The sequence below is a fragment of the Heterodontus francisci genome, chromosome 19 (genome assembly GCF_036365525.1).
Source record: "Heterodontus francisci isolate sHetFra1 chromosome 19, sHetFra1.hap1, whole genome shotgun sequence".
NCBI classification, from domain to species: domain Eukaryota; kingdom Metazoa; phylum Chordata; class Chondrichthyes; order Heterodontiformes; family Heterodontidae; genus Heterodontus; species Heterodontus francisci.
In genome coordinates, this window is record NC_090389.1 from 41,295,269 (window position 1) to 41,871,984 (window position 576,716).

General features: G+C 42.8%; 1 protein-coding gene across 4 annotated transcripts; it reads right to left on the reverse strand.

Annotated features, from left to right (window-relative positions):
* Nucleotides 1-78,440: 78,440 nt before the first annotated feature.
* On the reverse strand, nucleotides 78,441-414,299 carry LOC137380028 (microphthalmia-associated transcription factor-like). 4 transcript variants are annotated; one of them, XM_068051537.1, is made up of 11 exons: nucleotides 414,048-414,299; nucleotides 225,316-225,565; nucleotides 122,807-123,034; nucleotides 119,745-119,768; nucleotides 116,802-116,897; nucleotides 105,679-105,796; nucleotides 97,249-97,320; nucleotides 96,920-96,976; nucleotides 96,495-96,570; nucleotides 88,050-88,197; nucleotides 78,441-83,376 (listed from the first exon to the last, which is right to left on the reverse strand). In XM_068051537.1, exons 1-11 carry the CDS (start codon nucleotides 414,149-414,151, stop codon nucleotides 82,987-82,989), a joined length of 1,563 nt encoding a protein of 520 aa, XP_067907638.1. In that variant the 5' UTR covers nucleotides 414,152-414,299; the 3' UTR covers nucleotides 78,441-82,986. The 4 variants fall into 4 exon arrangements, with proteins under 4 accessions (XP_067907638.1, XP_067907640.1, XP_067907641.1 ...); XM_068051539.1 differs by lacking the exon at nucleotides 414,048-414,299 and adding an exon at nucleotides 304,335-304,409; XM_068051540.1 differs by lacking the exon at nucleotides 414,048-414,299 and adding an exon at nucleotides 297,059-297,144.
* Between the last annotated feature and the right edge of the window lie 162,417 nt (nucleotides 414,300-576,716).

Genomic DNA, 576,716 nt, shown 5'->3' on the forward strand with positions numbered 1-576,716 from the left:
ACGGGCAACATATGTGGCACCTCTAAGGCTGCCACTCACAGTTGCATAAAAGAGGTGACCTGTGCCCTATTATGTCATGCCAATGATTTCATCTATTTCTCAGTAGATGAGAACAGCCAGGCAGCAAGATCAGCGGCCTTCGGCACTATTGCTCGTTTCCTTAGGGTGAATGGAGTGATCAACTGTACTCGTGGCCATTAGAGCTCCCTGAGACCAGCCTGGTGCATTTATAAATTGCAAAGGCTTTCACTCTTTGAGCGCTCAACTGGTTTGCAACAAGTCATGCAGGTCTGTGCGTGTTACCCAGGGAGTTGTCATGACGCATACACTTTGCAAAACTCACACTACCAGGAATTTTTTAAGCACCAGCCCAAGTTGATGGCTGAATCCTGTGAGACAAGGGTTACCCACTTTGGACATGGTTAATGACACCAGTGTGGCATCCCCAAAGTGCAGCTGAAGAGCAATACAATGCAGCTAACGCCTCCACCAGAGCCATCACTGAACATACCATTGACTTGCTGAAAATGCGCTTCTGCTAGCTTGATGGTCTGGAGGGGCTCTGCAGTACACACAACCTGACAATGCAATGCAGACATATTTTGCAGAAGGAGGAACAGGAGGAGAACCACTCCTCCTCAGATAAGGATGAATTGAATGCGCCTGAGGAGGAGGCCATTAATGTGAATGAGCCTTTAATGGATGCCGGGCCCATGGAGAGATGTGCACGGGACATCAGGGATAACCTTATATTTGGACGTTTTAGCCAAGAGTGAGCCACCTACATGGTTACAGTTGCAATGCAACAATTACTTAACCTTCCTGGGATGCTCACCTACCCCTGTCAGCCTAACCATTGCTCCGATCTAAAAGCAGGCATCCTCTGCCATCGACAAGTGCACGTGGAGTGGAACTGTGCTGAATGCACAGAATATTAAATTCTGAATTTGGAGAAACCTGGACACACTTGAACAAATGTTTAGCATCCAGCCATGATCCCTCAATCAGAAGCAGCTAGACCATAATATCACTTTGAATATCCCTGCACCTTCTAAAGGATCCGGATTGTGATGGAACCAGAAAAACTCCTATGCAAGTGTTACGGAATTCCCATATATTGTTTGGTTAAAACTTGGAATCTGTTTTTTTTAAAGAAGGTTCACCTGTAAACAGGTTTTTCTGGAATCCATATGATTGCCAGTAAACATAGCAGGGGGTGTTGACCTAAGAGCTACCCTTTGTTGTGACAAGACAGAATTTATGACTTAGCATGAGACTTGCTTGGAAAAGTTAATTTCACTTTGAACTGTTAAAATATGCTGGTTTTTGGACCAGAAGGCAGGTGGTTGGAATCTGCACATGGGTCTGCCAGGAGGTCAGAAGAAAAACTAGATAACTGTTACCTCTCTTTTCTGCCACTACGTCTTAGTGCAACCCAGACATTAGCAACCGAGATAGAGGCAATCTGCTCAATACGCTACGCTGTTGCCCTGGTGGGCATCCTCTGGATGTATGGGGCCTTGAAGGCTCCATCCTACTGGATACAGGAGCATCCTCCTTGGGCTCCCCTACTGGAGGTAAGGGTGTCAATGCCGGGCTGGGAGGGTGGGGGAAGAGGAGACACCACTTACCACAGGGATGTCCTGAGAGGAAGGCCCCAAGGCAGCTGGCACACGCTCTTCCTCCATCTAGATGCATGATGGCAGATGCCTGTCTCCCTGAGGGGAAGCGGCACCCAAAGGGAGGGCCAGCTGCCTCGTCCCCCTCTCACTTAGCCACTGCTGCACAGAGCCCATGGCTGCCACAATGAAATGCAGGTCAGAGCGCATATGGGTTGAGTGCTCAACCTGGCTCTCCATGGCAGTCACCACCCTCTCCGTGGAGGAGGCCATACACTCATATGCCTGGGACATGGCAGACGTCATGGCTGCATGGAGTCCTCCATGGCACGTGCATTCCTCAGGCATCTCCGACATATTTTCCCCATGTGCTTGCTGCATTTCCAGCAGACATCTTGTGGCCTTGTATAGAGGATCATTATCAGCCTGGGGCTCAACAGGGGCCTGGTCCCCAACAGGCCTCTGAATGTCAGGGGACCCAGCTCTAATATGCTCCCTCAGCTGCTGGGACTTGTCAATGTCATGCCCACCAGAGTGTGACCCTGATTCTAAGCATAAACTCCCTGTGGACCGTGTAGATGTAACAGCACTGGTGGAGGTTGCAGAAGAGGCAGGTCATGGTGCACCCTCTGGGGAATTGGTTTCATCTTCCCCAGAGGCAGAGACACCATTTTGCTGGCGTCCCATCATGCGAGCACAGGCAACTGCAGTGGAGAACAAGCAGAAGCACATTAAGCATGATTGCAGCATTAGCTCGTCACATTTTCACATAATTCATATAGCACCAACAGTAAGGTTAACACTTCATCCTTATTCCTTGACAATCCATACTCACCGTCCGCAATGGCTCTTCCTCCCTTCTCTCCAGCAATCTGCACTACCTCCTCCTCTGCTGGGGTCAGGAGTCTGAGATCCAGGACACCACCCCTTGTCTTGGTGCGTTCTCTTTCATTGTGGGTCTGCTTGTCCTGATGTGTGAGAAAGTCCTGATTTAATGGCATGTCAAGTGATGCTGCACACCCTTTGTCTACATGCAGCAACATTACTCATTCTGGCCTGTCAGTCGCATGCTCCATCCAAGCACTACCATATACATGACTTGCACATTCTCCAGTCTCAATTGCTATATGCCACCAAGGCTGTTCATGCATTCGAATGCAAGGCATGGGTGCCCACTGACAATCAAAAATGTTAACGAAGACCATGAGATTACATTTTAAAGCTTCAGACAGATCATTTACCCTCACCAATCTGAGCAGGTCATTCACCCTTTTCCGACACTGTACCCAGGTTTGGCATGTGACCCCATGGTTCGATACCTCCTCTGTCATCTCCGTCCATGCAGCCTTGGTCAGGTAGGAAGGTCTTCTGAGGCCATCTGCAGAGAAGAGAACATCCAGCCTTTCCTTAATGGCCTGAAAGAGCACCTGCAGGGAAGCATCACTGAACCCTGGGGCTGGACCCTGCCTACTGGCTGCCATTATGGTGATGGTGATGAAAAGATAATAAATAAATAAACGGAGGTGCTGATAGTGTGGAAGAGGATGACAAATGGACGAGGGTGGCTCACAAATTCAAAGGATTAAAGGTAAATAACAGAAATGTCTGCATCAATTGGAAAATTGGCTAAGCTGCTGGTTCTCCAATACAGAGTAATTTATAGTCATGCTGTTAATGGTGCTTTGCAGAATGACGGTGGGAACCACTGCTGAAAAGCCATCCCACCGCTTAATCGCATGTGTCTCCCCTGGCCGCTGCCAGAACTTAAATTTGACATTATAATCGCATGGGAACCGGCAAAAAGGGCGTAAGCGGAAGTGCATCTCCACAGGGAGATGGATAGATTCTCTCGTGTTGGTGACAATGACTGTCTGGCACTAGTGTGGCACAAATGTTACTTGCAACTTGTTAGCCCAAGCCTGAATGTTGTTCAGGTCTTGTTGCATACAAGCATAGAATGCTTCATTATCTGAGGAATTATGAATGAAACTGTGCAATCATCAATGAACATCCTCTGACCTTATGATGGAGGGAAGGCCATTAATGAAGCAGCTGAAAATGGTTGGTACTGGGACACTGCCCTGAGAAACTCCTGCAGGGGTGGCCTGGGGCTGAGATGATTGGCCTCCAACAACCACAACCATCTTTCTTTGCGTTAGGTATGACTCCAACCAATAGAGAATTTTCCCCCTGATTCCCATTGACTCCAATTTTGCTAAGGCTACTTGATGCGACACTCAACCTTGATGTCAAGGGCAGTTACTCGCTCCTCACCTCTGGAAACTAGCTCTTTTAGCCATGCTTGGACCAATGCTGTAATGAGGTCTGGAAACAATGAAGTGTGAACATCTCATTCAGAGCATTGCTTTTTCAGTCTGAAAAAACTAGTGAAACTCCAAGGCACTCTTTTGAAGATTAGTCTTCGAGTTGATCAGATTCTTCCACTATGGAAGTAACGCTACTCACAGTTTTTCATGCTGTGATGCATTCCCTAATAGATTGCTTATTGATCGATAAATCAATGGATATACTACTCCTAGTGTTATATATTATATTCTCACTTTACATCTTTATTCCATTTTTAATAATATGCAAGCTTGGGCATTTTCCCACAATTCTTCACTGTTTACCATATGTGGATTAATGTTTCTTCCTTAAAACCAAAGCTTTAGAAGACTTTTCAAAAATTAGCTACACATTGCAAATATCAATAAGAAATGAAGATCTGAATGGTTCAAAATTTGCAAGTTAATAAGATAAAATGATTAACAATTCTACAATACAAGAGAATGATTTTCTCAGGTGGTATGGTAATAATGATCAGAGCGTAATAATTGCTTTGGGAGGCAATCATCATGTAAGAGAGGTATATGTGAATTAGCTCATTTCAATTAGCCCTGCAGATACAAAAACCTTTTTAAAAAAAAAACTACTGACTAAATTAAATGTATTAGTTATATGTTTACTTTGACAAGCTTGGCATAAAAGAGACAAATCCCTTTTGACTGAAGCCCCAATATGTCAGCATGGCTTTTTCTAGTGTCAAATCTATGTTAGTGACTGTAGCTTTAGTTTCTCTAAGTGTGCACAAAAGCTCTTCTGATTTCCTGACCTCCTCATGTTACTTTGAGTGCTTTTCCACCAAGTCTCAGATGATTATGCAGAGCACAGAATATGTCATCTCTCGACACCCCTTCCTTTGGCAGAAGAGTAAAAATCACTTTTCTGAATCACTGTTAATTAAATCAACAAGAACTGTGACAAATTTATTTAAGCAATAAAGATTGAGACATAATAATATTAACTTTTACTTTTAGTTTTCTAATAAGTGATGCAATGAACCAAGGATGAATTATTGGGTGTCTGTTGAGTTTATGAAAATGAAGATACATTTGTAGGAAATATTGGCTCAGTGATAGCCATGTTGTTTGTGGGCCAGAGGTCTGTCAATTCAAGCTCCGTTACAGAGACTTGAGCACATAATCCAAGCTGATATCAGTGCAGTATTGCAGGGAAGTGCTGCACCATCAAAAATAATGTCTCTTCGATGAGATGTAAAACCAAAGCCTGTTGGCTTTCTCAGGTGGACATAAACATTCCATAGCGATATTTCATGAAGAGGAGGGGAGTCCTCCTGGTGTTTTGCCCAGTTTTATTCTTTAACCAGCATGATTAAAACAGGTTATTTGGTCCTTTATCTCATTCCTGGCTGTGGGTTTGTGCTGCGTGTAAATCATTTAGATAGCTAGTTCAAAAGAACTTGATTAGCTTTGGAGCAGTTTCAATGTTCTGAGGTCATGAAAGGCACTATATAAATTTGTTCTTTGTTCTAAACATTTTTTCTTTCTTCCTTATAAAGCCAGACGTCAAAGGCTGCTTCCTTGCCCAATCTGGAATTCTCCTATCCTCTGACAGTTAGCCTCTCTTATTTTGGAAGATTGAGGGACACTGGAAACAAATGTGTTCTAAAACTAATTCTGTATGCCCAATCCAATATAATAGGATCCATTTTACCAAATCTTACTTGGATTTTATAATCATCATCGGGATCAGAAAGAACAGCAGAGAGGGTTAAAGAAGTTCCCACTGCAAAAAACTGTAGGGAGTGAGGATCCCATGAGAAACCCCAAATGGTTTCACTTGAATACCTGAAGACAATTTCACTTTTTGATGGTTGGGCTATTTAACATGTTTGTTTCACTTGTGGCATATAATCTTGACACTAGTGAAGTAGCTTGCCACAGAGTTCTTTGTGTTCATCTAGTATTTTGCAGTTAAAGACTCTCCGGCATAGACACTGGATAGCGTCAGCTTGCCAATGTGAATTTGCATGGGAAATAATCCCAGGACAGGTAGGAACCAGCAATCTGTGAACATCAGCAGCTATTCCCTCGTCAGCTTGCAATGAAGCGGACATCAATTTCTAGTTGCTACGGGTGGGGACGGAGGGGGTGGGTGGCACCAGGAGTTGGTTGGAAGGAGGCCAAGCTAGGACTGGCAACCATCTTTGGAAATGCTGTGAAACAATAAGGAACACTACTGGCTCCACGTTCAAATAAAAATATTTTAAGGAACTTACCTTTAAGTGGTTAAACCATATGTAGGCCGTGGTATCCACCTAGGATGCCTAAAAATGGGGCCCATGAATTTATCAGTGGGATCAACACCTGCAGAGATTGGTTGTAGGCCATCCCACTGCTAAATTGGCTCGCTTTGTGCCTGAGAAACAGGCACAACATATAGCAATTTCTACCCTTTAGAGTCCTGCAATAGTACATAAGTTCCAGTCAGTTGTTTCACTAGGATTCCATTGGTCTCCTTTCGAAATTACAGCCTAGATCAGAAAAAAAACACAGAAGTTCATGGCTGCAATATGTGATATCGTTACAATCAGGTGAGGAGGGGTCAAAGGGCTCCCCTCTTGTCCCTCTCCTTGTTTGACCACAACAGGGTTTATTTCTTTTTTTAAAGTGAATGTGCCTAGCAATTCAGTGAGTGTTTCACTATTTACCTGCTATGATCACAAAAGAACCAATTGGACAGGTTTTCTTGAGTTTAACAAAGAAAGATTATTGTGCTTAAATCGATCTAAGTAAAACAATAAATTACACTCCAACTTTCACACAGACACACACACACACTCGAGGGTCACACACACATACAAATAGGCTACAGAGTGGGGAAGGATAGATTGGTTGGATTAGAGTCCGGAGCAATAAAAAAGGGGCATACAGTCTGTGGAGTTTGGTGACTCGATTGGCTTCCAGATAAACTTGGTGGTCCTGAGGCTTCTGGCTTGTAAGTGTGGCCAGCAGATTCGGTGGTCCTCCTGGAAACAGCGATATGGATGAATTCCTTCACGTGGTATCAGTGAAGTGGTTACGGCCAGCAGGCAGGGTTCTAAACTTGTCAGGCGGACTGGGGAGAGAGAAAGAGAGACAGAGAGAGTGAGAGAGGGACCCCACTTAGGTCTCTTCTGATCAGTGTCCTGTTGCTTGTCTGCTGCAGAGAGAGAACAGCCAGCTTACAACACACAGTTGGTGGGCCTGTCACATGATGGCTGTGTGTATTCCCTTTTGCAACTTAATTAGTTCATGTTCAGGAATTCCCTTCTTTCAATCAGGGTCCCATCGTTCAAGTGATTACCTTTGAGTGGTTTGTCTCCACCAGTTTAATGTCCCAAATGGTTGTCTTTAAATGTCCTGTTACTGGGGACTGGCCAGGTGATTCATTCCAATCTTCTCGAGTTATTTTTCTGGAGGAGACTGACCAGATAATTCGACTCCCCCTCGATGCATTGGAATGGAGGGGATTTTGATGCAAATTTCGCTGGCCAATTTAGCTGCTAGCAGTCACCTTTTGGTCTGTTCCTTTTCCCTTTAAAAATAAAATGTAATTCAAGTTTCCAGCCGATGGATTAAAAAAATCATCATTTGGCATAGCACGTGTTTGTGACAGATATGGAAGGGACTTTAATTTCTTGCATTGCAAACAGGCTGACTTGAGAGCAATGCACAGTTAATTTTAGTGACTTTTGAATATTTTATCGTTGCAGTTCAGATATTTAAGACCAGCACCACTCTCAATTATACTAAACATTAAAGGATAGAGAGGGGTATTGTAGTAGAGGTAGTCTTGCTTTCAGCAGCCAAGCCTTGAAACCGTTTCCTTTCATGTGCACCTTACAACAATGTTAATATTGCTCTCTATCAGTTATGTCAGCGTTCACCAACTCTCAAATTCTCCAGCACATAACCACACACAAACACAGACCTACATATATCTAAAATATATCAGACCCAGATTTGGGTTCTGTAGCGCTGCCTCCAGTGGAGCTCGAGTTCCAGTGCCACTTTTGTGGCGTGCCCTGCACTGTCGACTGCTTCCTGTGCAGCTGTGTGGTGTTCTGTGAGGAGAAGGGTGCATGTGGAAGTGTGCCCTGCTGTGCCAGAAGGCTTTGAATTGGCACTATCCTGATGTCACACAGCCAAACCGGCTGATGTGGGGCCAGGATTCCAAATCTGAGCAAAGCAGGCCTAAGCAGCATCTTCATAGATCACTTTGCAAACAATAAGTCTGAAGCTGCAAGATGGGCCCTGCGCTAGCATTCTTGAAAGGGCCAAGGTACCCAAATTGCAAGTAAGGTAATTTTTTTAAGAACTTTTTCAATTACAAAGTGTCTGAAAGTGTTTTTGAAGGTATCGTGGTGAGTTCCTGTATTTGACAGGAAGTTCTGCTGCATCCTCAATGGGAGGGAAGGGGATTTGGTGACCTGTCCACACAAAGACTGCAACAGGTATGGGCGTAGCAGTGGCAGTACCTCTGGGTCTGTAAGATGACAGGAGATGGGACACAGGCTGTGGAGAGGGCAAGCTCTGTACCATTCCCTCTGCCAACATAGATTCCTCCATGTGCCTTGACAGTGACAGGAGGCTGCCTGGCAGGCTAGCCTCAGTGTGCATACCCACTCAGCACTCTTCCTGTATGCTGCTCCATCAAGTTCCTCATCTGCAGCAGTATTCATCTGTGGCCACCCCCTCTGGGAAGCTGACAAACAAACCATCCTTTAACCTTGGTCTAGCTGTAGCCCACATGGTTCATCATGTGTTGGCCCCAACTCTATACTCGCCTTCAAGGTACATACAATGCCAGTATCTGAGCTAGTAGCTGCAAGTGTCTGCTGAAAGTGATGGGGCCTTTTCATCAGTGGTGTGCTGCTGCTCCCTCTCTTTCTTCTGGGGCTGCTGTGGCTGGACAGGCAGCAGTCTGGATGTCTGAAAACAGGAACTCAGAAGGGGAAGAAAGTGAGGAAAGTGAGAAGCGGGGTGGGAAGCAGGCAGTCCATGGTCACATTATCAGCAGCTTGCTCATCATGTCAGACAGCAGTGTGCTGGGAATTGAGAAGGGGCATAAAAATAGAAACATAGTAAATAGGAGCAGGAGTAGGCCATTCGGCCCTTCGAGCCTGCTCTGCCATTCATTATGATCATGGCTGATCATCCAACTCAGTAACCAGTTCCCGTTTTTGCCCCATATCCTTTGATTCCTTTAAACCCAAGAGCTATATCTAACTCCTTCTTGAAACCATTCAATGTTTTGGCCTCAACTGCTTTCTGTGGTACCGAATTCCACAGGTTCACCACTCTCTGGGTGAAGAAATTTGTCCTCATTGCAGTCCTGAATGGTTTACCCCGTATCCTTAGACTATGACCCCCTGGTTCTGGACTCCCCCACCATCGGGAGTATCCTTCCTGCATCTACCCTGTTAAGTCCTGCTAGAATTTTATAAGTTTCTATGAGATCCCCCCTCACTTTTCTGAATTCCAGCGAATATAATCTTAACCGACTCAATCTCTCCTCATATGTCAGTCCCGCCATCCCAGGAATCAGTCTGGTAAACCTTCTCTGCACTCCCTCTATAGCAAGAGCATCCTTCCTCAGATAAGGAGACCAAAATTGCACACAATAGTCCAGGTATGGCCTCACCAAGGCCCTGTATAATTGCAGCAAGACATCCCTTCTCCTGTACTCGAATCCTCTCGCTATGAAGGCCAACATTCCATTTGCCTTTTTTACCGCCTATTGGACCTGCATGCTTACCTTCAGCAACTGTTGTACGAGAACACCCAAGTCGCGCTGCATATTCTCCTCTCTCAGTTTATAGCCATTCAGATAATAATCTGCCTTCCTGTTTTTGCTACCAAAGTGGATAACCTCACACTTATCCACATTATACTGCATCTGCTATGCATTTGCCCACTCACTCAACTTGTCCAAATCACCCTGAAGCCTCTCTGCATCCTCCTCACAATTCACTCTCCCACCCAGTTTTGTGTCATCTGCAAATTTGGATATATTACATTTAGTTCCCTCATCTAAATCATCAATATATATTGTGAATAGCTGGGGTCCTAGCACCAATCCCTGTGGTACCCCACTAGTCACTGCCTGCCATTCGGAAAAAGACCCATTTATCCCTACCTTTTGTTTCCTGTCTGCCAACCAATTTTCTATCCATCGCAATACATTACCCCCAATCCCATGCGCTTTAATTTTACACTCTAATCTCTTAAACGGGACTTTGTCGAAAGCCTTCTGAAAGTCCAAATAAACCACATCCAGTGGCTCCCCCTCATCAACTCTATTAGTTACATCCTCGAAGAATTCTAGTAGATTTGTCAAGCATGATTTCCCTTTCGTAAATCCATGTTGACTCTGTCCAATTCTACCACTGTTCTCCAAGTGCTCTGCTATAAAATCTTTGATAATGGACTCTAGAATTTTCCCCACTACCGACTTCAGGCTGACTGGTCTATAATTCCTTGTTTTCTCTCAACCTCCCTTTTTAAATAGTGGGGTTACATTAACTACCCTCCAATCTGTAGGAACTGTTCCAGAGTCTATAGAATCATGGAAGATGACCACCAATGCATCCACTATTTCTAGGGCCACTTCCTTAAGTACTCTGGGATGTAGACCATCAGGCCCTGGGGATTTATTGGCTTTCAGCCCCCAACACCATTTCTCTACTCGTACTGATTTCCTTCAGTTCTTCTCTCTCACTAAACCCTGTGTTCCCCAATATTTCTGGTATGATATTTGTGTCCTCCTTTGTGAAGACAGAACCAAAGTATGCATTTGGTTGGTCAACCAGTTCTTTGTTCCCCATAATAAATTCCCCTGTTTCGGACTGTAAGGGACCTACATTTGTCTTCATTAATCTTTTTCTCTTCACATACCTATAGAAACTTTTACAGTCTCAGGTCCTGAATCTTAGTCAAGGAAACTACGAAGGTATGAGGCGCGAGTTGGCTATGATGGATTGGGAAACGTTACTTAAAGGGACGACGGTGGAAAGGCAATGGCAAACATTCAAGGAGTGCATGGATGAACCACAACAATTGTTTATTCCTGTCTGGCACAAAAGTAAAATGAGAAAGGTAGCCAAGCCATGGCTTACAAGGGAAATTAGAGATAGTCTCAGAATCAACTATGTCACTCTCCATCTTGATGAAGAATTCTATCATATTATGGTCGCTCATCCCCAACGGGTCTCGCACAACTAGATTGTCAATTATTCTCCTCTCATTACACAATACCCAGTCTAGGATGGCCTGTTCTCTAGTTGGTTCCTCAACGTATTGGTCCAGAAAACCATACACTCCAAGAATTCCTCCTCCACGGTATTGTGACTAATTTGATTTGCCCAATCTATATGCAGATTAATGTCACCCATAATTACAGATGTTCCTTTATCACATGAGTCTCTAATTTCCTGTTTAATGCCATTCCCAACATCACCACTACAGTTTGGGGGTCTATATACAACCCCCACTAATGTTTTTTGCCCCTTTGTGTTTCTCAGTTCTACCCATACAGAGTCCATCTCATCAGAGCTAATATCTTTCCTCACTATTGTGTTAATTTCCTCTTTAACCAGCAAGGCAACTCCACCGCCTTTTGCTTTTTGTCTGTCCTTCCCAAATACTGAATATCCCTGGATGTTCATTTCCCATCCCTTGCAGCCATGTCTCCATAATCCCGACTCTATCATACCCATTTACATCTATTTGCGCGATTAATTCAACCACTTTATTGTGAATGCTCCGCACGTTAAGGCGCAAAGCCTTAAGGCTTGTCTTTTTAACATTACTTGTCCCCTTCCCACTATTTTTTTACTGTGGCCCTATTTGATTCTGGCCCTTGATTTCTCTGCCTATCACTTTTCTTATTCCCCTTACTGTCTTTTGTTCTTGTCACATATCTACCGGTGACGGAAAAAGCCCCCTCTCTGAAAGCATGATATTTTATAAATGCCGGAATAGACTTTGAAGCCAAATGCGGGACCAGAAATCATAATTTTACTCTCAATTTGTGCTGAAGCTCAGAGTATGTTTCAGCTTTATACTGAAATCCTTGGTACACTGATTCTATCTTGAACTAGGACAACATTTAACGTGCAAACCATGTTTAATGTGACAGTGATGAAGCCACCATTTTTTCGAGTTTCGAGTTTCGAGAGATACAGCACTGAAACAGGCCCTTCAGCCCACCGAGTCTGTGCCGACCATCAACCACCCATTTATACTAATCCTACACTAATTCCATATTCCTACCACATCCCCACCTGTCCCTATATCTCCCTACCACCTACCTATACTAGGGGCAATTTATAATGGCCAATTAACCTATCAACCTGCAAGTCTTTGGCATGTGGGAGGAAACCGGAGCACCCGGAGGAAACCCACGCAGACACAGGGAGAACTTGCAAACTCCGCACAGGCAGTACCCAGAATTGAACCCGGGTCGCTGGAGCTGTGAGGCTGCAGTGCTAACCACTGCGCCACTGTGCCACCCCAACACTGTGACTTCCAACAACAAATAGCTGTCAATGTCAGACATTGCAGGACCATCACCAGTTACCAAGCTTTATGCAGGACACTTTGACATTTCTTGATGTCTCTTTAAAGATATAGATTTTCTGTTTATGTATGACTTGTTGCATAAGCTTGTTACTTCTATATTGCAAACTGGGCTGACCGATCCTTTGTCCCCTTCCCCGTCAGGTCAGACTACCTGAAGGTGCTGGGGATATGGTTCGGAAGGGCCGGGGCATGCACCAAAACCTGGAGGGAGCGAATAGCCAGGGTACACCATAAACTGAGCATGTGGGAGCGATGTTCTCCCTCCATTGTGGATAAGAACCTCGTCATCAGGTGTGAGGTGGTCATGTTGTTGCTGTATGTGGTGCAGGTCTGGCCCATACCCCACTCCTGCGCCATGGCGGTCACCCAAGCCATTTTCCGCTTTATTTGGAGATGCAAAATAGACCGGGTCCAGAGGGACACGATATTCAAACCTCTAGATAAGGGTGGAAAAAGTGTACCCAACGAGAACTTTCAAACAAGCACCAAGAAATAGCTTGGCTGGTGGTGAGAAGGGCCCTCTCCATCAGATCCTTCCTACACGCTGCCCTCGAGGTGGCTGTGGTAGGGAAGAGACTGTTGCCCACCTCCTCCTGGAATGTGCCTTTGCAAAGCAGGTGTGGCAAGAGATGCAGTGTTTTTTTGTCGAGGTTCATCCCAAGCAGGTCTGTAACACAGGAGTCTGTACTCTATGGGCTGTTCCCAGGGACACACACCAAGATAAACATCAACTGTTGCTGGAGGACCATCAATGTGGTGAAAGACGCTCTTTGGTCTGCCCAAAACTTGCTGGTCTTCCAGTGCCAAGAGTTGCCCACGACCGAGTGTTGCAGACTGGCACATTCCAAGGTCCAGGACTACGTGCTGAGGGACGCACTAAAGTTTGGGGCAGCCGCCGCAAAGGCTCAATGGGTCAAGACCACTGTGTAAGGTCCTACCACCAAAGTGAACTGAGGGGCTGGACCCATGGAAAACCCTGTGGGCTGTATACACTAAATATGGTTTTGCTGTAAAATGTACATTGTATATAAAACAGAATGGAATGGTTGTGAGGCAACTCACTCCTATATTGAAGAAAACTGATTTCCTTTGCTCTTTCTGGAATGTCAACTTGGTGCTGTTTTGAATGGTTTTGTAATGTATTTTTTTTTTACAGATTTTTATGAATAAAGTATATTTTTGGGGGAAAAAACCTCATGTTTGGGTAAAGTTCCTTCCCCTCCCTGCTGTATTAGTATCGGCACGAAACGAATTAAAATAAATGAATAAACACCTCTGTTAAAATAATGGAGGTCGGATTTTCAAACAAACACAGTAAGGATTGGTACATTCATATTGCATGGTGTAATTTTTCATGGTGTCTTCTTTTGATGTATTTTTTAAATTATGATGCAGTCAAAAGCATAGTAAAGCAAATTGTTTGTCATTATCCCACTTTGAATTTTCTATGTACTGCCTCATTGTTCCCATTAGGACAGCATTTTGAAGCCAGGGCTCAGAATGACACTGCCCTAATGGTGGAAATTAATCTGTTCATTCAATTACACAGTTCAATTGTTCAAGAATGGCATTTGTTCAAAACTTGATTACATGATGTTTTGGATTTTAAGTCTGTTTAAAATAAGAATCAGTTATATTATACTAATGTCTGAATTGGAAAACACAGGAGATGTAATACTCCCTCATTATTCTAACTTACCTGTTCTACATCTGAGTCATGCAGAACCAATTCATTGCATTTTCTCAGTGCTTGGCCATTTACGTCAGTGTTCTTGAGATCGGTTTTCTCTGCGAAGAAAATATTATTCATGCAGATAATGCCACTGAATCTCTGGAGATCGTTGCCAATGATGAACTTGTAGTCGTTGATGTAGCTACTTTCTCTGCATCAATGGCAATCTTGTCAAACCATTCCCCAGCAATGCACGATTCCTTTGGAGATAAATAAAATGAAGCAAAATCATTCTGCTAAACATTAGCATCCACATGGGGTACATAAACATTTAATTGTTCACTGTGAACATTAAACTTTTTATAGGAAGTTTCATCAGAAAAAAACAATGTAAATAATTATGCAATAAAATGCAGAAAGTGTACTGTGTTATAGTCCCACTGTGTTTAATGACTGCCTTAAAAACAGCAGCTTTCATTTTACCCTGTATTTGCCATTAATACTAAACTTGGTGCAAAGTTCAAAGTTGGAATTTTCACTCAAGGTTTCATGCATATTTTAACCATGGGTTGCCACAGGTGTGTCTGGGTCCACCCAAATCTGAACCTGTGTGAATGTCACTCAAAGGAAATGCAGCTGCAGCAGAGGAACATACGTAGATTCCCCTAAATGTGAAATCACAGATCAGTAGAGCAGCAAAATCTAACCTTCGATGCGTATTGCGATCAACCACCTGGAAAGGTGATCATGAGAACATTAAACAGGTAACCCAGTCTCAAAAATGTTTCAACTTTGCATCTATCAGGGTGATTTGGAGGTCACAGTATTTGAAACCAAGAAGGGACTTAAATTACTTGTAGAATGTAAGTGATTTGCCGTGACATCAGAGCTTTGGTAATTTGTGGCCGACTCAAATTCCCATTCCCAACTATGACAGTGTTTAAAACCAGGAAAAAGAATAAAGGGAATAGATATAGAAAACTGACGCAAATGAATAAAACTGCAAGTATAAAACTGACTCACGTTTTGTCCATTTGAGAGCAATATTTAAGATAAAGACGACAGTCACCAGCTGACAGGTTGCATGAAAAGGGAGTCAGGTTTTTAAAATAACTAATATAATTAGCACCAATATGAAATAAGGACTTGCATTTCTATAGCACCTTTCATGACCCCAGGACTTTACAACCAATGAAGTATATTTGAAATGTAGTCACTGTTGTACAGTAAGAAATGTGGCAGCTGATTTGTGCACAAAAACTCCCACAAACGGCAATGAGTTAAATGACCAGATAATCTGTTTTAGTGATGTTGATTGAGGATTAAATATTGACCTGGACCCCAGGGAGAATTCCCCTGTTCTTCAGCACATCAACATGGAACTCCCTTCCTAACAGCACTGTGGGTGTACCTGCACCACATGGACTGCAATAGTTCAAGGCAGCAGCTCACCATTATCTTCTTAAGGGCGATTCAGGATGGGCCACAGATGCTGGCCTTGCCAGCGATCCTCACATCCATGAAAGAACTAAAAAAAAAAGTGTCACCAGAGGATTGGAAAATAGCTAATGTTCTTTTTTAGTAAGATGAGAAGCATGATCTCGCAAATTTGTAGGACTGTGTTTGACATCTATTGTAGGAATAACATTAGTGCCTGGTATAATGGAAACGTTTCAAGTATACTTAATAAGAATAAAGGCAACAGTTTTGAGCGAAAATAGGCTCAGGAAAGGCAGGTCATGCCTCACAAATTTATTGAATGTGTTTAAGAATGCCACAGACTGGATGAATGTTACGTATTTTGACATAACTTTGATGAAATGCTAGTGGAGATCCTCATGGCAAAAGTCAAAACTGTTGGCATAAATTAGAATATTGCAAATTGTATAATAATCTGGCTAATTGAGGCCCCGACTGTTCTCTCCGGTGGACGTAAAAGATCCCATGGGACTATTCAAAGAAGAGCTGGGAAGTTATCTCCAATGTCCTGGCCAATTTTTATCCCTCAATCGACATCAGCAAAAAAAGGCTATCTGGACATTATCTTATTGCTATTTGTGGGAGCTTGCTGTGCACAAATTGGCTGCTGCATTTCCACATTACATCAGCAAAAGTCCTTCAAAAATGCTTTATTGGCCAGAAAGCAATTTGGTAAGAAATATTACAATGACAGGTTGTGAGGTAATGGAGAGCCAAAAAGCAATTGGGTTGCATTGGGGTTGTGTTTTGTGGGCATGGCTGTGGCCCATATGTCGGGCTGGAAAGCCAGGGGCAACCCCACCTCAGCCATTCGAGGGGCCCCCAGCCACTTTTTTTGGCACTCAGGCAATTTACTGCCTGACACCAGGACTTCCAAGAGCTACTGACCATTCAGAGGGCTGGCAGCTCTTTAGTCTCAGCAGTGCCAGTGGGAGCAGTGGCCATTGCTGAGACTGCAGCAGGCCCAGAGCAGCCAGCATGGAAGAGGCCCTGGAATCAAGGTAAGCTTGCGGGGCAGGCTGGGGCCAGTTAGATGGTGGTGAGGTGGGTGGCGGAGATGTTGGTCATGAGGGCGGGTGTGCTTCTTCACGAGGGGACAGCCTTTGCCGCTGAGGGACCCTGCATGCGCCACAGGGTGCCGAATAATTGGTCACTAAGGGCCTCAATTGGCCTCTGGGCAAGAAGGCCATCCTCGACCCCCAGTTGGCAGTGGGAAGGCAACGGATATTCCACCTCATGCTCTCCCTTGCCCATTTATGACTCCAACCCACCCACTCCACCCACCCCTTCCCCCAGCCCATAGCTTCTACCTTTTAGTTTTTAGTTTAGTTTAGAGATACAGCACTGAAACAGGCCCTTGGGCCCACCGGCCCATTTATACTAATCCTACACTAATTCCATATTCCTACCACATCCCCGCCTGTCCCTATATTTCCCTACCACCTACCTATACTAGGGGCAATTTATAATGGCCAATTTACCTATCAACCTGCAAGTCTTTGGCATGTGGGAGGAAACCGGAGCACCCGGAGGAAACACACGCAGACACAGGGAGAACTTGCAAACTCCACACAGGCGGTACCCAGAACTGAACCCGGGTCGCTGGAGCTGTGAGGCTGCGGTGCTAACCACTGCGCCACTGTGGAAAAATAAATGGCTCTAAATTGGGAGCGAGAAGCGACAACCTCTATCTAAAAGCTAGAAAAAAGTACACTTTTTCATTCTTTTGGATGCAAAAATAACCCCTTTTTGTCAACTAAAAACAAGTAGAGAGCAAGTTATATTGCAGTAGCACATGGATAGGCTAAAAGTAAAGCAACATGCAATAGGCTAATACAGTCTGATGCAATTGAGATCATCTATTACTTTTAATTACTTTTGAGATCTAGACAACTAATTACAAAAATGTAGCTTTTAATTAAAAGTTGACAACTCTTCAAATAGATCTTTAAAGATTAATTGTCCTCTGCAGGTCATAAAGGAGCTGGATCCACAGAACAACATCCACCTCTGAAGGGAAAAGGATCCTCTTCTTCAGTAAATGTAAGAAGTTACTAGCATAGAAATTACTGTTGACAATATTAATGCACAGATACTTAATGCATTCATATGACAATCGTTTCTTCATTATTTCCTGCAGGTCATTATGCTATTTATTTTAAATTGGTTAATGTCCCCACTAAAATAGCAGACAAAGGAATGGTATATGAACACTTTAAGCATTTGTCTGCTAATATCACCAATAGCAACTTTTAATGACACCGTACATCTACTCAGATTATTGCATTGGATTATAATTCTCAGCAGGACAGCTGTTCCCTTAATTAACCATTAACAAATAAACACTGTGTATAAAGTGCAGTTAATGATAAAAACCTTCCTGCTGCTCCGCTGGGGTTGAAGTCCTTCTGTGCACTAATTTAAATGCAGTGGTTAACATGCTCATCTCATATTTTTTTGTGTGACATTTTAACAAAGTTCTTAAGCTATTACAAATAAACAGTACTTCTCAATCAGGCCCAGATAGGAGTGAAACTTCCACTCCAGATAATATTGTCATATTGGGGGGGGGGGGGGGGGGGGGGGGAAAGGCCATTGATTGTGAATCAACATTTTCAACAGCTTTCAATTTGAAAACAGACTGCTGTGCCTATGAAAAATGGGAAATTTAGTTGAAATGATGGTCCTGCAATGTATCTAAGGTTTATCAGCCAATTAGGAACATCGGAAATAGGAGGTGTAGGCCATTCAGCCCCTCAAGCCTGTGCTGTCATTCAACCAGATTATGGCTGATCTTCTACCTCAATGCCATTTTTCCACACTAACCCCATATTCCTTGATGTCTTTAATATCTAGAAATCTATTGCTCTCTGTCTTGAACATATTCAATGACTGAGCATCCACAGCCATCTGGGGTAAAGCATTCCAAAGATTCACCACCCTCTGAGTGAAGAAATTCCTCCTTATCTCAATCCTAAATGGCCTACCTCTTATTCTGAGACTGTGTCCCCTGGTTCTATACACTGCCCCACCCACCCCCCCCCCCCCCCCCCCACCCAGCCAGGGGAAAACATCCTCCCTGCATCAACCTTGTCAAGCCCTGTAAGAATTTTGTATGCTACAATGAGATCACCTCTCATTCTTCTAAACGCTAGAGAATATAGGTCCAGTCTCCTCTATCTGTCCTCGTTGAATAATCCTGTCATCCCAGAAATCAGTCTGGTGAACCTTTATTGCATTCCCTGTATGGCAAATATATCTTAGATAAGGAGACCAAAACTGTACACAATACTCCAGGTGCAGTCTCACCAAAGCTCTGTACAACTGCAGCAAGACTTCATTACTCCTGTACTCAAATCCTCTTGCAATAAAGACCAACATACCATTTGCTCACCATTTAAGCAATACTCTGTATCTCTGTTTTTTCTAACAAAGTGGATAATTTCACATTTTTCCACATTTTATTCCGTCTGCCGAGTTCTTGCCCACTCACTTAGCCTGTCTAAATCCCTTGAAACCTCTTTGCATCCTCTTCACAACTCATATTCCCAACTAGTTTTGTGTCATCAACAAACTTGGAAATATTACATTTGGTCCCCACTGATATCCTTGCGGTACCCTACTAGTCACAGCCTGCCAACCTGAAAATGACGCATTTATTCCTAATCTCTGTTGTCTGTACATTAACCAATTCTCAACCCATACCAGTATATTTCCCCCAATCCCATGTGCTCTAGTTTTCCTTACTAACCTCTTGTGTGAGACATTATCGAAAGTCTTCTGAAAATCCAAATACACCATATTCACTGGTTCCCCCTTAGCTATTCTGCTAGTTACATCCTGAAAAAACTCCAATAAGTTTGTCAAACATGATTTCCCTTTCATAAATCCATGCTGACTCTGCCCAGTCCTACCATTATTTTCTAAGTGTCCAGTTATCACATCCTTTAGAATAGATTCTACCATTTTCCCTACTACTGATGTCAAGCTAACAGCTCTATAGTTTCCGGTTTTCTTTCTCCCTCCTTTCTTAAATAGCAGGGTTACATTTGTTATCTTCCAATCTTCAGGAACTGTTCCAGAATCTATAGAATTGTGGAAGATGATCACCAATGCATCCACTATCTCTACAGCCACCTCTTTCAACACTCTGGGAGGTGAATCATCAGGTCCAGGGGATTTATCAACTCAGGCCCATTAATTTCTCCAGTACTACTTTTTAACTAATACTAATTTCTTTCAGTTCCTCATTCTTGCTAACCCCTTGGTTCTCTGGTATTTCTGGGATTTTTTTGTATATTCCTCCATGAAGACAGACACAAGGGCTGGGATTTTATGGAGATCCTGACATCGTGCTCCATGGCGTGGGGGGCCGGAAGATCATTCCAACAGCGGCCGACCATGGACCCTGACGCTGGGAGTGCTGGGCCCGATCTTCCCGGCAGCAGCCAGGTTCTGTGGCAGTCGCGTTGGCAATGGGACCCAGATTAACATATTTAAATTAAAGAAATTAATATATTTAAATAATATCAACAGCGATCTCACCTTTGGGCCGCGATCTTCCGAGCAATGGCTGGCACTCAAGCGCATTCACTTTCCCATCCAAGAAAAGCAGGCATGCCATGGTAGGGAAGGGGAGAACTTATGATTTTTAGTGCAGTGGAGGGGGGAGGGGAAACAGGCTCTAATGCAAATTTCTAGTGAAATTATCCACTTTGTTAGAAAAAACAGAAATACAGAGTATTTCTTAAATGGTGAGCAAATGGTGCGTTGGTCTTTATTGCAAGAGGATTTGAGTACAGGAGTAATGAAGTCTTGCTGCAGTTGTATAGAGCCTTGGTGAGACTGCACCTGGAGTATTGTGTACAGTTTTGGTCTCCTTATCTAAGGAAGGATATATTTGCCATACAGGGAATGCAACGAAAGTTCACCAGACTGATTTCTGAGATCTCAGGATTATTCAACAAGGACAGATAGAGGAGACTGGGCCTATATTCTCTAGCGTTTAGAAGAATGAGGTGTGATCTCATTGTAGCATACAAAATTCTTACAGGGCTTGACAAGGTTGATGCAGGGAGGATGTTTTCCCCTGGCTGGGTGGGGCGGTGTATAGAACCAGGGGACACAGTCTCAGAATAAGAGGTAGGCCATTTAGGATTGAGATGAGGAGGAATTTCTTCACTCAGAGGGTGGTGAATCTTTGGAATGCTCTACCCCAGAGGGCTGTGGATGCTCAATCATTGAATATGTTCAAGACAGAGAGCGATAGATTTCTAGATATTAAAGACATCCTCTGCAGCAACACATCGAGGACTAGAATTCACAAGTTTACCAAAATACTTTGAAAATATCAGAGTTCTATCTCTCAGCTTCCTATCCATAGGAGAGTTTCTCTGTTTCAGCATTCTGGAGCATAATTGCAAAAGAAAAAATACAGGAAGAGACACAAACCATGGTAGTATTTTAGAAGATTATTAATAAGTGGCAACATGAAGATGTAGAATGAGAAAAAGGTAGTGTCCATGTTTTAGTCTAATATAAGGTTCAGCAATATTCACCCATTCATATTTGTAGCAAGCAAAAAAAGGAAAATTGCTACATCAACACATTTGACTCTCGAGCCTTTATTTCAAACTTCATCGCTGCAAATCATACATATTCAACTTCAGTATATCAGGTCTACACAGTCAGTCAGCTAGAACAAGTTTTTTTAAAATTCTGATTTAATAATAATTTGCAAACACCACAGCTTGGCAAAAATGTGGCCTCTAAGTTATTTGTGATGAAATTTTAAATACAATGAATTGTAAACATTAGAGGTGCTCCATGTTATTTTCACAATTTATTCATGAACAGGATATTTTAAAAATAACAAAATTAATTCAAAAAGTTTATTGTTGAGATATAGTCTAAGCTAGCAAGTACACGGTTGGACATACCATTCCCGAATGTTATGTTGACTCCCTGGTGCCAAGCGGATGTAGTATATTCTGCAAAGAGAAGAGGAACAGCCAGAAGTCATTGTCCATAATGGAACCAGTGACATAGGTAGAAAATGTGTTGGGAACCTTCAGGACGAGTTTCAGGAGCTAGGAAAAAGATTAAAAAGCAGAACCTCAAAGGTAGTAATCTCAGGATTACTCCCAGTGCTACATGCTAGTGAGTTCAGAAATTGAAAGACAGTGCAGGTAAATGTGCGATTAGAGAAGTAGTGCAGAAGGGAGGGTTTCAGATTCTTGGGGCATTGGGACCGGCTCTGGGGAAGAGGCACATTTACAAGATTGCTCTGAACGGAGCCGGGACCAATAATCTTGCTGAGAAGTTAACTAGTACTTTTGGGAAGATTTAAACTAATTTAGCAGGGAGACGGGAACCAAAAAATAGCAGAGTGGAAGAAATGAGATCAATGTGGAGAGACATTATAAACAGCAGTAAAATTGGAACTATCACCAAAAATTGTAGGGACCAGATTGAGAAAAATAACAAAGTGACGAAGAGGTATTAAATTATATGTGTGTCAATGTCTCTAGTGTAACTAATAAGCTGTTGAGCTACAGATTGTTACATGGCATTATGGAGAGGTACATTAGCAGAGATTTGGCTCAAACAAAACCAGGAATGGGTTCTTAATATTTCTGGCTACCAAGTATTCAAGAATGTAAGAGAAGGAAAAAAAAAGAGGAAGGGATGTGGTATGTTAATTAAGGATGATGTACAGTTCTAAATAGAAAGGATATACTAGGTGGTTGGGGCTGGGACCAATATCCTCACAGAGGGGTTTGCTAGTGCTGTTGGGGAGGGTTTAAACTAGCTTGGCAGGGGAATGGGAACCTGAGAGTAGATTCAGAAGGGAGAAAAGAAAAGTTGGAAACGGAAGGCAGAAAATTAGTATGTGTTTGGAAGGCATAGGAAACAAAATCCAGAAAATAAACAACAAACAAGATTGGCAGTGCTAAATGGTATATACTTCAATACAAGAAGTCTAGAGAATTAGGCAGGTAAACCGACAGCACAGATTGACAGGTGGGAGTATGATATTATATCTAACACTGAGACATAGCTGAAAGGGCAGGAATGGCATCTCAACATTCATGGTTACAAGGTTTTTAGATGAGATGTGGGTATAAAAATCAAGGGGGGGAAATCACAATATTGATTAAAGCAACAATTATAGCTGTGAGGAAGGATGATATTGTAGAATCAAATGAGGCCATACGGGTTGAACTGAGCAAGAAGAAAGGAGCAATCACACTAATGGAAGTGTACTATCGACCCCCCCAAACAGTCCGAAGAGCAAATATGTAGGCAAATCTCTGAATGTGCAGAAATAGTAGGGCAGTAATAATTGGGGGTTTCAATTACTGTAATATTAACTGGGATAGAATCAATGTGAAAGACACAGTGAGAGTAAAGTTCTTAATGTGCATTCAGGAGAATTTTTTAAGCCAGTATGTAACAAGAGAGGGGGCGGTTGGATGATTGGACGGTTCTGGACTTAATTTTAGGGAATGAAGTTGGGCAGGTGGAAGGGTATCAGTTGGGGAGCACTTTGGTGGAAGTGATCAGAATTCAGTTAGATTTAGGGTAGTTATGGGAAATAACAAAGATAGATCAGGAATAAAAGTTCTTAATTGGGCAAAAGCTAATTCTACTAAGCTGAGATGTGATTTAGTTGAAGTGAACTGGAAACAGCTACTTGAAGGTAAATCAGTGGCAGATCAGTGGGAGGCATTCAAGAACGAGATAGTGAGGGTTCAGAGCAAGTATCTTCCCTTAAAGAAAAAGGGTGGGACCAACAAATCCAGAGTCCCCTGGATGTCAAGGGGCTTAAAGGAGAGGATAAAGAAAAAAAGGGAAGCTTATGACAGATACCAAGGGCTCAATACTGCAGAAAACCAAGAGGAGTATAAAAAGTGTAGTGGTAAAATTAAAAAGGAAATTAGGAAAGCAAAGAGAGGGCATGAAAAAATATTGGCAAGTAAAATCATGGAAAACACAAAGATTTTTTATAAGTATATAAAGAGCAAGAGGATAACTAAAGAAAGTGTAGAGCCTATCAGGGACAATAAGAGTAACATATGTGTGGAGACAGAGGACGTGGGTATGGTTCTTAATGAATACTTTGCATTGGTTTTCACAAAAGGGAGGGACGATATATACATTGCAATCAGGGAGCAGGAGTGTGAAATATTAGATGAAAGTAACGTAGTGAGAGAGGAAGTATTAAGGGATTTAACATCTTTGAAAATGGATAAATCCCCAGGCCTGGACAAAATCTATCCTAGGCTGTTAAGGGAAGCAAGAGAAGAAATAGCGGAAGCTCTGATCATCATTTTCCAATTCTGTCAGGCTACAGATGTGGAGTCAGAGGCCTGGAGGACAGCTAATGTTGTACTATAGTTTAAAAAGGGAGAAAAGGATAGACCAAGTAATTACAGGCCAGCCAGCCAAACCTCGACGGTGGGAAAATTATCAGGGAAAAATTCTAAGGGACAAAATGAATCTTCCTTTAGAAAAACACAGATTAATTAAAGACAGTTAGTACAGATTTGTTAAGGGAAGGTCCTGTCTGACTAACCTGACAGAATTTTTTCAGTCAGAAACAAAGGCGGTAGTGGGCTTCGATGAGGATAGTGCATTTGATGTAGTCTATATGGATTTTAGCAAGGCTTTTGATAAGGGCCATCATGGCAGACTGGTCACAAAAGTAATAGTCCATGGGATCCAAGGCAAAGTGGCAAGTTGGATCCAGAATTGAGACAGCGGCAGGAAGTAAAGTGTTTTTGTGACTGGAAGGCTGTTTTTAGTGGGGTTCTGCAGGGCTCTGTACCAGGTCCCTTGCTTTTTGTGGTGTATATCAATGATTTGGACTTGAATGTAGAGGGTGTGATTAGGAAGTTTGTAGGCAATACAAATATTGACCATGTGGTTGATAATGAAGAAGAAAGTTGTAAACTTAGGAAGATATCAATGGACTAGTCAGGTGAGTGGAACAGTGGAAAATGGAGTTCAATCTGGTGATGCATTTGCGGAAGGCTAACAAGGCAAGGGAATACACAATAAATCTTAGGATACTGAGAAGTGTACAGGAACAGAAGGACCTTGGGGTGCATGTCTACAGATTCCTGAAGGTGGCTGGATAGGTAAATAAGGTGGTCAAGAAGGTTTACGGGATACTTACCTTTATTAGCCATGACATAGAATATAAGAGCTGGGAGGTTATGCTGCAACTCTACAAAACACTAGTTAGGACACAGTTTGAGCACAGCATGCAGTTCTGGTCACTGTACTACAGGAAAGATATGATTGCACTCGAGAGAGTACAGTGCAGATTTAGAGGATGTTGCCTGGACTGGAGAATTTTAGTTATGAGGAGAGATTGAATAGGCTAGAGTTTTTTTTCTTTGGAACAGAGGAGGCTGTGGGGAGACCTAATTGAAGTGTATAAATTATGAGGGATCTTGTTAGAGTGGATAGGAAGGCCCGATTACCCTTACTTGAGAGGTCCATAACCAGAGGGCATAGATTTAAGGGAAGAGGTAGGAGATTTAGAGGGGATTTAAGAGAAAATGTTTTCACCCAGAAGGTGGTGAGGATCTGGAACTTACTGCCTGAAAGGGTGGTAGAGGCAGAAACCCTCATAACATCTAATAAGTACTTGGATATGCACTTGAAGTGCCGTAGCCTACACAGTTATAGACCAAGAGCTGGAATGTGGGATTAAGCTGGATGGCTCTTTGTTGGCTGGCACAACTCTGCCATAAATTTCTATGATTCTATAATTTGGCTTGAGTTAAGGAATAGAGAGGGAACTGTTACATTGATGGGAGTTTTAGTAGAGCTCCAAATGGTGAGAAGGAACTAGATGAGCAAATTTGTCAGCAGATTTCAAAGGCATGTAACAAAAATAGAGTTGTAATGTTAGCAGACGTTTATTACCCTAAGCTAGACTGGGAAATACATGGTGCTAAGGAAGTGAAGGCAAAGAATTTCTATATATGCGTGGAGAACTTTCTCAATCAATAAGTCTCCAGTTCAATATGGAGGAAGCAGTGTTGTATCTGGTTCTGGGAAATTAAGTAGGGAAGCGTTACAGTAGATCATTTAGCTAATTCTTTTGAAGTAACTTGGAGAGAGAGGCACAAAATGTCAAAGGTAAAAATACTGAAGTAGGGAAGAGCTAATTTCAGTGATTTCAGAAAGGGCCTTGTACAGGTAGATTGAAAAAAGGGATTTCAGGGTAAAGCAATGATGAAGCAGTGAAGGGCATTCAGGGAATAGATAGCTCAGGTACAAACTAGGCATATTTCTTTGAAGGGAAAAGATGGAGCATTCAAAGCTAATCCCTAACTCTAATACTAACACTTATCCTAGATTACAAGGGAAATAAAAGTTAAAATGGAACAGATAAAGGAGTATTATGACAAATGTCAGGAGCAAAATTCATAGAATCATATAGAATCATAGAAACTTATAATACAGGGAGGCCGCCATTTGGCCCATTATGCTTGTGCTGGTTCTTTGAAAGAGCAGCGGCTTAGTCCAAAATCCTCACTTTTTGTCCATAACCAACTAAATTCCTCATCCTCTAGCACCTGTCAAAACTTGATGTGACCTAATTGAGGTTTTCACTATAATGAGAGATTTTGAAAGAAAAAATAGCGAAGAAATATTCCCTCTATTGAGTGGGTCAATAGCCAGTGATCATGGATTCAAAAGCATTGGAAAAAGATTTGGGGAGGAGGCCGAGATAATTTTTTTCCTCAAACAGTTGTTGGGATCTGGAATGCTCTACCTGAAAAGGTGGTGGAAGCTGACTCCATAGATAATTTTAAAAGGGTGTTGGACAGGTACTCGAGAAGGGAATTGAAAATGTTAATGCAGGAGACAAAGAGAGGTTGCAAGAAAAGATTAGCAGGTAACATTAAATTAAATGCTAAAATATTTTATAAACATATCAAGTGTAGACAGTTTGGTAGGGAAAAGGTTGTGCTTAATAGGAACCCAAAGGGAAACCTTCATGTAGAGGCAGAGGACATGGCAAAGGCATGAAATTGTCATGCCCAGTAAAGACATATACTTTTCCTACTTTTAAGATATGAACAATGTTTAAGGTGGGCTCTTTATAAAATTGACTTCACCTTTTAAAAAAAGGCTGCAAATGATAACCACTGAAGGTTTGATGACCCGGCCCTGCGTGTTGTCTCACTGTCTGTTAAGGACAAAAGAATACATTCCAGGCTAAGAGGTGTCAATTACACCCATCCTGAAAACCAAGTGACATTCCTGAATTGAATGGGTTCTTCTGAAACAAAGAACGTGTGAAGTAACCACATCAAAACAGGATTATACTCATCCAGACATTAATGGATGACCATGGATTCCAAATCCTGATCCATTGTGTGGTCACACCAGGGGAGAGAAATGTTAATGATGAATTGTGATCTTAAAAGGTAACCCTCTAGAGAGAGAGGGAGATCACAGAAAAGCAGTAAAGCAGTCCAGCCAGTGGCTGTCGAAAGAGGTCCAGCCAGGCAAGGAAGTAGCCCTGCTACTAATTCTACACTTCAGCTTGCTGCAGCAAAGATCTGAAAATGACCGCCACCTCCAATCTGAAAAATCATAACTACCAAAAACCTACAACAGCATTGGTCCCAAACTTACAATCTTCATTGGATGCAGGAGTGGTGCCAGAGGACTGAAGGATTGTTAATGTTATACCACTATTTAAGAAAGGGAAGAGGGATAAAAGAGGAAACTACAGGCCAGTAAGCCTAACATTGGTGATGGGGAAGTTATTGGAAACCATTATCAGAGACAAAATACGCTTTAATTTGGAAAGGCATGGATTTATCAAGGAGACCGAGCATGGATTTGTTAAATGTAAATCATGTCTGACTAACTTAATTGATGAGGTAACAGAGAAGGTTGATCACAGTAATGCAGTACGTGTTGTTTATATGGACTTTCAGAAGGCATTCAACAAAGTGCCACATAGAAGGCTTATTAAGAAGATGGAAGCCCATAGAATTAAGGGGAAAGTGACAGCATGAATACAAAATTGGCTCTGTGACAGGAAGAAAACAGTGGTTGTGGATGAATTATTTAGACTAGGCAGTGGTTTGCAGTTGTGTTCCCCAAGGGTCAGTTTTGGATCCTTTATTCTTATCAATTTTTGTACATAACCTAGACTCATGTGTAGGGAGCAGCATTATAAAGTTTAGAGATGATACAAAACTTGGCAAAGTAGTAGATCATGATAAGGATAGCTATAGGCTTCAGGATGATATAAACAGGATGGTGAAATGGGCAGAAGCATGGCAGATGAAGTTCAATGTGGAGAAGTATGAAGTAATGCACTTTGGGAGGACTGATATGGAAAGACGGTAATCTATAAATGGCACAATTTTGAAAAGTACAGATGAGCAGAGAGACCTTGGTGTCCATATATACAAATCCTTAAAGTTGACAGAGTAAGTTGATACGATGGTTAAAAAAACACAAGGGTTACTTGGGTTTATAAATAGCGAAACAGAATATAGAAAGAAAAAGATCATACTAGAACTTTATGAATCACTGGTTAGGCCTCAGCTGGAGTGTTGTGGACAATTCTGAGCACCACACTTCAGAAAAGATGTAAAGGCATTAGAAAGAGTGCAGAGGATGACGATCAGGATGTTACCAGGTATGAGGGACAGAGAAAGTTAAGAGGGACCTAAGGGAGGTTTGCACAATAATGAGAGGTTTTGATAGAAAAAGTAGGGAAGACATATTCCCTCAGGTGAGTCAGTTAATAACCAGAGATCATGGATTCAAAATTATTGGAAAAAGATCTAGAGAGTCAATGAAGAGAATTTTTTTCACTCAGAGTTGTTGGGATCTGGAACGTTGTACCTGAAAAGGTGATGGAAGCTGATTCCATAGATAATTTGAAAAGACAGTTGGTCAGATACTTCAGGATGAGGAACTTATTTGGTGACGGATAAAAAGTGGGAATGTAGGACTAGGCATGCTGCTCTTTCAAAGAGCTAGCAGTGGCATAACAGGCCAAGTGGCCTCCTTTTGTGCTATAAGTTTTTATGATTCTATGATATAAAAGATTTAAGATTATTCCATGCTAATGCACTTGACTTCTTGAACAGCATTTTATTGCAATTTTCAGCTTCTTTTATAACTTTTAATTTTTCCTGCATTATTCACTGTCTGAGAAGGTTGGTAAGCATGAAGCCTTCTCTCCCAATATTGCTCTTGCAACAGAGTACACAAGATGGACTTGGAGTAATTTTTTTTCCAATATTATCTCCATCTTTTTCTGTGATGGAATGTTTAGCCCCTACTTCACCCCTTTCTGATAGTATGAATGAATTCTGAAACTTGCCATATTACTAATCATGAATATAAACTCTTTGTTATAGTCCATGTTTTTTAAACAAGAAAGGGTTTACTTTTCGCTGAACTTTCAGTGTAATAAAGTCAAATTCATGGCAAAGATTGAGATAATTACTATGGGTGTCCACATCTATTTCAGTCTGTTTCCAATCCATTTGGGAGTGGGAGCATGAAAATGTAGGAATAATGTTGTACAATTGTTGCATTTGCAACTTCGCAATGCTGGTTGCATGGGACACGTATGTTTTTGGAGCACAACATCACTAGGGCAGCAGAGTCATTTATATTGAAAAAGGCCAGTTTCCCTGCTGCCAATGATCACAGAGCATTAGACTGCAGGAGGGAAAATGGCCTCTCAAAACAAAAGCCAATATTTTTTTCTTTACTTTACGTCTGGCAATGACCTACGCTGCAATTGGACTCTGTGTCAAGTTTTCTGTGGTGTGTGCTCTAGTTATGCTGTTAAAGGTGCAGACATCTGCTGATCCATGTAAATGCCCTTGATGCTAGAAAATGAGGATGGGATTAGGGCTGCAACTAGTGGAAAGATGAATATTTCACCCCATCCTGTACCATTAGGTCCCAAAGGCATTAGACAGGAATTCAATCCCTATTTCTCTTTCAAAGATTATACCAGACTTTCCACAAATGAGCTGCACATCTTATGATTTGGGTCTTAGATTGTTTAGACCAGGGTCTTCAATTACCATGTTTATGAGAGCCTGCATTATTGTGAGCAGAACAGCATTGTCACTTTCTCTTCAATTTAGTCAGTCTAGCATGAAATCCCATCTTCAAAGAAAAAGGTATTTTAAATCAGAGTTTTTGTTTCAGTGTTTCTTCATTCTAACATCCTCAGACTGAAAAAGAACACTGCCGGATTTGGGTACAGTTCTGATTTTCTTTGAAGGTGGGATAGTCCATCAAGCCTGATTAAAGTGAACATCAAAATGTCATACTGTTTGGTGCCCAATAATGCAAACTTTCATCATAGTTTCCTGAGATTAAAATGCAATATTACAGAAACTAATTGTTGCAGATGGTTGAAGGAACCTTTCAAAGTGCAGTGATACAACTTCTAAAGTTGAGCTGAGCTGCTCACAGGAAAAAGAGTAAGCTGGCATGATGTTTTTATCACTGGATATTTTCATGATCTTTTCAGAAGAATTCCAAATTTGGCATTTTCTTCATTGACTGTCAAATCTCATGAAACTGGGAAGAAACATTTGCACACCTGCTTCAAATTTGTTCTTCAGATTTACACAACCACTCTCAGACCACTGGTATCTCATAACTAATGCAAATAATGTATTTCTTTTTCATATTTTCTATCAGTTATCTGCCACGAAATCCTTCCACTCTCTTGCTGCTCTCATTGTCAGATCCACCCACCTTCTCTTGCTGTTGATGCTGAGAACTCTGATTTCTTGCTGCCACTGCCAAACCCAAGCACTTTCTACCTGCTGCACCTTGTTTCTACATCCATATATTTTGCTGGTTCTACCAACCTTGCTTCTGATCATGCTGCTACTGAGCCTGCTTCTCTTCCCATTGGTGTAGAGCAAGAAATCTGCCCCCACATCTTAAAAGCAGCACTAACATCTTCTTAGGATATGGCTGGGGGAAGCAATTCTGATAGTTAAGACTGGATTTGGGAATAGTGTTATCTTTGGGATTAGGTTTAGGATTTGGGTGAATTTATCGTGAAGACAATTTTTGTTGTTGAAGGGGATTGTTTATTTCAAGGGAGGACAATCTTTACCAGATTCGTTCATGAGCGAAGGGGTAAATCTATTATGGATACCAATATATTTTGTGGCAATAACCCTGCTGATACTACTGTTTTTCTCCCTACATTGATCATGCTGTCACTGCTCTTGTCACAGCAGTGGTTATGTTACTTCAACTGTTGTGGGAAGATGAAGAGAAGAATATTGAATAGCAACTGGACCATGTAGTTATTGAACATTAAGTCCTTAGGCATAGCCCACTGCCTTGGTTAAGGTTGAAATGTCATAATAAAAGGTCACATCCATTTCAGATTAATAATTCTTTTGAAGCACTAGATGGATATCATTTAGCTGGCAAATGAGAACTGCTGTGGATGATCAATCAAAAAATAGCTGGATATCCAGCTTTAGCAACAAGAATGCCTGAGAAATATTTGAGATCCTTGTGGCCCAGAGATTGAAGGATCTCCTTTGGTGTACAAGGTTTACAGGGTTTAGTGTACTGAGATGATGCTATTGTTTATGCTAAAGCATTTGAAGGTTACAAGAGATAGCTGGCAGTTTGGAGCAAGTTGAACTTAATTTTCCATTTATATTGTAGAATCACTTACAGTTGGGCCTCTGTGATGTTGTTATTCAATAATAACCTCGCACTTATAAAATCCTAAGACTTATAGGGTGGTATCAAAGGGGGTGAGGTAAACACCACTTGTTAACAAATTGCCCTTTAATCATTGTCTGTTCACACCCTGCAGCTTTCCACTTGCATTTTAAACATACAACCCTGGAAATTTTACAGGGTCAGTTACATCAGTGTTGCATCCCTGAACTAGGACTGCTGTCCATTGATGCAGTTCAATGCTGTCCCCACCATAAATTGTGCGATCAACTCCAAAACTGTATTGTTCATTCACACAAATCCCATGTAAAGTATGAGTAGTGCACTGGGTGGCTTGGAAATGAAGAGTGCAGCCTTTAAAAAGTCACAGTATTAGCTCAAGATTGCAGCATCAACCTGAGGGAGCAGAAGGTAAGTAGTTTTTTTCACCAGACTAAAGCCACTGGCAGTAATATGTCATGGAGGGTTCGTGTGTAAATTTGTATCACACTGAAAGGATGTCTTCAATTGTAGGACCTACCAGAAGCACCTGAAGAAGAGGGCAGAGTGTTGCAAAGAAGCAGTGAAGAAGAGCTCACAATTTTACAGAGAGCAATGTATAAACCCGCCTGAGATATAGCTTGAGTAAGAAAGATTACTTTGCACCCATGGGAAGAAAACTCAATAAGTTGTTTTGCATGTCATCTTCAGTGAGGTAGGGTAGCAGTAGCACTGAGGGTCACCTCTCAGAACCTCAGGACTGTTCACCAGTGCTGGAAGAGGTGCAGTAGGACCTGAAGAGGTACATGGCATAAACATTGAGTATTGTAATTAATTCTGTGACCACAGTCAGATCTGTCTGGGAAGATGACTTTGATTGCAGGTCATAATGCAGTAGGGCAGTCAGTTCTTCTATTGCCTCTTTGGTGAAGCACACATTTCTAACACTGCGCTCCTAACTAAGATCTTCAGAGGACCTGCATGGCCTGTAAATTTCTTTATGGGAGGGTTAAGATCTTCAAGACACATCTTCTGCAAATTCTGCCTAAATTTCCTTTCCTCCATTGTCGCCTTCTCCGCTTCATTACCATGCCAAGCAAAGGAATGTTCACTGGCAATCACATATCTGGTACAGACAAACTCTCATGGTAGGTAGGGTTGAAAATATCACAAGACAAAAGTTGTCTTGCAGTTCTTCAGTCAGAAGAAAGCCAAGAAATGGCTGGGTGACCCCCACCCATCCCCTCCACACACAAAAAATATTACAGAGACTCTTTCCCAATATAGTGATGGAGGTTTCTGTAAGTCTCAGGCTCAAGAGCTCCTCATCTGCCAGTTGCAGCTGATCCTGGCAACATATACAGCTTACTTATCCTACTTCAAGTTACCCTGGGTGCACAACAAATGTAACATGTAATATTTTGACGCGCTAATGTCACTAGCTCTCATTTACATAAATATAGGGACTCGGTAAGCAGATTGCCAGGAGGGCCAAACAGCAATTGAAAACTGGAGTGCATTGCTCGTGGGGCAGAAACCTGGCTGGAATGGCTCCTGCCTTAATTTACAGGCCCGAAAATTCCATGGCAACATTCCACCCGCAAGAAAATACCAAAAATAGCAAATCAAGTGTACTGACCCAATCAAAGAGAGCCTTTATCATAAGTAATTCCTGATCTACTTTTCAAAATTGCATTTTTTGTACATTGTCTCTGGGTTGCCATTTTAATAATTAAAGAAGCAATAGTCACCGTTTTAAACTGAGCCACTATTGACTTTCAAAATTATGTAAACCTATCAAAGCAGAGGTTCTTGGGCTCGAACTTACTGTAGTTGTTAGACAGCATCCACCATTAGTTAGATTTGTTCTTGGCCATTTAGTTTCTGAGAACATTTGCACTGCAAGTTGCTGTAAATTAGAGATCCTAAAAGTGCAACACTTTCTACGGGCATTTGGGACCTGTGTGAATAGGGGAAGCAATTGTTTATTTCCTTAACCAGTGAGTTTGAAGAACTGTTAATGAACAGTACAGAATCTTAACCAAGTATCAGTCAGAATAGTTAATTCAATTCAAATCAGGTACAGAAAGTGAAATAAAGAAGGGGGAAGAAAGATAGGATTAAGAGAGAAATAAAAGAGACAGAAAGGAAAAGTTTTAAAAATATTTTTTTAAATTTCTGATGATTAAAAGCTGAAGGAATGAGATTTCAAACTTGTAAAAGTTAATTATCAGTGCAAGAAAGATTGTTTGACAGTAATGATGACTTATTACACTGTTGAAAAAGGTACTTGGACTGAAATAGTCAAGCACTTACTTCTGTGGCGAGTTTAGTCCATATCTATAATGCAAGTACAGGAACTTTAGGAGATTCGAGGCAGTGAAATGGGGAATCAGAACAGTGAGGGGCAGTTTGCACACAGTTTATGCAGGAGTGGCGCATCTTAGACAACAACTTCTGGAGTTTTGTATTGAACTATACATCTGCACTCACCTGAATTCTCTGTCTGATTTGTGCATTAATAACATTGAGCACTGTTAACCTCACAAATATTTTTATAGTAAATTCTGGCCCTTTATTTTGTCACAGTTACACAGGCTTGAGAACTAATTGTTGAGATAGCATACGCCATCTGTTGAACTCAACAGATCTGGGCACAGGCCAGGAAGAAGATGGCAGCCAAGTTGAAAGCTGCTAAGGTAATGCTAAAGTACAACTTAAATACCATGTATCTTCCCAAATAGGCATGCACCAAAGTGTATGCTCGTAATGTGTTCAACATCTTGTACTGAAGAATCATGACAATGCTGTTTTTTTGCCTTTCCTCTGAGGTCACCTGGCTGCTAGTTGGTGGGATTTATTGGGAGTCATGTTGCTCAATATCAACATGACTCAATGAGACAGACTTGATGGGCCAGATAGCCATTTTCTGTCCACCTTTCTGTTTGATATCACCTGAAATGTAGCTGCTATAAAACACTTGAGGGCTAATATCTTGTATTGGTTTTAGTTTTACATCACTTAGAAGTGTAGTTATTTCCTATGGCTTTCCACAATGAAAATAGACACCTGTGAGATTTCTGGCATTGAACCAGTCCTAGCAGCACAATGCCTGGATGGACCTCACCTCCTTCTGGAATGGGTCTTTGCAAAGCAGGTGTGGAAAGAGATGCAGTGGTTTTTGTCGAGGTTCATCCCGAGCAGCTCTGTAACACAAGAGTCTGTGCTCTACGAGCTGTTCCCAGAGACGCACACCGAGATAAACATCAACTGCTGCTGGGGGACTATCAATTCGGTGAAAAACGCCCTTTGGTCTGCCCAAAACCTGTTGGTCTTACAGCACAAAGAGTTGTCCATGACCTAATGTTGCAGACTGGCACATTCCAAGGTCCTGGACTACGTGCTGAGGGACACACTAAAGCCTGGGGCAGCCGCAGCAAAGGCTTAATGGGGAAAGACCACTGTGTAAGGTCCCCCCACCAAGCTGAACTGAGGGGCTGGATCCATGGAAAACCACTCGAACTGTATCCGGAAAATATTTGTTTGCTGTAAAATGTACATGGCATGAAAAATGAAATGGAAGGGTTGTGAGGCAACTCACTCCTGTATTGAAGGAAACTGATCTCCTTTGCACTCTTTGTATTTTTTGACTTGGTGCTGTTTGGAACTGTTTTGTAATGTATTTTTTTTTTTTACAGATTTTTATGAATAAAGTATATTTTGGATATAAAAAATAAGTTCTCCCAGGATTCCTGTAAAATGTACATGGCATGTCAAATGAAATGGAAGGGTTGTGAGGCAACTCACTCCTGTATTGAAGGCTCTTTTGCACTCTTTGTATTGTTTGACTTTGTGCTTTTTGGAATTGTTTTGTAATGTATTTTTTTTTAAAACAGATTTTATGAATAAAGTATATTTTGGAAATAAAAAAAAAGCCTAGATGGATCCCAGGCAGCGGAGGCACTCAGGTCAAAGCCTCTCTGTACACGGAAGACGTCGCCATCTTCTGCTGTCCATTAGCAGACTGAAGAGCATCTGCGACCAATTCGAACTGGCCTCGGGAGCCAAAGTAAATCACGACAAGAGCGAGGCTATGTTCTTTGGGAACTGAGCCGACTGATCCCTTGTCCCCTTCATCGTCAGGTCAGACTACCTGAAGGTGCTGGGGATATGGTTCGGAAGGGCCGAGGCATGCGCCAAAACCTGGAAGGAGCGAGTAGCCAGAGTACATCATAAACTGAGAATGTGGGAGCAGCGTTCTCTCTCCACTGTGGGTAGGAACCTGGTCATCAGGTGCGAGGCATCATGTTGTTGCTGTATGTGGCGCAGGTCTGGCCCATACCCAACTCCTATGCCGTCGCGGTCACCTGAGCCATTTTCCGCTTTATCTGGAGATGCAAAATGGACGGTGTCCACAGGGACACGATGTTCAAACCTCTGGATAGGGGTGGGAAAAAATGTACCCAACATCGCCCTCATCCTGATGACCACCTTTGTGTGCAGCTGTATCAAGCTGTGCATAGAGCCCCAGTACACAAACACCAAGTGTCACTACGTGCTGAGGTTCTATCTGTCCCCGGTGTTGCGAAGGATGGGTCTGGTCACATTGCCGGAGAACGCTCCATCCAGTTGGACCTCGCCGTACCACCTATCCTTCGTGGAAAAGTTTGTGCAGAAAAACACCTTTGACCACCAATACATCAGGCTGTGGTCTGCACAGAATGTCCTCAAGGCCCTACAGGAAAAGGAGATGGTGGATCCTGTCGGATGGTTCCCCGAGCAGATTGCCAAAGTCATTTGGCAGAATGCCTCAGCATTAGAACTTTCAAACAAGCACCAAGACATAGCTTGGCTGGTGGTGAGAAGGACCCTCCCCATCAGATCCTTCCTGTGCACCCGGAATCTTACCACCTCTGCACGCTGCCCACCGAGGTGGCTTTGGTGGAGAAGCGACTGTTGCCCACCTCCTTCTGGAATGTGCCTTTGCAATGCAGGTGTGGAAAGAGATGCAATGGTTTTTGTCGCTGTACATCCCAAGCAGCTCTGTAACACAGGAGTCTGTGCTCTATGGGCTGTTCCCAAGGACGCACACGGAGATAAACATCAACTGCTGCTGAAGGACCATCAATTCGGTGAAAGATGCCCTTTGGTCTGCCTGAAACCTGCTGGTCTTCCAGTGCAAAGTGTTGTCCATGACTGAGTGTGGCAGACTGGCACATTCCAAGGTCCAGGACTAGGTGCTGAGGGACGCACTAAAGCTTGGGGCAGCCACCACAAAGGCTCAATGGGGAAAGACCACTGTGTAAGGTCCCCCTGCCATAGTGAACAGAGGAGCTGGACCCATGGGAAACCCCTCGGGCTGAATACACCAAATATGGTTTTGCTGTAAAATGTACATGGCAGGTCGAATGGAATGGAAGGGTTGTGAGGCAACTTACTCCTGTATCGAAGAAAACTAATTTCCTTTGCATTTTCTGGAATGTCAACTTGGTGCTGTTTTGAACTATTTCATAATTGTTTTTACAGATTTTTATGAATAAAGTATATTTTTTGGGGGAAAAAGCCTGGATGATAGTTGGCTTAGTGAACAATCTTGGACTTTCCATGTTGCAAGGACTTGTTCAGCTTTCCAAGGGCCAGGACAAGTAATAACTCATATATTAAATCAGCAGGATTAAAACCTGCTCTTTTTTTTGGCAATGTGGCATTTCTTTTGTAGTCTGGAATTCAATAGATTTGTTTGCTAGCCTGTTTAGACAATAAAAGCACAAAGAAATCCACGTTTTTTCATCTTATTTAACAGCTTCTTTTTGAATACAGGTATGGGTATTCACTTCTACAGAGATGGCATGGTATCCAACAATACCATGGTAACATGACCAGAAACAATCAGTATCTGTGCTACTTTTTGAAGATTGTAGCTTTATAAAAACATCACTTGCACTGGTGTTACAGGGTCATTTTCATTATATAACATGATAATAAAATATGATTATGGTTTATTTATATGTTGATTGGCTAGGACAGTGTATAATCACACACAAGAAAGCTTAACTACATCATTTACATGGAAAAGAGAGTTGATTGAAGACAAGACGTGTTCAGTTGAAGCTTGTTAACCCTTGGACACTTACCTCCTCAATCATACTCCAATTCTCAAGTTAAACTTATATTTTCAAAATTAAATCCATTGTTGAATTCAAAGATTGGGGAACTTAGTTGTTTTAAAGAATGTCATTGAGTAGAAAGATATAAATGATAGGGAGCATGCAGCTTTAAAAAAGGCGGAAATCTGAAACATGGTTATTGACCTGTACATTTAAGAAGTTATACTTGTAAAAAATCTTGGACAAATTAAGACAATTTAGTAATGTATCGTTCCCCTGAGAAAAAAATTGCTGTTTGATTGTTTCCAACTGGATCCAGATATTTGCACAGTATGACAAGCATGTGCACAGGATGGTCACTGGAACATTTTGTTCCACACTCCAAGCACTTTCCAGGAGCTTATGGACAGAAACTCTTCATACTTACAAACACCATTCTATTGAATACAGTTTATATGCATCGCTTGAATTGAATCCCAGGGGAGACTTGAAAGGAAATGCAATTTCTGGTAATAACGGCTCATAGCAGAGAATACTGCCTACTTATCCCAGCAATTTCCAGCAATTTCTGACTCCTTTCAGAATTAACCTTTCATATCAAAGGAGCAATTCCGCACACAAGAGACAGCAGCGCAATTTCATGCATAATTTATTCGCACTGTTCAACACACAACACAAAGTCCTTGACTTTGTCAAGGTGGATTTTACTGGCAGTCCTGCCGGCCAAGAGAATACAAGTCTGGGCTGTGTAATGTAACCTCATAACCCACACTGATTTGACCGTAAAATGGTATTTACCTAAGAAGGCCAGGCTAATAAATATTACACCAAAATGACAATAGGCCTTGTAGTATTAAATCAAACGTTATAAAATATTATTTTAGATTGTTTAATTTGTAGTGTTCTCTGTTTTTAAAAAAAATCCTATTTAATCCTTTAATTTGATTTAAATTTTGCATCTTTTGCTTCCATCATCTACTCCATTATTTAAAAATGCACATAGCATATTCTAAGTCTATGAAAGCTACAACTCCAGACCAAAAATGTCTAAAACTATATATGGAATGGATTAATACTTTAAAGGTATATAAATACAAAAATACCACAATCTCTCCTGCTTTAAATTTGAACAATAGCTAGTACTATCATATAGGATACTGAGAATATGGTTCCTCTGGAACTAGATTTAGAATTAAATTGTGTTCAAGTGGCCTGCGATGCCTTTTTTAAAATGTGTCTGTATATAGTATATATCCAAGTTATTTTAGAAAGTTTAAATGTTCACATATGCATTCACAATAGGCAAACATTGCATACCAAGTAAAATCTCTATACATATATACAAGATAACTAGGAGTTCATGAAAAAAGAATATGATTGAAAAGTCAAAACAAGCTCAGTATTGTTAAACTGTCACAATGATTGAAGGCTCAGTTATCAAATGTGAATCAATCTCCCCAGAGAACCAGCAAACAATTGTGTTTATCTCATCCATGCTAAGCAAAATCACTATTAATTTCTGCTAACATTTTAATGGCTATTGAAGTTTCAATCATAAGACCACAAGTAACTTTCAAGTTCTTAATAATCCTTATTAATTAAGTTTTTTGACTCATGCTATAACAAGGCTGTAAAATATAATCATTACAGCTGTCAAAAAGCAATGAGCAACAAAGCCATTTTTGAATCTATAATTTTATTCCTTCGGCCTGAGTTTCTTTAGATATTAATTTGAACCTTCAGTGAAATTTTGTCTTTTTGTTAAAAATAATCATCTATTTGTAAAGAGTGTTCCACATAAATCTAACTCTTAAAAGTGGAGCTAATGTGAGCAAAGCCAAGATTAAAAAAAGACTAAATATCTGGTACATGAAATGAAGACAATAAGGTAACACCTTCCTGCCCCCAATCCAGCCTTAAAAATAAAATCTCATCTAACTAACTGTAAGCAAACCATGCAGAAACATGTGTCCAACCCATAGTGATATCATTTAGAAGTGGAGCGCCATGCTCTGCTCCTTCACACCACTATTTCTGCAGTTCGAAAGGAAGATCAGCATGGTAAACTTTAACTATTCAGTGTACAATTCAAAAAGAGACATCTAGTAAAGAATGGAGCTTTGAATGCCTATATTCAGATCACAGACAAACAGCCCTGACCATCTCATTTGATAAGAATGATGGCAAACTATCCACTGGAACAAAATGTTGCATCAGCTGTGCAAGCAGCACCATCCTGTGGATGACAAAAGCCTATACATATGGCCTGCAACAAGAAATGAAACACATTTATTATATTCCTGAATGTACTATTAAATGTTTGTCAGTACAGAAAGCAGGACACGAACATCCCCCAATGAAGGAGGAAAAGTATTTGTGTGCCCTATTGATCAGAGAGTCTTTAGTCAAGGTGAAGATGTAGTCAACATAGCCAAGCAAGAGCTGGGATGTACCTTGGAGCATGGTTAATTATTGTTTTAAATTATTAACTTAATTTTTCTACAATATTTGTGAGATCACAATTGAGATGTGTAATTTTTTATCTTTAAAAGGAAATGGGTCTATTAATTGTTAGAGAATTGTTTTCTCTGTTGGAGAGAATTTAGAAAAGTTCAATATGGATAATTTCAAGAGTCAAACAGGGTGAATTTCCATAATGTTTTCAGTGCATTAGTAGCAGTGGAACGACCACTAATGAGGAAGTTCAGGTAGAAGTAGTTTCTGTCACTTGTGCACCTTTAAAACACTTCCTGAACGGCTCTTTGTACTTTTTAACCTGCCTATGATTTGCTCACTGAGGCCAAAGTGGGGCTGCAGATCTAAGTTTCCCAGTTTAATTTTGCAATTGCAATTGAGGTAAGTTAGAGCTTCCTATATCATCCGATCAAGGCAGAGGTGAGGAGTTGGCAAACTTTGAAGAGTCTGGAAAATTTGCATAGTGATTTCAGCAGTTTGAAAGCATTTTTTCCAATTTCCTTTTTAGTTGTTGCTACTGCAGTGCAGACTTCTGATTGCCTGCTACTAGGTCAGAGTACTGAATGACTCCTGAAAATACCCCCACCCTGCAGTTAGAACAACTGAGGAGCAGGCATGGATTTGCACACTCTATGCCATTACTATTATTGAGGAGCAAGATTAGCACAGGCAAGAGTTAAATAGAGTCCAGCAACCAGATATAAACCCCACCAAAGAATGTAAATTTTCCTAAGAGGAGGCACTGGCTTGGGAAGATGCTGAACTTCAGAGAGCAGAACATCAGCACAACATCCATTCAGAGGTCCTCACGAACAATTTGCAAGGGGCTTTAAAGACAGTAACTCTCAGAAGTCTTCTTTTCATGATTTAGGCTGCCAGGACACCACAGCTCGACCTCATTTCCCCCTTGAATGCATATTCTTCCACATGAAAACACATCAGCCCTCTTTGCCAATGATCATTACCTGCTTGAAGGTCAGCAAAAAAAATCCCTACTCCCTGTATGACTGTAACCTCCATGAATACAAAAGTACAATATAAGTTTACATTTTATTTTAGTACATTAATTGCTAAGGGCAAACAAATGGTCACCTTCGTCTCATCTAACACGGTGCTTCACCAGGTGCCAAGCCAGTCCTTTCTATGGCCTATTCTACTGCTCTTTCTAAGTGTCACCTGTGGGTCAGGATTATATATATTAGTTGTCTCCACGTGCTGTACAGAAGGATCATGGGACTGAGATAGCCCTCATCTCTTGGCAGCTGGCTCTTGGTAAAGACACGCCACTGGCTGCATCGCTGGAGGGTGTTCCTGGGCAGGCTTGTATCATCTCCCAAGGTCCACTAACATGGTGTTCTGAGGCACAAGGTCAGAGATCTGTCATGTGCTATAGTTCTGATAGATGACAGAATCAGGCAGATGGACTCCAGCTATTACCAGTTCACTGTAGTCTCACTGATTACTGGGATGGCTGGTCTAATGGCAGCTATTAGATCCTGAAAGCCCTGTAACAAAGCAGTCATCATGGTCAGGAAGCTGTGATTCATTCCATGCTCCAATCTGTTCACTATTGCAAAGTTGCAGAATCTGTTTCCACGGAGGTGCAGACACCAACTGGTCCCTTGCTGCCTCTTATCTGGGGACCTGCTGAGGGGTTCATTGCAGCTGTCACTTGCTGCATTGGGGCATACAAGGAAGACAAGGCTTCAGTGATTTTGTTACAGTAGATTCAACAATCACACGTTAGTTGCTAACCTAAGAGAATGTTCTTAAAATCTACACAGAATGTATTATTCCTGAAACATTTGTTGCAACCAGAGTACAGTGAGGATGTTAAGTTGTGTAAGTGTTGTTTTCAAAGGGTGAAGAATGTACTGATGCCCAGGGTGGGAAAAGAAGAATGGAGAATGTGTTCAGTAAGTTTGATTGCCACCCCGATCAGTTCACTGAACATTTTGCTGCACTGTTCTCGAGTCCTGGGGGTAAGGGAATTGGTCCTTATTGGCAGTGCCACCTCCCTCCAGTTAGCATGTGTTATATTGATGGAATGTGAATCCAGATGTCTGTGCCTTCTGCCTTTAACCTGAAGTAAAGCTTGGAGGACTGCATCAGTAGACTTCTGTGTACTTCTCCTGGACTATATTACAGGGATACATTCACAGAATTCACTTTGTTCTCACTAAAGAAGGTTAAGGGGCACATTAGGTCCTTAAAATGTTTTTATAAACGTTGATAATATCGATGACGATGAGCTTTTTTGAATTATGATCGCAGTATTAGAAGATAGGCATACAAAATTAGCAAACTTCTATGGAGTTGTTAGAAAAGTCACCAATAAGAATAGTTAATAGTATAAAACCCTTTGTTCAAAGGAGGGTAAATAGAGACATCGATGGTCAAATACTGCATGGAAAAATATAGATCCTTTGGCATCGTGGGAACAGTGCAAATTAATGTGTTTTATGCATATTCTGAATTTCTTGCTGGACATCTTTGTTAGTCAGGGAGAAAATTTCACAGAGAGTTCTCTGCCATTCCTTTGGATTTTACTTGTCATTATTCACTTCCCATAGTAATTAGGTACATTGAGCAGATTTTATGGTATTTTAAATTGTACGCTGTCCAATCGAGGTCATGCTCAATAGACCAAATAGCCCATTTGTGTTCTATATTTATGAACAGAATTGGACATGCTGTGCTTAGCCTATGGTTTATATTTCCAGAGATTAGGTCGAAGGACTTGAGGTTTTTAAGACATTAGCAGTGGACTGATTAGATTCTGGTTATTCTCAAAAACTAAGCGAGCAGGATGTTTCTTCATCCCTACAGAGTAAAGTAAGAAGAGAAGTTTGAAAAGTAAATTGCAGGTTAAAGTACAAAGGTTCAATACTTTCAAACATATAACATAACTCAAACTGACAGTGATTACATCAAGAAACAACTAGTAAAAACATCAATGATTCTATTTACTGACAGTTTGATTCACTGTTGTTTATTAAACCCAATATGCCAGTTTTCCTGTTCTGACGAACATATGAAAATAATATATCCCTTACTTGGTCATTCTTACCTGATCTGAAGTATCTAATTTTACACATGGCTCAAAAGATAAATGCTATCCCTTATTTCGGCACTAAAGTCCTGTTTCCCTGAATTGTGCTTTCTGTAATATGTATAAATAAATGAATGTATAAAAGCTGAATAACTGCAGACAAAATGCCTGCTCTTTCATTAATATGAAGATTTAATGAGCCATATCACTATGCCGAGTGCACAAAAATTTCAGGGTACAAAGGGTCACTTATGGGCGGAGCAGCATCCAAGTAGGCCAAGCTTTAGACAGGGATAACTCTGTTCTGTCAAGTTTAATTCAACAAGCTGTTTAGCTTATTTAAAATATAAAAAGTAACCATAAAGGCAACTGCAGAAAATAAGCATTGATTTTACAGTGGAAAAAGCTGAACTTAAAACTTTCTGTTCATAATAGGACATATTTTACAGAAGGTTAAAATAAAAATATGAAGGGATAATTCCAAACCTGTATCCAAGAGGTACTGGAATAGGGAAATATTCTGCACCTGAAGCTTCAGTACAATTTATTTTATAAACTTGAAACACATTAAATCCAGTTCTACATCTCCTGCCATCTCAAATAGGCGATAAAAAGATTTTAAATAACAACAAGAATCGATAATTCCAGCCCTATTAATCACTGACATTCAGAATAGATTGATATCCATTGCAGGATACCAACTCAGTTGAAGTATTCAGAAGGGAACAGAATCAATTCATGACACATCAGATAACAGAGTAACATGGATTTGGCTTGAAGAAAAAGATAGGAAAAAAATGGCCAGCCAGAGTCCTAAAACAGGATCTGGATGATAGACCAAGCAAGCCACATGGGCTTATTGACCATCTTTCAGTCCTGCATTTTCATGTTCTTAAAATGTCACCATTTTATATTAGTGTTAGTAATTCTTCATAACTACCACAATTTGTTTTCAAACCCTACTTCTCCCACCTGCTCACTCTTACTCTATTACCCATGCTTTTAGCCCTTGTGATCTTACAGTAGACCTTCATGGATCACATGTAAAAATTAAATCAATATTCCCATTAATTTGGGTACACTACAAGCTGAAAATATTAACATTTCTCTGTGCTCTGATTTAGGATTTATCCACGAATCAGATAACAGTGCTCAGGACAGCCATTTTCAAACCTCCAGGCCAATGAGTTTCAAAACAGCAAGCAAAAAATACTGTTTTTTTGGATTGGAATGCCAAAGGTCAAATAACTCATACATTGTACTTTGAACAGCCCTCCATGGTTTTAGCAATTGACCTGACACATTGATAATTAGCACAGGAAAGCTTAGAACCTCTCATCAACATGTATGTGTATCTGTAGTTTGGGATCTTCTCAGTCAGCAGCTTAATGTTAGCTTCGGTGTAAGATTACTACATCAGTTATGACACAGCTATGCACTAACACGCCGCAAACACCATTTACTAGCTTCTTTTTGTGAGACCCACCTAGATCTCTATATACTGGTGGCCTACCAGGTCATTCTTAATTCCACCTGCTTTCTGACATGTAGGATCTCTTCATCAATGGCCAATACCCTGTCCTTTTAAATCTCTGATTACTGAGTAGGACCAGAAACATGGAACAAAGAATATGCCCTCCAATCCCATCAATAGGTAAGAATGTGCTGAAATCTAATTTTTGCAATAGAAAATATGATTTGGAGTAGATCTAGTGTGAAGGACATTAATTTTCTTCCTACAGGCTCTGGAAAGAATGTTAACCACATCAACCCACTTCTCTGCTTCTTCCAAAACTTGTCCCAGACCACCACTCCCGCTTTTGGCATTTTAGCCCAATTAATATTACACAATATATTGATTCTTCAAAAGCCCAAATATTAGTATTAAGTGGAACAACAAAACAGAAAATATAAAAAAAATATGCACTGTAAATAGGTGCGAAGATTCATTATTTGCTAAAAGTATTCATTCAATGCGAAGCTCTTTGTAACAGTAACCAAAAGCTATGATGCATCTTGAGATCATATATCAAATAACATAGCAATATAAAGTTAGAAATTTACTATATATAACATTACTTGTGACAATCTCTGTTCATTATCTCTAATCAAATCTAAAAGTGCATTTTTGATGGTTCTACATATGATAAGAAGAGTTCTTACCTATTAAATGCAAATTTTAGGGAAGGTATACTCTAAAGGATATTTATTGCCTGAAAAAAGATGCACAGAGCAGTGAATGATTATTTCCAGGGCTTAAGGGTTTAAGTTACGATGAAAAACGCACAAAATGGAATTTGTTTTCATTAGTAAAAAGATTTTGAGAGAGAATGTGATTCGGGTCTTTAAAGTGATGAGTGGCATCTATAAGGTGGATGTAAGCAAGTTATTTAACTTGGGCTGTGATCATAGAACCAGATAACATGAATAAAAAATGAACAATCCTGAAATGAAACATGAAAAGAGTTTCTAACTGTCACACAGCATGCAGATGTGTAGAGTGGTTTCTCAGCAAAAGCAGTAATGTAGCAATTAATCCCTTGAAGAAAGGGTTGGATAAATATCAGTTTAAGAAAGGGTGTGAAGATTTTAAGGATAAACATGAGAACAGATACACAGATAGTGGAATACTCTTTGGAACATATTGATGCACAGACTACTGTGATCATGAACAAGTCAACGGTGGAATGCAGCAGGTCAGAGTTTTAAGTGTGGGCTGCATAGCTGTCAAGATTTGAAAATGTTAGGATTGAGAATGAAAGTGACTGATCACAAATCCAGTTAAAGCTATGGAGCTGCTTTTGTTTTTAAGAACAAGATGTGTAAAAATTAAAATGGATATCATTCTAAATGAATGAAATTTAGCAGGTGCAGAATTGTAAAGGCAAATTAATAGTCCAGGGTTTTAATTGCTTATCCGTAAGGCTCACGAAAAGAAATTCTAGATGATTGATTGTGTTACTTATCCAGATTTTGCTCCTATGAGTGAATAAGCTTAAGGGGTCTTTCCATAGTCCATACCTTATGTTCTTAGTAGCCTCAAATCAGAAGTGTGTGGACTAACTATGATGAGATTAGTTTGAATTCCAGTCTCAATGTTACATTGGTAGTTTGGCTTCACTGGAAGAGATAGAATGAAAAAAAGAAAGACTTGTATTTATGTTATGTCTTTTGTAATCTCAGGATGTCCCAAAGCACTTTACAGCCAATAAAATACTCTTGAAGTACAGTCACGGTTGTAATGTAGGAAAAATGGCAGCCAATTTACACATAGCAAGGCCCTACAAACAACAATGTGTTAATGACCAGATAATCTGTTTGTGATATTGGTTGAGGGATAAATATCACCAGGACACTGGGGAGATCTTCCTTGCTCTTCTTTGAAATAGTGCATGGGATCTTTTATGTCCACCTGAAAAGGTCAGGCAGGGCATCTCATTCAAAAGACCAGACCCTCCAACAGTGCAGCACTCCCTCAGTACTGCACTGATGTGTCAGCCTAGATTTTGTGCTCAAGTCACTGGCATGAAACTTGAACTCAAGACCTTCTGCAAATTTCAGCTGGTTGTTGGTACAAGGAGAAACTAGACCAGGATCAATTCCCATATTCTTTAACATTTGGAAGATTGTTGAAGGAACATCAATTATGACATTTCTAGAGGCCTCAAAGTCTTGATTAGTTCCATCTTCCTGACTGAGAAGATAATGGCTAAATGATAAGCGAGGGGAGATAAAGCTATAGGAGGAGGAAATAGGGATTCTAGTGAAACAAAGTAATGCTTTTCCCACTGGATCGAAGCATTCTGGCAAAATATAGTGCTGTAGTCACAACAGTGAGTTTAAATCAAACTGTCATATTTAATTAACAGTAAAAGCTATTTTCATTAAGCTTTCAGTCGAATGCTGTTCACTGAAGTCACTTAAAAAATAATTGCACTGTACATCGATTTGATGATGCATCAAAACAGAGAGTTCTTCCAGTTTAAATTAAATCCTCACAGCTCGTTAACAATAAAAGATATCTGCATCAAAATTTCAATAGAGTGGTGCACTGAAAGTTCAATTAGAAACCGCTTCATGGTACAGTTCATTGGCATCAAAGCAGAGAATTAATTGGATAATTGACTAATCTGGATAATTGATTACCTAATTGGATCATCTGAATTTTATAAACCAATTGATGAACTCCTGCAGAATCTTTCCTATACACCTATATACCAGAATATGTCATGTCGAAGTGGATATATCCTGCACATGAAGATTTCGCTTTATAATTTGTGTATGCTTGCATTACATTAGAACAGTTTCTAAAAGATTGCTTCATGGTGCAGGAAATTCACTGACTGAAGCAGGACTTCTAAAATCTTAAACATACAAATACATCTATTGAATATTAGCATCTGTTTCACATTAGAAGATTGCTTTAGAAACTTTATTCAGCAACAGTGATGTAGTACAATTGATTCGGAGACAGATGTGAACAATTTGTATATGTTAAATGCAGTAATGGAAGTGGACGTGAGAAATGGATCAAAACCTGACCCTCTTTCTACATCCCCCTCATCTAATTTCTTTAAGAATTAATTGCACACAGGGGTAATCACTGCAAAGTGTCTCTTCCCTCATGTCTGAGTTCATGTGAGTATCATGTTATTATTTCCATTCCCTCCAGCACAAAACTGGATAGGAATGAGGGAGGACTTTGGACAGGGGATAATTTACAGTCTTTATATATATTGTTGTGACCAGGTGAGAAAGGTGTCTAGGGTTCCCTTTCAGCCTTCACCTGGTCTTACCGTAACAGGGTTTAATTTTAAACACACCGTGTTTTTAGCTCCCCCTTGGTCAATCCTTGTTCACCGCTTTCCAATTATAAGGCAAAGAAACCAACACAAACAGGCTTTCTTAAGTTTAAAGATGAAAAGTTGAAATTTATTAAACTTAAACTCTAATTCGGTTGATGCCTACAGATACACAATACGCCCCACGCTAGCATGCATACGCGATATACACATGCAAATAGAGACAGAAAAAAGCAGAAGAAAAATAAAGTGGAAACGTTTGAGGCAATTTCTGAAGTGTTGTTGTTACGGTTGTTCGAGCTCACTGAAGACTCCTTGATTGTAGGTAGATCTTGCTCTTCGTTGGGGCCCAGTATTCTTCTTAAACCTTGTTCACTGTAGGAGACTTTTCTCTCTTGGGGTTCAGGTGGCTTCAATGGATTCAGAGGCTTGTGAGAAAGAGATAGGAGCAGACTGGAGAGAGATCATCTCAGTCCAGGAGCAAACTGTTTGTATAAATGGCCCAGCAGGCTAGTCATGTGACTAGGTGGTTTGACCATGTCCGTTTGTGTATTCGACCATCTTAGCAGTCAATCTGGAATGCGAGCTCCCCAACCTTCAACGTCTGATGATCAAAAGTCCATTCTGGGTTGAATGTGTCAGGAAATGGCTGCTTTGTCCTTCCAAACACTGTCTGTTCATATGCAAATGTCTTTTCCAGCCACGGCTGATATGTTTAACAAGTCCTTTCTTCACTCCAGTAACAGTTTAAAATCAATGTCCATGACAAAACTAATGTGCCTCATTCTTGGCAGGTGGGGGCCTAGCATGACAATATATAAAGATGGCATACCTTGTGTATAGAAATAAGGACGTGTACAAAACATATGAGTCAACATGAAATGGTCAGTGGCTGGTGGGCTGATGTCCACCTATTCACAATTTTATCGGGTGTAAATCTCTGAGGCCTACTTCAAGTCTGTTATCCCTAATGTTTAATAATGTGTCCATGATGCACAGCGTGGGCTTGGAGCCTGCAAACAGACTGTGCAAAAGATTTGTCTGAGTAGAATTTTATATTTACCACCTGAGTCATAATCTGGGAGAGATGGTTTGAAATCAATGGAATGAAAATTAGGTGGGTTCTAAAAAGGTGGGTAAATCATCCCATGAGATTACTGCCCAGACAATGGAGATGAAGGTTTGTGTTAATGAGAGTCCTCTCCACAATATTATTGGGAAACAGAAGCAGCACTCAATAGAAACAAGCACTGCTAATAAGGCTTGTTCACTTCAGTTCCTGTTATTAAACATACTTTTCGAGTTTCTGTACAATTTGGGTTTTGCTGGGCAAGGAAGTTGTTGATACTTCTTAGCTCCTTCCTGATAGCTACTTTTAAGTATTGTAAAATATGCTGCATGTTGTCTTTCAAAATTGTTAGTACAGGGAGGGAACCCAAGTAGGATTGCAATAGTGTACTCTCAACATGTTCTGCAAAAAGACAGGCATAGCTGGGAGCCATGCTGGTGCCCATAGAGGAAGTGAGTGAAGATAACAGAGAATTCTTCAAAGTAGAACAAGTTCAGCCAGTTACTGGAGGACTACGGTCACTGAGAAAAGTGACCATGTCACTTGTGACCATGTGGTACAAACTGATGAAGGAGAAAACAGAAGGCCCTCTTGGATCATTCATTTTGGCAGGAAGAATATGGAGAAGTAGTATAAACGAAATGGTACAATTTTAAACAGGGTGCAGGGACACAGAAACCTGGGGATGCATGTACACAAATCTTTGAAGGTGTCAGAACAAATTAAGAAGGCTGTTTAAAAGGCAGACAGAATCCTTGGCATGGGGCTGGATTTTGTGCTGGAGGTGGGGCTTCCAGCACCGGAGTGATAAGGCGGGGTGAGGGGGTGTGGGAGCCCCACCTCTGCCTTTCGCGCTCCCTGGAGTGATCCTCTGGTCTTTTTAAATCAAACATTCAGGAGGCGGGACCCCTGTCTCTTTAAAGATGGGGATCCAGCCTCCCTGAGCTCTCAGCCAGAGGGCTGGTAATTTAGCAGTATTGGCAGTGCCACCAGGAGTGGTGGCCACTGCTGGTACTGCAGAGGCCTCGTACCGAGGTCCAGCGCTGGAAATCCAGACAAGAGATAGGTGAGGTGGGGTCGCTGGTGCCACTCTGGAAGGATCTGGCGAGGGAGGGCTGGGGAGTGGTCTTGCAGTCTGAGGGAACGGGGTCCTGGGGGGAGAGGGGGGTGAAATGGCCCCGGTGGGGGTCCTCCATTGCCTATGAAGGAGGGACCCCCCAAGTCCACAGGGAGGGCAACCTCCCGATGTGGCAGAGCTCCCCCTACTGCCACCGGTAAAATCCCAGTGGCGGGTGGGTGGGGGAGGGGGGTGGGTAAAGAGGCCCTTAATTGGCTGTTAATACGTCAGTTAAGGGCCTCAATTGGCTTCTGGGTGGGAAGGCCGTTGTCGGCCGATGCCGCCCCCGGGAAGATTGCTGGGTGACAGGGAGGCAATGGGCCCTGTCTCCGCCACCTGTCGCGATACTCAGTGCACCCCCCCCCCTCTGCCCCCAACCCCTGCCTCCAACCATGCCTCAGGGGGCCTCACAAAATCCAGCCCATTGGGTGGAATGTTAAACTGATTGTGCCTGGCCAACGGTACCTGAAGTGGGTTGGGAACCTGATTGCTGTTGCAGCAGGTTTTGCCAAGGCTTTTTAACTGAACCACAGCATTAGCATACCACTTCCGAGTTTCCCAATCAATCAGAGAGGGCAGGCGGGGTGACGTGCTGAATCCGTCAAAGGAAGGATTTCTAATTAAAGGGACCCTGGCAACTGGAAATGGATTCCTGAGGCTGCAGCAATGACAGAAATGGAGAAGAGACCTAGGAAGGCTGGCCACAAGTCTATCACTGTTACCTGGAGTTCCTGCTGTGAGATCTGAGGGACTGTAGTGAGGTGAGCTCGCTCAAGGATGGGTGGATGAAGCCAGCCTCTCAAGCCAAGCAGACATGCATGGAAGCAGCCAAGGAAGTCAGCAGTAGGAGTGTTCCCTCCAACCTGGAGACAGTGCACCAAGAGAATCAAGGACCTCAGGAGAGCATGGCAAGTGAGTAGCATAACACTTTCAGGTGCCAAGCCCCACACTCCGTCTTTCCCACTATGCTCTTGCATAGCACTCCTGAGAACCACACCTTTAAAGCTTCACTCATTACTCCCTCTCCAAGCACCTCACATCCCCATCTGAACACCAACACTCACCCTTATCTTTGTGCCATCTCACACCCACGCCTCACAGTCACCCTCCACGAATGTTCCCTCTTCACCACACAATCCATTTCTCACACTCATAGTACTCCACTTTCTCTCCTTGTGGGAGAAGAGAGCACAGAACTTCGGGGAAAGGCAGAGAACCGAGGCTGTGGAGAGTGTCCTCCAGTGTTAACTACCATGTCGGCCACTGGCAATGCGTGCCCACCTGTTCCACTGGGAAGGAGGTCTTGTTCCAGGAGGCTCCAAATGTCAGCATAACCTGCCATGATAACCTAAGCCTCCTGAGGCACTGCTAGTCAGACATGTGGAGAGAGATGATCCTGTGTCTGTAGACTCTGTGTTGGGGTCCCACCTCCTTGGAGCTGGATCTCTGTCTCCATCCCTCTGCCCTGTGAAGTGGCATGTGGCTGAGGAGAAGGTGCTGCCACTGGTGCTGTTTCTGTTGCTTTTGGTGTTGCTGCTGCTGCTCCTCTTGTTCCTCATCAGTTGCAAGGTGGAGCTGCATAAGCTGCTCCCAAGTCATGGTGAAAGCTGACAGCAGGTAAATGCAGCTGTAAGTAAGGGAACTGCTGGGCAAGTGAACTGAGTTCCAAGAAGTTGGCAATCACCCAGGCAGCAGTGAAAGCACTCTGAGAGCTGAATTGCTGTGAACAGCAGCCTCTCACCTGGGCACAGCTGGAGTTCTTTAGTTTCACTGTTGAAAGGTTTCCCAGCCTGTCAGTTTCATTGAAGAAGCAGTCCTTGTTGTGAACTTACCTGGTTGACACTGAAAAAAGCAAAGTGAAGCACTGGTTAGGCCTCAGCTGGAGTTCCGAAGAAGGGTCACTGACTTCTCTTTTCACAGATGCTGCCAGACCTGCTGAGTGGTTCCAGCATTTCTTTGTTTTTATTTCCGATTTCCAGCATCCGCAGTATTTTGCTTTTATTTTAGTGAGTAACAGATATGGGTGGGTAAAGACCATACATGGAGGCAAAAAAGCGAGATAAGACAAAACAATAAACTAGAAGGCAAGTAATATTATTTTACTTTTCATTTATCGATCCATATTACTTAAAATCAAAGTCGTGCCAAAATTGATAGTGGGCTCACTATAGTTTTGGAGCCAATACACAAAATGTGTACCTTATATGAAAGTGCAGATACAGCCAGATAAGGATTAAATAAAGACCTATAGAAATTCTTTAATGTTGGCCTGGGACCAGTTCAATTTATCTGCTGGTTATTGACCTGCCAGTTCATAACATAAAGCTGCATAATTTACAACTATCCAGTACCATTGACCTGGGGTTACCTAAAGTTTATTTGCCAAATACAATTAATCATTTCCTGGATTTATACAAATCTTCAGTCCTGCCATGCTTTGTCAATGGCTAGTCTGGGCAGTAATACTTGTGTGGTCAGTGGGTGAATGCAGGACAGTCTTGGTTATGTGGCCCTGGAGCTGAACAGATCTCCAACCCTTGCTGTCTAGTTTCAAAAATATATATTGCCCACTGGATAGAGCCTTCAGGCTGACGTTGAATCCAAACATGAAATTGTGTTTTCAGGTGGGGATGGGAGTAAATCGAAGGGGTAATAATGACCTCAAAATATCGCAAAGAATTTCATAGTCAATAATGTTGTAATGTAGGCAAACCTGGTAATCGATATGCACACCACAAATAGCGATGAGATAGATAACAGAATATATTTGTATTAGTTGAAAAACAGAATGTTAGATGGTGCAACTCAGCATTGCACTGAAGTTTCGTACCTAGATTACGTACCTTAAATCTTTAATGGGACTTGTACCTTTGATCTTCTGACTCACAGCCGAGAGTGCTACTACTGGGCTAAGGCTGAAATGCAATGTAAGGAAAACTAGTAGAAATCAGCAACAGAATTAGTCTTAACAGCTACAATAGTAGCCATCCATTATAAGATTTGAGTAAGAATAAGGAAAGATGTGTTGATGCTCCATATACCCTTGATAATTATATAAAAATGGATGATCAATTTTCATCAGTTTTACAGCAATGCCTTTAGGAAGGGATAAAGCAAAAAAGTATGTTTTGTATTCTAGTGAAAAAGATGAAAATTATGCATGGCCTCTTAATTCTTTTTGGTTTCACATCATTGTTAATGCTTTGTTTTATGTACCAGAACTAATTTGTTTGACGTGAGCTCGCTTCCAGTGTCTTGCAATCCCATTATCCCTCTATTCCTTTAATATTTCTGCTGAGATCATACAATATTTAAAATCTCCATGGCATTATCATACTGGTGTTAAAGTTATACAGTAACATAAGTGAATATTCATCTCAGTGAAGTTGGGACAAACAGATGTTAACCATTGCTGTGGGTCTAAAGTATGTTGGATTCAGGCTCACCAGATTTATGAAATAACCATCTTGTAAACAAGACAATAGCAGAAACTGGATGGCATAATAGGTTTGAATTATGCTTTTTCACTTCTGGAAGTTGCGTTTAAATCAACCCCAAAATATTGGGATGAGACTCTCCTTAATCTGCTGGAATTTAGGTGTCCAGACCAAATAAATTTGGGAAATTATAATGCAAATCCAGCCTACCATACAAATAACCCAAAATTCTGGATTAACTAGCCTTAGATTAGTATTTTCACTTAGAAGAGTTTTAAGGATGAATGGTTGAGAAGTGGGAAAAAGATCACATTGGGAGGACTTTTGAAGTTAGGGTAGAGGTATTTTGGTGGAACTGAATAAAGGGCATTTTATTCTTTGGAGTATTCGATGCTAAGATGGGGCAACAAAATTGAAAGAAGTTGATTTTAACGGGGTCGCTTGGAATGTGATCAGAAGCCGGGGGGCGGGGAGTGGGGATGGGTTGGTGCAGTGGGGCGGGGGGGGGTGGTGGGGGTGGAAAATCCAGATGGAACACTTGAACCAGAAGTCCGACTTCTGTACATCATTTCTGGATTGTACCATTGGTGGCTGACATGGAGGGCGGACTTCGCACATCGACGTGGCGAGAGAGCAATTAAGGAATTTCAAAGGCCAATTAACTGGAATTTTAATGCACATTTCTGATCTTAATGATGGCTCATGGGAACCACAGGGCTTCAGAACCTCACCTGGTTAAAGGAGACAGCAATGAAGTGGGGGGTCAGCGTTGGCCTCAGCTAGCCATCGGGAGAGTTAGTGTGCTATGACAGGGCAGGTGGTGCACAGAAGGCATTGCCATACAATAGCAGAAGGGGGGCACTTTTTCCAAAGGAGTGATTAAAGGAGGGCACTTTTTCCAAAGGAGTGATTAAAGGAACGAGGGGTGCCATCTGGATAGAAGGCCTAGGACTGGGGAGAGTTCACCTGCCATGGCCCTCATCAATCCAGGCTTCAGGGCCTCCGTTGAGGAGGAGGAGCAGCTGAGAGGGAGGGAAGTTCAGGCACCGGTGGGGGCACATCAGCAATCTCAGAACCAACAAGACAGCCATCCTGGGGGTGGGCAGGCAGGAGACTGTACAGAGGAGCATGCCAACAGCCTCCTGTGTACAGAAGAGGCTATCCCCAGGAGAGAGTCTACTGTTGTGACCCTGAATCTAAGCTCTAACAGATACTCAATGATGTAAGAATATCTGTGCTGGTGATGGGTGTGGGGGAATGATGTGATGGTGCACTTTCTGAGGATCCTTCATTCTCCTCAGGGGCGGCTGCCTGGCCCCTGGTCTCTCCAGCTTTCGGGAGTTCAGCATGACTCTGACCTGCATGAGAGAACAGATATATTGAAGGGTTAAGAGCTTCCCATTTCCTCATCCCAACTATCCCTGCTGTGGAACACCATGTGTCCAATGGTGGACACATGAGCATTATGCCTCACGTGTGCCAGATGCACCCTTGAGCCCCTCCGCTCGTTCACGCACCCTCTTGAGTGGACACTGTTATCTTGCCATCAGCGATAGCGTGGCTGCCCTGGTGCCCTATTTCCAAGGCTTCCTCCTCCATGGGGGTCAGGATGTGTAGGTATTGCACCCCTGGTGGTCTTGGCACTTTCCTTGCTGTTGTGCGTTATCTTCTCCAGCAAGCACAAAAATGAACACTCTTAGTTTCCCCATGGAGATAAACACAACGCCTATACTAATGGAGCCCAGCGGTCCATGACGGGGGACACACCAATGCCTCCTGCATACAGCCATTCTTGAAGGACCTTATGGAGGTCAGCAATGACAGACGGGCACCTCTCACTGAGATGCAGCCAAGCCTCTGTCAATATACGCCTGACCACTTTGCCAACGATGGGTGGTCAATTAGGTCATTTACGTGCTTCTCTAAGTGATCTCCTCTCAATCTCCGTCCAGGCTTGCTTGGCCAGGCGTGCTGCTCTCCTCCTCCTGCCCCTCGGGAAGAGGACCTCCCACCTTGCCCTTGCAGCCTGGAGGTAGAACCTGCAATGAGGCATCGCTGAACTGTGCACCACCTGAGGTCCTCCTTCTGCCATTCACGGTGCAACCTTCTGTTCAGCACCTTCACAGCAGTCAGATAAGCAAGCAGAGGCTCTTTCAAAGCAGTCAGCAGTGAATGCAGGGCTGGCAGCCCTTTAAATATGGCACCACCACCTGCTGTAGTGTCACCTGACTCCGCCTTCGCCACCTCTTCGCTTCCCATCTCTCCAGTTCAACTGGACGGACCCTGCACCTATCTGGAGTTAATCGGCCGGTAGCAATGAGATCACGTGCCACTGAATTCCCAAACGGAAGCACACCTGCTTTCGGTCCCACTGCCAGGATCTGCGGCCTTGCCACAAAATCCAGCCCTATGTGTGGAAACAGATAGAGTGAGAAAATGAAATGGTGTGAGAAATATCAGTGTGAAAGAAAGAGACCAGAAATAAAAACAGGGGGAGGAGGTGAGGGAGGGAGGAATAGGACCGATTGTGAGCACGAGGTCATCAGATTTCTGTTTTCTTGGGCTAGAAAATCCATACCACGTGAACAAAGTGTCTCAAGATTTCTGTTTTAAACTGTATTTATCCACTTATTATCACATTGAGGAAAATTTCATCTCACTACTTCAATATTACTTGTTCTCTTGGTATGTGAATACTGCAAGAATCACAGGATTGCAAGTAATATCCAAAGAATATGTGGCTTTATTATAACTTAACTCTAGAACATACAGGCCAGAATTTCATATGGCGACAGAGGCCCCACCCACTGGCTGATTTTGCATGGCCCAGGCCCTTAATTGGTCCCGGGTGGGGCTTCCACCCACTGAGGCAGGAAGTCCCACCTCCAGGAGCTGCTAGAGCTCCTCAGTCCCAGCAGTGCCATCGGGAGCAGTGGCCACTGCTGGGACTGCACCCAGCTAGAAGAGGACCATGGATGCCGGTGCTGAAAGGTGAGTGGAATATCGGGCCTCATCGGGGAAATCGGCTGGGCCCTGATGAGGCAGGTGGGGGTTGATTAGGAGGGCAGTGGGAGCCCGATCAGGAGGGCCACACCCCCACCTCCAGCCTGCAAGAAGATCACGTAGTTTTACTGGGCGGCCTCCCCAGGTGGTGAAGTGCCCAGCCGCCACTGGTAATATACTATTGGCGGCGGGAGGATGCCCTTAAATGGCAATTAATTGGCCACTTAAGGGCCACAATTGGCCTGGGGCAGGCCTTTTTCAACTTGCCCTGTTGCTCATAAAATGGTAGCTGGGGCGGGTAGGTGGCAGGAATGGCACCCCCGCCTCCCACTTGATTTTACGCCCATCCCCTCGCCTCCAGTCCACTCCCAGCCAAATACACAGCTATGACATGAGCACATCTATACACATCTCACTCTGTTGGGCTACACCCACAACTCACTGGTCATGAGTGATGCAACATCATTTCTTCCGGTCACTTTCACCTATAGACTCTTAAGGTGGTCCCACAACATCCTTCTTTTTTCCAAAACCACATACAACGTAAAATGATGTTGCAGTTGGACTAACCATACATGATGAAAACAAAACGTAATTTACAAGTAAGCAAGTTTAACACTTTCTAAAACATAGAGGAGGTTTGCTTATTTGTCCCGATCTTGTTAATCATAAACCTCTTCCCAGATAGAGGCCTGCTACCCGACCCGAACCCGACGGGACCCGACGACATGTGTCGGGTTCAGGTCGGGTCAGGCCCATTTTCAGGGCATGGCTTTCGGGCTCGGGTCGAGTCGTGTCGGGCAGACGTCAGGTCGAGTCGGGTCGGGTCGGGTCGGGCTGATTTCAGGTCGAGTCGGGTCGGGCTGACTTCAGGTCGAGTCGGGTCGGGTCGGGCTGGACACACATGGGAAGTGCTCTACCGGTAAGTATTGAAATTTTAAAAACTCACCTGAGCTGGGAGTCCAGGAGGAAACTGAGTCTGCGCAGTGAGCGAGTGATGTCACTATGACGTTATTACGCATGCGCTGCAGCTTCGTGAAGCTTCGCAGTTGGAAGGTAAGTAAAGAGATGGTTGGGTCGGGTGGAGTCGGGGCGGGTTTGGGTCAGGTCAGGCTTGGGGCAAAATCGGATGGACTCGGACCGGGTCGGGCTCGGGTCCACTGTGGTTCGGTCGGGTTCGGGTCGGGTTCTTCTTTCCCGACTTGAGCAGGCCTCTATTCCCAGAGCTGAGCTTGTCTTGACAACTCCTCTGAGATTCTGTGACTCGGAACTCTGATTAGCATGTTTTTCCTCTGTGCTCGTAGTCTATTTACGTTCATCTTCGGACTTTGGCCGGAATTTTACCTTCTGGAATCGGCTCCCGTCGGAGGCAGCTGGGAGATGAAATGACGTCCGATGACGTCTGGTCGGGTCCCCGACGTCATGACGCACTGATGCCATTTCAGGACCCAGGAAATTGGGTGAGATCAAGTCGCCGCTCGCCGCCTGATTACAAGTAATTAAAAGGCAATTAAAGTCATTGCAAAAACAATTGACTGCAAATTTACATTGGCCGTCTGATTATACGGCTGTAAATCGGGTAATTGAACGTGTCGGGGACCCGGCAACTTTAAAATGGTGGAAGGCAGGCAATCAGTGAGGGTGTTGGAGGTTAAAGCTTTTGGTGTTTATTAGGTGTGAGAGTTTTTGTGTTTTATATAATTTGTGACATGTGTAGCTTGTGTAGAGGGGTCCAGCTGAGTCTGACTCACTGCAGCTCGGGACCCATCTGTACTGAGTAAGTGAGTGGAAGGAAGGGGATTGTGTGTGCCTGTCCTGACAGCTGGAACTTAAGAGATTTTGTCATTGAATCTGGTAACCAGTCCAACGATGGGAATTGTGCATTCTGGAGGCAGCTCTTCAGAGGAGGAGGACCATGTCCCAATCAGGAACAGAAGGACTGCTGGGCATGGGCATGCACAAGCAGCTGGTCAAGTGGCTCCTCATTATGTGGGAGGGAGAGCAGGTGCCAGAGTCGACCGAGAGTGAACACGTCAGGAGACGCACCTAACCAACAGGTAGGGTATCCCGGCCGTGTCTGAGCTACCTGCACCTGTCGGAATGCCAGTGCAGAAGAAGGCTGCATCTGTCACGTGAGACTGTGACATCTCTTCGTGAGATGCTGGCAGTGGATGTATCCTCAAACTGCCTCGGTGACCATCCGATGCCGGTCACTCTAAAGGTGACCATAGCTCTTAACTTTTCTGCGTGTGGCTCTTTCCAGGCTTCAACGGCAGACTTGTGCGGAGTCTCCCAAGCAGCTGCGCATCACTGCATAAAGGTTGTGACTGATGCATTGTTCAGACGTGCTAACAATTTCATATGTTTCAAAACGGACAACACCAGCCAGGCTGAAAGAGCAAGAGGATTCAGTGCAATAGCTGGGTTCCCAATGGTTGAGGACGTGATAGACTGTACGCATGTGGCAATTAGCTCACCAGCAGGTCATTCATGGGTGTTCATTAACTGAAAAGGCTTCCATTCATTGAACGTTCAGCTTGTATGCGATCATCGGAAGAGAATCATGCAGGTTTGTGCACGTTACCCAGGGAGTTGCCACGATGCATACGTTCTCAGAAACTCTCAGGTGCCTGCTCTTTTGAGTCCCCGGATAGACTGGAAGATTGGATATTTGGCAACAGGGGTCCTTTGAAGACATGGCTGATGACACCCGTGAGAATCCCAAAGGTCATGCTGAGGAACACTTCAATGAAAGTCATGTGGCCACCAGAGTGACAATCGAACAAATGATTGGCCTATTAAAGATGAGATCTAGGTGTCTGGACCGCTCAGGTGGATCACTGTAGTACCCGCCAGCATGGTCTCAAGGATTATAGTCGTTTTCTGCGCCTTGCACAACCTTGCGATGGAAATGGGAGACGCCATTGAGGAGGTTTAAGGTAATCGTGAGGCGTCATCAGATGAAGATGGAGATTCTGATGAGAAGGGGAGAGGAAGCAGAATGTCCTCTGGAAATAAGTGCAAGAGAGACCCGGGAGGCCCCAAGAGGCAGGCGTTTCTCTTGAGAGGATCACTACATGCAAAGATCTGACATTGTGGCACGAAATGAGTCATTTTTGGATTCCGAGAGGGGAAAAACACACACAAACAAGGGAAGAGATGATCTGATTAAGAACACCACCATGTCACGATGAAACCAACCCAAATGTGTGACATCACAAAAATAACCTATTGAGCCACTCAACGATGTCTGATGCATCCTCATGGATGAGCTATGCAAAGTTTAATTATCAAATCACAAATTTATTTACAATTATCTCATGTACAATTCAAATAAATAATTGGAATGTAACCCAGTGAACCAGATGTGATTTCTTAATACGTTTGCGGGTGCCCCTGCGTGTGGACGATCCCTCGCCACCAGACTCATCAGAGGCAGGTGGCTGATCCGGCTGCCGCCCTGCTCTTGATGACTTTGGCCGATGTCCTCTGCCTTCTCACGGCCGTGTAGGCTGTGGCATATCAGGGTGCTCATGAGAAATACCAGGAGCACCCTCTAATACCCTGGGAGTTTGCGGTTCACATGTCAATAACGGAGGGAGCAAGGAGCTGCATGATGCATCAGGAGTGCCCTGAGAGGAGCTCCCACGTGCTATCGACTGCTGCCCCTGTGCCCTCCTGAGGCTTGACTGGTCCTCAAAGCTGACCTCAGAGGGATGAGCAGCCTTGACCTGCTGCATACGCATCTGAGTTTGCACTATGACAGCCTGGTCCAGGGAGGCTACACTCCCCGTGATCACAAATAGCTTCCAGTACTGGCCCCTCCACTACAGCAGCCAATCTCTCAACGGTTTAATAGGTTTAAGGTGCGAAGGGCAAAGTTTAGAGGGGATGTGTGAGGCAAGTTTTTTTACACAGAGGGTGGTGAGCGCCCGGAACTTGCTGCCAGAGGAGGTGGTGGAAGCAGATATGATAGCGACGTTTAAGAGACATCTTGACAAATGCATGAATAGGAAGGGAATAGAGGGATATAGGCCCTGGAAGTGCAGAAGGTGTTAGTTTAGGCAGGCATCAAGATCGGCGCAGGCTTGGAGGGCCGAATGGCCTGTTCCTGTGCTGTACTGTTCTTTGTTTGTTTGGAGGATACCAGATGGACAAATGCCTGAGAGTTTGCAGCTGACATGCCCTGGATGGACATTTCCAGAGTATGACATATAGCACGCAGTGTCTCTGGCAACTCCGCCAGATGTCCATGCACCACATGCTGTACCTGCAACATCTCCCATCTAATAGATGTTCTCGGAGGCTCGTCATCAGCTTGCAGCTCTGCACTGGCCTGGCCTCCCACACTCCTCCGACTGTGTGAGGCATTGGCCGATTCTGCCTCTGGTGGCTGGTCCGGCAACTGTGATGTGCTAACACCTGTCAGTGAAATCGTTTCCGCGGACACACTAATCCCAACCGTGGTGGAAGTCTCTGCGCTGGCGCTTGGGGAAGTGTGATGTGACAGTACATCCTCTGAGGCGATCTCCCCATCCTCAGAGATGGACTGCTGAGCCACTGAGACCCCTCCTGGCCGCTGCTATGTTTCACCTGCAGGGAAAATCAGATTGATCAGTTTGATCAGCACTGCAGATTTAAGGACATGTACCTTACTGCATTTTGGTCACATTTGTATAATGCAACTTTTATTAGCACACTTCAGTACAGGAGGCAATCATCACCTCAACGGCCCCCCGACAACAGCCCCCCCCCACTTTACTCCCTCCCACCACATAATAGGTCACTCACTCTGAAGGCCAGGTCCGCCAACCTCGCCATCCGCAATGGTGAGTCCTCCGTCCTCCCCTGCCAGCATCAAGGCATCCTGCTCCATCCTGCTTAGGTATGCCTGATTGCCAACGCCTCCACTGGTCTGGGACCTCTCTCAGGCATTATGTGCCCTCTTTTCCTATTTAAACAAACACACCTAGTTTAGACATCTTTTTTGGTATCTCACACACTCACCCATTGGGTTTGCTGTTGCATTTCACTGCTACTGCAATTCAGTGCCCAATTTGCACACCTATGGATCACCATGCATCCCAGACTTGTTCATCTTGCGTCCCAATACAATGCAGCAGGCAAGGACTGCTCATTGCTGGCTTCAACCTTGCATCATTAGGACAGACAGACCCTTTGCTGACACATTCACAATGAGATTGATGAGGAGTACCCCTTACCCGGGCAGAGCGAAGCAGGTCATTGACCCGCTTGTGGCACTGGAGCCATGCCTTCCGTACCACACCGCGGCTGCTGACCTCTTCCGTGACTTCCAGCCAGGCCCTCTTGGTCAGTTGTGAGGGCCTTCTTCTGCCATCAGCGTTGAATATAACATCACACCTCTCCTCTACTACCTGGTGGAGGACCTGCAGAGATTCCTCCGAGAATCTGGGAGCTGTTCTGAAAATTCTCCCCTCTAAGACTCAGGATATGTTCTACAGCCTGTTCCAATTTTTTGTCTTTTCCTGCTCCTGGGAACTGCCAGACTTCTTTAATTTCCAGAATTAACAAACACTTGTTGAACTCGAGACTTTCAGCAGTATCACTCAAATCCTCTATGCAGCTGGTCAATTTCAATGCTGTAAGCCTTTTTAAAGGGTTTGCCATATCCATTCCTGGATTTTGCCCCGCCCCCAAAGCTGATGACTAAGCCGCTCTTTCAGGTGCCGAATATTCCGCGGGGCCGCTAACTGGCTGCCCCGCACGTGATGCCGGTGAGCGGGAGGCACGGAACGGATTCGGTTTACTCGGCTGCTTTCGCCTTGTCTGCCCAGGAGTCGCCGAGGGCCGAAAAATTCCGGCCTTTATCTTTGAACCTGTCCATGATGCCATAAGGTTTTCATGTGTAGTGTCGTCGTACATCTCTGAGCTAACTTTGGTTCTGTCTGAGAATCACACCAATGGGTGTCTGGACCTCATGCAATCTGGTCTGGTCACATTTCCTCGCAACCTCTGCAGGATACCAAGTTTCCAACACATGATTGAGGATGCCGACCTTCTGTCCTACTTGCAATCGAGCCAATTCTGGTCCTGCTTGCCTGTCATACGATGCCTTCATCGTCCCTTGTTCAGAAAGCTTAAAAAGATGATAACTGGCAACTTCACCAATCACCGGCAATCCCTTTGGCCTCCAGTTACTTTCTGCAATGAACTGAAGCCCGAGGACAGACTCTTGGTCATATCACCTCTTCGTGTCAAGACTCCCAGCCTTTGTGTCGTCATTTACATGGACTGACCCGATACGCTCGGCCTGGGTATTTCCTACCATCTTCAGTGAATTACTGAAATCATGTATTGTAACGATTTGTAAATCTCGAAGTACGGGAAGTCCTGCAACAGTTGGTCCAGTTGTGTCTACAACATAAAACATTTGTGGTTGTCATTCAGAGCTCCCATTTCTGTACTGAAAAGTTATTGTTCCAATGCACTTTATTGGAGAACCATTGTAGGTAGACAGCCTAGCTGTGATGGGTTGCACCAGAGATTCCATTTCTTTAAGTACATGTCCTTCAGTATACAGATGGGCAGAATATATTCACTTCCTCCGTCGTCGATTTTTACTCTGAACTTATGTTTGCCACTCCTCTGTGCACATATAATCAAAATCATGGCGAAAGCCTCAGATTGTGTAATAGCATTGATATGTTGATTCAAATTAACTATGTGAAACGTTTGCATGCTGTTCGCACAAGTGTATTCTTCATCTGTGTCCTCCTGGCAATCTGTCTGTCTGCTGACCTAATGTACCTGCTTGGGATTTTGTTGTGTGTTGGCATAACATTTGTTACATTTGCTATCCATTTTGCAAATGTTCTCTCTGTATGTGATCTGCCACCATTCCTGTGTGCAGTATCTGAGCTCGGCCTTCTGCATTACCTTACCAATGTCCTAGCATGTCACAAGCTTTGCACTGGTCCTGGTACACTAGGCAACTGCGAATTGGATGAGACAGGCCACATTTATCACAAGGCTTAGCAGACCTCTGAACGTTGGTTACCATAACAATTGCCATAGCTACCCACAAAGATTGTTACTGTTGGGACCCAGCCATGATGGCTTCAAATTTCCTTCCATCATTGAGTAGTGCATCTATGATGTGTCCTTTCTTCTTTTCCAGCAAATCTTTTTGAAAGGTCTGTAGTGGAGTAGATGCAATTTCTAGCTCTATAACTTGTTCCAACAATTCAATATCTGCAAAGTCACATTTTTAAGCTTTGTCTCAGCAACAAACTGGTCAATGGACTCATCTTGCCTTTGCCGGTAGGTCATAAGCTCAAGCCTATGTTGGGAAATTTACGTTCACCTTGAGTTGCTCCTCTAGGATTGGCCATAGCTTGCTTCTGATCCTCAGTTGACAATCCTGATGTGTTGATCCGTTGCAGGCCCTTGCTGCCCAGTGCGATCTTGATTTTCACTGCTTGTTTCTCTGGTTCACTCAGTTCTTGATCCAGGAAACACAGTTGCATTCGCTGGTGAAACAGTTTAAATCAGATGCTATGTCCAAAGCCTTCCAATCCATCGTTGGATACTTGAAAACCATTTTCTTGATGAACCTGCATTTTTAAAAATATAGGACTTTTTACAGGTTTTCTTTTTCACAGGCACACATATTTCACAGGATTTCTGCTTTACAGGCCTTCCAGTTTACAGGTACAGTTTTTTTTTCTTGTTCGACAGATTCATTTCCTGCAGGCTTGCCCCTTTAAGATTGAGATGACAACTGCTTTCTTTGTTTGCACAGGCTGGTTTGCTTTTTTTTAAAAAAGAGAGCAGTTTTTTTCAGGTTTCTCTCTCTGCAGTACTGGTAGCTGCCACAGTCAGTCTTTTACTTTGTGTTGGACATCCAGTAACGCCATTGACCTCTTCCCACTCTTTTCAGCTTAGGCCCTGCCCACAAAGCAAAAAACTGGGACATCTAAAGAAGTTATGGCTGTACTATTACTTTATAAATTTTTCGACCCATTGCCAGATTAGTTTTTTAAAATTCTTTCATGGGGTGTGGGCATTGCTGGCTAGGCCAGCATTTGTTGCCCATCCCTAATTGCCCTTGACAACAGAGTGGCTTTCAGAGGGCAATTAAGAGTCAACCACATTGCTGTAGGTCTGGAGTCACATGGAGACCAGACCAGGTAAGGATGACAGATTTCCTTCCCTAAAGGACACTAATGATAGTTTCATGGCATTATTATTGAGACTAGTTTTCAATTCCAGATTTTTTTCTTAATTAATTGAATTTAAATTCCACCAGCTCCCCACGGCATTGGCTTGAGCCCTCTGGATTACCTGTTCAGTGACATTACTACTACACCACTGTCTCCCCTTGCTCCAGTCTCCGGGCAATTTGCCTGCTGTATTCATAGAGTTTCAACACCTCCTGGGTCCTGTCTCCAGTCCGAACTCGCTGCACTGTTGTAGAGTCTCAAGCCAACTGCTCTCTGCCTGAATCTTCAGCCACTCCTGGTAGGCAATTAGCTGTTCCTTGTTCTCTCTCAGTGTGTTCTTCAAACAAAATCAAACATTGCCACGATGTAATATTTGGTGGTCTTCAGAAAAATATATCCCAAACGTTGCCACCATGTAAATATTACTTGTTCTTTTGGTCTGCGAACTATGTAAGACTCACAGCACTACAAGTAATATGCAAAGAATAGGTGGGTTTTTCTTCTAACTTAACCAGTACATATATATACAGCCTGCTATACTCTCAGCACTACATGAACTGCTATGCCTGTGCTGGGACAAGGGAGCAGTACCTCAGGACATGCGCGATGCCAATATCATCACCCTCTATAAAAACAAAGGTGACCGCGGTGACTGCAACAACTACTGTGGAATCTCCCTGCTCAGCATAGTGGGGAAAGTCTTTGCTCGAGTCGCTCTAAACAGGCTCCAGAAGCTGGCCGAGCGCGTCTACCCTGAGGCACAGTGTGGTTTTCGTGCAGAGAGATCGACCGTTGACATGCTGTTCTCCCTTCGCCAGATACAGGAGAAATGCCGCGAACAACAGATGCCCCTCTACATTGCTTTCATTGATCTCACCAAAGCCTTTGACCTTGTCAGCAGACGTGGTCTCTTCAGACTACTAGAAAAGATCGGATGCCCACCAAAGCTACTAAGTATCATCACCTCATTCCATGACAATATGAAAGGCACAATTCAACATGGTGGCTCCTCATCAGACCCCTTTCCTATCCTGAGTGGCGTGAAAAAGGGCTGTGTTCTCGCACCCGCACTTGTTGGGATTTTCTTCTCCCTACTGCTTTCACATGCGTTCAAGTCCTCGGAAGAAAGAATTTTCCTCCACACAAGATCAGGGGGCAGGTTGTTCAACCTTGCCCGTCTAAGAGCGAAGTCCAAAGTACGGAAAGTCCTCATCAGGGAACTCCTCTTTGCTGACGATGCTGCTTTAACATCTCACACTGAAGAGTGCCTGCAGAGTCTCATCGACAGGTTTGCAGCTGCCTGCAATGAGTTTGGCCTAACCATCAGCCTCAAGAAAACGAACATCATGGGGCAGGACGTCAGAAATGCTCCATCCATCAATATTGGCAACCACGCTCTGGAAGTGGTTCAAGAGTTCACTTACCTAGGCTCAACTATCACCAGTAACCTGTCTCTTGATGCAGAAATCAACAAGCGCATGGGAATGGCTTCCATTGCTATGTCCAGACTGGCCAAGAGAGTGTGGGAAAATGGCGCACTGACACGGAACACAAAAGTCCGAGTGTATCAAGCCTGTGTCCTCAGTACCTTGCTCTATGGCAGCGAGGCCTGGACAACGTATGTCAGCCAACAGCGACGTCTCAATTCATTCCATCTTCGCTGCCTCCGGAGAATACTTGGCATCAGGTAGCAGGACCGTGTCTCCAACACAGAAGTCCTCGAGGCGGCCAACATCCCCAGCTTATACACACTACTGAGTCAGCGGCGTTTGAGATGGCTTGGCCATGTGAGCCGCATGGAAGATGGCAGGATCCCCAAAGACACATTGTACAGCGAGTTCGCCACTGGTATCAGACCCATCGGCTGTCCATGTCTCCGCTTTAAAGACGTCTGCAAACGCAACATGAAATCCTGTGACATTGATCACAAGTCGTGGGAGTCAGTTGCCAGCGTTCGCCAGAGCTGGCGGACAGCCATAAAGGCGGGGCTAAAGTGTGGCGAGTCGAAGAGACTTAGCAGTTGGCAGGAAAAAAAGACAGAGGCGCAAGGGGAGAGCGAACTGTGTAACAGCCCCGACAATCAAATTTTTCTGCAGCACCTGTGGAAGAGCCTGTCACTCTAGAATTGGCCTTTATAGCCACTCCAGGTGCTGCTCCACACACCACTGACCACCTCCAGGCGCTTACCCATTGTCTCTCGAGATAAGGAGGCCAAAGAAAAGAAGAATATATACACAGCTACAACACAAGCACATCAATATACATTTTTTTTTTAGAGATACAGCACTGAAACAGGTCCTTCGGCCCACCGAGTCTGTGCCGACCATCAACCACCCATTTATACTAATCCTACACTAATTCCATATTCCTACTTCATCCTCACCTGTCCCTATATTTCCCTACCACCTACCTATACTAGGGGCAATAGCTAATGGCCAATTTACCTATCAACCTGCAAGTCTTTGGCATGTGGGAGGAAACCGGAGCACCCGGAGGAAACCCACGCAGACACAGGGAGAACTTGCAAACTGCACACAGGCAGTACCCAGAATTGAACCCGGGTCGCTGGAGCTGTGAGGCTGCGGTGCTAACCACTGCGCCACTGTGCCGCCTTACTATGTCGGGCTACACCCAACTCACTGGTCATGTGTGACAACACTTCCTCAATTACATTCACTTACAGCCTCTGAAGGTGGTCCTACAACAGCTATGGTCCTGCTTACACCTATTGATGGGACGGTACTGAAAAACCAGGGCATTGGCTTGGGCCTCTGGATTACTGACTTCTTGCCAGAGATCTGCCAGTTCCAATGGCTAGGTGGACTTTAATTTATGCAGCCAGCACTCACGCTGGAAACTGGCAGGCCCGAATTAAAATATTCAAATAGGAATCAACTGGCATTGTCATTTTCATCCAAGCTCGCATTGCTACCACCATTTCTTCAACCTTCCCACAAAGCATGAGTAGTACGGGCCGAGACACTGCCATTACTGTGCTATCCTCTCAGGCAGCCTTAGCTGCCTGGTATCCTTTCACTGTTCCCCTTTTCCTTTAAACATATCAGCTCGAAGAATTCCTGGGAACAAAAACTGTAATGCCAATAAAGGCAGCTTGGTGCAAAACCAATTAACCCTTTTTCAGCCACCCAGTGAGCTCCCAGTTCACCATTCCATTAATCCTCAAGTCCAGGCATTTTGCTAACTCTGCCCAGCCTCGACTATATCTGCCTGACAAATGCTTCAGTCCTTGCTCCATTTGTGCCCTTCCACCAAAACGCAATCCCTGCTGCTCCAGGCATCCTTCATTTTCAGGACTGATACAGTAACATACAGCGTCTGGCTAGAAAACCCCATCTCCTTCCTGCAATACTTCAAGCAATCCCATACCACTGATGAACCACACAGTAACCTGAAACTCTTTTCCAATTACCCTGTGACTTTCACTGTTGCAAATGTTTTTCTGCTTATACCTCAAAATGCAATGGTCATTGCCTATCTCCCATGGCAATACAGTCCATACTCCTATATTGCTCTGAGTAAATATATTTCACCCAACATCTCTCCTTGCTCTCTTTGAGACAAGTTTACATTGATGAGTACAAAAACAAAATACTACAGATGCTGGAAATCTGAAACAAAAACTGCTGAAATACTCAGTAGGTCAGACAGCATCTGCAGAGAGAAAAACAGAATTAATGTTTCAGGTCTGTCACAGGTCTGTTTTCTTGGATCCTCATCCTGATGGATCTATGCAGGTGACTTTCTATGGTTTTAATGGCCTTTGTATAATGAGGGAGTTCTGAAAACTACACACTGTATTCTAACTGTGACTTAACTAATGTTTTCTACAGATTGATCATTGCAACTTTGCTCTTGTATTCTATGTTCCTATTAACGAAAGGCCCAATGCTATTGGTCTTTTTTCATGGCTTTATTTATCAGCGTTTGCACTTTCAAAGAGATATGTATTTGAACCCTTCAGTGTCTCGGTTCATCCAGAACTATCAGGGTCTTTCTATTGATTATATATTTCCATCTCTTATTTTTCCACCCAAAATTTGTCTTCCCATTTTGTTAATTTGTGTTTGTCTTCCTGAAATCTTTCACAGTCCACCACAGTGTTTCCAGATTGCCTACTTTTCTGTCATCAGAAAATTTCAATATCATACTCGCTATGCTCAAGTCCAAATCATCTATCGATCGAGGACAGAAATGAACCCAGCACTAAGCCATGGGATACATCACTGCCAACTAAGGAAACATAGTAACAGGAGTCGGCCATTTAACCATTCAAGGCTATTCCAATGCAGGATGATCAACAAGAACAAGAAGAACTGGACAAAACACAGCAATGTTGCCAAAGTGGTGGAGTTTCTGGAGGATGTGTGGCTGCAAGTGTGGATGCTCCGTGGACTCGTGTCCAAAAAGACAGACGACAGCCTGTTCTTTTTAGCACAGGAGACGAAAAGAAAGATCTGCTCCATAATAAACGAAAATTGAACCTCTGTGAATTGACCTAATTCTACTTCTAGATCTGCAACTTAATCCCATGTACCCGCCTTTGCCCACATCCCTTAATATCTTTGATTAATATCTATCAATCTCAGATTTAAAATTAACAATTGATCTAGCATCAATTGCCATTTGCAGAAGAAAATTCCAAGCTTCTACCACCCTTTGCATATAGAAGCTTTTCCTAATTCCACTCCTGAAAGGTCTGGCTCTAATTTTTTTGCCTATACCCCCTAGTCGTACACTCCTCAACCAGTGGAAATAGCTTCTCTCTATCTACCTCATCTGTTCCCCTTAATATCTTAAAAACTTCAATCAAATCACCTCTGAAACCTAAATTCCAGGGAATACAACTCTAGTTTGTTTAATCTTGCTTTGTAATTTAACCTTTAGCATCCAGGTATCTTTCTGGTCAATCTACGTTGCACTCCTCCAAAGGCAATATATCCTTCCTAAGGTGTCCAGAACTGCTCACAGTACTCCAGGTGTGGTCTAACCAGGGCTCTGTATAGCTGAAGCATAACTTTTACCCCCTTGTATTGTATTACTGTAGATATAAAGGCCAGCATTCCATTAGCATTTTTGACCATTTTCTGCACCTGTTCATGACAATATAATGATCTATGTACAAGGACGCCCAGGGTTCTTTAGATCTCCACTATTTCTAGCTTTTCACCATTTAGAAAGTACCTTGTTCTATCCTTTTTTGGTTCAAAGGGCATGGCCTCATCTTTGCCCACACTGAAATTCATTTGCTGCAGTTTTGCCCATTCAGTTAAACCATATCTTTACAATTTTATGATTCCTTCTAAACTGCTTAAATGACGCCTCCCCCCACCACCACCACCCCCCACCCCCCCCACCCCCCGCACTCCATTTCATCAGCAATCTTGGATATGTGGCTTTTGATCCCATCATCTAAGTCATTAATAAATAGAGTGAATAGTGGAGGCCCCAACACAGATCCTTGCAGAACACCACGTAATCACACTCTGCCAATTAGAATACCTGTCCATTATCCCTACTCTCTTTCTTCTTTCACTCAACCAATTTCCTAACCAGGTCAATAATTTTCCTTCAATTACATGAGCTTTAACTTTACCGAACTATATTAACTGCATTCTGGAAGTTCATATAAATGACATCCATAGACATTCCCCTATCCACTACTAGAGTCACCTGTTCAAAAGATTTAATCAGTTTTGTCAGGTATGACCTACTCTTTACAAATCCATGCTGACTCTCTCTGATCAGCTGAACATTTTCAAGGTGTTCAGTCACTTTATTCTTAATTATAGGCTGTAGTAATTACCCTAAAACAGATATTAGACTAACTGTTCTATAATTCTCTGGTATCCCTCTCTCACCTTTGTTTTTCTTTTATGTGACACGTGCAATTTTCCAATCTAAAGCAACAGTTCCTGAATTGAGAGAACTTTGGACATCTGCAATATTCTTACCTACTTTCTTTAAAATCCTGGGATGGAAAGCATCTTGTGCTGGACACCCCTTCTCAATCTGAGCAACACCCAATAACCACATTCCTTTGTCTCCTGCCTATGAATCAAATTTCTATCCATACTGCAACATTTCTTCCTAATAGTATAGGTCTTAGGCCTTTTTCAAACAATCCTCATCTGATATACATTAAAGAACACCTTCTAAATATACATATCCTTCACCCAGATTCCCTTTATATATAGTTACTTTTTCAAATAAATTACTCTATTAACAATTTGCCTTTAACAAACGTCTGCTATTTAGCTTTGAGTAACTCATGCATTTCTCAATATTCACTAATTTTATCTCAAATTATGGGTTAAGAGTGTGCCCAAAATTGACGTTAGACTAACTAGTCTAACTTTAATAAATCTACTGTTCTACTTTTTGTTAAATACTGCACACATTTAATAAAAATAAAACTGCTAAGTAATCAGAATATTTAATTCTTTCATATAAATTCAGATGAGAACTTCACTCCTGTTTTTACAATATATGGAGAAATTATTGTAACACACAAGTCTGAAGCTCAAATTAAGCTTTTTTTGTGCAGTAGATCACATGAGAATATTGGCATAATAAAAATCTCTGTTTACAGTTAATGTTCAAAAAGATGAGCATTTGGGCAGGGAGGAGTTCACAAAGCTACTGTTGGTATTTATCTGCTTTACCCAGGGAAAGAAAATTGATCTTTGTCCTCCAGAGGGAGCCCAATGATTATTAAAGGGAAAATATGAAAAATAGCTTAAAGGTGCAATGTACTTTAACACGTTTTATTTAAATCTAAGACGTTTCCTCAACGTCAAAAAGATGAGGAGAAATTTATTTGCTTAGAGGGTTGTGAATCTTTGGAATTCTCTAACCCAGGGGTAGTGGGCTGTGGAAGCTCAGTCATTGAGTATGTTTAAAGCAGAGATTGACAGATTTCTAAGTATAAATGACATAAGGGGATATGAGGATAGTGTGGGAAAAAGGCATTGAAGTGGAAGATCAGCCACGATCGTATTGAATGGTGGGTCAGGCTCGATGGGCTGAATGGCCTATTCCTGCTCCTTTGCTCCTATGCTAACATTATTTATATCCAGTATAGAGATTGATATATATATATATCTATGAGATTAGTATAAAAGTAATGCATCTAGCAGGCATTTTCTCTCCATTATCTGGCATGGGACTTGATATTAACCACACAGTGGGCAGGAAGAGGTCGGGGAGGGGGTTAAAGCATAATAGATGCAAAATGTGTCCCCCACCCAATGCGTACACACCTGCCGTTATTATTACTTGGAGAGGTGGGACACAATTCATTAACATATATAAATTAGGCTCCCACTGCGCTATTTGAGCTTGATTTAAATTTAACTGCTAACGGCTGTGTTTCCCAGGGCTTGGGAAACCAGCAGCAAAATAAAGGTGGGAGCTACCGGTTTCAGGAAAGAATTGCCTTTCCCAGCACTCCTTGTGGGTGAGGAGGAGTAGCAGGGCTCCCCCGCCAGCCCTTCAAAGAAGCTTTCGGCCTGCCTTCTGCCGATCGTGCCCCCTCTCTCTCTCTCCAGAGAAATCAGTGATCTTCCCCCTGTTAACCCCATCAAGTCCCAATCTCTAGTCTGCCCACCTTCCGATTGCCAGGGACCATCACCAAGAGTCCCCTGCTGTGGCCTCCTGCTAGTGATTTTCTCACCCAGGAGACAGCCAACCTGTCCGCCCGACCAGGCCCCAGTTGGAAACAGAAGAAAAAAATTATAATGAGGCCCTGTCATTAAATTCAGCAGGTGCTCCGCTTCCCCAACATTGCTGTGCTCTTTACCTGCTTTCGGTCTCTCCCACTCCTTTCCAAAAGTGTTGGGAATAATGTCTATATTCTTTCAGTGAGAAGAAAGAAAGACAGGATTGTGATTTGCAACCTGAAGAACAACTAAAATCTAACCTTATCCAGTGTTTACGTAAAAGTAATTCGACTTTGTCTCCTTAAAGGCACCAAAATACATGGTCCTTGTTAAAGAAGGCATCATTCAATTTACTGTGAATATCACAAGATTTTCTAATATTATAAAAGGAATACAACTGCATACATTTCCTTCTGCTGTCACACTTCCTGTGTTTCACTTCAGTGTCACACTATAATTCATGCAAATTTCTATCATAAATTTACTTGATTCGCCCAAACTTGAAATTGATAAAACGGTACTAAATCACAACCGAAAAGATAGAAAATTCACCAAATATACAAATCAGCAACTGTAGAAATGAATCATGAAATTCAAAAACTATAAATGATAAGAACCTAAGAAACAGGAGCAGGACTAGATCACACAGTCCATCGAGCCTGCACTGCCTTTCAATGTGATCATGGCTGATCTTGGGCTTCAGCTCCACTTTCCCACCTGCTCCCATATCCCTTGATACCCTGAGAGACTAAAGATCTGTCTGTCCCAGCCTTAAATATATTCAACAATAGAGCATTCACAAAACTCTGGGGTAGAGAATTCCAAACATTCACAACCCTTTGAGTGAAGAAATTTCTCCTCATCTCAGTCCTAAATGATAGGCCCCTTATCCTAAGACTGTGCCCACATGTTCTAGATTTCCCAGCCAGGGGAAATAACCTCTCATTGTCTACCCTATCAAACCCCTTCAGAATCTTATAAGTTTCAATGAGATCACCTCATTCTTCTAAATTCCAGAAAATATAGGCCCAATTTACTCAGCCACTTATCACAGGACAACTCTCCCATCCTGGGGACCAATCCAGTGAATATTCGCTGTACAGCCTCCAATGCAAGAATATCGTTCCTAAAATATGGAGACTAAAACTGTACATAGTTGGCTGCAATCAATGGCCCCGCTGGAAATGGGCTAGGAGGTGGGGGGGGGGGGGAAATAGAATTATGATGGGAGGCAGGGGGGATGGAAGGCCCATCGCCTTCCCATTGCACCATAATTAAATCAGGGGTGGGATAGGCTGATGATGGTCCGCCCGCCCAGAAACTAATTAAGGCCCTTAAGCGGCCTATTATTATCAACTTAAGGGCCTATTCCCCCTGCCACTAGCAATTAAGCCAGTGGCGGGTGGGCCACCGCCATGTGGGGAGGTTGCCAAGTAAATCTAGGCGATCTCTCTGCGGGCTTGGGTGAGGGGCCCTCCTCCATGGGCGATCCATGGCCCACGGACATCCCCCAGTGGAACCCCACCTTCCTGAATGCCTCACCCCCTGCTCAATGCCCACCCTCCCTCCGCCCATTGCCGGGGCCTGCTAGACTGGCCCCAGCGACCCTGCTTCACACTTACCTGGAGTCTGGATCTCCACCGCTGGGCCTGGTTCCTATGGCTTCCTCCAGTGGCCACTGCTCCCAGTGGCGCTACTGATACTACTGAGCTGCTGACCATCTGATTGGCTGGCAGTTCTTGGAGATAGCATTGCCTGAGTGCCATTAAATAGAGCTGGGGGTGGCTCCGAATGGCCGAGGTGGTTGTCCCACCACCTTTTCAGCACAGCGCCGGGAGCCCTGCCAGCTCCAATAAATCCTGCCCAGTATTCCAGGTGTGATCTCACCAAAGCCCTTGCGGCCCTGCAAGACATACTCATTTTTGTACTCCAATCCCCTTGCCATAAAGGCCAACATACAATTTGCCTTCCTAATTGCTTGCTGTACCTGCATGCTAACTTTGTGTATTCCTTGTACTAGTACACCCAAGTCTCTCTGAACAACATTTAAAAGTTTTGCACCTTCTTCTAAAATATCCTCCTCTTCTATTGTTACGACCAAAGCCAATAACCTCACACTTCCCCACATTACACTCAATTTGCTACCTCGTTCCCCACTCATTCAACCTGTCCATTTCTCTTCTCAGACTCTGTGTCCTTCCCACAGCTTACATTCCCACCTAGCTTTCTATCATCAGTAAACTTGGATACATTACATGCATCTCAGCCATTAATATAGATTGTGAATAGCTGAGGCCCCAGCATGGATCCTTGCAGCACTCCACTAGTCACAACTTGAAAATGCCCCATTTATGCCTACTTTTTGCTTCCTGTCTGTTAACCAGTTCTCTATCCATGCTAATATATTACCCCCAACTCCATGAGCCCTTAACTTGCCAATTAACCTTTTGTGGCAACTTATCAAATGCCTTTTGGAAATCCAGGTTTACTACAAGCACTGGTTCCCCTTTATCTACCCTACTAGTTACATCCTCAACTAATAAACTTGTCAAACACGATTTTCGTTTCGTTAAAACCATGTTGTCTTTGCCTGAGCATAATATGATTTTCTAAGTACATTGATAAGACTTCCTTAATAATAGATTCAATCAAAATTTGATAGTGGGAAACAGCTTCCAATGAACCAATCAATTTCTCCAAACAATTTCTTCTTCACTGAAATATCACTAATAACATAACACATGTATAAACAATTCTGTGTAACAAACACGGATAATATTAGTTAATAAATGTTAGGAATGCCTACAAGAAGTTGCCTTCAGTAGGCCTGTCCCTCTGTCTGGAGGCATTAGTGGTGCAAATGAGCAGGAGGAGAAATGCCACGGTCCTATGGAGGGCTAAGAGACCCTCAAGAACCACCCTCAGGAGAGAGTGGGAGCACATGGCGAGGAAGGTCAACTCATGGAGTCTGGACCCAGTGACGTGGCAGCAGGGCCACAAGAGGTTTAATGACCTCTCACAGGTGGTCAACATCAGCGACTGCATCTTCACGTGACATCTTTTATCCACCACAACACCAGCATCTCACGCTGCTCAATGCACCACTCCCCCATCACTCATCCAACAGCACCACCAGGTACGAAGGACTCATGCCCAACATCCAGATACTCCACCTCATCCTCATACACCTACCAATGTTGCCAGCCTCACACCAACTTCTCGCTGCCTACACATAGTCCCAGCTATTCAGTATGGCAGGAAAGCATCCAAACACAGCGCTGTACAATCACTGATATTCTGCCGTCTCTTGCAGGACAAGGAGACACACAACAGAAAGGAGCCAAGCAGAACCAGTGGGAGACAAGGACGCCTGCATCTCCTGAGCCCTATGGCTCTCAGTATCATGGCGCCGGCTGCAACAGGGCCCGCAGCATCCAACATCAAACAGAACAACGAGGCTGAAGGCATCTTCCTGCCTTATGTCTCCACAAATCCAAGTTTACCCTCATCCTACTATTTGGCATGATGAGCAAGCTGCTGATGGTTTCACAGTGGACCGCTTGCTTTCCACCCCACCCCCTTCCCTCACTCTCACCTTCCGATTTCCTGCTTTCATATATCCAAGAACTTCTGCCTGCCCAGCTGCAGCAGCCCCAGGAGGAACAGAGACAGTAATATCATATTAGTGATGATGAGGCCCCGTCACTTGATCTGGCACGCAGCCACCAGCTCAGATACTGGCACCGCACTTACCTTGGAAGATAGTATAGAGTTGAGATCAGCAGGTGGAGAGTCATCGGGCTTGAGAGGACTGCAACCAGGCCAGGGGTAAAAGATAGTCCATGTGCCAGCTCATCAGAAGGCAAGGTGAAAGACAAGTACTGTTGCAGAGAACTCAGATGAGGATGTTGACAGGGTGCTGAATAGACATGCACACCAAAATGCTGGGTGCATTGACTAGCCTGTCAGGCAGCCTCCTGTCACTGTCAAGGAGCATGGAGGAGTCCAGCTCCAACTTGGCAGATGGCATGATGAAGAGCTTGTCCACTCTGCAGACTCTGCTCCAACTCCCTGCCCTGGAGAAAACGTAAGGCGATCAGGAGCAAGAATTCTGGCTATTTTTTTTTCTCCTTCCCTAGTTCAGGGCTACTAAAGCTAACTGTGACTCTCCTATCACTCTGCACAGACTAAAGGTCCGCCCCCACTATTTAAATGAGCCCCCACGCGAAATATCACAACGGCTCCTCGGCGACCGCTGAATGTGCAGCGCGGCGCCCAAATAAAATTCAGCCCCATATAGTGGGGTTTCCCAAAAGTCAGTATTAGGACCGCCATTTTACCTACAGTGACTGGAGTGTGTCGGGCACAATTTCAAAATTTGCAGATGACACAAAATTTGGAAGTATTGTGAACTATGAGAAGGATAGTGATAGACTTCAAGAGGACATAGACAGGCTGGTAGAATGGGTGGACAAGTGGCAGATGAAATTTAATGCAGAGAAGTGTGAAGTGATGCATTTTGGTATGAAGAACAAGGAGAGGCAATATAAAATAAAGGTTACAATTCTAAAAGGGGTTCAGGAGCAGGAGGAATTGGGGGTACGTGTACACAAATTGTTGATGGTGGTAGGGCAGGTTGAGAAAGTGGTTCATAAGGCATACAGAATGCTGTGTTTTATAAATAGGGACAAAGTACAAAAGCAAGTTATGGTGAACCTTCACAATACACTGGTTTGGCCCCAACTCCAGTATTGTGTCCAATTCTGGGCACTGTACTTAAGGAAGGATATGAAGGCATTAGAGAGGGTGCAGAAAAGATATCGGAGAATAGTTCCAGGGATGAGGGACTTCAGTTACATGGATAGCTCGGAGAAGCTGGGACTGTTCTCCTGCGAGAAGATTGAGAGAAAATTTGATAGAGGAGTTCAAAATCATGAGGGGTCTGGATTAAAGTAGATAAAGAGAAATTGTTCCATTGCCAGAAGGGTCGAGAACCAGAGGACACGGATTTAATGTGCTTGGCAAAAGAACCAAAAGCGACATGAGGAAAAACGTTTTTACGCAGCAAGTGGCTACGATCTGGAACACACTGCCTGAGAGTGTGGTGGAAGCACATTCATTCTTGACTGCAGCCAGGGAGAGGGACACTGGCCCCGGAGAAAAGGTAAGTTTGTGGGGCCTCGCCGGAGACAATCAGCCGGGCCCCGATGAGGCAAGGGATGTCCGTTGGGAGCGGGAGGAAATGTAGTTCAGTGGGAGCGTTTGGGGGTGGGGAGGCCTTCCATGGGGCACAGGGTTCCCAATCAGGAGGCCCCCACCAGCCTTCAAGGAGGCCGCCAGGTTTTAATTGGCCACTTAAGGGTCTTGATTGGCCTGGGGCGGGCGGGTGAGATGTTTCTCACCGTCGCCGCCCCTTGTAAAATTGCAGCAGGGGCGGCGATGGTGATTGAAAGGGCACGCTCCCCTGCCCCCACACCCACCTGCATGAGGGCGTAAAATTCTGGCCTTCAAGTCCATTTGCCAGAAGACAGAGTTTGGAGTGTGCCAGAAAATCAGTTGGTCTAGCCTGTCATAGCCCTAAGTCAGATGAACATTGCTAAATTAATTTTTTAAAATGAATCACTTGCAGCTCCTTTACCATAATAAAGTGATCGATCCCACTGGATAACCGAACTTGTCCTAATCGAGAAATCCCGTGGAAAATAAATCAACAACCTAAACTGAATTGATTTCATTTTGCTTTATTTCACACAGGAGGTTGGAGTTAGAGGGCTGTAAAAGTAATCAGAAGAGTCTGTTTTCTAAGATTCATCACTGCCATCGGGGACATCTACCATGGATAGACATGAGGCCTTGTGCTGGGTACAGGCCCCATTTAGACTAGGAAAGTGACACTGAAAGTACATGGAAATTGAATTTAGATCACTGTAACTCAAACTAAATCTGAATTAGACATGCAACTATATTATACACAGAAACCAGAAAAAACGCTCTGGCCTCATAATAGAAAGCCTTGGTCCACTGCAATAGAAAAAAACATTTGAATGCAGAATATCAGAAATGAACACAGAAGAGAAAAGCAATCTTTTTGATGCCCTTTATTTAAGTGTGTTGGTAGCTATGTTATTAACCGATTCTATACAATAAGAATGTAAAATTTTTTGGCAAAAAGTAAAAAGTTTGAAACTTAAAAACTAACCACAGGTACTCTTCCATCAAGTGTACTTACAAATATATTTACAAAAGTAACAATCAGAAGCTGCAGGTTCATTAAATGTTGTCACAATGTGTTGCTTATAATTTATGTAACAGAAGAACCTCAGAGAATAGTCTCTGAACCTGGAATCTATATCCAGGTGCTGAAGCTACAAAGAAGCCTTTCAAACTTTTCTTCATAAATGGCAACTGTGCTTTTTACTCTATTTTGTGCAATTTGAAACTAACAATATTTAATATTTTTTGGACTTATTATAGAGTTAATTCCAGATAGAAACCACAATATAGAAATATATATTCCGAATAGGAATACACTCATGAGTCCACAAGAGCCATCATGTATACTATAGCTCTGGCTTCTGAAGGTATGGAGGGATCCATATGGTTGTCTTTGTGATACGGAAAATAGTACTCAAGTGGTTTGATTTCCTAACCCACAAGCAACAAAGCTGTAAAGCAAAAAGGGTTTGCATACTTCACAAACAAACACAATGTATTTTCTTCATTACACAAAAGTACAGGCAAACAACAGTACTTCAGACCATTTTTTGGGAAAGTGTTGATTTATTTCAATTTAGTAATGTTTTTATGTGAGTGCTCACTCTCAAAGGCAGACCAATACAAATACCCAGAAACATTGAGTAATGGAATCAGACATGTGCTATTGCTCAGCATGTAAACCTGGGTAACACATTCTGCAGTTCTATGATGTATTACTCGGTTATAAGATAGCCAGTGTACAGTTGTATTGAATGCATATGATTTAAAGATTCACAAGGACCTTTTCATGGCACAATAATTGTGGCATAAATATGAAAATGAGCCATAATATAAAGAAGATACATAACTATCAGTTATGTTTTCTTTGTTCACGGGATGTGGAGATACCTGGCAAGGCCTGCATTTATTGCTCACCCTGAATCGCCCTTGAGAAGGTAGTGGTGAGCTGCCTTCTTGAACTGAAGTAGATGTGGTAAAGGTAGACCCATAGTGCTGTTAGGAAGGGAGTTCCAGGATTTTGATCCAGCGACAGTGAAGGAACGGTGATACATTTCCAAGTCAGAATGCGGTGTGACTTGGAGGGGAACTTGCAGGTGGTGGTGTTCTCACGCTTCTGCTGCCCTTGTTCTTCTAGGTGGTAGAGGTTGCGGATTTGGAAGATGCTGTCAAAAGACCCTTGGCGAGTTGCTGCAGCGCATCTTGTAGATGATACACACTGCTGCCACAGTGCGTCGGTGGTGGAGGGAGTGAATGTTTGTGGATGGTGTGCCAATCAAGCGGGCTGTTTTGTTCTGGATGGTGTCAAGCTTCTTGAGTGTTGTTGGAGCTGCAGTCATCCAGGCAAGTGGAGAGTATTCCATCACACTCCTGACTTGTGCCTTGTAGATGGTGGACAAGTATTGGAGTCAGGAGTCAGGATACCCATTGTAGAATTCCTAGCCTCTAATTGGCTATTGCAGCCACAGTATTTATACAGCTGGTCCAGTTAAGTTTCTGGCCAATGGTGAACCCCAGGATGTTGATGAGGGGGATTCAGTGGTGGTAATGCCATTGAATGTCAAGGGGAGGTGGTTAGATTCTCTCTTGTTGGAGATGGTCATTGCCTGGCATTGTGTGGCATGAATCTTACTTGCCACTCATCAGCCCAAGCCTGGATGTTGTCCAGGTCTTGCTGCATGTGGGCACGGACTGCTTCAGTATCTGAGGAGTAGTGAATGGAATGGAACATTGCGCAATCATCAGTGAACATCCCCACTTCTGTCCTTATGATGGAGGGAAAGTCAGTTATGAAGTAGATGAAGACATGTGGGCCTACGTCACTGCCCTGTGGAACTCCTGCAGAGATGCCCTGGGGCTGAGATGTTTGCCCTCCAACAACCATAATCATCTTCAATTGTAGGGTGTATGATTTTTAACCACATATGAAGCTGGCCACTACAATAAATGAGCAATGGTGCTCATTGGTTAAGTGGTCAGGTTTCCTTATGGTATAAAATACATAAACTACAGCCAATAATTGTGTATCTTCTATTGTAGTGAGGCCAGGGTCATAACAGAAAAGCAATTATGGTCTGTGATTTACATTCCAGTGGACCAAACACAAATTGTGCTGCATCTGTCAGCAAGTGAATATCATATTACAGTACCAATTAGTTCATCAAAAGGCAGTATTTTAAGCTACTTTTTCAAGAAACACAGGTTTTATAGTTTGTTAACAGCTAAAACAACAGTCTCCAATCTATCAAGTGCATCTTTTATTTCAAATCGCATCCCCATAAGTGCATGGCTGTTGTGCTTATCTTTCATTATTTTACCTATTTTCTCCACTTGCTGTTTTGAAAAGGTTTAACAAGAATTATTGCTTTCAACTTAACATTTATAGTATTGCATACTTTTTTCCTGTCCCAGGATTTTGGCAGAACGAGGCTGAGTAGTCAATTCCCTTCAGATTAAACTTAAAAGCAGTCTCTTGAGGTTAGTTACACAGAAGGGTGGCACAATGTCAATAAAACTTTGAATCATATCATTGAAGATGCTGGAAGCTCACATTCTGAATTCAGGCAGCAAGCAAAGTCATATATACTCATACACAGGCCAAACCCTCACATATTACACCCTTCAGTCAGTGCATATCCAAAAGACTTAACGATCGATTTTAAGGCACTTCATTCTGAATTCATCATGCTCCGCTGCCACATACAGTACATCATAAATTACCTATTTAAAAATTCTTCTCTTCACACCTTTCACACAACTAATGGTATGAGAGTAAAACAATTACCTAGGCACAGTTCAATGCAAATACATCTACTGAAATTGCATAGATCTACAACAAAGTAGATGATATAGCATCATATTTCTACTCTTACAACACTGTTGTAGTTAAAATAGGGTTATTCTGATCATAGTGTTGATCAGTTGATTGCCCTGACAAAATGCTAGTCATTTCTCGATCATCATTATAAATGTGCTTTGGCAGGGGTGAGGGGACTGTGTCATAATACACAATGGTAAATAATCATTCTCACCAAACATTTCTGTACATTATATTATGTGCTACAAATTATACAATTGCAAAATTGTGAATGCAATATAAAGGAATCAAGAGTGGGACACACAATTTATCCTGCTCGAGAATAAGACCATCTACCTCTATTTCAGGCTTAATCACCTGTGAATTAGAAATTATTTTTCACCCACAGGACAAACTGTGTGTCTCATCTTAATTCTTCCTCCCCCCCCTCACCGCTCCCCCCTATCACCCGCCAACCTCACTTTGCCTCACAATGCAACATACTATCTCCTCCGCTTCCTTCACTATGATCAACGTAGCTAGCAAATGCCCTGAACTGGCCATCACCTTGACAGACATCAAACAAATCAGCAATATCATCTGAATAACCTCAAGAGCATGTACATTATCAAGTAATAATTCCATAAGCAGAAAGCTGTTTTCATTTTTAGCATGCTGCAGTGCTCAAGGACTCAACATGTAGATCTACTACCAGAAGAGGTATCATGAGAGGATAAAAAAGGTAGAGTTCCAATTACACACCGCACATTTTCTTCTAATAGTTACACTCTTACCATTTAAAAAATAAAATAAATAGCACATCATGTTAGCTACTTTAAGCATCACTTTAGATATACTAAACTACAATCATGTTTTTTGAACAAGTAATGCTCTTATTTTCAAAGTTAATTTAAAAACATGTCTAAATAAGATTGAGTTTAGATATACAAAATAGGCAGACATTTCACTAAAAATATCTTGCACTGACTTCCTTAAGTGTCTGTGGCCAATGCACCAAACACTCCACTAAATACATACTGAAGGACTATTAAGTATTGTCATACTGAATACCAATAACTCTTCAGTATATCCACATTCATACAACTAAATACTCAAATAAAAATAAAAATCTCAAAGGACTAGCATGAAAACAAATCAATGAGTACAGACCATGCAAAATCAAAACCAACTGTAAAAATTAATTAAAATATATAATGTAAAAGTTAAGAAACAGAGAATAGAAAATATTTTCCCAAATTAAAAGGTACATTGATTTTTTTCCTATATTTACTTCAAAGGCCTTGGGTGCCTTCAGAATAAAATCAACCATCTCTGTCCCCAAAGAGCTACTTTGTCTTCTACTTTCTGGGTGCCATCATTGTTTGCTGTGTCGATCAGTGTAACAGTTTCCTGCCTCTCTACAGACAGATACAGTTCTGCTCTTCCAATGCTTCCATTTATTTCTATTTACTCCCCTGACTTAAACTCGTTATTGGACTGATAAATAGGTTTACTGTTACAACACAGGATTTTTTTTTAAGCTAAATAAGAAACACAAAGAGAACTTTAAGGAAAGTTAAGTACCAGATGGAGATTAAAAAAAAAAGACTTTTTTCTTGCTAACACCCATTTTCACTATCTTCCATGCTCATGCTACTTCGCCGACTGCTTGTCTTTGAAGCGCCAGGTGACACAGATGATAGGAGTGGGTCAGTAGCTTCACCAGGAGAGAGAGTATCGTCCATCAGAATATCATCTAACTTGGAACCCATTTTTGCAGGAGCGTTGTAGGTGCCAGCATGTACAAGATTATCGTTGAAGGTGAGAGTTCCATCAGCAAGATTCAGCGTAGTAGTGCGGGAAAGATCCGAATGGTGCTGTAAGCTATCACTGTGGCACTCATTGGTTAATGGTTCTAGTTTAATGTTCCGTCCAGTAGGATCAGGTGAGCAGAGGGCAGAAGGGTTGACCAGTGGCAGTCCATGTGCACGGGCTTGCATTTCAAGTTCCTGAGAGTTAAACACAATAATCAAATTCAAAAACAGACTGATTCTAATGAATCATAGAAAGTTTAAGGCACAGAAAGAGGCCACTCGGCCCATCGTGTCTGTGCCGGCTGAAAAATGATCCACCTATTCTAATCCCACCTTCCAGCATTTGGCCTGTAGCCCTGCAGCTTACGGCACTTGAGGTGCATATACAGACTCCTTTTGAATGCGTTGAGGTCACTGCCTCAACTACCCTTTCAGGCAGTGAGTTCCAGACCATCACCCCCTCCTCTGGGTGAAAAAGTTTTCGCTCATCTCCCCTCTAATCTTTCTACCAATCACCTGAAATCTATGCCCCCTCGACACTGACGTCTCTGCTAAGGTGAATAGAACCTTCACCTCCACTCTATCCAGGCCCCTCAAATTTTTGTACATTTCAATCAGATCTCCCCTCAGCCTTCCCTGTTGCAAGGAGAACAACCCCAACCTATCTAATCTTTCCTTATAACTGCATTTTTCCCAGTTCTGGCAACTTCCTTGTAAATCTCCTCTGTACACTCTCGAGTGCAATTACATTCTTTCTCTAATGAGGTGACCAGAACTGCACACTGTACTCAAGTTGTGGCCTAACCAATGAGTTATACAGTTCCAGCATAACCTCCTTGCTCTTGTATTCTATACCTCAGCTATTAAAGGAAAGGATTCCATATGCCTTCTTAACCACCTTATCAACCTGTCCTGCTACCTTCAGGAATTTGTGGACATTCACTCCAAGGTCTTTTACTTCCTCTACACTTCTCAGTATTTTCCCACTAATCATGTACTCCTTTGCCTTGTTTGACCTCCCCTAATGCATCATCTCACACTTCTCCAAGTTGAATTCCATTTGCCCCTTTTCCGCCCATCTGACCAGACCATCAATATCTTCCTGCAGCCTACAGCTATCCTCCTCGCTATCTACCACACGGCCAATCTTTGTGTCGTCCGCAAACATCCTGATCATGCCCCCTACATTTACGTTCAAATCGTTAACATACACCACAAAAAGCAGGGGACCCAGTACTCAGCCCTGCGGAATGCCGCTGGAAACAGCCCTCCAGTCACTAAAACACCCAACAATTACCCTTTGTTTGCTGCCACTGAGCCAATTTTGTATCCAACATGCTGCATTTCACTGGATTCCATGGGATTTTATTTTTTAACCAGTCTGCCATGTGGGACCTTGTCAAAAGCCTTGCTAAAATCCATGTAAACCACATCAACTGCACTACCCTCATCTATCTTCCTTGTTACTGCTTCAAAAATTCAATCAAGTTGGTCAAACAAGATCTTCCCTTAACAAATCTATGCTGACTATCCTTGATTAACCTGTGTCTTTCTCAGTGACAGTTTATCCTGTCTCAGAATAGATTCCAATAATTTGCAAACTACTGAGGTTAGACTGACTGGCCTGTAATTATTCGGTCTATCCTTTGCTCCCTTTTTAAACAGAGGTATAACGTTAGCAATTCTCAGTTCCTCCGGCACCACACCTGTATCGAGTGAGGACTAGAAAATGATGGTCCGACCCTCTGCTGTTTCCTCTCTTGCTTCTTTTAACAGCCTAGGATACATTTCATCTGGCCCTGGTGATTTATCAACTTTCAGGGATGCTAATCCCATTAATACTTCCTCTCTCCTTATGTTAATCACATCCAATACTTCATACTCTTCCTCCTTAACTACAATATCTGCAACATCCCCCCCCCCCCCCCCCACCTCTTTTGTGAAGACAGACGCAAAGTATTCATTGAGAACCATACCAATATCTTCCGCTCTTACACATAGGTTACCTTTTTGGTCTTTTATGGGCCCTCCTTGGTTATCCTCTTACTCTTAATGCATTGATAAAACATCTTTGGGTTCACCTTGATTTTGCTTGCCAATATTCTTTCATGCCCTCTCTTTGCTTTCCTAATTTCCTTTCTATACTCCTCTCGGCTTTCTGCAGCATTGAGTTCTCGATGTCGGACATAAGCTTTCCTTTACTGCCTTATCTTACCCTGTCGGCTCCTTGACATCCATGGGGCTCTAGATTTGGCCGACTCACCCTTTTTCTTTGTGGGAACATGTTTACCCTGAACCCCTTGAATCTCCCCTTGAATGCCTCCCACTGTTCTGACACTGATTTACCTTCAAGTAGCTGTTTCCAGTCCACTTTTGCTAACTCACTCCTCAGTTTAGTAAAAGTGGCCTTGCCCCAATTGAGAATGCTAACTCTTGTTCTATCTCTGTCCTTTTCCATAATTATGTTAAAACTGACTGAATTATGATCACTACCACCAAAATGCTCTCCTACTGCCACTCCTTCCACCTGCCCATCTTCATTTCCTAAAACTAAGTCTAAAACTGCACCCTCTCTTGTTGGACTGCTACATATTGGGCAAAATAGTTCTCCCGAATGCACCTCAAGAATTCTGCTCCCTCAAATCCTTTCACACTAAAACTATCCCAGTTAATATTGGGATAATTAAAATCCCCTACTATTACTGCCCTATTGTTCTTGCACTTCTCAGAAATTTGCCTACATATCTGCTCTTCTATCTCCGTCTGACTGTTTGGGGTCTATAGTACACTCCCAGCAGTGTGTTTGCTCCTTTTTTGTTCCTTAGCTCAACCCATATGGCCTCATTTGATGACCCTGCCAACATATCATTCCTCCTCACACCTGTAATAGTTTCCTTGACCAAAGTTGCCACTACCCCTCCTTTCTTATCCGCCTCCCTATCGCGTCTGAAAACCCTGTAACCAGGAATGTTGAGCTGCCATTCCTGTCCCTCCTGAAGCCATGTTTCTGTAATAGCTATGATATCATACTGCCACGTGCCTATCTGTGCCGTCAGCTCATCTGCTTTATTTGCTATACTTCTTGCATTGAAATAGATACCCTTGAGTACTGCCAAACTCTTTTTTTAAATTTTCTAACCCTCCTTTCCTCTGTCTTCCAGACTTATCCATTAATTTTCCGCCTTCCATTTTGATTTCTGATTTTGTCCCAGCTGAGTCTACCCTCGAGTCCCCATCCCCCTGCCAAACTAGTTTAACCCCTCCCCAACAGCTCTAGCAAAACGTCCCGCAAGGAACTCAGTCCCGGCTCTGTTCAGGTGCAACCTGTCCAGCCTGTACAGGTCCCATCTTCCCCAGAGCCGGTCCCAATGCCCCAGGAATTTGAAGCCCTCCCTCCTGCACCATCTTTCCAGCCATGCATTCATCTGTCTTATCCTTCTATTTCTATACTCAGTTGCACGTGGCACTGGGAGTAATCCCGAGATTACTACTTTTGAGGTCCTGCTTGCTAATTTCTTACCTAGCTCCCTAAATTCTGACTGCAAGACCACATCCTTCTTCCTACCTATGTTGTTGATTCCGATGTGGACCATGACTGCTGGCTGTTCACCCTCCCACTTCGGGATATGAAGTTTAATTTTTTTTCTAACTCAATGCAACCGCCTTAAAATTGTGGATTGAAGTTCAGTTCCCAGATTCTTTGAATTTCTTTGGTCGTTCATTATACAAGTTCTCTCAGTGAATCAGTATGGTAATGATTAATCGCCCACTTTATAAAAGTGTGGTCAGTACTCGTCTGTATTGTCGGTTTAGATAATGTGTTCAACTCCCTGGAGTGTGGATTGAACTCTGAACCTTTTGAATCAGGGAACAGAATACTAACACATGCCAAAGGTAGTAGCACATGGAATTAAGGGAATGTGACCACATGGAAAGACAGCATTTGGAGGACAAGAACCAAAGTCAAATGGTAAAGGGGAAGTGCTCAGACTAGAACCATGAGGTGAATGGAGTTCTACAGAGGTCTGTTTTGGGACTGCTCATGTTTACTATTGAGAGTCAGGAAGTGAGAGATTAAGAAATTGGAGTAGTGGAATCTTGGTGTGCTGGTACACTCATCATTAAAGTGATACAAGTGGATAAGGCCTTAAAGATAAATCTAGAGGTAGAGAATACAAAATCAAGAAGGAAATGTTGAATGTGCACAAGATCTTAATTAGCCTGCAGCTGGAGTATTGTATACAATTTTAGTCACCCTTTATATGATGGATGTAATAGCAATGGAAAAGTTGCAGCACACTATCATTAGGACATAACTTTGAAATGAGGGGTTACAATTATGAAGAGAGACTTAAGAAGCTAGGGCTCTTATCACTAGTGCAGAGAAGGTTAAGGGTGACTTAATACAGGTCTTCAGGCTGATGAAAAGCTATGTTAAGGAAAACAGTGATACATGTTTCCACTGTTTAGTAAAATGGTAGTAAGAGGGCACAAATTAGAAAATAATTTTTTACACAGAGGGTCGTTTGAATGTGCAATTATCTGACATAAACAACTGTTTAAGCAAAATCCATGATTTTTTTCAAAAGGAATTAGAAAATGGCTTGGGAAAGAGGTACATTAAAGGGTCTCAAGAGAAAAACTTGATGGGCTGAATGGTTTGTTTCTGTGCTGTAACATTCTACGGTTCTATGATCAAAACCGATTTCAACATTCAAATATACTTTAAATATACAGATTTCAGCAAAATTGGAAACAACCTGGGGAAATAGAGGATTTCAGTTTTGCTGTTGGGAATGGTGACTGGCATAAGCAGTGGGAAATGCATGGAGGAAGGAAGTAAAATTTAAAAAGTTATCTTAATTAACCTGTATTCTCAGCAGTAAGTGTCTGTTTGCATGCTCTAGTTTCTTCTGTCGTGACTCAAAGTCTTTTGCTCTGTGCTGTTCTTTTTGAAGCCTTCGAATATAATCCACGGATGCTTTCAGAATAGTGCCTTTGTTCCAGCGCATATCCCTGTTAAAACGATCAAAACAAGTTAGGCAAAAGATGCTTGAGGCAAATTTAGAGCAGAGCAAAATTTGGCATCAGTAAGTTGTGCTAGATTTTACTAACTGTAAACAACACAGCTGTCAAAAATGAAATGCATAGCATAAACATGCCCATTTCAATTTAGCTGTAAGATGATGCCAAAAAGACATTTTAATTTTTGGCTTTAAATCAGAGTACATTAAAGTGGAGTAATCACCAGCAAATTATACACCAAAGGGTACTGTGGGGGACTTACATACTTAGTTGTAATTCATCATGTAAACTGTTATGGTGTTACACATGTATTTCCTGTTTGTTTTTCATAAAATGCAGACGAATGTACAACATTTCATTAAAATGCATCAAAATTCCCCAGATTCTAGAATGGTTCCAGTGGATTGGAAGATACCAAATGTAACACCTCTGATCAGGAGAGGAGGGAGAGAGAAAACAGGGAACTACAGGCCAGCTAGCCTGACACATCATGCACAGTGGCGCAGTGGTTAGCACCGCTGCCTCACAGCTCCAGGGACCCGGGTTCGATTCTGGGTACTGCCTGTGCGGAGTTTGCAAGTTCTCCCTGTGTCTGCGTGGGTTTTCTCCAGGTGCTCCGGTTTCCTCCCACATCCAAAGACTTGCAGGTGATAGGTAAATTGGCTGTTATAAATTGCCCCTAGTGTAGGTAGGTGATAAGGAGTATGGGATTACTGTAGGGTTAGTATAAATGGGTGGTTGTTGGTCGGCACAGACTCGGTGGGCCGAAGGGCCTGTTTCGGTGCTGTATCTCTAAATAAATAAATAAATAAATAAAATAAATTTGGAGAATGCTGGAATCTATTATTAAGGAAGTCTTAACAATGAAAATCAAAGTACAAAGTGATTCCTGACAACGCAGCGGTCCGCTAACGTCAGAGTGCGCCAAGATGCGCACATGCACAGTTACATCTTGCCAGAACCTAAGTGGTGCATGCGTGGGATGATGTCATCATGTAGTGCTAACGTCATTGCGTATTCGTGCCTGGTCCATCTTCGCGCATGCAGTCCTGCTGTCCTCCATTGGCAACTCATTCCAGACCTCGACGCTTCCCCCCCTCAGCTTCTCGCTCCAGACATCGCTACTCCCCCCCCCCTACCCCAGCCGAGTGTTCCTCGCTTCATGCCACCCCGCACTCCGGCCTCTTGCTCCCCCCCTCCCTTCCCTCCAGCCACTCACTCCCCCCTCCCCCCAGCAGCTAGCTCTGGGCGGCGCCACTTCCCTCCTCTCGGCCACTCGCTCCTACGTCACTCCTTGCGGCCCGCCTTGCTTCTTCGGGCCGCGTGTGGAGACTGATCAAACGTGGCAGCGAGTGGTCGAGAGGAGAGAAGCGGTGCGTCGCAGAGCTAGCGACTGGAGAGATGGTGGGGGGGGGGGGGGGGTTGGGGTGCCGGGAGCGAGTGAATGACCGGAGAGCAGGGTGGCGCGAGCATGGAACAATCGGACAGGGGAGTGGGGGGGAGCAGCGAGATCTGGAGCAAGTGGCTGGTAGGGAGGAGGAGAAAGCGAGTTACTGAGGGGGGAGAGCGGCCAGTGGAGTAGGAGCTAGTGGCTGCGTTCGGGTGAAATCAGTCCTGGTCAGTCATATAAACAAATCACAATAACAAATTGGCAGCACATTTTATACTCTGCCCGATTTTCGATCGGGGTGACAATTCGCTATCTTCCAATGGAAACTCAATCATAAAATTCCTTTTGTATTTAATAGGATTACTGGAATATTAAATGGATCTGAGGATTACAGTTAGTATCCTATAATTACATAGTAGCATATTACTGGGCTTCCATCAAAGTTAATGTAAGGTTGGTTTGCTCGAACGATATAGCCATAAGCATTTCCTGTGATAAATTGAGCAGCGCCATCTTTAATCCTGCCAGCTGCCTAAACGTCGCAGACACTGACATTCCAGTTGAAGCTCACTACCACCTTCTCAAGGGCAATTAGGAATGGGCAATAAATGCAGGCCTGGCCAGCGACGCCCACATCCCATGAATTAATTTAAAAAAAAGAGCCTGCATTTGTGCATGTGCAAGTACTGCGCCATCTAGTGGTTGTGTTGTCAGCAAACGCAGACTCAAAGTATGGTCAGATAGTGTCAACATGGTTTTACAAAAGGGAAGAAGGGCCGAAGAAGGGTCACTGACCCGAAACGTTAACTCTGCTTCTCTTTCCACAGATGCTGCCAGACCTGCTGAGTGATTCCAGCATTTCTTGTTTTTGTTTCAGATTTCCAGCATCTGCAGTATTTTGCTTTTATTTACAAAAGGGAAATTGTGTTTGACAAATTTATTAGTGTTTTTTTTTGAGGATGTAACTATAAGGGTAGATAAAGGGGAGCCAGCAGATGTAGTATACTTGGATTTCCAAAAAGCAATTGATGAGGTGCCACACAAAAGGTTAACACATAAGATAAGGGCTCTTGGAGTCGGGGGTAATATATTAGCATGGATGGAGGATTGGTTAACAGACAGGAAGCAGAGAGTATGGAAGCAGAGAGAAACAGGGCATTTTCAAGTTGGCAGGCTGTAACTAATGGAGTGTCGCAAGGATCTGTGCTGGCGCCTCAGCTATTTACAATCTATATTAATGACTTAGATGAAGTGACAGAGTAATGTATCCAAACTTACTTGATGATACAAAGCTAGGTGGAAATGTAAGCTGTGGGAAGGACACAGAGGCTGCAAAGAGATATAGACACGTTCAGTGAGTGGGGAACCAGGTGGCAGATGGAATATAACGTGGAAAAGTGAGAGGTTATTCACTTTGGTCGTAAGAATAGAAGAGCAGAATATTTTTTAAAAAGTGCAAAACTTCTAAATGTTAATGTTGAGAGACACTTGGGTGTAGGGTGCACTTGTACAAGGAACACAGAAAGCTAGCATGCAGGTACAAACAGAGAGCAATTAGGAAGGCAGACGCATGTTGGTCTTTATTGCAAGGGGATTGGAGTACAAGGACAAGGGAGTCTTGCTACAATTGTATAGGGCTTTGGTGAGACCACATCTGGAGTACTGTGTGCAGTTTTGGTCTCTATATTTAAAGGAAATACCTGTACAGTGAAGGTTCACTAGATTGGTTCCTGGGATGAGAGTGTGAGTAAATTGGGCCTATATTCACTGGAGTTTAGAAGAATGAGAGGTGATCTCATTGAAACATAAGATTCTGAAGGGGCTGGGTAGCATCGACACTGAGAGGTTGTTTCCGCTGGCTGGCAAATCTAAAACATGGGTGGGGGGGGGGGGGGTGGTGGGGGGACAGCCTCAGGATAAGGGGTCATTCATTTTGGACTGAGATGAGGAGAAATTTCTTCACTCAGAGGGTGTAAATCCTTGGAGTTCTCTACCCCAAAGGGTTGTGGATGCCCCATTGTTGAGTATATTTAAGGCTGAGATAGACAGAATTTTGGTCTCAGAATGAATCAAAGGATATGGGGACTGAGAGGGAGAGTGCAGTTGAAGCAGAAGATCAGCTATGATGATACTGAATGGCAGAGCAGGAGCAAGCAGCCATATAGGAACATAGAAGCAGGAGTAGGCCATTCAGCCCATCAAGCCTGCTCTACCATTCAATGCGATCATGGCTGATCATCTACTTCAATGCCTTTTTCCCCACACTATCCCCATGTCTATATGGTCTACTCTTGCTTCTATTGCTTATGTTCATAAGGATATAATTCCAAATTGCTAATTGCACAATAGCTGAACTAATAAACTAATACATTAAATTATGCAAAAAATGGCAGGGTCCCCGAGTTGTCCATTTTCATGGTTTTCAATTTCTATCAGGTCTTGGGCCTATCTGCTTGCGTGAAGGGATCATATGCTTGCAATCAGTTTGTGCCAGCCTAGGAGGGCGAATAAATTTCTCCCTCTAAATATCTGCAGCAACTAAATTTATTTCCTATCCTACCAAACATGGTTCATCCAGCAATAATCCAACAAATGTTTATGTTACAGGACAGAATCTGTTTTTGGCAAGTATGTGATTTGAAACAACCCAGGCTCTGTCCTGTAGAGATAGTCAAGAAACATTACAAATAAATAGAAATTCCGGGTGGAGGAATATTTCAACAACATGTTGATTCAATGTTATATCATGCTTATGTAAGGTATAAAATAAAGTTAAAGCCCTTTCCATAGAAGGTTAGAGCACTTTATAACTCAATTAGTTGAATGTCGGATTGAAGGCCAGGAGCCTTGAATTCAAATTCTGGCAACGTTCATTCAACTTCTCAATATCTCAAGGTGGATAAATTAAGTTCTACATATTTGGAGAATGGAAGGCTGCACGAGACAGGAGGCCTGTGCACAGTCCTTGCCATGCTGTTACCAGTACAGTCCCCAACTTATAGTGGGCATGTTGGTGGTAATCTGCTTTGCCCACTGTATGTATTGGATGGTTTATCCCCAAAGAAATAGATTTAATGTTAAAATGATGGTGGCTATGTATATCTCGTTAAAATCAGGATTCAGCTATTTCTTTGTAAAAACTAGCAATATGTTTTAGAATATTCCTTTGTAATGTATAATGGGAAAACCCTGAAAAGAAAATTATGAAGACCAGTTCTAAGGATAGGCAGTGAGGAAAGTGATACAGCCAAGGTGAAAGATATCTGTCGGGTACCTTGGCTACCCTTAATGAAGTGCAATTTGCTTTGTTATTGCATTGCAGACAGTGCTGAGCCATGTAAGGTGCAACTTGACATCAGTTAAAGGTGATTAAGTTTACAAAGTAACTGCACCCTCATGAGGTGCGAACAAATGAGTGAACACCCATTTTTGCCCAAAATACTTGATGCACTTAACACACTACAAGTACAACTTTGTAAGTTACTATAATGGAAGGGAAATGGTTACTGCCTTTTGACTGATATTAAATGTGGACAGTATCAGTGATGGGGTCTGTGCTGTTTTTAGCTGTTACTAACAGGAATGGTTACAAGACCGGTCTTCCTATTTCTTTTCAGATAAAGACATAAGACTGCATTCCTCTCATCCGTTGTCTTTTTTTGTTTTGTTTAGTAGCTCCACTAATTTTAATATGAGTAGCTGTAGCCAGTTAAAAAAAAAGAGGTAATTAGTTGTAGCTGATATGGAGCTAATAAGTCTTCAACAGGAATTGCACAGAAATTAAAATTATAAAACAAAATATGAACTAAAAGGTCAGTGTTTGTTCTTGCAGATTTCACAGAGCTAAACTAAAGGGGAGGAACAGGAAGGGGAAGACACTGACCATTTAGTTGATAAAGCATGCATTTTAGCTAAAAATCAGTTTTCCAGTGCAGTCCATTTGCCAATGCAATTACGACCACTAGTTACAACATTACTAATACTCAACTGCTGAATTCCTATAACTTCATTCAGTTCCAATGCAGTCCTGTACCATTTACATCCTACACTATTCCAACGTACTCCTGGCTGGTCTCCCACAGTCTACCCTTTGGAAACTTGAGATCATCCAAATTTCTGCTGTCTGTGTCCTTACTCACACCAAATTCCATTCAACTACTTTAGAAACAGCTGGTCACTTCACTACACTTCTTTCTGCTTTCACTCTCACACTCAAGACCAGCTACTGCCCACACAATGACCTACCCCTCTTGCCCACACTTTCTGCTCCTTTCTCCTTTCCCTCACCATACAAGCTATTTGAAGCTGCCTTACCCATCCTCACAAGACTTCAACGGGGAAGACACCATTCTACTCCCACTTTTGCAAGCAAAACTGGCACACACTCAGAAGGAAACCTCAAGAACAGGAAGAGGTCCAGCCATGTTTCAAACTTTGATTCCATTGACATCATTGTTAGAGGGAGGACATGCAGCATAGGAGATGGGAAGGCTACAGGTAACGCACAGCAAGGTATCTGCAGCTGAGCAAGGTGAGCATGATGAAATGGCATCCATCATCTGCTTAATGCAAGCATGGACTGCATAGAAACATAGGAGCAGGAGTAGGCCATTCAGCTTGTCACGCCTGCTCCACCATTCAACTGGATCATGGCTGATCATCTACTTCAATACCACTTTCCCACACTATCTCTATATCCCTTGATGTCATTAGTATCCAGATATTTATCGATTTCTGTCTTGAACATGCTCAATGATTGAGCTTCCACAGCCCTCTGGGGTAGAGAATTCCAAAGATCACCACCCTCTGAGTGAAGACATTCCTCCTCATCTCAGTCTTAAATGGCCTTAACCTTATTCTGAGACTATGTCTCCTAGTTCTAGACTCACCAGCCAAGGGAAGCATCCTATCGACATCCACACTGTCACGCCCTGTAATAATTTTGTAAGTTTCAATGAGATCACCTCTCATTCTTCGAAACTCTAGAGAATACAGGCCCAGTTTGCTCGATCTCTCCTCATAGGACAATCCTGCCATCCCAGGGATTAGTCTGGTGAAACTCCATTGCACGCCCTCTATGGCAAGTATATCCTTCCTTAGATGAGGAGACCAAAACTACACAATACTCCAAGTGCGGTCTTACCAAGGCACTATGCAATTGCAGCAAGACTTCTTGACTCCTGTACTCAAAACTCCTTGCGATGAAGGCCAACATACCATTTGCCTTCCTAATTGCTTGCTGCACCTTCTTGCTAGCTTTTAGTGACTCATGAACAAGGACACTCAGATCCCTTTGGACATCAACACTTCCCAACCTCTCACCAAAGTGGACAACTTCACACTTATTCACATTATATTCCAGCTGCCATGTTCTTGCCCACTTAGCCTGTCCAAGTCCCCTTGAAGCCTCCTTGCATCCTCCTCACAAGTTACATTCCCACCTAGTTCAGTGTCATCAGCAAATTTGGAAATATTATATTTGGTCTTGACATCCAAATCATTTATATGGATTGTGAACAGCTGTGGCCCAAGTACTGATCCTTATGGTACCCCACTAGTAACACCTGCCATCCTGAGAATGACCCATTTATTCCTACTCTGTTTTCTGTCTGTTAACCAATTGTCAATCCATACCAGTATATTACCCCAATCCCATATGCTCTAATTTTGTTTACTAATCTCCTGTGTGGGACCTTGTCAAAAGCCTTCTGAAAATCCAACTGTACCACATCCATTGGTTCTCCTTTATCTATGCTACAAGTAACATCCTCAAAAAAACTCCAACAGGTTTGTCAAACATGATTTCCCTTTCACAAATCTATGTTGACTATGCCCAATCATATCATTATTTTCCAAGCGTCCGGTTATTTCATCCTTTATGATAGAATCTAACATTTTCCCTACTACTGATGTCAAACCAACAGGTCTGTGGTTCCCCATTTACTCTCTCCCTCCTCTCTTAAATAGTAGTAATACATTTGCTACTTTCCAGTCTGCAGGAACCTTTCCAGAATCTACTGAATTTTGGAAGATAACCAATGTATCTCTATAGCCACCTCCTTCAATACTCTGGGATGTAACTCATCTGGTCCAGGGGATTTATCAAGCTTTAATCCAGTTAATTTTTTGAGTACTATCTCTTTATTGGTACTAATTTCTTTCAGTTCCTTATTTTCACAAGTCCCTTGGTTCCCTAGTATTTCTGGGAGATTTTCTGTATTTTCCTCCGTGAAGACAGAGACAAAGTAATTGTTTATTTTCTCCGCCATTTCCCTATTCACCATTACAAATTCTCCTGTCTCTGCCATTAATGGACCCACATTTGTCCTTGCTAATCTTTTCCTTTTCACAGACTGACTAATGTTGCTGATATCCCGTTGCAACCAGTAAGCAGTCAGAGACCAAGAAATTCTGGGCTGTAGTGACTTTGGCTGAAATTGGCAAGTAAATATTTTAATTACACCCTATCTGTTTCCAATGGAAGCGCTGGCTGCCTAAATCGAGGTCCCCTGAAATTGGGACAGGTGATTACTATGTATTTTTTCTTGTAATTTGCAGTAATGAGATGAATATTAGTCCTGCTGAGCCTGCTTTCACAAATAGATGATGGTGTGTTACAATTATCAGGTGTTCTAAGTTTCTGTCTGTATTTTTCTACATTCTGATAAGATTTGCAATTTCAATCTAGATCATGAAAAGCAAGGAATTAAACAGGCAAGATAGAAAACCCAATTATTTAGTGGCAAAGTTGTATTCTGTCCAAAAATGAATTATTCCATTCGATCAGAAAATGTACTAGTGAGATTCAAGATAGACATTAGCTAATAAGATAACTAGCCAAAGTTATCAAAAAATAAATGAAAACAACATTTTAAAATTTAACTGAAGCTGTACTTACGGGTCATTGGACTTTGGGATTAATGTACCCAGTTCCTTTATACGATCGTTGATATTGAACCTCCTTCTTCTTTCAACTTAGAGAATAAAGAACAAAGAAACTTAGTCCAATGGAAATTAAGTTATTCAGAAATAATATATGTGACTGCTTTGGTGCATAACATTGAAGGAGCAATGCAATGCCCCACAGCAATAGCAAGACACAGGTTTGATACCCACACTGTATAGCTCCCAAACTCAATTAGGTTGCCTCAAGGATATTTCAAGCAGGTCTCCTTGACGAACCTCTCCACAAGGGAGAAAAATGGAAGGCTGCATATCCTCATTTTTTGTTTTTAAAGTTAAGTATTTTTTTCTATTAGGCACCCAACATTTATGATTATTTTGCAATGTTACCAGTAAAACTGAAATTATCTGAAAACATACTCAAATTATGATTGTCCTTCTTCTGCCTTTCCTTTGCAAGTGCTCTGGCTTCAGCTTCTGAAAATAAAAACTTCAAGTTAAGATTGAACTGATGGCTTATGCAGGGGCAACCACTGCCTTTTGTTCTAAGTTATCGCAATGTTCGATTCCCATCGGCAAAAGTGCATCAAATAATTCTGGACTACACAATAAAATATATACTTTTTAAGCTTAAAGAACAGTACCATGGAATTAAAAATGTTATCAGCAGTCTTTCCTGATCACACACAAACAGTAATGGCTGTTGAAGTGTTGAATGATTGAAATAAATTCTGTGTATCAGAACTTGCCTGGTAATAGAGCATTATGCATTTTCATAGAGGGACTTTTAAAATGGAGTTCCATTCCTGCAACCATTGATTCTGTGAATTATATAGAAAACAATTTATACTACAAATAACATTTTACTATTTGAATAATATAGGGCTATTTTAGCAATCTATACTGAATGAAGCAGTGAGATGGGACACTATAGTAACACGAATAGACAGTACTGCTAATTCCCTAATATGATTGACTCTTATTACCTTGTAGTCATTGAAATGACTGTTTTACAAATAAATTGCAGGGTAGTGACAATTTGTACAATTTTTAGGTCTTCTAATTTAAGGTCATTTTCAATGTAATAATGAATTATACAATTATTCTAACATATTTCTAGACGGAAATGTTACAGGTAAGGACCTTAGTAAACATTACCATTTGTTGAAACTGTTGCAGTTCCCTGGAGCATTTTTCCTTCACTTATAAAGTGAAAATAACCTTAAAAGGTACTTTTTTTGAATACAAAGGTGGCTAAATTGGATCGCCCCCAAAACAGTCATGGTTGAACAGAATGTGTCCTGGGAAAGAGTGAGGAATGGCACAATAGGAGAGAGAGACAGCAGGCTCTGAGGTTTTCAGACACTGCACTGGAGCACTTGGTGGAGGAGGTGAAAAGGAGGAGAGATGTTCGGTGTTCTGTATTCGCAGCGGCAGGGAGTGGGGGGGGAGGGGGGGGTGGAAAGGAGGCCCTTAAGATGAACTCTCAGAACATTGTGGGACCAGATAGGCATGGAGGTCAATGTCAGGAGTCAAGCCCCAAGTGGTCAAGGTCAGTGAATGCATCTTCAAACGTCATATCCTATCAACTGCACTACTAGTCTCTGACACTACTCAAATCACTATATCCTTTCTAATCACCTATCAAGGCTCATGCCTAACATTCATATGCTTCACTTCACCCTCACATGCTTAGCACTGCTGCAAGATTCACACCACATCTCAAGTTGTACACACTGCCAGCTACTCTGTAGAGTACTGAGGGCTCCTCCAGAATGGTCCAGGCAGCAGAAGCGTTGTTTCAGCATGCCCAAAGTCTGTTCTATCGTATTTCATGTGGCAGCATGACATTTTGTATGCATGTTGCATGTGTGTTTGTAGGTTGTGTACCAGAGTCATCATCCACGTCCTTATCTTCCATTAGCCATTCTTTGGTTTGCCATGGTGCTTCAAAGGCAGCTGGCACAGCGGTCTACTGCAGAAATGAAAGCATCATGACTTCTGCCAGGATATCAGGCATTGACCTACATTATTCACTACCTATGGTCACACAACTGCTAGATGTTGAAGGAGTGGAATCCCTACTGGGTCTGGTATAGGTTAGAGCTGATATGTGCTGCCCACAAAGCAATGTGTGTGCAGTCAATGGCATTCTGCAACATGGGGAAGCCAGTGATCTTAGTAAAGCTGCGTGCTCACTCTGCCTGCTTGGCTCTGGCAAGAAAGAATGAAACATAGTTAGCTCTCTTTGAACACACAGCCTCAGTGGCCTCCCTTACACAAAAGTGGATGGCAAGCTGCAAGATGTTGCAAATGTCGCCTGCTCCAGCCTGGAAGGAGCCAGCTGCATAAAATTTCATGAGCAAGGTCACCTTCAGAACCACTAATAATACAGTTGTCGTCCTCCTCCAAGGTTGCAAATGTGGCTGCAGCAGGTGGCAGATTTCAGTGAGGACATCCTTACTGAAGTGCAGATATCTCACACATTGTTCCTCCTTGAGATTTCAGTAGCAGACCGCCCCTGGTGGCTATGGCCTCCCGCTGAGAGCCCTTCGCCCCCACATCCAGCAACCTGTCCTGCTCTTTGTGGCCTCTGTTCATTTTCTAAGTCTTGATGTAAGTCATGCTGCACTCCAAAAGGAATGGTTACTACTGCACCCATACCTGGGAGCAACTGCTTTGTGCAGAGACTTCAAGTCAGCAAAAAGTCCTTCAGCACCTACCGTACCACTCCGTGTAAACTTCTGCAACTTGAAACAACTATAGAAAGCACCAAACACAAATTGAATCCTAGCAAAAGCCAGAAGAAATCAACCAGCAACCAATCTGTAAGTAGCTGATGTAAGTAGTGCTAGTGTGGCAGAGCTTGAGGGGGGGGGGGGGGGGGGGAGGGGTTGATTCTTGCTGCTGAACGCATGTTCAGCTGTGCAAAAGAGGACATTGGCTGGAGCGCTGAGCTCCAAAATGACACCGCTGCTGTCAAATCAGCATTGTATATTGTATGTTGATGTTATGATCTGCCTGCTCTGCATACTTCTAATAGATGTTCACTGCATGTGCACTAAAGTGTGCACCAGTATGGAGTCCAGTGCGATTCACCCCACAAATGTGCCCGCATGCCACAAATGCCATTTTGGAACCCGAAGGGCACCTGTAGTGTCCAGAAAACAGTGGCTAAAAAGCTAAATTTCTCGCCCAAAGTTTTTAAATGTTCTGATAGACTCTTAATTTATGTAGAACCCTCATAACCAGCATACTGAAGATTACTTGAATTTGACATCACTAAGTATATCAGTGATTCAATTTTGTTGAGATTATGAACAATTTTTATAATATGCCAAATGAAATTGACAGATTTTCATTGCATGATCAAAGGATTCAGGTAAACCTTGGATTACAGTGTAGAGATGCCTACATTATTTTTGGTATCCTTACTGAACTTTGGTTTAGGGACACTCATCTCTGTATGAAAAAATAATTTGTACTTATATAGTGCTTTTTACGTCCTCAGCTATCTCAAAATATTTCCGGGCCAATAAATACATTTTGAAATTTGAAAATCCCCCTAATCTCATGCCATGACCTAACCTGCAATTTGAGCCGTATGTTATGGTGTCTTGTGCTCGATCTTCCCATTGTGATTTTATTCCAAAATTCCTGCATAATAAATTTGAATATGCCGCAGCTACCCTTAATGCAAATCAAGGGCCCCAGAGATGGCACAGCCTGTGGCCTATTGAATCTGCATCAATTAACTAAGCAGATTACTATGGCATGACCTGAGTCATAGAGTTGTGAATTTCAACTCCTTTCATGATGCTGAAGTTGATCTACTGCAGAAAATTGGTTGGGTTATGAACACACTCAGCTCCTATATTCTAGTTTTATTTAGAAGACTGGCGAGCTGTCTTATGATCCCAACATGTGCCCGCAACTCTCTGGAGTTATTCAGAGGAGACCCAAACCCCAATTTTGAATGTCAATTTCAATTTGGAGCGTATAACATATGAACATACGAATTAGGAGAAGTAGGCCATTCAGCCCCTCGAGACTGTTCCGCCATTCAATATGATCATGGCTGATCTGTTTGTGTTTCGAATTCCACACTCCCATCACCCCCGATATTCCCTGATCCCCTTGTCTAACCTTCTGCTTCACTGCGAGCATGCTGACCTTCTGAGACCCAAAAACTGGCCTAAATGAATTTCTCCCTCATTTTTCTTTTCATGAATGGCTCGGGCAGGAACTTCAGTGCATTACACTGTGCACACATATACACAAACCTAGCACACAATGACAAAGAAGAGATGTTTTGATAGGTTTTAGTTAGAATTGGAAATATCAAGAAAGAGCAGAGGTTTTATTTTATTTTAAGTTATTAATAGTGCCACTGAGCCAAGACTGACACTTGATACATTTAACAATAATAATGATTTATATAAAGAGTGAAGGTTCCAGCAATGGTTCTTCCAATCACTTACGTGCTATGGCATCAGATAAATGCTTAATTATGTTGGTGACCTTTGGCTTGTGTAGGTTTTTTAAAATTGCTGAATTAGTTGATTTTAAAAAGAAAACCCATATATCTCACTTCAGCAACACTTGAGTTCTTAACTTCAGTACTTACCTTTACTTTTCCATTTGTTCAATATTAACTTTGAACTTTTGTGCACCTAATATTATTTGTTAAGCAAAGTACCTGAGTCGAAATACATAAATCTTGCTCACGGGCAAATACAATAAAAAATTTCCTCTGCTAATCGTAAGCGTACATGTGAAGTAAACATATCACATACATTATATATATATATACACACACACACATACTTGCAGTATGGAATTTGACAGTTAAAAGAAAAAAAGACTTGCATTTATCTAATGCTTTTCACAACCACCATACACCCCCAAAGCACTTTACAGCCAATTAGGTACTTTTGAAGTGCAGTCACTGTTGTAATTTAGGAAATGTTGCAGCCAATTTGCACACAGCAAACTCCCACAGACAGCAATCTGTTCTTTTTTTTGTGATGTTGACTGAGGGATAAATATTGACCAGGACACCAGGGATAATGTCCCTACTCTTCTTCCAAAAATATCATGGGATCTTTGACATCCACCTGAGAGGGCTGACAGGGCCTTGGCTTAACGTTTCATCTGCACCTTTGACAGTGCAGCACTCTCTCAGTACTGCACTGGAGTGTCAGCCTAGATTATGGCGCTCAGTCCAGGAGTGGGACTTGAATTCCACGAAGCACCACACCTTCTGACTCAGAGGCACGAGTGCTCCTAACTGTGCCACCTGAAAGCTTTAATATTTTGCTGAAAATTTTAAGTTCATTGCTGCATCACGAATGTTCACAAAGGTGCATTTTGCTGAGTTGTTGCTTCATACTTGCCAGAAACCAATCTGCAGGATGTGACAGGAAAACTCTATGCACAATACAACCTTGAATTATTGATAGCTGCAGTTTGCAATTTGTACCACAATCAATGTGTACAAATAATCCACTGGCCACTTCCATCCAGAGCTTGTCCCTTTACTGATAAAAATAGACCTTTTTCCCACATCTTTTATCTGAGCTAAAATGAAACAGCAAATGTAGAAAAAGTTGCTAATTGGCAATATTTAATATTCATCATGTTCTTGTGATTTTGGTAACATCTGTTCCTAGTCTGTATTCAGCATATGACTTAACCAAACACAATTAGAACCAATTTTAACACTGCCCACCTGGTGGAAACTGGGGAGGTGGGCTGTTAAAATAGCCATAGTGACCAACCCCAACCATTCCTGCTGCCTTTCAGCAGTTAAACTTTTAACCTGCTGTGGGACACCCACTGGAAGCTCTTTCTTTACAGATCAGGCCCTGTTGACATCACTGAGCTGACTTCGATTTTAACACTTGCATTCAAGTTTGCCCTTAGCAAAAGTTGACCAATGTTTGATGGGTTAAAAAGAGAAAAGTCTGTGTTTTTTAATGAATGTGTGAGAGTGAAAAATATATTTTGATATGTACACCTGATATTTTCAGTAGAGGAAAATTCAGAATGAACAAAAATGTTTTACGAAGAGCAAAATTTTGAAAACTAGTGATTTTTCTTTGCCAAAGATACTGGCAATGGCAAATGGTTGGAAGTCAATTCAACCAAGAAATAATCCTACAGGTAGGTATTATTAATAGAGAGACTGCAAATTGAGTAGAAATGTGTGAATTAGCTCATTACTTGAAAGCTGCAGAGTGATGTTTACTGACAAAATAAACTGCACAATGACATTGATTTTGCCAATAAACATAGCAATGCAGAATCTGTAATTCCAGTGACCAGGGTTAGGTGCTCTTTGATTGGTTTCAGTGACAGTTCAGTCCAAAAACTCATTTCTAAAGCTGTCTCTGCTTTTTTCTGGGGCCTGTCTGAAGGTCCTGTGCACTGAGCTTTTACTCTGGAATTACTCACATCCTACTGTAAAATGCTACTGGAATATTACTGATGGCTAGTCTGGGTACTTGGAATGACTCCACTTCTCTCCTATAATTGTGCAGGATGTAGGATGGTGTGATGACAGATGAAGTGTGCATCCAGCCAAATGTGTAGAAATCACCATCTTGAATCAAAGCTCAAAAGGGTTGACCCAAAACTGCTGTGCAGGTTCTTGAGACAAAGCATGTATTTGGGAAGCAGCCTTCAGATCTCCTTCGATTCTATTTCAGGAGGCTAAATGTTTTGGAAATACAGAACAGAAATCCAACCTGAATTATAAGATGGCTGGCGCAATGTTTAGTGAGCAGCATATCACTTTAGATTTTAATCAGAGGCAAATAAATACCGACGAAGTCCATTTTCTTCAGTGTGCAGCATGATTACACTTGTCCTTTTACAGAAAACTCTATGAGCTATTAAACCGTGAATTAGTTACTTGCTGCAGTTTGCAATTTGTGTACCACAATCAACGTGTACAAATAATCCACTGGCCGTTTCCATCCAGAGCCCATCTCTTCAAGGATAAAAATAGACACTTTTTCCCACATCATGCAAATATTGTTTTATGATCTCAAGATTTCCTTCAAAAGCATATTTAACAACAATAACAACCTGCATTTATATAGCACCTTTATTGTAGTTAAACATCCCGATGCGCTTCACAGGGGTTATCAAACAAAATTGGACACAGAGATACGTAGGGAGGTATTGGGTCAGATGATAAAATACTTGGTCAAAGTGGTAGGTTTTAAGGAGCATCTTAAGAGAAGGAGAGAGAGGTAGAGAGGCAGAGAGATATAAGGAGGGAATTTCAGAGCTTAGGGCCTAAGCAGCTGAAGGCATGGCCGCCAATAGTGGAGCAATTAAAATCGGAGATGTGCAAGAGGCTAGAAAAGGAGGATCGTAAAGACCTTGGTGGGTTGCTGGGCTGGCAGAGGTTACAGAGATAGGGAGTGGCGAAGCCAGAGAGCAATTTGACAAGGATGAAAACTTTCAATGTCAGTGAGCACAGAGGTGATGGGTGAACAGAACTTGGAACAAGTAGGATACGGGCAGCAGAGTCTTGGATCCACTCAAGTTTATGGAGGATGAAAGATGGGAGAATGGCCAGGACAGCATTGGAACAGTCAAGTCTAGAGGTAACAAAAGCATGGATGAGGATACTCAACTAATGTTCAATTACTGAGTAATCCAATAGGTAAAGGAATTGCATAACCTTCACAATTTGAAACTTATATCTCTTTAGCTGCCACAATTCTTACACAAATTATTTGATAAATATCAAATGCTGATGTAAACAATGGCGATTTTGCCTGCGCGGGATGTATGACGTGGAGCCGCTGCGATATTAAACGTGGTAGCTCATTTAAATAGCCGGGGTGGACCACCCACCCCAATGTCTGTCCCCGGCAATGACGTCAGCTGCATTTGCACAGGCGCTGACGCCATTTTTAAAGGGCTCGGAGCTCTACATTTCAATTTAAATATTTAAAGAGATAGTGATTTTAAAAGATTAAATAAATTGATCCTGACCCTCTCCCACCCCGTCCCCCATAACCATAGTATTAATTACCTGCCCTCTCCCCCCTCAAAACACTTACTTTGTGCACCTGACCTTCCCCTGCAAAGTTCACAAACTTTAAACTTTACCCCTTCCCACCATCCCCTACACCAATGAAATGACTCTGACGCCACTGCCCACCACCACCACCCACCCACACACTGAAAAACATACCCGCTCCCCCCTCCCCACCGGTGTTCCACCTCGGATCCCCGGATGGGGATCTGAAGGTATGGAAGTGCCGGCCACCGGCACCAATATCGCTTCGGGACAGACGGCAGGAGTGAGAAAGTAATTTATTCGTTCATTTAAATTATTTTACTTATTCAAATTTGGCACCCCTCGCCAAGTGGAGGGGCGGGGGCCGCCAGGGGGCCTCGCTGCTGCCAGCAATATTGGGCCAGTCCTTCCCGGCATCAAGGTCTGTGGTGAACCTCTGCCGGAGGCATTTTCCAGCCCCCCAGCCGCCATGATCCCCGACAACGGTGGGGGCGGTCTGTAAAATTCAGCCAATATTTATTCAGTGAAGTAAAGGATAGGTCAAGAATTTTTAAGCCTATCATATTTTTAGTGATTTTTTTTTTATCCTTACATGGTTTAAAAACAAAAGTACTAACTCTCACAAATAGAATCTTTTATTCTATGTTTTTATAAAGAAAACCAGTACAAGTTTGGTCTTGTGGGTGGCACATTGGAGTAACATTGAAAATGCCGCATGAGCTCAGTTCACCCATGTCATGAAACGTTAGCTGCATTAATTGGATTTTAAACTATTGTACAGCATAGGAACATGTAACCCATTCACCTCTACTTTTACCAACATTTAAACCAGTACTTCAAATTTTGTTCTCCACCTGTCTGCTGTCCTGTTTCTGCACAATTATACCAGCAAGTGAATATTATCTGGAGTGCAGTTTGTTGAACTCAAACAGGTTTGCACAGGTAAAACCATTCTTGATATTTTAATAGTTTTTAATTCATGTTGGCGTCTAACACTTTGTGAGAATTAGTTATGTTACTGATCCAACTTTATTTGCATAAATATTCTGATTCCATATAATTCCTATTGTCACATACACATAAAAAAAGATCAATATTAGAGGTGTCGATTTTTATGGAGAAATGGGCTGCATTGTACCTGTGAGTTCCCTTTTAATGTTGGGCAGGTTCGCTGGACAGGAGTTGCTGATGGTAATGGCAGGTGCTGCCATTCCTGGATTGTTGTAGACATCTAACATGTTACCAGGCACAGGCAACTGAAATATAAAAGAATAATGAGTTATTCATATTTATTACAACTACTCACTATTTTAAGAAAGGAAAAATTAATTGGCATCTGGAAAACTATGGGCTAAAAATGAAATTCAGCCTGGATTTGTTAAAGGCAAATTGTATTTGACTAACTTGTTTCAGTTCTTTGATGAAGTAATGTAAAGGCTTGATGAGGGTATTGCAGTTGATGTGTATATGGGCTTATAAAAGGCATTTGACAAAGTACCACATAATAGACATTTTGTAAAATTAAAGATCACGGGATTAAAAGGACAATGGTAGCATAGATACAAATTTGGCTATGGAAAAAAGGCATCGCAGTGAAATGTTCTTTTTTAGACTGGAAGGAAGAGTACACTGGTGTTCCCCAGGGGTCAATATTAGGCCCACTGCCCCTTCTAATATATATTAATAACCTGAATTGTGAACTCGGCAAGATGCCGAGCTCTTCCTACATTGCCTTCGCCTCTGTGCCCAACTCTTTGGCTAGGAGTCTTCCCCCTGCACAGTGGACCCTTTTACCTGTCTCCAGTATTCACCCTCCACCTGGACCACTTCCTCTGACCTCTTAGCCTTTCTCAATCTTTTCACTGAGAACTACCAGTGTGACATCAGCCATTACAATTTCTCTGCTCCACTCACTCATTCTAACCTGTCTCCTTCTAAACTTACTGTGCTCTGTTGTCTCAAGTTCAACACTAATATTGTCATCAAATCTGCTGACAAGGGTGGTGCTCGTCGTCTAGTGAACTGATCACTGCCTTGCAGAGGCCGAATGCCAACCCTCTGACACTTCCTCCTACCATCTCCTGGACCATGACTCCACCACCAAACTTCGAGCGATCGTCTCCAGGACTGTCACTGACCTCATCTCCTCTGGAGATCTTTCTTCCACAGCTTCCCACCTCATAGTCTCCCAAACCCAAACAGCCCGCTTCTAGCTTCTTCCCAAGATCCACAAACAGGACTGCCCTGGTAGACCTATTGTTTCAGCCTGTTCCTATCCCACTGAATTGATTTCTTCCTGTCTTGACTCCATTTTTTCTCTCTTTGTCCAGTCTCTTCCCAATTATATCCATGACTCTTTAAATGGCCTCCGTCACGTTAACAGTTTCCAATTTACTGGCCCTAACCTCCACCAGCATGGATGTCCAATCTCTACACCTCCAGTCCCCACCAGAACAGTCGGAGGGCTCTCTGCTGCTTCCTTAAACAGAAGCCTAACCAGTTTCCATCCACAACAACGCTCCTCCACCTGGCTGAACATGTTCTCACATTGAACAACTTCTTCTTCAACTCCACTCACACCTCCTAATAAAAGGAGCTGCTATGGATGCCCACATGGGTCCTAGCTGTGCCTGTCTATTTATGGGATATATGGAACATTCTTTGTTCCAGTCCTACTCAGACCCCCTCCCTCACCTATTTTTCCAGTACATTGGTGACTATATCAGTGCTGTTTCCTGCTCTTCCCTTGAACTGGAAAATGTTATCAACTTTGCTTCCAAATTCCATCCTTCTCTCACCTCCACAGGGCCCATCTCCAATTCATCCCTTCCCTTCCTTGACTTCTCTGTCTCCATTTCTAGTGATAGGCTTTCATCGAATATTCACTATAAGCCCACATACTCCTACAGCTACCTTGACCACACTTCTTCGCAGCCTGCTCCCTGTAAGGACTCTTTTCCATTCTCCCAGTTTCTCTGTCGCATCTGTTCTGATGATGCAACCTTCCATACCAGCTTCCCTTTTCCTCAATCGAGGACTCACCCCCACCGAGGCTGACAGGGCCTTCGGCAATGTCCATTCTTTTTCCTGCACTTCTGCTCTCACCCCTTCCTCTCCCTCCCAGAATCATGATAGGGTTCCCCTTGTCCTCACCCTACACCCAACCACCTCCGTATTCAACAGACCATCCTACACCAATACTGCCACCTTCAGCATGAAGCCACCACCAAAGACATCATTCAATCCCCTTTCAGCATTATGAAGGGACTGTTGCCTCCGTGACATCCTGGTCCACTCCTCAAAAACGCCCAACACACCCTCCCCTTCCCATGGCACCTTTCCATGCAAGCACAGGAGATGCAATACCTACCCTTTTACTACCTCCTCCTCACCATACAAGGTCCCAAGCAATCCTTCTAGATGAAACAGCGATTTACGTGTACTTCTTTCAATTTACTATACTGTATTCACTGCTCACATTGCAGTCTGCTCTACACTGAGGAGACACTGTGTGCGGAACACCTCTGTTGGGTTTGCAAGTGTGACCCTGATCTTCTGGTCGTCTTTCATTTCAATTCTCCATCTTGCTCCCAAGCTGACCTCTCTGTCCACGTCCTCCTGCAGTGTTCCAATGAAGCTCAATGCAAGCTCGAGGAACAGCACCTCATCTTTCGATTAGGTACTTTTCAGCCTTCTGGACTCAACATTCAGTTGAACAATTGCAGACGATAACCTCTGCCATACTTTGTTTCCATTTATTGGCTGGTTTTGGTTTCATTCTATTGTTTTTCTCTCTTTTTTGCTTTCGGACGGCAGCTGTTCATCATTCTGTCATTCATAACTCTTCTCAACACATCTTTCGTTCCTTTAGAAGGCCCATTACCACTCCCTTTGGCCTTACACTACCAACCCTTTTGTCATTTAATATCTCCTGTCTTCCATCCTATCACAGATCTTCCCTTTTGTTCTTCTTCCCACCCTCCTCCCATCACTTGCTTAAAACCTAGTACATTTCTAACTTTTCCCAGTTCTGATGAAAAGTCATCAACCTGAAACGTTAACTCTTTCTCTCTCCACAGATGCTGCCAGACCCGCTGAGTAGTTTCAGCATTTTCTGCTTTTCTTTGGTATTATTATTAATGGCCTGGATTTGGGTAAACAGGGTATAATTTCAAAGTTTGCAGATGATATAAAACTTGGAAATGTAGTAAACATTGAGGTGCAGAAGAGATTTACTAGAATGGTACTAGGGATGAGGGACTTCAGTTATGTGGAGAGACTAGAGAAACTGGGGTTATTGTACTTAAAGTAGAGAAGGTTAAGAGGAGATTTGACAAAAGTGTTCAAAATCATAAACTGTTTACATAGAATAAACAAGGAGAAACTGTTTCCACCGGAAGAAGGGCCAATAACTAGAGGAAACAGATTTAAAGTGGTTGTCAAAATAATCAAAGGCAACAGGAGGAAACTTATTTTTAGGCAGTGAGTTGTTGTGATCTGGAATGCATTGCCTGAAAGGGTGGTGGAAGCAGATTCAATAGTAAATTTCAAAAGGAAACTTGAAGGGAAAACAATTACAAGGCAATGTGGAAAGAACAGCGGGAGTGGGACTTTTAGGTAGCTCTACCAAAGAGCCGGCACAGGCACGATGGGCCAAGTGGCCTCCTGTGCTGTATCAATCTATGATTCTAATGAGGCAGTTAGATCTTCAGGAAAAAAAACACCCCAAAAAGTCCCAGAAAAAAAACTAGGAATTCTTCGGTCAAAATGGATGAGAATCGATGTAGACATCTATGTAGAAATAAACAGGTGCACCTCCGAGTACTACTTTAGATTACGGACTTGGTGGAATTTGTTTTATTATATATTTTACATTTCTATCACTGTGCTTCTGATTCTATGGCAAAGCCAAATTCTGTTTTTGTGAGTTTCAACAGCGCTTCAAACAATCTCAATTCTATTTACAACTACTAATACTGTGCCAGAAGAACAGACTAGAGGAAAAAACGATTGGTGAGTACTTTGGGTTACATCTGAATGATAAAGCAAATTCAAACCTAGAAAGATTACTATTAAAACAATGAATTCAATTTGGAACAATTTTCAGTGAATGAAAGAAATGAATGAGTAACATATTGAAAAGGTCCAATTCCAGCATTCTGAGCTGTTGGCTGAGATGATTCATATTTACTTTTACTTCAACTAGGTAGCCTATGGATGCAAGAAAATGATTGATGGTGGCAGTGTTCTGGCACCAGTGTTAATATTTGTACTTTTTAGTAACTATCTGACATAAAGGAAAACCTTGATGGGAGTTGATGATTTAAATTAAATCACTCTATAATAACGGACCACACTGTGCAAGTGTAGCTTTTCTATGTGAAGGCTGTGGCATTATTTCCAAATAATTTACATTTCATTAAAACCTAAATCTGTATTTAATTTATAATAAATGCTGTATGTTTAATAACTTTAATTTTCAGGAAAGTTATTTTCCATTTTACGGCTTGCATTAATACAAAGTTTGCTGGAAATGATATGAACTCAAAAATATGTTCGTGGTGATTGTCTGGCATTAGGAGGCACTTAGAGTGGCTTTGGATTTTATTTTCCTACGTCTGTAAATAATGGTGGCAACCAAATAGCTTGGATGCCAACAGCCTAACTGTCTCAAGCTGTTCTGCTCCTCTCACATTAACAGCAGGTTTATCAGCACTTACTGCTACATGCTTTCTCTGTAGATCTTCAGGTAATAAAGTGAATTGTGGGGTCAGGCTGGTAATGGCCATCGATTTTGGCTGACACTTATGTCTTCACCCTAGTGAAACTACCTCACATTTTAAAGGGGTTGTTTTTGACAGACAGGCAAACCTCAATGTACAGAGCTGCTTCCAAAGGTGGCTTGGCATTATAAACTGGACTTAGTGTAATAATAATGATGAAGTGGGCTTTCCAAGCTTAAGCAGAATTTATGCAGCTTTGTTAATTACAAATCTTAGCTGTTTCAAATAATTACATATTACCTACATCAACAAACCTTTCACAGCAAGCAAAAGCGAATTTGCACTTGCTTAATCCCTTATCATCACTTCAGAGGTGCCCCAGAGTATTTCAGATGCAAGGAATTGTTGTGAAGTCCAGTCACTGCCATTGTGGAGGTGTGAGCAGAAGCCATTTTGCAGACAGTAATATCCCACAAACAGCATTGAAGATAAACGAGCAGATAATATATTTTTGCATAAGGCTTTATCAAGGTCATTGCCATTTTTAAACTATTAACATTTACTGCTTTTGAAAGTAACAAAATGTGCATGCCCTGTGCAATGGGACTGTAATGGAGTATGTTTCTTCAATTAACTGGCAATCACACCTTAATATTTATGTACCTCAGACTGCTGCTACTGCACTGTAATTGTCATGAAATGAGAACAAGTACAATCTTGAGATACTGTAAGAGTTATCAATTCCACAAGATTTAAATAATTGATTCTTCGTTTCTTGATCTTATCTTTCCACAGTAATGAAAGAATTGTATTCAAGCATCTATGTGTACTGTTGATGCACTTCTTGAAGAAGTTTGTTCAAAAGCCAATATATTTTAAATTTTCGCCTCAGAAGTTATTATGGGGAGAACTGGTTAGTATCCTTAGTGATCAGATTCACCATACTGTGCAATGTGGCTGCGTGCCTGGAAGGTTATGACTGTGGTACTTCTTTGTAGCTTCATGTAACATGCAGCTTACATCACAATATTACACGGCTTACCTGGCAGGGGAGAGAACATGATCAGTAGCCTTTGATCCTGTTCCAGGTCAGTTTTGAGTAAAATGGCTCGAACCAATTCTAGAGCTTCAGGCCAGGGACTGCGTAACACCGTTCGGGTGGTCGTGAAGGATAATGAAGGAGGTGCACCTGTTGACCATACCTTCTTCATTAAGAAAATCCTTACTGATTGCTTTGGATTCCAAGCTGCAGACATCTTCTGCCTACAGGACTTCCCCAGCAGTGGATATTTCGACGTGATGTTCAAGAATGTGGTGGGATGCATCAAGTTCCTGAAGGTGTTCAAGGAGAGGGGAGACCAGGCATTGCTGTCCATCCTCACAGTGGAGCTACTCTTCACGCTGCTGTCGCAACGCGACTAGTTGGTGACAATTCACCTCTACAACCCCCATGTTCCTGTCATGGATGTACTCACCTTCCTCGTCAGGTACGTCGAGGTGGCCGGCAGCAGTACTGATGTCAGGGACCCATTTGGAATTTGGATCAGCAAGCAGCAGGTCAAGGTGACCTTGAAGGTCGATGCCAATGGAGCCATCATCCACGCTCTCTCCATCTTCGCTAATGGGGGAAGTCGAAGCTTCTTGGTCTATGTGAGGCAGCCCAGAGTTTGTCGCACCTGTGACAAATCTGGTGACGTGGCAGCAAACTGCAGCACAGTTGTCTGCAAGAACTGCAAGAAGGAAGGCAATCAGACTACGGACTGTAAACAGAGTAAGTGCTGCAACCCATGTGGTGAGGCAGGTCACCTCTACAAAACCTGCCATAAACGCTGGCTCAGTTAGGCTCAGGCGGCAAGGTCCAAGGAAAGGCCGGGAGAAGGAACGGTGAATGCGTCTGGTGCTGAGAGGGAGACAACCAATCCTCCCCGCAGCGAGGATGTCTGTATGAGAAGGAGAAGGGGAGGTAGCTGCACCCAACACCTACCCCGTGCCCAGAAACTCCTCCTCTAAAGACAGAATCAATGGAAGAGGAGGCAGCAGATGGACAAACTGGTCAGTGGAAAGTGGTACAAAGGAAAACCCCAAATAAGAAGCCTCCAAAAAAGGAACAGGTCACCACCCAAACCAGTGGCAAGCGGAGGCTACCGTCTGAGACAGACTACGGCAGCTCCTCCTCATTGGACAAGGACGGGCCAAAAAGACAGCACCTGCAAAAGAAGTGGCAGAACTCAAAGGAGCTGGAAGAGCAAGCTCCCCCAGCTCCAGGGCACTGGAAGCTGTGATGGGCTCAGCCTGCCCCAACCCCAAAGCGCCGAAATCAGTGAGATGCCGAGTGCACCCCAGCTCCGGGAGACCGAGAGCAGCGAAGCGTCTAGCACACTTCAGCTCTGGGAAGCCAGGAGCAGTGATGTCTTTGAGAAGGGACAGAGGGGAAAGACACCATCAGAAGAGGATAGCCCAAATCTTGATGTCTACAAGACCCCCTTGATGTCACCCCAGCGGCACAAAAACCCCATGAGAAATCGGGGGGGGGGGGGTTCTGAGCCCAGCGAATGTGAAACAGCTTGTGTACACTATGGGTATGCAGGAACATACCCAAGGATTGGGACTAGCAAGGACACCTGGTGTGGTAAGCAACACCCAACTTTAAAATGAGTATAAAGACTGCTTCGATTAACGTGCGTAGCGTTAAATCCACTACACAATGTGTTTCAACCTTGGGTTACCTCGTGAGTCAAAGCCAACCTGCTGTTTCTGCAGGAGTGTGGAATCCTCAGCACCTCAGCACTTACAGGCAATGGTCGCGATGGTGGTTGCACGGGTCATCGATCTGGTCAGGGGGTAATGATTCCAGTTCCTCCTGCCTGGGTATTCTGCTACGGGGAGGCGACTTCACCATCTCCGAAGTTAAGGAGGTGGTGGGCAGTTGCCTCCTCGTAGCAGATGTAATGTACAACAATGCTCTGCTCCGGTTAATCAACGTGTACACCCCGGTTCAGTACAGCGAGCAGCTGACCGTCCTCCAGCATCTCCCACTGCTGCTGGCGACTTCCAGGCGGTGATTTCAACTGCATCATTGATGCAGCTGGACGATCCGGCAGTGACAACAACAAACTGGACACTACTTCCAGATTCCAAATGGAAACAGTAAAAGATGCCAAGCTGCACGACGTCTTCAGCAAACCTGCAGACGGAGCGCAGCGTAGATACACCTGGTCAAGACTGGACGGGTCTGCCCGTTCCAGGATTGACTTCCTGTTTGTGTCCCATGCTTCCATGGTCAGATCCACCGACATCAAGCCGGCGTTCTTCTCTGACCACTGCCTCTTACTGGCCGACTCTCGCTTACAGGATGACTAGTGGGTTGGCAGGGGGACATGGAAGCTGAATGTTACACTGCTAACCATGGAGAACGTTGAAGAACTCAAAAGGGATTACAAAGGTTGGAGAATCATGAAACCCCTCTCAGTCTCCGGTGCACTGGTGGGAAGTGATCAAGGCGAACATCAAAAGGTTCTTTATCCTCAAAGGTGTTCAGAGGGCAACAGAGAGACAGAGGGAATGTCCCGACTCCAGAAAAGAATGCAACCTCTGCTCTGGCTGTGGTTGATGGGGGTCGAGGTCAAGGAGTATCTCCAAGAGTTGAACAGCCAGCAGCCAGCCTCACTCTTTGCCATGGAGGCCTCCAAGATCATCTTCCGGTCCAGAGTCCGCTCTGTTGAACGGGATGAGATGTGCTCACATTACTTCTTCTAAAAGTTACGAAGAGAGCTCTGTGATCAGCAGCCTGAAGGAAGAGGATGGCTCGGTAACATCTTCGCACTCTGACATACTAAGGATTAGTAAATCCTTTTATGCTGGGCTGTACGACGTGAAGCGCATGGACAGCATGACCTCCCAGTCCTTCCTGTCATCTATCACGGAGGTCTTAGATGACAGCATACAGAAGAGTCTGGACAAACCACTAACTCTGGATGCTGACAAAGGCCGTCAGGTCCTTCGAGATGAGTAAAATTCCCGGAAGCGATGGCTTACCAGTTGAGTTGTATTCGACTCTGTGGGACTGGATCGGCCCAGACCTGCTGGAAGTGTATGAGAGTATGCTTCTGGCTGGCAGCATGTCAGAATCCATGAGGAAAGGCATCGTCACCCTCATCTACAAGCGGAAGAGGGGAGAGGGCGGATATCAGAAATTGGCGGTCCATCTCACTGCTTAATGTAGACTACAAGATTCTGTCCAAAGTCGGGTCAAGTCTGTGGAGTTGGTGATTCACCCCGATCAGACCTGTACTGTACTCGGCAGGAAGATCCCTGATAGTCTTGCGCTACTCAGGGATACAATCACCTATATACGTGACATGGGGGTGGACACCTGCCTCATCAGTTTGGACCAGGAGAAGGCTTTTGACAGGATATCGCACACAGACATGATGGGCGTGCTGTCCAAAATTGGGTTTGGGACAATTGGTTCAAACTGCTCTACACAAACATCAATAATGCAGTCTCAATCAATGGGTCAGAATCAAAAAGTTTCCTCATCAAATCTGGAGTTAGACAGGGCTGTCCTCTCTCTCCTGCCTTGTTTGTCTGCTGTATCGCATCCTTGGCTGAGTCCATTAGGAAGGATGCGGGCATTAGAGGAGTGACAATCCCAGGCAGCAAGGCACTCAGGTCAAAGCCTCCCTGTACATGGACGACGTCACGGTCTTCTGCTCAGATCTGCTGTCCATTCGCAGACCGATGAGCATCTGCAACCAGTTGGAACTGGCCTCGGGAGCCAAATTAAATCACAGCAAAGGCAAGGCCATGTTCTTTGGGAACTGGGCCAACCGATCCCTTGTCCCCCTCACCGTCGGGTCAGACTACCTGAAGGTGCTGGGGATATGGTTCGGAAGGGCCAGGGCACGCGCCAAAACCTGAAAGGAGCGTGTAGCCGGGGTACACCTTAAACTGAGTATGTGGGAGCAGCATTCTCTCTCCATTGTGGGTAAGAACCTGGTCATCAGGCGCGAGGCGCTCACGTTGTTGCTGTATGTGGCGCAGGTCGGGCCCATACCCAACTCCTGCGCCGTGGCAGTCACCCGTGCCATTTTCCGCTTTACCTGGAGATGCAAAATGGACCGTGTCCAGAGGGACACGATGTTCAAACCTCTGGATAAAGGGGGAAAAAAACATACCCAACGTCGCCCTCATCCTGATGACTACCTTCGTGTGCGGCTGTATCAAGCTGTGCGTACAGTCCCAGTACGCAAACACCAAGTGTCACTACGTGTTGAGGTTTCATCCGTCCCCGGTGTTGCAAAGGATGGGTCTGGCCACATTTCCGCAGAACACTCCATCCAGTTAGACCGTACCGTACCACCTATCCTTCGTGGAAAAGTTTGTACAGAAAAACACCTTTGACCACCAATACATCAGACAGTGGTCTGCACAGAATGTCCTCAAGGCCCTACGGGAAATGGAGATGGTGGATCCTGTAGGATGCTTCCCCGTGCAGACAGCCAAAGTCATTTGGCAGAATGCCTCATCACCAGAACTTTCAAACAAGCACCAAGATGTGGCTTGGCTGGTGGTGAGAAGGGTCCTCCCCATCAGATCCTTCCTGCACGCCCGGAATCTCACCGCCTCCGCATGCTGCCCTCGAGGTGGCTGTGGTGGGCAAGAGACTGCTGCCCACCTCCTTCTGGAATGTGCCTTTGTAAAGCAGGTGTGGAAAGAGATGCAGTGGTTTTTTGTTGAGGTTCATCCCAAGCAGCTCTGTAACACAGGAGTCTGTGCTCTATGGGCTGTTTCCAGGGACTGCTGCAGGAGGACCATCGGTGAAAGATGCTCATTGGTCTGCCCGAAACTTGCTGGTCTTCCAGCTCAAAGAGTTGTCCACGACAGAGTGTTGCAGACTGGCACATTCCAAGGTCCAGGACTACGTGCTGAGGGACGCACAAAGCTTGGGGCAGCCGCTGCAAAAGCTCAATGGGGAAAGACCACTGTGTAAGCTCCTCCTGCCATCGTGAACCAAAAGGCTGAACCCATGGAAAATCCCTCAGGCTGTATACACCAAATATGGGTTTGCTGTAAAATGTATATTGCATGTAAAATGGAATGGAAGGGTTGTGAGGCAACTCACTCCTGTATTGAAGAAAACTAATTTCCTTTGCACTTTCTGGAATGTCAACTTGGTGCTGTTTTGAATTGTTTTGTAATGTATTTTCTTACAGATTTTATGAATAAAGTATATTTTGGAGACAAAAGAAGTATTGAAAAAAATTACAGGGGTTACATACACATTAGAAATTTAGAGTGAGCTCACAGACACAACAGAACTGGCCCAATCTTAGCTTAGTGAATTCTACACATGAAACAGTTAAGAAAAAAGTTCTGATAACTCCACCATTTTTTTTTTAATCTAGACTGACCCTCCTTGATTCTACTCACCCTGAGAGGAAGAAGTAGGCATGAGGGAGGGAGCTACATGGGAAAAGTTACAGAAAAGGAGAGGGAAAAAATATCAGAATCAAAATTGATAGAGGTACAAAATTACCGTATTAGCCATTGGAATTCCTGGATCCATCAGTCCAAGTATATCATCATTATAACTTGACTCCAGGCTAATAATGTCATCAATGACATCATCCATCTATGACAGCCAGCAGAAAAAAAAGTGTAAGAAACAAACAGAAGCAAAGGGCCTCAGATCTGCCTCGACATAGTGATTTTTAATTTTAAACGTCTTTGATTTATTCATAGTAATATCATTGTTCTAGCAGATTCAATTATAGCCTTGGGAGAAAAATGTGAGATCACACTAAACCTCCTTTTCTCAGCTTAGAACTCGTTAAAATTATCACCATCACAGCCATCTGTCACATTAGTGTTCTTTTCATGAGCAGAAGACTATAAATCTAAATTTAACACAAAGGCAAAATACTGCGAATGCTGGAAATCTGAAACAAAAACTGAAAATGCTGGAAATACTGAGCAGATCAGGCAGCATCTGTGGAGAGAAAAAGAGAGTTACAGTTTCAGGTCCGTGTGACCTTTCATCAGATGATTAAATGCATTCTGATGAAAGGTCACATGGACCTGAAACATTAAATCTAATTTTAACATGGCGTATCAGTCATCAGGGTTTGCAAAATCATTATTGCTCAGCATTCCCAACAAACTGCTACTTTTCTCCTTGCAAAAAACTGTGATGGTGAAGTGAGTTTCAAACATGGGATAGATTTTCATCTTTGCCACAATAATCTGTGTCAGCAACTAGAATAGAATTTGACCAGTTTTCATTCCATTGATTTCAACTGGCAGAGAATTTAATTCTCAGTCTGGGCTAGATTCAAACTTATGTCCCAAAGGTGAAAGGCGGTAGTAGGTAATTTTCAAACCTGAACTATGAAGCCGAAGGTGTATGAAAACAGCTGAAAATGGGTCAGTTGGTCCGAAAAGGCAACACCCAGCCCCCTGTTATATGATAACAACTTGCATTATCGCAAGGTACTTCACAGAGGGGTAAAAGAAAATTGCTACTAAGCCAAAGGAAGATTCAGAAGGGTGACCAAATTGTCATGAAAGAGGTGGATTTTAAGGAACGTCTTAAGTGAGGAAAAAAAGATGGTGAAGCAGAACGGGAAATTCCAGGGACTGGGACAAGTCAAGTCAAGGAAGGGGTGGGGTGAGTGGGGAAGGGAAAGGCACGACACCAGAGTGAGAGGAGCAGAGTGCATAGAGGAGTTGTAGAAGATTACAGGGGGAGGGAGGGTTATGGCCACAGTGGAATTAAAAGACAAGGATAATCATTTTATTTTGAAATTCTACCCTCTGTAAACTTGAGGTCATTCAAAACTCTGCTGCCCATGTCCTTACTCACACCAAGTCCTGTTCACTCATCGACTCCATGCTTGCTGACCTACATTGGTTCCCAATCAAGCAATGCCTCGATTTTAAAATTCTCATCCTTGTTCTCAAATCCCTCCATGACCTCACCCCTCCCGATGTCTGTACTCTCCAACAGCCCCACAACCTCCAAGATATCTGCATTCTTCTAATTTTGACCTCTTAAGTATTCTTGATTTTAATTGCTCCACCATTGATAGATGTGCCTTTAACAGCCTAGGCCCAAAGCTCTGGAATTCCCTCCCTAATCCTCCCTGCCTCTCTAACTCTCTTTCCTCCTTTAAGGCACTCTTTAAAACTTACCTCTTTGACTAAGCATCTCGCCATCTGGCGTAATATAGCCTATTGCGGCTCAGTGTTAGATTTCACTTTATAACGCTCCTGTCATGCTAAAGATGTTATATAAATACAAGTTGTTGTTGTTTGAAGCATCAGGAGTCAATGTAGGGTCAGAGGCCAGAGCCTTTCACAGCGACGGATTGATAAATGCTCAATCTGAGCTGTCCTGGTCTCCCATCCTCTGTATCCTATCCAGTCATGAGTGGTCCCTGCCCCATGGCCTCCAACTCAAAGCGAGATACATCTGGTCAGAGGGCAACTCTGCACCACCACACAAATATTAAAGCACAGTCCCTAAGTCTCACCACAATATTCAACACAAACCCAGATTTCCCCAATCTGTACATTTTCAAAAAATAACCTATCACATTCGTAAACATATGATCACCCACGATTTCCCACCCTCCCAACAGCTGAGCTCATGACAGAAAATATGAATTGTGCTGACAGGTTGCCCTTGATATTGAAATGTGGCCTGATCATGAAAATCAGTTAGGCTTCTTGATGACATTATCAGGCGGCAGTCATGGATGCCCCATTCACCACCCATCCAATATACGCTGCCAAACCAACATCAGTCCCAAATGAAACAATCAACAGTTCTGATGAAAGGTCATCGACCTGAAACATTAACTCTGTTTCTCTCCTACAGATGCTGGCTGAGCTGCTGAGTATTTCCAACTTTGTTTTTTTATCACATATATAGTTATTTCTTTTAACAATATATACTTTGTGATATGAAATGGCAAAAATGAAATAATTATTGATTTTAACAAATTTGTACAATGCAATTCATGCAATGCAATGCAACAGATCATCAGTGAAACATTAACTCTGTTTCTCTCCTACAGATGCTGGCTGAGCTGCTGAGTATTTCCAACTTTGTTTTTTATCACATATATAGTTATTTCTTTTAACAATATATACTTTGTGATATGAAATGGCAAAAATGAAATAATTATTGATTTTAACAAATTTGTACAATGCAATTCATGCAATGCAATGCAACAGATCATCAGTGAAACATTAACTCTGTTTCTCTCCTACAGATGCTGGCTGAGCTGCTGAGTATTTCCAACTTTGTTTTTTATCACATATATAGTTATTTCTTTTAACAATATATACTTTGTGATATGAAATGGCAAAAATGAAATAATTATTGATTTTAACAAATTTGTACAATGCAATTCATGCAATGCAATGCAACAGATCATCAGTGAAACATTAGTGTTTGCAAGTTTCTTTTTATTACCATTTTCATTTCTGGCAACCAGACCTGTAAAAGAAAAAAAAAGAAAAATATTAGGTATTCCACAAAATCTCTAAAGAGTGTGTGCCTTGTCCAGGAATGATGCATAATTAGATTCTAGTACAAACTCAGATAATTGATGTTTAATAGTCCCTAGCAGGACTTCCAAGAAATAAAGCTCAACACAATAAAGGTATAAACAATCCTTTAGAAGCCTTGGACAGAGGAACTGAATGAGTGCATTAAATTATTTTTTAAAAGGAGATGACTAATTGAGGACACAATACCGTAACCTACTTTCTGATGTGTCACTTCAGGAGCTACGATAATGCTTAATTTTAAGAAAGCATGAAGAAACTGACATTTTTGATACACAGAGGAAAATAGAGCAGTGGATAAGGTGTAACATTTGTCCATACACTGCACAATTGTGGTGCTATGAGCAACGAGAACTATGGTCTGGAGTTTTTGCTAAGTTACACTGTCTTCAAAGCAATTCTTCAATAATTGGCCAAACCAGCGCAAAAGATCAAGAAATTATACCCAGCACAAATCAAGTTTCTGCAATCTTTTGTGCTCGAGGCTGGTCCCACTCACAAACCTAGCCACACCCCCAGATTAGATGAATCACCACTGAGAGTTTCTACTAACTGCCCCACTTTCCGGGCCTTCAAGGAAGCTCTTAAATTTAAGCCTATTTTTAGGCACAGGAACAGGAATAGACATGTTTTAAAATATGTTGAAGATTTAAAAAAATTTACTAGGAAACTGACTAATGTACATCGATGTAACTAGCAAATGGTTCTGTGTAGTTTTTAAAGTAATTTTCAGCTATTTTCAATCTGAATACTCATAGTTGGTAGACTAGACATTGATTAAAAATGCTTATTTTGTGATTTGCAGCTCCAGTAATCAAACTGCACCAAGTTACCATTCATATGGAATACATCAAGGAATATATTTTAAAGCAAAGATGTATTTTTTTTTAAAGTTATGTCCTAAAACTCTGCCTGATTCTGCTGGTTCATGGCAGATTTCACATTCAACATTATGCAAATGACTTTGAGGAAAAAAAGAACACTTCCAGAAACTGGAGCAATTTTGGGTGCAATGTGCACCCGGATTGCCGATTGCATGTATAAATGAATCTGAATAAGCTGTGTTAATTCCTGTTAAATGTTGCAGTATGATACAACATTAACAAGTTTGAAATAAACACTACACTCACCTACCACAAATAGTGCAGGAGTGGGTCTTCAGACACCAAACCCATCTTTGTGCAGAAAAGTGTAGAGTGGTGATCCATAAATAAATAAAGGATCCTCACCAGCATTTTCAATTTGTTTATTCTGGTTCTAATCTTTGTTGGCTTGCACCTGTTGCACAAAACAGTCCTTTCTGTTCATTTGATTTAAACTATATATTGTGTCATGTCAACTGGTCTATGAGGCCATTTATGACTTTTGGTAAAGTTAGCACTGGCTTCAATTATATTGTAAGTAAATCCCCGATAGTAGTGTTTTCATGCCACTACCCGTCTTCAGATGGGGTGCTACCCAAGTTACAAGTCCTGGATTAAGAACAACATATTTCATAGATGACAGCATATCTATCGGCACCAAATGATGCCTGTGCTGGTAAGCACTTAATAACCAGTATTTTTAAGTTAAGATACAAAAGCACTTTTGTACTGTAACAAAACATTTATTTTTGATTTTCAAACTAGCCGTGGAGGACATGGTGTATTAATTTACTTCTTGAAAATGTTAAACATTCTGTGTATTTAGATTAACAGAATGGATATTGTATTTTTAATAATCTGCCATTTTTCATCATCCGTTTTCACTCATTTCTCACGAACAATACTACTTGACACATGTATATGTTGCTTTTCCCATAAAAACACAATGGATTACATTTTCATTGTTAGTCTACATTTTATAATTTATTGGTTGCAATTAGGCTTAGTTATTATTTGCAATTGTTACTACAAGAGAGATTAAATACTGCAGAGAACGCTTTTTATTGGGGAGTGGGGGACCAGATTAGAACGTAATCTGCAATCTCATTTTTGGCTGCCCTTAGAAAGGATGCATTATTTTCTGATGGAAATATTCAGCACATTGATAAATATCATATTTAGATTTAAATTGTGAAAATGTTAGGCCTCCAAAAATACCATTTTCATCTTAGGACAAGTAAACTCCACTGGCAAATGTTCTGCAAAGTGATTATAATGTGTTTGCACCTATAATTTGAAAAAAATATAGACTGGTGGGCACAAGTCAGCTTGGACTACCCACATGCTACAGCAATGATGAAGTACTTGGAATGGGTTGGTCAGATAACAGTAAATCATGGTGAGATGTAAAGAGTAATTACACTATACTCTTATATTTCGTGAGGATAGACTTATAAATAATGTAATTTATTGTAATGTCACACCCTCAAGCAGTCAATTGTGCCAGTACTGGCACAATAACAGACATAATAGTAACAGTAAACTTATCATGTGTAACCCTGTGAGATTTGGTGTGTGGATAACAGTGTCAACGTAGATGGGTTAGGGTCACAATGTTTCAAGGTGACTAAAATCCTGAGGCAGTTTCAATAATTATTTTTTTTTTACATTTGACATAAATTAACATAATTTTGTTCTTATAACATATGCTCATTATTTTACTTTGCTAGCAGTAGAATCACTACATTCACTAAGCGATTACATCTGTAATATATTGAGTTATGCTGCTCCATAAAAGAGTCATCTTCACCTTTGTGCCTCCACAAATGTACAAATTTGATTTTAACCTTTCACAACATTCTCATGCTTGAAGTTCAAATAGACAAAATACTATTAACTGACATAAAAGTCACAACCATTTTATCAAACAGCAAAAAAGTACAAAATGATCAAAGTAATTTTACCTGAAGTATGCAGAACAGATTTTAAAAGCTGAATTGAAAAAACCCACTGAGCTTCATGTTTTAAGTTGATCATACTTTGTGTAATTATTTACTTTTAACTTCTAACTCAATGTTATCCAAACAAAAAATTCTAGGATTACCTCTTTTTCACAGTTTGTGCTGATGTTTAGCATGGCCATTGGGCTGTTAGGTGCACTGCTTCCAGTTCCTGGAGGCATGGCATGATCGCTTGGTTGGTTAGAACAGGGCATGCTTAAGGCCTGGTTTGTCAGCTTGTTGCCCAAGGTGGTTGACAGATACTGCTTTACCTGCTGCCTTTGGGCTTGCTGAATGTGGTATTTGGTTGGATTTTCAAGGTGGGTTTGCACCTATATGTAGAACAGAATTTAAAAAAAAGCATCAATCCTATGTTCTTATTAGTCGCTATCATTAAAGCGTAACATCATGCACAGTATAATGAAAGCCTGAGTGTCATTATGAAGTTCTTCCTGGCAAAGAAGCGAGACTTTCTTGTGAACAAATGAAACAATAGAAAGCATCCAAAATGGCGAGAGAAATACAAGACCACTTCCCCTTTACAAAAGTAGTGTCGGAAGAAGCCTTGAAATGTTCTCGTTTATGCAAGATTTTAGAAGAGCATCACACTTTCAATTAGCTTACTGTAGTTGAGCTGTAAGTGAGGCTGCAAATCTGTAATAGATCTATGATTTTACTGTTTTCCTAAGCTGTTTTCACAATGGGATAACGAAGAGCCTTTAAACTACAAAATCATACAATTTTCACAATCCTGAAGCCAATTACCACATATTAAATTACAAAATTAGTTTAAATTCAATCAAATGCCCTTTTGCTGATAATTTAATTGCAAGTAACTGTTTAGCATTGATAAGCAGTTCATTCAAGAGATCCCTGCAGACTATTTATAACTTTTGGAAGTCTTATTGGTTATTTCTTTGCATCAATCTGAAATCTTTGCAACACAGACCACCCAATAGGTATATTCAAAAGATAATCAAGTCAAGAATATCAAACTTCTCTTCCTAATTAATTCATAATTAAAGATAATAAATTGTTGCTTCAGCAACCAACTAAATACTGACCAATTACAGTAAAACGTACCTTATAATGATTAAGTTCCAACATCTCAAGTATGATGAAACATTTACTAGTGTTTTAAAGTAAATTAACCAGTAAGCGTTGGAAGTGTGACTACGATTACTCCACTCAAAATTTAAGACGATTGGTAGCTGTCGACTATGATCCAAATATGGTTTACCAGTGGCCTAAATAAAATGGCATCAAATCGGTTGGACTTATAAAAAAAAAAAGTCCCTTAATTAGTTATGCATATAAAGATATCAACAGCACACAGAAGCAGCTTTCAAGATGCTATGGTAGTTAGCCACATAAATTAAAATTATTTGCCATTAGGTGTTTTTACATAGCTTTGACGTCACTGTTTTTATGCATAAAATGGGTCCTTTCATGGGGAGACCATGATTTTCTTGACTGATAATTGCTCCAAGGCTAATTCACTTTTTCATTCCAGTCCCAACATTGTAAGTAGAAAAGTGAACAAGGCTCACAAAGAAGCCTTTTACAGAAAGAAAGTGCTGTAATGGAGTTAGTTGGGGAAAGATCCAAATGTTATGAGAAATGTACAAATAGATATGCAAATATCTGTTAAGTCTTTTATTTCTCCTTTTACTTTACTCAGCCCATTTTCCCCAGTTTTTCCTCCCATTACAAGCGCTCTGTTGGTGAGTAGATAGGATAGTCTGAGATGCAGATTTTGTCAGAACTCAGTGACTATGACTTAAGTATGGCAAGCTGGACAACATCAGCTTTTCTTTCTGCCTGAAAAATGCTTTGCTTCTCCCTGTCAATCCACCTTAAAACTCTGGTCTGAACGGGCAAAAGGAAAATCACCCAGATAGATGAGCAAGAATAATCCAAGTAACAGACACCTGTGGCTTGAAGCACTGCCCATCTGATTAGAAGGCAGAAGACTTCACTTTCACTATATGCACGTTACAGCAAAATGTATTCCTCTTTGCCTTTACAATATAATGTCAAAAATTTGTACCACCGCTGTTTGGAAAAATAAAAAAGAAATAAACAGTAGTAGCCATAAGCAAGACCAGTACTGCGGTTTGGCAAATAAATTGTTGAGAACAAGTGTTAATTTACCAATACAAGCCTTTTGTTCACTCTCAATGGATATGCAGACAGCTCTTAACATACCTCCAATGTTAAAAATAACTGATTTTTACAGCAGGAAATTGCACCATAAATTTCAATCCAGGATAAATGGCAGTGGCTCTGAAAACTAAACCACTGTGTGACACTGGACAATCTAATCCACAAGTCCCAACATTAGAAGCAAGTTGCTAATCTGGTATATAGGTTGGTTTTCATATCCAACTTCCCTTTCCTCTACAAAGTCCTTGAACATGTTGTCGCCTCCCAAGTTCATTCCCATTTTTCCCAGAACTCCAGGCCTGAATACCTCCAATCAGGTTTCGGCCCCTGCCACAGTATTGAAACAGCTCTTACTAAAGTCACGAATGACACCCGATGTGACTGTGACAGAGGCAAATAATCCTTCCTTGTCCTTCTCGACCCGTCTGCAGCCTTTACCACAGTTGATCACACCATCCTCCTCCAACACTACTTCACAATCATCCAGCTGGGTCGAATTGCACTCGCCTGGTTCCATTCTTATCTATCTAATAGCAGGCAGAAAATTGCCTTCAATGGCTTCTCTTCCCATTCCTGCATAGTTACCTCTAGTCCCCTAATAATCTATCCTTTGCCTCCCCCTCCTATTTCTCATCTACATGTTCCCCTCTGCAACACTATTCAAAAACACAATGTCAGTTTCCACATGTCCTCTGACAACAGCAGCTTTACCTCACATCCACCTCTCTCGATTCCACTGTTGGTTGTTGTTATCAGACTGCCTACCTGACATCCGGTACTGGAAAGCAGAAATTTCCTTCAATTAAATATTGGCAAGACTGAAGCCATTGTCTTCGGTCCCCACCACAAACTCCGCTCCCTCGCCACTGACGCCATCCTTCTCCCTGGCAACTGTCTGAGGCTGCACCAGACTGTTCGCAACCTTGGTGTCATGTTTGACTGCATGAGCTTTCAACCACATATCTGTGCCATCACCCAGATCGCCCATTTCCACCTCATTATTAGCGCCAACTCTGCCTCAGCTCTTCTGCTGCTGAAACCCTCATCCATGCCTTTGTTACCTCCAGATGTGATAATTCTCACGTACACCTGGCCAGCCTCCCACATTTTGCCCTTCTGTTGCTTGTGTTCTAACTCACACCAAATCCCATTTAACCATCACCTCCATGCTCGCTGACCTACATTGGCTCCTGGTTCAGCAACATCTTGATTTTAAGATTCTCATCCTTGCTTTCAAATCTCTCCATGGCCTGGCCCCTTCCTATCTCTGTAATCCCCTCCAGCCCTACAAACCTCAGATATCTGTGCTCCTCTAATTCTGGCCTTCTGAGCATCCCCAATTTTAAATGCTCCTCCATTGATGGCAGTGCCTTCAGCTGCATACGTCCTACGCTTTGGAATTCGCCAACTGAACCTCTCTACTTCTCTACACCACCTTCTCCTTTAAGACACTCCTTAAAACCCACTTTTTTGACCAAGCTTTTAGTTATCTCCCCTAATATGTGACTTGGTCTCATGCTTTGTTTTATAATGCCTCTGTGAAGCAACTTATTATGTTAAAAATGCTATATAAATGCAAGTTGTCGTTGTTGCTGTCAGAATATGACTACTGAAACCACAAGGGGGCATAATTTTCCTAACAGCAAACTACTGCGGATGCTGGAACACTGAAATGAAAACAGAAAGTGCCGGAAATACTCAACAGATCTGGAGCAGTTCTGATAAAGGGTCACAGACCTGAAACGTTAACTCTGTTTCTCCCTACACGGATGCTGCCAGACCTCCTGAGTATTTCCAGCACTTTCTGCTCTCATTTCACTGCATAGTTTTCCAGTCTATGCATAGGACAGTGGACAGTTGTGAAGAGATTTTCCACTTTCTGTGCTACAACTTTCCGACATGGTATTATAAATTATTTAACTATGGGAAAGGGACTTGAAATAATGGTTCCATCAAAAAATATACCAAATTCTATTTAATCTTAAACAAGAATCTTTTTATGACAAGAAATTGCCATAAAGAATGTCTTGAAATTCTGTAGATTGAAAGTAGCAGTTTGCTTTCACTCCAGTCTGTTAAAGCTCCACAACTATGCTGCAGCCCAAGAGTTCTATACTGAAGAAGAGAAAAATCACTGAGCTGTTTTACGGAAAATTGCGTTTTGCAAATAATTTTAAAATTGTCTCCTTAGAGCTAGACCAACACCCTCTGCAGGATAAAGACACCGCATTATTTATCAATGTCCATTTCAAGAAGCTAGAGTGCAACCTGTAAGATGGTGCTCTTCTAATAACAAAGCCAAGGGAAAAGTAACTGAAAACCGTCTCAAATGATCAACTGTTTTAAAGATTGTACCTTGGTTGCAGTCACAATTCACAGAAATAAACTTTAAGATGATTCTGATTACATAAGATCAATAATATTTCCTAAATTGAGGGTGGAGTGATATTGTAAGTGGTCTAATGGTTCAATCAACAATAACTTAATCGTGAGAATGGTATTTTCTGTATTCAAGCAAAATTATTTAACCTGCACAATAATTATGTCACAAATAAAAATGTGCTCTGGTCTGTGATATTAATAGTGTTATGATCCTGTAGTTTTTTTTTTCGTGAAGAATGCGGTGTGCTTTTAACGCTGGAAAGGGAGCAGTACTGCTTTAAGGCAGCAAGCTCTAAAAACTGAGTCAAAGAATACATTCTTGTTGCCCCGGAATATAGCCTTTCGGAGACTGAGAGTCAAAGACTGCATTCTTGTTGTCCGGGATACAGCCATTCAGGAGCCGAGACCGAGAGATACACTTGTTACAATTTAATTTTGAACTGGCTTATAGTGGAAACAGATTGTTCTAACACAGAGAAACAGACAGACAGCTGTGCGTTAGCATCTGAAAGGAGTGCTCTGAGACCATTTGAACTGAAGGAAGAGAATTTAGTCTGTTCATTTATTAGTCTCTCTCAAAATTCTAAAACGTCAAGTCAAAACAGAGATCTCTGATAATTTAAACTGAAGGAAGGGAAGTTAGTCTGTAACACTCTTTTATCCCTCAAAATAAATTCGAAAGCCAAACTGATTCATTAAAAAGTGTTTGCAAGTTGTTAATTGTTGAAATTCATCGCTGGAGAAGGAAAGCATCAATTTCAACTTCTGAATTAGACTATGGACTGTTCTACTGTTGAAGAACCATTTTTTTCCCCATCGGACGGCTGTGAGGACTTCAAGCAACCTTGGACTGTTCCACATTCGGCAGGAGCGTAAATATGCAAGGATACTAATTTTGTCTATTTTAAATGTTGTTTACATCTTAGTAGTATCTAAGAATTTAGTTTTTCTAATTGAACAGTTAATTTGTTGATCTAACCTGGTTTGGTTAGCCTTATTTGGGGGTTAATAGATGGTAAAATTTGGCTGGATCTTTAATTTGGAAAGTTTTAAAAATGATGTTAGGCAATCTGTGGAGGGACAGGATTGAATGAACAGTGCATTTCTCCCACCACAATCAGAATCGTATATTTTGATTGGGGGCTTTGACTTCAGTGGTTGGTCATAACAATAGCTAACTCATTTCCATGTATTGTTTAAAAGCTTTTGATTTACTCAAACATGCCCATCTGAACTTGGTAATGAAAAGGGATTCAGGTTGAGAGAATTGGGCTGCGAGGCCCAGCTAGTTGTGACCAACTAGACAGTTACTCTCTCATATTCAACCCCATCTCCAGTACAGAAGCACTGGACCCCCTACCAACACCTGATCCATTCAACAAACTTTCTCTGCTCTTCCAACCCCCATCCAGTTCATACTAACCCTCCTCTCCCTCTCTGTCCTCAATTCAACCTGACATCTTATCACCTGCAACACAGTTCAAGTTAACAAACCTCCTCTCCTCATCTTGTTTAAGCTGACATCACCTTCCCCTTGTTTATTAGTTTGGATTACGCTAACAGTTAATGATGCCATTTTTCTCCCATGCCACGCCCAATCACATCTAGCTAATGCTGCCACTCTGCTCCCCCTTCAGTTAATGCTGATACTTCCCCCCCCCTTTCAGTTAATATTGCATTCTCCCCACCTCCATCTCTCCACCACGAACCCCCACCAACCACACCACCGCACCCCCCCGCACGACCTAGTTAATATTTCCCCCCAGGCAATACTCAAGACTTTTTCACTCTCCTCCTCCTTCCCTCAATTTGCTGCTTCCGACTTCTTCCCTTTTCCCTTTATGAACATAAGAACATATGAATTACGAGCAGGAGTAGGCCACTCGTCCTTTTGAGCCTGCTCCACCAATCACTAAGATCATGGCTGAACTGATTACTCCACATTTCCACTGACCCCCGATAACCTTCCACCCCCTTGCTCATCAAGAATCTATCTACCTCTGCCTTAAAAATATTCAAAGACTCTGCTTCCACCGCCTTTTGAGGAAGAGAATTCCAAAGACTCACAACCCTCTGAGAGGAAAAATTTCTCCTCATCGCTGTCTGAAATGGGCGACCCCTTATTTTTAAACAGTGACCCCTAGTTCTAGATTCTACCACAAGGGGAAACATCCTTTCCACATCCAAGGCCCCTCAGGATCTTATACATTTCAATCGGGTCACCTCTTGCTCTTCTAAATTCCAGCGAATAGAAGCCTAGCCTGTCCAACCTTGCCTCATTAGACAGCCCGCCCATTCCAGGTATTAGTCTAGTAAACCTTCTCTGTACTGCCTCCAATGCATTTACATCCTCCTTAAATAAGGGAACCAGTACTGTACACAGTACTCCAGATGTGGTCTCACCAATGCCCTGTATAGCTGAAGCATAACCTCCCTACTTTTGTATTCAATTCCCCTCGCGATAAACGATAACATTCTATTAGCTTTCCTAATTATGTGCTGTACCTGCATACTAACCTTTTGCACTAGGACACCCAGATCCCTATGCATCTCAGAGCTCTGCAATTTCTCACCATTTCAATAATATGCTTCTTTTTTATTCTTCCTGCCAAAGTGGACAATTTCCCACTTTCCCACATTATACTCCATTTGCCAGGTCTTTGCCCACTCACTTAACCTATCTATATCTCTTTGAAGCCTCCTTATGTCCTCTTAACAAGTTATTTTCCTACCTATCTTTGTGTCATCAGCAAATTTAGCAACTATACCTTCAGTCCCTTCATCCAAGTCATATATAGATATAAATTGTAAAATGTTGAGGCCCCAGCACAGATCCCTATGGCACACCATTCGTTACATCTTGCCAACCAGAAAGTGACCCATTTATGCCTACTCTTGGTTTCCTGTTAGCTAACCAATCTTCTATCTATGTCAATATGTTACCCCCTACACCATGAGCTTTTATTTTCTGCAATAACCTTTGGTGTGGCACCTTATCAAATGCCTTCTGGAAATCTAAGTAAAATACATCCACTGGTTTCCCTTTATCCACAGCACATATAACTCCCTCAAAGAACTCCAATAAATTGGTTTAGCACGATTTCCCTTTCATAAAACCATGTTGACTCTGCCTGATTACCTTGAATACCCTGCTATAACGTCTTTAATAATAGCTTCTAACATTTTCCCTTAGACAAATGTTAAGCTCACTGGCCTGTAGTTTCCTGCTTTCTGTCTTCCTCCCTTTTTGAATAAAGGAGTTACAGTCGCTATTTTCCAATCTAACTGAACCTTCCCCGAATCCAGGAAATTTTGGAAAATTAAAACTAACACACCAACTATCTCACTAGCCACTACTTTGAACACCCTAGGATGAAGTCCATCAGGACCCGGGGACATGTCAGCCAGCAGCTCCAATAATTTGTTCAGTACCACTTCCCTGGTGACTGTAATTTTCTTGAGTTCCTTCCTCCCGTCCAGTTATTGACTTACAGGTAGTACTGGGATACTACTTGTAAACTCAATAGTGAAGATCGATGCAAAATACCTGTTAAATTAATCTGCCATCTCCTTATTATCCATTATTAATCTCCAGACTCACTTTCTATAGGACCAACACTCACTTTGTTAACTCTTTTTAAAAAAAATCTATAGAAACTCTTACTATCTGTCTTTATATTTCTAGCTAGCTTTCTCTCGTACTTTAATTTTACCTTCCTTATCAATCTTTTAGTCATTCTTTGCTGTTTTTTATATTCTGTCCAATCTTCTGACCTGCCACCCATCTTTGCGTAGTTGTAGGCTTTTTCTTTAGAATTAGAATTAGAACATTACAGCGCAGTACAGGCCCTTTGGCCCTCGATGTTGCGCCGACCTGTGAAACCATCTGACCTACACTATTCCATTTTCATCCATATGTCTATCCAATGACCACTTAAATGCCCTTAAAGTTGGCGAGTCTACTACTGCTGCAGGCAGGGCGTTCCACGCCCCTACTACTCTCTGAGTAAAGAAACTACCTCTGACATCTGTCCTATATCTATCACCCGTCAACTTAAAGCTATGTCCCCTCGTGTTTGCCATCACCATCCGAGGAAAAAGACTCTCACTATCCACCCTATCTAACCCTCTGATTATCTTATATGTCTCTATTAAGTCACCTCTCCTCCTCCTTCTCTCCAACGAAAACAACCTCAAGTCCCTCAGCCTTTCCTCGTAAGACCTTCCCTCCATACCAGGCAACATCCTAGTAAATCTCCTCTGCACCCTTTCCATAGCTTCCACATCCTTCCTATAATGCGGTGACCAGAACTGCACGCAATACTCCAGGTGCGGTCTCACCAGAGTTTTGTACAGCTGCAGCATGACCTCGTGGCTCCGAAACTCGATCCCCCTACTAATAAAAGCTAACACACCATATGCCTTCTTAACAGCCCTATTAACCTGGGTAGCAACCTTCAGGGATTTATGCACCTGGACACCAAGATCCCTCTGTTCATCTACACTACCAAGAATCTTCCCATTAGCCCAGTACTCTGCATTCCTGTTACTCCTTCCAAAGTGAATCACCTCACACTTTTCTGCATTAAACTCCATTTGCCATCTCTCAGCCCAGCTCTGCAGCCTATCTATGTCCCTCTGTACCCTACAACATCCTTCGGCACTATCCACAACTCCACCGACCTTAGTGTCATCCGCAAATTTACTAACCCACCCTTCTACACCCTCTTCCAGGTCATTTATAAAACTGACAAACAGCAGTGGCCCCAAAACAGATCCTTGCGGTACACCACTAGTAACTAAACTCCAGGATGAACATTTGCCATCAACCACCACCCTCTGTCTTCTTTCAGCTAGCCAATTTCTGATCCAAAGCTCTAAATCACCTTCAACCCCATACTTCCGTATTTTCTGCAATAGCCTACCGTGGGGAACCTTATCAAACGCCTTACTGAAATCCATATACACCACATCCACTGCTTTACCCTCATCCACCTGTTTGGTCACCTTCTCGAAAAACTCAATAAGGTTTGTGAGGCACGACCTACCCGTCACAAAACCGTGCTGACTATCGCTAATGAACTTACTCTTTTCAAGATGATTATAAATCCTGTCTCTTATAACCTTTTCCAACATTTTACCCACAACCGAAGTAAGGCTCACAGGTCTATAATTACCAGGGCTGTCTCTACTCCCCTTCTTGAACAAGGGGACAACATTTGCTATCCTCCAGTCTTCCGGCACTATTCCTGTCGACAATGACGACATAAAGATCAAGGACAAAGGCTCTGCAATCTCCTCCCTGGCTTCCCAGAGAATCCTAGGATAAATCCCATCTGGCCCAGGGGACTTATCTATTTTCACACTTTCCAAAATTGCTAACACCTCCTCCTTGTGAACCTCAATCCCATCTAGTCTAGTAGCCTGAATCTCAGTATTCTCCTCGACAACATTTTCTTTCTCTACTGTAAATACTGACGCAAAATATTCATTTAACGCTTCCCCCATCTCCTCTGATTCCACACACAACTTCCCACTACTATCCTTGATTGGCCCTAATCTAACTCTAGTCATTCTTTTATTCCTGATATACCTATAGAAAGCCTTAGGGTTTTCCCTGATCCTATCCGTCAATGACTTCTCGTGTCCTCTCCTTGCTCTTCTTAGCTCTCCCTTTAGATCCTTCCTGGCTAGCTTGTAACTCTCAAGCGCCCTAACTGAACCTTCACGTCTCATCCTAACATAAGCCTTCTTCTTCCTCTTGACAAGCGCTTCAACTTCTTTAGTAAACCACGGCTCCCTCGCTCGACAACTTCCTCCCTGCCTCACAGGTACATACTTATCAAGGACACGCAGTAGCTGCTCCTTGAATAAGCTCCACATTTCGATTGTTCCCATCCCCTGCAGTTTCCTTCCCCATCCTACGCATCCTAAATCTTGCCTAATCGCATCATAATTTCCTTTCCCCCAGCTATAATTTTTGCCCTGCGGTATATACCTGTCCCTACCCATCGCTAAGGTAAACCTAACCGAATTGTGATCACTATCACCAAAGTGCTCACCTACATCTAAATCTAACACCTGGCCGGGTTCATTACCCAGTACCAAATCCAATGTGGCATCGCCCCTGGTTGGCTTTAAGTTTGATACTATCTTTAACTGTTTTAGTTAACCACGGATGGTGGGTCCCACCCTTGGAATTTTTCTTTCTCATTTAAATGTATCTATTCTGTGTATTCTGAAATATACCCTTAAATGTCTGCCACTGCATCTCTATTGACCTATCCCTTAACCTGATTTGCCAGTTCACTTTAGCTAGCTCTGCCCTCATGCCCTCATAATTGCCCTTATTTAAGTTTAAAATGCTAGTCTTGGACCCACTGTTCTCTCCCTCAAACTGAATGTAAAATACATCATATTATGATCGCTGCTATCTAGGGGTGCCTTACCTATGAGCTCATTAATTAATCCTATCTCGTTGCACAATACCAGGTCTAGTATAGCCTGCTCTCTGGTTGGCTCCAGAATGTATTGTTCCAAGATATTATCCCGAAAACATTCTATATACTCCTCATCTGGGCAACCTCTGCCAATCTGATTTTTTCAGTCGATATGTAGGTTAAAATCCCCCATCATTATCGCTGTACCTTTCTGACAAACTGCCATTATTTCTTCCTTTATACCCCGTCCTACAGTGTGGTTAATGTTAGGTGGCCTGTACACCACTCCAAGTGACTTCCTGCCTTTATGATTTATCATCTCTACCCAAACCGCTTCTACATCCTGGTCTCCTGAACATAGGCCATCCCTCGATATTGCATTAATACCATCATTAATTAACAGAGCTACCCCTCCACCTCTTCTTAGCTCCTGTCCTTCCTAAATGCCATATACCCTTCAATATTCAGATCCCAATCTATGTCGTCCTGCAGCCATGTCTCTGTAATGACTACCAGATTGTACTTATTTATTTCCATTTGCACTCTCAGTTCATCTGTTTTGTTTCAACTGCTATGGACATTCAGATACAGAGCCTTTAGTTGTGTCCTTTTATTATTTTTGTAACCTCTAGCCTTATCTGTTGATTTACTCTTAGATTTGTATGCTCTGTCCCTTCCTGTCATAGTCTGTTTATCATTTCTCATATTAATACCTTTCTCTCTTGCTTTGCCTCTACTCCTTGATTTACCATATCTTCCCGAATTTGATCCCTTGCCCCCACTTTTCAGTTTAAAACCCTCTCTACTTCCCTAATTCTGCGGCTCGCTAGAACACCGGCCCCAGCACGGTTCAGATGTAGACTGTCCCAACTGACTATGCAGAACCTCTTTCCTTGTCCTGCCTATGTCGTTGGTACCTACATGGACCACGATGACTGGATCCTCCCCCTCCCACTGTAAGTTCCTCTCCAGCCCCGAGCAGATGTCCTTAACCCTGGCACCGAGCAGGCAACACAGCTGTCCGGACGCTTGCTCTTTGCTACAGAGAACAGTGTCAATCCCCCTAACTATACTGTCCCCTCCTACCACTACATTCCTTTTTTGTCCCTCCACTTGAATAGCTTCCTGTACCATGGTGCCATGGTCAGGTTGCTTATCCACCCCCAGCCCCCACTCTCATTCAAACAAGCTGAAAGAACCTCAAACCTGTTGGACAATCGCAAAGGCTGAGGCTCCTGCACTCCTGGTCCCCTTACCTGCCTCAGCTGCAGCCACACTCTCCTGTCCCTCCTTCATTTTCCCTCCTGTCCCTGATAGGGTTGTAATTCAAAGTGATTCCAGCTGCTTCACGTTGTAGTTGGGAATTCCTACACTCATAAGGATTCCCAAGCACTCTATGGAGAAGCTGGAACCACTTCAATTACTGGTAGAACCAGCAGTGAAGGAAGAAGGGGCTAGTCTATAGAGTTTAGTTAGCAAATGCTAACACACATACTGGGCTTCCAAAAACAATGACCGGCAATGTAAAACACAATACCCTTTGCTATGCAGCCAAAAAATCTTATTTGCTTTTTATACCTCCTGAAAAGACTAGACTGATGGTATTAATGACCTCCACTCCAATATTTTGATTGCTGTGCTAGTCTGATACTTCCAGTATGTTCCCATGGAGTACATAATCCATGTTAAATCTGCATTTGTGAATCTCTTCACTTGCCATTTACATTTTCCGGCGTTGATGTTCTTCCTTATAGTTCAGAATATTTTCTGCCCGCAAGTTTTTAAGTGAAATATAAGCTGAGCTAAGTTTTCCTTGATGTCACTAACACTACCTCCACGGTAGGTTTGCTGAAACTGCTTGGTCCTTAACCAAAGTTCTTCAGAAACATTAAGGAAGACAACTGTTGAAATTTTAATATTACGATATTTGCATAAAAATTAGAATTTAATTGCTTGTTTTATTTACATAAAGATCGGATTGTGTCTTTGATCGACAGATCAATTTGATTTCCTTCACTTAATTAGCATTACTTCTCCTTTGAAGTGAAAAGAGTTGTTAAATTGTGGTGATTTTGGTGCTTAATTAAGGCAAGCAAGATGTTCATACCTTCCTGGATATTATATTTGTGGCATCTAATTCTATTGTTAATCCTACAAGGTATTGTTGAGTTTTTCAGAATAGACGTTAAACCGAGGCTCCCTCTGCTTGTGAGGTAGATTTAAAAATCCCATGGCACTATTTTGAAGAGAAGCAGGGAAGTTATTCCCAGTGCCCTGTCCAATATTTATTCCTTAATGAACACCATTAATCAGGTTACCTGGTTTAGTTTAGTTTAGTTTAGAGATACAGCACTGAAACAGGCCCTTCGGCCCACCGAGTCTGTGCCGACCGTCAACCACCCATATATACTAACCCTACACTAATCCCATATTCCTACCACATCCCCACCTATCTCTATATTTCCCTACCACCTACCTATACTAGTGACAATTTATAATTGCCAATTTACCTACCAACCTGCAAGTCTTTTGGTTTGTGGGAGGAAACCGGAGCACCCGGAGAAAACCCATGCAGACACAGGGAGAACTTGCAAACTCCACACGGGCAGTACCCAGAATTGAACCCGGGTCGCTGGAGCCATGAGGCTGCGGTGCTAACCACTGCGCCACTGTGCCGCCTAAGGTTATTATCACCTTGCAGTTTGTGGGAGCTTGCTGTGCACAAATTGGCTGCCACATTTCCCACATTACAGCAGTGACTAGACTTCAAAAGTACTTCATTAGTTATGAAGTTATTAATTTGAGACATCCTATGGTCGTGAAAGGGGCTATATAAATGCAAGTCTTTTCTTTGAATCTGAGGATCTCTACATATAATTGGGTTGGTTTAAAAACAGGTGTTAGAAACAATATACTCCTGAAAGCTGATGTCTGATCAGAATGATAGGGTCAATATCAGACCTTAACTGAAGTACACACTACGTACCAAGGGTTTGCGAGAGGAAGCAATAGGCTAAATTTGCTGTGCAGGAACAACCTTCATTCAGTATATTTACAGAGCTCATTGACGCAATCCAAAGTTTTTATAAAGGTTGCTAATATATCACTCGTGGGGCAATATGCATATTTCCTCATTCGCTGTATGAAAATCATGTAATTTGCTGTATGGCTACTTGCTACCGCTTATATTTAAACAGACAAAGCTGGAAGCAGTGCAACACTAATCAAGCTCAATCCAGTTGAACATGATGGACTACAGTATTCTAGTAAAGTCTGCCCATGTTTTAGAAATTGACCGGTGAGGTGGGGTGATCTACATTCACAGTTAAAGGTAATTCACTATTTAAGAGATCAATTCCAGGTCAGAGTTTAACAGAAATGCATATTATTGAGTACATCTCGCCAAGGTGAGAATGATACAAGGTTGCTGGATTTGATTAGATTAGATTAGAGATACAGCACTGAAACAGGCCCTTCGGCCCACCGAGTCTGTGCCGAACATCAACCACCCATTTAGACTAATCCTACACTAATCCCATATTCCCACCAAACATCCCCACTTGTCCCTATATTTCCCTACCACCTACCTATACTAGTGACAATTTATAATGGCCAATTTACCTATCAACCTGCAAGTCTTTTGGCTTGTGGGAGGAAACCGGAGCACCCGGAGGAAACCCACGCAGACACAGGGAGAACTTGCAAACTCCACACAGGCAGTACCCAGAATCGAACCTAAACCCTAAATTCTCTAGACACAATAGTGTCTTCCCCCTCCAGAATCAGCTTTTTCTGCTGACTTTCTTACTGTAAAATATTAGTGACTTAAGGGGATAATTCAGTTGCATGAGATATGCTGAACTCAATAATGCAGCTGTTTGACTTTAAGGTTTTCCAAAGCACAGCTGTACAAACATCAGTTTGTATATGCTATTCTTATTAGTGTTTTGTATCTTGGATCCTGATCATTATTCATGTGGTTACCATCTACTGTACACATTAATAATGCAAGTGTACTACAACTCAGAAAATCGAGTTTAACAGTCCTTGATGCAAATCGTTCTGTTTGGCCTGCTCTCAAAAGCTTTTAAATTTTTCTGTGTGGGAGATCCCCTGTCCCAAGTAGTGAGACCCAGTGCCAGCAAGTAGAGGCCTGCTACCCGACCCGAACCCGGCGGGACCAGACTACATGTGTCGGGTTCGGGTCAGGTCGGGCCCATCTTCAGGGTACGGTTTTCGGGCTCGGGTCAGGTCGGGCTGAGTCCAGGTCAAGTCAGGCTGGGCACACATGGTAAGTGCTCTACTGGTAAGAATTGAAATTAAAAAACACCTGAGCTGGGAGTCCGGGACGAAACTGAGTATGCGCAGTGAGCGAGTGACGTCATTATGACATCATCATGCATGCGCTGCAGCTTCTTGCAGGTTTGGTGTCAGGAAGGTAAGTAAAGGGATCTACCAGCAAGCTGTGGAAAAACAGTGCTGTTGTTGCAGCAGGTTTTTCTTGACTGTACAGCAACAGAAATAGCATGCTAGGAAGTCAAAGACATAGAATACAAAATTCTCAAGAACCTGTTTCTGCTGCATTTGGTATTGTCACGCTAGGTAGGGGCCTGCTTCAGGTCGGGAAAATGAACTCGACCCGAACCTGACCGAACCACAGTGGGCCCAAGCCTGACCCGGCCCGAGTCCCTCCGACTTTGCCGTGAGCCCAACCCGACCCGAACTCGCCACTAGTCGGCCCAACCCGAGCCTGACCCGACCATCCCTTTACTTACGTTCCTGACATCGAACCTGTAAGAAGCTGCAGCGCATGCACGAGACATCATAGTGACGTCACTCACTCACTGCGCAGACTCAGTTTCGTCCCGGACTCCCAGCTCAGGTAAGTTTTTTTATTTTTAATACTTACCAGCAGAGCACTTACCGTGCGCGTCCGGCCCGAGCTGACGCGATCTGGACTCGGCCCAACCTGACCCGAGCCCGAAAGCCGGCCCTGAAAGACGGGCCCGACCCGACCCGAAACATGTCGTCGGGTTCAGGTCGGGTAGCAGGCCTCTAACGCTAGGCCCCCACCTGCCAAGAATGAGGCACATTAATTTTGTCACGAACATTGATTTTAAACTGTTACCGGAGTGAAGAAAGGACTTGTTAAACAGATCAGCCGTGGCTGGAAAAGATATTTGCATATTAACAGATAGTCGGGTCGGGCTTGGAAGGACAAAGGATCATTCCCTGACACATTCGACCACAATGGACTTTGATCACCAGGTATTGTGTGTAAGGGGAGCATTCCAAAGACTTCTAAGGTGATATAATCCAAGACGTGGTCAGACTAGTTGGTGTGAATTGTACAAACAGTTTTAACAGTCCAGTTAAAGTCCCTAATCAAAATATACGATTCTGATTGTGGTGGGAGAAACACACTGTTAATTCAATCTTGTCCCTCCACAGATCGCCTAATATATCATTTTAAACTTTCCAAATTAAAGAAAGACCCAGTCAAATTGTACCCTCTATTAACCCCCGAATGAGGCTAACCAAATCAGGAGTCTTTAAATTAACAAATTAACTGTTTAATTAAGAAAACTGAATTCTTAAACACTACTAAGATATAAACAAAATTAAAAATACAAAAAATTAGAGTCCTTGCAGATTTACTCTCCTGCCGGATATGTAACAGTCCAAGGTTGCTTTAAGTCCACACAGCCGTCCGATGGGGACAAAAAGTTCTTCAACAGTAGAACAGTTCATAATCTAATTCAGAAGTCAAAATTGATGCTCCTTCTCCAGTGATGAATTTCAACAATTAACAACTTGCAAACACTTTTTAATGAACCAATTTGACCTTTTTTGAGGGATAAAGGATTGTCACAGTCTAACTTCCCTTCCTTCAGTTTAAATTATCAGCGAGCTCTGTTTTGGCTTGACTTTTTAGAATTTTGAGAGCAAACAATAAATAAACAGACTAAATTCTCTTCCTTCCATTTACATGGTCTGAGAGCACTCCTTTCAGATGCTAACACACAACTGTCTGTCTGTTTCCTCTGTTAGAACAGTCTGTCTCAACTAAGAGGCCAGTTCAAAAGATAATTGCAACCATGTAGATCCGGTCCTTGGTCGCTGAATGGCTGTTGCCAGGTAACCAGGATGCATTCTTTGAAGCTGGTTGGTTCCCTCTCCGTATGGTTGCATCCAACGGCAACCGAAATTCACTTTCTCGAACTCCTGAGGCTTGCTGGTTCTTAAAGCAGTACAGCTCCTTTTCCAGCCTTAAAGGCACACCACATTCTTCCTGAAAAAAAACTACGGGATCATAACAACTGAGAGTGTCTGTTTGCTCCTGGACTGAGAAGATCTCTCCTGTCTGCTCCCATCTCTTTCTCACAAACCTCTGAATCCAGTGAAGACACATGAACCCCAAGGCAGAAAGTCTCCAACAGCGAACAAGGATTAAGAAGAATACTGGGCCCCAACGAAAAGCAAGATCTACCTACAATCAAGGACTCTACAGTGAGCTCGAAGAACCGGAACAAAAACTCTTCAGATATTGCCTCAAACTTTTCCACTTTACTTTTTTTTCTTCTGCTCTTTTCTGTCTCTATCTGCATGTGTGTATTGCATATGTACACTAGCATGGGCACGTCGTGTGTCCAACGGCGTTAACCAAATTAGATTTTAAGTTTAATAAGTTTCCACTTTTCTTCTTTAACCCAAAGAAAACCTGTTTGTGCTGGTTTCTTTGCCTTATAATTGGAAAGCGATAGACAAGGATTCATCAAGAGGGAGCTAAAAACACAGTGTGTTTAAAATTAAACCCTGTTACGATATGACCAGGTGAAGGCTGAACGGGACCTCTAGATACCTTTCTCATCTGGTCCTAACAGTATGCTTGGCCAATTACCTTGTTGGCTTCCTAGGTCACCTTGAAGATCCCCTAGGGTTCATGAATCTAAGATTGCAAACCTTGGCTTTTGTGAATAATCAATCTGGACAAAACAAAGAGCAAACAACTGCAGATGCTGGAAATCTGAAATAGAACAGAACATTCTGGATATACTCGCAGGACAGCCAGTATATGTCCAGAAAACAGAGAAGTTGACATTCCAGATGTTGACCATTCCTCGGAACGCCACTCTGTACTGAACATGATGCCCTCATCTAGCTCCATTAAAGGGCAGTGTTTAGCAGAACCTGCTAAAGTAGAAACCAAATCACAGAAGTATAAAGAACAGAGAACACAAACTGCACTAAAAGAACGAAAGGTTAACTAATGACATATAAAGAAAAGCTTGATAACATCAGTTCAATCACAGTTCAGATCCACTCAAAGAACTTATTTATTCTATTCTGCCTCTGGCTTTGTGTTTTCATAGATGCTCTCTTCACAGTGTTGTGAACTAGTTGAGTAAATGAAGAAAGGCTACTTATTCTTTATTCAGACACCAAGAATGCCCAATGTACCATTTGCAATATGAACTAAAAACAGGTGACTACCTGGCTTAGGGATGCTGTATAAGGCAATTCAAATTGGCACAGCTGTGCATTCCAATAATCAATGCTATAGCCCGTGACTCGTACTCCTGTTAACTGTGGTTCCATTCCAGGAGCACAGTCTCGTTAGATTTCCTATGCCAGGGATCCAAATTCAAATCTCAGCTATTTACTATTTGTAAGTTTTGATAATCCATAACATGACCAGAGACAACAACAGACAGGAAGAATGAGAAATGCAACCCTAAAAAGCACCTTTTCTCAGTTAAGACAGCATGGCATTTAACAGTGAACATGAAAAACATGAATGTCAGATGGCAGCAGAAATGGAAATATTAACAAACAGAAATTGTTCAGATAACCACACACAGATTTTCCCTCCACTTTGGTGGACTCAGTGACATGGTGAAAAAGTTTATTACTTTAATGCTGTTGGCTCCTCTCCACTGGGAATTAAATTAAGGAGTTAGCTCTGGGTAACAAGGCCTGGAATTTTACAAACCCAGCAGGAGCGGGCTGGAGGAGGGGGGGCATAGAATTGAGTGGGAAGCAGGGGTTGCCGTTCCTGTCGTCTTCCCACCCCTTCTGCAATTTTACGAGCGGCAGCGACGACAGTTGGAAACAGCCTGCCCGCCCCAGGACAACTAAGGTCCTTAAGTGGTCTATTAATTGCCACTTAAGGGCCTCCTCCCACCGCTGTTGATATACAGCCAGTGGTGGGCGGGTGACTCAGGACCCCCAGGAGGCCACCCAGTAAAACCTGAGGCCTCCTTGCTGGCTTGGGGGGGGTGGGGGGGGGAAATCCCTCCTGATAGAGAATTCTGTGTCCCATGGAGGTGCCCCCCCACAGCACAAGCCACCCCCACTACAGAACATTCCCCCCGCACCCTTCAACCACAGCCCCCTTGACTCATCAGGGCATGGCCAACTGACCCCAGCGAGGCGCCACACACTTACCTTGATTTCGGGGCCTCATCCATTGCTGCTCCTTTCACTGAGTCTAGTCCCAGCAGTGGCCAATGTTCCAGTGGCGCTGCTGGGACTGAGAGCTGCCAGCCCGCTGACTGTCCGGCAGCTCTTGGAGGCGGGATTTCCTACTTCCGAGGGGGTGGAAGTCCCGCCCAAGGCCAATTAAGGGCCTGGGCCACATAAATGTCACTGCGTGGCTTCCAGGCCTGGTGAAGGCGGGCTCGCCCCTGACTTTTTGCCAGTGGGCGGGGCTTCCGGCTCAACGAAAAATTCTGGCCCAAGGTATCTATCACCTACTTTATGCAATGCTACCTATGAAGCTTTGTACATATTTCCTGAAAGGAACCAACTGCATTGAAGTTCAAGGTAGTTGTCATCTTGACAACTAGTGAGAGAGATTCCTGTCCTAAAATGTATCTAAAGATCTGTCTTGAGGAAACAGCCTATTTCTGCATCTTTCTCCCTCATGACATATAGATGGTGAAGGCAGATCTCCTTAGACATGTCTAAGTAGGTGGTCATTGAGCTGTAGACATGACATGGATGACGTGACATGACGTGAAAAGCAGGTACTGTAAGCCCATTTCAGATGTAATCTGCCTTTCAGTCATAACTCTTCAGATACGCCCCTTCCTTCTTCATATCTATAAAATAGAGGGAGGAATATCCAGAAGAATGCCCATCCTCAGAAATGTAGCTGCAGCAACTGAATCTGCAGCTAGCAACACTTTACAGATACAAAATAGGGAGCTAAGATTAATGTCAAAAATGATACCACAGCAAAACCAACAGCAAATTCCATATCAAAATACATACTGTCAACAAATATTGTTGTAAATAAAGTTGCATAGATAATAATGAATTCCCATTTTAAATTGCAATATCCAAATGTATGAAGATGCTTTCACTGAACAAGTACTCAATGACTTCAGTGTGTCCTTGGTGAAAAATACGAGTAGGATCCTAAGGTTGTTTTCTGAGGCTTCACTGATGATACTGAACCAAAAGTGCACAAGTCCTTTGCAGTGAAGAGATGGTCTCTGAATGGTACTCAAGGTGAATTGAGTGAACAATAGACCTAAGGTCTGATCATCCACTCTGCAATACCCAATTGCTTGATTAGTGCTGCTGCTCCAGCACACCTGTAGGCCAAACATTGGTACAGGTGGAAGGGGGACATCCTGACACATGTGCCAGGTCCCTTTTTTGACATCCCACTGGCAGGTGCCAAGCCACTAAGGATACAATCTAAGGCACCCACCATTCTAAGCAGCCAGCAAGTAGTAACTTGAATGGGCAACTTGTGAGGGAGGTGGTTCACTGGATGCCCTGGAAGAAACACAGATTGCCCCCAACAGCCCACTTTGTAAGAACTAAATGGTCTTTTCTCTTCGAGGGTCTAGACGAAGATCGTGGCCTGGCTCCTCCTGGCAGGACATAGTTCTGTGCATTGGCTCATCAATTAAATGCCAAGTGAGGGTTGAAGATGTGGGAGTGCCCAACATTGGGAGTCTCCACCGCCTCCGGTGTTTAAAACCTTGCTCAGCGCAGGCAGAGGCTCAATCCCAACAGGCCATTCCAGAAATTTCCATACTACAGTTGGAGCATGCTGTGGATTTTAGTTTTCAATTATATATCAGCCCAATGCAAAATCATTTCACTCAATAAATCTTTCAGAGAAACAAATTGTTAAAACTATCCAAAATAAAAGTTTAATAATGCACCTTCTGCTCTTTAATACAGAGCTATTCTATCAGAACAGAAAATTCTACATCCTAAATTTTACAAGGATAGCATTATCTGTCTTTAAATTACTTTAAAAAAGCACAGTCCTTTATTCACCCCAGACTGTTCAACGCAGGTGGTGCTTCGGCAAAATAATGACTTGTCAGTATTTGTGATTCTGGACGCTTCAAAAACAACTAAGTTTAGAATGGCAGTCACTGGCTTTTCAAGAAGTAAAATGTACAGTTATAGATAAGCTGAAAATGTTAACTTATGATGGCAAGAAACCTAACTGGAAAACATATTGCTTAAAAATGGACAAAGCCCCTCAGATGTTTGATAGCCAGGCTACTTGTGCTATTTTTAAGATATCATGTGGAGGACAGGAAGTTCCTGTTGCAGGAATTATTCTTGGTGGACGGGAAGTTGTGTCAGAAATGCTAAATCACTATTTCCATTCTATTCGAGGGGACTTTTAGTATTGGTTAAGCACAGTGAATGATGTACACCTACCCCTATATCAGCTCCGTACTGATGCTTTCCTTTTTTAAAATTACCAATTGATCTCCCAAGGCATTGCAAACAACGGGCTGAACTTTGTGCCCACAGCAGGGCTCCTGGCCAAAACGGTGGAGGGAATCCCACCTCAGCCCTTTGGAGTCCCACCCCGCTGATGCGTTTGTACGGTGCCAGGCCAATTAAAAGCCTGATGCCAGGATCCCCGTCCCTTTAAAGATGGGGATCCCTCCTCCAAGAGTTCCCAGTCAATCACACAGCCGGTGGCTCAGCAGTATCAGCAGTGACACCAGGAGCAGTGGGCACTGCCGGTACTGCACCAGACCTTGGACCCAGGCCCGGCGCTGGAGCCCAAATCCAAGGTAAGTGAGGCAGGGTTGTTCGGACAAGAATGGCAGGTCCCGCTGAGGCAGTGGAAAGTGGGTGGGCATTTAGCGCAGAGGGATGACCTTTTCCCAACAAGGGCACCTCCCCCCGCCGCTGATTAAATCCCAGCAGTGGCAGGAAGAAGCCCTTAAGTGGCCGTTAATAGGCCAATGAAGGACCACAACTGGCCTCTGGGTGGCAAAGCCATTTTTGATCTATCCCGCCTCTGACAAAATTGCGTTATGACAGTGAGGTGAGAGCTCCTCCACACCCACCCCCACCCCCCAGTCACAATTCTATGGGCACCCCCGCCTTCGAACCCGACCCATAAAATTCATCCCAATGAGACACAAAAACGTGTACTCTTCAAGTGGTGAAGGGTTAGAGGTGAGGAGGACAAGTTAACCCTAATGAAAAGGGTGGGAAAGGGAAGGAGGCACATGAGAGGGAATAGTGGAGAAGAGGAGGGAGGGTGGAGGTGAAAATGAGGGGGAAGAGGAGAGGGATAGGTCCTACTTAATTGCTCAGTGGAGGGAGGGAGTAGCTCTCTCTACTGCTCTGTATATGTCGGTGTTATGCTGCTGAGTGGGAAGGGGGATGAGAGTTGTTGAAGTATGGCAGGTGCTATTTCAACACTCACTTGGGGTGGGGAGATGCTGCCAGGTCTAGTAGTTGAGCGGGAGGAGCAGGACTTGAGCTTTGCTTGGTCAAGATCCATATTTATCCTGGTGTGTGTGTGTCTAGGCGGGTGGGGGGGGGAGTTGGCAGGGGTTCCTTTATTTAACAAAGTTGAAAAAACTCACTTGCAAGATAGCTGTCTTTGAGAGGCTAAGGATTGTTCTGCATTGCCTGCTCGCAGACCTATCTGGTGGTTAGAACTGGAGGGTCACGGGGGAGAAGCGAGTGTCACATTAATGGAAAAACAACCATTAAAATGGAAGTAAAAAATCATTTTATATAATGTTCCTCTTCATTTTCTTTATTTTTGTTCACTTCAAAATCAATCAATAGAATCCTAGCACAGAGTTTGAGAAGCATATATAATTTAGCTCAGAATATAAAGCCTATCATAATAATCAAAATACAAACAATTCAAATCACCTCAATGATGTCACTCCAGCAGTTCCAAAAAGAAAAGCCAGGTGTGACAGGCTGGAAGACAGTCAGGTGGAAGAAAGAGTATCAATGAACAAACTACTAAGGGGTGTTATCTCTAACAACAGTTAGATCTATCCTTGGCCAACTTCTATTTCTCATTTTCATGCTGCCCCTCGGTGACAATACCCCAAAACAAACACAATACTATATATATGCTTTTACATTGTTCTAATACAGAACAAAAGACAGAACAGCTAATGTAGACAGAATTGGCTTAAACTGTATGCTCGCAAGACCTTTCTTTTTATCACAATGGTGCTGATAGTTATGCAAAAGATGAATTTCAGGGCTGAGGTCATATAGGTTATGAAATAAATAAGTTAGTTGTCATTAATGACATAATATGGAGCTAAAAAGGTTTTTAAGTTAAAACGGAGGCTTTTAAAATAGCCTTAAGATCACAGCAGGAGGAATCTAAAAAAAGGAAATTACGGCAATATATATATATATATATAAAAAAAATAGGTTCCTTTTACTAGCAAGATTGCAACAGATAAGACGACAAAGGCTTGTGCAACAAAATCCATTATTTGGGAAATGCAATGATAAGAAGCAAAGGTACTATGTAACAAGACATAAGATGCCCCATCATTATCGAGCAATCTGTTCAATGATCTAAGGTAGAGCATGGCAACCCGACCCAAACCTAACGGGACCCGACGATGTGTCGGGTTCGGGTCGGGTCACTCTTCCGGGTCTGGCATTCGGGCTCAGGTTGGACACACTCTATCACCACCTCCGGTACATGGCTTCAATGTTAATGTACGTTGTTTAGTTACAGTTTTTTTAAGCTTGTGCAGATAAGCAACAAAGTAAAAAACGGAAGCTAGGTTAACTGATGGTTGGGTCGGGTCGGTTCAGTTCAGGTCGGGAGCAGGCAAAAAAATGAAAGGACTCGGGCCGGGTATGGCTCGAGTCGGATGTGGTTCTGTCCGGCTCGGATTGGGTTCCATGTGCAGACTCAAGCCGGCCTTTAAACTAAGGCTCATAAAACACCCAGTAAAGTTGAATCCAGCAAGATCTAAACAATAAAAGAAAATAGTATAAGAAGTAGTGTGAACAGCTTAGTTAAGCCACACTCATGATTCCCACGAAGTACTCGGCACACATGCTTTAACCGTAAGGTTAATGTGTACTGTTTCATATGAAGTTTTATGATGAATTGTTTTGAAACAATCAGTGTCTGAGGCACTTCTGCTACCTCAGATGGATATTGGGTATCTCCTGGCAGGACAGAATGCCGAATATGTAAGTATACCATCATGCAGGGATCCCCAGCATGTTTGCCCTCGAGTCAGTAGTGACTCCGTTGACTGGGTCATGTGCACCGAATGGATCACCGCTGTATCCCCAAAGACATGCTCTATGGCAAGCTTGCTATTGGCATGAGACCAGCAAGTCGCCCACATCTGCAAAAAAAGGATGTCTGCAAGCAAGACCTCAAGTTGACCAGGATCTGTGTCAAAGCATGGGAAGTCTTTGCTGCTGACCAGAGTTCCTGGAAAATCGCAGTCAGGAAGGGGGTGGAAAAAGCAGAGGACAAAAGAAAGGACCAGATGGCGAAAAAGAGAGCTTGACGGAAAGAAAAATCATCAGTCAACTTCAGGCCAACGATATTCATCTGTGCCAGCTGTGGAAGGGATTGCCACTCAGGAGGCGGCCTCTACAGTCACAACAGGCAATGGTTAACTCAGAAGTGACATAAACCCCGGGAACAGTCCATCGTCTTTCAATAGGACAGATGGCTGCCACTACTACTTTGAAACAAGATTAAATTAAGTTCATTCTCAGATATATTACTGTATTGAGCTTAACAAATCTGTTAACAGGATAAAGAAGGAATTATCTGATCAATTTGGCAACTGCTGGTGATCGCCAAGTCTAGTAGTTGTTTGTCAAATCTTGGAATCGCCAGCTCCAATTACAACTCATATGGTAGTAGAAGGAATAGATTTGTTCATTTCACATATTTGAATGATGGAACAATTAGGAAAATATGTCGACCAATATCCTGCTCAGCATAATGGTGGACCTCGAAAGATTGGAGATCTTATGGAATAAACTGATTCTCAGGGTGAGATAATGGAGCTCCACAAAAACAACAAGACTGAGACCACTCTGAACTGCAGAGTATTTGCTGTGGCCAAAGCCCTGTATGGCAAAATAAAATGTTTTCACAAGCAGTAAAGGAGAAAGGAAACAAATTAATGCAGAAACCATTAGAAATGGAAGCACAAGAGAAGGACATCCAGCAATTTAAAGATAAGATTGTTGATCAAAAAGCATCAGTAGCTTGTTCAAAAGCATTCAGTTTCTGTAGAACGGGACTGTCTCAAAACTGAGAATGAAAGGGGGAATCGTGAAAGGGGTAAAAATGGTCTTAAAGTTGCAGGATTGAGACCAGCAGTTGTAATGATCTAGTAACCAAGAAATTTACTGAGACTTTTGATTAGCTCCCCAGTGCTATCTGCCTTACATCGACTATGCCAATACACCCCTTCCTTTGCCAACAGAGAAGGCGGAAAGAAATTGTGCAGGAGCTCAAGAAGTTTGTATTAATCCTTTCACAGCACACAAAGGCTGGAAAACATTTATGTAAAAATTCCTTTGATACATAGAAGAGGAAAAAAAGTTTTAGGAAGAGAAATAAATTAAAAATCGACAGCAAATGTCAGAGATTAAAGTTATGAGAAAAAAATGGACAGAAATAAAACGCTAACAGACTTTATTTTGTTTTTTTATGTATTGTCCTTTGTGCTATTTCATGTTGCAGCTGTTTCATAGAACAAAAAGCAGTTTAACCCTCTGTAGTCTCTAACGTGATTTGGGAGCAACATAATCTAGTCTGTGAGTATGATTGCTTATTGTTCCCTCCATATCTATTTCTGGATCTGAAACCTGAATTTAAAGATTGAGTTCCGACCAAATTATCAAATTATGAACACTGCTTTTCTATTGCTGGCTATTTTAGAAAACTAGTGATGTTTACTATGTCAACAATCTCTAGTTCACAACTTAAGTTAATCAACACATAACAAGGAATTAATATTTTCAGGTGGACGAGAGCAAATAAGACTTGAATGATTGAGTGTGACTAAGGTACCTGGAGTTGTTATTTGGTATTGGTGCGAGAGTGGGAATATCGTTGTTAAGAGTATGTTCATTTCAATGAAAGATTGTGCCCCTGAAAGTGAGAGTTTTCAGTAAAACTACTGTACTTTCATAACAAGCGTTTGGCTTTATACATTTTAAAGACTGGTGGTATGGATTTACTTTGAAATTTACATTTCGATTTTAACATCTATTATTAGGGACGTGGTATCAAGACACTTAGAATATCATATGATTGGGCAGAGTCAACATGGATTTATGAAAGGGAAATTGTGTTTGACAAATCTGTTAACATAGGAGCAGGAGTAGACCATTCAGTCCATCGAGCCTGCCTTGCCATTCAATATGATCATGGCTGATCTTTCACTTCAATGCCTTTTTCCCCACACTATCCTCATATCCCCTTATATCATTTGTACTTAGAAATCTGTCAATCTCTGCTTTAAACATACTCAATGACTGAGCTTCCACAGCCCTCTACCCCTGGGGTAGAGAATTCCAATGATTCACAACCCTCTAAGTAAATAAATTTCTTCTCATCTTTTTGAGGTTGTAACTAGCAGGGTAGATAAGGAGGAACAAATGGATGTCACATATTTGGATTTTGAAAAAGCATTCGACAAGGTGCCACACAAGAGGTTATTACATAAAATAAGTGTTCATGAGATTAGGGGCAATATATTACCAAGGACTGAGGATTGGTTACATGACAGAAAATGCAGAGTAGGAATAACCAGGTCATCAACCCCAGTTGGCAGGCTGTAACTAGTGGGGTAACACAATGATCAGTGCTTGGGTCTAAACTATTTACAACCTATTGTCACGGTCATGCAAGACTAAATTATGAACTATAATGAACTTATGAAACAAACCCAAACTAAGTTGAGGCGTGCCAAAGCGGCCCGGATTCAAACTGACCAATCAGGGGAAAGGATTATGGCAGCGCATTCTGGAACAATCAGAGTGGAATCAGTATTGGTTAATTCAGTTATTAATTCAAAATTGAGGATCCACAAATAGCCCCATCCTCAACGATGGGGGAGACCAGCACATCAGTGCAAAAGACAAGGCTGAAGCATTTGCATCCATCTTCAGCCAGAAGTGTGAGCAGATGATGCATCTCAGCCTCCTTCTAAGGTCCCCAGCATCACAGATGCCAATCTTCAGCAAATCTGATTCACTCCAAATGATATCAAGAAATGGCTGAATGCACTGGATACTGCAAAGGCTGTGGGCCCTGACAACATTCCAAAAATAGTACTGAAGACTTGTGCTCCAGACCTAGCCATGGCCCTAACCAAGCTGTTCCAGTACAGCTACAACACTGGCATCTACCCGGCAATGTGGAAAATTGCCCAGGTATGTCCTGTACACAAAAAACAGGACAAAACCAACCCGGCCAATTACAGCCCGATCAGTCTATTCCCAATCATCAGCAAAGTGATGGAAGGGGTCGTCGATAGTACCATCAAGCAGCACCTGCTCAGCAATAACCTGCACACTGACTCTCAGTTTAGGTTCCGCCAGGACCACTCAGCTCCTGACTTCATTACAGCCTTGGTTCAAGCATGGACAAAGGAGCTGAACTCAAGAGGTGAGGTGAGACTGACTGCCCTTGACATCAAGGCAGCATTTGACTGAGTATGGCATCAAGGAGCCCTAGCAAAACTGGAATCAATGGGAATCAGGGGCAAAACTCTCCGCTGGTTGGAGTTATACCTAACGCAAAGGAAGATGGTTGTGGTTGTTGGAGGTCAATCATCTCAGTACCAGGACAACACTGCAGGAGATCCTCAGAGTAGTGTCCTAGGCCCTACCATCCTCAGCTGCTTCATCAACGACCTTCCCTCCATCATAAGGTCAGAAGTGGGGATGTTCAGCACCATTTGCGACTCCTCAGATAATGAAGCAGCCAGTGTCCAATGCAGAAAGACCTGGACAACATCCAGGCTTTGGCTGATAAGTTGCAAGTAACATTCACATGACACAAATGCCAGGCAATGACCATCTCAAATGAGAGAGAATCTAACCATCTTCCCTTGATGTTCAATGGCATTAGGATTACTGAATCCCCCACCATCAACATCCTGGGGGTTACCATTAACCAGAAATTGAACTGGACCAGCCATATAAATACAGTGGCTACAAGTACAGGTCAGAGACTTGGAATTCTGTGGAGAGTAACTCACCTCCTGTCTCCCCAGTGCCTGTCCACCATCTGCAAGGCACAAGTCAGCAGCATGATGGAATACTTGCCTGGATGGGTGCAGCTGCAACATGCAAGAAGCTCGACACCATCCAGGACAAAGAAGCCCGCTTGATTGGCATCCCATCTACCACCTACAACATTCATTCCCTCCACCACCGACACATAGCGACAGCAGTTTGCACCACATACAAGATACACTGCAGCAATTCACCAAGGCTCCTCTGACATCACCTTCTAAACTCACAACCTCTACCACCTAGAAGACAAGGGCAGATGATGCATGGAAACACCACCACCTGCAAGTTTCCCTCCAAGTCACACACCATCCTGACTTGGAACCAAATTACTGTTCCTTCACTGTGGCTGGGTCAAAATCCTGGAACTCCCTTCCTTACAGCACTGTTAATATACCTATATGCCAAGGACTGCAGCGGTTTAAGAAGGCAGCTCACCACCATCTTCTCAGGGGCAATAAATGCTGGCCTAGCCAGCGATGCCCACATCTCTCAATACTAAAAAAATTCCATCTATTCCAGTGAAGAGGAAGGACTCTGCCTAGGATCATCATCTTTAACCTGCACGTAGACGGGGACTAGAATTTGGCCTTGAACTCCCTACCTGAGAAATTGTACCAGGACTTCACCATTGACCTTTGGCTGGAATATTACAACAGCAGTCTACAACAGCGCATCTGCCTTTCTGAGCCTCCCAAGTCTTTCTTCAGTGAGCAAGGGAAAATATTACATGCCTGCACCATTTCAAGTTTTCTTCCCGGAGAAAAACAAGTTTAACAGAATTCTTTACAAATCATCAGACCCAACACGTTATCTTTATAAATCTCTATCGTTTCTTGAGTGTATGTGTGCGAAATTGGGTGTTGTGTACATTTTGGGTGTTGTATAATAAACATTTATCGTTCCCTTAAACTTATGAGAAAACTTGTCATTTGTCTGCTTGTTGACCATTAAAACGTTTAGAGGTTAAAACGCTTCTTAAAAACACACCGTCAGCTGAAAGGTTATAAAGGGGAAATCATCCCTATCATCTCGCACCCATCCATAACACTATGTCCATGACTTAGACGAGGGGGCTGAGTGTAATGTACCCAAGTTTGCCTCAAAGCTAGCTGGGAAAGTAAGCAGTGAGGAGGATGCAAAGAGATACAGACAGGTTAAGTGAGTGAACAAGAACGTGGCAGATGGAATATAGCATGGAGAAATGAGAATTTATCCATTTTGGTAGGAAAAGTAGAAAAGTAAAATATTTTTTGAAAGGTGAAAGACTGGGAAATATTGGCATTCCAAGGGACCTGGGTGTCCTTGTACATGAACCACAGAAAGTTAACATGTAGGTACAGCAAGTAAATGGTATGTTCGCCTTTATTACAAAGAGACTGGAGTATAAGAATAAAGAAGTCTTACTGAAATTATATAGGGCCTTAGTGAGACTACAACTAGATTACTGTGTGCTACTGTGTTCAGATGAAAGGTCACAGACCTGAAACATTAACTCTGTTTCTCTCTCCACAGAAGCTGCCTAACCTGCTGAGTGTTTCCAGCACTTCCTGTTTTTATTTCAGATTTCCAGCATCTGCAGTATTTTGTTTTTATATTTCTGTGTACAGTATTTTGATGTGTCCATCAGGTTTATTGTATTATGAAAAATGTCAATAGAGGATTTAGTTCAAATATTGTTATACGAATATGAAACTACATATACACAGGTGCAAATGTGTGCTCCTGCCTTGGTGCCTTGCTAAATGAAAGCACTCACTGGGGAATCCAAGGCAAGCTCCCCACAACTAAAATTGACTCTCCTTGTATCTCATCCAAACAACATTGCTTTCCACATAGATTCTTGACAAAGATTTGTGACTATTTTGGGATAATCAATACTTGGAAGTCTGATCTACACAGCAACTTAAAAAAATGTTTCAAATCAAATAGTTTGATCATATTGCTGGGCAGATATTGCTACTGGTATCAACAATCAATGGCCTAGGACTTTGGTCATTCAGCACTCGTTTGTCAATAAACAGTCTTATAAGCCTCCAATGAGCCAGAAGTGTACCATATTGGTACAGGCCAAACAACTGGCACATCGTCCAAAAATAGACACACCCAAATTTCTAGGCCAAAGCTGAACTTTAAAACATTCTTGAGGACAAGGAAAGGGCTGACACAACGATCCTGATCATGTTCATTGCCGAGTGAGTAAATGTTGTAATGCAAGCAGCCAATTTGCAAACAGCCAGCTCAAAACTGCAATATGATAATGACCAGATAATCTGTTTTAGTGCTGTAGGTTGAGGAATACATATTGGTCAGGACACCAAAGAGAACTCCCCTGCTCTTCTCCAAAATACTGACATGAGATCTTTTACGTCCACCTGAGGGCAAATGGGGTTTTCTCTATTCAGGTTCGTAGCCATTTCTTACAGTTGCATTAATGAAGTTTGGAAGATTTATGATTGTTAAATGACTCATGAAGTGCTTGAAAATATTTAAAGGAAAATTATTGCAGATCCATCATGATTGGTTGCTATTTTCCCATTGCTGTTCATGGATTTGTGCTCTTTAGTTCATTGGTTAGCCATTCCTGACAATTTACTACATACATGTTGCTCTTGAATCTATTGGCTCTCTAATGATATGGCCAGAACTAGGGGATATAGGAACATGGGAACAGGAGCGGGCCATTTATCCCCGAGCCTGTTCTGCCATTCAATGACAACGTGGCTGATCTGCAAACCAAATCTATACAGCCGCCGTGTCCCATATCTCTTAATTTCTTGGGTAAACAAAAATCCATCAATCTCAGATTTAAAATTAATTATTGATCTAGCATCAATTGCCACTTGGGGAAGAGAGTTCCAAACTTCTATCACCCTTTGCCCAAATTTTATACCCCTTAGGTGTGGCAGGGTGGTGGTAAAATCAAGTGGGAGGCAGGGGGTGCCATGCCCATTGCCTACCCACCCCCGCTGCTACTTTACCAGCAGTGGGGGAGGTGGCAAATAGCCTGCCTGCCTCAGGCTACTGGAGGCCTTTAAGTGGCCAATTAATTGCCACTTAAGAACCTCCTCCCTCCACCGCTGGTATCTTACCAGCAGCAAACGGGCATCTCGTCAACTGAGAAGGCTGCCCAGTAATATCTGGCAGTCTCCTCGTGGGCCGGGGGGAGGGGTCCTCCTGATTTATTAATTTCAGAGGACCGCACCCCCCCCACCCCCCAGCAGCACAAGCTTACCTCTCATTATATGCTCTCTTATCATTGAAGTGATGTCATCCTTAATCACTAAAGCTACTCCTCCCCTCTAACTTTTTCCCTATCTTTCATGTCGACCTTATAACTGGTATATTTAGTTGACAGTCTGCCTTGAATCCATGTCTCAGTAACGGCTATCATGCCATACCCTCCAAGTTGAATTTGCACCTGTAATTCATTTAATTTGCTTCTTATACTTTGGTGCATTTGCATATTTGAGCTACACACCCCAACCTGTCCTTCTGCTCTAATGTTTTACTCACATGTTTCTTACTTCTTTCTTCTGATTTAATAGCTTTTCATCTTTTAGTTTTCCCGTTACCTGTAGTACCTAAAGCACCATTTCTAACTATTACTCTACTCTTTTCCCTTTCATTAGTTTTCAAACCATTGTTTCTATTACCTTTGTCACCCAAGTCCTCCACACCATTCATCAGTTTAAAGTCCTCGTGATCGCTCTATTCATCCTCTCTTCTTGGACACTGGTCCCAGCCCAGTTCAGGTGGACCCTGTTCCAATGGTACAGTTCCTTCCTGTCCCAGTGCTGGTTCCAGTGTCCAATGAAATGGAACGCCTCTTTTCCACACCTCTCCTTTAGCCACCTTCCCCATCTACTTATCACCATGCCAATTTGCATGTGGCTCGGATAATAATCCAGGGATTATAACCCTTGAGGCAGTGTTCTTCAATTTAATTCCTAGTTCTTGGTGCTGTTCAAACAGGGACCTCTTGCCTACTCTTCCTTATTGTCAGGAAAACCCCACCTGCCAAGACTGAGGCACACATTATTTTACCACATGAACATTAAAATTGCAAGCCCTGACCGGAAAGATATTTCCGTAGTAACAGACAATGTTGAAACAATGGGGATCCAGCAGTTGCTTCTCCAATACACAGAAGTGGTCAGACCAGTTTTAGTCACATGGCTAACTGGCTGTGGCAGAGAAATTTAAACCTCCACCAAAGGATGTGAAAAGACTTTTCCATATAAGGAACTAGTCACATGACTAACCTGCAGTGCAACCTGGGAGTCTTTTTTTTAATTTGAACTCCCATCAAAGGAATTTGAACTGAGACAAAGCCGTGTGCTCATGGAGTAAACACCTCTCCTGGAACTGAAGCAAGAATTACAGTCTCTCCTGTCTGCCTTCATCTCTTCCCACAGAACTGAACCTTGTGAAAACACATGAAACTCAGAGAGAGAAAGTTTGGCCACGTGAACAAAGTTTTAAGATGATTACTGGACCCCAATGAAACACAAGACTATAACTTCAATCAAGGACTACAGCGAGCTCGAGAAACAGTAACAAGATATTGCCGCAAACCATTCTACTTCTCTTTTCTTCTGCTCTTTTCTGTCCCTATTTTGCATATTTATATCGCATGTGCATGCTAACATGGGTGCGTCGTATATCTGTAGGCGTGAACAATATTAAAGTTTAAGTTTAAGGTTTAATTAATTTAATCTTTCTGCTTTAAACCAAAGAAAACCTGTTTGTGCTCAGTTCTTTGCCTTATAGTTGGAAACTGTGAACAAGGAATCACACAAAGGGGAGCTCAAAACACAGTGTGTTTAAAAATTAAACCCTGTTACACTTAGACAGGTAAAGATAGCAAAAGACCCCTAGACATTGCTCACCTGGTCGTAACACTATGTTGTTGATCCCAACATGGATCACGACAACTGGATTCTCCCCATCCCTTTCCAATATCCTTTCAAGATGGTTTGAGATGTCCCTCCCCCCGGCACCTGGTAGGCAACATACCATGTGGAACACTCATTCCTGCTTACAAAGGACGTTATCTGTCCCCCTAATTATTGAATTCCCTACAACTACCACATTACACTTCTCCTCCTCCCCCACTCTCTCCACTCGTCCACCCCGCCACACCCAAATTTTCCAACAGCCTCCTAATCCAAGGTGCCATGGTCCACATTCTGGTTGTCTTTCCAACAGTCTTTATCTTTACCCTCACAGGTAGCAAGTACATTGTAACTGTTGAATAGGATCAGTTTCTGCAGATCATCATTCTTATTCTTTATCCCACCTGGGTTCCCTTTACTCTGCACACTATCAGTCATACCAACTCCATTCTGAAACTTCTCCCCCTCGCTTATGTGTCATAGTGTCTCCAGCTCACACTTCAGTTCAATGACTCTGAGTCAGAGGGATTCAAGATGGAGACATCTGCTCCAGATGTGTTCACTTACCACAGTCTCATTGTCTCAAACTGCCAAATACTGCAGTCCAGATACACAACCTGCTCTGCCATATCTTAGTCTGATTAGTTATGTTATTTATATCTACTTTCTAGCTTGTTCTTATATTAGTTATATCTACTTTCCAACTTCTTGTAAGTTCTTTTTTCTATACACTAACTTGTATTAAGCCTTAAAGTGCTGGACAAAAGTTTTAAAGACTTACTGCCTCAAGCTTACATGAACAACAGCCAATTACTAGAGGCGAAAGCAGCATCCCCTTCCCTCTGCACCAAATTTCCACACTCAAATTTCCAAATTTTACACTCTGTTTACACACACTGTGACAATTGCAGAAATAAAATTCTCTTATAAATGACAATCTGACAAGCATTGCTGCAGAGGGGTGCTTCCTAAAATTCAACATTCTACTATAACATCCAAATTCAAAGAACAGTACGAAATATTGCCACAATAAAAAAGTATAATTATTTCAGTAAATACTCAGATTGACTTTAGAATGCAGCATAAATAGCAGCCTTTTATTAACTTATACAAAATTTAATGCTAAAGGTCATAAAGATTTAAGCATGTGATATCTATGTGTGAGAAAAATACTTCAATAAACCTTTTGAGGCATATTTTTGATCAGCTGCATTTCAGATACCACATGATGAGAATCCCTCCCACCCCAAAAAATTCTGAATATAAGGATACTCAATAAGTACATCAGTAGAACATTATTCTTATTTTAGGAGTGAAAAGTTATGCTAAGAGAACCTTTTATGGAGAAAATGTCCCATCGAGTTCCACATTGTTTTCATCTTTTAATTTGAAATGCACATTTCTAACTTCAGTTTAAGTATTAAGGCCTAAAAAGTTGATCACACCCAACAACAGACAAGAAAGATATATGGGCACACCCCTGTTCATGTGGCCATAGGGACCATTCTAGCAGCTCATTATACTGACACAGTCATGCATTCAGGCAACACTGCCTGTGCTGATTATGAGTTGCGCACATGTTTTGGCAGAGGAGTAAACTGGGCATCACTGACGCCGCTTAAAAACAGCCAGCACCTCTTAAAAGGGAGGTACATTATGACTGTAGGCTAAAGGAAGGCTTGAAACTCGGACGCATGGCTGGAACAATTGCAGGGAGCAACCCCCTTCCACCTCCTGATTCTCAACACGGCACTGGAGATCCTTAGTCAGGCAGTCGGCAGGAGCAGGAAGAAGACTTGTTCCCTCGGGGGACTGAAAGCCCTCCAAGGCAACACATGCACAGACAGGCGGACGAGATGGCTTAGGAGGTCAATGTCAGGAGCTTAGCTTGGCTGCAATGCTGAGAGTTTAATGACCTCAGTGTTATCAAGGTAACCATCCAAGCTCTCAGCTCAATTACTCTCTGCTCAAACCTGCAGCCACACTACTCACAAACCTCCCCTCCCCCTTCACTCTGCTACAATCAGAGCATCGCACTTCATTCCACCTCCTTCTGCTGCTGCTCACACATTTTACACCTCCTACCCTCACATCTCCACACCTTACATCCTACACACATCCACACGATGAGACCCACATGTGTGCTTGTACAAGGAATGCAGAAAGTTAACATACAGGTACAGCAAGCAATTAGGAAAAAAAATGGCATTTGGCCTTTATTGCAAGGGGATTGGAGTACAGGAATAAGGAAATATTGCTACAATTGTACAGGGTTTTGGTGAGACCACATCTGGAGACTGTGTGCAGTTTCAGTCTCCACATTTAAGAAAGGATATACTTGTATTGGAGGCAGTGCAGCGAAGGTTCACTAAATTGGTCCCTGGGATAAGGGGGTTGTCCTATGATGAGAGACTAAGTAAATTGGGCCTGTATTCTCTGGAGTTTAGAAGAATGAGAGGTGATCTCATTGAAACATAAGATTCTAAAGGGGCTGGACATTGCAGACACAGAGATTATTTCCGCTGGTCAGGGACTCTAAAACATGGGGGCACAGTCTAAGGATAAGGGGCCGATTATTTAGGACTAAGATGAGGAGAGATTGTTTCACTCAAAGGGTTGTGAATCTTTGGAATTCTCTACCCCACAGGGTTGTGGATGCTCCATCGTTGAATACATTTAAGGCTGGGATGAACAGATTTTTGGTCTCAGGGAATCAAGGGATATGCGAACGGGCGGGCAAGTGGAGCTGAGTCCTAAGATCTCCATGATCATTTTGAATGGCGGAGCAAGCTTGATGGGCCAAATGGTCTACTCCTGCTTCTATTTCTTGTGTTCATATCTACCACTCTCTAGCAAGAAAAAAGGGCACACAACAAGACTGTATGTGCCAACTGGAGGAGAAGGCTGCCTTCACATCATGTTGCCACTGCAGGAGCAGGCCCTGGCAATGATGGGCAGGAGGAAAGTCATGACCATAGTGAATGGAAACACTGGAGGAAGAGAAGATCCTCATGGTGTCTTCACAACTCACCCTTTTTTCTCTTCTCACTTCTATCTCACTCTACATACTGTGCATGACAAATTGCAGCTGATTTCAGTAGCCAGTCATCTCTCTCTGCTTACCATTAATCCTGGTCTCTCTTTTTCAGTTCAGTGCAGAGAAGGTATAGGGCACTGTGGCAGAGGAAGAGGGCACTTTGGCATAGGAGGAGGACTAAAGCATTCCTGAGACACAACATCACTTGAACTGACACCACCAAGCAATAAAATAAAAGCAAAATACTGCAGATGCTAGAAATCTGAAATAAAAACAAGAAATGCTGGAAATACTCAGCAGGTCTGGCAGCATCTGTGGACAGAGAAGCAGAGTTAACGTTTCAGGGCAGTGACCCTTCATCAGAACTGACAAATATTGGAAACGTAAAAGGTTTTAAGCAAGTAAAGTGGAGATGGGGCAAGAGATAACAAAAGAGAGGTGTTGACAGGATAAGGTCACAGAGAATAACTGACCATAAGATCATGAAGCAAAGGCAAATGGTATGTTAATGGCGTTAGTAGAGAGAGGGTGTGAATTGACTGAAAAGCACAAAGCACTCCAAGCACAAACATTAAAAAAGACAGAAACAGTGGCCATTTCAACACCCCCTCCCCAACCCCGCTCTCATGCTCACATCTCTGTCCTGGGATTGCTGCAGTGTTCCAGCGAACATCAACGCAAGCTTGAGGAACAGCATCTCATTTACCGATTAGGAACGCTACAGCCTGCCGGACTGAACATTGAGTTCAATAATTTCAGAGCAGGACGGGTCCCCTCCCTTTTTATGTTTAGTTATTTTTTCTTCTTTTTCTTTTTTATTTGGTTATTTTATTTTAGTTTTTTATTTTGTTTCTTCTGTGCCTACCCACTGTTTCTGTTTTTTTAAATGTTTGTGCTTGGAGTGCTTTGTGCTTTTCAGTCAATTAACATCCTCTCTGTACTAACGCTTTGTCTTTCAGCACACCATTAACATACCATTTGCCTTTGTTCCATGACCTTCTGGTCAGTTATTCTCTGTGACTTTGACCTATAAACACCTTCTCTTTTGTTGTCTCTTGCCCCAGCCCCCACTTTACTTGCTTAAAATCTTTTACATTTCTGATATTTGTCAGTTCTGATGAAGGGTCACTGACCTGAAACGTTAACTCTGCTTCTCTGTCCACAGATGCTGCCAGACCTGCTGAGTATTTCCAGCATTTCTTGTTCTTACTACCAAGCAATAGTTCAGCTACGAGACTGGCATAGGACTGCCGAATGTGGTCGGAGGCCTTCCTGGAGGTTTGAGCGCATGGCATATAACCATGTGATGCCTGATCACATGACATCTGAACACATAACATATAATCAAATATTCATCCTATTCCTTTTGAAATTAAGTTTGTTTCTACCTCAATAGCCACATGTAGTGAAGAATCCCATCATCTGATGACTTCAGTTCAAGAACCTTAATCCTCCCTTCTCCCCTTGTTTCTTCCTGTGAAAGTCCTTGACATCTGTTCCCTAGTTCCCCATACATCCATCAATGGAAATAACCTTTTACTATTTACCCATGGTAAAGTCTCCATGTTTCACTCACCCCTAACTGGCTGTTCCTCTCTCAGCATCACTCCCATTCACTACATTGCTGCTGCTGCTCTCAATTCCTCGGGAAACATTGGTCCCTACTCCCACCCGATTCCCCAGCACTCAGGATAGGACCCTCCAATTTCGGTAAACTCCCAGTAATTCTGGGATGGTTGGGAACCGTAAACTGGCACCACGCATAATTTAGAGGGTAGGCTAGCGCAGGACTCATTATGCAGTGCATCACTGGACATAAGTGTGCAGGACTAAGGGCTAGGGTAGCCAGGAGCCAGCTTGACAGAGGCTGAGATCACATCCTAGTCTCACTGTAGAGGACTCAGATGTAGACTGTGGGGGCCTAGACTATTCAAAGCAGCTGATAGCTTTACATCAGGAAATGCTGAGTGTGCTAAGCTGCCTGCCAGCAAGTTTTCACACAGGCAGTGCACGAAGGAGTCTAACTTGGACGCTGTTGGAGTGCACAAAGTGATTTCAGTGCCAGCAATGGCACCCCAGACCTTAGGAAAGCCAGAAATCCTGTAAAATTGGATGACTCTTTCTCACTGCTGCATTGCTACGATACCAAAGTTGACAAATTCTCCAGTTCTACTGTAAAGTTATCACCTGACGAATGTACGCCTAAATTGCACCCTGATATTACAGAGATTCTCTATGGCTGCCTTAAATGGCCAAGTGCCAAAAAAAATGTAATGTCACCTTCACAGTCCCTGAGATAATTGTGTGGGCTGATGATCATTACTACAGGTTCTCATGCAGTACGTGGCAGAACTCCTCTATTGCTTCTGGTGAAGTGCACTCTTACACACATCTCCTCACTAAGATCTTCATATGACTTCTGTTGCCTGTACATTCTATGGGGGAGGGAACTATCCAGTGTTGTCAGTCTCAAACTCCACAATTCCACCTGTTGCAACTGATCTCAACAATAGATGCATTTTATAACTCCATGTCTAAATTACTCAGAGAGCCCTGCAAGTGTAAAAGTAGGAAACTTGAAGCTGCAGCGTCACTGGCCCTCATGACAGTGTAAATACATGTAAATTAGCTCATTTGAAGGGAAGTTGGGGGGGAGGGGGTGCAATTTATCACAGGGACGAAAACCAGGGTAATTAGCTTCTGCCACATTTTCTTGCCAAAATATTACTTGCCCCAATTATATACTGGAATTACGCATAACATGGTGCAGAATTTCTGGGCGGTTGTGAGAGGTTTCAGCCTAAATACGATGAGTCGATGAAAACTTCCTGCGTTGTGACTAATAACAGTTGAAAACAGCTTATGCTGCTCTTGAGAGGGGTAGGAAAATTCAGGTGGGAATGAAAGGCGGAATGAAAGGCGAAGAAAGGGGGAAATTGTGGTGCGTGGCTCTACTGACCACGCTCATCCAGCTTGTATGTATGAATATAAGAATAGCATTGACAGTGGACTAGGATTCTCTTGGAGAGCCAAATCATTCTGGGAGCCATTCCTTAGTTATATAGTATTTAGAACTTTTGGATGATATAAAATCTCTCAATTCTCCAGTGTAGCATGCGTTTAGAGAAAATAATATGTAAAACTAACATGATTATAGTAAGTGTAACTGGAAGAAAAAATGCAGTAAAACTAGATTAGATGCCATGACCAGCAAAGTTTTTCTGCTTTAGGGTTTAGCTATTTAAGCTGTGTTCAATATGAATATGGCTAGAGACAACATGCAGAAGGATGGTGTTGCCCATGCAATGATGTGACACATCATTGTTAAACAGTACTTACAATATAGCATTTTAAACACTGAATACAGTGGGTTTTTGGTGCAAAAATATTACGTGCTGCACTTTTTTTGACCTTAATAAGCAACAATTAATGCTTCATTGATTTAACTTACTATACAATATAACAGTCTATTATTAATCATTTATCACATTAACATTGGCATATAGCATATTACTTGGCACAAACTAGTGGCTTTATGTGTGGAACAATCCCCATAATTAGCAGGACCTATTTAATATTTTAATTAGTTTGCATTCGTGAACCTTAAAAACTGGAGAATGAAGCATTTTGGGGGCCAAGTTCTTTAATTTTAAAATGTGAGAAATGGTCGATACTTTCATACAGACCATGAGAAATAAAAGATAATGCTCCTTCAAAAATATCTTATGGGATTAAAATCTCCTGTATCTGTTGGCTGTTAAGATCATGTTCAGTCTCAGCTATTTCCTACTAAGTACAGATGTACAGGATAAGACTTCCCTAATCCACCTTTAATTGGCATTAATTTAGATACTTCATTTAGGGAGACCATTGGATGACTGGTGTGGGAATGCTCTTCAGAGGTTATAGCTATGGCAAGTTTTAGGTGTAAGGAGAGCTTTACTCTGCACCACACAATATCGTGGCAACTTCAAGTGATTGATCCAGACACTGGGTACCTAAAGTCCTTCACCTCAAAGAGGAAAAAATTTATATTCCATTACACTCCCATGCTAAAGCTCCAAATATCTGAGTAGTTCAAATCTTAACCAAATGATAGCGCTTTTTATTTATAAGAGATTTAATCACAGATGACGTATAATACTGTGCGAACTATCTCGTACATGTGGGAAACTTTCATAAAAAGCTTTACTGTGCATAACAGACAAGGCTGTGTTTGCAAGAAGGTGATTCTCTTTTTTCCTTCCCACTGGACGATGGCTGGGAATGTGTCACATGGTTGCAACAGACCCCAGGGTCATATGAAAGTGAAGCTGTAACAATATACAGTCACTTGAATCCTGCAAGTTAAACTGCTAATCATGCTCCCAAACAGTTTCTCTTTAAAATATGGAGTATTTTTTCTGACACAAATCCTTTTTAACAGCCTTCTCACTGAAGATTTCCCAGAGTTTATTCATTCCCTCCTCACTATTATGACAGCTATTAAATTTTCCAAACTGCTGCACATGTAAGACAAATGGACTTTACAGAATTTGGTCAATACAGCAAGGCTATTTAGAATCAGCTGGCAGAAAGAATTTACTGAAATATAATCCACTGTTGTGCAGAGTTGGAATACTCGAGCATGGTATACATATTAGAGCTAATTCCAGGATCCCATGAGTGGGCAATACTCGCAGGAAACACGGGTGCACAAGCTGTCATTTTCCCTACATTCATTTTAATGAGCAGAAAAGTTACATGCTGTGTGCCCACAATTTTCTGGGAGCGCAGATTCAACCCTTGTTGGCCTTTTAGATTTGGCAATAATGCTATAGCACTATTACAGCAGAATGAAAAATGCAAGAAACATTGAGAAATATTGCCCTGAAAAGTGTGTTACACAAAAGGTGTGGACATTCAAAGGCAATCAAGTTGTCACAAGAGGAAGTTCACAATGAAAATGTAACTGTAACATAAAAGGAGATCATCCTCAAAGTTGTACTTATATGTTTGTAGAAGAAATTTTCTTTCTTATATTTAACTATGTGCAAGCATTAGTGATTTGATTTCCTGCTTGGTATTCTCCTACGTACTGCCAAAAGCAGACACAGCTGAAAAGTACAGAAACAAGCGTGTACCATGGCTCAGGCATGTGCAGTCTTTCCAATTAACTTGCTGTATTGACAGACACCTCTGCAAGTCAAAATACAAATGTTAGAAATTTACAAGCTGAACTCTCCTGGTCCGTTATTTAATTAACGGTGAATTATAATTGCTTAGCTACGAAAAACCCAGCAGCATTTGTTACCTAGCAAACAACTGAAATGCTTTCAGCTCAGTCATGGCCCACTTGCCAATTCTGTCTATCATGCTAAACTGGGGCTAGTTAGTTTGAAAGTATGTTGAAGTAACTTGAACAAATTCGCATGACACAGGCAGCAGAGTGCACAAAGTGATGCATGATGAATTGGCACACGGGTGAGCAGGCAAAGGAATTACAATACTGGAAATTCTGATGCCATGTGCAGTATTTTAGTACTTTTAAAATACTGACAGATCTGACATAGCATTGTGCAACACAAGTCATACGATAACTTTGTTTTATAATGATTAGGGCACTATACTGTGTAATTGCCCAAAATAGGACCAATTTAAAGTGTTCAATCTCATTCCTGCATGTTATGAGAGAGATAAAAAAGGTCAAATTTTAATTATTCTTACTTTTCCTTTTTGTCTCTTTTTCTCTCTCTCTTAATTCAATCTTCCTTTCCTTTGTTTTATTTCTCTTTCTGTACCTGAATTAACTCTAATTCTCTCTCCTTCTCCACTGTTCCTCTGTTTCTTTCAATCTTTGAATCACATTGTTCAGGAAATACACTGTTAGTCCTACTGTTAACTAAGTTTCCAGATGTCCTGTTCCCTTCTCCATCCCTCATCAGGTTGCACTTCCAGCAAGTTAAGGTGCTAAGTATTGTAAATGAAGCGTGCAGGACAAAATCTAACTACAGAGTATGCCACGAGATGCCCCACTCTAGTAAAATTCGACTCACTGTGTATAATGAAGAGTGAAGTGTTTATGACTTAATAGCCTTTTCGTTAAAAGCGTAATGGGGCTAGCTGTCTTGAGGATATCTGTGATGATGTTAAAATGGAGCTGTGTTTAAGTTAACCTGTGCCTTTTAGGCCAGCAAGACTAAATGCTATAAATAGGTACTTTGTGATGTCACGTAGAGTCTAGCTGCTGTTGCTGAGGAAAGTTTGCTTCTAAATAGGCAGGTGTTTGTAAATCCCTATCTTCTCTCCTCGGTAGAGGCCAAGTTATCAAGGTCAGAGAAGCCAGCTTAATGTTTAAGATGCTACCTTCTCTTTCTGTTGCTAATTATTGAATATTATGAATCACTCAGATGCACCATGATAACATACATTCTAACATATGGCACAGTGGCGCAGTGGTCAGCACCACAGCCTCACAGCTCCAGCAACCCGGGTTCAATTCTGGGTACTGCCTATGCGGAGTTTGCATGTTCTCCCTGTGAGAACTAACTAGCCCCGTGGGTTTCCGGTGGGTGCTCCAGTTTCCTCCCACAGCCAAAGACTTGCAGGTTGATAGGTAAATTGGCCATTGTAAATTGCCCCTATTGTAGGTAGGTGGTAGGGGAATTGAGGGGATGTGGTAGGAATATGGGATTAATGAAGGATTAGTATAAATGGGTGGTTGATGGTCGGCACAGACTCAGTGGGCCGAAGGGCCAGTTTCAGTGCTGTAACTCTAAATAAAATTTTAAAAGTTTCAAAATTTCAGTGGATCACTCAGACATTTTCAGTTGTGACAGTGATAACCATGCTATCTTAAAGGCCTTGTATGTGTGAGGATATAATTTCAAATTATTCTGATGATTTGATTGGTGACCTTTCTTCCAAAGCCTTCAAAAACATGGTGTATACTTCCTTCAAATTTAATCAGAGTTGACATTGATGGAGTCCCATTTCTTTATCAGATAGCATCTCTTCAGAATCAACCCAAAGCTAAGTAGGAAAACCCCTTCTGATATATGGTAATTCTATGGTTTTAGAATTCATTTCTTTAGTTTTTGTCATTACCTCCAGTAAATCTCAGCCCAATTAGTTGCCGAAAAAATGGGGCCTACCTCAGCATTTGTTGTTGTCATCCTCCAGCTTCATGGAGGATTCACCCAACCGCGGCTCGAGTCTCTCTAGTACGGGCACCATCCTCATGGAGATTTGCTCCTCACAATAGGAGATCTCCGCAACTTTGGGCAGTCTGAAGGAGGTCATGTCTGAAATTAAAACCATTAAAATATATACTGGGCATAGAATTTCCCAATGCTCGCTGAAGATTATTGCTTAGTAGATCTGCAGCAATGATATCAGAAACTGTTAATACCTCTGTGTGAATGTTGGCATCACTCATGAAGGACATGTAGCATACTGAAAATTCATTTTGACACAAGCCCCCTCTCCACGCTCAATCAAACCCCGACATACCTCTGAAACACTACAAATGCCAGCATGCAATTTCGAGGCTGTAATGAGGCATGGATGCCACTTGTACAAAAGTTCTGGAAAAGATCATTTGACTCATCATTCTGACTTATCTTATTCCCATCCACTTGCCTTCTCCCTCCACATCTAGTTGCCTCCCCATGTACACTGGTCATTTCAATAGACTTCTGTACTATTTGCCAAAGCAATTACTCTTTGCAAAATAATTTTGCCTGATTTTCTTTTTTAACCTTAGCCTTCTAATGTTTAACTTGACCCTTCTGATATTTGAACCCACACCAGAGTGAACAATTTCCCAAAATCAACTTTGTCAGTGTCCTCCATGAACTTGAAAAGCTCAATTGGGTTACCTCATGGTCTATTTTCCAAAGTGAGTAACCTATAAATAACTTTTCCATAATTTCAGTTGTGGCATTAGTAATAATATTGAGAGACTATTGTGTTCCTCTGTATCATCCAGTAAAACAAGCTCCCTTATGATTCCTGGTACAATTTCTCTTACCTAATCATGTCACATACAAGTAAGAGCTGACCAAGTACTGCTGACCATTTGGGCATCCTAAGAAGCAAAACTAAAAGTGGAAGTGGAAAATGAAGCATAAAAACATGAGAATTTTTTGTTTTCCCTATATTAGATCCAGAATAGGATGACCTGTTGTATGGCACAATGCTGTAACATATCTCGGAGCTGAGATAATTTTCATGACCTGCTAATGCTTCACTTTTGCAATTCATGACTTTATCTCAACATTTTTAGCCTTCTAATGCATTCCTGCCTTTACATTATTCTGAGATTGCTTGAGATCATGCCTCCAGCCCCTCTACCCATTATCTTTTTTAAATCATCTAGCACATGCCAGTGGAAACTATATTTCTCTCATACACATATTCTTTAAAAGCTCTTACCAAATTTCAATTGGTTAACTTAGCTTCATATATCAAAAGCCTTCACACTTGTAACTTCAATGTTTACAGGATACTGCCAAAGCCAACCACACAATGCAAGACACAATACTGCTAAATGTTAACCAATTCATTTGTGGCCTACTCCTGCTCCTAACTCGTATGTAATCCCGAACAATGTGATAACCTAACATTTATCTTCCATTCTAAAATATTTTACATAAATCCTTGCTTTTAATAATATACAAATGTTCTTCTATTTCCTAATGCGCATGAACTTTGTGTTAGCTGCTCTGGGTTTTTATTTTGCGGATGTGACCAATTTGCATGGTATTTGTGGTCTGCATTAGAGATATCAAGCAATCCACCTAATGCTCAGGACTTGTGGAAGTGGCCAGGAATTTATGGCTTTCAAGGCCACTTCTTCTATGGTTAACAAACTAGGTGGTTCTCCATATCATAGGGCAATTTCAGTGATTCCATGCTCCAATCTTCAAGCTCAAACAGACTGTAATTTGGTGACAGGGCTTCAATGCTGTAACATTCATCGGCCAACCCGCACTCCTTTCAAGTGCAGTTCATTACTGGTTGGATTTTCCTCTGATTGGTGGATTAGCTGTAGGGAAGTCAACTTCCACCTGCCCGTATGCACTATCGCTAATCTACTTCTTTTTCTTAATTGTATATTCAGGGCAGGTTTTACTGAAAAGACACAGATAAAATCTGTGCTTTCTTTCAAAGACTACAATCTGATGGTTCTTTTACACCCCTCCTCTCCTTCCTATGCAACCTCCTTATACAGGGAGGGTAGGCCATTCCATCTTTGGCATCATCATTATCCCCGTAAGTTGCAGGAAGTAGAAACACTTCTGAACAATATTATTTAGGATGCAAAAAGGTACAATGCTTCTGAAGACTAACTGAATAGTTCTTTCTTTCTGGTGCGGGCAGGATGGGATGAATGACCTACTTCTGTGCTGTATGATTTTTGCTACACTGCACATTCAGGACTCCACCAGATTTATCCAAGCTCCCAAAGCAAGACTTAAGAATGCTACACATCTTGTAGTTTCTTTCTACTTTTCCTAGTTGCATTACTAAATCACCTATGTTGACTGCATGTCATGGAGCATGGATGGTATGCTCATTTCCAGGCATAATAATGTGCTACTTTTTCCCCAATATCCATTAGAAAGCATAATATTTGCTTTAAAAAAACTGCCTTATAGTTAGTGATTTTATGTGGTACTCTTTCTCTTGGTAAGTCAAACACTCATTTTCCCACCTAATGAAAAATTAACCAAAATATGGGAAAATAACTCCTTTGAGTTTGTTGAGGACCATTGTAATGTCACTTCAACTTCATAAAATGTCTTTAATGAAACCATAATGCTGATAAAATAGTATATTTACTTTCTAAATAACGTGCAATGGCACACAAAGAGACTGTGAGAAAATGATAAACAAAAGATCTTTTCTTCTGCAGTGAAGCTTATCTTTTCGGTTTGGTACCAGTGAACACCACCTTAGATCAGTCTCGACGTTTGACGTCACAAATATGTTGGGCACCAGAAACGCTCAAGATCTTTCAAAGGAGCTTTCATTAATTCAATGAGTACGACATGGAGCTGGAGGCACTCACGTCAAACTGTTACATGATAGTGCATGTAAGCAATAAAGATCGCACATTCCTGCTCATCATAGGTGACAGTGTTCTACCACATCTTTAGCTTAATCTTAGTGATCTTAATAAAAATTATTTCCTTGCATTAAGTGCTAGTATACATTTTATTATGAAAGTTCCAAACTGACAATCATATCACCACATTTGTGAAAATTCATTGCTAAATAAAAATAACTGTTCTTGAAAAAAAAGGAATTAGCACAACCATTACATTTTATTCTCAGTAAAATCAAGATTATCAACCTTTGTGTTACTAGGTTGGAATTCTCAAAAGGTTTATACAGAAATTTTTGGGGGAAGCCTTTTATAGGGAAACTAGTTTATACACTATTTCACATAGATCCCAAACATTTGCTTTCTCACTGCACATTTGCACTGTTTGCAAAAAGCCTTTTTGCCCACACAAATGATAGTTAACAAAAATTAAAACCCATGGATTTGAAAGCAACCTATTGATATGAGTAGAGAATTGGTTACAAGGTAGGAGACAGAGAGTGGGAATGATGGGTATATACTCCAATTAGCAGGATGTGATTAGTGGTGTTTCCCAAGGATCTGTGCTGTGGCCTCAACCTTTCACTATATTTATCAATTGCTTATCGAAGGACAAAAGAACCATATATCCACGTTAGCTGACGACATTAAGTTAAGTGGCACAATAAGTTGTGTAGATGGAGCAGAAAGTTATAAAGAGACACTGATAGGTTAAGTGAGTGGGCAAAACTGTGGCAAATGGAGTTCAATTTGGAGAAATGTGAGGTCATCCACTTTGAACCCAAGAAAGATAGATCAGAGTATTTTCTAAATGGTGAGAAGCTAGGATTTGTGGAGAAGCAGAGAGATTTAAGGGTCCAAGTGCAGAAATCATCAAAAGCTAGTGGATAGGTACAAAAATAATTAACAGGATGATGAAATCTTAGCCTTGATCTCAAGGAGATAAAGGAACATAAAGTGGTGCAAGTTATGTTATACAGTAAAGAGCTCTGGTGAGATCCCATCTGAATATTGCACTCAGTTCTGGGCATCTAATCTCAGGAAGGATATACTGGCCTTGGAGGGGGTATAGCACAAATTCACCAGATGATACTGGGGATAAAAGAGTTAAATCTTAAGGACAGGTTGCATAGCTTATGTTTGTATTCTCATGAGTGTAGAAGATCTAATTGAGGTGTTTAAGATGATTAAAGGATTTGATAGAATAGATAGAGACTATTTCCTCTGGTGATGGAGTCTAGAACAAGATGTTTAACCTCAAAATTAGAGTAAAGGTGATATCAAGAAACACATATTCACATAAAAGGCAGTGAAAATCTGGAACTTTCTCCCCCAAAAAGCTGTTGAGACTAGGTCAATTGAAAAATTCAATACCTAACAAAAATCTATCAATCTAAGTTAAGGTATTAAGGTATTAAAAGTAACTAAACGATTTAAGGTGATTGACAAAAGAAGGAGCAGCAACATAAGGAAAAACTTTTTTATGCAGCAAGTGGTTAATCTGTGGAATGCACTGCCTGAGAGTCTGGTGGAGGCAGATTCAATTGAGGTCTTCAAAGGAGAACTGGATAGTTATCTGAAGAGAAAAAATTTGCAGGGCTACAAGCAAAAGGCAGGAGAGTGGGACTAGGTGAGTTGCTCTTGCAGAGAGCTGGCACGGACAAGACGGGCCGAATGGCCTGCTCCTGTGCTGTAACTATTCTATGATTCTATTCTATTATGGGATACAGGACCAAGGCATGTAAATGAAGTTGAGGTACAGATAAGCCATGATATAACTAAATATCAGAACAAGCTTGAGAGGCTGAATAGCCTACACCAGTTCCTGTGAGCTCATCAAAACTGCTGAGTTCAGTTTCCTTCTTTACCATGAGGGTGAGCTTTTACTACACTTATTAGTTTTCATAGTTAAGCTTCTTCTGTTGTAACATGTTTTGCTCAGATACTAAAAATTCAGAAAACAAGAAAAAAAAATCCCCTTTTGCTTCCATTTTGGGATTAGAACCACATTAGCTGCTGAAACTACATCTGTGCTAGTCCACCAATCAGAGAAGCAGCACATAAGCTCATTGTTTGAATGGAGGCCGCACACTGGAGTCAATTTGAAAGGGATCGGTGCAGAGGGTGCCAGGGTGAGTGTGAGGCAGGCAATGGACCCAAACACCGTCAACAGTGCAAGGCCCAGTTGATTTTAACTGCCAGGTCCCATTTGTGTGTAGCTTGTCAGCCTCCTGGCCAGTGGACATCAACAGTACTAAAATTGGCAAACAATTATCTCTTTCACGTAAAATAGCTCTTGTGAGAATTCTAGAAAGAACAATACATTTACCTAACCATGATAAATCCTTAATGGGTAGCAACAAAAATGCAGATCAGCAATAGTAGAATTAGTAGAAACAAATGTAACAGATAAGGCACTAAGGCATTGTGGTACTAAATGTGGCTTTGTTTCAACTAGTCGGACTGAGTGAACACTAATTATTGAACTTGGCAGGCTTTATTCAAAAAAGATGGTGCACTCAGCTCCACTCCCTAAAATCAAGCTAGTTTACTGGCACGACTTAGGGTTGTGGAATTATCGAAACCAATCAAATATAAATGTTATACATTGGTCCTGACACAAATTGGTTTTGATGGGCCTCAATAAAATCACCTATGAATTACAGCTGAAATACTGACGATGGAGTGACTCCTGACAAAGCAAAGCATGCGCAGATCGATCACGGACGTCATCAGTGCTTGCGAACATTTGCCAGCTTGCCATAAATGAATGCGCGCAGGCGTGCACTGGCGTCACCACGCAATGACGTCCTTACCCCTCAATAGCTGCGTTCGCTGCCTCCATTCCCCCGAATAGTACCCCGCTTCCCCCCCTTCCTGGGCCGCTCGCTCCCGCCCACGCTGCTTCCCACTCTCGGCCACTTGCTCTCCGCCTCGCCGCTGCCTTCCCTCAGCCACTCGCTCCCGTCCTCACCGCTTGCATCCCACCCTGCCACTTCCCCCTCCTCGGCCTTCCCTCAGCCACTTGCTCCTCACCTCACCACTGCCTTCCCTCAGCAATTCGCTCCTGCCTTCGCCGCTTCCCCCGTTGTCTAATCGCTCCCCGCCGTGCTGCCCGAAGATGCCCTGGTGTTGGGGGGGGGGGAAGCAGGGAGCAAGCGGCTGAGGCGGCAAGGAGGGAAGCGAGCGGCTGAGGGAGTGAAGCAGCAAGGGCGGGAGTGAGAGGCTGAGGGAAGGCAGCAGCGAGGCAGGGAGTGAGCGGTGAGCAGACAGGCGCGGCAGAGAGCGGCGAAGAGATGCGCGATGGCAGGAAGGAGCAGGATACTGTTGGGGGTGGGATGGAGGCGCGATCGCAGCCATTGTTTTTGTGACAAATTGAGCAGCGCCATCTTTGCAGCTGCCTGAGACGCCCCAGACAGTGATGTTTTGTGCATGTGCCAGTACTGCGCCACCTAGTGGTTGTGTTGTCAGCAAAAGCAGCCTACTGACAAATTACAGGGGCCAGAACTCAAAAAAGGGATACAGCAAGACAACAGCAATTTTAATCACCGGGCCTCATTTAAATGCCAATAGGTGGTAAGAGAGTGCAAAGCAGCTGTTGACCATTTTGGTCTTTTCTATCCTTGTAACCTGATTTCACCTGGCAGCTGCAGCTGATCCCCCATTCAGGCTTACGTTAAAATGCAATCAAGATCCTATTTATGTAATAGCCCCCTATTTGTAAAGATTCAGCTATCTGCAAAACCCTGCCAATTAAGATGGCAAGTGGTGGGAACTGTTTTTTTACAAAAACATACTTTATGCATAAAATTTGTAAAAATACAGTACATTACAGTTCAAATTTGACATTACATGAAGTGCAATACAGATCAGTTTCTTTCAATACAGTACATGAGGTGCCTCACTGCACTTGCCATTACAGGTTAGATTTACAAATCATCGTTTATGCTTCATGTCAAACATGCTCGGTATACTATGATAGGAGGGCTTTACAGAGTAGCCTTTCCCCACTGAGCCTTTGTGGCGGTTACCCAAGCTTTAGTGCATCCATCAGCACATAGTCCTGGACACTCTCAACACTCGGTTGTCAACAACTCTTTGCACTGGAAGACCAGCAAGCTTCATGCAGACCAAAGTACGTCTTTCACCAAGTTGATGGTCCTCCAGCAGCAGTTGATATTTATCTCGATGCGCGTCCCTGGGAACACACTGTATAGCACTGACTACTGCGTTATGGAGCTGTTTGGGATGAACTGCAACCAAAACCACTGCATCTCTTTCCAGACCTGCTTTGCGAAGGCACATTCCAGAAGGAGGTGGATGATGGTCTCTTCCCCACTGTAGCCACCTCAAGGGCAGCGTGCGGAGGCGGAGAGACCCCGGATGTGCAGGAAGGATCTGACGGGGAGGGTCCATCTCGCCACCAGCCAAGCTACGTCTTAGGCCGGAATTGTACGCTCTCCAAAACAGTGGGCTGATGGTGTGGACAGGCATAAAATGGAGTGGGAGGCTGAGGCGGGATGGGGGGCCCTTTCCAACCCGCTCCCACCTCTGTTGCCAATTTATGTGAGGTGGCAGCAGCGAGAAACAGCACTCCCGCCCCAGGCCAAGCAAGGCCCTTAAATGGCCAATTACCTGCCACTTAAGTCTGCATTGCTTGGTTTGGTGGGATGAGAGGCCCCAACTGGTGAAGACAAATGCCTCATCTTTTTACAAGGCTGTAAGCATAATTTCTAAGTAAAACTCCTAATAACATAACATTGAATGAAAATAAAAAGGGCCTCCACCCGCCGCCACGGGTATTTTATGCGTAGCAGGTGCGCGGCTGAGGCCTCAGAAAGCTCGCCTGATTAACCCAAGTGGCTTTCTTGTGGGCTCCAGGGGGCCCTCCAGATCGGGCACCGTATGCCCCACGGGAGGCACCCCCGAAGCTCCACGGGCCCCAACGCACAATACGCCCCCTGCCCTCCTAACCGCCCCTCCTTGCCTGGGCCTGACCGATTAGGGCCTCGCCGGGGACAAAGACATACCTTTTTTCAGGGGCAATCCTTAATCTTCATCCTGAAGCTGTGTGTAGTCCCAGCAGTGGCCACCACTCCCAGTGGTGCTGCTGCGCAACTAAGAGCTGCTGGCCCGCTGATCTGCTGGCAGCTCCATTAGGTGGGATTCCTGCCTCAATGAGGTGGGATTCCTGCCTCAATGAGGTGGAAGTCCCGCCCAAGACCAATTAAAGGCCTGGGGAGCATAAAATCTAGTCTGGATGCCCAGGCCTGCTGGAGGTGGGCTCACCACTGACCTTTAGATCGGTGGACGGCCACCCACCCCCCGCCCCCCACCCACGGTAAAATCCCAGCCTTAGTGCTTGCTTGAAAGTTCTGGCAATGAAGCATTCTGCCAAAATGAGTTTGACAATCTGCTCAGGGAACCATCCGACAGGATCCACCATTTCCTTTTCCCACAAGGCCTTGAGGACCTTACATGCAGACCACTGCCTGATGAACTCGTGGTCAAACATGTTTTGCTGTACAAACCTTTCCATAAGGGACAGATGGGAACTGGGTAACCTCCAAGTGGGTAAGTAACCCTCTCGTTTATAAATGCCCAACTGTCCAAATCCTCTGGATAAGTACAGTTAAAACCCACCCCATAATTACTGTCAGATTTCAATGTACCAATTTTTTTCGGTTAGCCTCTACACAATTTATGTATTTTGTACCATCTTAGCCTAATACCAAAAGTTGAAGCTTTTGTTCCAACCATAATGTTAGAAAACAAGCTTGGATTTTTCTTCATCTAACTTCTGTGTGAATTCTTTTGCCATTAATTCTACAAATTAGTTACCATGCAAATTGTCTTAACCAAATCCTAATTCATTGTATTTCTACTGCCCTTTTCCACTTTGTTTTACTTCCTTGTTTCTGTTTCATTACAACGTGAGTTCATTTCCTCACTTGGTTTTTAGAAATTATCTTAATGCAATATCAACTGGCTGGGAAGTTGGATATAATAATAGCTTAATGTTAGTTTTCCAAAGCTAGCATGATGGAAACAGATTGAAAAGTGAGATCTGTACGTGCTATCTAGTTTAGAATGCACTAGCCATTTATTGCGTCAGGGACTTTTGTCCTCTTAAGGCCTCAATTTTTACCGAAACCCATGATAAATACAAACTTGTTTGGATTATCCCAAATTTAACTTATTTGTATTTGGACACATGCATGACTCAGTAAGATTGGTGGGATTTTTTGCCATCAGTGTGGATACTCAAAAGTTCTGAGCTTTACTGCAGAAAGGCAGTAAAGTAATAGATTCAAAAGAACAAAAAAAAATTTAAAGTCTTTACTCAAAACTTAGATTTTCTTCCAAATGTTTAAGCCTAGTAGACCTGAAACCAAACACACCTGGGGCACGTGTCACATGGAAACATAGAACATAGAAAAATAGGAGCAGGAGTAGGCCATTCGGCCCTTCAAGCCTGCACCGCCATTCAATACGATCGTGCTGATCATCCAAACTCTACCCTGTTCCCACTTTCTCCCTGTATCCCTTGATCCCTTTAGCCCTAAGAACTATATCTAACTCTTTCTTAAATATATTTAATGACTTGGCCTCAACTGCTTTCTGTGGTAGAGAATTCCACAGGTTCACCACTCTCTGGGTGAAGAAATCCCTCATCTCAGTCCTAAATGGCTTACCCCTTATCCTTAGACTGTGAGCCCCGGTCCTGGACTCCCCTGCCATCAGGAACATCCTTCCAGCATCTAGTCTGTCCAGTCCTGTTAGAATTTTGTATGATCCCCTCTCATTCTTCTAAACTCTAGCGAATACAAGCTTAATCGATCCAATCTCTCTTCCTACGTCAGTCCTGCCATCCCAGGAATCAGTCTGGTGAACCTTCGCTGCTTTCCCTCCATAGCAAGCACATCTTTCCTCAGATAAGGAGACCAAAACTGCACACAATACTCCAGATGTGGTCTCACCAAGGCCTTGTATAATTGCAGCAAGACATCTGTGTTCCTCCACTCGAATCCTCTCGCTGTGAAGGCCAACATACCATTTGCCTTCTTAACTGCCTGTTGCACCTGCATGCTTACTTTCAGCAACTGGTGTACAAGGACACCCAGGTCTTGCTGCACCTCCCCCTTTCCCAATCTATCGCCGTTCAGATTATAATCTGCGTTTCTGTTTTTGCCACCAAAGTGGATAACCTCACATTTATCCACATTATACTGCATCTGCCATGTATTTGCCCACTCACTCAACCTGACCAAATCACACTGGAGCTTCTCTGCATCCTACTCTCAGCTCACACTCCCACCCAGCTTTGTGTCGTCTGCAAATTTGGATATATTACATTTAATTCCCTCATCTATATCATTAATATATATTGTGAATAGCTGGGGTCCCAGCACTGATCCCTGCGGTACCCCACTAGTCACTGCCTGCCACTCAGAAAAAGAATGGTTTATTCCTACTCTTTGTTTCTGTCACAGCAATCACGTGCTGACATTTTAGGAATGATTCTCTCTCTACTTCTAACAGTGCGGAAGTTGGGGTGAAAAGGAGATGAATGAGCAATAAAACTCATGTACATTTAAAAGAATCTTTTCTATACGAGAAAAATGTATTCTGTTAAGTGGTAAATTGTAAAGATTGTTAACTTTATTGCATTGTTCAACAGGACTATGGAAGCTGAATAACCAAGAGAATAACATACACTCTTCTTTTGGGCAAACATTATGAAGTACAACATTGTGTATTCATAATAAATAAACTAGAGCCTCTTAGTGCAGCTTGATAATTCATCTAATGTGCCTTTGATGAATGTGACTCATTCGGTGTTTTTTAGTTCCGAACAAGCATGCCAACAATGAGACTTAATACAGTAAAATCCAATGTATGATGAAGAAAGTATTAAGCCTCAAAGCAAAAATGTTCAGACAGAAGAGATGTCTATAGTGCTATTGCCTTGGGTTGGTGCAGTTGCATACGTATTGCTTAAAAACATTTCAGTAATGTGCATTAAATATAGTTGGAAAATATCCTATTTTTGGGGTTATCATTTGCTTTGTAAAATCTGAATTTCTTCTGTGTTTCCCATATACTGATGAGAATACTAGATTAGTTACCACAGAGGTTATGAGTTTGTACCCCACAATGGCAAGTTGGGAAACAGAATTCAATAAAGGTGGCTATTTGTGGGTGGCACCGGAAATAACAATGGATGTTGCTCTTTTGTTGTAAAAACTGAACTGGTTCAAATATTAACCTTCAGGGACACCACTACCTGGGTCTAGCCACCATTAGGTGGTTTACTCTTAATTCCCTCAAAACAACTCAGGATTGGTTATAAATAGTACCTTGCCAGTATCAAGCACATCACAAGAACATTTGTTTAAAAAAAAACTTTCTAAACAAATACTCTTACTTTGGAAATATCTCCATTAGTTCAGCATTCTTTGAGAGGCAAGGTTGTGACTCAAAATGCTAAACAATCATCCGCATATTCCTCGAGTGATAATGTCAAGCATATTTCCACACTAAGTGATACCAACAATATTATTTAACAAATATAGAAAATCCAGAGTTAAAAAAGTCTCAACAAATGGTAGGCAAACTTAGCAAATCAATTTGACCTAGAAAATTGCTTTTCAATTATAGACCAAGAAACCAATTTGTTCTGAAAATTTGTTCTCGGTTTATGAATTATATACATGGTCATTGAATTCTACAGTAGAGTTTGATCCCAAGGCATTGCTCATTAATCTGAATGAAAATCCAAAGCTAATCTAGCCCAGTCGGCCTTCTTGACTATAACTAGTCTTGTGAGTTTATGCTAATACTCTGCAAAGTGCTCTAAACATTGTGGATTCCTCCACCTTATAATTAAGCGCTGACAGAATTTGATTGGAACAAAGACAGCATTTGGTTCACTTTTGAGGGCCTTATTTTTTTTTTAAAGCAATGCTTCCTTCAAATACAGCTGTTGTTGTTTACCTCACAATCCAAGGACCATCTGAATAACTGTAATGAGTATTTTAATCTTAACCATAAAAGTAAATGGATAAGACCAACACCAGTTTAAGTACAGTATTAAGGGCGGTGTTCAGCTAGCAGACCTGACTTTTGGTCAGTTTCAACTCAAGCTCTCCCAGTCAGGACAAAGCTCTATGCATATGTGTTTCCACAAATGTGGAGAGGTTTGCACCTGGATGGTTAACATTTAATGTTATGAGAGATCTGCAGTGTGTATTTTCATTTAACTTGAAAATATTTCATACAAAGTTTTTTAAAAGTTCACAGTTGATTTGGTTTGTCAAAGCATTTTTTTTTAGCGTTGGTTTGACTACAACCAGTACGACACTGCCAATAAGAAATGCTTTCATATATCTTTAGTTACTGTGCACAAGACACAGACCACTTCACATTGATGCAGAAGTGATGGTATAATTGCAATATTACAAACAATTGTACTGATGTGTAGAGTATCAACAGTTTACAAAGATCTCTTGGATGTTAACAAGCTGAACAAACATTTTGGGAGATATTTTCTATTGCCAAGAGCTTAAATTAGGTATTGCAAACAGTAAAGTACAGAAATGAAGAAAATAAGCCTCGGATAGTCTAGTTGGGAAGTGTACTCCTTAAATGGAACTAAGGCACATGGATTAGGAAAGTCCTAGGTCCAATCTTTAATCTAACTGAATGGGGTAGGGATGCCATAACTGGCCTCAGCCCCTGGGCCAGGGAAAGGAGAGACAGAAAGTTAGCAACGATTCCATCTCCTGATAAGCATTTAGTGGCTTGCTAAAAATTTGTGTATGTGTGAACATGGGCTGAGGATGGAGCAGCCTTGGCTGTAATGCCCAGGGTCACACAAAAACAACAACAACATGCATTTATATAGTGCCTTTAATGTAGTAAGACATCCTAAGGCACCTCATTGGAGCATTACAGACAACAATTTGATAGAGACACATAATGTGATACAAGGACAAGTGGCCAAAAGCTTAGTCAAAGAGGTAGGCTTTAAGGAGCATCTTCATGGTGGTGTGAGAGGGGTTTAGGGATAAAATTCCAGAGCTTCGGATCTAAGCAGCTGAAGGCATGGCTGTCAATGGTGAGGCAATAAAAATCAGGGATGTGCCACAGGCCAGAATTGGAGGAATACAGGGATCTTAAAAGGGTTGTAGGATTGGAGGAGGTTACAGAGACAGGGAGGGGCATGGTCATGGCGGAATTTGAACACAAGGATGAGAATTTTAAAAGCAAAATACTGCAGATGCTGGAAATCTGAAATAAAAACAAGAAATGCTGGAACCACTCAGCAGGTCTGGCAGCATCTGTGGAAAAAGCAGAACTTCTTCAAGGTAGGCATTCCTGGAAGAGAAGTGGCAGTGAATTAAAATTTTAAATTGCTGGACCAGGAATCAATGTAGGACAGCAAGTACAGGGGCGATGGGTCAATGGGACTTGGTGCAAATTAGGATCCAGCAGCAGAGTTTTCAGAAAGCTGGTTTACAGATGGTGCAAGATGGGAAGCTGACCAGAAGAACATTGGAATAGTTGAGCCTGGAGGTGGCAAATGCATGGACAAGGGTTTCGGCAGCAGATGAGATGAGGCAGGGGCTGAGATGGGAGCCGTTACAGATATGGAAATAGCAGCCTTAGGAATGGAAAGGATATGTGATCATAAGCTCATCTCAGGGTCAAATAGGACGCCAAGGTTGACCAAAAATCTGGTTCGGCATCAGACACTGGTCAGGGAAAGGAATGGAATTGGTGGCTTTGGTCTTCCCAATATTTAATTGGAGGAAATTTCTGCCTCACCCAATGCTGAAAGTCAGACAAGCAGCGTGACAAATCAAAGGCAATGGAGGAGTCGAGAGGTGGTGTTGAGGTACAGCTGGGTGTAGCAAGCTACACGTGGAATCTGATGTGCATTTGGATGACTTCCCCAAGGGGTAGATGTAGATAAGAAATAAGAGGGGGTCAGGGAATTAGCATAGATCCTTGGACATCCATCACACATGGAGAACTACACCCCAGCATGAGACAGCAACTTCAAGACAGAAACTTCAAGGTTAAGTAAGTTAAAATGAAGGTTATAAATGGAGTGCAGGAACAACTTATTTAAAAATGTAATTTTTGTTTGCTTTATTAAGCAGAAGTGAAACCTGTGGAAAGCATGACTTCTGATCAAAGTAAGAGGCTGGTTTGTTTTTTTAGCTGCAGGATTAGAAAGCACAGAATCTTTCAAGCATCAACTGAAGTGAAAAATCTACTGGAAGCTCAGCCAGTTCATTAGGTCAAGTGTAAAGAACTAACCAACTAAATGCTGCAGAGATATTGTTCCTGCAATGGTACTGGACAGAACAAATCTAAACAGCCAAAATGTAATAATGATTGAACAGCTCTATGAATCTCACTGATCCATTCAACGCATATTCTGACATTTCAGTATCAGTAAAAGAAAAATCTATAGTAGCTGAAACACTGGATGGTTTCACTTCAAGTTTACAGTCCCTGAGAAAAGCACTCTAGGCAGAAGCCTTCTTGCCAAGCTGAGTGAGGTCAACAGATAAAAGCTTTGTCTCCCTATTACTCAGACAACTAGGAAGCTTGCAAAATGAGAACGCTTAACCATTAGATAAAAGACAAAATTATAAGGGAACTGAAAACTCCTAGAATTTTTGGGGGTGATATATAATTTCAGCAATGTGCAACAGAAGTGATCGTGGATTGGCCGACCGTTATACACCATACATGACTTCCTCTTCTGTTGACGTCAGTCGTGTATAACTCTGCCAAAGTTTAACTTTAACCCCTTTTATCTTCCCGAAAATGCTCTATCTGGTTCAGTGGCATGGCATTGGGTGGGTTGTAGTGGATGTCTGCTGCAGTTAGATTAGATTAGATTAGATTAGAGATACAGCACTGAAACAGGCCCTTCGGCCCACCGAGTCTGTGCCGAACATCAACCACCCATTTATACTAATCCTACACTAATCCCATATTCCTACCAAACATCCCCACCCGTCCCTATATTTCCCTACCACCTACCTATACTAGTGACAATTTATAATGGCCAATTTACCTATCAACCTGCAAGTCTTTTGGCTGTGGGAGGAAACCGGAGCACCTGGAGAAAACCCACGCAGATACAGGGAGAACTTGCAAACTCCACACAGGCAGTACCCGGAATCGAACCCGGGTCCCTGGAGCTGTGAGGCTGCGGTGCTAGCCACTGCGCCGCCAAATGTTCTACCCAATGAACACTGCATTGGGAAATCAAGGCCATCCTGTGGATCATAATCACTGATTCTGAATAGAAGTTTCTTGTCAATGCAGACCCATCTTTCCTTGTACATCTTATGACATTTCCTGAAAGAGTCCAACCAGCTTTTAGAAAAATTGAACTTGTGTTTTCCTGTTTGAAAGAATCAGACAGCGTTTTCTTCCACAAGTAAAATATTCTTGGCCAGCAAGCTAGAACCATATACACCCTAATTTACTGACATCATCATCAGAGTTTTCTTTCATGGCTTTTGCCATACTGTCAGCAATGGGATAAATATAAATACAAGAAATCAATCTCATTCTTTAAATTGCTAATTTGTGCCCACTCACATTTAAACGGTCAAACCATTTTCCTGCTCATTCCTCCCTTGCTAGTTTAGGAAGAGATAAGCATTCAGCAATTGCTGTCGTTGACTTCTACCATTCTTTTCAATTTCAGAAACAACAACTTATATTTATATAGTGCCTTTAATGTAATAAAATATCCTGAGACGCGTCAAGGAGCAGTATAAAGCAAAGTATGACACCAAACCACAAAAATAGATATTAGGTCAGATGATCAAAAGCTTGGTCAAAGAGGTAGGTTTTAAGGAATGTCTTAAAGGAAGAAAGTGAGGTAGAGAGGCAAAGAGATATAGGGAGGCTATTCCAGAGCTTGATGTCTAAGTAACTGAAGGTGCGACCACCAATCAGGCCAGAATAAGAGGAGCGCAGATATCTCGGAGGGCTGTGGGGCTGGAGGGGAGAGGCCATGGAGGATGTGAAAACATGGATGAGAATTTTAAAATCAAGATGCTACTTGACAGTGAGCCAATGAGATCAGTGAGCACAGGAGTGATAGGGGAACAGGACTTGGTACAAGTTAAGACATGGGCAACAGTGTTTTGGATGACCTCAAGTTTAGAGAGTAGAATGTAGCAGACTAGTCAGCAGTGCATTGGAATAGTCAAGTTTAGAGGCAACAAAGGCATGAATGAACCCAATAAGATAAAAAATAGGAGCAGGAGTAGGCCATTCAACCTCTCAAGCCTGCCCCGCCATTCAATAAGATCATGGCTGATCTGTTCCAGTCCTCAACTTCTCTTTTGGGCCTGCTCTGCCTAACCCTCGACTCCCCGAGATTTCAAAAATCTATCTACCTCCTCCTTAAATATATTCAGTGACCCAGCCTCCACAACTCTCTGAGGCAGAGAATTCTAGAGATTCACCACCCTCTGAGAAAAGAAATTCCTTCGCATCTCAGTATTAAATAGTTCGAGATTCCCCCACTACTGGAAACATCTTCTCAACATCTACCCTGTCAAGCCCCCTTAAAATCTTATATGTTTCAATAAGATAACCTCTCATTCTTCTAAAATCAAATAAATAAAGGCCTAACCTGTTTAGCCGCTCTTGATAAGACAGCCCCTTCATCCCGGGAATCAGCCTAGTGAACCTTTTCTGAACTGCCTCCAATGCTATTATATCCTTCTTTAAATACGGGGACCAAAACTGAACGCAGTACTCCAGGTGTGGCCTCACCAATACCCTGTACAGTTGTAACAGGACTTCCCTATTTGTAAACTCTAACCCCCTAGCAATAAAGGCCAAAATTCCATTTGCCTTCCTAATTACTTGCTGCACCTGCATGCTAACCTTTTGTGTTTCATGTACAGGAACACCCATATCCCTCTGTACTGCAGTATTTTGTAGTCTTTCTCCATCTAAATAATAATCTGCCTTTTTATTCTTCCTACCAAAGTGGATGACCTCACACTTTCCCACATTGAACACCATCTGCCAAGTTTTTGCCCACTCACTTATCCCTTTGCAGATTCTTTGTGTCCTCATCACAACATGCCTTCCCACCTATTTTTGTATTGTCAGCAAATTTGGATACACTACACTCTGTCCCTTCCTCCAAGTCATTAATATAGATAGTAAATGAGGCCGTAGGATTGATCCTTGTGGCACCCCACTAGTTATGGCTTTCCAACCTGAAAAAGACCCATTGATCCCGACTCTCTGCCTTCTGTGTGTTAGCCAATCCTCAATCCATGCCATCACATTAGCCCCAATACCCTGAGCTCCTATTTTATGCAATAACCTTTTACGTGGCACCTTATCGAACGTCTTCTGAAAATCCAAATACACAATATCTACTGGTTCCCCTTTATCCACTCTGCTTGTGATATCCTCAAAGAACTATAGCAAATTTGTCAAACATGATTTCCCTTTCATAAAACCATGTTGGCTCTGTTTTATTGCATGATGTTTTTCTAAATGTCCTTCCTTAATAATGGACTCAAGCATTTTCCCAATGACAGATGTTAAGCTGACTGGTCTATAGTTTCCTGCTTTCTGTCTCCCTCCTTTCTTGATTAGGGGTGTCACATTAGCGGTTTTCCAATCCGCTGGTACCCTACTGGAATCCAGTGCGTTTTGGTATATTATGACCAATGCCTCCACTATCTCTGCAGCCGCTTCTTTTAAAACCCCTGGGTGCAGGCCAACAGGTCCTGGCAACTTGTCTGCCTTTAGTCCCATCAGTTTGTCCAGCACCTTTTCCCATGTGATAGAGATTGTTACAAGTTCCTCCCTCCCATTTACACCTTGTTCATCTATTATTGTTGGGATGTTTATAGTGTCCTCTACCATGAAGACTGATGCAAAATATTGGTTTAAATTTTCTGCCATTTCCCTGTTCCCTGTTATTAATTCCTCATTCTCATCCTCTAAGGGCCCCACACTTACTTTAGCAACTCTCTACCTTTTAATTTACCCATAGAAGCTCTTACTGTCTGTTTTTATATTTCTTGCCAATTTACTCTCAATCAATTTTCTCCCTCTTTATTAGTTTTTTAGTCATCCGCTGCTGGTTTCTAATAACTTCCCAATCCTCTGGCCTACCATTCATTTTCGCCGCATTGTTCACCTTTGCTTTTGATTTGATACTCTCCTTAACTTCCTTAGTTATCCACAGGTGGTTCATCGTTCTCTTCGAGTCCTTCCTTCTGACTGGAATAAATGTTTGCTGAGTGTTATGAAATATCTGCTTAAAAGTCTGCCACTGCTCATCTACTGACTTCCCCTGTAGTCTATCTTCCCAGCCCACTTCAGACAACTCTTTCTTCATACCTCTGTAATTGCCCTTGTTTAAGTTGAAGACACTGGTTTGAGACCCGAGTTGCTCACCCTCAAACTGAATTTGAAATTCTACCATGTTATGATTGCTGCCCCCTAAAGGATCCTTAACTATGAGATCGCTTATTAATCCTACCTCATTACACAACACCAAATCTAAAATAGCCTGCTCCCTGGTAGATTCTGCAACATATTGCTCTAAGTAACAATCCCTCAGGCACTCTACAAATTCGTCTTCCATGCTACCCTTACCAATTTGATTTGTCCAGTCTATATGCAGATTAAAATCACCCATGATAATTGCAGTGCCCTTCTTACATGCCTCAATTGTAGAACCAGAAAAACAGGCTGTAAAAATAATGATAATGATAATGAAGGATTGCATAGAATCAATACCTCTGGATTATCTGAACAGGACCAGAAAGATCCAGCAAAGATATGGAAAGTGCTGAAAGATCAGCTCCGGCTGAGAGTGAATTCACCGTGTGGAATTGATGTCCTACAGGCAACCGCCACAGGAATCAATAGACCAGTTTATCAGTCGATGCCGAAGTACGGACAACCAATGTGATTTTTCAGAAGTTGAGCCATCCAGAGAATGACCCATTTATTCCTACTCTTTGCTTTCTATCTGTTAACCAATTCTCAATCCATAGCAGTATATTACCCCCAATCCCATGAGCTGTAATTTTGTTTACTAGCCTCCTGTGCAGGACCTTAACAAAAGCCTTCTGTAAATCCAAATACACCACATCCACTTGTTCTCCTTTATCTATGCTACAAGTAACATCCTCAAAAAAAACTCCAACAGGTTTGTCAAACATGATTTCCCTTTCACAAATCGATGTTGACTCTGTCCAATCATATCATTATATTCCAAATATCCAGCTATCTCATCCTTTATAACAGATTCCAATATTTTCCCTACTACTGATGTCAAACTAACAGGTCTGTCATTCTCTGTTTTCTCTCTCGCTTCCTTCTTAAATAGTGGGGTTACATTTGATACTTTCCAGTCTGCAGGAACTCTTCCAGAATCTATTGAATTTTGGAAGATTCCCCTCTACTATCTCTATAGCCACCTCCTTCAATACTCTGGGATGTAGCCCATCTGGTCCAGGGGGTTTATCGACTTTCAATCCAATTAATTTTTCTAATACTACCTCTTTATTGCAGGTTAAACAAAAATAATTTAAAACATTATTTGATTCATTAGCAATCATATTAAGTTTTCAAACAATTGAACTATAAGATTCCAGCCAATGAAACCAAAGAACCATTAGACTGTTAGCCAATGAAACCATAGAATGATGCCTGACACAAGACTCCCAAAACAAGCTTTCCATTCTGCGCTCCGTCATGGCAAGAGGCTTCCAGGAGGGCAGAGGAAACACTACCAGGAGGGCAGAGGAAACACTACAAGGATGTCCTTAAAGCCTCCCCGAAAAATGTGACAACTCCACCAATTCGCAGGAATCTCTTGCCCAAGACCGCCCAAAATGGAGAAGAAGCATCCGCAACGGTGCCAGCCAGTTTGAATGACGTCGACATGCCCAGGCAGCGACCAAGTGCAAACAGCCGAAGGAGCGTTTGGAATTTCGAGTATCCCATTCACCCGCCTCACCAAACACCACCTGCCCCACCTGTGGCAGAGTGCGGATCCAGAATTGGACGATTCAGTCACCTAAGGACCCACAACCCTGGAGTGAAAGAAAGTGATCCTCGTTCCCAAGGGACTGCCTAAGAAGTAGAAGAGAATGATATGGTTCCATGGCTCTTAACTCTTTACCTATAACTTTAGAATTTAGGAAATACTTAATATCTAGCACTCAAATGTGAAATCTTGATTTTAGCAAACCATGCACATTACAAATGCAATATAATTATTCATCCATTACTGGCACCTCCTGCTTTTTGGCAACCATTTTGAAAGCCACAATTGTGGCACTAAAGACTGAAATTTACAGAGTCAGCATCTTGTAGCACTGACTCCTAAACCCAAGACGAGACTCCAACTTGATAAGAAGAAAAATTCCTTTCAATTTTGGCTAATGTATAGTATGCAATTACAGCTTCAATTCTGTAAATGAATTTTAATTATGTACAGTCATCAACCTCTAAACATTGAACTGTGTGATCACTAAAACAAGCGACAAGCACAACACAATGTAGCCCTGTAATTCCATTCTGCAATGTGTTCTGAAAATAGATGATTTGAGAAATATTAAATTGGTGCCTCCTCTTGAAGAGCCCTTCTTATTACAAATATCCTCTATACACCAAAAGATCTTGGAAGCATGGAACTGGTCTTAATCCTGATGAAGGCCTTCAGAATTCAGTTGACTTTGTTGCTCATGACTTATTATAGTCTTTCTCATTGAAAAAACAGCTCTGTGCTGTAAGTGGCCATTGAGTATTCTCTGTATTCTTTATATATATATATGTGCTATTCCCTAGAAGTGCAGTGAAAGAAAACTAATTGTCACTGCCGCACATGGTGCTACACTACACCTTAATTCAAAAACTTGAACTTACTGCTGAATCATTTCTCATTATCTCCCAGTATGAGAAATGAATCAATGCAATCCCATGAATTCCAGCACAGCAGATATCTAATGTGCATCAACAACATCCTTGATTAAATCATCATTTAAGGAATGACACTGCTCACAATTGAGATAATCTGATAAACAACTTCACTTTTGTCATCTCAACTCCTCATTGCAATACTGTTGAGTTAGCAGTGATCAGCTTTTACCCTATGCATTTTCACTGCAGCCCAGCTAAAACTGAAACCGTGGCAAAGATGAGCCAGGAAGTGGCCAGGGGTTTGGGGGGAGGCGACAGAGACTATTTCATATGTTTTGATCAACAAACACAAACCTTCTCTAGTATAGTAAAATACAAATGCCAAGCCTACTTATATATGTCTTAATTACATTCCTAAGGGTTTTTAGTTAAATCCCTGACAGGGGGAAGCATGTGAATTGCTTACAGGGTGCAGCGTTTATCTAAACAGTAGTAAATGTCTTTAAAGACTGGTCCAAATTTCCCTTAAAGGTACAAGACACATATCAGTTTCATTGTGTACTCCGTACCGTTTTCAAACATTTTTCTCGCCATCATAAAAGTGTGATTACTCAATAGTTTCAGCCAGCATCTTGGACCTTCATCAACTGTTGGAAAATTCAAGGACCATGCTGAATACCAATCACTACTTATAATGAATTATATTTGAGTATTTTATGCTGCACCCGATATTGATACTCGAGATGTTTGATCTGTCTTTCCTGGTATTTCACTGATCTTTTTGGGCAAGTGTAGAATCTAATCTTTTTGTATTGTTAGTTTTACTCCCAGGGCAGTTTGATGTTGCAGATCTCATCACTCTATAAATGTGCTGGTTTTGTATAATTTCCATTTCTGTAACACACCAAATATGAGAGAGTTCTGAAATAATTTTCAGCAGACAAAATAAGCTATGATACTGCATTCAGTACAAGATAGGGGATAAAAGGTGATAGTGAGTTGACTGATATTAGTTACAATAGGTCACTTTTCAACAAATGCAATCCCTGTCAAAAATGATCAAATGTAGAAACATAAAATTTAGATCTAATAAATTTAACTAGAAAAATGAAAGTTGATCCAGAAACGAATGCAACTAAATCTGAAAATGTTTAATGAATCTCTCACCAATTCTCATTTTCTTACACAACTTCAATTCCACACATTCTCACTGTCCTGTGCAACAATGAAGTGCCTCTCACAGATATAGAAATATAAATTTAAGCATATGCATTTAAACATGATCATCTTTCTCATTGCAGCAACACAATGTGTGGTTTTGCTCACCCTGCCAAGACAGTGCTAATTAACCTAGAATTAAAACTTTTTCTTCTCTTCTGAAGCCAGTCCCTCACGTTCTGGTACAATTCCATTACTGCCAGAAGTCCTTCTGCACCTTGCCCAAGTTTCCATTTTTCATGTGTGAACCTAAACTCTAAGCATCTGTAGACTATTTGACTGTGGTGGCACCGCAGCTGAATTTTATACTGTTCTCATCCGATGCCCAGACATGCACACTTTCCAATAAGGCTCAGTGATTAGCAATTAGGAAAAGGAATCCTGCTTGAATCTTCTGACCTACTCCAGAGGCACCAAGCTCAATTAGAGCATTGTTCTGCCACCCTGATTGAGATCAACTAACTCAGCAGAGATCATGGACTAAAGCTGGAACCTTCCTGGTCTGTGCACCATAGCATCATACCATGTTGTGCATTTACCTACGGGACAGCCTGTTGAATTAAAACTTTGTTTTGATTTTAAACTTTTTTTGCATTAAAAGCAACTAATATCATTAAAATAAACAGACTTGTTTTCCATTACCTTTACTGAGTTAAATAATCAACTAACTTTTTAATTAACAAGCACTTTACTAAACATAGTAAAGAACACTAGATTAACTGCAAGAGGCAGCTTCGTTGTAAAACTTTTCAAGCTCTACTGGAAAATGTTCACACATAAATGCAATTCATTTCATAAAAGTTATGAAACAGTTCAGTTCCTATTTGATAACATTAATGTTCTACTTCAACTAAATGCAGCTACTTTTAGTTTGTAGACTTCAGATTTAACAGCATATTTGCAGTCTCCAAATTAACATTGTTACTAACAATTTCAAATGATTCCTAGTGAAAAATATTGTACAATACCTCAATAAACAAAGGAAGTGCACAACTACTTTTGTCCATGTCTGCACGTTATATACAGTACATGGAAACTACTGTTCATGACACAATATGCTTTTGTTTAACAGCCACATTTCAGCTTTAAACCTGTGGATAATGAACCTGTAGGCATTATTTCAAAGCAACCAGTTTTAAAAAAAAACAGCCAAAAGAATGAAAGCAGCAAAGCTAATTATCAGCATTCCTTCATGTATTAGTGTGTGGTGTGCACTAAATCTCTGGGAGGTTTTGTCTTGATCCCTAAAATTATCCCATACTTATTCCTGCGAGGCTAGAGGTCATTTAGCTAATTAAAGCACCAATCATGTTAAAAACCAAGATAAATGTTTTCACTTTTAAGGTTTAAAAGCTCAGCCTGGTACCCTTAATCTAATTTTGATTCTTTTTTATCACTGTTGGCCATCTGCTAATCTTGTCACAGGCATACCATTTAAAATCGTCATCCAGAGCAGGAATGATCAGTTTTTGTTTGTCTTACGGACAATAAGAACTTGCAATCATGAATTCCTAAAATCTAGAATGAACGACAAGAATTTCCGTGATCTGTCACCACCAACTTTGTTATGGTATAAATCATACAGAATTATTGAAAAAGAAAAAAATAGTTGAGTACTTTAAAATATATTATATATTGAAGTGAAATGTAATAAAAACAGAAAATACTGGAAACACTCAGTAGGTTAGGCAGCATCTGTGCAGAAAGGAAGGTAGGGTTAATGTTACAGGCCGATGCCCCTTTATCAGAGCCACTAATTGAACTATTGCTCCACATAATGCTGTTCAAGTGGAACTGAAACAAAACTGCAATTGTCCCATATCTACTGACGTGATGGAGTAGAAGGAGTGCACATCCACTCATCAGCTCCTCACAAATACATGTGTACATGCTTTCCCCCATCTCTCTCAGAAACAAAACTCCATCAGAAGACTTCTGTTTTCACATATTACCTCTCCGAAAGTAATAGTTTGCAAAGGTGGCAAAAATCATCTATTGATTTTTTTTTCCCTGTAATTTTGAAAATGATGTGAATACGAGATAGATCATATCCTCCCTTTCACTTCATACCTCAAAGACCCCCTATCTATGTGATCCTAGCTTCGAAGATCTCCTTCTGTATTTATTATATAGTGCCTTCTCATCACTCTTGTGTCTAACAGATCCACTCTCTTGATTATTCTCATCTCTCCTTTTACCACAGGCGTGATCTCCTCAAACTTCTGTCCCTACTGATATCATTCTCAATCTCTTTCTGGTTTCTCTTAGCTGAGAAATCCATTCTTCCTTTCTTCTTCTGGATGTTTTAAGATTTTTGCCTATTTGGCCCAGGAAAGATTTTAAGCGAATATATATCTGAATATCTTAAGTTAAATTCAATGCACAAGAAGTTAAAATTCACGCAAGACACAAGCTGTCTGGGCCTGTGCAATCCGGGAGTTGGCACTAGATGAAGTGGCTAACAGAACTATGTTCCTCAAGTAAAATATAAGTTGGAACCTTTTGCCTTTGTTAAAGTCATCTGGCAGAATTTTAACAGCCAAGGAGAGCTCCAAAAAGTGGCCTCTGATTGATCCTGCCTACTTCCGGGTTAAACCCGGGTGGGTCTGCAGGGTGGATGGAAAACCTTGTGGAGCTGTCAGGTAAGTAATCTCAATATGTAAATCACCAGTTACCTGAGGATTTAACCCAGCATTTTGGCTTTAACAGCCACCGCACAGGTTTCCTGAACTGTGAAATACCAGGGACAACCAGGCGGGAGCACAGCAGCAAATGCTTCTTCAGTGAAATGGACAGGCTGGGAAGCGGAAGAGAAGCCATGTCTAGGTGAGAGGCTGGTGCTCTCAGAGCACTTCTTCTGAGAGTGCTCTTGCTGCTTGACAACTTCTTGGAAGTCAGTTCACCTGTCTTGCACTTCACTCACCTTGATGTGCACTTCCTTGCTGTTAGTCTCCAATGTGGCATGGGAGCAGCTTATGCAGCTCTATCTTGGACTTCTGAGGAGGAACAAGAGGAGCAGCAACACCAGCAGCAGCACCAGCTACCTTCTCCTCAGCCACATGCTGCTCCACAAGGCAGCAGAGATGGACACAGATATCCAGCTCCATAGAGGCAAGACTCCCAACACAGACTAAACAGGCAGAGGATAAGCTCACTCAGCATGTTTGAGCACCAGTGCCTCAGGGAGCTCAGACTTTCACAGCAAGTCATAACTGACATCTGCAGCTTCCTAGAACAATTCTTTTCCCTGGTGGACCAGCTGGGAACGCATTGCCAATGGCTGTCAAGGTGGTCATCACTGGAGGGCTTCCAACCCTGGCTCTCTGCCTCTCCCTGGAGTTGTGTGAGGAATGGATTGTGTGGAGAGGAGGGAAGGACAACATTTGTGAAAGGTGACTGAGGCATAGGTGTGAGCTAGCACTAAGATGAGGCTCAGTCTGAGTGTTAACTGTTCAGATGGGGATGTGAGGAGGTGCATGGAGAGAGAGGAATGAGTGGAGCTGCAAGATGTGTTTGTCTGAGGGGTGTTGTGCAGGAGAGTACGGGGAAGTCAAAGTGTGATTTTTGGTATCTGCAAGTGTTATGCCACTCACCTTTCCTGCTCTCCTGAGGTTCTTGAACATCTTGGGGCACTATCTCCAGGTTCAAGGGATCACCTTCCTGCTGCTCACTGCCTCGCCAACTTCCATCCATGCCTACTTAGTTGGAGAGGCTGGCATCTTCCTCTATCCTTGGAAAAGATCAACTCACTTCAATCCCTCAGATCCCACAACAGGACCTCCAGATAAGAGTCTGAGACCCCAGGGGCTGTCTTCCCAGATCACCTTTCCATTTCTGTGGTTGCAGAAGCCTCAGGATTCAATTTACAGTTCAGCCATTCTGACTCCTACCAGGGTCCCTATAACTAGAAATCCTTCCTTTGAGAGACCTGTCCTCTCTGGTTGGGAACCGAGAAGCGGGATGCCACTGCAGTGGCTGAGTTATAGAGTCACAGCAAAGGCCACTCCTGAATAAAATTATTCCTGACCCACTACCAAACTCACCGTTGTGTGCGGGTCTATTAAAATAAAATTCCGCCCATTATATAAATGAGAGAGTGGCGCAGTGGTTAGCACCGCAGCCTCACAGCTCCAGCGACCTGGGTTCGGTTCTGGGTACTGCCTGTGTGGAGTTTGCAAGTTCTCCCTGTGACCACGTGGGTTTCTGCCGGGTGATCCGGTTTCCTCCCACAGCCAAAGACTTGCAGGTTGATAGGTAAATTGGCCATTGCAAATTGCCCCTAGTGTAGGTAGGTGGTAGGAGAATTGAGGGAAGGTGGGGATGGGGTAGGGAATATGGGATTAATGTAGGATTAGTATAAATGGGTGGTTGATGGTCAGCACAGACTCGGTGGGCTGAAGGGCCTGTTTCAGTGCTGTATCTCTCTATGACTCAGAGTTGTTGTTGTTGGTGTTTGAGGCCATGGAGTTTATGAACACATTCCAGAGCAGAATTAGATGCAATCTTACAAAGTAGTTGGGGGTGGGGTGGTGGGGGGGGGAAGTTCAGAGTCAAGTAATTGAATTGTGTGTCAGCTGTGGCTCAGTGGGTAGCACTCTTGTTTCTGAGTCAGAAGGTTGTGGGTTCAAGTCCTGCTCCAGAACTTGAGCACAAAAATCAAGGCTGACACTCCAGTATAATTCTAAGAGAGTACTAGATTGTCAGAGGTTCTGTCTTTCAGATGTTAAACTGAGGCACCGTTTGTCCTCTCAGATGGACGTAAAAGATCCCATGACACTATTTTGAAGAAGAGCAGGGGAATTATCCCAGCCAATATTTATCCCTCAATCAACATTAATAAAACCAGATTATCTGGTCAAGAACACATTTTTGTGGGAGCTTGCTGTGGGCAAACTGGCTGCTGCATTTCCTACAGAACAACCGTGACTAACTTGAAAAAAACTTAATTGGCTCTAAATGCTTTGGGATGTCAGGTGGTCATGAAAAGTTTTGTATAGGTGCAAGTTTTTCTTTCTTTCTTTGTGCCTAATTGAAAGGGCAACACAGTAGTGCAGCGGTTAGCAGCACAGCCTCACAGCTCCAGCAACCCGGGTTCGGTTCTGGGTACTGCCTGTGTGGAGTTTGCAAGTTCTCCCTGTGACTGCATGGGTTTCCGCTGGGTGCTCCGGTTTCCTCCCACAGCCAAAGGTTGATAGGTAAATTGGCCATTGTAAATTGCCCCTAGTGTAGGTAGGTGGTAGGAGAATTGAGAGAAGGTGGTAGGGAATATGGGATTAATGTAGGATTAGTATAAATGGGTGGTTGATGGTCGCCACAGATTCGGTGGGCCAAAGGACCTGTTTCAGTGCTGTATCACTCTATGACTGTTAAATTAGTCAGAATTGGGAAAAAGAGAGAGAGAATTGAAAAGAGTGCTGGGAGAGGCTATCCTATCAGATCCTCTGTTCAGTGGAACAAGCTCGTTCAAGAAAATCAAGTGTGACATCACAGGCAAGCAGGTAGGAAGCTACCTGTTTGTTGAGTATCTGGTAAGTGGCTCTAAGGTTAAGGTCTATTCTAATTCTAATGTTTAAAATAGTGTTACGACCAGGTGCAAAAGGTGCCTGGGGGTCTGTTACTATCTTCACCTGGTCTTATTGCAACAGGGTTTAATTTTAAACACACTGTTTTGAGCTCCCCCTTTATGAATCCTTGTTCACAACTTTCCAATTATAAAGCAAAGAAATGAACACAAACAGGCTTTCTTTGGTTTAAAGAAGAAAAATGAAATTTATTAAACCTCAAACTTAAACTCTAATACCGTTCACGCCTACGGATATACGACACACCACGCTTGTCTGCACAAGCGATATAAACATGCAGACAGGGACAGAAAACAGCAGAAGCAAAGATAAGTAGAACAGCTTGAGGCAATATCTTGTTACTGTTTCTCGAGCTCGCTGCAGTTCTTGATTGAAGATATGGTCTTGTGTTTCGTTGGGGCCCAATATTCATCTTAAACCTTGTTCACATATGAAACCTTTCTCTCTTCGAGTTTCACGTGTTTTTACCAGATTCAGTTCCGTGGGAAGAGATGGAGGAAGACAGAGAGGGTTCTGCTTCAGTTCCAGCAGCACAGCCTTCTTCACTCCATGAGCACATGGCTTTGTCTGTTTCAATCCCTTTGTTGAGAGTTCAAATTCAAAAAAACTCCCAGGTTGCCTGCGGGTTAGTCATGTGACTGGCACCTTATATGGAACAGTCTCTTCAAAATCCTTTGTTAGAAGTTCAAATTCTCTGCAGCAGCCAATTATTCATGTGACTAAAACTGGTCTGACCACTTCTGTGTATTGGGGAAATAACTGCTGAGTCCCCATTGTTTCAACATTGTCTCGTACTATGCAAATGTCCTTCCAGTCAGAACTTGCAATTTTAAGTTTTTGTTCATATGTCAAAGTAATATGTGCCTCAGTCTTGGCAGGTGGGGGATTTGCCTGACAGTGGTAAGCTTAATAAAATATATGTTAAAAAGAAAATAAAATAAATAATTGAATAAAATAATTAAGTAGTTAATTGAAACACATTAAGGATGGCAGGACAGGTGATGTGTTACGGCTGCAGCATGTGGGAGCTCTTGGATGCCAGTCTGATCCAGGGCAACACTACGTCTGCAGTTAGTGTTTACGGCTCGAAGAGCTTCGACTCAGAGTCACTGAACTGGAGGCCGAGCTGCAGACACTGCGACACATCAGGGAGGGGGAAAGTTACCTTCCTAAGTTACATTTTGTACCAGGAGGCGGTCACACCCCTTAGGATAGGGTCTTCTGATTTGGTCAGTGGTCAGGGACAGGAGAGTGTGGCCGCAGCTGAAGCAGGTAAGAGACTACTCGGGAGGGTTTAAACTAGTCTTGCACGGGGGTGGGACCCAAAGTAGTAGTCCCTCAGATGAGATAGTTGAGGCAAATGTAGCGGTTAAAGCAAGCAAGTCCAGTAGGCAGACCGGGCAGGGGCAGGACAGGGAGCGTGGAAGATCTGGTACGCTAAACTGAATTTACTTTAATGCAAGAAGCCTTACAGGTAAGGCAGATGAACTCAGAGCATGGATCGGTACATGGGATTGTGATATTATAGCTATTACGGAAACGTGGTTGAGGGATGGGCAGGACTGGCAGCTCAATGTTCCGGGGTACCGATCCTTCCGGCATGACACAGGTGGAGGGAAGAGAGGAGGGGGAGTTGCACTATTGATTAGAGAGGACATCATGGCAGCACTTAGAGAGGATATCCCGGGGGGAATGTCCAGCGAGGCCATATGGGTACAACTTAGAAATAAGAAAGGGGTGATCACTTTGATGGGATTATACTATAGGCCCTCCAATAGTCAGAGGGAAGTGGAGGAGCATATATGGAGGGAAATCACAGATAGGTGTAGGATTTATAGGGTTGTAATAGTAGGTTATTTTAACTTCCCTAATATTGACTGGGACTGCCTTAGTGCTAAGGGATCAGATGGGGAAGAATTTGTTAAGTGTGTCCAGGATAGTTTTCTGAAGCAGTATGTGGATGGCCCTGCTAGAGAAGGGGCTACACTCGACCTCCTCTTAGGAAATGAGGATGGGCAGGTGGTTGATGTGTCAGTGGGGGAGCACTTTGGGACCAGTGACGGCACAGGGGCGGCACAGTGGCGCAGTGGTTAGCACCGCAGCCTCACAGCTCCAGCGACCCGGGTTCAATTCTGGGTACTGCCTGTGTGGAGTTTGCAAGTTCTCCCTGTGTCTGCGTGGGTTTCCTCCGGGTGCTCCGGTTTCCTCCCACATGCCAAAGACTTGCTGGTTGATAGGTTAATTGGCCATTATAAATTGCCCATACTACAGGTAGGTGGCAGAGAAATATAGGGACACGTGGGGATGTGGTAGGAATATGGAATTAGTGTAGGATTAGTATAAATGGGTGGTTGATGGTCGGCACAGACTCGTTGGGCCGAAGGGCCTGTTTCAGTGCTGTATCTCTAAACAATAAAAAAAACAATAACTCTATTAGCTTCAAGATGGTTATGGAAAAGAATAGGACTGGTCCTCAGGTTGCAGTCCTAAATTGGGGGAAGGCTAATTTCGACGGCAGCAGACAGGAACTCTCAAAAGTTGAATGGGAGCGGCTGTTTACAGGTAAAGGGACGTCTGGCAAGTGGGAGGCTTTTAAAAGTGAGATAGGAAGAGTCCAGGGCCGGCATGTTCCTGTTAGATGGAAGGGCAAGGCTGGCAAGTTTAGGGAACCTTGGTCGATGAGGGATATTGAGGGTCTGGTCAGGACAAAGAAGGAGGCATATGTCAGGTATAGGCAGCTGGGATCGAGCGAGTCCCTCGAGGAGTATAGGGGATGTAGGACTACACTTAGGAAGGAAATTAGGAGGATGAAAAGGGGCCATGAGATTTCCCTGGCAGATAAGATAAAGGAGAATCCTAAAACATTCTATAAGTATATTAAGAGTAAAAGGATAGCTCGGGAGAGAGTACGTCCCCTTAAGGATCAGTGTGGCAATCTACGTGTGGAGCCACGGGAAATGGGCGAGGTCTTAAATGAAAATTTCTCGTCCGTATTTACCGTGGAGAAGGTCATGGAAGCTAGTGAGTTCAAGGGAAGGAACACCGATATCCTGGAACATATCAACATTACAAAGGAGGAGGTGTTGGAGGTTTTGAAGCGCATTAAGGAGGATAAATCCCCAGGGCCTGACCAGGTGTATCCTAGGATGCTATGGTAAGCAAGGGAGGAAATTGCTGGGGCCCTGGCAGAGATCTTTGTATCATCGTTAGCCACGGGTGAGGTAACGAAAGACTGGAGGAAAGCTAATGTTGTGCCTTTATTTAAGAAGGGCAGCAGGGATAAGCCAGGGAACTACAGGCCGGTGAGCCTTACATCAGTGGTGGGAAAGTTATTGGAAGGGATTCTGAGAGACAGGATTTATATGCATCTTGAAAGGCATGGTCTGATTAGGGATAGTCAGCATGGCTTTGTGCGTGGGAAATCATGTCTCACGAATTTGATTGAGTTTTTCGAGGAGGTGACCAAGAGGATTGACGAGGGCAGGACGATGGACATTGTCTACATGGACTTTAGCAAGGCCTTTGACAAGGTCCCGCATGGCAGGCTGGTCCAGAAGGTTCGAACACATGGGATCCAGGGTGAGCTAGCAAATTGGATACAAAATTGGCTTGGTGATAGGAGGCAGAGGGTGGTAGTGGAGGGTTGTTTTTCAGTTTGGAGGCCGGTGACCAGTGGTGTGTCGCAGGGATCGGTGCTGGGCCCTCTGTTGTTTGTCATATATATTAATGATTTGGATGTTAATGTAAGGGGCATGATTAGTAAGTTGGCAGATTACACCAAAATTGGTGGTATGGTGGACAGTGAAGAAGGTTGTCTCAGGTTACGACAGGACATATATCAACTGGGAAAGTGGGCAAGAGAGTGGCAAATGGAATTTAACGCAGACAAGTGTGAAGTGATGCATTTTGGGAAGCTAAACCAAGGCAGGATATATACAGTGAATGGCAGGGCCCTGGGGAGTGTACTTGAGCAGAGACACCTTGGGGTGCAAGTACATAGTTCTCTGAAAGTGGCAATACAGGTAGACAGGGTGGTGAAGAAGGTGTATGGCATGCTTGCCTTCATCGGCTGAGGCACTGAGTACAAGAGTTGGGACATCATGTTCCAGTTGTACATTACGTTGGTTCGGCTGCATTTGGAGTACTGTGTGCAGTTCTGGTCGCTGCACTACAGGAAAGATGTGATCAAGCTAGAGAGGGTGCAGAAAAGATTCACAAGGATGTTGCCTGGTTTGGAGGGCTTGAGTTGTAAAGAGAGATTGGATAGGTTGGGTGTGTTTTCCCTGGAGCGAAGGAGGCTGAGAGGGGACATGATAGAGGTATGTAAAATTATGAGAGGCATAGATAGGGTAGATAGACAGAGTCTGTTTCCCATGGTAGGGGTGACTAAAACTAGAGGGCATAGATTTAAGCTGAGAGGGAGGAGGTTTAAAGGGGAGAGGGAGGATCCAGTTGTCGTGGTCCATGTTGGTACCAACAACGTAGGCAGGACAAAGAAGGAAGTTCTACATAGTCAGTATGAGGAACTAGGCACCAAATTAAGAAGCAGAACCTCAAAGGTAATCATCTCTGGATTATTACGTGAGCCATGTGAAAACTGGCATAGGGCAAATAAGATTAAAGAAATTAATGCATGGTTCAAATGCATGGTAGAAGTGGGTTCCGGTTCATGGGGCACTGACACCAGTACTGGGAAAAGTGGTGGCTGTACCGTTGGGACGGTCTACATCTGAACTGTGCTGGGGCCAGTGTTCTAGTAAGCTGTATAACTAGGGAAGTAGAGAGGGTTTTAAACTGAATAGTGGGGGCAAAGGATCAAATTTGGGAAGATATGGTAACTCAAGGACTAGAGACAAGGCAAGAGAGAATGGTATTAATATGGGAAATGATGAACAGACTGTGACACGAAGGGACAGCATACAAATCTAACAGTAAATCAACAGAGGGGCGGCACAGTGGCGCAGTGGTTAGCACCGCAGCCTCACAGCTCCAGCAACCTGTGTTCAGTTCTGGATACTGCCTGTGCGGAGTTTGCAAGTTCTCCGTGTGACCATGTGGGTTTCCACCGGGTGCTCCGGTTTCCTCCCACAGCCAAAGACTCACAGGTTGTTAGGTAAATTGGCCATTGTAAATTGCCCCTAGTGTAGGTAGGTGGTAGGAGAATTGAGGGAAGGTGGTAGGGAATATGGGATTAATGTAGGATTAGTATAAATGGGTGGTTGTTGGTCGGCACAGACTTGGTGGGCCAAAGGGCCTGTTTCAGTGCTGCATCTCTAAATAAATAAATAGATAAATAGATAAGGCTAGAGGTTACAAAAATAATAAAAGGACAAAACTAAAGGCTCTGTACCTGAATGCACATAGCATTTGAAACAAAACAGATAATCTGACAGCGCAAATAGAAATAAATAAGTACAATCCGATAACCATTACAGAGACATGGCGGCAGGATGATATAGATTGGGACCTGAATATTGAAGGGTACATGGCATTTATGAAGGACAGGAAGCTAGGAAAATGTGGAGGGGTAGCTCTGTTAATTAATGATGGTATTAGTGCAATAGAGAGGGATGACCCAAGTTCAGGAAACCAGGAAGCAGCAGCAGTTTGGGTGGAGTTGAGAAATCATAAAGGCAAGAAGTCACTTGTGGGAATGGTGTACAGGCCACCTAACATTAACCACACTGTAGGACAGGTATAAAGGAAGAAATAATGGCAGCTTGTCAGAAAGGTACAACGATAATTATGGGGGATTTTAACCTACATATAGACTGGAAAAAATCAGATGGGCAGAGCTAGCCTAGATGAGGAATACATAGAACGGTTTTGGGATAATTTCTTGGAACAGTATGTTCTGGAGCCAACCAGACAGCAGGCTATACAAGACCTGGTATTGTGCAATGAGATAGGATTAATTAATGACCTCATAGTTAAGGCACCCCTAGGTAGCAGCGATCATAATATGATTGAATTTTACATTCAGTTCGAGAGAGAGAAAAATGGGTCCAAGAGCAGTATTTTAAATTTAAATAAGGGCAATTATGGGGGCATGAAAGAAGAGCTAGCTAAAGTGAACTGGCAAATCAGGTTAAGGGATATGTCAATAGCGATGCAGTGGCAGAAATTTAAAGGGATTTTTCAGAATACACAAAATAAATACATTTCAACGAGAAAGAAAAATTCCAAGGGTGGGACCCACCAAACTGTTAAAGATAGTATCAAACTTTAATAAAAAGCATATAATTGCGCAAAGATGGGAGGTGGGTCAGAAGATTGGACAGAATATAAAAAGCAGCAAAGAATGATTAAAAGATTGATAAGGAAGGTAAAATTAGAGTACGAGAGAAAGCTAGCTAGAAATATAAAGACAGATAGTAAGAGTTTCTATGGCTTTTTTTAAAAAAAAGAGTTAACAAAGTGAGTGTTGGTCCTATAGAAAGTGAGTCTGGGTAATCAATAATGGATAATAAGGAGATGACAGATTAACTAAACAGGTATTTTGCATCAATCTTCACTATTGAGGTTACAAGTAACATCCCAGTATTAACTGTAAGTCAGGAAATGGACGGGAGGAAAGAACTAGAGAATTACCATCATCAGGGAAGTGGTACTGAATAAATTATTGGAGCTGTGGGCTGACAAGTCCCCATGTCCTAATGGACTTCATCCTAGGATCTTAAAAGAGCTGGCTAGTGAGATAGTTGATGCGTTAGTTTTAATTTTCCAAAATTCCCTAGATTCAGGCAAGGTTCCGTTAGATTGGAAAATAGCAACTGTAACTCCTTTATTCAAAAAGGGAGGGAGACAGAAAGCAGGAAACTACAGGCCAGTTAGCTTAACATCTGTCTTAGGGAAAATGTTAGAAGCTGTTATTAAAGATGTTACAGCAGGACATTTTGAACAATTCAAGGTAATCAGGCAGAGTCAACATGGTTTTGTGAAAGGGAAATCATGTTTAACCAATTTATAGTTCTTTGAGGGTGTTACATGTGCTGTGGATAAAGGGGAACTGGTGGATGTTATCACGCAGGCCCCCACCTGCCAAGAATGAAGCACACGTTATTTCGCCACATGAATATTAAAGCTTAAAATTGTTGCGGGGAAGAGGGCCTATCACAAGGAATTGCCAGGCCCCTCGCTGGAAAGACCTTTTTTGCATACTGGCAGTGTTGGAACAAAGAACCCAGTCCTTGCTTCTCCAATACATAGAAGACCTGGTCAGGCCAGTTTAGTCACATGACTAACTGGATATTTGAATTTGAACTTGTTTGAAACTCAGAAAGCTCTTTGCACCTGGACTGAAAAGACCTTCTCCTGTCTGCTCTCATCTCTTTCTCACGGAACTGAAGACCCATTGAAGACACATGAACCCCCAAGAGAGAAATGTCTCCTACAGGGAACAAGGTTTTAGACTACTGGGCCCCAATGAAAAGCAAGACTACTTACAAAAGGACTACAGTGAGCTTGAAGCACAGTAAAAAAAGAAACTCTTCTGATATTGCCTCAAACCTCTCCATTTTATTTTTCTCCTGCTCTTTTCTGTCTCTATTTGCATGTGTGTATCAAGTATGCATGCTAGCATGGGGCACAGTGTATATCCGTTGCATTAACTGTATTAGAGTTTAAGTTTTAATAAATTTCACTTTTCTTTTTTAAATCTAAGAAAGCCTATTTATGCTCAATTCTTTGCCTTATAATTGGAAGGTGACGAACAAGGATTGACCAAGGGGGAGCTCAAAACATTGTGTGTTTAAAAGTAAAACCCTGTTACAATAAGACCAGGTAAAGACAGCAAAGGACACATTTCTCTCCTGGTCATAACAGACTGGTAAGATATTTGTATGAGCACTGGTGTCAATCTTGACCTTGAATGTATGCTTGCCAGATTTCTTTGGGCATGTGATATTAATAGTGGCGAAAGCTTCCAGTTGTTTGATTTCATCAACGGATGTGTAAGGTTCACAATGTGGAATGCCTGTTCATCGTCTGTCTGAGAACTACTTCTCTGAGTCTCGTTTCAGGTCTGTTTTGTCGTGGATTTCATGTACAGGCATGCAGTCTCTGGCAATTTCCTTGCTGCTGTTGCCCTGTTGTCTGTTCGTTTATGTCAGACCATGACTTCTGGCTGCATCTTTGGAGCCAAAATTCCTGCATAGGCGGACCCAGTGTCCTCTTGCACCACACGCCTTTCACAGGTCATGGAATGCAGGACAATTTCACCATGAGTGGGGCAGACCACACTTAACACATAGTTTGCTTGCGCTTTTCGACCTGGTTATGGTACCGATACTGTTGGTTGCAACTCGTGCTTGCAGGTGCTGTTGTCCAACTACAATGGCTTCATATTTCCTACCATCTTCCAGCAGTGCATCAATGCTGTGACCTTTCTTTATACCCCCAAGAGGTCTTCTGAAAATCTCAATGGGTGTTGATACAATTACCAACTCCATTATTCGGTCTGCCAGCCCGACGTCTGAAAAGTCACTTTCATTGCCCTCATTTCGGCATTTACTGACAAACTGATCTATTCATTCCTGTGGCTATTGCTTGTATGACATCAATTCCAGGTAGTGAATTCTGAAATTTCCTTGCAATTGGAGTTGATCTTTCAGCACTTTCCCTAACTTCACGGGATCTTTCTGGCCCTATTCAGATAATCCAGAGGTATTTATGCTGTGCAATGCCTCATTTCCAATCTCTATCATTATTTTTACAGCCTGTTTTGCTGCAATTACTTGGTCTGTAAACTACAACTGCATTCTTTGTTCGATCAGTTTGAACTCGGATAGGATATCCAAGGCGCTCTAGTTTATGCTAGGAAAGTTGGTATCCATCTTTTTGCTGTTCTTTTGCTTTAAATTTTGCTGGTTCTGTGACTCTACTGTTCACCCATTTAAAAAAAACTCTCTTCTTTAGACTGGCTGGTTTGATTGACAGGAGCAGCTTGTCTGTTTATCTAGCTTCCAGCACTTTAGTTTGTCTGTTTACACAGCTGTGCAATAGGCATTGAGTGCTTTTTGAACTAGGGTTTGTTTATATAGCCGCTCAAGAGGCAATTCTTCATGCTTGAGTGATTTTATGAGATTTGTAAACTCTGGCTGAGTGAGTGAAAGCTCTTCAGCATTCGAGCAATTTAATGGGTTTCTTTTTGCATTCAAGCAATTTAATGGGTTTCTTTTTATGGTTTAACAGCGAACTGCATGGGTGGAGGATTCCCGCACCTCCTGTAATGGTACGGACCTGATCTGTATGGGGGAGCCTTTGATAACAATCAATCAGCCTGAGATAGGGATTAGGTTTTCCCCAGTTTTTTTTTTACTGAGCCTTTAAAAAAAAAATTTCTAAGCACCTCAGAGCTTTTCTCAATGGGGATTCGTGACTCATCTGACTACAGTGATTGATTTGCAGCCTGTCGTTCTGTGCTCTGTCTTCTATAGTTCAAGGTGAGTGTTTTCTTATTTCCATGTTTGGGCCTGTATTTTTTTTAAACTTTCTTTTAGCTGTAGGTAGTTTTTAAAGCTGTTTTCCTGTGGTCTTCAATCTTGGATTCTGTCTTCTCACCACAGCTGCCACCATGTAATGAGAATCTTTTTATGTTGTCCCAGGCAACATAAATGAGATGTGTGGCATTCAGTTGATTGAAGATCTCAAACAGGTTTACTAACAGCTATCTATTTATAGGTCTTGCCTCTTTGTGTCAGTTAGTGAGAGTCTGGCTTGTAGTCACATGACTGTATCCTGGCACAGAGCTCATTCGCATACGAAGATCTTAAAGGGACATCACTCTTAAAGGCAATCACACATGGGAAGTAATACAAAATAGACTGAACTTGAGTGAAAACTATTTTTTTCAGTCTTTAGAGCAGAATATATTAGTTTATAATTGGCTAGATCTGTCTACAGTGTTTATCAGTTGCTTCTCAGAAGATAGGAGAATTGCACGTGAGTCCACAGTATTCTATGCATATAGCAAGGGATCTCACTGTTACAATCTCCAGATTATGCTATTGTATAACTAAATATTGAGCATTAAAGGTAAACTCCTAACAGTAAGGGATGCAGGGTCCATTTTTGGGAGAGGCCAGTGATGCTGAACTTGTAAGAATGTCTACTACAGACACAAATTTTTGAACAGTGGGATTTAGAAATTTTGACACCAGTATTTGGCTTTCTGCAGAAAGACAGACTGCCAGGTTTAAAAAGAAAACCTAAGAAAAAATTGGAAGTTTTTAGCGCATTATATTAAATACTCTGTCATTTCTGTGGTGGTTCTTTGTACTTGGAATCAATTATTTACTGCTACTGCTGAGGTCATTACTTGTTTAGAAATATATGGTTATCTGTAGCAATGATCTCAATACTGCTTTTTTTTTACATAAAGGTACAAGTCAGGAAAACAAATGCACAAATGATCAGATAAAAGACAAACCAAATGAGAAATCAAAAATATAGGAGAAATAAAATATTTTTTTAAATTTATGAGTAATGCCTTGGGATAGTATTATTTATATTGCCAGGTTTCCTTTGGTCCAACTTTCTAGTTTCTTACTAGATCTGAAGTTCAGTGCTGACAGGTTAGTGAAGTCAATGTAGATTAGTTTCATGCTCAACAGTGAATGCTGATGTTGGATTCACAACTCTAGGTATAATGAGACTTTTCAAAGCATTACTTGTTTTGTTCATTACTCCCCTCCTCCTCAGTCATTGGTCCCATTTGTGAGAAGGATCTTGCCAGTATGCTTAATCTCTGATAGGAGAATCCTTTTAACTGTTATGGCTTGACCTTTATAGGTCTCTCACGATAGCTCTTGAAAATAGTGACGTTGGTGAGAGATTTCCCAGTCTCATGAAATAGGCCGACTGGGGCCAATTTTATGAATGTGACCTAATTATTTATTTATGGGGTGCACCCTTAGATTTCCATATATGCACTAATAAGCAAGGTTACCAAATGATTACATGCATTTGTAAAATTGGCCCATCTGTCTACAATTGAAAAACATGCTTGGCGGTGCTAAGTTGAGTATCTAGATCTGGGAGTGACAGCCACAGCAACAGGCAATGAATTGTTCATACTATCAGGAACAATCTCTCGGCAAGGGACAAATGATAGAGATTTCAAATTCAAAGAACAGGTAGCTGTCAGCTATAGTAGAAGAGCAGATGCAGGGATCCAATAATTGTGGCTGTGCAGTAAAGTGAAAAGCCTGACCAACAAAATACCAAAGATTATCAGTTATGTATAACAACTGTAATACATCTAAAGCTCAAAATTAAGGGGGTGAGATTGGTCTGTTAGCAGCGCAAAATGGACTCGTAGCAAATCAGCAGACAATTTTCATCACACCTGTTATTACTTTCCATTGACTTGGAAAATATTGCCAAGATTTTTAATTTCAAACCACATAAAAGTGACAGTGAGACTAGGAAGCAAGTCTCCAAAGAGTTTGAACTGTCATTCTGTGAACTTCAGTGAAAAGAATATTGAGCACAATGAAAAAAATGGCTGCCAATTCATTACGAGCCTGTTTCGTACTCATGGCAAAGACCAATTTCACCACCAAAGAGGTTAGAAAGCTGTAATGACCACCTCACATTTTTTTTTTTAAGATGCTGTCCTTGAGGTGTAGGCAACACTGGCAGGGCAGCATTTATTGTCCATCTTTAGTGCCTTTAAGATATTAAAAGTCAACCACATAGCAGAGTCACATTTGAGCCAGACGAGGCAGGGGTGGCAGGTTCCCTTTCCTGAAAAACAAACCAGTTGGGTTTTTACAGTTTTTATGATTAATTTTTCGGTTAGCACCAGAAACATTCAATTTATTCTATTCAATTTGAACACAAGATCTCCAGCTTCTAGTCCAGTACCATTACCACTGGGACACTGCACCTAATGTTCATGATTACTCCTAGAACCATACAATGTAAGTATAGGATTTTCCAAACATAAGAATGGGGGAGGAAATCGAGAAGGAAGAGAGTAAGAAAGAAAATAAGTATTCTTTTTGAATATGTGCAGTATTGTTGCAAACTTTTGAAAATATATTTGCCTTAACTCAAAGATGTTTAGCTTGTACATGGAAGTTATACAACAATAAATGACCAAAACCATGGGGAAAAATGTCACAATGCTTGTATAAACTTTCTTTTCCAATGCCGTACATCAGACTCTTTGATGGATTAGTGCCTCTTGGGTTGCAATGGAAACCAATGGTTCTAACATACTCTGACATATAGAAATATTAAAACTCCTTCATAAAAACAGGACAATCCTTGTCATTTTTTTAATCAAAAAGTGTGGGGGACGTGGGTAAACCTGTATTTATTGTCCATCCCTAGTTTCCCTGAGAAGGTAGCTGTGGGTTTTCCCTTTGAACCACTGAAGTTCTTGTGGTGATAGTGCACCCACAGTGCTGTCAGATCAGGAATTCCAGGATTCTGACACAGTGGCGATAATGGGATGGCAATGTATGTCCTGGTCAGGATAGTGTATGACTTGGAGCTGACTGTGTACCCAAAACATTGTTGCTCTTGTTCTTCTTCAAGGTCATAGGTAGGGCCCTACAAAATTCACGGCCATGAAAAACGCGTCACGGACCATGAAATTCTGGGTCATCAGTGAAATCTCAGGTCCTCCACGAAATCGCCATTTGTGAACTTCGTGCATTTTATTCATTGACACAAGGCTCACCTCGCTGATTGCTGGGCATGTTGCGAACATCGTGCATTTTAATGATAATCATGCTGGGCCCCCACCTGCCAAGAATGAGGCACATTAATTTTATCATGAACACTGATTTTTAACTGTTGCTGCAGTGAAGAAAGGATTTGTTAAACAAATCAGCCGTGGCTGGAAAAGACATTTGCATATTAACAGACAGCACTTAGAAGGACAAAGGACCATTCCCTGATACATTCAACCCACAATAGATGTCGATTACCGGACAGTGAGGGGGTGTGGAAGCACATTCCAGGGCCTGCTGGGGTGATGCAATCTACAGGGGCCAGGATTGGTTGGACCAGCTGGTCATATGACTAACCGGCTGTTCCAGTTTTTTGAACAAGCCAGAGAATTTGAACTCAGACTGTTTGCTCCTGGACTGAGAAGATCTCTCTCCTGTCTGCTCCCATCTCTTTCTCACAAGCCTCTGAATTCACTGAAGACACATGAACCCCAAGAGAGAAAAGTCTCCTACAGTGAACAAGGTTAAGAATACTGGGCACCACAGAAAGCAAGATCTACCTGCAATCAAGGGCTCGACAGTGAGCTCAAGAACCGTAACAAAAAACTCTTCAGATATTGCCTCAAACTTTATCACTTTATTTTTCTTCTGCTCTTTTCTGTCTCTATTTGCACGCATGTATCGCCTATGCATGCTAGCGTGGGTGCGTCGTGTATCGTAGGCGTCAACCAAATTAGAGTTTAAATTCAAGTTTAATAAAATTCAACTTTTCTTCTTTAAACATAAGAAAACCTGTTTGTGCTGGTTTCTTTGCTTTATAATTGGAAAACTGTGGACAAGGATTCACCAAGGGGGAGCTAAAAACACGGTGTGTTTAAAATTAAACTCTGGTACGATAAGACTAAGTGAAGGCTGAGAGGGACCCCTTGACACCTTTCTCACCGGGTCGTAACAGAAATTTGGGTGCTCGTGTCCGGAATTGACCCACAGACAAATGAGAGAAATTGGGAGTGGGAAGCCAACTTGTTCGCAATCAAAAAGAGCAAGATTTCAATACAGGTTTTCTTGTGGTTGTGTGCTTGAATACTAACATGTCTGCGAATGAAGCTAGTAGCTCCCCAAGCCAGTGTGAAGTAACTTGGGATAAGTTAAAAGCACTGTCTATGGAGGAGTTGTGGAAAATGGCTGAGCAGTGTGGGATCACTGTATGTGGCAAGGCTAAGAAGTCTGAACTCCTAAGGCTCGTGGCCAACCATTTTGCCCTTGAATCTGAAGCAGAAACAGGGTTAGAAGCAGACCCAGACAGAATATTGCTAGCAAAGATACCATTGGAACAGAGGAAACTTGAATTTGAGGAAAGGGAGAAAGAAAGAGCCTTCCAGAAGGAATGTGAAGAAAATGAAAGGCAGGAGAGAGAGAGAAATAACATTCCGAAAGGAATCCAAAGAAAGGGAGCCAAGTCGGCTTGAGTTAACTAGGGGGCAATAGAGTAACCCCAGTGAAAGCACGGCAAATATGGAGGAGCATAATTCAGGGCTGGGTACAGAATTGTTAAAACTAGCTCAACTAATTCCAAAATTCAATGAGGAAGATGTAGAAAGATTTTTGTGTCTTTTGAGAAACTGGCAAGGCAGCTAAAATGGCCAGCTGAGATTTGGCCTCTTTTACTACAAAGCAAGCTAACCAGAAAAGCCAATGAGATTTATTCCCATTTGCCAGATGAGAGTTCATCAAATTATGAACTGACCGAAAATGCTATCTTCAGGGTATAGGAATTAGTACCCGAAGCCTATCGCCAAAAGTTTAGAACCCTCAAGAAGCAAGCAAAGCAAACTTATCTAGAGTTTGAAAGAAGTAAGCAGCTGGCTTTTGACCAGTGACTGAGGGCTCTTAAAGTACAGCTCAGCTATGAGAATCTCAGAGAAGTAATTCTGTTAGAGGAATTTAAAACACTCTCTCCCACTCTTCATAAAGACCCATGTAGAGGACAGCGGGTTCAGAGGGCCCGGCAAGCGACCGTTCTAGCTGATGAGTTTGCTTTAATTTATAAGTCGGTCTCCCAGGGGAGAACCTTTCCTAGTCACCCTCACAAATCTGAAAAGGACAAAGGGTGGGAATGTGATAGGAGCCTAAGCAGTCCTGGGAGAGAGAAAAAAAGGAGACACAGGGGGCCCACCTCTAGCCAAAAAGGAAGGTGCTGTGAGCAGTAAGAGTGAAACTCAAAGATCTGTGTGCTTCCATTGTAATAAAGCAGGGCATTTAAAAGCTGACTGCTGGAAACTAAAGGGAAAACCTGTTGGGTTAATCAGGGCACATCCGCTCAGTGTCAGTGAAGAAGCAAACCTGATGGAAAGCACAGCCGAACAAGCTGTGGCTTTAACTGCAGTAAGAGTGCAACCCAGGAAGCTTACTATGGCAAGTGCAGGAAAAGCTAATAGGATTCCTGAAGGCCATCAGGGTTTTGTGTCTGAAGGGAAAGTAACCCCATACCCCTCGAGTGTGGCAAGCAAGCCCATAGTAATTCTCAGGGACACAGGGGCCACTAGATCCCTTTCCCCACCCCCCCACCCCCGCAGAGTGTGCAGTGAACTCCAGAATGGTGGTGAATGGTATTGGAGGGCAGTGTATGCCTGTACCTGTACACCGGGTGCATCTGGAGTCCGACCTAGTTTCGGGACCAGTGACCACAGGGATTGTCCCTAGTTTGCCTGTGGACGAGGTTGGCCAGCTCCTAGGTATTGATCTGGCAGGGGTGAAAGAAAGACCGCAGGAGGTCAGAGAGACAGGGCAGTGGCAGGAGATGGACCCCTGCAGTTTCCCTGTATGTGTAGTGGATCAGGCTATGATCAAACCAACTCCCCCAGAGGAGACAGAATTGACACTGCAGGCAGATGACCAGGTCTGTCTCTCTGAGACTTTCTTTGGAAAGTTAGGAGACCCAGGGAATGAGTTAAATGGATTTTCCCTAGGTGAGACTCAACGAGCTGACCCAGTATTGCGAGAGTTAGCACAGGCTGTCCAGTCTGAAAGTGAAGCCGAGGAAGTCCCGGATTGCTGCTATTTAAAGAATGAGGTACTGATGAGGAAATGGAGTTCTCCTTACAGATCTGAGGGCAAGGAGTGGACAGTAGCTCACCAGTTAGTGGTGCCGCAGAGGTACCGGAGAGAAATTTTAAGAAGGGCCCACGAGACTACAATGGCTGTACATGCCGGTATACAAAAAACCAAAGCCCGCGTAAGAGAGCAGTTTGACTGGCCAAAACTCCACAAAGATGTGGTGGAGTACTGCAGCAGTTGCCACATGTGCCAGGTTAAGGGCAAACACCAACCTACAGTGAAACCTGCACCCCTAAGTCCTGTACCCGTTTTAGGAGGACCCTCCAGCAGAGGGTTGGTGAACTGTAAGGGGCCCCCGGTGAGAACAAAAAGGGACAGGCAGGCACAAGGCTGGCAAAAGTTTGCAAAGGGAATAGGGAAAAAGTGCGCAAGAGGGCAGGTTAAAGGAAGTCCAGGAGGAATCCTGGATGAAAACCCTTACATCCAACCCTGAAAAATGTAAAAGGTTAGACCCCACATCCTGCTCTGTAAATGGAGACACTAGAAGCCCTCCACCAGAGTTGCTAACAGCATTCACAGGAACCTGCCGAGACAAAGAAAGACCTCTAGGGGGCAGAGAAACAGTGTGGGTGAGGCCTCACCTAGTCGAAGTGCCACACGGAAGTGCAGTGGAGTCTGCACAAATACCTGCAGGCAGGACTGTCCCAGAGGGCAAAGGGAAGATGAGCAAAGAATCCTCCCCCACAGTCAGGATAAAAGGAACTGCCCATCCCCCTAAAGTCAAAAGCCTTTGCACGACTCAGCAAAGGACTGAAAGAGCGTTCAGGACAGGCCCGCCCACTACTGACACTCCTGAAAAAAAAATTCCAAGTCAGGGCTAATTAAATCTAACCAAAGACACCCTATGCAGTCATGGAAATGGGCAAACTGAAGAAAAGCCCCAAAAGTCACATGTTTATTGGGAGGCCAAAAAAGGGGAAATTAAAGCAGCACTGGTACCAAGTAAAGACAGGCTGTAATAAGTTTTAGGATTTATGAATGAATGGGAATGGCTGAGAGAAATGCATTTTTTTGGTGTATCTTATATTTTCTCTCGACCCTTTTAATGAAATAAGCCTTTTCTCAAATCACATTTCATTCCACTGGGTGTGGAGGTGTCATGCTGGGCCCCCATCTGACAAGAATGAGGCATATTAATTTTGTCATGAACATTGATTTTTAACTGTTGCTGGAACGAGGAGATGACTTGTTAAACAGACCAGCCGTGGCTGGAAAAGACATTTGCATATTAACAGACAGTACTTGGAAGGATAAAGGACCATTTTCGGACACATTCAACCCACAATGGATGTTGATCACCGGACAGTGAGGGGGTGGGGAAGCACATTCAAAGGCCTGCTGGAGTAATGCAATCCACAGGGGCCAGGATTGGTTTGACCAGCTGGTCTCATGACTAACTGGCTGTTCCAGTTTTTTGAACTAGCCACAGAGAGTTTGAACTCAAAGATTGTTTGCTCCTGAACGGAGAAGATCTCTTTCCTGTCTGTCTCCATCTCTTTCTCACAAGCCTCTGAATCCAGTGAAGACACATGAACCCCAAGAAAGAAAAGTAACCTACAGCAAACAAGGTTTAAAAGGAATACTGGGCCCCAACGATAAGTAAGATCTACCTACAATCAAGGACTCTACAGTGAGCTCAAAGAACCGTAACAAAAACTCTTCAGATATTGCCTCAAACTTTTCCACTTTATTTTTCTCCTGCTCTTTTTGGTCTCTATTTGCATGTGTGTATCACGTATGCATGCTAGTATGGGCGCATCGTGCATCCATAGGCATCAACTGAATTAGAGTTTAAGTTCAAGTTTAATAAATTTCAACTTTTCTTCTTTAAACCTAAGAAAACCTGTTTGTGCTGGTTTCTTTGCCTTATAATTGGAAAGCACTGAACAAGGATTCACCAAGAGGGAACTAAAAACACGGTATGTTTAAAATTAAACCCTGTTACGCTAAGACCAGTTGAAGGCTGAGAGGGACTCCAGACACCTTTCTCACCGGTCGTAAATATGATTGACACAAGGCTCACCTCACTGATTGCTGGACATGTTGCAAATATTGTGCGCATTTTCGTGATTGACACAAGGCTCACTTCGCCGATTGGTAGATGAGGAAGGGATTCCGGTTCAGTTTTGAGAGAAGCAGTCTTAAGTTTTAGCAGACAAATAGAATGCCAGAATGAGCAAATAAGAAACAGCCACAACCATTACTGCAGCACACTGAGTGAAAGAATTTGGAAGCCAAATTCTGCATGCCAATGGTAGAAAACTGTTCTGTCCAGGCTGCAATGTTTCATTGGACCACATACGGTGGGCAACGGTTCAGCACCACTTATAGTCCGAAAGCCATTGCAGCAGAAAGAGAGCATCCGACACTGCACTGCTAGAAAACAAATACTCAAAAAAAAAGCAATGATTTCAAATATAAAATAAAAACAAGAAATGCTGGAACCACTCAGCAGGTCTGGCAGCATCTGTGAAAAGAGAAGCAGAGTTAACGTTTCGGGTCAGTGACCCTTCTTCGGAACTGACAAATATTAGAAAAGTCACAGGTTATAAGCAAGTGAGGTGGGGGTGGGGCAAGAGATAACAAAGGAGAAGGTGTAGATTGGACCAGGCCACATAGCTGACCAAAAGGTCAGCAATGATTTCATCTCTGTTTAAAAAGTTGAAACAGAGCTCAGAAAATCATCAGTTGGTTACAAATGGAACTTGCGGATGCTTTTGCAAGTGCCAACATATCATTGGAAAAACCTGATCATCCAAAGCTGCAGGTGTTCATTCAACGTAATGTGCAGAATAGTGGTTGCTTGCCAAGAGAAAAGAAACTACAACAGGACTACCTACTGAAGGCTTTTGCTACACATTGTGAGAAAATGAAGTCTCAGGTTAATGCATGTGAGTCCCCATGCTCACACTCAACCACTGACTTCAGTGAGTAAAGAATGTGACCCGTTTATAGCCAGCTTTTTACAATAGTTTTTGAGTATACAATAAATGCCATTTGAAACCAGAAACCTCTCATCATTTTTTGTTTTAAATAGATTTTAATGGTTTGTTGCAACACCATAAAAAATTTACAATTTAAATACGTAAAATTGTGAAATTCTTAAAATGCCGTGACTGTGCAATTTGTAAAATTTGACCCCAAATTTGGTGGGGCCCCAAGTCATAGAAATAGATGTTGTTGAAGTAACCTTGCTAAGTTTCTGCATTCTGTAAATCATACATTCTACAGCCACGGTGTGCTGGTGGTAGATATGGACTCCAGTGGCAAGGGCACTAATCAAGCAAACTGCTCTGTCCTGGATGGTGTCAAGCTTCTTGAGTGTATTTGTGGCTGCACCCATCCAGGGGTGTGGTGAGCACTCCATGACACACCTGACTTCTGCCTTGTAGATGAAGAGATTTTCAGGGGTCAGGAGGTGAGCCACTTGCTGCAGATTACACAGCTTTTCTCTGCTTTTGTAGTACAATGTTGAGAAGCTGTTCCAGTTCTAGTCGATGGTGACCTGCAGGATGTCACTGATAGGGGAGCTCAGTGATGGTAGAGCTATTGAAGGTCATGGGGAAATGGCTGGGCTTTCTCTTGCTTGAGCTGGTCATTATTTAGCACTTAAGTGGCACAAATGTTGACTGCCACTTGTCAGCCTTAGTCTAGAAATTAACCAGGTCCTGTTGAAGACTGACAGGGGCTACTTTAAAACAGAGGAGTATTCTGATGTTGGCATAACTAACAGGATGAGGGTATCACTGATGATACCACATGTCTAAGTGCAGGCCATCAGTGAAGTATGAAACATGAGGCTTTGACTTCTCTGACAGACAAATGATGGTTAGCAGCTAGCTAATGATTTCCTACGAAGTTAGTTAGCCAATCAGTTTTTTTCAATGCTGGTATGCTTTTTTTTGAATGAGCCATGCTGTAGCATTGAGCACACAGATTGAGTACATTATTAAAGAATCTGAGTATCTGAGGCAACTATGAGGGCCCATTGCTGTTTTAAATTGTAAATTGTCCTTAAATTACACTTGAATGACTTTGAACTGTCGCAAGACAAAAAAATTCCACAGGGAAATTATTTAAAACTGCATTGAACAACAAACTTTTCTTGTGCACAGTATATTTCCACTGGTTGGCAAAAAGCCAAAGACTCTTGCTGACAGTATGGTAAAAAGTTCTGAAGAATAGCTCAAGGATGGAGTTCTATACAACACAGGGAAGGGTCACATTGACATCAAAAAGACCTCAACATCACTATTTAAGTAATGGAAACTACCAATTAGCTAAATATATAATTACTAGCTTTTTAATTATCAACTGTAACTAATAATTTGTTATTGGTTACATAATTGCCATTTAAAATTATCTTTCTTATGGTCATAACTGATGCTGCAAAGATGATTGCAGTTGTAAATACATTAACAAAGCATGATTAGTGAAAAATTGTACTGAAGTTAGAAAATAGCATCAGTTATTACATCTGAATACATTTACATTGTTGAAAAATAATTTATTGCTCAAAAATGACAGCATTCTCAATAAAACAATAGCTTTTGCAATTATCAGTGACTTTCATTTTGGGCTATCAAAATCATATTTAAAGGCATCAGTATTGACACAAAACATTGAATAAGCTAATGTACATTTTGGTAGCACATAAAGCATAGGAATGTCAATGATATCTATATATAACTAATCTAAACTATTTATCTTTTCAGATTAAAATTTATAAAGTCTGCAGTTTGAATATGTATTATAATCACTTACCTTCTAATGCTGTGATATCAGTTACGATTTTTGTTGCATCAAAGACACGTTACTACATTCAGCTAACATTAATCGGAATCTATTATCTGAACAGATTAGCACTACTTGTTTCTGAACTGAACTAACAGTTAAATTGTGAATTGCAAACACACTGAAGAAACTTAATGAATTGTATATTTTATCACTTGTTTACAGAAGTTCTTTACTCAAGATATGTATATTTTAAGAAAATGTAATCATTTGATTAAAAATTGAAATATATAGATCACAATTCCTAAATTACTCTGAAAATCAAATTATCAACAGTTCACGATATAATATTTAACTCCAAGCTAAAACACTATAGTCGCGATTTTATGCTGGCAACAGGGACGGGGTCTAATGTCCAGAAAAGGCGATGCCAAGAACCCTGCGTTGCCTCTTATGTGGAAGGCCTGCTGAATCTAATGCCAATTAGGCACTTAAGTGGACAGCGGTGGGCCTTGCATGGGATCAAGGACCCCAGCGACTGAAGTCCCACCCTCCGAGAGCTGCGCCACCAGAGAGGTGGTGACTGCTGCTGGTGGAGTACCTACCTGAGGCCCAGAAGCGACCCAGGCCACAGGTAAGGTCAGGGCGGGAAGGGTAGGGGTTGTTGGGGAGGGGCTCTCAGCGGGCCCCCCCCCCCGCACAACCCCAATGCCAGTCCCTCATTCAGGCACTAAGTGCCTTTTAACAAGAAAGCCCCACCCCACCGTCCTCACCTCCAGAGCCGGGAAACAGCCTGCACAGTTTTTCGTGCCGTGCTTCCCGTGTGGCGACAGGGCCGCCCGCCGCACGGCTAATTGCGGAAACAATGGGATGAGGCCTTTAATTCGGCATTAATTGTCCAGTAAGGGCCTCAATTGGCGCCGGGATGGAAAGGCCATTTACAGAATTTCTGATGCAAGGTCACAGACCTAAAACGTTAACTCTTTCTCTCAGCACAGATGCTGCCAGACCTGCTGAGTATCTTCAGCACTTTGCGTTTTTATTTCAAATTTCCAGCAGCTGCAGTATTTTGCTTTTATTTCCTTGTTGATAGGTCACTCTAATGATGCCAATTACAGAGAATTACCCTGTGTGTTCTGAAGCAGCACCACTGCAGACAAGGGATGAGTGAGACTTCAGACTAGTCTGAGGGCCACTTTAAATCTCATTACAAGCTGGCAATGCAAATCCTCGAGAGTGTAATGTGGTTTCCCAGGATTGGGAAGCTCCAGAGTGGCTTTCAGACAGGTATCAAGTCATAATCTCCCTTTCTCTATGATGGTGATGAATATTTCAAAGTGCTTCATTAATGTCACCAAAGTGTCTTAGTGGGGAATGAGCCTTTATTCAATGTGCTCCATGTTGGCTTTAAGATTGATGTTAAACAAACAAGTGAGCAAACAGCAGATCCCAGCACCTACTAGGACCTGCCTCCTAGTCCAAATGTAAATCTTGGATAAAGTTTCATACAAATATAAAAAGCCTTGAGATGTAATATATCAAGATTTCCATAAGGGCTTTGATAAGGTACCACATAATAGACCAATGAACGAGGTCAGAATGTGGAGTCAGGGGACAAGTAGCAGAATGGATAGCTGGCTGGCTTAAAGACAGAAAGCAGAGAATAAGGGGAAGGGGTAGCTATTCAGAGTGGCAGAAGGTGGAAAATGGGGTCCCATAGAATCAGTGCTGGGGCCACTGTTGCTCACAATTTATATGAACAATTCAGACTTTGGCATCAATGACACAATTTCTAAATTTGCGAATGGCAATAAACTGGATGGGGTATCAACACTGAGGAGGACTGCAACAAATTGCAAAAGACATTAATAAACTTGCAGAATATTCATATAATTGGCAAATGAATTTCTAAACATAAGGGTAAGGTATTACATCTTAGTTCAAAAAATAAGTAACATATTACTGAGAAATTAAGAATCTAAATGGGGAACAAAAGCAAAGGAATCTGGCAGTACAAGTACACAAATCACTAAATATTGTGGCGCAGGTCAATGAGGCTATAACAAAAATAAACCATACACTAGGGTTTATTTCTAGAATAGAAAAGTACAGAAGTTATGCTAAACTTGTATTGAATCTTGGTTAGACCACACTTGGAGTACTGTGCACAATTCTGGTTACCATTATTATAAAAAGAATACTGAGGCACTGGAGAGGGTGAAAACAAGATTTACAAGGATGATACCAGAACTGCAGGATATTACGCAAGAGGAGTGGATGAACAGGCTGGGTCTTTTTTCTCTTGAAAAGAAAAGACTGAGGGATGACCTAATACAGGTCTTTAAAATTCTGAAAGTTTTATTAGAGTAGACCCAGAGAGTATGTTTCCATTTGTGGGGAAGAGCAAAACTAGAGGCTGTCAAAACAAGATATTCACCCAAGAAATCAAATAGGGAATACAACAACAATTTGCATTAATATCATGCCTTTAATATAATAAAATGTCCCAAGACCCTTCACAGGAGCATTAGAAAGCAATATTTGACAATGAGCCACATATTATGGCAGGTGGCCAAAAGCATGGCCAAAGAGGTAGTTATTAAGGGTTTTAAATGAGTAAAGAGAGGCAGAGAGGTTTAGGAAGGGAATTTCAGAGGTCAGGGCCTAAAGCATAGTGGAGCAATTAAAATCGGTGATGTTCAAGAGGCCAATACACAATGAGCACACATATCTCAGAGATGTATAGGGACTTGAACATAAGAATGAGAATTTTAAAATTGAGGTGTTGTTTAACGGGAGCCAGTGTACGGCAGCGAGCACAAGGGTGATGGGTGAATGGGATTTTGTGCAACTAAGAACATGGGCAGCAGAGTTTAGATGACCTCAAGTTTATGGAGGGTAGAATGTGGTAGGCCAGAAGCATATTGGAAGAGTCAAGTTTACAGGGTTTCAGCAGCAGATGAGCTGAGGCAGGAGCGGAGTCAGGCGATGTTAGAGGTGGAACTAGAACTAGTATTGGCAGAATGTGTGGTCAGAACCTCATCTCGAGGTCAAATATGACATCAAGGTAACAAACAGTCCGGTTCAGCCTCAGACATTTGCCAGAGAATGATGGTGTCTAGGGAACCGAGTTTGTAGTACGGACCAAAGACAATGGCTTTGGTCTTCCCAAAATTTAACTGGAGGAAATTTCTGCTGATTCAGTAATGATGTCTAACAAGCAGTCTGATAACATTCAGGCTTGGGCAGAAAAGTAGCAAGTAACATTCATGCCACATAAGTGCCAGGCAATGATGATCTCCAACAAGAGAGAATCTAAGCAACTCCTTTCAACAGCATTACCATCGCTGAATCCCCCACTATCAACATCCTGGGGGTTACCACTGACCAGAAGCTGAACTGGAACAGCCACATAAGTACTGTAGCTACAAAAGCAGGTCAGAGGCTGGGAATTCTGCAGTGAGTAACCCACCTCCTGACTCCCCAAGGCCTGTCCACCATCTACAAGGCACAGGTGAGGAGTGTGATGGAATACTCTCCACTTCCCTGGATGAGTGCGGCTCCAACAACACTCAAGAAGCTCGACGCCCCATCCACCACATTCAACATTCATTCCCTCCACTATCGACGCACAGTGGCAGCAGTCTGTACCATATACAAGATGCACTGTCACAACTCAACAAGCCTCCTTCGACAGCACTTTCCAAACCCGTGACGTCTTTCAACTAGAAGGACAGGGCAGCAGACATGTGGGAACACCACCATCTGCATGTTACCCTCCAAGCCACACACCATCTTAATTTGGAACTATATTGCTGTTCCTTCACTGTCGCTGGGTCAAAATCCTGGAACTCCCTCCCTAACAGCACTGTGGGCATTGCTACACCAGATGGACTGCAGTGGTTCAAGAAGGCGGCTCACCACTACCGTCACAAGGGAAATTAGGAATGAGCAACAAATGCTGTCCTAGCCAGCGATGCCCACATCCCATGAAACAAATTTTAAAAATTTAGTGACAGTGGAGGGGTCGAAAGAGGTGGTGAGGTAGAGCTGGGTGTCAGCAGCGTACATGGGCATAAATTATAGGGGAAGGGGCACACGTGGGGATTTAGGAAACTTGTTTACTCTGTCAAGGTCAGAAGGTCGTGAATTCAAGTCCAACTCCAGAGACTTTTGCAGTCTATTCTGAGTGCAGTACTGAGGGAGCACTATCTTTCAGATGATATGTTAAACCAAGGTCCACTCTGCCCTATCAGATGGATGTAAAAGATTCCAATACATTTTTCAAAGAGTAGCCCAGTGTCCTGGCCAATATTTATCCCTCAACCAACATCAGTAAAACAGATTATCAGTTCATAACCTCATTGCTATTTGTGGGATCTTGCTGTGTGCCAATTTGCTGCATACATTTCCCAGCAGTAAGTGCACTTCAGAAGTGCTTCATAGGATGTTCCAAAATGCTTCACAGCCAAAGTGGGGTCATGTGGTCACAAGGTAGGATCAATCCCAAATCACCCAAAACACAAAGAAATGTTACAATATACTTTGCAGGACTGAAGTTGAAGTATATAGATACAATATTTTCCTAATATTAAAATGATCAGATGACACCACTCCCTAAAACTGGCTATTGTTGAATAAATTCCACAATCTAATCTGATTCTAGTACTGTACTTGGTCTCTATAGATCCACCACTTGGTATAATTTTTTTTTTAAAACACTGAACTTTGGGTCCTGTTTGTAAATGTTGCTGATGAAGCAGCACAGTTAAATTTGGCAAATCAAATCTGCTATGAGGTTACTATAAGTCTAAGTATGCTGGCTGAACCATTCATCCAAACAAACTGAACAAACTGCTATATCAGCAGTGAGGAACATTTGGAAAGGTGGTATGCAAAATTCTCCACTATAACTTTGGCCATTTTAGAGTTATATTTGAGCAGATGAGGATGTGAAATCAACTGGTGAATAATTTTTCTGGCTCCAGCCAATTACTGGTATTTTCTGCCAGAAGTTGACATGCCCTGTGCAATTAAGGCTGGGAATCGTGCATTACAATTCCATCAATGCAAAGCTTGATGCAAAAATTGCCAGCATGTTACTGAGCTCCAACATTGCCAAAGCCAGCGAAATGAGTTTTATAGTTTAAATCCATCCCCCATCACAGCCCCTCCCTAAGAGTGCACTTGGTTACCAGGTGTGAAAAGGTGGAATTTGAAGAAGCTTTTAAAGACAGACTCATTTAAGAAGGGTATTACAGCAAGCAGGCCCAAGATGGCTGAAGCCTCTGCCCCAGTGATGGAACAGGAGGAAGAAGAAATGCACAGCTGATCATCACTGAACACTATTACCGGTCAGCATTAATCAGTGAATAATGGTTGAAGTACTTTCCAACATGTGAAAGCAATATAGCTAATCATGTTACACCTTTTGATTCAGAGGTATAATAAATAAGTGTATTTAAGACAGTAAATAATCCAACAAACCTAGGCACACACAAATATTACAATATTTTGTAGAAATATTTTGTATTTTGTATTTTGAGAAAAGCACATGGTTTTTAAAAAGAAAACACCAAGTTGTGACAGCTTTATGAATCCATAATTATGTGCCAGTGTCCATTACAAAAATTTTGACAAAACACCGCACACCATTCATTTTCAAACGAAACAAGGCATAGTAATAATATATAGAGAATATATACTTGATCTTTAAACTGGTAGCAGATCTAAAGAAGTCAATGTCTCCTTAGGCTAGCTGGTTACTGAAATAATCAGCGCAAGGCTATGGCACCATCAGTACGGCACAGCAATTCAGATTTCAGAAATAGCATCATTACTGTAAAAGCTCTAAATTACTAAAAGAGACACTTAAAACCCAATTTTGAATTAAAAAGAATGTTGTGGATTTTATCCCCTGGACAAAAAGCCAGGTGGAAACTGAGCCTTCCTGGGAATCTCCATAGGGTGCCTTGGTCACTTTTAACTGTCAAGTCTCATGCACATCCCACCAGCCCGCTCCCTGCTTGAAACAGGTGGAAGAGGCATCTGGTCAGCTACAGTCTGGTAGAAATCACAAAGCACAGGAGCTGCCTGCCGTACCAAGGTAACTTGCGGGTGTGGGGAAAGGAGTAGGAATCAGGGCCATTTCATGGGAAGGTTGAAGACCGAGGGCAGTAGGAGCCCAAGCTTTCCTTGTGGGCCTGGAGAAGTAATCCTGCTCCTCGCCCCACTATAGCATATATTAATGAGGTTCCTGCCTGAGTCAGGTGAGTGCAGTGACCACCTAATACAAGAGCCTGGTTAAGATGGCAGTGGGCAGAAATCCACTAAGAACGTGACCTTTGATTGGCCAAATGAATAACAATCTGTCCAAATTGACATGATTTTACCGTAAAGCAATCAGGCCATTGCTTGATGAAGTGTCTCTACGAAATGAGTATAATTGTCAGAAGTCCTTGGGAGAAAAAACACACCTAGACATGTTGTCTACAGTGAACTACACACTGATGTCGATTTCTTCATTTGTAAACTACTGTTTTTTAAAAAAAAAATGTCATCATCATGCAATACTATGTACTGCCACGTTAGACATCACAAATTTCTCCTCTACCCTTCCACATATATCACACAACTTTACCATGCAAACATTCCTATTATAAAACTATCCGTTTTACATAACATTCAAGTGAATTTTAAGATTTTTGTTCAACCTGGAAGCTCTAACTAACTTTCCTAAAGCACTTGGCCTTCATTATTTTCTTTCCAGTTCTCTCATCTTCCTTTCTTACTGCAATACATTTCCACACATACTGGATGCTCTCTGATATCTTCTCTAAGTAACCAATATCCATGAGTATAGACTGTGTGTCAGTAGGCTATTTGACTGTGAACTGTACCATGAGTGTGCCTGATCTCCTCACCTGATATTTTCCCATATACACTTCAAACAGGTGGTGCTGGACATGGATCAGCAGCTCTTGACTTCTCCCTGCCTAACTCAAAGGCCAACTATAGTACCTTACCACCAATTGGGCATTTGACAAGGTCCCACATGTCAGACTGGTCAGAAAAATAAAAGCCCATGGGATTCAGGGGAATGTGGCGAGTTGGATTCAAAATTGGCTGAGTGACAGGAAACAAAGGGTAATGGTCGATGGATGTTTTTGCGAATGCAACGTGGTTTCCAGTGGCATTCCACAGGGCTCAGTGTTGGGTCCCTTGCTGTTTGTGTTATATATTAATGATTTAGACTTAAACGTGGGAGGCATGGATTGGGAAATTTGCAGATAATACAGTAGTTGATAGTGAAGCGGATAGCTGTAGACTCCAGAATGATATCAATGGTTTGGCTGAGAGGATGGAAAAGTGGCAACCGAAATTCAATCCGGAGAAGTGTGAGGTAATGTATTTGGGGAGGGCAAACAGAGCAAGGGAATGCACAATAAATAGGAGGATAGTGTGAGGGGTAGAGGAAGTGAGAGACCTTGGAATGCATGTGCACAGGTCACTGAGGATGGCAGGACAGGTAGATAAAGTGAAGGCGGCACATGGAATGCTTTCTTTTATTGGCCGAAGTATAGAATACAAAAGCAGAGATGTCATGCTGGAACTGTATAAAATGCTGGTTAGGCCACACCTGGAGTACTGTGTGCAGTTCTGGTCAACACATTACAGGAAGGACATAATTGTTCCGGAGAGAGTACAGAGGAGATTTACAAGTATGTTTAGATTTAGATTAGAGATACAGCACTGAAACAGGCCCTTCGGCCCACCGAGTCTGTGCCGAACATCAACCACCCATTTATACTAATCCTACACTAATCCCATATTCCTACCAAACATCCCCACCTGTCCCTATATTTCCCTACCACCTACCTATACTAGTGACAATTTATAATGGCCAATTTACCTATCAACCTGCAAGTCTTTTGGCTTGTGGGAGGAAACAGGAGCACCCGGAGAAAACCCACGCAGACACAGGGAGAACTTGCAAACTCCACACAGGCAGTACCCGGAATCGAACCCAGGTCCCTGGAGCTGTGAGGCTGCGGTGCTAACCACTGCGCCACTGTTGCCGGGGCTTGAAGGTTGCAGTTATGAGGAAAGATTGGATTGGCTGGGGTTGTTTTCCATAGAACAGAGGAGACTGAGGGGTGACTTAATTCAGGTGTACAAAATTCTGACGGGCCTAGATAGAGTAGACAGAAAGGACCGGTTTCCTCTCACAGAGGGGTCAACTATCAGAGGGCACAGATTTAAGTTGATTGGTAGAAGAATTAGAGGGGACACGAAGAAAAGTTTTTTCACCCAGAGGGTGGTGGGTGTCTGGAATTCACTGCCTGGATCAGTGGTAGAGGCATAAACCCTCAACTCATTTAAAAGGTACCTGGCCCTGCACCTGAAGTTCTGTAACCTGCAAGGCTACGGACCAGGTGCTGAAAGGTGGGATTGGAATGAGCGGCTATTTTTTTCAGCCGGTGCAGACATGATGGGCTGAATGGCCTCTTTCTGTGCTGTAACTTCTCTATGGTTCTATGAACTAATTCAGAAGAGGCCAGAAATTGGACCTGGACCACTCAATCATTGTGGAGCAGCCATGTATTGCCTGAACCAACTGAGCCAAAAGAACCTCATGTTCCGTTCTTGAAATTTGTCAGATCCCTTGCTGAGTTTTCAGGCCCCACCGAGGGCAGGAACAGAAGTGGACGGGGCCTGAAAAATACCAGCATCAGCTGGCGTTTCCCAACCCCGTTCCTGGCGCTAGCCATTTTTGCCAAGACATGTTTGGGGCCAGCAGGGCTACCCACAACCACAATCCGAGTAGCCAAATAGGCTCAATAAGGGCTTTGTTAACCACAGTAAAGGACATTGACTGAGATTTTCAGTCTCCAGTTTCCTGGCCTGATTGGTGGGCAGGCGCTGCAGGCAGGCCTATTGGCCCTCTCTGCCTGCCTGGGTGCGGGTGCAGCCAAAGGCCTCCCTATAGATGGAATTTTCCCTCCCTCCTCTCCCCCACCCAACCATAGTAATGGTCTGGCTGCTGTATTTTTTTTTATTGAAGCATTTTAAAAACTTGGTGAGAGGGTGCTTCCTTGTTGAAGCACCCTCTCAGTTATTTACCGTGCTGGAAGTTTTCTGATTGGTCCTCCAACTTCAAGAGCCTGCCTGACACCCTGAATTGGACAGGGAACCCGTCTCCTTGCCAATTAAGGGGGCGCCTCTGTGAAAATCCCAAAGAGTGACTGTTTCCCTCCGGGGGCAGATTCAGGACCTGGAAGCAGTGATGACTCCTGTTTTCCACTCCAGAGAGAAAATCCAGCCCCTATGACTGCATTATAGCTTTGTAACTCAATTGTAGATATCTTTAAAGATTTTTGATACCAAACTCTCTCTTACAAACCTTTCTACACGGACTCTAAAACAATTTGTTTTGATTCCATTAAAGTGTTTATGAAACAAGAGAAATGATCAGTTTTCAACTAATAGATAGTTGAGGTTTTACTATTCATGGACAGGATGGCAATGAAGATGAGGCTGAACAAAATGATACTCAAAATCTGTGACCAACTTCAGTTGAAACTGAAATAACAACACATTTGTTGAAGAAGTTCGGATTACAAATAATGCCCAATTTATACTGTATTCAGAACCTTTTCCTAGAAAACAAAATGGAAAATATAGCAAAAATATCAAATACAAAACATTTCAAGCTGCTTTACCTGTTTGAGCTTCATTCATTCAAATAGAACAAACTACATCTGATTTTACAAAATTGAATGCATGTTTTACACCAATGGGAACAAAGCAATCTAAATATTATTGATAAAAAAATGAATCTTTGCATAATTAGAAACAATCAATTTTAAAAATCCACTCAATAGCATTATTAAACAAAGAAGCGAAGAGATTAGAAAGGAGTTATTCTGGCACTTCAATCTTTTGACGAGCCTCAGCAAACATAAAATTGATCAAAGACCTGATGTACAGAGCAGATAAATAATGGAGCTATTATTCAACCACTGTGAAATTAACAAATTTATAGTTGTTCTTTTGTTATGCATTATAAGGAAAATGAAATACATGATCCAAGTCTGAACACTTCAAGTGACAGTTCAAATATTTGAACTGAAATGCAGATTCACAACAAGAAAAAAAAATCAAAATTCTTGTATTACCCTAATCGTGATCCTGCAGTAATTAGGAAGGTATTTACTATATCCCCCATAATAGGGAGATACTAACAAGCTCCTGCAGTTCCCTGTCTGAAGAAGAATCGGGGCTATTAGAAGACGTCAACTCATTGGATGAAATAGGATTAAATGTGACCACTGGCGAAGAGTTGAAAGCCCAGCATGTATTAGATAGTGCAGTACTTTCTGTGAAGGGCTTCAATTCCAGGCATCTGATAAAATGTTCAAAAAGTACTTTCTAAAACAATAACTTTTAAAATGAATGCAACAGCCATATTTAAATCAAATTTACCATGTTATTGTTTTCAAAGACAATAAATATTTAGCACTACAATGCACTGTAGAGACTGCATATATGCTTTTTATTGTTACAGTTCATTAATTGTAAGTAGAGAAAAATATTTGTACTGTGCAAAATTCTCCTGCTGCTCATCTGATTAAATCTAAATTAGGGAGATTATTATTCCCTTCATAACCTTAATGAACATCTCTTCAAAACGTCTGATATGTCAGGTAATACACAGTCTGATCAGGAATACAGACATAAAGGATTTAGCTATACCTTGAGGACTTCCATTGGCACCTGGGTATTTGTGGGTAGGCTGGTGGGGACGCTGACGTTGATGGCCTGTGTCTGGCTGACTGGCACTCGCTGCTGAATGAACTGTGCTGCCTGCTGCTGCTGCTGCTGTTCTCGTCGTTCCTGCTCCTGCATTTGCTCGCGCATGAGCTGCTGTCGTAGCAGTATTCGTGATGTCATATTGGAGGAGGTTAATGGGGGTTTAGCTGATCCTTGCTGCTCTGATGAATTGCTGTGGTGGAAACCAATAATGGAGAAACAGACTTCTATTAGAAACTAACAACTGATGAGCAGAAAAATATGCTTGTTAGCTAGAGGACACGACTCACAATGTGCTGGTGATTCAGATTACGATTGACAAAAATTTAAAAGCTGGAACACACAGTTTGACAATATGCAACCTGCATACTTTCAAGGTGATTTTTTTCATACTTCCGGCCACATTTAGCTGAACAGCTACTAAGATGTAAAAGTTGAATACATGTTTTAAATGTTCTAGGAGAATCCCAATACATAACAAATGTCTGTGTTTTGTTCTATGAAATAAATCTGCATTGAAATGGGCACGGTTGCCTTATTCAGAAAACCAAATAGAATCCATTCATATGGTTTTTTAAAACATTATATAAACTACAAAAGTTTAGCCTAGTCAAAGCAAATTAGGCTATCCTCATCTTCATCCCTTTAACAAAAGTTAAGATGTGGGGTAAGATTTGCAGGCTATGGGGAAAGAGCAGGGCGAGTGGATAATTGAATAGTTCTTTCAAACAACTGGCACAGGCCAAAGGGCTAACTGGCATCTTTCTGAGCTGCATCATTCTACAGTGAGCGTGTCATCCAAAATATCAGTAAGTATTTCTACAGAGCAGCTGCTTCTTAACACATAATAAAACAGTATTCAATGTTGCCTCTAGCCTATTATTTTATCGGTGGCATTTGTCGCAAACTCTTGAACTCTCCTGAAATGAAAAATATCTGAAGATTAAAGTATTAAAAATAAAAGTCAGCAAACCACCTAAGTGTCTAAACTGTGAAATATACATGAATCATTTAAATGATAACTCAGTCCTTTAAAGCACCAAAGTAAAAACTTTAAAAGCTGCAAAAAGCTCAGTACAAATGCAAAATGACAGAGGGAGCAGCATGCTAAAAAACCTTTGAGGGATTATTTAAAAAAAGATATGGAGCAACAACCATTTTAATTAGGTAACATACAGTGTTCTCAGCCAAACACAGCAAAGTTGGGGGCGGGGGGGGGGGAGGAGGGGAAGAAGAACAAGGAAGGAAGAACGGTGATAGGACAGAGAGGGGAGAGATTAGATAACAGATGTCGTGGAACAGAATGCAAATGAAGTGCTAAATAGTTGTAAGTGCTAAATAGTTGTAGCTACAACTATTTAGCACTCTATTTGCAGTCCTTCCTTCTTGTTCTTCTTCCCTCTCCCCTCTTTCACTTGCTGAAAGACTGTTCTGCGGCAAGTAACTCACCTCCTGAATTACCAAAATTGTCCACTATCTACAAGGCACAAGTCAGGAGTGTGATGGAATACTCTCCACTTGCCTGGATGGGTGTAGCTCCAACAACACTCAAAAAGCTGGACACCATCCAGGACAAAGCAACCCACTCGATCGGTGGAGTGGGGGGTGGGGGGAAATGGAGGGAGGACAGTGTGTGGTGGTGGGGAGAGGACAGTTTTGGGACGGGGAAGGGAGGGCAGTTTGGGGGTGGAGGCAGAACAGTATGTGGGGGGGGGGGGGGCGGGGGCGGGGAGAGGGAGGGCTGTGTAGAGGGGAAGTTTGGTCAGTTCTGTTTGGTAGGAGTTCCAGGATTTTGACTGAGTGACGGTGAAAGAAAAGCAAATTATTTCCAAGTTGGGCTGGTATGTAACTTGGAGAGGAACCTAGAGATGATGTCCGAGGTTCCCCCCCCCCCCACACCAAACGAGTGGGTGGGGAAGGCCATTCCCGCCCCCACTGCAACTTTATGCAGGACGGCGGCAAGAAATGGCCTGCCAGCCCCAGGCCAATCAAGGCCCTTAAGTGACCAATTAACTGCCACTTAAGGGCCTCCACCCACTATCACAGGTATTTTACCCTTGGAGGGTCGCCCCTGAAGCCCCAACCGCCCCCAACACAGCACTCCCACACCCCTCTAAACGACTCCCCTTGCCTCGCTGGGGCTTGATCGATTGTCCTCGGCGAGGCCCTAAAAACTTACCTTTTTTCTGGGGCCGTCCTTCATCTTCTTGTGATGACTGAGCTCCCGGTGGCGCTGCTGGGACTAAGAGCTGCTGGCTTGCTGATTGGCGGGCGGCTCCATTAGGCAGGAGGTCCTGCCTCAAAAGAGGTGAAAGTCCCACCCAAGACCAATTAAAGACCTGGGCAGCAAAAATTACCGGTCTGGCTCCACAAGCTCGGTGGAGGCGGGCTCGCCACGGACTTATCAGCCAGTGGACGGGGCCTCCCACCCAACTAAAAATTTTAACCTAAGTAGTTCTAGAGGTGGTCCTGAAACAGGTGTTGGACCTCTAATTACCAAATTCAAGGGGTCGAATATTTGTTTTAGTCAGGCATCCGAGGCACTTCTGGAGGTTTATTTTGCTCTGATAATAATCCTCTATTTTCTTCCATTAATTCTTACATATTATTTGTAATTAGAAATCTATGCAATTAAGAAACTGTATGAGTTATTGCTTTTTTAAACCTACAGTATAGGAAGCAAAAGTAATAATATATTAACCCCACTTTTAGTTTTATAAAAACTTTTCCTTATGTAATAGATGTTCTAATGATAACAAACAATGCTGATTTTTGTACATAATATATACAAAAATTAAAGCACTCTTTCTATTCAAGATCTCAATTTGAAACATTCCCCGAGTCACTAATCCTTTTCATAAAATGAGAGGAAAACCTCTGTCCCACAACAAATGTGGCTGCTGAATAATCAGACTAATTAGCTCCTAAGTCAGTGCATAAATTATTAGAGCCTCAAAGTGTATCCTGACACCAACATTTCGATTGCCAACAAATCCAAGTTATCTTCAACATTACTAGTTTGAAATTGCACACGATGATCATTTTAATGGAGCATCTGGGTAAGGATGTTATACACAGCTGCACTTTACAACAAAAATGCTTTTAAAGGTTGCAGAAAATTGCATTTATGTCAAAGGCATTCTTTGATTCCATATTATGCAATAAACCTAGCATTCCAAATTCCTGAGGGAGTTATTTTCCATCAGACTAAAAAGAAACGATTTTCAACAGAGACTTCAAACCTTGATCTACTTAAAATATTCTGGATAAATGACATTTAGAAATGCCTTTCTCTTTGGAGTGATTCATTTAAATCTGCAGTAACAGATAAATAGTGTATCCAGTCACATCTACAGTAGGTTACTATACCACAGGGTTTGCCTACTCCAATCAATATTAATGTTCCAAAGCAATCAATTGTGATGAAGAGGTTTAAACAATTCCCAAACAACTTTGACCTTGTCAGTTTCTGCAGTGTTCAAGTCTTGTGCAGAAAAGGACAACCTTTTGGTGTGATTAAGATGGGATAAGCAAAGGCTACAGATCAAGTAAGCAAAAAGAGCAGATTACAACCATCTTTTCTAAAGAAAAGTATGTTAAAAAGAGCAAAAGAATCTATAATCCTTCTGTGTCCAAAACAATAGAAAACAAATGCGAGAATAAACTGATCTGGGAAATGTTGAATTCAGTTCAATTTCTCAAGCCCTTATTCAACTGCCACCCACCCACCCCCAACCAGAAAGACAGTTTGAACAACTGAAAATTGGAATGTTGTGTAAACTAAAGGTTCACTTAATTGAACTTTCTTTTTCTGAGAAAGGATCCTGGTTTATTTTGTATTCAAATGTAATTTAATAAATCAGTTCACAAGTAAACATGAACTCTTCTCAGTTTGAGACACGCTAAAGTGAGCCTTTCATACTAACACCTCTGCAGTCTTTTAAAATAGAAGGAACATCACCCAACAGACTGTGGGATTAAACCATTTTGTTAGGTAGATTATTCAATTGCTCTCAATGAGAAAAGACTAGTATATTGCCACAAATTTCTCCTATGAATACTAATTAAACTAAAAAGGTCTGTCCTAATCTTCTAAATTCAGATTACTTGTCATTTAATGATGTATTTATTATTGTCTCATCAACAATTTTCACAAGATTATCTACCTTTGCTTTTCGAGTCCTTCATCAATGGTTTTAAGTAGGATCTTTCAGTTCACTGACATGTTTTTATAATGTTCATCCTCTACAGATACAGTATTTCTTGTTTGCCACAACATTTCTGCAGCTACTAATTGGCTCAACTGCACCCTCACCTCCACCTTTGATACCCTAATCCCCAATAAAACCATTACTCTTTCTCACCCTGCCCGTTCCCCAATCGGATCTTGCTCTCATTTGCTAAAACTGCTCACTATTCCAGGATCATCTTGGAATGCAAAGGTAACCCCGGCTTCATTTCTCCACTGCAAACTTTCTTCTTAAACCCCTCTCTCCGTCCCTTCCACCCTCATCTCCAACAATAAGTGCAAGGAGCTCATGGACTTCTTTGTCACTAAGATCGATAACATACGATCAGCTGCCTCTGCCACGTCCCTCCCTACCACTAACCCCCCTGCCCTAGCCCCGAGCTCGCATCTTTCTCCAGTTTCTCTCCTATCTCCCCCTCATGCCCTCTTTGAGCTCATCTTGTCCATGAGACTCACCTCCTGTTCCCTTGATCCAATTTCCACTAAACTGATCACCCAACTTCCCCTCTTGGTCTCCACGTTAGCCGATACTGTTAATGGCTCTCTCCCTCTCTTCAGGTATTGCCCCTATCTCCTTTAAACATGCCGTCATCACCCCTCTCCTCACAAAACCAACCCTTGACCTCACTGCTCTTGCAAACTACCCTCCCATCTCTAACATCCCTTTTGTCACCAAAGTCCTTGAACATGTTGTCGCCACCCAAATCTGTGCCCATCCTTCCCGGAACTCCATGTTTGAATCCCTCCAATCAGATTTGTGCCCCTGCCTCAGTACCAAAACAGCTCTTACCAAAGTCACAAATGGCATCCTATGTAACAGTATCAAAGGTAAACTTTCCCTCCTCGTCCTGTCTGCAGCCTTTGACATGGTTGACCACACCATCCTCCTCCAATGCCTCTCTGCAGTCGTCCAGCTGGGTGGGACTGCTCTCACCTGATTCTATTCTTATCTATCTAATCAAAGCCAGAGAATCACTTGCAATGGCTTCTCATCCTGCTCCTGCACCAATAATTCTGGTATCCCCCAAGGATCTATCCTTGGTCCCTTCCTAGTTCTCACTTACATGCTGCCCCTCAGTGACATCATCCGAAAGCACAGTCTTAATTATAACAAATACGCTGATGACACCCGGCTCTACCTCACCACACTTCTCTTGACTCCTGCACTGTTGCTCAGCTATCAGACTGCTTATCTGGTATCCAGCACTGGATGAGCCAAAATTTCCTCCTATTAAATATTGGGAAGACTGAAGTCATTGTTTTCAGTCCTCACTCCAAACTCCTTTCTCTACCTACTAACTCCATCCCTCTCCTTGGCAACAGTCTGAGATTAAGCCAGTCTGCTCACAACCTTGGTGCTCAGTGACCTCCATTAGCTCCTGGTCAAGCAACATCTTGATTTTAAAATTCTCATCCTTATTTTCAATTCCATCCATGGACTTGTCCCTCCCTATCTCTGTAATCTCCTCCTGCCCCACAACCCTCTGAGATATCGGTGGCCCTCTAATCCTGGCCTTTTGAGCATCCCTGTTTTTAATATTTTTTAATCAGTGTCTATGCCTTCAGTTACTTGGGCCCTAAGCTCTGGAATACCCTGCCGACACCTCTCCATGTTGCTTTCCTCTTTCAAGGTGCTCCTTAAAACCTACCTCTTTGAGCAAGCTTTTGGTCATCTAATGTGACTCGGTGACAAATTTTGTTTCATAATGCTCCTGTGAAGCTTCTTGGGACATTTTATTATTTTAAAGGTGTTAAATAAATCTAAGTTGTTGTAATATAAAAAGGAAAAAATTAGACCACTTGAAATCTGAAAGAAACACAGAAACAGCACGTTGGTCAGGATGTTGAAGGATAAAATCATGTTTTGGGTGGATCTTGATGAAGGGAATACAAATTCGGTTCGAGTCAAATGCTAACTGGCCTGATGTGCTATTTTTAGCATTCCTTTATTGTCCATGGCAATTTGTTTACAAGTTTTCCTTTTTACTCGCTAATTCTCATCTTATTAAGCTCTAACTTTCTTTCATGTTTTGCTCTGGCATCAATCCTATATCACTTGAAACACTTACACTCATCATGCCAATCTGCTTCCCCACTTAACCACACTGACATTAATCTTGAAATGATTTCCTACTCATTGGTGATACTAATTTCAATTGAACTTGTTGCAGTTTGCTTTTGAAATAGTTCCATTGATATTTTCTTATCTAACAACCTCCCAGTCAGTGTTGCCTACTCCTTCATTCACAGCTTTAATAACTGCTATCAGATTTGATATTTTCACATACCTATTTTAAGCTCACATCCTCACCGGAGACCAAAATCTAATATTATCACTGCAATTATTTTTGCATATAATGCAAACTTTTCTCTTTACATTTATAGATGAAAAATTACATGGAGCACGCCTACAGTTTCCCAACATGCTCTTCTGGTTACCGAGGCTCCAAAAGCATGCACTTGGCAAACCAGCCCTATAGCATGCATTGTATTGGATAAAAGCAAAATACTGCAGATGCTGGAAATCTGAAACAAAAACAAAAAGTGCTGGAAATACTCAGCAGGTCTGGCAGCATCTGTGGAGAGAGAAGCAAAGTTAACGTTTCAGGTTGGTGACCTTTCATCAGAACTGGCAAAGGTTGGAAAAGAATTAGGTTTTAAGCAAGTGAAGGGGAAGGGGGTGCGGGAGAGAACAAAGGGGAAGGTGTTTGATAGGGCAGAGGGAGATTAAATAACAAAGCTGTCCTCGGACAAAGGCAAAGCGTGTGTTAATGCTTGTGGTGAAAGACAAAGCATTAGTACAGAGAGACTGTTAACAGCGAAATAATGAGCAGCTCTGACTATACGAAAAGCAGGCACATGGTTAAAAAAAAATGTTAAAAAAGAGGCCAGTCTGCTCTGAAATTATTGAACTCAATGTTCAATCCACATGGCTGTAGAGTGTCTAATCGACAGATTAGGTGCTGCTCCTCGAGCTTGCGTTGATGTTCACTGGAACACTGCAGCAGGCCAAAGACAGAAATGTTGGCATGAGAGTGGGGGGGGGGGGGGGTGGGGGGGGGTGGGGAGTGTTGAAATGGCAAGCAACCAAAAGCTCAGGGTCATGCTTTTGGACTAAGCGGAGGTGCTCAGCAAAGCGATCATCCAATCTGCGTTTGGTCTCCACAGTGTAGAGGAGACTGCATTGTGAGCAGCGAACACAGTATACTAAATTGAAAGAAGTACAAGTAAATTGCTGCTTCACCTGGAAGTATTACACCTCCTGCGATTGCATAGGGTGCTGTGGAAAGGGGACAAGGTGTCAGGGATAATGGAGGAGTGGACCAAGGTGTCGCGGAGGGAATGATCCCTTTAGAATGCTGACAGGCGAGGGGAGGGGAAGATGCATTTGGTGGTGGCCTCACGTTGGAGGTGGTGGAAATGGCAGAGGATGATCCTCTGGATGTGGAGGCTGGTGGGGTGGAAAGTAAGGACAAGGGGAACCCTGTGGGGTTCTGGGAGGGAGGGGAAGGTGTGAGGGCAGAAGTGCGGGAAATGGGCCAGACACGGTTGAAGGCCCTATCAACCACGCTGGGGGAGAATCCTCGGTTGAGGGAAAAGGAAGACATTGTAGTGGAAGGTTGCATCATCAGAGCAGATGCGTGGAGACGGAGTAACAGAGAAGTCGAAGAAGGGAAGGGAAGTGTCGGAGATGGACCATGTAAAGGTGACAGAAGAGTGGAAATTGGAAGCAAAATTGATAACGTTTTTCCAGTTTGGGGCGGGAGCAGGAAATGGCACTGATACAGTCATCAATGTATCTGAAAAAGAGTTGGGGGTAGGGGCCTGAGTAGGACTGGAACAAGAAATGTTCAACATATCCCACAAAAAGACAGGCATAACTAGGACCCATGCAACACCTTTTACTTGAAGGAAATGAATGGATTGAAGGAGAAGTTGTTCAATGTGAGAACAAGTTCAGCCAGGCGGAGGAGGGTGGTGGTGGATGGGGACTGGTTGGACCTCTGTTCAAGGAAGAAGCAGAGAGCTCTCAAACCGTCCTGGTGGGGGATGGAGGTGTGGAGAGATTGGATGTCCACAGTGAAGAGGAGGCAGTTAGGGCCAGGAAACTGGAAATTGTCAAAATGACGTAGGGCGTCAGAAGAGTCACGGATATAGGTGGGAAGAGACTGGACCAGCTACTGGACCTGGGTATTGGACCTGTTTTCCAAAAGAAAATAGCGCATCTAACATTCTAAAATCTTCCTATTTTACCTCATACCAAGTTTCAAAATTTATACTACAGGAGAACTTTCACACAGGATCAGGAGTTGTCAAGGGTCACTGCTCATTCAACTATTAAAAACTAAAAATGGACTTAACTCTTACAAGGCACCATATAAGTTATTTTTGTTAAAAGGGTGAAAACAGGCACTAAATGGGTACCTTGCTAATAATAAAACCAGATCTTCAAATTGGTGTGCATCACACTTGTTTGGTCCTAATTGCTGATTACCATAATTTGAATTTGCCCAGGGTTGTTAAAACAGACACCCACAAATTTAGCACTCAAACACTGGTCAGCTGCAATATATGTGGGCTGCATTTACCCACTTCCACTGAAGCTGTGATGTGTGCTGGCTGACATACAGTAGCACATTTCAGGATGGCTTAAGGACTGAGTAAGAGGGCACACAGCTTCTCAGAGGTAGCACTGGAGGTCCAGAGGAGTGACGTCCTGTATCCAGAAGGGGAGGGAGTCCACCTCACCCCCCAGTCCCCCTCTCCTGCAGCAGCTGGTGCTGCTGTGCCTGGTCTCCTGTCCTTCTCCCATTCCTCCTACAGATCAAGAGGTCCCCTAGCAAGACGCTGATCACTTTTTCCCGGTGACTCCTACAAGGTGTCGAATAAGGTAGCATAGCACAGCAATTATTTTTATTCATTCATGGGATGTGGGCATCGCTGTCTAGGCCAGCATTTATTGGCCATCCTTAACTGCCCTTGAGAAGATGGTGGTGAGCTACCTTCTTGAACCGCTGCACTCCATCTGAGGTAGGTACACCCACAGTGCTGTTAGGCAGGGAGTTCCAGGATTTTGACCCAGCGACAGTGAAGGAACGATGATATAGTTCCAAGTCAGGTTGGTGTGTGACTTGGAGGGGAACTTGCAGGTGGTGGTGTTCCCATGCATTTGCTGCCCTTGTTCTTCTAGTTGGTAGAGGTCGCGGGTTTGGAAGGTGCTGTCTAAGGAGCCTTGGTGCGTTGTTGCAGTGCATCTTGTGGTACACACTGCTGCCACTGTGCGTCGGTGGTGAAGGGTGTGCATGTTTGTAGATGGGGTGCCAATCAAGCGGGCTGCTTTGTCCTGGATAGTGTCGAGCTTCTTGAGTGTTGTTGGAGCTGCACCCATCCAGGTAAGTAGAGAGTATTCCATCACACTCCTGACTTGTGCCTTTTACATTTTTTGAGATCCACAGAGAATTTCCTGAATAACCATTGAGAGAATAGTGGTGGAGTCTTTACAAAGTCTTCCAATGGGTTTCAAAAGTGGTCTTCAATCCTCCAACAGCAAGCGAACAGTATAAGATGATATTCCTTAAAGTAGTGCTCAAAATCCTCCATGAGGACTTGTTTACTACCAATCAGCTGGTGGCTGTTAGGAGAGGCTGTTAGTTCAAGTACTGAGCACCAAAATCCCATGCAGCCTCGTTAATGAGCGCCAGCAGGAAATTTAAGTGGCAATCAGCTGCTTAATAATCCTCCAAACAGCAGTTCCTACAGCAAGCTTCAACTCCTTTACCAAGATGGCGTCTTGCACAAAATGTGAGTTAAACCAATGTTTCAGCTTAAGAGCCAACATGGCCACCTCGGAGGCTCTTTAGTACCTAAAGTATCCATGGAAAATCACCCGCTACAAGTTCCTTTTCATTGCAAACAAAATCTATGAAGCCTGCACAAGAAGCCGCCTATGTAGTGGAGCAGGTTTGACGGGAGCTTCAGTATACACCTTAACAAATGTCAGCGTGTTGACAAAGCCAACTTTGTTTATTGTTGGCCCTTCCAGGAGTGGAAAGTTAATGTTCGAACTTCTTGGCTGGATCATTTAACTTTCTTGTGGAACCATATTTACCTTTTCCCCAAAACAGTCCTTTAAAATGCTCTGCATTTTTGTAGTCATGTGCTGACAAACTATATCCTTGTGTCAATTCTGTGCCTGGTCATTTCTAATCCCAAAAGTTGCCTCATTTTTATTTTATTTAGAGATACAGCACTGAAACAGGCCCTTCGGCGCACCGAGTCTGTGCTGACGAACAACCACCCATTTGTACTAATCCTTCTTTTGGGCCTCCTTATCTCGAGAGACAATGGATACGCGCCTGGAGGTGGTCAGTGGTTTGTGAAGCAGCGCCTGGAGTGGCTATAAAGGCCAATTCTGGAGTGACAGGCTCTTCCACAGGTGCTGCAGAGAAATTTGTTTGTTGGGGCTGTTGCACAGTTGGCTCTCCCCTTGCGCCTCTGTCTTTTTTCCTGCCAACTACTAAGTCTCTTCGACTCGCCACAATTTAGCCCTGTCTTTATGGCTGCCCGCCAGCTCTGGCGAATGCTGGCAACTGACTCCCACGACTTGTGATCAATGTCACACGATTTCATGTCGCGTTTGCAGACGTCTTTATAACGGAGACATGGACGGCCGGTGGGTCTGATACCAGTGGCGAGCTCGCTGTACAATGTGTCTTTGGGGATCCTGCCATCTTCCATGCGGCTCACATGGCCAAGCCATCTCAAGCGCCGCTGACTCAGTAGTGTGTATAAGCTGGGGATGTTGGCCGCTTCAAGGACTTCTGTGTTGGAGATATAGTCCTGCCACCTGATGCCAAGTATTCTCCGAAGGCAGCGAAGATGGAATGAATTGAGACGTCGCTCTTGGCTGGCATACGTTGTCCAGGCCTCGCTGCCGTAGAGCAAGGTACTGAGGACATGCATTAACCCATATTCCCTACCACATCCTCACCCTTCTCCTACCACCTACCTACACTAGGGGCAATTTACAATAATCAATTTACCTATCAACCTGCAAGTCTTTGGCTGTGGGAGGAAACCGGAGCACCCGGTGGAAACCCACGCGGTCACAGGGAGAACTTGCAAACTCCGCACAGGCAGTACCCAGAACTGAACCCAGGTCGCTGGAGCTGTGAGGCTGCAGTGCTAACCACTGCGCCATCCTTCTGCAGATCCTCCAGAAAAGGAAGTCAGATTTCCTTCCATTCACTGCTTACTGTGCAACAGCTATCAGAGCAACTTGGATTTATATATCCAGGATTTTATAAAAACATTGCCACCATTATTGAACTTTTTCTTCTTCGTAGTTGCTAAGGATCTTAACATGCTTCCCAAGAAAATATACAGCTACCATACTACTTACTGCAGATTCAAAACAACTTCAGTATTTTACAGCACAAGAATTTTTCTCTCCTTATATATTCAGATTGCAGTCTCCTCATAACACATGTTTTTCTATCAGTACCTGCTGATTGAACCTCAGTTACTCTCATCTAGTAATCTTTTCACCATCCTAATGACATTTTCATACATTCAACTTCTTCTCAACGAACACCATCCAGTCAAGGTTTTGTTCCATCTTTTTAGCCTCCCTATAGACAATGGCTTTCATCTTCCAATAAACTCGTCACTCATGACATGTAAGAGACATAGTAAAAGTGACTAGATGAAAGAACGAAGTCTGGAAAAAAAAACTGCTCTCAATGGAAAAGAAATCACACAGTAGTTAATGCTGTCCTTTCTGGCATGACTAATACGATATCATGCAATGAGAGAGTAGCGTGTTGGTGATCTGCCCAAGGGAAGGTCCTCTGCTCATTTCTCCATACCTCACGGCCCTGCACTTTCCTCTTTGATTATTCGTAAGAGCGTCCCATGCTTAATCTTCCATGAGAAATGAGTAATATGACTAGGAGAAAAGCACATGAGGTGGTTTCCTGTTGCCTTCCTCGCATGTGTTTTAAGGGAAATACAAGTCCTCTTCCCGAAGTATCTTCCACCTATAAGCAGCTATTGGCCCTCGAGGTTCCAGCTCTTCCGCCACCAGCATGAAAAATTCATCTGTTCCGTCATTGGCCATGCTTGTAACTCTGAGCATGGGACCCTTAACTGGGCTGTGTGACTCACAAAAGGGCAGGGATAACCACCCCGAGGTCTCAAAAGACCCTGCTGCCACCATTACTTCACTGAAGAAGCTTTATTCTTTCTCTCCAAGATCCTATGTAAATGTTTATTCATAAACACCATTCTTTCTCCTCCTGTCCCAGCTTCTAAATTCCACATGCTACCCTTACATATCTAGTTGATTCACAATAGCCTTTCTCCAGTCAACCTTGATCAGGGGTGATCAAGGTTGTTGTGCTCCATTCAAATATTCTTGTCCAAAGTGACTGGAGGAAATGTTACCATCAGGCCTGATATCGTCACACTGACGTCTGGTTCCCAGTCTTCAGGTTAGGATGAAAACCTGGCAATCTCATCATATTTTTCCTTTTAAATGAAGTTACCCAACAATTTATTATTTTGACATCATACTTGAACTCAATGCACATGTTTTCCTTAGTGCCTACTTGCTGAGCAAAATGAACAGCTTTACTTCAAATTTGAAAAACAGATGCAATCCTATTAGAAGCATTCTAGAGATTAGTCATGTAACTATTAGTTATTAACAGTTATATAGATCCCATTAACACGTCTCTGCATAATTTTTTGTTTTGAAGCTTCCTGCACTTTTTTGATGAAGGCAAAAGGCAAACAAAGGGTTGCAAACAAAAATACTAAATGTTAAAGGGACAATTTTCCAGATACTCAAGAAACCTGTCCACCTTGCTCTCCTTCTGTAAGTCAATCTTTAAAATCTACCACTTTGACCAAGCTTTTGGTCACCTGTTCTAATATATATTTATGTGGCTGTGTGTCCAATTTTGTTTGATAATGCTCCTATGAAGTACCTTGGAACATTTTACTATGTAAAATGCAAGTTGTTGTTTTACCCCTGGGCTCAAAGGCAAGGTAAAAGAGGCAGAGGCCAAATTTGCCAGCTCTCCCTCCTTTTATGTTATTCCAGAATTTCTGGACCTTTCCTGGAATCATGGATCTGAGCCTGTAGCTGCTATAGGCGCAGGCCAGTCAATTCCCTGCTAACAGGCCAAGATGGGTCATTTGCAATGCAACCCCTCCACAATTTTTCTGCTGCAATCCCAACTGGGTACCCCAGCAAAGGCAGACCGAATAAAATTCCAAACTCCACTACCCTTATCCTAACACACTCACCCAACACCTCTGACCTCTCTGACCAACCTTGGTTCATGGTCTCCTAATGTCTCAAATTTAAAGTTCTCATTCTTGTATTTTATGGCTTCATGGTTTCCTCCACGACTTCATCCTCCCCATGTATATAACCCCCACGAGCCTACAGCCTTCCCCCTGCCCAAACTTTCTTTTACTCTGACTCCAGCCTTATGCATCCATTCCCTTTCCATTTATGCTGCTATTGGCAGTCATGCCTTCAGCTGCCTCGGCCCCAAGCAATAGAACTGCCTCCCTGAACTTCTCTGCCTTTCTACCATTCTCTCCTTCTTTAAGACCCTTGTTTAAACCTACCTCTTTGACTGATCTCTGGATTGGCATCCATTTTCCTCATGCATCTGTGAAGCACTTTGAGACATTTTTCTATCATTAAAGATACTCTATTATGCATGTTGCTGTTGATGTCATCATGTTTTACAATATAGACCCTTCATTGCAGGATAGATATTCATTGTATATTTCTTGGCCTCAGAGTGCAGTTGGGCAACTTTCCTGTATCACTATTGTAGGTGCCTCTGAATCACAAGCTCTTTCTCAGATGATCTGTGCCTTTGATCAGCTGTTTTGCTGAGCCCTTTCTGCTTCCTTTCCCAGGTGAATAAATGTGTCTGATGCTATGGAAGTTGTAGCTTATCCAGTCCCTCATTACTCAGGAAAGGGTTCTGCACTATAGAAAAAAAATACATTCTTTCTGTTTCACAGAACGTCGGGCATAGAATTCAATTGGAGCCATTCAATGTAGTAATAGGGCCTGGAGAGGGAGCCAGAGAAGAGGTTAGACTGAGCCTGAGACAGTAAGCTGGAATCAGTGAGTCTGTAAGCTGGAATCAGTGAGTCTGCAACCTGTCCAGAGAAAGTGAACAACAGGGAAGAAGTCTAAAGTCTGACCAGAAAGAATGAGATGCAAAACAATCTTGTTTCAGCAATAGAGCAAAACATTGTAAAACAGCTCTGAGAAAAGGAAAAGGACACACATACCAGAGTAAAAGAGCAAGGAGAAACGGAAACTGAGAGAAGCAACTTAAGCAGGAATTGAAAATAAAATGAAATTAAATGTACAAGGAAAAATGGGTCATCAGGATCTATTATCATTACCTGTAACACCACGTAAGAGCTTGAGATCTTGATGGAGTCTTGGATGACTCTTAGTTGTCATGGATGCGCTGATGGGAGAAGCGCACAACACTAGACACACATACACAGTCAGACATATCACTGTGGAGGGCAGATGAGCTAGGTTGATGAATTGCCTTGTGTGCCAGATGTTTGGTAGCTAAATCTTGCAACCTCAGTCATTTAAACAACCTGATAGACATGAAACCCATTGTGGTCTGTCAGTATCTGTGTCTTTCCAGGTGTCAAGGTTAATACTGCAAGATTTTAAAGTGGTGTTTACTGTGTCTTTATAGTGTATTATTTACTCATCTCTGTTATGATATCCAGACTGCAGCTCACTAAGACAGCTTTAGGAATTCTACAACTATACATGCAAAATTTCTCAGACCAGTGCAATTGGACCATTTCAATCACGCCCTTAATTCCACTTAAATTAAAAGTTGAGGACACAAGTGTTGGGCACCCTGTCCTGCCGTTTGATGCTAGAGATACATCGGAGACAGCACAAGTGGAAATGGTCAAGTCACTTGATTGTTTTTCTTAATTCGTTCATGGGATGTGAGTCGCTGACTAGGACAGCATTTATTGCCCATCCCTAATTGCCCTCGAGAAGGTGGTGCTGAGCCGCCTTCTTGAACCACTGCAGTCCATGTGGGGTAGGTATACCCACAGTGCTGTTAGGAAGGGAGTTCCAGGATTTTGACCCAGTGACAGTGAAGGAACGACAATATTGTCCCAAGTCAGGATGGTGTGTGGCTTAGAGGGGAACTTGCAGGTGGTGGTGTTCCCATGCATCTGCTGCCCTTGTCCTTCTAAGTGGTAGAGGTCGCGGGTTTGAAAGGTGCTGTCATGGGAGCCTTGGTGCGTTGCTGCAGTGCATCTTGTAGATTGTACACACTGCTGCCACTATGCGTTGGTGGTGGAGGGAGTAAATGTTTGTGGATGGGGTGCCAATCAAGCTGGCTGCTTTGTCCTGGATGATGTTGAGTTTCTTGAGTGTTGTTGGAGCTGCACCCATCCAGACAAGTGGAGATTATTCCATCACACTCCTGACTTGTGCCTTGTAGATGGTGGACAAGCTTTGGGGAGTCAGGAGGTGAGTTACTCACTGCAGGATTCCTAGCCTCTGACCTGCTCTTGTAGCCATGACATTGATATGGCTACTCCAGTTCAGTTTCTGGTCAATGGTAACGCCCAGGCAGTTGATAGTGGGGGATTCAGCAATTTTAATGCCATTGAATGTCAAGGGGAAATGGTTAGTTTCTCTTTTGTTTGAGATAGTCATTGCCTGGCACTTGTGTGGCACGAATGTAACTTGCCACATATCAGCCCAAGTCTGGATATTGTCCAGGTCTTGCCACATTTCTACATGGACTGCTTCAGTATCTGAAGAGTCGCAAATAGTGCTGAACAGTGTGCTGTCATCAGCAAGCATCCCCACTTCTGACCTTATGCTTGAAGGAAGGTCATGATGAAGCAGGTGCAGATAGTTGGGCCCTGGACACTACCCTGAGGAACTCCTGCAGTGATGTCCTGGAGCTCAGATTGACCTCCAACAATCACAACCATCTTCTTTTGCACTATGTATATCTCCAACCAGCGGAGAGTTTTTCCCTGATTCTCACTGACTACAGTTTTGTTCGGGCTCCTTGATGCCATACTCAGTCAAATGCTGCCTTGATGTCAAGGGCAGTCACTCTCACCTCCCTTCTTGAGTTCAGTTCTTCTGTCCATGTTTGAAACAAGGCTGTAATGAGGTCAGGAGCTGAGTGGCCCTGGCGGAACCCAAACTGAGCATAACTGAGTAGGTTATTGCTAAACAAGTACCGCCTGATAGCACTGTCGAGGACACCTTCCTCCAAGTACTGTTCAACATGGAGATGTACTGATTCATCAGCTGAGGTGGGGGGGGGGGGGCAGGGGTAGTTGGTGGTAATCAGCGGGAGGTTTCCTTGCCCATCTTTAACCTGATGTCATGAGACTTCATGGGGTCCGGAGTTGATGTTGAGGATTCCCAGGGGCAAATCTCTCCTGACTGTATAGTACTGTGCCGCCACCTCTGCTCGGTCTGTTCTGCTGGTGGGACAGGACATACCCAGGGACGGTGATGGAGGTATCTGGGACATTATCTGTAAGGTATGATTTTGTGCGTATGACAATGTCAGGCTGCTGCTTGACTGGAATAAAAACAAATGCTGGAAATACTCAGCAGGTCTGGCAGCATCTGTGGAGAGAGAAGCAGAGTTAACGTTTCAGGTCAGTGACCCTTCTTCAGAACTAGCAAATATTAGAAATGTAAATGGTTATAAGCAAGTAAAGCAGGGGTGGGGCAAGAGATAACAAAGGAGAAGGTGTAAATAGGACAAGGTCACAGAATAGCTGACCAGAAGGTCATGGAGCACGTGGGGGTGGGGTAGCAAATTCAATAACTTTCAAAAGGAAACTGGATAAATAATTGAAGGGGAAAGTATTACATGGACATGGGGAAAAAGTAGGGTAGTGGAACTAATTGGATAGCTCTTTCAAAAAGCCAGCACAGGCACGATGGGCTAAATATCCTCCTTTTGTGTTGTACCATTTTATGATTCTATAAACTGTTTAATATTTCCAGTATCCTAGCAACTTGGCAACATTTTGCACTCATGATTGCAAACATGATATTTCCCCAATCTCAACCCTGCTATTATTGGACAGCAAATAGAGGCAAGATGCTTCCTCATAAGAGAGTCTGAAGTGTGAAAAGGTCACTCAACCAACCTGTTCCATCCAGGACTCATAAATGATTTGATCCATCAGGGATAGTTCCCACACTGCTCCACCACCAACCTTTTATCCCTTAACCTTAATAGAAATGAAATATTCCTTCCCTCCTCTGAAAAAAAAATCAAGTAGTGCTGTTAATAGCTCTATAACTCACACTCATTCTTTTCAGCAGATATCAATTTGTCTCACTTGTAAAGATGTCAATTGATCCAAATTAACTACTTTCTCAGGATCTAATTCTACAGGTCAGCCATGGTTCAGTTGATAGTACTCAAGCCTCTGAGTTAAAAGGTTGTGGGTTCAAGACCAATCCAGGACTTGAGCACAAAAATATCAGCTGACACTCCAGTGCGGTACTGAGCGTGTGCTATAGTGTCAGAGGTGTTTTTTGGATATTAAACCGACCTCCTGTCTACCCCTTCAGGTGGATGTAAAAGATCCCATGACCCAATTTCAAAGAAGAGCAGGGGAGTTCTCCCCGGTGTCCTGGCCAATATGTATCCCCCAATCAACATGACAAAAAACAGATTGTCTGGTCATTATCACATTGATGTTTGTGGGATCTCGCTGCGCGCAAATTGGCTGCTGTGTTTCCTACATTACAACAGTGAGTACACTTCAAAAGTACTTAATTGTTTGTAAAGCAATTTGGGATGTCCTAAGGTCACGAAAGGCACTATATAAATGCAAGTTCATTTCTTTCTTTCTTTCTATGTCCGCTACACTGAGGTGGAAAAGTTTTTTTAAAAATCTATAGCATTGATCAAGGCTTCTAAATTTTGTCCCATCAATTTAATAGCTTGCTTACTGCTTACTTAAACCTCATCCATTCCTTTCCGTATGTTGTGAGAACTTGAATTATGTCTCCTGTTAGTCTTTTTTCTGCAGTAAAAATAGGTTTAGTTACTTGAGCCTTTCCTGAGAATATGGAGAATGAATATCCTGGGGGTGGGTGTTTTTCTGCTCATCTGTGGCAACTTTAGCAGAAAAGCTGCAGAAACCCTGGAAAAATGGTTTAACCGGCATTTACACTGCCTTTCTAAGATTTGCACAGTTTTTTTGCCAAAGTTAAGGCAGGTAATAACAAGCCCACCACGGACATTCAGTCCCTTGACGTCTAAGACCTGGAATGAACGTCACCACTCTTCTTCGAACCTTTCCAAATCTATTTCCACACTTTTTGAGCTAGGAAGTAAGGAGAAAGGGAAGGAATAATATAAAGCCAAATCAAACCCACAACCACTACCAGCTAGTAGGACAAGGGCAGCAAGTGCATGGGAACACTGTTACCTTCAAGTCACACACCATCCTGACTTTGAAATAACTTGGTGTTCCTTCATCATAGCTGGGTCAAAATCTTCAAACTCCCTACTGAACAGCATTGTGGGAATACCTTCACCACATGGAGTACAGCGATTTAAAAAGGTGGCTCCACGACCACCTTCTCCAGGATGAGCAATAAATGCTGGCTCCTCTGTAACTGTTCGGAGGTGTGTACCTTACACACCTCCGAACAGTTACAGAGGAGCCAGCATTTATTGCTCATCCTGGAGAAGGTGGTCGTGGAGCCACCTTTTTAAATCGCTGTACTCCATGTGGTGAAGGTATTCCCACAATGCTGTTCAGTAGGGAGTTTGAAGATTTTGACCCAGCTATGATGAAGGAACACCAAGTTATTTGGACCCCAAGGAAGGGGAGACAGAAATCTATTTTGAAATTCTTGCACTCAAAAAATAAATACAATATGCAAGATTAAAGAGAAACATGGGCTATTATCCTCATATTATTTCACGTATATGAGGATAACATGGGGAAAGCTTGCAAACATTTACTGTGTTTCACCTGAGCCACTGCTGGAGAGAGTGCCTTCTACTGTTGTCACAGGAAGGCACAGCCAGCAGATATCTGCATATGTTCCACAAGATCACACACAAGAGGAAAAGGAGTAAAATTTCAAAACGCCCCATGTTGATTTTATAACATCAATATTAGAGATCCATTTTTAAGACAAACACACATCTATGAAGGGGAATGAGTATGCCTTATTGCTGAATAAAATAATAGTGGGCATAGAGTTTCCAAAACATATCCATTTATAGCGATTTCGGGAAGAAGTCTAAGCTAAATTATATTATATTTAGTAATGATTTTTGCAAAGACTATCATAGCATTAACAATGTCTCACGTGCCCCTTCAAGGACAAATCTCATGTACTACTAGATTTCTAGAACTCCCAGAATACAAAAAGCTTTTGTTGAAGGTCACATTGCTGTGAAGTCGTAGCTTCTAATATTTACAGTGTTTACACAGCAACCAATATGAAGGTCTAACTTGATGATAATACAAAACACTGTAACTGCCACAAAATGTTTCCACATAGCTCAATAAAACAAGATGGAGTCCTACTGTAAATACAAATAGTGTGTCTTAAGTATGGCTACAAAACTGTTACATTTTAAAAACACGTATTCTGACGGCATACGTCAGAAGATAAAGTGTGTTTGTGCAGCAGCAGCCTGTAAAATTGTGCTGGTACATTTCTGTTTTCACTGGTGAAAAGATAAGAATATACAGGATCACTTTTTACATATATCAAGCTTTTAAATGCACTACTTTTTATTTGATGATCTATGATACTCTAGGCATTATTCACTAAAAAATTCCATTTAATTATAAGAATCCATGACTGTACAGGACTATGTTGTAATGGGGATGAACGTTTATTTTTTCAAAATATATGAAAATGTTTAATCTGAAAGTGGCACATGTCCCATAATTTCATTCCATCACCCACACCACCCTGCTGCCACCACAACCACGCATCCCAAACACCACCGCCCCATTTCAAGCAAGATATATATATTTTTTTTTTGATATTTTGAGAAGAGTGAGAACTGTGCATTTTGTTAACCGAGGAATCTGACCTCTGCTTTGCTCCACTAATTTCTGGTTATGCCTCTGGCACAAAAAAAGTCAACACCTTATGTGAGCAAACTGCATTGTTTCTGACTGCAGTTCCCACCACATAAATATATCTTTTAAAATGAATCAGGCTTGAAACTGAATTTTTGCCAGGTAGATTTTAGGGCTTTTTCTTCGATGTAACTTTGAAAGTTTATTCTTAAATGTGATAGTAATGTGGATTTTATAAGTTATATCTTAGATAGCAGTTTGTGCAGTAACTTGGGAACTTGATTCATTTCAGTTCTTCTAACAGTGATTATTTTGAAATGGTGTTGCTCTTGCACACACAGTTACAGACAAGTTCATGTCCTTCCAATTTTCGAAAAAAATCTACTAGGGAATTTTATTTTGGGACATGGGTGTAAAAGAGGGCAAGGAGACCTTTCATGATCTTAACATTTTCTGTCATATATACAGATACGGAGTGTTCAGACATCCTGAGCTCTGACAAAGAGCAAGGGGTGACCACTGAACGTACAATTGCCATGACACTGCAACAACTTTGATGGAACATCTGTGATTGTAGAACTCTCCACATGATCAAAGCTACATTTGCAGTTATTGGCATTTTTGGGATGTGCCACTGCATTCCCCCCGCCCCCCTCCATGTAATCACTCTACATGTCTACAATATTATTTTTGAAGATAGGAGGCTATGAAAATATAAAACTTGATTTGTTTTTTTAATTTTCTGCAGGGATAAAACCATAAAGACGTTAGCTAGGACTCTTGACTTCCTGTTGTTATACCCCTATTTACCCTGAATTTTTCAGTTATTATTTACAAAAGTAAAATCTGACGGAGAGGGGAATGGGAAGAGAGAATGAGTACGACATCCTCCATGTAAAAATCAAGTGAAAATTGAACATTACAAAATGCTTAACAGGTACATTTAAAAATGTACGGACTTACTTTTCCACTGGCTACAAAATTTAATTTTCCTGATATGACTTTACTTACAATGACAAAAATTAGAAATAAATATTTTACTACTGTATAACCTATGTTTTAGGTTTATTATGGGGGAAAAATCCACTGACACTAGACAGGAAATTCAAATTCCGGTCTTGTGACTTCTCCAGTTGAAAGGGCCTCCTATCAATCTCCTCCAAGCTTCCTTCTCTACAGAACTCGCTTTGAATTAGATGGAGCTGCTGCTGGAGCACAGTTGGACATAGTTGGAAGAATAAAGTTAAGACCAAGAGGGAAGAGGGAGCCTGGTATCTGGCCATTAGCAGTGTGAAATAATTGAAGAGTTACTATTTTTAAAATTTATCATTTGATGGTAACTTGAGAGAGCACAAGGGTAAACACTACAGGTCACACCAGGTGTCATTTCCATCTGCATCTGAAAGAGGTGCACAAAACAAAATACAAGTGGTTTGGGGAAAATTTTCAGAGTTGGCAAATTTGTCGATTTTTTGGTAAAATGCAGTCAAAATTAAATCAGGAATAATATAGAACTTTGGGAAAATATTGCTGCAACTTAGTGAGAACTAAAACTGAAAAAATTATAGTTATTGCAATTCGCTGCCTCAGCCACCTCCTGTTTTCAGACCCTCGTACACCAATGTGTACAATTCACATTGTCATATTGCTTAAGCAACAAAACAAATGCGAGTATGTCACAGTGACTTACACAAAAATTCCTCTGGGTTGTTCTTCCCTCAGCAATTTAAATAATTACAGGACCCTTCTTCGGATTCTTATCCTCCCAGAAAAAAAAATTCAATTTCAATGTTCAACCTTAGTGCTTTTGCATTCACCTCGGGACCACACAAGTCAATTCTACAGTAAAATGCTAACACATTCAGCAAATTTGCACATAATTGCAAAAATGCAACAAAACACTCAAGTGAGCTAATATGTATTAAGATCCTATACTGACTGTGCACCCACCTGAAAGCAAGGAACTGAAATTTGTAAATAACTACAGTCAGTCATTAAAAATAACTACAGTCAGAGATGCTGACATTGCAGTTAAAATAAACACAGGAGCTGTGTCGCACAGCTACTCATGTTTGTCATTTACTGAAAATTTATAAGACTATGGGGAAAGGGAGGGGAGTAGGGCTAACTAGTTGCTTTTGCAGACAGCCAACATGGCCTCGACTGGCCTCCTTTTGGACTGTAACTATTTTGATTCAAAAGAAAGTTTGGTCCAGTAAATGCTTTAAAAGAGCAAGACATTTCAGACAAGTCACAGCTCTGTCATAAACAGCATCAGATAGCTCTCAACTCTACAATGAATGCATAGCTCCTGTACTCATTTTAACAATAATTTCAGCAGCTCTAGCTCGACAGTTATTTTTACTGACACCACACTATTTCCAGTAATGTTTCTATTAGTTGTTCTAACTGAACAGCAGCCCGCACTGATTCAGACTTGAAATGTAACTTGAAACTTGGATTATTAAGCATTGCAGTGGTAATGCACAAGGTTTTTTTGTGCATCTGCAAAAGATCAGCATTGTCATCATTTTCCTCTCACTACCCCCAGTGGGTTCTAACTTATCATTGTAATTAAGTTAATATAAAATGCTAAAAACAGCAGCAAAGAGCTAAGTGGAATGAAGCCTGTGTTTTATTTCAATTTTACAGGATTTGACCTCCACTTGATTTTAGCCTCTTAGTGAAGCATCTAAGGTACAGGAGCTCCAGATGACATTAACCAGATGTTATCACCCTTACTACCACTACAACTGTTCTACAATACCATTTATGCCCCCATATTGTCAGAATACCAAAGGCCTTTTTAAAGAAGGTTGAGAGAAATATAAGTGTAAAGCAGAGATGTAATTGTACACAAAATGGAAGTATTCAAGAGAAACAGAACTTGAAACAAACACAAAAAGAAAATAAATCAGAAACACAAGCAGTCAAGAAAGCCATCATGAATGGAAAGGTTGGAAGGCACAAGTAAAGCAGAAAGTGATACAGAAACAACAACTGTATACAGTAAAAGGTTTGTGCTTTATATGGCAAGGTACTTAGAAAGCATTTTTGCCAATCCAAAAACAGTGTAAATGAGGGAATCCAACATACGCTGGGTTTTATAGTGCTCAGTTCTACTGAATGAACAAAGCGGTATTGCTATGTTACAGCCATCAATAAATTACTTTGGGAAGGTCTTCACTATCATTTCTACCATCAAATCAAGTCAGAGTAAAATTTCACCATTTTACTTCTTTAGAAAAATGCATAGAGTATAGATAAGGAGTGTTATTGTTTAGTTTGTACGTCAAAGAATAGGTGGTGTGGTTCAGTCATTGTCATTAGGGATTCAATCTCTGACTGGGGGTTCCTCTGGGCGGGACAACAGGTGAAGACAGAAAGACCTGATGGCAGATAGATGGATCAGAAGTGGATGAAACAGGAAAACAATAAAAGCCAGCAAGAATTCCACTAAAGAGGATTGCACTTGTGCAAGGTACAAAAGATCTGTTAAGATCCAAACATAAACTATTTTCTTTTATAAACTGTTGCTATAAAAACAGGAAGGATGCTGTGAAACAGCAAAAGGTCCAGTTTCTTTCCATGAATGTTTAAGTTACTACTGAGTTACACAGGTTTGAATAAATTAAGTATTCCACTGTTGCTTACAATTAGGAAGGGGCAGTATTGCAGCATTCATCAAATCGCTACCACCATCTGAGAATTCCATTTTATTAGTGATAGGAAGAAATATAGCAGCCAATCGTGACTTGCTTGAAAAAATGGTCCATTTCTACTTCTCAAAGAGCCACTTAACCAATATAAAATGTCAATAAGTTCATTATCCACCTGTGGAGTGCAAACTTGAAGCAGAAAATGGCTAAACAACAATTAAGGAAATGCCAATTTAGCTACAAGTTCCATATGCTCAGGCTCATTATAGCAGTCATTTTTACTACTAAGAGAATAACTTGAAATGAAGCACCAATAATGTTAATCTTTGACACTGTTGGAACTTCTACAAATCAACTTGAATGTTATTTTAAAGACAGATAATATATTTTCCATCAAAAATAAATGAATATAAAACCTTCATGTGTCTTTTATTTTCTGCATTAAGTGAATGATGATCTGGATTTTGAAGTCAATGGCAAAGCAACGCGCTTGCCACTGACCCCGAAGAAGCCTTGCCAAGAGATTTTAGCTCTCTCTTCATGTAATGGATTGTAATGTTATTTAATGGGGATTCCCAGAGTGGAGCTGCAGTCATGTCAGCAAGCTGTCCAAGCATCCAATCACATTGAAGAATTCTCACAGACAGCCAACCAGGAAATGAAAAGTATTAATAATCAAATCATGTTTAAAAATTTTACAGAGGAAAAGATAGATTGGGACACACATGAGATTTAACAAGATTTAGTTTTTAAATTCTGATAAGTAATCATTTAAAGACATTTAACAACACTCCACAAATAACTTTTTTTTCAGGGCCAGATCTATTGTTCAGTATCGTTATTAATTAGATCACTGTTAAAAACCAGTTATACCTGATAGAAATCCTATAAAAAGTCATACTTTTTTTTGCAGAAAAGAGGAAGTTCTCACTACATCAGCTGATTTCACTGATTGCTGCTCTTCACTGTTAACTTTATCTTCTCTGCAGGAAACTTTCACATCTGTGTATCTCACAGAATTGTTACAGCCCAGGAGGCGGCCATTTGGCCAGTCATGTCTGCACTGGCTCTCTGAAGGAGCAATTTACCTAGTGCTACTCCCCCACCTTCTCCCCATAGCCCTGCGCATTCTTCCTTTCCAGATAACAATCCAATGTTGAATGCTTCAATTGAACCTGCCTCCACCACATTCTCAGACAGTGAAATTCCAGATCCTAACCATACGCTGTGAAAAAGTTATTCCTCATGTCGCCATTGTTTCTTTTAATTTAAATTCAATTACTTTAAATATGTGCCCTCTTGTTCTTAATCTTTCCACCAATGGGAACAGTTTCTCCCTATCTACTATGTCCTTACCTCTCACGATTTTGAATACCTCTATCAAATCTCCTTTCAACCTTCCCTTCTCCAAGGAAAATAGTCCCAACTTCTCCAATCTACCTACGTAACTGAAGTTCCTCATCCCAGGAATGAATCTTGGTGAATCTTTTCTGCACTCCCTCTAATGCCTTCACTTTTTTCCTAAAGTGTGGTGCCCAGAACTGGACACAATACTCCAGCTGAGGTCGAACTAGTGTCTTATACAAGTTCAACATAACCTCCTTTCACTTGTAAGCCATAACTCTACTAATAAATCCTATGATACTGTATGCTTTATTAACTGTTCTCGCAACCTGTCCTGCCACCTTCAATGATTTATGCATAAAGACACCAGGTACCTCTGCTCTTGCACCCTTTTAGAATCTTGTTTAATGTTATATTGCCTCTCCGCGTTCTACCAAAATGAATCACAACTTTGCATTAAATTTCATCTGCCACTTGTCCACCCATTCCATGAACCTGTCTATGTCCTTTTGAAGTTCTACACTATCCTTCCCACAGTTCACAATGCTTCCAAGTTTTGTATCATCTGCAAATTTTGAAACTGTGCCCTGTTACATCAAGGTGTAGGTCATTAATATATATCAGGAACAGCAAGGGTCCGAACACTGACTCCTAAGGAACTCCACTACAAACCTTCCTCCAGTCTAAAAAACCAACTGTTTACCACTACTCTCTGTTTCCTGTCATTCAGCCAATTTCCTATCCATGTTGCTACTGTCCCTTTCATTCCACAAGCTATAACTTTGCTCTTAAGTCTGTTGTGTGGCATTTTATCAAATGCCTTTTGAAAGTCCATGTACACCACATCAACCGAATTATCCTGATCAATCCTCTCGGTTGCCTCATCAAAAACTCCAGTGAGTTAGTTAAACACAATTTGCTCCTAACAAATCCATGCTGGCTTTCCTTAATTAACCTGCATTTGCCCAAGTGACTATTAATTTTGTCCCGAATTAACGTTTCTGGAAGCTTCCCCACCACCAAGGTTAAACTGACTGGCCTGTAGTTGCTGGGCTTATCTATACACTTTTTTTTGAACAAGGCTGTAATATTTGCAATTCTCCAGTCCTCTGGCACAACCCCTGAGTCTAAGGAAGACTGGAAAACTATGGCCAGTGCCTCCACAATTTCCACTCTCTATTCCCTCAGTGTCCTTGGATGCAACTCATCTGGTCCTGGTGCCTTATCAACTTTAAGAACAGACAGCCTGTCCAATATCTCCTCTTTATCAATTTTAAATCTTTCTAGTGTATTAATTACCTCCTCTTTCACCATGACTTGCGCAGCATCTCCTTCCTTGGTAAAGAGATATGTAAAATATTCATTTAATACCTCAGCCATGCCCGCTGCCTCCATGCATAAATCCCCTTTTTGGTCCCTAATCAGCCCCACTCCGCCTTTTACCACCCTTTTATTATTTATATGCATAAAGACAACTTCTGGATTCCCTTTTATTTTAGCTGCCAGTCTCTTTTCATACTCTATCTTTGCTTTTTATTTGCTTTTTCACTTCCTCTCTGAACCTTCTATATTCAGCCTGGTATCTGATGCCATAATCAGGAAATCAATCTTCAAACTGTCCATAATTTTGTGACCAAAAGAATCTCTGGAAAGGAACACTGCTTGGCTGTGTTACCAAATGCTGGCAGTCTTTGTATATGTGGTGGACAATAATCCAATCCTTGGTGTGTGGCAAACCTACAAGGTGAGGGCAGCTGATTCAAGTATTTTAGTGGTGCTCATCGAGCACGATGCACTGACAGCACTACAGGGACTGGGGATGGAGAGTCGGGAGCCACCAACCAGCAACGTGCTCCTGGCTACCCATATGGTGCTGTTTTTTTAAGGGCAGATAGATGGTGACTTAGTCAGCAAGATGGCTCACAGAAGAATAAATCTTCCTTCTTCTGCAGCAGGTCTGTTAATGAGCACTTAGTAACTGGAGTGCTCTTCAAACACTCCTGTCAGATTATAAGGAAGATACCTCACTAAAATAAAATTGCAGGCCATAAAGAACCTCAGGCCAGGTCTGTGCACATACTGGCTGCAAGCATATATTGTGCATGCCCACTGTATTATTAAGCACTAGTGCATGAGGTATCAAGGGGTCTTGAGCCTCCTTACCCAATAATATGTGGCACCAGTGCCTTATAAGCATCAGCACAATTGGCACTGACTATTCCACTATTGGGCCACAATTTCCATATTCATGTAACAACTTTTAAACTGAGGACCACACCTATATTTGTAAAAACACATCAGAAAGTTAAAGCAGATGAATTTGGTGTACAGGTAAAAATACTGTTGATTAGAGTCCATTTCTTTCATTCCAAGTGTGAATGTTAGAAATAGAAATAAAATTATCAGCACCTGCAGCAATTATTTCTGCAGCAAAATGTTGAATGAGTTTAAGTATTTTTACAATATAGGAAATCTCATAGAATGTAACAGCATTAGTTCAATGACCAACTGTAAAAAATGCATTATACTTCACTCTCAGACAGATCCTTAAAAGTAACTGATGATGCACTTTACAGTTGGTTCTTATTAAAATAGAATAGCTATCAATATGGTGACCAATTTAATCGAACCGTTTTTTTAATATTTGTTTTCTTCCTCTTCCTGTTTCTCCAAGGCTATATGTCCTGCCCCATTTCTGCCCAAATGACTGGGTTCATGATCTGTTCCAAGACATTGCCTAAACCTGTGCTCGTTTAATAGCTGCTGCTATTAAACAGGTAGCTCCCAACTCTTCCAAGTTTTAATTTCCAAGTCTGTACACTGCTCTCCAGCCACACTGCATTTCGATTCCAGGGTATTGTGCTTTGTTCCCCTCTCTGGTTAGGAACAGGACTGCAACAAACATCACAAACCTGTGTCCAAATCCCAGAATATCCATGAACAATGTCAAGGGAGATCAACTGGTTGAGACAAACTTTGCCATTAAAAGTAAAATTGGATTTGGAGCATTACGATCGAGACGGCACTGTTGTTTTTCATTTATGCTGGACATTGCATAAGAGCTATGGATCAAACTCTTTTTTATTTTTGGTTCTTGTTTTAGCGATATCAATGCTTTCTGTATTGATTATGTTAGAAAAAGATCAAATGAAAGTAAAATTTGGTGCAAAAATGTACACCATTGTTATTTGATCCTCAAGCAGGCAGTTTCAGGTGTTATTTACAGATTAAGGACCGATTCTGTATCACTGCTACATGTAAGTAAAAGAACAGTTTTACATTAAATAGGCATTGTTACCACAAATTAACATGAAAAATGTATGACAGGCAAAAGTAATTTTTTTAAACCCTATTTCTCTTATTTCTGGTGTTTCATCAGTGTTATCAAATACAATTGTCTGCTCAGGGAGCAAACAACATTTTAAAATCAAGTCATTTTAACTTTTGGCAATCGTGCAATAGGTTGATATAGCAGCTGCCCACTATACACCTCCTGCCCATTGACATGAATTGGCGAGGTCTAAAAGGGATGGCCAATACAATACTACCATTTTATCCAATTGCTCAAAGTTAAAACTATCCTAAAATTGTAAAGATTGCTCCCTCACTGTACAATTACTTACACAATTCAAAAACAGTTTAAAAGTTGTTCATTTATCATTTTACGTGTAATCTAAGCACCGAAATAAAATTTGCTTCTCAGGCTTGAATTAGCGACCTTAGCTATAAAACTGAGTCCCAAATTCCATGTTAGCAGAACAGGTCTCGCTAGAGTCTATAAGGCTAGTTCACGAGTACAATTCAAACACACTTCCTGTGCCACTTGGAACTTGAACAGAGAATGTGACTCAGCATTATGCAGCCCTTTCAAACTTAAAGGGATGCAGCCCCTTAAAAAAATGTTGGTTCTTCTTTAGAAGGTAAAAAAGTAATCGAAACACAAAGACAGAAGAGTTGGGAGAGGTCAAAAGGATAGAAATCCAACATGGTGGCATAAAGTCGAGTCTGTAGCAACTGGCGGTGGAGCACAACACTGGAAAAATTGATTTGTGACTGTATAAGATAGTGAAAGAAGGCTTGCCTTATTAGACATTCCAAGGCATCCTCCGCTGCAAGATAGCACCAGACCTATGAGGAGGTGATGGCTAGGCTAAATAACGTCTACAGTGTCTGCAGAACCTGAGAACAAGCGCTAAACAAGAGTGACAAACTTTAAGGAATCTGGCCTGATATGACTACCCAACAGTACCATGTGACTGGTCGATGGCCCAAAATTCTATGGCAACGAAGAACTGTCCACTAATCTGTTCAACATTTGGTATGCACCTATGCAAAGCCCTTACACAACCTCATAGCTCCTTTCTTGTATCTCATTCAAACACAGACTTCAACGTAGCACACTGTCAGGATGCAATGTCCAGTGGAAAGCATTGCCACACTCACATCTTCCACAACTTTACACATCAAACCACTGTAGTACAAACATGATCACCTACTGACACCTCAGATGAAGGTTAAGTTATGCATATTGCAACCACACCAGTGACTCCTTTCCCACAGCCCCTCCCCATACTTTAGGAAATGCAGCAGCACAGTGACATTGGCAGTTAGGTCATGCCAGTCAGTCGGAAAGATGATGATGAAAGTGCTGGGTACACTGACCAAAGCATCAGTCATCCGTTTAGTGCATGTGCGGATAGTACATTAGTTAACATTGAAGTTACAGCCTAAACTGGGCCAAAGGCATAATAGTTGATGGCAGTGATGACCTTGCCAACCACTGGAAGTAGTATCTTAATGTTAGATGTTGGCTGTAGGTGTCCTCACTGCAGATCAATTAAATAAGGACAGAATACATGACTTTTAAATGGCTAAAAAATGACATCTGCACACGCTGGTCCAATTATTCCCTGCTCTCTAACTGTGCTTCACTTTAATGCTATACTTGGTTTTGATTTCCCCTTGTGCAATGCAATAGGATACTGATGAGATTTTAAATAAAATTTTATGAAGTACAGAAAAATATCAAACAAAAGAACAGAATATTAAAAATATTGTATAAACACTAACAAAGATAATGCCTGTGACAATCTAAGAGCTTCCTCATACTTGAAGCTTCTCGTGCTTCTAACCAAAAGAATATAAAAACAGTAGATATAGCATAAATCCGGCTGAATTGCAATAGGCATTTAATTCAATATTTTGTATCAAATTTGATGCTATAATTAGGTTACAACCGCCAAGTACTTCAGTGCACCAAATGCAGAAAACAGCCAAATTGCAGCCCAGTAGGAAATGGGCACAAGGCCTGCTCACCCAATTCTGTGATCCCATTGTACACCAGCTGGCACATGGCATCACTGAATCTAGCCTTTTTTTTAAGCATCTCAGTACCAAACATAAGTACTTCCGTTTTGAAAACTGCAAGGGACAAGCTGTGAATTACTCATCAACACTCTAAAAAGCATTTCTACATCTGTATCTCAATATTTATTGCTACCTACTTGCATGAAATTAATTGCCTGCTGTTGCATCATGAAAAATATGCAGTTCTGAAGCTGAAATAACAGGAAGATCTTTTAATCATCATCAAAACATTAAAATGATAAAGAAAAAAGCTGCAAAGACAAGTTATTTTGTAGTCTCCTTAAAATTATAAAAAAAAACAAGGCCATAATTTCTGCATTCCCATATCTGTGTTTGAAAAAACAAGCTGCCACTAAAACATAATACAAAACATTTAGTTTAGTACATTAAAGGTAAAATGTTTAAATGTTTGAACCTTTGCCACCAAACCCTACCGGAAATCACAGACAACACACTGGAGGTAGGTGAAGTACCTCACCACAGGGCGGGACTCCGAATTTTACCTTATTCATTCAAGATTAAAATTGTACAGAGCTAACACAGTGTTACTCACCCCTGAATGAGTACCTGATCAACAGTACAACAGAATTAGCATCGCAAAAGCAAGTTTGGGATAAACTCTCTGCCAAGCACAAAACTAAAACTTGGAGGTTTTCATCAACAATGTTTATGTCCATAAGTAAGGTGCATGCATACTAACATTGACATAATGATTTGCTTTATTCTAGAGGAAGCAAATGTATAAATGTTGAACTTAATTCTCCAGTTACACAAGGCAGCATGTGACATTTTCCCATGTATTGGCATTTCTGATTCACATATAATTCATTTTTGAGTTCCTCTTAAATGACTATTTATTTAGTAAAAGCTTCAAACATCATATTTTTCCTTCTGGTAAGTGCCACATCATCAAAAAAATCTAGATAGTAATGGCATGCTTCTGTTAGGATTTGCAAAAAAAGCATTAACACATTTACTGTAGCCTTACTACCACAAGATCATGCTAATTCAGTTCAAGAAAACCTTCTCGTGACCCATGACTACTCAGTAAATAATTAATAAAATTGTACTCCTGGCTTTTTGCTTTGGTTTGAACTTAATAAATGACCACAATGATGATTTGCTTCAGTACTCATTTTTTTAAATACAAATTCTTAAAATTCTGTACTCTAGCACGATGAAGTATTAAAAAAATGCTCTAAACCTTCATGTTCTGAAACAAGCATGTGCTTGACAATGCATCCTCAGATCCAAATGACATATTCACCCTTCTGCTGCTACAAATCTCCAGTTTCGATATCTTTCATGTTTTACCATCTTATGCACAACAAACATTAAGCTAAGTTTGTTAGCAGACATTACTATACAGCCAACTAAAATGTTTGAGATTTTTGAGCTCATACCAATGTATTTAAATATTTATATTTAGCTGTGTTCTCACTGATGAATGTTATGTGTTGTGTACAGACACATTTACTGGACAATTCCAAGAGATTCAGGAACAAGAAGTAACCGTAAAGGATCAGAGTGAAGAGAAACAAAAAACTGAAAAGGAATTTCAGTTAAATAACAAAATATCTGCAATACATTTGCAAATCAAGATTGAAAAGAATTGTAAAGGCAGAGTCTGAGTGATCTTTAAACTTTCACAGCCTGTCACTGTGTAAAGCTTTTGCCTTACTTAACACATTTACATGTAGACAAATTTGTTTTTAAATTCTCAGTTAGAAACTTCCTACAAGTTGTGAAGTACTTACATGTAAAAACTCTGGAATGAGCAGGGTCTGAACATTTGCACTCCAACAGCCTCCATCTTTTTTTCCTGAAAGGTGTTCTGCAAGCCCTTGGAGAACAGTGAAAGTCAAACTCGACGGCAGTATATGTGTCACTGGGGGTGGCTCCAGATAAGGCCCTGGCAACTCCAATCCCAGCACAGCTCTATGCCTAAGTGGTGCCTACTGTCTGTCTGCAGCACTAGACCTGTTCAATCCAGCACCTGCATGTGACACAATGGGTTGGCTCTACTACTGAGTGTAAATTTACGTTTCTAAATATCATCTGAAAAATAATTTCGCAGATCATCACTTAATACATATCCTTTAGGCTTGTCAAATAATGCTCTCTATCTTATACAATTGTATACAATTGTATGCTATTGTAATCAAGTACAGGACTAACACTGCTGTAACACAAACATCTGAATCAACCATCCAGTCTGTAAATAGGATAAAAACTTCAATCCAATGTAATCTATGAATAATATGATTAAAACAAACATACAATTGAACCACCTTAATCTTACTGTTGCTATCATACACAGGGTGGGAAAGAAAGAGTTCCTAATATTATAGTACTTCTTTATTTCAGTTGTGTCATAAAATGCAAATGGCCAATTTAATTTGAAGGTACTTTCAATACAGATTACAGCCACTGTACTATTACCACTGTGTTGTTAGGGCAAGAAAAACCAAAATTACTGAACTAGAACCCAAATAGAAACATATATGCTGGTGGATTTTATGCTCAAGTAAGTGCAATCATTGGCTCTCCTTTCTCCTTTTCTTCAGGTGTTGACACATCTGCTGTGCATTTTCAGCACTATTTTATCTCAGATTTCCAGTATTTGAGTTTTTCATTTTATCTTGTTTGTCTCTTCCTACTGTTTCACTGAACAGCATCTACCAATTTGTAGGTTGAAAGTTTTACACATTCACATATTCTACACCTAATGCAGATGCTCAAATAATCCATCATTTAAGATCAATTTACTACCAAAAGTTTATAGTTTAACCCCAGAACACACTTAGGTTTATGACTATTTTCTCAGTGCTGCAATAGTTAACAGATTAAAACAATCAAGAGCAGTTTGCTGAATTGCACTGCAATGCAAAATACAGCAGCATCTCTAAACAATAGAGCAGTTTAGGCAAACTTAAACAGGTTAAAAGTATTCATCTGCATTAATCTACATGTATTGACTTATAGAATTAAACAAAAATGATCTTTATACACTTAATAGAACAGTAAAATATTGACTTCAAGGGAATGTACTACTGCATATAAACAAAAACAATAGTGCCAAAGCAAAAGAGTTCTGATTATGCTACAGATTTTATTTAAAAATACATCTCTATAAATTAACAAAGGAATGTCGGCACAGTGGTTAGCACCGCAGCCTCACAGCTCCAGCGACCTAGGTTCGATTCTGGGTACTGCCTGTGCGGAGTTTGCAAGTTCTCCCTGTGACAGCGTGGGTTTTCACCGGGTGCTCCGGTTTCCTCCCACAGCCAAAGACTTGCAGGTTGATAGGTAAATTGGCCATTATAAATTGCCCGAGTATAGGTAGGTGGTAAGGGAATTGTGGCGATGTGGTAGGAATATGGGATTAAAGTAGGATTAGTATAAATGGGTGGTTGATGGTCAGCGCAGACTCGATGGGCCGAAAGGCCTGTTTCAGTGCTGTATCTCTAAATAAAAAATAAATAAAAATTTATATTTAATAAAACAATGCTTGTAGTCCAGGTCTTTGCTTTTTGACCTTAAAAACCTTTGACCTTAGTAAAGGAAACTACGAAGGTATGAGGCGCGAGTTGGCCATGACAGATTGGGAAATGTTAGTTAAAGGGATGATGGTGGATAGGCAATGGCAAACATTTAAAGAGCGCATGGATGAACTGCAACAATTGTTTAATCCCTGTCTGGCGCAAAAGTAAAATGGGAAAGGTAGCCAAACCATGGCTTACAAGAGAAATTAGAGATAGCATTAGATCCAAGGAAGAGGCACATAAATTTGCCAGGAAAAACAACAGACCTGAGGATTGGGAGCAGTTTAGAATTTAGCAAAGGAGGATCAAGGGACTGATTAAGAAGGGGAAAATAGAGTACGAGAGCAAGCTTGCAGGGAACATAAAAACTGACTGTAAAAGTATCTATAGGTATGTGAAGAGAAAAAGATTGGTGAACACAAATGTAGGTCCCTTACAGTCAGAAACAGGAGAATTTATTATGGGGAATAAAGAAATGGCTGACCAACTAAATGCATACTTTGGTTCTGTATTCACAAAGGAGGACACAAATATCATACCAGAAATGTTGGGGAACAAAGGGCTTAGTGAGAGAGAGGAACTAAAATAAATCAGTATTAGTAGAGAAATGGTGTTGGGGAAATTGATGGGATTGAAGGCCAATAATCCCCAGGGTCTGATGGTATGCATCCCAGAGTACTTAAGGAAGTGGCCCTAGAAATAGTGGATGCATTGGTGGTCATCTTCCAAGATTCTGTAGACTCTGGAACAGTTCCTACAGATTGGAGGGTAGCTAATGTAACCCCACTATTTAAAAAGGGAGGTAGCGAGAAAGCAGGGAATTATAGACCAGTCAGCCTGACGTCGGTAGTGGGGAAAATTCTAGAGTCCATTATCAAAGATTTTATAGCAGAGCACTTTGTGAACAGTGGTAGAATCAGACAGAGTCAGCATGAATTTACGAAAGGGAAATAATGCTTGACAAATCTACGAGAATTCTTCGAGGATGTAACTAGTAGAGTTGATGAGGGGAAGCCAGTGGATGTGGTTTATTTGGACTTTCAGAAGGCTTTCGACAAAGTCCCACATAAGAGATTAGCATGTAAAATTAAAGCGCATGGGATTGGGGGTAGTGTATTGCGATGGATAGAAAATTGGTTGACGGACTGAAAACAAAGAGTAGGAATAAACGGGTCTTTTTCTGAATAGCAGGCAGTGACTAGGGGGGTACCACAGGGATCGGTGCTAGGACCCCAGCTATTCACAATATATAGTAAAGATTTAGATGAGGGAACTAAATGTAATATCTCCAAATTTGCAGATGACACAAAACCGGGTGGGAGGGTGAGTTGTGTAGGAACTTCACCCAGAGAATGGTGAGCCTGTGGAATTCGCTACCACAGAAAGCAGTTGAGGCCAAAACATTGTATGTTTTCAAAAAGGAGTTAGAAAAAGCTCTTGGGTCTAAAGGGATCAAAGGGTATGGGGCGAAAGCCAGAACAGGCTACTGAGTTGGATGATCAGCCATGATCATAATGAATGGCGGAGCATGCTCGAAAGGCCAAATGGCCTACTCCTGCTCCTATTTTCTATGGATCTGCATTTTCTATGGTTGATTTTCTGATAGGGTGCCAATCCGGTGGTGTGCTACCAATACCTGCCCAATAACTGGTGTACATATTTTGCAGGGTCAGCTTTACCTACATGACGTGAATGAGATCCCAGGCTTTACTGGGCCTGATGTAAGCTGTTCAACAGAATGGAGTTGGAAGTCACATATAAACAGTCTTTGACAGCTGCTTAAAAGAGGTAATGGATAACATTAAAGAAATATAATGGTAGTACAGAGATGTTTGATATCCTTTATACAGACTTCTCCTGTTGTTAATGTATATATTTCAGCATTTTCAAAGGCAGATTAGGTAACAAAAATGGCAGCAAAGCTCAAGGGTTAGCACACTAAATGTGGTCGGAACATGTCTGGGATAAAGCAAAGGAATTAAGGGATAAAACAAAACAATACTTGAACCAGCTTTTGAAGGCAAAATGGAGGTGAAGCTGCATGAGATGAACAGAAAATTAAGTGGGGTCCTAAATAGTCAAAAATCCAGCATAACTGATCACTGCCCATAGATCCATTTTACACACACTTATCAGGTGTAACCAATTGGAAATTCTACTCTGATGTCCAAAGATACATTTCATCTTGTGCTTAATTTTGTTCCAAATAACCACAGCAAGAGAAAATAATCCCCATATTGCAGGTGTATTTTTTAATTACGTGTTACTTGCTGCAGTCACAGAATGCCACTGAACACCCCATCAGTGCCACAAAATTCTGCATTTGAAACACATATACATTTATACAGAAGTTCTGAACTGAGCACTTTATCTACAAACTAGGCTGTGTATCAAATGTTCAAAAATATGTAAACACTACTTCACTTCCATCAGTAATCAGTGATAACACAAGCTAACATACATTACTTAAAGGTATTAGCCAAGTTCATAGACATCAAAAGTCAGAAGTTTGTTTTAAAAAAACAAAAGGAGTTAAAGTAGCAGCATAAGTGGAACTAAAATGTCAATGTATAAGGCTGCCACCTACTTTTATCTGGAAATAGATAAGCATTGACGCCAGTACAGTAGGCATAAACTTTATCTTAAAAAGGTGAGCATCAAAGAAAGCAACTATATGTAGCGATAATACATAGATCGGAGGTTTTAGAAGACAGGTACACAAGCAAGGGGTTCTGAAGTTTGAATAATTTTCAAATATTATCTGAACAAGTAGACTGGTTAATTCTTGTAACTCACTTTAGCTCAAAGCTAATGAGCTGCAATAGTTAATTCAAACTGCAATAAATTTAATGTCAAGTTCAAGTTTATTGGTTATGTGATACTACAATAAACTTACGTAGGTTATTCAACAACATAAGAACTAGGAGCAGGAGTAGGCAATTCAGCCCTCGAGCCTGCTCCGCCATTCAATACGATCATGGCTGATCTCATCTTGGCCTCAACTCCACGTTCCTGCCCTTCAACCATAACCCTTCAACCCATTACTAATTAAAAATCTGTCTATCTCCTCCTTAAATTTACTCAATGTCCCAGCATCCACCTCACTCTGGGGTAGTAAATTTCACAGACTCACGACCCTTTGAGAGAAGTAATTTATCCTCATCTCTGTTTTAAATCTGCTACCCCTTATCCTAAAACTATGATCGCTCATTCCAGATTGCCCCACCACAGGAAACATCCTCTCTACATCTACTTTGTCAATCCCCTTAATCATCTTATATACCTCAATTAGATCTCCTCTCATTCTTCTAAACTCTAGAGAGTAAAGGCTTAAACTGCTCAGTCTCTCTTCATAAGACTGAACTGCCTCCAATGCAACTACATCCCTCAAGTAAGGGGACCAAAACTGTATGCAATACTCCAGGTGCGGTCTCACTAATGCCTTGTACAGTTGCAGCAACACTTCCCTATTTTTATACTCTATTCCTTTAGCAAAAAATACCAAAAATCCATTTGCCTTCCTGAATACCTGCTGCACCTGCATACTAGTTTTCTGCGCTTCAAGCACGAGAACACCCAGATCCCTCTGCACCGAAGCACTCTGAAATTTCTCTCCATTTAGATAATAATTTACCTTTCTATTCCTGACCAAAATGGATAACCTCACACTTATCCACGTTAAACTCCATCTGCCAAATTTTGGGCCATTCACCTAACCTATCCTTATCCATTTGTAAATGTTTTATTTCTTTATTGCAACTTACTATCCCACCTATTTTAGTGTCATCTGCAACTTTGGCTATAGCACCTTCTATCTGTGCATCCAAGTTATTAATATAGATTGTAAATAGTTGGGGCCCGAGGACCAAACCCTGTCGCACCCCACTAGTTACATCTTGCCAACCAGAAAAGGACTCATTTATCCCGACTCTGTTTTCTGTTGGTTAGCCAATCCTCTATCCAAGCTAATAAATTGCCCCAAACCCCATGTGATCTTACCTTGTGAATTAACCTTTTGTACGGCACCTTATCAAATGCCTCTGGAAGCCCAGATATCCTACATCTATAGGATCTCCATTATCCACTTTACTTGTTACATCTTCGAAGAACTCTAGCAAATTAGTCAAACACGATTTACCCTTCATAAAACCATGCTGACTCTGATGGATTGCGTTTTGACTTTCTAAATGTCCTGTTAATACTTCCTTAATAATGGATTCTAACAATTTCCCAATGACAGATGTTAAACTAACTGGTCTATAGTTTCCTACTTTCTGCCTCCCTCCCTTTTTGAATAAGGGCGTTATATTAGCATTTTTCCAATCCACTGGAACCTTTCCCACATCCAGGGAATTTTGGATTATTATAACCAATGGATCCACCATCTTCGACGCCACCTCCTTTCAGACCCTAGGATGTAGGCCATCAGGCCCTCGGGACTTGTCTGCCTTCAATCCCAATAGTTTGCTCAGTACTTTTTCACTAGTGATGATGATTGTCCGAAGTTCCTCCCTTTCTATAACTTCTGCATTACCTGTTACTATTGGGATGGTACTAGTGTCCTCCATCATGAAAACTGAGGCAAAACACTGATTTAGTGCCTCCGCCACTTCTGTGATCCCCACAATTAACTCCCCAGTCACATCCTCCAAGGCACCAATGATCACTTTAGCTACTCTCTTCCCTTTTATATACTTATCAAAACTTTTGCTATTCATTCTTATATTTTGCACTAGTTTTCTTTCATAATTTACCTTTCCTCTTTTTATTACTTTTTTAGTAACCTTTTGTTGATCTTTAAAAGTTTCCCAATCTTCCAGCCTGCCACTGACCTTTGAAATATGGCATGCCTTAGTTTTTGTCTTTATGTTATCCTTAACTTCCTTGCTTAGCCATGGATGTTTTTCCCCCTCTCACAATCTTTCTTCCTCTCTGGAATATATTTTAGTTGGGAGGAACTGAATATCTCCTTCAACATCTGCCACTGCTCTTCAACTGTCCTACCTTTTACTCTTCCTGCCCAGTCCGCAGGGGCCTTTTCCTTCCTGCCTATCCTTCCGAAATACTGAGTACCCTTGGATATTCAATTCCTAAACCTGGCTTCCCTGCAACCACATCTCAGTAATCGCCACTAAATCATAACCATTTGTTTCTATTTGCGCTGTTAACGCATTAATTTTATTCCGAATGCTTCGTGAATTCAGAACAAATCCTTTAAGTTTGTTTTATCAAATTTCCCTACTCTTGTATGATTCCTTGGTGCAATATGATGTTGACACCTTTTATCTTTTGGTAACAATCAGCCTCACCACTATCCTGAACTCTTACCTTCTCCTTTAACTTCCTGTTTTTCCATGCAACTGAACCCTCCCCACAACTATTTCGTTTAAAGCCCTATCTACAGCCCTAGTTATACGATTCGCCAGGACTCTGGTCCCAGCATGATTCAGGTGGAGCCCGTCCCATCAGAAGAGCTCCCTCCTTCCCCAGTACTGGTGCCAATGTTACATGAATTCAAACCCATTTCTCCCACACCAATCTTTGAGCCACGCATTTACCTCTTTAATCTTATTGAGCCTGTGCTAATTAGCTCGTGGCTCAGGTAGTAATCCAGAGATTATTACCTTTTTGGTTCTGCTTTTTAATTTAGCCCCTAGCTGCTCATATTCCCTCAGCGGAACCTCTATCCTTATTCTACCTATACCATTGGTACCTACATGGAACACGACAACTGGATCTTTCCCCTCCCACTTCAAGTTCCTCTGCAGCCCAGACGAGATATCCTGAACCCTGGCACCAGGTAGGCAACACAGCCTTCGGGATTCTCGATCCTGGCCACAGAGAACAGTGTCTATGCCCCTAACTATTAGTTGTATATATTATAGAGACTAACTTATCCAATTGAACTTGATGAATCTTAGGTTTCCCAATGACCCAGTAGGTGAATGGTGGAATGCTCAGCTCTTGAGACACACAGATCAGTAAAGTCCTTGGTCTGTGCTAATTTAACTGTCTGTACCAGGACAATAGTAGAATCACTAACGTTAGTCTCAGCATCCCCAGGCTAGCAGAAGGAGGGACACTGTCCAGGAAGCTAAGTGTGATTTCTATCATCAAAGAAGGGGGATTGAGGGAAGGGGCAGTGTACAATTTAGTTCCTCTTGGCCTCACTCAGCATCTATACATATATGTACTTTTGTCAATTGTCTATGGTGGGATCCTGGCCAATTTTACCATCTCTAACTCAAGACCGTTGAGACCATTGGGTAATTTTCTGAGCACATGTTGCTATTAGCGAAACTCAGCCACAAACAATGTATATTGTAATGTACAGTGGATGTACTGCATTCAACTAATGGATATGTGCTGGCAGCGGGTGACATTGCCAGCACCAGCATGCAACTTAGAAAATGACCCCCAACTTATGTTATTTGATTGTCATCCCTGCTGGGATCAGCTAATTCATCACAGTAAGTTCCAGCTACTCATCAGAAAACCATCAACGGTGACATTTTAAAAAAATTTACAAATGAATTGCAAAAGCCATAATTCACAGTTTAATTCCATTTGCCTAGGAATTGTCAAAGCTTATCAACAAACTTCCCTTGTATTTTACAGCTTTGACTATTAGATTTTTTTAAAGATATATTATAAGGTAGCATTTGCTGACAACGCAACCACTAGGTGGCACTGTATTTGCACATGCACAAATGCAGCCTCATCCACTGAAACGTCACTGTCTGCATTTTTGGCAGCTGCCAGTAGTAAAGATGGCACTGATCAATTTATCACAAAAGCGAAAACAAATGAAACTCAAATGGCCACAGGGCTGCAATCGCGGCCTCCATCCCATCCCCAACAGTATCCCGCTCTCTCCTGTCATTGCGCTTCTCTTCGCTGCTGTCTTCCACACCCATCTGCTCATGCTTGCTTCCCGCCTCGCTACTTCTCCCCCCGTAGCCACTTGCTCCCCGCTTCACACCCACCCCTCCCCCCGCACCTGTGGGCCCTCGCTCCCAGCCTCACCGCTTCCTCCACTTTTCTCTGCCTCTGCTGCCCACTCCCTCCCGCTTCTGCTAATCGTTCCCTCCCACTTCTGCTCCCCACTCCATCCCGCTTGCAGTCTTCCTCCCCTCTCTATCTTGTCACTCTCTCTCTCTCTCTCCCCAGCTTCCCTTGTGCAGGGAAGGAGACGATCGCGAGAAGCAGTGGGACCAGAAGCGGAAGAGAGCGGGCAGCAGAGGCAGAGCAGTGCGGAGGAAGCGGCGAGGCAGCGAGTGAGTGGTCCAAAGGTAGGTTGGGGGGGGTGGGGTGGGTGAAGTGGGGAGGAGCGGCGAGCAGACGTTCCAGCATTCAAATGGCATTTTCAGGTGCATGTGCAAATTAGTCCTGGAAAACCAGGTGTTGACATAAGCTGCGCATGCGCAGCACCATATAGTGACAGCAAGAGTCCATTCTGTGCATGTGCGAAGCTGGCAGTGTTCCGATGACGTTGGTGTTGGGCTGCGCTGTCAGGAGTCACTTTGATACTATAAATACTTTGAATTTAAAATGTGGTATTGACCATTTTCCCGGCTTTTAAGGAGTGTCATAATGTCTGTTCGCAGCAGAAACAGCAACATTGTGAATCTACCACATACACACTAACAACCAGAAATATCTAATTCAAAAAGAGATTTCAAGCAAAGTTGTACACCCGTGATCAGAATGTAGTAATTTTAGACAGAAATAATCCAAGGGTCAGTGGCATATTTTCTCCTTTCTAGGTAAATACTTATAAGATTGCTATGACTGGTTAAAAACAGTAAATCAAATGATTTTTGAAAGAATTTTTCAGAAAATGAGGGTACTGTCATTTAGAATATTAAAATACACTTTTAATGTGACAAACACCTTAAAATATATTTTGTCAATTTTTTGTTGTTTAAAATTTAAGAAAATACATTTTCCTGGAAGTTGTTTTAAAAGATTATTAAATAAATATATACATTGTTACCTGAAAATATGTATAACAATTTGTAATAAAGTTGCAACTATTTATTCCAGCTTGGTTTCAAATAAAAATTGCTTTTATTGGCTTTACAGAGTTCATTACTGCCATGGTTGGCCGTATAGTCACTCAAGCGTTTGAAAACCACTCCTAGAGCACTGAACCGTAATAGCCGATGATCTGAACAAACCAGTGATGAAGCAACATCCCGGCCCCACCCCCTACCCTACCTCTTTCCCAGAATCAGCCTTCTGCTTAGCGAAGGACGGACTCCCATAACAATAAAGTCTAACAGCCTGTAACAGCACTTAATTCTACAGGAATATCAAACTGTATACATTTTTTCAATTCCACTTTGAAACATTCTAATGCTGAATAAAATAAAAGGTATTTGGATTGAAATTTTAAAAGAATCTCAGTGCTTTGAGAATTAAAAGTTGAAATTTTAAATCACTCACATTTTTGAAGAATCTAGAATACAGGCGCAGTGCATAACAACCACCTGTCACAAACTAGTATTATTTCATTACAAACTGCTAAAGTGAGGGTAGCCTCTTTCTGACAAAAAGTTCAATTATAATGATTTTTGGTTTTAAACACCAACAAAATGATGTTAAAATATGCTAAAGTCCATCACTGTATCACTTGCCGGAGATGCCACTGTATGATACCTAGCTTTTCTCCCTGAAGGAAAATAAGTTAACCACGCACATTATTGCCAACAGAACTCTTTTACCCATAAAACGCCAATAAAAATGTTGCATTAATCAGATATAAATCCTGTTTACCTAGAAAGGAGAAAATATGCCACTGACTTTGATTATTTCAATCTAAACTTACTATATCCTTATATTTTTCCTTATTTTGGTGCAACTGTTAATCCATTAATTTTTGAGATGGTGACAGATCAGAGATTTGTACACTTTTATTTCAGAAAACAATATTAAAGCAGAGTTGCTTAATGGAATTTATAGCTTCCCAACATCACAGCTACTTCAAATAAAAGAATGAAAGACTTGCATTTATAAAGTGTCTTTCACAACCTCAGCACATCACAAAGCACTTTCCAATCAACTAAGTGTTTTTGAAGTGTAGTCACTGTTATAATGTTGGGAATGTAGCAGCCAATTTGTGCACAGCAAAATCACACAAACAGCAATGTGATAATGTGATAATCTGTTTTTGTGATGTTGGTTGAGGGATAAATATTAGCCTGGATACCGGGGAGAAATTCTCTACACTTCATCGGATAGTACCATGGGATCTTTTATGTACACCTGAAAAGGCAGACAGGCCTCAGTTTAACATCTCATCCAAAAGATAGCACCTCTGATCGTGCAGCATTTCCTTAGTCCTGCACTGAACGGCTTATTGCTTGGCTGAGAGTAGCCAGTCTAGATGAAATATTTATATTATATATACAAGAAATGCTGGAAATACTCAGCAGGTCTGGCAGCATTTGTGGGGAGAGAAGCAGAGTTAACGTTTCAGGTCAGTGACCCTTCTTCAGAACCCTTCTTTCAGGTCACTGACCTGAAACATTAACTCTGCTTCTCTCTCCACAGATGCTGCCAGACCTGCTGAGTATTTCCAGCATTTCTTGTTTTTATTTCAGATTTCCAGCATCCGCAGTACTTTGCTTTTATTATTTTGAAATTTTTTAGATTACCTGGATCTGGACCTCCTGTGGGTCACTGCTTTTTGACTAGTGTGACTTGGAGCCCTTTTCTTTTTTAATTCTTCAGTCCATTCCAGGAAATATGCAAGACTGATCCAGCGATGTGGAACACAAGTTCCCTCATCCTATTGTTCAACAGTTAAGAGAAGGCACAATGCCCACCCAGATGATAGAAACAATTAGTGGGCTATGAGCTACGATTCTGGAAATGGATTAAGGACTTGAGGCAGGCTTCAGAAGGAACCACAGGTATCTTTGACATCTACATTGATTGATAATTCTGCAGTCAGAAGCTGCATGAAATTGGATACAAATACAGTTCACTAGTCTACTATATAAACAGTGATTAACGAAGGAGTCTGTGTGGAAGTCTGGAAGTTTAGTGTCAATTTTTTCCCCCATCATGGATGCTTGGTCCAAACCAAAATTATTTCTGAGAACTAGAGTTTTGAGACATTTATTACTTTGAAACTGGGACTGTAAGTAAAGCTTTAGTGAAAAATCCTTTGTTCTTTCATCTGTTTAATTTTGTTTCTTAATAAATCTGATTTGTAGTCACAGCCTGAGATTGGACAATGCAGATGTTGGCAGGACCTGCATTGACCAATTTTGGTATCCTGGTGTCATACCAGCCTCCTTGTCAGTTAATCTCACGCCCTTTGTCTTAGCACACACCTTCCCTTTTGTTCTATTTTTCCCCACCCCCGCTGTACTTGCTTAAAACCTATTACGTTTCTAACCTTTGCCAGTTCTGATGAAAGGTCACTAACCTGAAATGTTAACTCTGCTTCTCTCTCCACACATGCTGCCAGACCTGTTGAGTATTTCCAGCACTTTGTTTTTATTTTAGTTTAACCTCGGTGGTGGGAAAACTTTTAGAAATGATAATTTGGGGTAAAATTAATACTCCCTTGGACAGATATGGATTTGTTAAGGGAAAATCATGTTTAACTAATTTGCTTGAGTTTTTGGTGAGGTAACAAAGAGGATTGATGAGGGTAATGCAGGTGGCATGGATTTCCAAAAGGCATTTGATAAAGTGCCACATAACAGGTTTGTCAGCAAAATTAGAGCTTATGAATAAAAGTGACAGTAGCAGCATAAATACAAAATTGGCCAAGTGACAGGAAACAGAGTAGTGGTGAACAGTTGTTTTTTGGACTGGAGGAAGGTATACAGTGGGGTACTCCAGGAGTCGATGTTGGGACCCCTGCTTTTCTTGATTAATAATCTAGACTTGGGTGTACAGGACACAGTTTCAAAATTTGCAGATGACACAAAACTTGGAAGTATTGTGAACTGTGAGAAGGGTAGTAATAAACTTCATGAGGACACAGACAAGCTGATGGAATGAACAGACAAGTGGCAGATGAAATCTAATGCAGAGAAGTGTGAGGTGATTCATTTTGGTAGGAAGAATGAGGAGAGGCATTATAAAATAAAGGGTACAATACTTAAGGGGCTGCAAGAGCAGAGGGACCTGGGGGGTGTATGTCCATAAATCATTACATGTGGCAGGGCAGGTTGAGAAAGTGGTTAATTAAACATATGGGATCATGGGCTTTATAAATAGGGGTATAGAATACAAAAGCAAGGAAGTTATGATAAACTTGTATAAAACACTGGTTTGGCCTCAACTGGAGTACTGTGTCCAGTTCTGGCACTGCATATGAGGAAAGATGTGATGGCATTAGAGAGGTTGAAGAAAAGATTTACAAGAATGGTTCCAGGGATGAGGAACTTCAATTAAGTGGATAGATTGGAGAAGCTGGGGCTGTTTTACTTAGAGAACAGAACAGGAGGTTTGATAACAGTGTTCAAAATCATGAAGGGTCGAGACAGAGTAGATAGGGAGAAACAGTTCCCTTTGATGAAAGGATCAAGCACCAGAGGACACAAATTTAAAGTGAGTAGCAAAAGAAGCAATGGCGACATGAGGAAAAACTTTTTTTTTACCCAGCAAGTGGTTAGGAACTGGAATGCACTGCCTGAGTGTGTGGTGGAGGCAGGTTCAATCAAGGCCTTCAAAAGGGAATTGGATAATTATTTTGAAGAGAAAATATTTGCAGGCCCGCAGGGAAAGAGATGGAGGAATGGAACGAGCTAAGTTGCTCTTGCAGGGACACAACAGACTGAATGGCCTCCTTCTGTGCTGTTATGCAAAAGTATCTGGAACACATACAAATTATTACAATTATTTGCATCACATACTCCACTCAACCCCTCCTACACATGCCTTAAGGTGCGAAGCTCCCCAAAGGCTCAGAGCACTAAAAATATTTTGCATGCTATGCAGACTGGCCTACAACAGATGTATAGCGACATGAGAGCCTTACATCACAGTGTGCAGATTGACTATCCAAAAGCCATACGTTAAATAGGCTCAATGTGAACTAAAACGAACTTCTTCGAATATTTATTGCAGCAAATTCAATAAATGTAAAATTTATGACGGCAGAACTTACGTTCCTCTCTAGGGATACGGGGATAGGAAAAGACGAAACAGAGGAAGATTTAAAATCTACCAAGACATCACAACGAGTTGGCTCACCAACCCATTAATGCAGCATTCTTCTGACAATCCATTGTTAACAAAAAGTGACTTATCCAAAGAAAGGCACATGCCTGATAATCACACAAACAAGTTTTAAAAGAGGCTTGCAAAAAAAAAGTGTTGACCATAATTAACCACCTGTATTAATACCATGTTTGGACTCAAAGCATATGCTTGTTTTGGTAATAATTCTTTTATTGCTGCAATTACAACAAGTTTGTATTTTCTGCACTAAATTAGACATAGCCATAATAGATAAGTACACAATAACTATAAAGCCATTAAGATATACACTCATTAAGACAAACCAACCTAATCTTTCTTCACACATTTTTGTGCACAACATAGTGAATTCGATGAATAGTTTTGTTAATACGTTTTACAATATTAAACTTAATAATTAATCACAACTCTTCCATAAGTATACCACTCATGTTGTGATCTACAGAATTATGAATGATATTTGAAAGAAATACCATGATTACATTACATAATCATCAAAAGAATCAATAGATATCAAACTCTACTGTCCTTCCAAAAGTATAATTTATGTAATATACTGTTTATAGTATATATTGATGTGATTAGATGAAGAGGGGTGGGAGGAGGATCTGTGGAGTATAAACACTGGCATGGATCTGTTGGGCTGAATGGCCTGATTCTGTGCTGTTATTAATTGGTAATACTTTGGAATATAGTACAATAATGAAAACACGGAGGATAAAAACTTGCATGTGCAGAAACACTGGGTCTGCAGGACACAGAGCTACTCTGCAGGAGTAATGCCATCAGTTTTTATTTTAAATGCTCAGCTTGAAATGGTAACCTTAATTGAGCATAAAAGTCATTGATGCACGGTTAGAAAGGTTGATCTTCAATTAGAAAAATTGTATGAAGAAAATATCAATAGTTAACTGCAGTACGATGTTTTAGTTTGGGAACAGCTGAACTACTGGACATACAGTCAAAGGGAGAAATCCATACAAGAATTCTCATCAGAATTGGCGTGTCTGGAGGCAACGAACCAGCATCAGTATAAACCAAGATTCTCCAAATGCTCCTAATATGATGGTTGTCAGAGGACTCTTAAGAAATACTGACTGGCAACAACAATAAGCTATGGACAGGAGTTGTTGGTTTCTGAATATTGTAGTCGAACAGCGTAACTGTGCCTCGTCAATTTGCACACTATGATGTAAGGCTCTCATGTCGCTATGCATCTGTTGTAGGCCAGTCTGCATAGCATGCAAAATATTTTTAGTGCTCTGAGCCTTTGGGGAGCTTCGCACCTTAAGGCATGTGTAGGAGGCGTTGAGTGGAGAATTGAAGATCCTTCTGGCTGATGACCCCTTACATATCTCACGAGATTTCCTTGTCCTTTTAAAATATATTAAGGAAAACACAGCAACTGAAGCAATCTTCTCTGCTTTCTGTTTTCCCTGTTGTGTTATGCCCATTAGATATCAGATGTCCAATTACAGATCTTTTTCCTGCAGAAGACTCAGGATAACGTGTCTGCACTGATAGGAATGTATGATTTTGAACCTGTATCTTTGGACTGCACAATGTCTCAGGACTATTTTTGTTTTAAAAAAGCAAAAGTAGCAGCATAAGTGGATCCAAAATATCAGTCTATAAGGCTGCCACCTACTTTTATCTGGAAATAGATAAACATTGATACCAGTGCAGTAGGCATAAAGTTTGTCATTAAAAAGTGGAGCATGCAGAAAAAGTAATCCACATAGGGATGATATGCAGGCTGATGGTTTTACAAGACAGTTAAACAAGCAGGGGACTCTGAAGTTTGAATGACTTTCTGGCTAAATCTCTAACTCATTTCAGCTCAGAACTAATGAGCTGTAATAGTTAATTCAAACTCTAACTCATTTCAGCTCAGAACTAATGAGCTGTAATAGTTAATTCAAACTACAATAAATTTGATCTCCAGTTGAAGTTTATTAATTTTGTAAAACTACAATAAACCTATGTTATAATCACCAACATCAGCCTCAGAACTCGCAGGAAGGGAATAGGTGTGACACTGTTTTCTAAACTATCAAACCAAATGTTTTCTTCCAGACCACTATCCTCTACTGTGTAGTGTGAACACCAGATTTTCTGCAATGCTCCTTCACATTCAAATAGACCACCATAATCTGCAGATATTTGAACAAATTTGAAGAACAAAAGCATTATGCCTGGGTTAAGCAGGGACAGTCAGCATTGATCCGCAAAAAAGATTGTGTTTGACTAATTTAAATGCACTCTTTGGGAAATAACAGAGGAGTTATGGACAAATGTTGTGGGTGCTATATATGGATTTGCAGAAGGCTTTTGATAAGGTGGCACATCACTGACTTATTATGAGAAATAAGGCACATAGTATTGAAACAAATAGAGCAGCATAATCAGAGATGATTAGATATCAAAAAGGAATCAGGAAAGCTAAATGGATTCTTTACAAATTGGCAGATTATGGACAGTGGAATGCCCCAGGGAGATGCCCTGGGATCTCTTACTTTCCGTTTTTATGGATGATTTGAACGCAGGTACGAGAAGAATGATGTTGAAGTCTGTTGCTGGTACTAAACTAAGGGTTATGGAAAACTGAGAAAGGATGCAGGAGACTGCAGAAAGACAGGCAGATTAGCAATGTGGACTGAGGGGTAGCAGATGTAATCCCATACAGAGAGTCAGAGTAACACATTTTAGATACAATTAGTAAAAGAAGCATATCCTAAACAGTAAGAATCCTAATAGCGTGGAGGAATAGAAAGACCCAAGTGTAGTAAAAATAGAGATTTCAATGATGAGAGGTAGAAAAAGGCACAAAAAAGACAAATGGAATTCTGAGTTCTATTCACAGAGCAACAAATATAAAAAAACGAGGACTGGATGTTGAATTTGTACAAGACATTGGTTGGGCTACAACTGGAATACGTGTGCAGTTTGAACAGCTTCAACTGAACAATGGGGAGCCATTAGCCGTCCCATTGCTGCTAGATTGTCTGATGTAATTTTCAGATGTGTCGGTAAATGACTGAGCAGAACACCTGCCGGTTTCCAACAGGAGCCTAGTTAAATATGCAAATTGCATTCCTACACCTATTGTAGAATTTTCAGATACAAATGGACAGGCGTGCATGGTGGCACTGAGCCCTTTGTTACCGAGTATTGAGTGGTCCAACCATGATGTCATGTGTGAATTATTTGAGGTATATATGACTGGACATGGGGCATCTTGATACAATGGCCATTGTTTTTCAACCAGAATATCCCCTGCTTAAAAACATTCAAAGAGCGCATGGATGAACTGCAACAATTGTTTATTCCTGGCTGGTGCAAAAGTAAAATGGGAAAGGTAGCCAAACCATGGCTTACAAGGGAAATTAGAGATAGCATTACATCCAAGGAAGAGGCATACAAATTCGCTAGAAAAAACAACAGACCCTGAAGACTGGGAACAGTTTAGAATTCAGCAAAGGAGGAGCAAGGGATTGATTAAGAAGGGGAAAATAGAGTATGAGAGCAAGCTTGCGGGGAACATAAAAACTGACTGTAAAAGTTTCTAAAGCTTTGTGAAGAGAAAAAGATTGGTGAAGACAAATGTAGGGCCCTTACAGTCAGAAACAGGGGCATTTATTATGGGGAACAAAGAAATGGCTGACCAACTAAATGCATACTTTGGTTCTGTCTTCACAAAGGAGGACACAAATATCATACCAGAAATGTAGGGGCACAAAGGGTTTAGTGAGAGGGAGAAACTGAAGGAAATCAGTATGAGTAGAGAAATGGTGTGGGGGAATTTGATGGGATTGAAGGCCGATAAATCCCCAGGGCCTGATAATCTACATTCCAGAGTACTTAAGGAAGTGGTCCTAGAAATAGTGGATGTATTGGTGGTCATCTTCCAAGATTCTATAGACTCTGGAACAGTTCCTACAGATTGGAGGGTAGCTAATGTAGCCCCACTATTTAAAAAGGGAGGTAGAGAGAAAGCAGGGAATTATCGACCAGTCAGCCTGACGTCGGTAATGGGGAAAATTCTAGAGTCCATTGTCAAAGATTTTATAGCAGAGCACTTTGAGAACAGTGATAGAATCAGACAGAATCAACACGGATTTACGAAAGGGAAATCATGCTTGACAAATCTGCTGGAATTCTTCGAGGATGTAACTAGTAGAGTTGATGAGGGGGAGCCAGTGGATGTGGTTTATTTGGACTTTCAGAAGGCTTTTGACAAGGACCCACATAAGAGATTAGCCTGTAAAATTAAAGCGCATGGGATTGGGGGTAGTGTATTGCGATGGATAGAAAATTGGTTGGCAGACAGGAAACAAAGAGTAGGAATAAACAGGTCTTTTTCTGAATAGCAGGCAGTGACTAGTGGGGTACTACAGGGATCAGTGCTAGGACCTCAGCTGTTCACAATATATATTAATGATTTAGATGAGGGAACTAAATGTAATATCTCCAAATTTGCAGATGACACAAAACTGGGTGGGAGGGTGAGCTGTGAGGAGGATGCAGAGAGGCTTCAGGGTTATTTTGACAAGTTGAGTGAGTGGGCAAATGCATGGCAGATGCAGTATAATGTGGATAAATGTGAGGTTATCCACTTTGGTAGCAAAAACAGGAAGGCAGATTATTATCTGGACGGCTATAAACTAAGAGGGTGAACATGCAACGAGACCTGGGTGTTCTCGTACACCAGTCGCTGAAGGTAAGCCTGCAGGTGCAACAGCCGGTAAAAAAAGCGAGAGGATTCGAGTACAGGAGCAGGAATGTCTTGCTGCAATTATACAGGGCCTTGGTGAGGCCACACCTGGAATATTGTGTGTAGTTTTGGTCTCCTTATCGGAGGAAGGATGTTTTTGCTATAGAAGGAGTGCAGCAAAGGTTTACCAGACTGATTCCTGGGATAGCAGGACTGACGTATGAGGAGAGATTGAGTCAGTTAGGATTATATTCGCTGGAGTTCAAAAGAGTGAGGGAGGATCTCATAGAAACCTATAAAATTCTAACAGGACTTGAGAGGGGAGATGCAGGAAGGATGTTCCCAATGGTGGGGGAGTACAGAACCAGGGGTCATAGTCTAAGGATATGGGGTAAACCTTTCAGGACTGAGATGAGGAGAAATTACTTCACCCAGAGAGTGGTGAGCCTGTGGAATTCGCTATCACAGAAAACAGTTGAGGCCAAAACATTGCATGTTTTCAAGAAGGAGTTATATATTGCTCTTGGGGCGAAAGGAATGGGGGGAAAGCGAGAATAGGTTACTGATCAGCCAAGATCATAACGAATGGCGGAGCAGGCTCGGAGCGCCGAATGGCCTACTCCTGCTCCTATTTTCTATGTTTCTATCTAACCCACCCCCTCCACCCAATTGCAAGAGATCCCTTCTGTGAGGCAGTAAGATTCTAATTCTGCTCACTGCCTCCTGTGAGGCAGGAAGATCCTGCCTCTGCTCATTGCTTCCTACGAGACAGTAGGATCCTATTCTACTCATTGCCTTTTATCAAAGAACAGAATGTGTGGGACCAGAAAAGGGACGCCACTATGACTTTTCATTTTCTGCTCATTGTCTGAGCTACCTGTGAGGTCAGAGGAGATGCACACAGAAAATTTCCATGTTCAGGAAATGGACAGAACAGGCCGACACAGCCTCGATATTCACACAGGAGCTGATGGCCATCCAGAAGGACGAATCTGTCAGGCATCAGTATGGATGTACAATGGACCTGACAGATGTACTGCTATGTTGTCAACCTCAGCTGAGCTGAGCAATCTCATGACCCAAATACCAACATGCTAGCAAGTTTTTGCGATCACTCTTCCCCAAACTTGTTAGTTAAGCGGATTATCATAGCATTGGCTGACCACACATATATTGTCCTGCTCTGAACTAGCAACTCATTTTTTTCCAGAGCTAGCATGACTATCCTTAGAGTCATAGAGTCATACAGCACAGAAACAGGCCCTTCGGCCCATCGTGTCTGTGCCAGCCATCAAACACCTATCTATTATAATCCCATTTTCCAGCACTTGGCCCATCGCCTGGTATGCTATGGTGTTTCAAGTGCACATCTAAATACTTCTTAAATGATATGAGGGTTCCTGCCTCTACCACCCCTTCAGGTAGTGTGTTCCAGTTTCCAACTACCCTCTGGGTGAAAACATTTCCTCAAATCCCCTCTAAACCTCCTGCCCCTTACCTTGAATCTATGCCCCCTGGTTATTGATCCCTCCGCTAAGGGAAAAAGTTTCTTCCTATCTATCCTATCAATGCCCCTCATAATTTTGTATACTTCAATCAGGTCTCCCCTCAGCCTTCTCTGCTCTCAGGAAAACAACCCTAGCCTATCCAGTCTCTCTTCATAACTAAAATGCTGTACCCCAAGGCAATATCCTGATGGATCTCCTCTGCACCCTCTCCAGTGCAATCACATCCTTCCGACAGTGTGGTGACAAAAACTGCAAACAATACTCCAGCTGTGGCCTAACTAGTGTTTTATACAGCTCCATCATAACCTCCCTGCTCTTATATTCTTAGTATATTCTTTGTTCTTGTATATTTGTTCTGTAAAGGAAAACGTACTATAATATTTTCTGGAGGTCTGTCATCCAACACCAACTAATGTCAAGCCCGTTGGCTCTGGAGAAGTTTGAAAATGAAAGCACATAAACCCAAACAAACTAAAAGAATTGCCAGAATGTTTGACAATTGACGTCTGTCAAATCTAACCTACCCAGATTGGAGACTTAAAACATTTTGGCACAGAGGTCTCATACAAGGAGCAAAAATAAACTGGCATGTCCCAGTTACAATACCCAAGAATAGGAGAACTCATTTATTACCACTGATCTGCAACATCAAAACATTTTTATGTGCCTGCTCAATACTTGATTTCACCAGAACATATCAAACTTGATTATACTCTCTATGGTATATGGAGAATGCAAACGAAGAACAGATTTTCCCAACTACCATGTTCACACGTTTCTGCTGGGAACTAGTTTGTGCAAAATGTGGAATGAACCCTCTAAGATCACTGGAGAAAGGGGCAGAGACTCCATGGAAACTGTACCTCACAATCATGGAGGAGCCATCAGCCAGGTACAGAAACTGATGCCACCTGGAATAAGTTGTGAAAAGGAGACAGCCAGCAAAGTTATTTGTTGCAACAAAAAGAACACTATGGCTAACACACTATATCAGGGAACTGGACTTTTCTGTCCCATTTGCAAGTAATGTCATGGAGTAAACTGGAATAAAACAAAATGAACCATTTCTGAATCACTGATTTTGGACAAGTCAATTGCTAATACAACACCACTTTCAGGTCTCGTCTTTATTTTGATGAACTAAATCACTTTACTGCTAGTAAATCTGCATATACCTCATCTGTTTGATAGAATAACTACATTCACAAATACCCATTTGTTCTATCTAGTCCTCAGGCAAGTATTGCCATTTTACGAAGTACCTCATTGCCTCTTTTGCTGAATAAACACGAAGGCTGTGTAGTTCAGCTCCTTAGCATCTGGTTTTTCAGCTACAAATGCTGTTCTGGCTCCAAAATAGTGTTCCCCAGCACCTGCGTACACTTCTGATGCTAGCCGTGCTGAATACCATATTGGTGAGGACATTAGCATGTTCACAGGGAGCATCCGCCAGAAATATGCAGGAGTAGGCAGATCATGAGATCAATCAGCACGTAACGCTGATTTGATGCCAGCGCTACCATTTTAGAGCTCAATGCTCCAGTTAACACCGGCTCGATATCATGCACAGCTGAACACACTTTCAGCAGTAGGAAAGACCCCCAGGGATGATCAACTATTTTCAGATTAATTGCTGATCGCCTTCTACTGGTGCTGTGATTGTAGAAGTGTTTGGTGCTTTCTAGAGTTCTTTGAATTTGCTGAGTGGTGAGTGAGTGGTGTGGCATGTGCTGAAGGACATTGTCCTGACTTCAAGTATTCTGCACAAACCACTTCCTCCCAAACGTGGGTGCAGTAGTATGCATCTTTTCTTGGACTTCAGCATGATGGAGAATGAGAGAAGAGGTGGCCCAGAGCAGGAAAAGCTGCGGGAAGTGGGAGGAGTAACGGGGGAAAAGGGCTCTCAGCAGGAGGTTATATCTCCCCAGGATGTCCAGGGAGCAATTTTCCTACCCAAATATCAGCAGTGTGTCAGATGTCTGCGCTTCAGTAAGGACGTTCTTACTAAAATCTGCCACCTGCTGCAGACTAAACTGCAATCTCAGAGAAGGGTGAGGAAGACAGTGCTGTGAAGTTGACTGTGACCATAAACGTTTATGCATTTGACTCCTTCCAGGCTGGAGCAGGCAATATTTACAAGATCTTCCAGTTTGCCAACCGCTGCTGCACTGCTGGAGGTCACTACGGCTCTACACTTCAATAGAGCTGAATACATTTCATTTTCTCTCGCCAGAGAAGTAGGCCGAGCAAGCCAGTAGTTTTAAGAGAATTGCAGGCTTCCTTATAGAACAGGGTGTCACTGACTACACACACTTCACTTTGCAGGCGCTGCACATCAACTCCGAGATGTACCAAAACTGAAAGGGATTCCACTCCAACGTCCAGCTGGTGTGTGACCATGAACAATGCATCATGCAGGTCTATGTCCAGTATCCTGGCAGCGGTTATGATGTCTTCACTCTGTAGCATTTGCTGTGTCATCTGCATTTGAGCAAACACAACAAACCAGAGGTTGGCTACAGGGCAACAAGGGCGATCATTTAATGGCATGGATCGTAACTCCAGTGCGCAATCCACACACAAATGAGCAGCATACATACAACAAAAATCATGCTGCCATGTAAAGTGCAATAAGAGCAGACCAATGGTATGTTTAAACAACATTTCCGTTGCCTGGACCCCTCCGGCGGAAACCTGCAGTAATCAGCACAGCGCTTGACAAGGACCATGGTGGTCTGCTGTATGCTGCACAACCTTGCCATCATGAGGGCACAACCCTTGCCACCAACTATATGGTGAAAAGCTGAGGAGGAGGAAGAGAAGAGGAGGACGACGAGCAAGGGAGTGTACAATCAACTCATCCTCTTTCTGGCCGGGCTGTCTGTGATTCACTCATCTAACTGCAATACCAGTAAACACAATCTCAATTCCCCATTCACCACCAGTCCGACACCCTACCTTCCCTCTGTCACTGACCATCACAGCATCCATTTGGCCACAATGTAAAAATAGCCAGCACAAAATAAACATTTCCAAAAACATTTATAAATCAAATCATGACATATTGCATACAAACGTCAACTAATCACCATTATGCGTTCCCGGAGACCTGCCTTCTGTGCACAAAAACAAGAAATGCTGGAATCACTCAGCAGGTCTGGCAGCATCTGTGGAAAGAGAAGCAGAGTTAACGTTTCGGGTCAGTAACCCTTCTTCAGAACTGACAAATATTAGAAATCTCCTCTGACCTCCCCCTCTCTGATGCTGAGCGTTCTGTACTCAGCAAAGGTCTCCTCTGACCTCCCCCTCTCTGATGCTGAGCGTTCTGTACTCAGCAAAGGTCTCCTCTGACCTCCCCCTCTCTGATGCTGAGCGTTCTGTACTCAGCAAAGGTCTCCTCTGACCTCCCCCTCTCTGATGCTGAGCGATCTGTACTCAGCAAAGGTCTCAGTTTTCTAATATTTGTCAGTTCTGAAGAAGGGTCACTGACCCGAAACGTTAACTCTGCTTCTCTTTCCACAGATGCTGCCAGACCTGCTGAGTGATTCCAGCATTTCTTGTTTTTGTTTCAGATTTCCAGCATCCGCAGTATTTTGCTTTTGCCTTCTGTGCACCTTTGTTTGTCCTAGTGCTCCTACGCAAGGTTATCCCAGTGGTGGAAGACTGTGGACTTTCAGTGGCGGAGACTGTAAACGGCCTTTCAGGATGATGGTAACCAACTCTGGCCCTAGTAGGCCTGACTTCAGACTACACCACCCCGGCATAGGCAGCAGCAATCTGGGCTGGATGGCTGACACTGGCGGGGCATCAATTGTGGAAGGATGAATGCTGTCATCCTGTGAGAGAACAACAGGATTATGCAACATGGAGCCGCTACCACTCCCCAGGGTGGTGCTTCAGCAATCCTAGTAATGTGGTGGAGGGCAGATTGCTGGAATGCTGTGACATCCTGCAAGCCCCTTGGAACACTGGTATTTGCAAGAAGATTGCAGCAGTCTAAGCTTGCGTGGCAGCAAACTAGCCTTACATTACAGAAGTCTGAGCTTCTGTGGCTTCTGCTTGTGCAGCAGTGGAAGCTGAGACATTGGCCATCAGACGTCATGGCTGGGTAAGTAAGGTTACCTGTTCATTCGGTATGTGAACTATTCTAAGACTCACAGGACTATAATAATATTCAAAGAATATGTTGTTTCCAAAAGATAAAAACATATGTACAGTATACAGTGATGTTGCAGCTTGGACTAACTATGCATGATTAAAACAAAATGTGATTTACAGGTAAGCAAGTTTAACACTCTCTAAAACGTAGAGGTTTACTTATTTGTCCCGATCTCGTCATCATAAACCTCTTCCCAGAGCTGAGCTTGTCTTGATGACTCCTCTGAGACTCAGGTGACTCGGAACTCTGGTTAGCAGGTTCTTCCTCTGTGCTTGTAGTCTCTGTATGTTCGTCTTTAGACTTTGACTTTGATCTTGTCCACGATGCCACAGAGTTGTCACATGTAGTGTTGTCGTACAGCTCCCCGAGTTGACTTTGGTTCCATCTTAGAATCGCACCATTGGGTGTCTGGACCTCGTACTATCTGGGCTGGTCGCATATCCTCGCAATCTCTGCACGGTACCAGGTTTCCAACACATGATTGAGGACTCTGACCTTCTGTCCTACTCTTAATCGAGCTAATTCTGGTCCTGCTTGCCTGTCATACAATGCCTTCATCTTCCCTTGTTTAAAAAGCTTAGAAAAATGATGACTAGCAACTTCACCAATCACCGGCAATCCCACTGGCTTCCGGGTATTTGCTGCAATGAACTGAAGCCGGAGGAGAGACACCCAGTCATATCACCTCTTCATGTCATGACTCCCAGCTTTCTGTTGTCCTTTACATAGACCAACCCAATACATTTGACCTGGATATTTTCTACCATCTTCGGTGCGCTACTGACTTCATGTATTGTGACAATTTGGAAATCTTGGCATACTGGAAGTCCTGCAACAACTGGGTCCAGTGTGTCTACAATATGAAACATTTGTGCTAGCCATTCGGAGCTCCCATAACTGCACTGCAGAGGTTATCATTCCAATGCACTTGATTGGAGAACCATTGTAGGCAGTCAGCTAGCCATGGTGTGTTGTACCATAGATTTCCATTCCTTAAAGTACATGTTCTTTAGTATAGAGATGGGCAGAATATTTGCACTTGCCCGTTGTCTATTTTTATTCTGAGCTTATGCTTGCCACTATTCTGTGGACATATAATCTTGATCATGGCAAATACCTCAGTTTGCGTGGTAGCATTGACATGTTGATCCAAATTAAATATGTGAAATGCTTGTTTGTTGTTCGCACGAGTGACTTCTTCCCCCATGTGGCTAGTCCAGTTCAGTTCAGTTTCTGGTCAATTGTAACCCCCAGGATGTAGATATTGGGGGTTTCAGTATTGGTAATCACTGATTACCGGAAACATCAGAGGAATGTATGACGGCATTAAAGAGGGCTTTTGGGCCAACCATCAAGAAGATCGTGCCCCTCAAATTCAAATCAGGGGAAACGATCATTGACCCAAGCAAGCAAATGGACCGCTGGTGAAGCACTACCTCGAACTGTACTCCAGGGAAAATGAAGTCACTGATACCGCCCTCAATGCAGCCCCGTCTCTGCCAGTCATGGACAAGCTAGACAAACAGCCAACAAAATCAGAGCTCAGTAACGCCATCGATTCTCTCGCCAGCGGAAAAGCCCCTGGAAAGGGCGGCATTACTCCTGAAATAATCATAGTGTGCCAAGCCTGCTATACTCTCAGCACTCCATGAACTGCTTTGCTTGTGCTGGGATGAGGGAGCAGTACCACAGGACATGCACAATGCCAATATCATCGCCCTCTATAAGAACAAGGGTGACTGCGGTGACTGCAACAACTACCGTGGAATCTCAGCACAGTGGGAAAAGCCGTCGCTCGAGTAGTTTTAAACAGACTCCAGAAGCTGGCTGAGCGTGTCTACCCTGAGGCACAGTGAGGCTTTCGAGCAGAGAAATACACTATTGATATGCTGTTCTCCCTTCGCCAGCTACAGGAGAAATGCTGTGAACAAAGGATGCCCCTCTACGTTGCCTTCATAGACCTCACCAAAGCCTTTGACTTCATCAGCAGACGTGGTCTCTTCAGACTACTAGAAAAGATTGGATGTCCACCAAAGCTACTAAGTATCATCACCTCGTTCCATGATAATATGAAAGGCACAATTCAGCATAACAGTGCCTCATCAGACCCCTTTCCCATCCTGAGTGGTGTGAAATAGGGCTGTGTTCTCGTACCTACACTGTTTGGGACCTTCTTCTCACTGCTGCTCTCTCACGCGTTTAAATCTTCAGAAGAAGGCATTCTCCTCCACACAAGATCAGGTGGCAGGTTGTTCAACCTTGCTCATCTTAGAGTGAAGACCAAAGTACAGAAAGTCCTCATCAAGGAACTCCTCTTTGCTGACGATGCTGCATTAACATCCCACACGGAAGAGTGTTTGCAGAGACTCATCGACAGGATTGCAGCTGCTTGCAACAAATTTGGCCTAACCATCAGTTTCAAGAAAACGAACATCATGGGACAGGACGTCAGAAATGCTCCATCCATCAATATCAGCGACCACGCTCTGGAAGTGGTTCAAGAGTTCACCTGCCTCGGCTCAACCATCACCAGCAACCTGTCTCGATGCAGAAATCAACAAGCGTCTGCTGCTATGTCCAGATTGGCCAAGAGAGTGTGGGGAAAATGGCACACTGACACAGAACACAAAAGTATGAATGTTTCAAGCCTGTATCCTCAGTACCTTGCTCTACGGCAGCGAGAACTGGACAACGTATGTCAACCAAGAGCGACGTCTCAACTCATTCCATCTTCGCTGCCTCCGGAGAATCCTTGGCATCAGGTGGCAGGACCGTATCTCCAACGCAGAAGTCCTCGAGGCAGCCAACATCCCCAGCATATACGCCCAACTGAGCCAGCAGCGCTTGAGATGGCTTGGCCATGTGAGCAGCATGGAAGATAGCAGGATCTCCAAGGAAAGCGAGTTTGGCACTGGTACCAGACCCACCGGCCATCCATGTCTCCGTTTTAAAGACGTTTGCAAACGCGACATGAAGGCTTGCGACATTGACCACAAGTCTTGGGAGCCAGTTGCCAGCGATCGCCAGAGCTGGCGGACAGCTATAAAGGCGGGCTGAAGAGAGGTGAGCTGAAGAGACTCAACAGTTGGCAGGAAAAGAGACAACAGTGTAAGGAGAGAGCCAACTGTGTAACAGCCCCGACAACCATCCTTACCTGCAGCGCCTGTGGAAGAGTCTGTCACTCTGGAACTGGCCTTTATAGCCACTCCAGGCGCTGCTCCACAAATCACTGACCACCTCTAGGCTCTTACCCATTGCCTCTCGAAACAAGGAGGCCAAAAGGAAGGAAGGAAAGGAGTGATGGTAATGCCATTGAATGTCAAGGGAAGATGGTTGGATTTTCTCGTTTGGGATGGTCATTGCCTGGCACTTGTGTGGCGCAAATGTTGTCCAGGTCTTGCTGCCTATGGACAATGTTACAACCAAGGTGGGAGGAGTACACTGTTAATTCAATCCCACTTCTCCACAGGTCACAGCATATTAATACATTTTCCCACTTACCGAAACAGCCAATTAGATACTCTGTCCCCAGAATAAAGCACACCGACCAGGTTTCTTTAATCAACAACAAAATTAGCCGTTTATTATAAAACCAAGTCTTAACCAATAATGAAGTAAATCCATATATGAATTGATATATTAAAGCTTTTATTTGCTCCCTCGCCCTCATGTACACGCACATACATCCAAAAACTGGTTGACCAGGAAAAAAAGGATTTTTGTTTACAGCTGTTTCAAAGGAATGAAAAGAATAATAAAAACTTAGACTGTAATGATCTGGAAGGAAGTTCTTTGGTTTGGCGAGGTGTCCCAAAGTCAAATAGTTGGACGTCATCGAAGTCTTTCCAGGTAAGGTTGATGAATTGTCTGTGATGGGTAGGCGTTCAAAGAAATTCAATTGTAGAAGGCTTCACATCGGTCTTCCATCAGGGGTGTAGCAACACATGTCAGTTCTCACATTCAATGCAAAAGTCCTTTTTTTTTTAAAGATGCAAGATTTCTGCAAATTCAGGTTTCTTCAAAAATGCAGGAGGCAATAGCACCACTTCACACAAGCTTTAGCTTTACAACAGCAAAGATTCTTTAGGGAGAGGTAATACTTTTCTGGTTCTTCTTCTGATCTCCAGGCAGGTCAAAATCAAATTCCAATTGCCTGTTTTAGTCCAAACCCACTGGCTTTTAAATAGTTCAAAATGAAACCAAAACCTTCCAGAAACAAGTCACACACCAAGTCATAAATTCTCTCTTGTCACATAAAGGGTAGCTCGGAGGTCAAACCCCCTGCTGGTTTCCTTGAAATTATCTGGTTTCCAGTATTTGTTTCCTGGTCAAAACCAGGAACCTCTCGTTGACCATGCCTTCCTTCCAAAAGCATCCATAAAGTTCAGCTATCTCCAGATGTCTCAATGTCCACTGAAATCCCTTTTAGTTTTTAAAAATATAGAATCCCAACTTTTTATACAAAAAAATGGAAATCCTTGTACCAACACGAACTGCTTCAATATCTGAGGAGTCATGAATGGTGCTGAACATTATGCAATCATCAGCAAACATCCCCATTTCTGACTTGATGATTGAAGGAAGGTCATTGATGAAGCAGCTGAAGATGGCTGGACCTAGGACATTACCCTGAGGAACTCCTGTTCTGATGTTCTGGAGCTGAAATGATTGACCTCCAATAAGCACAACCATCTTCCTTTGTGCTAAGTATGACACCAACCAGTGGAGTTTTCCCCCCGATTCCCCTCGAGTCCAGTTTTGCTAGGGCTCCTTGATGCCACACTCGGTCAAATGCTGCCTTGATGTCAAAGCCAGTCACTCTCACCTTACCTCTTGAGTTCAGCTCTTTTGTCAATGTTTGGACCAAAGCTGTAATAAAGTCAGAAGCTGAGTGGCCCTGGCAGAACCCAAACTGAGAGTCATCGTGCGGGTAATGTAGATTGACTTCAGGAACCAGCTCCAGCCACAATACATCTCCCCTTTAAGAGGTGCAGGTTAGCTATAAGAATTGCAGGGTAGCTTTGTAACTCATGTGAGCCTCGCACAGTTTTGTGGCCCTGCTCAGGTGTACAGCCACTCAACAGCCTGGTTAGTGCTGGCTACATGCTGCAATCATTTAAATTAGCAGGGAGCACAAAATTTGCATATTGCCTGCATCAGAATCAACAAGCGCAGGAGTAATCCTGCATCACAATCCCTGCAACCGTTTGCAGACCCTGCCCAATTTTGCCCCCTAAATTCCTAAAGAGCAAAGCATACTGATCACCAGTAAACTTTCTATCTCTACAGTAGAGGGTGCTATATTTTTAAATTCAAAATAAAATGCCAATGTCACCTTTTATTTCACCTTCACAAAATAGAATGGTTTGATTTAGGGAATGGCAGCATAGTGGTAATGTTACTGCACTAGTAATCCAGAGGCCTGGACTAGTGCTCCAGAGACAGGAGTTCAAATCCCAGCAATACTCACATCCCATGAACGAATGAAAAAATGTTAGCATGTTTAACTGGGATTTATTATTATTACTACAAGTACTAATCTTCTTAAAAGGTTTAATAGAAAGGAAATTCTAAATAAAACATATACTGTTCAGTATCAGCACAGTTCAGTGTCTGTATTTCAGATGCTGAACTGGATATTCTAAAACCAGATTCTACTCTGACTAGATTTAGCTTCGAAGCTGAAATGCGGGTCAGCAAAAGTCAGTAAACTCAGATTCAAACATCAAAAGTCAATTCAGAAGCTCAACCCTGCTTATTGAACATGTTTGGAAGATATGAAAAATTGTGTCAAGGTTGACTAGTTAAGCTTTGAACATGTCCAGTTAAGCTATTAATAGGCAGCAGTGTGACATGTGCCAGAGAATGGCAGGGCAAAGTTAAAAAAAAGTGTGTCTTAGCTTGAGGTTAGAAAGCACTACAGGAGGACTTTCTAACACTGTCAACGAGTAGTTTTGGAACTGTAGTTCCACAGAAGTTTTATTGCCAATCTGTGTTTAACAACATTTGACGTTACTTTTATAGATAAGTCTGGCCTGGCTTCTGTTTCAGTCTATGTATTATCAGGCAAATTGATACAGATCATGTGATTATTAAATAGTTTCCTCAGCCAAGTTTAAAACTGTGAAGAGAATATTTTCCATTACACACACAATAATAAAATGGCATTAGTGTAAAGTTCCTAAGAGTGGTGTAGGTAGAAGCCTAAAAGCAGGTCAACTGAACGTCCTTTTGGCTGATCTGATACAATCTGTGAAACACTTAATGGAAGAAAAAGAGAAGATAAAATCACTTGGTGAGATAGGATACAGAGTTTTGAATGAGTGAAATTTACAAAGGATGGGAGGTTGACCTGGGAAGCACTGGAAAAGTCGAGCCTGGATGTGACAAAGGTATCGATGGCAGTTGCAGCTGCAGATTGGCTGAGGTTAGAGCAAAAGCAAGCAATGTTATGGAGGTGGAAGTTGGTATACTTTCAAGAGCATAAGGGGTCAAATCCTCAGTTAACAGTCAAATGGTAAGTAATATTTCAGAACAGTCTAATTCTGTCTGAGGCAGTGGCTATGGAGCATATAGCATCAGTGACATGTGTGTGGAGTTTGTGGCAGGAGCTTTGATACAGGTGGTGCAGGGGTAGAGCTGGGCATCATAAGTAGTATACATGTGAAAAATTGGCCTCATGGCTGCAGATGATGTTGTCGAGGGTTGCATGCAGATAAGGGGACAAAGGATACATACTTGGTAACACCAGAGGTGATGGTGCAGGGATGGGAAGCAAAGCTATTGTTAGAGATGCTCTGGCTATGTTCATGTCGGCAAAAGTGGGATCAGTAAGGCCAGTGAAACCAATCATGACAACTGAGGAGATGCATTGAAGATGGATACAATCCTCAACCACATCAAAGGTTGCAAAGAGCTCGAGGAGGATGAGTAAGGATAATTTTCCATGATCATAGTCATGGAGACTGCATTTTTGACTTTGATTGGGCTGATTTGGTGCTGTGGTGGTGCGGGGGGTAAAAACCTTATTGAAAGGATTCAAACAGGGAGCTGAGGTCACACAGGATTGGAGTTAGTGGCACATTCAAGAACTTAAGAGAAGAAAAGGAGAATGGAGATGGGACAGTAGTTTGCAAGGGCACAAGGATCAAGGCTAGATTTTCTGATGGGTGGACAGGATGAGCATCATGGATTTGAAAAGGAGGGAAACAGTGCCCGAGAGGGGACCATTTACAATGTCAGCTAACATGGAGGCCAGAAAGAAAAGTTGGGTGGTTTGGAGTTTAGTGGAATGGAGTTGATCAGTTCAGAAAGTGTGAGAGAGATGAAATGAGAGTGAGGAGGCTGATGTAGGTGTAAACTTGGGGGAGTTTTGGCTTTCTGGGCCAGGGGAATGGGCTCCAGCGAGCAGGAGATCAGAGCTCTGACCTCTGAATACTTGGTTGTCATTTAGCGAGATAGTCAAGTCCAGAGGAGGTGGAGTGACAAAACCAACCTCTTTCCACAATAGTATCTAGCTGGTCCTCCGGTAGCATATTGTAAGTTCAGCTAATGACCTGTCCTTGTAAAACACAACTTTGCTACAGAATCAATTCAGAGCATTATCTGTTTAATGTAAACAAAAACCAGTGGAAGAAATAGGTTCCCTCATGTGCCTTTAGACATGAAAGAGGAAGAACAATAACAAGAAGAAGAAAAAGGGTAAGGGGGAAGCAGCAGAGGTACTTGAAGGATGGGTCTCTATCTTGGTCACAGAACTCCATGAGCTCTTTGCACTGGTTTCCAGACATAAGGGTGAAGAGAGGTTTAAGGAGGCAATCAGTCATGCAGATTTGGAGCCTGCAGTTCTCTTTACCCGCCAAGGCGATCTGGGAGTAATGGATAGTTTTGAAAGACAACAACGGATGGCTAAGGCAGTTGTACATCAGGTATACCCAACCTTGCACCCCTCAGACTTGAGAAAGCAGAGATAGAAGTTGTAGCAGGGGGTATAACAGGGACGGGAGACAATCAAGGTTTTGCTGGGGACAAGAGAATCAAAAGTGGAGTCGAGGGAGTGGCTCAGCAAAATTAAAAGTCAGAGGTATCATGGTGAATGAAGAGGCAAAAGCTAGAGATTTGAGAATCTGAGAGGGAAGTTGAAAGTGAATAAGGGAAGAATGTTTCTCTGTGATAAAAGAGACCACTTATAACAGATCTCCTTCTCGTTCTCCCAGAGGATGAAAAGTCTGATATTTGTGAGAGAAGCAACTTGAAATGCAGAAGATAGCTTAGAAGATGAGAAATTTGAAAGAAGAATGTTGATTTACTTCCCAATTCAGCGATCAACTACATAGTTTTGTGCTGCAATGCCGATGCATTACACCCCTGAACACCAATGGACAAGGAAATAGCATTCGGAAAGTAAGCATTAGAGGTCAATAGTGGACTACAAAAATAACAAATATTTTGCTTTTCAAACTGACAACCTCTTACTCACTGATTTATTTTCCAAAACCTATATGCGCTCCTAGTTAAGGTAAATTGGAAATGGACCATGCTATATTTGTACAAGATGAAATATGGAAACTTAATATTTACAAAATAGAATTGCAATCCTAAAATACGAAAGTCCTTATCAAAGGCTTTTCCTGTAACCCAACAACAGCAACTTGCATTTATATAGAACTTTTAATGTAGTAAAGCATCCCAATGTGTTTCACAGGAGCGTAATCAAACATATTTGACACCGATCCACATAAGGAGATATTAGGGCAGATGACCAAAAGCTTGGTTTTCTGTCGCATTTTAATAGAGGAAAAAGAGAGGCAGAAAGGCAGAGAGGTTTGGGGGAGGGGGAATTATAGAGCTTAGGGACTTGGCAGCTGCAGGCAGGACTGCCAATGGTGGAAAAATTAAAATTGGGAACGTGCAAGAGGCCAAAATGAAGAGCATAGAGATCTCGGGAGGGGGTTGGTGGGGGGGTGCGGCACAGGTATGGTTTGGGCCTAGAGGTTACAGGGATAGGGAAAGCTAAAGGTCATGGAGGGATTAGAAAACAAGGATGGAAATTTTAAAATAAAGGCTTTCTAGGACCAGGGGCCAAACTCAGTCAGTGAGCACAGGAGTGATGGGTCAACAGGACTTGGTACAAGTTAAAGGTCTATTGCAGCAACCCTCCTCAACTATGTCCTGGAATGGTGCCATTCTGTCTTGTGCTTGTGTTCTTGTCCCAATTTCTCCCCTTCAGTACCAGGACAACTTTAAGCAGGATTGATGATCCTTTAGGATTTCCTGGGGCCCTTTGGTGGAAGGTATGCTTCAAGTGTATTGTGCTGTGCCCAAAAAAAAAGCTAACAGTCTAAATTTTAATTAATACAAAATTGTGGTTAACAAAAATTTTACAATGGAAACTGGAACAAATACAAAAACTGAAAGTTCCATTTCAGGAGTAAAATCATTGCAGTAGAGGTCACACTAAGCCAGTTTACAATATTACTGTTCAACAATATTAATTATGGTGGAGTATATTACACACAGACTCACACCATGCATTTCAAAACTTAAAATGGTTGAAGTTGTTCTGGATTGCAAGATATCAAAGAAACATGAGAAGGGAACTGTCCAAAAGAATGTGCTGGCAGAGTAGTTTCAAAGACTCATCATTTAGATTATATAAGCAGCTGTTGCTGGCTGTGCAGATGCTGTTTACAAACAAGTTGGACTTTGCCAGTGAAGGTGACAGGAACACTCACTTTCTATGTCACTGGGAACTTTCAGACCCAGCTGGTAGAATCATGAAATCAACAACAATGATAAAATGTGCTTCTTTGTTCATCACTGCCTTGCTTAGGAAGCTACCCACAGCTGTTCTCTGTGCGTAACTGCCCCAAAGCAGCAAATAACCAAACAGAACCCCTTCGATATTGTTAAACTCTCACCATCAACTGTATTTTAATTCCCTTCAAAATATCTGCTCCAAGTGGAAATATTTAGAGTATTTGCATAGTTGGCACATAATCACCTGGAGTTGTGTGTAAAGCTTGGTGGACAAGGCAGGGTTGTTGCATATTTTTGTTGCTGATTCATCTGAAATCAAAATAAAGCTGCAAACATCATATCAAGATGTCGCACTTAATCGGACAAATGGAGACAAGAAGATTGCAAAAGCCTGATCCCAGAAAAATTACAGGCCCTGGAGGCAGGAGACCCACAATTGTATCCGGTGAACCACACGCTTGCCTAATTCATCTATTTCAAATGAATGAAAACGGTCTCATCTAAGTGGAAGACTGTATCAATAAAACAGGATCTAATTCACACCCCAATAACTAAAGACCAATATTCCAACTCCCCGACAAGTTCAAGCTAAAGGAAACTACAGTGATGAGAAGCTATTGCAACAGCTTAAACACAACAACCCAGCATTTGGTTGCTATTTTTGTTTCAAAATAAATCAGTTGAATTGCAACATTCTCAGTCTCATGGAACAAAAATGGCAAGTTGATGATTCCAGCATCAGTTTTTTTTAACATTTCTAGATTGCAGCATTCTGAGCTCAAATTCTTCTAGTCAGAGCATTAACTCCACTCTCAGGAGTAGAAATTAATCTAGGCCTGTTGTTGCTGCCCTTCATCAGAACTAATTTCAAAAACAGATCTTTCAACAGACATTTGACCCCCTCATTAACACATTCAACGACCTAACCCCCATTTTAAGAGTCTGCCCATGATGCCAAAAAATGAGCCCGACGTATTTAGCAGTGAGACTAATACCTACGCAGATTGCTGCAGGCCATCTCATTGCTAAATTGGTATGGTTTGTAACAGTTTTGCGCCCAAAAATAGGTGTAGCACACTGCAAGTACAACCCCATATCTCAGATATGTCGCATATGGATGCCCTTTCCTAGCAAACTAAAGTAGGTGGCACTTGGAACCGGGTTGGAAGTCTTCATTCCTCAATACTTCCTTCTCCATTTTAGATCAAGACAACTGGTGCTGTTTCAAATGGAGACAGTACTCCCTCCAGTACATACGAACTAGGAGGAGTGGGCCACTCGACATCTCGAGCCTGCTCCGTCATTTGCCTACAAATTCATGGTATTTTAACCTAGAAATTCATTTTGTATTGTTCTTCCTCTTCATTATTTTGATCATTACATATTGATGGAAAATATGGAAGTCCAGATCTCAGTAATCTACTCCCTACTACTAATCTACTACACAGTGAGTGGATTATGGGTGAACTTGCAAACATGACTTGGGAGGTAAAAGAAAAGTTTTGTTTTCACAACCTTCTCTGACAAATGGTTAATGTTCAGGTCATTTACTTCTCCATTTGCCAGTATCTTTCTTTTCTGTGACATGTTTGGCTTGCACATTGTTGGTTGAGCCAAAATTACAATCATTTATTGCACTATCCATATTAATTATATGTTCTTCAACTACTGGGACACATTCACAGAGGTATGGTGTATCACTGGAAACCATGAAATCAAACTGTCATTTCTGTAAAATGTCATAGAAACCCCTTTCAGTTTACTGCTTGCTGGTTAGATAATAAGATTACCAACTTTTTCAAAACTGCCTTCATCTTGAAAAGTTTGAGATGTGCACTGTACAGTAAAACTCACTGACCTGTCTTTGACCCTTCTTTGGCTTGAACTTTTATCATCCTGTTAACAAATCAAATCTAATGTAAATCATGTGGGTTCCATCATTCAAGCAATGCTTCCTGCAATGCTGCACCATCCAATTTTTCAATAACCATGAATAAGAATCACTGATGGGGGGAGCTTTTAAAATAAAATACTGTCATCAATATAAAATTATGGCTGTCAGCTTTCCTGATCTTGGTCGGCAAAATGATATTTCTTCAAGGTGGCTTCATACTTTAAACAGTTATTTGTTTAACTGAATGCAGTCCATTTCACATACTCTTCATTCACAAACTACCATAGTCCCTTTGGGAAAATATCTTATTGGCCCAGATTTTGCGATGAGAATTACGGTGAGGCTGTCAGCACTTACTGTAATAACAGGATAAATCGGACAGCAACTTCTGGCGTCTGCTCATGTATAGTTAAACGCTGAAATCTGGACATTGCTGCAAGAGATACCCTGCTCCTCCATAGGTTCACTGCAGCAGGCCTCAGCAATAAACTCCAGACTGAAATCAATGCAAATGATGTAAAGTTGCCCACTAGTGACAGCAGTAAATGTTAGGACTGGTGCATTCAAGAGTACGTGAGTTTTTAAACAGCATACTAAGTGATAATTATTGCTAAAGAAACTCACTGGTACTGAAAATGTAATTTTACAAGTGTGGAGTCTCAGTCCTTCAGAAGTTCATTAGTGTTGGTGATTTTTTTTTAATGTTTTCTGTCTCTTTTATCTCTCTTAATCCCAGCCTTTTCTAATATTTATTTCACTTTTTGTACATGATTCAAATTTAATTTATAATTCCTGCTTTATACTTCCTAGTTTAGACCAAAGAGGGAGGTCCGGGAGCCCGACATGATCCCACCCACATCTGGTTTAAATGGGGTACATTTGGAGGCGAGCAGGAAATGTCAATGGAGCCGTCCGAAAACTAATTTCAAATTTAAGTAGTCAATTGATAATGGATTTAATCCAGGATTCGGGCTATAACTGCCAGCACATTTATTTCTCAAGTTGCATGAAACTCGCCAAGGTCAACAAGATGAGAACACAGCAGGGAGCCATTGTTCAATGGGCGGCACAGTGGCGCAGTGGTTAGCACCGCAGCCTCACAGCTCCAACGACCCGGGTTCAATTCTGGGTATTGCCTGTGTGGAGTTTGCAAGTTCTCCCTGTGTCTGCGTGGGTTTCCTCCGGGTGCTCCGGTTTCCTCCCACATGCCAAAGACTTGCAGGTCGATAGGTAAATTTGCCATTATAAATTGCCCCTAGTATAGGTAGGTGGTAGGGAAATATAGGAACAGGTGGGGATGTGGTAGGAATATGTGATTAGCATACATGGGTGGTTGATGGTCGGCACAGACTCGGTGGGCCGAAGGTCCTGTTTCAGTGCTGTATCTCTAAATAAAACAAAAAGCTGACAGGCTTGAACTATAAATAGTGAAATTGCATAGTGTTGGCTAGCCTATGTGAAATGCTCATAGTACTTATTCTGAGATCCTGATTTTACAACTTCACAGGTGATTTCCAATTTTTTCAAGTCAATTCACCAAGTCAATTTACTCACCTTGATCGTCACTTCCCTGCTTTCAGCACCTCCTGCAGCATGGAAGCACCTTGTGCAGCTATACCATGGATCTCTAATGAGGAACAACAGGACCAGCAACCATACCAACACCAACAGCAGCTACCTTCTCCACAGGGCAGAGGGAATGGATACAGAGCTCCAGTTTGAAGGAGGCAATACCCCCCAAGTACAGGGTATACAAACAGAGGATCAGCTTTCTTGACTGGTAGAGCAACAGTGCCTCAGGAGGCTCAAGCTTTTGCAGCAAGTCATTGCTGACATCTGCAGCCTCCTGGAACAATACTGCCTTCCAAGACAGCCAGATGGGCATGCATTGCAAGCAACTGTCACAGTCACCACAGCCATGAATCCCTTCGCCTCTGGCTCCTACCAGGGATTTCGTGATTTCTCCAGGATCTCTCAATCTGCTGCCTACAAGTGCATCTCCTCAGTGACCAGTGCCTTTTTGCCAAGGCTGCCATTTATCTCCAATATGGCACTGACTGTGGCCAGTCAGAAACAAAGAGGTGTCAGATTTGCTGCAATGGCAGGATTCCCAAAGGTATCGGAGTCACTGACTGCACCCACGTGGCAGTCAAGGCAGACTCAGATCTGCCTGGAGCGTAGGATAATTGGAAGGGATTCCACACCTTCAATGTTCAGCTCATTTGCTACCTCCGGAAGGTTATCATGCAAGTCTGTGCAAGATAGCCTCAAAACTGCCATGATTCATTCATTCTGCGCCAGCCACATCTTCCACAGGTTTTTAAACCTCCACACAACATTAGTGGGTGGCTCCTTGGAGACAAAGGCTACCCTCTGAGGACTAGCTGATTACTCCTGTGAGAAGCCCTACCACTGATGCAGAGGAGAGGTACGACAGGATCCACATGACCACAAGACCAATCAGAGAGCAAGGCACTGATCTGAGTTGTTGAACATGTAATTTAGGTACCTTGACAGATCTAAGGGCACCCTTCAGTATATACTGCCAAGGATGTCCAGAATGGGTGCAGTCTGCTGTGCCTTCCACAACTTCATGCTGGAGAGAGGAATGGAGCTGCAGGAAGAGGAAGACACAGAACAATCGGCATCCTCTAAGGAGGAGGAGGAGCCAGATGTGGCCAGTGTGCCTGCAGCCACTCACCTGGCCACCAGGAAAGTCCACAATGGCCTCATACAGGCACACTTCAGCTAATTTGAGTGCCTAAGGCCACATGGCAGTGCAATCATAACCCAGCACCTGCTGTCACCACCACCACGACCACCCACCTCCCGCCCCAACACAAATCATTCCCATTGTCCATAATCCAACCATTACATTTACACCCTTTCCTCATCTTCCAGCCTGTAATACTAAGTAGTGAATAAGCATTATCGTAGAGATATTCTTTCCGAGCTATACTAAGGTTTGTGTTAACAACATGATTAACCTCTTTCGTTTTAGAGATGCAGTATAATAAATTAACCACAGCTCTAATGAAGTCTTGTGCCTGGTAGAGACATATCATATTCCTATATTTAAGATACGAACTTTATTAAAGGTGGACTCTTTAAAATTGACTTTACCTTTTTAAAAAAAGTGAATGATGCTGCAAAAGACTGCCGCCGAAGGTCAGACAACTGGCCTATGTATTCAAACATTGCCTCACTATCTGTTAAGAACAAAAGGATACATTCCAGGTTAACAGGTGTCAATTATGCATATCCCAAAACCATCAAGAGACATTCCTGAATTGAATGGATTCTTCTGAAACAAAGAAGGAGTGAACTAGCCACATCAAACCTGGATTATACTCATCCACACATTAAATGAACGGCCATGAATGCCACATGCTGGTCCGTTGTGTAGTCACAACAGGGGAGAGGGCCATTCGTCTCCTAACAGAAGCTAATATGAGAGATTTTTACCTTAAAAAGCAGCTACCTGGAGAGAGAGGGAGGGGGATCACAGCAACATCACAGAAGGCAGTCAAGACAGGGGCTGTGAAAAGATCCAGCAAAAACAAGGAAGGAACCCTGCTGTGAATTCTACATTTCAAGTTGGTGCAGCAGAGAACTGAAAGTGACCCGCCACCTCCAATCTGAAATCTTAACCACCAGAAATCTACAATACCTCAACAAGCAAAGACTACAAACAACCCAGGCCAGCATCTTTTAAAAAAAAGACCACTTAACTTAGAAGATTCAACAGGTTTACCGTAAACTGTGAATGTCTACCTTGAACTCTTAGCCTTTTCCTTCTATCTATTGTCTCTTAAGAGTGCATGTGAGAGGGAATGCATGAGTGAGTGGTGTTGCAAACATTTTGGGGAATGAATATTGTTCAATAGTTAATCTTAGGTTTTCTTGTCAGTTTAAAACAGGTCACTGTCTGTTTATTTGGCAAGGAAAACACTCAGGGGATAACTCATCATTTTAAACAAAACTCAACTGCAGTCAGTTGGGAGGTGAACAGTGGGAACCACCCACACCCCTTACTTACCACCTAACCGTACCAGAAGTCTTAAACCTGAACATTAAACTTCTTTTGTAGAGATGCTGATAGTCAGCATTTTCTGTTTTGTTTTAAATCACAGTAATCACATTAATTTTAGTCTCTCTTACTGTTGTGACTATTAAACTGAAAACCTTTTCTTCAATTTCTGCATATTACATAGCTAGCTGCTTTAACCAAGTTGGAATTGCAGGGTTATTTGAGACATCAGGGGGTGGTCATCCCTATCCTTTTGCAAGTCACCGCAGGCCCAGGTAAGGGTCCTATGCTCAGGGTTACAAGCCATGGCCAATGGTGGAACCAATGAATTTTCAGTCGTGATGGTGGAAAAGCAAGAACTTCGAGGGACAACGGCTATTGACTCGTGGGGGATCATTCAGGAAGATGACTTGTATTTCCTTTAAAACACACATGAGGAAGGAAATGGGAAACCACCTCATGTACTTTTCCCCCAATCATATTGCTCATTTCTCATGGAAGTTTAAAAAAATGGAGGCTCTTACAAGCGATTGCAGAGGAAAGTGCAGGACTGCGAGGCACTAAGAAATGACCAGAGGACTGCCCTTGGGCAACCACCACTACTTTAACCAAGGGTCCATCATATCCCACCCCCGCATCAGAAAATTACTACTTAGAATTAAGTTGTCTTCTCATGTTCATAGGATATGACAAAAAAAAACTTACATTCTTGAACACTTGAAAACTAAAACATCCCTTTCCTAACAAACATGTTTGCGCAAAATGTAAAACCAACCCATTTGAAGTGAGTTCACTAAAACAGTCCAAATCCAGAAAAATCTCTCTCTCTGGTAACTTTTTCCTGCTAAAACAAGCTCAACCAGCAGGGAATGTTCTACAGTTATATATCTTCATTGCATCATTATTTCCAGTTTCTTATGCCCTTCAAAAATAAGTTTTGAGAAGTGGGTTTTGATTTTGTTAAATCCAAAGTCACATCTTGCACCCATTACTGCACACCCAAACCATCTATGTTACCAGAGTTTATGTTAGAAAGAACAAGTCAGATTTTTTAACCATGTAGAATATTTCCACTAGTTGAGCTTGCTTTCAGCAGAGCAATGTTACCAGAAAGATTTCTCTAAATTTTCAGTGTGCTGTACAGATCTGCCCAACTGTGCACCCTGACTTCAAATTAGGACAACAAATTTACCCTTTCAGGGGATGTTTGCTTACTGAGTTTCTCTATTCAGAAACTTTTTTTTAAATTCATTTCATGGGATGTGGGCATCACTAACTAGGATAGCATTTACTGCCCATCCCCAACTGCCATCGAGAAGGTTGTGGTTAGCCACCTCTTGAACTTCTGCAATCCGTCTGGTGTAGGAACACCCACAGTGCTGTCAGGAAGTGAGTTCCAGGATTTTGACCCAGCAACAGTGAAGGAATGGCGATATAGTTCCAAGTCAGGATGTTGTGTGGCTTGGAGGGGAACTTGCAGATGGTGGTGTTGCCATGCATCTGTTGCCTTTGTCCTTCTAGGTGGAAGAGGTTGTGGGTTTGGAAGGTGCTGTCAAAGGAGGCTTGGTGAGTTGCTGCAGTGAATCTTGTAGATGGTACACACTGCTGCCACTCTGCATCGATGGTGGAGGGACTAAATGTTTAAGGTGGTGGATGGGGTGCCGATCAAGGGGGCTGCGTTGTGCTCAATGGTGTCAAGCTTCTTGAGTGTTGTTGGAGCTGCACTCATCCAAGCGTGTGGACAGTGTTCCATCACACTCCTGACTTGTGCCTTGTAGATGATTGGCGGAGTCAGGAAGTGGGTTGCTTACTGCAGAATTAAAAGCCTCTGACCTGCTCTTGTAGCCACAATATTTATGTGGCTGGTCCAGTTCAATTTCTGGTCAATGGTAGCCCCCAGAACGTTGATAGTGGTGGATTCAGCATTGGTAATGCCGTCGAATGTCATGGGGAGATGCTTAGATTTTCTCTTGTTGGAGATAGTCATTGCCTGGCACTTGTGTGGCACGAATGTTACTTGCCACTTATCAGCTCAAGCCTGAATGTTGTCCAGGTCTTGCTGCATATGGACAAGGACTACTTCAGTACCTGAGGAGTTGTGAATGGTGCTGAACATCGTACAATCATCGGCGAACATCCCCACTTCTGACCTTATGATGGAGGAAGGTCATTGATGGAGCAGCTGAAGATGGTTGGGCCTAGGACACTACACTGTGGCACAGCAATGACCTGGAGCTGAGCTCCAACAACCACAATCATCTTCCTTTGTGCTAGGTATGACTCTAACCAGCGGAGAGCTTCCCCCTGCCACGCCGATTCCCGCTGACAATATAAATCAGTCAAAGCTTTTAGTTCTATCCCGTAATTGCCTTTCCCCCAATAATAAAACACACAACTGAGAATTTAATAGAAGACAGTTTGAGTCTTAAGTTCACATGCATTGCTTTATTGAACAAACATTTCTGGCCATAGCTGTGTCTCTGCTGAGTATGGCACTATAAATAGGACCAAGACGAAGAAGATTTTTGACATGAAGCTAATGTTAGCAGAAACAAGGTATGGAAAATCATCTGCAGAATCACACAGACTGGAGAAAATGGCAGTGCACAGTAAAGAAGTCAACAGTGAAATTTAGCCAATAGAATATAGGGATCTCTTAGATTAGCCGCATCGCACTACTGTTTTACAATTATTTGTTTAGGTCAAACAAGGTCAGGATTAAAACTATTCCTCTCGTGTCATAATTTGTTCCTATTATTTCTATTAGTTCATGTGCGACGGAGTATTTTACAAAATAAAAACACAGATGAACGGTCACAGACCTGAAACTTTAACTCTCTTTCTCCACAGATGCTGCCAGACTTGCTGTGTATTTCCAGCACTTCCTGTTTTTATTTCAGGTTTCTAGCATCAGCGGTGTTTTCTTTTATTTTAGTAAAAAGTACTGCCAGGAAAGATTTCTACTGCCACTCCTAACTTTGGGAACATTTTCACTTACAATTATACTGCAGACACTGCTGTCAGACTAGTATCAGTGGGGTGTGATGTGCAGCTGGCAGAATAAAGATATCCTGCCAACTGCATTTGACACTGAGGACTGGACATGCATGCCTGGATGCCTATGTGGAGCTCCACTCTCTACATGGTTTATTTTCAATGAGGAGAAGTTGCATGCACCATCTCATAACATGAAGAACATTAAAATCATTGAAAAATAAGTTTATTGAAAGTGTTCAATAAACAGCCAGAACAATTTATTGTGTGAGCCTGGAATTATATTGTATCTATCTATGTTTCAGAGGGTGTTGTGGAATAAGATCTTAAATGGACTGTTTATCTTAAAAAGGTCATTTTACCAGCACTTTTTTAACAAAAAAAAACATTGAGACCCAGACTTCTTTATGCAGCTGGTTGTAGTTGCTTCCACCCGGTCTTCAATTCAGCTGGAGAGACAGATGACATGGTGAGCCTATCGTAACTGTCACTGAATCATTGCTGCCTGGAAAAACAGGATCAGGCTGCAGGCGAGTAGGAAGACACAGCTGCTGCCTAAGCACACCCACCCTTGAAATGCAGACTTTATCTGGGTAGCCTTACACTGGTTCTACTTCTGTTGTTTTTAAACATTATAATTGACAGATTGTTGGTGGCAGAATCCCTGCATCAACAATGCTACCAAAAATGCCAAATGAAGGCAGTTTTAAACAAGACTTTAGGAATGTCAAAAACAACCAATGTACATAAAGGACTAATGATCAGTTTTTGTTGATGAAACTGTATTTCTAGTTCAACATATGACTATTAATATTCCAAAACACAAATGTTATTCAAACACAGGAAAAATTATCCAGCATTCATCTTTTGCAGGCTAGAGTAAGATTTCATCCCCATTTTTTGAACAATTGGCTTTCCAAAAATACTGATTAACTACTCATTAATACTAGCCACAGTATTTATTCAATTACTTTGTGAGTTTCCTGTTTATTCATAGTGCAAGATATATGCAGAAATAGTTCAAATGCCCATTACAGTTTCCAAGCAAATAAATAAAATCAATAACTGGAGACCGAAATGTTATAAATTCTTGTTGACTTGAAACCAAATATTTTTAACAAGAGGTGGAGGGGGGGGGGGTTGTGGGGGGAGAGATCATTGTTCGGCAGAAGAAAATTGCAACTAACATAGTGGAACTAACGCAAATAAGTAATGAAACACTTTGTTCCGTGTTTGGAAATGGCAGATTTTGAGATGACTAAGCTAATTCTTTACATTAGACAAATTTCTTTCACTTCCAGAAAAAGCAAATTCAAATGCTAAAACACTGAAGATTACTGCAGGTCAAACATAGTCACTGCAAATAATTTAAGTCACAATATGGTGTCTTGTTATTCAGCTGAAATGTTTTCACATATCACAAACTCTAGCAAATTCAACGCGGCTTCTGTACGAGAGATTAATGAACATTCAGATACAACACTTCACCAGCTCTAGGCACAAGTACAATGATATGAGTGACTTGAGGATATTATCACCCCAGTGATTTGCTGCTGCAAACTTTTTAAGGTTAATCTATTTTTAAAAGCACGCAACAGCTTATGACATCAGTTGCACCTCAAACTTTATTCTGATGCGAACAACATTCTGATGAAGGGTCATCAACCTGAAACATTAACTCTGTTGCTCTCTCCACAGATGCTTCCAGACCTGCTGAATATTTCCAGCATTTTCTGTTTTTGTTTAAAAGCAAGTTGTTAGAGCTGATGGCCCCTAACTTAATAGGCGCTTAATGTTGAAACTTGTAATACAGCATTTTAGGAAAACAAAGCATGTGGATTTAGTCCGCCACTAACTTAATAGTTTATCGTTAAACTGTTATATTTTAATTTTGGGAGGCTTTCAGAATGGAGCCTCATTAGAGAAGAGCGCAGGTTGAAAATAGGGCTTATAACATCATCTGGCCAATTCTGCAGCCTACGCTCCTGTTTAGTGATTCTCCACATCAAGAGAATAGCATCACAAAATCACCTCTTTAATGTTTTAGTCATTATTTGGGTTGGATATAAAATGAGCTACAATCATTTATATTTATTTTTAAAAGAACAAACTTGCACTTATATAGAGGTTTTCACATCCTTGATAAATCCCACAAACAGCAATGGCCAGCTATTCTGTTTTTTGCAGTGTTCGTTGAATGATGAAAGTTGTCGAGAATGCCCTTGCTCTTCTTTGGGTGTCACAGGTTCTTTCGTCACCTGACCAGGCAGACAAGATGCAAGTTTGATGGTACCTCTAAGAATACATGATCTCTGAATACTGCACTGAAGTATCAGCCTGAATGATGCATGTAGGCACTGGAGTGGCACTTGAACCTTCTGACTCAGAGGCCAGAGTGCTACCAATGTAACAGTTTTTATATGGTATGAGAGAATTTATTACTATTGGAACATTACATAGGTATTAACAACCACTTCCTTCAAAAACCTGACTAGTGAGGCTGTAGAAGCTATAATTTTCAGGGTCCCTGCGCTGTGGGGATTGGGGGGTGGTGGAGGGGTGGGTGGTGAACCCTAACGTGTTCCTGATCAATATTGAATAAGACTGTTGGAAAGTGCAGGCATAAACGTTGTGCTAGGATAAAAATCTTGGTAGGCTGTGATTTTTCCCCATCATATTTGAATAACTGGCCAACAGCATCACATAAGAAGAATGACCACCTGGGTGAAATACCAGAGGACTGCCTGTGTCCACTGAACCAGCCCCTAACACGAGTCAGCAGCAGCAACAATGAGGACAACATAATTTTTAATATCTTTTACGTTATTGCTTGTTAAAAACAAAATATATTGCATGTTTGTCCAAAAGAAACCATAACATTCACTATGGTCGAAGCTCTGAGCTGCAGCATTGATACTGAGCTGGGCTGGGCCACAGAAAATAAATGAAACTATTGGCAGAAAGTCAAGCACATTAATTTGCAGTGGTTCGTAATGAGCCACCACATTATTTCAGCCACTGAAATCAGGTACTGGTTTTTGAACAAGTTAAGTCCTGAACAGTACCTGAAGGCAGTAAACATTTAGAGGCCCCCTTTCTCAGACTGCTCTGTAATGGTTTCTCAAGGTTCGATATGCCACTGTAATTCTGCTTTTGTGATTGCCATATGTTATTTTGGCTGATAATGACAAAGGAACACGTTTACTTCTCATTATACAATCTACACAAAAAAATATCAATTGCCAAGAGAGTGAAGCAGCAGATTCAACAATTAAGTAACATTTTCAAGATTTACCATCAGAAAACAGCACAAATTGAGCAATAAGTAACAAATCTATTGGAGAAAAGTTTAGGAGAGAAAAAATACAGCGTTACCTTGTAAACTTCATGGTGGTATTTGTCAGTCAGTGCGTATCACCACTTGACTGAATAGTCTAAAGAAACTAAAGTGAAAACCAGAAGTGTCAGCTCAAGTCATATTTACCAACTCATTGCTGGAAACTGATCTCATTTCTCCTCCTACATCCCTCCTCTAATTCTCAGCTGCTCACTTTAGCCTGGCTAGAGTGGAAGAAGCTATGCAGCCTCATATGTGAGCTATTGTACTATTCCAGATAAGAGAAAATATTTCACCTCTGATAGTTCTGGTTCCTGTTTATATAATTCAGATGCAAAATCCATGGTTTTGGCTGGGATAATGAGGTTGTGGATGGAAGCTAAACAGTCCTTTCTTTCTCTCTCTGTCCCCTCAACCATGTTACGAAATCTTCTGTCAATCAGATGTAATAGGTCAAATATTTCCAACATAAACAGCAGAGCATGTTGTACATTTTGGGTTGAATTATTAGCAATACCGCCTTGTGGAAATGAGGCAAGTAGTGCCACAAAAATGGTTGGCAATGAACTAGTGCCTGATTGCCACCGTCGCTGTGCGTAATATTCACCAGGGCCTATCGCTGCACATCTGCAGCAGCCCCTGGAGTCAGGTGGCAAGCCCATTGCAAATAGAAATTTAAGTCCTAGAACATTAATAAGAACACTAATACCATTTTTGAACAGAGCTTCTGCCATGCACTCTCTGACCAGCATCAATTAATGCCCTAATAAAAGAGGATCCCAAAGGCAATGCCTCCTTTCGTTGGAACCAGGAGGAGATTCTCTAGGTCCCACAAGCCAGCTTTGGCCACAGCAGCTGCATCGCTTGACCCGTCCCCCACCTCCAAACATTGTTCCCCCACCTACCTGTCCCCTCTCCCCACCAACCCGCAGCCCCCCCTCACCCACACAGTCGAGCTACTTTCTTCTGCTTGGAGGCTGGCACCCTATCCTGGGAGCCCGATCTCCAACCGCAGCCCACCATCCTGAAACAAAGGAGGCCCTTATAATGGACCAAGCCTTCCACCTCGACTACTGGATAGGCAGCTAGTGCATCTGCTGCCAGCTACCGAAATAGTGTTCACGGTGGGGGGGGGGTGGAATTCCCCCATTTAATAGCTGTCAGGCTGTGGCATTTTGCCATGATCAGGCCTCAAAGGAAACAAGATCTTTTTGGAGTAACAAAAGTAATATTTAAATAGCTAAAGGCTTGTATTGCAGGAAAAATTGAAATAATTTCCAATAATATTAACCATTTATTGAACTTTGCCGTCTAAGGGTAGAATTATATTTCTCCAAATGCCACAACTTTAACTGGCAGTACCTACTTAAATATTGTGCTGCCACAAGCTCTTTCACACCTTGTATATTACTTTCATTAATGTCAGTCAGCGAGGATTCCCGCACCCAGTGATAGGAACTAAAGGGATAATCTCGCTCACCTCTGACCACTGAAAACCTCCCCCATTTTTGCTTGCAAGAGGATATCAGTATTTTTCTTTCTCCACAGAACATATTAACGTTGACGCACTGGGTAAATTTTCTAATTGCTATGTTGGATTTCAGGAGTAAAGTGGGCTGAGCCAATTGGAAAACTGTCCACTGGATCTCTGACAATTTTTCACCCCAGCTGTTTGAATGTCATAAATTTTAAGGGATGTAGGAAACAGCTGTCACTTTGTGGGCAGCTACATGTATTTGAGGGCAAAATTACATCATGATATTGTGCACACAATTTTCCTTCATCACTGCCAGTTTCTATTCCTATTATCCACCCATACAACCTGGACATTCAGTAAGGAAATTTAAAGAACTCAGTGAGGCCACCTTTAATTCCTCAAGTCCAAGGGAGATGCAAGTGTCATTTAACTACACAGCAGCACTTTTCAAGGGATAGAAGTATTTACTTGCACACCCCAACCCCACTGTGAGTCTCCTATGAAACAGTGCCAAGTGTTTTTTTTAACCTAACCCAAGGATGAAACACCCTCAAAATGTCACATCATTTCAAGTGCATCAGCACAAGAGTACAGCATTAGTTTCCACAAAGCGCTCCCCCATTGGTAAATACATTAAATAACAGATCCTCAGTCTGTGCTGAATGGGCTAATCTCAGCTAAGGAAGCAGCCGTGGAGCTCCAATTGGCCTCAGCTAGAGTGTGGATAATGAATCAGGATTCTCCATCCCAATTACAAACCAGTGACTACAGCTAGAGAATACGCATGTGCTGCCACTGGCTAAAAATAGGATCAGGCTTGGCTGTGATGTCCCAGGGCCATATAGTTTGGATACATTAGTGTAGTGGTTATGATACAAACAACTCAGATGTCTCGAGTTGTGAAACTGAGTTCAATAAATCTGGGTCATTGATAGCTGCTGAACTGTCACATAAAATATTGAATCTTCCAACATTTTCTGTTTTCACTTCAGATTTTCAGCATCTGCAATATTTTGCTTTTGCTGGAAAATCCAACTGATTGACTAATACCCTTTAAAGAAGGTAACCTGTCAACCCCAACTGATCTGGTCGACATATGACTTCAGTTAACCACTCAGTTTACAAAGAATCACTCCAAAAAGGTGGCCAATACCAATGATCCCTCTAAAATTTCTTTGCTGTAGGCTGCCTGTTTATTTCAATCCATGGTACCTTTCATTTTTTTTTTTTGCATGGCTGCAGGCACACGCACTGCATCTTAAAGGGGCAGCGTGTCGGCAGTCTGTGTGGTACCTTCGTTATTGCTACGTAGCCGTGAACGCAAGCAGCTTAGAGGAAACATTGGGCAATACCCAGCTTCTCAAGGGAACTAGGATTGGGCAACAAATATATTCTCTTATCAGCGTTATCCATGTCCTGAAAAAAATAAAGAAAACTCATCCTCTTGAGTCTTATATGAAGAAAGGCAACTAGGACATGGTATGTGAGGACAGCCAAGGCCCATAGAAATACATGCCAAGATGTACGAGTATCTTCAGGAGAGATAGTGGAAGTTGGGGCAGGTGGGGAGAAATCAGAGTCATATACAGCACAGGAGGAAGCCATTCAGCCCATTGAGTCCATGCCAGATCTCCACAGAGGTATTCAGTCAGTCCCAGTCCCCCGCTCGATCCCAGTAGCCCTACAAGTCTATTGCCTTCAAGTGGCCATCCAATTTCCTATTGAAGTCATTGACTGTCTCCACTTCCACCACCCTTATGGGCAGCGAGTTCCAGGTCATTACCACTTGCTATGTTAAAAAGTTCTTCATCACATCCCCCCTGCATTTCTTTCCCAAAACAGTTTTTCCTTGTCGAACATATCTAAGCCTGTCATAATCTTTTACATTTCTATCAAATCTCTCCTCAATCTCCTTTGTTCTAAGGAGAAATACCCCAGTTTTTCCAACCTAATCTTTTAACTGAAATCCCCATCCCTGGAATCATTCTGGTAAATCTCCTCTGCACCCTCTCATGGACACTCACATCCTTCATAAGGTGTGACGACCAGAACTGGATGCAATACTCCAGTTGGGGCCTAACCAGAGTTTTATAAAGATGGCTCCTGGGCTGGAAGCTCCCTTGCTGTTCAACTCTATCCATGGCCATCTGCTCCCATCCCTAACGTTTTCTCCCCCAATCTGCCCTCTTAAACTGTTTAAATTCCCCTGGCTCTTTAAATCAGTTCATTTTAGCCCTATCTAAAAGTTAACAGTTAGTTTAGTGTATGTTACCTGGGCCCACTGCCCTCCCCCAGCCACACCTGCTCTTTGTTTTCTCAATGAAATTGATCCGGATGAAACTGACGAGCACAGCTGCCGATACTTCAATCTCCGATCCTGCTGTCTTCACAGTCCAGAGTGTCTGCAGCCACGGCATGCGGTAAGTCCATTGAGGTGAAGAAGGAGCTGCGGGACCCGAGAGAAGTCCTGTGAAAAGGTGCCCCGAACACCCAAAACATCCACGAACGGCCCCCCCGGCCGCAACTTCAAAGCGCCCGCGGGAGATGGCTCGGAGAGCATCTGCAGCGCACTGTCGGCAATGCTGCATGCCTTTATTTAAACCACTGCAAAAAAAAAAACCCTTAGCAAATGTAATCACCTCTAAGTCTGCCAAATGATGCTTCACCTCCCGAAGGACGTGGATGAGCTTTCCGGACGTCGATGGTGGGCACTGAGGAAATGGCTTATTACCTGCACCAGATTCCACCCCCCCTCCCCCCCCCTTTACCCCCCTTCCACCCCCCCCACCCCCGTCCCCTTCCCTGCTCCACCCTCTCAGCTCACCCCCTCACAACCCCGTCCCAGCCCGCCCCCCCCTCGCACCATCTTCACCCCGCACCCCCTTCCCCTGCACCTCCCCCCCACCCCCTCCCTCTACCCCTCCCCCTTGCATCCCCTCCTCCCACCGGCACCATCCTACACCTGTGTAGGGGCCCCAACAACCCCACTGCCTTGTGGGCGTCTCGGGAGAGACCAAGGCTAAGGGAGTAAACCCTAACAGAAAATCCGGAGCGGAACCCCGTAGGCGGTCATGTGTCACCTTTGGCATGTTTCCGGCAGTTCCTGCAGCCATACTGGTGCCAAACGTCGTGTCCTGCACTCCTTTGGACCCCACCAGAAAGGCCGAGAGGGGGGTTTTGACGACTGGGCAACTCTCAACCTCCATAAATTTGCCCAGGCATGCGCCATGGAGAGGTCACTCCATAGTTGCCTCACAGCGACTAAAACAACACGGAAGGCAGCAGTTACGGGTTATAAGTCCAGATAAATTGGCGTAGAAACTGGGCGCCACGGGTTGCCTTTGTCGGTGGGAGAGGTCATTGCACCTCACTGGACAGCTACCGCCCGCCTCAAACCGGGCAGCCCCCGGTCAATAAGGTTCTGTCCCGCCACAGTCTGCCTGCTTCAATGGGTGCTTGGAGCTCAGGGTCATTGCCTGAAAGGTGGACTGATACACCGCACCAAACAACATGAAAAAAGGAAAGAAGGTACCAGCCCTTCGCTTTGCAAGCTGGAACGTCAGAACTATGTGTCCTGGCCTGTCGGAAGACCTTACACAAATCAACGATTCTCGGAAGACCGCCATCATTAACAACGAGCTCAGTAGACTCAATGTAGACATTGCAGCACTTCAGGAGACTCGCCTCCCCGCGAGTGGCTCTCTAGCAGAGCAAGACTACACCTTCTTCTGGCAGGGCAGGGATCCTGAAGAACCAAGACAGCATGGAGTGGGCTTCGCCATCAGAAACACCTTGCTCAGCATGATAGAGCCTCCCTCAAATGGCTCGGAACGCATACTATCCATCCGACTGCTCACCACCTCTGGTCCAGTACACCTACTCAGCATCTATGCTCCAACACTCTGCTCCCCACCTGAAGCTAAAGACCAGTTCTATGAACAACTCCATAACATCATTAGCAGCATCCCCAACACCGAACACTTATTCCTGCTGGGGGACTTTAATGCCAGGGTTGGGGCCGACCATGACTCATGGCCCTCCTGCCTTGGGCGCTATGGCGTTGGAAGGATGAATGAGAACGGGCAGAGACTGCTTGAGTTGTGTACCTATCATAACCTCTGCATCACCAACTCGTTCTTTCACACTAAACCCTGTCACCAGGTTTCATGGAGGCACCCAAGATCACGTCGTTGGCACCAGCTAGACCTCATTGTCACAAGGCGAGCCGCCTTAAACAGTGTTCAAATCACACGCAGCTTCCACAGTGCGGACTGCGACACCGACCACTCCCTGGTGTGCAGCAAGGTTAGACTCAGACCAAAGAAGTTGCATCATTCCAAGCAGAAGGGCCACCCGCGCATCAACACGAGCAGAATTTCTCACCCACAGCTGTTACAAAAATTTCTAAATTCACTTGTAACAGCCCTTCAAAACACTCCCACAGGGGATGCTGAGACCAAGTGGGCCCACATCAGAGACGCCATCTATGAGTCAGCTTTGACCACCTACGGCAAAAGTGCGAAGAGAAATGCAGACTGGTTTCAATCTCATAATGAAGAGCTGGAACCTGTCATAGCCGCTAAGCGCATTGCACTTTTGAACTACAAGAAAGCCCCCAGCGATTTAACATCCGCAGCACTTAAAGCAGCCAGAAGTACTGCACAAAGAACAGCTAGGCGTTGCGCAAACAACTACTGGCAACACCTATGCAGTCATATTCAGCTGGCCTCAGACACCGGAAACATCAGAGGAATGTATGATGGCATGAAGAGAGCTCTTGGGCCAACCATCAAGAAGATCGCCCCCCTCAAATCTAAATCGGGGGACATAATCACTGACCAACGCAAACAGATGGACCGCTGGGTTGAGCACTACCTAGAACTGTACTCCAGGGAGAATGCTGTCACTGAGACTGCCCTCAATGCAGCCCAGCCTCTACCAGTCATGGATGAGCTGGACATACAGCCAACCAAATCGGAACTCAGTGATGCCATTGATTCCCTAGCCAGCGGAAAAGCCCCTGGGAAGGACAGCATTACCCCTGAAATAATCAAGAGTGCCAAGCCTGCTATACTCTCAGCACTACATGAACTGCTATGCCTGTGCTGGGACGAGGGAGCAGTACCCCAGGACATGCGCGATGCCAACATCATCACCCTCTATAAAAACAAAGGTGACCGCGGTGACTGCAACAACTACCGTGGAATCTCCCTGCTCAGCACTGTGGGGAAAGTCTTTGCTCGAGTTGCTCTGAACAGGCTCCAGAAACTGGCCGAGCGCGTCTACCCTGAGGCACAGTGTGGCTTTCGTGCAGAGAGATCGACTATTGACATGCTGTTCTCCCTTCGTCAGATACAGGAGAAATGCCGTGAACAACAGATGCCCCTCTACATTGCTTTCATTGATCTCACCAAAGCCTTTGACCTCGTCAGCAGACGTGGTCTCTTCAGACTACTAGAAAAGATCGGATGTCCACCAAAGCTACTAAGTATCATCACCTCATTCCATGACAATATGAAAGGCACAATTCAACATGGTGGCTCCTCATCAGAGCCCTTTCCTATCCTGAGTGGTGTGAAACAGGGCTGTGTTCTCGCACCCACACTTTTTGGGATTTTCTTCTCCCTGCTGCTTTCACATGCGTTCAAATCCTCTGAAGAAGGAATTTTCCTCCACACAAGATCAGGGGGCAGGTTGTTCAACCTTGCCCGTCTAAGAGCGAAGTCCAAAGTACGGAAAGTCCTCATCAGAGAACTCCTCTTTGCTGACGATGCTGCTTTAACATCTCACACTGAAGAATGCCTGCAGAGTCTCATCGACAGGTTTGCGTCTGCCTGCAATGAATTTGGCCTAACCATCAGCCTCAAGAAAACGAACATCATGGGGCAGGATGTCAGAAATGCTCCATCCATCAATATTGGCGACCACGCTCTGGAAGTGGTTCAAGAGTTCACCTACCTAGGCTCAACTATCACCAGTAACCTGTCTCTGGATGCAGAAATCAACAAGCGCATGGGTAAGGCTTCCACTGCTATGTCCAGACTGGCCAAGAGAGTGTGGGAAAATGGCGCACTGACACGGAACACAAAAGTCCGAGTGTATCAGGCCTGTGTCCTCAGTACCTTGCTCTACGGCAGCGAGGCCTGGACAACGTATGCCAGCCAAGAGCGACGTCTCAATTCATTCCATCTTCGCTGCCTTCGGAGAATACTTGGCATCAGGTGGCAGGACTATATCTCCAACACAGAAGTCCTTGAAGCGGCCAACACCCCCAGCTTATACACACTACTGAGTCAGCGGCGCTTGAGATGGCTTGGCCATGTGAGCCGCATGGAAGATGGCAGGATCCCCAAAGACACATTGTACAGCGAGCTCGCCACTGGTATCAGACCCACCGGCCGTCCATGTCTCCGTTATAAAGACGTCTGCAAACGCGACATGAAATCGTGTGACATTGATCACAAGTCGTGGGAGTCAGTTGCCAGCATTCGCCAGAGCTGGCAGGCAGCCATAAAGACAGGGCTAAATTGTGGCGAGTCGAAGAGACTTAGTAGTTGGCAGGAAAAAAGACAGAGGCGCAAGGGGAGAGCCAACTGTGCAACAGCCCCAACAAACAAATTTCTCTGCAGCACCTGTGGAAGAGCCTGTCACTCCAGAATTGGCCTTTATAACCACTCCAGGCGCTGCTTCACAAACCACTGACCACCTCCAGGCGCGTATCCATTGTCTCTCGAGATAAGGAGGCCCAAAAGAAAGAGAAAAGAAAGAAGCATAACTTCACTTCTTTTGTACTCAATGCCAAGATCCCATATGCTTTGCTAACCACTCTCTCAATATGCCCTACCACCTTCAAAGATCTATGCACATGCACCCCCAGGTCCCTATGTTCCTGCACACTCTTTAGAACTGTGCCATTAAGTATATATGCTCTCTCCCTATTCCTTCTGTCAAAATGCATCACCTCACACTTGTCAGCATTAAATTCCATCTGCCAACTCTCTGCCCATTCTGCTAGCCTATCTATGTCCTATTGTAGGCGGTTCATATCATCCTCAATGTTTGCCACACCTCGAAGTTTGGTGTCATGTAATGTTTCTTCAGGAGCACATAACACACTTCATATACTGAATTAGCTAACACTCCTTTGGGCACTAATGCACAAGGCTGTGCAGCTCACAAATCACTGGAACATTCTGCTTGCCTTCACTTACAAGTTCATTGTTTTACATTGTATTGCAATTTTACTGAATTCGAACTAAAATCATAACTTTAAATTGAGGGCACGTAATTGTTAAAATCAAGGCGGGAGGAATGCACTGTCTTTCTCTAGTTCCACTTCTCCACAGGTTACAACATATATTAAAATGTGTACCCAGTTACTGATGCAGCCAATTATATACCATATCTATTTTAATTTCAGAATAAAATCCACCAACCAGGTTTCTTTGATAAACAAAAGTATTAATTTATTATAAAATAAGACAGTCAATAAAGATGCAAAGCTTTAACACACAGTTTGAAATATGACAGGAAAAAATGCATTCCCTTCTAAAATATCCAACACACACACACACACATACACACAGGTGAAAGGAAAAATAAAGATGCTTTGGCCAAAGTACTTGTTAATTCTTGAAGAAAAAAAGATGTGTTATATGTTCCAGATGGCATACAGTCCGGCATCTGAGTACACATAGATGGGTCACTGGGATCTCTTCAGAAGCAGTTCGTTCAGGAGATGTCGAGAGGAAGTCTTCCAAAAGCTTCTCAGGAGAAATGTGGCATCAGGCATTACAGATTTTTTTTTTTAAAACAGTGTTTCTCAGAGAGGTGGAGTGTTTCTGGGTGTTTCTGTCAGCAGGCTACAAACCCAACTGACTCAAAAAACGTATTCAAAAATGAAATAGAAAGCATCACTGCATCATTTTAATCTGCAGAATCAAGATCTGATTTACTTTCCCTGTCTTAGTTATGTGAATTTATCAAAAAAATGAAAAATACATTCAACCACATTTGTAGCACACTGAATAGAAATGGTGTCCTGCAAAAAGAAAATGTCCAAGATCCCATCGACATAGGTTCTGAAAATTTAAATCTACAAAAGATCTACTGTTTGCACAGATGAAGCCTTTGTCTTCCATGAAATTGCTCTTGAAAGCACCCCTTTTAGTCAGTTGTATGCATGAAAATGTTTACATGTTTCCCACAGACATCAACAAAAGCAGCTAACAAATTGAGCCAGTTTGCAATAAAACAATGCACTGTTAACCAATTCTATTAGCTTGCTAGTTATTGTAAGTACAACAGATATTTGGTATGGATAGGTTCGTTTTTTTTTCCAAAATATAATTTATTCATAAAAATCTGTAAAAATTACATTCCCAAACAGTTTAAAAACAGCATCAAGTCAAAAAATACAAACAGTGCAAATGTGATCAGTTTCCTTCTATACAATCATGAGTTGCCTCACAACCCTTCCATTTCATTGTCATGCCATATACATTTTTACATTTACAGCACACAAAATTTCTCCGATACAGTTCGAGGGGTTTCCCATGGATCCAGCCCCTCCGTTCAGCTTGGTGGGGGGACCTTACACTGTGGTCTTTCCCCATTGAGCCTTTGCTGCGGCTGCCCCAAGCTTTAGTGCGTCCCTCAGCACGTAGTCCTGGACCTTGGAATGTGCCAGTCTGCAACATTCGGTGGTGGACAACTCTTTGCGCTGGAAGACCAGCAAGTTTCGGGCAGACCAAAGGGCGTCTTTCACTGAATTGATAGTCCTCCAGCAGCAGTTGATGTTTGTCTCGGTGTGCGTCCCTGGGAACAGCCCGTAGAGCACAGACTCCTGTGTTACAGAGCTGCTTGGGATGAACCTCGACAAAAACCACTGCATCTCTTTCCACACCTGCTTTGCAAAGACACATTCCAGGAGGAGGTGGGCGACCGTCTCTTCCCTACCACAGCCACCGCAGGGGGAATTGCGCGGAGGGGGCAAGACTTCGGGCGTGCAGGAAGGATCTGATGGGGAGGGGCCTTCTCACCACCAGCCAAGCTACATCTTGGTGCTTGTTTGAAAGTTCTGGTGATGAAGCATTCCGCCAAATGACTTTGGCGGTCTGCTCGGGGAACCATCCGACAGGATCCCCCGTCTCCTTTTCTCGTAGGGCCTTGACGACGTTCCATGCAGACCACTGCCTGATGGATCGGTGGTCAAAGGTGTTTTCCCACAGAAACTGCTCCACGAAGGATAGGTGGTACGGCACGGTCCAACTGCATGGAGCGTTCCGCGGCAATGTGACCAGGCCCATCCTTCACAACACTGGGGACAGATAGAACCTCAGCACGGAGTGACACTTGGAGTTTGCGTACTGGAGGTCTACACACAGCTTGATGCAGCCGCACACGAAGGTGGTCATCAGGATGAGGGCCACGTTGGGTACATTTTTCCCGCCCTTATCCAGAGATTTGAACATCATGTCCCTCCGGACCCGGTCCATTTTAGATCCCCAGATGAAGCTGAAAATGGCTCGGGTGACCGCCACAGCACAGGAGTGGGGTATGGGCCAGACCTGCGCCACGGACAGCAACAACGTGAGCGCCTCGCACCTGATGACCAGGTTCTTACCCACAATGGAGAGAGATCGCTGCCCCCACATGCTCAACTTTTGTTGCACCTTGGCTACTCGCTCCTCCCAGGTTTTGGTGCACGCCCCGGCCATTCCGAACCATATCCCCAGCACCTTCAGGTAGTCTGACCTGACGGTGAAGGGGACAAAGGATCGGTCAGCCCAGTTCCCAAAGAACATGGCCTCACTCTTGCCGTGGTTAACTTTGGCTCCTGAGGCCAGTTCGAACGGGTCGCAGATGCTCATCAGTCGGCGCACGGACAGCGGATCCGAGCAGAAGACGGCGACGTCATCCATGTACAGGGAGGTTTTCACCTGAGTGCCTCCGCTGCCTGGGATTCTCACCCCTCTTATGCCCGCATCCTTCCGAATAGACTCAGCAAAGGGTTCAATACAGCAAACAAACAAGACCGGGGAGAGAGGACAGCCCTGTCTGACTCCAGATTGGATCGGGAAACTTTCCGATTCCCACCCATTGATTGAAACTGCGCTACTGATGTTTCTGTAGAGCAGTTTGATCCAATTGCAGATTCCCTCCCCAAACCCCATTTTGGAAAGCACGTCCATCATGTAGGTGTGCGATATCCTGTCAATGGCCTTCTCCTGGTCCAGGCTGATGAGGCAGGTGTCCACCCTCCTGTCCCGTACGTAGGCGATCGTATCCCTGAGTAGCGCGAGACTATCAGAGATCTTCCTGCCGGGTACAGTACAGGTCTGATCGGGGTGGATCACCGACTCCAGAGCAGACTTGACTCGACTGGCTATGACTTTGGACAGAATCTTGTAGTCAACATTAAGCAGTGAGATGGGCCGCCAATTTCTGATTTCTGCCCTCTCCCCCTTCCGCTTGTAAATGAGGGTGATGATGCCTTTCCTCATGGATTCTGACATGCTGCCGGCCAGGAGCATACTCTCGTATACTTCCAGCAGGTCCGGGCCAACCCAGTCCCACAGGGCCGAGTACAACTCGACCGATAAGCCGTCGCTTCCGGGAGTTTTACTCGTCTCGAAGGACTCGACGGCCTTTGTCAGCTCGTCCAGAGTTAGCGGTTTGTCCAGTCTCTCCCTCCTGCTGTCATCTAAGACCTCTGTGATAGATGACAGGAAGGACTGGGAGGCTCTGCTGTCTGTGGGCTTCGCGTCATACAGCCCAGCATAAAAGGATTTGCTGATCCTTATTGTGTCGGACTGTGAAGACGTTACCGAGCCATCCTCTTCCTTCAGGCTGCTGATAACAGAGCTCTCTCTCTGTACCTTTTGGAAGAAGTAACATGAGCACATCTCATCCTGCTCGATGGAGCGGACTCTGGACCGGAAGATGATCTTGGAGGTCTCCTTGGCAAAGAGCGAGGCCTGCTGACTCTTCACCTCTTGGTGGTCCTCCTTGACCTCGACCCCCATTGACTGCAACCGGAGCAGATTTTGCATACTTTTCTGGAGTTGGGACATTTCCCTCTGTCTCTCTCTCGCCCTCTGAACATCTTTGTGGATGAAGAACCTCTTGATGTTCTCCTTGATCGCTTCCCACCAGTGAACTGGAGACTCAAACAGGGGTTTCACGGTCCTCCAACCTTTGTAATCCCTTTTGAGTTCCTCAACGTTCTCTGGGGTCAGCAGTGAGCTTCCACGTCCCTCTGCCAACCCGCTGGTCGTCCTGTAAGTGACAGTCGGCCAGTAAGAGACAGTGGTCAGAGAAGAACACCGGCTTGACATCGGTGGATCCGACCGTGACAGCACGGGAGACAAACAGGAAATCAATCCTGGAACGGGCAGATCCGTCCGATCTTGACCATGTGTAGGTTAGGTGAATGGTATGCAAATATACTGCACATATAGATGTTAATGTTACCGAGAGTGACATTTGCTCCTGGTTTCAGGCAAGTTCCATCTCTGTCATCTTGTGTCATCATTAAAAAGTATTAGCTCACTGTTGTGTGCTGCTGAATGACACTATTACAAAATAATGACGTCATGATTATTGCCTTTCGGTGACAGTGCAGAACATAAATGCCCTATTGCTTCACAGCTGGCAGTGGTAGGTAATACACTTTAAATGGGGCCTTGTTGATTTGTGGTGTTAAACAGGCACTGGGTTGTGCTCTGGAGTTATATTAGAAGCCACATTATCTTGAAGCTGTGCCACAATTGCCAAAATCCAAGCAGCCCCCAACCCATGGCAGCAGAATCAAAACAAGCCAGAAGTATACCTGCTTGATCTCCTGTTCATTGCTCATTGTTAGATCCAGGTTGAAATATCAATTTCAGTGGCAGATCTGTTTTTGACCCTAGCTTGTCCTTTTAAAACCACTGCTTAGTTACTGGATGTGGGGAAATGCTCCAGATAAATACAGCCAGAGGCCAATTAGATACTAATTAATATAAAAGCAAAATACTGCGGATGCTGGAAATCTGAAACAAAAACAAGAAATGCTGGATTCACTCAGCAGGTCTGGCAGCATCTGTGGAAAGAGAAGCAGAGTTAACGTTTCGGGTCAGTGACCCTTCTTCGGAAGGGTCCGAAGAAGGGTCACTGACCCGAAACGTTAACTCTGCTTCTCTTTCCACAGATGCTGCCAGATACTAATTAATGTTGTTCAAGAATGTTGATCTCCAGGTTGACAATTGCTTGTAAATCGCCAGCTGCTCCCCTTTGGTAAGGCTACACCTGGAGTACTGTGCGCAGTTTTGGTCTCCATATTTAAGGAAGGATATACTCGGGGAATCAAGGGATATAAAGAACAGGCGGGAAAGTGGAGTTGAAGCCAAAGATCAGTCATAATCATATTGTATGGCAGAGCAGGCTCAACGGACCGTATGGTCTACTCCTGTTCCTATTTCTTATGTTATGATCATATCTTTTAGGTACTTGTTTTTTAAAATATTTTTCAGTTGTGATTGATGTTCTATAAATGATATTTAAGCCAATCAGGTACAAGCTTGACATGCACTTCACATGTGTGACACTTCCAAGTGTCTAAGACTTTTATTAAACATACTATCTGATCTCCTGCAGCTTTGATATGATTGCAGTTTTTCAATTCTACAGGAACTGGATAATGTAAGGCCATGACAAGCTGTTATAGCTCGTCCAGAACAGTAGAATCGCATGACACATCCTTCATGTTAATGTACAGACACGCTACACCACTAAATGGAGGACAGAAGCTGTACCCAGTGAGGCTTATAGCAAAGCTTTTGATCACATCTGGGGAGCACCCAAGTAAAAACAAAAATACGATGACTGGATGATAAGTCAAACCAGGGCATTCAAATAACTTGCTTAGTTAAGGGTTCTTTGATGGAAAAAAAAACTAGAATAGGACTGCTACTCAAAATTAAATAACTAGGATACATAAAAAGAAAATAACAATCAGATTAGTATTAGAATGAACAAAGATGTAAAACCAAAACTATCACTGCATCATTTCCTGTCCACAAGAATGCTGCATTCCATAGAGTGTTTCTTTTGTCAAATGCACATTTTGCACTTTCTATGTGGGAAGGTGATAATTGGATTTGATTTTGAGGAGAAATAGTGTTTTAAGTCCTGAAGAAACTGCAATCATGCTATGCTCTTGTGAACATGCAAATTATGAGGACAAAGCTTGTCTCCAATAGATGTACATTTGAATTTCCATAAAACAAGGTATAATGTTAAACATTTTATATTAAGCAGGTGCACAACATTTTTGCAGACGTGGTGTATAATGTAATAATTTACGTAAGTTCCAAGAGAAAGATCAGAGGAAGGAAAGTTTGTTTTGGGCGGCACGGTGGTGAGCACCGCAGCCTCACAGCTCCAGCGACCCGGGTTCAATTCTGGGCACTGCCTGTGAGGAGTTTGCAAGTTCTCCCTGTGTCTGCGTGGGTTTCCTCCGGGTGCTCCGGTTTCCTCCCACATGCCAAAAGACTTGCAGGTTGATAGGTTAATTGGCCATTATAAATTGCCCCTAATATAGGTAAGTGGTAGGGAAATATAGGGACAGGTGGGGATGTGGTAGGAATATGGAATTAGTGTAGGATTAGTATAAAAGGGTGGTTGATGGTCGGCACAGACTCGGTGGGCCGAAAGGCCTGTTTCAGTGCTGTATCTCTAAACTAAACTAAACTAAACCAAAACAGTTGAACAGAATGGTTGGACTTCCTCTTTCCTGTATGATATGTTTTACAACTTTGTAACACATCATTTGCTGTGAAAACATTTAGCTCATTACAAAATGTTTATTGAGCATCACCGTAATTGTGTGCAGTTAAAAATAGTAGAAACTGTATGTAAATTTCATTAAAAATTAAAATGCTAAAAAAAAAGCGACACAGTAAACTATCTGCAGTATGATCTTCAACCTGGGAAGAAATTTAAACCTTTTTATTACATATTTTGCTTGAAGAACTGCACAAACAGATGGATACCACTGTTTTATTATATACTTTCTTAAAATTGTAGTATATCAGTTTGAAGATGGAATCCATTTGCTTTGATGAAAATTAATATACAGTTGTGTGAATTATAGTCAAGTCCCACTCTAGGGACTTGAGCACAAAATCCATGCTCACACTCCAGTGCAGTACTGAGGTGCCATCTTTTGAATAAAAAACTAAATAGAGGGCGCATCTGCCCTCTCAAGTGGATGTAAAAGATCCCATGGGACTACTTCGAAGAAGAGCAGGGGAGTTCACCCTGGTGTCCTGGATAATATTTATCCCTTAATCAACATCATAACAAATTACATGGTCATTATTACTTTGTGTTTATGGGAGCTGACTGTGCACAAATTGGCTGCAGAATCAAATTTATTATGTTCTTTAAATATACTACCACTTATGACCCATTTCCTAGCAGCCTTTTCACATGGGCACCATTTGGAACCAGAATGCTGGAAAATAACATGCAGATTGACCCCAACACCAAATTCATACTTGAATTAAGCTCCTGCCTCTTTCAGATGGGTGCTTCTACCTCCAGCATTCTCCGCCCACAGGAAACTGCATGTGAAGCAAAATAAGCAAAGATCCATCATGATGGGAATTCCACCCACTTTTCCAGTCAGGTATGACTCATTTTCACTAGATGATCCAGCTCGTATGTTTAAAATATGACCAGTTAGCAAGATGTCATTTTAAGTGTCCTGCAAGTTATGCCACAGTTAGTATTGCCCAAATTGATATAAACCCATCTGAAGAGCAATTAAGTCAGTTAACAAAAGCATCACTACCATGAAGTATGAAAAAGCATCACGAGGCATATACTGGTAATTTAATAAAAAGGTTATTACTCAAAAATTCTGATTTAATATCTTTTTCTAATCACTAACAGGCAACACTTACCTGCATACACTGCTTTTTTTTTTTAGCATTTTCAATGTGCTGTCTTATCATTGTGAATAGCTTAACTTCATGCATCAGCAGATAGTGACCTAATGAAGTACTGTTAAAGCTATCAAGGAAATGGAGTTTGCACCTTTACAACAGTAAGGGGAGTGTAAAACTTGTTAAAAGACCTTACTGTACATCATCAATCTTGGAGGAACAAGGTATTATAAGTGATTTTCAAACAAATAATTCATAAATTTATTAAAATGGATGAATTGCCTAAGTAACAGGCATGATTAAAACTAAAACCTTTAACACAAATGTATTTACTGCATAAGACAGTTCCATGTTTGCTGGACTCTGTGCTGCACATGTCCAAGTTTAATATAGCAAGTTTTCATTCACCACTAAAGTTCTGTTCTCATTTTGATTTCAATTTATTTTAATACAGCTCATTCTGAAAAGCAAACAGTACTCTTCAGTTGAAATTTGTGAACAAATAGTCTCAGTGATAAATTTTAGCAGTAAAATGGCCATGATTGTGACAGACCTTTTTGTTACCTGCATACACTGCTGAAGAAAATACTAGGAATATTTTGTATTAGTTTATGAACATTCTCCTCGTCGATACTTTGACTGGGACAATTATCAGGTCCGCAGAAAACAATTCCACAACATTGTCATGTTTTAAGGTTATTACATATTTGGAGTGGTGGGGATTTTTTTTTGTTAATTTGTTATGTTGTTGCTATGAAATTTCATTTAGTACCAAGAACTGCCAGGAACACCAATTATTCTGTTTATTCAAAACTTCATGTGACATAGTTACCAGTAACGTGTATATTCGTAATGCTATCATTTGAGACAATGAGCTGGGTGATTAACATACTTCAAAGACATATGCAACTACAATGTTAGATTGGTTTCATTCATTGAGCACAGCAGGTTAGCTTCATAGGCATGCAATTATATGCCTGCCACATTGGTGAGCTGGGCAGGAGTGAAGGAGGAGAAATTTCTGATCCAATTTGGAACAAGTCAATTCTGAACTCTGAACTGATGGTGAGGTCAGATTTTATGTTTTTGACTTCCTCTCGCTGTGGAAAAAAAAGAGGGTCTTGAGTTGGGGAGATTGGGAGTCTGGAAGAGCAAGAGGCAGAAACAGCTCAATTTCTCTCCAGCCAGAATTATGATTAACTGCAGGTTGAAGTGTGAACGCATGTGACCTATATTCGAAAAGCAGTGCGCCAGCCAGTCAACAAAACTAACTTGTAAAGTCAGATAGGCCCACATCAGGAGAAAAGCGTGCATAAATTATTTTTGATGTTACAAGGAGTGATAGAAAATATGTAGAACTAAATTCTGTTCATTTATTTAATTCATATAAAATAAGACAACTGGCCTCATCTCACTACAGCACAAGGCCATGGCAACTCTGTCAGGGAATGGATGCTCTTGGTGGACCAATACTACACAGAACTTTGACAATGGTCTGGAAGCTGGTGAGCTATCTGCTCACTCAGCGGCTGGAATTTTACATTGTGGCACCCACCAGCTGCAAAGTTGAGGGAAAGCCCGCCTCTGCTGGGCCTGGAAGCCACACAGCGATTTTGCATGGCCCAGGCCTTTAATTGGCCTCAGTCGGGGCAACTGCTCCTCTGATGAGGGAATTCTCACCTCCAGGAGCTATTGGCCAGAGGCCCAGTAGCTCCTCAGTTCTAGCAGCGCCACCCGGAGTGGTGGCCACTGCTGGGATTGCACCCATTAAAAAGAGGAAGCGGGCGCTGGCACAGAAAGGTGAGTGGGATTTCGGACCTTGCAGGCAAAAATTGTATGGGCACTATGAGTGCAATGGGGGTCAATTAAGAGGACAGGGGGAGGTGCTGCAGAAGGGATGTCTTGTGCCACAGGGGAGGGGGAGCCCTCCGTAGGGCCCAGGGGGTCCGATCAGGAGGCCACCCCACCCTTAGCCGACAAGGAGGCCACCCGGTTTTACCACTTTTACCGGGCAGCCTCCTCAGCTGAAGTGCCCGCCCACCATTGGTAATATACTAGCGGCAGCAGGAGGAGAACCATAAGTGGCAATTAATAGGCCTGGAGCTGCTGTGCTGTTTTCAACCTTGCCCGCTGCTGGGAAAATGGCAGCAGGGGTTGGTAGGCGACTGAAACGGCAGACCCGCCTCCCACTCAGTTTTAGGGCCGCCCCATCCATCCTGCCTCCAGTCCGCTCCCGGTGGGGGTGGGGGAGATTGCGTTAAATTACGGCAGGCATTTCAGCTACTTGATCCAAAAGGCCCTATCAGAAATAATGAGGGGGAAGAACTATGGGTGTGCAATCACCCACTTCCCCCAACCAAAAGGATGTTAAATATCCTCAAAACATTCTTCCAATTGTTCTTCTTGATCAAATACAGAAAAAAAGTGAGACATGCTCAAATTCACATTTCCAGCTTGAAGTTACAATTGCATAATCAGAAATGAAGCCAAGCCAAAGCCACAGTCTCAACCTTAATTTATTGTGCAATTTAGGGTGGTCAGAAGTACTTAGTCAGCAAATATCTAATTGCAGTTTTCAGCAGTGGTGGGATGTAAGCTGTGCAGCATAAGATGCAAAGATAGTGAGTAAATGAAATGAATTGTTTCTCTTTTCCATCTACTTTGCAAAAGCCACAGTATTTAAATTTTACTGAAAAACTGCAGCATTCTTAAGGAACATAAGCCTTCGAATCCTAAATTTATTTTGAAATGTTCAAAAATAAAACAATCTTTTGCCTTACACCATCTACAAAAATTGTACAAGATGAATTTTGAACTCAAAGGTTTTGTAATTACTGTTGATGATAATAATGGACAAACACTTAAGGTGTTCATTTATTCAGGCCTCTATTTTAACAGAGCCATTAACTAACAACATTCTGCTTGACTGGGAATACAGCTGTGTCCCCTTGTCCTTCACAACAGCCTTTAATGTTTACCACTCCATTGTCTTCCAAAATATCTCTAAAACTACCCTTCACCATTTTTTGTGGTTCCACTCATTTCTGTCCTAATGCAGCCACATTTCTTCAAATAGATTTTCTTCCCATGTACGCACTGTTACATCCAGTGTTCTCAGGGCTCTATCCTTGGCTTCTCTCAGCATCTACAGCCTATTCCTCAGAGACACTACCTGGGAGTAAGAGATTAACATGTATACCAATGGCATCAATATTACCACTCTCACTCCATCAGTGGTTGCAAATCATTTGGAATGTACAGAAAGATATGATAAAATGCAAGCTCTTTCTTTTCATTATTGAATAACTAAGTTAGGCACATGTTATCTATATCGATCAATATAGTCCTATAATACTACATACATAGAAACTTTCAATTTGCAGTGACAGTAACTTGAACATACAACTTGCATTTATTATATAGCATGTTTAACAATGTAAAAATGTCCAAAGGCATTTCACAGGAGCACGATCAAACAAAATTTGACACCGAACCGCATAAGGAGATATTAGGGCAGATGACCAAAAGTTTAGTCAGAAGGTAGGTTTTAAGGAGCATCTTATAGGAGGAAAGAGAGGTAGAGACACAAAGAGGTTTAGGGAGGGAATTCCTCGGCTTAGGGAGGGAATTCCTGAGCTTAGGGCCGAGCCAGCGGAAGGCATGGCACCAATGGTAAAGAGATTAAAGTCAGAGATGTGCAAGATGCCAGAATTGGAGGAGTGCAGAAATCTCGAAGTTTTGTAGGGCTGGATGAGATTGCAGAGACAGGAAGGGGTGAGGTCATGGAGGGATCGGAAAACAAGCATGAGAATTTTAAAACCGAAGCAGTAGGACACAGGCTTTATCTGCGTGCTCGAATGAGCAACTTGTTGGGGAGTGGAGGGTGGGGAGTAGGGGTAGAAACAAGCAATTCCTCATAAGAGATAAAAGGAAAAAGGAAAATCAGAGCAACAGTTATCACTGGGCTGTTCTAGTGCACCTCCTAGCAGACAGAAAGCATAGGCAGTAATTTTACTGCCGAGACCACCTACTGCTGTTCAATTTGCATATGCTTTGAAAGACATGGGAAGGGACATACAAAAAAAACAAGATGCAGCACTTCAAACTATTCTGAAAGACACATTTAATGTAGATAAGAATAGTTATCAGATACAATTTTAGCAGAAAAAAGGCATCAAAAGAAAGGGCAACCTTTTGCCCAAAGGCACCACAGAGGTAATCGACCAAACTAATGAAATACCTTCAGGCAAATCAATACAAATGAATGTATCTACACTTGAGAAATGTCAAATTACTGATTTCTTTTCAAGAAAGTAGTATTTTCTTTGAAGATCATCCAAGGCAAGAAAAGTTATTTGTGCAATAGCTTTTCTGGCCTTTTTTTAATAAACTGCTTTTCATACTGACTACAAATTGGTTTTATGGAGATGGACCAAGTCTTTTTCTTCACTTTCTGATAATGTGACAGGCAAAATTCTTTTTAGTAGCTTTTAAAAAGTTGACAGTAAAGTAGGCAGGATCTTCTTAAGAGGGCAAGAATAATGGGTTGGCTGAGTATTGCTTTCAGAATGTGGCAAAAGAATGTGCTCACTGAACAAAACTGAAAATCAAAGCAGCATGGGCTGTTAGGCTTATGATTGTATTCTCCAAGGCTAGGCCCCTAAAACAGAGCATGAGAAGGTGAGAGAGAGGATATGTTTGAAAGTGTGAGGATTAAGGTGAAACTTCTACTTATTGATAACCACTCTAATCATTACAGTCATTACCTGAAAGATATGTGCAGCATATGACCTATTTTCATTGTTTCATATCACCAATTCAGTTAGATAATTATACTTTACTCCTTTATATTTTTGCTTATGTACAATGAATGTCTATAGTATATTGTTAGATTGGAACAAGAGATGAATTTTAGCCAAATTATGTTATCACAGTGTAACAAACTTTGATATTGAAACCAATGCTAGTATTATATCATACATGTGAAAAATTTACTAAAACAAATAAGTTACTGTACAATAGAGAAGTTGTAAACACTGCCAATAAACCAATCTGGTACACTGTAACTGCCCTTATCTACTTTGTAGTATCCCAAAAATAGCGAGGCCCTGATCTTTTGTTTCATTCATTCATGGCATGCGGGTGTCGCAAGCAAGGCCAGCATTTATTACCCATCCCTAGTTACCTTTGAGAAGGTGGTGGTGAGCCTTCTTCTTGAACCCCTGCAGGCTAGTTAGTCAATGTACTCCCACAGTGCTGTTAGGAGTTCCAGGATTTTCACTCCGCAGCAATGAAGGAACATCCAAGTCAAGATGCTGTGTGACTTAAAGGGGAACATGGAGCTGATCGTGTTCCCATGCACATGCTTCCCTCGTCCTTCTAGGTCATGCAAGTCATGACTTTGAGAGGTGCTGCTGAAGAAGCCTTGAACTACTTCCTGGGGAAAGCACTGAGCAGAAAGCACTTCACTTCAGGAAGGGGCAATTGAAGAGCAAATCTTGTGTACTGCACAGAAGCCAGTTACACAAGCACTGGTAGTCTAGGAGTAGATCACCTGTCATCATCTTGTTCATAACATTGAATTTGGCCCTGGTGTCCATATTTTATATTAAATATTCAAATTGGCAAACTGTATTGAAACTAGAAAATGCACATCCAAATACCAAAATGTTGAACTGTGACATTTATTCAGAATCATTTATAATGAGAGACATGAATATAGGAGTAAGACTGATTATATAGGGATAGTATGCAAAATATTTGGCAAATAATCTTGTCTTATGTTCTACATGTGTTAAGTATCAACAATCCAAAAATACACAAGTCAATGCAAATCAATACAAGATTATGGCTTGGTCCACCAATATGTTCTGCAGTGGGCTGATGGAACATATGTTGACATCATGGCGTAACGCAACACGTGGTTTGTTGTGCCCTCACATAAAGAAACATTGACACCATTGCATTCTGCCATGGAGTAAAGACATGTCATTACCCATGAAGTAATGAAACTTATAGTAATGTCAATATTATTGAGTGATAATCAAGTGTGAAAATCATTACATTATTCCATGTAGAGAGAAATGCTAAAAAAGGAAGCTAGCAGCCTCCCACATAGAGGGGAGAAAAAAAATCAGATGGAGATTCAACCCTCAACTCCTTTTACATACTTTCTCTTAGCAAGTTTTAGAACTTCATTGATAAGAGCCAGAAGAGCCAATGCCTGCCCATTGGGCTGCAGATAGTTCGTGGTAATCAAGAAATGGTGGGGCAAAATCTTTAAGAAAATAAAAGGGGCATCTTACTCTCAATACATACTTTCCTGAGTTGTGTATATTAAAATATATATATAGAAAAAATATATATAATTTGACTGGTTGCATCACCACAGTCAATGACTCTGGTAAAGCACTGTCATGCCATCTGAAGCTGAGAAAATGAAATAATAGGTGTATTACAGCTTTACAAGCCAGAATATGATTTCAATTTCTCCTCTTCCCCAGAAAGATTGCACTTCACTATGAAGTGTTCTAACTCATCAACGAGATAAACTGACCAAGACAGAAAGACCAAATTAAATCAATCAATCAAAGCTGTAATTCAAACAGAAGCCTCTGAATGGGAGTGCACTGGTTTATTAAGAACATAAGAACTAGGAGCAGGAGTAGGTAATTCAGCCCCTTGAGCCTGCTCCGCCATTCAATACGATCATGGCTGATCTCATCTCGGCTTCAACTCCATTTTCCTGCCTGTTCTCCATAACCCTTCAACCCATTACTAATTAAAAATTGGTCTCTCTCCTCCTTAAATTTAGTCAATGTCCTGGCATCCACCGCACTCTGGGGTAGTAAATTCCACAGACTCACGACCCTTTGAGAGAAGTAATTTCTCCTCATCTCTGTTTTAAATCTGCTACCCCTTATCCTAAAACTATGACCTCTTGTTCAAGATTGCCCAACAAGAGGAAACATCTCTCTAAATCTACTTTGTCAATCCCCTTAATCATCTTATATACCTCAATTAGATCTCCTCTCATTCTTCTAAACTCTAGAGAGTAAAAGCCTAAACTGCTCAATCTCTCTTCATAAGACAAACCCCTCATCTCTGGAATCAATCTAGTGAACCTCCTCTGAACTGCCTCCAATGCAACCACATTCCTCCTCAAGTAAGGGGACCAAAACTGTACGCAATACTCCAGGTGCGGTCTCACTCATGCCTTGTACAGTTGCAGCAACACTTCCCTACTTTTATACTATATTCCTTTAGCAATAAATGCCAACATTCAATTTTCCTTCCTTATTACCTGCTGCACCCACATACTAGTTTTCCGTGATTCATGCGCGAGGACACCCAGATTGGCCCAGTTTTTGCAGCTGCAATGACAGCGAACTGTCAGCGTTCAACTGTGAAACTGACAGCAATTTCTGGCACCTGCACATGTGTAGTTAAGTGCAAAAATCACCTGAATTGACCTGAATTCCCACTATTACACCATTAGTCTTGCTGTAAAACCCCTTGAAAAAGTTAGCCTTCTTTAAGAGGTGTAACTGGGTTTTTAATGGTGTACGAAATTCATAATTACTGGTGGACAGCCTCACTAGCCTTGAAGAACTAATTTTATATTTGTGGAATATCAAACTTCTCCACTATAAAAAAATTCCACAGGTTTTTAAAAAAAATTTTTTTTTTTTAAGTTTTTCAGTTTCTACCTTAATCCCTTGTGTATGTTCCCATCTTTATTTTGTTGTCTAAAGTGTGGCGAGTCGAAGAGACTTAGCAGTTGGCAGGAAAAAAGACAGAAGCGCAAGGGGAGAGCCAACTGTCTAACAGCCCCGACAACCAATTTTTTCTGCAGCACCTGTGGAAGAGTCTGTCACTCTAGTATTGGCCTTTATAACCACTCCAGGTGCTGCTCCACAAACCACTGACCACCTCCAGGCTCTTACCCATTGTCTCCAGAGACAAGGAGGCCAAAGAAGATGTTCCCATCTTTATTTTGTTGTCTGTAAAATGATTAAAAAGTGAAGGACAAGAAACGCTTTTTACTTCCTGGTTTGCTCTCTGTGAGAATTCTTCAAATGGATTGGCTGCTTAGCCTGCTTGATGACATAATTTTGCTGGATGCTGGAGATCAGCTTGAGCTGGCACCAGAATGAAATTAACACCAGGAAGGGTGAAATCCACACCACTGAGATCGCCAGATCTTTGTGGGCAGCAACGAGCACCATCGCCTCACAGCTAACCACGAAATTGTTCACAAATTCTTTCACAATTTTTTCTTTTTTGCAAACTTTGACTCATGAGACATGGTCACAATAATGTGAGGGGACTTTTGACAACACATTTCTCAGCATACAAATATGATTTTGTGTGCTCCAGTTCACCACCTCCCACCAATGAAAAGTCAGCAAAAATAAGACTTCATTTTCTTACTGCTGCGACAAGAAGCAAACTTCATTTTTACTGGCAAAAGCATTATTTTTAATGGTGGTAACCTGGAGGTGGGGTGAAATGGAGGGCAAAGTTTACAGTCTGGCCTTCAAGGAACTGAAGAGAGATTTTATTACATGTATGAGTAATGTGAAGAGGAAGTTTTGACTAAACTAGAATGATGGTGCAAAAATAGTCACAAAATGACATTTTTGACCATTCACTTCAATTCTTCCAAGTACACTATACAGTAAACTGAATTGCTCTCCAAGATGACAAATCTCCTCCAGAATCTGGCGAAGTAATGTGAAAATACTTTCTTGCTTACCACTCTACAGGGTTCAGAAAGCAGCTATTTCAGCCAAATTACAGAAGAGGAAGAAAAAGAAGCAGCTACATGTTTTTCTGCACATAATGTTGCAGAAGTGCTCACATCAGCAGTCAATTGCTCAATAAGATTTCTTTAAAAAATTCTCATGCCACACTGCACATTGACTGTTACCCCAATTTCTATATGACAAAACTGGCATTTACAAACTTACAAAATTGATGGCAGGAGGCTAGCTGGTCCATCAAGCCCGCCCCATACCATGAAGGCCAGGATATCATGACTAAATGCTTCTTCCCCTCTCCCAATTCCCCCACACTCCTGCAGCCCCAATCTCCTGGGAGACTCAAAAAAAGAGAAAAAAATTTATTCATAAATGCAGAATGTGAAAGTACCGTAATTGATCAGTAGAAAATCTATATACACTTACTAATAATTTGCTAAACAGATATTTTATTAAATATACACCAGCTTTTCTTTAAGATTAGAAAAGCCATTGAATTATCCACCTACTAATACATTGTCAAACAAATGTTATTTTATGTCCTGCGTGAAATATTGCACAATTCAGTCTTTTGATATTGGAGTGGGCAATATTTGCTTCTGTTTCTTTGCTTCTCAAATCTGTGCCCATCTTTCCCATAATTCCATGTTTGAATCCCTCCAATCAGGTTTCTGGCCCAGCCACAGTACTGAAATAGCCCTGGTTAAAGTCACAAATTACATTCTTTAAGACTGTGACCATGAGAAACTGTCCCTTCTCATCTTTCTTGATCTGTCTGCAGCTTTTGACACAGTTGACCATGCCATCCTCCTCCAATGCCTCTCCTCCATTGTCCAGGTAGGTGGAAATACCTTAGGCTGGTTCCATTCTTATTTATTTATCGAATTGCAACCAGAGAATAACCTGCAATGACTTCTCTTACCACTCTCACTCTGTTACCTCGGGAGTCCCCCAAGGATCTAATCTAGGCCCCCTTTTATTTCTCATCTACATACTACCCCTTGGGGATATCTGAAAATGCAACATCATGTTTCACATCTATAAACTCTACACTCAGCTCTATCTCACCTTGCACGCCGCAACTGTCTGATTTGTTATATTGCTGGACATCCAATAATAGATGAGCAGAAATTTCCTCCAACTAAATACTGGGAAAACCGAAGCCACAAACTCCATTCCCTGTCCACCATTTCCACCTCTGGTAACTGTATTGAGCTGAGTAAGACCGTTCGCAACCTTGATATTGCGTTTGACCCATAATTGAGTTTCCAACCACATATCCGCACCATTGCCAAGACTGCTTACTTCCATCTCTGTAATATTGCTAGTCTCTGACCTTCCCTCATCTCATCAGCCGCTGAAACCCTCATCCACACCTTTGTCACCTCTATGCTTAATGATTCCAATGCACTCCTGGCCGGCCTCCCATCTTCCACCCTATATAAACTTATGCTCATCTAAAACTCTGCTGCCCGTATCCTTGCTCACTCCAAATCTCGTTCACTCATCACCCCTTTAGTTGCTGACCATCAGTGACTCACTGTCCAACAATGCCTCAATTTTAAAAATCTCATACTTGTTTTCAAATGTTAATTGTACATCAATTATGTTTAAATATATGCAGATGAAGGGCATTAAATGGGGTTTCACCTGAGCACACATAAAGAGACAATTATTGAAACTGTGGTGTAGTTGAGTTAGGATGTGTATGCTTGTAATGTTTCACTCTATAAATAAATGTAGGACTGAGTAAAGACTGGCTCCAGTACTATGCTTTACCAACTGGCTTCCAGGAATGAAACATCAAATCCCTCCATCACCTTGCCCCTCGTTATCTGTGTAACTTCCTCCAGCCCTAAAAGCCTTCAAAATCACTGCGCTCCTCTAATTCTGCCCTCTTGAGCTTTTCAGATTTTAATTGCTTCACCATTGTTATCCATGCTTTCAATTGCCCTGGCCCTACTCTCTGGAATTCTCTCCCTAAACTGCGCCACCTCTCTGCCTCTATTTCCTTTTTTAAGAGGCTCCAAAAAACCTAACACTTTGATCAAGTATTTGCTCATCTTTCCTGATTTCTCCTTCTATGGCACTGTGTCAAAAAGTGCTTTTATTGATAACACTCTTGTTAAGTGCCTTAAGATTATTTTACTATATTAACTGCACAACATAAGTATAAATTGCTATTGTTGTTCTGAGAGGTATGGGTTAAAAACTTTTTTGGAGGTGGGGAGGAATTATGACTTCCAGGATGTTTACACAGGTTTATATGTCCAATTACAGATTTGCTGAAACTTACTGACCACTAAAGCTGTTACATATTAAAACATTTTCCCAATAAAACCTTCCATTCATAATCTTTTCTTTTAAACTGTTGGAACTGTGTAATTTATTGTTCAATCTACATGATCCTACATGAACTGCTCAGTCGATATACAAAATTCTACAAGTACACTGAAACCTAACCTTCAAAAAAAGGAACTTAAGAGCAATGCGTGGAAATAGTAGAGTTCTGAAAGGATTATTCCTTTATCCAATAATTAATTATTAGAAAATTATCACAATTTTATATTTCTTTAAATGATGACTAGAACACTACTTTAACACCTTTGGATTGATCTTGACTTTGTGCAATTGTGCAAAATGGACAAGAGCAAATGGTCAGGCCATTTTACATCTCTTTCAATTGGACAAGGTCAAAATCTATTCCCTTTATTCCACCACTGTGACTTCCCAACATAGGGCAAGTTGTCAGAGGAGATGCTAACTAACTGAGGATATGCACTTCCCCACAGGAAGAAAATGGAAATAAAAGAATCTTTGGAGTGTAGTAGTTTTTTTTTTAATGTGTCAGGCAATCATAAAAATTAAATTTGGAACAAAATAACTTGGATTTGTTAAATGAGGTACATGGTACACCAATATAACCAATGACTCAGTCTACAGAAATGTGCATACAATACCAGTGATTGGAGATAAAAGACACACCTATTTACATCATTCAATTTATTAATGGGACCACCATTATAAGCAAGAGCTTCCAAGTGTCAACTTGACTCTCAAGTGGCACTGCTATTTGACTGATTTTCACTGTCCCACGTGATCTCAATGATTAAAAAAAGTGGGAAATCAATTTTGTAAGTGCAGAGAAGGTCATGATATTTATTACTTTACAGCTTCTGCGGTAATATCTTTAATTTACATTTGTCCACACCACATAAACTGTGTCCTTGAACACTAGAAACAGTTTTAATAAACACTTATAATGCCTGCCAACTGCAATTAAGACATAAATAAATTATATTCTCCAAATCCTATGGACCAAGAGGAATAATCCACTAGAAATCTTTATTCGGTTTATTCATAGCTACACATTTTCAGTCACTCATAAAACAATTGCTTTCACACCGTTAGTGTAAGACAACAATATTCAGATTACAAAAGGAAGGGGATAAATATCTAGACTATCAGACATAAAAGCTCTTTAGACTGTTCAATGGCAGTAATTTCATATATTTAACAGAAGAGTATCTGCTACTGAATGCTTAAGCCATAATTTACCACTACCAGGGGAGACAGTGGTGAAGTGGCAATGTCACTGAAATAGTAATCCAGAGGCCCAGGCTAATGCCCTGGGTACATGGGTTCAAATCCCAGATGGCAGATGTGGAATTTAAATTCAATTAAGTAAAAAAAAAAATCTGGAATTGAAAGCTATTCTCAGTAACAGTACCGACAGCCGTAAAAACCCCTCTGGTTCACTATTGTCCTTTAGGGAAGGAAATCTGCTGGCCTTACCTACATGCAACTCCAGACCCACAGGAAGGTGGTGAACTCTTAATTGCCCTCTGAAGTGGCCGAGTAAGCCACTCAATTGTCAGGGGCAATAGAGATGGGCAACAAATGCTGGCCTTGCCAGTGACGTCCATATCCCCTGAAAGAATAAAACAAACTTGTTGCCCCAGAAAAAATTCCCCACCATCCCCCATTACGCCCAGAACATCACACAACCCAGCTTCTCAAATGAGACATGCCCCCACCCCCCAAAACACCACAGAACCCAAGTCCACCACTATGTGAGTCGCCAGATGACTTCCCATCCAGAACAAGCAGAAAGTTGACTGGCCAGATTTAAATAAGCCTTGACCATGAAAATAGCCCAAGCCTCATTTCTGGAGCAAAGAGCAAATTTCCAACAATCTCACCACCCACCTGCCCAAAACCTGTTTGGCGTTATAAAGAAATCAGGTCTGAAGTTACAATAAATGGCTCAAGAAATGAAGAGTTTTCCCCAACAACTTTGTTTCAAGTTCATGGCTAGACAGCACTTTCCATAATCAAAACAAGTAACCTATAAACCAAAACCAGCATGTTTATGCATGCAGTGAATAGGATAGCATCCCCATATTTAGCAATCAACGCCCTAAACATAATGTATTGTTCACTGAGCATTGGGTGGGAGGTGCACCATATTCCACCATTCCTGCCAAAAGTAGAAAACAAAAGGCTACCAGACGAATCTTTCTTAGTCACATTGATTTGAGGTTAAATCATGCACAAAAGTCAAAAGATACAGCAAGATACCTAACACCATATTAATTAAAATAACATATTAAACTGGAATTAATTAGTGTAAACATTTTGGAAGAGTTACCCAGAGGGTCCGATAAGCAATGGGAATTTTAAATGAAGCTCAAAGTTGTCTCCTGGGAAACCTTCAGATTGAAATGTAACAAATGAACAATTCACCCGCAAGAGTTCACATACCTTTGTTAGAACTAAAGCTTAGCAGCAAGAGCTGCGCCGTGGATCTTCATCCATGTTATAGCCTTTTTAATAATGTGTGCAAACAAACGGAGAATTTAACAGATGTTATACTGTGTGGTAAGGTGTTAATGTCTTGATATTTGCCTTTTTCTATGTACATTTTCCCTGACAAGAGTATCACTCTTATGATGAATCCCTTTAATGGCTCATAATTATAACAACCATCACCTTTACTGTCTATCCACATGAATTATTACAAATTTGCTATTCCAGCTAAGAAGGCCAACTTTGATTTCTCAACAAAGATATTCATTGCTTTCCCAGGATGTTCCATCCACAATCCTCTACATTGCAACTTAATGAGAAAAGACAGCCTCATTTTACCTGAGAATCTGCCCTGCTTCACACAAATAAATCTAACATTTCTACACAAAATAATTTAACTCTTTAAACATTTTCACTTCTCATAAAAATGCAACATATTTTTATACAATTTAACTATATATGACACTTCATTTGAAATGTAATATACTTTTGAGTGCTTTTCTGTCCAATCTAGTTATCCATATCATTTACCTAGAAGTTGTGATTTTAACACTTTGGAAGGATTCGTAATTAACAATATTCTCATTGGAGTTTACAACTTCTTGTATTTAAAGCCAGATTCTACAGTTCTTGTGCCTCGTCACAATCACCATCATTTGTTTGCATTTTGAGGGATCAAAATACCAATTTTGTAGTTTTAATATTGAAGACCAAAGTAAGAAAATCGAAGAAAACAGAAGTAAATGAAGTAGAAAGTAAGCACTACATTAAAATGCGGAAAAATGAAAGCTTAAAATAATTCACAGAAAAGCTTAGGCAATTTTAGACTGGGTGGATAGCCTTTTCTCTCAGGCTGGAAGCACAGCAGATCATGCTTACACCAATATAATCCACCATAAGGACAGAATAAGAGCAGGATGAGTCATTACCTCTGCAAGCTCAGCTACAAAACAAGTTGATGAGCTAAGACAGGATAAGGAGATCTGATTCAAATGTGGTTTAGATTCGTCATGGAAAAGGTTTGTTAAAACGCCTGAAAATATTTATTAAAAAAATACAATTCCAGTTACCCACAAAGCAAACTCCCACTATCTAACTGCCTAATTTTTTAACCTGCAAGTAAATTGGAATCTTTACTTGATGGTAAGACAGGTGCATTGTACATCATGAAGTATCTGAATATCTAGTCACAAAGTGTATTTCCATTTTTAAAAAAAGGTTTGAAAGTGAATAGCTGGACCAGACAGACAAGGAAGAAGTTCAATCTCCAATCTGTGGCATGTTCACTGATCCCTGCTGGGATGGTGGCAAAAAGGCTGCAGTTGGCCTCAGCACTTCCGGGTTAGGCAGGGGAAAATCAGGTTGGCTGGTGGCTGTTCCTGACTGTTAACTAGTAACCCTGATGGACAGATAGACTGCAGACATCAGCCAAGAACAGAATTCTGCTTATTTTCAATTTGTCCACGGTTGAAAAGCATGCCAATATTCATTGTCTAGAAGTCACACATTAAGCATGGCAACTTAGGCAAGATATCGGATGGCCTGTGAAGCTTAATGCCAGTAATGACTCAAGGCTTTCAGGAGAGGAAAGGGTAAAAAGGGAGTGGAAAAAAATTGCAGGCAAAAGGATGGCAAAAAAAATCAAATGTGCATACAGACTAAAGAAAGGATGGTGTAAAATGTCAACTCTTTGCTAAATTAAGTATAATTCATGCCATATGTCCCTAATATTTATCTAAAACTTGGGTATTATATGACAAAGTTATTTATGCTCTAAATTTCTCCCTACTTTTCTTTCCTCTGGTCTCCTAAGGCCGTACACCAGCTATAGTAAGCAGATAAGCAGGCAACCTACTCCCCAGTGCGGTTCTGAACGGGCCAGGTGTACTGCATCAGGCTGGCCTGAGAATCACCTCCTCCAATGTTACCTTCCTTGTGGAGAAGGGTCTGGAAATTAACACTGCCTTCTCATTAAAAAACTAAGATCAGGAACTACGCAGAAGAGGGAGACTGAATCTATGTTGGACCTACAATACAAACCACTACCTTTTTTTTTCCAAATGCCACACAGACAAACGAGCCCTGAGATTGCAAGACCCCACTCCTCATTTTCCAATCATTGGAATCAAAAGCCGGAATACTGAGACATGCAAATTGGGCAGACAAACCCCTGTGCCCAATTCTCCATTGAATTAAACTATGGTGTAAACTATAAGCACATTCAAGCAATAAAAACTCACTGTGACATCCCTAAAATCAGAGAATTGTGTACTTGCAACACCACATTGGTTTACTTCTCAGTAAAACTGGTTATTCCTTCTCTCACTGCAACATTTTATAGTTAACACACCTAACCTGGTGTTGTTTTCCAACTAGAAGTATATCCACTAGTGTTTCAATATACACCACAGTGGCTCAATTTACTTTTATGGTCTTTCCTGTATTTGCAGCCTGCCTGTTTAATGTTGTCCTTATTACCTCAGTTACCCTACTGCGAAGGCAGGGTCAACTAAAAGGTTCAGGTTTTTCTCCTGGCATCTGGATTAATTTGTCCAGAGTGCAGATTCAAGTGTCCTTGGTCACTTTAGCACTGTGGCATTCATCCAATTAGAAACACAACAATATTTTTTTTTGTTATAAGTCCCTCCATGCTGATAATGGCCGTTCACCACAGGGAAAGGAAAACTAAAAAGTAGCATTGGGAGCAGGTTGTTTACACACCTCCTCTGTAGAAGTATGATGATATGTGGCCCTGAAAAATCCAGAAAACTGAAAAGGAGTGAAAAGGAAAAAGCATTCAACATACATACGAACATACGAATTAGGAGGACTAGGCCACTCGGCCCTTCGAGCCTGCTCCGCCGTTCAATAAGTTCATGGCTGAACTGATTACTCCACATTTCCACCTACCCCCGATAACCTTCCACCCTCTTGCTTATCAAGAATCTAACTATCTCTGCCTTAAAAATATTCAAAGACTTTGCTTCCACTGCCTTTTGAGGAAGAGAATTCCAAAGACTCACGACCCTCTGAAAGAAAAAAAGTTGTCCTCATCGCTGTCTTAAATGGGCGAACCTTATTTTTAAACAGTGACCCCTAGTTCTAGATTCTCCCACAAGGGGAAACATCCTTTCCACATGAACACTGTCAAGACCCCTCAGGATCGTATATGTTTCAATCAAGTCGCCTCTTACTCTTCTAAATTCCAGCGAATACAAGCCTAGCCTGTACAATCTTTCCTTGTAAGACAGCCCACCCATTCCAGATATTAGACCTTCTCTGTACTGCCTCCAAAGCACTTACATCCTTCCTTAAATAAGGAGACCAGTGCTGTGCAGAGTACTCCAGATGTGGTCTCACCAATGCCCTGTATAAGTGAAGCATAACCTCCCTACTTTTGTATTCAATTCCCCTCGCGATAACCGATAACATTCTATTAGCTTTCCTAATTACGTGCTGTATCTGCATACTAACCATTTGAGATTCATGCACTAGGACACCCAGATCCCTCTGCATCTCAGAGCTCTGCAACTCTCACTATTTAGATAATATGCTTTTTTAGTCTTCCTGCCAAAGTGGACAATTTCACTCTTTCTCACATTATACTCAATTTGCCAGGTTTTTGCCCACTCACTTAACCTATCTATATCCCTTTGTAGCTCCCTTATGTCCTCTTCACAACTTAATTTCCTACCTATCTTTGTGTCATCAGCAAATTTAGCAACCATACCTTCAGTCCCTTCGTCAAAGTCATTTATATAAATTGTAAAAAGTTGAGGCCCCAGCACAGATCCCTGTGGCACACCACTCATTAAATCTTGCCAACCAGAAAATAACCCATTTATGCCTACTCTCTGTTTCCTGTTAGCTAGCCAATCGCAATGGCCTGAATTTTACCAGCCCCCCATCGTCGGGGGTCATGGCAGGTGGGCCTGGAAAATACCTCTGGGAGAGGCCCACCACGGGCCTCAATGCCAGGAAGACCCACCCCATTTCACCCAACGACAGGAAGGTCTCAGGGAAGACCCCCTGCCGCTCAGCAGAAAAAGTTTTTTAATATTTTAATAAATTGAATGAATGAATAATTACCTACCTTTCCATGACGGTCATCCCATGCCGATATTCCAGATGGTTGCCGGAAGTCACGCACTTTCAGATCTCCATTTGGAGTTCCGAAGGCAGAACACAAGTGGGGAGGGGGGAGGAGTGAATTTTTCGGGGGTGGGGGGGGGGGGGGAGGGAGAGCGGCAAAAATGAACGCAATTGATTGAGGTGGGAAGGGGTTGAAGGTTAAAGAGAAGAGAGTTCGGGGGGTAGTGGGGGAGGTCGTGATCAAAAATATACATTTTTGGGGGTGTGAGAGAGGGGATTGGAAGTGTGAATAAAATTTTATTCTAATTTATTGGAAAACCTGGCACTTTAAACTTTAAAATAAAACGGAAAGGCCTGAAACCCTTTAAAAATGGTACCGACGCCTGCGCCGTGATGCCGGACACTGTTGCTGGGGATGGAGCGCCCGTCCCCACTACGTCATCGGGGACAGTCGGTCCGCCCCCTCCACATCAATGAGGCACCGCGCGAAATATCGCGGCAGTTCGGCGACGGGCAGTCCACGCAGCTGGACCACTGTCTTTGAAGCGTGTCATCTTAAATTCAGCCCAATATCACAATCAATGTGCAAGCGCAGTGTGCAAGTGGTACAGAAACACATTCCAGTGAAAAATGGATATAAAACTCATGAGTATTCCATCGAGTATCTAAATCTCCAACAGTATACATCCACAGGATAATTAATTTGCAGGCCGCATTAATGGCATGTTCTGATGTATGTATACACCTGTTGTCTTAGATCATTTTGCAGTTTACAATACAACATATATCTTGCCACAACATATTCTAATCAAAAGGTATTTCACTGTAAATTTTCACTGGAATCAGCAGCCCATTTATTTTATTCATAAATGCAAATCCATTTTTATCACAATGCATTGATGTGAGATCTAAGCTGCACATAAATACTGTTTCTATTGTCATTTATCAATATGTAAATATATTGTTACTTTTGTCTGTCATTTTAAAAAGCAGATGAAACAGTTCAAATTCAGTAGAAAGGTTTACAAAGTAAAAATGTAGTTTTTAGTCCAATATTTAATGCAAAAAGATAACACAAACATAATACAAACAAAATTATTTCAATGCACAACCAGCAAAGGGATTAAGATTTGAAACCAAGAGAAATGGGAAATAACTAATTCTAATGACAAGAAATTCAATCAAATATAGTATCACAGACATTATAGACTGTTACGCCCGAGATGGGAGGAGTGCACTGTTAATTCAGTCCCACTTCCCCACAAGTCACAACATATATTTAAATTTTCCCACTTATCGATACAGTTAATCATATACTCTATTTTTCCCAGAATAGAACATACTATCCAGGTTTCTTTACTGAACAACAAAATTACCAGTTTATTATAAAACAAGTCTTAAATAGTAATGAAGTAAAACATAAACACAGATTAAAATTTTTGAAGTGCCAACATTAAATTTTAAAGTTCCCTGTTTTACCTTAGCATCTCACACTCACACGCACACATATATGTAGGGCCGGTTAACCAAAACAAAGGGATTTTTGGATCAGAGCTCCGTTACAGACAATAAAACACCCGGGCAGATCACTTTCCCACCCCTGAAGAAAACAACAGATGAAACACACTGCACCAAAACTAGCACACAGTCCAAGCTTCAAGCACACGCAGACAGGTCACTAGAATCTTCCAGAACAGTTCTTTTCAGGTGGTATTGAGAATTATTTTTAGCAGGCTTTCATCAAATACAGGAAACAAGATGAATCAACACAATGGACTTCACAGGATCCTTCAGAGATATTGGAAAACAAAGCTGGGTTCTGGTCTTCTCTTCTTTCTTGACTTCTTCTTCAGACTTGACTTTATCTCTTTCCAGAAGGTAAAACACACTCACACTGATTATTCCAGGTTCCCTGCTACTACTGGGCTTATCCAATCAAAGGAACGCTTGCGACTTCTCTGCCAGTTACCAGGGTTTCCACTACAAGCCTAACCCGAACCATGTGACAACCAGCAACATTAGTGTCAATCTAGCTGGTCCAAGATTTATTCATCTTTACAATAAATTCCCTTTTAAAAATATATTTTTTAACAAAACAGAATCATTTTCATAACAAGACACACAGTGTAAATGCTTCATAGCTAATCATTTTAATGAAACGTATGTATACTAAGGAAGGAAAGAAAGGAGGGGGAAAATTCACTAACTGAAGACCATGTCATCCCAGCCTCCTCCACACAAACCTTCTGGTAAACACTGGGGAAGGTCAGAGAGAACCTCATCTCCTAATCTCAGGCAGAGAATAATGCACTGGATGTGAAAGGGGGCCTGCAGGCAAAAATAGTTAGCAAAATTAAAAGTTCAGCTGAAGTATACTTTCAAACAATGCTTTTCCAAAAAGCAATCAATGTTCACACTTTTCATGTCTTTCCTCTTTATGCCCATTCTGAACATGATCTATAAAATAAAATCAATCAATTTGCTGCATCGGCCTTGCAATCAAGTTCAACTTAAAGAAGGCTAAATCAGCCTTGCTTCAAAGTGGGCACAAACTTAAATGTCATGGATTATTTTGCACATTTACTACACTTTTATGACTGTGAAACCTGCACTACTTACCAACACCAAATGTTGAAACTAGAAAGATTTCAACAAAGACACTGTTTGAAGGGGCAGTAAAGGCAGGAACCCTCACAACATTTAAGAAGTATTTAGATGAGCACTTGAAACACCATAACATATAAGGCTACAGGCCAAGTGCTGGAAAATAGGATTAGAATAGCTAGGTGTTTGATGGCCAGCACAGACACGATGGGCCGAAGGGCCTGCTTCTGTGCTGCATAACTCTATGACTCTATCTGTGACACACAGACTCCTCATGAAAATTAAGTAGCAGAATAGAGCGACAAATACCAAACTGCTGGAGTACAGCAATATGAATATCATCAAAAATTACAATTGAAAGATGCATCACCAGTGAGTCAGACAGGTTATCTATAGGTCAGTTAAAGAGCTTCTACAAAGTTAATTCTACTATTGTTAATGACAGTAAAAAAGACAGGGGTAGAAGCAAATATTTCAAGAATAATCTGAAGCAAAGCTAAGAACGTGAGTCACCTAGAAACTTGCAAAATATTAGCTGACAGTCACAGTCTGTACGAAACATTCCATTGTACACTTTAAAGTCAACAGAGTGTTAAAAAAAAATCTGCAACAAGAATTTGCATTTATATTGCAACTTTAATGTATTAAAATGTACCAGGATGCTTCACAGGAGTGTTATCAAACAAAATTTGACACTGAGCTACATGCAGAGATATTAGGACAAATCACCAAAAGCTTGGTCAAAGAGGTAGTTTTTCCAGACTGTATTAAAAGGAGAGATGTATAGAGGTGAAGAGGTTTAGGGAAGGAATTCCAGAGTTTAGGCCGAGGCAGCTGAAAGTACAGCTTCCAATGGTAGAGCGATTAAAGTAGGTGCAAAAGGAGGGGCGCTAAAATCTCAGAATTGTAAGGCTGGAGGAGGTTATAAGGAGGGTTGAGACCCTGGAGGGATTTGAAAACAAGGACGAGCATTTTAAAAATTGAGGCTCTGCCAGACCAGGAGCCAATGTAGATCAGCAAGCACAGGGAAGAATGGGACTTGGTGCGAGCTAGGATACAAGCAGCCGAGTTTTGAATGAGCTCACGTTTGTGGAAGGTGTAAGATGGGAGGGCAGCCAGGAGTGCATTGGAACAGCCAAGTCCAGCAGTAACAAAGTCATGGATGAGCGATTCAGCAGCAGATGTGCTGAATTTCAGGGGGAGTCTGGCAATGTTACACAGGTGCAAGTAGGTGATCTTGGTGATGGCATGGCTACATATGGTCAGTAGCTTATCTCAGGGTCAAATACAAGACAAGGTTGCAAACAGTCTGATACCGCCTCAGACAGCTGCCAGGGAGACGCATGGAGTCAGTGCAGAAAGTCATCAGTCAAGAAGTCTGCAAATGGACCAGGGATGGGAGATATTTGTGGCTATCAATGTGTCACACATTGGTTTGTGGAGCCATTTCCACATCATTAACTACAACTCTCTGCTTTTTGTGTAGTGATCATCTTTGTTTCATCGTAACTTGCAACGGTTGCTCTATTGTGATAATAAACTCTGCTAAAAATTCATGCATTTGTTATTAGAGTTTTGTACCAAACCTCTACTGTAGAACAGAACTCCATTTAGATGTGCCTCCTCCACCCACGCCAACCCACACTGGTGACAAAGCGACCATGTAGAACAGCTAAACCAACATTACACCAGAAACCAATATACTTTGAAATTACCACATACCTACCAAATGGAATGAGTAGGGCTCCTTCAGTCAGGAGGTAGTGCATTTTTAAAATACACTTTCATGAACACTTACATTATGTTTATTTCACTGAGTGTTCCAACTAGCTCCAAAACGCCAAGCTTCTAGGTCGCAGAAGGAGCCAGCACACCCAATTGATAGTTGTACAAGCAATTTAGATTGGCAACAAAGTTAGTTACTGCACAGAACTTGGATGGGGTGTTTAGTACACCAAGAGCAAAAGGCATATTTTGGGCAGAAACAGAGACAAAAAGTCTTCAATCTTAACTCAACAAGATTACACATTACGAAGCAAAATATCTAACTGCCTTTAATCAAGATTTATATTTTTAAATTTGACTTGGGAGAAAAAGAAACAGCATCTTGAAGAGTTATTTTGGAAAAAGGGTGAAAATAGGCATTAATGGGTGCTGTACTAATAAGTCATGCCTATTTAACAGTTGATTTTAGGCTGCAATTATGGGGCTAAGTGGAATTATCAATTACCTGGCGGGACTAAACTGAAGATTTGCATGTTTAGCACCGAAGCAATGATTAGGAACAACTTTCTTGGAGCAGTATATTTAGCCTCGACACACACAATTCCACTGCAGGTGCAGAATACACTGGCTGACAGACAACAGCACACATCAGGATGGCTCAGGGATAAAGAGAGAGGGCTCACAGGTTCTTGGACGCGGCACTGGAGAACCTGTGGAGAAAGTACAGAGGAGCAGGACTAGCATGTGGCTGTGTGGGGTGTGTGGCCATAAAGTCAAATCATGTGTGTATGCAGACGGAGATTGCTAAGGGGGTCAGAGCCAGCATCTCTGCACCCAGGATCTCACATCGCAGAAACAAAATTAACAATTTAACACAAGTGGTCGAAGTAAGATCCCATTTTGCAAACACAATTCCCAATAACTGTACCACCACCAGTATGATAAATAAAAAGGTAAGCAGCAGGCTAACATGTGTGCAGGAGGGTTTAAGTTCAAGGCAGACTATGATAGAAGCAGAAAGGAAGGATAACTCAGGAGTTATTATTAGAGATGTTGGGAATCATGAGGGTAAGAAAGCTAGCATAAAGGCACTTTATCTGAATGCTCGTAGCATTCGTAACAAGGTTGATGAGTTAACGGCACAAATCATCGCGAATAAATATGATTTGGTAGCCATTACGGAGACATGGTTACAGGTTGGTCACGACTGGGAGTTAAATATCCAGGGGTACCAGACTATTCGGAAAGACAGACAGGAAGGTAAGGGAGGTGGTGTAGCTCTGATACTCAAGGACGACATCAGGGTGGTGCTGAGAGATGATATAGGTTCTATAGAGAATGAGGTTGAATCCATTTGGGTGGAAATTAGAAACTCTAAGAAGAAAAAGTCATTGATAGGCGTAGTCTATAGGCCACCAAATAATATCACATTGGGGCGGGCAATAAACAAAGAAATAACCAATGCCTGTAAAAAGGGAACGGCAATTATCATGGGGGATTTTAATCTACATGTAGATTGGTCGAACCAGCTCAGTCAGGGTAGCCTTGAGGAGGAATTCGTTGAGTGTATCCGTGATAGTTTTCTTGAACAGTATGTAATGGAACCGACGAGGGAGCAAGCTATCCGAGATCTAGTCCTGTGTAATGAGACAGGAATAATTAATGACCTCATAGTTAGGGATCCTCTTGGAAGGAGTGATCACAGTATGGTTGAATTTAGAATACAGATGGAGAGTGTGAAGATAAAATCCAATACCAGGATCCTGTGCTTGAACAAGGGGGACTACAATAGAATGAGGGAGGACTTGGCTAAAGTGGACTGGAAACAAAGATTTTACGGTGGGACAGTTGACGAGCAGTGAAGGACCTTCAAAGCAATTTTTCAAAGTGCTCAGCAAAAGTATATTCCAGTGAAAAGGAAGGACTGGAAGAAAAGGGGTAATCTGCCATGGGTGTCTAAGGAAATAAGGGAGGCTATCAAATTGAAAGAGAAGGCATACAAAGTGGCCAAAAGCAGCATGAAACTAGAAGATTGGGAAAACTTTAAAGGTCAACAGAAAGCTACAAAAAGAGCTATAAAGAAAAGTAAGATAGAACATGAGAAAAAACTAGCACAGAATATAAAGACAGATAGCAAAAGTTTCTATAAATATATAAAACGAAAAAGAGTGGCTAAAGTAAACGTTGGTCCTTTAGAGGATGAGAAGGGGAATTTAGTTATGGGATATGATGAAATGGCCGAGGCATTGAACAGGCATTTTGTATCAGTCTTCACAGTGGAGGACATTAATAACATGCCAGTAATTGACAAAGAGACGAACGTAGGTGAGGACCTGGAAACAATCATTATTACGGAAGAAGTAGTGTTGGGCAAGCTAATGGAGCTAAGGATTGATAAGTCTCCTGGCCCTGATGGAATGCATCCCAGGGTACTAAAAGAGATGGCGGGAGAAATAGCAGGTGCACGGATGGTAATTTTCCAAAATTCGCTGGACTCTGGGGTAGTCCCAGTTGATTGGAAAACAGCAGATGTGACGCCACTGTTTAAAAAGGGAGGTAGACAAAAGATGGGGAATTATAGACCGGTTAGCTTAACCTCTGTAGTGGGGAAGATGCTTGAGTCTATTATCAAGGAAGAAATAGCAGGACATCTCGATAGAAATTGTCCCGTTGGGCAGACGCAGCATGGGTTCATGAAGGGCAGGTCATGCTTGACAAATCTTTTGGAATTCAATGATGACATCACGAGCAAGGTGGACAATGGGGACCCAGTGGATGTGGTGTACCTAGATTTCCAAAAGGCCTTCGACAAGGTGCCGCACAAGAGGCTGCTGCATAAGATAAGGATGCATGGCGTCAGGGGTAAAGTATTAGCATGGATAGAGGATTGGTTGACTAACAGGAAGCAGAGAGTGGGGATAAATGAGTGCTATTCTGGTTGGCAGTCACTAGTGGTGTGCCTCAGGGATCGGTGTTGGGACCGCAATTATTTACAATTTATATAGATGATTTGGAGTTGGGGACCACGTGTAGGGTGTCAAAGTTTGCAGATGACACTAAGATGAGTGACAGAGCAAAGTGTGCAGATGACTGTGAAACTTTGCACAGGAACATAGATACATTGAGTGAGTGGGCAAAGGTCTGGCAGATGGAATACAATGTTAATAAATGTGAAGTCATTCATTTCGGTAGGAGTAACAGTAAAAATGATTATTACTTGAATGGTAAAAAGTTGCAGCATGCTGCTATGCAGAGGGACCTAGGTGTCCTTGTGCATGAATCGCAGAAGGTTGGTCTGCAGGTAGAGCAAGTAATTAGGAAGGCAAATGGAATTTTGTCCTTCATTGCTAAGGGGATTGAGGTTAAAAGCAGAGAGGTTATGCCGCAGCTGTATAAGGTACTGGTGAGGCCGCACCTGGAGTACTGTGTGCAGTTTTGGTCTCCTTACTTGAGAAAGGATATACTGGCACTGGAGAGGGTGCAGAGGAGGTTCACTAGGTTGATTCCGGAGTTGAGGGGGTTGGCTTATGAGGAGAGACTGAGTAGATTGGGATTATATTCATTAGAGTTCAGAAGAATGAGGGGGGATCTTATAGAAACATATAAAATCATGAAGGGAATAGATAAGACACAAGTAGAGAGGATGTTTCCACTGGCAGGTGAAGCTAGGACAAGAGGGCATAGCCTCAAGATTAGAGGGAGCAGATTTAGGAATGAATTAAGAAGGAACTTCTTCACCCAGAGGGTTGTTAATCTATGGAATTCCTTGCCCAGTGAAGTAGTTGACGCTTCTTCAGTAAACGTCTTTAAAGCTAAATCTTTTTGAACAATAAAGGAATTAAGTGATATGGTGGGAGCGCGGGTAAGTGGATCTGAGTCCACGAAAAGATCAGCCATGATCTTATTGAATGGCGGAGCAGGCTCGAGGGGCCGGACAGCCTACTCCTGCTCCTAGTTCTTATGATCTTATGATAACCTCAACACATTTCATTCACCAACTAACAATAAACTAACATTCACACAAATACACCAATGCAACTTTCACAGGCAATACCTGACTCATTTCACAGCTCTTCAACCACATGAGGCATCACACAAAAAAACACCATCCACAAATCCACAATCACCACTCTCTCTCTCTCTTCCAGGATAAGACAGCACATAACAGATACCAACAGTGCCTGACTGGGAGAGGGGAACCATGACAACACGAGATCTCTGCCCTTGAGGAGACAGTGCTGGCAATGATTAGGAGAGGAGTGGAAGATACCATAGCCATAGGCAGAGGACATCAAGCCGAGATGCATGTGGCCACTCCAGCTTCCTTACATATTGCTATGATCCTGTAGTTTTTTATTTTCGGAAGAATGCGGCATGCCTTTAAGGCTGGTAAAAGAGCCATACTGCTTTAAGGCAGCAAGCTCTAAAGCCTGAGTCAAAGAATGCATTCTCGTTACCTTGGATACAGGTATCAAGAGATACATTTGTTACAATTTAATTTTGAACTGGCTTATAGTGCCAACAGCCTGTTCCAACAGGGGACACAGACAGAAAGCTGTGTGTTAGCACCTGAAAGAAGTGCTCTTAGACCATTTAAACTGAAGGAAGAGAATTTAGTCTGTTTATTTATTATTAGAACATAGAACAGTACAGCACAGTACAGTACAGTACAGGCCCTTCGGCCCACGATGTTGTGCCGAACCTTTAACCCACTCTAGGATCTAACTACCTACATACCCTTCATACTACTATCATCCATGTACCTATCCAAGAGCCGCTTAAATGTCCCTAATGTATCTGCTTCTACTACCACCGCTGGCAGTGCATTCCACGCACCCACCACTCTCTGTGTAAAGAACCTACCTCTGACATCTCCCCGAAACCTTCCTCCAATCACCTTAAAATTATGCCCCCTGGTGATAGCCCTTTCCACCCTGGGAAAAAGTCTCTGGCTATCCACTCTATCTATGCCTCTCATCATCTTGTACCCCTCTATCAAGTCACCTCTCATCCTTCTTCGCTCCAATGAGAAAAGCCCTAGCTCCCTCAACCTTTCTTCATAAGACATGCCCTCCAGTCCAGGCAGCATCCTGGTAAATCTCCTCTGCACCCTCTCTAAAGCTTCCACATCCTTCCTATAATGAGGCAACCAGAACTGAACACAATATTCCAAGTGTGGTCGAACCTGGGCTTTATAGAACTGCAGCATAACCTCACGGCTCTTAAACGCAATCCCCCTGTTAATGAAAGCCAACACACCATACGCTTTCTTAACAACCCTATCAACTTGGGTGGCAACTTTCAGCGATCTATGGACATGGACCCCAAGATCCCTCTGTTCCTCCACACTACCAAGAATCCTGTCTTTAAGCCTGTATTCTGCATTCAAATTCGACCTTCCAAAATGAATCACTTCACACTTTTCCAGGTTGAACTCCATCTGCCACTTCTCAGCCCAGCTCTGCATCCTGTCAATGTCCCGTTGCAACCTACAACAGCCTTCCACACTATCCACAACTCCAGCAACCTTCGTGTCATCGGCAAACTTGCTAACCCAGCCTTCCACTTCCTCATCCAAGTCATTTATAAAAATCACAAAGAGCAGAGGTCCTAGAACAGATCCCTGCGGAACACCACTGGTCACCGAGCTCCAGGCTGAATACTTTCCATCTACTACCACCCTCTGTCTTCTATGGGCCAGCCAATTCTGCATCCAGACAGCCAAATTTCCCTGTATCCCATGCCTCCTTACTTTCTGAATGAGCCTACCATGGGGAACCTTATCAAACGCCTAGCTAAAATCCATGTACACCACATCCACTGCTCTTCCTTCATCAACGTGTTTTGTCACATCTTCAAAGAATTCAATAAGGTTTGTGAGGCACGACCTGCCCCTCACAAAGCCATGCTGACTGTCTCTAATCAAACTATGCTTTTCCAAATAATCATAAATCCTGTCTCTCAGAATCCTCTCCAATAATTTGCCCACTACCGACGTAAGACTGACTGGTCTATAATTCCCAGGGTTATCCCTATTCCCGTTCTTGAACAAGGGAATAGCATTTGCCACCCTCCAATCATCTGGTACTACTCCAGTGGACAGTGAGGATGCAAAGATCATCGCCAAAGGCGCGACAATCTCTTCCCTCGCTTCCCGTAATATCCTTGGGTATATCCCGTCTGGCCCCAGGGACTTATCTGTCCTCATGTCTTTCAAAATTTCCAGCACATCCTCCCTCTTAACATCAACCTGTTCGAGCATATCAGCCTGTTTCATGCTGTCTCTCAAAATTCTAAAAGGTCAAGCCAAAACAGAGATCTCTGATAATTTAAACTGAAGGGAAATTAGACTGTAACAATCTTTTATCCCTCAAAAATTCTAAAGCCAGACTGATTCTATTGAAAGTGGTTGCGAGCTACTGTGGTCATCGCTGGAAGAGGAGTTTGAAACTTCGGGTGTTGGACTATTTTCCTTTCTTCATCAGACCCTGGAAGATTGCGCGTGGACTTTAATCAGAGGATTGTTCATCAGGAAGTGTAAATTTGCAAAGACTCTAATTTTTTCTATTTTAAATGTTGTTTATATCTTCGTAGTGTTTAAGAATTTAGTTTTTCTAATTAAACAGTTAATTTGTTGATTTAAAGACACCAGCTTTGGTTAGCCTCATTTCGGGGTTAATAGACGGTACAAATTTGGCTGGGTCTTTAATTTGGAAAGTTTAAGATGTTAGGATAGGCGATCTGTGGAAGGACGGGATTGAATTAACAATGTGCTCCTCCCACCACAATCAGAATCGTATATTTTGACTGGGGGCTTTGACTGGAGCAGTCGGTTGCAACAATTAATGATCAGGAGGGGAGTAGAAGATACCATAGCCATAGGCAGAGGACATTAGGCCTAGAGGCATGTAGCCACTCCAGCTTCTTTACGTATCCACAATTATTCCTGATACCTAATCCTGAAACCTATGCTTACACTGAAACTCCTCTGTTGTCATCACCCACATCCTACTACAGTGACCACACATGCTGCCCCTAAACATCTATCTTTTTTGATTGCAGGCTCCCAAAAGCAAGATGCAACTCTCACTCCTTCCCTCAGCCCCCAAAGGAACTGAAAAAGGAAGAGTCACCTTGCCCGCCCTCCCCGCCTCTGGAAGAGAATGAGGAAAAAGGCACTTGTGAAAATTGCTAACGCTGTCACAGGCACCAGCTCAGAGGTCAGCAACACTTAGAGGCTAGGGAAGAACAAGGATCCTCACAGTGAGATGCACTGCGCACCTGCCACCCTGGTGGAAGGGTCATCTCAATGCTACACTGCTGACCCCAGAGAACATTGAGGAACTCAAACAGGATTACAAAAGGTTGGAGGACCATGAAACCCCTGTTTGAGTCTCCAGTTCACTGGTGGAAAGTGATCAAGGAGACCATCAAGAGGTTCTTTATCCTCAAAGGGGTTAAGAGGGCGAGAGAGAGACAAAGGGAAATGTCCCGACTCCAGAAACGTATGCAAAATCTGCTCCGGCTGCAGTCGATGGGGGTCGAGGTCAAGGAGGACCTCCATGAGGTGAAGAGCCAGCAGGCCTCGCTCTTTGCCACAGAGGCCTCCAAGATCATCTTCCGGTCCAGAGTCCGCTCCATCGAGCAGGATGAGATGTGCTCACGTTACTTCTTCCAAAAGGTACACAGAGAGAGCTCTGATATCAGCAGCCTGAAGGAAGAGGATGGCTCGGTGACGCAGTCCGACATACTAAGGATCAGCAAATCCTTTTATGCTGGGCTGTATGACGCGAAGCCCACAGACAGCAGAGCCTCCCAATCCTTCCTGTCATTTATCACAGAGGTCTTAGATGACAGCACGAGGGAGAGACTGGACAAGCCGCTAACTCTGGACGAGCTGAGAAAGGCCGTTGAGTCTGTCGAGACAAGTAAAACTCCCAGAAGCGACGGCTTACTGGTTGAGTTGTATTCGGCCCTGTGGGACTGGGTCGGCCTGGACCTGCTGGACGTATACGAGAGAATGCTCCTGGCGGCAGCATGTCAGAATCCATGAGGAAAGGCATCATCACCCTCATTTACAAGCGGAAGGGGGAGAGGGCAGAAATCAGAAATTGGCGACCCATCTCACTGCTTAATGTTGACTACAAGATTCTGTCCAAAGTCATAGCCAGTCGAGTCAAGTCTGCTCTGGAGTCGGTGATCCACCCTGATCAGACCTGTACTGTACCTGGCAGGAAGATCTCTGATAGTCTCGCAATACTCAGGGATACAATCACCTACAACAAAAACAAGAAATGCTGGATTCACTCAGCAGGTCTGGCAGCATCTGTGGAAAGAGAAGCAGAGTTAACGTTTCGGGTCAGTGACCCTTCTTCGGATACAATCGCCTATGTGCGGGACAGGAGGGTGGACACCTGCCTCATCAGCATGGACCAGAAGAAGGCTTTTGACAGGATATTGCACACCTACATGACGGACGTGCTTTCCAAAATGGGGTTTGGGGAGGGAATCTGCAATTGGATCAAACTGCTCTACAGAAGCATCAGTAGCGCAGTCTCAATCAATGGGTGGGAATCGGAAAGTTTCCCGATCCAATCTGGAGTCAGACAGGGCTGTCCTCTCTCCCCAGTCTTGTTTGTTTGCTGTATTGAACCCTTTGCTGAGTCTATTAGGACGGATGCGAGCATAAGAGGGGTGACAATCCCAGGCAATGGAGGCACTCAGGTTAAAACCTCCCTGTACATGGATGACGTCGCCGTCTTCTGCTCGGATCCGCTGTCCGTGCGCAGACTGATGAGCATCTGCCACCAGTTCGAACTGGCCTCAGGAGCCAAAGTTAACCATGACAAGAGCGAGGCCATGTTCTTTGGGAACTGGGCTGACCAATCCTTTGTCCCCTTCACCGTCAGGTCAGACTACCTGAAGGTGCTGGGGATATGGTTTGGAAGGGCCGGAGCGTGCACCAAAACCTGGGAGGAGCGAATAGCCAAGGTACAACACAAGCTGAGAATGTGGGGGCAGCGATCGCTCTCCATTGTGGATAAGGGCCACGTTGGGTACATTTTTCCCACCTTTATCCAGAGGATTGAACATCGTGTCCCTCCGGACCCGGTCCATTTTAGATCCCCAAATGAAGCGGAAAATGGCTCGGGTGACCGCCACAGCGCAGGAGTGGGGTATGGGCCAGTCCTGCGCCACGTACAGCAACAACGTGAGCACCTCACACCTGATGACCACCTTCGTGTGCGACTGCATCAAGCTGTGCGTAAACCTCCAGTACGCAAACTCCAAGTGTCACTACGTGCTGAGGTTCTATCTGTCCCCGGTTGCGAAGGATGGGCCTGGTCACATTGCCGCGGAACGCTCCATCCAGTTGGACCATGCCGTACCACCGATCCTTCATGCAGCAGTTTCTGCAGGAAAACACCTTCGACCACCGATCCATCAGTCAGTGGTCTGCACGGAATGTCCTCAAGGCCCTACGGGAATAGCAGACGATGGATCCTGTCGGATGGTTCCCCGAGCAGACTGCCAAAGTCATTTGGCGGAATGCCTCATCACCAGAACTTTCAAACAAGCACCAAGATGTAGCTTGGCTGGGGGTGAGAAGAGCCCTCCCGGTCAGATCCTTCCTGCACGCCCGAAGTCTCACCCCCTCCGCACAATGGCCCCGCGGTGGCTGTGGTGGGGAAGAGACAGTTGCCCACCTCCTTCTGGAATGTGTCTTTGCAAAGCAGGTGTGGAAAAAGATGCAGTGGTTTTTGTCGAGGTTCATCCCAAGCAGCTCTGTAACACAGGAGTCTGTGCTCTACGGGCTGTTCCCAGGGACGCACACCGAGACAAACATCAACTGCTGCTGGAGGACTATCAATTCAGTGAAAGACGCCCTTTGGTCTGCCCAAAACTTGCTGGTCTTCCAGCGCAAAGAGTGGTCCACGACCGAATGTTGCAGACTGGCTCATTCCAAGGTCCAGGACTATGTGCTGAGAGACGCATTAAAGCTTGGGGCAGCCGCAGCAAAGGCTCAATGGGGAAAGACCACTGTGTAAGGTCCCCCCACCAAGCTGAACTGAGGGGCTGTATCCACGGAAACCCCTCGAACTGTATCGATAATTTTGTCTCCTGTAAAATGTAAAAATGTATCTGCCACGACAAATGTGAAATGGAAGGGTTGTGAGGCAACTCATGATTGCATTGAAGCAAACGGACCTCCTTTGCACTGTTTGTATTTTTTGACTTGGTGCTGTTTGAAACTCTTTGGTCATGTATTTTTTTTTTTATACAGACTTTTATGAATAAAGTATATTTTGGAAATAAAAAATGTCCCACCTTGCCAGAGGACAAGGTCTCATTCTACTTCTGTTGTAGAGGAGTCAAATGATGACCTCGCAAGGCCAAGCTTCAGAAGGTGGCTGATGGGTCTGTCAAACCAAACGCTAAGTGCAATGGATCGCCTGCCTGAAAGTTCACAAGTCATGGCTATGGGATGGAGGAGTTTGCCTCCAGCTTGTGTTCTAAATCCAGAAATCTTGTTGTTGAAGGATGATGCTGGAGCCAACCTTTACTCAGTGTTACATTTATTTTACAGGGTAAAAGGATTACAAAAATGTAACTCCTTACTCAAACCTCCCCCAGTCTCAGTAAGTGTATCCTTATATGTGCTCAAGTAAGACCCCAATTAACATCCAAACATACAAATTAGGAGAAGTAGGCCATTCAACCCCTCGAGCCTGCTCCACCATTCAATAAGATCATGGCTGATCTGTTTGTGTCTCGAATTCCACACTCCTATCTTCCCCCGATAACCTTCAATTCCCTTGCCTAACAAGAATCCATCTACCTCCACCTTAAAAATGTTCAATGACCCCACCTCCACAACCTTCTGAGGCAGAGAATTCCAAAGACATATAACCCTCAGTGCAAAAAATTCTCCTCATGTCTGTCCTGAAAGGGTGATTCCTAATTTTAAAACAGTGCCCCCTGGTTCTGGACTCACCCACAAGAGGAAACATCCTTTCCACATTCACTTTGTCAAGACCATTCAGGATCTTCTATACTTCAATCAAGTCTCCCCTCATTCTCCCAAACTCCAGTGAAAACAAACCCAGTCTGTCCAACCTTTCCCCATAAGACGACCGGCTCATACCAGGTATCAATCTAATAAACCTCCTCTGAGATGACCAAAACTGCATACAGTATTCAAGATGTGGTCTCACCAATGCCCTGTATAACTGAAGCATAACATCCTGACTTTTATTTTCAATTCCTCTTGTAATAAGGGATAGCATATCATTAGCCTTCTTTATTAGAACAAAGAACAAAGAACAGTACAGCACAGGAACAGGCCATTCGGCCCTCCAAGCCTGCGCCGATCTTGATGCCTGCCTAAACTAACACCTTCTGCACTTCCGGGGCCCATATCCCTCTATTCCTTTCCTATTCATGTATTTGTCAAGATGTCTCTTAAAAGTCGCTATCGTATCTGCTTCCACCACCTCCCCTGGCAGCAAGTTGCAGGCACTCACCACCCTCTGTGTAAAAAACTTGCCTCGCACATCCCCTCTAAACTTTGCCCCTCGCACCTTAAACCTATGTCCCTTAGTAACTGACTCTTCCACCCTGGGAAAAAGCTTCCGACTATCCACTCTGTCCATGCCGCTCATAACTTTGTAAACCTCCATCATGTTGACCCTCCACCTCCGTCGTTCCAGTGAAAACAATCCGAGTTTTTCCAACCTCTCCTCATAGCTAATGCCCTCCAGACCAGGCAACATCCTGGTAAACCTCCTCTGTACCCTCTCCAAAGCCTCCACGTCCTTCTGGTAGTGTGGCGACCAGAATTGCACGCAATATTCTAAGTGTGGCCTAACTAAGGTTCCGTCCAGCTGCAACATGACTTGCCAATTTTTATACTCTATGCCCCGACCGATGAAGGCAAGCATGCCGTATGCCTTCTTGACGACTTTATCCACCTGCGTTGCCATTTCAGTGACCTGTGGACCTGTATGCCCAGATCTGTTTGCCTGTCAATACTCCTAAGGGTTCTGCCATTTACTGTATACCTCCCACCTGCATTAGACCTTCCAAAATGCATTACCTCACATTTGTCCGGATTAAACTCCATCTGCCATTTCTCCGCCCAAGTCTCCAACCGATCTGTATCCTGCTGTATCCTCTGACAATCCTCATCATTATCCGCAACTCCACCAACCTTTGTGGTGTCCGCAAACTTACTAATCAGACCAGCTACATTTTCCTCCAAATCATTTATATATACTACAAACAGCAAAGGTCCCAGCAATGATCCCTGCGGAACACCACTAGTCACATCCCTCCATTCAGAAAAACACCCACCCACTGATACCCTCTGTCTTCTATGACCGAGCCAGTTCTGTATCCATCTTGCCAGCTCACCTCTGATCCCGTGTGACTTCACCTTTTGTACCAGTCTGCCATGCGGGACCTTGTCAAAGGCTTTACTAAAGTCCATATAGATAACATCCACTGCCCTTCCTTCATCAATCATCTTCGTCACTTCCTCAAAAAACTCAATCAAATTAGTAAGACACGACCTCCCCTTCACAAAACCATGCTGTCTCTCGCTAATAAGTTTGTTTGTTTCCAAATGGGAGTCAATCCTGTCCCGAATAATCCTCTCTAATAGTTTCCCTACTACTGACGTAAGGCTCACCGGCCTATACTTTCCTGGATTATCCTTGCCACCTTTCTTAAACAAAAGGAACAACATTGGCTATTCTCCAGTCCTCTGGGACCCCACCTGTAGCCAATGAGGATGCAAAGATTTCTGTCAAGGCCCCAGCAATTTCTTCCCTTGCCTCCCTCAGTATTCTAGGGTAGATCCCATCAGACCCTGGGGACGTATCTACCTTAATGTTTTGCAAGACATCCAACACCTCCTCCTTTTTGATAATTAGATGACTGAGACTATCTGCACTCCCTTCCCTAGGCTCATCATCCACCAAGTCCTTCTCTTTGGTGAATACTGATGCAAAGTACTCATTTAGCACCTCGCCCATTTCCTCTGGCTCCACACATACATTCCCATCTCTGTCCTTGAGTGGGCCAACCCTTTCCCTGGTTACCCTCTTGCTCTTTATGTATAAAAAGCCTTGGTGTACCTGCTGTACCTGCATACTAACTTTTTGTGACTCATGCACTAGAAGACCTAGATCCCTCTGCACCTCGGAACTCTGCAGCCTTTCTCCATTTAATTAATACTCTACTTTTTTATTCTTCCTGCCTAAGTGAATAACTTCACATTTTCGCACATTATACTCCATCTGTCAGATTTCTGCCCACTCACGCAACCAATCTATATCAATCTGCAACCTCTTTATGTCCTCTTCACAACATACTTTCCTACCTATCGTTGTGCCATCTGCAAATTAAGCTAACATGCCATCCTCCACCTGCTTGTAGTTTTGATATACAATTAACAGCTTGGCCCACAGCTGGACACAGAGCCTGGAAGCCATCTTTCCGGCATGGAGTAGTTAGCCAATTCCATCCAGTGACCTTTTGAGCTCAACATTATGTAGCATCTGACGACTGAGGTCACAGCTTCCACTGCAGTCGTCACAGCTTCCATGGAATGACATAATGCGACAATGGAAACTCAGGCAGCTGCCAACGTGGCTTCAGGATCTTCAGCTGAAAGCAGCTTGCAGCTACCTCGAGCAGGTCACTGGTCTGGTTGGACAGACGCTCTGAGGTAGTGATGTGGGAATCATTGAGCAGGAACCTACTGAACTAGTTCTGGATGGCGATATTCTTTCTCCCTCTCCCACCACTCCATCAATGCAGTTGCCTGTCAGCCAAGTGGCCCAGACTATTCAAGCCCATGCTGAGATGGTTCAGTCTGAAGCAAGGTCATCACAGCCCACAGCCTCTCAAGTTGCAGGAAGTCATGTGAACTGCCTTCTTCAGATTCTCAGCAACCATCCACTTTGCAGGCTGCTGCCACTCAGGATGTACTTTGTAGAAGCACTAGAGTGGGGGAAAACACTTATAGGACAGCCACCAAGGATTAGCAGCGGGGTAAAAAGTTCAATATTTCTAATTGCTGTAGGTTGGGTCATGTTCCTCATTGTGTGTTTGAGCTCTAGATAAAGAGTGATTAGGGTAAATGGGTAGTGGTTTTCATGGATTTCGAGGCCTTTTTCTGTTGTGTTTTCCGTAGGGAAGGGGTTGAAAGGAATCAGTGCAGATTGAACTTCTTGTTGGACCCTCAGTCATGAAAGGTAAGGCATATAGCAACAATGCTCCGAAGTCTGATGATGGAGGACATCCCTCAAAAGCAGTGTTCAATTAGATGGCAACAAGCATCACTCCCAGGTGCAGACCATCTACATGGATCCCTCTGGTGTGCCCCCTGGACCCCTCGTCTTCCTCCTTATCCTCTTGTGGGTTCTGAACTTGACTGTGGCACAATTGCAGGTGGTAATGGCTGGTCTCTTATGATCATCAAATTGTGCAGCACGCAGCAAGTCACCACAAATCTAGAACCCTGCTCATCCTTCTACCTCTCCTCTCCCCCTTTCCTCCAGAAACTGATGTTGCTCTGCCTGACTTCATCACCTCCTCCAGTTCCTCCTCTATACCAAGGAAGACCCCTAGCAAGATCCCCATCACCAAGCACTTACTATCTCCTGGTGACTCCTATACAGATACAGTGGCATGGCACTTACTCTCTTTGGGTGAACCCCTCAGTGAGTCTCCAGAATAAATAGTGTTAAAGTGTCCTGAGAAGTCTTCCAATATGAATCAAAGTCCTCTTCAAGCAAAATTTAGTCAGTCCATCTCCAGCAGCAAGTGAATAGTGAAAGCTCAGGATAGTTTTAGGTTGTGCTTGCAATCCTCACTAATGACTCCTTTACTCCTGTTCAGCCAGTCGCTGTTAGGAGAGATAGTTAATTACAGTGGTGGCCAGCAAAATGGTGTGCAGCCTGCGAGTGCTAGCAGCCACTCTAATTGATCATCAAAGCCTGAATTATTTAGCACTTCAACTCCTTTACCAAGATGGCATCTTGCATTAAAGGCAGGCTAACTGGGCAGTGGAGCTCATCTTGGCCACCTCGGAGACTCTTTATTGCCTAAAATATCCATTGAAAATCACTCCTGAAGTGCTTAACTGATTGGCACAGCTCACTCATAAGTATAACATCCCTAGTTAGCCCAATGCAGAATTAGCTGCGGCACTACTGTTGTGAACAACTGCACTCCTGAGTCAGGTGACCAAAAACTCCATTATGCACATGTTGAATTTACATGGGCTTATGGTACACTTGTACAGTCTTCTCTGAAGTATTAGCCAAGAGACAGATATGAAGTTAAAGTCATTGCTTCACCCATTTTTAAAATGTTTTGAACGCTTTCCCATCAATATTTGCTATCTTGTCAGTGCTGCCAAATAAAATTAGAAAATCTCATGGCCAGAGTGTGATGCACCATTAATAAACAAATGTTGCTGTCCTACCTCTTCCTGTGGATGGACAGCAAAAACGGCAGTATTGGAGCCAAAGATGACATTTCTGTAAACCACAAATTTGGCAGCACTGCCAAAATGATAGTCCCTAAAAGTGTTGATTGCAATGTTGATGATTTTCATCCATTGTTCATTCATTCAATACAGCAGAATTTCTTTTATTTATTGCTTCATGATCAGTTAGACAGAGAAAAAAACTCTCCAAAAGGAATCCAATGTCTAATGGCAGGAATCGTTTAAACATTCGGTTAAAATCTAAGAACCTTAAATGTCCGGTCATACGTTGGCAAGAATGACTCCATAAGTACATCAATGTACAGAGCGCAGCAAAGGCTATTTTTGAATGAAACTGATTTCTTTCAAATAGTATTAAAATGCCTCAATTTTAAGTAATTTAGTCTCCTCAGGACATTATATATGCTGGATCCATCAATAATATTTTCCACCCAGAATGCAACATATGCACTTAATTGGTGAATAATTAAACATGAGGCTGTCAGATTCTGTCGATTCAAGGCCAGTGCAGTGAGAAAATAGTCACAATAAGGGGGAAAAAATGAAATTTGGCAGATATTTAAAGAATAAGACAATTCTTTATGGCAGGCCACAACTGATGTGCAAATGCTAGAGGACTTGAAGTTCCAAGTTGCTGAGAATGCAAAGATCAATCCACACAAATAAAAGCCCGTCTGTTGGAAATGCACCAGCAAATGTTAGGAATGAGTATTATTTTCAAGGTTTCAATTTCTATTATGCCATCCCTGAAACAAAGATATTCAGGATGTTTAGAACCAGAGAATGATTCTGATAATGCAGAATACTGTACAAACCAAGCAGCACAGATTACCAAGATGATTCATCCGTCCTATTACAAGATTAGATTTCAAGGAGTTGCATGGTTTCTTCTCTGCATCACTTCTCCAGATCTCCCCCGACCCCAATACACCTATGGCCAATTTAAAATAAACTTTCTACCATTCATGTCCAATCACATACATTAGGCACTAGGGAGCAAAGTTTGATCAGTAAAAAGCCTTCATTTGCAAAATGATTTTTGTCCCTCTATGCATACTCTTTTTTTTTTAATTTTAAACTTGAAGCAAGCCAAATTCAAATTATCACAAATAAATTCAAAATCATCCACTTGAATATTTATGCTCATCAATTTGCCGTTCATTACTACTGGGCACCAGTGAAAGTTAGGTGACAAGAAACTGTGAAGATGGAATTGGCCAATTTATTCCTGAAACAAAGTGATCTGACATTGTTTTGAATTAGATTCGATGGACTACTCTGCATTAACTGCAAGTTTGCAAAAAACAATTCCTTATGTTGTCAACTATTTCAAATATATTCTGTATAGAACAGGATAAAAGCAATGTTCAATGAAAATTTCACTCACTGTATTCCACAGAGGTGCTGGCCAAACTTGAAAAGACACAATCACAAACAAATTATATGAGGTGAGCTTGTTAACTGCACAAAAATGTTGCATTGTGGTCTGCTTTAACAAGATTTAATGAGAAACATTTAAGAGACTCATGTCATCTAAATGATCTGAAAGCTGGAAACAGCCTTTTTGATCAAACACTTTTTGAGATTTTGATATATGCATGTGCGCTTTTCAAATACACACATGTATTGAAGCATATTTTACTGTATGCCATAAAAATCAATACAGAGGAAGTTCTATAATTACTATATGTGTGCATGTGTTTTCCATATCAACAGAAAACTCATCACCACAGAATCCAAAGCATGACCTGACTGAAAAGCATGGAAGAGGAACACTACAGTGCCCCGATATCCTGATTTGGATTTTTCCATTATACCAGCTTTATTATCTATATTTTATATTGACAGTTCTAATAGCAAACAATGCTGTGCTTGGGATTTCCCCCTTTCATTGAGCTAAAACCAGATAAGGCAGGGAGAAGGTTTGGAACAAGTCGGCAGGACTTACAGGGGTAAATGCTTTTAATGACTATTTTGTTCACTGTATAGTGCAGGGTCACATGGTCAAACCACCGACCAAATGTAACAACTAGTATACTGATAGACATGGAAACAATTATTTCAATCTTATAATTTAATTCTTTAAAAATTATAGCAATGAATTGTGTTCAATCATCATACTTTCAAACAACAGGAGCTCTAATCCCATTTGTCATGCATCTGCTGAGTTTTATAATGTTCATTCAGGATCAGAGTTCAGGACTGGTTCTTGCATGAGCATTCTCTTTAAATCATCTTGTGTTTCTTCCCGTTTGCAACTCTAGCTCGACCGAGTAATCTTTTCTAACTGTTTTTCAAGAGACAATACATTTTTATCGAATCATAGAAAATTGCAGCACAGAAGGAGGCCGTTCAGCCCGTTGTGAATGTGCTGGCTCTTTGAAAGTGCAGTTTCTGTTATTTCTACATTGCTTCGCTCAGCAACCTAGCTTGCATTCCATTAGGACCTGGTGATTTACCAACCTTCAGTATGCTAATATTTTTAGTACATCTTCTCTATCTATTATTATCCTGTTCATAACTTCCCTCTTCTCTTTTAGGGTAACCTTCACATCAAGCTACTCTTTCGTGAAGACAGATGCTAAATACTCGTTTTCATACTTTTGCCGCATCCTCTGCCTCTACATGAAGGTTTCTCTTTAGGTCCCTAATAGGCCCAACTGCTTACATTTAGTGTTTATAAAATGTTTGAGAGTTTAATTTAACGTTGCCTGCTAATCTTTTCTCACAACCCCTCTTTGCTTCCTGTATTAACTTTTTGAATTCCCCCCTGTAATTCCCATAATCTTCCGGGTTATTGACTGACTCTTACTCTTGATATTTATCTTGAGCTTTTGTCTGTTTTATTTTAGCTTTTATTTCCTTTGTTATCGAGGCATATCAGCTTGGATGCTTTACCGTTTTACCTTCCAAGATGTTCAAAAACATTTGACATGAGTTTGCCTAGATAATGAAACATACTTAGGGTAGGTGTGTGTCGTTCTTATACTGTGAACATGGCATGTGATCACCAGCTGAGACTTTCATACTGCATGTCAAAACCTTCACGAGTGATGGTGCTGCAACAAATGTCAACTCTCTAATTCTAAATATACAAACTTTCAACCTTTCACAATCAAAGTGCTTAAGACTTGCTTCTTGATATATTCATATCCTCTGCGATGCATGAAGGCACAGTGGCGCAGTGGTTAGCACCGCAGCCTCACAGCTCCAGCGACCCGGGTTCAGTTCTGGGTACTGCCTGTGTGGAGTTTGCAAGTTCTCCCTGTGACCGCGTGGGTTTCCGCCGGGTGCTCCGGTTTCCTCCCACAGCCAAATACTTGCAGGTTGATAGGTAAATTGGCCATTGTAAATTGCCCCTAGTGTAGGTAGGTAGTAGAATGGTAGGGAATATGGGATTAATGTAGGATTAGTATAAATGGGTGGTTGTTGGTTGGCACAGACTTGGTGGGCCAAAGAGCCTGTTTCAATGCTGTAACTCAAAATAAAAATAATTTTTTTGCTTATTAAGCTTCAGATTGGCTCTTCGAATAACTTTAACTACTTTCTGTAGTCTGTCAGCATTTCTTCTTTTGGATAAACCCACAATATAATTTCATCCTTTGGTCTGCTGACACCATCAATTTGCCCATATAATCATATAATTAGATTTGTGATACATTTCCAGAGCCAAATTAATGCCAAATGGAATCTTGGAGAATCTGTACGTCCCATAATACTGTGGAACTTGCATTATCCAATTTCAGTTGCCAGAAACCTGAGAAAGCATCTAGCGGCACAGTGGCGCAGTGGTTAGCACCGCAGCCTCACAGCTCCAGGGACCCGGGTTCGATTCCGGGTACTGCCTGTGTGGAGTTTGCAAGTTCTCCCTGTGTCTGCGTGGGTTTTCTCCCACAAGCCAAAAGACTTGCAGGTTGATAGGTAAATTGGCCATTATAAATTGTCACTAGTGTAGGTAAGGAAATATAGGGACAGGTGGGGATGTTTGGTAGGAATATGGGATTAGTGTAGGATTAGTATAAATGGGTGGTTGATGTTCGGCACAGACTCGGTGGGCCGAAGGGCCTGTTTCAGTGCTGTATCTCTAATCTAATCTAATCTAATACTTTTCATTAGTAAACTGTCATAATTTCCTGACAAGTTGAAAACTTGAAATGTTTCCTTCTAATAGCCCTGTTTAAGTTTTTGATGTCCCAAATATCTGTACAGTTTACTATTTTGTGGCAATAATTATTATTTCTAATTACTTTATCGTTTTTATGACCTCTACATCCTCCATTCAAACAACATATTTTTATTTACTACCATATTGCAAAGTTACTTTACTTGACAAAGTATTACTGGGATAATTATTTTATTGATCCTAATCCGGTAGTACATTGGAAAAAGAATCCAGTTCTTGAAATAGATCTTTGTATTTTCATATAAATGTCCCAAACTCTTTATCACTTTGTACTCTTACTGTGAATACTTGTGTTTTAGTAGGTCAAGTTTCTCACAAGCTCCGATGTCTAAAAGTGGCTGTACATCTTTTGGCATCACTACAACTGACAGATGTCTGGTGTCTTTATATGTGACATTGATAGTACACCTTCCCTTCACTTTAATCAACATCTCCTGCAGTTTAAGTTTATGCAATAGTTGCTTGTAATCTTGCTTGGGTGTAACAGTCACCTGTGTTTCTCTATCATGTTTAAATCATGTGATTATTTCATTCGCTATGAATGCTAACACCCAATCTCTCATTTTCTTGATATGCACATAAAATTCACTTGATTGGGAAGTGAAAAAGCAAATAAGAGATGCAGAGAGAGAGTATGAAAAGAGACTGGCAGCTAAGATGAAAGGGAATCACAAAGTCTTCTATAGGCATATAAATAGTAAAAGTGTGGAAAAAGGTGGGGTAGGGCTGATGAGGGACCAAAAGGGGAATTTACACATGCAGGCAGGGGGAATAACAGAGATATTAAATGAATACTTTGCATCTGTCTTTACTAAGGAAGAAGATGCTAACCAGGCCATTGTGAAAGAGGAGGTAATTAATACACTAGAAGGATTTCAAATTTATAAGGAGGAGGTATTAGATAAGCTGTCCGTACTTAAATTTGATAAAGCAACAGGGCCGGATAAAATGCATACAGATACAAGAGAAGGGAGAGTGGAAATTGTGGAGGCACTGGCTATAATTTTCCAGTCTTCCTTAGACTCTGGGATTGTGCCAGAGGACTGGAGAACTGCAAATGTTACACCCTTATTCAAAAAAAGGATGTAAAGATAAACCCAGCAACTACAAGCCAGTCAGTTTAACTTCAGTGGTGGGGAAACTTCTAGAAACAATAACTTGGGACCAAATTAATAGTCACATGAACAAATGCAGGTTAATTAAGGAAAGTCACACTGATTGATTAAGGGAAGATCATGTTTAACTAACTTGCGGCAGTTTTTTGAAAAAGTAACAGAGAGGGTTGATGAGGGTAATGTTGCTGAGGTGGTGTACAAGAACTTCCAAAGGCATTTGATATAGTACTGCACAACAGGCACGTGAGCAAAATTATAGCTCATGGAATAAAAGGGATAGTAGCAACATGGATACAAAATTGGTCAAGTGACTGGAAACAAAGAGTAGTGGTCAATCAATGTTCTTCGGGCTGAAGGAAGGTTTGTAGTGGAGTTCCCCAGGCCTGAGTGTTGGGACCCTTGCTCTTCCTGATATATATTGATGACCTAGACCTTGGTGTACAGGGCACAATTTCAAAATTTGCAGATGAGATGAAACTTGGAAGTGTTATGAACCATAAGGAGGATCCCGTAGAACTTCATAAGGACGTGGACAAGTTGGTGGAATGGGGGCACAAGTGGCAGATGAAGTTCAATGCTGAGAAATGTGAAGTGATTCATTTTGGTAGGAAGAACATGGAGAGACAAAATAACAGAAAGGATACAACTCTAAAGAGGGTGCAAGAGCAGAGGGACCTGGGGGTATATATACTTAATATAGTTACAGAAGGTGGCAGGGCAGGTTGAGAGAGCAGTTAATAAAGCATACAGTATCCTAGGCTTTATTAATAGAGCCATAGCGTACAAGAGCAAGGAGGCTATGTTGAACTTGTATAAGACACTAGTGCAGCCTTAGCTGGAGTACTACGTCCAGTTCTGGGCACTGCACTTTCGGAAAGAAGTAAAGGCATTGAAGAGAGTACAGAAAAGATTCACGAGAATGGTTCCAGGGATGAGGAACTTCAGTTATGAAGACTGATTGGAGAAGTTGGGACTGCTTCACTTGGAGAAGGCCGAGAGGAGATTTGATAGAGGTATTCAAAATCATGAGGGGTCTGGACAGAGTGGATAGGAAAAACTGTTCCCCCTCATGAAAGGGATCAAAAATGAGAGAGCATGGATTTAAAGTGATTGGCAAAAGAAGCAAAAGTGACATGAGGAAAAACTGCTTCATGCAGCGAGTGGTTAGGATCTGGAATGGACTGCTTGAGTGTGGTGGAAGCAGGTTCAATCAAGGCATTCAAAAGGGAATTAGACTGTTATCTGAAAAGGAAGAATATGCAGGGCTACGGGAAGAAGGGGGGTTGAATGGCATTAGTTGAATTTGCTCATTCGGAGAGCTGGTGCAGACACGATGGACTGAACGGCCTCCTTCTGCGCTGTAACGATTCTGTGTATTTTCTTTTCCAATGATTTGAAACAATTACAGCAGCATTATCTCTGCTACATTTTAGGATTGGTTACTTTTCGTTTCACACCATTTATATCATTTTGATTCTTATTTTAACCTCAAGCCCGTATTAACTCAGTTGCCAGGCGCGGCATCAAAATTTTTCAAGAAAGTGAGTATCTGAATTTTTTTTCCTGAGAAAGGCCACAGCAATTTTGATCCATAGGCATTGTACATGCCGTGAATTGTCAGAGTCCAGGATTGCTCACCTGTACCTGTACACCAACTGATGATCCAAAAGTTCAGGACTGAGAAAATGGTTGAGCAAGAGGAGTGTTGCTAAGTTTTATCAACTTAAGTTTGTGACTGCTGAATTATTTGAATAAAATTAATTACATCATGAAAGCGCGAGAAAGTAAGGGCTGAATGCTAACTCCCAAAAATGGGTACGTTGGTGTCAGGCCAGAGGTTAAAATTCAAACATTCTAAAACAGGAACCCAAGCTGCCTCAAACACACCTACTGACAGTTTTAATGGAGTCGGGACATGGGGCGGGCGACCAAACTGCTCATGGGAAGTGAGATGTTCATTTAAATATTGTAATAACACAGCCTGCCTTTAACAGTCATTCTATTTTTTTACTCATGTCAGGCTTCAGGAAATCCAGAAGTTGAAAGAAGGTGAGGAGAGCTGAATTCATGAGGAAAGTGCCTTACCAGCACTGCTTCTGTGCCTGGAGGAGCAGGAGTGCTTCCTCAAGGCCCCGCAAGGAACCCAGTAAACCCCCGCCCTCTCCCTCCCACCAATGATATGTCTGCTCCTAACCAACGCGCCCCCCCCCCCCCCAATCACCAGACATACCCTCCCCACAACCCCATGACCACCTCCTCCTTCCCCTGACCACAATCAGAACCTCCTTGCCCCATGATTTGATCACCAACACAATCAGAACCCCGGCACCTGATCACCACTAGACCTACCTGATCTCCTCAGCTGCAGCCTTGTGAAGCAGCCTTGCTCGCCAGACATGCCCCCGGCCTATTAATCAGGCTGCCTGTTGGCAGGAAACCTGACAGAACAAAACATTAAAAAAGAGCCCTGCAGGACGTTTGGGAAACCCGTTCTTGTGAGTTTTCCAGCCTCCATGGAACTCTAGGCTAAATCCCAGGCCTAAACCTTTACATTGTTTACTATTCCAGGAGTTGAAAATATTATGGGACCAAGCGCATAAAAGTTACCTGCAGCCATTTGATTTTCCTTTCCTGCTAAGTGTCAGGAGATTATTTTCATGTTTTTCATCCTACAAAGTTGGAGAAATACAAGGAGTGGCACAGCTCAAAACTAACTGAAGACTCTTTATGGCATTGCGTCAGAACTATTGTACAGTACTTCCTCTAAATACTGTATTGGTAAGTACAACTTCACCTTTAAGATTAAGAAAATTTATGGCAAAATTAAACTGGTTAGGAAATGCCTTACAATCAAGGCAGAGAACAAGGGTCTGTCAATGTTGAAATCCTGGAAGTCACAACAAACTCAATGTAATGGATTTCTCTTTTGATGTCCTAACTTTAATAACTCTTTCTGTGGCTTGTGTCATTATAGTGCATTTCTTCTCAACAAATAAGAACATGCATCTGTGCCAGCTGAATCATTAAAAATGTATTAAGAACGATAACAAATTTGATTGCTGAAAGCATTATCATCCAAGGCACTCTATTAATGTATGCAAACAAAACAAGCAATGATGTCATGTGTGATGTGACAACATCACTATATCATTAATCACGTTAAGCAGTTAAATAGAGATTTTAGAGTAGAACCTTTTCTTTTAATTCATTCTCTGGATGTGACATCACTGGAAAGACCAGAGTTTATTGGGTGATCGGTTTGCTGAGGGCCTCCATTCAGTCCGCAAGTGTGATTTTGAGCTTCTGGTTTTGTAACTAGGAGAAAGATTCTCAAATGATTTTACTTTAACCGTACCTAGATTTATGTGCATGGAGTGCTTTATATTTACTCCTTATACTGATTTCTTCTTTTAATACATGTACATGTAGAAGCTGACATGCATTGTGACCTGGTAATTCAATAAAACAATTGGGTAAAATGCAATGTCCACCTATGTAATACTATTCCTTTTAAGTATAATAATTTTTGATAATTAGTAAAAAATCAGTCAATAGAAATAAATCTCAACAGTTCTATGACTCATTTCATTCTGATGTAGCAGGATACATAAAACATTTCTCATATGGAATGTAATTATTAAGCCCTACTTCAAATGTACCCAATTGTATATATCTACAAAGAAGTGGCACAAAATTGTTGACATATTCTAGTCAGTTCTGTTCCTTAACTATTGGTTTAAATGTTAGCGATTGGGGCAGAAGTGCTTAACCTCTGTCGTTAATAGCACAAAATAAGCCGTGACAGTACTAATGAAAGCAGATTTACAGCCGAAACAGCAGTTTTGCAAAGTGTGCTGAACATGCTAAATCACAGACAGGATGATTCCACTCATAATTCTTCACAAACATTTTTTTTATTATGTTCAGTTCATGCTCTGGTAGGATCACTTTCTTTTTAAAATTGAATAATAGAAAATGAAACTGTGTATTGTTAAAATGCAGACCTTTACACAGGTTAGTCACATGAACAATAGATGTTACTTACAGCAGACTGATATTTTCTATGTTTGTCCATCTTGTCTTGTACCTGTATAGAACAGCATTACAAGAGTGGAATCTGATCACACTATATAACAATTTCACTAGAAATTATGGGGGTTGGAAGCATAAAAATAATGCCTAATAAAAAGAACAATGAATACAAGTAAATTTACTCCTCTACATAGGTACATAGAAAATAGGAGCAGGAGAAGGCCATTCGACCCCACAAGCCTGCTCTGCCATTCAACGAGATCATGGCTGATATTCTACCTCAACGGCATTTTTACACACTATCCCCATATCCCTTAATACCTTTAATATCTAGAAATCAATTGATCTCTGTCGTGAAAATACTCAATGACTGAGCCTCCACTGCCCTCTGGGGTAGGGAATTCCAAAGATTCACCATCCTCTGAATGAAGAAATTCCTCCTCATCTCAGTCCTAATTGGCCTACCTCTTATTCTGAGACCGTGTCCCCTGATTCTAGACCTCCCAGCCAGGGGAAACATCCTTCCTGCATCAACCTTGTCGAGCCCTGTAAGAATTTTGTATGCTCCAATGAGATCACCTCTCATTCTTCTAAACTAGAGAATACAGGCCCAGTATCCTCAGTCTCTCCTCAGAGGACAATCCCACCATCCCAGGGATCAGTCTGCTGAACCTTCAAATCAGTCTGGTAGACCTAGAAATCCAACACAAGGAGTTTGCCGTTATTGGTAAATCCAGATATCTATTTCCAACAGTTACTTTGAACCAAAAACAAGAAATGCTGGATTCACTCAGCAGGTCTGGCAGCATCTGTGGAAAGAGAAGCAGAGTTAACGTTTCGGGTCAGTGACCCTTCTTCGGAACTTTGAACTGTCACTGATGTTTCTTTGGCAATGACAGTGCCATCACCAGTGTGAAAGATAAGGTCAGTTGTGTCAGACTTTTTAAAAAAAAACCACCCTAACAGAGGACAAAACTCTACTACTGTTCACTTGAAGATTTATTTTTTAGGTGTAGCCTCCAACTGCTACAGGTCAATAATTTTGCCACAATTATGAATTACCCCATTCTACCAACACTGATGAGAAAACTGTATTCCAAATGGATTCACTCAGCAGAAATTTTGTCTGTAGCATACAGAATTCAAAAGAATCAGTTACTTCTATTATGTAAAATCCACAAGAAGGAAAAAAATACAAGTGGTAGCCTCACTACTTGCTTAAAAGGTTCCTGTGTAATTGCCATACAAATGTAGGCCATTGTACATCCATCATTTCCTTGTGGCATTTTTCATTAGGTTTTCTCCAGCAGGTGTTCATTTACAAAGTCTTTTAGCATACCAAAGTCCATTTTAGCATTAGATGTTAAATGTTACATGGAAACTCATAAAAACTAAATAACAAAGTTTTACTGCAATACTGGCAACTGTCATTGGATTAAGAACCATCAAAATTGCAATAACTTTCACAACAGTACAGAGTACACAGGTAGGGTGAACTGTGCATGTATTTTTTTTTAAACTGAAGTCACCAAAACATGCATTTAAATCTATACTTTATGACGCCATTGTATATTTTGATTGCATGCTGCCCTTGAGAGGTGTTCACTGAAATGTCCAGGTTTCTTGGTATGACTGCGATTATGCTGAAAGCACTGCTTGTCAACATTTGAGGCAACCTGTTCGCTTTTGGTTGCTAGGGATTACTCTGGTTTGAGGATGAAGGGAAGGCCCCGAACACTAATGGACATGTCAACTGGGGTCCTTGACCATCAGGGTCAGATGGTACGTTTCCGTGCTGGGGATAGTTTGTGCTGACTCTACCTTCATGAAGGGCCATATATGTTTCTATACATGCAATATAGACTTTTAGCTTTCTATTTACAAATTTCTGTGTTTATTGCTTACTGGTAATGTGTAAATCAGAAACAGTACTTCTAGTAATGTGTTTCTCATAAGTTTTAAACAGCATATGGAATCAACTTTAAGAATGCCTATAATCTGCTATTTCCTGAATTTTTCAACCCGAGCTTTGGAAGTACATCTTAAACAGTCAATCACTTGTCTGTGTTAGATTATGCCCATTAGCTAAAGAAAAATCTATATTGTCTATATTCCATCTAGCTCTTTTCCCTTCCTTACCTCTGAACTACTTGTTTTTTTAAAAAAAATCACAGCTTTATTAAAGAAGTCAACCCAGTGATTTGGGTATTAAATATCCAAATGGTCCAATATATGTTTTTCTACACCTCCAGTTAATGGCAAAAAAACTGATACAGGTTAGATTTTAAATCCCCAATTTCAACCTGCACTACCCCCACAGTGCCCAATGAAAACAGGCCATGCAAGGGAGTAAAATTAGGGCACCATGACACTCACCTTGCTCGTGCTGCACTGGTGCCCCATCTCATTTTACCAGGCATGTTTTCGCCAGCACTGGAGACCTCATGAATATTCAAAACTAGTGACATAAATCAGAATCAATACTATTTTAATCCAAAGCCATACAAATCAAGCGTGGTGCCGACCATGCCTCGGGGTTTTGCCAGAAATAGATCCAGAAACAGAAGAGGCCCAGGATAAGTAAACGTTTTAAATATTTGGAAAGTTTCCTTCTGGGCAAGGAGGAGCAAGAGTGCTCCTTTGGATCCCTCAAGGAAACTTTGGCCTCCCCTGCCCTGGGCTTCTCTTTCCCTTCGTGCAACTGAAAAATCAATCACTTTGGAACCCTCTCTCCCCACCCCCTCTCCCCTTCTTCATTTGTATTATGCTGCCAACTGTTCATTGAATCCCTGGCAGTATCCTGCAGCCATGCAATTTTCTGCTCCTGCCCTGTCAGCCATTACAACATTCATGCCGCATTTGTGTAATTTGCTGAATTAATCAATTAAAATGAGGTCCAAAAGCTAACATGGCTCCTATTTCTTTCGACAATCCCTCTCCAACACACACCACTGCCCTTCTGCATTGCCCCAACCCTTCCCCCACCCCACTCAGCGCAAGTTAGAAATCAAAGCTTAAAGATTTAATGAATCTGACAATGTCTTTATAATAAACAAACACTCAAACCTCAATGCAAATGCCTCAAGTCTGCCACAAGAAGAGATGGGCAATGTAGGCATCTCTCTCTGCTGTATACTGACAAATAATTCCATGGATAACAAAATAAGATACAGTTGCAGGTGCAGATGCAGATGCAGTTACATTACCACTTAAAAAATGTTTCACTCGTTTGTTGGCCTTTATTCTCAGTATAATTTTGAAATCCTCATCCATCAGTTCAAGATGTCAAGCTCCCTTCCACATCTTATGCACATTTTACTTATTCCTCACTTGCTACAGTTGATGCCACAGTTAGATTCTAAGTTCCTAACACTGTACACCAGCAGATACCCTTAGAAAGGTAGAGTAAGACAGCACGTTACTCTTCCCTCAAAACCTATTTATTAATTAACTCCGATATATTAAACCATCTCCAGAAAGTCTGTTTTTTTCCTTTCACTGTCTGGCTTCTAAAGTCCTGGCTCCATTCCTGCTTCATGTCCATTAAATAACGTTTCTTTGCAAAGAAATACCAAAATTCCTGACTACTATCCCCTTTTGAACAGGCTATCACAGAACATCATGAAAGGAGAATATAATGGCAATTAATGGAGTGTTAGCTCAACACATCACAGTATTGGGCCTTTGATCACCTGCAATCTCAGCATTATACAAAGAAACCAGATGTGCACTGTTTCAGCTTCAGAGTTCTCTCAGTAATGGAAGATCTCCAAAGTATATGGTTATAAAATTAGAGCATGCCAATATTCCACCTAAGTTTTAAGGTACTTTGGACTTATCCTCAAATAACTATTGGCTTAAAACTTTCACTAAGCCTGGTTTACTGGAGCTGCTGAAATGTTTTTGTTTGAGAATACATGGTTTTTAATTTCCGGTTCTCGCCCGCGAGTCCTTCCCCATTTGTTCTCGTCTCATTTTCTCCTGTGATTCTCACCTTAACATACAGTAAGTTTTCTACTACCAGGGCCATTCTGCAATTTGATGCCATATCTTGTTGGCACCATTTTTGCCTGTGTTTTAGGTAAGATGCAAATAATTCTTTATTTTAACCTTAAGATTTTTTATTTTCCCTCTTTTCCAAATAAATCAGTAATAGCTTGCAGGCAGTGCCTAGTCTACTGGTGACATATGGACAGGAACAGTAAATTTTACAACCCTATCACTGCCTGCATCTTCCCTTGACCCTGGCTGGTGCATAAACTGTTTCACAGCAGAGGTTTAGTATAGAAACTCAAGCATATCCCAACACAGCTCAGTTTCCATGTGTAAACAAGGTATTTGCTTGAGGTATTCCGTCCCATAACTTTCGTATTTCCACATAAAAATAAAGATCTAAACATTCAATAGCCCCCGAAAACAGGTGCTGGGGATGCAATAAGCGATTAACCCACGCCCCCTAATGAAGCACAAAGTTTGTGCACTGTCTATGGATTTAAATGATCATGGAGTGCAGCAAAGGACTAAATGCGCTGCTGAGTGGCTGAAGGCCTCAGCAGTGTCTCCCCGTTCGTGCAAGGCTAGCACCACTTCAAGCTAGCCTGCACCTCTCAAAGAGGAGTGTCATTCTGGCTGCAGCAGGTGCTGGAAGATACTGGAGAACAGTGTCTGGCCTACAGTAGATTAAAGATAGTGCAACATAGCAGACAGCGGCCACCCAGATTTTGTGATGCAGCACTCAAGGTCCTAGTGCAAGAGGTGGATAGGAGGAGAGAGTTCCTCTTCCCATAGGGGCCAGGAGGCCCTCCAGACAATCACTTAACAAGAAATGTGAGCAGAAAGGCACAGAAGTCAATGTGAACAGTGTCAGTGAGGACTTGGATGCAATCCTGAAAGAAGCTGAATGACCTCATACGAGTGGTCAAAGCCAGTGAATTTAATTGCAAATGTTATATCCTTTTTCCACATTCCTATCACTCACTTACCAACATTCTCGATCAAGCATGACATTAATTGTTTAATCTCACCCAATTGGCACTGCTGCAAGTCTCATACCCACATCACATGCTGTCAGCCAACCATGGCAGCCACATCACCCAATCACATTGCCAGTGAATGTGGCGCACATTTCAATCTCTCTTGCAGGACAAGGTGGTTCACAACCCAGAGGCAGCATCTAACCAGCAGGGTACAGGTACAACTTCATGTCCTAATCCCCATGGAGGAGACAATGGTCGCCATAATCGGCTGTCACTGAAGCTGTGACAAGCAGCGGAGCTGAGTGCATAGAAATTAATGGTATTTTCCTACCTAATCCACCTTCACACATCCCACTTCCCTCAATCCAAAATCTTTTCTGAGTTACAAGCTGCAGATGGGGTAAACATGCATCTCTTGATTTCCCCTACAATCCTATTCTTGTGCCTTTCTCCTTTCAGATACCCAAGAACTGCCACCTAGTCAGGCACTGGTATGGGAGCAGGAAAGCCAAGAGCAGCACAACACAGATGATGAAGGAATACAGTCACTCAGTGTCACACTCTCAGCCACCAGCTCAGATACTGGCACTGTGCATGCTTTAGAGGGTAGCATAGAGATGGGATGTGGGCACAAGGGGTCTGCAATCAGGGCAGAGGGAAAGTATAGCACGAGTGCCAACTCTCCTGGAGGGCGAGGTCATGCAAGAGTTTTGCTGCAGAGGACTCAGATAAGGACTTCGATGAGATAGCCTACAGAAAAAGGCTGATGGGCATGCAAACAGAAATGCTTGGTGCATTGCCTGGCCTGCCAGAAAGCCACTGTCATTGCCAAGGAGCATGAAGGAGTCTGGCACCAACTTGGCACAGGGCTTTGTGCAGAACGTGGAACACATTCTTTCCAGCATAGAACTGGTGCCCAACTTCAAGAGAACACTTGCAGATCTGACCATGCTGCAATGTCTGATGGCCAATGACTCAGCTTCCATTGCAGAAGCTGCCCAACATTTCAGCGCTGCAATGGTAGGCAAGACCAAGGTCATGAAATCTCAGTTTGTTGCCATGCAGGCTCAGACTACCACCATCATGGCCATGGATATCAGTGCTAAAAGGGTCTCTCACAGTAGTCCAATAATCTGCGCTCGAGCAAATTACTGGGATTGCTGAGGTACCAGCCCTACGGGAGTGGCAGTGGCTCAGTGCAGCACGAGCCTGCTGCCCTCTCTCAGGATAGCAGCATTCGTGTTCCCACCACTGCCACTCCACCAGTGCCCTGCAGTAGCCTATCAGCTAGCCAGCCCAAATTGCTGCTGCCCATGCTAAGGTGGTGCAGTCCGATGCCAGGTCTTCTAAGCCCACCACTACTCAAGGACGATTCTGCAAGGCCATCTACAGTCTCCCCCAGTGAAAGTCAGCAGCCTTCCACCAGCCATGCTGCAGCCACTGGGGTAGCACTGCATAGGAGCAGCAGGTCAGGCAAAGGCAGCAGCAAGACAAGCACCAAGAGCAGAAGGCTGACTACCTAATTTTTGCATGGAATACTGAATGATTTGTTGGAGAAAGTCAGTATGAAATGATTGTTTTGTGGTGCCTTTTATTTCAGCATTGTGGCCAAGCGGACCCTAACAGAGGGATGGTAAAGTGTTAGACAATGGGAAACCAGGGGTTGTGTTCACAGGAACCGGAGTTGAATGAGGTGCTCATGGACAGCCCAGTCAAAACATGGATGATCCAGCTGCCTCCTCCCTTCCTCCTCCTCCTCCTCCTGCTGAGGTGCTCACCAAATCCCTAATGGCAAGGGCTATGCCCTCACAATCGCCAGGTTGTGGAGGATGCAGACCACCAAGATCAGGACACTCACTCCGGCGAGTACTGGAGGAGTCCTCCAGAATGGTCAAGGCAGCAGAACCATTGCTTCAACACCCCAATGGTTACCCATGGCAGCATGGCTCTCAGTATATGCATGCTGGCCAATTGTGGTTGGGTTGCAGAGTGAAGCCATGAGCAAAGTGTAGAGCAGATAGCCCTAGTCACCCAGCAGCAACAAGCTGATTTGATGTGATGGCTGTAAGACTGAAGGAACAGCAGCCAAATGAAAACATCATGAGTGCTATCAGAATAGCATGGATTCACCAGTATGCTGAGCGCGGTCGCACGCCAACTGCACAGTGTTTTGAGTACATCTCATCATTGAGATACTGTCCCCACAAAACCATGTGTGCGCAGTTGATGCCACACTGCAACATGGGGAACCCTGCTATCCTGGAAAAGCCATGTTTGCACTCTGTGTTCTCTGAACAGAGAGAAGCAGACAATGAACTCCCCTCTCCTAGCATAAAGAACTTCTTTAGCAGCGGATGGCAAGCTGGGAGCTGTTAGATACGTCAGAAGCTCCAGCCTGGAAGAATCCCGACACGAAGATGTTCAGGGCCACAGTCACCTATATAGCCACTGGCAGTGCCATCCTTACCCTCCGCTGAGACTGTAGGTCTGTTTCCAAGAGGCAGCAGACAGAAAATGCAGACAATCCACACACTGCTCCTGACTTGGGTAGCGGTAAAAAAAGTGCTCTCTGAACACCCTAGGTGAATAAAGCCTCCTGCTGAGAGCTCTTCTCCCCCTCTACCTCTTCAAGCAACTTTTCCTCTTATTTGCTGCCTCTGCTCCATCTCACTCATATGCTGCAGCCAAGAGGAATTGGAACGACAGCAGCAACCAGTGGGAGCATTTGATGTAGTCACAACCAATGAGTTCTCCATAAGCAGAACCACTCCCAGCAGACTTCATCAACAGTAACCAACTCCTCACAACACCCAGCACTCAAACAGAGCCACTAAAAAGTAATCAGAAATTAAGCTGCAAGTGGTTGATGACTCCTTTAAATAGTGCTAGTGGTGGGTCCTCCTTGCTGCTGAATGCATGTTCAGTTGTGCGATGTTAAGAGACCACATTAGCTAGAACGGCAAGGTCCAAAATGGCAGCGCTGGCATCAGATCAGTGTTGCACACTGACTGACGTCACGACCTGCCTACTCTGCACACTTGAGGCGCATGCCACTAACACCTATGCTAATGCCCTCATCAAGGTGGCATTCGGCGTGGGCCATTCTGGAAGTGAGCACATGTGGTGTGAATGCCATTTTGGTACCAAAACACCATCCATAGCACCAAAGCTATGGGTGCCACACAGCCCAATTTTGCAGCCAAAATCTTTAATCCCATTCATCTCATCTCCAGGGAATAAAACCCAACACCAGTTTCTCACCACATACCCGATATTACCCAGTGAATTATAGCTTCATTTTCTCCAAAAGCCATATATCCTTCCTGAGTTGGCTGCCCAAAACTGAAAACTGAATGAGGTCTGTGTTCCACATAACTGTACCTCGAGGTGGAACCCAAAATTCCACTGGCCTTTTTGATTACTTTTGGCGGCTTATAATGACTACATACTTCACCGGTATATTCTCTTATTCATCGACCCTTCTTAATGCTTCCCTACTTGGATTGTACTCAGTGCAGAAACACTGGGAATTAAACTGCAGATGTAAACTTATGATCAATTAAACCAAACTGAGAGAATGATCCAAACAAACAAGACTGCAAAACAGCCTACATTGGCCAGAAACATGGCGACTTGAGCAAGCATGTGGATTCACTGGCTCTTGCTATCAGAAGTGAACCTCATGACAGGACTGACAATTATCCTTTTTAGAAGGGCTTTGATAATTCTCTAACCTGCTTGCAGATCCTGGACGATCCAATGGAAAACAGCCATCTAAAAAACCATCTTGGACGATATCTATCTGCTACTAAAAGACCACATGACTGCGATATATGCCACTTAGAAGAATATTAGGACACAAGCAGATAGTCAATTTGCTTTGATCAAAGCAACCTGGTGAAATTAAGGATCTATCCTTGATCAGACGCACTGTAAGGTACCTGGTTAAACTAGACCTTACCAGCAAGGGTCCACAGAATACTTGGAATTCGAGGTTTCTGAATTTACTGGTAGGCACAATGGGTATCTTTCATGTGATATGCTTCCATAATGGTGGACGACACAAGGAAGTTTCAGAAAATTTAGAGGTTACTCTGGATAGGACCAATTCTCACGTTGGACATCAATATCATCTCCTTTGTCACTTTCTCATGTTCAGTTAACAAAGATTTTACCAGTAGCTACAATGAGCCCATGGTAGCATGTCACAGAGTTATAGTCATTCAAAAGAATTTAATTGGTTTCATAGTGGAGAAATTAGTAATGACCAGTGGCCTGATAGGGACTTTAATGATTGAGATACTTTGTCCTCACATCTCTTTACCCAATGAAAGAGGGTGCACTGTTTATCCACGTAGCTCAAGTACTGTGCCAGTTGTAACCTCGGTTAACTGTAAAGTTACTGAAAGAGGGAGAGCTTGGAGGACGACAAATATGTTACAATGAAAATGTTGTCAATTTTTTGTCAACCAATTTGTTATGTGGGTATAAATTGTATTAAATACTGACTGAACATCAGGTATAATGCCGGGCTGGGGGTTGTGACCGTGGGTGGGAATGTGGTGATGTGAAGAAATAGACTGCGGGAAGGTTGAGTTGTACATCCCTCCATCTTTGGAAAGGGGTATACAAGTCAAAATCTAGGAAGTTCTGTGAAGAAAGAGAGGAGGAAGAGGAGGAGGATGATCTGGGGAGGGGGGCTGGAGAAAAGAAATAGAGAAAAGAGTATGAAAGATAGTGAGTGTTTCAGAAGGCAAAATGCCATTGCAGCTGCTGACTTGTATCATTGTACTAGTTATAATTAAATACACCTGTTCTATACACAGAACCATATTTGGAGTTGTGCCTGGAAGACCTGAACTCCCTATTACTCCACGCTGATATGGATCTTCACACCTGACATAGCAATTCCACTGAGTAAATGCAATCCTTGACAATATAAACCTTGTCAAGCTTGGCATTTTCAAATGTGGGGAAGGTCAGTCAATGCCATCAAATCTGGAAAGAGGTGATGAAAACTGTTTCCTGAAGGTGAAAATCTCTACGAGGGAGGCATCTTCCTCTTGAGTATTTGCATGGGATCCAAACCAACACCTGCAACTTCACAGTTCACAGAACATAACCTATGTAGACGCTCAGAACACTTTATCCTCTTATCTGTATTTAAAACATTGGGAGCGCACAAAGTAATAAAGTCACCCACTCTAGACAGGATGCATCCCAGGTTGCTGAGGGAAGTAAGGATAGAAATAGCAGTAGCTCTGAGCAAAATCTTTCAATCCTGCATAGATACGGAAGTGGTGCCAGTGGGTTTCAAGTGATGCACTCCTGTTCAAAAAAGGGTGGAGAGATAAATCAAATAACTACAAGCCAGTCAGCCTAACTCTAAAATTTATGACAATAATCCATGACAATATTAACTGATACATGCTTTTCCAAGTGACAATCAATGACAGCCTACAAAGATTTGTTAAAGGAAAATAGTGTTTAACTAACTTGATTGCGTATTGCTGAAAACAAGAGACATGCTGTCAAAGCTTTTTGTCTTGCACTCATAAGGACAGATGCAAGAATGCTAAATTTCAAAGGGAGCAAAAATTTATGCTGCATGAGAAAAGGGCGCTGATTGGTTGGCAAGTTGACTCTACTATTGTCCCCCATGCTTTGGTTTAATTCAAAAAAGGCGCAATGCCTGGAAGTGTTCCTTCTGCTGCAGAGGACAGGTCCCTGCATATATGTAGCTTCCAGCAAGCATAAGTGTGCCACACTGTGAGCCTGACTGATCATCTTAAATTGGTGTAATTCTTAGCACACTCAGGGTTGCTCAGTACTCAGCCTATTGCAAACAGCAATATTGGTTCTGCGCAACATGAAATGGCCAAATGGTTGAGTGAGTTGCTACAACCAGTTCTGAGTGAGTTTTCCATAGACACGATGAAGGATTCCTTCATCTTCGCAAAGACGATATGTGTCCGTGTTTCGATGGCAATGCCATGTCTATGTGCTCGTTCGACATTGCAAGCCTATTCACTAACGTGCAGCTCAAAGAAGCCATAGACATTTGCATCACATATCTATACCATGGCAATCTAGACACACCATTTTCTGAATCTGTATGCATTGAACCTATGAACTCACGCAGTTGAGTTCAGCTTTAATGACACCATGTAGCCCAAATAGATGGTGTTGCCATGGGATCCCCTCAAGGCCCAGCTCTCACTAACATTTTCGTCGGTTTCCACAACACTTTTTCTATGGAATGACCCCTACCCCTTGCATATTTCCGATACACAGATGATACGTTTGCTATATTTGAATCTGCAGCTGCATGTAAGAATTTCCTTATACACCTTAATGCAATCCATCCCACATTCAAATTCACCTTTGAAATGGAGCTGTCTAATGAGCTCCCTTTCCTCGCCATGCTAGTTAAGAAATCCATTAATGGGTTCTCTACTACTGTCTACCACAAGCCTACTTTCACTGGTCAATATATGCGTTGGGATTCCTACAGCTCCATGTGCTACAGGAATGGCTTTATCAGCAATCTCATAACCAGGGCCCAAGCCATTTGCTCACCGTGCAAGCTTGATGCCGAAATAGGGCGCATCAAAGCTATCCTGCAGGATAATGGCTACCCCGATCAGATCATTGCTCATTGTGTATCACGCATACACACGAATGGACCTAACGCCATCATTTTCAGACCTAAAAAGTACGCAGTCTACCTCAAAATTACCCTGTAAAGGCAAGATAGCTCAAAAAATTTGAGCAACAGGTGAAGTTAGCCGTTTCACACTGCTACTATGCAGTAGCAACATGAGGGGTATTTTCCACTAGCAGGATGCTGTCGTCAAGCCAGAAAGAAATTCTGCCTACAACACAAATGAGTAATGTGGTATATGAATTCTAGTGCCGGTACGATGCCAGGTATGTAGGCCTTACATCCCAATGACTGGCAGATCCTATCAAACAGCACGTCCCTTTGGCTGTTGGCAATAGCAGAGTACTGACCATAATCAACCATCCCAAACTTGCAAAACTCAGAGCACAATGTCTAATGTTAGATGTGATTCTGCGATTCGACAGCACTTACTGAACAACCCCACGTGTGCTCTGAATTACACCAACAACCAATTTAAAATTATCCGTCGGGCTCGCAATGTGGCTCACTTACGCTTACTAGAAGCTACATATATTCATACACAGGGACCTGTCCTCTGCAGCAAAAGAAACATGTCCAGGCGTTGTTTCTTTTTGAAATTAAACAAAAGCATAGGGGACAATAGTTCCTTGGTGCATTCGCCATGGCAACGCCTCAACCAGAGTCAACTTGTCAACAAGTCAGCACCCTTTCCTCATGCAATATAAACTGTTGCTCCTTTTGAAGTTTGGCATTCTTGTGCCTGTTCTGATGAGTGCAAGACAAAAAAGCTTAGACAGCATGTCTCTTTTTTTCAAGCAATACTCAAGTTGTGTACTGCCAAGCGTCAATTTAATTTGATTGAGTTCTTTGGTGAAGTAACAAAGGATTAATGGGGGTTGTGCCCTTGATGTGTATATGGACTTTCAAAAGAAGTTTGATGAAGTACCACATAACAGACTTGCTATCAAAATTGAAGTCCATGGAATTAGAGTGGCAGCGGCCATGCAGATATGAAACTGGCCAAGAGACAGAAAACAGAGAATAGTAGTTGTTTTTTAGTCTGGAGGGAAGTGGTGCCCCCAGGGGTCAGGATTAGGATCACTGCTCTTTTTGATATACATTAATGACCTGGACTTTGGTACACAGGGCATAATTTCAAAGTTTGCACATGATATGAAACTTGGAAAAGTAGTAAACAGCGAGGAGGATGATAGCAGATTTCAGGAGGATATAGACAGATTGGTGAAATGGACAGACTCATGGCTTTGCAATGTTAAAACAAAGTGTGAAGTGATACATTTAGAAGGAATAGTGAGGAGAGGCAATATAAACCAAATGGTACAATTTTAAAGGGGGTACATGAGCAGAGAAACATGTAGGATCTATATACATAAATAAAAGGTGGTAGGAGAAGCTAGTAAGATGGTTTTTTAAAAAATTGGGTTCTTGGCTTTATAAACCAGATAGAGAGTAATAAAAGCAAGAAATTATGCTAAATCTTTATTAATCACTGGTTAAACCTTACCAAGAGTATAGTCTCCAATTCTGGGGACCATGCTTCGGGATGGATGTCAAGGTCTTGGAGAGGGTAAAAACGAGATACTCAAGAATGGTATTAGGGACGAGAGACTTCAGTTATGTGAAGAGATTAGAGAAGCTGGAATTGCTTTCTTTAAAACTGAAAAAGTTAAAGGGAGACTTAATAGAGGCATTCAAAATCATGAAGGATTCTGATAAGAGTAAATAGGAGAACGTGTTTTCATTGGCAGAGTGATCCGTAACCAGAGGACACAAATTTAAGGCAAGTCGGCACAAGAGCCCAAGATGAGATGAGAATTTTTTTCTATTACACAGCAAGTTGTGATCTGGATTGGACTGCCTGAAAAGGTGGTGAAAGCAGATTCAATTAATAACTTTCAAAAGAAGTTGGATTAATACTTGAAGGGGAGAATATTGCAGAGTTATGGGAAAAGAGCAGGGAAATAGGACTAATTGGCAGCTTTTCCAAAGCACCATCACAGACATGATGGGCCAAATGGTCCCCTATGCTGTAAGATTCTATGATTCATATCCAGATGTCATAAATATTGCCAAATATGCTGAATATTTTTAATCCGTGGTTTAATTTAAAAATAATTAAAATGCTGCTCACTTAAAAAAAACACTTGAACTGCACATCAGGTCTGAAATAGAAAAATAAACGATCCCAATTAAAGCATGAGCCATTATCTTCTGTAAACTTGGTTGTGCTCCTGCTATGTTTTCAAAGACACATTTGAAATCTTAAAATAGTCCAGATTTGGAAGTGTATGCAGCGTATGGTCTAAACAATCAAATCTCTATCCAGCATCTCTGCCACCTGTCCCTAACCACTTCAATGCCAAGAATTCTTTGATACAGCCAAAATGAGAAAAATGTAGCAGTACATTTGCTGAAATTGCTAAGTACTGGACTATATATCTTTTTCCAATTAAAGCAAGCAAAACTTTATATATAAATGCCAGCATGCAAACTAAAAATAGAATTTGTCAGCATACCCTTTAACAGCAGCCAATTTACCAGCTGTATCGAAGATCGCAAGTAAACCTGGCAGCTATTTTTACACTGATTAACACAATTGATAAACATTTTTTCCACACATTCTGTCATCGCCCAGTCAATGTGTTTATACTAGAATCACAAATATTGTTATGAAAGCTGTCATGCACTAGTCACATCATATAGGTACTGAACAGAGCCCAAAAAGTAAATATGATCCGTTTCACATCCAAGATATTTGTGGCTTGCATTTGTTAATAGCTGGTGAGGAACATCCTGTTCAGGCCTGTATGACCTGCCTAAACTCTGGTGCATTGGCAGCTAGTCAAACAGAGGCACTTTGCTGAAGGCAATGACTTAGAGTAGATAAAAGCCTAGATCTCGGAGTTTAAACATTAACAATTCACTTTCCCTAGCAGCACTAGTTCAGCTAGCAAAGCAAGCAACCGCTGCAGCTATCCAAAGAAAATAGTTGCAGGCTTTTAAAAAGAATGAAACAGAGTTAAAATAGGAAAATGAAAACCGTTAAGCATCAGTAAGTGTGGCCGATGTCAAATCTTTGGTGTGGTTTCAAGAAGTCGTTTAAAAGAAGTTAAGTCCTTTAAAACAAAAAAAATGACTGCTTAGAACTCTTCTGTACTTTGAGCTCAGCAAAAGGATTTAGTCACTGGTCAGGGTGTACCACACATACAGCTACAATTTAGAGGGCAATTCAAATATACAAAAAAGGCTGACAAAGTTAACTGGCCAGGTGTTAGGCTACAATTAAGAAAGGAACAGTTTGAGGAAAGTGCACTGAAAGCTATTCCTTCAGTAAATAAGGAGGCAATGCAATGCATTGTGAAATATGGGCCACTATGATAAATATTATTAAATACATTTTTGTCACAGAACCATATTTATTTTCTCCTTGGATTAAAACACTGTACCTTTAAGACAGAGAGAGAAGCTTTTGGATTTCTGAGGCACAGTGTGCCAGCTGCACTTGTTACCTAGGCCACAGCAGGAGAGAGGTGTCACGCAGTATAATATTTCAAATTGAGTGTGTGCAAAACTGGCAAAAACCGGCTGAGACCAGTTGAGAGACTCACCAGCGAAGTGGGCTACTGAAGAGAAGAGCTGTCTATTTTTCTCAGCAAATTTTTTACAAGGAGATACAGGCCAAGTTAATTGCCCAAGGAGGAAATAACCTTTTGAAGAGACCATTTGTATTGCTGAAGCAAACTTTCGCTTGAGAGACTGTTGAAAAATTCAAGTTGACCTATTGCTGTACTCATCGTTAAAAGAACTGTTTGATGCCTGCTGCAGCTGAAAGTGTTTGAATGCCTGCCTACTAAGTGACTATTTCATCAATCCGCGTGGAGACTTCGAGTGGCATTTGATTATTTTCACATTAGAATACCTCATTCATCAGGAACGTAACCCACAAAGACAGACTTATTTATTTATTCTTAACAAACAGTTAATTTTTTTAAAACACCACTTTTAAAACCGGTTAACTGTTAGTTTTGCATGTATGTGTGTGAATGGGGGAGTTAACAAGTATCTGAGCTAACGACAGGACGTGCGCGATGCCAATATCATCACCCTCTATAAGAACAAGGGTGACCGTGGTGACTGCAACAACTACCGTGGAACCTCCCTGCTCAGCATAGTGGGGAAAGTCTTCGCTCGAGTCGTTTTAAACAGGCTCCAGAAGCTGGCTGAATGTGTCTAGCCTGAGGCCCAGTGTGGCTTTCGAGCAGAGAGATCCACCATTGACATGCTGTTCTCCCTTCGTCAGCTACAGCAGAAATTCCGCGAACAACAGATGCCCCTCTACGTTGCTTTCATTGCTCTCACCAAAGCCTTTAAACTCGTCAGTAGACGTGGTCTCTTCAGACTACTAGAAAAGATCGGATGTCCACCAAAGCTACTAAGTATCATCACCTCATTCCATGACAATATGAAAGGCACAATTCAGCATAGTGGCACCTCATCAGACCCCTTTCCTATCCTGAGTGGCGTGAAACAGGGCTGTGTTCTCGCACCTACACTGTTTGGGATCTTCTTCTCCCTGCTGCTCTCACATGCATTCAAGTCTTCAGAAGAAGGAATTTTCCTGCACACAAGATGAGATGGCAGGTTGTTCAACCTTGCCCATCTAAGAGCGAAGACCAAAGTACGGAAGTTCGTCATCAGGGAATTCCTCTTTGCTGAGGTTGCTGCAGTAACATCCCACACAGAAGAGTGTCTGCAGAGACTCATCGACAGGATTGCGGCTGCCTGCATCGAATTTGGCCTAACCATCAGCCTCAAGAAAACGAACATCATGGGACAGCACGTCAGAAATGCTCCATCCATCAATATCAGTGACCACGCTCTGGAAGTGGTTCAAGAGTTCACCTACCTAGGCTCTACTATCACGAGTAACCTGTCTCTCGATGCAGAAATCAACAAGCGCATGGGAAAGGCATCCGCTGCTATGTCCAGACTGGCCAAGAGAGTGTGGGAAAATGACGCACTGACACGGAACACAAAAGTCCGAGTGTATCAAGCCTGTGTCCTCAGTACCTTGCTCTACGGCAGCGAGGCCTGGACAATGTATGTCAGCCAAGAGCAACATTTCAATTCATTCCATCTTCGCTGCCTCTGGAGAATCCTTGGCATCAGGTGGCAGGACCGTATCTCCAACGCAGAAGTCCTCGAGGCGGCCAACATCCCCAGCATATACACCCTACTGAGCCAGCGGCGCTTGAGATGGCTTGGCCATGTGAGCCGCATGGAAGATGGCAGGATGCCCAAGGTCGCATTGTACAGCGAGCTCGTCACTGGTATCAGACCCACCGGCCGTCCAGGTCTCCGCTTTAAAGATGTCTGCAAACACGACATGAAGTCCTGTGACATTGATCACAAGTCATGGGAGTCAGTTGCCAGTGATCGCCAGAGCTGGCGGACAGCCATAAAGGCAGGGCTAAAGAGTGGCGAGTCGAAGAGACTTAGCAGTTGGCAAGAAAAAAAGACAGGAGTGCAAGGAGAGAGCCAACTGTGTAACAGCCCCGACATCCAATTTTATCTGCAGCGCCTGTGGAAGAGTCTATCACTCTAGAATTGGCCTTTATAGCCACTCCAGGCGCTGCTTCACAAATCACTGACCACCTCCAGGCACTTACCCATTGTCTCTCGAGACAAGGAGGCCAAAGAAGAAGAAGATCTGAGCTAATGACTTTTAATCTATTTTGCCTAAACAGACATTTATTTATTCATAGCATCAGAAACAAAATATTACTGCAACAATAGTGTTTATTAGTCACTAGAACCATATTTTGATATTATCCTGCTGTGGTACATCTGCTGCCTTAGTTCTACAATTCCTGTACCACTGCACTCAATAGCCTTCCTCCTGCCTACTGCGTTAAGAGGGATCCATTAATGTGCACAACCCCTTAGTTGTAGAGCTGAAATTTCCTGTTATTCTTCACTTATGGTGATACTTACAAATCTTGCCCTTGCTTCATCTGATACACAAAGGTTGTGATAGAGTGTTCAGGCCACTTTTTGTCTATGTTCCCTCATTCCGAGTGTAGTTTAGTACAAGCTGCTCTTATATGACTTTTTAGAAAAGGCCTGAATAAGCAACAAACGTTTTTTTGCTAATCTCCATGTACGCATTTTAGATAAGACCAACACACCATGCGGCAGCCCAAATCTCAGCGAGAGCAGCTCAGCTAGTCCCGCTCCCCGTCCTTTCCCTGTAGCCCTGCAATTTTTTTCTTTTCAGATGCTTATCTAATTCCCTTCTGAAAGTCATGATGGAATCTGCCTCCACCACACTCTTAAGCAGTACATTTCAGATCCTAACCACTCGCTGTATAAAAGAAGTTTTTCCTCATGTCACTGTTGATTCTTTTGCAATTCACATTGTCCTCAGGTTCTCAACCCTTCTGCCAATGGGAACAGTTTCTCTGTACCTACTCTGTCTAGGCCCCTCATGATTTTGAACACCTCAATCAAATCTCCTCTCAACCTTCTGTTCTCCAATCTATCTACCTACTTGAAGTTCCTCATCCCAGGGACCATTCTTGTAAATCTTTTCTGCACCCTCTCTAAAGCCTTCACATCCGTCCAAAAGTGTGATGCCCAAGATTGGACACAACACTTCAGTTGAGGCTGAAGCAATGTTTTATAAATGTTCATTATAACTTCCTTGCTTTTGTGCTCTATTCCTTTATTTATAAAGCCCAGGATCCCGTATGCCTTATTAACCACTTTCTCAACCTGCCCTGCCACCTTCAAAGATTTGAGCACATATTCCCCTGTCTTTCTGTTCCTGCGCCCTTTAAAATTCCACCCGTTATTTTATAATGCCTCTCCTCATTCTTCCAACATAAATGCATCACTTCACACTTCTCTGCATTTAATTTTATCTGCCTTGTGTCTGCCCAGTCGAAGTCTATCATTATCCTCCTCATAGTTCACTATACTTCCAAGTTTTGAGTCATCTGCAAATACTGAAAGGTGCCATGTGTACCCAAGTCTAGGGGCAGAATTTTATGCTGCTGTTAGAGGTGGGCACAGAGGTGGAGGGGCAAACAAAATGGCAGGCGGGGCGCTGTTCCCGCCTTTGGCTGGACATCCTGCCATTTTGTCTGGGACGGGGAACACTGAGGACAGCCTTCCCACCCCATGCCAATTGAGGCCCTTAAGTGGCCTCTTAAGGGAGGTCAGGAAGGGATCCCTCGTTTGGGGGCAATCCACGGCCCCTGGAGGGCATCGCCATTAAAGGGACGGTGAGCCCACTGGCAGGCAGTTAATTGGCTGCCAACTGTTAAATGGCTTCAGGGGTCTGACGGAGGGCCAGGTCAGGTCTCCCCCTAACCTTCCAGCCCACCGCCAGAATAAAGTGCAGCCCTAGGTCATTAATATAGATCAAGATCCTAATAACAACCACTGTGGAACACAACTGTATTCCTTCCTCCAGTCCAAAAAAACACCGTTCACCACTACTCTGTTTCCAGTCATTCAGCCAACTTCGTATTCATGCCACTGACCCTTTCATTCTATGAGTTTCAATTTCACTGGCTATCCTACTGTGTGGCACCTTATCAAAGTTTTTTGAAAGTCCATGTACACCACATCAACCTCACTACCCCTCATCAACCCTCTCTGTTACCTCATCAAAAAACTCCAGGAAGTTTGGTGGACACTATTTGCCTTTAACAAATCCATGTTGACATTCCTTAATTAATCCACACTTGTCCAAGTGACTGTTAATTTTGTCCCGGATTATCGTTTCCCCACCACCGAGGTTCAGCTGACTAGCCTGTAGTTGCTGGATTTGTGCTTAGAGCCTTTTGTGAACAATTCTCCAGTCCTCTGGCACCACCCTCATATCTAAGGAGGATTGTAAGATTATGGCCAGTCCTTCTGCCATTTCCTTCCTTACTTCACTCATATCCTCAGATACATCCCCATTTCTGGTCCTGGTGGCTTATCAACTTTAAGCACAGCCAGCCTTTGTAATATCGCCTCTATCAAATTTTATCTCATCCAGTGTCTCAACTACCTCCTCTTTCATTATGACTTCAGCAGCACCTTCTTCTTTGGAAAAGACAGATGCAAAGTACTCATTTAATACCTCAGCCATGCCCTCTGCCTCAATGCATAGATCCCCTTTTTGGTCCTCAATTGGCCCCACCCCTCCTCTTCATTTCCTTTTATTATTTATGTACCTATAGAAAACTTTTGGATTCCAGTGATTACACTTCAAAAGTACCTCATTGGCTGTAAAACACTTTGAGACATCCGGTGATTGTGAAAAGTGCTCTATAAATGCAAGTCTTTCTTTCTTTCTTTTATATGAGCTGCCAATCTCTTTTCATACCCTCTCTCTTTGCTTTTCTCATGTCTTTCACCGCCCCCCAACCACCCCAAACTTTCTATATTCAGCCTGGTTCACACTTGTATTATCAACCCACATCTGCCATACACACCCTTTTTCTGCTCCATCTTACTGTCTTTATCTTTCATCATCCAAGGGGCTTGGGCTTAGCTTGCTCGATCTTTCCCCCTTATGGGAATGTACCTTGACTGTACCAGAACCATCACCTCTTTAAAAGGCAGCCCATTGTTCCATTATAGTTTGGCCTGCCAATCTTTGATTCCAATTTACCCAGGCCAGATCAGTTCTCAACCCACTGAAAATTGTCCCTCCTCCAATTAAGTAGTTTAATCTAAATTGCTCCTTGACCTTTTCTATAGCTAACCTAAACCTTACGATACAATGATCACTGTTCCCTAAATGTTCTCTTAATGACATTTGACCCCCCTCATTCCCGAAAACCAGATCCTGCAATGCCTCCTTCTTCAATAGGCCGAGAACATACTGATCAAGAAAATTCTCCTGAACACACTTAGAAACTCTTGCCCCACTCTGCCCTTTAAACTATTACGATCCCAGTTTATGTTAGGATAATTAAAATTTCCCATTATAACTACTTTATAGTTTTTGTACCTCTCTAATTTTCCTGCAAATTTATTGATCTAAATCTTTCCCGTAAGTTGCTAGTCGATTGAATACACCCAGTGATCTAACAATGTCTCTATTGTTTCTTCGCGCTAACCAAATAGATTCTGTCCTCAACCCCTCTAGACATCCTCTCCTTCCAGTACAGTAATATTCTCCTTAATTAATACTGCCACCCCTCCTCTTTTCTTTCCTTCCCTATCTTTCCTGAACATCTTGTATCCGGTCCTGCCCTTTCTTGAGCCAGGTCTCCATTATCACCACAACATCATATTCCTATGTGGTTATCTGTGCCAGCAGCTCACCAACCTTATTTACCACCCTCTGTGCATTCACATACATTCACTGTAAAGCTAATTCAGACCTTATTGCATTTCCTCTTACTCTGACTCCAGCTAATACCTTATTATTTCTTATTCTAGTGTTATCTGTCTTTCCCAATCCTTTGTGCACCTTGTTTCTCCCTCCTAACGCCATCCACTGCCTAGTTAGTTTAAACCGTCCCCAACAACTTTAGCAAACAGCCCACAAGGATATTGGGCCCAGTTCTGTTGAGGTGCAATCTGTCTGGCCTGTATAGATCCCACCTCCCCCAGAACTGGTCCCAATGTTCCAAGAATCTAAAGCCCTCCCTCCTGCACTATCTTTCCAGCCATGCATTCATCTGCTCTATCCTCCTATTGCCATATTCACTAACACGTGACACAGGGAGTAATCTGGAGAATAACCGTATGTCACACCAACTTGCTTTCTCGAATGATAATTTTCTTTAATCCACTGACTGGAGATCTGAATTTATATTTTTTTGAAGAAATTTAAAAAAGAATTTTAAAAAAAGAACAGATAAAAAAAAGATGACTTTGCTGGCAGCTTAAGATGGTCACCTAATTTGCAACACTATATCCTACATTGTAAGGCCTGTGAGGAGGGAGACAAAATGTCTGCTCATTCCCCAGCAAGGACCAACAACCATGGGAATATTCTTTTTAGCAAGAGAAACACTGCCAGCATATTTGGATCACTGAGTGACTGTCATGTGACAAATCCCTCCCTAACTGTGGTTTTAAGCTCATGTGTTTCTGCAGCAGAGACTCTGGACTCTGACGCATGCAGACCCAGGGGGTCTGTCTGTCTCTCTCTCTCTCTCTCTCTCTCTCTCTCCATTCCAGTTGGCCAGTTTTCAAATCCAGCTTGTTGACTGACCACCACTCCAGATACAATCAGAAACCCTGTGAAAGAAATCATCCACATCGCAGTCTCCAAGAAACCCACTAACCAGAAATCTAGTTCTTCCAACAAAAAGATTCAGGACCACCGATCAGCTAGAAGCCAGCCAAATCACCAAACCCCACAGACTGTATACCCCTTTTTTCTATGGACTCTAACTCAATCAATCTACCATTCCCCACTCTGTTATCTATTTGTATGTGTGTAAACCTTTTGTGTGTGTGTGGGCACGCGCGCAAGTGAAAGTTGGCGCATAGTTTATTATTTTCATTAGTTCGGTTTAGATACAATAAAATTAACCTCTGTTAAACTCAAGAAAGCCTGTCCGATTGGTTCTTGTTATGATCATAGCAAGTCAGTAATCAAACACCTACTGAATTGGTCAGTACATCCACTTTAAGAAAGAATTAAACCTGTTGTAGTCAAACAAGGAGGGGGAAAAAGAGGGAAGCCCTTCAACCCCTCCTCACTTGACCGTAACCGGCCGAAGTGCTAAAGTGGTAAAGAAATACCAATTCAATGAAAACCAGCCGGACTCCTTCCTTCAGGAGGCCTACAGGGACATGAGGAGACAGAAAAAGGATGGAAGAGAGTGTGTGATGCCAATGCCAAATGACACTGGTCATGACAATCAAGGTTAGAACAAGCTGGCTGGATAAAACATGGTTTGCATTGTGAAGGAGAATATGAATAGTCTTTTTCCTGTATCCTTATTTTCTTCTCAAACTTATGGAACCATTTTGTTTGTATATTGAAAAATCCAAAAACAGACTGCCACAGACAGAAAGCATTGATTTAAATTTACTTACATTCACAGTAATTAATTTTTAAACACTGACATTGAATTTTGTCCTAAATTGGGTCATGCTTCACCATTCTAATGCATGCTCAAAATAATCCATTGAAGTGGATTTTCCATTCATCTATCGTTACATTATAGAGCTTTATTTGGAGCACATAATCTAATTTGTATACTATGCTGTTTGAAAATGCTCTCCTTTCAACATTTTAAATTGAATTTCAGACAACTGACATCTCAACTAGTTTGGACAAACAGAATCCAACAGTACTTCAGTCATGCAAATAAGTAGCTTATTTGAGACGATCTCAGCAGAGACTATCAGTGTACAGAGTGCCATCAAAGCACAAAAAGAGAAAAGTGAAACAAGGAAAAGTTTCCATGCAAATGGTCAACCTGACTATATGACTAATGCATGCTGAGCTCCTACTTTAAGAACAGCATTGGTCAGGTGCCTGGTGCTCAGGGTATCAGTGCACTGATATACAGCGCGACTGAACAATCAAGCATAATATCCCGTATGTGGCGGATTCACAAAGTAAGCTAGGATATTACCAAATAGAAGAAATGCAGATTTCCAGAGGCAGCATGGAGAGTGTGCAATATATTAAATAGATGATCAACACTGTTTTTGCACATCTCCTATTGGCTACTTCAAAGTGGCATCAGCAGAGACCTCAATAGATGCAATCTAGTCATCCTCTTCATCAAAGCAGGGTGTATAGCATCCCTGAGCACCTCATCAATACTAAGTCACTGACCCGTGTAGAAGTATCTCACAACTTAACATACCACAACATCTTTTATTTATAGAGCGCCTTTAACGTAACAAAATGTATCAAAGCACTTTACAGGCACATTATGAAACAAAGTACAACACCGAGCCACAAAAGGAAACATTAGGTCAGGTGACCAAGAGCTTAATCAAAGAGATAGGTTTTAAGGAGTGTCTTAAAGGAGGAAAGCAAGGCGCAGTGGTGTAGGGAGGGTATTCTAGAGCTTGGGGCCTAGGCAACTGAAGGCACACCCACCAATGGTTCAATGATTAAAATCAGGGATGCACAAAAGCCCAGAATTAGAGCAGTGAAGATACCTTGAAGGGTTGTGGGGCTGGAGGAGATTACAGAGATAGGGAAGGGCGAGGCCATGCAGGGATTTGAAAAGAAGGAAGGATGAGAATTTTGAAGTGAAGACGTTGCTTGACCGGAAGTCAACGTGGATCACTGAATATAGGGGTGATAGGGGAAAGGGACTTGGTGCGAGTTAAGGCACAGGCAGCAGAGTTTTGGATGAACTCAAGTTTAAGGAGAGCAGAATGTGAAATACCAGCCAGGAGGGCGTTGGAATAATCAAGTAAGCAGGCACCAAGGTAGCAGCTTGTGACTAAGTGCAGCTCACGAAAGAGTGTGAGCTTGGGAATTTAGTAAGTGTGGGAATATTCGGTGCAGTGAGAGAGATGCTGCTCTGACAGAGCTGAAGCCCGGAAGCATTAATTAGGTGGGTAGGCAGGTGAGAGTATACCAGAAATAGAGGGTAACCGAGAGATAGTGGCAAGAGTTTGAGGAACTGGTGAACTAGTGGGCTGGTGGGCGGAAGACAGTCTGTGAGTTCAGAGAAGTCTAAAGAAAATTGAAGTGTGACATAACAGGAAAGAAGGTAAGTGATTGGTTGTTGAGTATTTTCTCTTTTTCTCTTATCTAAACAAGGGAATTTTATTTGGGGCAAGTATAACATTAATTGAAATAGTAAGAATAACAATATAAGCAATAGCAGAATGAGGCATTAATTAAAATTTAATTAAGAAAGTAAGTAATTCGTTAATTAAAACGCAATAAAGAAGGGCAGGTGATGAGTTGCAGCTGTAGTGTGTGGCTCTAGGAACTTCGGCTCAGAGTTAATGAGCTGGAGGCCAAGCTTCGGACACTGCATCAGGGAGGGAAAAAATTAGCAGGACTCTGTTCCAGAAGGCAATCAGACCCCCAAGGCTAGGGCCTTCTGATTTGGTCCGTGGCCAGGGACAGGAGGGTGTAACTGCAAGTGAGGCAGGTATGGGGATCGAGAAGGTAGAAGTGGAGGAGCCAAAGCCCTTGCAATTGTCCAACAGGTTTGAGGTTCTTGCAGCTTATATGCACGAGAGCAGGGACTGCAGGGAGGATGAGCGAACTGACCACGGCATCGTGGTGTAGGGAGTGATTCAAATGGGGGGAGAAAATAGAAATGTTGTGAGTAGTAAGGGAAAGTACAGTCAGGGGGATCGACACAGTTCGCTGCGGCCCAGAGCGCGAATCCCGAAGGCTGTGTTGCCTGCCCAGTGCCAGGGTTTGGGACATCTGCTTGGGGCTGGTGAGGAACTTGCAGTGGGAGGGGGAGGATCCAGTTGTCTTGGTCCATATGGGTACCAACGACATAGATAGGACTAGGAAAGAGGTTCTCCTTAGGGATTATAAGCAGCTAAGGGCTAAATTAAAAAGCAGAAGCACAAGTGTAATTATCTCTGGATTAGTACCTGAGCCATGAGCAAATTAGCTTGTGGTAAATAAGATCAGAGTTGAATACGTGGTTCAAAGATTGGAGTGGGAGAAATGGGTTTCAATTCATGGGGCACTGGCACCATTACTGGAGAAAGTGGGAGCTGTCCCGTTGGGATGGTCTTCACCTGAACTGAGCTGGGACCAGTGTTCTGGCAAGTTGTATAATTAGGGCTGTAGAAAGGGCTTTAAACTAAATAGTGAGAGGGGAGGGATCATGTGAGAGGAGATGTGGTAAATTAAAGAGAAAGGACAAAGCAATAGAGCAGGGTAGCAATATGGGTGATGAAAACCAGAGAGTGGCAGGAAGGAACAGAGCATATAAACTAAAGAGTGCATCAGCAGATAAGGCCAGAGAGTTTGCAAGAATGGTAAAAAGACAGAATTAAAGGCTCTGTATTTGAATGCATGCAGCATTCAAAACAAAACAGATGAATTGATAGTGTCACGGACCTGTAATTATTTTTCTCCTCGGATTAAGACTTTGTTAAAAACAGTGCTCCTTTAAGGGAGAGAATATTCTGGAGAGACAGTGTGCCACTGTCTTTTTGTTACCCGGGCAACAGCAGGAGAGAGGTGTCACATGATGTAATGTTTCCACTTGGCTGTGTGTGGAACTGAAAGAAACCTCTGAAACCAATTAGTTGTGAGAGACTTTCCAACGAGGCAAACTGAAGAGTTTATTCTCTCTCAGCAGAAAATTCTACAATGAGCTATAAGCCACGTTAATTCTCCGAGTAAAAAAAAAGCGTTTTTTTTTCAAGAAACCATTTGGATTGCAGTGCTCAGGGTTCAAAGAACTGTTTAATGCTTGCTGCAGCCGAAGAGTTGAATGCCTATCTTCTGCAGGACTATTTTCATCAAATCCACATAAGAATTCATCGACCAGGAATGTAATCCACAAAGACTTCCTTATTTTATTTATTCTTAAGAGACTGCTAATTTTAAAAACTTCCCTTTTAAAACCGGTTAACTGTTAGTTTTGAGTGTATGTGAGTGATGGGGAGTTAGATTAAAAATAATAAGTTACAAGGTCTTTAGACAGAGGTTTATCTTAATAGTGTTTAAGATTTAGTTTTTTAATAAATGGTTAATTTGTTGTTGTCTAAAGATACCTGGTTTGGTCTGTTTCATTCTGGGGTTACTACAGTGTTTAACTTGTCTGTTTTCTGTTTGGGTGTGAAAGCTTATTAATATGCTGAGACCTATGGTATGACGGGACTAAATTGACAGCTCCCACCGCGGTCATAGCAATAGCACAAACAGAAATATATATACATGACCTGATAACCACTTCAGAAACCCGATTGTAAGGTGGCCAAGGCTGGGACCTAAATATTCAAAGGTATTTGACATTTCAGAAGGACAAGAAGCGAGGAAAAGATCATGGGGTAGCTCTGTTAATTAAGGATGACATTAGTACATAAGTGAGAGATGACCTTAGTTCAGATGATCAAGATGTAGAATCATTTTGGGGAGAGATACGGAATAGCAAAGGTAAGAAGTCACTTGTGGGACTAGTTTATGGGCCCTCTAATATTAGCTACCTTCCAAACCCACAATTTGTACCATCTAGAAGGACAAGGGCAGCAGATAATGGGAACACCACCACCTGCAAGTTCCCCTCCAAGCCACACACCATCCTGACTTGGAACTATATCGCCGTTCCTTCACTGTCGCTGGATCAAAATCCTGGAACTCCCTTCCTAACAGCACGGTGGGTGTACATACACCCCAAGGACTGCAGTGGTTCAAGAAGGCAGCTCACCACCACCTTCTTAAGGGCATTTAGGGATGGGCAATAAATGCTGGCCTAGCCAATGCCCACATTCCCTGAATGAATAAAAAGAAATGTCAGCGTATACCAGAAGAAATAATGGGAGCTTGTAAGAAAGGTACTGCAATATCATGGGTGATTTTAATCTTCATATAGACTGGACGAATCAGATTGGTGAAGGTTTCTGGAAGATGAGTTCACAGCATGTATTCAATACATTTTCTTAGAGCTGTTCATTCTAGTGCCAACCAGGAAGCAGGCTATTTTAGACCTGTTAACGTGCAATGTGACAATATTAATGACCTCATAGTAAAGGAGCCTCTAGGCAACAGTGATCATAACATGTAGAATTTCACATTCAATTTGAGGGTGAGAAGTGTGGGTCTAAGACTTAAACTTAAATCAAGGTAATTACAACAGTATGAGGACAGAGTTGGCAAAAGTGAACTGGGAAAATAGATTTAAAACATAGGACAGTAGAGAAGCAGACATTTAAGGAAATATTTCATACCTCTCAGCAAAGTTAAGTTCCATTGAGAGAGTGAAAGACTGAATGAGAAGATTGCACCATCCTGGCTAACTAAGAAAGTTAAGAATACTATCAAATTGAAAGAAAACGCGTACAATAATGTGAAGATTAATGGTAGGTCAGAAGATGGGACAGATTTTAGAAACCAGCAAAGAATGACAAAAAAATAGTGAGGAAAAAATTATAGTATGGGAGAAAGATAGCGACAAATATAAAAATAGTAAGGGTTTCCACAAGTATTTAAAAAAGAAAAGAGTAACTAAAGTGAATGTTGGTCCCATAGAGGGTAAGAATGGAGAATTAATAATGGGAAACAAGGAAATGGTGAAAGCGTTGAACAGGTGCTTTGTGTTTGTCTTCACTGTAGAAGACACAAAAAATGTTCCAAGAATACTTGAAAATCAAGAGGTAAAAAGGATGCACTTAAAACAATCACAATCATTAGGGAATAAGTACTGGGAAAACTATTAAAACCAAAGGCTGACAAGTTCCTTGCATCTGATGGCTTGCATCATAGGGTCTTAAAAGAAGTGGCTGCAGAGATAACAGTAATTGGTTGTAATCTTCCAAAACTCCCTCGATTCTGGAAAGGTCCCAGCAGATTGGAAAAATCACAAGTGTAACACCTCTGTTCAAGAAAGAAGGGAGACAGAAAGCAGGAAACTATAAGCCAGTTAGCTTAACATCTGTCATATGGAAAATGCTAGAATCCATTATTAAGGAGGTAATAGGACATTCAAAAATCATAGTACACTCAGGCAGATCCAACATGGTTTTATGAAAGGGAAACTGTATTTGACTTATTTATTACAGTTCTTCGAGGAAGTAACAAGCAAGGTGGATAAAGGGACACCCGTAGATGTGGTGTACTTGGATTTCTAAAAGGCATTCAATAAGGTGCAGAGGTTACTACACAAAATAAGAGCTCATGATATAGGGGGTAACATATTGGCAAGGAGAGAGGATTGGTTAGCCTACAGGAAGCATAGAATAGGGATAAATGGGTCGTTTTCAAGTTGGCAAGCTGTAACTAGTGGAGTGCCACAGGAATCAGTGCTGGGGCCTCAACTATTTACAATCTATGTCAATGACTTGGATGAAGGGACTGAACATATGGTAGCCAAATTTGCTAATGGCACAAAGTTAGGTAGGAAAGTAAGCTGTCAAGAGGACTCTTTCTACAAAGGGATTTAGGTAGGTTAATTGAGTGGGCAAAAATTTGGCAGATGGGGTAAAATGTGGGAAAATGTGAACTTGTCCACTTTGGCAAGAAGAACAGCAAAGCAGTATATTATTTGAATGGAGAGAGACTGCTGATTACCACCTACCGCCCTCCCTCAGCAGATGAGTCAGTACTCTTCCATGAATAACACCACTTGGAGGAAGCACTGAGGGTGGCAAGGGCACAGAATGTACTCTGGGTGGGGGGCTTCAATGTCCATCACCAAGAGTGGCTCGGTAGTACCACTACTAACCGAGCTGGCCAAGTCCTAAAGGACATAGCTGCTAGACTGGGTCTGCGGCAGGAAGGTGAGGGAACCAACAAGAGGGAAAAATATACTTGATCTCATCCTCACCAATCTACCTGCCGCAGATGCATCTGTCCATGACAGTATTTGTAGAAGTGACCACTGCAAAGTCCTTGTGGAGATGAAGTTCTGCTTTCACATTGAGGATACCATCCATCGTGTTGTGTGGCACTATCACCGTGCTAAATGGGACAGATTTCAAACAGATCTAGCAATGCAAAACTGGGCATCCATGAGGCACTTGGGACATCAGCAGCAGCAAAATTGTACTCAACCACATGTGACCTCATGGCCCGGCATGTCCCCCTCTCTACCATTGCCATCAAGCCAGGAGACCAACCCTGGTTCAATGAAGAGTGCAGGAGGGCATGCCAGGAGCAGTACCAAGCATACCTCAAAATGAGGTGAAGCTGATGAAGCTACAACACAGGACTATCTGCGTGCCAAACTGCGTAAGCAGCATGCGATAGACAGAGCTAAGCGATCCCATATCCAACGGATCAGATCTAAGCTCTGCAGTCCTGCCACATCCAGCCGTGAATGGTGGTGGACAATTAAACAACTAACTGGAGGAGGTGGCTCCACAAATATCCCCATCCTCAATGATGGGGGAGCCCAGCACATCAGTGCGAAAGAGAAGGCTGAAGCATTTGCAACAATCTTCAGCCAGAAGTGCCAAGTTGATGATCCATCGCAGCCTCCTCCTGAAGTCCCCAGCATCACAGATGCCAGACTTCGGCCAATTCGATTCATTCTGCGTGATATCAAGAAACAACTGAAGGCTCTGGATACTGCAAAAGCTATGGACCCTGACAATATTCCGGCAATAGTACTGAAGACCTATGCTCCAGAACTTGCCACACCCTGTTCCAGTACAGCTACAACAATGGCATCTACCCGACAATGTGGAAAATCACGCAGGTATGCCCTGTACACAAAAAGCAGGACAAGTCCAACTCGGTCAATTACCACCCCATCAGTCTACTCTCAATCATCAGTAAAGTGATGAAAAGTGTCATCAATAGTACTTGCTTAGCAATAACCTACTCAGTGATGCTCAGTTTGGGTACTGCCAGGGCCACTCAGCTCCTGACCTCATTACAGCCTTGGTTCAAACATGGATAAAATAGCTGAACTCAAGAAATGAGGTGAGAGTGATTGCCCTTGACATCAAGGCAGCATTTGACCGAGTATGCAATCAAGGAGCCCGAGCAAAACTGAAGTCAATGGGAGTCAGAGGGAAAACTCTCCACTGGTTGGAGTCAGAGGGAAAACTCTCCGCTGGTTGGAGTCATGCCTAACGCAAAGGAAGATGGTTTTGGTTGTTGGAGGTCAATCATCTGAGCTCCAGGACATCACTGCAGGAGTTCCTCAGAGTAGTGTCCGAGGCCCAACCATCTTCAGCTGCTTCATCAATGACCTTCCTTCAATCATTAGGTCAGAAGTGGGGATGTTTGCTGATGATTGCACAATGTTCAGCACCATTCACAACTCCTCAGATACTGAAGCAGTCTGTGTAGAAATGCAGCAAGAGTTGGACAATATACAGGCTTGGGCTGATAAGTGGCAACTAACATTCGCATTACACAAGTGCAAGGCAATGACCATCTCCAACAAGAGAGAATCTAACCATCTCCCCTTAACATTCAATGGCATTACCATCGCTGAATCCCCCACTATCAACATCCTAGGGGCTACCATTGACAGAAACCAAACTGGAGTAGCCATATAAATACCATGGCTACAAGAGCAGGTCAGAGGCTAGGAATCCTGCGGGGAGTAACTCATCTCCTCCTGACTCCCCAAAACCTGTCCACCATCTACAAGGCACAAGTCAGGAGCGTGATGGAATACTCTCCACTTGCCTGGATGGGTGCAGCTCCAACAACACAAGAAGCTCGACACCATCCAGGACAAAGCAGCCCGCTTGATTGGCATACCATCTACAAACATTCACTTCCTCCACCACCGACACACCGTGGCAGCAGTGTGTATCATCTACAAGATGCACTGCAACAATGCAGCAAGGCTCCTTAGACAGCACCTTGCAAACCCGTGACCTCTACCAAGTAGAAGGGCAAGGGCAGCAAATGCATGGGAACAATACCAGCTGCAAGTTCCCCTCCAAGTCTCACACCATCCTGACTTGGAACTATATCGCCGTTCCTTCACTGTTGCTGGGTCAAAGTCCTGGAACTCCCTTCCTAACAGCACTGTGAGTGTACCTACCTCACATGGACTGCCGCAGTTCAAGAAGGCAGCTCACCACCACCTTCTCAAGGGCAATTAGGGATGGGCAATAAATGCTGGCCTGGCCAGCGATGCCCACATCCCATGAATGAATTTTTTTTTAAACTTTATGGTACAGAGGGATCTGGGTATCCTGGTACATGAATCACAAAGTTAGTATGCAGGTACAGCAAGTGATTAGGAAGGCAAATGGAATGTTGCCATTTATTGCAAGGAAAATCAAGTATACAAGTAGGGAAGTGTTGCTACAGCTATACAGGGCCTTAGTTAGACCACATCTGGAGTACTGTGTACAGTTTTAATATCCTTTCTTAAGTAAGGAGACAACAGTGTTAGAAGCAATTCAGAGAAGGTTCACTCAAATGATTCCTGGGATGAAGGGGCTACCTTATGAGGATAGGTTGAGCAGATTGGGCCTATACCCACTGGAGTTTAGAAGAGTGAGAGGTGATCTTATTTAAACATACAAGATCCTGAGGGGATCTGACAGGGTGAATGCTGAGAGGATGTTTCCATTTGTGAGGGAGTCTAGAACTAGGGGACATAGTTTAAAAATTAGGGGTCTCCCATCTAAGACTGAAATGAGAAGAATTTCTTTTTTCTCAGATAGTCGTGAGTCTGTGGAATTCTCTTCTCCAGAAAGCAGTGGAGGCTGGGAAATTGAATATAGTCATGTTCGGCCCCCACCTGCCAAGAATGAGGTACATTAATTTTGTCACGAACATTGATTTTAAACTGTTATTAGAGTGAAGAAAGGACTTGTTAAACAAATTAGCCGTGGCTGGAAAAGATATTTGCATATTAGCAGACTGTGACTGGAAGGACACTGGGCCATTCCCTGACACATTCAACCCACAATGGACCTTGATCACCAGGTATTGTGTGTAAGAAGAGCATTCCAGAGACTGCCAAGGTGATACAATCCAAGACGTGGTCAGACCAGTTGGTCACATGACTAGCCTGCTTGCTAACCTGAGTTTTTCTGTATTGTACCAACAGTTTGAACTCAGTGTCTGTTTTCTCCTGAACGGAGAATATCTCTCCTGTCTGCTCCCATCTCTTTGTCACAAGCCTCTGAATCCACTGAAGACAGACGAACCCCAAGAGAGAAAAGTCTCCTACAGCAAATAAGGTTTAAGAAGAAAACTAGGCCCCAACAAAAAGCAAGAACTACCTGCAACAAGGACTCTCCAGTGAGCTCGAAGAACCATAACAAAAACTCTTCAGATTTTGCCTCAAACTTTTCCACTTTATTTTTCTTCTGCTCTTTTCTGTCTCTATTTGGACGTGTGTATCGCCTTTGCATGCTAGCGTGGGTGCATCGTGCATCCATAGGCATCAACCAAATTAGAGTTCAAGTTTAATAAATTTCAACCTTTCTTCTTTAAACCTAAGAAAACCTGGTGGTGCCAGATTCTTTGCCAAATAGTTGGAAAGTGGTGAACAAGGATTCACCAAGGGGGAGCTAAAAACACGATGTTTTAAAATTTAAACCCTGTTACGGTAAGACCAGGTGAAGACTGAGAGGGAGCCCTAGACACCTTCCTCACCCGGTTGTAACCATATATTCATTATACCCCTAATATATTCAAAGCTGAGTTAGATTTTTGATTGACAAGGGAGTCAAGGGTTATGGGGGGGGCCGACAGGAAAGCGGAGTTGAGGCCACAGCTCAGCCATGATCTTATTGAATGATGGAGCAGGCTTGTGGGGCTGAATGGCCTACTCCTGCTGTTAATTCTTGGGTACTTGTGTCAAGTCTAGAGGTAACAAAAGTGTGAATGAGGGCTTCAACAGCAGATGAGCTGAGACAGGGCGAAGTTACGGAGGTGGAAAGAGGCGGCCTTAGTGATAGCACGAATATCAGGTCGGAAGCTCATCTTGGGATCAAATGTGACATCAAGGATGCAAACAAACTGGCTTAATCTCAGACTGTTGCCAGGGAGAGAGATGGAGTCGGTAGCTGGGGGATGGAGTTTGGAGTGGGGACCGAAAACAATGCTTTAGTCTTCCCAATATTTAATTGGAAGAAATTTCTGCTCGTCTAGTATTGGATATCAGATAAGCAGTCTCAAATATTGGAAGGCACCAGTTTTGATTCCTGGTCTGTTCTGAGTTAACTTAACTTATTGGTTCACTATTACTACCCTTCATCACCATTTGACTGGGGTAGTGGGGGAAGGAAACAATTAGAGTTCTTACTCTTGATTGTCACTCACTGACACCCTGCTAAACAATTCATTAGTAACAGAGCAGCTAACAGATCAGGCTTCACTTTGGTGCTCCCCAGGGTGGAACAGCCTGCTGGCACTTACTATGTAGGCTCATACAGGGAGCAGGACAGCCACAGTGTAAGGCACTGGTAGACAGCCAGTGCCAGTGAAATTACATGCCAGTGAACATCAGTGCCTTGAGGAGAGGAAAGAGAGAAAAGGAGGTGCATTTACATAGCATCTTTCACATCTCAGAATGTCCCAAAGCTCTTAGGAACCAGTGCGGTACTTTTTCCAAGTATAATCACTGTTATAATGTAGGAAAGGCAGAAAAAAAACAGGGAAGAAAATTAGAATGGGGGCTTGGGGCGGGGGGGGGGGGCAGTGTGGTGGGTGGGCAGCGAAGAAGTACTCTCACACGTGGAAGTAAAATAAATAGGGAAAGAAAAGTGATAAATACTAAAGTTAATGATGTATATTATTCCATTCACATATTCAAACCAGCTTTCAGAAAATCAGAGCCAACAAAGTAAAAGTGGAAATTATGAATCAAAGTTGTTACTTCACTGAAGCCGAGTGACAAATCAAGTTGCAAGGCTGTTACTTGTCTGACTGGCATGGGACATTTCACATAATATCGCACAAAACTGTTGTTTCAACAAATAAATGAACAAAATATTGTAGGTGTTGCAGTTCGATTTATATGGCACAATGCAGAGTGGTGACCGTGGAATATAGAAGACATTTCTTGTTAATATTTAGAACTGTAGCTCACTGCGGTTAGGGCATCCCACAATATTTTCCATGTTTCCTGGTCTGCTACACATGCTTAAAGTATCAAATGTTTCTGATAAAGGGGTTCTGGAAATAGTTTTCTCTTGATGCATCTTCTCACCGTATTTATTCACTGATTGGCAACAAAGCACAATAACAAGTGACTCATTCTGCTGCAAGCCATATCTGAAAAGTTCTCATAAGAACAGCAACAACTAATTACATTTATATAGTGCCTTTAAGATAGTAAAAATATCCTAAGGCTCTGCACAGGAGCATTATTAGACAAAAACCTGACCAAGTCACATAAAGGGATATTAAGACAGATGACCAAAAGCTCATCAAAGAGGTACACTTTAGCACAGACTTGAAAGTAGAAAGATGCAGAAAGGTGGAGAAGATTACAGGAGCAATTCAAGAGCTTAGGGCCTAGGCTGCTGAAGGCACAGCCGGCAATGGTGAAACACCATTGGTGAAATCTAGGCTGCACAAGAGGCCAGAATTGAAGCAGCAGAGAGATCTGAGGGTTGTAGGGCTGGAGGATGTTAGAGAAAGGAAGGGGCAAGGCGATGGAGGAATTTGAACATGAGGATGAGAATTTTAAAAATCAAGATGTTGCCTGACCTACATCAACTATGTTCTCTTCTCTTGATATGTCGCAGAAATAGAACTATGGTTTAGTGTCCATGAGCAAAACAGTGCCTCACAGCATGCCTCATTTACCCTCACCTTCAAACACACTACATCAAGTATCTCCTTTGATATATTTTGATACTGAGGTAAAAGAGGGTGTACAGGGTGATATTCAGGATCAGATGGAGGTAGCAGAGGAGAAAATAAAATCTACCTTCTGGAGGACTAAGCCAAATCGCATCAATCCTCAAGTGATAAGGCTGAAATCTGGAAATGGCAGTCTTTTTTCAAATGAATGTTTTCTCAAAATCAAAGATAGCCTGTTTTTGGTAACTGTACCAGGCAGGCTGCAACACAAGACAGCTAGTGTAGATGAGTCCACGAGCTGCATTGACTTAGTACTGATGGACTACTTTGCTCCACCATGGAGCATGAGGCAACATCTGCAGCACAGTCCATCATGGCAGAGGCCCTAAGGCCAGTCAAAGCATATGTTATAAAAGCATATAGAGTACTATCATAGCTCCATTGAGTCCTTGAGCTATAATGTGTGACATTCTCTCCCCCGCTGGCTTGCATAGGTTTAAAGCAGATGGTAAATCATTGATGAGGGTTTACCTATCTTGCTGGTACCATTGGGTCTACTGGCATGCAGAACAGTAGGCATAATACAATACCCAGCAATAAAGACATAGCTGGAATGGACACAGATGATGATCCTGTGTCTCAAGACCCAAGTACATCTCCAATTACTCCTCATCCAATGACTGCACGAGCTCGAACACAGGAAGGGCCAAAGGACTCTTGCAGTTGCAGAAGTAGCTGGGCCATTTCAGAGTATAGCTCTCAGAAGTAAAATGACTAACTCAATCCTGAGAATCTTTCATCGAGAGATAGTAGCTGTCACCTCAGATATGCCTGCCACTGGGAAAGCATGCAGAAGATGCTTGCAATCCACTTTAAGTATGGAGATTCAGCAGTTATCTCCTCCTTCCATACTTCTGGCCAGTTGCATCCTATTCACATACATAAAACCAAATCTAACCAAGTGAGAAATTTCTGCTAACCAGACTTTGAAGCTTTAAGATACACAAAATATAGACGTTAGCAGTACTTTTTTAAATTTATATTCATTCATGGGTTGTGGGCGTCGCTGACCAGGCCAGCATTTATTGCCCATCCCTAATTGCCCTCGAGAAGGTGGTGCTGAGCTGCCTTCTTGAACCGTTGCAGTCCATTTGGGGTAGGTTTACCCACAGTGCTGTTAGGAAGGGAGTTCCAGGATTTTGACCCAGCGACAGTGAAGGAACGGCGATATAGTTTCAAGTCAGGATGGTGTGTGACTTGGAGGGGAACTTGCAGGTGGTGGTGTTCCCATGTATCTGCTGCCATTGTCCTTCTAGGTGGTAGAGGTCACAGGTTTGGAAGGTGCTGTCAAAGGAACCTTGGTGAGTTGCTGCAGTGCATCTTATATATAGTACACACTGCTGCCACTTGCATCGGTGGTGGATGGAGTGAACATTGAGGGTGGTGAATGGGGTGTCAATCAAGCGGGCTGCTTTGTCCTGCTGGTGTCAAGCTTCTTGTGTAGTTGGAGCTGCACCCATCCAGGTAAGAGAAGAGGATTCCATCACACTCCTGACTTGTGCCTTGTAGATGGTGGACAGGCACTGGGGAGTCAGGAGGTGAGTATTCGCCACAGAATTCCCAGCCTCTGATCTGCTCTTGTAGCCACAGCATTTATGTGGTTGGTCCAGTTCAGTTTCTGGTCAATGGTAACCCCCAGGATGTTGACAGTGGGGGATTCAGTGATGGCAATGCCATTGAACGTCAAGGGGAGATGGTTAGATTCTCTCTTGTTTGAGATGGTCATTGCCTGGCATTTGTGTTGTGTGAATATTACTTGGCACTTATCAGCCCAAGCCTGGATGGCTGTCCAGGTTTTGCTGCATATCAATACAGGCTGCTTCAGTATCTAAGGAGTCACAAATTGTGCTGAACATTGTGCAATCATCAGCGAATATCCCCACTTCTGACCTTATGATGGAGGGAAGATCATTGATGAAGCTGCTGAAGATGGTTGGGTCTAGGCCACTACCCTGAGGAAACCCTGCCGTGATGTCCTGGGAATGAGATGAGTGACCTCCAACAACCACAACCATCTTCCTTTGTCCTGGCTATGAATGGTTAGTTTTGAGTGTAACCAAGGAAGGGCAGTTCCATAAGCTGGATAATGGAAGAGAGGCATTGAAGACGATTACATTATTGTGTGTGTGAAAGATTGCACAGAGGTTGAGGATAGATAATCCATCACAGTCACAGTCATTGAGAATATTGTTTGTGGCTTTAATTAAGTCCATTTTCTTGCTGTAGAAGGGATGGAAACCTGAATGGAGAGATTTAAACAGGGAGCTGCAGGTCAGAAGAATATGGAAATGAACCAATAGTTTGCAAGGACAGAAAATCAAGGGTGGGTTCTTGAGAGGGTGATTAAAAGTGGTTCTAAAAGAGAGCAGAAGATACCTTGAGGAGAGGGAACCATTTACAATATCAACTAGCATAGGCCAGGAAGGCAAGTAGATTTTTTTTTAATTCATTCGTGGGATGTGACCGGCAAGGCCAGCATTTCTTGTTCATCCCTAATTCCCCTTGAGAAGGTAGTTGGTGAACCGCTTCAGTCCATGTGGTGTAGTTACACACTCAATCCTGTTAAGTAGAGTAATTTGGTAGGAATGGGGTCAAAGGAGTATGAGTTTTATCTAATGGATGAGATAAGTTCGGAAAGTGCATGGGGATGAATGGGAGAGAAGTGAGACAGAGATAGAAATGAAGGTTCAGGACTAGGGCAGGGGTGCTTTGGCTCAGTGGGCATGTAGAATGTGTGGAAGCAGCAGAATGCTCCTCACACATGTTTGAGGTGAGCATGGAAAGGACAGAGGAAGGGCGGGTGTTAAAGGAGATAGTTGGCAGTGGAGTAAAAGTTATTACTGCTTTCCTGAATTATCATGAAGTAATGGGCAGTTTTAACAGAGGAGAGTGAGGCCCAGTAGACCTTGAAATAGCGCAACCAGATCTGGTGAAGGATGACTAAGCTGATTGAGCACCAAAAACACTCAAATCTGTACCTTTGACTTCAGGAATGAATACAGAGGGGAAGGTCACACCAGCAAGAATAACCTGGATGGGTGACAATGAAGGTTTTATAGGGACATGGACATCAATGTGGAGTTAAGGGAGTGGTCGAGCAATCTTATAGCTGTAGAATTATTACGGAGAATTGACAGCACCTGGGATTTTGGAAGTTCAGGTGCAGATGACTCAGGGAACCACTTTTTTTTTCCAGGGGTTGTGTGTGAGGGGCGGGGGGGGGGGGGGGGGTGGGGAATGCAGAAGGAAGTAGAGATGGAAGGGTGTAGTGTAAGGGATACAAGGAACTGGTCAGCAAAGGCCTGGTCAGAAGTCAAGACCTTAAAAGGAGATCATGTGGGAATAGTGAGGCCAAGGGATGTCCATGAATATGGGTAGGTAAATTTCAATGGAGGGAAAGGTTTAAGGAGAATAGGAGGGCAGTGATTCAGAGGGGTATAACCCATAGAAAAGTTATGGTATAGAAAAAGGCCATTCAGCCCATCATGTCCATGCCAGCTGGAAAAACTAGCCACCTAATCTAATCCCACCTTCCAGCGCCTGGACCATAGCCTTGCAGGTCCAGGTACATTTTAAAGGAATTGAGGGTTTCTGCCTCCACCACCATTTCTGGCAGTGAGTTCCAGACATCCACCACCCTCTGGGTGAAAAAGTTTTTCCTTATGTCCCCTTTAATCCTTCTACCAATCATCTTAAATCTGTGCCGCCTGGTAAGTGACCTCTCCGCTAGGGAAAACAGTTCCTTCCTGACTACTCTATCTAGGCCCCTCATAATTTTGTACACCGCAATTAAGTCACCCCTCAGTCTCCTCTGTTCTCAGGAAAACAACCCTAGCCTATCCAATCTTTCCTCGTAGCTGCAACTTTCAAGCCCTGGCAACATTCTTGTAAATCTCCTCTGTACTCTCTCCAAAGCAATTATGTCCTTCCTGTAATGTGGTGACCAGAACTGGACACAATACTCCAACAGTGGCCGAACCAGCATTTTATACAGTTCCAGCATTACATCCCTGCTTTCGAATTCTATACCTCAGCCAATAAAGGACAGCATTCCATGTGCCTTCTGCACCATTTTATCTACCTGTCCGGCCACCTTCAGGAACCTGTGGACATGCACTCCAAGGTCTCTCACTTCTTCTACAGCTCTCAATATCCTCCCATTTATTATGTATTCCCTCGCTTTATTTGCCCTCCTCAAATGCATTACCTCACACTTCTCTGATTTGAATTCCATTTGCCACTTTTCTGTCCACTCAACAAAACCATTGATATCATTCTGGAGTCTACAGCTATCCTCCTCACAATCGACTACAGGGCCAATTTTTGTGTCATCAACAAAGGGCATAAAGATAGAGACAGAAGTCATGAAGAATGGGGACTCACCCAGGACATAGGCTGGTGAAGGAAGGGAGAGAGGATATTTTGGGGAGAAACTCGGGGTGGGGCTTGTTGTGGTAGACAATGTGGATTTTAAATTAGAGGCAGGAGGAGTAGAACAGATTGAGGTGCACAAGGGAGCATAATGTGATAGAAGCATAGGGGGATAGACCGAGGTGTGACTTGATAATAAGAGCCACAGTGCCACAACAATTTGGGGGTAGGGCAAGTTGCGGGAAGTACAGCCAAGTGAGCAACAGTCCACAAGACAGGATCTGGAAACAGGTATTCTTAGCTCCTTCTGTATAAATCAGAATAAAATTCTTCATTAGCTGCTGCAAACAGGCTATGAGCCCTGACAAAATCCCAACTGTAGTATTGAAGACTTGTGCTCCAGAACTAGCCACACCCGTAGTCAAGCTGTTCCACTATAGCTACAACACTGACATCTACCTGACAATGTGGAAAATTGCCCAGGTATGTCCTGTCCACAAAAGCCAGGACAAATTCAATCCAGCCAATTATCAACCCATCAGTCAACTTTCGATCAGCAAAGTGATGGAAGTTGTAATCGACAGTGCTACCAAGTGGCACTTACTCACCAATAACCTGCTCACCGATGCTCAATTTGGGTTCTGCCAGGGTCACTCGGCTCCAGACCTCATTACAGCCTTGGTCAAAAGAGTTGATGAGAGTGACTGATCTTAAAATTAAGGCAGCATTTGACCGAGTGTGGCATCAAGGAGCACTAGCAAAATTGAAGTCAACAGGAATCAGGAGAAAACTCTCCAGTGGTTGGAGTCATACCTAGCGCAAAGGAAGATGGCTGTAGTCGTTGGAGGTCAATCATCTCAGCTCCAGGACATCACTGCAGGAGTTCCTCAGGGTAGTGTCTAGGCCCAACCATCTTCAGCTGCTTCAACAGCCTTTCCTCCATCACAAGGTCAGAAATGGGGATGTTCACTAATGATTGCACAGTGTTCAGTACCATTCACAACTCCTGATACTGAAGCTGTCCGTGCCCATATGTAGCATGACCTGGACAACATTCAGGTTTGGGTTATTAAGTCGCAAGTATCATTCCTGCCACACAAGTTTCTGGCAATCACCATCTCCAACAAGAGAGAATCTAACTATTACCGCTTGACATTCAATGGAATTACCATCGCTGAATCCCCCAACATCCTGAGAGTTACCATTGACCAAAAACTGAACTGGACCAGCCATATAAATACTGTGACTACAAGAGCAGGTCAGAAGCTGAGAATTCTGTCGTGAGTAATTCACCTCCTGACTCCCCAATGGCTGTCCACTATCGACAAGGCACAAGTCAGGAGTGTGATAGAATACTCTCCACTTGCCTGGATGGGTGCAGCTCCAACAATACAAATAGCTCGACACCATACAGGACAAAGCAGTCCGCTTGATTGTCATCCCATCCACCACCTTAAACATTCAGTCCCTCTACCACCAGTATACTGTAGCGGCAGTGTGCACTGCAGCAACTCGCCAAGCCTCCATCGACAGCATCTTCCAAACCCGCAACCTCTACTACCTTGAAGAACAAGGGCAGCAGATGTATGGGAACACGACCACCTGCAAGTTCCCCTCCAAACCACACACCACCATGACTTGAAAATATATCACCGTTCCTTCACTGTCGCTGGATCAAAAACCTGGAACACGGTGGGTGTTCTTACATCACATGGACTGCAGTGGCTCAGGACAACGGTTTACTGCCATCTTCTCAAGGGCAATGGAGATGGGTAACAAATAGGGGCCTTGCCAGCAACGCTCACATCCCATGAACAATTTTAAAAATGCTTTAAATTTTCACTATGATTTTTCTGGTTTCAGCAGCAACACATTTTTGGTCCTCCCAGGATCTGTACAACCAAGCAGTTATATTAATTTTACTTCACATTGATGTGACTGGAGAGACAAATAATACACAACTTCCTCCTGCAACTAGTTTTAGCACTCTCTGGGAAAGATTAATCACATCAATCTACACCAGTATCAAATGAAAAAACCTATTTCATTCGACAGAAAGAACTTTTTTTTTTAAAAAGGGTGTCAATTTTATGGATACATTATGTACACAATATGTAAATATGCATTATACATTCCCAGTGCAGCGTCTATGCCTAGATATTTTATTCTGAGAGAGTACAATGTCAGCAAACTACCCACAACTGCATTTTCTGAATACAGATGCCGAAGAAAAATGACAATACACAAGAGAAAAACCTGAGTAAAGAAAGCCATTATTCACTTGTGCTCTGCACTTTCTTTGATCAACTTTGATCAAAATTTCAAAACTATATTTTTACTATTTTTTAGTTTACAATATAGTATTGAACTTCAACTCCTAATTTGGTATCATTTGATGATAAAACTTGCTTTGATTCGTAAAAGCAACTTTGACCATTCAATGGATACATTCCAAGAATCTGCACTGGCAGCTATTGTTCTACTGATTGTAAACAAAGATACAGTTTTGGTTTGGTGACTGAACTTTCAGATGATTGCCTTACCAAAAGAAAATTGCAGTATTTTACCATTAGGCAACACTTATCAGGAAGAGTGAAAAATAGCAAGATTTAATTGTTCCATAATCCTGAAACAATCTTCTAGATGTTTATTAATGATCCTACGTGTTTCTAGTTCAAGATGCTCAACATCAAATTCTACAGAGACTCAGATGAAACAAATGCTGCTGCATGTTGATCATGTCTTATACAGTCAGGTTCAACACGAAACAGAAAAAGGCATAAAACAAATTCAATCGCCATTTGCAAGTTGCTGTGATCTGAAATGCATTGCCTGAAAGGGCAATGGAAGCAGATTCAATAGCCACTTTCAAAAGTGAATTGGATATTGAAAATTAAAAATGTGCAGGGCTATGCAAAAGAGCAGGGGGATGAGACTAATTGTAAAGTTCTTTCAAAGAGCTGACACAGGCACAATGGGCTGAATGGCCTCCTTCTGTTCTGTATGATTCTATGATTCACTGTTCTATCCTTCCCATCACCTTAAACCAACCTTTTTAAATTTCTGTTTTACTTATGTTCTCAGTTACTTAACAAAAACCTGCATGTAAAATACTAAAAAAAACTTAATGCAAACAAGTACCTCAAGTGAGCCTTCAGCACAAATCTTAATATAGAAACATATCAGCAAGCTAACAAAAAACTTTAATATATTCAAAAATGTTACTTTACTGTAACTACAGTATCAGTATAAACTCTGAAGATTCTCACATTTTCTAAAGCAGTCTTCAAAAGGTGTATTATTGTAATTTTTAGCAAAACAATGTCAAGCTGCAGTGTGTTTTTTATATCCAGGGATAACTAACTAAACTAACCTGTAAAGCTTAGTATTCAAAAATTTCAAATCAACCCTGATCAGATTGTATAACCTATTTACTTCGCTGAAACAAAATCAGAAAGTGCTGGAAATACTCAGGAGGTCAAACAGCATCTGTGGAGAGAGAAACAGTTAACGTTTCAGGTCTGTAACCTTTCATTAGAACTGGCAAAGGTTGGAAATGTCATAGGTTTTGAGCAAGTGAAAGGGGGTGTGGGGAGACGGTCAAAAAGGAAGGTCTGTAATGGGTGGAGGGCAGGAGAGATTAAATGACAAAAAGGTTTCATGGTACAAAGCCATGAAAGCCATTTACTTTGCTGCACAGGTTAGCATACACATCGAGAACCCATAACCAAATGCTTGTGCTGTGAATTTTGCAGATAATTTTCTGTCTTTTATTTCAGTACAGCACAGTAAACAACGTGTGCCTTGTAAATTGCCACAGCAATTCCGATGCTTCATGGCATTTCCCTGTCAGGTCAGAGTAAATGTCAGCTGCTCAGGCATTCTGTAAACTAATTTTGCACTGCTTGGCTGCCTAAAGATTGTCCATAAATCCAGATAGCCTTCAATCTTAGTTTAGCAGTAGATGTTACATCATTCATGTTAATCCCCAATGTTTCATTTAGTAAGCACAATACATGTACACAGATTCTAACTTCTAGATATCTGTATAGAATAAAACTGCTCAAGAACTAGTGGTATGTAAACGATTATCGACAAACAAGAGTAACGTAAAAGCTTTGCTGCTAATCTGCAATCTTCCAATAGTTATTATTCACCATATTTTAACAGCACAAGCTATTTAAACACAGAATATTTACTGTTTAATCCACAATGGTTTTCAGCAATTAATAACATTATCTCAATACAGAAAACACCTGGAAGGTCTGTATGATGTCTAAGGCAATATCTTTTAGTCTGTATGATGTCCAAACAGAAAGCAGAGCATGTATATTGCCTGAGATGTATTTAAATATCATAATCTGTACTTTTTAAAAGTATAGGAAGTGTATGGATTTGGCCTGAACTCCAAATTTTCACCCAATCTGAATAACTTCATATCTATTCAAACCTGAGTGAATTTGCCCAGTCTGGAGAAAAAGCCACATGGTGGTCATTTCACACAACTGCAGCATTCTTCTTTTTGAACATTCAGTAACTTCTGCAGTTCTACTCACACAGCAACAACTCATACCTTCTATAATGGTCAGCATGTGCAAAGAAATGATGCAGAGTGCTTTACAAAATAGGGGACAAAAGCACATGGAAAAAGGAAGGGCATTAGGAGATTTTTGAAGGCAGGGAGGGAGATAACAGGCTGGGGATGCTGACAGGGTTTCCAAGGTAAGGTGTCTGAAGGAGCATGAATCAATCCTGGTGGAAGGAGTGGAGATTAATAGGTTGGTGTTAGGGATTAGATGTATACATTCGCATTGAGATGGAGGAGAACCTGAAGGGGCATGGTGATGGAGGGAATTGCAAGTGAGATTGGGAATCTTCAAGCAAATTTTCCATGTGTTAGGAAAAGACAAGTGTGATGGGTGATAGGCCCATATTCTGCATTCTGAATGGCTGGGATGATGGAAGTGGAGAGGCTAGCTAGGGAAGCTTTGGAGAATTCTAGCTATGAGGCGATGGAAAAATGGATCAGGACTTTGGCAAGACAGGTAGCGGTTAAGGCAGGTGACATTGGGGAAATGAAAGAAAGTGATCTGAATGACAAATTAAATGTCAGGGAGGAAATTGAGCTTAGGCAGCAGACAAAGTGAAGACACTTGAACTCAAAACTAATGTTCAACAGTAGATTAAGCTTACTGCATGCAAAGCCACTTTTTCACTCAGCATTCTCCATGATACAACTGTAATGTTAAGTTTTCCAAATGTACTGTGGCGGAACAGGGTTGACAGGCTAAATGGCCCATGAGCTTGTAGACTTAAGTGAAAAATTATAATTTCTGATCGAGTAAAATTGGAAAAAATCATTTCTGTGGGCTATTTTGCTTTTGCCTTCACCAAAATTAAATAACACTATCACACAGTAAATCCTTTTAGTTTACATCATAATTTGTTAGAGTATGGTCTAACGATGCAAAGCACAGCACATGGTAGAAAAGCTTTACTTAAAGAACAACAAAATTGTTGCCACCAAAAGATTAAGCTGCAGAAGCAGGTGTAGAAATCTGGAAAAGTACACCTGTCTCTGGGGGCAAGTAGAAGAAAACAATCACTTGTGTTAATTAATCACATCTGGTCACAGAAATAACTGAAATGCTGTCAGATGTACAGATCTGAAGGCAAAATTTCACAAATAAAATAGTCTGACTTTCTAAAATCCAATGTGATTTAATTGGTACTGGTCAACAGACTATTATACTGCAGTAATTGGGGCTGAGGGTAGATCATAAGTTTGGTTCTGAGCGCTACAAGATTTGGTTACAATCTGCTTCAGATCAAAGCACAATATTTGGAAAGGAAAGGGTGCGATGTTTTTGCAGGAAACATTCTCTTTGTAAATAAACAGAATCAGAATAAGGTCATGAAATGGTGAAAGGAACTTGTGTTCTACTTTCTACAGCAATGAACCTGGAATAGGTATTTTTACATGAAGCACATCTTTCCTAGGGGAAGACGTAGTTTTAAATGTTCTCTCATAACAATGGTCATATTTTTGCACGGTTATGATATGAGATCATGTAAAATGGGACCAGTGACACTAAATATAAAAACACTCCAATCCTGCACTGAATGCTGGTCATCAAAGAAGGGTCGCGCCTCATATCCTGGGACTCCAAAATGGGCCTTTTTTTTAAACCTTGTGTCACCTGAACAAATAAGGTAGCTCCTGGAAACACCCTGGCTATACATGCATTAACCCCGAGAGGGTTAGTCACAGCATCTGTGCTTACCATATGGTTTAACTGTTGGTTCACCCTGATGAATATTTCGGTAACATGCATAGTAAAAATAAATTGTGCAATGTGTTTACAAGCAGGTGTTCTTTAAAATCAGTTCATCCAATGTCTTTACTGTAGCACCCAAACCTGTACCAGATATCCAAACTCGTAGTGTAATGGTACAAAATAAACATGCATCGTTAAATATGCAACGCGTCAGAGTTCCATTAGTTAAAATCTGACAGTTATTAAAATACCAATTATTTTAGCTTAGATTTGACTTCCCTTTTCAATAACAAGCCGATCAGCTGGGATTTATCTTTTTTTAAAGGATTCAAGAGAGCCCTTGTAGAACTGAGTTTCTCCTTCATCAAGCAATGTGAAGCTTTTGCACTAGACTATCTCCTTGGGTTAACCTACAACTTCAATCCTTGCATGCAGAGAATTCTTGCTCATTCCACACATACCCTGCAGAGAGACTATTTAAAAAAAAAAGACTTTTCAGAACTAACACGGTGTTTTATACCGATTATATAAATAAACACAACTACCGACTGCATAGTGCAAGAATGGAATGTGTTGACGTTTGGGACGGATTAAGTCGTCTGAGGAATATGTGGAGTGCCAGTGACTCGCAGTCTATCTACTCCGGGCTAGCGCTGGGCACCGGCACCTTCTCCTGGGCTGGGAGGCAATGAGCGGCTCACTGACAGTGACAGTGCCCACAGCCCAGCACCGACCCCCGGGCTCTCCCAAGCCGGCTCCTCCGCCCCTCTCCCACTAACCTGCGGCTCAGCGGTTGACTCTTCAGCTCGTAAAACGTTTTCGCTTCTTCATGAAATTCCTCCCCGACTTCGAAATCCGGAACAATTCCCGACTCAGACTGCATGGGGCCGGAGAGAGAGAGGGGTGCAGCGGGTCGACAAATCAAAGTGGGATTCTTTTTTTAAAATGCCAAACAGACCGAGCGGTGGCGACACAGATAAATGTCAACAAGACACAAAGTTTGAGAGTGACAGACAGTCTCCGCATCGAAGCCGGAGCCTCGACACCTCCTCCTGCCGGGTGCACAGGCAGGCTGGGGATTGTAGTTTTCGGGGGCCGGCGATCCCTTCACTTCCGCCCGGAGAGCCGGAGTCGCTGGACTACAACTCCCAGGACGCACCGCGGCGCGCAGCCTGCCGCTGGAACATGTGCCCTTGGCTGACCGGCCGGCTTGCTGCTCCTGTACAGTGTAATGTCAGCAGGTTTTATTGGCTGCTGCAGCAAACCACCACAGTAAATTCTACTTTCATTTGTTTGCATCAATCCGGCCAAAGGGTAAACACTAGAAAATGCTGGGGAATATATTAGTGGACTGTTATATATGTTTATTGCCACGCAGTTGCATTGCTTTTTATGCAGTTTCTCGCCTTGTACGATCGAAATGCGAGCATCTAAATCCGACTGCTGCTTGTCATCTGTATTTTCTTGTCTATCGCTGACGTCCCGAAGCCCTTGCATGTGTGTTTATTTTTCCCAATGCGCTTTGATGCGTCAGCAAACGTATTGTGAACTCAGGATGATCTTGCAAAGGGGTTAAAGAGTATATTTTTGTTCTTTCGTTTCAACCAATTCCAAACTCTTAATTTACAGGTCGATCGTGTAAATGCAAATAAAATACAAATGTAGGAGAACACTACTCCAAGGTCATTTCGCAAACTTTACTTTAATGATGAAGGAAACATATCTGACCCCACAAAATGCAATGAAGTACATTTTCACATAACCGTGAAGCAATTCTGACTTTTGGCTCAGGCTTATAATTAGGTACAATCATTCATGAATTAAAAATTTTTTTAAACTTTTAATAATATAACACTTGCTCAAAAGCAAAATACTGCAGATGCTGGAAATCTGAAATTAAAAACAGAAAATGCTGGAAACAGCTGGTCAGGCAGCATCTGTGGAGAGAGGTAACGTTTCAGGTTAATGAACTGTAAGAAATTAGGGGTTTAACAGTTGTAACCAAGTACAGAGCAAGAGAGAAAAAAGAGGGTGTGGAAAGGAGAAAAGGAAAGTTCTGTGACAGGATGGTGGACATAAGTGATTAAATGACAAAAGAGATGATTATGCAAGTCAAAAGAGGGTGGTAATGGGGCAAGTCAATAAACAACAGCTGGGTCCAGAGGAGGTATAAATGCTATTTGTCACCTCACCCACCCTATCTCTGTAACCTCCCCCCATATTCACCGCTTCTCTGACTTTGGGCTGTTAGGCATTCCCCACACCTTTTGCCTCACCATTGATGCTTGGGCACCTTGTTCTGTAATTCCCTCCCTAATGTCTTCCAGCTCTCTACCTTCCTCTCTCCTTTAAAACCCTCCTTGAAACTCACCATTGACCAAGCTTTTGCTCACCCCTTCTAATATCTCCTCCTTTGGCTCAGTACCTGTCTGTGTACTGCCTTGGGACTTTCTTCAATATAAAGGTGCTATATAAATGCAAATAGAGTCATAGGGCTGGATTTTGTGTAGCACCATGAGGTGGGATCGGAGGCGGAGGGGCACAGAGTATCGTGGCAGGTGACGGTGGGGCAGCAGGGTGGAGGGCCCATCCCCTCCCTGTCTCCCCATCACCAAGCGATCTTCCCAAGGGCAGGATAGGCAGCCTTCCTGCCTAGAGGCCAACTGAAGCCCTTAAGTGGCCTATTAACGGCCAATTAAGGGTCTCTTCCCACCACCACTGGGATCTTACCAGCGGCAGGGGGGCCTCCACCGCACAGGGAGGACACCTTGTAAAATGAGACGCCCTCCCTGCAGGGCTCCCCCCTCCATGGGCAATTTGTGGCCCACGGAAGACCCCTATTGGGAACTGATTCACCCCCCAGGACACCCCCTCCCCTTGGACTGCAAGACCACCCCCCAGCCCCCTTTCGTGGGTTCTTCCGGACTGACCCTGGCGACCCCGCCTTGCCTACCTCTTCTCTGGGGTTCCAGCACTGGGCCTGGGTCTGAGGCCACTGCAGTACCTGGCAGAGGTGTAGTTCCCCCCGCCTGTTCAGCCCAGCGCCATGAGCTCCGCCTCCAGCACAAAATCCAGCCCATAGTCTGCATGGACTCTTTTAAAAAGCAATCCAGTAATCACATTCCCCAGCTCTTTCCCCATATCCCTGCCATTTTTCTCCTTCAACTATTTATCCAATTCCCTCCTGAAAGTTACTATTGTAAATGTTGTCACCACCCCATCAGGCAGTGCATTCAAAATCGTACCCACTCAACATGTAAAAAAAAAATTCCTTATGCCACACCTGGTTCTTTTGGCAATCACCCTAAATCTTTGCCCTCCAGTTATCAATCTTTATCTCTTTATTTACTCCAATTAAACCTTTCATGAATTTGACTTCCTCTATTAAATCTCTTCTTAGCTTTCTCTGTTCTAAGGAGAAAACACCCGGTTTCTCCAGAATATTCACATAACTGTAAAAAGACTTGCATTTATATTGCACCTTTCATGTCCTCAGAATATCCCAAGTACTTTAGAGCCAATTAAGTACTTTTTGAAGTGTAGTCACTGTTGTAATGTAGGAAACAAAGCAGCCAATTTGCACACAGCAAGTTCCTGCAAACAATATGATAATGACTAGATAATCTGTTTTAGTGATGTTGATTGTGGCATAAATATTGGCCAGGATGCCAGGTTCTCCCCTGCTCTTCAAAATAGTGCCATGGGATACCTGAGAGGGCAGTCAGGGCCCACGCTAGCATGCAAACGCGATACACACATGCAGATAGATGCAGAAGAAATAAAGTGGAAAAGTTTGAGGCAATATCTGAAGATGTAGGAAACTTTTCTCTCTTGAAGTTCATGTGTCCTCAGTGGGTCCAGAGGCTTGTGAGAAAGAGATGGGAGCAGACAGGAGAAGTCTTCTCACCGTCTTTTCTGAGTTCAAAACCGCTGTGGCTAGCTAGTTCATAAAAACCCTGGATCAGCCAGTTAATCATGTGACCAGCTGGTTTAACCAGTCCTGGTTTTTGTGGATTGTATCACCTTAGCAGTCTCTGGAATGCTCTTCCTTACACTTTCAATGTCTGGTAATCAAAATCCATTGTGGGTTGAATGTGTCAGGCAATGTTCCTTTTGTTCCCCACAAGCACTGTCTGTTAGTATACAAATGTTCTTCAGCTAAGTGTCTGGCAGCCCTTGTAACAGGCCTTCTCTTCTTCCCAACAAGTTTAAAATCAATGTTCATATGACAAAATTAATATGCCTCATTCTTGGCAGGTGGGGCCTGCATGACACAATCGTCGATGATTTGTTAGTTTATAATGACAGACTAGTCATTCCCAGTTCACTTAGATTGGATATCTTGGAACGGCGACATCAAGGTCACATGGGAATAATGAAGTGCTGAGCAAGGGCACAATCATCAATGTGGTAGCTAGGAATATCAAAAGGCATCGACAATATTATCCAGAACTGCTAGATCTGTGCAATACAAAGATCAGAACAGCATGAACCTCTGATAACTACTTAATATCCGACCATACCATGGAAACGTCTAGGTGTGGATTTGTTCATGTTCAACAGAAAATTCTATATAATCATCACTGATTATTTCTCAAGGCAGATAGATGTGCGAAGGTCATATTCAACAACAACAGAAGCAGTTATGAGTCCTACAAGACATCTTTGCAACACATGGTATTCCTGACAAAGTATTGTCAGACAATGGACCACAGTTTGCAAATGAATATTTCACACAGTTTGTGACAAGAATGGGATTTCAACATTTCACAAGTTCACCACGGTATCTACAGTCGAAGGGTGAAGCGGAAAGAGGTGTAAGAACCATAAAGTTCTTATTGAAAAAGAATGAAGACCTTCCAACCTCACTTCTAGTTTATCGATCTACCCCGTTGATGTGTGGACTATCACCTGCAGAGTTACCGATGGGCAGGAAGATAAGAACACAACTTCCTATGTTGACTAAAAAATTGCTTCCAGAATTGGATGTCTGGAACTACAAAAGAGTAAGAGACTGGAAAAATGCTTATAGAAGACAACAAACTTGAAATTACAAGAAAAGATTTCATGCCAGAGACTTACCGAAACTGATTGAAGGCCAAAGAGTATTGATACGACACCTAGAAAGGGAAGGTACTGTAATCCACAGAGATGAAAACTAGCAGAGATTCTATGTAGTACACACAACACAAGGGCGCATATGTCAAAATAGGAGAAACATTATCCCTGTTCCCCAGAAGCGACATTCAATCACTTACTTGGAAGAACCAGGTGATGATGAAGAAACCCAGCGCAAACCGAATATGACAATCTTTTATAAAAATCAACAAAGTCAGCGATCTAGACTTATAAGGAAGACTACTGATCATCCCAGTCAGACTAGAACAAGATCAGGGAGAGTGGTGAAACCTTCTAACAGACTAAATCTGTGAAGCCAGACACTTGGGGAGGAGAAAGTGTAGTCGGTTAAGTTAGGAATATATATATGTACATATATGTTTAAGAAAATGTATGAATAAAGACTTGGGGGGAGATGTAGTATAAGGACCTGAAAGGGTTAATGCTGGAGACAGTGAGAGCAACTCCTCCCTCTGTAGTGATGATGTAATAGTCATATGGTAATGGGCTTTGGGAAGAAGTGAGGAGAGCATGAAATGTTAGCTACAGAGGCCTGAGGAGAGTGTAAATAGAGATGTGTAATTAATAGAAGAGTTATTAGTTGTGTTATGACCAAGGCAGGAGGAATGTACTGTTAATTCAGTTCCACTTCTCCGCAAGTCACAGCATATCAATAGATTTTCCCACTTACCGAAACAGCCAGTTAGATATTCTATTTGTCCCCAGAATCAAGCACACCAACCAGGTTTCTTTAATCAACAACCAAATTAACCATTTATTATAAAACCAAGTCTTAACCAATAATGAAGTAAATCTGTGTACGAATTGAGATATTAATACTTCTAATTTTTTCCCTAACCCTCATGCACATACATTCAAAAAAGGGATTTTGGTTTACAGCTGTTTCATAGGAATAAAAGTCATAAAAAACTTAGACTGCCATGATCTGGAGGGAAGTTCTTTGGTTTGGTGAGGTGTCCCAAAGTCAAATAGCTGGATGCCACTCAAAGTCTTTCCAGGCGAGGTTGGTGAACAGTCTGTGATGGGTAGGTGTTCAAAGAATTTCAACTGTAGAAGGCTCCACATAGATCATCCATCAGGGGTGTAGCAACAGGTGCCAGTTCTTACATTCGATGCAGAAATCCTTTTTTAAAAATACAAGATTTCTGCAATTTCAGGGTTTCTTCAAAAATGCAGGAGGCAACAGTACCTTTTCATACAAGCTTTTGCTTTTCAAGAGAAAGGATTCTTTAGAGAGAGGTAATACTTTTCTGGTTCTTCTTCTGATCTCCTGGCAGGTTCAAATCAAATTCCAATTGCCTACTTTAGTCCAAACCCACTGACTTTTAAACAGTTCAAAAATAAAACCAAAACCTTCCAAAGGGTAGCTCTGAGGTCAAATCCCCTGCTGGTATAATTGTTTACTGGTCAAAACCAGGAACCTTTCATTGATCATGCCTTCCTTCCAAAAGCATCCATAAAGTTCAGCTATCTCCAGATGTCTCAATGTCCACTGAAATCCTTTTCAGTTTTAAAAAAATATAGAATCCCAAGTTTTAATACAAAAAATGGAAATCCTTGAAACAGTTGACATTATACAGACTCCAAAACTTTATCAACACCCTAGCTATGCTACGACCACAACAACACACAACATGTCACCTCACACTTTTCTACGTTGAATTTCATCTGCCATGTATGCATCCGTTTCACATATCTATGTCCGTTTGAAGCCGACGACCATCTTCTTCACTGTTTATTACTCTTACAAATTTCACGTCATTTGCAAATTTTGAAATTGTGTCCTGTGTTCCCAAATAATTGTTTTCTTCAAATGTTATTTTGTTTTCTTTGCCTGAATTTATGCTCCACGTGTTTATCAGTATTAATGCTGGAGTAGTCCTGCAGCCATTTTGAGTAGGAGCCCCCAGTTTTATGGAAAAACATTATGATCCAATTTGTGTTATGGAATTTCCAGTTGCTCGGTTGAGACTATGTAGCACATCCTGTGTAGTACACCTGAACTGCTGAATTTTATTGGGGTGCTGCGCTGTGCTCCACAGCGGCGCCCTTTGAACGCGGCGACACGCCCGCATTTGCCAGTCGCCGCCGAGCCCCCCTGATATTAATCGTGGGGGCTCATTTCCATAGAGGCTGCTTGACGCCCCCCTCCCCACATTATGTGGGGAGAGGCGGGACATTCGACGCAGCGAGAATTTTTGACAGTTGTGCAGCAGGTGCTGGGGCCCTATTCGAAGCGCCCCAGCACCTGCTTCCTGACATGTCAAAGAATATTTACCTGACTGCTGAAGAGTGGGGCTTCTGTCAATCTGGCAGCAAAGCAGAAAGTGCTGCAGAAACCCAGCAGGTCAGGCAGCATCTGTGGAGAGAGAAGCAGAGTTAATTTGTCCAAGTTCACAGACCTGATAGTTAACTCTGCTTCTCTCTCCACGGATGCTGCCTGACCTGCTGAGTGACCCCAGCATTTTATGCTTTACCGCCACATACATACCCTGCTGTGTCCCAGTGTTCTGTGAAGTTGTGATCCTCTTCTCCCATGCAAGTGTAAAGTTCCTTCTTGTAGACGTGCCGTACTTGGGTGAATAATCATAAATTTGCACATTCCAGGACATGAGACTTAAATAGACCATAAAATGGTTTACAGAGAACACACTGACACAAATGGGAATGTATGGGTGTCACAGCAATGTAAATACATCTTTCAGTACATGTTCCTCACCAACATGTGTGTCCTTTTCTCTGTGCGAATAATGTGTGCCAGCATGTAGCACCAATGTCACATCCCTTTGCACCATTGGCCCTTCAGGACAGCCAACGTAGGCAATAAGATCATTGCCATGCCAGTATTACTCATGAGCATCTCCACAGATGCAGTGACATGGACATTGGCTCAATCAGCTGCTGCCTCTAATGGTTTACACAGGGATTCTGCAGATGTGGACTGGAGCACAGCAGGTGAGCGAAGGTGATGTGTGGCTTGCAGAGCTCATGTCGGTTTCTATGTAGCAGATAGACTTTGTCTGATAAGCCACTTCCGTACATCCTGTTGACGTCTCTCCTCATCATACTAGGCCTTGTCCCTATTGGGTGCGTAGTTGTGCAGAGCAGCAAAGAAAGAAGCTGGCCTTTTCGGCCCATAGTACCGGACATCATCGTATCCATACAGGCATTGGAGGCGCTCTTTCAGCATGCTGATCCCCTGCTCAATTGTGGCTCTTGTAGCTCAGTGGCTGGCATTGTATCTCTCCTCTGCAGCAGTGATGGGGTCACTCACTGGTGTCAGGAGCCATGTCTGCAAGGGATAGCCCTTATCTCCAAGAAGTCACCCCTCCATGTGACTAGTGGTGTTCCGCAGGGATCAGTGATGGGGCCTTTGCTGTTTGTAGTACATATAAATGATTTGGAGGAAAATGTAGCTGGTCTGATTAGTAAGTTTGTGGACGACACAAAGGTTGGTGGAGTTGGTGGATTGTCAGAGGATACAGCAGGATATAGATTGGTTGGAGACTTGGGCGGAGAAATGGCAGATGGAGTTTAATCCGGACAAATGTGGGGTAATGCATTTTGGAAGATCTAATACAGGTGGGAAGTATACAGTAAATGGCAGCACCCTTAGCAGTATTGACAGGCAGAGAGATCTGGGCGTACAGGTCCACAGGTCACTGAAAGTGGCAACACATGTGGATAAGGTAGTCAAGAAGGCATACGGCACGCTTACCTTCATCGGTCGGGGCATAGAGTATAAAAATTGGCAAGTCATGCTGCAGCTGTACAGAACCTTAGTTAGGCCACACTTGGAATATTGCGTGCAATTCTGGTCGCCACACTACCAGAAGGACATGGAGGCTTTGGAGAGGGTACAGAAGAGTTTTACCAGGATGGTGCCTGGTCTGGAGGGCATTGGCTATGAGGAGAGGCTGGATAAACTTGGATTGTTTTCACTGGAACAACGGAGGTGGAGGGGCAACATGATAGAGGTTTACAAAGGTATGAACGGCATGGACAGAGTGGATAGTCAGAAGCTTTTTCCCAGGGTGCAAGAGTCAGTTCCTAGGGGACATAGGTTTAAGATGCGAGGGGCAAAGTTTAGAGGGGATGTGCGAGGCAAGTTCTTTACACAGACGGTGGTGAGTGCCTGGAACTTGCTGCTGGGGGAGGCGGTGGAAGCAGGCACAATAGCGATGTTTAAGAGGCATTTTGACAAATACATGAATAGAGGAATAGAGGGATACAGTCCCCGGAAGTGCAGAAGGTTTTAGTTTAGACAGCCATCAAGATCGGCGCAGGCTTGGAGGGCCGAATGGCCTGTTCCTGTGCTGTACTGTTCTTTGTTCTTTGTCCATCTGAGCCAGTTCAGTGAACAGTGGTGGCAACCGGGACTGGCGCAAGACCCAGGTGTCATGGCAGCTGCCTGAGAAGCGGTCACATATTCGCAGCAAGCATCTGTGATGATCACATACCAGCTTCACCTAGATTGAGAAGGCTCCTTTAATGGTGACATCTGCAGGTGGTAGCCTGGTGGGAGGCCTGTGGCCTGAACCAATGGCCCTCTGGTCCTGGCTATGAGAGTCCGTCCTGAAGTGGACATCCTCACTGGCCCTCCGGTGCAGGGCATTGGAGACCTCCCTGATGCAGCGGTGCACTGCTGACTGTGTGACCCCACAAAGGTCTCTGGTGGGCCCCTGAAAAGGTACAGAGGCATCAGGCTCGAGAACCGCTGCCACTATGAGTAACAAAGGCTTGGGATGTCCACTGGAGCCCATGGGCTGCAGGTCATCCTTGAGCAGGGCACAGAGACATGTCACCACCCTCTCTACATGCACAATTACCTCCGACACTGGTGCTCTGACATCCGATGGCATGTCATGTGGGGCCTGTAGATGCACAGCAAACGTAATGTTGGCCCCTTGGGGGCTGCTGCTCACGACCAGGGACCTCCATATGGATCGCACCTACCTGTTGATATTGCCTCTGGCACATACTGATCCTCACAAGCAGAGGATCACACAATGTCAGATGAGCCATACCTATTTCCATGTGATAAATAAAGTTGAACCCTGCATGTATGTGAAGGTTCCTAACAGGGCTGGGATTGGTGTTGACGGGTACATCAGCTGCTTTCCTGGATCAACTATGTGGCGTGCCATGGCATTGCCCATCTCGGCCAACACTCAGAGTGGCACCACATGACCACATCAAGATCCTACCAGCTGAATCAATTGCCCCCACCATCTATACAACCTTAATGCTCCTGCCCTTTCTGGCACCCTTCCACACACAGGGTGCCTCGTGTGCCATTGCTCCTTCACAAACACGAACAAACACAGAGCATACACTGTTAACAGAGAAAATAGGAGCAGGAGTAGGCCATTCGGCCCTTCAGGCCTGCTCTGCCATTCAAAAATGATCATAGCTGATCGTCTAATTCAGTACCCTGTTCCTGCTTTCTCCCCATATCCCTTGATTCCTTTGGCATCCATCTTGAATATATTTAATGACTTGGCCTGCACTGCCTTTCTGCAGTAGAGCATTCCACAGGGTCACCACCCTCTGAGTGAAGAAATTTCTCCTCATCTCGGTTCTAAATGGCATACCCCGGATCCTGAGACTGTGACCCCTGGTTCTGGACTCCCCAGTCATCGGGAACATCCTCCCTGCCACTAGCCCGACTAGTCCTGTTGGAATTTTATAGGTTTCAATGAAATCTTTTCTCATTCTTCTGAACTCATGAATATAGGCCTAGTAAGACATCCTTGCTCCTGTACTCAAATCCTCTTACAATGAAGGCCAACATATCATTTGCCTTCCTAACTGCTTGCTGCACCTGAATGCTTGCTTTCAGCAATTGGTGTACAAGGACACCCAGGTCTCGTTGCACCTCCCCCGTTCCCAATCTAGCACCATTCAGATAATTTGCCTTTCTGTTTTTACAACCAAAGTGGATAACCTCACATTTATCCACGTATGCTGCATCTGCCATGCATTTGCCCACTCAGCCAACTTGTCCAAATCACATTGGAGCCTCTTTGCATCCTCCTCACAGCTCACATTCCCCCCCCCCCCCCCACCCCAGCTTTGTGTCGTCTGCAAACTTGGAAATGTTACATTTCGTTCCCTCATCCAAGTCGTTAATATATAATGTGAGTAGCTGGGGCCCAAGCACTGATCCCTGTGGAAAAAGACCCGTTTATTCCTACTCTCTGTTTCCTGTCTGTCAACCAATTCTCGATCCATGCCAATATATTAACCCCAATCCCATGAGATTCAATTTTGCACACTAACCTCTTATGTGGGACCTTATCAAAAGCCTTCTGAAAATGCAAATACACCACATCCACTGGTTCTCCCTTATCTATTCTATTAGCTACATCCTCAAAAAACTCCAGTAGATTTGTTAAGCGTGATTTCCCTTCCGTAAACCCATGCTGACTTTGTCCAATCCCGTTTATGCTTTCCAGGTGTTCTGCTATCACATCCTTTATAATAGACTCTCGCATTTTCCCCACTACTAATGTAAGGCTAACTGGTCTGTAATTCCCTGTTTTTTCTCTCCCTCCTTTTTTAAATAGTGGGGTTACAGTTGCCACCCTCCAATCTGTCGGAAATGCTCCAGAGTCTATAGAATTTTGGAAGATGACCACCATTGCATCCACTATTTGCAGGGCCACTTCCTTTAGTACTCTGGGATGCAGATTATCAGACCCTGGGAATTTGTCAGCCTTTAACACCATTGATTTCCCCAGCACTATTTTATTACTAATACTGATTTCCTTCAATTCCTCCCTCTCATTAGACCCTTGGTTCCCTATCATTTCTGGGAGGTTATTTGTGTCCTCCTTTGTGAAGATAGAACCAAAGTATGTGTTTAATTGTTCTGCCATTTCTTTGTTCCCCATTATAATTGCCCCCGTTTCTGACTGTAAGGAACCTGCATTTGTCTTCACTAAACTTTTTCTCTTCACATATTTATAGAAGCTTTTACAGTCAGTTTTTATGTTCCTCGCAAGTTTACTCTCATGTTCTATTTTCCCCCACTTAATCAACCTCTTTGTCCTCCTTCGCTGAATTCTAAACTGCTCCCAATCCTCAGATTTGCTGCTTTTTCTGGCAATTTTCTCTGCCTCCACTTTGGATCTAATACTATCCCTAATTTCTTTTGTAAGTCACGGTTGAGCCACCTTTCCGGTTTTATTTTTGCGCCAGACAGGAATGAATAATTGTTGTAATTCATGCACACCTTCTTTAAATAGTATCCATTGCCTATCCACCGTCAACCATTTTAGTGAAGTTCCCCAATCTATCATAGCCAGCTCGCGCCTCATACCTTTGTAGTTTCCTTTATTTAGATTCAGGACCCTAGTTTTGGACCACTATGCAGTGGGCCCTCCTCGACGTTGCAGGTCGAGGCGGGCCTTTCCCCACAGCATTTTACCGGCCCCCCTGTGCCATAACCCACAGTGTCAAGGAGCCTGTAAAATTCAGCCCGAAATCTGAAATCCCCGTCAAACTGGGATTTGATGCTTTGTCCTGGCCTAGAAATTACTGTTGACGTTATTGGTGGACGGATTCTTGAAACATTTGTAAGATATTCTCCTTCTTTAATGTTGGCATTAATCTGGTTACTTTAAATGGGTTAATGTTCGTGTTAAGATAACTGAAGAAGAAATGTCTTGCAAGCATATTAAACACTTATCTGCTGTATTTCCAAAAGTAATTTCTCGGCTTAGAGATGCTGACCTTGTGTATCTTTGTGTTTCCCTGTATAAGCAGATGTATGAAACCACAACAATAAAAGTATAAACCAACAAAGCATTTTCCTAAATACTACATAAACTTAATAGCACATTAATCACCAAAACTGATGCCGCAGTGCAGTGTTATTCTTTTGAAATTCTAGTGAAGGAAATGGCTATTGTACAAACTCATGATACAGATGTACAGTTTTGCAGAATGTCAATTAGAGCAATTCTAGTTTAGTCCTTTCTCCCTGATTAATTCAATTACTCCCAATTGCATAGGGAAGTAATTATTGCAGACAGCTAAATGATTAAGTCGCTATATTTTTAAGTCTTTATTTTAGTTTAAAATTATTGATCTAGCTTAAAAGAGTCCAAAAGCAATTGAAGCTGACAGAACATGGGATGGGGAGCACCATGTTCCAAAATGTGACATATGAGTAGGTGTCTGATGAATAACTATTGACACCAAAACACAATCTAGTCAATAGCATGCTGGATAACTCCGGATTTTTTCAGTCTCAAAATTTATAAAGTTGGCATGTTGCCTTTTTAATGGCACTAAATGAGACAATTATAAAACTAAAATGTACAGATTAGGCAGAACTTGCTCGTGGTAATAATTCCACCAAATTACAAAATTGAGTTACATATCTAAAGAGCCAATGTTGCAATAGAGGTTTTCCTTCAAAACAGTCTGAATATACTGCTACCCATGTCAATGATTTCTTTCAACAGGACTAGGACACGGACGGTGGCCAAGGTGCACTATGTTCCAAGACAGCAAGTACTATCAATATTTTGTGGACCAAAATATTAGTCATGGTGAGAAAGCCTTTTTGTCATTAATTCCGAATCCACTTTCAGTCACAGAATTTAATCACCTAGCTTTCAATTCAATTGCAATGAAATTAGGCTAAGGAGCAACAAAAGAATCACATGGTCATGCTATCCATCATCATTCACCACAGGCTTTCCAAACTGTCTTTTTATTTCTTCAGCACAGTACTGAGAGAGTGCTCCACTATGGGATGTGTGGTCTTTTGGATAAGATATTAAACTGAAGCTCCATCTGCCCTCTCAGGTAGACATAAAACATACTTTTCAAAGAAGAGCAGGGAATGACATGATCAGGAAATCCAAACTGTGGGTGCAAACAATGTGATATCACTTTGTGGCACAAAAAGGTTGAAGTAGAAAACAGTGTCTTTCTAGTTTTAGTTCAAAAAAGGTTGCCTGATGCAGAATAGAAAAATTAGCTTTATCAGCACAGCAGTGTACTGTTAGAAATGCAAGAGTCAGCAAATGAAGTTGCATTTCAAAAATAGATGTGGTTGTACAGATGGTAAGGAGATGGATGGTTTCCTGCTCCAGTTTCTTCAAGATTTTTCATACACGTAGGAAAGTCAAAATACCATAAAAAATAGAAAATTATATATCTAAATAGAAGTCTAGTCACCCCCAAATTAGTCATCACAATTTGGAATTTAAATCCAATTCCATACTTTTTGATTTTTCACCTTGGAGTAGTTTCCAAATTGAGCAAAGTCAGCGAAATGGGCACAAATTGTACCCATTTTGAAAAGTGTTTTTTTTAAATCTCAGGTTTCCACTCAAACTTATTTGCATATTGTCAAATGCAAAATGTGCCACACACCAGCGCATTTAGGCCGTGCTTTAAAATGTAAGTTTTAAAAAATATTTTAAAAATATCCCATGATATATTTAAGAGAGGTAACTTGATGCAGTTTAATTATTAAAGCTGAAAATTAGTTTATCACAAAAAAATTAGAATTTTTAATCATGATGTCAATCGAACACTTATAGGTAACCAGATGTTAAATAACTGAAAATTACTTTTCAAAAATATACAAAACCATTTCCTAGTTGTATTGGGGTACAGTGGTCAGGTTCTTAGTAAATTAAAAAAAAAACATTCAAAAGCTTTTAGAACATCCTATTAGTGTTTCTTTGCCCAAAATATCCAGCTTAGCTTTTGGAGGCCTGCAAACGAGTGCATTTAGTGCACACTCCCAATAGTGATTAACTCACCCTGGGGATGGGCCAGTTTTTGGGGCGGGGCCTGCTTCTAGCTCTATGTCTTTTAAACTAGCAGAAAAGATCACAGAAATTCAAGTTGCACTGTGCATATTTGCGCTTATAATTCCACAATCTTTTGTGCTGGTTATTGGGATGTCGACAGAATTGTGCCAAGAAAACAACGCAACTGAGTGGAAACTCCAGACCCTTATTTCAGGCCAAATTTCCTCCTCTTCTTCTCCCTGTCAATTACACCGCTAATGTCAATATGCATGCAAACCCAGCAGGGGATTCCTGGACAATGATCAAAAAGCAAACTCTGGCCAACTTCGCCTTTGATATCTACAGTGTGCATGTTGAAAGATGACAGGATTGAACTTATTGATGATACCTGTGGTTAAATAGCCTGCTAACATTTGTAGAAGGTAGAGGACATGACAGATCATTTCGCCCAACTGGTCCATCTTCCACAAAAGCCTCCTCCCTCCCCTCTTCACTTAACCCTGTCAACACACCCTTCTAATCCTTTCTCCATCATGTTTATCTAGCTTCCTGTTAAATGCATATATGCTGTTTGCCTCAACTATTCCTTTGTGGTAGCAAGTTCCACTTTCTATCCACTCTCTGGGTAAAGAAGTTTCTCCTGAATTTCCAGTTGGGTTTATTAGTGACTATCGTATGTTTATGGCCCCTCATTCTGGTTTCACTCACAAGTGAAAACATTTTCTCTATGGCTACCCCATCAAACACTTCCGTCATCTTGAAGACCTCTATCAGGTCACCCCTCAAGCTCCTCTTTTCTAGAGAAAACGGCCCCAGCCTGTTCAATCTTTACTGACAGGTATAACCTCTCAGTTCTGCTCCAGTGCCTTTATATCCTTTTTATAATTGGGAGACGAGAACTGTTCACTGTAATCCAAGTGTGGTTAGGGGAGGTTCAATGCAAGTTTAACATAATTCTCTGATTTTCAATTCTGTCCCTCTAGAAATGAACCCCAATACTTTGTTCTTTTTTAAATGTCTTTATTAATCTGTGCAGCAACTTTTAGTGATTATTGTATCCATACCCCTAGATCCTTTTGCTGCTCTACTCCATTTAGGCTCTTATTTTCCAAGGTGTCTGTGGCCTCCTTATTCTTCCTACCAAAATGAACCACCTCACATTTCTGAATTTAGTTGCACTGAAATTCATTTGCCAGTTACATGCCCATTCTGCAAGTTTATTAACGTTTTCTTGTATTTTGTCACAGGTTTTCTCAGTATTTACTATACCCCCAAATTTGATGTCAACCACAAATTTTGAAATTCTACTTACAATTCCCAAGTCTAAGTTGTTTATGTAAATGGTGAACAACAGTGGTCCCAGCACTGATCCTTGTAAAACACCATTCCTAACTTTTGCCAATCTGAGTAATTTAACCTCAGCTTGCTATCTATTCCGCTACTTATCCCCTGACTCCACATGCTTTGATCTTAGTCATGAATTTTGTATGCAGTATCTTATCAAAGCCCTTTGGAAAATCCAAATATATTACTTCTACTGGATTCCCCTTGTCTATCCTACATGATATTCTTCAAAGAATTCAATAAGGTTGGTCAAGCATGAACTTCCCTTTTGAAAGTTGTGCAAACTGCTCTTTATTATATTTTTGATATTTGTTCTAGGCTCTCACACATAAAGCCAACATGATTCTAACATGAGTCAGTGGTCTCAGGAGAGGGAAGAAACCTCAAAGGAAAAAAGAGGTTGAAAGGTAAGAATACAAATGTGTGTATTGAGAGATAGTGACTGGGTCTAAATCTCCCTCTCCACTTCCCTGCCTTCATTTTAATGGAAATGCTGGAACCACTCAGCAGGTCTGGCAGCATCTGTGGAAAGAGAAGCAGAGTTAACGTTTCCGGTCAGTGACCCTTCTTCGGAACTGACAAATATTAGAAAAGTCACAGGTTATAAGCAAGTGAGGTGGGGGTGGGGCAAGAGATAACAAAGGAGAAGGTGTAGATTGGACAAGGCCACATAGCTGACCAAAAGGTCATGGAGCAAAGGCAAACAATATGTTAATGGTGTGTTGAAAGACAAAGCATTAGTACAGATAAGGTGTTAACGGACTGAATATTGAACAGCAGCAAGTGCAAACATGAAAAAAAACAATGGGTAAGCAAACTGAACAAACTAAGATGAAATGAAATAAATGCAAAAAAAAAGGATTGTAAAAAATGTAAAAAAGAAAAAATAACTAAAAATGAAAGTAAAATGGGGGGCTGTCATGCTCTGAAATTATTGAACTCAATGTTCAGTCCAGCAGGCTGTAGTGTGCCTAATCGATAAATAAGATGCTGTTCCTCGAGCTTGCGTTGATGTTCACTGGAACACTGCAGCAATCTCAGGACAGAGATGTGAGCATGAGAGCAGGGGGTAGTGTTGAAATGGCAAGCAACCGGAAGCTCAGGGTCCTGCTTGCGGACTGAGCGGAGGTGTTCCTCACTCCACAGCCTGCTCATGGACAGTGACATGTGTAAGCAAGTTTCCCTAAAAATTGAGTTTTCAGAAATCTTATTGATCTTAGGAAAAACAGAAAAAGGTAATGCTAAGAATAATGGATACTTCAAGACAGTACAGTGTGATAAAGAACATTTCACAACCAGGACTCATAGGCCTAGGTTATTAAGGCCACAGAAAAGAGGAATAAGGTGCACCATGTGAGAGTATTGGGCAGTACTAGAGAATGGAGTCATTCCATATTAGATGGAAACAGACAGAGAATGCCACGAGGAATGCAAAGAATTACAATGCATGTATGTAAATGCACAAAGTGTGGTGAATAAGGTTGGTGAGCTACTGGCACAAATGGCAGTATAGCAATATGATGTGGTGGGAATAATGAAAACATGGCTGAAAAATGGTGAGGCCTGGACACTTTATATACAAGGATATAAAGTGTTCAGAAAAGCTAGAGAAGGAAAAAGGGAGGTGGGGTGGCAGTACTGATTAGAGAAGACATTGTAGTGTTGGAAAGAGAGGATGTCCTTGAGGGGGTATGGACAAAATCTACTTGGTTGGAGATAAGAAGCAAAAAAGGGTATGATCACGCTATTAAGGGTATTCTATAGGCCTCTAAATAGTAAGAGACAGATGGAAGAGCAAATCTGCCGGGAATTCAGAGATGGACAAGGACTATAGCGTGGGGATTTTAACTACCTAAATATCAACTGGGATATTTTAGAGTAAAGGGAAAGGAGGGGGGTGGGGGAATTTCTGGATTGTGTTCTGGAGAACTTCCTTGATCAGTATGTTCTCGGCTCAACTAGAAAGGAGGCATTGCTGGATCTGGTGCTGGGAAATGAGATGGGTCAAGTGGACCAAGTGTCTGTAGGGGAGTACTTGAACAAGAGTGATTATTGTATCATAAAGTTTAGACTCGTAATGCAGAAGCAAGGAACAATATAAGGTAGTATGGTTAGATTGGAAGAGGGCTAATTTCAATGCGATGAGAAGGGATCTAGCCAAGATAAAATGGAGCCAAAGACTGACAAGAAAAAGTGTAATAGTTATATTTATGGTTATATTTAAGGAAGAGATACTTCAGGTACAGGCTCGTTACATTCCAACAAGGGCGAAAGGAAGGGGAACCATAAACAGGGCTCCTTGGATGATGAGGGAGATAGAGATTATGATGAGGCAAAAAAAGAGGGTGTATGATGTATGTCAGGTGAATGCTTCAAGTGAGAACCAGGCCAAATGCAATAAGTTGAAGAGGAAAGTAAGACTGGAAAAGTGAGAATATGAGAATAGAATGGCAGTCAATATAAAAGGGAACCCAAAAATCTTCTACCAGCATGTAAATAGTAAGCAGGTAGTAAGAGGTGGTGTGGGGCCTATTAGGGACAAAGAGGATAATATATGCTTAGAGGCACAGGGCAAGGCTAGAATACTTAATGAGTACTTTGTATTGGTGTTTACTAAGGAAGAGGATGCTGACAAAATATTGTTAGAAGAAGAGTGAGTCGAGGCAGTGGATAGGGTAATAATTGAGAGGGGGGAGGTACTGAAAAGGCTGGTTATTTTTAGGCTAGATAAGTCACGTGGTCTGGATGGCTTGCATCCCAGGTTGTTAAAGGAAGTGGGGGTGGAGATAGTGGAAGGACTTGCCATGATCTTCCCATCTTCCCTAGATATGGGGGAGGTGCCAGAGGATTGGAGAGTGGCAAATGGGACACCCTTATTCAAGAAAGGGTTTAAGGACAGTCCCAGCAACTACAGTTTAACATCAGAGATGGGTAAGGTTTTAGAAACAATAATTGGGGGAAAAAACAATTAAGGATAGCTAGCATGGATTTGTAAAAGGCAGATCATGCTTGACTAATCTAATTGAATTTTTTGATGAAGTAACAGAGAAGGTTGATGAAGGGAATGCAGTGGATGTTGTCTGTATGGATTTTAAGAAAGCATTAGACAAAGTACCAGATAAAAGTCTGGTTAACAAAATTGAGGCTCATGGAAAAGGAGGGTCAGTGCCCAATTGGATAAAAAATTGGCTTAAGGACAGAAAACAGCGAGACATGGTAAATGATTGTTCTTCAGACTGGAGGATGTTAGACAGTGGTGTTCCCCAAAGGTCAGTGCTAGGACCACTGCTTTTTTTGCTATATATAAATGACTTGGATCTTGGAATGTAGGGTAGAATTTCTAAATTTGCCTTGGAGGAGTGGCAAATAGTGAGGATGATACGAACCACTTGCAACAGGCCAAAAATAGGCCAGCAGAATGGGCAGACAAATGGCAGATAGAATTTAATACAGACAAGTATGAGGTGGTGTATTTTGGCTGAAGGTGAGGCAATATAGACTTAATGGCACAGTTCTGAAGAGTGTGCAGGAACAGAAGAACCCGGGGGTACATGTGTATCGATCTTTGAAGGTGGCAGGACAGATTGACAGTGGTTACAAAAACAGAAGCATAGAGTACAAAATCAGGGAAGTTGTGCTGAACCTTTATAAAGCTCTGGTTAGGCCCCAGCTAGAGTACTGCATCCAGTTCTGGTCATCACACTTCAGGAAGGATATGGGGGTCCTTAAGAGGGTGCAGAGAAGATTTATCAGAATGGTTCCAGGGATGGAGGATTTTAGTTACAAGGTTAGGTTAAGTTAGGTGGTTCTCCCTGGAGCAAAAGAGATTGAGGGGAGATTTGATAGAGGTGTACAAGATTATAACAGGCTTAGATAAGTTAGACAAGAAAAAACTGTTCCCATTAACTGTTGGTACAAAGACTAGGGGACACAGATTGAAGGTTTTGGGCAAGGGATGCAGGGGAAATGTGAGGAAGAACTTTTTTACGCCGGGAGTGGTAATGAACTGGAACTCGCTGACCATGAGGGTGGTGGAAGCAGAGACAATCAATGATTTCGAAAGGAAATTGGATGGGCAAATAAACTAGTAGGGCTACGGAGATCGAGCGGGGAAGTGGGACTGACTGGATTGTTCTGCAGAGTGCCAGTATGGACTTGATGGGCCAAATTGCTGTTTCTATAACTTAGAGAAAGCAGTAACTGGGATTGATTCCAAAAAATGGCATTTTAATCTAATGTTATTCAGCTCTCTTATTATTGAAGGCTGAAAACTAATGGAGAGTCACGAGGTAGAAGGAACATCTGGTTTTGTTTTGTTGTTAAAATTGAGACATTATAATTTATAGACACATATCTGTTTAAGGTACTTGACACCTACAGGTACATGTATCACCCAGATTAGTCTAATATTGGAGAAGGGTTTTGCTTTTGATAAATAAAAGGTATAAAAGATAATGTTATCTTTGCCACCTGGGAGGTAACCTGGGGGAGCAGATTGCCCACCCATTGAAGAATCCATTCAATTTCATTCCACTGATTTCAATAGAATGAACATTTGGTGGGTTCCATAACAGATGGGAAATCCACCAAGTTACCACTCACTGGAAAATTATCCCTGATGTTTCTAACACCACAAAAAAGTACAAAAGATAAAGAAGGTGTTCTGAGAAGAACTCTAACCACATCTGTGGACAAAGGTTCACTGTTGTGATATCCTAGGAGGCCAACATAAGCATTCCAGGAGAGGGCACGACAACAAACTCCACTTTGCCAAGCCGAAAGGATGAGTTTGTATAAAATCCAACAATCATTTCTAAATCTATAAGCTTCTCAGCAAAAAGTTAAGCTCACCAGACATTTGACATATCTTCTAGGCTTGTTATTCAAAGCTGTTAACTTATCAGTTAGACAAAGATTCTAGCCATTAACTAATATGGTCAACTTTTAGTAGAAATCAGCTGCGGCTCTGTTGGTAGCACTCTCTAGTAAAGGCCTGCTCGGGTCTGCAAAAAAAAACCTGACCCGAGCCCGACAGAACCACATCCGACCCGAGCCCGACATGGCCCGAGTGCTTTCATTTTTCCCGCGCCCAACCCGACCCGACCCAACCCGACCATCGTTAACTTACTTTCCGTTTTTCTCTTTGTTGCTGATCTGCACAAGCTTAAAATAACTGTAACAAAACCACCTTACTAGTCCAAAAATTAAATTAACAGTGGAGCCACTTATCTGTAATAGAGTGCGTCCGACCCAGCCCGACCCGAGCCCGAATGCCGGACCCGGAGGTGCAACCCGACCCGACCCAAACCCGACACATGTCGTAGGGTCCCGTCGGGTTCGGGTCGGGTAGCAGACCTTTACCCTCTAGGTTAAAGTCCCGCTCCAGGGCTTGAGCACAAAAATCAAGGCTGAAACCCAGTACTGATGGAATGCTGTGCTATTGGAGGTGCGGGGCTGCATTTTAAGAGCCTGCCTCCAAAGTAGGCCGCAGACGTAGAAAATGCGGTGGCTCTGGGAATTGTAAAAGGGAAACTGCTATTGACTTTTTGATCTGGATAAATTCAAATGACTTTCCTAGGTCTGGAGGCAGGCCAAAAGGAAGAAAGGAAGACCAGCAAACAGAACTGTGCAGCCTCAAGAGAGGGAGAGAGAGAAACAGTTGCTCTCAGATCACCGATGCAGCAAAAGGCTTTTAAGACATGAACCCAATTCAAAAGTTGTGGTTTGCAGAGGAGAAAAGACAAATGGGTTCACCAGAGATTCCCATAACGGACGACCGATTAAATGTACCCAGGAGAAGTGAGCGAAGAGGACATTGGTTTTTCAGAAGGACTGGGAGATCCAACCCATTGCAACTGGGAGGAGTTTAGGACTTCGAACTGCAAGGATACCTTTTCAATGAGGGAGCAGAAAGGGTGGGGTGTTCAGGTATATGGAGGAGCAAGGGAGGGAGGAGGGGAGTGTCCAGGGTGCGTAGTGGTTGTTAATGCTGCTGAAGCTGGATGTGGGTGACTGTGTGAGTGGTGGGTTGATTTGAGCATTACAGTCAACAGATGGTCATGAAGGGCCTGAAGGAAGGGATGGGTGTTCTCAACGTCAGGGACCTGTGGGGCAAGTTCAGGGTACTGGCAGGCAGAGGGAATGGTTACAGTCAATGGGGTCAAATGGATTCTGTATTGTGGAAGGTCGAGACATAGGGTTAGGTATTTTACAACATCATAGGGAGGGGAACAGGGACACAAGCCACCCCCTCTGATCCACCACCCGATACCCTCTCCTCACCGCCTCGCCGGGGCCCAGCCAATGGTCCCCGGTGAGTACCCACACACTTACTTGCATTCCGGGGCCTGCTCCATCTTGCTGGTCCTGGCTGGGTGCAGTTCCAGCAGTGACCACTGCTCCCCGACTGAAGAGCTGCAAGCCTTTGATTGGCCTCCAAGGGGCGTAAGTCCTGACCGAGGCCAATTAAGGGCCTGGGCCACGCAAAGTCGCAGCATGATTTTCAGCCAGCTGGCGGGGCCTCCACCACAAAGTAAAATTCTGACCAAGATAACAACCGGGCACTTATAAAATTATAATATGATTAAACAGAGTCAACACGGATTTACGATAGGGAAATCGTGTTTGTCAAATCTGTGAGAGTTTTATGAAAACCAGTAAGATTGACAAAGGGGAACCAGTTGATGTATTTGGATTTTCAAAATGCTTGCGGTAAGATGCCACACAAGAGATTATTAAACAAAATTAGGACTCATGGGATGGGGGGTAATATATTAGCATGTTTTGAAGATTGGTCAATAGACAGAAAACAGAGAGCAGGAATAAATGGAACATTTTCAGGTTGGAAGGCTGTAACCAGTGGGGTACTGCAAGGAACAGTACTTGGGTTCCAGCTATTTATAATCTATATTAATAACTTAGATGAGGAGACTGAGTGTTATGATACAAAATTATGTGGGAAAGTAAGCAAAGAGGAAGATGAAAAGAGGCTGCAGAGAGTTATAAACATGTTAGGTGAGTGGGCAAGAATGTGGCAGAAGGAATACAATGTGGCAAAATGTGAAGTTATTCATTTTGGTAGGAAGAATCTAAAAAAAAAGCAGAATTATTTTTAGTATGGTGAGAGATTGGGAAATGTTTGCATTCAGAAGGACTTGTACATAAATCACAAAGTTAACATGTAGGAACAGCAAGCAATTAGGAAGGCAAATGGCATGTATGTTTTTGTTTAAAAAGGGATTGGAGTACAAGAGTAATTAAGTCTTACTGCAATCATACAGGGCATTGGTGAGGCCATAGTAGGAGTATTGCAGTTTTGATCTCCTTACCTACGGAAGGACATACTGGTCCTTGAGGGAGGACAACCAATGTTCACTAGAATGGTTGCTGGGATGAGGGAATTGATCCATGAGAAGAGATTGAGGAGACTAGACCTATATTTCCTGGAGTTTAAAATAAACATAAATTGAAACATAAAATTCTTAAGTGGTTTGACAGGGTATGTAGTGCTACAGTGTTTTGAACTCTAGAGGCTGCTGTAGAACACACATGCTCGCAAACAGAAAGTGAAACTAAGACAGAATAAAAGGAGAAGCCTTTTAGGTTCAGCAGCTGCAGTCTTTGTCTCTCTGTCTTTGCCTCATATCCTGTAACAAACTTGCCTAAACCTCACTTAAGTCCCAAGGACACCATAGGGTAGATGCTGAGAAAATGTTTCCCCGGCTGGGAAAATCTAAAATATGGGGTCACAGTCTCGGATTAAGTGGTTGGCCATTTAGGACTGAGATGCGGAGAAATTCTTCAGTCACAGAGTTGTGAATCTTTGGTATTCTCTGCCCCAGAGAACTGTGGCTGCTCAGTCATTGCGTATATTCAAGACAAAGGTCGATATATTTTTGGGTACTAAGGGAATTAAGGGAAATGGGTATAGTGGGGAAAGGTGGAGTTGAGGTAGAAGATCAGCCTATGATTTTGTTGAATGATGGAGCTGGCTCAAAGGGCCAAATGACCTACTCCAGCTCCTATTTCTTATGTTTTTATGACCTATACTGGCTCCCTGTTCCCCAAAGCATTAAAGTTAAATTCCTCATTTCTTTAAATTGCTCCATGACCTCTCCCAATTCTGTATCTACAATTTGCTCAAACCCTGTATTTCCACCCCCCCCCCACCCCCCCCCCCCCCCACCACACAAACATTCTTTTGCATTTACACAGGCCTTTTGTACATCTCCTGTCACATCCACTGTACCATTCATACAGCCTTAAGCCAGCTGGTCCTGCTGTCTGGACTTTCTTCTCCAAAGTCCTTCAACACTTTCTCTCTGCCTCTCTCTTTCTCTCTTGCTGTAAAATCATCTTTAAAAAAAAATTTTCTCTTCCTGGCTGAGCAACTGTTCTCTGTATATCTATTTGTAAAGCACCTTGGAAATTTTTTATGCTAAAGCCATCAATATAAATACAAAGCTATTTGTTGTTTCAGAGCTGTTATATATTTTACAGTACTATGTGGGCTGGAATTTTACCCTTGGCAGACGAGAGCCATCCACCGACTGAAAAGTCGGTGGCAGACCCCGCCTCCATCTGGCCTGGGGATCCGATCCGCATTTTGCAGTCCCTCAGCCTTTAATTGGTCTGAGGCAGAACTTCCATCTCATTGAGGCAGGAAGTCCTGCCGAATGGAGCTGCCGGCCAATGCCCCTGCAGCTCCACCGGGAGCGGCGGCTACTGCTGGGACTGCAACCCTGCCATCGGAAGGAAGATGTTGGGGAGCCCAGAAATGAAGGTAAGTTTTTGCAGCCTCGGACAGGGCCCAAGCGAGGCAATGGTGGCCGATTGGGGGGACGGGGGAGGGGGGGTGGTGTGTTGGGTTGGGGCAACGGGGGTGGCCCTCTGTTGGGCACAGGGTGCCGGATCATGAGGGCACCTCCCCACCCCCCCAGGCCATCAGAAAGCTGCCTGCTTTTGTCAGGCAGCTTCTTTCGGGCCTGGGCCACCAGACCGGCCATGGGTAAAATCCCTGTGGCGGCGGACGGAGGCACTTCAGTGCCCGTTAACTGGAAGGGCCCCCTGAGCCTCCCGCTCCATTTTCTGCCCCCACCCCCCCAACCCCCACCATCTTCCTGCTCTTTGAGGTGCATAAAATTCCAGCCATGGTTTCTTGGAAAGCAAAATGTTGTTTAAAGACTGCTGCTAGCATCAAATGTTGAGAAATATTTCCAGCCTCCCTTAAGTCTCATTCCCTTTTAGTCTCAGTACCTTCCATAAAAGTTAAACAAAGGAACTATTTTGTTTAAGGTCTTCATATTTAAACTATGAACAGTTCACTTCAAAGGGTTCCTGTGTTATACATGTGATAATTTGGTTGCCCTTTTTTAAAGTACCCAGTCACCCATTCAGTTGTCAGAAGCATTAATTTTAAAAAATGATATCATGGTTTTGATGTCTAATTCCAAAACATACATGAGGTTTTCAATTGATGTTATGTATTTAAAACTGCTCACCATAATATGAAGGTCTTTGGGTGAAATTTATTTTAATCAGATCAGTTTGTTTTTACCTCAATTGACACCAGTTTAATCATTGATCTTAGTCAATTTGTTTGTCATTTCAGACATCAAAAGAAGTGTCAGCTGAGAAATTGGGCATGTTTGATAACTCTTGTATTCATCTCAGAAGAAATCTGTAAGAGAAAAAAAGGCTGCATGGTGTGGTATTTTATCAGGACACTGTGGCAAAACTGATTGTTTATCCTGATTTCTTCATTCGAAGATTCAAATCAGGAATTATTTTTTCTGGACATTTCTGAGGACCTTCATAATGGATTGCTGCATTGTTCTTGCCTAATTCTGTTGTTTCAACATGTTCTTTGAATTGTAAATAAATACATTTGTTAATTTAGCTGTAAAAGCTTTGTTTCATGTTGATAATCTATCATTATTCAGACTAACTTCATTCTAGTAAGCAAATACTGGCAATTGTGCCTCTAAGCAGGACAGATATTTTTATATTATATATGTGTGTAGTGTTGTGATCCCTGTGGAGATCATAAACCAAAAGAATCCAATCAACAGACCGACCCCAATTTAGAAAAATAATGCGAACGGACAAGATTTCACTTTTATAAATTTTATTTTAACACTGAAGCCAAAAACAACATAAATTAAACATGACCTAACAGCTTAAAGATTACACGTTAATTATCAGTAGCAACAAAAATAGATCTCAAGGATCTTCTGGCAGTTCTCTCAGCCAAGATGGCACCAGTTATGGCCGTAAAGTCCTTCATATCTATGAACTTTTCAGGTAGATCTCCAGATCCTGTCTCCCAAGATGCAGACACAGATGTGACGCCTTCTCATCGATAGTGAGCAGTGCACTCTTGCCTTCAACATTTCAGTCTTGTTGCCTCTCGAATGATCTCAGCCCTACTCATGATAGCTTTGAGGGCGTGGTTCCACTAGTAACTCTTTAAGGCACTGAAAACAACTGTAGCAACTCGTATTTGCCTAGGGCCAGCTCCCAGAAAGCAGGTTCCAATCACTGCAGCTTACCTCTTAAAAAACTGCAGCTTGCTGCTTGCTTCAATACTGCAGTCTATAATCTGAGCTCCAGTCACATGTCTCTGATCAAATGATTGTTTGTTTCACCTGGTTCCATCCAGTTCTTATTTCTCAAGAACTCTGAAGCTTTTGATTTTATTTCCAGTGAAGGACTGTCTCAGAAAAAATAGAAGCATTGACTCCAAGGTCAATGCACCCAACAGCACATTCAACAGGTCAACTGTTCAAATGGCAGTCTGCACATGCGTAATGCATTTTGTCCTCTTATATTAATGTACCTAGAACTAGTCCCATCTTGTTTTGGCACAAAATAGAACATATTTTTGCTGGAAAACCTTTCCAACAGTTTGCTATAGACAGAAAATGTGGTAATGCAGACCTTCTCACACTCTTTATCAACATTATTTTAGCCCTGCTTCAATCCTGTAGTGATAGCACTTTACTTTCAGCCATGATTGGGGCCTTCCAAAGGTACACTTACTGATGCTGCTGGTAACTCTTTAACATATATTCAAATGAGAAAGAATGGCACTGGAGTCCCCAGATCCCATAATTTGTACTCCCATTGCTCCATATAATTAACAATGAGCTAAAAGAAGCATACTTATTGCCACCATCGGCAAAGACTGGCGCATTGAGTAACTTAGGAACCTCTATCCTGAAGAAAGAGCTTTTAAAACAATTTTTTTGCCCTACCTAGATTGAACAGCACCTGTCTCTGACATCTGAAGGCTTCTGAGTACCAAGTACGGATTCCCAATGGCTAGTATGCTGTTTTGGCATTTTAATGGGGGAGGAGAAGGAGTGAGGCAGCATATGAGGAGACTACACCTTATGAGATATTATCTCCACCTAATGAATTTACATGCCACATAGATCTTATGAAGTTCTCGGTGAGGAGCTCTATTTGAGAAGAGTGCACTTCACCAAAGAGGCAATAGAGGACCTCTGCCAGCTATGGCATAAAGACCTGCAGTTATGATCACCTGCATTTCACAGCTTTGTCTCTAGCTGTGAAAATGTCAACTGCTTTTAATTTTTATATCACAGGTTCACTTCAAGCAACCATAGGCATGCACTTGCCAGATCACTAGAAAATCACTAACTTGGCATGGTAACATGGCAGCCGCATGATAGACACCTGCGGTTTTATAGCTCCTCAAAATGCAGGGTGCAAGTGATTGCATCCATATAGCATTGTAAGCTCCCACCATTAACCCCAACATTTATAGTAGGAAGTGATAGCATTCCCTGAATGTCCAAATTGTATCTGACCAGATACAAAGAATGTATCACATCAATGATAAATGTGCTAGAAGTTGTCATGATACATTCACCATAGGAATTCCACCTTCCCTGAAATCTTCCAGGAAGATAGTTAAATAAACGGATAGCTTGTAGATGGCAAGATGTATCCGCTGCTGCCATGCATAATGATCCCACTGATCACTTCAAAAACCACAGCTGAGAAGTGCTATAATAAGGTGCACACTTAGACCAGTGAACCATTGGGGTCTAGGTCTTTCATTGCTTTGATAGATCAAGAAGAGGAATCTACAGCATGCTCCAGAGTGTGTACCCTGCCTAGTTGCAGCCTGATGTGACCTACAAAAACAAGTCTCTAAGTTATTCGATAGAGCCCTCGACATAAAGATTCGTGGCGGGGGAGGCCTGAAGGTGGCCCCGGATGAGACCTGCATTAATTACCCTCCCAACGACATCTGATCTTCACCCTGGCGGCTGGCACTGCTACACCTTCGGATCCCCACCTGTGGAAACGAGGTGCAACACTGGTGGGGAGGGGGGCAGAGGTACGTTTCTCAGTGCAGTGGGGGCACAGGGTCAAATTAACGTTTTGAATGTAAGGGATGGTGGGAAGGGTTATAGTTTAAAGTTTGTGCAGTTGGAGGAGTGATGGTGAGATGGTAAAGGTAAGTGTTTTGGGGGGAAGGGCAAATAATTAATTTAAGTCTCATTGTGGGGTGGAGAGGGGCAAAAGAGATGTATTCATTTAATTTCATTTAATCTTTCTTTAAATATTTAAATTTGCCGGTAGAGCTAACAGGCCTTTAAAAATTGCGTCAGCGCCTGCGCATAGGCAGCTGACGCCATTGCTGGAGATGGACAGCCCGTCCCCTCCATGTGATCAGAGCGGGGGAGGGGGGGCCCACGCCGGCTATTCAAATGAGCCACTGTACTTGGAATTGCAGCAGCTCTTTGGTGTGTGGCCTGTGCGGGCGGGCCGGCGGCGGGCTTATAGAATTCGGCCCTTAGAGTGTGTCTCTCCACTGTGTCCCACCAACTAAGTGAAAGGTATGATTTATGACAGGGGTGAATTATCAGGCCAGTGAGGCACTGTCTCACTTACAGTTTTGTGTCCGCACAACTGGGGATTCAATGGGCTGAATTTTACCAGCCCCTCAACGCTGCGGGTCGTGGCGGCGGGTGGAGGTGGGGGTGGCTGATAAAATTCTGCAGCGAGAGGCCCATCTCGACCCCCAACGTTGAGACGGACCCGCCACATATTACCGATGGCGGGGAGATGTTGGAGCGTCCCCCCGCTCCCCTCGCAACATGGCGGCAGGCCCTTCTACATCATTGGGGGTGGTATTTAAATTAAAATAATGATATGTAAATAAACTTACCTGCAGGCAGCGCCCGATCCACACTGATTTTACAGCCACCATTCGTACCTTGCGCGCCTTCGAAACGCCGTACAGAGTTCCGAGGCAAGAACCTGGTGGGGAGGGGGGAGGAATAAAATTCTCTGGGCGGAAGGGGTGGGGGAGCGGGAAAAACACTGTTTATTGGTTGTGGGGATGTTGGGAAGGGTTTGAAGGGCAAATGATAGAAGGTTGGGGGGGAAAGTTCGGGAAGGGAATAAAGTTAGTTTTGTCACTGAGGGCCAATTAAATGACCATTGGGAGGGTTGGGGAAGGGCCTCCATATCATAATTATTTATTTTTTAAAAATCTTTATAAATTAAAATCTGCATTAAGGACTTAAAGCCCTTTAAAAATGGCACCTGCACTTGTGCAGTGGCACCAGACGCCATTGCTGGGGACGCGGCGGCTGCCCCCTCTACATCATTGGAAGTGGCCGCCCCCACCCCCTTTATTTAAATCAGCCCCCGCGGTACTTCCATGTCGGAAGGCCGCCTCTCTGTCACAGTGCGTCGCCATGGAGCACAATGCACTAATAAAATCCAACCCAATGTTGATGTCAGCATGCAGATGAGCAGAACTGCTTTTTATACTGAACATTCATTTGTCATTGTCAAAAATCTGAGTCACAGTATGGATTATGACCAATGAATTTGGATCAGATTTTGCTGCCCGAATATAGTATTGCTGTTCTGACATTTCTGCACATAATACTGCTTTTAAATCTTGTTAAGAGAATATGGTTAAACATAGAACAATTCTTTCATTCATTTTTTAAGTAATATATTTACTTTGGTTCTTTCAAACATACTGTTAAAATACAAAATTTATAAAAACAATTGTTGGTGGAATTCCACAGAAAGGGCCCATTGCCACAGTTGTTGCTTTCATGTCTTCCTTGAAGAAAGTTGTGGAAGGATTCACAGGCTGATGGCTCCTTCTATGGCTATAACCATATTTTTACCAGTCTATATGGACTCCTGCAATCCATATGGTGAGGGGTGGGGGAATACCCCATATCCACCAGATGCAAGCATGTCATTGGATTTAACCCTAGAATTCAAAACCAGACTCCTGTCTCCACTGACCGAGAGTATCTGGAGCAGAATTTGAACCCTGTTTCTTCTGACTCAGAGTTGGGAACCACAAAGCCAAAGGCTTGCTCCATTGTCACAGTAACACTTTGGCTTGATTAGGCATCTATAGCGATCTCAGATGTCAAAAATGTCACTGACCTATGACACTATAAAGAAAGTAATAAAGTAATATGGGATACCAAAATAATCAGTCTGGTCACTCGGATTTTGTTTGCTCTACAGAGAACTATATTTCTCCAGGTGCTTATCCAGTCCGCAACAGTTGACCTAGTTTTGTAAATTTAACTATTTATATATGTGCTTCAAGGAATCTGTTAACAAACCTTTCAATTCTGAAATATGCTACAATGGCACATATATTTTTGTAGGGTCCTATTATCTCTTACTGAGTTTTTTTGACGGGTGCTGTCACAAACATTTTACCACAGGTTGGCCAATGCATAATAATTAAATGAATACTTCCTATTTTGCTTGCATAAGTTTTCCTGTGTATTCTGGAAGATACTCCCAGGGTTTTTGAGACATGCAAAGTTTGCTGAATACAAATTGTACCTGTGGACTATAAATACAGAAATGTCTTACAGGTGCAGATACTTAAAAACAGAATGATTTATATGATTATGCATCTTTTTATGAGTTACATAAAGGGAAGAGTTTCTGCTTTTTGATAAATTCACAATGTGCACGGATGGTTCCTGTTACTGTCTTTAAAACAGTGGGAAGTACAATTCTGTAAGTTGTGTGAATGTCCATCAAGAAAGATTCCATACGTGGCTGTATCATGGTCTTTACACGTTGCTCCAAGTATTCATTAACAACTGCAATTGGTGCCTTTAACATAAAGAAATGTTTCAGGACAGTTCACAAGTAGGTGTAAGGAAAATGGATACTGAACCCTGAAAGGAAAGATTAAGAGGAGGTGACTAAAAAACTTTGTTGAAGAGATGAATTATGAGAAGGCTTTTAAAAGTGAAGAGAGATGGAAGAAGAGTTCCAGAAAGTAGAACCAAGGCAGCTGAAGGTTTTTCCACCAATGGTGGGGCGATGGAGAGGAGAATGCACAGAAGTCCTGAATCCAAGGAACAGGGCACTTAGCAGTAGATATAGGGCTGGAAGAGATTATAGAGACAAGGTGGTGCAATGTCATGGATGAATATATTCAATGACAGTTGACCCAGTTTTGGAAAGTTGACTATACACAACTGCTGTGTTTAAAATCAAATAACTGTTTGGAAAATTGTGTTGCCTGTAGAATTATGTAGCAGCCAGTGTCTTGTTTCAACACTGCAGAAAATGAAACTCCTTTTTATTATAACTTGAATAGTTGGCCATGACAAGCTATTTCCATATCTAAGGATTCTCACTAAAACAAAACATTTCTCTGCTTAGACTTTAATCGCAATACCCTTTCCCCACTGCTCTACTGAATGCAAGCAATAATGTGACAAGCACAGAGATGCCAAGCACTCAGTGCCTCTTCATCATACAATTCTGAAAGGTTGTGCTTCAATTACAAAGCTAGTCACCCTGTGGTGAATTTTTTCTGAAGGTGAAATAATTTATTTGTCATTTTTCTTTTATAATTAGATGAGAAGGTGATATTATTCCCAAGGATATTTAAAATAAGACCGTTTCAGAGCTGTATCCTTCTTTTGGGCCTCCTTATCTCGAGAGACAATGGATACGCGCCTGGAGGTGGTCAGTGGTTTGTGAAGCAGCGCCTGGAGTGGCTATAAAGGCCAATTCTGGAGTGACAGGCTCTTCCACAGGTGCTGCAGAGAAATTTGTTTGTCAGGGCTGTTGCACAGTTGGCTCCTGGAGTATCCCTTTTATTCATCCAGTTGAGATCAGGATATATGGGCAGTCAATATTTTCTTTTTAAACTTTAAATTCAAAGCGACTGGGTAGTAAGCTATTTTCTAACTTTAATTTTTTGTACTGGCATTTGGAGACCAGTGAGAATAGCTCTGCACATGCACTTAATTAAGCAGCACATAACTCCCCTCTCCCTGATATGAATGTGCAAGGCGAAATTATAGTTTTTATTTGCACCAAAGGTGAGGCACTTGGAGGAACTCCTTACTGGCAATCTTTCACAGAAGAATTCATGTTAATTTTCATCCGCAACATAAGGCTCTGTTTATTTATAGATTAGTCTTCTAATAATTTCTGGAGTGTTTTGGATCTTAAGTGATAATGAACTGTAACTGCTTTATTGTTTACACTGGAGATAATCATCATGTTCCTGAATTGTGGAATTATTACCAACACTCAATTTAAATTTTGTTATATGCTTGCTTGCATTTCTGTCTGTCAAACTGTTTATTTGCTAGTGCCTCCTTTTTAAACAGAAGCTTAAACAACTTCCCCAAAAGAAACTTCCAGGTTTAAATTTTCAAAGTACAATTCATTCAAACAAAAATCCTGTAAATTATATTTCTCCCTTAAAATCAGTAACAAAATGATTGAATGAGAATTAACATGTAATACTTATATTCTTTCCTGGGTCACACTGTATTGTAGAAAGACTTCAAAGTTCTAATGTAGCCTAAATATAAAAGCAAAATGAGGATAGCAACAGCCATAGTGCCCTTAAAACAAATATATGTAGACGTGAACTGGGCAATGCCTCAGAACTATCAAGATTCCTTAATAGAAAATGTTGTCAGAAGGTAAAATAGAGCACTGACTATAAATGATTGTTCCTCGCCTTTGGATCCTTTACATAATGAATTTCATTTTGAGTTACTGTTTGTGGAGATAACACCAGTTGGAATCTGGCCTCAACTCCAGCGGTCACTTTTAATATTATGCCAGCTTACAGTGGGCACTAAATTGTGTGCTCAAGTCCTGGAGAGAAGCTTGAACACACAACCCACAACCTTCTGACTCAGAAGTGAGAGTACCACAATTGTAAATGTTGTTACCTTTACTCTGAGATGCATAGGTCTAAAACCCTTTCTCTAATACTTTGAGTTCAGAGTTAACAGAATTGTCATTTAGTGCATAGTAGCACAGAGCATCTGTTTTATAAATGTAAAGATCAATTTCATCAAGTTAATCCAGTCAACAGGAAGTGCACAAGATAATGTTTGATACTTCTATGGATTATGGCCTTATAATAAATTGCAGTATCATCTGTTCCAATTTTACATGTTTGTTATAGGTAGTGCAAGGTCATTTATATAAACTAAAAACAAGAACGCTGTAAGAATTGAGAAGTTGGGAACGGACACTGATTCTCTTTAAATCTTGGCTGATTGAAACCAATTAATGACAGATAGTGATAAGTGAAATGTATCCAGTTTTAAATGTTGAGTGACATGATTTCATCAAATGTTTTTAAAAGTCTACCACATGATATTTTATTAATTGGAGATTTAAGAACATCCTTTTTGAAAATAAAATTATTATAGTTTCATTGGGTGCTATTTTATTATTATAGTTTCATTGGGTGCTATTTTCTGAGTGCTGATTTATTTTGCTGATTTTGTATCTAAACCTCTTAAATCCTTTATCCAAAATTTTCCAAATACTGAGTCCCAGGTCCGAATATTTGGTCCTGACTTTCTGGTAGAGTATATGATGCACTGTTTCACTACAATAGATGTTCACATCCTCTGATGTGATTTTACCATCTTCCAGTCATTAAGGAATGTGTTAATTCTAAATGACAGAATTAACAGATGCACTGGGACTTAGCAGAAGAGTGTCCCAAGAGTTTCATCATTTCAGAGTCCAAATTAAATGTGTTTTTACAAGTTACTCAGCTCTTGCGTACATCCTGTCTTGTTCTCATCTAATTATTCCCATTTTAGAATTTCCATCACCTGCTGTTTCCATTTTTTGCTGGTACATTAATTTGCAGTGAAGTAAATTTCCTCTGAATCAGAAATTGATTGAGTACTTTCTATATTTATTGTTTACAAATATTTTACAAGTTATTATTTGTTGATTTTCCCTTTCTGTTTAACTTTATTATCAGATCACTCTATTTCTGTAAATCTTATTTTCATCAATACACAATATGCAATCATACTTAAATTGATGGTCCTTTGAATTCAGGTCACACTGTTCATTGACAAATTTGATCACTGAGGAATTAAACATTTGTTCCTACTGGCTAAATAAATGGGGGTAGAGTTTCCAGTCGGTTGTGTTGGCTTTTTTTAGCCACATCATCATCATTTAGGCTGTGTTCATTCACTGTAAGAGGTGGTCCTCCTCAAACCTTTCCCATCCCTTGCTGTTCTCACCCAAGTGGTTCCTAGGTATACTATACTCTATGTAACGAATAAAGAGAGTAGTCTGTGGGTTGAGGTAACTGGAGTCTATTTATCAACCTCTAGCATCTATGGTTTCCACTCCAATACTCCTCACACAAGGTTCTGTACAATCCGTGACATCACATCCTGCAATGATGCTTACAATCTATTTACATAATCTACCCAGCGACAGCCTAGATCACACTAAACTACTCCTCCCAAGTCTCTGACTTCATTCATCAGGTTAAGCAACTCTGCAGCGTTTTCACGACTCTGCTGCAACGCATTCTCCTTTCACTTGAAGAGATTTTGAGTCTTTTAGTTCTTTCTCCTCACTTTCTTGTATTTGAGTGGAACTATTCGATGATCCAAATTCTCTATTCCTGTTACCCTCTGGGTTATATGTTGACTGCAGCATCACTGGTTCATCAACTCTCGTTGATGACTGATTCTCTTGCCTTGCTTCCGTTTGTTTCTTCCGTGGTGCCAGTACCAATGATCTTCTGGTCCTTCTTATCATTCCCTGGACAACGTATGATCATTGATATGATGATTTCTCTATCACTTCTCCATATCGACTCTGGTCTTTAACGCAAACTGATTCTCCAGGGTTGATGTCTGACAGATTTCTCTCTCTCGCATCTATCATAATTCTCTGCATGAATTGACCGCTCTCTATCATCTCTCTGCCTCACATTTTCCAAGTTTTCTGCACTAATTTGTGACTTTAGTGTATTTGGGAGTGTAAGAGATTGTGGCTTCAACCTTCTTCCCATTAACAATTCACATGGGGCTAACCCATTCTGAAGTGGTGTAGATCAATAGCTTAACAGTGCCAGTTGAAAATCTTTGCTTTTCATCAGTTACATTTTCACAGTTCGTATCCCTCTTTCTGCTTCTCCATTGGCCTGAGGGTACATCAGTGAACTGGTGACATGAACAAATCCGTATGTTTCAGTAAACTCTTTGAAACTTTTGTTTGCAAATTGCAGCCCATTGTCAGATATTGCAATATCTGGAATGGCATGTGTAGCAAAAATTTCTGTCAAAGATTTGATCACAGCTTCTGAACTCTGGCCATGTAGTAGCTTAACTTCAACCCATCTCGAGTTATAGTCAACAACAATAAGGAACATCTTCCCTTTATGCTCAAAAAGATCCATTCCTAGATGCTCCCATAGTCTGGACGGAAATGAAGATGACATGAGTGGCTCTCTCGTCTCTTGTCTGGTAGTAGCACATGTGATATATTTGGATATAATTTCTTAGACATCTTTTGATATACCAGGCCACCACACATAGTTGCACGCTCTTGCTCTACATTTAGTGATTCCTAAATGACTTTGGTGTAATTTCTTCAAGATATCCAGTATTAAAGCTCTTAGGATGATCAATTTTTCGTCATAGACTAGCAAATCATCCACAATACTTAAATGACTCCTTTGGTCATGCTATTTCCTTAAAACCGGGTTATGTGGCATATGGCATATATTCTGCCCAACCATTTTGACAATATTCTCTTATTCTTTTGCATATTTCATCTTCTTTCTGCAAATTTCTGATTTCACTCAATTTCTGAGTTGTTGCCGGTAAATTCTAGGTTATTGTTAAAGCAAAGACTTCTACTTCCTTCAGAAGTAAGACATCTCCTTCTTCAGGTCTTCCAATTGTCGCTCTTCAGAATGCATCTGCTGTTTCCCTGAAACACATTTGATTGTCATATTGTACCTCATTAGTCTTAGTCGAAATCTTTGCACTCTCGGAGGCAACTTTACAAGCTCTTTCGAATTCAACAATGTCACAAGTGGTTTGTAGTTGGTTTCAATCTTAAACTTAAGGGCCAATACGCAGACCAAAACTTTCTTGCACACCCACGTTGCTGCCAACACTTCTATCTCAATGACTGAGTATCTCTATTTCAGATTCAGTTAACGAACGAGAAGCAAATTACACAGGTCTGCATCTTCCATCCTTCTGGTCTTGAAACAAGACTGCGCCTAATCCTGTTGCTGATGTGTCCACCGCAATTATGGTCATTAGCTCTGGATCATAGTGCGCTAATCCCTCTGATGGAGTTAACATCTCTTTGATTTTCCTGAAATGATTTTTCTGGCTTTGTCCCCAACACCAGATATTACTGCTCTTTAGCAGTTGTCAGAAAGGCTCATTTATAGTGCTTAAATTTGGTAAAAATTTCCCTACCTGATTCACCATTCCCATGAATCTTTGTAGTTCCATTATGTTCTTTGATCCTGGGAAATCTTTTATTGCCTTCGTCTTCTGTGGATCTGCCTTGATACCTGACCCATCAATTCTGTGACCAAGGAACCTCACTGTTGGTTGCGAAAATACACACTTCTCATTCATTGTGGGACCTGCTTCTTCTAATCTTTATAATACTGATCTTAATCTTGTGTCATGTTCTATCTGGTTTGCTCCATGAATTAGGATGTCAACCATGTGACAGATTATCCCCTCTAAACCTTCCAGGATCCTTTACATTGTTCACTGAAAGATCTCAGGATCTCAGGCACTGACGTAATACCAAATGGTAACCTGTTGAAACAGAATCTTCCAAATGGTGTTATAAATGTTGTCAACAATTTGGACTCTTCATCCAAAGGTAACAGCCAAAATTCACTGTTTGCATCTAATTTTGTAAATATGAAGCTTTTTCCCAATTTTGCCAAACTTTTTTCCACTGATGCCATTGGGTGGAATTCTCTCTCTACTGCTTTATTAAGTTGACTGAGGGCTACACAGATTCTTATGGATCCATTTGGTTTCTTTACTGGAATCATACCAGAGCACCATCTTGTAGGTTTAATTATTGTTGATATCACTCCTTGGTTCTGCATTCTCCAGGAATGGGTGTGGGACCTTTCTCGGTGTGAATAAACACACTGGCTCTGCCTCTTTTCTCAAAGTGATGTGATATTCTGTTTTCAATTTTCCCAAACCTCTAAATAGCTTCAGGAATTCAGCCCTAAAATCTCTTAGCTGCTTCTCTTGTCTCTTAATTTCTTCTACCCTACATAACATTTGTAGGTCGATGCAAGTCTTCCCACTGAGTAATGAATAACTCTGATTCTTAATAATATACAGTGTTTCTGGAATCTCTTTATTTTTGTATCTTAAAGTCATTCTCAGTTCCCCTATTACTTTCAGTTCTATGCCTCCGGGCCCATATAGCTTCTTGTTTGTTGTTCTAAAGCTTCTCTTCTTTAGTCATGGTTCCTTATCCGATTGAACAGAAACCGCTGCTCCCATGTCTAACTTAAAGCTAATTTTATTTTCTCCTACCATGTTATCTGCTGTCCAGCAATTTTCATTTGCTCCTTGTATTTCTCCTAATAAAGGTGCTTCATTCATTTGCTCATCTTGTACCTCGTTTATTCTCTTGTCCCTTTGCTAGTCTGCAGCAGTTGCTTCTTGCTGTGACACATTGACTGGAAATGTCCCTTTTTTTTACATGGGAAACATTCTGCCTTCCTGGCTGGGCAATTTTCCCACCGGTGCCTCTCTCAGTCACACCTACTGCAATTCAGTGCTGCTGTTTCTAGATGCTTTTCCTGCCTTTCTGGCTTTTTGATGCCATTCCTTCAGTTTTTTTAACAAACCGCACTGAGTCCAATGCCTTCGAGATCGGATTCTGCCTGTCTTCTTGCACCACGGGTCAGTTGAATTTTCTAACCTCCGTCTGACTGCTCAATTGAATGGCTTTTTGCAAACTCAAGTCTTCCCTCGACTGTGGCTGATCTGACAGCGCATCGTCTATAACCCCGACTACGATTCTATATTGAAACAACTCCTCACACAAGCTTCCATAATCGCATCTTCAGCGATGTTGTATAGGTCATTAATAAATGAATCAATGCTTTCTCCTTTCTCTGGGTGTGCTTATTAAATTTTGCCTGTTCAACAATAATATTTTTCCTGATCTTGAAACACTCTTCTAAAGTTTTTATAATTTCAGCATAAGTAATCTGCTTCTCATTGATTCCGTGGGTTATGAGAATGTCGTCTGCACACACCCCCATGGCATATAACAATGTACTGACCTGCTCCTTCTCTGGTCTCTGTGCAAACCTGACACAGAATGGTAACTCTCAAACCTCTGGACCCATTTCAGCCATGCCTCGGCTTGGCTCCGACCTACTGCCTGCTCGAAGTTCTCCAGCAAGGGCAATGCTTTTCCATCTTCTTCTGTTTTTGATGTTTTTATTTCTTCTCTTCTATGATTGTTTTTCTGCTGCCACCATGTAATATTTTAGTTACTAAACTCATTGTACCGAATAAAGATAGCAGTCTATGGGTTAAAATAACTGGAGTTTATTTACAAATGTCTAGCATCTATGGCTTCCACTTCAATACTCCTCACATGAGGTTCTGTACAATCCATGACATCACATCCTGTAATGATGCTTACAGTCTATTTACATAATCCACCCAGCAACAACATATATTAATATTATACTACAGGTCTCTCGCCATCTTCTTCTCGGTCTTCCCCTTCTTTTTCCTGCTCGTAGCCTTTGTGTCCACCTGTCATCATTTCTTTGAGCAATACTCCTAGACCATCTCCATGTGGCTTCTTTTATTTTCTGCATGCTGTCCTTAACTCCGATTTTCTGGCATATTTCAGTACACCTGATTTTATCACAAATGGAGATATGTAACATTTGCCTTTCCATTGTCAGAATTCCGCCAATTTTAATAACTGATGCAAAAGATCGTGGAATTTTCTGTGCAAATTACATTCAGGGCAAATAGAATTTTTACAATTGTTTACGCTAGTTTAAAAAGCCTCACACCAGAAGCTGGTCCCACCCACTAAACTGGCCATGACTCCAGGATGAATTAATCGCCATTGAGAGGTTCCACCAGTCACATTCATTTGCAGGCCTTCAAAGAAGCTGTAAAAAATTAAGCAGATTCTTTTGGACACAAGAACTCCAATCGGAATGTTTAAAAATCTTTTTGAATGTCATTTAAAAAAATTAATAAGAAACTAACTACTGAACCCCAATATAACTAGCAAATGCTTCTGTATATTTTTAACTCATTTTCAGTCATTTATAATCGAGTTGATCAGAGGTGGTGGATTGAGGCTGTGAACAAAAATGCTTATTTTTTGGGATAAACCCATTTTCAGCTGTATTAATCAAACTGTGTGAAGTTATGACTCTGAAATATATTAGAGAATTTTTTTAAACAAATTTTAAAAGAAAATTACCTTTTAAACACTACCCAATTGCATTTGTTTATGACAGATTTTTGTGTGTCAATATACAAATGACATTGAGTGGAAACTTGAGGAAAAAAACACTTTGCAAAATGCAAGCAATTTGCACCTGGATCGCTGATTGCAACCAAAGCAGAAACTCTACCCTATGCTTTTAGTAGGCTATCAAGTCTGATCCTACCTGCACATCACATTTGACAGCATACCAAAATGTATCGGCCAACTTACAAGATCTAAAGGACCCTTTGGTTTCCACTCGTGGAGTCTTACTGCACAGTAGGCCTGGTTTTACTCTTGCGGATCCTGTTCACAGCCCAGCAAGTCTACATGGGAAGGGCACTTGCCCTGTGATCAAAGAGACATTTGCAATTTTCCTGTCCCAGAACATTTGCATGGCTCAGGGGCTCAATCCTGTGCAGGTCTATCACCAAGGTTGGCCTTATACTAGGATAAGTAGACAACAACAGGAGCAGAACTGCAGGCTTAAATAGACTGCAGCATCACTTGTGATTGTTGACATTAAGATCTTCTAGTGCTGAAGAGCAGCCCTGAAGCCCAAAGATCATCAATGTGGTGTTGAAAGGAGGACTTGGTAGGTGCGGGCGGTGCAAATGGAAGGGTTTGCGAAGATCTTAAATACCTGTATCATTATTCTTTCTTTGAGATGCCCCCAGAATACCTGAAGACTCTCTGGACCACTAAGAGTGCTAACACCAGCCTCAATGCTACCCACTTGGGCACCTGATAATCCATCAAGGGTGAATGTGAGCTCGAAGGGCCAGGAACATCCCCTTTCATCTCATTATCATGCTTACACTGGGCTTGCATCTACTGCACAGGACACAGAGGAAACTCACAGAAATCTAGCCAGGGAAATGGGGCAGAGATCTGGTGCATTAATCTCTGCCCTATTTCCTCTTTGCTGCATCTGAGAACTGAACATTCCCCAGGGCCAATGAAGAAGAAAATCTCTTCCACTGCACTTCAGCACATTTTTGCCATGGAGGGATCAGAGTGAACCTTTGCCATAAGAAAAATAATTTTTGCGTGACTAGGAAAATAAGTGAAGCTTTGAACATTAAAACTATTAATTTGATGAATATTTTGGCAACCCATAGAATGAATTTTAAACCTTTTGTAATCATCCAACCTTACATTGTTTAAGTGAGGGGTATTGGTCGTTAATGTTTTAACTGAATAATGAATTGAATTCTGGAAAATATTCCCACCTTTTTTTTGCAAAATCTACCCCACTTTAGTTTGTACATTTTTATTTTAGTTTTTTAGAACAACCCTCTACCAACAGCTGAAAAAAGCTTCGGATTAACCAATGAGAATGAACCACTGTCCTCCTGAAGACCAAATAGGCCACACATCACCCAAACACAATGTCCCAGTTCTCTTTCAATGCCTTTCCACACATCAGTGAATAATACAACAACAACAGTTTGCACTTATGTAGCATCTTTAATGTAGTAAAACTTCCCAAGGTGCTTCACAGCTGTGTTATCAAACAGAATTTGACACCAAGCCACATAAGGAGATATTAGGATCCATCACTAAAAGCTTGGTGAAAGAGGTTAGTTTTAAGGAGTGCCTTAAAGGAAGAAAGCAAGTCAGAGAGGCGGAGAGGTTCAGGGAGGGAATTCCAGAGCTCAGGGCCTCAGCAGCTGAAAGCACTGTCACCAACTGTGCAGTGATTAAAATTGGGGATGCGTAAGGGGCCAGGATTGGAAGAACGCAGAGATTTCCAGGGTTGTCGCGCTGAAGGAGGATAGACTGATAGGGAAGGGTTCAGCCATGGAGGGATTTGAAAACAAGTATGAGAATTTTACAATCGCAGCATTGCTTAACTGGGATCCAATGTAAGTCAGCAAGCAAAAGGGTGATGGCCGAAGGGGACAATGCAAATTAAGATATGGCCAGAAGAGCTTTGGATGAGCTATGGTTTATGTAGGGTAGGGCGTGGGAGGTCAGCTCGTAGTGCATTGAAATAGTCAAGACTGGAGGTAATAAACATCCAAACTGCCTGTGACAAAGGAAATCTAGGAACTATGTATGAAGAGATCAAGAAGGTGCTTGGCCCTGCCATCACCAAAGTTGCTCCCCTGAAGTCGGCAGATGGTGAAGTACTCACCTAAAGAAGTAAATAGATGTCCCGCTGGGCTGAACACTGTGTGCGCTCGATGTTCTACTGCAACTTCCTATCATGGATGAGTTAGATGAAGAGCCTTCATCACTGGAGCTTGAGAAGGCCATAGACTGCCTGGCGAACAGAAGGGCACCGAGTAAGGACAGAATCCCAGCCAAACTGCTCAAGCATAGAAAGCCCCATCTATTGCCACACCTTTATCACCTTCTCTTTCTCTGCTGGAAAGTAGGCTTTGTTCCACAGGAGATGCATGCTGGCAAAATCATCACATTATACTAAAACAAAGGCGACAGAGGAGACTGCAACAACAACAGGGGCATCTCACTCCTTAGCATTACAGGGAAGGCCTTTGCTAGGGTCATACTTAAAAAACTCCATTTACTTGCAGACTGAGTGTACCCAGAAGTGCAGTGAGGTTTCCGTGCTGGCAGATCTATTGTGGATATGATCTTCTCCATACGCCAGCTACAAGAGAAATGTAGGGAACAGAGTATACCCCCTTACCTTACTTTCATAGATATGATTAAGCAATCAACACCGTCAACAGAGCAGGGCTCTACAAGATTTTGGGAAAAGATTGGCTGAAGCTCCTCAGTCTCATCCGCTCCTTCCATGGCAACAGGCACTATTGTACAGTTTGATGGCTCCACGTCCGACAGTTTCAGAGTGAGGAATGGCATGAAGCAGGGTTGTGTCCTAGCCCCCACTCTGTTTGGCATCTTCTTCGCCATGCTCCTAACCTTCAACTTCCCTGCAGATATGGAAGGAGTCGACTTGCACACTAGATCAGATGGCAAGCTCTACAATCTATCAAGGCTGAAAACGAAGACAAAAACACATCACGTCCTGATCAGAGAATTAACTCCTCTGCACTGATGATGCTGCGCTAGTCGCCTACACAAAAACTCAGCTATAAAGACTCATGGACTGTCTCTCCCCTGCCTGTAACTTGTTCTCCTTGACTACAAGCATCAAGAAAATCGTGGTCATGGAACAAGGTGTTGCATCTCCACTCCTGATCACTTTAAATAACACCCCAATAGAAGTGGTTAGCAAATTCTGCTACCTTGGGTCCATGGTGACAGACAATCTGTCCCTTGATGCAGAGCTCGATACATGCATAGGAAAAGCAGCTATCACCTTTGGCTGACTTGTGAAACGTACATGGAATAACACCAAGCTGACCCCGAGCTTCCAGTTGCTGGCCATTTCAACACACAGCCCTGCTCTCATGTTCACATCTCTGTCCTGGGATTGCTGCAATGTTCCAGTGAACATCAACGCAAGCTCGAGGAATAGCATCTCATTTACTGATTAGGCACGCTACAGCCTGCCGGACTGAGCATTGAGTTCAATAATTTCAGAGCATGACGGGCCCCCCATTTTACTTTTATTTTTAGTGATTTTTTCTTTTTTCTTTTTTATGTTTATTTTATTTTAGTTTATTTAGTTTGTTTCTACTGTGACTACCCACTGTGTTTTTTTTAATGTTTGTGCTTGTGGCTGTTCAGTTTTCAGTCCATTAACACCCTATCTATACTAATGCTTTGTCTTTCAGCACACCATTAACATATTGTTTGCCTTTGCTCCATGACCTTCTGGTCAGCTATTCTGTGACCTTGTCCTATCAACACCTTCTCTTTTGTTATCTCTTGCCCCACCCCTGCTTTATTTGCTTAAAATCTTTTACATTTCTTATATCTTCCAGTTCTGAAGAAGGGTCACTGACCTGAAACGTTAACTCTGCTTCTCTCTCCACAGGCGCTGCCAGACCTGCTGAGTATTTCCAGCGTTTCTTGTTTTTATTTCAGATTTCCAGCATCCGCAGTATTTTGCTTTTATTATGAAGGCCCTAAATGTTGACTATCACTTGGGAGTCACTAGCTGGCGAAAGAGGGAAATGGCGACACATCCTGTGGACTGGTGTGCACTACCACAATCACCAGTTGCTACAGCAGCTTGGCAACAGGTTGCAATGTCAAAAATAACAACTCACAGAGTCACTTGGCAGATTCACGTGCAGCACTTGTGGTAGAACCTGCCTTTCAAGGATTGGCCTTTACAGCCATCAACAAAGGTGCACCAAGAGAAGACATCCCACCTAAATGGATTGTTTGCTGCATGTCCATCATCTTTCATAGATGGACGAATGCCAGCCCAGGAGGTAACAAAAGCATGAATGAGGGTTTTAGCAGCTGATGATCTGAGGCAGGGGCAGGGCTGGGTGATGTTATGGAGGTGGCAGTAGGCGGTCTTAGTAATGGTGTTGATATATAGTCAGAAGCTCATCAAGGATTCAAATACAACACCAAGTTTGTGAACAGTCTGGTTCAGCCTCAAATAATTGCCAAGGAGAGGGATAGAGTCAGTGGATAGGGAACGCAGTTTATGATGTGGACCAAAGACAATGGCTTTGGTCCTCCTAATATTTCATTGGAGGACATTTCTGCTTATTCAGTACTAGATGTCGGACAAGCAGTCTAATAATTTAGTACTGTAACAGGGGTGGAAGCTGTTGCATATTGAGTTCATCTGGCTCACAGGGATTTCTGAGTCTTCAGTAAGGTTGAACCATAACTGTTTGTTACATTTCAGGAACTATATGCAATTTACTTAAACATGTCGAACTCCTCTGATGATCATGATGTTTCTTTTTCTTCTCAAGTCTCCTTCACATGTGATCTCTTACATCATCACATTGGGAGGTATTACTCACACTGTCCCACACATTAACCCTTTTCAAACCCTTACACTACAGAATCCTAATTGGAGGGGTTCAAACATCGAGATCCAGGAAAGATGAGCATGCATTTGGAAGGCGGCAACATGTTCAAGGACTTTGGAGAGGAAAGAGAAGTTTGGAGATGTGGTGGTAGTATACAAGGACAGTGGGCTACTTCAAGGTACGGAACTGTGTAGGACCTTCAATGCATATCTCTGCAAACACCATGTAATCTCTAATGCAGCACATACACAGTGTAGTGCCATGCAAAGATATGTTAACTTTATAATGAAACAAAATATTAAACAAAAAATGAACAATCTGTCATGGAAAGAATATTAAAGTGGGCTTTAAGCATTGGAGTTTTTATTTTTTGAGATATGATATGATCAATTTTGCTTTTGCGATAGAAACCAACATGGAATCCAATTTGTGTGATCCTAACACAGCCAATCGACTACTAAGTAATCAGAGAAATCTTTATCAGGATGATTTTGAATAATTTAAAAATACTTCAGGTGTTGATGCCTAACATGATTTGATATAAAACTAAAACAACGTTTTGCTTCTGAAACTAAAATCCTATTGTGATAAAAGATCTTACTTTTCTTTCACAGCAATTCCAAGTACTTTTGTCATTTGGAATGCATGACTACATGATCTAAACCAATCAGATCAAAAGGAAAAACTTGGTGTGAGATTTATCAGCACAGCAGCGCTTTCTTGTGGTAGAAGTGTGTAAAACACCTTGATATGTCATAACTTTATTAATAGAAATACTATATTCTAGTCTAATACTGGAGGATGTGGAACTTGCTAGATGTTTCTCAAAAATCTGGTGCGTGAAGTGACTGGTCTTATTAAGATTTTTTTGGCATTATCAGTCTCCTTATACTGTACATTCAATCTCTATTGTAACAACACCAGAGTCTGAATTTTACGCCCTCCCCCCCCACCCCCCCCCCCCCCCACAAAGAGTGGGATGGTGGCGGGGAATGGGGGTGGTGTAAAATGGAGTGGGAGGCTCCAGAAGCCCTTCCCGTCCCGCTCCCGCCTCCACCGCCACTTTACGCAGAGCGACGGGGCGATAAACGGCCCGCCCGCCCCAGGCCAATCAAGACCCTTATGTGGCCACTTAACGGCCACATAAGGGCCTCCGCCCGCCTCTATGGGCATTTTACCCATGGCTAGTCGGGTGGCCGAGGCCCGAGAAAAGCCGCCTGACAAAAGCAGATGGCTCTCTGATGGCCTGCGGCGGGGGTGGGGCCCTCACGATTGGGCACCTTGTGCCCATTGGAGAGTTGCCCCCGCAGCCCCAACCACCTCCAACATCCAACACGCCCCCCCCATCTCCCCCAATCAACCGCCCTTGCCTCGCTGGGGCCCGCCCAATCACCCCGGCAAGGCAATCAAAACTTACCTTTGTTCCGGGTTCCCTGACATCTTCTGCTTCAAGCTGGTCTGTAGTCTCAGCAGTGGCCATCGCTCCTGGTGGCACTGTTGGGACAGTTAGCTGCCAGGCGGCTGATTGGCTGGCAGCTCTATTAGGCAGGACTTCCTACCTCAAGCGGGTGGAAGTCCCACCTCACACCAATTACGGCCCGGCGACTCACAAAATACGGATCAGATCCCCAAATGAGGCCGAAGCGGGTTCACCACTGACCTGTCAGTCGGCGTCCGGCTCCCATCCGCACAGGGTTAAATCCCGGCCCAGGAAATTTTCAAACATGTTAATAACGTGAAAATCATACCTTTCCTCAACATGAATGCCAGGCATTAAGTCTTACATAATGTCAAGCAGTCACCTATCAGCCCATATTCAAAAGATCAGTCGATTATTTCACATAAACTCCTGCTCAGGCTCAGTCTCAAGAGTTGCAGCTCGTGCATATTAGAGCAATAGGAAGATTAAAACAAAAAAAAACACTGAAAGCTTTCAATATTTTAGGGAAAAAATTATAGTAAAACACAATGGAGAAAACTGTCACTGTAATAAAAATAGAGGACAAGTGAATGATAGGACAAATTCTGTGCTGAAATGGGGAAAAAGAAAGTAATAAGGAGTGCTAGGTTCATTAAAAATGTGAACAATTTTGCTTGGTTAGGGAGCAGATATATAGGCTATTTACACTGCAATGATGCTAAATGCAAATGACATGGTGACATGTTTCGATTTCATTTACATCATTGATTTGTTTTTTTTTAGTTAATTGGTCTACTACTGGGTTAAGCTGCATAGTCTATACTAGAGTTTCCCTTTAAGCAGTCCATTAATATTTGCCTGCCTGGCATTGTTGGAATGCAGAACAGTTGTGACCTTGCATTCACTCAGCGACTTATTCTTCATTTGCTGCACCCCACCAAAACGTAATTGTGCACCCTTGGTATAAATTATAACAGTGTCTGTTGTTATGAAAGTCACAAACCAGTCCCTCTCTCCAGCATTAGCATAAAAACAGGTAACAGACTGGAACCCGTGTAAAACCCTTCGGGCTGTATGCACCAAAATGTTTTTTGCTATATAATACCAATGTACATTGCATGTAAAATGGAATGGCAAGAATGTTTCTGTATCAAAGGAATCTGATCACTATTGTACTTTCTGAAATGTGAAATTTGAACTGTTTTGTACTGTATTTTTGCAAGTTTTTATGAATAATGTATATTTTTGGAAAAAAAATTAAAACAGGTAATGTTATTGCTCCTACGTTTCCTTCATCTTAAATGTATCTTATGCCAGCCCCTTAAGCATGTCAGTTGAATAGCAACAGAAGTTTTATGATTTGTAACTATTTTGGAATTTACATACAATGGTTAATGTTATGTTCAAACCTGTAGAAAGCCTCAGAATGTGGTGTACCTAGATCCCAAAAAGCCTCTGATGAAGATCCCCCTGAGCCATTGCTACTTTGAATTTGTAAAAGATCTGTGGTAATTGTAGACTCAATCCATAATTGTCCAGTAATTGTAAGGCAACAACCAACAAAGCAAAGTACAAGTTGGAGATGTCATACTGAAATTGCACACTGACTTTAACATAGAGAAGCATCCCAAGACACTTCATACTGGCATTACAAAAAAAAAGGGACAATGAGCCAAAGTGATATTAGGAGGAGTTAAATATGGGTTTTAAAGATGATCTGAAAGGAGGAGAAGAAGATGGAGAGGTCGAGGGGCATAAGCAAGGAATTCCAGAGGGTGGGCCAAGGCGACTGAAGCTATGGCTACCAATGGTGGGGCAAAGGGCGGGGGGAGGAAGCATAAGAGGCTACAATCATCTGAACGAAGAGTTTCTGGGTGGGGGATGTACGGTCTGAGCAGGTTACAGAGATAAGGAGGCTAAAGTCTCAAAGGGTTCTCGTCACACTGCACCTCAAGTATTGATTGTTGAGACACAAGAGAGGTATTAAAACCTTAAAACTGATACAGGGAAGAACTATGAGCTGATTATCAATGATGGAAAACTCAGTTATAAGGAAAGGCTGGAAAACATTTCAGCCTTGAAAGCAAGTGACGAAGAGAGGTATTGAGAGATATACAGACATTGATGTATATAGAATAATAAATGATATTAAAACATAAACCCAGAATATTATGTCAAGTTAAACCGTGACCGTAGGGTTTATAGGTCCAACCTGCAAAAGTAAATTTAGGACTGATATTAGGAAGTTATTCCACATACAAAGGGCAGAATGTTGTGTGGCTGATTAAGCAGGAATGGTGGCGTGGGGGGACAGAGAACTGCATCGGTAGCGACCACCTAGAAATCGGGTGTCGTGACGTTGGTTACGGATTTTGTCAGTGGTGGGAAAGCACCAATGTGAAATTGATGCCCCGACAAAACAGAAAGGCATTTTAAATTATCGAACACTTACTTTAAACACTTTAGCAACTCATTCATCGCGATTTAATGGGGGGCTTGGGATTAAGTGGACGTCGGGCAGCCTTCACGTGCCTTTGGGTTCACAACTGTTGAAAGCTGGCGGCACTGAGGCGAGGCTTCAGTGCCTCGACAGGGCGGTAGCCATGATCAGCACTGTATAGGGGGAGAGGGAGGTGCGGAGGCCATTTTCAGACTGTAGTGCTATGCACTCTGCAAGGGGGGAACAGGGTCTCATGGGCTCTGCAAGGGGGGTCCGTATCTCAGGGCATCTGCAAGGGGGGGTCTCGGTATCAGGGGCTCTGCAAGGGGGAGTCCAGATCTCGGGGGCTCTGCAAAAGGGAGTCCAGATCTTGGGGGCTCTGCAAGGAGGGAGCTTGGGGTGGCTGTGTCTGGTGAACAAGCTGTTGGGTGAGATGTGTGGTTTCCCATACTGCTGGATGAGAGGGTTGGCCATCAGCAAGGGTGCGCACTAAGGGCCATCAGGGAGTCAGCCGGGAGAAGTAGCAAACGTCAGTTGCCAAGGCAGGGGCACTCTGTATCGACAGTGGTCTGGAGCGCCACTAGTCACCTGGCATGGGTCTCATACACCCTTTTTTTTCAGGCCCCCATGGTGTGATGCGGTGCCTCCGATGAAGGGAGGGCCAGGAGGCAGCTGCACCTGTCCCTGAAGTTCCACGACGATAGCAATAGCAGCTGGCCATGCCAAGAAGAGACCACCTGAACCAGAGTGTGTACCGGACCTGAATCAGCTACCTCCAAATGTCCGAACAGTATTGTCAGCGAAGATTACACCTCTCCAGGGAGGCCATCACTGACTTATGCATCCTGCTGCAGGACGAGTTGTGACCTATGGAATTTGGGGGGTCACCTTCTGCCAGTGGCCCTGAAGATCACAGTGGCACTAAACGTTTATACATCTGGATCATTCCAGGGATCTACTGGGGTCATGTGTGTGGTCACCCAGGCTGTAGCCACTGCTGCATCAAGGAGGTGATCAATGCCCTATTTAAGAAGGCCGGTGACTGCGTGTGCTACCGGAACAACCCTTACAAGTTAGGCAGAGAGGGCAATCGGATTCGGGGCCATCACTGGATTTCCCTGGGTGCAAGGTGCGATAGATTGCATGCATGAGGCCATCAAGGTTCCGACAAACCAGCCAACCACCTTTATCAATCGGAAGGGCTTTCATTCCATCAATGTTCAACCGGTCTGCGGAAATCAGCCAGGACACATACATACTTCCATTGTCCCAGGTGCCACAGCTTTACAGGCCCTCCGCTTGCCTTCAGGGATGGATTCACAGGGACAAGGGCTACCCATTGAAGACATGCCTACTGACACCTGTGAGAAACCCTCGCACTGCTGAACCCTCGCACTGCAGCAGAGGAAAAGTACAAAATTGTCATGGCTCCAGCCGAGCGACCATCGAGCAGCCCATTGGGCAGCTGAAGATGAGGTTCCACTGCCTCAATCAATCCAGTGGAGCCCTGCAGAATGCCCCAGTGAGGGTCTTTTGTTTTGTTGTGGTCTGCTGTGCTCTGCACAATCCAGCACTGCAGAGGGGGGAGGCCTTTCATGACACTGAGATGCCTGAGCGACACTCTTCCACTGACAAGGAGGATGCAGAGGAGGGAGATAGCAAGCAGCACTGGATGTTGAAGCCTTTGCACCAGAGGCCAGGCAGATTGAGAGATGTGCCAAGGAGGTAAGAGACAATCTCACAATTACGGGCTTCCATGATGTCCACTCATAGAGAAACCAAAAAAGACTCACCTCAATGTATGTAGTCTGTCGCCGCCTTTCCATTTGTGTTCCAAGCCTGGCTCCCAGCTGAAAAACGTGCGAGTGCAGCTGGGCAGACATATGTAAATGAGGACTGAGCTTGCATTGGCATTCAACTACGGGGGAAAGGTGAAGTCAACAGCTCACAATTAAGGCATAATAGAACAATCACTTTTACACAATGATTGTTAATGGTTTAACCAAAAGAACAATTATATTAATCATCACACGTCAGATGTTAAACACCTGTGAATCCCCAAGTGTGGCTAGATGCTTTTACGAGGTCTGAGCCCAAACAGCAGCTGTTACCTAGGCCTGTAATACCTTTGGCAACAGTCCTCTGGCTACCTGAGGCCTGCAAGGCCCCAGCTGCCCGATGGTTTCCTGCAGTGGTGCAGGACTCTCTCAGGTGTCACGGCAGCTGGAGCTGGGCTCACTGGCAGAGGCGCTGAGGAGCCACTGTCCATACTCAGAGCACCCTGAGGGGAGCCTCCAGGTCTGGAGGCCAGCCTCTTCTACTCCTTTTCAAGGTTCACTTGTACTGCCCTGCTGACCAGAGAAGGACAAGGAGCTGGAGAAGATTCCAGGTGCCTCATCCTTTTCTCGTCTTGCCACCGCTGTGTCGAGCTTATTGCCACGACGATGGTGTGCAGATCTATGCGCATTTGTGGGATCTGGCTCTCCATGTGGGTCTTCAACCTCTCGATGGAGGAAGCCATGTGCTCACGTGTCTGACACCTGACAGCAGTCACGGCATGGATGGACTCCTCCATCATCCGCTCATGGCTGCATATGGCCTCTGGCATGTCTGCCAGATGTTGCCTTACCTCTCTCCTCAACTCCAGCATACTTTATGCTGTCAACACCAGAGGCTTGTCATCAGGCTGGGGCTCAGCATGGGCCTGGCCACCCACTGTTCTCCAACTGTCAGTGGCCTCGGTTGTCTCAGCCTCAGCCAGCTATTTGGGTGAATGTATGGTGCTCTCACTAGCTTGTGACCCTGATTCTACAGTCAAGCGGAAAACCACCGAGGTGGAAGATGCAGGAGAGTCATGGGATGGTGCATCCTCTGAGTGCTCCTTCTCTTCGGAGGTGGACAGCTGTCCCCCTTCTGCTGGAGTCTCTTGCGGTCACAGACCAGCACGAGAGAACAAAAACCTATGGGTTAGGCTGTGCAGATCTCGGCATGCAAACCATACGTGATATGGGTCTCCAGAAGTAAACTATGTCGATGGAAGACAATCCTCACTCTCTTGCGCAGAGACTCCAGTCTCTTCATCTGATATGGCACAAACTCCCCGCCAATTCTAAGGCCTCTTCCTCAGATATGGTGAGAGGCGAAGACCTGTTCAGTCTGTCTCCCTCCTGTTATGGGCCCTCTTGTCCTGCAAGTGGAAAGAGGGAGATAGTCATACTTCACAGAGAAATCAACATGACAGTTCTGCTAGTGTCAGCCCCTCGTCCCCTACTGGAGTATCACATATAGCTCATGCTGCCACTTGCTCTCAGGGGAGTTAATGGGAGTGAGCTATGAAAGAAAGAGCCCTGTGGCCAAGGTGCAGCCATGCATTGGTCAGGATTATGTGCTGCCTTACCCCCTCTGCCATCACCATGATAGTGCCACACTCCCAATGCCCCGCTTCCTCCTGTGGAGCCACTTGCACTCAGTAATAAAGAGAGAATTATGAAGCACTCACCTTGGCAGAACGCAGGAGGTTGTTGACCCTCTTGCAGCACTGTAGCCAGTTCTTGAGGGTGACCCCCATGGCTGCTGACCTCCTCAGCAATCTCCATCCAGGCTTGCATGGTTAGGCGAGAGAACCCTTTCTTGCCATCACTAGGGAAGAGAAACTTTTACTTGCAGTCTGGAGGAGAATCTGGAGGGAGGCATCTCTAAACCATGGCGCCATCCTGTGTCTTTGCTCGGCCTCGGGGGTTTGGAGGGTCTAGGAATCACTCCAACACCGGTTTCAGCAGTGAACAGGAAACAGCAAATGACTCTAAGGCAGCAATGGCAGCAGGGCTTTAAATATTTATTTTATTTTTTTTATTTAGAGATACAGCACTGAAACAGGCCCTTCGGCCCACCAAGTCTGTGCCGACCAACAACCACCCATTTATACTAACCCTACAGTAATCCCATATTCCCTACCACCTACCTATACTGGGGGCAATTTACAATGGCCAATTTACCTATCAACCTGCAAGTCTTTGGCTGTGGGAGGAAACCAGAGCACCCGGCGAAAACCCACGTGGTCACAGGGAGAACTTGCAAACTCCGCACAGGCAGTACCCAGAATTGAACCCGGGTCCCTGGAGCTGTGAGGCTGCGGTGCTAGCTACTGCGCCACTGTGCCGCCCAAATATGGTGTCAGCACCTGCTCCGGAGTTATCTGACACTGTAATCGGCAACTCCCACACCCGCCGGGTGATTGGGGGGCCCCCCATGCCTCCACTATTCAAAATGGCCGCCCGCTGCGTGATCGCAATGGAGTGGCCCCGCCAGGTGACAAATGGGAATGGGGCCCATTTCCACCAGCAGGCCCACTAAATTCAGCCCAAAGAGCGATTAAAACATGGAAAGAACTTCTGGGTAATGGAAATGAAGCCAGCCCCTTGAATAATTTAAGAAACTGTAGATGTTGTGGATGGGGGATGTGGGAGGGTAACTGTAGGTCACTTCTGAACAGATGAGCTAAGATAATCCAAACAGCATTTTTTCCTCATATTGATCTTGTAATCTTGTGAGGGTGAAAGAAAACCAAAAGTCTATTTATACAGCATTGACAACACATCTTCTTCGTCTGAATTATCTGTGTCTAATTACTTCCTGGTTCTGCTTTGTGTTTTTTTTTTAAATTGCATTTTTGCCCTCGTTTAAAATACGTTTTCCTTCCTCTCGTAAGGCCGCTCCACAGCATGCAACATTCTCAGATTAGAGACTAAGCCTGATCCAAGACCTCTATCGGTGTTCCTCTAGAAATATTCACTGGGAAAACTATGACAGCAGTCCATGATGATTCAGCCTCACATTTTCTCTCTCCTTTTTACCCAAAACCTGGCCACATCATTGACTAGGATGCACATCCTGTGAGAGTTACCAAGGCAAACCCAAGTTTTACTGGTGCACTGTCCCACAGCTCCATTGCATCACCTGCAAAATATACAGAAATGAAGCAAATATGGTGCAGTACTCCCGATTTCATAACATCTGTGAAGAACCATGATGAAAATTTTCTCTTGTTCCCCTAGGTTTGATCCCAGCATTTGTTCAATTAACTGAATTAAACCAGGGTGACAGTAAGAGCACAACAATTGGTTTTGGTGTCTTTGAGCTAAGCAGGAGAGAGAAACAGGCCTGGAGTTTTGGCAAAAGTGCGTTGATTTCAGTCCAGCTGAAACTGTCCAAACTAGAATAAAAAATTGCAGAGTTTTAAATGCAAGCTATGTCAAGTGTAAATTTTATACTAGTTTAAAAAATATTTCACTGGAAACTGGCCCAACTCATAAAGCTGGACACAACCATAAATTGAAATAATGAGTGTGGCGAGTGTCTACCCATTGTGGCTGTTTAAGGAAGGTTTTCAAGCTGAGCTTGTTTTTTTTTAGGCACACAGGCACATTTTCAAGATTTTTAAATATCAAAATATAATTAATTTACTAAATTATAGACTAGTGTGCACCAATGAAACTAGTAAATGGTTCAGTATGGTTTCTTTAAGTCATTTTCAGTGATTTAAAATCAGGTTACTCACAGATGGTGGACTAGATACTCTTAGGCTATTTTAGACTTGGTAAGAGATCTCGTAATTAAGGATCCTGTAGGGGGAAGCGATCATAACATGGTAGAATTTCAAATTCAGTTTGAGGGTGAGCAACTCGGGTCTCAAACCTGTGTCCTCAACTTAAACAAGAGCAATTACAGAGGTATGAAGAAAGAGTTGTCTAAAGTGGTCTGGAAAGATAGACTACAGGGAAAGTCAATAGATGAGCAGTGGCAGATCCGTGCATAACAAAGGAAGTTAAGGAGAGTATCAAATCAAAATCAAAGGCATACAATGCAGCAAAAGCTAGTGGTAGGCCAAAGGATTGGGAATTTTTAGAATCCAGCGGCGGATGACAAAAAAACTAAGAAAGAGAGAGAAAATGGATTATGAGAGTAAATTGGAAAGAAATATAAAAACAAACAGCAAGAGCTTCTACAGGTATATAAAAAGGAAGTGAGTAGCTAAAGTAAGTGTGGGACCCTTAGAGGATGAGACTGGGGAATTAATGACAGGGAACAGGGAAATGGCAGCTAACTTAAACCAATATTTTGCATCGGTCTTCACGGTGGAGGACACTATAAACATCCCAACAATAATAGATTAACAAGATGTAAATGGGAGGGAGGAACTTGTAACAATCTCTATCACGAGGGAAAAGGTGTTAGACAAACTGATGGGACTAAAGACAGACAAGTCACCAGGACCTGATGGCCTGCATCCAAGGATTTTAAAAGAAGTGGCTGCAGAGATAGTAGAGGCATTGGTCATAATATATCAAAACTCACTGGATTCCGGTAGGGTAGCAGTGGTTTGGAAAACCGCTAATGTGACGCCCCTATTCAAGAAAGGAGGGAGAAAGAAAGCAGGAAACTATAGACCAGTTAGCTTAACATATGTAATTGGGAAAATGCTACAATCCGTTATTAAAGAAGAAATCGCAGGACATTTAGAAAAACATAATGCAATTAAACAGAGCCAACATGGTTTTATGAAAGAGAAATCATGTTTGACAAATTTGTTAGAGTTCTTTGAGGATATGACAAACAGAGTGGATAAAGGGGAACTGGTAGATGTAGTTTATTTGGATTTTCAGAAGGCGTTCGATAAGGTGCCACATAAAACGTTAGTGCACAAAATAGGAGCTCAGGGTATTGGGGGTAATGTGTTGGCATGGAATGGCTAACACACAAAAGGCAGAGAGTCGGGATCAATGGGTTTTTTCAGGTTGGAAAGCCGTAACTAGTGGGGTGCTACAAGGATCAGTCCCAGGGCTTCAACTATTTATGATCTATATTAATGACTTGGAGGAAGGGACAGAGTGTAGAGCATTCAAATTTGCTGATGACACTAAAAACGTGGGAAGGCATGTTGTGATGAGGACAAGACTCCAAAATACTGCAGTACTGAGGGATCTGGGTGTTCTTGTGCAGGAAACACAAAAAGTTAGCATGCAGCTGCAGCAAGTAATTAGGAAGACAAATGAAATTTTGGCCTTTATTGTTAGGGTGTTAGAGTTTAAAAATAGGGAAGTCTTATTACAACTGTACAGGGTGTTGGTGAGGCCACACCTGGTGTACTGCGTACAGTTTTGGTCCCCGTATTGAAGAAAGGATATACTAGCATTGGAAGCAGTTCAGAAAAGGTTCACTAGGCTGATTCCTGGGATGAAGGGGTTGTTTTATCAAGAACAGCTAAGCAGGTTAGGCCTTTATTCATTGGAGTTTAGAAGAATGAGAGGTGATCTTATTGAAACATTTAAGATTCTAAGGGGGCTTGACAGGGTAGATGTTGAGAATATGTTTCCACTGGTGGGGGAATCTCGAACTAGGGGACATAGTTACAGAATAAGTGGGCACACATTTAAAACTGAGATGCGAAGGAATTTCTTCTCTCAGAAGGTGGTGAATCTCTGGAATTCTCTACCTCAGAGAGTTGTGGAGGCTAGGTCACTAAATGTATTTAAGGAGGAGTTAGATAGATTTTTGAAATCTCGAGGCGTCGAGGGTTATGCGGAGCAGTCCCGAAAGAAGAGTTGAGGCCTGGGACAGATCAGCCATGATCTTATTGAATGGCGAGGCAGGCTTGAGGGGCTGAATGACCTACTCCTGCTCTGACTTCTTGTGTTCTTGTGCTCTTATTAAAAATGCTTATTTTTGCGATAAACCCATTTTCAGCTTTATTAATAAAACTGCACCAAATTTCCATTTTAAAATACATCCACGAATACTTCTTAATGCAAAGAATAAAAATAAACAATTATGTTCTATCGTGCTGCCCAATTGCGCTGTTTCTTGGAAGGTATTGCGTTTGTGATCATGCAAGTGAGTTTGAGCAGAAACTTGAATCATCGTTTCAAGCACAATTTGAGCCTAGTTTGCTGAATACACCCAAAGTAGAAACTCTATCTCTTGGTTCCTACTCTTGATCCCTTCCTGTGACCTCTGCTGGAAAAGTGTTCATACAGGGAAGATGTATGAGAATTCAGCTCAGCTGTAAATGCCCTTTACAATCACATAATCTGCCAATACTCACTGTCCAGGCAAGATACCACAGGGTGGCAGCAGCCATTGAACTACATCCCATCAAGATTCATTGCCTTCAGAGAACAGGGAAGGAAAACTAATGATTTTTTTAATTGAATTTATAAATTATGCAAGGATGCAGGGAAAGGATCAGGAAATGGGATTAGACTAGTTAACTCCAGTTGAACAGCTATCATGCACATAACTGCAAGGGGCCTAATGGTTTTCTCTTGTGCTGTTAATTCTATGTTTCCATGAAATAATTCACAACTCTATCATGTTCTACTGTAAGCTGACCCAGAAATCATACGACAGCAGAAACGCCGATTGTCAATAAATACTGTGTACTCGATATGATGAGTCTACTCATGTGAGAAGCAACTTAGTGATTGTTTTAAGGGGTATTCCCATCATACTGTGAAGTTACCAGGCAGGGTACATTCCCAGAGAAACTAAGAAACAGCTCGAATGCCACCTCAGTCATAGAATAGGGGTGAGGCATAGGCCCTAAAAGGCATATAGAAGAGGAATAATCAGGGTCAATGTATTTCACTGAGCTTAGTGTATGATTATTCAAAAAAAAATTAAATTACATTTTTTGCATAATTCTTTATGTAATGTGATGAGTTTGTTAATGTATTGTTATGGTTTCCATAAGTGCTAATATAAAAAGCTTGCATTATTTAAGGAAAATGATCAAAGCTGACCACATTAACATGTAGGTAGATGACTTCCACTCTAAGCCATGTATAGCAGAATTACAAATTTGCCCTTTATTGATGGGTTTCTAATAGTATGCTGAGGAAAATTTCTACCATAATATTCAAAAGACAATTAACAGAAAATGAAATTTGACCAAGTTTGTGGGGACAAAATGAGAAGGTGCAGAGAGCCCCCTTAAGACTTTCAGACACTGGAGAGAGAGAGAGCCGTGAAACTACCAAATGAAGCAGCTTTATGCCTCCTTTACTTCCCAACTTCGGTAACTCCAAAGCATCCTCTCACAGGGATGAAGTGAAGTTGAAACAAGATCAAAATTGGCCAGCAAAAATTGCTTGAATTCAGTTGGGGCAGAGAGACATGGTGGAAAACTTGACTTCAGCAGATGCAAGAGCTGCCTCAGCATTTATCTAGTTTGATAATAAATAAAAATAATTTCTAGGGATGGTACAAACAATGATTCAATTACATTATCAGCAACAGGTCTGCTGACTCCTCTGAGCACAAACCTGCTAAATTATTTGCCAGGCCCCATTAAAAAAATGCCAATGTCCATACAAATATTGAAGAGTGATACAGGTGAATTATAAGGTTCTATTTTCAGATTGTTGTAATCTTAAGTATTTGGGAGCCTAACTCTCTGTGTTGAAGCAGTGGTCACAGTAGAAGCTGATCTGTGAGTAGCTGCATGTACAATAAATACTGCTGCTAGACCTCTGTGAATCAGCATTATGTTCATTACTGGAGGAGTTTATGATTTATTACGTCCTAACAATTGACAATTACCAACATAACAGGAGCAGTTTTATGTCAAAGCAGATTATGGGAGGTATTAATTCTGCAGTAAGCACTTTCAAGGCTACAGAAGAGATTAAGACATGTTTTCTGGAAGTAGTGAAAGTCTATTAAACTTAAAGCCACCTACCATCTTTTTAAATTTTTCACAACTTGTTTGAACTCTCAAATTTCACTTCAAATCTAAATTGATCTGTATTCTATCAGGACCAGATTGGTCTTTGACTGCCACATATTGGTCGGGTAACAGGAGCTTAGGTTCATGCCAGGACACTGTACTCACATAAGATGGATATTGTAATTAGGAGAGAGTTAGTACTGTGGAAGAATAGGCCAAAGGCCTTTTTCATCCAAATGTCTGTTGGAACTCAAGAAAATCCTACTTTATGGTATTTGATAGTAGTAAACTGGCCTTTTAAGAAAAGTATATTTGTCTTACAGGTAACAGTTAAATTATTTGCTCAAACTGGCCACCAAGATTAACAGCTGAAATACACAAAATGTAATATTTTTCAGGAGTCAATTTATTGCAACTCACTTGTGGAGTTTGTCTTAATGTTCAATCATCAGAGATTCAGAGCAAAGTTTGCAAAATGGAAAAGTCAAGGAATGGAGGGGTAGGTGAGAGAAACAGAGGACACCGGTTAAAAAAATGAAGTGCAAGGAAAGAAAAAAGAAAGCATAAGGCAAGCAGAAAGAGAAAACAGCAACGAAGAAAGGTGAGAACAATGAGAAGCAATACAATGTCAGAATAAATAGCAACCGCTAAATATTAGAATCATCTCCAAGAAATAGAAAAGCCTATGTACACACATTGAACAGGATGCACTAGCTGCAAAATTTGATAAGGCTTAAAAAAGGGTGATACAAGCAGAATGCAAACTTGGTGCTGCCTGCTCATTTATATGATTACAAGAGGCTACGATAAGTTCAAGCCAGCCTGAGCTACTTAAAGCCAGCCTGCACCTCATTTTGACTGGAGTAGTTGCTGGAATTCATTCTAGCAGTAAGTTTCCCCTGAGAAAGAGAAAAGAATGAGACAGCAAGGCAGAGAGCAGGCTCCAAGGTTCTCTCTCAGTTGTTATGGTCAAGTAAGGAGTGGTCAAAGGGCTTCCCTCTTTTCCCTCTCCTTGTTTGACCACAACAGATTTAATTATTTCTTAAAGTGAATGTACTGGCCAATTCAGGGTGTTTGATTACTTACTTGCTATGATCATAACAAGAACCCATTGGACAGGTTTTTTTGAGTTAACAAAGAAAGCAGTTAACTTTATTGTACCTAAATCAAACTGATAAAAATAATTAACAACATGCCAATTTTCACTCACGCACACACTCTGGAGGTTTACACACTCACAAATAGGTTACAGAGTGGGGAAAGGTAGATTTGTTGAGTTAGAGTCCATAAAAAAGGTTACAGTTCTGTGGAGTTTGGTGATTCAGCAGGCTTCTAGCTGAATTCAGTGCTCCTGAGGCTTTTAGATGGAAGACGTAGATGACTGGTTTGGTGGGTCACTTGGAAACAGTGATGCGGTTGAATTCCTCCAATGGGGTTTCTGATTGTGGCCAGAGTATGCAAAGGTGGTCAGAAAACAGGCAGGATTTCCAAGCTGGAATGGAGAGAGAGAGACCACCACTCGAGTTCTCACGTGTCAGAGTCCAGTTGCTTCTCCTCTCTTTGCTGCAAAAAGACACAAGCCTAGAACCACAGATGGAGGGGCTTGTCACATGACAATCACTCAGTCATTCAGACATAGTAGTTAGCAGTATTTCTCTCTTGCTAAAAAGAACAGGTAGTTCCTTCAAACTTCCTGAGACTTAGTTCTTGCTGGGGCATGAACAGACATTTTGTCTCCTTCCTCACAAGCATTGCATTGTAGGATATAGTGTTGCAAATTAGGTAACCATCTTAAGTTGCCAGAAAAGTCATCCTTTTAGCTGGTCTTTTTAAAATGTCTTTAAAAAAAAACTATAAATTCAGGTCTCTAATTAAAAAACAAAAAGTGCTGGAAATACTCAGCAGGTCTGGCAGCATCTGTGGAGAGTTAATGTTTCAGATCTGTGACTTTTCATCAGAACTGGTAAAGACCTGAAATGTTAACTCTGCTTCTCTCTCCATGATTTCCCTTTCATAAATCCATGTTGACTCTACCCTGTCCTACCATTGTTTTCTAAGTATCCAGTTATCACATCCTTTATAATAGATTCTAGCATTTTCCCTACTACTGATGTCAGGCTTACAGGTCTGTAGTTGCCTGTTTTCTCTCTCCTTCCTTTCTTAACTAGTGGGATTACATTTGCTACCTTCCAATCTTTAGAAACTGCTCCAAAATCTATAGAATTTTGGAAGATGATCACCAATGCATCCATTACCTCTACAGCCACATCCCTCAACACTCTGGGATGGAAATCATCAGGTCCAGGGGATTTATCAACTTTCAGTCCCATTAATTTCTTCAGTACTATGTCATGAATGTGCTAGTCTGAGTGATGATTTTTAATTCATCAGTTGGAAACCTAAACTGAACTTTTAAAAAGAAAACTGGAAACCTAAATACAACTTTTAAAAAGAAAGCAGCTAAGATGGCTACCGCAATTTGCATTGAAATACCTCACATTCCAAGGTATCGAGGTGGAGATACATGTCTGAATAGTCCTCATCCAGAACAATGGCATGATCAGTTTGAATGCTAACTTGTTTCGCCTTCTTTAGCAAGACAATCAAGGCCATCTTGGAGCATTAACACTAGTGGAGATGAACCTCAAGGGGTAAACATTGAAACAATAAGACCTGAGAGAGATGGAATTCTTAGACTTGGATCTCATTAAAGTATAAAAGAGAATACATTGGGACAATCATATGACAATCATATCTCTCCACCTGTGTGAAAACTTAGAGTTTCTTTTGAACACATGAGACAAGTTTCTGAGTTTTAAGCAGTGCAGAACCCAAATGGGTCTGTCTGTCTGTCTCTGTCTCTCTCTCTTTCTCTGTCTCTGTCTCTCTCTCTCTCTCCATGCAACACTGTAAGTTTCAAACCCTGTCTGCAGGCTGCAAAGCATCCAAGTCTATCATTGCTGCAGACAGGGACTCCGGGGAGAGAACCGTTTACATCACTGTCTCCAAGAAAACCCTGAACCAGGGGCCACCTCTACCAGCCAGAAACTTCAGGACCACAAATTCAGCTGGAAGACAACTGAATTACCAGACTCCACAGACTGTATATTATTTTATTTGTTCTGGACTCTAATCCAGCCAAACTATCCTTCTTCACTTTGTAATCTATTTGATGTGTGCGTGTGATTCTCGTGTGTGTGTGTGCGCACGTGAAAGTCGGAGTGTGGTTTATTATTTTACTAATTTCAGGTTTTGATTTTAAGTACAAGAAACTAACCTCTTTCTAGTTTAAACTCAAGAAAATGTGTCCAATTGGTTCTTTGATGATCATTGCACGTAAAGGGTTAAACACTCTCTGAATTGGTAAGCACATCCACTGTTTACAAGAAATAAGCTCTGTTGCAGTCAAACAAGGAGAGGGACAAGAGGGGAGCCTTTTGACCCCTCCTCATCTGATCATGACAACTACTTTTTTACTAATACTAATTTATTTCAGTTCCTCGTTCTCACTAGTCCCTTGGTTCTCTAGTATTTCTGGGAGGTTTTTCATATCTTTCTCCATGAAGACAGACATAATCTATTTGCTTAGTTTCTCTGCCATTTCCTTATTCTTCATTATAAATTCCCCTGCCTCTGCCTGTAATGGGCCCACATTTGTCTCTGCTAATCTTTTCCTTTTTATATACCTATGGAAGCTTTTACAGTCCATTTTTATGTTTCTTGCTAGTTTACACTCATATTCTATTTTCTCTTTCTTTATCAGTTTCTTGGTCCTCCTTTGCTGAATTCTAAAATGCTCCCAATCCTCAGGCTTAATACTTTTTGGCAATTTTATAAGCCTCTTCCTTTGATCTAATACAATCTTTAACACCTCTTGTTCGTCATGATTGGACCACTTTTCCTGCTGGGTTTTTGAGTCTCAATGGAATGTAAATTTGTTGGAAACCATGTATTAATTCTTTAAATGCTAGCCATTGCCTGTCTACCATTGTTTCCAATCTACCACAGCCAACTTGCCCCTCAGAGCTTCGTAGTTTCCTTTGTTTAGATTTAAGACCCTAGTTTCAGATTGAACTACATCACTTTCAAACTTAAAGTAAAATTCTTTCATATTATAGTCATTTTTCCATAAAGGCCTCTTTAGAATGAGATTATTAATTAACCCTTTCTCATTGCACAATACCAAATCTAAAATATCCCATTCTCTAGTTGGTTCTTCAATATACTGCTCTAGAAAACCATCTTGTGTACATTCCAGGAATTCACCCTTCACAACATTAGTGCTAATTAGGTTTACTCAGTCTATATGAAGATTGAAGTCCCCCATGATTACTGTATTACCTTTGTTACATGCACCTCTAATTTCCTGATTTATACCATGCCCTACATTACCACTACTGTTTGGTGGCCTATAAACAACCCCAACCAATGTGTGCTGCGCCTTGCTGTTTCTTAGCCCTATCCAAACTGATTCTACATCTTGACTTTTCGATCATAGATTCTCTCTCACTAATGTACTGATCTCATCCTTTATTAACAGCACTACCCCAACTCCTTTTCCTTTTTGCTTATTCTTCCTAAATGTCAAATATCCTTGAACATTCAGTTCCCAGCCTTGGTCACCCTGCAGCCACGTCTCTATAATGGCAATTAGATCATATCTGTTTACTTCTATTTGTGCTGTCAACTCATCTACCTTGTTGCGAATGCTGCGTACATTCTGTAGAGTGCCTTTAATTCTGTCTTTTTATTATTATCACAGCCTTTAACCTTATCTGCTGGCGCACTCTTACATTTGTATGTTTTGTCCCTTCCTGCCACACTTTGATTATCATTACCCTTATTGCTACCATGCTCTCTTGCCTTCTCCTCTCTCTCTAAATTATCACATCTTCTTTCACTTGATCCCTTGCCCCCACTATTTAGTTTAAAGCCCTCTCTACCGCCCGAGTTATAGCACTCAGCAGAACACAGGTCCCAGCATGGTTCAGGTGAAGACCGTCCCAACGGTACAGTTCACACTTTCCCCAGTACTGGTGCCAGTGCCCCATGAATCAAAATTTATTTCTCCCACACCAATCTTTGAGCCACACATTTAACTCTCTAATCTTATTTACCCTATGCCAAATTGCTCATGGCTCAGGTAATATTCCAGAGATTATTGCCTGTTGCCTGTCAGCCATTGTCCATGACATGGTGGTGCAGTTCAAAGCCAGGCTGCCTAATGCCAGAGGTGCATGAGGTCATTCTGCAAGGTTATCTACAGTCTTCCCCACTGAAAGTCATGCTGCAGCCAGTGGGTTGGAACTGCATAGGAGCACTGGGACAGGCAACGACACTGGGAAGACAGGCACTAAAGGAGTGCATAAAGGTGATTAGTTGATTTTTACACTGAATATTGTATGGATTGATTGATAAAGGAGGATTGGAATGTTTGTTTTGTGTTGCCTTTTATTTCAGGATTTTGGCCCAGAGGACACTGTGATTGTCAGTAACAGAGGGAAGGTAAAGTATGGAACAGTTGGCAAATGGGGAATTGTGGTTATGTTCACTGGAACCGCAGTTGGATGAACTGATCATGGACAGCCTGGCCAGAAACGGATATGATGGTTGCCTCCTCCTCCTCTTCCGCCTCTACTTTCTCCTCCTCCTCCTTTCCCTAAGATGCTCATGGTATACCTGGTGACAAGGACTGAGCCCTCAAGTTAGCAAGGTTGTGCATGACGCAACAGGCCATAACGAATCATGAGATGCATGCTGGAGAGTAATGCAGGACTTCTCTAAAGTGGTCCAGGCAGCGAAGGTGTTGCTGAAGCACCTAATCAACTGCTCAATGATAGCTCATGTGGCAGCATAGTTTTCATTATATGACTGTTGCCCACATGTACATGGATTGCCATGTCATCAGCCAAGTAGTCAGTGGATAGCTGTTGTTGCCCAGTAGCCACCCTCTGGTTTCTCATGGTAGCTCAAATGCAGATGGTACAGCAGACTGGCGCAGAATAAAGGTATCATAACTGCTGCCAGATTACCAGGCATTGACCTGCATGATGTACTGAGTATGGGCACACACCAACTGCATATTGAGGGAGTGGAAACCTCTGAATTTATATGAACTGCTCACAAAGTGACGTGCATGCAATCAATGGCATCCTGTACCATTGGGAAGCCTGTTAACCTGGCAAAGTCATATGTTCACTCTGCCTGCTTCTCTCTGGAAAGAGAGAGTGCAATGTATTCCCTCTCTTTGCAAACAGACCATCAGTCACTTATACATCAGTGAACACCAAACTATGAGATGTTGCCTGCTCCAGCCTGGAAGGAGCCAGATTTGAAGAAACTGAAGTCACTTTTACAGCCAACGGCAGTGCCACCCTCACACTGGTCTGAAACTGCAACAGATAACAAATTTCAATAAGTACTTCCTTAGTGAAACAAAGACATCTCACACACATTGTTCCTTGCTGAGGTCAAGAAAGGCAAAATGTTCCCTGAAGACACTGGATGAATATGACCTCCTGCTGAGAGCCCTTTTTACCCTCCGCCTCCTCCCACTTTGAGCAGCTTGTCCTCTTCTGTGTCACCTCTGCTCAATCTTCCTGTCATGCTGCAGGCCCAGGGGGAATGAAACTACAGTACCCATAACTGGGAGCAAGTGTTGTCAGCAGAATCCTTGAAGCCAGAACCAAGACCTTCACCACATGTCACACCATTCCCTGTAGACTTCATCAACTTTAAGTAGCAGCACAAACCACAAAACACTTCTATTAACTCAGCAACACCCAGCTGAAATCAATCAGCAACTAACCTAATAGTATTCTCCCTCCACCTGGACCCCTCCCTCTGGTCTCTTACCCTCTCTTAATCTTTTCGTTGAGACCTGCCAGTGTGACACCAGCTGTCTCAATGTCTCTGCTCACCTCACTCACTCTAACCTGTCTAGCTCTGAACATACAGCACTCTGTTCTCTCAGGTCCAACCCTAACATTGTCATCAAACCTGCTGACAAGGGTGGTGCCATTGTTATAGAACAAAGAACAAAGAACAAAGAAAATTACAGCACAGGAACAGGCCCTTCGGCCCTCCAAGCCTGCGCCGATCCAGATCCTCTATCTAAACATGTCGCCTATTTTCTGGTGTACCGACCTCTATGGAGCAGAGATCGAACACCTACTCTCTGACACTTCCTCCTACCTCCCCCTGGACCCTGACCCTATCAGCGAACATCAAGCTATTGTTTCCAGGACTGTCACTGACCTCATTTCCTCTGGAGAGCTTCCCTCCATGGCCTCAAACCTTAAAGTCCCCCATCCACAAACAGCCTGCTTCCTCCTCCTCCCTAAAATCCACAAACGAGACTGCCCTGGTAGACCCATTGTTTCAGCCTGTTCCTGCCCCACCGAACTGATTGCTTCCTATCTCCACCTACTTTTTCTCCCCTTGTCCAGTCTCTTCCCAACTACCCCATGAGTCTTTCATCATGGACATCCAATCCTTCTACACCTCCATCCCCCACCAGGACAGTCTGAGGGCTCTCCACTTCTTCCTTGAACGGAGACCCAACCAATCCCCATCCACCACCACTCTCCTCCGCCTGGCGGAACTTGTTCTCACATTGAACAACTTCTCCTTCAAATCCACTCACTTCCTTCAAATAAAATGTGTTGCTATGGGTTCCCACATGGGTCCTAGCTATGCATGTCTTTTTGTGAGATATGTGGAACATTCCTTGTTCCAGTCCTACTCAGGCCCCGCCCCCTCACCTCTTTTTCCAGTACACTGGTGACTATATCAGTGCCGTTTCTTGCTCTTGCCTTGAACTGGAAAATTTTATCAACTTTGCTTCCAATTTCCACCCTTCTCTCACCTCCACATGGCCCATCTCCAACTCTTCCCTCCCCTTCCTTGACTTCGCTGTCTCCATTTCTGGGGATAGACTATCCGCCAATATTCACTATAAGCCCACTGATTCTCACACCCTGCTTCCTGTAAGAACTCTTTCCATTCTCCCAGTTTCTCCGTCTCCATCGTATGATTCTATGATCTGTTTTGACAATGCAACATTCTATACTCATGCTTCTAATGTGTCTTCCTTTTTCCTCAACCAAGGATTCCCCCCACTGTGGTTGACATGGGCTTCAACTGTGTCTGTTCTATTTCATGCACTCTGCTCTCACCCCTTCCCCTCCCTCCCAGAAACAAGATAGGGTTCACCCTTTCCTCATCTTCCACCTCACCAGCCTCCATATTCAACAGATCATCCTTCACCATTTCTGCCACCTCCAGCATACCACCACCAAACCCATCTTCCCTTCGCCTCCCCTTTTAGCATTCTGAAGGGGCGGCACAGTGGCGCAGTGGTTAGCACCGCAGCCTCACAGCTCCAGCGACCCGGGTTCAATTCTGGGTGCTGCCTGTGTGGAGTTTGTAAGTTCTCCCTGTGTCTGCGTGGGTTTTCTCCGGGTGCTCCGGTTTCCTCCCACATGCCAAAAACTTGCTGGTTGATAGGTTAATTGGCCATTATAAATTGCCCCTAGTATAGGTAGGTGGTAGGGAAATATAGGGACAGGTGGGGATCTGGTAGGAATATGGAATTAGTGTAGAATTAGTATAAATGGGTGGTTGATGGTCGGCACAGACTCGGTGGGCCGAAGGGCCTGTTTCAGTGCTGTTGTCCTGTTGTTGTTGTCCAATTCCCTACCCAACACCCTGGTCCAGTCCTCAATCACCCCCAAGACCTCCTCCCTTTCCTACGGCACCTTTCCATGCATGTGCAGCAGATGCAACACCTGCCCTTTTACCTCCTGCCTTCTCACCCTCCAAGGCCCAAACAGTCCTTCCAGATGAACCGTGAATTACTTGTACTTCTTTCAATCTGATATTCTGTATTTACTGCTCACGATGTGGTCTCCTCTACAATGGGGAGACCAAGCAGACTGGGTAACCGCTTTGCAGAATACCTCCATTCAGTTCACAAGCATGACCCCTGAGCTTTCAGTCACCTGTCTTTCTCTACCTTGCTCCCACTCTGACCTTTCTGTCTTTGGCCTGCTACAATGTTCCAATGATGCTCAAGGCAAATTTGAGGAACAACACCTCATTTTTCGACTGGGCACTTTACAACCTTCTGGACTCAACAATGAATTCAACAATTTTGGATGATAATCTCTGCCCCATTTTGTTTTGAGTTTGCTGGTTGGTTTTCTCTCTCATTTCTTTTGGAATTACTTTGTGTTCAGATGGTTGCTTTCCTGCCATTTACACCTCCTCTAGACCCATCTTTTGTTTCTTTACTTGTCCCATTACCACTCCCTTTGGTTTGCACTACAGAACCTTTTGTCATTTAATCTCTCCTGCCCTCCACCCTATCACAAACCTTCTCTTTTGTTCTTCTTCCCACCCTTCCTCCTTTCACTTGCTCAAAATCAGATTGCATTTCTAACTTTTCTCAGTTCTGATGAAAGGTCATTGACTTGAAACATTAACTCTGTTCCTCTCTTCACAGATGGTGCCAGTACTGAGTATTTCCAGCATTTTCCATTTTTATTTATTATTAACCTGAAAGTGGTTAGTGATCTCTTTAAATAGCACTGGTGGGGGCTCCTTCCTGATGCTGAACATTTGTTCAGCTGAATGTGTTGAAGAGACGGACTTAAAGGATAGTTGAGGTCAAAAATTGCCCCGCTAGAGTCAAAACAGTGTCATGATCTGCCTACTCTACATATTCCCAGTGTCCACACTAACAACTTGGTCTGCATGCGCGGCAGGGATGCCATTTTGGACCTAAAACGGTACCAGTAGCGCTAACCATACGGACATTATACAGTCAAACTTTATAGACACTGAACCCACTTGTACAGGTTACATGGAGCTCACTTATACAGATACATTGAGCTCACTTGTACAGGTTATACTGAGCTCACTTGTTCAGGTTATATTGAGCTCACTTGTACAGATACAATGAGCTCACTTGTACAGGTTGTACTGAGCTCACTCGTACAGGTTACATTCAGCTCACTTGTAGATACTTTGAGCTCACTTGTACAGGTTATACTGAGCTCACTTGTTCAAGTTATATTGAGCTCACTAGTACAGATACATTGAGCTCTCATATATGCAAGTTTAATCTAGCAACAAAAGAGCTGCATTCAAGTGAGAGACCGCTCCATTTCCAACATAGACTGCCATGACTTGCACACAAATAAACAGGCATTTCCTCAACTGGTGAGCACCTCGTGAGGAGCCAGTGGCTTCAGGAGAGGAGGTGAGAAAATTGTCATTGAAAGAATAATGAAACAAAGACAAAATGTTTCACAGAGGAGTTGGTGGTTGTATACAAAGTAACTCTAGAATGTTTCATTCCATAGAAAAATTTCTGATAAAATAAAGCAAAAATCTATTGGAAGAAATTAGGGAGAGAAAGTGCACATGTCAGGGAAATAATAAAAAAAGCATACCATATCAGTCACCTTAGGAAAGAGAAAGATAGACTAATAGTTTAAGTGAGACTTATCAGAACTCATCTTCTTTTCTTAAATCTTCTTTTCTCATTTTTAAATGCTGACTAATCTGCTGTGCTATTCATGCATTTTCTGTTTTTATTTCAGTTTCTTAGCTTTTCATTCCTCAACGTTCAGGAAAGGCCCAATTCGAAAATGGGTGCACCACAATGGGGGAATTTCCAGCGACCCACCACCACACCACAGGAATCTTCAGTAAAGTGAGGTTGTAAAAACAATTGTGACAGTGCAAGGGACCTCAGACTCAACATTCATCCTGCAATCAACAAGGGGTTAAGATGTAATCTTTTTGGAATTTTAAACTGGGATTAAGAGAAAGATAAGAAGCAAGCACGTAACTGTTGAACTATTTAGCCATCGTAATACTAAATATTCTCAGCGAATGGAATTGGGCTCCAGGTCAAGGACAAAACAAGCTTTGCTGAGTTCACCGATCAAGTTGGCATCACTCTCTATGAGTTGAGAACAAACAGTTCTTCAGTAAACAGCTGTGAACATTTTTCTCTTCTGGCTTTTGTACACAAATCCTCTCTGTTTCTACTGCACTTTCCATCACTTTGATAAGGTGCACAGTTTAATTATTTAAATTATGCTCACAATCTCACCATTATTTTCTACATAGTACAGCACCATCAGAGTAAGCAGGGAGTAGCAGCATAACAGTGCAATGAATCGTATTCCTCTCCATGATTCATTTGAGAATTAGAACGTAAATCACTTCAACTGGAAAAGATAAAAATAATCCACTAGAGCTGCTATTATGTGTTAGCACTCATAATATAATGGACTGCAGGGAGCACTTGTAGCTCTGGAACAGGTGGTTGTAGTTTTCAACTTGACTTGATACTGACATCTGATAGCATCATACAGCTAAGGGCACCAGCCACTGGAATCATTTGTGCTGGCGAAGAATAACAGTTCTATGCTACTAACTGCAAAGAATATTGTAGTATAAGGACCTGAAAAGGTTAATGCTGGAGTCTGCAAGAGCAACCCCTCCCACTGTAGTGATGATGATATCATCACATGGTAATGGACTTTGGAAGAGGGCAGTAGCAGCACGAAGGATGCTAGCTAGAGAGGCTTGCGGAGAGTGTAAATAGAGATGTGTAAATTCGAAATGAGTTATTAGTTGACCTTATCCAGACTCCAAGGCTTTATCAAGAACACCCTAGCGACACTACAACTACAACAACAACACACAACAAACATGTGTTTAGTGGTCTGACCAATAACTTCCAGAGAAAACATTGTACCTGCTACACCAGCAATTTTTTTTCCCAATTTTCCCATCCTCTCCTAAAAGTACTGACTTCTGGCCACCCAACATTAACCTCACTGTGGTCATTGTTCATGTGTGAACCTGGACAATGGCCTGTATTTTGCTTTCGGGGCGAAGGAACTTTTCCCAGCCTTCTCAGTGAAGATTTGTACTAATCCAGCATCTGATCCAATGTGGCACCCTCTACAGGAGATCTGTAGCATCTGTGAGCAGGGCAAGACACAGCAAGACTCTTCAACCAATCAGCGTGAAGAATCCTCACTGCGACACAAGGTGGGGAATTGGTGAAAGGATGAAAACAAGCGCTAAATGGATGTTGTGCGAATAATACACGCCTGTTTGAAAGTCTGGTTTTAAATTGCAGTTTGGTCCTAATTGCTGGTTACCATAATTTGAACTTGCTGGAGGTGTTAAAACAGAGAACACCTGCAGGTTTTGCACTCAAGTGCTGATTAGATGCAATTTTCATGCAATTATATGTGGAGTGGATTTTATTCAAAAGCCACAGGTCCCGATGTCAGGACCGAAAACAGGTGCAGCTTCTGTTGTGGTCATGAGCGGCTGGTTGCACACAATCAAGCAGCAGCCAGCCAATGAAAGTGAATGAGGGGTGGGGGTTGTCCAATACAGTGGACGGTGACAGAGGCGGAGATGCCAGCATCAGCTGACTCCGCGGCAGGTGCTTGCATCTTATGTAAAGGGCTGCCAGCCATGCATTCAATGTGTCATTGCCAAATATAAGGATTTCTTCACAGGAGAAAGACTGCAGAACGACGGCAGAAGGAAACCCTAGGTGGCCCCATTCCTTGGTGATGCCTCCCTCAAGGTTCTGTTACAGACTGCCAGGGAAAGGCGGGAGATTCCCTTCCCCAGGAATGGGAGGAGGAGACCAAGGAAGCCTAGCTGCAGATTGAGGAGGAGGTCAGCAGCCATGGGGTCACACCAAGGACCTGGATCCAGTGCTACAAGCCACTCAAAGCCTTCATCCAGGCAGCAAAAGTGATTATCTCTTAAAGCCTTCAGCTTTTGGGCCTTGCATCTGTCAAAGCAGGAGAGTGAGTTGGGTGGAGAGAGAGTGCCAACACAGACATGGGCCAAGGCATACAGACAAGCTGCCTAAGCCATGGCGAAATGTCACTGAAAGACAGCCTTTTGTCACTGCAGACCCTCACACTGTCCCTGGTAAAGGGCTGTATGGAGGAGGCATCTGTGTGCCCCCATCAGTAACTGCTGGACTACCACCAGCATATGTCTTGTGCTTGTCCCTGCTGGGAGACCAACAACATACATCTTTGTGTCTGCAGGAGAAGATCTGCTGAGTACTTCTAGCACTTTCACTGGAAATCCAGCTCAAGGAGGTGGAAGTCCCGCCCAAGGCCAATTAAGAGCCTGGAGAGCAAAAAAATTCTAGCCAGTGGGTGGGGCCTCCCACCCAATGTAAAATTCCAGCCAATGTTGAGTCAGGAAAGCTGTAAAGTGCCTAATCAGAAGGTGAGGTGCAACTCCTCGAGCATGATGCCACCACCAAACACATCTTCCCATCCCATCCCATCTCAGCATTCCGAAAGGACCATTCCCTCCGCGACACCCTCGTCTTTTCCTCCAAGAAACCCAGCACCTCGTTGAGTTTCTGAGGACAGAAATGTGGGTATGAGAGCAAGGTGGTGAATTAAAATGACAAGCGACCGGAAGCTCAGCGACTGAGTGGAGGTGTTCCACAAAGCGATCACCCAAACTAAGTTTGCTCTCCCCAATGTAGAGGAGACCACATTGTGAGCAGCAAATACAGTACAATATATTGAAAGAAGTACAAGTAAATTGCTGCTTCACCTGGAAAGAGTGTTCGGAGCGTTGGATGCTGAGGAGAGAGGAGGTAAAAGGGCAGGTGTTACATCTCCTGCGATTTATATGAAAAGGGGACGAGGTGTTGGGGTTCTTGGAGGAAAAGACGAGGGTGTCACGGAGGGAACGGTCCTTTTGGAATGCTGAGATGGGAGGGGAAGAGAAGATGTGTTTGGTGGTGGCATCATGCTGAAAGTAGCTGAAATGGCGGAAGATGATCCTTTGGATGTGGGGTCTGGTGGGGTGGAAAGTGAGGACAAGGGGAACCCTGTCGCGGTTCTGCGAGGGAGGGGAAGGGGTGACGGCAGAAATGCGGGAAATAGGTAGGGCACAGATGAGGGCCCTCTCAACCACAGTGAGGGGGAATTCTCCAGTTGAGGAGAAAGGAAGACATTTCAGAAATGCTGTTATGAATGGTTGCATCATCCAAACAGATGCGACAGAGCCAGAGAAACTGGAAGAATGGAATGGAATCCTTACAGGAGGGAGGGTTTGAGGAAGTGTAGTCGAGGTATCTGTGGGAGTTGGTGGGCTCATATTGAATATTAGTCGACAGTCCATCCCCAAAAATGGAGACAGGGAAGTTGAGGAAGGGAAGGGAAACCATTAACACTCTATCTGGACAAATGCTTTGTCTTTTACTACAACTATTACCACTCCCTTTGCCTTTCATTCCATGACATCTTTGTCATTTAATCTGTCCCACCTTCTACCCTATCACAGATCTTCCCTTTTTTTCTTCCTCCCTCTCCCCCCTTTCAACAGCATAAAACCCACCACATTTCTACCTTCTTTTGGTTCTGAAGAAGAATCATAACTGACTTGAAACGTCAGCTCTGTTCCTTCCTCCACAGTTGTTGCCAGACCAGCACCTTCTGTTTTTATTTCAGATTTCCAACATCTGCAGTATTTTGATTTTATTTTAGTGTTTAATTCTGCCACTTCTCTTCCAGGAATGCCTACCTGGAAGAAGTTCTGCTCTTCCCTCCAACAGGATTTCCGTTTGTCTCTTTTATCTTGTTCACCTTCATTGATATCCATTTTCCTCCTGGTGTTCATTAAGGTGTTGACGAAAACTCACTTTCACATCCACATCTTCTTCCTCAGCGACTGTCTCCGATGTTGTTGTATTTCTTTAAGTGTTGTGGTATTGCTTTAAAGGGCATACCTGAAATGGCTGTCCATCACCAGACAGGATGTAATGTACAGACCCATGTGGTCTCTAAGCACTTGCTGAAAGCAGACACAGAAATAAGACATGTTAAAATACCTCCCAGTATGGCTGTACGTAAGTTAGTATCTTCAAACCCACCTTTTAGATTCACCGATCATGTCTGCGTGATTGGTGTGTTTCTGTCAAGAAAGAGATAACATCCAGCTCTGACCTTATTCCACGTGGATTCCAATTGAATTTCCATCCTTCATATTTCGAAACCACTCTGGATTACAGATATCTCTGAGACATACAACGTTCCTAAGATTGCTGTACTCGCTGCCTCCTGAGATCCACACTCAGTGCCATGTGCTGGCACATATACACACTCAACCTCTCTCTTCAGCAACACCAACTCATCCTATCTCAATGCTGTCCTGCTCTGCAATTTCATTTCATCCTTCATCATATCCAAATGCTTTAACAAAAAAAAAATTTCTGTTCCTTTCAGGTGTTAAGGAACATAAGCTTCAACAACTCATGGGTACCAATGCCCCTCCCGATCTTTCTGCCCCTTCACTTCCCTCTGACCCCATCCCTTCTTCTAATCTCACCCCTTGTGGTGTGTTCACAATACCCTCTAACCTTCCCCTCTCTGATGCTGAACAATCTTTACTTAGCCAATGACTCAGCTTTATCCCCTTATGCCTCCACCTCAATAAATTTCACACTCAGCATGTCATTGAGCTCTTCTTCCTTAACCTCTGGGCTCACTACTTCGGCCAGGAGTTTTCCCCTGACCAGCAGACCCATTCACCCACCTCCAATATTCTCCCTCCACCTGGACTCCTCCCTCTGGTCTCTTACCCGCTTGTGATCCTTTCATTGAAAACTGTCGGCATGACATTAGCTGTCTGAAATTTCTCCGCTCCCCTCACTCACCCTAACCTGTCTCCCTCTGAACTTGCTGTGCTCTGTTCTCTCACGTCTAACCCTGACATTGTGATCAAACCTGCTGACAAGGTCAGTGCTGTTGTTGTCTGGCGTACCGACCACTACCTTGCAGAGGCTGAGAGCCAACTCTCAGACACTTCTTCCTACCTCCCCCTGCACCATGACCCCACCACCAAACATCAAGCTACTGTTTGTAGGGCTGTCACTGATCTCATCTCCTCTGGAGATCTTCCCTCTACAGGTTCCTACTTCATAGTCCTGCAACCTCAAACAGCCTGCTTCTACCTCCTTCCCAAAATCCACAAACATGTCTGCCCTGGTAGACCCATCGTTTCAGCCTGTTCCTGTCCCAAGGAACTTATTTTTTCCTTTCTTGGATTCTATTTTTTTCTTCCCTTGTCCAGGCTCTTCCCACCTACATCCGTGACTTTTCTGATGCGCTATGCTATTTAAACAATTTCCAGTTTCCTGGCCCTAACCGCTCCCTCATCATTATGGACGTCCAATCTCTCACTACACCTCCATGCCCCATCAGGATGGTCTGAGGGATCTCCGCATCTTCCTTGAACCAACTAGTCCCCATCCACCACCCTCCTCTGCCTGGCTAAACTTGTGTTCACATTGAACAACTTCTTCTTCAACTCCACTCACTTCCTCCTAGTTATGCCTATTTTTTTTGTGGGGTACGTCAAACATTCCTTGTTCCAGTCTTACTCAGGCCCCCTCCCCCAACTCTTTTTCCAGTACATTGATGACTGTATCAGTGCCGTTTCCTGCTCTTGCCCTGACTGGAAAACTTCATCAACTTTGCTTCCAATTTTCACCCTTCTCTTAGCTTCACATGATCTATTTCTGACACTTCCCTTCCCTTCCTTGACTTCACTGACTCCATTTCTGGGTTTAGGCTGTCTACTAATATTCATTGTGAGCCCACCAACTCTCATAGCTGTCTTGACTACACTTCCTCACACCCTCCCTCCTGTAAGGTTTCCATTCCATTCTCCCAGTTTCTCCTTCTCCATCGCATCAGGGCCCTCAACTGTGTCCTACCTATTTCCCACACATCTGCCCTCACTCCTTCCCCTCCCTCCCAGAACCGCAATAGGGTTCCCCTAGTCCTCACTTTCCTTCCCACCAGCCTCCACATCCAAAGGATCATCCTCTGCCATTTCCGTCATCTCCAGCATGATGCCACCACCAAATACATCTTCCCTTTCCCTCCCCCGTCAGCATTCCGAAGGAACCGTTCCCTCCGCGACACCCTGGACCATTCATCCATCTCTCCCGACACCTCATCCCCAACCCATGGCACCTTCCCATGCAATAGAAGGTGTAACACCTGCCCTTTTATTTCCTCTCTCCTCATCATCCAAGGCCCCAAACACTCCTTCCAGGTGAAGCAGTGATTTATTTGTACTTCTTTCAATATATTATACTGTATTTGCTGCTTACAATGCGGTCTCCTCTACAGTGGCGCAGTGGTTAGCACCGCAGCCTCACAGCTCTAGCGACCTGGGTTCAGTTCTGGGTACTGCCTTTGTGGAGTTTGCAAGTTCTCCCTGTGACCACGTGGGTTTCCGCCAGGTGCTCCGGTTTCCTCCCACAGCCAAAGACTTGCAGGTTGATAGGTAAATTGGCCATTGTAAATTGCCCCTAGTGTAGGTAGGTGGTAGGAGAAAGGTGTGGATGTGGTAGGGAATATGGGGTTAATGTAGGATTAGTATAAATGGGTGGTTGTTGGTCGGCACAGACTCGGTGGGCCGAAGGGCCTGTTTCAGTGCTGTATCTCTAAATAAAATAAATAAATAAATTGGGGAGACCTAACGCAGATTGGGTGACCGCCTTGCACTTCCGCTTAGTCTGCAAGCATGACCCTGAGCTTCTGGTTATTGCCATTTTAATTCACCACCTTGTTCTCACGCCCACATTTCTGTCCTCAGCTTCCTGCAGTGTTCCAGTGAAGCTCAATGCAAACTAGAGCCAGAGCACCTTATCTTCCGATTAGGCACTTTACAGCCTTCTGGATTCAATATTGTGTTCAGCAATTTCAGACCCTGACCCCCATTTTGATTTTTTTTTTAACATGTGCTGATCTTAAACTCGTTTTTCATGATTTTGCTTTTGGACAGAGCCACTCATTATCCTGCCATTAACACTCTCTCTGGACAAATGCTTTGTCTTTTACTGCAACTATTACCACACCCTTTGTTTTCAATCCTAGAATCTACTCTTCAACCCAGAATAAAATACACTAACCATGTTTCTTGAATAAACAACAAAATTATCAGTTTATTATGAAACAATACATAACCAGTAGCGAAGCAAAGCATTAACACACAGAGTGAAATATGAAAGTTGCAATTTACCTTAGCCCACACACACCATCGGTTAAGCGAAAAAATTAGATTTTCTCCTTAAAGCTCTGTTACAAAAAAAAACAAAAAAGAATATTTTGGCCAAATGCTTGCAAATTCTTGAGAAAAAAAAGAAGCTATGGAAAGATGCCAGTTATCCCTTTTTGGTTTGGCATGCCAAATATGCATAGATGGCTGTCACTGGGATCTTTCTAGAACAGTTCTTTTCAGGCAACATTGAAGATCAGTTTGGCCAGCTTTTCAGGAGAAATGCAGCAGCAGTTTCTTCATTTCTTACATTTGATTCTCAGGAAGTTCTTAAAGAGACGGAAGAGGATGCTGATGGCGACAGCGTCTTGACTGGTTTTCTCCAACTGTCTTCAAAACAATTTACACTCCAACACACAGTCCAAAGCAAAACCAAAATCAAGTATCTCAAGAATCAAGCCTCCTGATCCCTATAAATCTTGACCTGTCACTTCTCTGTAAAAATCTCACCCAAGTCAAAAAACCCCTGCTGGGCATTTATCTGAAGACAGGTGACTTCCACTAAATGTTGTTTTCAAACAAGGCCTCTCACTGTCCTTTCAATGACCCCAGTGAAAAAATCTATGGAATCCTTTTCAGTTTTCCCAAATAAAACAATGTTTATAATTCTAAAATACATGAGTTCTCAAAAAAAATCTAGCAAAAGATATAAAAGCACCGTCATAACAATGTGTGTACTCCAGAAGTTGCTGTTAGATTTTCTGTGTTATCACAGTGAGCACTAAAGGCCTCAACAACAACAACCTGTATTTATATAGTGCCTGTCATTTAGTAAAACATCCCTAGGAACTTCACAAGAGCATTCTCAAACAAAATCTGATACTAGGCCATGTAAAGAGATACTAGGGCAGATGGCCAAAAGTTTGGTCAAAGGGTTAGATTTTAAGGAGCATCTTATAGGAAAAAATAAAAGTAGAGAGGTGGAGAGGTTTAAGGAGGAAATTCCCTTTCGGAACTCAGGGTCTTGACAGCTAAAGGCATAGCTGCCAATGGTGAAGCAATCATAATTGGGGATGCTGAAGAGGGCAGAATTAGAGGAGTGCAAATATCTTCGCAGATTATAGGACTGGAAGAGATTACAGAGATAGAGAGGGGTGAAGTCATGAAGGGATTTGAAAACAAGGATGAGAATCTTAAAATTAAGTTACTGCTTAATGGGAGCCAGTGTAGTCCAGTGAGCACAGGGCTGATGGGCGAGTTAACATATGGGCAGCAGAGTACTGAATGACCTCAAGTTTACCGAATGTAGAGCATGGGAGGCCAGCCCGGAGTGCATTGGAATAGTCAAATTTAAAGATAACAAAGGCATACATTAGGGTTTCAGCAGCAGGTGAACTGAGCAGGGGTGGAGTTGGGTGATGTTACAGAGGTGGAAATAGGTGGTCTTAGTGATGGCACAGATACATGGTTGAAAGCTCATCTCAGGGTCAAATATAACACCCAGGTTGCGAACAGTCTGGTTCAGCATCAGACAATTGCTTGAGAGTGAGATGGAATTGGTAGCGGGGAAGAGGAGTTTGTGGTGGGGACTAAAAACTATGCCTTTCATCTTCCCACTATTTAATTGGAGGAATTTTCTGCTCTGCCAAACAAGCAGTCTGACAATTTAGAGACAGTAGAACTTTTGGGTGTCATCAACGTACATTTGGAAACTTTTCAGATGATGTTGCCGAGGAGCAGCAGGTAGGTGAGAAATAGAAGGGAGCCAAGGGTAGATCCTCGGGGGACACCAGAAACAATGGTGCCAGAGCGGGAAGAGAAGCCATTGAAGGCGATTCTCTGACTATGGCTGGATTGGTAAGAGTGGAAGTAGGCGAGGGGCTTCCCACCCAGTTGGACAATGGTGGAGCTTGGTTATTATTGTTATTATCATTGCAAAATGCAGACCAATGTGTGTCACTCAGCTATTCTAAGAGAATCAAAATTGCTTGTCCTTGCTTCAACTGATATCTTCACACATACATTTTTGACCACTGACGACCAAAGAGCAAATCGGAGCTTAAAGTAAGAGTAATTTTCCCCTTCCCTAGTCCAAAGCTTCTGTATAATTGTAGCATCCCACTGGCACCCCAGCTGAGAGTAGTTAGCACAGCACAGATGACAAATTTAGTACCCTACTTTTTCAGTGTGGCCTAATAAACTCACTAGACAGTCCTTTTGTCGATTTGCTGTCTTTGAAGTTCAAATTAGCTTTCTTAACTGTGATTGGCACAGGGTGGTAATACTCTTGCCTCTGAGTTAGAAGCATATGGGTTTAAATCCCTCTCCAGAGAATTAAGTACATAATCTAGGTTGACACATCAGTGCAGTACTGATGAATTGCTGCACTGTCAAAGGTGTTGCCTTTTGAATGAGATGTTAAATTGAGGTCTCAACTGGATTTAAAAGATCACATGGCACTGTTCAAAGAAGAGTACGGTAGTTCTTCCCGTGTCTTGGACAATATTTATCCCTCAACCAACACCTAAAAGAGATTAACTGCTCATCATCTGATTGCTATTTGTGGGAACCTTGCTGCATGCAAACAAAGATTATATTTCAAAAATACATCATTGGTTGTGAAAGCACTTGGACCATTTTGAGCTTGTAAAATGCTTTCTATAAATCCAAGTTCTTTCTTTACTGCTCTTATAAAAATGAAATGTAGCAAAAACTAAGTCTAACAGTAGGGGGCATTGTAGGATAACAACAATAATCCAGTGGTACGACTGTCAAAGCAATGGATTAAAAAAGAATTTAGCCAGGAATTTGTGCGGCCCCAGAGGGGGGATCAGAGGGTGGGGCATGGAGTATCGTGACGGATGGCAGGGTGGTGGCAGGGTGGAGGGCCCATCGCCTCCCCGTCACCCAGCGATGTTCACAGGAATGGGATAGGCCAACAACAGCCTTCCCGCCCAGAGGCCAATTGAGGCTCTTAAGTGACCTATTAACATCCAATTAATGGCCTCTTCCCGCTGCTGCTGGGATCTTACCAGTGTGGGGGGGGGGGGCGGTTGCCTCCACGTACGGGAAGGACATCTTGTAAAACGCGGTGCCTTCCCTGCAGGCTTGGAGGGGGGCACTCCTCCTTCATGGGCAATTTGTGGCCCACGGAGGACACCCACCGGGAACTATTTTACCCCTCCCACAGACTGCATGCCCATTCCTCACCCCACCTCGCCAGGGCCTTCTGGACCGGCCCATCCTGACACATATAACAATGATACAGCCTCACAACGCCCTCTCACTGCTTCCACATATGTCCAACTATTCAGCTATGGCAGACACATCACACTAACACATTGCAATGTACTCACTGACATTTTTCCCTGTCTCTTACAGAACAAGGAGGAAGCAGAACAGAACCGGAGCGGGACAGGCACGGCTGCATCACCTGAGCTCTCTGGTGGAGATGGTGTTCCACATCATGGGGCCAGCAGTGACAGAGACCGTTGCAGCTGGTGTTGCCAAGAACATTCGGGATGATGGTATGTTCCGAACCTTAAGCCTCTTCTCAAATCCCACCTCACCCTCATCCTGCTATCTGGCATTAACTACAAGTTGCATATGGCATTACCACGGTTTCCACCCCAATCCTCTTTCCCCCACTGCAACCCTCCGCTTCTGTACTGTTGCTTTCAGATTTGCAAGAACTGCCTCCTGGCCAGCCACTGCAGCCTCATGAGGAAGGGCAACAGCTTCAGCTGTCTTCTAATGAAGAAGCACCATCACTTGAATCTGACAATCACAGCCACCAGCTCAGATACCGGCACTGCGTGAACTTTACAGGCTCACATAGAGTTGGATTTAGCACATCGTCAATCACTGGCATGAGTGGATTGCCACCAAGCCAGGGGAAAGGATAGTTCACGTACCATCTCACCAGAGGGTGAGGTCACAGAGAAGTTCTGCTGCAGAGAACTCAGATAAGGATTTTGATGGGGCAACCTATACGAGAACACTGATGGGCCTGCATGCCGAGATGCTTGGTGCATTGACTGATCTGCCACAGAGTTTCTTGTCACTGTCAAGGGAGTATAGAGGACCATAAAAGCACTTGCAGACCCTGTGACGCAGTGCCTGGTGGCTGATGTCTCAGTTTCCATTGCAGCACAGGAGGAAACCACCCAATATCTCAGTGCTGCGTAGAAGGTCAGACAGAGGTCATGAAATCCACGCTTGTTGTCATGCAGGCTCAGACTGCTGCCATCAGTGCTCAATGGAGCTTGCAGACTCTCACGCCAGTCCGGTGATCTGTATTCCAACAGATTGTTAAAGTTGCTGAGGTGCTGCACAGGGGAGTGCCGGTGGCTTAATAGTGCATGAGCCTGCTGTCCTCTCTCAGGATCATAGCATTCGTGTTTGCACCACTGCCACTCCATCAGGGTCCCTGCAGATGCCTTTCAGCCAGCCAGCCCAGACTGCTGCTGCCCATGCCGAGGTGGTGCAGTTGGAAGCTGGGAGAGCTGCTCGAGGGCATCCTGCAAGGCCAACTGCAGTCTCCCCCAGTGAAATTCAGCAGCCTTCCATCAGCCATAATGAAGCCACTGGGGTAGCACTGCATAGGATCATTCGATAGACAAAGACACCTGCAAGACAGGCACTAAGGGAATAAACAAGGTTGAATAGTTTGGTTTTGTGTGTATTACTGGAAGTGTTGTTGGATAAAGTTATTATCAATTTTTTTTTTGTTGGCGGTTTTTATTTGAGATTTTGGCCAAGAGGATGCTGTGATGGTCTGTAGAAGATGGATTGAAAGGTGGGGAATTGTGGAGCAATGATGATGATGGGATGACATCTTAGGGGAATTGGAGTCTCAGTAGCCACTCATGGGCAGTCTGCCTGTAGTGAATGTGTCATGGATGACTCTTCCCTGCCTCCTTTCCTTCTCCTTCTCCCCCAAGGTGGCCTCCAAATTCCTGGTGACAAGGGATGTGCCCTTATAATAGCTAGGTTGTGGAGGATGCAGCAGACCACCACGACAGTAGACACACACTCTTGTGAGTACTGGAGGCCTCCCCCTGAGCGGTCCAGCCAGCAGAACTGTTGCTTAAGGACACCGATTGTTTGCTGCACGACGTTTCTTGTTGCTGCATGGCTGTCCTCATGTGATTGGGTGGCAGAGGAGAGTCATTAGCCAGATATTTGTCAGGTATCCCTTGTCATCCAGCAACCAGTCCCTGGTTCTTTGTAGCGGCCCAAAGGTGGCGGTATGGCTGACTGCCTTAGGGTGAAGGCATCGTGGCTGCTGCCAGCATAGCAGGCATGCACAGAAGGATCTTCAGGTCATGATCGCACACCAACTGGGCGTTGATAGAGTGGTAGCCCTTACAGTTAGGGAATATCTCCCTGTTAACATGTGGGAGTTGCAGAAGCATATAGATGCAATTGATTGCACCCTGCACATTTGGGTCCCCATGGCTGCAGGTTGGGTTGTAGGAGATGGCATAGTTCAATGACCAACTCGTTGTTGAATGCAGGCGCCTCACAAACTGCTCCTGGCTGAAGTAAAGGTCGGAGAAGTGCTCCCTCATGACGCTTGGTGGGTAAGGCCTTCTATTGAGAGCCCTCCTTCTCCTCCATCCGCTGTGCACTCTGCTCCATTTCCATATCATACTGCAGCCTAAAAGGGAGACTCCTGGAGATGCCGCCTGACTTTTTCCAGTTTGGGGCTTCAATTTTGTGACCAGGGAATCCTGGGTTTTATAAATAGAGGCATAAAGTACAGAAGCCAGGAGGATATGCTTAGCTTATATACAACAGTAGTTTGGCCCCAACTGGAGTATAGAATTCAGTTCTGGGCACGACACTTTAGGAAAGGTATGAAGGCTTTGGAGATGATTCAGAAGAGTTTTACTCAAATGATTCCAAGGATCATGGATTACAGTTATGTAGATAGACTGGAGAAGCTGCAGCCGTTCTCCTTTGAGCAGAGAAGGCTAGGAGGAGATTTAACAGAGGTGTTTAAAATCAAGAAGGGTTTAAACAGAATAAATCAAGAGAAACAGTTTCTCATGGCTGAAGGGTCGATAACCAAAGAGCACAGATTTAGGATAATTGGCAAAAGAACCAGAGGCGGCATGAGGTTTTTAATGTAACATGTGGTTAGAATTTCGAATGCATTGCCTGATACAATGGTAGATATAGGTTCAGTAGTAGCTTTCAAAAGGTAATTAGCTACATACTTGAAGAAAAAAAATTACAGGAATATGGGGAAAGAACGGGAAATAGGATTAACTGACTGCTCTTTGAAAGCCAGCACAGACTCGATGGGCCAAATGGCCTCCTTCTACGCTGTACTATTCAATGATTCTATCATAAAAATCAATTCACATGGAACAAATCAGAGGATTTTGTCCAAAAAATGCTGTTATTGACAAAATGCAAATCGGCAAAGGTCCCATTGTGAACGTAAATATGGATTTCACAGCATTAATAGCACATCATCATAATTATTGAAAAGCATGAAAAGTTGATGTTTTGCACAGCATGTGATCACATAAATATCACTAGTGGCAGTAATTAAATGAAAATGACAACAGTGAGTTAAATAATATAAAAGCAAAATACTGCAGATGCTGGAAATTTGAAATAAAAACAGAAAGTGCTGGAAATACTCAGCAGGTCTGGTAGCATCTGTGGAGAGAGAAGCAAAGTTAACGTTTCAGGTCAGTGACCTTTCATCAGAACCGGCAATGGTTTGAAATGTAATAGGTTTTAAGCAAATAAAGCGGGGGTGGGGAAAAAGAGAACAAAAGGGAAGGTTTTGATAGGACAGAGGGTCGGAGAGATTAACTGACCAGGAGGTCATGAGGAAAAGGCAAATGCAAAGAGAGTGTGCTAATGGTGTGGTGAAAGACAAAGCATTAGTGTAGGGAGGATGTGAATTGACAGTATAATGAACAGCCCGAGCCAACAGCACAAACATGAGAAAAAGGAAAAAACCAGCGGGCAGGCAGATGGTAAAAAAAAATTGATGAAACAAAATAAAAATAAAGATAAAAATCAAATAAAAGAGGGGCCAGTCAAGCTCTGAAATTATTGAACTCAATGTTCAATCCGGTAGGCTGTAGCATGCCTAATCGGTAAATGAGATGCTGTTCCTTGAGCTTGTGTTGATGTTCGCTGCAACACTGCAGCAAGCCCAGGACAGAGATGTGGGCATGGGAGCAGGGGCTGTGTTGAAATAGCAAGCAACCGGAAGTTCAGGGTCATGTTTTCGGACGCAGCGGAGATGTTCCGCAAAGCTGTCACCCAATCTGCGTTTGGTCTCCCCAATGTAGAGGAGACCACATTGTGAGCAACGAATACAGTATACTAAATTGAAAGAAGTACAAGTAAATCGCTGCTTCACCTGAAAGGAGTGTTTGGGGCCTTGGATAGTGAGGAGAGAGGAGGTAAAAGGGCAGGTATTACAGCTCCTGTGATTGCATGGGAAGGTGCCGTGGAATGGGGATGAGGTGTTGGTGGTAATGGAGGAGTGGATCAGGGTGTCGCGGAGGGAACAATCTCTTCAGAATGCTGACAAGGGAGGAGAAAGGAAATGGCGGAGGATGATCCTTTGGATGTGGAGGCTGGTGGGGTGGAATGTGAGAACAAGGGGAACCTTGTCACGGTTCTGGGAGAGATTGGTAGGGGTGTGGGCAGAAGTGCAGGAAATGGGTCGGACACGTTTGAGGGCCCTGTTAACCACAGTGGGAGGGTAATCCTCGGTTGGGAAAAATGAAGCCATATCATAAGCGCTGTTGTGGAAGGTTGCATCATCAGAGCAGATGAACGGAGATGGAGAAATTGGGAGAATGGAACAGAGTTCAATGTTATTCTATAACTATAATTGCATTAACAAAACCTATCAATTTTTTTAACAGGTTTAGGTTTTACAGAGGGTTTTAATGGACATAAATACAAACTAATACAGCACTGTTGCTCAATGATGGATTTGTGGGCAAATGAAGCATGTGGTGTGGTAGTGAGCTTGGGTTCAAAGTTGTAAATTCAATCCCTGGTGTGGACAGTAAGCTGATCTCACCCGGGGTGGCAGCAGCTCAGCTACAATACAATAGCCTTCTTCCAAGATCCACCATGAAGCATAAATACCATAGGTACCCATGCATGTGTTGTCCAGCTCGATCAGTGTTTTAAGGAGAAAAGGGAAAACAAAGAGAAAAATTTGTAAAATGTCAGTACACTCAACACTTAAGAGTATGTAGTAATAAAGATCATTAAGCAAGAATAGTCCATGGTTTAGATGATGCAGCAGTTTGTACAGAGTGTAACATTCAGGGTCTGTGCTATGTTAATCACATATGTTCACTGCGTCAATGATTGTCTCTTGAATCATGAAAAAGTCTCAGAATGGGGAGATTTGCTCTGACCAAGCTTCTTGACTTCAAGGAAGTGACAATTTAAGTAGATTTTGGAAAGCCCTAAGATGTGGTATATCAAAACTTCCAAAAGAAATCTGACCAAGTACCACATGAAAGGCTACTAGTGAACCTCAAAGCTGTGGGGATTCAGGGTAAATTCTGGGAACTGCTAAGAAATTACTGAAGGGTAGAAAATAAATAACACTCATCTACAGATGAGTTTTTGTGGGGGCAGTGATTGTGAGGGGAGATGGTTGGATGAGCCCCATAGCTCAGTGTTGGAACCACTACTGGTTCCAATTTAGTAATTGATTTGGATTTAAAAACTACCTTCACAGGGCAACTAGGGATGGCCAATAAAGATAGCCTTGCCAGTGTCACCCACATCCCAGAAGAAATAAAAGAAAATAGTGTAAATATTACCATGAATCTAATTTAACAGGGCTCAATATGAGGTGATTAGTTGCACAATTATTTCTGCGTCTTTCCTTGGAAATATGAAATCGTCTCAGTCATCTCCAAGGATGTCAAGATTAGGAAGAGCTTTTGTTCATTGTTAATATTTAAATAGCTGTTTTAGTACCAATTAAATCTTTCCATCCTTAAGGAAATTTCACCATTAGGAGAATGTAACTGTTGCTTTTAAATGGTTAATAAGTCCAATTTGTTTTATTTTATTGGATAATTAATGACATCCATCAAAAATATGGACCCCAGGTTAACATTTGAAGATGATAAAGAGGTGCTCCATGAGCTACTGAAGGACATGTTATTGGATAGAATGCAATAAAGTCACATAGATATTGGAGAATCGCCAAGTACCAAAGAAAGACCATGATCAGTGGCCTTTGATCTTGTTGCAGGTTAGTTTTGAGCAAAATGGCTCGAACCAATTCTCGAGCTTCAGGCCAGGGAGTGCGTAACACAGTTCGGGTGGTCGTGAAGGATAATGAAGGAGGTGCACCTGTTGACTGTAACTTCTTCATTAAGAAAATCCTTATTGATTGCTGTGGATTCCAAGCTACGGACATCTTCTGCCTGCAGGACTTCTCCAGCAGTGGATATTTCGACGTGACTTTCAAGAATGTAGCGGGTTGCACCAAGTTCCTGAAGGTCTTCAAGGAGAGGGGAGACCAGACACCGCTGTCAATTCTCACAGTGGAGCCACTCTTCATGCTGTCGTCGCAATGCGACCGGGTGGTGACAATTCACCTCTGCAACCCCCATGCTCCTGTCGTGGATGTACTCACCTTCCTCGCCACGTATGTCAAGGGGGCAAGCAGCAGTACTGATGTCAAGGACTCGTTTGGGATTTGGATCAGCAAGCGGCAGGTCAAGGTCACCTTGAAGGTCAATGCCAATGGAGCCATCATCCATCCTCCCTCTAACTTTGCTATCGGGGGAAGTCGAGGCATCTTGGTCTACGCGGGGCAGCGCAGAGTTTGTAGAACCTGTGGCAAATCTGGTCATGTGGTGGCCAACTGCAGCACAGTCGCCTGCAAGAACTGCAAGAAGGAGGCCATCAGACCAAGCTCTGTAAACAGAGCAAGTGCTGAAACCTGTGCGGTGAGGCAGGCCACCTCTACAAAACCTGCCCCAAATGCTGCCTCAGTTATGCACAGGTGGCAAGGTCCAAGGAAAGGCCGGGAGAAGGAACAGTGAATGCGTCTGGTGCTGAGAGGGAGACAAGCAATCCTCCCCATAACGTGGAAAGTCCATCTGAGAAGGAGAAGAAGGGGGAGGCAGCTGCAACTAGTGATCCAGCACCTACCCTGTCCCTGGAAACCCCTCCTCTACAGACAGAATCAATGGAGGAGGAGGCAGCAGATGGACAAACTGGTCAGTGGCAAGTGGTAAAAAGGAAAACCACAAAGAAGAAGCCTCCAAAAAAGGAACAGGTCACCACCCAAACCAGTGGCAAACGGAGGCTACCGTCTGAGACAGACCATGGCAGCTGCTCCTCATTGGACAAGGAAGGGCTGGAACTACGGCACCTGCTAAAGAAGGAGCAGGACTCAAAGGAGCTGGAAGATAAAGTCCCCCAGCTCCAGGGCACTGGAAGCTGTGACAGGCCTAGCATGCCCAAACTCCAAAGCGCCGAACCTGGCGTACCCCAGCTCCCGGAGACCGAGTGCAGCGAAGCGTCTGGCGCACTCCAGCTCCAGGAAGCCAGGAGCAGTGATGTCTTCAAGGAGGAACAGAGGAGAAAGACACCGTCAGAAGAGGACAGCTCAAGCCTTGCTGCCTGAAAGACCGCCCCCATGTCACCCCAGCAGAACGAACCCCCCCATGAATAACCAGGAGGGGTATCGGAGCCCAACGAATGTGAAACAGCTTGTGTACATGCAGGAACGTACCCAAGGACTGAGACTAGCAAGAACACCTGGTGTGGTAAGCGACACCCAACTTTAAAATGGGTATAAAGATTGCTTCGACTAAAGTGCGTAGCATTAAATCCACTACGCGATGTGTTTTGATCTTGGACTACCTCACCAAGGTCAAAGCCGACCTGCTGTTTCTTCAGGAGTGTGGAATTCCGCACCTCAGCTCCTACAGGCAACGGTCGCGATGGTGGTCCCACGGGCCATCGACCTGGTCAGGCGGAAATGATTCCCGTTCCTCCGGCCTGTGTATTCTGCTGCGGGGAGGCAAATTCATCATCTCTGAAGTAAAGGGGGTGGTTTCATCTGTTGTGATTTTTTTTATTAAAAAGGTCGCCTCCTCATAGCAGATGTAATGTACAACAATGCTCCGCTCCGGTTAATCCGGTGCAATGCAGCGAGCGACTGAACGTCCTCCAGCAGCTCCCATTGCTGCAGGTGATATCCAGGCCGGTCATTCTTGTCGGTGACTTCAACAGCATCATCGATACAGCTGGACGATCCAGCAGTGACGAAAGCAAACTGGATGCTACGTCCAGATTCCTAATGGAAACAGTAAAAGATGCCAAGCTGCACAACACCTTTAGCAAACCTGCAGACAGTGCACAGCATAGATAAACATGGTCAAGATCGGACAGGTCTGCTCGTTCCAGGATTGACTTCCTGTTTGTGTCCCGTGCTTTCACGGTCAGATCCATCGATGTCAAGCTGATGTTCTTCTCTGACCACTGCCTCTTACTGGCCGACTGTCACTTACAGGACGACCAGTGGGTTGGCAGGGGGATATGGAAGCTGAACATGAAACTGCTGACCACAGAGAACATCGAGGAACACAAAAGGGATTACAAAGGTTGGAGAACCATGAAACTCCTCTTTGAGTCTCCGGTGCACAGGTGGGAAGTGATCAAGGAGAACATCAAGAGATTCTTTATCCTCAAAGGTGTTCAGAGGGTGAGAGAGAGACAGAGGGAAATGTTCCGACTCCAAAAAAGAATGCAAGATCTGCTCCGGCTGCAGTCGATGGGGGTTGAGGTCAAGGAGGATCTCCAAAAGTTGAAGAAACAGCAGGCCTCGCTCTTTGCCACAGAGGGATCCAAGATCATCTTTCAGTCCAGAGTCTGCTCCGTTGAGCAGGCTGAGATGTGCTTGTGTTTCGTCTTCCAAAAGGTACACAGAGAGAGCTCTGTGATCAGCAGCCTGAAGGAAGATGATGGCTCAGTAACGTCTTTGCAGTCCGACATACTAAGGATGAGAAATCCTTTTATACCGGGCTGTATGACACAAAGCCCACGGACATCAAGGCCTCCCAGTCCTTCCTGTCATCTATCATGGAGGTCTTAGATGACAGCATTTATTTAGAGATACAGTACTGAAACAGGCCCTTCGGCCCACCAAGTCTGTGTCGACCAACAATCACCCATTTATACTAATACTACATTAACCCCATATTTTCTACCGCATCCCCACCATTCTCCTACCGCCAACCTACACTAGGGGCAATTTACAATGGCCAATTTATCTATCAACCTGCAAGTCTTTGGCTGTGGGAGGAAACCAGAGCACCCAGCGGAAACCCAAGCAGACACAGGGAAAACTTACAAACTCCACACAGGCAGAACCCAGAACTGAACTCAGGTCGCTGGAGCTGTGAGGCTGCAGTGCTAACCACTGCGCCACTGTGCCACCCATTGTGGGAGAGCCTGGACAAACTGCTAACTCTGAACGAGCTGACAAAGGCTGTCAGATCCTTTGAGACGAGTAAAACTCCCAGAAGCGACAGCTTACCGGTTGTGTTGTATTCTGCTCTGTGGGACTGGATCGGCCCAGTCCTGCTAGAAGTGTACGAGAGTATGCTTCTGGCCGACAGCATGTCAGAATCCATAAGGCAAGGCATCATTGCCCTCATCTATAAGCAGAAGGGGGGAGAGAGCGGAAGTCAGAAAATGGTGGCCCATCTCACTGCTTAATGTAGATTACAAGATTCTGTCCAAAATCATCGCCAGTTGGGTCAAGTCTGCTCTGGAGTTGGTGATTCACCCCAATCAGACCTGTACTGTACCCGGCAGGAAGATTTTTGATAGTCTCACGCTACTCAGGGATATGATCGTCTATGTACGAGACAGGTGGGTGGACACCTGCCTCATAAGCTTGGACCAGGAGAAGGCTTTTGACAGGAGATCGCACACACACATGATGGACGTGCTCTCCAAAATGGGGTATAGGGAGGGAATCCACAATTGGAACCAAGTTCTCTACACAAACATCAGTAGCACAGTCTCAATCAATGGGTGGGAATCAGAAAGTTTTCCGATCAAATCTGGAGTCAGACAGGGCTGTCCTCTCTCCCCTGTCTTGTTTGTTTGCTGTATTGAACCTTTTGCTGAGTCCATTAGGAAGGATGCAGGCAGAAGAGGGGTGACAATCCCAGGCAGCGGAGGCACTCAGGTTAAAGCCTCCCTGTGCATGGACGACGTCACCATCTTCTGCTCGGATCTACTGTCCGTTCACAGGCTAATGAGCATCTGCGACCAGTTCGAACTAGCCTTGGGAGCCAAAGTAAATCACGGCAAGAGCGAGGCCTTGATTTTTGGGAACTAGGCCGACCAATCCTTTGTCCCCTTCACCGTCAGGTCTCTCTACCTGAGGGTGCTGGGGATATGGTTTGGAAGGGCCGGGGCGTGTGCCAAAGCCTGGAAGGAGCGAGCAGCCAAGGTAAACCATAAATTGAGCATGTGGGAGCATCATTCTCTCTCCATTGTGGTTAAGAATCTGGTCATCAGGTGCGAGGCCCTCGCGTTGTTGCTGTATGTGGCGCACGTCTGGCCCATACCCCACTCCTGCGCCATGGCGGTCACCCAAGCCATTTTTCGCTTTATCTGGAGATCCCAAATGGACCAGGTCCAGAGAGACACCATGTTCAAACCTCTGGATAAAGGTGGAAAATCGTACCCAACGTCGCCCTCAGCCCGATGACCACCTTCATGTGCAGCTGCACCAAGCTGTGTGTACAGCCCCAGTACGTAAACACCAAGTGTCACTACATGCTGAGGTTCTGTCTGTCCCCGGTATTGCGAAGGATGGGTCTGATCACATTGCCGCTGAACGCTCCATCCAGTTGGACCGTGCTGTAGCGCATATCCTTCGTGGAAAAGTTTGTGCAGAAAAACACCTTTGACCACCAAACCATCAGGCAGTGGTCTGCACGGAATGTCCTCAAGGCCCTAAGGGAAAAGGAGATCGTGGATCCTGTCGGATGGTTCCCCGAGCAGACTGCCAAAGTCATTTGGCAGAATGCCTCATCACCAGAACTTTCAAACAAGCTCCAAGATGTAGCTTGGCTGGTGGTGAGAATGGCCCTCCCCATCAGATCCTTCCTGGACACCCACAATTTCACCCCCTCTGCATGCTGCCCTCGAGGTGGCTGTGGTGGGGAAGAGGCTGTTGCCCACCTTCTTCTGGAATGTGCCTTTGCAAAGCAGGTGTGAAAAGAAATGCAGTGACTTTTGTCGAGGTTCATCCTGAGCAACTCTGTAACACAGGAGTCTGTGCTCTACGCTCTGTTCCCAGAGATGCACACTGAGATAAACATCAACTGCTGCTGGAGTACCATCAATTCAGTGAAGGACACTCTTTGGTCTGCCCGAAACTTGCTGGTCTTCCAATGCAAAGAGTTGTCCACGACCGAGTGTTGCAGACAGGCACATTCCAAGGTCCAGGACTACGTGCTGAGGGATGCACTAAAGCTTGGGGCAGCCACTGCAAAGGTTCAACGGGGAAAGACCACTGTGTAAGGTCCTCCCGCAATAGTGAACCAAGAGGCTGGAACACACTAAAATATGGGTTTGCTGTAAAATGTACATTGCATGTAAAATGGAATGGAAGGGTTGTGAGGCAACTCACTTCTGTATTGAAAAAAACTGATTTCCTTTGCACTTTCTGGAATGTCCACTTGGAGCTGTTTTGAACTGTTTTGTAATGTATTTTTTTTACAGCTTTTTATGAATAAAGTATATTTTTGGGGAAAAAACAAGGAAATGATATGTTAGAAGACTTGTGGTATTCACAAAAGTGACTTTGCATCCCCACCACTTCACCCAGAAATAGATCTGGACTCAATGAAGTTTTGGGTCTTGTGTCTAACCATATTTATTTTTAGATAAAGCCTGGTACAAGTCATTGCCTGTGTCTACCATTTGTTTTCTGTCATGACTTTTCTTTTCCTCTGCACTTTCATTGTTTTCCTGTCCTGTAAGGCACATTCACATAAAGCAGTGCTAGATTAGATAACTGCTCCTTGGACTCTTTGTTGAAATCTCAATGGGTGAGATCAATCGTCATGCTTGCATGATGCACCTGCCTCCAAATTCACACAAACATGTGTAAGAGGTTCCCGCTCCCGTTTCCCCCCTTACTGATGGTTCTTGACTTTAGGATTTTATAAAGGACAAATTGCACAGACACATGGTTGGGCTGAACCACAAACTTGTTTATTAAAACCCTCCTAACACCCTGATACAAAGACCTCTAAACTAATTTGAAGGACACCACACAACACCTTGATTGGTTAGTCCGATTTAAATCCCTCCATGATTTAACCTCGGCTCCCACTCAAAGACACAAGTAACCATGACTTATAAGTTAAACCTGTTTCGAAAAACCATTGGCAAAACCCCATGTTTCTGCCCCAAACGTACTCAACTAAAAACACCAAACCCTCCAAGGATTTGGTTGTTACACTTAAAATTGCTTTAAACTGTCAGCCCCAAATACCTCTTGGATTTGGCTGATAACTGAGAATCCTCTGCGAGGTTAGCCCTTCCAGTGAGAATTTGTAGGTCCACGAGCTAGGTTGACCGTTCCTGACCTTCCTTCTTGACTACAGTGCTAAACCCTTCGATCTTGTCCTTTTTATGATGATCCTTATTGAAATATCATAAACACATCTCCTGAAGCCATCCTGCTGGATGGTCAGCACTTAGCACCTTTTAATCTCTTTCCTCTGTTACCTGCCTGGTCCAGACAGATCCACTTAGTGCTGATGTTATTTCCATGATCGAAAACAATGAGCTCCATCAAAGTGAGGTATTCCAGGCTCCAGAGCTGATATACATGAAAAGGTTTCTCTCCTGTCTTGACAGGAGTGAATGCTGTGGTCTGGGGCCGGGTAGTTGTAACAATATGGCCTCCCCAATTACTTAACATGATGGCAGTTATCCTGTGTCACTGTTATGATAATGTCCCAAATTCCAGTCCTTTAACAGTATCAGTTCTGTTGTGATGTTGGAATATTTGAAATTGACCCATCAGAATGCAGCCTGCCTCTGTGTGCTTTGTGTTGAGGTTAGGCTTTCATTCACAGTACTATTGTCCATGGGGGTTGGGGTTCCTTCCCCATACTCCACAAAGTCCAGTTTTAAAGTCCAGTTGGGGGGGGGGGGGAGGAATTCTGATGCCACACATGTCAAAACTCATATCCCTCTGGCTTGACTTGATACTAATAGATTCACAATTACTGAATAGCACATGATTAAATAAAGTTCTCCCTCGAAGGGAATTCGTCTAAATGAAAATGGACTTTAATGCAAGTCAAATTTCCTCTTCATTTGCAGCAGTCACACTGTGTGTTATGAGGTTATTTCAATTAATGGCTTTATAAATATTGCCTTAGCAAAGTAATCATTCATCAGACAAAGCTAGCACATGTGAATTTCATTCCTGTATCATTAAGAGTATGAGGTCGGTATGATAGAAACTCATTCCGTGCAAGCCAACAGTGAAACTAAAGAGGTGTTGGTTGGCATCCTTTCAGCTATGAAAGATGATGGACGTGCAGTAAACAATCCATTTAGGTGGGGTGTCTTCTCTTGGTGCACCTTTGCTGATGGCTGTGAAGGCCAATCCTCGAGGCAGATTCTGCCAAAAGTGCCACACGTGAAGCTGCCAAGTGATACTGTGAGTTAAAATCAAAATACTGCGGATGCTGGAAATCTGAAATAAAAACAAGAAATGCTGGAAATACTCAGCAAGTCTGGCAGCATCTGTGGAGAGAGAAGCAGAATTAACGTTTCAGGTCGGTGACCCTTCTTCAGAACTGTGAGTTGTTGTTTTTGACCTTGGCGCCTGTTGCCAAGCTGCTGTAGCAGCTGGCCATCGGTGGTAGTGCACACCAGTGCAAAGGATGTGTCGCCATTTCCTTCTTTCGCCAGTTAGTGACTTCCAGGTGCGATAGTTGACATTTAGAACCTCATGTCACATACAAACATACGAACATACGAATTAGGAGCAGGAGTAGGCCACTCGGCCTCTCGAGCCTGCTCCGCCATTCAACAAGATCATGGCTGATCTGATTGTAACCTCAACTCCACATTCCCGCCTACCCCCAATAACCTTTTACATCCTTGCTTATCAAGAACCTATCTACCCCTGACTTAAAAATATTCAGACTCTGCTTCCACCTTTTGAGGAAGAGAGCGCCCTCTAAGAGAATTCTCTTCATCTCTGTTTTAAATAAGCAACCCTTTATTTTTAAACAGTGACACCTAGTTCTATATTCTCCCACAAGGGGAAACATCCTTTCCACATCCACCCTGTCAAGACCCCTCAGGATCTTATATGTTTCAATTAAGTCGCCTCTTACTCTCCTAAACTCCAGCGGATACAAGCCTAGCCTGTCCAACCTTTCCTCATATGACAACCTGCCCATTCCAGGTATTAGTCTAGTAAACCTCTGAACTGCTTACAATGCATTTACATCCTTCCTTAAATAAGGAGACCAATACTGTACACAGTACTCCAGATGTGGTCTCACCAATGCCCTGTATAGCTGAAGCATAACCTCCCTACTTTTGAATTCAATTCCCCTCACAATAAAAGATAATATTCTATTAGCTTTCCTAATTACTTGCTGTACCTGCATACTAACCTTTTGCGATTCATGCACTAGGACACCCAGATCCTTCTGCATCTCACAGCTCTGCAATCTCTCACCATTTAGATAATATGCTTCTTTTTTATTCTTCCTACCAAAATGGACTATTTCACATTTTCCCACATTATACTCCATTTGCCAGATACCTATCTATATCCCTTTGTAGCCTCCTTATCTCCTCTTCATAACTTACTTTCCTACCTATCTTTGTGTCATCAGCAAATTTAGCAACCATACCTTCGGTCCCTTCATCCAGGTCATTTATATAAATTGTAAAAAGTTGAAGCCCCAGCACTGATCCCTATGGCACACCACTTGTTACATCTTGCCAACCAGAAAATGGCCAACTCTCTGTTTCCTGTTAGCTAGCCAATCTTCTGTCCATGACAATATGTTACCCCCTACACAATGAGCTTTTATTTTCTACAATAACCTTTGATGTAGCACCTTATCAAATGCCTTCCGGAAATCTAAGTATAGTCCATCCATCGGTTCCACTTTATCCACAGCACACACATTACTTTTTCAAAGAACTCCAATAAATTGGTTAAACATGATTTCCCTTTCACAAAACCATGTTGACTCTGCCTGATTACCTTGAAGCATCCTTGAAATGGAGCTTTGGGCGCCCCACTGGTCGTCCAGTCCTGGCTACTTCACTGTGCAGAAGGTCCTTGGGTATGCAACCGTCTTCCATCCTGCAGATGTGTTCGATCCACCGAAGATGCATCTGTTTGATTAATGCCAACAAGCTTTGGAGCTCTGCCTTTGAGAGGACTGCCGCATTTGTGAATCTGTCCTGCCAGGATATACCCATAATGCGCTGCTGACAACAAAGAGGGAAATTATTGAGCTTCTTTTCCTGGTAGCTGTAAGTTGCCCATGTTTCACAGCCATTCAGCAAGGTGCTGAGAACACAGGCCTCATAAACCATCAGCTTGGTCCGAAGGGCCAGCTTGGTGTTATTCCATGCGTATTTCGCGAGTCGGCCAAAGGTCGTCGCATTTCCCTATGCGTGTATTGAGCTCTGCTTGAAAGGACATATTGTCTGTCACCATGGACCCAAGATAGCAGAATTTACTAACCACTTCCAGTGGGGTGTTATTTAGTGTGATCAGGGGCGGAGATGCAACACCTTGTCCTACAACCATGGTTGTTTGATGCTTATAGTCAAGGAGAACAAGTAACAGACATGGGAGAGACAGTCCATGAGTCTTTGTAGCTGAGTTTCTGTGTGGGCGACTAGCACAACATCGTCAGGGTAGGGGAGTTCTCTATTAGGACGCAATATGTTTCTGTCTTTGCTTTCAGCCTTGATAGATTGTAGAGCTTGACCTAGTGTGCAAGTAGACTCCTTCCATAACTGCAGGGAAGGTGAAGGTCAGGAGCATGGAGAAGATGCCGAACAGAGTGGGGGCTAGGACACAACCCTATTTCACTCCATTCTTCGCTCCGAAACTGTCGGAGATGGAGCCATCAAACTGCACAGTGCAGCTCTTGATGTTTCAAGGTGTGAACATTAGTGTAATACAACTCATGTGTGTGTTTGCAGGTTTGATTAGGCACATGCACTAGCTTTTGGAAGTTTGTGAGGAAGGGTTGAGGGAGCAATAAAGAAGTTAAATGTATTGAAGTATGTTATCTTTATTGAACAAACCTCACCTCTGTGAATTTACCAACATGGTGAAAAATATAGTGACAGAGCTTTGTGCTCTCTATTCCATAGATGGCTCAAAAGAAGTAGAGAATTAAAAACTGAATGTATATTTCTTGAAAGGTTCTTCAAAATCACATACAATTCTTTTGCACCAAGAGCGGTTGAATGTTTCTCATACTGTATAGCCTTCCTGAACAATTTTCTTGCATAAGACTTGCCTTGGTGTGCGGCCAATTGAATATAGTGGACAGTGGAACTGTGTGTTACAAATATTATATGCATCAGATATTCAAGTAATCTACTGCAAGCCTCATCAGGTAATCAAAATTCAATTGCCTCGTCGCAAAATTGGAAATATCCTGTTTCTCAACTCAAGTAATGCTACTTTCATCTTCAAAAGTACAAAACTGTCTGTATCAAAGAAATATTGTGCAATAATGGCAAGAAATTACCTAAACTCTCATTATCTTCTATGATGACTCAATTTGCAATGAACCTGTTAAGATTGAATCCAATATAATAAAAAACATACACACACACATATATAATTGAGTGTAATACAACTACTGCAGGCTTATAATAAACATTATCCCAGTTTATCAAATTAGTCCTGTTGGGATTTGGAAGGATCCCAGTTGATAATTTTCTTGCAGATCTAATAAGAGCTGGAGGTTGTTCAGAATCTGCCTACATCTCCATTTAGTATTGGCAAAGGCAAGCTCGACACAGCACACAAACTAGTTAACCCTTTAAAGGAAGACTTAAGCATACTTGCAACTACAGAAAATAATTAATTTAGTTTTTCAAAGGGTGCAAGTTCCCTGAAAGTGGCAACACAGGTAGACAGGGTGGTGAAGAAGGCATATGGCATGCTTGCCTTCATCGGCTGAGGCATTGAGTACAAGAGTTGGGACGTCATGTTACAGTTGTACATAACGTTGGTTAGGCCGCATTTGGAGTATTGTGTGCAGTTCTGGTCACCGCACTACAGGAAAGATGTGATTAAGCTAGAGAGGGTGCAGAAAAGATTCACAAGGATGTAACCTGGTTTGGAGGGCTTGAGTTATAAAGAGAGATTGGATAGGCTAGGCTAGGCATGTTTTCCCTGGAGCGAAGGAGGCTGAGAGGGGACATGATAGAGGTATATAAAATTATGAGAGGCATAGATAGGGTAGATAGCCAGAGTCTGTTTCCCATGGTAGGGGTGACTAAAACTAGAGAGCATAGATTTAAGGTGAGAGGGAGGGGGTTTAAAGGGGATCAAAAGGGCAAATTTTTCACACAAAGAATAGTGGGTATCTGGAATGAGCTGCTTGAGGAGGTGATGGAGGCAGGAACAGTGGCAATATTTAAGAGGCATCTGGACAGGTACTTGAATGAGCAAGGCATCGAGGGATATGGAATTAATGCAGGCAGGTGGGATTAGTACAGATAGGCATTATGGTCAGCATGGACGCGGTGGGCCAAAGGGCCTGTTTCAATGCTGTACAACTCTATGACTATGACTCTATGACTCTGACTAATATCATGTTACAAATGTCTATAGTTCAAAAAATTACTAAAATTCTAGTAATAAAGATGTATGGCAAATGATTTGTCACAAACATAAATAAAATGAACTCCCATGCCTTTGCTCAAGGACTGAGGGAACGTTAGATTGTGTGCGTGGCAGCGGAAGGTGTAGGGAGCTTGGTCGGGATGAATGGTGAAGGCACCAAGGCCTACCTAGGGCAAGGTTGATGCTGTATTAGGGTATGGGAGTATGGGGCTGGGTGTTGGTCAAGTAAGGATAGAAACAAAAGAAAGTAAATTAAATAAAATTAAAGTCACTGGGCTGAATTTTATGTAATATGATTGATTAAGATAGCCAAAATGACGAACTAGAAAGGAGAAAAACACAGTGACTAAATCATTTAGGAAGAAAATTGACATACTGGAATAATCACAACACAATTTTACACATGAAATCTGTAGTCCTACTGTAAGAGAAAGACACAAGAAATTCTATTGTAAGACATTATACATTGTAAGCTGCATTGAACATCTGGCTCTGAAAGGCAGATTGTCATTATGGAGAAGGAGGGAACAAAATTAAAAACAGCCTTGATTGCCGCAGGCTGTTACCTTGGCGACTGTGTTCTGACTGTAAATAATGCTAAGTTGCACAGCAGAGGGCAGCCAACACCATCTCTGTACATATTATTCCACAAAGGGCCTAAAGGAAAACAGGATTTCCCGCAGTCAATCTGTTTTGTCTGACACAGACTGGTTGCTTTTTCTAGTCAGTTTGACAAAGTTATTTTAAGCATTCAGTGCTATCTGCAAAACATAAAACCAATCATGCAGTTCAATCCACACATATAAAGCTCTGATATGAGCAGATTCACTATTATACATATATTTCTCTCTGGTGCCTCTTGTCCGTCACACAATCAGATCTATTCAAGTCAGGTTTAATTGTTTATACCATTACTGCAGTCTCTGGAGAAATATGGTGCCATCAGCTGACATGGTCTTAACATAGGACTAATTTCCTTTCACACTTATCCCTCAGGCTAATCACACTGCTCCACAGAACGTTTTCAATTTCCCCCAGTATATCAAGTATGAACAAAGATGCTGTACTGCAAGAGGAAACAGGTATCAAAATAGTGCTTTTAAATTCAATTTTCCCTTTTCACTCACTCCTTCCTGTGCTGCTATAATTCACCACTTCCTCAGCACATCCCCATTATTCCTTTCCAAGGACTGCCGCCAATGTATCAAAGTTATCATTAACTTCATTAAATTTTGACAAAACGTCATAAAAAGGACACAGAGGGCCATCACCTCTGGATGAGTCTAACCAGCTCTGATGATGTCATGCCAAAAATACAGTGCCTGGGCATAAGTGACACCTGATACTCTGTCCAGGCAATGTTCATATAGACTTCTTATTTTGTACTTCATCTATAAAATACAGAAGTGATCTAGTTATTAGCTATGAGATAAAGTTAACAAAATCAAATTTGTTCAGTCCTATGCACCCAGTTGGGCGGCACAGTGGTGCAGTGGTTAGCACTGGAACCTCACAGCTCCAGCGACTTGGGTTCAGTTCTGGGTACTGCCTGTGTGGAGTTTGCAAGTTCTCCCTGTGGGTTTTTGCCGGGTGCTCAGGTTTCCTCCCACAGCCAAAGACTTGCAGGTTGATAGGTAAATTGGCCATTGTAAATTGGCCCTAGTATAGGTAGGTGGTGGTGGGGATGTGGTAGGAATATGGGATTAATGTAGGATTAGTATAAATGGGTGGTTGATGGTCAGCACAGACTCGGTGGGCTGAAGGGCCTGTTTCAGTGCTGTATATATAAAAAAAAGAAAGGATTATAAAACTTTGAAACGTTCTCACGTAATAATGTGCTATGGATGGATTTTTTATTGGCCCCCCAGTAGCGGGCAAGGAGGCTAATGAGCTGGTAAAATGTTGAGGAGCCGTGTCCGATGGCTCCCTGACACAGTCCAGCTGCCGGGGAGATTTCCTGGCATCAGGAACAGCAGCAGCTCAGCTGCCTGCCGACCGGATGCATGTGGCCATTTTAGGCAATTAAAGGAGCAATCAAGGACCATTTGCCCAGGCCATTGGCATTTTGCCAACGGCAGAACTGACCCCGTCGCATGTGGAGGTCATTGCCTGCAAGGAGGCAGTCTCCCAGCAGCTTCCTGCGGACGGGGTGCCATTGGAGCTGGAGGTTTCATGGCCCAAGGAGAGGGCCACCAATTTCTGGGGCCTGCCTGGTTAGCCCAAGCAAAAAAAAATCTCTGTCACGCCTGCGAGGTCATCTCAAAATGGACTTCCCTCACGTTTCCCTTGCTGCCTGAGCAGTGGCCACCTCTCTTGGTGGCGCTACTGAAGCTGCAGAACTGCCAGCCTTCTGACTGGGCCAGTAGCGTGGAAAGCCCACCCACCTTCCTTAATTGGCCACCTCCCCTGCCTGACGGCTCTTGATTGCCTCCTCCTGGCAATATCATGGGGAAAGTCCACCTCCCACCTGAGCATGTTGGCCACCCAAAAAACTCTCCGACATTGGGACTTCTCCACCTCTGGGAAGATCCTGTCCTATGTTTCATTACATTTCCAGTTACTTGAGGTTAGAAATAAGAACACAGCAGGACTATTAGAACCTGACTAGGGAAAAGACAGGCCAATGTTTTGGGTGTAAAAACTGTATTAAGACCAGAAACTTAATAAAATAAGGACTAAACAAATTGAATGGGGATGGGTGATAAAAGGCAATAAGAAACAAAAATTGAATTAGGAATGCTGACTGCTGCACACTGAGACAGATAGTGGGTTCAATGACTAGTAAATAGATGTTTTGAAAAGCTACACAATATGAAAACTGGTGGAACAGTTATCAGCTTCTACCTTTAACATAGAAAACCATCCCAAGGTACTTCACAGAGACATGGTGGGAAATGGACAGTGAGACAAAGAGAAGGGGAGAGATTGTGAGGGAAGACCAAAATCTGAGCTAAATGGTGGATTTTCAAGGGATGGATTCAAAGTGGGGAAGGAGGTTGTGAGGTGAAGGGATTTTGGGAGAAAGTTCCAGAGTGGGACTTAGACACAAATAACCTCCCACAAATGTTAGGGAAGCAAGGGTCTAATGAGACAGAGGAACTGAAGGAAATCAGTATTAGTAAAAAAAAGCGCTCGGGAAATTAATGGGGTTGAAGGCTGACAAATCCCCAGGATCTGATAATCTACATCCCAGAGTACTAAAGGAAGTAGCGGATGCAATGGTGGTCATCTTCCAAAATTCTATAGACTCTGGAGCAGTTCCTGCAGATTGGAAGGTGGCAAATGTAACCCCATTATTTAAAAAAGGAGGGCGAGAAAAAACAGGGAATTGCAGACCAGTTAGCCTTACATTAGTAGTGGGGAAAATGCTAGAGTCTATTATAAAGCATAAATGGGATTGGCAAAGTCAGCATGGGTTTACGAAAGGGAAATCATGCTTAACAAATCTATTGGAGTTTTTTGAGGATATAACTAGTAGAATAGATAAGGAAGAACCAGTGGATGTGGTGTATTTGGATTTTCAGAAGGCTTTTGATAAGGTCCCACATAAGAGGTTAGTGTGAAAAATTAAAGCACATGGGATGGGGGTAATATACTGGCATGGATTGAGAATTGGTTGACAGACAGGAAACAGAGAGTAGGAATAAAAGGGTCTTTTTCCAGATGGCAGGCAGTGACTAGTGGGGTACCACAGGGATCAGTGCTTGGGCCCCAGCTATTCACAATATATATTAATGACTTGGGTGAGGGAACTAAATGTAACATTTCCAGGTTTGCAGATGACACAAAGCTAGGGGGGAATGTGAGCTGTGAGGAGGTTGCAAAGAGGCTCCAATGTGATTTGGACAAGTTGGCTGATTGGGCAAATGCATGGCAGATGCAGTATAATGTGGATAAATGTGAGGTTATCCACTTTGGTTGCAAAAACAGAAAGGCAGATTATTATCTGAATGGTGATAGATTGGGAAAGGGGGAGGTGCAACAAGACCTGGGTGTCCTTGTACACCAGTCGCTGAAAGCAAGCATTCAGGTGCAGCAAGCAGTTAGGAAGCAAATGGTATGTTGGCCTTCATTGTAAGAGGATTTGAGTACAGGAGCAAGGATGGCTTACTGCAGTTATACAGGGCCTTGGTGAGACCACATCTGGAGTATTGTGGGCAGTTTTTGTCTCCTTATCTGAGGAAGGATGTTCTTGTCATGGAGGGAGTGCAAAAAAGATTTACTAGGCTGTTTCCTGGGATGGCAGGATTGATGTATGAAGAGAGATTGGGTCGACTAGGCCTATACTCACTAGAGTTTAGAACAATGAGAGGGGATCTCATAGAAACCTATAAAATTCTAACAGGACTAGACAGGCTAGATGCAGGGAGGATGTTGCCGATGGCTGGGGAGTCCAGAACCAGGGGTCACAGTCTCAGGATACGAGGTATGCCATTTAGAACCGAGATGAGGAGAAATTTCTTCACTCAGCATGTGGTGAACCTGTGGAATTCTCTACCGCAGAAGGCAGTGGAGACCAAGTCATTAAATATATTCAAGAAGGAGATAGATATATTTCTTAATGCCAAAGGGATCAAGGGATATGGGGAGAAAGTGGGAACAGGGTACTGAATTAGACGATCAGCCATGATCTTCTTTGAATGGCGGAGCAGGCCCAAAGGGCCAAATGGCCTACTCCTGCTCCTATTTTCTGTTTCTATGTTTCTATGAGGTAGCAAAGTGAGGCAATGAAAAGGCATTCAAAATGAAAGAGGTGAATAAAGAAGACAAGAAATAAAACAAAAAAAGTGCAAATGAGAACAGAAAGTGCCGGAAATACTCAGCAGGTCTGGCAGCATCTGTGTATGCTGCCAGACCTGTTGAGCATTTCCAGCACTTTCTGTTCTCATCTCAGAGTTCCAGCATCCACAGTATTTTGCTCTTATTTAAAAAAGTACAAAAGCTGGAAATCAGCCCTGAAAAGAGAAAAAACTGGCTAACATCCTCAGTTTTGACAAAGAGTACACTTCAAATACCAACTTGCCTCTCCTTCCTCTTTCATACTGATATTTTGGGTGTAGATCTCTCCTCGAAACACCATCCATCCCCAGACATTGGGTTGTTATTTTTCTCTCTTTTCAAGTGCTTATGGACCTATCATGTATTTCCCGTATTTGTCTTTGTATTTCAGACTTACAGCATTTGCAATTTTAAATATTTGTGTTTGAAGCTGTATTCCATGTGGGAATATATAAATAAATACAGATGAATGTTTCCACTCTGGGAAACTTTGGCTCCACTTTATTTACCATTTCTCACACCTTTATGCGATGATTAGCAACATGTGGCATGTCTTACTGTGAAGATATTTTACTCATCATCAATAGGCTGTTGATACTCACCATTACAACTTGTGCATGAAGAAGGACTACTTGGTACAAGTACTTGAGGGTGTTTGGGAATCATGGAACAATAATCCAACTGGTTTAATATAAACAGGTCAATGTTTACAATGCAGACGAGAACTTACACCAAGACATAATGAGCAACATTGGTGGTTTGAATGTCAACAGCTTAAGATACGCAGATGGCACTGCACTGATTGCAGAGTCAGAAGAGGCACTACAGGAAATTGTGAACAAAGTGAAAGCAAGGGGTGTGGAACATGGATTAAAAGAATGAATGTGAAGAAGACTTAGACAATCGTGATAAGCAAACACCTAACCCCGGAAGTGAAAACTGAAGTAAATGGACAAGTCCTGGAACAAGTGAAAAGGTTCGCACACAATGGGAGATGTGATTGTGAGATCCAAAGGAGAACTGAGATAGCCAAGACCAGCTTTGTCAGAATGAAGGATGTGTTAGCATCAAAGAAACTGAACCTGATCTTAGGAAAAGAATGCTGAACATTTTGTCATCTACGATATATGCCTCGGAGACATGGACAACAAACAAATAAACTATTGATAAGCTGAATGCATTAGAGATGTGGACAGATAGGAGGATGTACTGCATATCCTACACAGACAGAAAGACTAACGAGGAAGACCTGGAAATGGCTGGAGAAAACAGGAAATTAGTGCCCAACATCAAAGAGAGAAATACGAAATATTTCAGCCACATCATAAGAGTAGAGGTAGACAGAAACAATTATTGGAAGGAAAGATAGATAGAAAATGTAGGAGAGGGAATCAGAGGAGAAAATAGATGACGGATTTAATGGACTGGTTGCAGTTGACCTATGCGGAATGTGTAAGGGCAGCACAGGACAGACAGAGGTGGAGATCCATAGCAGACGACCTTCTGGGAAGAAGATGAAACCAATGAATGAAACAATTGAGCAAATACACATGGAAAATAGCTTGTGCTTGGATAATGCACTTAGCCCTGATTAAGGGCTCTTCTTCTTTGGCCTCCTTGTCTCGAGAGACAATGGGTAAGTGCCTAGAGGTGGTCAGTGGTTTGTGAAGCAGCGCCTGGAGTGGCTATAAAGGCCAATTCTAGAGTGACAGACTCTTCCACATCTGCGCTGCAGATAAAATTGGATGTCGGGGCTGTTACACAGTTGGTTCTCTCCTTGCGCTTCTGTCTTTTTTCCTGCCAACTGCTAAGTCTCTTCGACTCGCCACTCTTTAGCCCCACCTTTATGGCTGTACGCCCGCTCTGGCGATCACTGGCAACTGACTCCCACAACTTGTGGTCAATGTCACAGGACTTCATGTCGCATATGCAGGCATCTTTAAAGCAGAGACACGGACGGCCGGTGGGTCTGATGCCAGTGACGAGCTCGCTGTACAATGTGTCCTTGGGGATCCTGCCAGCTTCCATGCAGTTCACATGGCCAAGCCATCTCAAGGGCCGCTGGCTCAGTAGGGTGTATATGCTGGGGATGTTGGCCATCTCGAGGACTTCTTGGAGATATGGTCCTGCTACCTGATGCCAAGCATTCCCCGGAGGCAGCGAAGAAGGAATGAGTTGAGACGTCACTCTTGGCTGACATATGTTGTCCAGGCCTCGCTACCGTAGAGCAAGGTACTGAGGACACAGGCTTGAAACACTCGGACGTTTGTGTTCCGTGTCAGTATGCCATTTTCCCACACCCTCTTGGCCAGTCTGGACATAGCAGAGGATGCCTTTCCCATGCACTTGTTGATTTCTGCATCGAGAGACAGGTTACTGGTGATAGTTGAGCCTAGGTAGGTGAACTCTTGAACCACTTCCAGAGCGTGGTCGCTGATATTGATGGATGGAAACTTTATGACGTCCTGTCTCATGATGTTCGTTTTCTTGAGGCTGATGGTTAGGCCAAATTCATTGCAGGCAGCCACAATCCTGTCGATGAGTCTCTGCAGACACTTCTGTGTGGGATGTTAAAGCAGCATCGTCAGCAAAGAGGAGTTCCATGATGAGGACCTTCCGTACTTTGGTCTTCGCTCTAAGATGGGCAAGGTTGAACAACCTGCCATCTGATCATATGTGGAGGAAAATTCCTTCTTCTGAAGATTTGAACGCATGTGAGAGCAGCAGTGAGAAGAAGATCCCAAACAGTGGAGGTGCGAGAACACAGCCCTGTTTCACGCCACTCAGGATAGGAAAGGGGTCTGATGAGGCACCGCTATGCTGAATTGTGCCTTTCATATTGTCATGGAATGAGGTGATGATACTCAGTAGCTTTGGTGGATATCCGATCTTTGCTAGTAGTCTGAAGAAACCAGGTCTGCTGACGAGGTCAAAGGCTTTGGTGAGATCTATGGAAGCAACATAGAGCGGCATCTGTTGTTCGCGGCATTTCTCCTGTAGCTGGCGAAGGGAGAACAGCATGGGTTCTATCCACAGATTTTAAGGTTCTTTTTTTACATCACAAAGCTGACACTGGCACACACCAACCAGGAAAACTCACTCTGAGAATCCACAGGAAGGCTGGTGTGGGCAATATTACCATCTCAATGCTGTAGGGGGAGCTGATCAGAGGTCAGAGCTGAGGCATATTGCTGGGACTAACTAGAGGGAACCTTACCCTGCATCTAACTTTACTATATCTGACCCAGTACACGATTCTTCACACCCAAAATGGAAAATGCTCAGTACTGCCATTTTGATGAACACAGCATCTAGAAAAGAATAGTTACTGTACTTGGGTGATGTACATCCTTCATGTTTCAAACTTTCTTGCTATATGCTACATTAAAAAGACACTAACATTGCAATAAACACAAGTTCTTTTATAAAAATCATTTCTTTGACAAATCATAGTTGTGACAGTCTTTGCTAGCCAACATTCAACAAAAGAATCTTAAAATATGCAGGATATCTCAACTTTTATGCAAGACAGATACATTCTAGGTTTCAACAAAAGATTTTGTTAGATTTAGCCTAAAGCAGTATTTTCCTTTATGTATATTATATATATATATTTGATCACTGCCATTTATTCTGCTGGACTACACTTGTTTTGACCTACTTCTGACTGCTGAATATGCCAGCACATTCAGACAATCTGTCAATAGGCTGAGGAGGATGAAAGAGTAAGCCTGCTCTTTAGTAAGTTCTTAAGTTTGTTGGACACAGTTTTCACATGATTGTAACTAAACAAAAAAAAATCTGGACTTTATTTTCCTTATGGTATTGAATGGAAAATACAAACTTAAGCTATATAAATGAGGTTACAAAATTCTACATGGCCATTCAATTTATTAAAATGATTTTGTAAGCATACAGTACAAAAAGCATTTAAAATAAGTAGAAATAGGCTGCCTGATACCTCTCATGGTTGTTTGTGGGGCAGCCAACCAAGGGACTTGAATGACAATGAAACTTGCTCATGATCACGGGGTGACTTCCCCAATCCTTCATTAAGCCACTAAATGGTGCATTCCACAGAGGTGCAGAACTTCAGCGCAGCAGAAATACTGGACAAATTCTCCAATGCTGTGGAGATGCTTCTTCTATCAATCAACCACAGAATGGCATCTTCGCACCTTTGGATGTGACTCAGAGTGTTCTGCCCTCCTAAACAAACTTGAAATTGTAGCCTTAGGAGATGGGAGCCGGATCTAAAAGAAGAAGAACACTTAATAAAATACAAGTACAAATAAGTGTACCTACAGTATTAAAGTAAGGAGGTTCATTGCTCATTGTAATGCTCTCAGAGAAATGTTGCTTGCAATTTTGTTCTTTTTGTTCATCCCCAAGCTTTCAATCTATGTTGCTTTTACTCAAAGCACAAATAATGGGTGCAGTTGAATAATGGTAGGGCCAGGGTACCTTTGGATCAAGATCTTCACTTTATAATGCCTTTGAGTCTGGATTCTCAGCAGAAGTTGTACTGATAAGGCAAGTAAAGAAAGTCTGAGAAACAGCAGGGATCATGTCTAGGAGGGGGGTGCCAGTGCAGGCAAACCTGATCCTGGGACCTGATTGATCTGGGTCCAGATCAGGGTGTGGCAGGGCTAGATGTAAGGGTGGCCTGGAAGGAGGGAGGTTGAGCATTTTATTAAATTGGGAACAGCTATAATTACTTGTTGAATCCAACATGGAACTAGGTGACAGGAGCCACATTAGCAGTGACCAATGAGAAGAAGTTACTAAAGAGCAGTGATTAATAAAGGGTGGCTACCAGGACTAATGGAAGGGGAGATTTCACAATCACCTGATTCCCGCAGACCACTCAGTTCCTCCAATGGTTCAGTAAGACTAACGAATGACTGGATGAACCCTTTAGATCAAAAAAGGGACTAGGTACAATCTTCAGATCCTGCTCAGTTAGCTGACACTGAAAAAAATGTCCAATATTGACTGGGTCACATCTAATAAACTAGTCAATCTACAAGTTGATGCCATTTGATTAGCTGGAAAACAACCATTGGATTTAGTTTTTTTTGCATATCAAATGCCAATTTTTCAAAAGTTCCTGTTAGACCATTTAGAGGTTGGAGTAGGGAAGTACAAAGAAGAAAGTAAGAAATATTCTTTTAACTTTAAGAAGGGTGAAAGATTTGTACATTAGTTGGGAAAAGAAAATCTCTTTACTCTTCAGCCAGCTTCACTGCAATTCTGTTTGGACTTTTAGTAAACTTAGGCCAGGGTTTACAGAGCATCAACGAGCAGGCTGGGAGGGGGAGGGGAGCCGAAGAAATTGGGACGGAGGGTGGGGTGTAGTTTGCCCGTCGCCTTCCCACCAGCATGACACCAGCAGCGGGGTAGATGGCAGACAGCCCTCCCATCCAGAGGCCAACTGAATTCCTAAGTGGTAAATTAATGCCCACTTAAGGGCCTCTTCTCACTGCCACTGGTATTTTACCAGTCGCATGTGGGCCCTCCGCCATGTGGACAGACCGCCAGGTAAACCTGATCAGGCACTCTGTGGCCCACGGAGAGCCGCCTCAGCGGCAATGGCCACCCTTGCTGCAACACTCTGCACGCCCACGCTCACCACCTACACCCCGCCCAACCTCGCCAGGTCTTGCCTGACTGTCCCTGGCTAACCCGACCCCGGCTACCTTGGTCTGAGGATGGCATCCATGATGCTTCTCTAGGCTGCGTGCAGTCCCAGCAGTGACCACCACTCCCAGTGGCGCTTCGGGGACTGAAGAGCTGCCAGCCCACCAATTGGCCAGCAGCTCTTGGAGATGGGATCTCGTCCCTTAAAGTGACAGGAGCCCTGATGACATAAAATCTGGTCAGGGCTCCCAAGAAAAGTTGAGGTGGGGTTGCCCCTGGCTTTCCAGCCCATTGTTGGGGCCACCACCGCCCCAACAAAATTCCAGCCACAGTGTGCAAAGAATATTAATGCACTACTAATCAAACCAACACCAAATAATGGTCACTTATTCAATCTCCTGTTGGAAATATAATGTACAATGACTTGAGGAAGTCTATGAAGAATTGTACAGACAGGTAAATTATCTTAGAGTCACTCTCACGCAAGAAGAAATTATGAACTATAAAATGAACTGATGAATTGAGCTCAAAACAGACACCTTTTGCTGCAAAACAAGATGCAGTAAGAGATCAGGTGACCTCTCCTGTACTGCAAATACACATGGTAACTACTGGATCCCTGAACCAATCGTCTTGTCTGGTTAAGTGTTGAAGAAAGCATTAGAAACCTAAATGGCCCATTCAATGTTAATGGCTACATTCTCTTCAACAAGTTGGGCTAACAATGATTTTGCAGACATAGAGACTCCAGACTCAAACTCAGGATAAAAGCTGTGAAAAAAACACCACTTTCCCAAGTTGGCATCGAGCTGAACAACACCCAAATCCATTGTGTCACAATGGCCACACTATCAAACACCATTTATGAAAACACAACGGGAGAGAAACTTTGGTCACCCCAAGTCTCTGATAAGGAGTTTTAATAAGAGACATTTCTGTGCAGAAAGTCAGAAATCCAGAAGCCAGAAGGAAGAGAGACCCATCCCAGCAAGAAGGAGGACCCAGCCAGAATACCATTATCATGTCTGGTTAAGTTTTGAAGAAAGCATTAGAAACCTGGAGTCTGAGACGAAAGATGACCTTGAAACTCCCTATCTAAGAAATTGTAACAGAATTTTTGCCATTGAACTGTGACTGAGATTTAACCAAAGAAGTCTGCAGCAAAGCATCTGTCCACCTGACACTTTCAAAAGTGTGACATCAGTGAACCAGGAAAAAGGAGAAACAGGCCATACCATTTTTAAATCTTCCTCCCAGGGAAACAAACAAGGTTTCACAATGAACTCTTTGTTAACATCAACAAACCTAAATACATGTTATCTTTTAATCTCTATTTTTCATGTGTGTGCGTGTGATTGGGTGAGATTGTGAATATTTTCGGGTGTTGTTTAATAAACAATTATTTTTCTTTAAACCTGTGAGAAAATCTGTAATTTGTCTGTTTATTGACCATTAAAATGCTCAAGGGTTAAAACACAATTATAATATAAATATATTGTCTTCGGTCAGTTGAGAGGTGAAAAGTGGAAATCATCCCTATCATTTCCCATCTGTCTGTAACATTAGCATAAATGAAACAAAGTGGACAAGCTGTGTTCACTGCACCAATACCTTACTCTACCAAAAGCATAGGTGATGAGTGAAATGATCTTCAAATCTGATATCAGAACTTCAATAAAAAATCTGGACCATGGAAAAATACCAGGTGTTGATGAGGACTTGATAACAGCAACAAAGAAATTCGCACTTTAAAACATAATCTTCTATTAATATTAGCATTAATGCTCCAGGTAAATATACTTCTACAGACATTGAAATGCGATAATGAGTGAAAATATACACAAATGTATGTTTGATGGAAATTCTCGAGGATTACATTTGTTTTTATATATAATTCTTTTCACAGAATCATAGAAATTTATGGCACAAAAGGAAGCCAGTTAGCCCATCATATCTGTGCCAGCTGAAAGATATCTATCCAGCCTAATCCCACTTTTCAGCTCTTGGGATGTAACAGTGTAGATCATGGCAGCTCAAGTGGGTATCCAAGTACTTTTTAAATGTGATGCGTTTCCTGCCTCTACCAGGTAGTGTGCTCCACACCCCACCACCCTCTAGGTGAAAAAAATTCTCCTCAAATCCTCCCTAATCCCTCTCCCAATTCCTTTAAATCTCTGATCCCTGGCTAGTGACCTCTCTGCTAAGGAAATTAGGTCCTGCCTATCCACTCTATGTAGGGCCTTTATAATTTTATACACCTCAATTAAATCTCCCCTCAGCCTCCTGTCAGCTTCCTCTGTTCCAAAGAAAACAACCGCAGCTAATCTAATCTTTCCTCTTAGGCAAAACTCTCCAGTCCTGACAACATCCTCAAAGATCTCCTCTGCACCCTCTCTAGTGTGATCACATTCTTCCTGTGATGTGGTGACCAAAACTTTACACAGAACCTTAGTTGTGGCCTAACTAGTTCTAACATAATCTCCTTGTTCTAATATTCTATGGCTCAGCTAATAAAGGAAAGTATCCTGCATGATTTCTTAATCAGCTTATCTACCTATTCTGCCACCTTCAGCGGACATGCACTCCAGATCCTTCTTTTCCTCTACACTTCTCAGTATCCAACCACTTATTGTGTATTCCGTTGTCATGTTTTCCCTCCCCAAATGCATTATTTCACAGTTCTCCAGACTGAATTCCATTTGCCACTTTACTGCCGACTTGACCAGTCCATTAATATCTTCCTCCAGACTACACCTTTTTTCCTCACTATCAACCACATGGCCAATTTTTGTATCATCTGCAAACTTCTTAATCACGCCCCCTACATTTAAGCCTCAATCGTTGATATATACTACAAAAAGCAAGGGATCTAGTACTGTGCTCTGCAGAACCCCACTGGAAACAACCTTCCAGTCACAAAAACATTCATTGACTGCTACCCTTTGGTTCCTGCCACTTTCCTTTGGATCCCATGGGCTTTTATTTTTCTGGCCGGCCTGCCATATGGGATCTTGTTGAAAGCCTTGCTAAAATCCATGTAGTTTATATTAAGCACACTACCCTCATCGACCATCCTTGTTACCACCTCAAAAAATTCAATCAGGTTAGACAGACACGAACTTCCCTTAACAAATCAAGGCTGACTATCCTTGATTATTTTGTGCCTTTCTAAATGATGATTTGTACTATCCCTCAGAACTTATTCAAATAATTTGTCCACCACTGAGTTTAGGCTGACAGGCCTGTAATTACTCAGTGTATCCCAACCTTCCTTTTTAAACAACGGTACAACATTAGCAGTTGTCCAGTCATCTGGCACCATGCCTGCAGCCAGAGAGGATTGGAAAATGATGGTAAGAGCCTCTGCTATTTCATCCCTTGCTTCTCTTAACAGACTGGCATATATTTCAATTGGACCTAGTAGTTTATCCACTTTCTCCTTACTTGTAACTGCATCATCCCCCTCTTTTGTGAAGACAGACGCAAATTATTCACTAAGAACCATGTCCATGTCGTCCGCCTCCACACACAGGATAGAGTTTGGACTCTAATAGGTCCTACTCTTCCCTTCATAATCCTCTTTCTCCTGTCAGCGGTGAAAGTGTGGTGTACGCCACTGACTGCACAAAAAAAAATTACCTGGTTTGTAGTTTGCAAGTTAACTTCCTCTTTTTCCTGCAGCAGGGCCTACCGTCAGGACAAACCACGCGTACCTTGCTGGCAAAGCCACACCCGTTTTTGATGTCACGAGCTGAAAACACGTCCCTTGATGTCTGTGTTCATCTCAGTGACAGTTACATTTTTTAATGCCTTTTAATATATTAAAACAATTATTAAAACTGTTATAAACTTTCAAATACATTTAATACGCTTTTAGCAGCTTTAAAAGTCTGTTGGGGCCTGTCTGGCTCCCCACCGACTGTCCCCCAAGTGCCCCCTGCCAGCTTCATCCCCTAGCTCTGCCCCCAACTCCCCCATCAACTGCTGTTTCCGACATCAGCGTGTCATAAGGGTTTTTTTTTGAAATACTAAGAGGTCTGTGTGTCTTTAAGACTGAAAAAGAGACTGTGAACAATGGCTGCAGAGGCTTAGTGGTTGCAGAGTGCAGACTGTAAGACCGGTTTCCAAGCAACCAGAAAAATTTACTGCAGTCTTGTGATTTGGATTGTTGGGGGCTTTCAGTTTAATTTTGGGCCATGTAAAAGAGACCAGGGAAGCTGTGAGCAGCAAAAGGAGTTACTGCTGGAGACTGGCCAGGAATACAGCCCAGAGAAAACTCTTTCTCTTGAAAAATAATTCCTGTATCAAGTAAAATTCTAATCTCTTCATGAAGTCAAAATAACTTTGAAGGAGCTGCAAATCTAATGTATGGGAGCTAAATCAATTGTTGCTGTTTATGCCTGAAGAGAGGAAGAGACACAAAGAAAAGAGGAATTGCTACACTCTGTGGAGAAACACTGCTTTTGAGAAAGGAAGCCTGTGTTTTGGGTGTGACAGGTTGCTGTTGCCTCCAGTTAAGAGTCCCTGCCTGTAGTTACTGTACTCTGTGTAGAAGGCTCCTTTGCTAAGAGTAAGTCCTGTTGACTTTTGCGTTTTGGAAGTTCCTGAACTCTCAAGAAAGTTTCTACTGTTAGATTGCTACTTTAAAATTTACATAGACCTGTTGCTACAACTTGTTGCTGAAAGATCTGTGTGATGACTGCCGTAGACGAACTACCTTGAATGTCTATCCACCAAAGACTGTTCATTGATTTTACCTGGAGAGACATCGAGTGGAATCTGACTATTTGACTCTGGGACACCTCACCGATCCAGGATAATACTACCAGAAGTTACAACCCTGTTATTTTATTATTCCTAAGAAACTGCTGTAAAGTCAATATTTCCGTTTTCCCCGATTAACCGCTAGTAATTGAATGTATGTGTGTGCATGAGAGTTAGAAAGATTAAGGAGTTATAAAATCTTTTCATACATATAGATTCATCTCATTATCGTTTAAAACTTGGTTTATTAATAAATGTTTAATTTTGTTGTTGTTTTTCAGATTGGAGGCCGATGACCAGTGGTGTGCCGCAGGGATCGGCGCTGAGCCCTCTGTTGTTTGTCATATATATTAATGACTTGGATGTGAATGTAAGGGGCATGATTAGTAAGTTTGCAGATTACACCAAAATTGGTGGTATAGTGGACAGTGAAGAAGGTTGTCTAAGGTTACAACAGGATATAGATCAACTGGGAAAGTGGGCAAGGGACTGGCAAATGGAATTTAACGCAGACAAGTGTGAAGTGATGCATTTTGGGAAGTTAAACCAGGGCAGGACATATACAGTGAATGGTAGGGCCCTGGGGAGTGTTCTTGAGCAGAGAGACCTTGGGGTGCAAGTGCATAGTTCCCTGAAAGTGGCAACACAGGTAGACATGGTGGTGAAGAAGACGTATGGCATGCTTGCCTTCATCGGCCAAGGCATTGAGTATAAGAGTTGGGACGTCATGTTACACTTGTACATAACGTTGGTTAGGCCGCATTTGAAGTATTGTGTGCAGGTCTGGTCGCCGCACTACAGGAAAGATGTGATTAAGCTAGAGAGGGTGCAGAAAAGATTCACAAGGATGTTGCCTGGTTTGGAGGGCCTGAGTTATAAAGAGAGATTGGATAGGCTGGGTCTGTTTTCCCTGGAGCAAAGGAGGCTGAGAGGGGACATGATAAAGGTATATAAAATTAAGAGAGGCATAGATAGGGTAGATATTCAGAGTCTGTTTCCCATGGTAGGGGTGACTAAAACTAGAGGGCATAGATTTGAGGTGAGAGGGAGGAGGTTGAAAGGGGATCAAAGGGGCAAATTTTTCACACAAAGAATAGTGGATATCTGGAATGAGCTGCTTGAGGAGGTGATGGAGGCAGGAACAGTGGCAACATTTAAGAGGCATCTGGACAGGTACTTGAATGAGCAAGGCATAGAGGGATATGGAATTAATGCAGGCAGGTGGGATTAGTATAGATAGGCATTATGGTCGGCATGGACACGGTGGGCCGAAGGGCCTGTTTCTATGCTGTACGACTCTATGACTATGACTCTATGACTCTATCTGTCTGCAGGAGAAGAAAGCAGGCCAAAACTGGCAGTTTTCCACGTAATAACCCATATGGAGGAGGAGGCTATGGATTTGGCTGAACCTCAGGAAGGCTGGATCGTCACAGAGGGAGAACCAGGCACCTTTCCAAGACAGTAGATAAGGTCAATTGTGGGGTGCAAGGCTGCATCTGGAGTGATGGAGCCCTGCTGCTCATTAGGCATTCGGTATCCACAGGGGTCTCCAACATAGGAGTGTGCACTATGTCGGGAGGGGAGGCCCTTGACCTTTCACTGACTCTGTTCTCTCATGGAGGTCAAGTGGTGCCTACTCAGGAGCCTCCAAGACAGTGGGGAAGCCTGCCACCTCTGATAGGGAGGATGAAGCCCCGGAGGGTCCACCACTCCTCATACTCCTGCACCTTCCACCAGTGCAGGTACTCACATTTACGCCTGAGTTTGGATCACAACATTGACATGACACGACACAACAGTACTGATATGCCTGAGCAGCTGACGGAGGTTGCTACTGCCCAGACCACAGACAGTCAGAGGACTGTGGGAGGCCAGGCCCATGCTGAGCCCAAGGCTCATGACATGCCTTTGGTTTCAGCAGCAACCAGGGAAATACTGGAGCTGCAGCGAGAGGTCCGGCAACATCTGGCTGAGATGCCAAAGGTAATGCATGCCCAAGCGCGGACCATAAAGGACTCCATCCAGGCCTTGAGCTCGGCATTGTCCCTGACTGGTGCATGAGTAGCATCTGCCATTGAGAGATTGGCGGCTTTGATGGAGAGCCACAACCAGAAGAGCACTCAGTGTCTTCAGGACATTCGTGCAGAACTGCATACCCTCGTCTTGACCATGGGTGCAAGGCAGCAGTGGCAAGCTAGAGAGGGACAGGGGACCTCAAGTAACACCAGGTCCTCTACACTCTCAGGTCAGCAGGGAGGCAGAAGTCTGCCTTGCTAGCGAGGAGCAGCGGCTGCCTCCTGCAGCTGGCGCCTTCTCTTAGGGTGTTCCTGGTGTGGACAGCTGCTCCTCTGCCCCTCTTCCAGTGTCGCCAGATCCTCCTTCATCACTGCCAACAGAGGATGGTACTGCTTCCATGCAGGAGGCCCTCAGCATGCCGGGACCCTCCAGGCCTAAGGCATCCAGAGGACTATCGCCAAGGTTATACCTAGCCAGGTGGCAGCAAAATCAGCAGCCTGCCTCCACCTCAGTTGACAGTGTGTAGGAGTTCACGCAAGAGAACAAAGAAGTGCATATAGAATCATGGGGTTGTCACGGGTGATTGTGTCTTTCATGTGCGCAGGTTAGGGTCTGTTGTAAATATGGATGAATTGTTTCTGGTAAGCATCGACGACCTCCATCCTCCTCCTTCAGGCCTTTTGTTCTTCTGTGAAGAGGCTGGAGGCGAAACAACATGCTGCGAGGGGTCAACTCTGGATCCTAGCCAGCTCTGCGCTGCGCGAATGTTCAATGAGTGAGTGCATCCTGAAGGAAGGAAGGCAACTACATGGCTGCATAAAGCTAAGTCTTTATTGGTCAAGCTACAAATGGCAGTAAGGATCAAAGGAAATGTGAATGTATAGGGGCATCGCGAGCCTCCATTGCACGTATCTCATGACCAATCTCATGTTGGCCGTGGGGTCCTTCATCTGGCATGGCTTGCCCATCGTCCCCCTCCGCATCCTCATCATCTGAGAAGGTAGTCCACTGCTCGCTTTCCTTGTTGTTCATCGGCTCCCTGCTCTGCAGTGCCAGGCTGTGCTGTGCACAGCAGACCACCATGATACATGAGACCATCACTGGGGCATACTGAAGGGCTCCACCAGACCAATCTAGACACCTGAATCTCATCTTGAGCAAACCAATGGCCTGCCCTATGCTGGCTTGCATTGTCCCGCGGCAGGCTTTGTATCTCTCCTTTGCATCTGTGCAGGGGTTCATCAGAGGCGTCATTAACCATGCCCTCAGTGGGTAACCTTTGTCTCCAAGGATCCATCCCTGAAGGCAGGAGGGAGACTGGAAAAGCTCTGGCACTTGGCACTGCCTCAAAATGTAGGCCTTGTGGCAACTTCACAAGGAGCGTGCACAAACCTGCAGGGTCCATTTACGGAGGCCACAGACCAGTTGTACATTGAGGGCGTGGAAACCCTTCCTGTTGATGAAGGCCACTGGCTGGTGTTCAGGAGCCTTGATTGTAAGAAATGGGACCTTTAATAAATGATACTTCTCATTTGCTAGAGTTCTTTGAGGATATAACAAGCAGAGTTGAGAAAGGGGAACCAGTAGATGTAGTGTATTTAGATTTCCAGAAGGCATTAGATAAGGTGCTACATAACACAACATAGGAGCTCACGGTTTTGGGGGTAATGTATTAGCATGGATAGAAGATTGGTTAACTCACAGAAGACAGAGAGTTGGCATAATGGGTCTTTTTCAGGTTGGAGAGACGTAACTAGTGGGGTGCCACAATGATCAGTCCTAGGGCCTCAATTATTTACTATCTATATTAATGACTTGGAGGAGGGGGCAGAGTGTAATATATCCAAATTTGCTGACAATACAAAAATAGGTGGGAGGGCATGTTGTGATGAGGACATAAGGAATTTGCAAAGGGATATAGATAGGTTGAGTGAGTGGACAAAAACTTGGCAGATGGAGTTTAATGTAGGAAAGTGTGAGGTCATGCAGTTTGGTCGGAAGAATCAAAAGGCAGACTATTATTTAAATGGAGAGAGACTCCAAAAAAGTGCAGCACAGAGGGATCTGAATGTTCTTGTGCATGAAACACAAAAGGTTAGCATGCAGGTGCAGCAAGTAATTAAGAAGGCAAATGGAATGTTGGCCTTTTTTGCCAGGGGGTTGGAGTTTAAAAATAGGGAAGTGTTGATACAACTGTACAAGGTGTTGGTAAGGCCGCACCTGGAGTACTGTGTACAGTCTTGGTCCCCGTATTTAAGAAAGGATATACTGGCACTGGAGGCAGTTCAAAAGACATTCACTAGGCTGATTCCTGGGATGAAGGGGTTGACTTATCAAGAATGGCCAAACAGGTTAGGCTGTTATTCATTAGAGTTTAAAAGAATGAGGGGTAATCTTACTGAAACGTACAAGATTCTGAGGGGGCTTGACAAGGTAGATGTTGCGAAGATGTTTCCACTAGTGGGGGAATCTCGAACTAGGGGACATAGTTACAGAATAAGGGCACAGTCATTTAAAACTGAGATGTGAAGGAATTTCTTCTCTCAGAGGGTAGTGAATGTCTGGAATTCTCTACCCCAGAGAGTTATAGAGGCTAGATCACTGAAAGTATTTAAAGAGGAAGTAGATAGATTTTTGAAATATCGTGGAGTTGAGGGCTATGAGGAGCTGGCACGAAAGAGGAGTTGAGGTCTGGGGCAGATCAGCCATGATCTTATTGAATGGCGGGGCAGGTATGAGGGGCCGAATGGCTTACTCTTGCTCCTATTTTTTATGTTCTTACGTTCATAATAATATAGAATTCTTATGGAAATAGCAGGCATAGTATTTGAGGCCACCTGCAGAAAAGCTGTTGTTCTTTCTCTCTCCAAAGGAACAGAGAAGCAGTTCTTAGCAGCCAGGGTCATCACTGGTATAAACAAAAATAGGGGCCAAGGAGTATGACATTCCCGATGGGCTCATATAGAAGCCACTAGACACCATAGACATTCCTGAAATGATACAGGGAGACTTCTAGTGCCTTGTGTACCCAAGTGTCGAGGGAAAGCTAACAAATGCCCTCCAGTATGACATAAACTGAAAGGTGACCTTGAGCTAAAGTGATGGACAAGGGGGAGGTGACCACCCCTGACACCACGGGAAAGTGGCTTTGAGGTAGATGATCAGCCATGACCTAACTGAATGGCAGAGCAGGCTCGAAAGGCTGAATGGCCTACTCCTGCTCCTATGTTCCTACCTGTCCTGTATTCATTGGTTAGAAAGGTTCGAATAAGTGATTGACATAGGGTGAACTACCAGCCCTTAGAAATAAAGTATATAACCAGGTGTCGGGAGGGAAATAGTCAGTTTTCTTCGGACAGAAGGAGAGCTTCCCGAAGCTTGCCTTTGGCCCAACACTTTGGTTAGCTCAAGAAGACTGAGGACCCTGAGGACTGAAGAGGCCACCAACACTGTGCCTGCCTCATCCGTCGGAAAGACTGCCAACACTGCTCTGCCCCACTGTATGATCTGAAATTAGTACTCCGTTCAATCTGTTACGGGTCGTATGTCTTTTCTGTCTTTTTAGCTTATGCATCATCATATTTAAATGGCTACTTCTTAATATATATATTTAAACCTTTGCTTCTTAATAAACTATTTAAAAATCACATTATGAGCTCGACCCCTTCTTTGGGTATCTGTGATTCCCGAACATCTTACATGATGGCCACATGCGTGCAGTCAATTACACCCTGTACCTGGGGGAAACCAGCGATGTCCCCGAATCTGATGGCCCTGTTAATTTGAGAGTTGGGATTTTGTGTTTGGGTGATGTGCCTGCCATAGCTGAATAGCTGGACGTATATGGAGGCCATGAGAAGTGGGTGTGAGGATGGCAGCATTGGTAGGTGTGTGAGGATGAGGAAGAGTATCTGGATGTTAGGCCTGAGTCCTGAGTGCCAGGGGGTGCTGATGGCTGCATGATGGGGCGTGGTGCAATTAGTGTGAGAGACTGGTGGTGTAGAGGGTAGGAGGTGTCTTGTAAAGATGCATTCACTGACTGTGAGCACCCGTGTGAGGTCATTAGCGCTCTTGTGGCACTCCTGCCAGGTCCTTAGGTCCACACTCTGGGAGCTGATTTCCTGGCCTCATATTCCCACTCCCTTCTAAGGGTGATCCTTGAGGAACTCCTGGCTCTCCATGGCACCATGGTGTCACTCCTCCTGCCCACTTGTACCACTTATGCCTCCAGCGCCACATCCATCACTATGGATCTCTCTGTCTCCCCTGGTGTTCACTTTGCAAGGATTTACATGGCTTTTTGTCCAGCATCCCTTTAAGAGACAGCCTATCTTTAAGAAGAGCAAGCTGCTTGTACCATGTGGTCTGCAAATAATGCTGCTAGCACCTCCTGCTGTGTGCAAAGCTCGCCGACAACATTCAGGAACAGACAACAGTGCTGCAGATGCATCAGCTCGCATCACATTCGTTCAGATGAGGTGAGTACATGAATTTTGCGTGTTGCCCTCCTCGACCTGAACACGGGCCCAGGTACATTGCAAATCGCAAGCCCCATGCCCAAAAACTTGGCCAACCCAATTTCTATCCCACAAAGTCTAATTGTTTTTAATTCGGCTCAAGTCGATATCAATTAAGAGATTGCTAATATTCTGGCTCCAGCATTTTGTGTTCCTGAACAGTTCCTTTATATTTTCTTTTAGGTGTGAGACAGGAGGCAGTTAGATGTACCATTTTTATTACATTATGCCAGGAGTAGTTGAGGCTAATAGTACAAATGCATTTAAGAGGAAGCCAGATAAGCATACGTTGGAGATGGGTTATGCTGATAGATTAGGATGAGGAAGAATGGGAGGAGGCTTGACTGCAGCGTAAATGCTGGCATAAACTGGATGGGCTGAATGGCCTCTTCTGTGCTCTATAATTCTATGTGGTGAAATTCCCATGGTGCTGCTTGTGGTAAATCAGAAAATGCACTTTGGTAAGAACAAGAACTTCAGGCTAACTCCATATCCAGTCTGCCCATTGAGGAGCCACAGAGACAGAGCAAGTGTCTGGACATTTGGTGCTACCCTGCTGAGACCATAGGATCTTTTATAATGTGTGAAACAGATCGTAGTGGGTAAATTTAAATTTTTCCATCTGCACAGGAATATCCTGCTTTAACAGATCACCTCCCTTATCGAACACACCCATTTTTCCTCGATTGATTTCAATGAAACAAACTTCTACAACCTCTAATTACAATGCCCTACAATGGGGCCAGCAATCTGTCCACATGGTGAAGTTGCAAATTCCCTACAAATGTTCAGACTTCAAACCACATAAAATAACCAGATTAATACATCTGTTAAAAGAGCAGATTAAGGTATTTCAGACTAATGCATTGAACATTCATATACTAATGATACACTGCTCTTGATGAAAATATACTTTGAAATTTACTATACATTTCTTAAATGCCTGGTTTTCTCTACCATTAATGGTTGTGCACACTTGAAAATATTTTGATCTGTTGTCTTCTCTTATGGTTGGAGGGTTGGGCAAATGTACATTCATACATTCATACCCCTCTCTTTTAACAAATATTGCTGAACTGATAAAAGACACAGCATTCTACAGGTGAGATGGTCTTGTGTTTCCCTTGTTCTGATATCTGGACAGTCAATGGACTTCACATCAATGAACTGCACACAGATTGACTGCCTGGATGGAGTGCAACTTTCTGCTGCCAGCTGTAACTTGAACCTGGGTGAAGGAATTATCCAAACAAATTCAACAAATACAGAACTGCAAAAATCAATAATACATTCCAGATTGAAAAGATTCTATTAATGGCCTTCAATGGCATTTCAACTGGATGCCAAATTCACTGTCAATGGCAAATTACAATCTTTGCCCCAATGAGAAAAAGCAGCAGTAATTATGATGCTGAAAGGAAAGTTCCGGATTCTTAGTAGGTTGGATTTTTTCTTCATAAATTCAACCCTTTTCCAACCCAGAGACAAATTGATGGGCCTCGTATTGCAGTGTTAATGAAGGAATAATCTTGGGGAACTTTCAAGTTGGAAACACCCATTTTACCTCCACAAAATGTGCATTAAAGCACTGAAAGTTGGATTCTGATCTTGCACGCCTGTTTCTCACACAGATTTTGTCTACTGCCATTTTGAATGAGGGCTTCTTTTAGGCATCCTGCACGCCTTCTTTAAAATTTGAATAGAAATGATACTGAGAAGTGTAGAGGAACAGAGGTTCCTTGAAGTGCATGTCCACTGATCCTTTAAGGAGCATGACAGGTAGATAAGGTGGTTAAGAAGGAATATGGGATTTATTCTGTAAGGTCCACCCACCAAGCTGAATGGAGGGGCGGGACCCATGCGAAACCCCTCGAACTGTATCGTGAAAATTCTGTGCGCTGTAAAATTTAAAAATGAATATGGCATGTCAAATGTGAAATGGAACGGTTGTGAGGCAACTCATGAATGTAATGAAGGAAACTGATCTCCCTTGCAATGTTTGAATTTTTTGGTGCTGTTTGGAACTGTTTGGAAATGTATTTTTTACAGATTTTTAGGAATAAAGTATATTTTGGAAATAAAAAAATATGGGATTTATTCTGTTATTGGCTGAGACATATAGTATAAAATCAGGAAGATTATGCTTGAACTGTACAAAACACTAGTTAGACCATAAGAACAGTACTGCATACAGTTCTGGTCACTGCACTACGGGAAGGATGTGATTACATTAGAGAGAGTACTAAGGAGATTAACGAGGATGTTGCCAGGAATGGAGAATTTTCACTGTGAGGAAAGACCGGATAAGCTAGAATTGTTTTCTTTGGGACAGAGGAGGCTGAGGGGAGATTTAATTGAAGTGTATAACATTATGAAGGGCATGGATAGAGTGGATAGGAAGGACCTAATTCCATTAGCAGAGAGGTCAATAACCAAGGGGCATAGATTTATAGTAATTGGTAAAAGGATTAGAGGGAAGTTGAGGAATAATTTTTTTTTACCCAGAGAGTGGTGGTGATCTGGAACTCACTGTCTGAGGCAGAAACCCTCATTGCATTTAAAGAATACTTGGATATGCTTTTAAAGTGTCGCAACCTACAGGACCATGGACCAAGAGCTGGAAAGTGGAATTAGGCTGGGTAGCTCTTTTTCAGCCAGTACAGACACAATGGCCCAAATGGTCTCCTCTATGCCATTAATTTTCCATGTTTCTATGTAACTTAGTTATCTTTACACTGTCATTAACTACTATTCATGTAGGTACAATCCCCTAGTGCCTGCCCTAAGTGCTTTTCTACATACTCTAATACTCCTACGAGGAGTTTCCAAGTTGCCTCATCTTGGAATGTAGAAGGCTGTTGAACCTCCAATGAGGGCCTTTGAAATGGCCATGACTGTTGATATTGAGAACCTCAGGACAAAGAAGAAAAACAAAGAACAAAGAACAAAGAACAGTACAGCACAGGAACAGGCCATTCGGCCCTCCAAGCCTGCGCCGATCTTGATGCCTGCCGAAACTAACACCTTCTGCACTTCCGGGGCCCATATCCCTCTATTCCCTTCCTATTCATATATTTGTCAAGATGTCTCTTAAAAGTCGCTATCGTATCTGCTTCCACCACCTCCCCTGGCAGCAAGTTCCAGGCACTCACCACCCTCTGTGTAAAAAACTTGCCTCGCACATCCCCTCTAAACTTTGCCCCTCGCACCTTAAACCTATGTCCCCTAGTAACTGACACTTCCACCCTGGGAAAAAGCTTCTGACTATCCACTCTGTCCATGCCGCTCATAACTTTGTAAACCTCTATCATGTCGCCCCTCCACCTCAGTCGTTCCAGTGAAAACAATCCGAGTTTTTCCAACCTCTCCTCATAGCTAATGCCCTCCAGACCAGGCAACATCCTGGTAAACCTCCTCTGTACCCTCTCCAAAGCCTCCACGTCCTTCTGGTAGTGTGGCGACCAGAATTGCACGCAATATTCTAAGTGTGGCCTAACTAAGGTTCTGTACAGCTGCAACATGACTTGCCAATTTTTAAACTCTATGCCCCAACCGATGAAGGCAATGCCTTCTTGACTACCTTATCCACCTGCGTTGCCACTTTCAGTGACCTGTGGACCTGTATGCCCAGATCTGTTTGCCTGTCAATACTCCTAAGGGTTCTGCCATTTACTGTATACCTCCCACCTGCATTAGACCTTCCAAAATGCATTACCTCACATTTGTCCGGATTAAACTCCATCTGCCATTTCTCCGCCCAAGTCTCCAACCGATCTATATCCTGCTGTATCCTCTGACAATCCTCATCATTATCCGCAACTCCACCAACCTTTGTGTCATCTGCAAACCTACTAATCAGACCAGCTACATTTTCCTCCAAATCATTTATATATACTACAAACAGCAAAGGTCCCAGCACTGATCCCTGCGGAACACCACTAGTCACATCCCTCCATTCATAAAAACACCCATCCACTGTTACCCTCTGTCTTCTGTGACTGAGCCAGTTCTGTATCCATCTTGCCAGCTCACCTCTGATCCCGTGTGATTTCACCTTTTGCACCAGTCTGCCATGCGGGACCTTGTCAAAGGCTTTACTAAAGTCCATATAGACAACATCCACCGCCCTTCCCTCATCAATCATCTTCGTCACTTCCTCAAACAACTCAATCAAATTAGTAAGACACGACCTCCCCTTCACAAAACCATGCTGTCTCTCACTAATAAGTTCGTTTGTTTCCAAATGGGAGTAAATCCTGTCCCGAAGAATCCTCTCTAATAGTTTCCCTACCACTGACATAAGGCTCACCGGCCTATAATTTCCTGGATTATCCTTGCCACCCTTCTTAAACAAAGGAACAACATTGGCTATTCTCCAGTCCTCTGGGACCTCACCTGTAGCCAATAAGGATGCAAAGATTTCTGTCAAGGCTCCAGCAATTTCTTCCCTTGCCTCCCTCAGTATTCTAGGGTAGATCCCATCAGGCCCTGGGGACTTATCTACCTTAATGCTTTGCAAGACACCCAACACCTCCTCCTTTTTGATAATGAGATGACTGAGACTATCTGCACTCCCTTCCCTCGGCTCATCATCCACCAAGTCCTTCTCCTTGGTGAATACTGATGCAAAGTACTCATTTAGCATCTCGCCCATTTCCTCTGGCTCCACGCATAGATTCCCATCTCTGTCCTTCAGTGGGCCAACCCTTTCCCTGGTTACCCTCTTGCTCTTTATATATGTATAAAAAGCCTTGGGATTTTCCTTAATCCTGTTTGCCAATGACTTTTCATGACCCCTTTTAGCCCTCCTAACTCCTTGCTTAAGGCCTTGAAAGCTGCTGTCTGTGGCACCTTGGCTGCTGCTGAGGCTGTCTGAGTAAGATGGCTTTGCAACACCTGGACTGGCACTGGACAAGGGGGTTGCAGGAAATCAGGTGTGCTGTCATCCTGAGACATAACAGCATGCACTCTCCCATGGTGCCACTGCCACACATATAGAGCTTTACTTCAGCAGTCTCACTAAGTTGCATATTTTAGTAGCCCCATGCCTGTTTCAGACAGGCATGGCTGCTTACCCATTTATAGGTCCACCTGAATATTGGATCAAAGAATGATAAAGGAGCCCCCTTCAGTTTTCAAATGCTAAGTGCACATTTTTCAGGTAGATGTGAGTTCAGTTTTCCCCAATTTTTTAAATTGATATAAAATAGTCCCAATATTTCTTATTGAAATCTGTAATATTTGTTATTGTTAGGATTCTGTATCAATTATACTGGACCAACATAATTTCTGTAATTTGATCAGATGTCTTTCTTTGCATTTAATATGCAATAAAGGGATGAACTTCAACAGGTTAATGGCCTTTTCTTGTGTTATAATTTTCGATACTTTTCTCCCAATTGTGACTCCTATAGTACTTCAGTCCATTGACTATTAGGAGTGACAGTGGCAATTGCCAATCTTGTAGTTGGGACAAATATTAACAAATGTACTAAATATGATTATGGCCAAAAGTCTTGACCAGGAATACAGAGGTGTCATTGGAAGTTGTAATTGTGTTTCTCCACTTGGATCAGTTCCTATTTTCTCCAAATTTTATTTCTTCTATCTTAATTCATTCTATTGTACTGCAAGTGTTTTAGAAATATGATGCAGTACAAAATGTCATATTAGTCCAAACTGCCTGGATGCAATTCAATGCTCCAGAAGTATCCTCTTTTTCACATCGGCTAAAGTACTGTGAATCGAGATTAGGCTAATGAAGAGCTCGGAAACAGGCTTACTGAATAAATTTTAAAAATTACTTGAAATATACAACTGAGTTCTAACAAAGGATTATACTTGAATATTAGGTTCTCATTTCTCTTTACAGATGCTGACTGATTTGCTATGTTCTTCTCGCACTTTGTTTTTGTTTGATTTCCAGCACTTGTAATTTGTTTTTTCTTATTTATTTACTGACTATACCACCAGTATTCCATTTTTTAACACAACAGTGGAAAAAAAAATCAAGGGATTGAAATCAGCTCTTGTGATGTTAATAAGAAATAGATTAGTACTTCTTTAAAATAGTGAACTCAGGTATTTCGTACGAACACGTTAATCTCTTAGTACTAATTACTGGACCCAAGTGATGCAATAATATTCTTCCAATTTGATGGACCATTTTGAAGTTAACTGCATCACATCAAATGTTTGCCAGACAAACCAATAAAGACTTATAAAATTTTCTCCTCCTTTAAGTGGGAGCTCTCATTTTACCATGCATTTTATACTTAGCAGCTAAAACATATGGTAAAACAGCATTCTGGAGCCGTCAACACTGGCAGGTAACCATTCCATTCCTTTGACACCACACTTCTATTCCAAATATAAATGTTGTAATATACATTTGAATCAGATTATAATATATTTTGGTTACTGGTGCTCTGAATTCACCCCATTTACACAGGAAGGGGACACAAAATATTTTAAATTGGCAGTAACTGAGAAACAATTGTGAAGGCGTGATTCCATGGAAACAGTTACTTCAAATTATACCACCTTCAGTTTTGATGGTATAATGTAAAAAGGCTATTAATCTCTAGAGATTATCACCAGTAATGGAAAGTACACTAGATCATAATTAAATAGATTTGCTGTGGTGTTAATTTATTACTAGAAACTGAAAGCTCATCCAGAGTCATATATATCTTGTAGATTTATTTTTCTTCCTGCAAAATATTTCATTGTTTTGCACAATTCTACACAAATATTTTATGTTCTTTTACATTTTATATGATCATTTAAATTAAAATTAGCAGTGAAGGAAGTGTCATTTGCAACAATCAAATATGGAAATAGCTCCAATCTGAATCTGTCAGTCCCTATTTCAGTAGTTACATCTGAGACATGCTCAGTACTTTACGATATTGACCAACCCACGGTTAGCATTTTATTTTCACATTATGAAATGTATGTGAAACATTGTGACCACCAAGATTTGCAAATTAAAGTAGGGAATAGCACTGATTTTTTTTATTATAAAAATGCTTAGCAATAATGGAAAAGAAACCTTGTGGAATAAAGGACATTTATTTAAGCTGAAGATGAGGTTGTACTGTAAGTAAGGGCTTGCAGAGTTACACATTCTGCTGCTGCTCTGAATGTTTTCTCCTGTTAGTATTTACATAATTGTTGAAATGCATCATTATTTAACCATCTTCCCTAACCATGAAGAGCGCTCATGAATAACTTTGAAATAGTTATTAATTTTCTAGAAATTGCTCTATAGGGGCCATTACAGTATTTTCCTAGCCTTGCTTCAGTGCCAGCTTTACCCATCTTTTGGATATACTGGCAAGAAAATGCAGCCTTGCAATCACTGAACTGCTTCCAATGATAGAGATATTGCAGCAGTTCAAATGAAGCAATCTGGCAGTTCAAACATTTTGTACTCTGACTACAAACTTACAAATGTATATAAGATGACAGGCAAATGCAGTTCAGTCATATGAACCATCTGTTCAGAGAACAGCTGCAAAAGTATTGAGGGAACCAATATATCTAGGGCAGTCTTTTGCAAAGCGCATATATGAACTGCCTAATAAGATTTCTGTAGACTTTTCAGCTAAGATTTAAAGGAGCAGTAAGTATAATGGTAAATTACGTAGTTTAAGGCATAGTAGTTATTCTATGAATGAAGATATATTCCATATATCTTGTGTAAATTACCAATTTAAAAGACATTTTGGAAAGGATGGACTCCAAGCTCAGTGCTAAGCCCTGTGCTAGATTCCTCCACACTCCTTGATATTGTGTGCAAGGTTTCTGGCAAGCTTTCCAGTGCACCTATCTTTTGGTTATGTTTCCCTATCATCCTTCCTCTGTAGCCTGACTTATCAAAATCCTCATCTGACTCCTCTGCAACAGAACTAGTGTGCAACCTCCACCTTCAGCGAGCTGACACCTGTGCTATCCTTTCTCACTGCCCTGTGCACTTGTGCCTGGTGTCTTCATGTGCGGATTCCTCCTCCATCCTCACCTTTAAAATACGTGAAGTGTTAGTGTCTGAACTGGTAGCTGAGAGTGTAAGATTGAATGATGGTGTTGTTTCATCTTCACTGGCTTCTTTCTCTTCCTGCACTGACTTGAAACTTTCCAGTTCTTCAGTATCTGAAATGAAAAAGATTGGATTGTGGTGAAGGGAGAGGAGAAACCTAGAAGTGCATGCTTACACTATCTGCAGCTTGTGAGTCAGAAGAGATTGTGGCTGTGGGAGTTATGGGAAGAGAGGAGGATTAGGTATTCAGAGACCCTCACTATCAATCCCTCCAGCCCTGGTAGTGCTCACAACCTCAGCAATGCCCCTTCCCATGAGAGCCAACACTGTCTCCTCCATGTAGGCATGCTTGTCCTCCTCCAATCTTTCCTGCTGCCTCCTGTTATACAACACCTTCTTCTGCAAGAAAGAGGTAAATATGTCAGTGAGTGTCCTGGGTGATGTGGCTGTCAGTGCATGCGAGCTGTGAGTTGTGGATACATGGTTAGCAAAGGTGCTAACTGTGTGAGGGTTAGGTAAATGAGGCAAATTAAAGAGTTGAACACTATCAATTGTTAGTAGGTGGGTGAGGGGGTGCAGAGAATTGATCAGTGCATGAGGCTAGTGGTGCAGTTGGTAGGATATGCCATTAGAAGATAATCTCACTTACCTTGCCAACTTGTGTCAGATTACTAAATTTCTTCCAGCGCTGCATACATGCTCTTGGAGCAATGCTTCTGGCATTGACCTCCACTGCTACTTATTCCCATTGCCTCCTGAGCTTATGTCTAGATGGTCCCTTGCCCTCCTGTAGATACAGGATGTCTCTCCTTCTTTCCACTTCTTCCACCAAGACCTCCAGTGCATTGTCAGAAAATCTTGTTCTCTCACATGTTCAACCATTCCTCAAAGTATCAGAGCATAGTTTCACTTTTCAAAAAAATTCCCTACACTTCTTGCAGCCACAATTCCTCTCCCCTTTAAGAAGTATATCATTCCTTTAAGTAACGCTAGCTACTCTGGTCCTCTGCTGATATGTGGAGACAATGAACAGGGCAATTGCACTGGCTGCACAAAGAAATTGTTCAAAACAGCAGGCACCATGAATTTATCACACTGCCTGCAATGCAATAAACAGGCATGGGTTAATCATGCACTGGGATCCCCATGCCTGTTTTCAGGGCTTAGCTAAATTAAACCCATATATCTCCTGGGGAAAATCTTTGATACAATTTAAACCATAGAAAGGCATTTTTTGGAACAAGATGCTTCACAAAAAATTGACTATTTACAGTCAACTACCAGTTTCCCCAATGTTCACGAACATTAGGAGAGACTGTCAAGAAAGCAGGACAATGAAAATTTGCAATGTGTTATTTAATTTTATCCCAAGAATAAAAACTACCAAATGTAAAGAATAATTTACCTCTCCTCTTCATTCATTAGAGTCCACATGAAATGGACAATATATTTTTATCAACTTCAGAAATGCAGAGTCTATAGTTTTCATTCCATTTTCACAGTCCCAAAATCAATAGTTAGATGTATCAACAAGATCATACCAGCAACACATAGGATTCCAGTATAATGAGTTACCTCTTGAGAGGGAGCTGGGAGAGCATTCACAATGTGCTGTAGTTCTTCCCACTGATGACGGGTAACATTTCTTCAGTTGATTTTAATTGAGTGTTCAAGATGCAGTCCATTCAGTGTTGGCCCATGATATTTGTTGTCTTTTTCTCAGGGGCCTGATTGTACAACTTCTCCTGAAAATGTTTCCCAGAAACTGAAAAATACAATATAAACAACATGTACAATTCTGCACTAGCACATAGACTAATGTGGCAATCTAATATAAATTTAAAATAATTGTAATGTTTATAAAAAGTTAGATATATGCTAGTCCTAGGGGATCTGATATAACATTCTCACTGGTGACAGCAGTAAAGTCCATCCTGACAGTGCCTCTCACCACTGAACACATTTGCCCCAGTTTGAAACAAGGAAATACTTTACGGGGGGAAGGAAATGGGGAGTAGAATTCCTTAGTGCACAGATAATGGATTAAATGGGAAATACATTTTTCGTTGACTTATTTTTACAGTACACTCACAGGATCATACAACTTTATTTGTTGCACTTTCTAGAAGCTCCAAGTATGCCAAGTGTACAAAAAACAACATACAATTGCATAATCTAGGGGAGAAATGGATGGACAGCACAGACAGTGGACACTGTGATTTACAGTTGAAGATCTACAGGGTACTGTCAATAATATCTCTCACTCCCTTCCAAGAGATAATAGAGGTCATTGGCTGAGGAGAGACAATCTTGAGGAGAGGAATGCACTCCTTCACTATACAATTACTTGAGCAGCAGGTAGGAAACCATTTATTTAAATGTTGAAGTTCACCATTGGTAGGAACCAGAAGTTCTGATGAAAGGTCACAGGCCTCAAATGTTAACTTTGTTTCTTTCTCTCCACAGATGCTGCCAGGCCTGTTGAGTGTTTCCAGCATTTTCTGTTTTTATATTTGGTATTTTTCCCAGGCTGGTTTGTTTGTACCAGATATTTAAAACATATAGGGGTTGATTTTAGCTATTTCTACCATCCATCCTCAACTTGCATAAAACATTCACAGAAGAATTAAACAGTATGATCTGGATGGGGAAAAAAGTCATCCAGGACTCTCACTCCTGATTTTTATCCACTGACCTCTGCTGGAAAGTGCATATGTGCAGATACTGTGTAGGCACAGGACCGAGTTCAGCTGTTAGGTCCCCATGGTCATATAAGGCAGAAGCATTTGCAACAATCTTCAGCCAGAAGTGCCGAGTTGATGATCCATCTCGGCCCCCTCCTGAAGTCCCCAGCATTACAGATGCCAGACTTCAGCCAATTCGATTCACTCCGCGTGATATCAAGAAACGATTGAAGGCACTGGATACTGCAAAGGCTATGGGTCCTGACAATAATCCGGCAATAGTACTGAAGACCTGTGCTCCAGAACTTGCCGCACCCCTAGCCAAGTTGTTCCAGTATAGCTACAACACTGGCATCTACCCGGCAATGTGGAAAATTGCCCGGTCTGTCTTGTACACAAAAAGCAGGACAGGTGCAACCCGGCCAATTCCCACCCCATCAATCTACTCTCAATCATCGGCAAAGTGATGGAAGGTGTCATCAAATGTGCACTTGCTTAACAATAACCTGCTCAGTGCTACCCAGTTTGGGTTCTGACAGGACCACTCAGAACCTGACCTCATTACAGCCTTGGTTCAAACATGGACAAAAGAGCTGAACTCCAAAGGGGAGGTGAGAGTGACTGCCCTTGACATCAAGGCAACATTTGACCAAGTATGGCATCAAGGAGCCCTAGCAAAACTGGAGTCAATGGAATCGGGGGAAAACTCTCTGCTGGTTAGAGTCATAACTAACGCAAAGGAGGATGGTTGTGGTTGTTGGAGGTCAATCATCTGAGCTCCAGGACATCACTGCAGGAGTTCCTCAGGGTAGTGTCCTAGGCCCAATCATCTTCAGCTGCTTCATCAATGACCTTCCTTCAATCATAAGGTCAGAAGTGGGGATGTTCACTGATGATTGCACAATGTTCAGCACCATTCGCGACTCCGCAAATACTGAAGTGGTCCGTGTAGAAATGCAGCAAGACCTGGACAATATTCAGGCTTGGGCTGATAAGTGGCAAGTAACATTTGCGCCACACAAGTGCCAGGCAATGACCATCTCCAACAAGAGAGTATCTAACCATCTCCCCTTGACATTCAACGGCATTACCATCACTGAATCCCCCACGATCAACATCCGAGACGCTACCATTGACCAGAAACTGAACTGGAGTAGCCATATAAATACCGTGGCTACAAGAGCAGGTCAGAGGCTAGGAATCCTGCGGCAAGAAACTCACCTCGTGACTCCCCAAAGCCTGTCTACCATCTATAAGGCACAAGTCAGGAGTGTGATGGAATACTCTCCACTTGCCTGGATGGTTGCAGCTCCAACAACACTCAAGAAGCTCGACACCATCCAGGACAAAGCAGCCCGCTTGAGTGGCACCCCATCCACAAACATTCACTCCCTCCACCACCGATGCACAGTGGCAGCAGTGTGTACGATCTACAAGATGCACTGCAGCAACGCACCAAGGCTCCTTAGACAGCGCCTTCCAAACCCGCGACCTCTACCATCTCAAAGGACAAGAGCAGCAGATGCATGGGAACACCACCACCTGCAAGTTCCTGTCCAAGTCACACGCCATCCTGACTTGGAACTATATTGCCATTCCTTTACTGTTGCTGGGTCAAAATCCTGGAACTCCCTTCCTAACAGCACTGTGGGTGTGCCTACCTCACATGGACTGCAGCGGTTCAAGAAGGCAGCTCACCGCCACCTTCTCAAGGGCAATTAGGGATGGGCAATAAATGCTGGCATAGTCAGTGACGCCCACATCCCAAGAATGAATTTTTTAAAAACTGCTGATGCTCACTTTCTAGACTCACACATGAAAAACAACCACTTGTGTGAGGCACTAAAGAGCAACAGGTGCCTGAGGAGAAAAAAAATCAAAACCTTCAGGAAATAAACCTGATGGCTCAGTGCATTTATTCAGTGATTTTTTTTGTTACTGAACTACACAGACCAGGAAAGTCCCAGGTTCAAACCTTACTCTGTGCTGAGCTGAACATTCTTAGTCAGAGTGGTGCTACTCCAACTAAGCTTCCAGTGAGTGACTGATAGTGTCCGCTTTTGGACATCAAACAAAGACAAGATTAGAATAAAAGCAAAATACTGTGGATGCTGGAAATCTGAAATAAAAACAGAAAATGCTGGAGATGCTCAGCAGGTCTGGCAGCATCTGTGGAGAAAGAAGCAGAGTTAACATTTCAGGTCTGTGGCCTTTCATCAGAACTTTGCCAGCATGGATGAAATTGTACTCCATTAAGAAGCCAACTAAAGCCTGGCCACCCGACTAAACCCGACTACATGTGTCGGGGTCGGGTCTATATTTGGTGTCCAACATTCGGCGTCGGGTTGGCTGTGGTCGGGTTTTGTTTTGTATTGTTTTCTTCTTAATCTACGTTTTTTTTCTGTACTAATAACATGTTTGATATTTTGGGGTCGTTGTTTGATATTTTCAGGTCGGGTCGGGCATGAAAAAAAATTGAAGGACTCATGCCCGGGTTGGGTTCGGGTTGGCTATGGTTGAGTCGGGTTTTGATTTTATACCCGAGCCAGGCTTTAAAGTCAACATCTTCAGCAGAAGAGACAATTGACAGCGAGAAAAAGAACACAGAGCACTGTCAGAATTAAGAGATTTTTCTTCTACCTAAACTTGATTAAAACTCAAATCACAGAGATTCAAACAACACTGTTCTTAGCTACACAACTCCCTTCAACACATTAATCTGATCAAATAGAAAACACTGAAAACAATATCAAATAAAAGTAAAAGGAACCCACGGAACACTTTACATTTTTCTTGTCATTTAATTGCTGCTTTGCTCATACACTATATAATTGTGGCTTTCATGGGTACCGTTTCAGGATTATTATCTTTCTGTGCATACAAACAAATACCACCCAAAGGCTATATATAGCTCAGGATGTAATTGTAAGATTGCGTGACATAAACTAAACCCACCATACATTTGCCTGTTGTTACGACCAGGTGAGAAAGGGGTCTAGGGTACCCTCTCAGCCTTCACCTGCTCTTACCATAACAGGGTTTAATTTTAAACACACCGTGTTTTTAGTTCCCCCGGGTGAATCCTTGTTCACCACTTTCCAATTGTAAGGCAAAGAAACCAGCCAAACAGGTTTTCTTAGCTTTAAAGAAGAAAAGTTGAAATTTATTAAACTTAAACTCTAATTCGGTTAATGTCTACGGATATACGACGTGCCCACACTAGCATGGGGGCATACGTGATAAACACACATGCATACACAGACACAAAAGAGCAGAAGAAATAAAGTGGAAAAGTTTGAGGCAATATCTGAAGACGGTTTTTGGTTACTGTTCTTAGAGCTCACTGTAGAGTCCTTAATTGTAGGTAGGTCTTGCTTTTCATTGGGGCCCAGTATTCTTCTTAAACCTTGTTCGATGTAGGAGAATTTTCGCTCTTGAGGTTCACATGTCTTCAGTGGGTTTGGAGTTCCATGAGAAAGAGATGGGAGCAGACAGGCGAGGCTGTGGCGAGCCAGCCAGGAGTGATCTTTACAGTCCAGGAGCAAACAGTCTCTCTCTCTCAAAGCTGTCTGTACAATTCAAAAGAACTCAGGTTGCCCAGCAGGTTAGTCATGTGACTAGCTGGTTTGACCACATCTGTTTGTGGATTCGGCCATTTTAACCGTCATCCTAGAATGTGAGCTTCCTCACCTTCAATGTCTGGTGATCAAAGTCCATTGTGGGTTAAATGTGTCCGGAAATGGTCCTTTGTCTCCACAAGCTCTGTCTGTTAGTACGTAAATGATTCTTCCAGCCACGGCTGATCTATTTCACAAGTCATTTCCTCGCTCCAGCAAGTTTAAAATCAATGTTCATATGACAAAATTAATATGCCTCATTCTTGGCAAGTGGGGGTCTGCATGACACTGTGTTCCTCCTAAAGAACACCATCCAGAAAATGCAATACCTGTAAAGTCTGGATGCATAATCAGTGAGTAAGCATACTGAGCAAGGCATGTACTCTGCAAGAAAAGCAAATATTACTGATAGTGATTGCTTTCTACTTCAGCTTTTGTTTAAGTTGTAGCCTGACCTGCAGAGTTAGGTGTTGTCACAGTAATTGCAAGCATCATTACATGCAAGGATAGCCTTCAAGATATGGATTTCAATGGCATCCATAATTTAATACAACAATCACAGGTTTATTGAACCTGTAGTCACTATATATAGAAACGCTGGAAGAATTTTTTTCTGCACTTTTTGTTCATTCATGGGATGTGGCTGTTGCTGGCAAAGTCAGCATTTATTGCCCTTCCCTAATTGCCCTTGAGAAGGTGGTGGTGAGCTGCTATATTGAACAACTGCAGTCTATGTGATGTAGGTACACCCACAGTACTGTTAGTTAGGGAGTTACAGGGCTTTGACCCTGTGATGAAGGAACAACAATATAAAAACCAGACTGTTCACAACCTCAGTGTCATATTTGACTCTGAGATGAACTTCTGACTACATATCCATGCCATTACTAAGGCCATCTATTTCCATCTCCATCAAATTGCCCAACTCTGCCCCTGCCTTAGCTCATCTGCTGCTGAAACTTTCATCCATGCCTTTGTTACCCCTAGGCTTGACTAATCCAACTCACTGTTAGCCAGCCTCCCACATTCTACCTTCCATAAACTTGAGGTCATCCAAAACTCTGCTTGTCTGTGTCATTACTTACACCAAGTCCCATTCACCCATTACCCCTGTGCTCACTGACCAACGTTAGCTCCCTGTTAAGCAACACCTCAATTTTAAAATTCTCAGCCATGTTTTCAAGTCCCTATATGGCCTTGTGTCTCCCTATCTTTGTAACTTCCTCCAACCCCACAGCCCTCTGAGATGTCTGCGCTAATCTAATTCTGGCCTCTTTTGTCTCTTCGATTTTAATTGCTCCATTATTGGTGGTTGTGTTTTCAGCTGCCTAGGCCCTAATTTTGGGAATTCCCTCCCCAAACCTCTCCACCTCACTTTCCTCCCTTTGGACGCTTCTTAAAACCTATACCTTTGATGAAAGGTTTGGTCATTTACCCTAACATTGCCACATGGGACTTGGTGTCAAATTTTGCTTCATAACACTCCTGTGAAGTACTTTGGTATGTTTTATGTTAAAGGTGCTATATAAATAGAAGTTGTTGTTGTAAGTAACCTGTAGGGGAAGTTGTAGTTGGTGGTGTTCCTATGCACCTGCTGCCTTTGTCATCTGGGAAGGTGCTGACTATGGAACAACTGACTGTCCGTGTAGCACTGTATGAGAACCATGCCATGCTATCACTGAACTGCTGTTGTGAAAGTATTGTCAGGGAGTGCAACCAGTTATAACTTTACTATAAATTAGTGTTTTAGGGGATCAGGAAGAGGGAGCATGCCCTAAATGTTCTTGATGCCTAGGACCTCAAGAGTTCTCATTCTGGCTCTGCCCCATTGAGGCATCAAATTGTTTTTGAAATTATACCAGGTTTTTCGCCATCGTTACTTTATTTGGGTCTATTCCACATGTTGATCACTTCGCATGGGAAGAACCTCTTGATATTGGGCTTAAATTTACCATTACCACTGTGATTTCATGTTCCCTTGTCCCTCTCGCAGTTTAATTTAAAGTACTATTTCAAGATTTACCTTTTACGTTCTGTTAACTATCTTGAATAACTCAGATTCCTCCTTTCAAGGTTGAAAAACTCAAATTTTCTCAGACTTTCCTTGTAGATCTTCTCTGCATTTTCTCCAGAGCTTGAATATCTCTCTTGTGTCTCAGCAACTAGAACAAGATGCAATACTCAGGTGTAGTCTGACCATATAATGTGGACACCATTTCTCTGACTGATATTCAACTGTTCCGGTTATGTAACTCAACATTCAACTGGCTTTGATGAATGCTGTTCTGAATTGATTGGACATGTTCAGGGCTAAGCTGGGCCATGTAGCACCTCTTTTTAGATGTTATGTTGTACATAAGGATCATAAATAGGGTCGGAGATACATGCGGCACCTCTGACGAGAAGTGCACAGGAAGCACATCCTGGCAAATGCATTTGCGCAAGCACCTAACCACCAGTAACAAATGGAGCAGTGAAATTATGACATAATTCACTGTCCAATGCTGATTTGATGCCAGTGCTGCCGTTTTTGAACAGCACACTCCAGCCAATGTCCTGTCTCAACCTTGTACAACTGAACACAACTTCAAACGGAATGAAGAACCCTCCCCCAGTGTTACTTAAAGGGGTCATGAACTACTTACAGATTAGTTGCTGAATTTTTGCTTCTGGCTGCTGGTGCAGTTGTGTGTTTTTGGAGCTTTCCTGTACTAGGCTGAAGTTTGAATAGTCTATAGGAAATGGTTTGGTTGATGTTGAAGTACTTTTTATTGTCATTTAAATTCTTGTGCTGAAACGAGTTATTTCCAGACATGGTGGCCTGGTAGGGCTTGCTCTGGGAATTGAGTATGGCTGAGAAGATGAAGAGAGGCGTTTTCGTAACATAAAAATTAAACTATAAAATCGCTGCATGCACATATAACCACTATCTATCAATAGCAAAATCTAGATCACCATGGCAAGTCAAAAGCTGACTACTGCACAACAAGAGTTATCCACTCATGTCATGGCCCATAACTCTGGTCCAGAATCCACGCACATGTGCACAGCAGGCCTACAATCAGAACCATGCTGCCACAAGGAACATTATAGAGCCGAAGAGCATAAGAAAGAGGAGTAGACCATTTTGCCCCTCCAGCCTGCTCTGAAATTCATTACGATCATGGCTGATCTTCTACCTCAACTCCACCTTCCCGTCCACTCCCCATATCCTTGATTTCCTGACAGATCAAAAATCTATCGATCTCAGTCTTAAATAATACTCAACGTTGGAGCATCCACAATCCTCTGGGGTTTACAATTCCAAAGATTTACAACCTTCTGAGTGAAGAAATTTCTCCTCATCTCAGTCCTAAATGATCAACCCCTTATCCTGAGGCTGTGCCCCCATGTTCTTGATTCCCCAGCCAGGGGAAACAACCTCTCAGTGTCCACCCTGTCAAGTCCCTTCCGAATCTTCTTTGCTTCAATGAGAACACCTCTCATTTAGAGCATGGCTACTCCACCCAAACCCAACGGGACCGGACGACATGTGTCGGGTTTGGGTCGGGTCAGGTCACTCTTCCGGGTCCAGCATTCGGGCTCGGGACGGGTCGGGCTGGGTCGGACACACTCTATCACCACCTTCAGTATGTGACTCCAATCTTAATATACTTTTTAAACAACTTTTCAAGTCCAGTTCCAGTTTTTGTTGCTTATCTGCACAAGCTTAAAAAGTGAAAAATGGAAGCTAGGTTAACTGAACATTCCAGTGGTCGGGTCGGGTTGGGTCAGGTCTGGTCAGGTCAGCTGCAGGAAAAAATGAAAGGACTTGGCCCGGGTCAGGCTCGGGTCGGATGTGGTTCTGTCAGGCTTGGGTCGGGTTTCATTTGCAGACCCAAGCAGGCCTTTACTCTCATTCTTCTAAACTCCAGAGAGTATACGCCCAATTTACTCAACCTCCCATCATAGAACAACACTCTAATCGCAGGAACTGATCTAGTGAACTTTCGCTGTACCATCTCCAAAGCAAGTATATTCTTCCTTAGATATAGAGATGAAAACTGTGCACAGTACTGCAAGTTTGGTCCACCAAAGCACTATACAACTGTAGCAAGACTTCCTTATTCATGTACTCCAATCCCCTTGCAATCAAGGCCAACATGTCATTTTCTTGCTGTACATGCATGCTAACTTTCTGTTTCAGGTGTGTGACCTTTCATCAGAACTGGCAAAGGTTAGAAAATAATTAGGTTTTAAGCAAGTGAAGTGGGGGAGGGGGGAGAAGTGCAAAGGGTAAGGTATTTGATAGGACAGAGGGCAGGAGAGATTAAATTACAAAGCTATCCTGGGACAAAGGCAAATAGTGTGTTAATGCTTGTGGTGAAAGACAAAGCATTAGTCCAGAGAGAGTGTTAATAGCAGAATAATGAGCAGCTCTGACGACATGAAAAACAGGCACATGGTTAAAAAATAAAATAAAATGTAAAAAAAGGCCAGTCATGCTCTGAAGTTATTGAACTCGATGTTCAGTCCGCAAGGCCGATCGAAAGATCAGGTGCTGTTCCTCAATCTTGCGTTGATGTTCACTGGAACACTGGAGCAGGCCAAAGACAGAAATGTTGGCATGATAGCTGGGGGCGGTGGTGTTGAAATGAAATGTCAAGTGACCGAACAGAGGCCCAACCATTCCCCATCTGCCACTACCCTCCTCCGCCTGGCTGAACTTGTTCTCACATTGAACAACTTCTCCTTCAACTCCACTCACTTCCTTCAAATAAAACGTGTTGCTATGGGTACCCGCATGGGTCCTAGTTATGCCTGCCTTTTTGTGGGATATTTTGAACATTTCTTGTTCCAGTCCTACTTAGGCCCCCTCCCTTACCTCTTTTTCCGGTGCATTGATGAATGTATCGGTACCGCTTCCTATTCTTGCCCGAACTGGAAAAATTCATCAACTTTGCTTCTAATTTCCACCCTTCTCTCGCCTTTACATGGTCCATCTCAAACACTTCCCTTCCCTTCCTCGACTTCCCTATCTCTGGGGATAAGCTGCCCACTAATATTCATTATAAGCCCACTGACTCCCATGGCTACCATGACTACACCTCCTCACACCCTGTTTCCTGTAAGGACTCCATCCCATTCTCCCAGTTTCTCCATCTCAGATGCAGCTGTTCTGATGATGCAACCTTCCACAACAGCACTTCTGACATGTCTTCCTTTTTCCTCAACTGAGGATTCCCCCCGCACCCTCCACTATGGTTGACAGGGCCCTCAACCGTGTCCAACCAATTTCCCACACTTCTGCCCTCACCCCTTCCCCTCCCTCCCAGAACCACAACAGGATTCCCCTTGTCCTCACTTTCCACTGTTACGACTAGGTGAGAAGGGTCTAGGGGGTTCCCTCTCAGTTTTTGCCTGGTTTAACTGCAATGGGGTTTAATTTTAAAACACTGTGCTTTTAGCTCCCCCTCAATGAATCCTTGTTCACTGCTCCAATTGTAAGGCAAAGAAATCAGACAGGTTTCCTTAGATTGAAACAAAAAAGGTAGAAGTTTATTAATCTTAAATTCTAATCCAGTTAACGACTACTAATATGCGACACGATTACGCAATCATGCATACGCGATAAACACACAAGCAGATATAGACAGAAAATGTAGAAAGAACAAAGGGGAACAGTTTGAGGTAATATCTGTTAGGTATTTACTGTCCTTTAAGTTCAATGTGGAGTCTTTGATTACTGGTAAATCCTGCCATTCGTTGGGGCCCAGTTCACGCTTCAACTTGTTTTGATGTCGGAGTCTTTTCTCTCTTGAGGTTTACGTGTTTTCTGTGGGTCCGGTGGTTTGGGAGAAAGTGAGAGAGAGAGACAGCCAGGAGAGAGACTTGCTTGTGCCAGCTTCAGTTGCAAAACTGCCTTCTGAATTCAAACTGTCCTGTGGCTGGTTCAAAAAAACCTGGACTAGCCAGTCATGTGACCAGCTAGTTTAACCAGTCCTGGCTTTGTGGATTGTATCATCTTAGCAGGCCCTGGAATTTTCTTCCATACACCTTCAATGTCTGGTGATCAAAATCCATTTGGGTTAATTGGAACAGGGAATAGTCCTCTGACTCCACAAGCAGCATCTCTTAGTATGCAAATGTCCTTCCAGCCCAGTATCTGGTGATCTTCAAACAAGTCATTTCTTCACTTTAGCAACAGTTTAAAATCAATGTCCATATGACAAAATTAATATGCCTCATTCTTGGCAGGTGGGGGTCTGCATGACACCTCCACACCCAGAAGAATGAAATGCAGTTTTTAAAGAATGAGCATTTCATTAAAAGGGACTAGAGAAAAAATAAGGACAGGAAGACACTTCCTCTAAACTGATTTATTTAATTCCATAACCTATGACAGAATGGGATATACAAACATACTATACAATACAGGGGCACTCCACCGATTGGAAGACCCATGTAATATAAAATTGTGATATTAAAAAGGTTTAGTGGAAAAGATGCTTCTCTCTCATTCATTCAGAACCCTGATAATTGTTAAAGCTTGTCTTTTCTGAGTAGCAGTGCTGCTTTAAACAACTCTTTTTGGCATCTCAGTACATGTGGTTTTTGCAGAGGTTTTTCCAGTTTGCACATTTCCACGACTGCCTAAGTGTCTTTGTTCTTACTGAGGTCTGCAGGGGGAGGGTTAAGTTTAATTAGTGTTAGGTTGGAGTTCTGCTCAGGGGCAGCAGCAGTGGGCAGTTCCATTCGGAACTCTCTGTCAGTGCTTTGATGAGTCTTGCAAGGGCTTTTCACCTCAGGGAATGGCTGGTTCCCTTTTTTCCTGACTGTGGGGGACGTATTCTTTGCTAATCTTCCCTTTGTCCTCTGGGACACTCCTGCTTGCAGGTATTTGCCCAGATTCTATTGCACTCCCCTGCGGCACTTCAACTAGGTTAGGCATCACCTTCACAGTTTCTCTGACCTCTTGAGGACTTTCTTTGTCTCTGCAGTTTCCTGTAAATGCTGTTTGCCACTCTGGTGGGGTGCTTCTGGTGTCTGCATTTACATAGGAGGATGTGGGGTCTAACTTTTCAAATATCTCAGGGTTGGCTGACTGGACAGTAGGGGTTTCCATCTGGGATTTCTCCCAGACTTCCTTTAACCTGCCCTCTTGGTCCCTTTTTCCCAGTTCCTTTCTAACCTGTTGCCAGCCTTATGCCTGCCTGTCCCCTTTTGTTCTCGGCATGGATTCCTTACAGTTCACCAGCCCTCTGCTGGAGGGTCGTCCAAACAGGACTTAGGGATGCAGATTTCACTGTAGGTTGGGGCTTCCCCTCAACCTGGCATGTGTGGCAACTCCTACAGTACTCCACCACATCTTTGTGGAGTTTTGGCCAGTCAAACCTTTGTCTTATGCGGGCTTTGGTTTTTCGTATGCCGACATGTACAGCCACTGCAATCTCATGGGCTATTCTTACTATTTCTCTCCAGTACCTCTGCCCACCACTAACTGGTAAACCACTGTCCACTCCTTGCTCTCAGGTCTGTGAGGAGAACTCCATTTCCTCATCAATCCCTCATTCTTTAAATAGTAGCAATCAATGACTCCCTCTGCTTCAATTTCAGACTGGGCAGCCTGTGCTAACTCTCTCAATACTAGGTCAGCTTGCTGAGCCTCAGCTAGGGAAAATCCATTTAATTCAATCCCTGGGTCTTCTAACTTTCCAAAGAAAGTCTCAGACAGACAGACCTCATGGTCATCTGCCTGCAGTGCCAATTCAGTCTCCTCTGGGGGAACTGGTTTGATCACAGCCTCATTTATTAAACATTCAGGGAAACTGCAGGGAATCTCCTGCCACTGCCCTGTTTCCCTGATCTCCTGCAGTCTCTCTTTCTCTACAGGGGAAGCTACCACCTTCGACCCCGCCAGATCATTACCTAGGAGCAGGTCAACAGGCAAACTAGGGACAAACTCTACAGTCACTGGTCCCGAAAATATGTCAGACTCCAAATGCACCCGGTGTAAAGGTACAGGCATACGCTGCCCTCCAATACCATTCACCACCATTCTGGAGTTTATTGCACTCTCTGGGGGAAAGGTCAGGCCTTTTCCCAGTAAAAAGGATCTAGAGGCCCCTATGTCCCTGAGAATTACTATGGGCTTTCTTGCCCCACTCAATGGGTATGGGGTTACTTTCCTTTCAGACACAAAACCCTGATAACCTTCAGGAATCCTATTAAATGTTCCTGCACTTGCAGCCGTAAGCTTTCTGGGTCTCACTCTTACTGCAGTTAAAGCCAGAGCTTGTTCTGCTGTGCTTTCCATCAGGGTCCCTTCTTCACTGAGCGGGTGTGCCATGATTAACCCTACCAGCTTTCCCTTTAGTTTCCAGCAGTCAGCTCTTAAATGCCCTGCTTTATTACAATGGAAGCACACAGGTCTCCGGGTCTCACTCCTGCTTTCACACCTTTCATTTTGGCTGAGGAGGGCCCCCTGTGTCTCCTGCTTTTCTTTCCCTCCCAGGACTGCTTGGGCTTCTATCACCTTCCCACCCTTTGTCCTTTTCAGATTTGTGGGGGTGATTAGGAAAGGTTTTCCCCTGGGAAATCAACTTATAAATGAGAGCAAACTCATCGGTCAGGACTACAGCCTGCCGGGCTCTATGAGCCTTCTGCTCTTCTACATGGAGAGTGGGAGAGAGTTTTTAAATTCCTCTAGCAAAATTACTTCTCTGAGATTTCCATAGCTAGGCTGTACTTTAACAGCCCTCAGCCACTGGTCAAAAGCCAGCTGCTTATTTCTCTCAAACTCCAGATAAGTTTGAGCAACTTGCTTCTTGAGGGGTCTAAACTTTTGGCGATAGGCTTCCGGTACTAACTCATATGCCCCGAGGATAGCATTTTTAGTCAGTTCATTATCTGATGAACTCTCATCTGGTAACATGGAATAAACCTCATGGGCTTTTCCAACTAAGTTGCTTGTAACAACAGAGTCCAAGCCTCAGCTGGCCACTTTAACTCCCTTGCCAGTTTTTCAAAAGACACAAAAAACACTTCCACATCTCCCTCATTGAATTTTGGGATCAGTTGGGAGAGTTTTAACAATTTCCCACCCAGCCCTGAATTACTCTCCTCCATATTGGCTATGCTTTCACTAGGGTTACTCTGTCGCCCCCTAGTTAACTCAAGCTGCTTCAGCTGTCTCTCTCTCTGCATTCTTTCTAGAAGGTTCTTTCTCTTTCACTCTCCTCTTTTTTTTCACGTTCCTCTTTCTTTCTCTTTCTCCTGTCTCTTTTTCTCTTGTCTCTCTCTTTCTCTTTCCCTGTCTTCTAATTCAAGTTTCCTTTGTTCCAATTATGTCTTTACTAGCAATACCCTGTCAGGGTCTACTTCTAACACTGCTTCTGCTTCTTCAGATTCAAGGGAAAAATGGTTGTCCACTGGTCATAAGATTTTAGACTACCTAGCCTTGCCACGTACAGTAATCCCACACTGCTCAGCCATTTTCCTCAACTCCTCCATAGACAGTGCTTTTAACCTATCCCAAGTTACTTCACACTGGCTTGGGGAGTTACTGGCTTCAGTCGCAGACATGTTAGTATTCTAGCACACACAATCACAAGAAAACCTGCACTGAAATCTTTTCTTTAATTGGGAACAATTTGACTTCCCACTTCCAATTTCCTCATTTGTCTGTGGGTCAAAACCCAGACGCTAGCCCCCAAATTTCTGTAACAACCAGGTGAGAAGGGTCTAGGGGTTACTTCTCAGCTTGCCTGGTTTAACCGTAACAGGGTTTAATTTTAAAACATCGTGCTTTTAGCTTCCCCTCAGTGAATCCTTGTTCACTGCTCCAATTGTAAGGCAAAGAAATCAGACAGGTTTCCTTACATTTAAACAAGGAAGGTAGCAGTTTATTAATCTTAAACTCTAATCCAGTTAATGACTACAAATATGAGAAAATTAATATGCCTCATTCTTGGTAGGTGGGGGTCTGTATACACCACCCCACCATCCTCCACATCCAAAGGATCATCCTCTGCCATTTCCGCCACCTCCAGCACGATGCCACCACCAAATGCATCTTACCATCCCCTCCCCTGTCAGCATTCCGAAGGGATCGTTTCCTCGCGATACCCTGGTCCACTCCTCCATCTCCCCGACACCTCGGCCCCTTCCCATGTCACCTTCTCATGCAATCACAGGAGGTGCAACATCTGCCCTTTTTCCTCCTCTGTCCTCACCATCCAAGGCCCCAAACATTCCTTCCAGGCGAAGCAGCGATTTACTTAACTTCCTTCAATTTAGTATACCATATTCACTGCTCACATTCAATGCAGTCTCCTCTACATTGGGGAGACCAAATGCAGATTGGGTGACCACTTTGTGGAACAGCTCCACTCAGTCCAAAAGCATGACCCCGACCTTTGGTTGCTTGCCATTTCAACATTGCCCCCCCCCCCCCCCCCACTGTTCTCATGCCCACATTTCTGTCTTTGGTCTGCTCCAGTGTTCCAGTGAACATCAACGCAAGCTCGAGGTGCAGCACCTGATCTTTTGATTAGACACTCTACAGCCTTGCGGACTTATCATTAAGTTCAATAACTTCGGAGCATGACTGGCCTTTTTTTACATTTTATTTTATTTTTTAACCATGTGCCTGTTTTTCATGTAGTCAGAGCTGCTCATTATTCTGCTATTAACACTCTCTCTGGGCTTGTGCTTTGTCTTTCACCACAAGCATTAACACACTTTTTGTCTTTGTCTCAGGACAGCTTTGTTATTTAATTTCTCTTGCCCTCTGCCCTATCAAACTCCTTCATCTATGTTCTCTTCCCCACGCCACCCTCCCCACTCCTTTACTTGCTTAAAACCTAATTCTTTTCGAACCTTTGCCAGTTCTGATAAAAGGTCACTGACTTGAAACATTAACTCTGTCTGTTTCTCTCTCCAGAGATGCTGCCTGACCTGCTGAATAATTCCAGCACTTTCTGTTTTTATTTTAGATTTCCAGAATCTGCAGTATTTTGCTTTTATTTATGCGAACTTTCTGTGTTCCTTGTACGAGTACACCCAAGTCTCTCTAAACATCAACATTTAAAAGTTTTATTTTTTTTTAAAAATATTTTGTTTTTCTAGTCTTACTACCAAAATGAATAACCTCACACTTCCCCACATTATACTCCATCTGCCACCTTGTTGCCCACTCATTTATCCTGCCAATATCTCTTTGCAGCCCCTTTGTGTCCTCCTCACAGCTTACCTTCCCACCTAACTTTGAATCATCAGCAAAATTAGAAACATTACTCTTGGTCTCTTCTTCTAAGTCTTTAATATAGATTGTAAATAGATGAGGCCCGAGCACTCGTCCTTGTGGCTCTCCGCTAGTTACAGCCTGACAACTTGAAAATGCCCCGCTTATCCCGACTGTCCGCTTCCTATCCGTTCACCAATCCTCCATCCATGCTAATATATTACTCCCAACTCCATGAGCCCTTAGCTTGCATATTAACCTTTTGTGTGGCACCTTATCAAATGCCTTTTGGAAATCCGAGTATACTACATCTACTGGTTCCCCTTTATCTACCCTATTAGTTACATCCTCAAAAAAGCTGATAAATTTGTGAAACACAATTTCCCTTTTGTAAATTCGCTTTGACTTTGTTGGATCATACTAGAATTTTTAAGTGCATTGTTAAGATTTCCCTAATAATAGATTCCAGCACTTTTCCACTGTTTTAGCTTTGCAACCATATTCCCCTTGGAACTCAAAGACTTTGATTTCCTAGAAGCTGCTCGGCGGGTCTACGCCACTTGTCCCTCTAAGAAGTCGGACGCGGACCACTTGGGGGTCGCGTAACTACTTAGCATGGAGGTGTCTCGATCATATCGGAATTAACCAGACAAATCGCTCCACCAATTAAGAATGGTCATGTGGAAACAGAGCTGGACCAGCCCCATAAATGCTGTGACTACAAGAGCAAGTCAGAGGCTGGGGATTCTGTGGCAAGTAACTCACGCCCTATCTCCCAATGCCTGTCTACCATCTACAAGGCACAAGTCAAGAGTGTGATGGAATATTCTCCACTTTCCTGGATGGGTGCAACTCCAACAACACTCAAGAAGCTCAACAAACCATCCAGGACAAAGCAACCCACTTGATGGGCACCCGCTCTACCACCTTGAACATTCACTCCCTTCATCATTGTCACACAGTGGCTCCCGTATCATCTACAGAATGCACTGCAGCATCTCACCAAGGCTCCTTCAACACCACCTTCCAAACCCGCGACCTCTACCACCTAAAAGGACAAGGGCAGCAGATGCATGGGAACACCACCACCTGCAAGTCCCCCTCCAAGCCTGACTTGGAACTATATTGCCATTCCTTCACCGTCGCTGGGTCAAAATCCTGGAACTTCCTTCCCAATAGCACTGTGGGTGTACCTACACCCCAAGGACTGCAGCGGTTCAACAAGGAAGCTCACCACCACCTTCTCAAGGGCAATTAGGGATGGGCAATAAATGCTGGCCTAGATAGCGACTCCCACATCCCATGAGCGAACAAAAAAAAAGGAGGGCCTTGAGTAGCTCTGGGCCGAGGTGGTCTGAATTCAGAGCGTACCATCCCATCTTGAGCTGCAGCAGTCAGGGTCAGCTGACTGGTAACAGCAAGGACACTGGCAGAGTGGCAGTGTGAATGCTGCCATCCTGAGAGAAGACAGCAGTTTTGTGATCCAAGAACCCGCTGCCACTCTCCTGAGGCAGCGGATCAGCAATCCTCTGATCTGATGGAGAACAGATTGATGGACTACTGGGGAGGGTCCTTCTCACCACCAGCCAAGCTACATCTTGGTGTTTGTTTGAAAGTTCTGGTGATGAGGCATTCTGCCAAATGACTTTGGCGGTCTGCTCGAGGAACCACCATCTCCTTTTCCCATAGGCCCTTGAGGACATTCCGTGCAGACCACTGCCTGATGGATTGGTGGCCAAAGGTATTTTTCCGCAGAAACTTTTCCACAAGGGACAGGTGGTATGGCACAGTCCAACTGGATGGAGCGTTCCGCGGCAATGTGACCAGGCCCATCCTTCGCAACACCGGGGACAGATAGAACCTCAGCACGTAGTGACACTTGGAGTCTGTGTACTGGGGATCTACGCACAGCTTGATGCAGCCGCACATGAAGGTGGTCATCAGGATGATGGTGGCATTGGGTACATTTTTCCCGCCTTTATCAGGAGCTTTGAACATCATGTCCCTCCGGACCAGGTCCATTTTGGATCCCCAGATGAAGCGCAAAATAGCTCAGGGGACCACCACGAAGCAGGAGTGGGGTATGGGCCAGACCTGCGCCACGTACAGCAATAACGTGAGCACCTCGCATCTGATGACCTTATGGTGTATCCTGGCTACTCGCTCCTTCCAGGTTTTGGTGCACGCCCCGGTCCTTCCGAACCATATCCCCAACACCTTCAGGTAGTGAGACCTGACAGTGAAGGGGACAAAGGATCGGTCGGCCCAGTTCCCAAAGAACATGGCCTCACTCTTGCCGTGTTTATCATTGGCTTCCGAGGCCAGTGCGAACTGGTCGCTGATGCTCATCAGTCTGCGAACGGACAGCGGATCTGAGCAGAAGACAGCGACGTCATCCATGTACAGGGAGGTTTTAACCTGAGTGCCTCCACTGCCTGGGATTGACACCCCTCTTATGCTCGCAGCTTCCTAATAGACTCAGCAAAGGGTTCAATACAGCAAACAAACAAGACCAGGGAGAGGGGACAGCCCTGTCTGACTCCAGATTGGATCGGGAAACTTTCTGATTCCCACCCATTGATTGAAACTGCGCTACTGATGTTTGTGTAGAGCAGTTGGATCCAATTGCAGGTTCCCTCCTCAAACCCCATTTTGGAGAGCATGTCCATCATGTAGGTGTGTGATATCCTGTCAAAAGCCTTCTCCTGGTCCAGGCTGATGAGGCAGGTGTCCACCCTCCTGTCCCGTACATAGGCAATCGTATCCCTGAGTAGCGCGAGACTAACAGAGATCTTCCTGCCGGGTACAGTGCAGGTCTGGTCAGGGTGAATCACCAATTCCAGAGCAGACTTGACTCGACTGGCTATGACTTTGGACAGAATCTTGTAGTCAACATTAAGCAGTGAGATGGGCCGCTAATTTCTGATTTCTGCCCTCTCCCCCTTCCACTTGTAGATGAGGTGATGATGCCTTTCCTCATGGATTCTGACATGCTGCTGGCCAGGAGCATACTCTCGTATACTTCCAGCAGGTCTGGGCCGACCCAGTCCCACAGGGCCGAATACAACTCAACCAGTAAGCCATCACTTCCGGGAGTTTTATTCGTCTCAAAGGTCTTGATGGCCATTGTCAGCTCGTCCAGGGTTAGCAGCTTGTCCAGTCTCTCCCTCATGCAGTTATCTAAGACTTCTGTGATAGATGGCAGGAAGGACTGGGAGGCTCTGCTGTCTGCGAGCTTTGCGTCATACAGCCCAGCATAAAAGGATTTGCTGATCCTTAGTATGTCGGACTGCGAAGCCGTTACCAAGCCATCCTCTTCCTTCAGGCTTCTGATCACAGAGCTCTCTCGATGTACCTTTTGGAAGAAGTAACGCAAACACGTCTCATCCTGCTCAATGGAGCGGACTCTGGATCGGAAGATGATCTTGGAGGCCTCCGTGGCAAAGAGCGAGGCCTGCTGGCTCTTCACCTCATGGAGGTCCTCCTTGACCTCGACCCCCATCGACTGCAGCCGGAGCAGATTTTGCATACTTTTCTGGAGTCAGGACATTTCTCTCTGTCTCTCTCTCGCCCTCTGAACACTTATGAAGAAAAAGAACCTCTTGATGTTCTCCTTGATCGCCTCCCACCAGTGAACTGGAGACTCAAAGAGGACTTTCACGGTTCTCCAACCTTTGTAATCCCCTTTGAGTTCCTCAACGTTCTCTGGGGTTAGCAGTGTAGCATTGAGCTTCAATGCCCCCCTGCCAACCCGCTGGTCGTCCTGTATGTGACGGTCAGCCATGAAGAGGCAATGGTCGGAGAAGAACACCGGCTTGATGTCGGTGGATCTGACCGTGACAGCTGGGACACAATCAGGAAGTCAATCCTGGAATGGGCAGACCTGTCCAATCTTGACCAGGTGTATCTACGCTGCGCTCTGTCTGCAGGTTTGGTGAAGACATTGTGCAGCTTGACATCTTTTACTGTTTCTATTAGGAATCTGGACATAGTATCAAGGTTGCTGTCGTCACTGCCGGATTGTCCAGCTGCATCGATGATGCAGTTGAAGTCACCGCCTAGAATGACCGGCCTGGACGTCGCCAGCAGCAGTAGGAGCTGCTGGAAGATGGTGAGCCGCTCGCTGCATTGAACCGGGGCGTACACATTGATCAACCGGAGCGGAGCATTTTTTACATTACATCTGCTACGAGGAGGCGACTGCCCACCAGCTCCTTAACTTCGGAGATGGTGAAGTTACCTCCCCGCAGCAGAATACCCAGGCCAGACGAACAGGAATCATTACCCCCTGACCAGATCAATGGCCCATGGGCCCACCATCGCAACCATTGCCTGTAGGTGCTGAGCTGTGGTATTCCACACTCCTGCAGAAACAGTAGGTCGGCTTTGACCTTGGCGAGGTAGTCCAAGGTTGAAACACATCGCATAGTGGATTTAATGCTACGCACGTTCATTGAGTATCCTGAGACTGTGCCCCAGTGTTCTAGATTTCCCAGCTGGCGGAAACAACCTTTCAGTGTCTACCCTGTCAAACCCCTTCAGAATCTTGCATGTTTCAGTGAGGTCACCTCTCATTCTTCTAAACTCCGGACAGTAGAGATCCAATTTACTCAGCCTCTCATCATACAACAACCCTCTCATCCCAGGAACTAATCTAGTGAACCTCCAGCAAATTATGTACAAATCCGTCTTCTAACTTGGGCTGTAAGTTACATGCAGTATCTGAAATGAAAATGAGACATGGATTGGCTTGTGGTGAGCAGAAAGTAAGAAGTTCCCAGAGGCCAATTGAAACCCTTAAGTGGCCAATTATTAATCACTTAAGGGCCTCTTCCCACCACTGGAGTTAAGCTGAAATGAAGCAACCTCCCTGCAGGCTTGGGGGTGGCAGAGGGGGGCTCCTCTGTGGGAAATCTGATGCCCACGGAGCGCCCAGGCTGGCAAACACCCCACCTGCAGTAACATCACACCCCCTGCACTCATCGCCCACCCTCCCCGCTCCACCATTGCTGGGGCCTGCCAGACTGGCCCTGGCGACCCCCCCTCACTTACCTTCTCTTCGGGTCTCCAGCGCTGAGCCTGGTCCCAGGCCTCCTGTAGTACCGGCAATGGCCACACCTCCCAGTGGTGCTGCCAATACTACTGAGCTGCAGGCCCTATGATTGGCTGACAGCTCTGGGTGGCAGCTCTGGGTGGCGGGATCCCTGTCTTTAAAGGAACGGGGACGCCAGCACTGGGCTGTTAATTGATCATTTGCCATTGAATCATGCTGCGGGGGATCTGAAAGGCCAAGGCAGGGTTCCCCTCACCTTTTTGGCCCTGTGCTTGGAGACCTGCTGGCACGATGAAATCCAGCCCATCATCTGCAGTTGGTGAGTCAGAAGAAATTGTTGGATGAGGGAGAAGTAGAAAGAGAGGAGGATTTGGTATTCAGATACTATCAAAATTGATCCCTCCAACCCTGCCATTGGCTATGGCCTCAGCGATGCATTTCATATTATGGCCAACATGGTCTCCCCTATGGGGGTTGAAACAAAAAGGCACCCTTGTCCTCCTCCAGTTCTTTCCTACTACCTCCTGTTTTGCAAGAAAGAGGTGAATGTGTCATTGAGGGTTCTGCAATACTTTTGAGTAATGTGGCTGTCGGTTGAATAGCTGGCAATGTGTGTGTGTGTGTGTGTGTGTGTGTGTGAGTGAACAGCGAGCTGTGATGCAAGGTTGGCAACAGTGCTAACTGTGTTAGGGTGAGATAAAGTATATAAGTTGAAGGGTTGAATACTAATTGATAGAAATTGTTGGTAGATGGGTGATGGGAGTATAGTGAATTGAACAGTGGATGAGGCTCGTGGTGCAGTTGGTAGGATATGCCATCTTTGAATATTGAACTCACTCACCTTGACAATTCATCTCAGGTCATTAAATTTCTTCCTGCACTGCATACGTGTTCTCGGAGCAACACTCCTTGCATTTATCCTCACCATCTTCTGACTATTTTTTCCATAAATATACTTTATTCATAAAAATCTGTAAAAATTAAAATACCTTTCAATACAGTTCCAAGTTGACATTCCAGAAAGAGCAAAAGAAATCAGTTTTCTTCAATACAGAACGTGAGTTGCCTCACGACTCTTCCATTCCATTTTGCACGCAATGTACATTTGCATTACAAAGCAAAACCATATTTTGGTGCATGCAGCCCGAGGGGTTTTTCATGGGTTCCAGACCCTCGGTTCACTATGGCGGGATGACCTTACACCATGGTCTTTCCCCATTGAGCCTTTGCAGCAGCTGCCCAAAGCTTTAGTGCGTCCCTCAGCAGGTAGTCTTGGACCTTGGAATGTGCCATTCTGCAACACTTGGTCGTGGACAACTCTTTGCACTGGAAGACCAGCAAGTTTCGGATAGATCAAAGAGCATCTTTCACCGAGTTGATGGTCCTACAGCAACAGTTGATGTTTGTCTCGGTGTGCGTCCCTGGGAACAGCTCGTAGTGCACAGACTCCTGTGTTACAGAGCTGCTTGGGATGAACCTCGACAAAAACCACTGCATCTCTTTCCACACCTGCTTTGCAAAGGCACATTCCAGAAGGAGGTGGGCAAAAGTCTCTTCTCCACCACAGCCACCTCGAGGGCAGTATGTGGAGGCGGTGAGATTCCAAGCATGCAGGAAGGATCTGACGGGGAGGGTCCTTCTCACCACCAGCCAAGCTACATCTTGGTGCTTGTTTGCAAGTTCTGGTGATGAGACGTTCTGCCAAACGATTTTGGCAGTCTGCTCGGGGAACCATCCGACAGGATCCACCATTTCCTTTTCCCGTAAGGCCTTCAGGACATTCCATGCAGACCACTGCCTGATGGATTGGTGGTCAAAGGTGTTTTGTTGCACAAACTTTTCCACAAAGGATAGGTGGTACGGCACGGTCCAACAGGATGGAGCGTTCCGCGGCAATGTGGCCAGACCCATCCTTTGCAACACCAGGGACAGATAGAACCTCAGCACATAGTGACACTTGGTGTTTGCGTACTGGGGCTCTACACATAGCTTGATGCAGCCGCACGTGAAGGTGGTCACTAGGATGAGGGGGACATTGGGTACGTTTTTTTCCCCTTTATCCAGAGGTTTGAACATGGTGTGCCTCCGGACACGGTCCATTTTGGATCTCCAGATAAAGGGGAAAATGGCTTGGATGACCGCCACAGCGCAGGAGTGGGGTGTGGGCCAGACCTGCGCCACATACAGCAACAACGTGAGCTCCTTGCACCTGATGGCCAGGTTCTTATCTGCAAAGGAGAGAGAGAATGCTGCCTCCACATGCTCAGTTTATAATGTACCATGGATACTTGCTCCTTGCATGTTTTGGCGCACGCCCCGGTCCTTCCGAACCATATCCCCAGCGCCCTCAGGTAATCTGACCTGATGATGAAGGGGACAAGGATCGGTCATACCAGTTCCCAAAGAACATGGCCTCACTCTTGCCGCGATTCACTTTGGCTCCTGGAGCCAGTTTGAACTTGTTGCAGATGCTCATCAGTCTGCGAATGGACAGCGGATCCGAGCAGAAGACGGCAACGTTGTCCATGAAAAGGGAGGCTTCGACCCAAGTGCCTCCATTGCCTGGGATTGACACCCCTCTTATGCTCGCATCCTTCCGAATAGACTCAGCAAAGGGTTCAATACAGCAAACAAACAAGATAGGGGAGAGAGGACAGCCCTGTCTGATTCATGATTTGGCCAGGAAACTTTCTGATTCCCACCCATTGATTGAGACTGCGCTACTGATGTTTGTGTAAAGCAGTTGGATCCAATTGCGGATTCCCTCCCCAAATCCCATTTTGGAGAGCATGCCCATCATGTAGGTGTACGATATCCTGTCAAAAGCCTTCTCCTGGTCCAAGCTGATGAGGCAGGTGTCCACCCTCCTGTCCCTTATATAGGCAATCGTATCCCTGAGTAGCGCGAGACTATCAGAGATCTTCCTGCCGGGTACAGTACAGGTCTGATCAGGGTGAATCACCAACTCCAAAGCAGACTTGACCTGACTGGCTCTGACTTTGGACAGAATCTTGTAGTCTACATTAAGAAGTGAGATGGGCCGCCAATTTCTGATTTCCGCCCTCTCCCCCTTCCGCTTGTAGATGAGGGTGATGATGCCTTTCCTCATGGATTCTGACATGATGCTGGCCTGAAGCATACTCTCATACACTTCCAGCAGGTCTGGGCTGATCCAGTCCCACAGAGTAAAATACAACACAACTGGTAAGCCGTCGCTTCCAGGTGTTTTACTTATCTCGCAAGACCTGACGGCCTTTGTCAGCTCATCCAGAGTTAGCGGTTTGTCCAGACTCTCCCGCATACTGTCATCTGAGACTTCCGTGATAGATGACAGGAAGGAATGGGAGGCCGTGCTGATCGTGGGCTTCACGTTGTACAGCCCGGCATAAAAGGATTTGCTAATCCTTAGTATGTCAGACTGTGAAGACGTTACCGAGCCATCCTCTTCCTTCAGGCTGCAGATCACAGAGCTCTTTCTGTGTACCTTTTGGAAGAAGGAACACGAGCACATCTCATCCTACTCAACTGAGCGGACTCTGGACCAGAAGATGATCTTGGAAGCTTCCATGGCAAAGAGTGAGGCCTGCTGGATCTTCACCTCTTGGAGATCCTCCTTGACTTCGACCTCCATTGACTGCAGCCAGAGCAGATTCTGCGTTCTTTTCTGGAGTTGGAGCATCACCCTCTCTCTCTCTCTCTCTCTCATCTTCTGAACACTTTTGAGGATAAAGAACCTCTTGATGTTCACCTTGATTGCTTCCCACCAGTGCACCTGAGACTCAAAGAGGGGTTTCATCGTTCTCCAAACATTGTAATCTCTTTCGAGTTCCTCAATGTTCTCTGGGGCCAGCAGTTTTATGTGCAGCTTCCATGTCTCTCTGCCAACCCGCTGGTCGTCATGTAAGTGACAGTCGACCAGTAGGAGGCAGTGGTCAGAATAGAACATAGGCTTGACGTCGGTGGATCTCACCGTGAATGCACGGGTCACAAACAGGAAGTCAATCCTGGAACAGGCAGACTTGTCCGGTCTTGACCAGGTGTATCTATGCTGCGCTCCGTCTACAGATTTGCTGAAGATGTTGTGTAGCTTGGCACCTTTTACTGTTTCCATTAGGAATCTGGACGTAGCATCCAGTTTGCTGTCATCACTGCCGGATCGTCCAACTGCATCGATGATGCATTTGAAGTCACCACCTAGGAAGACAGGCCTGGATGTCACCAGCAGCAGTGGGAGTTGCTGTACTGGACCGGAGCATACACATTGATTAACTGCAGTGGAGCATTTTTGTACATTACGTCTGCTACGAGGAGGTGACCACCCACCACCTGCTTAACTTCAAAGATGGTGAGGTTGCCTCCCCGCAGCAGAATACCCAGGCTGGAGGAACGGGAATCATTTCCCCCTGACCAGATCGATGGCCCGTGGGACCACGATCGTGACCATTGTCTGTAAGTGCTGAGGTGTGGTATCCCACACTCCTGCAGAAACAGTAGGTCGGCTTTGACCAGAGAACTGTCCTCTGCTGGTGGTGTCTTTCCGCTCTGTTCCTCCTCGAGGACGTTTTTGCTCCCGGCTTTCCGGAGCTGGAGTGCGCTGGATGCTTCGCTGCTCTCGGTCACTGGGAGCTGGGATGCACTGGCCATCTTGCCGGGTTCAGCACTTTGGACTTGAGGCGCGCTCGGCCCATCGCCACTTCCAGTGCCACGGAGCCGGGGGCTTTCTCTTCCATCTCCTTTGCGTTCTGCCGCTTCTTTTGCATGTGCCGTCTTTCTGGCCCTTCCTCGTCTGATGAGGAGCAGCTGCCGTAGTCCGTCTCAGACGGTAGCCGCCTCTTGCGACTGGTTTGGGTGGTGACCTGTGCCTCTTTTTGGGGCTTCTTCTTTGTGGTTTTCCTTTTGACCACTTGCCACTCATCCACTTGCCCCACTGCTGCTTCCTCCTCCATGTATTCTGTGTGTTGAGGAGGTGTTTCCGGGCGTGGGGTAGGTGTTGGGTTGCTGGATGCAGCTGCCTCCCCTTTCCTCTCCTTCTCAGATGGATTTTCCTCGCTGTGGGGAGGATTGCTGGTCTCCTTTGCAGCAAGAGGCGCGTTCACTGTTCCTTCATCTAGCCTTTCCTTGAACCTTGCCGCCTGTGCGTAACTGAGGCAACGTTTGGGGCAGGTCTTGCCCCACCATACAGGTTGCAGCACTTACTCTGCTTACAGTCCTTGGTCTGATGGTCTTCCTGCTTGCATTTCTTGGACACGACTGTGCTGCAGTTGGCCGCCACATGACCAGATTTGCCACTGGTCTGACAAACTCTGGGCTGCCCCGTGTAGACCAAGAAGCCTAGACTTCCCCCAATAGCGAAACTGGAGGGAGGGTGGATGATGGCTCCATTCGCGTTGACCTTCAAGGTGACCTTGACCTGCTGATCCAAATCCCAAACAGGTCCTTGACCTCGGTGCTGCTGCCAGCCACCTTGATGTACCTGGTGAAAAAGGTGAGCACATTGACGACAGGAACATGGGAGTTGTAGAGGTAGATTGTCACCAGCTGGTTACATTGCGACGGCAGTGTGAAGAGTGGCTCCACTGTGAGGATCGATAGCGACGCCTGATTTCCCTTCTCCTTGAACACCTTCAGGAACTTGATGCATCCCACCACGTTCGTGAATGTCACGTCGAACTCTCTACTGCTGCGGAAGTCCTGCAGGCAGAAAATATCCGCAGCTCGGAATCCACAGCATTCGATCAAGATTTTCTTAATGAAGAAGGAGCGGTTGATAGGTACGCCTCTTTCGCTATCTTTCACCTCCACCCTAACAGTGTTACGCACCCAGTGGCATGGAGGTCTGGTGTTGGTTGCAACCATTTTTTGCTTGAAGCTTTTCTGGGGCAGATACTAAAACCCCAATCAACAGGAAACCAACAACCACAGTAGATCTCAAAGGGCGAAATACCATAAAAACAGTGCTGAAACCCCCCCCCAAAAAAAGCACAAAAACAGCACCTGCAGGATCAAAGCCCACTGATCATGGTCTCTCCCCTGCCAGGTAAGGAACAAATACTACAATTGATCTTAACCAAAAGGCCGAGAAGCTGACCAATGTTTCAAAGCAAGGATTCACTTTTCAAAGAACCCCCATCACTTATTGGATCTGCAATGCACCTCCCCTTTAAGAAGTTGCCTTTATGTAGCACTAGCCACTTGTGATATTGAGCCCCCTGTTCATGTGTGCAGCCAATAAACAGCATGAATAACACTGGCCACACACAGCAATAAATTAAAACAGCAGTCAGCACGAATTAGACAGGTGCAGGTTTAGTAGGTACCACAATCCCTTTGCTTGTTTTTGGGATTATCCATTTTAGTCCCAGTTAAATGTTAACTCTACTAAGGACTTATTCCTTAACTATTTCAACACCATTAATGGAGTACATGCATTGCCTATTTTTCCTTCCTGTGTGCTGTATTTGGACCTGTCAGGATTAAATTTCATCTGCCATTGTTCTGCCTATGTACATGTTTTTCCAGGCTTTCTGTAATCTCTGAGTGGTTTCCTTTGATTCCATTGCCTTTCCCAATTTATGCTGTCTGCACATTTGACTAATTTGAGTTGAACTTCTGAATGCAAGTCATTGATGTAAATTAGAAACAGCACTTTTCCAAACACTGATCCCTCAAGCAGTCTTACTCAGTACTTCCTCCAGTCTGACATAATTCCTCTAACAAGTATCCATTGTTTTCTATCTTTCATCCAATTAATCCTAGAATTTACACTGATTCCTAAAGCTCTGAGACTAATGATCAGACTTTCGTGTGAAACTTTATCAAATACACTTTTTGGAAGTCTTGGTATACCAAAATGCATAACCTTTGCTCAATTTGATTCATTTAAATTGAATATCATTGGGGGAAAACAGAAGGTTTTCATGGATAATTATTAATGGCAAAACATATATTTTCGAATGAATCTTGGCTATGAGCTCCAGAAAATGTTGTTTATTGACATTTTATTTGGTGCATTTTCCATAATTTTAGATTCTATGATTAACATTGACATTGCATTTTGTAAAGTAAAAACGTGAATGGATATTTGCCCAATTTCACGATTTCCCATTTTGAAATTCATCATTTTTCTTTGTATTTCAAAACTTCTTTCTCCCTCTAGGAGCAGATACTATGTTACTTGGAAAAATACTGAATTTTACGTTAACACGTTCATTCTATTTTAAATACTCTGCAGTGCAGTGCAGAAGGAGGCCATTCAGCCCATCATGTCTGCACAGCCTTTCCAAAAGAGCAACTCACTAAGTTCACTGAGGTAGAGCATGGCTACCTGACCCGAACCCAAAGGAACCCGACAACATGTGTCAGGTTTGGGTTGGGTCGGGTTGCTCTTCCGGGTCCGGCATTCGGGACCGGGTCGGACACAGTGACAGCCACAACGTCAAGGTGGGAAACACTCCGCACTAGTCTGCAGTGAGCTATTCCATCCAAGGTTGAGCAAAACCTCTTTAATATAATCAACTTTATTTCAGTGGTCAGGTTGGGTCGGGTTTCATTTGCATTCACCAGCAGGCCTTTACACTGAGGTGAATTTCCCCTAACACACCTCCCCTGATTCATAAACTCTCTCTGCTTCAACCACCTCATTTCACTGAGGTGTTATATCCTTTACCAACCCCCACAGTACACAAAGACACTCCCCTTCAAAACCTTACAGTTTACAGAGGCTTGTTCCCCTTCAGTATTCCAGGTTCATGCGAACAACTCTTCTCCCTCTCTCTGCTCAAACGTTACTGACATTTTTTAGATGTTAATATATTTATTCATGGCATGTGGACATCACTGGCAAAGCCATCATTTATTGCCATCTCTAGTTGCCCTTGAGAAGATGGTGGTGCACCACCTTCTTGAACTGCTACAGTCCATGTGGTGTAGGTTCACCCACTGTATTGTTAGGAAGGAGTTCCAAGATTTTGACTCACTGATAGTGATGGAACAGCGATATAGCTCCATGTAAGGATGGTGTGTAACTTGGATGAGCACATGTAAATGGTGGTATTCTCATACACATGCTGCCCTTGTCCTTCTAGGAGGTACAGGTTGCAGGTTTGGGAGGTGCTATTGAAGGAGTCTTGGTGAGTTACTGCAGTCCATCTTGTAGATTGTACACACTGCAGCCACGGTGCACCAGCGGTGGAGGGAATGAATGTTTGAGGTGGTGGATGGGCTGCTGATCATGCAGGCTGCCTTGTCCTGGATGGTGTCGAGCTTCTTGAGTGTTAGAACTTCACTCATCCAAGCAAGTAGCGAATATTTCAGCACACTCCTGACTTGTGCCTTGTAGATGGTGGAAAAGCTTTGGCGGTTCAGGAGGTAAGTCACTTGCTGCAGAATTCTCCTTGTAACCTCTTATAACCACAGTATGTAAGTCGCTGATCCAGTTAAGTTTCTGGTCAATGGTGACCCCCAAGATGTTGATGGTGGGTTGATATCCCTCCCCAATCCAGTTTAAGTTACTTCACTCATCTCCCACCTTCTCTTTCTTTGCTTCTTCCCCCCACTCCAATACTGTTGCTGGGAGTTTTCTGCACTCACCCAAAGATGGATGTTAGTCTTCATTACCCTGTCCCCTGACATCTAACTCCTGTTCCTTTTATTCCCCTGCTATCCCCACGTCACTCACAGATGTTTCCTCTCAATATCATCAATCTCAGACTTTGGTCTCTCCCATGCTGGCATCACTCTTGGGCTCCCCTTCCCCCAGTCCTTCCCAGCATTACTTTAAGACTCTTTTTTCTCCCTCCCCCCTCACCCAAAAGTGCCACTCTTGAGCTTAGCCCCTCTGTTTCCACCATCAATGCTGGCCGTGGGCTTTTATCTCACCATCATCCTGCACGCTGCTCTTTGATTCCATCAGTGAGAGGAAATCTCTGTTTTCCCTAACTAAAAAGCAATGCGAATTCAGCATTATAATTCAGACCTGCCAGAACCCATGTCACTCTGGTACCTGCAGTTATAACAACATCCTTAGCAACAGAAGACAGAAACTGTCAAGTAATCTGGGAGATCTGTTCAATGTGTCAAGCTAATGAAATAAGGAGCACATAGCTACAATTTTCTGGGAAAAAGGCATCTCTACACCAATCAAACTATGAAATATGTAGACCTGGGACTCTACAATGATTGTAGGTTGCACATAATCAGTGTAACAATAAGCCACTTTCAGTTAAAATCTTGACTTAGAAGTGATAAATATTTTCTTTTTCTTGCACTCACTACATCAATCTGACTTTAATAAGTACTACTGATTCTAGCAGGCATCTGATGATTACTATAAGCTGCTGATCTCCTACATGACCTGTTTGAGTTTAACACCACAGAAATGCACTTCTTCATGTTTATGATTCAGAGGTGTGAACCAAATCTGCCTCTTTTAATATTACATGGAGAAAATATTGTCAGGTCCCTCAACCTCTATTTTATCTACTCACTTATTTTAGTCAGTACTCATCAATCTACTGCTTTCAACAGCCACTTTATTGACATATTCATTATTATGTATGGCTTGTAATTTATAACCTGCTTTCTCACTTGTTCTCTGCTGAAGGGTTCTTAAAAGCTATTTTTCAGAATCAACATACAGTGCAGTGTATGGTATCCTTACTTGCACGTAAACCCACATTCTTATTTTATATTATTGTCTCTTTTTATTTATTGTTGGTGCTCAGTGTGAAGCTTGGCATGTGCAAGTCTTCAGCACCTCACCGTTATCAGTCATCCCAATACTGCAATACAAGCTGTACACTTAACTAAATTAAACCAGCCTCCCTAGCATTCACTAGAACAATCGTCAGCAGGTTCAAAGTACCTTTCTAAACGTAAACCTTACCTCAAACAAGGTATATAGCTGACTCACTCACAAAAATTGTCAGAAAATATTACAGAAAGATTAATAAGTGAATGAGAGACCCTGTCTGGCTTCTAAAGTGGACATAAATAATCCCATGGGACCATCTTAAAGACAAAGCAGGGGAGTTCTCCTTAATGTCCAGGCCAATATTTACTCCTCAACCAATATCGCTTAAACAGATTATCTTGTCATTATCACATTGCAGTTTGTGGGACCTTGCTGTGAGAAAATTGGCTGGTACATTTGGCTATAAAGTGCTTTGGGACATCCTGAGTTGTGGAAGTTGCTATATGAATGAAATCTTTCTCTAAATTAAGAACTTCTTAGCAAATCACAAGTTTTTTTTCAATATGGTAGAATCTGGTTATATTAAATAGAAAATGATCAAAGTCGACTGGGCTGGCCTTGCATCAATTTGTATGCACAGTAAAACTGTATTGTTATTTCCAAAAGGTGAAGTGACTATAACTTTGGTTGGTTTGAATATTCCACGCAGTCATGGATTACAATGCTAGGTCCCTTCCCCCTGTGCCCTAGCAAGGGTTCAGAAATACAAACAAGTATCACAGAACTAGACTTGGTTCATAACCAGACAGTAATATCGTGTTTTTTTTATTCATTCATGGGATGTGGGCGTCACTGGCCAGGCAAGCATTTATTGCCCATCGCTAATTGCCCTTGAGAAGGTGGCGGTGAGCTGCCTTCTTGAACCGCTGCAGTCCACGGGAGGTACATACACCCACAGTGCTGTTAGGAAGGGTGTTCCAGGATTTTGACCCAGCAACAGTGAAGGAACAGTGATATAGTTCCAAGTCAGGATGGTGTGTGACTTGGAGGGGAACTTGCAGCTGGTGGTGTTCCCATGCATTTGCGGCCCTTGTCCTTTGAGGTGGTAGAGGTCGCGGGTTTGGAAGGTGCTGTCGAAGGAGCCTTGGTGCGTTGCTACAGTGCATCTTGTAGATGGTACACACTGCTGTCACTGTGCGTCGGTGGTGGAGGGAATGAATGTTTGTAGATGGGGTGCCAATCAAGTGGGCTGCTTTGTCCTGGATGGTGTCGAGTTTCTTGAGTGTTGTTGGAGCTGCACCCATCCAGGCAAGTGGAGAGTATTTCATCACACTCCTGACTTGTGCCCTGTAGATGGTGGACAAGCTTTGGGGAGTCAGGAGGTGAGTTACCCGCCGCAGGATTCCTAGCCTCTGACCTGCTCTTGTGGCCACGGTATTTATATGGTACTCCAGTTCAGTTTCTGGTCAATGGTACTCCTTAGGATGTTGATAGTGGGGGATTCAGCAATGGTAATGCAGTTGAATGTCAAGGGGAGATGGTTAGATTCTCTCTTGTTGGAGATGGTCATTGCTTGGCACTTGTGTGGCGCGAATGTTACTTGCCACTTATCAGCCCAAGCCTGGATATTGTCCAAGTCTTGTTGCATTTCTACACGGACTGCTTCAGTATCTGAGGAGTCGTGAATGGTGCTGAACATTGTGCAATTATCAGCGAAAATCCCCACTTCTGACCTTATGATTGAAGGTAGGTCATTGATAAAGCAGCTGAAGATGGTTGGGCCTAGGACATTACCCTGGAGGAACGCCTGCAGTGATGTCCTGGAGCTCAGATGAACAACCACAACCATCTTCCTTTGCACTAGGTATGACTCCAATCAGCGGAGAGTTTTCCCCCTGATTCCCATTGACCTCAGTTTTGCTCGGGCTCCTTGATGCCATACTCGGTCAAATGCTGCCTTGATGTCAAGGGCAGTCACTCTCACCTCACCTCTTGTGTTCAGCTCTTTTGTCCATGTTTGAACCAAGGCTTAGGAGGTCAGGAGCTGAGTGGCCCTGGCGGAACCCAAACTGAGCGTCACTGAGCAGGTTATTGCTAAGCAAGTGCCGCTTGATGGCGCTGTTGATGACACCTTCCATCACTTTACTGATGATTGAGAGTAGGCTGATGGGGTGGTAATTGGCCGGTTTGGACGTTTCCTGCTTTTGTGTACAAGACAAACCTGGGCAATTTTCCACATTGCAGGATAGATACCAGTGTTGTAGCTGTACTGGAACAGCTTGGCTAGAGGCACGGCAAGTTCTGGAGTACAGGTCTTCAGTACTAATTTTTGCATGACCCACTTTCTGAAACATTATGGATTTGATTGTAATTCTACTTTATTGAGAGTACAATTTTAGTGACAATGTAGAGAACAGTGACCTCGTAGTGAGTAACTACAAGAATGTATTATTATGTCAAATTGCAGCTATATTCAATGGGGTTTTAAATGTTAGTTAAACCTCAAGATATGACTACTTTAAAAGTAATTGCTTTCTTCTTGTTACTTTTAATGGGCCGGATTTGCTGTAGCAGGGCAACTAATGGCATTCACCATTAGTTAGACTTGCCTCTACACCTTCAGCTCAAAGCAAAATTGCCCACTAAACTGCTAAAATTGCGAGCTGATAAAGGCACAGCGAAGGGAAACAGGACATTGAGACCTGAGTGATTGGCCAGCAGTAATTGGCAATTATCACAGAGTTAAAAGGGAACTTACATTTTTAATTACGAGTCCTAAATATCTGCAGTGAACTTCGACTGTATCTTCCATGTAAATACCTGCAACTTCATGACATTCAATGGGGAGGCAGAAAGCAAAATGCCCTTTTTGTGAAGCTAACCTCCAGAGGTGTCAAGCTATAGGTAAAGTTTTCAAGGTAAAGATTGTATCAAATGTCACTGTTTCCAAAGGATAATGAAGTGTGTCACTTTAGCTTTGCTGGTAGCTCTTTTGCCTCTGGGTCAGAAGTTTGTAGATTTGAGCTCATGGTCTAGGCTGACACCTCAGTGTTTCCTTAACCTTTCATACAATGTTACTTCTAGTTACACATTCCTACCACCGGCAGAAACTATACCACATTATTAATGTGGTCTTGTGTGTTGTTGCCATACAGGATGCAACCATAGTGCTATTATGTCCAGTTCTGCTTGGTTGGGCAATCTGTAAAATAAACAGACCTAAGAAATGTGCAGAAACTTGGCAATATTGCCAGTAATTGCTACTTGAAAGATTGTAGTTCCAGCTCCCCAAATGGCCCAGTGCTTAAAGACACTGTGGCTATAACGAGGTTATAGAGAGCACAAGGTCCAAAGTGCAATTCCCAATCTGTAGTGAGTCAGCTGCTCTCAGCCAGGGCAGCCTTGGATGAAGGAAGGGAGAAGAAAATAAATCAGGGCTCCTGCTTCTCATCATTATTCAAAAAACCCTGCTGACATATATATGAGAGAGAGAGTGTGTGTATATATATATATATATTGTCATGCAGGCCCCCACCTGCCAAGAATAAGGCACCATTAATTTTGTCATATGAACATTGATTTCAAACTGGCTAGGAAGAACAGAAGGGCTGCCAGACACTTAGCTGAAAACATTTGCATACTAACAGGCATTGCTTGTGGAGACAAAGGACCATTCAACCCACAATGGATTTTGATCACCAGACATTGAAGGTGTAAGGAAGAGCATTCCAGAGACTGCTAAGGTGACACAATCCACAAAAGCCAGGACGGGTTAAATTAGCTGGTCACATGACTAACTTGCTGGTCCAGGGTTTTTTGAACTAGCCACAGTTTTTGAACTCAGA

Coding starts and splice junctions, on each gene's coding strand:
- LOC137380028 (XM_068051537.1), bottom strand. CDS start 414,151: ATGCAGTCTGAGTCGGGAATTGTTCCGGATTTCGAAGTCGGGGAGGAA. Junction 96,571..96,919: donor GAAGGACAATCATAATTTGA/GTATGTTTTCAG, acceptor TTATTCTCTAAG/TTGAAAGAAGAAGGAGGTTC. Junction 88,198..96,494: donor ATCCCAAAGTCCAATGACCC/GTAAGTACAGCT, acceptor TCGTTTTAACAG/GGATATGCGCTGGAACAAAG.